At 53.1% G+C, this 572,260-nt stretch overlaps 1 protein-coding gene and 3 long non-coding RNA genes across 5 annotated transcripts; 3 read left to right on the forward strand and 1 right to left on the reverse strand.

Annotated features, from left to right (window-relative positions):
• Window positions 1–16,186: 16,186 nt before the first annotated feature.
• Cdh4 (cadherin 4) lies at window positions 16,187–483,730 on the reverse strand. 2 transcript variants are annotated; one of them, XM_063248080.1, is made up of 16 exons: window positions 483,519–483,730; window positions 481,404–481,515; window positions 155,142–155,368; window positions 135,465–135,638; window positions 76,012–76,167; window positions 70,919–71,063; window positions 52,789–52,961; window positions 42,842–42,979; window positions 36,543–36,728; window positions 28,501–28,754; window positions 28,104–28,246; window positions 26,674–26,907; window positions 25,518–25,751; window positions 21,787–21,926; window positions 21,031–21,195; window positions 16,187–19,478 (listed from the first exon to the last, which is right to left on the reverse strand). In XM_063248080.1, the coding sequence occupies exons 1-16, from the start codon at window positions 483,573–483,575 to the stop codon at window positions 19,272–19,274; spliced, it is 2,745 nt and encodes a 914-aa protein (XP_063104150.1). In that variant the 5' UTR covers window positions 483,576–483,730; the 3' UTR covers window positions 16,187–19,271. The 2 variants fall into 2 exon arrangements, with proteins under 2 accessions (XP_063104150.1, XP_063104149.1); XM_063248079.1 differs by lacking the exon at window positions 483,519–483,730 and adding an exon at window positions 482,183–482,297.
• On the forward strand, window positions 115,611–125,668 carry LOC134475938 (uncharacterized). The gene is made up of 2 exons (XR_010047265.1): window positions 115,611–120,139; window positions 121,124–125,668. It is a non-coding gene; the product is annotated as an uncharacterized LOC134475938 (long non-coding RNA).
• On the forward strand, window positions 281,224–290,250 carry LOC134475937 (uncharacterized). The gene is made up of 2 exons (XR_010047264.1): window positions 281,224–281,734; window positions 289,814–290,250. It is a non-coding gene; the product is annotated as an uncharacterized LOC134475937 (long non-coding RNA).
• LOC134475936 (uncharacterized) lies at window positions 332,761–338,928 on the forward strand. The gene is made up of 3 exons (XR_010047263.1): window positions 332,761–333,247; window positions 333,700–333,882; window positions 335,296–338,928. It is a non-coding gene; the product is annotated as an uncharacterized LOC134475936 (long non-coding RNA).
• Window positions 483,731–572,260: the final 88,530 nt, after the last annotated feature.

Here is a 572,260-nt window from a genome sequence, read left to right on the forward strand (position 1 = left end):
AAGTCTGCCAGCATCTGTCTAAAGCCAAGAGGAGAACGTGAACAGACCTCCCCGCCTCCAGAAGGGGCACAGCACTGCCCACACCCTGCTTTTGACTTCTGACCTCTAGAACTGTGAGACCACAACAGCCTAAAGCGCCAACTTGTGACACAGTAAGACGCTGGGAGAGAAGGCCACTCAAGGGGTGCAGAGCTCACACAAGGCCAGAAGTCCAGAGTGTCCCAGCTCCTGGCACCCTGGATATCGTGTCCTGAGGGTTCCCCTTAGAACAAGGAACTGCTGGCCCTTAGAATAAACTCTCCCTCTGTATCTAGTAAAGCCAGCAGCAAGCTCTCAAAGGATCAGACCGTTTAAGTAACTTAATTGAATCCCTCAGGGATACTTACAAGCATACGAAAATATCAAGCACCCCAAGTGGATAAAAGTGATAGTGTCTGGCATCCACTCAAAAATTCGCAGGCTTGCAAAGAAGCAGAATGCAGCCCACAAACAGGAGGCAAGCCGACTAGGGGGCACCGGCGGGGAAAGGGGATGGACAGCAGATTGAAGAAGCTACTGCCTGCATTTCGTGTCGGAGAAGCCGGACTGAACAAACACAGACAGTGACACATACATAGCTCCAGGGTGAGAGTGGGGGAGACGGCTCGAGACTGCGGAAAGAAGGCTGGAGATCTGCGTGCACATGAAGGAATCCTCTGAGATGCCACGAACACGGGGTGGCCCTGAGCTCTGGTTAGTCCACCTCATGGGATTCGGGAATGCCTGGTAGGTCCGCGGTAGGCCGCACCCCCTGGTGGGCTGTGCGGGCTCCCTGGGGCGCTGTACGTGGCCCCTCGTCAGCTGCTGTCTTGTTCCCCTGCCTTCCTTCATTTTGCCTATTGCTGTGGTCAGGAGAACAATGCAGGACACAGAATTTATAGCATTATTTTATGATGGTCACCCAGTTAAACACAACAGAGTTAAACAGAGTCACAGAGTTAAACACAACCAAGTGCAGGAAACCTGTCCACAACACTAAAGACTGGGAAATGCAGCCGAGGGTCTGGATCCTGCATGAGTCCAGCTGAAGACCCAGAGCCCATATGATGCCTCCCAGGAGTCCACCTGGAGCCCCAGAGCCCATGACATTGACTCACGCAAGTCCATTTCATGGATCTGCGCTGAGAAGGCCCAGAGGTCAGTGGTGGAAGCTGGAAAGTCTGCGCCAGTGGGGTGAAGGAGCTGTGCCAGCAGCCCGAGGGTTCTACACTGGATCCCGGAGGCAACATTCAAAATAGGGAGCAGGACCCCCCTGAAAAGTACCACAGCCACCCTCAGCGACAAGGTCCAGAGCTCCTCCTACAATAGAACAGCAGTTCATATCAGGAAGTTCATATCAGGAAGCCAGCGTGACAAGTTCTCCCAGGAGAACCAGCGGCTCCAAACAGCAACACTTAGGAGAACCCACAGTGCTTCATTCTGCCTCTCCTCAGGTGGGCCGTCTACACTCAGCCCCATGCTGATTTAATTCAGCTGGTGTTAAGTTCGCCCCCAGTTTTTAATCCATAACACTTATTTGCCCTGCTGTTATTTTGCCTTATTTTACCTTTGTTCATGGCCACCGTGAACCAAGCAGACCTGCCCTGCCGTGAGCTCCTGTCATGATATTTCTGCCTTGAAGACAGCCAGCCATGAGGATTCAGCCACAAATGCTGAACCATGGGCCAAATGAAACCTTTTCTCCTTTAAATCGTGGGTGTCAGATATTGTGTGCCGGGAAAGGGAATGTTGTTAGATGAAATCGGTAGTGTTGTGACTCCCTAAGAATGGTTAGAAGGTTTTGGAAATGCCTTGCAGGAGGCATCTGGAGAGGGTTAGAGAAGCAGTCCGGAGAAGCCCCGCAATGCTGGAAGCGGGACCTTAATGATTCTATCAGAGCTCAGAAGAGCAGAAAAGAGCTGATAAGAAAACAGACAGGAAAGGCCAGAAGGCTCAGAAAGGCTCAGAAGATTTCAGTTTGGAACAAGGACTCCCCTGGCAGATGGACTGCAGGCCACGAGCGTTACACCCTGACAGCAGTTTGATTTTCTGCACAAGTCCTGAGACTGCAGGAAATTGAGGTGAAGGGTGGTAAACTCACTGTCCTGGCTGGTGAAATTCCAAAACAGCACGGCACTCAAGCTGTGGCGTATGTACTTTTGCCTTTTTTAGCCAGATTTGTAGTGAGAATTTGGGGGGAAAGGCAGAGCAGGAAAATTTAAAGCCTTAAATTTTAACCCAGAGGGAGTCATGTATAAAGCTGGGGTCAAAGAGGAGGCTGTGAAAAAGTTAGCATCATTAGAAAGAAACTAAGTGCTTTATGCAGAAACAAGAAAAAAGATGCCTTGAGGACCCCTCAGGAATTAGCAGCATCTCGCTCATCACAGGCTTCAAGCGTAAAAGTCATTTTTTCATTTGAGGAGAGAGTCCGTAGCGTGCCTACTCGGGAAGCGCCTTCTAGGAAATTTGTTTCCCAGGGTCCTTTTCACTGTACTCAGCCATCCAGGTGCTCAGAGGCCGCTGCAGCCATGCTGACAGGGGCCCTAATTTCTGTTTCAGCTGACAGAGAATTTCAGCATCAGCAAGTGGTACTGGCGTGCAGAATGTGAGAGCTGTGGGGTCTGGCCTCCATCCGGATCCCAGGGGAGGGCCTGGCAGGCCAGGGGAGGAGCCCGGGAAAGTGGGGTCCATGAAACTGGGAAGCGAAGCCTGCGATGTGGTGGGGATCCCAGGACCCTGGAGATGCAGGAATGTGAAGTATCTGCCACGGAGCACTGTGGGCTCTGAGTGGAGCTGGCCTGAGGGATCGAGGCCACGTGGGCTGCACCTGGTGTGGGCCACCACGGCCTTCGGGATGCACGTTGGACCACCGCGTACCGGAAGCCAGGTTTGGGCCTGCAGGATCCAACGTCTGCCTGCAGGCTCCATTCTTGTTGGTGCTCCTACCCCTCCTGTGGGAATGGAAGTGTCACCCTGTACTGCTGGACTCTGGGGCTATGTCACTTGTTTTTCTTAATTTTTTCCCAGAGGTTCATAGCTAGAAGTTGGCCTTGAATCTCTGGAGAAGTTTCTGCTTGCACTTTTGAAAAAGCCTGGAGCGCTAGACCTTGAGGAAGGAATTGCTGCGTTTCCAGGTTTGTGTGGGTTGGTGGTTTGGTGTTGGGTAGGGTTATAGAGTTGCTGTTGTCGTTATTTGGAGATTAAGTGTGGCCGAAGGAGATGTTGTGAGTGGATGGTGGCCAAGGGGTAGCTCATGCTGTTGGTCCTGACTGCCGTTGGCCTAGGGTTAAGAAAGGCTTGGGGATTAGCAAAGCACGCTCCTGGCGTGTCTGCATTGCTCATGGAGGCATGACGATGGATGCTAAGCTGATCCCTGGCCAGCTTTCTCCAGCACTGTCCCCTGCTCAGCTTCCTGGCCATCACGGACCACTCAGACTCGCTGCACCACGCCCTCACCCTGTGATGCTCCTCCGTAGAGCAGCTGGCCACGGACTAAGCCTTCTGAACCTTGAGCCAGGGTCTCCTCTTTTAAGCTGTGTGTCTGGGGTATTGCATCCCGGTGATGGGAAAGCTGACACAGGGAGAAAGGAGGAGACTCCCCGAGCATGGGCGGGCTGTGTGGGGCTAACTCGGAGCAAGCTGCTGTGTGTACGTAGACGTTCCCGAGAGAGGATGAGCACGAAAGTATTGGAATCATGGCTGAAAAATTTCAAATTTGATGAAATTTAGCAAGCTCAGTAAAACTCAATCACCAGACTCATGAAACACCTACATCAAAGTACATAAAAATCAAACAGCTTTAATAAAGAAAATCTTGCTGGGCATGATGGTACACACTTGTAATCCTAGGTACTTAGGAGGCTGAGGCAGGAAGATCCCAAGTATAATGTCAACTGGAGTGATTTGGCAACATCCTGTCTCAAAAAGTTTATCTATTTACGCGGTTGGCTGATTGATTTTTTGAGATGGGGTTTTGGTATACAGCTTAAATTGGCCTCAAACTCATGGCAGTCCTCCTGCCTCAGCCTCGCATGTTCTCGGATTATATGTGAGCACCCCCATGCTCATCTTCCAAAAAAATTACAAAGGGCTCAGGCCACAGTGCTTGCTTAGCATGTGTAAGGCCATGTGTTCAGTCCTCAGTACTGACAAAAAGAAGGAAAAAGGAAGAGAAGAAAAGGAAAAGAAGGAAGGAAGGAAGGAAGGAAAGAAAGAAAAGAGAAAAAGGATCTTTAAGGAACAAAAGTAAGGGTAATGGAAGATGTTTGTTGGAAACTCTGCAAACCAGAAAATATGGAACATCTTTGAGGCACCTAAAAATCTTAAATTCTTTATCTAATTTTTACCTTTAAGAAAAGTGACAGACTTTCAGAAATGCAAAACTTGAAAGAATCCTTCACCATCAGACCTACACCCCAAGAAATGTTATAAAAGGGGCAGGGATTTGGCTCAGTAGCATAAGCGCCTGCCTGGCAAGTGTGAGGTTGTGAGTTTGATTCCTGACACCCGAAAGAAAGCTATAATGATCTTGAGTGTCAGTCTTAAAGCAAACCCTTCAAGCTGGAGGAGAGTTGTACCAAATAGACACAAAGAAATGAAGAATGAGCCCGGAAGGGGCAGCTGTGCAGCTGGAGGTAAAGCGGGAAGTGTAGGTGACACGGCGGATTTAAACGGCCAAGTTACCAAAGAAGACGCTCAGAGAGCAGTAAGCCCGTGACCGGATGCCGGGACAGTGGGCAGTGGTGAGATGTGGACGAGAGCCACAGTGAAATACGCGGAACCTTACCGCGCTGGTCAGGGTGTGTGTCCTGGCTCAGCTCAGAAGCTCGGGGGGTGAGGAACACTTCGCCTGTGTCTGTGATGCTTCCGGGAGCGTTGGTGAGTGGGACCCGAGCTGAGGAGGGCAGCAGCTTTGAGTGTGGATGGGGCTGTCCTGTAGGCTGGGGGACCGAGTGGAGCAATATCAGGAAGAGGAGGAAGCCACCCACACATCACATCCCGTATCCCACCACTCCCCCTCCTGGCCTGCAGCGACCTGGGGCGCTTCCATTTAGCACCTGCCTGCCCTGGGGTGCTTCGCCTCGTTCAGTCCACAGCGATGGGCCAGCGGGCCACGGACCAGAGCCCCTGAAACCATGAGCCAAAGTAAACCTTTCTTCCACTGAGCCGAACACTCAGAGCAGCTTTGTCTCTGAGGTGTCCAAGCTGGGAATGGCCACCCCGTCGGCAGGTGAGTGGGGGAAACAGACCGTAGTGCACACACACACACACACACACACACACACACACACACACACAGTGGGAAGTTGTTTGGCAGTAAAAGTGGGTGAACTTCTGTGTGCAGCCACAGGGACAAACCTCTGCACTGTGTTTAGAGAAAGGCGGACCCCAGCTCCACCCCTGTGCTTCTGACCACAGGGAAGTCTGGGCAGCACTGAGCACAGCCGTGCTTCCAGGGATGGCGGGGTGGGGGTGACTGCAGAAGGCTGGGGAACTGTGTGGGTGACGGAAAGGTGCTCACGTGGTTGTATGCAGGTGTCGGAACTCACCAGTTTGTCTTACAGTTGATGGATTTTGTTGTGGGTAAAATATGCCTCAGGTCCAGCTGGTCTGCAACAGGCAAAGCAGACAGGCCCAGGAAAGAGCCCATGAGCTGAGCTGTCCCACTAGGGTCTGGCATTCGGCAGGGCAGCTGGGCAGCTGTGCTGGGATCACTGCTGAGAAGTGGCCTGTCTGTTGGAGCCTGAAAGAGTCCTTGAGTGTCTTGGGCCAGCAGACTCAGGAGTGCCTCGCCTGGGAGCCCCAGCCCCGCAACAGCCCAGACTCCACCTGGCTGTCACTCCCTGCAGCGCTGGGAGCGAAGCCGGTGCCCAGCCAGGCAGGGGCCCAGCCAGGGCTGTGCCATCCCCACAGCCAGAGTGGACCTGGGTCCCAGGAAGCGGGTGCACCAGGTCTCATGGGCTGCTGACCTTATGTTCATGTGAGTGTCATCCCTCTGGGCAAGGTTGCAGTTCCATCATGGCTCACTAACAGCCAGGCTGTGCCAGGGCCTCTCCTAGGCACCCCTGCTGCTGCCAGCTCACTGAAAGGTCAGGTAGAGTGCCCGGAGCAGGCCCTGCAGGCCAGCCAGTCAAGGGAGCGTCTGCTGAATGACGGCAGTGGGGCGGCCTGGGACTTGGGGTGGACATATTTCCAGCTGGGGAGCCAGGAGCAGGGCTCTGGAGGGCACTGCCCCTGCCGCCCCACCTCGCCCCACCCTTCCCCTTGTGGGTCTCATTCTTGACCCCCACTTGGCTTTGGGCTGTGGGTGTTGGTGGGCAGGACCCCCAACAGTGAGGCTATGGGGTGGAATTCCAGCTTGTGTCCTGCCTTGGGTGAGACACTGGGGTGTGGGCTCCCTGACGGGGCAGGGACCAGCTTCCCCTCGGCCTGGCTGGCGTCCGCTGCCCCGATGCGTGGGCCAGTGAGTGCCAGCTCTGTGTTCTCACACTGCTTGTTTTGTAATAACTTAAGTGTGCCAATATTTGCTGAAAACAAAACAAAGCCCCAGATGGACTCCTGAAACCTGGGACAGTGGGCCAAGGCCCGTGTGCAGGAGACGGCCTGGTGTCTGGAGGTAGGTCTCACCCACACCAGGCCTTGATTTCTTTCCCACGGAGCTGCAAGGTGACTGCAAGTTGGGTGCACTCCTGCAGCTGCCACAAAAGCCAGAAACCAGGGAGACTGGAAAAAATGGCAGCTTGATGGGAAGCTAGATAGAGGCCTCTGTGGGGGAAAACAGCTCAGATGCTAGAATTTGACAACATGGAGAGGGCCAGAGGATTGGAGAATGATTCTTACGAAGCCAGGAGGAAACCGAAGGTGAAAATAAAATCTGGTGGAGGGCTGAAGCCCGACACTCTCACTGAGGCAGGGCAGCGATGTGCTGGGAGCACCGTGGAGTCAGGCGATTCAAGGTCGAGCTAAGCCACAGCCACTGATAAAGGGAATTGTTGACTCCTGAGCCCTTGGCGGGAGGACACAGTGCAGCGTGGACTGGAGCCAAGATGGAGAACTGCATTGATTCCCAGTGAGTGCTGGGGATTGGGTCCCGCAGCTGCTGTCACTGGCTGGAGGACATCTTGGAGTTGGGCAGAGCCCGGCGCCACAGTGACGTGAGTCGGCTGCCCCTGGCACAGAGAGAGCTGGTGCTGGGGCTGAGCTACGCCCAATAGCCAGGGACAAAAAGGTCACAACTCTGTGATGTCCACAAGGTACAGCCTTAGTCCCTGAAGGAAATTGTGGGTCGACTGGCTCAGAGGTTAGAGGCTAGCCTGTACCATCCCTGCATCCCTGCATGTACCTCAGATAACACCAAATTGGGGAGGGCAGCAAACCCCCAGTCAGCATGCTTTGGAAAGACCCTAAGCAATATGGAGAGGGCCAGAGACCCCCAGGACACACCTGTCTGAAAGAAACCAGAAACATGACAAGAGATAGAAATAAAAATAAAACCTCCAGCCACTGACCCTGGGAAAATAAGCCCAGGAGAGGTAAATACAGAAGAGAACCAGTACAGTAATCATTCAATATTAGACACAGCATCAGCAGACATAAAGAAATACCTTTGTGACCTCATAGATGAATTTAAATCTGTACTTCTGATCCAAGTGAGGCAAGATATAAAAAGATTAATAAAATAAATGCTAAGCCTCTCTCAGGAAGACACAGATGGAAGAATGAAGGAACCCGGAAAAAGAAGAGAAACCTTTGATGAAGAATATAAACAAAATCTACGAAACATGAAACAGATCCAAAGAGATTACCAGGAAACTAAAAACTCCATTGAAAGCTGGCAAAATGCCTTGACAGAAACTAAAGTTAGCCTTTTGAAACTTGAAGAGAGATTTGCAATGTGTGATTGTGAAAGAAAAGACCTCTTAAAAATAACAAGGAACCAGGAAGAAACAATTCAAAGGCTAGAAGATGACAAGAGGATCTATAACTTAAGAATAAAAAATGTGAGCAAAGAAGCAGGAGTAATTACAAATGAACTACAAAGAATATTCACAAATATAATTAGGGAAAACTTGCCAAGCATAGGAAAAAGAAATGATATCCAGATCAAAGAGGCATACAGAACTCCAGCCACCTACAACCAAAACAGATCTACACCCAGACATATAATAATCAAGATTCCAGAAATCAGGGGCTTGGGGTTTAGCTCAGCAGCATAGGCACTTGCCTTGCAAGCAGGTGGTTGTGAGTTCGATTCCCGGTACTGATAAAAATGAAAAAGACAAAAAAAAAAAAAAAAAGATTCCAGAAATCCACCACAAGCACAGAATATTAAAAGCGGCCAGGGAAAAGCAGTAGATTACCTACAAAGGGCAAATCATCAAAATAACGACAGACTTATCAACACAACTCTCAAATCGAGAAGAGCCTGGGGGGAAATAGTCCAAGCCCTGAAAGAAAATAACCTCTAACCAAGACTGATGTACCCGGAAAAACTGTCTCTCAAAATTAATGGAGAAACAAGATGTTTCCAAGACAAGGAGGAACTGTGGGAGTTCATGGCCACCAACCCAACCCTACAAAAAATACTGAAGGACATTCCAGAGAGAGATAGAAAAAAATACCAGGATTCCAGTAACAGTGACAAAGAGGCCTCAATGAACAGGGAAGACAGTGGAGTAAAATGGACAAATAATAGCAGAAAAATAGAATAGCAGAGATGAGGCAGAGAAGGTGGGCTATAATATGTAATATAGATAGCCTTGATACACTAACAAAAAGAATCACAGGCAGAGTAGATTAGGAGACAAGATCCATCGAGATGCTCTGAATAGGAGATACACTCAACCTGAAAGAGGGTTAATAAACTGAGAGTCAAAGATGAGAAAATGATGCTCTATGTGACAGGGGACCAGAGAGAAATAGGGACAGCTCGTCCAACAGCTGCAGATAGGTTGGAAACTCATGACACTTTTGTGCAGTGGAGAACTACTCAACTGTAAGGAAGGAAAACCTTGAGGCTTTAGTAAGTAAAGGAGTACAGCTCAAGATCAAGCTCGGGGTAAGAAGGTTCAGCACCACTCAGATAGATAACAGGTTGGCCCCCTAATCTAAAAACTAAGGATTTAGTGGGGACCAAAATATACAAAGCACCCTGAGAAAGGAAAGGGGAGCAATTGCCTAAAAAGGGAAGGCAGAGGACACTGTTAATAGTGTATCAGGATTTAAAAGCCACAGTAGTCTTATCGCTCTGTTTAGTTTGATTATATTTTGTTCTGGTTGGTCTGCTCATATGAAATTTGAGGGCACAGACAGCTAACCCAAAAATAGAAGGTTATACCATGGTAATTATCCTTAATTCCCTACTAACTTAAATTGAAACCATGTATTACTTACACTGTCTAACTATGACTGATCTTTCTTGAAGCTGGTTTGTTAGACCGCTATTTTGCCTTGACTGATTTTATTTGAATTTGGTATGCTTGATAGTATCAAGTCTAAGAGTAGAGGCAACTACTCTGAAGATGACAAGATGTAAAATATACCCATTCCAGTTTTGATTATTAACTGCTTTCAAGTCCTCCAGTGTCTTCAAAGTTGTGTTTTTATAAAAATAGCTATGTAGGGGCTGGGGATTTAGCTCAGCGGTGTAAGCACCTGCCTTGCAAGTGTGTGGTTGTGAGTTCAATCCCTGGTACTGATAAAAAAGAAAAAGACAAAAAAAAATAGCTATGTAATGCTATGCTTAACTATATAATGCCTGAGGATGTGGACAATTCTATTGAAAATAACAAGAGAAAGCATAGTAACTACTGTAGATCACCTAATATTATGGTCTTTTTCATTTCATGCTTTTCTAGGAATTTGTTTTGTTGTCTTGTTTTGATCTGTTTTTCCCTAAATTACAGAGGGATAGATATACATGTAGAGATTCACACATGGGAAGAATTTCTAAACTATTTATGGAAACAGATTATATAATACATGATGTAATAAACAGATACTCTGAAGAAAAAGAGACACTAATATACCCAGTGCTAATTCTGTAGCATTATGATATAAAATCTAGCAATACTATCATTCACTGTTCAGAGTGATATTAGTCTAGTCTATTATGTTCAATTTCAATATACGTAAAGGTAAGGACAGCTACTTCGAGTAGAATGAGAGACATTATGGTAGTCATTATTGACTCCCCCAAAATCAGGTCTTGAAGACCTAAAAAGCCTTCATCATCCTGTAATGATTTGATTATTTCTATAATGCTCAGTATATATTCAATGTGTGTGAAGATGGGGACAACTATTTGGAAGAAAAGTAGAGACAATAAGACAGACAGTGAAGCTCTCCAGTAGACTTGCTTTGAAATCTGTATTTCTTTAAAGTGTCTCCTTATGAACTGTTTCCTTATGTTCTGTTCCATATTGTCATGTTTAATCTTACCCTCTTTAAGATAAAAAAACAGGTGTGTAGGACTGGTAACCATATTACTAAGTTTTTGTTGGATCATTGAGTAGAACTGTTTACAGTGTCATTATTTGAATGTCACTTTGTATGCTTTAATTTTGTAACTTGAACAACTATTTCTAAGATGACAATATGTAAATATCAACTAGTGATTTATTACTGAAATTCTGTATTATTGTTACCCCTCCTTTTTAAAAATCTCTTTAAATAAATAAAAAAAAAAAAAACAGCCAGAAATCGACGTTCGGCCAGAGGAGAGACAGCGTGACGTGTGTCCGTCTCGGGCAGTGGTCATGGGCAGCAGTCATGGGCAGCTCGGTCTGCAGCCTGCAGAGATGGGCTCTACCCAGTGCAGCCTGGGTTGAGGACATGCACTCTGCCTACTGGACGGCTCAAAGCCCTATCCCGAGCTGCTGTGTGATGCATCCTTTAATTTAATTTTGAGGGACTGGTGCTCACTTTGCACTGCAAGTGGGACAGTCAACGGAGTGTTTCCTGGGGGAGCCCCGGAGAGGGCAGAGGCAGGTGTGGGCAGACCAGGGCAGGACAGGAGGCCAGTCTGGCCTCTCCTGTCTAGTGCTGAGCCCTCCACGTTCCTTGGAGAATCTGGTTGTTCTTTTGAGATAGAAGTGGAGAGGTGTGTGTGGGCACTGGTGTGGCTGTAAAATACCTTTTTAATGTTTTTATGTTTTGTGAGACAGGCTCTCACTATGTAGTTGAGGTTGGCCTTACACTTGTTATGTAGGCCTTGAGCTTGTAGCAGTCCTCCTGCCTCAGCCTCCTGAGACTTGGGTTTGGCAGTTGCGGCTGCTAAACTATGCTGCCCGAAACACATCGGGTCGCAGTCCCTGGGACCTGAGAATGTGACCTCATTTAGTAAAAGGATTTCTGCAGGTAGATGCAAGTTACGGGTCTCAAACTGAGGTGGGTCACCCTGGAGCAGCTATCTGGGCCCTGGGTCCAGCGAGAGGCACCCTTGCAGGGGATGGGGAGGGGCAGAGGGTGATATAAAGGTGGAGGCAGGTGCTGAGTGGGCCTTCCATGAGTGGGGAGCTGGGGAGGGGTGAGGGGTGTGTCCTGGGCTGCCCGCCTTGAAGAGCAGGGATACTGTGGCCCCAGGACCCAGAATCAGGCTCTCGTCCTGAGCCAGGCCATGCAGTCCTTGTTACAGTAGCCCTGGGCACAGCAGCAGGTGACCCCACATTCTAAGGCCAGTGGACTGGGCAGGCTGTGGCCTTTGGTCTTTGCCTCTGGCCCTCCCGGTCAGCCTCCTGGGGCCCCTCTGCCCTGGCCATTGTCCCAGCATCTGGCTCTGTCTTGGGAGACGGTAGCCGTTTCCTCTTGAGTCTCAGAGACACACAAAAAAGAGCTGGCCTTGTCCTCAGGCTGCCCAGGAGAGGCCTTTGTGTCTGTCCCTGTCCTAGGCCAGGGGGCAAAGAAGGGGGCACTGAGGATTTCTAGGAGCCGTTGTTGCCCTGCCCCTGCCCCTGCCCCCTTGCTGGCCCAGGCTGACCAAGGCCTGACACTGCCTCCACCTCAGTGGTTTCCATGGCAACCACTCCATCATTTGAAAAGGAAGGAGAAGGGCAGACAGGTGGCAGGTACCGCACAAGTGCACTTCCGAGCCTGTGAACTCTGTTCCCACCGTGTCACTTAGTTCAGGAGGCCACCAGTGCACAGAACCTCTGGGAGTTCCTCTGTCCCCTGCTCTTGTCACCCTGGCATCCTCCTGAGGGTCTCGAGTGGCCCCTCTGAGGGGACTGAGGCACAAGCATCCTCCTCTGGGACGCCTGCCTTCCAGATCCACACGCATCCCCAGCAGCCGTGTCGCAGCTTGGGATGGATGTGTGGCCAGCAGGGCCGAGCTGTGTGAGGTGCAGCTGTGGAGACAGCCTGGGGTTTGGGGGCGCTTCCTGGTGGTGCTGTGAAGAGGGAGGGACCAGGACTGGTGCGGAGGGGAGCCTCTGGCCTGAACCAGTCAGAAGTCCTCACCGGCCTGGCCCTCACCTGGTCACTGGGTGCTGTTTTCAGTCAAGCCGGCCAGTGTCACTTCTCTGAAAATAATGGGTTAGGGCCCCCCACTTTTCCTACTAACCCTCCTCCTCCCCTCCCCTCCCTCTTCTCTTCTTTTCCTCCTTCATCTCCCCCTTCTCCTTCTCTTCCTCCTCCTTCTTCTCCTCCTTCTCCAAGAATCGACCTTGGGACCTATGCTTCTCAGGCAGGCGCTGTGCCACTAAGCTACACCCCTGGTCCTGGAAGCCCCTTCGGAGCCACGGGTTCTGCATCTGTGGAGGGAGTCTGCTGCCCTCCTGGCAGGGGCAGAAGGCCCAGGTCCAGCCCAGCAATTTCTCTGGGGACGGCACTGACCCAGCAGCTCATAAGGCCTCCAAGACCACACACAGTGCATGCTATGTGCCACGCAGGCCGGGCACTCTATGCTCACCATACACATGCGTGGAACCCTAGGTGCACACTTCCCGCTTTCCCACACTTCCCGTCCATTGGTTCACACTGTGCTCCACACACACACAGGCTCTGCACACTTCTCATGCCCTGTGCTCGGTCAGAGCAGCGCCTGCCCTTGGAGGGCTGTTTACAGAGCTGGGGCCCTGCATGCTGCCGCACCTCTTCATCCTCCAACCCCTCCCTGCAAGCAGGCGTCCACCTGGCGACTGAGGGGACCGGCCCCAGGTCTCCAGCCAGGATCGGGGAGGGGAGGAACAGGACTGGCCGGGCTCAGGCTGAAAACTCCTGCTGCCTGGGCTGTGCCACCTGAGTGGGGGGGCTGGGGTCACCCGGTTCCCTGGGACAGAGTTAATAACATCCAGCTGACGAGTTTAGCGCACATTTTTATTTAGGTTTTTTTGAGGTACTGAGGACTGAGCCCAGGGCCTTCACACCGAGCTACATCCCCAGCCCCTTTTCAGTATTTTACTCTTAGAAAAGCTCTTTCCCTGCACACACTTGAACTTGCCACCCTCCTGCTTCGTACCCCAGCATGTAGGTCGAGGAGTCAGCACCTTGGACAGCACCAGACATGGCTAAAGCGAGCAGCATGTGCATGCACCTGTGCACACGTGCACGCATGGGTGTGCATGTCTGTGTCCGTGGGGCTGCAGAGGCCCAGAAGCTGGCTGGACCACGTCTTTGTCTCCTACCGCATGTGAGTCAGCTGATCCCTGTGGGCAGGTGGCTCTGCACCCGCCTGGAGCAGAGCATAGCTACTTCTGCCTGGCAGGGTGACCCAAGAGAAGACCTGTAGGCCTTCAGGCAAAGCGTAAGCAGCTGGACTTTTCAGGCTATTTCTGCCCGGCCCTGCCTCTAGGCTAACCAGGCCCAACTGACTGCCTCTCACAGGGCCTCACCCAGGAGGCTGATTACAGGAGTGCCCCCCACCAGGACTGTCTGTACTGGCCACAGCAGTTGCCTAATTGTGAATGCAATTAGCTGCTCAGTACCCTCAAAATTAGCAAGTGCCTAATTGTGCCTGAGCTTATCAGCTGCACCTGTGATTAGCTGGGAGCTACTTTTTGTTACACAAGTCATTGTATATGCGAATCTGTGCCCAGAGGAAGCCTGCGGGGGGGGGTGGTGGTGGTGGTGCCATACAGGAACCAGCTCTGCCCAGAGGTGGGCCAGTGAGCCAGGGAGAGAGGTGGTGTGGCAGCGAGGGATCCTGGGCTGATCCCTTTTCCAAGGAAGGGCGCAGCCTGCAGATTGTGGTACCTACTTAGGGTTTTGGTCATATAATGTCACTAGCTGGCAGTATGGCTTCCAGCATGGCACCTGGCTGCTGTGTCCTCTGGGGAGGCCAAGACAGTGTGTCCTGTGCTAGTGGCAGGAGGAAGGGCATCGCGTGTGACACTGGCAGAAGCCTATGTATGAAGGCCTCATCCCATTCGCGAGGGTGGAGTCAAAGCTTTGGTTCTCCTGAGTGCTTAGTCAGTCTGAGCCTGAGCTTGGGGTGTCTGCTGTCTGTGTCCACTGCTCAGGGTCTTCCTGCTGCTCGTGTCCCTTGGCGGCCACCCTTATTCCTGGAAAGTAGTTCTTCTCCCTGGACTTCAGGGGTTCTCATTGGCCAATTGCCCTGTGGGGACCCAGTGAGGCCTGGGACAGGCCGGGCTTGGTTGCGTCCTTCTTCTTCCTGGCAGGGGGCTTCCTGGGCTCCCCGCAAGGGCCCAGGTGTCCATGGATCCACATGCATGGAAGCCCTGGCCACGGGCATCATACTGGGCAAGGCTCTGGAGCTTGCATCTTCTCCCCTAGAGAGGTCTGGACATTAGACCTCTGGGGCCAATGGTGGCAGCTCAGTGGGGCAGGGTGCTCAGGGAATGCTATACCCGGATGCATCAGCTACCTGAACCTCAGTAGGTGGGGACAGCACCACTACCATAGCCTGCGCTGATGCAGAGGCCACTGAGATGTGCTGTGACCTTGTATAGTACCCAGGTTGCCAGCAAAGAGGACCCCAAACCAGTGATGCTATCCCAGGAGGCCCATCCTGGGGATGCAGGCCCTGCCCGGTTCCTTTCCTGGGGAGAGGCAGTGACAGGAAAGTGGAGGACAGGAGGTAGGGAGCACAAGCGCTGACGTGAGCCAGCTAGAAGGAGCCGCAGGGGCCCACGTGCAGGTGCAGGCCCAGGGAGCTGCAGGTGGGGTGACGCCAGGGCTTCCGGCCTCCATGGGGCTGGGCTCTGAGCTGTGGTTGTTTTACCTGCTGTAGCTCATTGGTGTGCGTGCACGTGTGGGGAGCGTGTGCATGTGTGTGTGTGCATGTGTCTGTGCACAGACGTGTCCTGAAGCCCTGCTTGGCCCCTAGAAGTGGGAGGAGTCCACAGTGCCCAGGTGCTGGGCACTCACCCTTCAGACTGTGCTCTGGGCCCTGCTGTTTTCCAGCTGGTGCAGGCCTGTCCTGCAGGTGCGTCCCTGCAAGAGCCCAAGGGATGCTGTTTCCAGGAACTGTAGGTGAATCTGGACCTGTGGGCTGGGACATGTGTCCCTCATGAAGTTGGACAGAGCTTTGGGTGGGCATTGGGTCCAGGCCTGGTTCATTCTTTGCTACCACAAAGATCTGGGAATTGTGAATCTGGCCCAGGTTTTCCATGGCGTCAGCAAAGGTGTAAATGCTAAGGGACAAGCGTGGAAAAGTTTGTTTGTTAGCTGGATTTATAACTTCTGAGAACTCCAGTATTTACACTTATGGCATGGAGGGGCCCTGGTTTTGTTCATGTCTGTTTCCCCAGGGCCCAGGACAGTGCCTGGTACACAGCCGTCAGGTGCCCAGGAAGTGTTTGCTCACTGGGTGTGGTGATGTACAGGCATAAACCCAGTCCTCCGGGAGGCTAAGGCAGGAGAATCACCAACCTCCGCAGCATGGTGAGACCCTGTCCCAAATCAAAGCATTGGAAATTGGCTCAGTGGGACGGTCACCGGCTAGCATGAGGGAGTCCTGAGTTAACCCCCTCCACAAAGAAAAATAAAAACAAAACAAAACAAAGCAGTAGAGTCCTTGGCCAGACCACCCAGTTATTGGGCTGGAGGGAATCTACAATGGGACCCACGAGGTCTGTTGTTTTTTTCCCTTAAGCCTTTGCTGCGAGAATGTGTCCTGGTCATGACACCAAACTCGCTGGTCATAGCAGCCGGCCCTGAACACCGCCAGCTCCTGGACTGCATGCAAGGAACAAGCCACGCCAAGGCCAGCTACTTAAAAGGGGACTTTATTCACTCCTCCGGAGCAGGGTGCCAGCGCCTGACTCCGCTCCGGTACACGATGATTCTGCAAAGATGCTATTCCGATTGGAACCAAGACTGCCTGCCACTAAAAACACATTGAAAACATCGACTCTTCCCTTTTGTTTCCCTTTTTTTTCGGTACAAAATGATACAAACAACAATACAAAATAGTTGTGCTGTTGACGATTACAAAAGAAGTGGAACAGTTGTCTCACGCGATGCTCAGCGCTGCAGTGTGCACACATCAGGCTCCTTCCCAGAACAACCACGGTCATGCGGGCTGCTACACATTGTCCATTTTAAAAAGAAACATGCAAAAAAATCAGAATGAAGAAAGGAGAGAAATGAAGAGTAAAATGCGTTCCGGGCGCCCACGGACGCTCCGGCTGGACCACCGCTCGCAGCAGGGCCTGTTGGGTGTATGGGGGGCTCTGGGCGTGGGATCCGTTTGGCTTTTTGGTGTTGTTTCTTTTAGTTTCGATGGGAATCGAGACACTCCTTCCCCTGACTTTTTACCTTGGAGGAAACAGTCGTCATCACAACGCGGACCATGAACTCACGCTAGGGAAACTGAGGTACCTCCGAGGGCCTGACCCTTGGTGGCGGGAGGTGTAGCATTTTGGAAGTGCTGAAAGACACGAGAAAGAGAAAGCCTGCTGGCCAGGCGTGGGGCCCACCGGGCTGACCGAGGCCAGCGTGTGCTGGACATGTCGCCCTGCAGGGCGAGTTTCTCCTGCGAATCCGATGAAGGAGCCGAGCCGTGCCCTGCACCCTGCCAGGAGCCAACGGCCTGGCCACAGACAGGTTGTATCTACAAGCTACAGAAGACAGACGTTTGACACTGATTGTACGCTTGGCTAACGCTAGCTCGGCCTCCAGTGGAGTTCCGAGATGGATCTAGGAGGGCGTGGGAACCCCATCCTTCTCTGGCCCTGGGGGCTAACCAGATTGCGGGGTGAAGCCGTCCAGCTGTTAAGGAAGCCCCCTGGGGTGTCCCCCCAGCTGGTGTTGAGCCCCAGCCTTTGTGATTTGGGGAAATGGGGGAGGTTGGCAGTGAGGAGCGCAGGGTGGCCCCAGAGGCAGGCCTTCTGTGGATTTGGTCTCCTGTGGCCTAGTCTGGGGGCCCAAGGAGGCCCTGGGATTTCAGAGAAAGCAATTCAAGGCTGCCTCGGCTCCTGATCCTATGCACCCTTCAAACAACCCACACACACCCCTCGGGCTCAGAACTTCTGGAAGGATGAACTGTTAAAAACACAAAAACAGAAACCCCCAGCTCCCATCCCCAGCCCTGGGGCAGCAGCCCCTCCGGTGGCCACACCCCCAGACACTCAGGGTCATCTCATTGGCTGCCAGACTTGAGCGATTTGCATAGCACGGCTGGGATGGGGACCCTCCCCGGCCTTGGGGAGCCCCTCTGCGGGGATGAGCAGGCTGCAGGCAGCAGCACCCCCGACCCTCCCCGGGCTCTCCTGGCAGGGGTCAGCATGGGCAGAGCCTGCCTCCGTTCCGGGAAGACGGAGTGGGGGATGAGTTTGGTTAGGGGAACCCTGACGTCCAACGGGACACACCCACAAGTTTGGTGCTCTGTCCACTCTGGGGTGTCTTTAGGCCAAATCTGTGCAGAAAAGGGGGCAACCTTTGCAACAGTCAGAGTCCAGGTGGTGAGCATGCTGCTCCTGGGACCCCCACCCCCCACCCCAGAAGTAGGTGTGGGCGGGGCTCCAGCATCCTTGCCCCTTGTGAATGTTGGAGCCCCCCACCATCCCCAGGAGGCATCCAGGGAGCGCCTCATGCCCGGGCCCTGGACTGAGCCAGAAAGCTTTCTGAGCACAAAACATCCCGCCCAGATACAGACGCCCAGGCCCCTTTTACATCAGGGGTGGGGTCCACGCATGGTCATCTCTCAGGCCTGCACAGCCACTCGATCCACCAGGCAGCCTGAGAGGAGCTCTCTATGGCAAGAGCAGAGCCGAGACGTGGGTCCAAAGGAGAGCAGGGCACCAGTGTCTGGGGTGTAGAGGCCAGGGGTGTTCATGACCGGGTGGCCACTCGGAGCAGATCCTTGGGGTCCGGAGAGATTCACAGGTGTCAGGCTCCCAGGTCAGATGGGCCAGGGGGATGCAGAGGGACTGCCTGAGTCCACTGAGGTTGGTGCTGGTACTTGACCTGCCTGGTCACTGACAGGTCGTCCCCAGCTGCAGGTCAGGCATGGGGGCCAAGGGCCGTCGGGCTGTGTGTATTCAGGGGCCTCCGATGGGGTCCTGGGCTCGCGCCAGAGTGCTGCTGGACACTGGCTTCTTGGACAGCACACTCTCCTGGACCAAAAGCAAGGGGGAGCTTGGTGGCACTGGGGTGACAGCTGGTCTGGTGGACTGGGAGATGCGTGGCCAAGGGCACAGGGGGGGCTCCCGGGCCTCAGCTATTTACAGCATTTGGGAGTCGGGGGCAGCCACAGGCTGAGGTGAAGGTCAGCTCCACACGGCTCTGGCTGTCAGAGGCCTGGCCAGTCTTTGCCTGCGGCCTCGGGAAGCCCCAGAGGGGCCCAGAAGAGTCCCACTGTACCGCAAAGGCTGTTGGGATTTGAACCCCACACTATTTCCTGTTTTCCCCTTTAGTATGAAAAGAAAAAGCCCCAGAGGGACCCTTCTCCACGCCTTGCTCGGCTCGTCCCCCTTGAAGGGACAGCGGGCTGCTCCTGAGCGGGGATCCGACACATGTACCAAAAGGCACTTTTGTTTTGTGTTTTCTTAGCAGTGCGTTTGTTCTAGGAAATTCAAGTCAGGACAGTGCCTCTGGCGCTCCCTTCGCGTCTGTCTGTCCACGGTGGCTGCGGTGCAGCGGGGCAAGGTCCAGGCTGGACAGCTCCACACAGGGCGGGCGGGGCCTCCTGATGCAGCACCGCGCTGTCCCCCTCCCACCGTCTGTCCATCCGTCCGTCTGTCAGTCGTCTGTCTGCGGGTCCGCAGGGCAGATCGGGGAGCCCACCGCCTCTGCAGAGCCCTGCTCCTCCTGTCCGAGCGCTGCTCTCATCTCCGGGCTCGGGCGGAGGCCGGCTAGTCCTCCTCGCCGCCCCCATACATGTCCGCCAGCTTCTTGAAGCGGGGCCCCCAGTCGTTCAGGTAGTCGTAGTCCTGGTCCCCAGAGCTGGAGGAGTCCAGGGAGCTGACCGAGCCCGCTGTGGACCCACTGCCCTCGTAGTCGAAGACCAGCAGGGAGTCATAGGGGGGTGCTGTGGGGTCATTGTCCGCTGCTCGGAGCCCCTGGGGGTCACAGAAACAGGGCATCAGGGGGATGGGGGTTCGGGGGTCGGGGCAGGGGCTTGGGGAGAGAGTGGTGGGGTCGGGATGATGGGGTTGAGGTGGGGGTTCAGGGTGAGGGGGATGTGGGATAGGGGGACCAGATGAGGGAGACAGGGTGAGGGGAACGGGTGATGGGGTCGGTAGGGGTCAGGGTTTGGGGTTAGGTGGATGGGGTGAATGGGTGGGGGTTAGTGGGCTAGGGCCAGGAGGATGGAGTGAGGGGGATGGGGTGCTGTCTCAGCCAGGGGCTTCTGAGAGAGGAAGGAGGCTGGGCCAGAAGATGGGGTGCCAGGACCTCTCTGCAAGGTGCTTGCTGGGTAGGTGTCCTACGTTGGCCTCTGGGGCTTTTTAGAGCGCCTGTGGAGCCTGTTTCTGAGAATGGGCTGTGGACTGTGGGGGCTCGTGGTGTAAAATCTCGGGGGTGAGGGGTTGGATTGAGCCTCAGGAGGGTGCAGCCCCAGGGTGGCAGGTGTCTCCACCCCAGTCCATTGGGCTCTCACGGGAACAGGTCACACCCGTGGAGGTGTCACAGAAACATGATGGAACTCGCAATGTGGCAGTGGTCACGGATCCCTGAGTACGAGGGCCACTCTGTTCTGCACCAGCTTGTGGGTCGCCAGGGGGAGGTGTCCCTGGTGCCCACAGCCACCTCCGGCTGGTTCTGTCCTCAGCCCAACTTTGCTCCTGCATCAGCCCCATGAACGAGTTGCCCTCAAATTGTACCTTTTGGGGAGATTCAAATTCAGACCAGACATCGATTTACATGAAGTAGGCACAGTGGGTGGTGCATGCCAGTAACTCCACCACTCTGGGAGGCTGAGGCAAGAGGCTACATCAAGCCCAACCTGGGCAAGTTAGTGTCTTAGTGAGAACTTGTCTCAAAATAAAATAAGGGCTGGGACTGCAGCGCAGTGCAAAGGCCCCGGGTTCGGTCAACTCCAGTGGGCTGCCGAAACACCCACGCCTCCCCGTCACCTGCTCAGTGGTGACCCTGGGTCTGTAGGTCGCTGTGGGAGGTAGGGGTCATCCCCAGCACCAACAGCTGTGTGCTGCGCTGAGCGGGTGGACCTGGGAGTCTGCCTGGCTGCCCACCTGCTTCCCCTCCCTGCAGGACCCTCGAGTGGGGTGCAGAGAGCCAGCTGGGATCAGGAACTGCTAACCCCGCTGGCACTGTCCCTCCCTGCTCTTCCCCCTGGAGGAAGCCGGATGCAGAGCACAAGCTCGCTCAGGGTGGACCCGACGTCCAGCTCAGCTGTGGGTGCAGCTGCTTCTGCAGCACAAAGGTCAGAGCTGGGGTCCTGGGGGTCTCTGGCCCCCATATTCTTGGCTCTCACAGCCCACTGTTGCTGTGATGGCCTGAGATTCCTGTTAAGCCCCGAGTGCCCAGAGGGTGGCTCAGTCCCTCCGGGCCACGTGCTGAGGGGTCTGAGTGGGGCTTACCCTGCTGGGATGCGCTAATGGGATTATTTTACAGGAGACCAGGCTTGGGTCCTCGAGCTGCTGGGGAGCTCACCTCGTTGATAAAGTCGCCGATGTCACCCGGGTGGGGCACCACAGGCCTGACAGGGTACTGGGGCTCCGCGCCCACCGGCCGCTCATCCACCCGCCGCACCCCAGGTGCCTTGCTTAGCACGTGCTCCATGGCTTCCGGCTGCTGCAGCTGGCTGAGGTCATAGTCCTGGAGTAGAGACCAACACCTGTCAGGAGGGGATAGACAGGGGCACCAGCGGCCTCCCTGCCCACCTCGTCCTGTTCTGTCCCTGCACTGACGTCCTGAGCCACCACTGGTCTCCGAGCTAATCTGCCATCCTATTCCGTCCCTGTCCTCTGGACTGCCCCTCCCGAGGGCCCTGTCCCTTTCCATTTCCCCAAGTCCTGCTGGTTCCCAGGCAGGAGTGGACTGTGTGTGCCCATGGCCCTGCTGCCCTGCAGACTGCCTCAGCCCTGCACAAATTCCACAGGGAAGAGCTGGGCCTGTGTCCTGCCCTGCGGCTCCCCGGAGGGCCAGGTGGAGTGGTGGGCAGAACTGACCCTGGGCCCCTGCCCTCCAGGGGACAGTGCAGCCTTGGGCTGGGGTGGCACTCAGGGAGGGAGAAGAGAGGGCACTGTGCCCTGAGGAGGACGCAGTCCAGGCTGGGTGGCTGTGGAGGCACTGCTGGGTCTGCACATTCCGGAAGGAGCACATAACACCTCCTTGCTCAGAGAAGGGACAAGGCCTCACTGCCCTGGGAGACCATGGAGCACAGGGAGGGGGCGCGCGGTGTCGCACCTGGTCCTCCTCGCCGCCACCCTCCTCATCGTACTTGAGGATGTTGTCACGCACGTCGTCCTCGGGGTCAATGAGCAGCTGCTTTGTGTGTCGCTCCTTCTCCCGCCTCTTCATCCACAGGACGAACAGCAGGACCATGGCTGCAGGGAGAGGGAGCTGCGTGTGTGCCTGGGTATGAGAGTGTGATGGACACACCTGTGCATACGCATAACTCGAGCATGTGCACTGCTGGGTGCACCTGTCCCACACATGATGTGTAATCAGGCACCTGTGTGCATGTGGGCATGTGTGTCCGTGCAAGCTCCTATGTGCAAGAGCAAATGCACCCATCTGTGCATGGTGCATATGTGTGTGTGTGGTGTGAGTCTGCCCCTGTGCCTGTGTGGTTTCCTAGGCTGGTTGGCAGCTCAGGCCCTCTGCCCCACTCTTTGCTTGGGCACCCGAGCAATGTTCTGAGCCCTTTGGCTATAGCTGACCCTCGGTGTCTTGGGGACTGGCTGACCCTGCCTTTGTGGGTACCAGAACCTATGATGCACAAGTCCCTCGTGTGATTTTGTGTAGAAGCCACACCCCTCAAAATTCCCCTCCGAGTGTAGTTAGGTGACTGGTAAGTGACTTCCAGTAACCAAGACAGTGTACACGTTGTGTGAGCAGCTGTCATTCCCAGTGTTCAGGGAATAATGACAGGAGTCTACACGCTCAGCACAGACACAAATACTTTCCTGAGCATTTTGATTTGTAGCTCAGTGAGTCCACAGCTGGGCCACCTTGCCCTCCCCCACACCGTGCCCACCTTAGGGAGGCAGCTGCTAGGGATGGGGGGCAGAAGGGGGCTTGGGGGGAGGGTCTGTGAGCCTCTCTTTCCATCACTCTGTTGAACAGTAGCAGAGGAGGTTACAGTGTCCTGGCTGGAACTGCAGAGGGAGCAGGGTCCCTTGAGTTGCAGCTGGACCTGTGGGGGTGTTGGGAGGAGGGGGAACCCCAGCAGGACCTCCAGGGCCCAAGGTGTGGAGGCAGAGTGGCCTCGAGCAGGCAGGGACAGAGGAGCCCCCAGGAACCAGAGGGTCTCCCCTGCACAGCTCTGGGCCAATGGGTGGAGGGTAGGAACGAGCCCAGGGGTCCCCCATCATCCAGAGGGACCGGGGCCCAGGCTGGGGTTCAGGTGCAGAGGAACAGAGGCACACAACCCACAGAAGGGAAGAGAATTCGTCAGCTACTCCCTGGGCGGAGGATCCTGTCTAGAATACAGAAGGAAGTGAAAAAAAATGGAGCCCCAGAGAGCCCCGGTAAGCTGTTGAGGAGAAGAGGAGCACAAAGGCCCTGTAAGTACAGGGGAAAACATGCCTGGCCTCTGTGGCCATTAGAGAAACGCCAAGAATGGGAACAGCTCTGAGATTTCCACCCCTCCACAGCTCGGCTGCCATCCCGGACTCCAAGGCGGGCAGTGTTGACAGGTGGGAGCTGCAGCCCCTTCTGCAGGACACAGGGCCGCCACAAGAGTCAGTGTGGGGAGTCCTCAGAAACTAACAGCTGGTTACACCACTTCTGGACGTCTTCCTGACAGAGGCAGAGACGCCGAGCTCGGCAGTGTGTGTGCAGCCCCACAGCTCTATGCCAAGCCGGGCAGGAAGGGGCCACTGTGCCCCTCGGGCCGAGAGGGTGAGGAAATCGAGGCGTCTGTGCTCAGGGAGCTCCACACAGCCTGAAAAGGGGTGCATTGGGGTCACTTGTAGGAAAACGGCTGCACCTCGAAGCCCTGATGCTAAGTAAAATAAACCAGACACCGAAGGCTAAGGACCTCGCGGCTTCTCTTACGTAAGAACCCCAAATATAAATAAAGAAGAGAATAAAAGATGATAGGACATGGGGAGTCGATTTGCAGAGATGGGAAGGGGCTTGGGGTGCAGGGACGCAGGGAGAGGAGGGAGGGGACGTGTGAAGGGTTCAGATGTCCCTGTGTCTGCACCAGTACCCCATGCAGGTAATTTTGTGCTAGTAAACCACAAAAAGGCGACACCCAGCCTTCCCTCCACGCATGGAGTTGTTCCCCCAGGACTGGCCCAGCCCCCAGGGTCAGTGCCCAGGCCCCTGTCCTGGCCACCCACTCATGTCCAGCCCCCTAGGCTTGTTTCCTGGAGAGGCCCTGGGATTTCCCTATCTCCACTGCACCTCCCTAACTGCTCCCTGTACCTGTGTCTGGCTTTTGCAGGGTGACTGTGCCTGCCCTGCGGGCTCCAGGAGGAGCTGTGCACCCTTGGGCTCCAGGAGGAGGTGTATGACCCCGCCTTGTCCTCCTGGCAGCTCCCTGCACAGAGTGGGGGCACGTGGTCTAGAGAACCGTTTTAGGGAATGAGCAGAGCACGGTGGGAAGGGCTCTGAGGCTGAGTGCGGGGGTGGGATGAGGGATGGGGTTTCCCAAGGATGTGGGACAAAGTGCCTAAACCTGGAACCCAGAGCCCATGCTGGCTGAACAGGGAGCTGGGAGGACGAGACCACTGGGGAGGCGGCTGTGTGGGCGGCTGGGGCTCAGCCCAGTCCACCATGGGGACCAGAGGAGAGGGGTCAGCGGAGGCCAGAGAGGCCGCCACTGCTCCGTGCCCAGGCCAGGCTGCTGCTGAATCAGGGTCTTGCACAGCCCTGCCCTGGAGCCCTGGGCAGTGGTATCCCCTCCTGTCAGGCCCAGAGGAGGAGCCCCATTCTGCCACACTGAGGAGTCTGGCAAGGTCACTGTGGAAATGAAAGAGGCTTTCAGAGCGCAGCAGAGCCAGGTGCGGTGATGCACATGGTACTCTCAGCATTCTGGGAGGCTGAGGCAGGAGGATTGCCAAGTTGGAGGCCAGCCTGGGAAATTTAGGGACTTGGCAAGACCCTGTCTCAAAAACAAACACCCCCAAAACAAAACCCCAAACAGGGCTGTGGATGCAACTCAATGCCCTGGGCTCAGTTCCTATTAATACTCATGCACATGTGCACGCATACACACACACACACACACACACACACGCATCTGTGCACAAGGAGGATAGATTTTCAGAAACCGAGAAAGGCTGAGGCCACAGTTAGAGACCTGGGGCTTTGGGAAGGCTCAGTCCTGTCCCGAGGGCAGCAGGCGGGGGGACCCACATGAGGCTGTAGCCCAGCCTGCAGAGCAGAGGGCCCGTGGCCTGGATGCCACATCCCAGCCCACCGCCCACCCTTCACTGTCTCTACCTTGCTACCTGGGCTATCAGCGGGCAGGGATGACGGTCCAGGGGAAAGGAGGGGAGCAGGGATGCTGGGGTCACTCCCCCACAGCCGTCACCCCCCGGGTGGTTCAGGAGCCCCGAGAGACCCCAGGAACATGCGCCTTGGTTGTGGCCCAGGAGCACAGCCCATTCCCTGGCTTGTGATTGGCTTTTAGGTGAGCATGTGACCTGAGCCAGCCCAATCAGACAGAGCCCTGAACCTGGGACAAGATCTTGGCCTGCAGGGCTGTCCTTCCTCCTGAGGTCCACTGAGAGCCACCTGCAGGCATTTTAGGGCCTCGAGGGAACCAGGTTTGGACTCCAGGGGCTTGTGGGAGGCAGAGTGGGGAGAGGAGAGGGGCCAGGCCCCAAGAGACACCTCCAGCTCCTGGATAAGGTGGGGGGTTACGAAGGTTTGCCCAGAGGACGAGGCTGAGCCAAACGGCCATGGGCCCGACGTCGTGCTGCTGCGCCCTGAGCCCCCGGGCCCCGGAGTCGGGCACTCACTCAGCAGGATGACGATGCAGATGAGGATGGCCACCATGGCCCCCGTGCCCAGCCCGGCTGCGGCCACAGCGCCCACGGCCGTGCAGTCTCCATTCTCGTCACAAGGGCACACCTTGACCTTGATGATGGACGTGTTGGACAGGGGAGGGTTCCCTGAGTCCGTGACCATGATGGGGACCTCGTACATCCCGGCTTCTAGGTACAGGATGCGCAGGCTCAGCTGGGCATAGTCACCTGGAGTGAAGCAGCAGTAGAGCTTGAGGACCGGGCAGCGGCGGGCACCTCCTTCTGGTGGGACTCCCAAGGGGTGCCCATGTGATGGCAGGAAAGGGGGTTCACACACGTGTGCGCACACACACGCACACACACGTTACAGGCACTGGCAGTGCAAGTAAAAGACAATTCCAACATGAAGGTTAAAGAAATCATTTCCTAAATATTTGGAGTTTTACCAAGTCCATTAGGGAAAAACTCCAGGGAAAAACTGCTGAGCAGGGAGTTCACAAAAGAAACTAAAACAGAAATTCATTTAAAAATTTAATTAAATATATTAATTTAATAAATACATTCTAAATGTAAAAATTTATGGGCTGGGCATGGTGGTGCACACATGTAATCCCAGCACTTGGGAGGCTGAGGCAGGAGGATTGCTATGAGTTCCAGGCTGGTTCAGTCCCAGCCTGAACTGCATAGTGAGACAGACTCAATAAAAAAATAAAATCATGCGGTCAAGAGCTGTAAGTGGACAGTAGTTTTGGCTGCAAAGCTGGCACAGCGCCTCGGGAGCAGTGACAGCACTGGTGGGAACTGGTGGACAAGGGTGCTCTGCATGCAGAGGCAGGGGTGGTCCGTGTTGCTGGAGGATGCACTCACAGCACTGTCTGCGCTGAAGGGTCCCAGCGCCTCTCAGCTCCAGAGGGGCAGCGTGTAAGGAAATGCACGGCCAGGGCCCAGCGAGAAGACACTGGACAGGGAGTAAGGGGATGCGGTCAGTGTCACAGCGATGAGGACGCCCAGGTGTGCGTGCTGGTAAGGGACCTGGGCCTGTGGGGTGGATGGAGGGGGTTCTCGGCCCAGGCACAGCTGCGTGGTCCTGGCCTTGCTAGGACAGGTCCTCTCTCCCAGCCTTGGTGTCCCCTCCCGGAGCTGTGCTCACCGTTCAGGCGGGTGATGGTCCAGTTTTTCCGCACGGCGGTGGGGACGAAGGGCAGCTCAAAGACATAGGGGCCGACGTTGGGGTCCACATCGGCGTCGGCCGCGGTGATGTTGATGGCGTTGAGGCCGGGCTTCTCACAGACCTGGGCCTCTTTGGGCAGCAGCTCCGGGGCATTGTCGTTGATGTCGATCAGGTAGATCTGCAGGGTCCCTGTGCCGCTGGCCGGGGGGATCCCTGTGGGACAGATGCAGGGTGACCAGGCGGGGACACTCCAGGAACTCCACAGCCACAGCCAGACTATGGTCACAGGCAGGACGCAGACACAGGCAGCCAACAAGACATACCCAGAGACATGTGAGGGCCCAGCCAGGCTCACACGGCTTCTCATCCAGGGTCACCTGGCCACAGCCCCAAACCGGCCTGACACCACACTGCAGCCGCTGGCCCACGACCATGTGGACGCACAGCCGCGTGTGACACACACACACTGTCACACACTGCTTGACACACCCTCGCCTGGCCCGGCCCTTGTGAAGCCCAGAGGTGTCCACAGTGCCCATAGTGTCCGGTCCTGCTCCTCTCTGGGGTCCAGGGAGGGCTCTGGAAGCCCCTGGTGTCCTCCTCAGCCTTTCCTTGTCTCTCTGCTATTCCCGAGTTTCTTGCCCAGCTGTACTCACAGAGGCTGGGCGTCCTGAGCCCAGACTCAATCAGGATGAAGAACTGAGCCATCCCAGCACTTGAGAGGCTGAGGCAAGAGGACTGCAAGTTTGAGGCCAGCCTGAGCAGCTTGATGAGGCCTTGTCTCAAAATAAACTTTCAAAAGGCCTGGGGATGTGGCTGGGCGCTCTTTGGGTTCAGTCCCAGAGCTGCAAAGTGCTCTGGGCACAAACTGTCCCAGGAGCTCTGGAGCTGGGCCTCGGGCTGACGTCTCCACAGATGTCCTGTTTCCCTCTGGCCTTGGTGAACAGAAGGGCTCTGCTGTGGGCCTGTCCTTGTCACCTGAGCCCCCACACCCAGCCCTGCCTCGACCCAGGTCAGTGGTGCTGGTGGACATGTGCCATGCGGCCAGGTCTGTCCCCAGGCTGGGGTGGCTGTGGTGATGGCAGGGCTCTTAGCCCTTGCACGGTGGAGCCTGACCCTGACGTGGACAGTGTTTGTGGCCGAGGCCCTCGGGGTTGGGAAAACTTTCCTGCAGCTCTCTCCTCTGCCCAGAAATGCGACCTGCATTGGGATGGGTGATAGGTGACCGCTGCCGGTGGGTAACTCAGGGTGGGTGTGGAGGGCCTGGCTTGAGGACTGGGGTCGGTGACCCAGTCCTGCTCACGGCATCTGCTACTTTCTGAGCCTTCATGCTCTGGCCTCCCTCCCTGCCGATCCCTGCCCGGCCTGCAGCACCGGGACCAGGACAGCTGCCTCCCCAGGGCACTGACCGTTGTCAGCTGCCATGAAGGTGGCCTCGTAGACGTTGTTTTTGATGTACAGGGACTCTCGGTCTAGGACGGCTGCCGTGGTGATCTGCCCATTGGAGGCATTGATGTGCAGCCAGTTCGCCGGGTCAGAGAGCTTGGAGTACCTGCAGGGGGGAGAGGAGCAGAGGCCTGGGCTGGGTGCCATGGGCTGCCAGACAGCCCCGCATCCATCCCAGGTATGGTCCGCCTTTAGGCTCCTGGCACTTGGGGAGCTATGAAGTCCTTGGAGGTCGGGAGTCCTCCCCACCTCTCTCCTCCACCTTCCTGGGTCTCTGGCATCGCTGGGCACTGCAGGGATAATGGGGCCCACCTCTGTGGGTAACAGGACCGAGGCCGGGGAGCCCCCATTGGGACCCACCTCACAGCCTGCGGCATGAAGCGGTCAGGGTCCACGGCAGAGAAGGTGGTGAGCGCCGTGCCAGTGGGCACGCCCTCCTCTAGGCGGATCAGCTTGCGGTTGGAGGGGAAGTAGGGCGCCTCGTTGATGTCTGTGACAGAGATGGTCACGCCCGCAGTGGACTGGAAGGACATCTGGATCCCGCTGGCCAGTGGCGCCTGGTTGGACACCATCACGGTGAGCATGAAGGCCCTGTTCAGCTCGTAGTCCACCGCCTGAAGGGAGAAGCAGGATCAGTCTGTGCCAGGCAGCCCCCCCTGCTCTGTCCCCAGGGCCCTCATCCTGATTTCTGGCACCCAAGTGTCCTCGGCTCTAGCTTCCTGAGGGTTCAGCCAATGGAAGGAGAGAGGTTGGGGTGAAGGACCCCAAGCCCTGGCGAGGCAGGCTCAGGGCTTCTTGGGGCTCTTGCCCTGCAGAGCGGCCTCTCCTCCCTAGCCCAGTGCTCACCAGCTCCCTCCAGCCCAGAGTGCCCCTCTGGGAGCAATGGGCTGATGGAGGTCCCCAGAAGGGACAGTCATTGTGTCTGCAAATGGGTATAGAAACAGAGTTGCTGCAGATGCCACTCTGCTGATGGAGAAGTCTCGAGATGGGATTGTCCAGCTCAGAGGAGGCATGAGATAGACACAGGTGGGGCCTCGTGCAGACAGAGGGGCTGGAACAGTGGGGCTCCCAGCACCCACCAGAAATGAGGGAGGAGCTGATGCTCCACAGGGGCTTCTGGGTGAATGCAGCCCTGCTGGGGCCTCGACTTCAAACCCTAGCACCCAGAGCACAGGGACGCAGTGCGGTGTTTGTCTGAGCCAGCACTGGAGGCTGAGCCCAGGCTCTTCGCACAGAGCTGCATCAGTGCATTTTTCACCTTGAGATGGGGTCTTGCTAAGCTAGCCAGGCTGGCCTTGCAAAGCCAGCTCCAGCTTGTGATGCTCCTGCCTCAGCCTCCCAGAATGCTGGGATTACAGGTGGCATCTGGCTAACTGCATTTGTGAGCTGTGATTTGTTACTGCAGTCCCTGGACACCAACACTCCAGGCCTGCACCCTCAGGGCCAGGGTTGCAGTTACGCTGTTGGTGGGCTGTGCCCCCAACTGACCACTTCCTGGCTGGCTGGAAGCTCCCAAAGTCTGAGGTTGGAGGTGTGTGGCCAGGGAGGCTCTGCTCACCCTTTTCCCTCATGTTGGGCCAAGGGAAGCTACACAGAGGTGGCATGGGGTCCTGAGACCCGAAGCCTGCAGCAGTCTGGGCCGGGGGCCATGTGATAAGATGCGTGGCAACTGCGTTTTAAAAATCCCAGCCTGGCATGTGCCAAGTATCTTGTGCCGAGCAAGACCCAGGACCCAGGCTCCCGTTGGGAGAAGCTGAGAGCCGGGGAAGGTGAGGCCTGGGCAGCGAGGCGATGCGCACTGCAGCCCAGTTCCCTGGCACTCAGATTCTGTCCTGCAGAGCTGGGGGCAGAGTGCAGCGCCAGGGCAGGTGCCTCGCAGAGGTGAGCCCGCATCTAGTCCCCAGTGCGGATGCATCGCTCCTTATTTAGCGATGCTCAGACCCACGCACTGCTCCATGTGCGTGGTCTTCTATTTATTTATTTCCCCCGCAACGGGCCCTGTGTCCTGTTTATAGAGTCTCTTGTCCACACAGTCCTGTACTGTGCACTGCGGTACTGTGCTTTTGTGTTTTGTTGTACGTTACAGCACTGCTTGCAAGAATTATGCAAATAAGAGTCATTATAAATGGCCAGGGGGTTTAGCTCGGTGGTGCAGCACCTGCCTGGCAAGCATGGGGTCCTGGTCCCCCCCAGTAAAAAAAAGCAATCCTCAAATTGAGTCTCTTTTGGCTCTCGTTGTCCTGGAAGTCATAGATAATTTCTGACTTAGCAGCAGAATCACAGCAGGGGCACTCCCTAACACAGGAGGACGAAGATGGTCCTGCGGAGATGGGCAGGGAGACCAATACCAGCTGCAGGCCCTGGACTCTGGGCCTCCAGGACCATGAGATGAAACGAACCTCTCTTCTTTTTCTTGGTACCAGGAATCAGACTCAGGACCTTGCACTTGCCAGGCAGACTGTGCTGCTGAGCCTCTTTCCTTGGTAACTAATGCGGTCTGTGGGGCTGCGTTATGGGCCACAAGAGAGACACAGACAGTCTGAGCCCTGAGAGGCGAGGTCCCCAGCACGCTGGGAGAGCACAGAGCCACCCCAGAGTGAACAGGACATTGTGCCTTTCCTCCCTCTGCGACCAGGGCCGAGGGAAATAGCCCTGGGGAGGGGACTTGGCTCTGCTGTGCGGCAGGGGCATCGGTGTCAGTGTGTGGCCCGATGGTCCCTTGCTGAGGGTCTGAGGTGAGGCAGAAACTGGCTGGAGGGAGGACGGAGCAGAGCTGCTCCCCTCATGGTCTCCAGGAAGCAGAGGGTGGGAGGAGAGGGGAGCAGGGGAGGGGAAGAGCCTTGGGGGCCTGGGACCACACAGTACTCCTCCTGGCCCTGCCTGCTGGCTCCCTAACTCCCCAGACACCACTGCATGGGGAGTCCATCCCTGGATTTATCTGCCTGAGGAAGTGGAGCCCCAGCAGATCAGCTCCCCAAAGTCCATCAGCCTGTGGCCAAGCACATGAGTTTTGGGGACACTTCAGGTGGAAAGCGCAGCACCTGGCCTGTGTGTTTGCTCGTAGCTTCAGAAAGCAGCTCAGGAGGCAAGGGTTGCGGGGGAAATGCTGCAGAAACGGAGGCCTGGGGACGGAAGGCAGGCTGACATCACCGCGAGTGACCTGACGCTGGGGACTGCTAGCTCACTTCTCACCTGGGGCACAATTGTACATCAAGTGGCCTCCAAACCACGCAGGACCAAGTGTCCATGGACTGGGAACACAACTCCCAAGGAAGGCTCTGCCCTGGGCACAGGTGCACAGGCTGGGATCCCCAACTCCTCCGCGGCAGCAGCAGCAGTAGAAGAAAATCAGCTCTCATCTACCTTCCCGCCCTTGGTAGTGACTTCGGATTAGGTATTCTTAGCGTTTTATGTACATCACAGGGTAAAGTAAATAAGCAATTATGCCGAGAATGTCAAGAACCAAGATGCACAGTGTAGGAAGAATGAAATACAACAATAAAGTGCACACAGTTAAGTAAAAACCCTCTGAAGTTAAATTTGGGTTACATATTCATGTCAGCAGCGTAATAAACTGTGAAGCCCAGTGCGGGCCCACGGAGGCTGGGCTGTGAGTGGCCCGGCTGCCTGTGGCCTGACACGGTCCCCAAGCGCTGGCCCTCGGGCTGCTTCTGGCCCGAGGCAGGAAAGCAAGGAGAGCTTGGGGGTGCACAGGGCTGCTCAGCAGAAGGGTGGGAGCGGGCGGCTGGAGGTGAGAGGACACAGGATCCCACTGTCCTGGCTACCACAAGCCAGAGGGGGTCTGTTTGAGCATCAGAATCCATAGTGAATTCTGAATATATAAAGATCCACGTACCCTTAATTACAGTAAGAGAAAATGAAAATGCAAAGCAACTGACCGATGCCCCCGGTTGAGCCAGGAGCTGAGCCTGGCACCTGCCACCGTCACCTCGGTGGCCAAGGCCTCTGAGTCCTGGATGAGCCGAGGAGGGGCTGGGGAGACGGCAGGCTCGGGAACCAGGCAGGGCCTGGGGTGCTGGGGGCCCCACCCTCGGCCGGCTTCTCTGGGTCCCCCAACCACGCCTTTCCTTGCTCTCATCCCTCTGCCTGCGTTGATTGTTTTCTTTTTGAAACAGGGTCTCACTGTGTAGTCCGGGCTGGCCTCGAATTTGAGGTGATCCTCCTCCCTCCGTCTTTCTTCCATTTGTGGGGTTACAGGCGTGCCCCACTTCAACCGGCTCAGCCTCCTCCTGTAGGGACCCCGGATTGCACCGGGGCTGCCTTGCTAATCTCAAGACCCTCAAGTGCAGTCTCAAGACCCTCACCGAAGGTCTCTCCCTCGCAGTCAGGCTCCCTGGAGTGGGGGCGGGGTTAGAATTCTGACCCCAGGACCGGTACCCCGGAGCAACCAAGGCCTCGCTGATTCGGAAACATCTCCTGTACGGGGCCGGCTGGGGAAGGAACGAAGGGGTACGGGGCGCTGAGCTGTCACAGGGGGACTAGGCTGTCGCCCTTGAGCCCAGGGGCTGCTGTGGGTTTCCAGCTCTGTCTGAGCTCCAGCCTCCAGGCCCTGCCTCAGGGACCAGCCCTTCAGCTGGTCACCCTTCCTCCCAGGGACGTGGTCGGACATCCCGGGGACAGGGAGCCCTCAGGCAGGGCTGTGTGGCTGAGCTGTAATCCCCAGCCATGCCCCAGCAGTATTTTGGAGGATGACACCGTTCAGAAGGGAAGGACTGAGGTCTGGGAGTGAAGAACCTACGCTTCCACAGAACATGTGGACGAAGCTGCCGTTCCACAGGGTCGCTGCCTCCTCTTCCCAGCCCGTGTGGGGACCTCGTGACAAAACAGCAGTGCTGGTCCTGGAGCCAGTCCTTGGGTCCCTATGGTTGCTGGCAGCGGTGTGGGTGTCACCTGGCTCTAAGCCTGGTCTTACCCTGGGGCAGCTGCTAGGAGTCTGTGGCCAGATGACATTTGAATTTTGTGAGCTCCCACAATCCCACACTGGCCCGTTACTAAACACAGTACTGATGGAATAGGAGGCAGAGCCCCGAGGGAGACGGCTGTGCCCAGTGCCTCTGCCTCCTCAGTGCCTATCACTGTGCCCTGCAGGTTGGGAGCAGCTGTCACCTGTGAGCTCCTTGTTCACAGCGGGGCCTGGCACCCACAAGGCCACTCCAGGAGCACCCAGGTCCCACAGGTCTCACACTGTGACCAGGTCCCCAGCACGGCAGAGCTCAGCCCTGGCTGTGGTGTCAACCCCTGCCCAGTACCCCTGGCCGGGCCAGGTGGTTGAGACACACTTGAGTCCCAGAGTCTTGGTGGTGGCGTAGGTGGAGAGCCACCAGTGCAGAGGGACCTCCCTCCCCATTTATTGGTTTTCTCCCCCCCACCCCGGGGTTGTGGAATAATGCCTCGAGTCCGGGTTAAAAATGGTGTCACAGCCTGAGCAAGTAGGCCTTCCAGAAAGACTATAATGGCCAATAAAAGTCCCAGGAAGGTAAAATAAAACGCGTCTGTAATGGAGAAATCAATAAGTAATTTGCTCCTGCAATTTCAATTAGGGCAGCTGGATCCATTGCTGAGGGGAGGCCCAGCCACTGCCATGGCTGGGGGTGGAGCGCTTTGGGGACAATGGGCCCTGCTGGAGGCCGTGGGGCACCCTGGGGTGCAGACTCCACTCCACGGGAGAGAGCCTGGGTGAGGAGCTGGGTCCCACCTTGCTAGAGGCAGGGTGGTGGGGGGACGGCAGGCCAACTGGGGCCTGCAGGACATGTCCCCAGGCCTGCAGCAGCTTCTGGTGTGCGGCCCCTTGCCCCTCAGAAAGTGGCCAGCAGGAGGCCAGGGAGAGGGATGTGCTCCGGGGAAGGGCCAGGCTGGACAAAGCTCTGGGGACAGCAACCCCCTAGAGATGTGAAGTCTGGGTGGCAGTGCAGGCCGAGGGGGCAGGGGTGACAGACGCCCCATGGTTTGGGACCTGGAGCAGACAGGCTGGGTGCCCAACCCCAGTCAGTACACCCAGGCTAAAGTGATGGATTTTGGGGGTTCCAGATCACAGACGGGGTGCAGGGCAGGGCGGACATCAGCAAGACCCGCCTGTGAGGACGCTGGCAGCCTGGAGGCCATCACTGCCATCTGTGCACGCAGGTCCGGTCCCCACCCTGGGTGCTGTGCACAGGCCCTCCTTGGCACACCCGGCCTCCCCCAAGAACTGCATTTCAAGGTGACAAGTGGCCTTCTTCGGGAAGGGGGGCCCATGCTGCCGAAAATACTGGGTAATACACGAAGAAAGGATGAGCAGGATGTCCCAGGAGGAAGTAGCAGGCGCAGCCTACAAGGGCCGCGGGTGGACAAAGCACAAGCCTCCCATCGCCCTTCCTGTCCTGCAGCAGCTTCCGTGACTCTGCCATCCCCACAGGACCCCAGCTCTCAGCCTCAGCCCTGCAGCGTCCTGCAGAGACGCACAGCCTCCAACTCATCCAGGCTCTGGGTGGAACTTCGGTTCTGGAACTGGGGGAGGGGTGGGGCGGGGCTGACTCAGGTGGGCGGGGCCAGAGGGAGGCTGGAGCTGAGCCCTGCAAGTGTGCTGTGTACTGGGGTTTGAACAACAGCAGACTGCTGGGCTCAGAGGGGACACTGAAGGCTGGTCAGCTTGACAGTGTGGGCCCGGTGGGCACCGAGCTTTCCGCACAGCTCGAGGTGGCCCTGTGGGATTCACTGGCTCCCTCTGGAGCAGGGCACAGGGAGCTGGGGCCTGTGGACCTCATCTGACGTCTTCCTGCTTCCTGAGAGTCATGAGAGGTGGGAATCCCTCATGGAGGGATTGAAGAGAGGGATTTACAGGAGTCTTCCTGGCTTGCTTAGAATGTCGGGTTCCTGCCAAGCAGGAAGAAGACTGGGGTGCCGAGGATGGAGGATGCAGGGCGAGTCCGGGGAGAACCTATTTGCTCTCTTACACCTCCCCTTCTGCCTCGGTAGCAGCGGTTCAGAAAACACAGCAGCTGAAGAACTGTGATACCCAGCGTCTCCTCTGGCTAAGAATGGCCATGTGACTTAAATCCTACTAAGAAGATGTAAACAGATGTTCTGGGAAGATCCTAGAATAACAGAGGATTCTTAAAGGACCTTTATGAAGGGTCCAGACAGTTCCTTAAACTTAGGAGAAACAAGATATTTTTCTTTTTTTGCTATCCTGCTGCCTGTAAAATTCTGACAGTGGCTGGAGCTCTTGCAGCTGTTTTGGACCATGAAGTTTTCTGTAGGATGAAAGCACGGCATGACAGAACAGAAGGACGGGAGGACTGGGTCTCTGTTGACCCTGAAGTTGTGTTCTTGGCCTCCTCTGCTGGTCTTGGGATTCCTCTTACTTGAGAGACTAAAACCCTCAAGGAGCAAATGTCTATGGCAAACTCTGTGTGGCTGGCAGCCTAGTGCATTTTCTGAATGATATAGCCCGAATTAGACTGCTTTTCGTTACATCTGGACACATGCAGGATCTTTGAGCCCACTTTTCCATTCCCTTTCTCCTGTTTTCTTCTTAGTCCTGTTAACAACCGCTTTGGAATGACAGCTACTAAAATACTTCGTGCTGAACTGTCTAACGAGACTGTCAGCTTCCCGCACTCCGCTTTCCCGGGTCATACGAGTTGTATTACAGAAAAAGGCTGGGGTCAGAGGCTGCATCTCCGCCACCGAGACGGCGGACTTACGTAAGTCTCTGAAAATCTGGTGGGGGACAGTTTTCTAGAAAAGCAGACGTGACCAAAACCATTATGGAAGATGGGCCAATGCCACAGTCTATCCCACTCTAAAACAACCGCACCGGACCTCTCAGCGGTGTAACAAATGTCAGAGGGACAGAGGGGACACAGGGGGACAGAGAGGGACAGGCTTGCACCCCCCACCCATGAGCAGTCCGCACATGCCCTCCTCCAGTGCCAAAACCCAGGGCGGACTGTGGAGCACAGAGGAACTCCCACTTCATAGTCACAGCTGGGAGTGATGCACGCTTGTAATCTCAGCTACGTTGAAGGATGAGGCAGGAGGATCGAAAGTTTGAATCTCAAAATAAAAAAACAGGGCCAGGGATTTTAGCTCAACAGTGTAAGTGCCTGCCTGGCAAGTGCGAGGTTGTGAGTTCCATGCCCAATACCAAAAAAACAAAACAAAACAAAACAAAAGGTCTTGGGCTCTAGCTCGTGTGGAGGCCCTGATTTTATATATAAAATCATGAAACCTACTACGGAATGACTCGGGATCCTCTCAGGACACGAGGGTGTTTGGGCTGGTGAAGGCCCACTGGTGGAGCTCACCTGTGAGGGGACTAAGGAGGGAAACACAGGTGTCAGGCATGGGGGGGAGGTGCGGGGGGCACAGCCTCACCCTAGGACACCGCAGCCACCCACCTTCACCACGGTGACCATGCCCTCGTTGGTGGCTGGGTCGGTGCGGACGCTGAAGTGGCCAGAGGGGTCCCCACTGATGATGCGGTAGACGGCGTTCCAGTTGGGCGAATGGGGCTGGTCACGGTCCATGACGGTCAGGTTGGCGACCACTGTCTCCACACGGTTCTCGGGGACCTCGCCCGCAAACTGCAGGATGAAGAAAGGACAGTGTTACGGCCGTGTGGGCTGGAGAGGCAGGACTCCCTGTCTCCAGCCAGGGGCGTCCAGGATGCTGCTGGGGCCCGTTCCCTGCTTGTCACTCTGCCTGAGTGTGAAGAGGACCAGGGGAAGATGCAGATTCACCACCAGCGCCGAGGCTGCGGCAGGGTGACCCCAGGGAGGGGGCAGCAGTGTCCAGGAAGGCAGGGGTGGCCACTGTCACCTGGGAATGAACGAATGAATCAGGGAAAGCCTCCAGGAAGGGCACAGATGGGAAGTGGGTGGACCCCAGCCCCAAGGGGCCCCAGAGCCCCTTGGGTTGCAAGACTGGAAATTGGTGGAGGAGCAGAGCCACCGGCCGGCCCTGCACAGCACAGGGCTGAGACTGTCACTGTGCTCGGAGGAGAGGCTGGGAGGCCACAGGGAACCGCCCTCACACGTACAATGGGGTGGCCTGCAAGCAAGCAGGGCCCAGGGCTGTCCTCTGAATCCTGACTTAGGCAGCCTGCGCCGGACCCAGGAGCCCATGGGCCGGGTTTCTGATGGGGTCTGGGAGGCCGATGAGGCCTCAGAGAGGGGCGGCTGCACAGCTCACCCCTCCTCCCCAACTTCCCTGCTGGTCACAGGGACAGGCACTGGTCCGGGCGCAGTATGTGGGAGGCGTGGACTCACTGGGGAGAGAGGAGCAGGGAGCCACTTGGGCAGTTGTCCATCCCCTTGGAAGTGGGCCTGTCTCTCCCAGCGGTCACAGCTGGTAAAGCAGGGTGAGCAGTGGCTGCCGCAAGGGCCCAGGGCGCAGGAGCAGGGGGCACAGGCCCGGGGAGGGTGAGCTGTCCAGGCCCTGCTGCTGGTGGAGAGGCCAGCAGCTGGGAGAGGTTCGAGGCCCTCTGCCACCGGGGAGAGCCAGGGATGAGCCTCAGTTTCCCCACCTGCAAGCCAAGCAAGACACTTGCCTGCTGGCCTCTGCAGATGGCGGGGGGGTTTCCTGTGGTTCCAGATGCTCTTGGGGACTCTGCACAGCCAGAGTGTCCCACCCAGGGCTCCGAACAGGATGGAGGGAGGGAGGCAGGAGCAGCCCCTCCTGGCCCCACCCGTCTCCTCCACCCTAGCAGCTCGGCTCAGTCTCAGGGTTCCCCCAAACCCTCCGAGGGCCACGGTGGGTGATTCCTGGAGCAGTGCTGGGACTAAGGGCAGGTGATTTCTGAATCAGGGTGCAGACTGGTTTGGCGCCGCCCTAATCCCGGGGGCCCAGACAGAGCACAAAAGGGGCAGAAACAGGCTGCCAAGGCCGTGTCCTTCCTCGCTGTGTGGCCTTCTGCCCACCATGCTGCTGCCCTCTGTGGTGCCGTCTGCCAGGCCACCCCGCCTCGGGGCAGCCAGCGATGGACTGAAACCTCTGCAAACTGTGAACTGAACAAACCTTTCCTCTTCATTTTGGCTGTCAAGTATTTTGTCAGCTATGAGAAAAGTAACTAAGACACCAAGTCAGTGACAAGGCTCCATAGTCCCAAAACCTTCCAAAAGGCCCAAATTCGAGCACTTGAGGCTCTCTGGGGGACATCAACCAGGATCGTAGGTCCCTGTCTCTGGTCCTGGGGCCATATCACCCCGAGCTTCCTTAGGGACTGGGGTTGGTTTGGTCCAGGGCAGGGGCTAGCAAACTACAGGGCCAAACTGAGCCCTCATGCTACTTTTGTAAATAAAGTTTTATTGGCACACAGCTCTGCCAGTCACACATGCTCTCTGCCTTCCTGCTGTGACACGGAGCTCAGTAGCTGTGACAGAGGTGACGTGGTTTTCATCTGCCTCTTCGAAGAAAACGGTTCCAGATCTCTGCTCTGGACCTTTGTGCCCTCACTTTAGTAACTGGCTGTGGACACATGACCCAAGTCACATGACCTATGCCAGCCAATCAGGACTTAGTTCAGGTGTCCCTACCTCTGGGCTCCATGTTGCAGCCATAAGTGTCGGAGGGTGGGGAGGGCTGCCATAGACACCTGAGAACAAAGCCAGCGTAGGGAAGCATGGGTGAGGGGAGGGGCCTAATCCCAGGCCTCAGTGGGCTGAGGCAGCAGGATTGCTGTGAGTTCAAGGCCAGCCTGGACTGCAAAGTGAGACCCTGTCTCAACACACACACACACACACACACACACACACACACACACACACAGGAGAGATAGACAGAGAGAGAGGAGGGTCTCAGTGACACTGCTGGAGCCTGGATCCAGCCACTCCTGAAGTCTTTTTCCTGGGACTTTCCAGCTTCTGGAGATGAGGTGTCTGGTTGCTGGGATTAGTGCACAGGGCCCTGGTGGTTCTGCAGCTCCTTCTGAATTCTCTTCCCTGCTGTTCAGACACACATCCCGGCCCCCTCTATCTTGAGCACAGGCACGCCAGCCACAGGGCCGCCTCACACCTGGGTGCCCACAGATGCAAACCTGGGCCTGTGGTCTGGGGAGGCCATGGGGACAGGAGGGCCGCACCTGGGCCCTCACCTGCAGTGGGTCTTCGCTCTGCCTGTGCCCAGGACGCCACTTCCACCCTGCTGCCGGCCCGCTGTGGGCCCTGCCACCGGCTCCTGGGTGCGGAGTGTGTTGTATGGGAGGCTCAGGAGGGGAGGCCTGGCCAATGGACCAGGCAGAGGATTTCTCATTGGCCTTTCCCCAGCCACAAGGCTTTTAATTAGTTCACCGAGTCCAGGCCCAGGGAGAGACCCTGTGCACACGGGCACCAAGGCGGGTGTGTGGAAGGAAGACCTGAATCCAGGACTCACAAGCTATGCTCCTGGCGAGGCCTCCTGCAAGGTCCACGTCTGCTCTGATGGCTCAGGTGGGGCCACGCCCAGGGTAGGAGTTGGGACACGGGCTCAGGATGCCGCCCACCTGCCCCCGAGCTGGGCTGTCCCTCCTCGGGAGGAGAGGAGCATTTGCACCCGGGACAGCCTCACGCACAGTCACACAGCAAGGAGCAGGCAGTTTGGGAGGGCTCCTTGTGCCAGGCGAGCCCGCCATCCCTGGGGCGGGGCTGCCCTGGGTGGGCCGTCGCCCTCTGCTGAGGGGTTTTACAGTTTATTTCCTCGCTAGTAAAATACTGCTGTTGAGTCCCGCATGGTGGCGTCTGTGGCTCTGATCACCAGATGGGCTGCTCTGTGCTGGATGGGACATGTGCCCCATGGCTTCCCCAGGCTGCGTGGGTGTGGGAGCAGGAGACCCCGGCGGGGGATCTGAGTTTTGTCCCGCCCAGCAGGCCTGTGCTGCCCTGAAGGGAGTGCTGAGGGCAAGGGCGGGCCCAGAAGAACCAGGCTGCCCTTTGTGGGCAGTGGAACTGAGGTCCAGGCAGCAGGGAAGAAGGCTTTTAATTAACAGTTAAGAACTGGATTATGCTGTCTCCTGCATCTCTTTGGCCTCCACTGATTGGCCTTGATTGAACTCAATAAAAACAGCCCCGCCTGCTGTGTACATGGCAGTGTGTCCAGCCTGCCCGCCTGCATCTGTTTCGAGAAGGACCTGCTGAGAGCCACCTGGACCCAGACTGGCGATGGCTCCGTGATGACTGCGGGTCTGGTCATGGAAGGCAAGGGTTCCCCAGGTTGGGGGGTCAGGACCACAATTTCCTGGTTTGGCCCCTTCCCCAGTGTCGCACGGAACCGGGCGTCCCCACCTTTGCTGAAGGACTTCATGGAAGTGGCTATTCTCCCTTGATGCTGCCACAGTCGTGGGTCACACACACAGTTCCGTCTTAGGTCAGTGGGATTCTCGGCTGTCCATCCTCAGAGGTGAATGCAGATTGGGGACCTGCTGCGGATTATTCCTGCGTCCCGGCCCGAGAGGAGGCTGACGTGGTCCTTGTCCTACACAGCGTCCTTCCTCTTGCCCATCACCAACCATGGGCCATTCCAGGGCCCTGTGTGTTGTTTTCAGTGTGACTGATCTGCGTGCGCGGAAACCAAGCTCAGTCTGGGAGCAGACGAGGGGGTGCGGTGCCCATCCTAGCTGGACCAGGCTCAGGTGAGGGCACAGCCTGGGGTCCCTTTCAGGGTGGGAGGCCTTGATGCTTCTCTGCTCTGCACCTCCATGTGGGTGACAGTCACAGGTGCACCCAAGGGCAGAGCTTGTGTTGCACCCCTCAGACCCGCACTTGCATCGCAGCCAAGCAGGCCAGCAGCCCTGGGGCCACATCGGGATAGTGGACGAGGCTCACTCTGGGTCCTGACCATTCAGTCTTCAGGCAGCCTTCTTGGATCTAAAAGTTGGGAGTCACCTGTTTTGGGGAGGAGGCAGGGCCAATCTCAGGGGCCCCCTGGCAGGCCAAGTCTTTGGGGTCTCCAGCCCCCGACTGCCTGGGCAGCTTCCTTGTTCCATGGACCTGCTCTCCGATACCTCAGGGGGCCGTAGTGCATCTTCTCTGCTCCTGGGGGTGAGAGGTAAGCTGGAAATGCCATGGCTGCCTTCCTCCCTTTTCCATGGTGACCTCAGGGCCCTGAGGCTGTTTCCTGGGGTGCCTCTGCCGCACCCCAACAACTAGTCTCCAGCAGGCTTGTGCTGGAGCCAGGTAGTGTCCTTGGGGGTGTCTGGGTACCTTCCCCAGAGCTCTGCAGTGGGACACGAGGGGCCGCCTGGGGGCTGGGGGCAGGTTTGGGCCTGATTTGGGACCAGGGTTAGCTTGGCAGGCTCTCTGCTCTGGAGTGTGGACAATGCCTTCCTGAGTGGCTGCAGGGTGAGCCAGCCCTGAGCGCCGACTGGCCGCAGGTCCCCGGTGGTCACAGAAGGTGGCAGCAGGCTGGCTGTGCTCAGCGCCTCCAGGTGCAGAAGGCGAAGGTGGGTGGCTGGTGGCCAGCAGGAGCCAGGCAGAGGACCCTCCCAGAGCTCAGCCAGAGCGTCACTGTTCTCACAAGTCCGCTCCCCAGGGCCCTGGCCCTGGCCTTTCCTGCCTTTGCCCACTGCAGGGGAGAGCAGGACCGCCTGGAGGGTGAGGGGCTCTGGTACCCAGTGCTTTCCAGGCAGGCAGGGGCCGGGCTGCGCCCGGATCCGGTCCCTTCCCAGCCGCACAGTCACTAGTAGAGGGTGGTGGTGGGGCAGCCAGTCCCTCGCAGGGCCATCTGCCTCCTGCCCATTAGGTGGCAGTGTGTTTGTGTGTCTCACAACCTGTCTGCCACATGGGAACACTGGGGGGCGGCTCCAGACACCTCACACAAGCCCACAAGGAAGGAGCAGCCTCTTCCCCGCCCCCTTCACTCTGTGGCTTAACCCCTGCCCAGCCTGCCCCTGCGTCCTGACCCGTGTCGACCTGATGGGACCCCTGGCTGCTGCCAGGCAGACGGGAGGGGGCGGCTCACACTCGGCTGGTGCTGTGTCCCTGTTGCTACTGTCACTGACACACACACTACACGAGGCCCTGCTGAGAGAGGTCACTACAAGGAGGGCACCATGTGTGGTTGTGGGAGCTGGGGCACTGGGCATCCTGGGGGCCCTCACTGACCCTGCCCTCTGCATGCCTTGGCCTGGCACCTGTGGGCCACCTGCCTGATGGGCACTCTGCCTGGGCATGGCCCGCCCTGTAAACGCACAGGGCCCAAAGAGCACTGCTTGCTCATTCGTGGACTGGGGAGTCCATGGAGGGCGTTTGTGAGCAGGGTGGAGGCCAGAGCGCCCTAGAGACCACCCAGTAGCACAAAGCACCATACGTCTGCGGGGTTCTGAGTGACCCCTGTGCATCTCACAGGAAGGGACCTTCCTTGTGGCATGGACACTTCCTGGGAATCCAGAGGGAGCGAGAGCCATGTGACTGGTGGTGCCCTCCCCGGGGGGCAAGCTATGCCTTCTGTGAACTGGGGCACTGGATGCACACTTGTCCTCCACAGCCATCGCTATGCACTGGCCCTTGGGGACCCTCCACATGCAGGGAGGTACTGCCCCTGACCAAGGCCCCATGTAGGCCTCTCTTGGGCCGCATCCCCTGCAGACACCTCGTACAGCACCGCCCCTGCCTCAGCCACCTGTGCCCAGGACACTGTTACCCACCACCTGCCCTCTCCTCCCATCAGACATGGCGGCAGCGAGAGAGGCACAAACATTGGTGACGACAGCAGGTCAAGTACGCACCGTGCTGGCAGTGAATTCTGGCGGGTTGTCATTCACGTCCGTCACCGTGATGATGGCTGTGGCTGTGTTTGAGAGGCCATAATTAAGGTTTCCTTCCATGTCAGTGGCTTGGACGATGACTGTGTACTGCTGGACTTTCTGGAGAGGAGAGATGTACGGGGAAGGACAGCAGGTCAGCTGGGTGTTGTGGACAGAGTGCGCCCCTGACCCCTTGCACAGAACCTTCCCCTTCCCCTGCTGAGGGTGACAGGTGGCAGGAGGAGGCCAGCTGTGTGCCCATCTCTGGGCCCTTTGGTGGGACGGGTCACCTCTGGTGCCGAGGTGGAGACCTTGGGACACAGAGAGCACAGCTCTGCCATGGGTTTAGAGGAGCAGAGAGGGCAGCTTGCAAAGCAAGGTGCAAGGCTGCAGCCGTGTTGCCTGAATGTGTCCAGCGTCCAGCTGAACTGCAGTCGGATCCAGCCAGCAAAGAGATAATGCCCCACCCCTGTGCACAGCTGATACCTCGCTGCTTTCCGGAGAGCACAGCCCTGAAGGAGCCGCTCGCCTGGAGCGCAGGTGTGAGCTTTGAGAGGCAAATGCAGTGCAGTGGGGTGAGTGCGTCTGCCTAGGCATGGGGGAGCATCGCAGCTCCCCTCTGCCTGCCCAGGGCCTACGCATCCAGCCGTTTCCCCTCGCCTTCACACAGCCCTCCTGGTCAGAGGGGAATGTGTCCACCATGGCGGCTGAGCCAAGCCTGGCGGGCAGCTGTTTGCTGTCCGGGCGTCCTGTCCCTGCCCCTTATTGGTACCATTAGGCAGGGGGAACCCAGAGACCCCGGCAAAAGGGACTCTCTGTGAGGCCCTCCACATGCCTGGCAACCCCAACTCTCGCTCTGCTAGGAGGTTACCGGGAAAGGTGTGGCCGGGCCCTGTGAGCCAGTGTAACGCGCCCAGCTCCACACACTGGCTCCCCGAGAAGTTACAAAGAGATTTCCATTCATTTGCTGTCCTTTCATCCTGCACTTCACGACTGTCACATTCTGCTCCCCAGTGCAGCCAGGGTTTCTGACACAGGGGCGCAGGGGCCTCACCTTGGCTGCTTCCTTTGTTCCTACCCAGGTTTCTCTGATTCTTTACAAATCTGATTTTCTTCTCCCTCCCAGACCAATTTGGAAGTCTCCACTTCAGGGATCTCTGGGCATCATTCCAAAGCCAGGCAGGGCGGCCCGGGCTGCCCCAAGCCCTGGCCCCGATTCCCCACTTGCTCAGCATGTATGGGCTCACGGGCTGCTCTGTGTTCACTTGTGTACGTGGCTGTCATCTTCTCTCCACTGCAGTGTGGCCTGGCAACAGGTGGCCAGTTCCATAAACTCAAGAACAACGCAAGCTGAGGCCAAGGGGGGTACTAGGGTGGGGAGGTCCCTGGAGAGAGGCCTCCCTCGGTGAGGACTTCCTGCCAGCCGGTCAGTGTCTGCATGGAAGCCACCTTGGCAGCTGTGCCCAGAAGATGCTAGGACATTTTAGAAACACAAGGACACATAGTGTGCTTACACATGTCCATGAACACACATGTACGTGAAACATGCACCCGTGAATGTTCACGTGTGTACATGTGGATGCACACGAATGTACCCATGCATCACTGGTATGGGCACGTAGTGTAATGTGCACGCTGGTTTGTGTGTGCCTCTGTGTGTGCAGCCAATGGCCACTAGAGGGCGGGCTGGGCTTGCTTTTGGGAGCCAGGATCAGGCCAAACTGGGATGGAAGCTGCCCAGCCAGGAGGAAGGCTTGGGGCTGGGATCCCCGCTAGGCTCGGCCAGGACCAGCAGGCGGGGGCAGCTGAGGCCCAGCTTGCGGTGCTGTCAGGAGCACAGGGCTGGGTGCTGTGCCCTGTTGCCTGTGTCTGCGCTGGGTGCTGTTCACATCCTTCCCCTTCTGGGATGTGGTCAGTGCTGGAGGGCTGATGGATGGACCCAGGTGGGGCCTACGCGCTGTCCACAGAGCCCTGTGGTCTGCACAGAGCGGGCCGGCTGGCTTTGGTGGAGGTTTTGATGCATTTATTTTGGAATGCTGCTGCAGGACTTTGCCCCCGCCCCGCCCTTCTCCCCCTTCCTGTCTCTGGCTCTCACTTTCTCTGCTGGGTGCTGGAGGAAGATGAGTGACCAGGAGTGGCTGCCGGTGACTTCAGGGTTGGTGTCCAGGTGCAGGAGGGCGGGGAGGCCTCAGGCGGGAGACAGCTGACCCCCGGGTCCGTTCCAGGGGCTTGGAGTGGCTGCCTTCCCTCCGCAGCTGACGCCCTAGGTCGGTTTTCCCCAAACCAGGCCAGGCTCCTGGGGCTGGAGCCTTCTCTGCCGTGGGTGTCCTGTGCACCGCTCCCTGGCCTCTGTCCACGAGTGTTAGGCACAGCAACCACAGGCCACCAGCTGCTATCCAGTGGGACATCGGGCCGGGCTGATAAGCAGGGATTTAGGGAGAAGGCAGAGGCTCATCTGGTATCAATTGGAACAGGGTGTGCGCAGGGCTTCCTCGGAGGGGTTTCTGATTAGGGAGCTCCCAGGAGTGAACAGCTGGCGCTGAGGCCCAGGGCAGTGTCAGGTGTGCTCAGGAAGGATCACTCAGGAGAGGCCGAGGCAGTGCTCAGCAATCACACCAGCTGCTGAGGGAGGGCAGACGCAGGCACGGGGCAGAGGCAGGAGCCGGCAGCCCCTCCATGCAGCGAGGGTCCATGCAGGGGTCCAGGCTGGCACAAAGGCTGATGACTAGTGGGATCACAGGTGCAGAGGCTGGTGCAGAGCAGGCTGGGGCCGGGTGAGCACTGTGGGAGGGAGTCCCAGGGGGTTTGCTTGGTGGCGCTGGGACTGGCTCTGGTGGCTCTGATCTGGGGTGGAGCTGGGAGGAACCAAGGAAGGGCATGGCCAGGACTTTGAAGCTTGCACTTTCGTCTTGGGGAGGGAGCACGGAACCCCGCTTTCTCATGGGCCTTCTTTCTCCCGTGTCAATGCCGCTAGAGTCCGAGGGAGGATGGCACCCAGAGAGCCCCAGACATGCTCAGAGCCAGGACGTCTGGCGAATCTCAAAGCAGGTATCCCTGGGTGCCAGGGCTGAGGATGTGTCACACATCTCTGATGTCGAGGGCTGTGGACATCTGGCCATGCCCACAGGTTTCTGGACACATTCCCTGTGGCGTCTAGGTCTTTTCTTCTGGACATGGCTGAGGTTTTTTGAATGTGTCTGGAGGTATGTTGGAGAAGTCTGGACATGCTGTGATATATCCATGTGTTCCTGGACGTGTCTGAACTTTGTCAGATGCTTTTGGAAGTGCTGGACACTTCCTGGTGCACCCAAATGTCTCCCACCCAGGTGGCATCTCTCCCGTGGCCCGAACCTGATGTTTAGAGATCTGCATGTTCCACCTGCTCCCACCTGAGATGTTTCCTTCCAGAGACGAAAGCTCACCTTCCCCTTGGAAGATGGTCAGGGGGCAGCCTGCCTGCTTTTTTCTAAAAACCTCTGCACCTTTTCCAGAAAAGCACACCTTTAACACCTGAGCCCCAACCACGGCTGCCAACACCACCACAGGCATCTCGCCCTGCATCTCCCAGGATGGCACTGCCCACCCAGAGTCTCACTGACTGATGCCTTCTAAGGGCTCCCCTGTGGTCAGGGGCCCAGGGGCCCAGTCCTGGCCCAGCCAGCGTCCTGTCTGCACATCTCTGGCCAGCAGTGCGTGTGCACGAGAGTGAAAAATACAGGCACACGCACATGCATGAACACTTGGGCGCACTGTCTGCCTCTGCCCCTGGAGGACAGCAGGTCACAGGGTGCTCCCTCAGAGGAGGAGGGACAGTGGCTGTGGTAAGGGTGGGAATGGCCAAGTCCCTCGTCCACCTAAGGCACCTGGGACTCGAGTTTACCAGCCAGATTGGCACAGTTTATAGAGGCCCAGCTGCCGGCCTCTTGTGCTGGCCACTGCTGAGGGTGGTGAGGACGTGGCCACTGCCCATGCACACAGCTGTGGTTGGGAGTGGGGCTTGCCTGTCGCTCCCACCTGATGGCTTTGAGTTGGCAAGGCCAGGGCTGAACCCACGGGCATAGATTTCAAGGAGTACCCTACTCTCACAGGCATGTTGCCCAAAGATGCCTGCAGCTGAACGAGCCGGCCAGAGCTCTCCCACTAGGAGTGAAGTGGAAGTCAGGTGTGGTGGTATATATCGACTGCCCTGCAAAGTCAGGAGGCTGAGGCAGGAGGATTTCGAGTTTGAGCCCAGCCTGGGCAACTTTGCAAGACCCTGTCTGTGTCAAAATAAACATAAAAAGGGCTGGAGATACAGCTTAGTGAGAAGGACCTGGATTTAATTCTCAGTGCTGGAAAGAGAGAAAGAGACAGACAGACAGACAGAGGAACCCAAAGTACCTCGGCCTTGCCTTGTCACTGGCGCCTTTCTTAGGCGCCCCGGAAGCCGGGTGTTCCTCACTGTGACGTGTGGTTGTGCGGAGCGCGGTTACAGCAAGGTCTGTGCTGTCTCTTATGGCCAGACCCCCTCTGTCCTCACCACCACCTCATCTTGCGCCTGGCCTCAGACCGCTTCCTGCCCTTCTGTCCCCTGCCCACTCCCGCAAGGACTCTGGTCTGTGGACATGGGCTCCCCCACCTGCCCACCCAGGGGTGGGGTCTCCTGTTTTTCCGGTCCAGCCCTCCCTGCAGCACCTTCCCAGAGGCGCCCTCCCACTGGTGCCTCCGGACTCCCCCAGCAGCCCAGGGTGTGAGAGCAGGTGACGGATGTCCGAGAATGTGGTGGGGCCCTGCTGGCCCGTGTGCCCTGCTGTTGGCCTGGAGGGCAAGGGCGCTGCTGCTTCGGTGTGGAGGCCCTGCCTCAGCCTCCACTGTCCAGGAGTCACCGTGGGCGTCGCCTGCCCTGTCCTCCCTCCCTCCGACCTCCTGACAGCTCTTCTCGTCTTGGGGACAGTGGCTGCTGGCCTCGGGTCTCCGGAAGTCTGCAGAGCAGTGGGCTCTGGCCCGTGTGTGCCTTGGGCTGAGCACAAGTGAGAAAATCAAGCTGTGCCCACACAGCTCGCCTGGCCCTGGCCCATCTAGTGGCACTGCCCAAACCACTGGGCTTCCCCTTACATCGTCACCCTACCCACGGCGGGGCTACCCATTGTCCCCGCACCCTCACCAGCTGGGAGGCGACGCACTCGGTCAGACGACACCACAGGACGTCTGCAGGGTGTTCTGACAGGATGCACGCTCTGCATCTCCAAGAGGATGCGCAGCTGTCCCCCGTGTGCTGCTGGCAGTGTGTGATGCCAAGGGACATGGCCCCTGGGAGGACGGAGGGCACCACTGTGACCCAGGTCCTGGATGGTGACCCCATGGCCCCGAGTTGCCCAGCCCTGAGGCGGTGGCCTGGGGGTCCCTGTCGGCATGGGCTGGACACAGCTGCCATTTGGGTGGCAACCAAGGGAAAGGCAACCACAGGTCCCCAGGAGAGCATCTGTGGGGGTGCAGTGGGGGACAGATCCCAGCGCCGCCCAGCAGACGATATGTAAGGTCCTCCCTGTGCTCTGTGCTGATTACACTGTCCAGGGCCACGGCGTCCACAGGAGCTGAGAGTGGACAGGCAGACGCTGGGGCACGTGGGGGCCCTTCAGATGTGTGCCGGGGCAGGGGGTCGATGTCCTCTCCTTTGTGCTCTTGGCTGTAAATGTGTAGCTTTGTGATAAGAAAAAAAATCAACCGGTGTCGCAAAAATTGTGTCCTCCCTCAGGCCTGTGACACAGAGCTGCCTCGACACCAGCCCTGGGCTCAGGGAGGCCGGAGCCTCCGGCCTGGGGGTGCCCCATAGAGTGAGGTCGAGGGTCACTGAGACCTGAGCACCAGCCTGCCATGGCAAAGCCGGGGTCCAGGCCCCGGTGGATGGCATCTGGGCTTCATCGGTTTTCTTCCCTCCGTCCCCCACCTCTCTCTTTCTGGCTGTCTCTGTCTGTCACTCTCTTTCTCTCTGTCTGTCTGTCTGTCTGACTTTGGAGGGAGTGATCAGCATGTCTTCAGGATGGAACTCAATCTCAGGTGGATCAGTAAATTCGTCTCAGTTGCTGATTTTTCTGGAGACCACAAAGCTATAATTAGTGTCTTTGAAGTAGGGTTTCATCAAATCACCCGTCAGAAGGTGCTGAGCCCCGCCTTCCCCAGATGCTGCCTTTCGATTGGACACGGAGGAGAAACATTTCCAGAATCTTCCATGGGGCAGGCTTTGCTGCTTCTCTCATTGAAGGCACAGTGCTGGTCTGTGACCACAGAGTGTTTCTACCTTTTGAGCCCTAAGAGAGCATTGGTGATAAGGGCCTTCCCAGCAGTGGGGTGCAGCTGTTCCGTCCCTTGCCCCACACCAGCCCCTCTGACGGCACGGTGGGTCCCGAGGAAAGGTAGGAAGGTGCTGGCTTCACTTCCTGAGAGCCTTCGGGGACCACAGGATGCTGAGTCTGGCCCGCTGTGCAGGGAGACCTGAGGCTGGTGGACCAGGCAGCGGGGCCGTGGATGGGTTCCCGGGTGAAAGCAGGCGGGAGGCGGGTCGGAGAGCGAGGTGCCATCGAACAGCAAGCGGTCACCACAGGGCCCCGCAGGAGAGAACCCGCTGTCACCTTGAGCATGTGGGTGTCTCACTCACCTTCTCATTAGGCCATAAATATTCTAATTAGGAGACATTGCAAGATGAATAGGATTAGCGAGTGGGGTAGCCCCCGCTGGCCTCGAGGCTCTTGAACGACTTGCACCTTATCAAAGTCCCTCCTGACATTTAATCATGTAGAAACCCTACATTTACACAGCGCTCCTAATTAGAGGCGCTGGCAGTCATGTCTGTGGGTTTCCCCTTCATCAGGTGGGGAGCTGCGCACGTTTTTGGAAGGAAAGAAGCAGCTGGGAGAGGTTGCTCTCATCTAGCGGGTGGGTGAAGTGGCTCCACCTCGGGGCCCTGCTGGGTGGGGCAAAGCTCTGGCTGAGACACTAGTGGGCTTCTTGGGTCCCCAAAGCCTGGCTGCTGTTCCTGACCTCTCCCTGGCTCCCAACTGTCTCAAAGAGGCTTCCTTAACTGCAGGGTGGGTGTGCCCTTTGCCCCCAAAACCTCCACATCGGGGTTCCCAACTGAGCTGCGCTTCTGTCCGGAGGGGTTAACTGAAGCTGGGTCTCAGGTCTCCCCTGGAGGCCAGCCGGGAGGAGCAAGGCTCCTGAGAGCATTAGCACACCCCAAGCTCTGGTGGGCACATCTTCACCACAGCAAACCCCACGGCTCTTTCCCTTCCCGCGACTCCTCCTGTCATCCTCACCCCAGGCCCCATTGTCCCCCTGTAGCAGCCCTGGGGTGGCCCACATTCCTCGGGCCAGGGCCCCGTGTCTCCTCAGCCAAGGGTTACAGAGTCACCCCCACCCTCGCTCAGCCCCACGATGGTGGCAACTGCTGAAATGTCCCGTTTCACGGCTGGATGGGAATGTGCTGTGGCCTGTGTGCCCAGGCAGCCTCTCCAGGGGAAGCGCCATCAGAAGGGAAATCTGGAAATGACAGTAAGTCTTGGGGCGGCCCACAGGGGCCTGGAGGGCCTGAGCTGCCTCCCAACTATGGCAGGGGAGGGGGGTTCTGCATGGTCATCTACGGGCAAACTTGGCTTTCAAACCTTCTAGGGCTTCAGCTCCTGCTGCTTAGGGTCAGAGCCACAGTGCTCTCGGTGGGCCTCTCTGTGTGTCCATGTGCCTTCCCTCTGCAGCTCCCAGCCTACACTGCTCCCCGCCCCCGCCATGGTGTCCCTGCAGCACCCCACTGCATCATGGACTTGTCAGGGTCACAATAGCCCCTCTGACTTCTGGAAGTCTGCGGAAAGCTGGCTGTGGTCCTCCTGGCCCAAGACACTGTCACACAGGGCATCCCAAGCTCAGTGGGGTCACAGCTCGAAGTCTAGCCCCAACTTTGCACAAGGTCACTCCATGTGGTGACGTGGCCTTGGGGTTCTGGGCTTCACCTCCATCAGCCTCGCTTCCAGCGTGGATGGTGTGCAATCCACGTACTGCCACCAGTCGAACGCCACCACCCATGAGCCACAGTGGTCAGGAGCCTTCGATGGTCAGGTCTCCCAGGTGCTCCTTCTCCACCCCTGTGTTCTCCCACTGAAGACCAGAGGCAGGCAGCTCCCGTAGGCCTCTCCTTCCAGGGCCAGCCCCAAAGGGCCGGGGCACACGGCCTGATGTTTACTCTGTTTCCCGCCTCTCCTCTGAACATAGCAAGGGCCGCAGAGCTGCATTGTCCGAAATTGTACGTGTGTTCCTGTGCACACACCCTGGTCATACCCAGCCTGGAGAAATGCCTGCTGCTCGTGGCTGCTTGGGTGGCCCAGGGGCACAGGTGGAGACCCCGGGCTGGAGTGGGCGTGGGGTGGTATGTGGTTGCCCTGTGGGCACAGTGTCACTGTCACAGGTCTGTGGGCCCAGATCCCAGGCTAAAAGGTGGGCACTGGGCCACAGGGCCACTGGGCCACAGGGCCTTGTCCAGGCTGGAAAGGTGCCTGCTTGTTTGTGATCACTGGGCGGGTGACAGGCCCTCAACAGGTCCCCAGCCGTGAGACCAAGGGCTGGGACAGGCTGTGGCTCACGGAAGCCTAGGTATTTTGCCCACCTCTCCCACCACGTGGTTCTGCTCAGAGAACTCTAGGGAACTGACCAGGCAGCCCAGGTCCCTGCAAGCTGCCTCCTGGCTGGCCCTCACTCCTTCCACATGCCGTCCCCACTTCCAGGATAGAAATCAGTGTGGCTGGGGTTGAGGCACCCCTGACCTGTGACCACTCAGCTGAAGAGGGACGTGGTTCAACTGTCCGTCCTGAGCCCTTGGTGATCCACTGAGCCACTTGCATGCCTCACCTCCGTGCACAGCCCTTTACAGTTAATATTTTCAAGAAACGCTCTTCACGCTGTGGCAGCTCAGCATTGGCTGGAAAGGCAGAAGTGCCAGCAACGTGGTGGTGGTGGGGGTCCTGAGTTTCAGGGCCCTGGTGGAGACTCAGACATGTGGGACCCCATGACTTGAATCTGCCAGGCCCTTGGCTGTGCACCGTCACATGGGGTGTCCCCTCCTTGCAGGCCCAGCCCCCCACAATGACATCACGAGTCCTCTTTATGGCTGGCAGCTCCAGCTCATGGGAAGGGGGAGCACAGACTCACAGACACGGTCTGCAGTGCTTTCCAAAGCAGAGGGGAGACATGGAGACCACCATGACAGAGCCTGTGGCCAGTGCAGGAGCCATGGCTTTGGCCTCCGCAGATGGGTCCCTTCGGGGAGCAGGTTCCTGTTTGCTCTGCCAGGAGCCAAATAAGCCTGGGATGGGAGTGGTCAGGTGACCTTTGTTTGCCCTGCTGTCTGGGTGCTGTAGGCTGGGATGGTCACCAGTCTTCCTGGGCCCTCAGGGTGTGTCCAGCTGGGGGCAGGGGCTCCTCTCCCCTCCCCTCCACTCCCCTCAGGCAGGCAGTGGGACCTGCAGGCTGGTGCAAGGGCCTGGCCATGGGAGGGCAGGGAGGAGGGGTAAGTGACCTGCCCGCTGGCCCGAATGCCAGGGTTGCCCCTTCCTTGCCTGGGACGTGATAGAGGGTGTGTGGCGGCTGGGCAGCGTGGCCCACTGGGCAGCTGGCTCAGGGGTGTCTTTCTAGGCAGGTGCTCAGGTCCCCAGGCACTCAACTGGAACTTTGCAGTGGCTGGACTCCAAGGGCTTCAGGAGTGGGGCTCGTTCCTGCCTTTCTAAGCCCTCGGCCCTCTCTGACACATATCCTAGTGGGGCCTGTGCTGGGGACTTGCATGGCTCCTGCTCGATGACTTTCCCAGGGCGGCTGCTGGCCGCACTGCCCATGTCTCCTCGAGCCAGGAGTAGGGTGCCCAGAGTGTCCCATCACCTCCACCTCACAGTGCTTCCCGCCCCGCGTCTCACCTCTCGGTCCAGGCCTGCGGCCACTGTCACCAGGTCCCCAGTCTCGCTGTTAATGGTGAACATGTTCTGGGACGGGCTTTGCGGGGTCTGGGTCACGATCCGGTACCGCACCATCCCGTTGGCCGTGGTGCTGTCATCAGCGTCGTTGGCCGTGACCGTCATCACGTAGGTTCCTGAGCGGAGAGAGCAGCAGAGGAAGCCCCTGACACACCAGCTCTGTCCCTGCTGCTCAGCGGGGAATCGCAATGTGCCCGAAGCAGCTATGGGCTCCTTTGGTCTTGCTGGAGGCCTGCCTGTCCTTCACGGGGTGTCCAGCACAAGCTTGTAGATGCCCCAACCCCATGGAATCATTGAGGGGGTCTCCAAGCTCGAGGCTCCCTGGCAGTCGCTGTGCTGGGCTTCTCCTGTTTGGTGAGGGGGCTGGAGGAGCATGTGCTTCTCTGTGGCTCCAGCAGGAGACAGCAGAAGAGGCCTGGAGTTCCCACATGCAACCCTTTTCCTCTGAGCCATGTGGCCCAGGCACTGGTGGGCAGGTGTCACCCAGGCACGCATGGCTCCTGTGGGCCCAAGGCTCATTCACCAAACACTCACGGAGCCCCTACCGGGAGGCCCCAGCTTGCAGCTCCTAACTGCTCACCAGCTTCTCCCACTGGGTCCTGGGCCAGGCTCTCAACTCTGGGCATCCTGCCTGGGTGTGGCAGACGCCCCATGTGCTCACGCTGATGGCCTCAAGGCCTCCTGGGGACCCCCGAGGCATGAGTGGGCCAGGGCTACAGCTTTCACTCACTGAGGATACGTCGCTTTGCTGAGCCGAGCCCCAGCCTAGGGATGGTACGGGACCAGGACAGGCGGCCTGCTGTGTGCAGAGCCCCCGCCTGCCTGATGGGTTTTCTGTTCAGGGGAGGACCAGGTGACCCCACAGGGCGCCACTGCTCTTTGCAGGAGCCAAGGGGGACTTGCCACACCTGCCCAGGACCCTGCACAAGCTGCTCTGCACCTGGAATGCTCTGTCTTCTTCACCTGGCCAACTCCAGTCACCCTCAGGGCTCAGCCCCTGTGCTGCTTCCCTGGACAGAGGCGCCCACCTGCCTTCCAACCGCAGGCGCTCATGGTGCCTGCCCAGCCCGCCCTTCTGCAGCGCTGCACAGGGCCCTCACTTCGATAACCCCTGGGCAGGGTACACTCTGGTGTGAGCTGTGGCCCCCGCAGTCGGTGTCTGGGAATCTGCTTAGCTTCCAGCTACCAGTGAACAGAAATCATTCAGGGAGCTCTGGCCCAGGAAAACAGCAAAAGCAAACGCTGAGAGGCAGACGTCTATCTTGGGGGCACAGGGTCTGCGTTTTCATCTACAGGGCAGAGCACACTGAGCTCAGACCTCCTGTGCCTCAAGGAAGGGGAGGGAAGCCACAGCTGGGGCACAAGTGGGTGACCGAGGACGCAGAACTGTGCAGGAGAGGTCCAGCCCCAGGGCCGCAGGGCCGCCGGGGTGCGGTCCTTCCACTCCTTGGTTTACTCCACAGATATTTATATCTGCAGCTGTGTGCACACAGGGGTGGTCACTGAGATCCGAGTCACCTCCCATGAAATTTGCTTGTAAAAGCACAATGCGACAGTTTCTAGCATTCCGCGGAGGTATGCGACTATCGGCACTCTCTCATTCCAGGATATTATTATCTTTATCCCAAAGAGAGCTGTGTACCCACATGCAGCTGCTCCCCATTCCTCTCTCCCCCCGTCCTTGGTGATCCTCATCTACTTTCTGTCTCTGTGGATACTGAAGTGTCCATAAATTATATAATAGGGAACATTTTGCATCTGGTTTTCGGGGTTCTTTATGGCTGAACACTATTCCATTGCATGAGGATATTCACCCCACTCTTACAAACTTGAGCATTTGCTACATATTACGCAGCATACTCTGTGCTCAGATACAGCAGTAGGTACAGCCAGAAAAGAGCATCCTTGTCTCCGCACTGTAGGAAGAGGGAGATGAAAGAGGCACAGAAATACGTACCTGCAAACGACGGTGCATGCTTTGCAGAGAATCAAGAATGCAGGCAGGAATAAATGTACACACAGAAGGCCTGGGCAAGAAGGTGAAGCTGCAGGAGAAGCAGAACCCGCTCCTCTGATAAATGGAGGGAGCAGGGTGGGAGAGGGGAAGGGACAGCAGCCCTGGGCAGGGAAGAGGCGGGCTGGGTGAGGATCAAAGAAGGGGCAGAGGTGTGAGGGGCGTCTGGAGGAGCTGGACATTATGCAGGGGGAACAATGTGAGCAAGGTGACTTTTTTTTTTTTTTTGTCTTTTTCATTTTTCTCGGTACCAGGGATCGAACTCACAACTACCTGCTTGCAAGGCAGGTGCTTACGCCGCTGAGCTAAATCCCCAGCCCCGCAAGGTGACATTTTTAAGACACTCACAGAAAGTGGACTACAGGCAGTCAGGGGAGTCGGGCGTGGTGGGTAGAAAGAGACTCACTGATTCAGTGGGTTTTGGGGAGAACTGGCTGTGACTAGACTGAGATGTTGCAGCCGGGGGCATCCACCAGGGTGCCTATTCACCCAACACGCTCTCATTAAGGGTCTTCCAGGGAAGGTAGAGAACTTGTGTGTTTTGAAGCCCCAGGGAAAAAAAAATTTCATAGATCTACCCTAATTCATGCAAAGAGTTGTTTGTAAATACAAGTTTTATGAATTCAATTATCTATAGCATTTCCCCAGAGGCAGTGGGGATTTAAAATAAACCGAGAAAGTTCTGTCTTCAGCAAAGGAAGATCATGTTACTCTAAATCAATCTTTCTTCAGAGGAAAACTAGAAAATCTGAACCAAAACAAAACAAACAAACAACCAACCAATGGAAGTAAAGTAGGTGTTTCAGGCCCTAGAGAACTCCCATGTGCATCTGTGGGACCAGAAAAAAAGGGGAGTCCAACACCTGAGCCCTCTCTTCTCTCAAGGCATTTGTTGATTGTGAGGCTGACTTAGGACGGGCTGGAGAGCCGCCCAGTTCTTTAGCAGGCTCAGGGACATGGGAGCTAAACACTGAACCTCCGGCTGGCTGGAAAGGAGAGGCCCTGGCAAACCCTCCAGTCTCTGGTGGAACTTTGAAGTGTAGGTAGCACTTTTGGAGAGAAAGTGACCTGAAAATAAATAGTCTTAACTGAAGTACAGCTCTGGTTAAGGGCGTGGGTTCAGGAGACCAAGATTATTAGCAGCTGCTGTGGTTTGGATCTACAGTCTCACCCCAAAGTCTCACGTTTGTAGGTGGGTCCTGGCTGGAGGGGTGGATCACTGGGGGGAGTGACCTGGAAGGATGTGTTCTTGCCCCTGACTCCTCCCTCTTCTCTCTGCTTCCTGGCTTCTATGAGGTGAGGAGCTTTCTCTTCAATGTCTTCTCTCATGGCGATTGTACACAGAAGCCAGCTTATCATGGATCAAATTCTCCAAAATCTATGAACCCAATTAAACCTCTCTTCCTTTAAGTGGTGGGTGTCAGGTACTTTGTCCCAGAAATGGGGAAGCTGACTAATACAGAAAGTTTGTACTAGAGAAGTGGTTCTGTGACTGTGACTGTACTTCACCTTTAGAAGCCTTAGTACTGGTTTTCAGGTAGAGTTTAGAAAGGTTTGGAGATGTGAGGTACAGAAGCCTTACAATGCTGTAAGTAGAACCTTCTGGGTGGTTCTGATTAGAGCTCAGAAGATACGACTGCTGAAAGGAATGTGGATAGTACAGGCCAGGCTCAGAAGGTTTACACTGAAAACAAAGACTCCACTGGCAGTTGAATGAGAGGCCCTGTGTGTTATGTCTCGGCAAAAAATTTTTCTACATTTTGCCCATGTTCTGAGACTTTCCAAGAGGTGAGATTAAGGGCACTGTACTAGTTAACCTGGTGGAAGAAATTTCAAGACAGCCCAACATTCAGGATGTGGCAGGGGTACTGCTAGCTGATTTTAGCCAGGTGTATGAGTGAGGACTGGAGATAAAACAGAGCAGAAAAATTTAAGTTAAATTTTGGCTCAGAATGAATCATGTATAAAATTGGGGCCCAAAGAAGAAGTGTGGCTGCTGAAGAATTTAGTACTATTAAAAAGGAACTTTGTACAGGGGCAGGAAGAAAAATGCCTTGGGGAAATGCCTCAGGAATTTCAGCAAGGCTCTACCAATATCAACCTCAATGGTATAAAAGCATAAGCTTTTTAATTGAGAAGAGAGTCCCTGGACTCCTTGCTTGAAAATATTGGCTCTCTAGGATTCTTTTTTTTTTTTTTTGGTCTCTTTGAGACAGGGTCTCACTATGCAGTTCAGGCTAGCCTTGAACTTACTTTGTAGCCCAAGTTGATCTTAAACATGCAACGATCCTCCTACCTCAGCCTCCCCAGTGTTGGGATTACAGGAGTGCGTCACCATACCGGGCTCCAGGATTTATTTTATCATGCTCAACTATCCAGGCACCCCTGCAGTCATGGTCCAACAGGGCCTGGCTACTGCCCACACTGATGGCAGACTTAGGCATCTTCCATGTGAAGCTGTTTTTCTCTTCTCAGCAAAATGCAAGAGCCGTGGGTCATGGAAGTTTCCACCCACATTTCAAAGGAAGACCTGAGACAGCAGACACTGTGCCCCGAGAGAGTGATGCATGAAGCTGTGAGCACACAGCTGAATGTACCCATGAAGCTGGGGAGGGCAGGAACAGGGAATGCCCCTGAGGCAAGCTGCAGACGGTCGGCCCAAGAGAGAGGTCGTGTGGGCTACAGCCAGCAATGGCAGAGAGGCTGGACTGCCCAAGTCCTCTGGAGTTCAGTCTCACCACAGCTAGCCCTGGGTACTGGACATGGAGGTAAAGACTTAATGTGTACCTGCAGGGCCGTGGTCTGGCTTTTCTCCCTTTCCTTTCTTTCCCCCTATTTTTCTCTTCTGGGTTGGGAATATTTACCCTGTGCCATCATACGTTGAAAATATTTAACTTTGTTTTTAACTTATACAGAGCTCAGAGCTAAGAGTTTGTCTTAGAAGAGACTTTGGACTTAAACTTTCCAGCAAAGCTGGAACTGTCAAGCTTTTGGCAACTCTTAGAGATGGACTAAATGCATATTTATAGTGAGATGGATGTGAGCTTTTAGGGACCATGTTGTGGCTCGGATCTTTGAAAAATTCCCCCAGATTTTCATGCTTAGAGACAGGACCTGGTCAGAGGGAGTGGGTTACTGGAAGCCGGACTGTCCTCAGCTCCTCCCTTGCCTCTCTGCTTCCTGGTTCCCATGATCTAAGCAGCCTTCCACCATGCCACTTCTGCCTCAGAACGAGCTGACCAGCTCAACCGAATCCCCCAAACCATGAACCAAAGGAACTGCTCCCTCTTCAAGTCATGAGTGTCAGGTGTTTTGTCCCAGTGGCAAGAGCAATGACTAATATAGCATCCCTTACCAGGATAAAAACTAAATCCTCCATGGAAAAGCACTGGCAGACATAACTGCAAATCCTCTATAATCTTCATATACAAGGTAAAAACAATAACTAAGCCTCTAGGAAGACAAAACCACAAATAAAGATGAAAAAGAGACACTGAACAGCTTCAGCAGAGATACAGATAATGAAAACATCAGATCCAAACTTCAGAAAACAGAGTTTACTATGTTCAAAGAATTAAAAAGATAAGATAAATTTATGAAGAACTAGAAATAATTGAAAAACAAAATGGGAAACCTATATTTGAAAAATAGCTGAAATAAAAACTTAAATGGGTTTAACCATAGATTAAATATAACTGATGAGAAATTTGATAAATTGGAAGGTTTATCAGAAGAAAGTACCCAGACCAAAGCAACACAGAAAGCAATAAACATTTCAGCCCCTAATAGGCTTATCCGATGTGTAACTGAAACCCAGAAGACGGGCAGGAGCGGGGTTGGGAGAGATAATGCCTGAAATTTTTCTAAACCAATAAAAGAATCAAGCTTCAGACTTAGGACGTCTAAGTAGTATAGATCAAACACGTCACAGGAAATGGGCAAGAGCCTTCGAGAAAGAGAAAAATTCTAAAAGAAACTAGAGATTTTAAGAAAGGCATAAAACATTGACTGGAACGACAGTAAGGCTTAATGCTGACTTCTCGATAGAAGTAACAGAAGCCAGGAAAGAAAATATCGGACACTCTGGAATCCTTTACACAGCTAAAAAACTCTCTAGGTTGAAAGGGAAATAAAGACATTTAGACATTCAAATCAGAGATAATTTATCACCTGGAGGGAACACGAAGGGTTTCTGCAGAAGGAAAATGATTCCAGAGGACAAGCGGACATGGAGGGGGTGCTGTCCACACACACACACACACACACACACACACACACACACACAGAGACATGCGCGCATGCACGCGCGTGCACACACACATGCACACGCATACACACCACGCAGGCAGGCAAATGTCTATACAAAGGGTGGATGTAGGAGTGCATCTAAATAATATAAATTGTGTAAGGTAAAAATTATTTCATCGTGGGGGGTTTATCAAATCAAACAAACAAGCAAATAAGCAAACAAACATGCAAACGAACGCCCTGTAGGATTTTATTTGCACAGTGAACTCAGGCCTGCCAGAGGCTCCGTGACCCCTGTGACCCCTCCGCCTTTTCACGGTGCAGCACAGCAGCCCCTGGTGGACACCACGGCTGGCTCCTCAGCCACTACGTGATACCGTCTGCTGCTCGGAGGGCAGACCTGGGCAGCACTGAGGAGGGAGCTGACAGCACTTGTCATCACCTGGCCCAAAAGCCATGGAGAGCAGGTGCTCCATCCTCACCGAACGCTTGCCGGTCCCGCTCCCCAGGCTCCTGGGAATCTCTAGCGTCCCCTGGCGGGCACCCTCCCCGAGGAAGCCTGCACGACCCATGTGCATGGCCCGGGGGAGGGGTACGGTGGTGCCTCCTTGGGGCAGCTCAAGGTCCCGTTTGCTGGCAACGAAAACTGCTCGCAAGCCCCTGGCCGATTATAAAGCCACCCACCTCCTTTTTTTGGTACTGGGATCGAGCTCGCGACCTCGCTCTTGCCAGGCAGGCACTTACACCGCTGAGCTACATCCCCGGCCCTCCCTCCTTTTTTTTTTGCTGAGCCCAGGAACCAGCCTTTTGAAACCAAATGATACACTTCCATCGTTCTTTCTGGGTTGCCAAAGCCAAGCACATTTCCAGTCACTGGCGCATGTGCGTTGGAAAGTGCGAGGTGGGGAGCAGAGAAAGTGCGAGGCCAAGTCCCACCCCGCACGCCCTTGGACAGGTGGACAGGTGGGGCTCGGCCGGAAGGGCTCATACTTTCTCTTTCCCATAGGTTGGCTCTTTGCTCCTCCTCTTTTTTAAAAAAAAGTCAGCTTTATTACCAATCAAATAAATAGAATAAGCTGTACACACGCCCATGAGCAGAAGCCGTTTCACAAGGGCAACAGTGAACTCCCCGAGCCAGGGCAGCAGAGGGCCTGCGGCTCCAGGAGGCGTTTGACTGGTTGCCTCCACATCGCCTTGAAGTGTGTCCACTCCTCAAGTCCACCTCCAGGAGTGGATTCTGAGGGAGGACCACAGATGTGCAAGCCACGGGCTGTGCTCTGAGCTGGGCTTCCGGGCCTTCGGCTGTGGAGAAGCAAATCCCCAAGGGAGGGCAGCCACTGAGAGTGACAGTGAGGACGAGCTGGGGACAGACGTGCTCGGCTCTGGGTGAACCAGGGTCGGCGTCCTGTTGTCCCGAGATCCACTGCAGGTGACGAAGAGACCAGATGGGAGCATGGGTCACACACACAGAGAAAAGAAAAACCCAAAACCAGCACCAAGGAGCCCAGGAAACAACTAACTCCCTACAGTGACCAGCCCAGCGGCCAGCCTACGCTCTCCACTAACCGGCCAGGACACAGCATACCAGCAGCTATGGTAACCAGCCCTGGAAACAACCCACTATTCCAACTCGAGCTAACCAGACCGGGGAGCTGACCGCACGCCTAGAGCCCTGCACAGCTAGTGAAGGCCCCACAAGAGCGGAAGTTTACTTTGATGATGTGATTTTCCATGACCATTTTCATGATCTGATCACACAGTGCTGGAGCACAGTCTGCAGGTGACAGTGGGGTCAGGGAGGTCCCAATGCAAGTCCATCTCCTGTGCTCACCACACATGATGCCTCTCTACTCAGGGCAGCCAGGCAGCCAAGAGGTTGGATGTCTGGGAGCCAAGCTCCAGAGCTGACCTGCTCTCTGCAGGAACCAGTCCTGGAGTCCAACCCACGATCTGCACACACCTGCCTAGGAGAGCAGCTTGTTACCTATAGCGCCAGCCCAGGAGAGCTGCCCATGGGTTATACCAACCAGCGCAGGGCACAGCCTCATACCCCCATGCAACAGTCAGGAGCCCAGCCCTTGTGTATGGTGACCAGCTTGTGCTGACCAGCCTAGGAAGCCAGCTTGCTCTCTACAGACTCCCACCAGTCCCTTTTCTGAACTAACCAGCCTGGGAAGTCAGGCCAACTGGGAAATCAGCTCACCGCCCGAGTCACGGCGGAAGTCAGACCATGAACTCCTGACTGTCCAGGAAGCAAACTGTGCAAGTGGCTCAGAAGGCCAGGGCCAGGCTCCTTGTTCTTTGTCTCTTCTTCCTTCTCAGGACCAGCCTCACAGGACGGTTCCCTCTCACACCCTGAGCTGACAGTCACCTCCTCTGCTGGCCTGACCCAGAAGGCAGGGCTGGGCCCACTCTTGCCCTCGACCTGCGTGTGTTTTCACGGTGCTGCTGGAGGATGCTGAGTGGGGCACGCACACCTCGTCTTGTGTTCTGTGTGTGAGTCTACAATTAGCTTAAAATAGAAAGTTGAACTGGAAAAAAAAAAACAAAAGAAAAAACCTCCCAGGGCTGTGATGCTCATATTTAGTGAGGCAGACAAAGGATGCGCACAGGCAATAAGTAAATTGTATTAGATGTCAAATAACAGGTGGTTCAGTCAGCTCGGTGCGTTCCTGTGATGGAGTGGTTTAAAGCACTAAGGTGTTGTGCAGAAATATCTTCTGACACTTGAGATTTTCATGGTATATGGTGAAAGGGAAAGTAATCAGGTTTCCGAACTGCGTTCAGGATGAATCCAACCCTTAAAATGAAAATGCATTTATGCAAAGAATAAAGGCCAGAAAGATAAATGACAATGAAATCAACAGCCTCAGAGGGCGGGGACGAGACAGGAAAGTTTGGTTTTCTTTCTGAATTTCTGCTTCTCCCAAGTTTTCTTCCAAAGGCATCACTTGAGCATCAGAAAATGAAATGTGGCAGAGAGAGAGACAGAGAGATACAGAGATAGATAGATAGATCATAACAAGGTTACTTATGAAAAGCAGTTCTTTTTTGGGTCTAAATTACAATTTGGTTTATTTAAAAAAAAAAGAAAAGAAAAGAAAGAAACCAGGAACCTGGCTGGCCCTCGGAGTCAGGTGACAGTGTTCAGGGCTTAAGGATTCTGAGCCTAAGAGGAGCCCGCCTGAGGATGGGTTGCCATGGAAACAACCTGCCTTGAAGGCAGTCTTCTCAGGCCGGAACAGAGCTAGGGCTCAGAACTCCAGTTTCCTTCCTGAAAAATGCAAGGGGGGGGGCAGTGGGAGGAGCCTGGGCATCTGCCCTCACGGTGGGGCAGCCTCTGATGTGTGTCCAGGGCACCATCTGCCCAGTTGGCCCTTGGGGACGTCTGCTGGCCTGAGGGACAGGCTCTCCCCAGGCAACATCCTGCCTTTGCCCACTGCCTCAGTTTCATTTCTACACCAGAGGCAGCTGACTGACCCTTCCCCTCTCAGCCCTCGGCTCTGTCTCTGTCACTGTCTCCCTGTCTTGGTCTCCATCTTTGCCTCTCTCTGTACCTCGGTGATAATTAGCTGACTGTGTCAACTTGAGTAAGAAACGCCCAACTGAATGGAGTCAGGTGATTTCCAGTGTGGCTGAAGGGACGGCTGGAGACAGAAGTCCTGCCGTCGGGGGACTGAGTGTAGGAGGGGAAGGAGAGGGGAACGGCTGGGTCTGCTTCTCAGGAAGAGTTTGGGGCGCTGCCGTCCCCTTGGGCATCGTCTCCTGACTCCCAGGGCAGCTCTGATGCTGCAGCCTCCCGGGTGGGCTTGTGAGGACACCACACTGAGCACCAGCCTTTGACTGGACCCTGTGGTCTCCAGGGCACAGACAGCCCTGCCACACTGCCACACCTGAGTCTGCATGTGGCCACTGTAAGCCAATCCTGTAAGTTCTTATGTTTGTAGATTTGGTATTATGTCTGTTTCTCTGTAAGCAGGGACAGATACAATTCGGGACTGAACCCAAGTTCTTCATACTGAGCTGTCTTCAGCTTTTATTTATTTATTTAATTTTATTTTTAAAATTTTGAGACAGGATCTCACTAAGTTGCTTAAGTTGCCCAGGCTAGCCTTGAACTTGTGATCCCTCCGAGGGCTGGGTGTGCCACCTCGCCCAGCCCTCTGTCTCCCTGGGCTTAGCTGTCCTCTCCACCAAACAGTGGATACTCCTGTCTGCTCTGCATCTGTAGCCCAGGAGCTCGGGTGGATGCACTTCCCAGCCCTCGGGGGTCAGGCTGTGGTTGGGACCATGGCTTCCTCCAGGCACCCGTGGGGTGTGGCGTTTGTCTGGGCACAGCGAGGGGTGCAGGCCTGGCTGGGGGGCACCAGGCGAAGCCATGGAGGTAGAGAGGGGCACAGGGAGGGCCTGTGGGCGGCAGGGCCATGGGGTCACTTGCTCATAGGTGGGAAAAAGTCAGCGGGCTATGCCAGAGCCATGATGTGCTGGCAAGGCAGGAGGGGCTTCCTGGCGCTGGCCCTGAGTGTCCACTGGGCAGAGAGTATGAGAGAACACTGAGGGGCCCTGGCCTCGAGAGCAATGGACTGCAGCCTCCTTGAAGCCCCAGAGCAGAGGAGGGGTCAAGGGTCCAAGGTCAGGGGTTGGTTAAGGACATTCCCGAGGGACTCATCAAGGCTGCTCTGGCACTGGAGGGGAAAGGGAGACTAGAGCCCAAGGGAACCTTGCTGCCCGGAGGGGCAGGACAGAGGCTGTAGGGGGGTGTGGGTCACAAACCTTTTGTCTTCCTGGGAAATGTGGCTGTTGCGTGCTGAGGGATGGAGGGAGGGAAGGGCTGGCCTGCTTTGGGAGACAGCTGGAGGCCCAGGGGAGCAGTGCGGGCAGACTCGGGTCAAGTGGGCAGGTCTCTTCAGCTGCAGCCCTGCCCAGCTGTGTCCCAATCACCAGTGATTTCCTCCGAGGAGGGTGCGGTCTGCGTTAGCCCTCGTGTGACACTGCTGGCCTGCCTTCCGTCCTGTCCATGCCGGCCCAGCTCTGAGACCTGTGACCTGGGTCACACAGGATTGACAGGCAGGACGAGTGTTCCCAGGCCACCGCTGCCTGACAGGGTGCTGCTGGGGGCCTCCCTGGGCACCTCTGATGGGCAGAGGGGTCTGGGTCTGGACCCAGGCAGGAGCACAGGAAGTCATGGCCAGTGGAAACCCTGGGCAGCATGGCCAGGAAGGCCAAGCAGGAAGATGAGGTCACCCCGTGAACACAGAAGGGCCCAGGGTCATTCAGAATGGGTCTCCATCCTGCCAGCCTAGGGGTGGCCGGGAGAGGTGGTCAGAGACTGAGCAGAGAGTACAGGCTGGACAGTGGCGGTAGGAATGAGGGACGGAGAAGGCCTCCTGGAAAGGGGCTGGACACAACACCTCAACCCTAGGTCAGTGAGCTTTCAGCTCGTCTCATGGTTTGAAATCCAGTTCTGACCCTAGTGTTAGGGAAGGAGTTTATGTCATCAATAGAAAAATGGGTTCAAATAAAACCTTCACAGGGCTTTGAAAACAAGCTTGATTTGTAAACACACTGCCCCGGTCACCTAGAAGCACCGAGAGGCACCCAGGGGCATCTGGAGCCCCTGGAAGCGAGCAGTGGCCCCATCTTCACAGCCCACCCTATGGGGCAGCCCTAGGTGACAGTTTTACTGAAGAGGACTTGGTTTTGGGGTCACACCGACACCTGTATCCCTCTGTCAGAGGAGAGGACTATGGTCACGACCCAGGGTTCCAGGGACTCTGAATAACAGGCCACACCCACAGACCCCAGGACGGTAGCGATGAAGTGTGACCGCACTTTGGCAGCCTGGTTCCCCACGACCGTCCCCGGCACCGAGTGCCCTTGGGCTCCAGCAGACTGCGCTGAGTCCTGAGCAACCTCCAAGCCGCACAGTGTTGGACGGATTGGATCGATCGCTTCAGCAGGGAAGCGGGAGGATTTACTGCCGCAGGACCCTCAGATCCCGATGGACAGATGCGCCGTCTGGCACATGCTCTGAGGCTGCATCCTGAATTACAGCTGCTGCCGGGGACCTGGGGATGCGCACGGGCAGACACACTTTCTGCAGACACCGCTCCCTGGGGACCCAAGCCGCAGTCCGCCGCTGTTTCCTTCACTGCGACCCATGGCTAAGGGGGATGCATGGAACCTGAGAGGAGGGTGGGGTGTGTAGACCAGGCACAGCTGGCGTGCCAAGGGGCTGGGGCGGGGAGAGACGTCTCTGTATCCAGCTGGGGCCTGGCCAATCTCGACACCAGGTCCGGCCCCTCTCCTGGGAGGCTCAGCGATCAGGCCTCCTCAGTCCTCTCCCTCTCCTACAGGCTCTGGTTTTCCCTAACAAATGGAGCAGTGTGAACAGGGACTGCCTCCCTCTCACCTGGAAATGCAGGACATCTCTTTATTAATTGTGCTGGCAGGTAGGGGGAGAAAGCAGAGAACTCCCAGCCCGGCTCTTCCTCGGAATTCATGTACAACGCTGCCACACGCCTTAAAGGATTAATTTCACAAGCCTTAAATTGCACTTTAATTTGAAAACTAATTCAGCCCCATAATTGGCTTTCTGCTCAAATCACTGAGGCTAAAGATTTAAATTCTTAATATTCAGATGACTTTCAAGTATCTGGTGCCATCTGTGCGTTAGTCCGTGGCATTAATCTCAGGGGGACTTTCACCGGCGCAGAAATAAAATAAATAAATACACGGGGCCCACTAATAGAATAATCTATTTAAGCAAAAACTCAGCCTTGTATAGATGAAGGTTTCTTTGACTTCATTTGCAGCATGTCGATTTCTCTGCTATTTAATATTTTAAAATGACCTTAATTTCAAAATTTATAATGTGGGTCTCCATGCCACTAAGAGGGTCAGTGAATTTCAATCAGAATCCTCGTTGTTGCAAGAGACAATTTGGAGGCATTTTTTCTCAGTAGTTCAAAAAACACCGAGTCCACCCTGGACAGTCTGGGCTGGGGTTTGCTGGACGGGGAGGGATATGTAACACACGGCTGGTGCAGGGAAGAGTGTCCAGTACTCGTGGCTGCCCAGATGAACTGGAATCTGAGGCACTGAGTGACAGAAATGAGAAGTGGCTGCTGGGCAGGGTCAGGGAGCAGCTGACCCAGGACACCGAGCAGGGCCAGCGTCCAGCAGCTGTCTGAGCCCTGCCCTCCCTCTGCTCCCGTGCAGACCTCACCCAGCCCAGGAGGCCTTCGTAGATGCCCGTGGCCATGCTCTGTGATGGCTGTTGTTTCCATCAGCCTGCTCCTGTCCCAGGGAGAACTGCCCTTGGGATGCTGGGTGCAGGTGGACCCAGGGGCCACGGCTGCCCAGGACCTTCTGGAGCCCAAGCACTGTTGGGGTGGGCGCACTGTGCTGTGTCCTGCATGCTGAGTGGGCCATACCAGATGCTCACAAAGCCCATCTGCTCCATCCCAGATACTTCCTGGAAGCCAGTGGCCCTTACTAAGACCCTCACCCTCAGCCCCTTGCAGACTGAGTCTGGGAACTTGGTCTCAGCGCTGCCGTCAGTGGCCCAGCCCGGGCTAGGACACAGGTGATGTCCAGATCCAGACCCAGTCAGGGGAAGGCGGGGCAGAGACGTGACCGCTCCTGACCGCCGCTCCTACAGCCATGCAGACGGCACGGTGTTGGCAGCAGGACAGATGAAAGGCCCTGGGGCAGCGCAGGGGTCCTGTGACAGACTGGCAAACCCTCCCCGTGACCTTTGTCGGAGCTGTGAAAACAGTAGGTGGAGGAAGGACGGCGCTGTAGCACCTGACGGGCAGAGAAAAACTAGACCCTTGGACACAGCCAGCCCCAAGGGGCACGGACACCGCAGCCAAATCCCAAAGTCTGGGGGAAGCCCGGGACAGTGTTTTCAGGACGGAGGACTTGAGGAGGAATTCCTGACCTAAGCCACAGCTCATCACAAATAAAGATCTGCGTGTAAAAGGCCTGAGAGGCAGTGAGGAGCTCCAGGAGGGGGAAACACCTGAGCCAGGCAGCGGCCAAAGGACATGTGTGGAGCGCGGGCTCAGAATACCCGGGCTCTGTGGTCAAAACAATGTCACTAGCAAGAGGACACAAGTGACAAGAGGTGCGGCAGAGGTGTCCATGCCATTCGCTGTTAGGGAGACAGATGTCACCGTGTGACAACCCCGGGTGGGAGGCGCCGGCTCACTGCAGGGGCAGGGCCGCAGCACGGACGGCTCCCTCGGGAGCTGCTTGGGAAGCTGAACTCGGTAGCACAGGGTGGGGAGCTGGGTGCCCCCAGGGGCTTGGCTCCTACCTGTGCACAACTGGGAGGTGGAGCAGCGAGTGGGGAGTTGGGGGCGTGTCCTGGAGGGCACTTCCTGTCTCTACTGCCCGATGCTTCCTCCACCCAGCGCCCTGGCTGCCTTACCAGGGGCCCAAGCAACAGGTCAGCTGACCGAGAGCGCCAATCTGGAGCCGAAACAAACCTTTCCTGCTTAACAGCTGATAAGCGCTGGTATTTTGTCACAGCGATTCAAAGCTGATAAACATACCAGATGGGCAGGACCTGCATTCACAGACCTTTATTCCTGAAAAATGGGAGGTTCACACAAGGCCCTGGACATGAATGAATGGCCTTAGCGCTTTACTTGTCACATCCCCAGACTGGAAACATCTGTATCACAGTCAACTAAAGAGTGAGGCTCAGGGCTGGGCCTGATCTGGGTCTCCTGCAGGGCCAGGGGAGGGAGTTCTGGGTGGGCACATTTTGCCAGGCGGTGACTGTACCTCAATGGGCTTCTGGCTGGGGGCAGGAGGGATCTCATGGGATAGAGGGCACACACCCTCCCCTGCCCCCATGAGTGGAATGCGGGGTACATGAGAGCCAGGTGGGCTGACAGTGACCCCAGGAAGCTGCCCAAGGTCTGGGGCAAGTGTGTGCCCTCCCTGGGGCTGTCACCTGCTCAGGACTGTGGTGGCCATTGCCAAGGCCAGTGTGGCCGCAGGGATGCCTTCCTGAGAATGACGACCACCCAGGGACTCCAGGCCAGGAAAGCAATGAGCAACAGTCTGGAAAATTCCAGACCCAGAATCTCTGAAGCTGCCGTGTGCTCCCGACAGGAGGGCAAGTGTTGCTTTTTCCCACCAGGCTGGGAGGGGGAGCAGGAGGATGGCACTGAGGAGGACCAAGGTGGGGACTTGGAGCCGGGAGCATCGTCTGAGCCCCACACCCCGGGCCCCACGGGTGCAGGTCAGTGGTGCCAAAGAGGGCGGCATGAATCTGGGGCGAGAGGGGCCTGGGAAGGAGGTGGGGCTCCGAGCCGCGCTGTTTCTTGCTGTCCCCATGTGAACCCCACCCCTGCAAAGTTCCTCTCTGATTTAGTCAATATTTAATCTCCCTTGCGTTTGTTTTCCATCAGGGCACACATCCGGAGCCTTTCACTGCCCGTCATTTCAGAGAATAATAACAACTTTCCGCGGTAGTTTTTCTTTATCCCACAAAGGCCTGCGTAAAACCCTTCCATTACTGTAATTTCCTGGTGGGGAAGTCGACTGCAGGGGGCTTGCAGGTCCCCAGGACAGTGCTGCTGGGAAGGCCGGCCCTGCCTGACACACTGCTTTGTGCAGATGTCCTCACCTGGACCTCGGGAAGGGGGCGGGGCAGCAGGGAGCCCCATTCAGAGGGTGTCTGCTCTGTGCACTCCAGCCTGGGCCAGGCACTGGGGCTGGCTCCCTGGGGTCAGAGGGGGACTCCGGGCCCTGTGGAGTTCTGGCAAAGCTTGGCAGTGAGTGGAGAGAGGCGGGGCTGGCACAGGGCTCCTGACTCACCGTGGCTCCCACCCACCCAGGCCCCTGGCCCCCAGCCGCTGGCTCTCAGGCTTAAAGGCTTATGGGATTTCCGAGCAGAGACACAGCAATTTGCGGCTTTTGTTAACCTAATGAGCAAAGCCAGCTATAGTTTAGAAAGACTTTCATTATCGATTTGTTTTAAAAATAAGACATGGGAAATCTGATTTGGGATAGACAGGCCTGCAGAGTCCCAGGGCCTTTAAGCAGGTCTGGGGCTGGGGTAAGGCTGCCTGCCCCTGCTCACAGGAATGTGTCCAGCCCCTGCCCACTCCCAGCCTCTCCAAGGGGTGCCTGTGGCTGCCCTCCTCTGTTTCCTTAGGCCGCAAGCTGCCCATCCACAGACTGACCGCCCTGCCCCTTCAGGGCTGTGGGGGCAGTTGCACGTGGTTCTGCAGAAATCCCGTCACAGCCCTGCTTTCAGGGTACCCTGGGCTCGCCAGTGCCAAAGACAAGCAACTGACACAGCATCCCAGAGACTGAGCTGCAGTGGTGACAGATGTTTGCCATGGCCCCAGGCCAGATGGGCTGACCCTCCCTGGGACCTGATGTGTGCAGGACAGCCTGCCCTGGGCTCCAGGCCTTCTGGGTTTTGAGGTGGAAACGGGGTCGGTCAGCATGTGGCTGGGCCCTGCCAGAGTGCCATGTGGGGTCACCTGCTTAAAAAATATAAAACACCATGTGTGGTGGTACATGTTTGTAATCCAAGTACTCTGGGAAGCTGAGACAGGAGGATCAAACCTTCAAGCCCAGCCACAGCCATAGTGACTTAGTGAGACCTTGTCTCAAAACTTAAACAAATAGAAAAATAAAAAGACTGGGCATGTAGTTCAGTGTGAAGGCCCTGGATTAAATCTCTGTTACCACAAAACATCCCCCCAACCATCCAACCAACCAAACCAAAAATTTCCAAACCAAGCAGGACCTGCATTTAAACTTGAAGTTCAGATCAACAAAGGATACCTTCTAAATGTAAGCCTGCCCCCGGGTGCCTTGAGACATACTCAGGGTGCGCACGGTTTACTGCCTGTCCAGGCTTCATGTTTCCTGATGTCCTGTTGTTTTCATGGCAGCCCCAGCAGAGGCCCCCTCCAGGACCCCTCCCCAAAGGCAGGAGGCTGTGCAGTGGGGAGCTCTCACATACAGAATCACCAGTCTGGTTGGGGGGCCACCATGGAGGGAACCGGCAGGTCTCGGATTGGCGAGACTACACCTCCAAATTCCTGGGTGCTGCTAATGGTCACGTCCACAGCTGGCCATGTCTGCAGCTGGCCACACTCTCCTGACCTTGAGCCTCTGCATGGCTGGGGTGGGGGAGGTTTGCCTGCTGCCTGCTTGTTACAGAATGCACTCAACACTCAACACCTGCTTCGCAAGGGCCCCCTGTGTAGGATGCTGTGGCTGTCATAATGTGTGCCACAGAGGTCTGTGTTGGGGGCGGGTTCCTGGGTCATCTTCGAGGTTGGGGGGACTGAGGCCTCACTTCTTGGGCTTGGGGGAGTCTGGCCTCATTTCCTGTTGTGTTTGGGACCAGCTCCGAAGTACAGCCCCTGAGATCTCCATGGCCACCTTTGTCTCTGCCTGGTCTCCTGCCCCAGGCCCTTGGCCGCTGCTCCAGGCTCACTTGCAGAGCATGCGGTGACCCAGGGACCCAGCTCTGGTCTGTGCTTCTCCTCCTTATGTGCCAGTCTACAGACTGCATGTCACCTCTGCAGAGGGACCTTCTGTGGCCAACTGTGTCCCCACCACTCTCAGAGACTTTGGTTTCCTCCAGGCTGGGCCACTGCCATTCACTGGGACCCTGAGGTCCAAGAGGTGCAACAGCACCCCAGGGCCCGAGGCCGTGAGAGTGGTGTGCTGAGCCGGAGGCCCTGGCCCGGCCCTGCCTGCCCCGCCCAGCAGGCCGTGTGGTCCCCAGCACGCACGCGCCAATGCAACCCCCGCGGCTGTGCCCACCTGGCTTGGAGCCCTCGTCCACGGAGCCGTTGTAGACCTGGTTAAGGAACTCTGGGCGGTTGTCGTTCATGTCGATGACGTAGATGTACAGGTCAATGGGGTTCTCCACCTTGTTGCCGTTCATGTCCACAGCGTGGGCTCGCAGCTGGGGGCAACAGGACAGGTCAGGGCTGGTGGCCGCATCAAGGTTGTGCAGAGGGCAGTCTCCTGGGCCCTGGAGACAGCAGAGGCAGCCTGGGCACGCGTCAGCGGGGCTCTGGCTCTGGTCAGGAATTTCTCTCAATTCCTGTTTTCTGAGTCCCCACTGGCCGAGGCCACCCAGGGCCCCCAGGGCTGCTGAGACTGCTCTCAAGTGCCTGGGGCAGGACAGGTGTCCACCCTCACATGAGTGTCATCCTACTCTCGGTGGCTGCAGAAAGGACATCTGTGCCCAGTGGTGCCCTGGCCTTAATGGCTGTGCCTGAGGTGGTAAGCCCTGGGCTGGTGGAGACCCGGAGAGGAGACGCTTGGGGATGTGCTCCACACTGTTGACCTTGAGGTAGTGTCCCTCCGGGCAGGTCTGATCTGCCCCACGTGGATGTTGAAAGCAGGGCCTTCTCACCCCGGCAGCCACACACCACTGTGGATGGGAATGTGGGGTTCACATCTGAGGAAGGCAAGTGTGATTTTGGAGGTGTGAGTGGCCCTGGCAGAATGCCAGCAAAGAATGGGGACGTCAGCTCTGAACCCCAAGAACCAGAGTCTGCCACAGCCTGAATGCTCCTGGAAGCAGACTCTTCTTAAGACCTGCAATGATGCCCAGGCTGCTGGGGCTTCTTCTTGGCCTTGTGAGACCGAGTGGAAACACTGGCCAAGTCCAGCCGGTTCTGATCTATATATGGCAAGCCAAAGACGGGTAGTGTCTGTGACTTGTTTCATGGGTGGAGAATGAAGGAGACCCCCTTCCTGCGCCCACAGACCCCACTGGGCATCCTCGAAGGTGGAAGTCCTGAAAAGGATCACTGGGGTCCAACAGGAGCAAGTGACTTCTCCATCTGGGGGGATGGATAGCTGAGTTTGGGGGCCCTGCCTTGGTGGATGGAGAGTTTAGAGACAAAGGGAACATAGGGTCCATCCTCTCGCCAGTTCCCAGGCCCAAGTTATCAGCTTCGTCCAGTGTGGGTGGGGGCTTCAGGGTCTGCAGGCATCTAGGGTGAAGGCCAGGACCTTGAGGGAACCTCAGGCTCCCTTCTGGGGCAGTGTGGGCCCCGAATCCCTGGGAATGCTGGCAGCCTGCAGCCAAAGCTTTCCCAGACACTTGGTTCAGGGCCTGGGCAGCGTGTGAAGACTGGTCAGCCAAAGCCAACAGGAAAGCACAGGCAAACTCACAAAGCAAATCCCTCGCACAAGGCCACCTTGGCACTGAGTGGATTGTAACTTTTGCCTGTGAAGGGGAGGTGGGGTTTGGGGTAGGCAACAGTTGCCCCTCGATTGGCCATCCGGCCTCTGACCCTTCACAGTCTGGACCACAGCTATAGGCAGAGTGGTTCCAGACGGTTCCTCTGACCTTAGAGAGGGCGCTGCCCGAGGGGAGTCCCTGAGCCAGCTGCTGGTGCCATCTGGGTTAGGGTCTGCAGGGAGTCAAGCCAGGGACTGCTCCAGAGATGGGAGGCGCAGTGAACCAACAGGGAGGCTGGCTCTGAGCTCAAGGTTTCCACAAGGAATTAGAATGAACACAGAGAAGAAGAGGTTTCACCCAACTCGGGTTCCCAGGGCCAACTTGGATTCGGGAGGCCCAGCCCTCTGCAAGTGCTGCTCATCCAGGTGGCAGCGCCTGAGCAGGGGCTGCCTGAGAGGCATCTGCGCCCCACATGCAGAGGCTGTACCTTGGACAGGCAGGTGCTTGAGCTCTGACACTGCTTTGGCTAAAAAAAGAAACAGGTGGAGGAATTCACAAGTGAGCAGAGCTCTCCATGTCTGTCTCTGTGTCTCTCCTCCTGTTCACACTGGGGCGCTGGGCTGGGATTATTGCTCCCATGTAATGTAATCGTGCGTTGAACGCAGCTCCAGCCCCTTTTGGGAGCCAACAGCCACATCAAGATGACGTCTCTGCAGCACTGAGGGTGGAGAGCCACATCCTGCTGCTGTCTCCTCGGTTCTGTTGTCTGGCCACGATAGCTGATGGTGGTCAGAGGCCTGCAGGAAGTGTTCGGCCCTGAGCCACTGTGGTCAGACTCCTCCAGTGCCCAGCTGCAGCCCCCATCCCAGCCTGAGGGATACGAGGTGGGGCACGGAGGGCTCTCCAGTGAGACAGAGGCTGCCTGAGACTCAGGGTGCTCAAGGCCTGGAGCACAGGAGCAGAGACAGGGCCCAGCCAGCAAGGCCCCTAGGGACCAGCAGAGGCTCATGGATACCCACCCCCATCAAGTCCCAGTCTGGGAGGAGGGTGGGGTCTTCAGTGTCAGGATTTCATACTTAGTGGGGGCTCATGGGGCAAAAGTAGGGGCCCACGGATGGCTCCAGAGTGCTCTGGCCTGAGACTGGCTCCCCAGGCTCTGCTTGGGAGGGCCCTTGGTGGGGCTTCATTTGAATGTTCTGCTGTCACTCTCTGGACATTCTTTTTGGACGAGGGCCCTGTGTTCTGCTTCGCACCAGGACCTGAGTTCTGTATCTATCCTGGATGTGCATAGGTGAAGCCAGGGCCTGGCCTGAGCGGGTCCCACGCTACATGAGGTTCTGAGCCCAACCTCGTGTTTATGAAGCCAATTTTTTTTCAGCTGGACTCTTTAAGATTAAGAGAAATAAGCCCAAGAAGACCCTGGCTACAGCTGGCCACCTGCTTGCTGGAGGCCCAGTGGAGAGCTGCTGCCTCCCAGAGGACGCAGAAGTCACTTTGGAGATGTCCAGAGGCAGCTGGCTGAGTGGGGCAGCCCTCCAGCAGGCAATCAGAGCCCCGAGATCCTGCCCTGGAGCCGAGGCCTTTGGGAGCAGAGAAGGCAAAGGCAGGGACCCCACAGCTGAGGAGTTCTCTTCCAGAGACCACAATAATTAAAAATTAATCTGTCTAATCTTGGAGAGGTGAATTTAATCAGCAAGTGGCCTCCTCATGTGGCCTGTGCAGAGGCAGAGGCTCCGATGAAGGAGCAGACTCCAGAGCTGATTGCCGGTCAGTGGGGATCAGCAGGACGGGGAGGCCAGCGGTGCAGGGCGGGTGGGGTCGCTGGCAGCGGGGCACGCTCGCCCACTCTGCCCCTCCCTCCCTCTCTCTCACTGTTCTGCCAGAGGTCAGCTGGAAATGGGGTCCAACACCCTGCTGGACTCAGGCTCCGAGGCCCCTGAAGAATGCTTTCTGGAAAGACTGTGTGAGGGGGAGGGTGAAGAAGGTGGACGGGAGAGCAGGGAGGAAGGAGTGGGGCCAGGAGGAGGGCAGTGCAGCCCGGAGTCCCGCAGGTCCTTGAAGTGCGGGGCGTGAGAACGGCTGAAAGAACAGTGCACCCTCTTCCAGGGGTGACCAGGACTTCAGAGTGGGCCTGCGAGCCGCTCCCTGGGGGCAGCACCCTGACTCTGCTCTCGAAGCTGCACCTGCTGGGAAGGGGGAGGGGGTCTCTTTACCACTGCCTTGGCCTAAAACAGTCCAGCCTGTGCACACTGTCCTTGCTGGTGAAGGATGCAGTGACTTTCTTTAGCTATGCAGACTCCTGAGGGAAATGTCTCTCGCCACACAGCTAACAAGACAGTCTGTTTCCCGAAGCTCCTCTTCCTGACCCGGCCTCCACCATCAGACACAGAGCCAAGGAGATGCTCAGACGGTGCCCACTGGGGCTGCCAGGCCATCGGGTCACTGCTGCTGAAGACAGGGAAACAGTCTGCTCGGGAGGATTTGATGCCTTCTTTCCCCAGTAATGTCCAAGCTCCCTGAAGTGGGACCACGTGGGCTCCGTCCATCTCTGTCTGCTGGGCACCTAACGCAGGGCCTGGGGCATCATTAGTGCTCAGGATGGATGACAGGGAGGGTGGGTGGATGACACATAGGTGGGTGGATGGGTAGGTAAATCCATGGGCAAGTAGATGGCCGGTGGGTGCGAAGTCGGACAGGAGAAGGGGCAGCTGTGTGGACATTTGTACATATGTATGTGTGTATAAATGGGTAAGTGAAGTACGTAAGGGGGAGAATCTGGAGGTGTGGGCAGGGTTTCTGTGCCCTGCAGGAGACCAGCTAAGTCCAGGGACCTGGAGGGCCTGACCTCCATCAAACCTGCATCTTTTCTCACTGGAAGAAACCACAGGGTACGTAGCAGCTCCCGGTCTAGTCCTAGAAACTGTTGCCTCCTGCGGCGTGGGCAGCTAGTCTGAGGAGGAAATCTTGGTGGTTCTGGAGGTAGCCTGAGGTGGGCTCCCCGGGGTCCGCGCATCCAAGCATCCTGCTTCTGAGGTTGCAGGGCTCAGCTGGGGAGGCCTCTGACAGAATCGAGCTCCTCCCCTCGACTTCCTCCCTTCCCAAACTGTGCGCATCTCCAGGATCAGGCTCTGTCGTTGGGGCTGGACAAGCCTGACCACTCCCTGTGAACACAGAGCCTTCTGCTGGTGATGGATGGACAGCAAATTCCAAACAAATGATGGATAGACATGAGAAACAGCTGGTCAGGCTATGAGCAGCGCCCGGAGCTGAAGTAGTTGAAGTCAGAGAGGTTAATGTGGCAGCTGGGCCGGAGGCTGCCGATTCCAGCTTTGTTTCCAAATTAGGAGGAGCTGGATGGGCACCATCATGATGTGAGGAGAGACCTAAGTCGGGGAGAGGCTGGGAGGCGTCAGGCTGCGCGGGACCAGTGCGCACCCCAGAGCTGGGGAGGATGGGAACAAGCTCAGGGCTGAGCAGGAAGGCAGGACCAAAGACGCAGGAGACCCTGTGGATGAAGCCCTCCCTGTCCAGCGCCCCTCCTGGGAAGGAATCGCAGCACAGTTGGGCCCACGGAGCTGGACCCCAGGCTAGTGCACTTCAGCCAGCCGGGCAGTTCTGAGCCAGGCTGTGTTGGGTCCTCCCCTGTGGCTCAGGGCCCGTGGCCTCACCCAGGTCCACACTGCCCGCTCCCACGGCCCCCAATGTGGACACTCACATGGTAAGAGGCTCGCTCCTCCCGGTCCATGGGCCGCGTGACGTACATGCGGCCGGACATGGAGTCGATGCTGAAGACCTCCATGGGCGGCTGGTCGGCGCCCACGCCCGTGATGCTGTATCGGATGGGGATGTCGTTGTCTTTGTCCGACCGGATCTGAGAGGAGGAAGGAAGAGGGAGAGAAAAATCAGCCTGGGGGAGGAGTCACGTCCAGCCCTGCCCTCGGGCGTCTCACTGCTGCTGCTTTGGAGGCGCCTGGCGACCACCACTGATCCATCACCCCAGGAACTGGAAAGGCAATCAGAGGTTAGGGCTTCACCATGTGCCACCAACAAGATGTGCAGTGGCCACCAAGTCACCAAAAGGCACCACAGCATCTAAGCAGGGAGCCTGCGGTACCCACAACACAGCTGACAAGGGAGGAGCGAAGCTTCAGAGTGTCAGAGGCCGTGCAACCTAGGGCTCTGCCATCAACTCAGGCAGAGAAAGAGGAGAGAAAATAGCGACCCCTACAGAGTTCTGAGGGTCATGGTCACCGGGCATCTGTTCACTCTATTAGGAAGGCACAGAGATCTCTGGATGCACGAAGATGGGGAATGCGACTGTCTCCTCACCTCTGGGACAGAGGCCTTGGAGGAGAAACACAGCAGGACCTCAGGACACTGACAGAGAGTGCCTGGGCCCAGTCCTTAGAAACAGGAATTTACTACTGGAAATCATGGTCAGCATGACCACAGAGCTACACACACAGTAAAAATCCTCCAAGAGAAGCTGTGTAGTTAAAAAAACAATTTAACAATGGCGCCCGCGCCTCAAATCCGCAGGAAGTTAGCTGAGACTCAGAGCTGGGGAGAAGTGGAAGGAGCCCCCGCAGAGCCTGCGTTTTACCTGCTGGGGTCATTTCAGGGCTGACCACATCTTCAACCAAGTAGAAATCTTTGGGAAACCAAAAGGTGACAGAAGGATGGAAAATACAATGCATGTCTTTCACAGTTCCAGCAAAACATCTTGTGACAAGAAAGGGTCATTGATGGACACACAGTCACCAGCCTGTTCCTCAGCACAGTCCCCTTGAGGGACAGCCTGTTCCTCTCAGGGCGAGGGCTCCCTCAAACGGTGGAGGCGGCCACGGAGAACAGGACGGAATAACCGATAAGGGGGAGCCTACAGATCTGCATGGCTTTCGACAACATTTTTAGAAAATCTGACTTCTTAAAAAAGACGTAGGCTCATGGGGCCATGACAACATTTTACAGTAAGCTGGGTGTGATGGTTTATCTTGACTGCCTGGGGGACACCTAGGAGGTCAGTAAACACACTTTTGTGGTACCTGGGTGGGGAGGGGGTGTCCGGCTCTTTCCACATCTCTCTGCTTCCTGGCTGCCATAACCTGAGTGACTTTCTCCAGCTCTGCCTTCTGTCGTCATGTTCTTCCTTTGAGCCAGTGGACATGGACTGGAACTTCCTAAACCATGAGCCCAGATAAGCCCTTTCCTCCTCGAAACTGCAGGGTCAGGGGCTTTGCCCCAGCAGTGGAAATCTGACTAATCCATTGTGAAAATTTCTAAAAGAATTCCACAAGGCAAAACTGACCAAGACTTTTTATGGGACATTAAAATTGAAGTCTAATGATAAAAATTTTTAAAAGGACCTTTAGTAATAAAAAAGTTCTGAAATAACCACTGGGTCAAATAGGAATCAAAGCTGATTTTAGAGCTATTTAAAAATACTTATTATGTTCAGGGACACAACAATGGGCTATTATTTAGCAAAGCCTGAGACTGCTACACAGCAAATGCCCCGGCTCAGAGGTGTTCACTGCTCAAAGGGAAGCACGCAGGCCGGAAGGGAAGCGCTCAGCACCGGGGAGGGAAGCCCAAGGCCACGGAGGCACCGGGCGATCAGGAGCACGGACAGGGCTGCGACTGAATCAGAACAGAACCACAGGCACTGGGAGACTCAAGAGCTATACTGGGAGGCGCATCCTCAAGAAAACACCTGTACTTTGGGTAAACGTGAGAGAAAAAAATAACCCTTTTCTCACATCCTATTTTTTATGTTAGGCTGCTTCAACTGTGTTGAAAAAAATCTCAGTTAAATCGATTATGTTTTGGGAAAATATGAAATTGCAAACTTTAGCAGACGAAGGGACGAGGGTGTGAGGAGGGGAAGGGGGAGGAGAGGGGAGGCTGAGGACAGGGTCCCCACTCTGCAGGAAGTTCCCTTGAGGGTGCTGGGGCTGCAGCCCGCTAGGATGACCTGGAACTCTCGTGGAGCATGGGTCAGAGACAAAGAGCCTGCTTGGCCTACACTCAGGAGTGAGGAGGTGGCCTGGCCACGCTGAGCGGGCAGTGGGTGGCACAGTGGTCCACCGAGGCCCCCGTCTCTCTTGCCCAGGGCTGATGTCAGAATTCAAGGGCTGCTGGCTGGGGGATTTACTTTTGTAGCGCGGTAATGAGTATAAGAGCCTCAGTGGGAGCACGGAAGAAACTGACGATGAGAATCCTTTCCAGGTTCATTTATATTCCAAGCCATGAGCCATGCCCCAACACCCCCAGTTCCTAGAGATGTGGCCAGGGAGGAAGCATCCCGTGTATAGCAGCATTTGCCTGGATGCACCAGATCTGTTCACACTGAGGTTGTGAGCAAGGTGGTCCTCACCTGGCCATCGTAAGATGGGCACCACATCTGGCATCACTACCAGAAACAGAAGTCCTTGACCTGCTAGTGGGAAGCAGATGAGGCTTGTTGGATGGGTTAGCAGCGGCCTGGGGCTGCTCGTGCTGTCCAGGTTCCAGGAGAGGAAGCAGGCAGGACTGTGGAGCATCTGCACAGGCTGTGCACGCACACACACTCATGGGCACACATTGTGAGCACACACACACAGTCTCTGAGGGCCCTAACAGAGCTCCTTACTCTCCACAGCTGGGCAGGCTCTGTCGCTCACCCTGAGCAGTGCGCAGCAGACAGGGTTCAGGATAAGTGACCGGAGAAGGGCGGGTGGGCTGGGCCCTAGGGTGCTGGGGACATTCGAGCTTTGCTGTGCCCATCTCCAAGGCCACTCTTCTTCCTTGGGGCAGTGGTCACTGGACTTGGCGGGTGGCTGTCCTGGGCATTGCAGGGAAAGGCTCCAGTGGAGTCCAAATATCCCCCTGCACCAAGGGAGGCCGTTGAGCTCAGAGCCACCCTGGCTGAGGCAGGACCTTCTCCCTGGTGCCCTTTTGGTGGGTGAGACTCTGCTCTTCTCTGTCCCCAGGGAGTTTCAGCAAGACTTGATGACAAGGACTGCAGGGCAGTGTCTAGGTTAGCGAACACTGTCCCTCCTGCTGTCCTCCATGCTGGGCTTGTCCCTTGGTGCTGGAAGGAGACTCAGGGAGCACAGGGGGAGGAGAGGGGAAGTTGGCAGCAAACGTGAAGAGGGCTGGTGTGCAGGTCACCTGCTGTGACTTGCGGCAGGACAGGGCGCTGGGAAGCACAGTAGGGCCACGCTGCAGTGGGCCACAGGGCCGACAGGCCCAGGGTGTGGCCAGCAGCCGGCAGCATGGTGTCGCTGGCCGTGTTGGCATCGCTACATCCTTCAGGCCAAGCTGCCCAACTTTCACAGGGAAATTTAATTATAGAGCTCCTGAAAAGCACCCGCCGCATATTTACAGATAACTTTTTTTGCAGAGAAATCTCATTACATTTTGACCACCGGGCCACATTTGCTAAATTCTTCAGGGCCGTTCGATGGCTCCTTCTGAACCACGGTGGCGGTGGGCGGCTGAGTCTGGGCTCCTGGCAGGGCCTTCAAACTGCCCTGGGCTCTCCCACGGCTTACCGCGTTAAGAAGAAATACTGTGCGAAGGAACCCGCCAGATCAGGGGAGAGCAGTTTTCCCCTTGATTTGTGCCTGGAAAATGAGGAAAACATCGCAGAAGCGTCCGACAGGACCGTGAATAAAACACACAGCCTGTCCTTTCCGTCACACTTCTCCCTTTATGATGCCACGGAGAATTATGCTCTTTTGCATTTGTTATTAAAGGACAGAACAGATGGTAAAAGGTTAGTTTAAAGTGATGTCTACATTAAAATAACTTATGGTGGCTGGCGATTGTGGGCGCCCGGGGACTCCTGCTGCAAGGCCGCTCAGTCCTGGGGAAGGAAGGGCTGCGGGCGAGCAGGATCCGGGCGAGGCCCCTCCAAGGAGGGGCGTTCGCCCAATTTCAAATGAACTTGAAGCTGGAGGAGAGTCGCCTCCTGTGTGCCATTCACGAAGCATTCGAGGCCCGAGGCTGTGGGGTGGGGATCACAGCTGGGGTCCAGAAGAGAAGCCTGGCTTCAGGGGAGGGAGAGACCCCACTCAGAAAGGACCCTCTGCCCCATGTCCCATGTCCTCGGCCAAAATGCCTCCCTCGGTCAGTGCCCTGTGTACACACCCAGCATGGGGCTGGAGGGGCAGCAGAGGACTTGGCGGCCTCATCCATCACCTGCTGTCTCATGTAACTATGTCCAGGTGGGGACACGGACACCATGGGGTCTGTGAGAGTCCCTGGGGTGGTGGTGGTGCAGGGCAAGGACCATCTTCCAGGCAGCCAGGTCCAAACCTGGCCCCATCCACTGCTTTTTACAGTTCCTGCACCCACCCACACACATACCAAATACCACATGCAAGTGTTCACAGATATGCATACATATATGCACATGCACAATACAGAGACACACACACTCTATAGGTACACACAAAGATATGCACGAACCCAGGCACATGCCCACTACCTCCCTCCTCACGCACCAGGAGCAGGCAAGGGCCCTGGGCTGCAGGCTTTGCCATTAATAAGCTTCCCTTGGGTGCTGTCCTGGCATTTGAGAAGACGCTTTTCAAATCCTCAGGATCAAGTTCTTCCACCAGGATGTAATTCTTTTGCTTTGCTTGCCTGCCTGCCTGCTTCATCTCCCTCCCTTCCTTCCTTCCTTTCTCCCTTTCTCTCTCTCTCTCTCTCTCTCTCTCTCTCTCTCTCTCTCTCTCTCCAGGTTGTAATTCTCCAGTGCAGTGCTTTCTCCTCGTTCCATATCAAGCCAGGACAGTCACACAGAAACAGGTTGCACACACTCGTTTCCTCTACCTGTTGAGAGGTTTGCTTTGACTCTAGCAGCTCCCATTCCTCCATCCCTGGAAAGCCCTGAGTCGTGACACCTTGCAGAGTCCCACCTGGACCCTGTGCCAGGCTGCAGGCAGCTGATTTACACTCGGCCATGATCACAGCCGGCCTAGAGAAGCAATTTGCTTTAAAATCTGGCGGTCACTGGAGCCGGAGGTAACAGTATGATTTCAGCCAGATACACTGGGAGCTTCCAGGCACTCTCCTTGCTCTGAGGGCCGCTCTTGGTGCTTGAATTGTTTTCTTCTCAGGCGACAGGAAACCAGGGCTCAGTCAGGTTTCTGAGTTTCCTCTCTACCCTAACCCTAACCTCCTTATCACCCTTCCTCCTGCCTTCCCATTACTTCTGAGCAGCAACGATGTTCCACACACCTCTCTGGGCCCTTCGGGTCACAGCAGGACGGTCATCTCCAAGGGTGGCCTGTCCAGGCCTGGTACTGGGTACCACAGTAGGTGCCTAATAATAACTGGGTGAGGACACAGCTTGAGTCACCACCATTGCCATGAGCCCTGAGGAGAGCTTTCTGGAGGCACACTGGCCACTCTGAGCCTGCGGGGAGGAGAAGAGCAGGTGGAGCCTCGGGGAGATGGAGAGAGAAGGGTCTGCTCCCCAAGCCTCGGTGTGCTGAGGAGGGCAGCAGGTGGCTCTGCGTGGTCAGCCCATGAGGGACGAAAGAAATGGACCAAGACCATGGGAAGGGAGAGGAGAGACAAGGCACAGGCACACCTTGTCCCCAGCAGACAGCAGAGCTGGAGGAAGGAGGTGGAGACCACACTGGGTGCCCAGAGCACAGCCCATCCTCACCCTGACCTTCTGTATCCGTCCCATGCCCTCTCGTGGAAACCCTGTGTCTTTACCCGGTCTCAGGAGCTGGGTCATTCACTCTGATACCACAGAGGGGTCCACACTGAAGAAGAGACGGCTGAGGACCCTGCCCATGTCCCTCCCCAGAGTTCCTTCGGGACCATTAAGGCAGGAACCCTCAGTGCCAGCCCACCCAGCTGCTCTGTCCAGCATCTGTGCAGAGAGAGACACAGAGACAAGAGACGGTGGTCGAAGGTGTCCCAAGGAACGAGGAGTCAGGGACACAGCTGTTCCCTCGTTCTGGTTCTGGAGCCCCTTGAGACCTCATAGTCCCCTCCCCGGGAGCCTCGAAGGCAGAAAGGAGGCAGAAGGCCTGGTCTATTGTTTGGACTGAGTTCTGAGTCCAGTTCAGGGTCTCCCCAGGGTCACCCAGCTCTCCACCAGAGACTTGGCCTTTGGGGTCTCACCACAGCCAGCTCTGTAAATACGACTCAGGGGATATGCAGGCGCTTGGGAGCCCCCACCGTAGTCACGATGACTGGGCCTCTGTTTCTGGGTGGAGCATCATGTCCACTGCTACGGGGAGTGATTATGATGTCCCCTGTCTGGGGCATGACACTGGGAGTTTTCTGCAAAACTTAACTTAAAAGCTCTTTGCCATGCGCGGTGCTGGAGAAGCACAAAGGTTCAGTGATGTTAAAACCGCTCTCAAAATTATTGGGACAAACTTGGGGCCATGCAAGTCGTCTTATTCATTTCCCCCAACTCTTCCCTTGATGCTCAAACATTACTTGAAGGGGCTTGAAGATGTTTGTATTTGTCACTTTATGAAATATTTTCCACGCGTGATGAAATTTATCCCTCAATTATTTTCAATTAGGTTCTTGTAACGAGCAGGAAAAACCCAGAATGTGATCTGCAAAGCCATTTGTTGTGTAACACTGACACTATCATACATTACTGTTCACAATTACTTTGAATTTTATAAATCATGAAAACCCTCAAAGTCACATGAATACTAATGAAAGCCATGACTGTGGTCTCACAGAATCTGCCTGCTGGGGAACAGTGAATTAGTTTCTGCTCAGAATGCCCTTCAGGTTGTACCACATTAACAAGTCGAGGCTGCGCTTAATTTTTGGTGTGGGATCACAGCGGACTTTATCACTGGCGGTGGGGACACCTGGGCAGCTGCTTGGCCTCGGGAGTGGTTTTGGGGGGACAGTTGAGGTGCCCAGCGCTCCCCCAGCCCGAGGGCAGGCCTGTGAGCCGAGCTGGGCTCCTGGGTGAAGACGGAGGCAGGGTGGAACGTGGCTGGGCCCTGTCTGCTGGTTCCACATCCCTGATAGGAGCCAGAGCCCGGGGGTGACCTGACGGGAAACTGAGGCATGAAGAAGTTGACTCTCTTGCCTAAGATCACCCAGCACACAAGGATTTGAGCTGGGAACAGAATTCGGGGTGCTGCCCAGGGTTCCTGACCCCCACTCCCCTGCCTCAGTGGGAAGTGACCTCTCCTAGCGGCATCCTCTAGTGTGCCAGGTTCCTCCAGTCCCTGCGCCAGTGGCTATGGGTGGAGACTGGACCAGACAGGTGTGGGGTGCAGCAGAAACCCCTCTCTGGTCTACCTGTAGCACGGCGTGGCTCAGAGGCCCCAGCAGGGAAGGTGGAGGGGGAAGGGTGCAGGCGAGCTCTACGGTTCCTGCCCAGGCCGGAGGCTCCAAGCACCTCCACCCGGCTCAATGCCATCAGGAAACTGTCAGTGTCCCAGTCTCCCTGGGGGTGATGGCAAAGGCCAGTGGGCTAGAAGACTGGGAGCGGGCACTGCGGGCGAGTGGCACCTTCTCCTGTGACAGGTGGGAACCGCAGAGCTATGTGGACTCCTGCCCAAGAGGGTCCAGTTGGGATGGCCGGGTCCTGAGATGGGGCTGCACTGTGCCCTGCCCCGAAGCTGGGTGTGTCAGAGCATCAGAGATTAATGGGAACAGTGGCACACGTGTCACTCTGGTAAAGGATGATGAAAAAGGGGGAGGGGTAAACGGAAAGCTGATACTGAGGTCGGGTAGCCGAGCCTCTCCAGCCTGCTGGCTGCTTCTGGATGTTCTGCCCGTGGCCCAGAGCTGGAGGCTCCTAAGGTGCAGGGAGGTGACCTTCAAGGAAAGGCAGTGCAGCCTGGTCCCTTGCAGGGTGAACAGAGGCGGGAGGACTGAGATTTGGGTGTCTCCCTCAAATTTCACTGCCTCCTGGGTGGGAACAGCCCACATTTTTGAAGACACAGCTGCTTCTTAAGTGGAATTCAACTGAACCCCTAGGCCAGGTCTGTGTAGCCCACCACCACAAGGATCCCATTGCCATAATTTATCTTTTAAATTGAAGTTTCCTTCAGTGTTTGTCCACACTTCGGGGCCTCACAACGGTCCTGGGGCTACTGCAGTGCATGGGGAGAGGCCGGGCGACAGGCTGCTCAGGAAGGCTGCGGGCAGAGCAGCAGGCGACAGGATGGATGTGGGCGATGCATGCAGAGAGCTGGGCACAGCATGGGCTTTAGGCGGTGAGACCCCGGCCCTTCCCCGGGGCTCCTCCCAGCTCTCAGCCTCTGCCTTCAGGAACGTGTTCCCCGGCCCTCCCTGACACCTTGCTGCACCCTGGGTCATGTGTGTCTTGTGTGGCATCTGTCCTACCCACTGCCTGGAGGGAAACCCTGGAGCACTGCCTGGCTGCCTCTTTTGGAACCAAGACTCAAGAGTCATTCAACCAACACCAGGCTCCAAACGGGGCAGGGGCCCTCCAGGCTCCTGCAGACCCTGCCATTCCGGCTTTCCCAGCACCTGTCCCCAGCAGAGCCACTGTTTCCGTCAGGCTCTCCCTCGCTGCCCTGCAGCTGCTTCCTGGGAGCTCCGAGCACAGCAAGCACCATCTCCCAGCTCCCACAGCCACCTCGGAGGAGGACACGGCGGTCCAGAGAGGCCACTGGGCCTGAGGTGGCATCCAGATCCAGAACCCCTGGCTCAGCCTGGCTCCCTGGGGTCGCCTTGATGCTGCAGAGCCTCCCCCTCCCTCCCCGGCCCACCAAAGAGGACACAACTCGCGTGACCAAGTCTTGAAATCCGCCCGGGTGCCATGGGCTCTGCCCTCGGTTCTGTGCTCATTTTGAGTGTTCTCTCTGACCTTCGGCCTACAGCACGGGGGTGGTGGGTGTGGGTTTCACCCACGCAGGGTGTGAGCCTCTGCACAGAGCTGCCTGGCAGGTGAGAGACCTCGTGCCTGCCCTGGAAGCTGCTGCCTAGTGGGGAGACAGGAGGGAGCAGGTGGCATGTGGGGCTCGAAGGCCATGCTCTTGGGCTGGGGTGTGGGCTTGGGCCTGGGGGAGCTGGCTGTGTGCGGCCCACACACACACTGTCTGCTGCATGACTGGGCAGGACAGAGGGCCCAGGAAAAGGCCACAGAAATGAGCTTTGTCCCTTAGCCCCAGAGGACAGGGAGGCAGCCCCTGAGGGGCGGAGCCTCAGCCCAAACCTTCTCAGTGTGTAGCTGTCACAGCAGAGCACCCCATCGTGCCCCCCACCCCAGTTTCCTGGCCAAGGGGCCCCAGTGTTGAGGGAGCTGCCCCGGGCTCCTGGGCCTAAAGTAGCTCAGGCACGCCTAAGTGCTCCACAGGGGGCACCCTCCTGGATTTCCTCAGGGGGGTGAGTGTATGGTCACTGTATGCTTGGCGATTCCCCACTAGCGTGTGCCCCAAAGAGCAGGCAACATATACCCCCCCCCCCACGTTGTGCACAGATGTTCACGACAATGCTTCTTATGTTAGCCTAAAAGTAGAGGCCACCCAGGCGTTCGCCAGCTAGCTGAATAAACAACACCAGGTCCACCCCACCACGGCATATTACTTGGCCATAAAAAGGATGGAGCACTGGTATTACTGCACGGATGGACTCAAAAACATGCTAAGGGGAAGAAGCCAGGCTCAGAAGGCCACAGAGCCTACGCCTGCATTCACGCAAAGCACCCAGAAGAAGTAAACCGACAGAGACGGAAAGCAGATTAAGGGCTTCTGGGGCCAGGGAGGCGGAGAAGGGGTTGATTGCTTAAAGGGTCCAGGGCTTCCTCTGGGGGCTGTGAAAATGTTCGGAACCAGACAGAGCCAATGGCTTCAGCACGCCGTCAATGCATCCAACACCCCTGAAGATGAGTTTCAGATCATGTGTATTTTATCACAATAATAAGGGAAAAAGCTCGGTCCACAGAGACATTCCTCAGCAGACTCCCGATCCTCAGATAAATCCAGAGGCTTCTATGAGAAAGGCTGGGGTGGGGCCTGGGTCCTCACACCCTCCAACCACCGGCGCTGAGTGCTGGTTGCAGCCTAGGCCACTCCTGCCCCTGCCTCTGCTCAGACTTGGAGTGGCGCAGGTCTCTATCCTGGGCATCCCAGGTCCTGCCCATGAGGCTGCAGCTGCACGCAGCTCCACCCAGCACACAGTAGGTGCTCAAGGAACACCTCCCACGTGATGACATGCTCCCAATTCCTTTGAGGAATGCCTGCATCTCAGCTCCATCAACTCCAGCATTTTTGAACTTTTCTTCCCAGGCCTGAGGTGTGAGACTCCAACTCCAGACAAGCAGAAGTCACCATGCCTCCACCCTGCAGTAGTCCCGAGCACCTTGCAAATGCTGCCCAGGTCAGAGCTTCTCAGCCTCAGTGCTGCTGACCTTGTTCACCAGGTCCTTCTCTGAGGTCTCCTGAGCACTGCTGAGGGTTTAGCAGCTTCTGTGGACTCTGTCCACCAGATGTCAGTGGCACCCCATGGCCACTGTCACAGACACACTATGTCTCCAACATGGCCAGCGTCCAGGGTGCAAAATGATCCTTAATGAGAAGCCCAAGCTCAGCACCTTTGCACCACACCCCACCTTTCCCAGGCTCCCCACCCTGTGCTCTCTTGGTTCAGCCTGAAGGGGAGACTGAACCTCTGCAGGGTCACAAGGGGGTCCTTCCCCAGGGAGGCACAGTATTGGTGCAGGCAGGGGCTGTCCAAAGCCCCATCCTCTCCATGACTAGGACTTCCCAGATTGTCTTTCTTGCCTCTACCTAGAATGATGATACAACATTGCAGACTTTGGCCACGTGGCTGCCTAATCACTGTTCTCAGGAAACCAGGGGCTGACAGGGAGCCTGTGGCCTGCCCTGTGCATGGCCTTCCCTGCCTGAGGTGGACGCACAGCTGAGGGCTTCAGCAAAGGGCCTCCTGGCAGCCACTTGTTCCGACTCAACTTGTGCACTTCTATTTCATTCTGCTTCTTGTCCATGGTCCCGGTTTCAGGGGAGGCGATTTTGCAGGCGCCTTTGAGCTATAGCCAGGCTCCAGGCCCAGTGGGAGGTGGCTGGCCACGGCACAGGAGCCCAGCTCTTGGGGGAGCTGGCAGTGCTCTCCTCTGCGCCTCTGAAGTGGTGGCGAGGTGCTGGGGCCGGGTCAGGCTCTGGCACCCTAGGAGAGGCAAACGCGTCACGAATGGCTGCGGGGGCTGCTCTAGTGGGAGCCGGCCTGGTCTGGCGTCTTCCTGAGTCCTTTTGTTTTCAGCTTTAGGGGGTTGGCAGCCATGAGCACCATGGGACTGGGCCGGCCAGGGGTGCTTTGGTCTGTTGTGATTTTCCGCAGGGCACCTTTTAGGTGCCCTGAACGTCCTCCGTACACCTGCTGTCTCTGTGCTCTCTGGCTTTGATGTGGGGAGGCGTTCCAGGCTCGTCTTGCGCAGATCATGCTGCAGAGTGGGGATCCCTGCCTGCTTCAGGTAGGAAATGCTCTTTAGAGACCACAGTCTGGGCACTGCGGGGCTGGTCTGTTAGTTCCTTAGCGTGCACAGAGCTTTAAGATGCATTTGTTTTTAAAGACATGCTGTCTCAGGAGCTCACACTGACACATCAAGCCAAACTGAGGACTGCAGTTTTTGCTCAGCATCACTGATTTTACATTTATTCTTCTCTCCCAAACCAGTAACCCCAGTCCTTGATATTTACTATTTGCTTTATTTTATATCATAAGACATACACATGAAAACCCTCAAAATACACCAGTACTATCACAAATGACGTGATTACTGAAAGCAGATTAAAATTTTTCCTCTTGGTCTTGGAGTGTGCACCACCGGGCATATACACTAACATGACATCTTTACGTTTTTAAGTCACTTAAATTAATTCCCACTTGTGCAGTAACATCACCAGCTCGATAGATTTATTGATTTTATCTTGCTTTTGCTTTTCAGGACTTGCTTTTGTAAAGGTAATTTTGAGAATAACTGTGGAAAATGCTTTTCAAAGTCGAGCCTAACAAGTCACATTTGGCGAAGTTCAGTTCCTGTACCTGGCCCATCTGTCTGGGCCCTTCCTCTTCCACAGGTGGCATTTGTTTGTTTGCTTGAGGAAATAGAGAGAGAGAGAGAGAGAGAGAGAGAGAGAGAGAGAGAGAGAGAGAGACACACACACTACCCTGTGTTTCTCAGATAACTGGTTAGAGCGATGCACATTTTTCTCTTTTGCTTTTATTTTTTTACTTAAAGTCTCAGATTAAGATTTGACCTCTGATCTCTCTGTGAACTGTACAATCCCTGAACCAAGAGCAGTGAAAGGAGATACATGGGAGGCCACTGTGTTACTCGATGGGCAAGAATGGTGGCTTGGTCCCAGAGGATGCCCTGTCAGGTCACCAACATGGGCTTCCAGAGGTAAGGACGCCTGTGGGGTTTGGACACAGTGAAGAATCCAGCATAACCTTATGGGTGCGGTGGGCGTGAATAACAGTTCATGCAACAATTCACCCAAGAACAGGATCAGAGGAAGTCACTCAAAGGTTGGGACGTTGGGCGGGGTATATGAGTTTCCACTCGTGGACGCCTTCTCTAGACCTCTCCCCTCAGTTCTGTCTTGTACCTGTTCCCTTGGCCTGCAGGGGCAGGTGCCACGGAATTTAGAGAAGGACGTCACCAAAGGCTTGTCTGATAAGGCGTCAAGGGAGCCGAGAGCCAGACAGATCGAGGAGACAGAAGTATCCAAGAAAATCGGGGGAGGCCGGAGGTGCGGAGCTAGGAGCTTAGCTGCCATGATCAGGAGCTGGCAAGGTGACCAGAGTGGCAGCCGTGGAAAGAGGAAGGAAAGAGTCCCAGAGGGTGGAGTGCCAGGGTGCTTCTGCCAGGTCATGTGGTGGCAGGGAAGAGCTTCCGGGGACACCACCGCTGGGGAGGCCTGTGTTCCTGACAGACCCCTCCAGCCTTGCTGCTGAGCATGGGCGACAGGAGAAGTCAAGGCACAAGCAGGAGAGCAGGCTGTGGTGGTGACGCAGGCGAGGGGTGATGGTGGTCTGGGTGTAGTGGAGAGCTGGGCCACTCTAGATCTTTGCTGAGTGGTCACCTGATCTGGATGGCAGGATATGAAGAGAGAGAGGGGTGCAGACGGACCTCAGGCCACGGTGGGAGAGAGCTGCTGCTACCTTTGGGGAGCCCATGCTAAGTGTAGGTTTGTGTTCAGGGGCTCAGATGGACAATCAGAATCAAGCAGGCTCATCACGTGGTGGGCAGCGTTTGGTCCTGGGCTCAGAGTTCAAGTCCTGCTTCTGCCGTTTTCTTACCTGGGATGATGGGCAAGTTACTGACCACCTCTCTGCCCCAGTTTGTCCACCGGTGAAACACACATAAAAACCAGGTGAGTGCAGAATGAGACATGGTATGAGCAGCACTCAAGAAAGTCCTTGTTTATGGTCAGTGCTAAGCACAGTTCTTACATGTGACCTCGGAGTGGGATGGCAGAGCCAGAGACTCCAGTCCTCACTCTGGACTTCAGTGCCATGGTGGGTTCTAATGTTAGGGGGCAGAAGGATGGTAAGGAGAGGAAAGGTGAGAAACTCAGCTGTCATCTGTGGTCTGAGTGAGAGGAGTCAACTCTTAGCCATACTTTTGAACATCACAGTCAGGGCTAGGACAAAGGAGCTGGTCACGGGACTGCAGGATGGTTGGGGTCTGGAGAGACTCAGCCTTAAACATTGTGCTTGAAGCAGCCTCCAGGGTCAGCCCCCAATGTGCAGAGCATCCGGCTTGGTCTTGCAATCTTAGGAAGGATTAGGCTGTAGGGAGGGGGCCCAGTGTCACTGCACAATTCCAAACTAAGCAGAAGAGGCTACACGTAAAAGAGGTCCTCAAACGAAAGGACCCCCTTCTACATGTCACTGTAGTTGGGTTATGTGTGACCTGGATCTCTTGTTTGTGGCTGCCTTAGATTTTTTTATTGAGACCTCTTTTCTCCCAAGTTATCCTGCTGGTTAATTCCAAGAACATTAATGAGGCCAGGATTAGAAGCAGGCGCTTGTGCACACAGAGACCCTCCTACCAGGCGGGCAGTGCAGCACAGTTAAGAAAAATGCTGGGACCTCTGCTTCCTCGGTAACGACCTGTGTGTGATTCCCACCGGCCTCTCCGCCACTCAGGCTCTGGTGCAGGGAAGAGGAGCCCCTTCTGTGTCATGGCCATCTTCCTACGATGTGAGAGCCTGAGCACATCTTGGGACAAATCCGTCAGTCTCCATGACGCAGACACCCACCAGCCATCTTTACGGGGTGAGCTAGGCCTCGGGACACCTTTGAAGGACACACAGCAGGGTGCAATACTGCACCCAGAGGAGCACTGGCATGGCCTAGAGCCACCACCCTCCTTCCCAAAGCTGGAGGACAAGGAGATGTTTCCCCAGGGAACCTGTTGCTCCCGACACCTGGTGGGAAATTACAGTACACAAAGCAAACACGCTGACAGGCTTAATGGTGGCAAACAAAATAATGGTCCTTGGTGACTTGGCTTCCTTTTGCAGTTCCTCACCCGTCCTACAGCCTTCGTCTCTTCCAGCTTTCTCTATAAAGCATGCCTTTCCCACACAGAGGAGCCGCCCCCACCACACGGCTTTACAGCCTATATTTATTGATAAGTCATTCTTGGTGTGAAATTTACCTAGCAGAGAACACACGTCTTGTTTTCTAAAGAATGCACATGATTTGGCACATGAAGGCTCTGCACCCTGGACTCTCACACTGCCAGTATTTCAGTGGGCATCAAAGCGTTCAGCGGTTCATTTGTGTCTAGCACGCGCAGATCCACAGTGAAGACACAGCCCGAAGCCCCAAGCATGTTTGGGATGTGAATGATTCTGGACTCAAATCTTCACTTATTAGTGCATCTCTGCACAAGTTTCGGCCTCTTAATTTTCAGTCTCCTCAATTATAAAGTGCAGAGAAAGTAGAGGTAATGACACTTGATAACAACTGTCAAGGATTAAAACAAAGACATTTATAACTTAGAAGGCTCAACGGCAGCGCTCAGGAGATGTAGGCTGCAGCTTCCTTCTCTTCAGCTGCTATCATTATCACCTTCTCACCATCATGTTATTACTCACCTTCACATCATCGCCATCACCCCCACCGCCACGGCCCTCACCACCACCGCCGCCACCATCATCACCACCATCATCACCACCATCATCACCACCGCCACCGCCACCGCTGCCATCACGACCACCACCATTTCACCATTAATAGAGCCGTACTCCGAGAGAAACAGTCTATTTCTCTCTCTGTAAAATGTTCCCGGCTCAGGCAAGCAACTCCTGGGGCGAACCCTCCTCAGGAATGTGGACTTGCTCTCTTTGTGGACAAGGACACACTTCCGAAGTTCTCCTGTGGGAACCTCCTCCCTTAGAGGGGCAATCCTGGGTACCAACACCGACACAACTAACAAATGGGTCATAAACAAGCTTCCCGGCGTCCTAACATGCACAGGGTGTGTTTCTTTCGAGGGTAAGACAGGGTCAGCTGCTGGAAGGACCAACGGCCTTTGTTTCACCTCTGCATCTCTACACGCTTGATGTCACAAACTGTATAAAAGGGGACCTCTCCTTGGTTTGGGGCCCAGCCTGGTTTCGAGCATTTCTAGTGACTGAGTCGATGTACTGTCAAAGTCCTGAAAACTCCCCGCTTGGTCTCCCCAGTTTCTTGGAAATTCGGCAACATCAGCATCACCATCACTGCCATCAGCTCCATCCGTGCCACCACCGCTGCCACCACCCGGACCATCCTCATCACCAGGTCGCCAGCCCCGTCTTCCTCATCACCCCCTTCATCACCAGCAGCACCACCGTCACTGTGTGAGGGGGGCTTACCTGCTCGGAAGAAGGGGGAACAAGAGATCAAGAACCGTTCTTCCTGACTGGGCTGCCAAAATGAATGAGCCCCGAGAAGGGCACGGCCGAAAGTACTTGGAGGCAGTGGCACTGAGTATCTGGTGTTTTTGCAGCTTGAGACTCGGCACTTGCTAAAGACACAGCTGTGCCTGATGTCTAACACACCTGTGACTTTTGAAAACTTCCTGTATTTGATAGTGCCTGCCACCTGAGTGCTTGGGTGGTGACCCACAGTAGGTATTCCTGAGGGGCATGTGTGGCAGATTTGGCCAGCAGTGCCGGGACACCCAGCATCTCTTGCTGATGCCATGAGGTCTTCTATAAGAACAAACATCCAGAACAAGAGTCCCTGGAGGCCAGCAGGAGGCCCTGCTGGTGGCGTCAGAAGCCAGGATGCCCTTTCGCCACCCACTTGCTGGGGAGCCAGGCAAACCCCCTCATCTTGCTGGCCCTCCATTGGTTGCTGAGGATCTGGCCTGAGAATGGTCCTCCTGCTTCCAAATCCTGCTGTTAGATGACACAGCCTGAATCCAGGGGAGAAGGGCAGGAAGTGTCCTGGTGGCTGGCGTGTGTTCCAAACAGGAAGAGGTTTGACTTGCTTTCTTTTCCCTGGTGCCAAAGTCCCAGGTGACTGGGACTTCAAGGCAGCAAATGTTGCTGTAAATCACTGGGGTGTGTATGTGGGAGGCCCTGCTCATCCTCCAGGCGGGAGCAGGTGCCACCTCACAGTGAGGGCAGAGCAGCCGGTACCTGCGGGTGGCAGAGCCTCAGAAGGCCTCCTCTGTGATGCTCTTCACACCACCGTGATTATTTTGCATCTGGTCACCAGCATTTGCAGACTGGATCTCACATAAGAACCTGGATTTCTGGTTCCTCTTGAAAAACTGGGATATCTAGTCCCATGGACTCAAGACAGTGCCCTGGGGGAGCAAAGGCAGCTGATCCTGTGACTGAGGCCCCTGCTCCCCAGTTTGCTCCTCACACCAAGTTGACCTCAGGAACTTGAATCTGCAACATTAAGCTGGGCCGCCTCAGTCCCTGCAGCCACCACCCGAGGCAGTGTCATGTCAGGGAAGTTGGTCTTGCTGGCCCCAGCTGCCTGGGCTGGCAGAGGATAGGCCCGGCTCCCACATGGTCCCCAGATGCCCTATGGTCTCAGCTCTCAGTGGCACTGGACTCTCCAGTCTGATCTCCAGGTCAAATCTGGAGGGACAATCGGCAGGTTCTTAGCCTGTGATGGAGCTGAGCCTTAGACAGGGATCTTGGAGAGGCCGCAGGCACTGGCTGACCTCCCACCCAGCACGCACGCTGCTGGACAGTGACTGCCATGGCGCGGCCTGCCTGCCCAGCTTGTGCTGGCCGGGATGGACAGGCTGCCCCTGCGGACAGCCCTTCCCTTCTGCAGACAGGCGCTCACCCTGTCCACTCACCCTTCCTCCCACAGCCTGTCAGACGGTGCGCTGGCGGCCGGCGACCCTTGGTGCCCCTTCTGCACCTACAAACGTTCTCGCCTGCGGCCTGGCTCCTGCTCCCCAGCATCCTGCCCCAGCCCTTCTAACACCCTCACTTCTCGGGGGTTCTTTCACTCGGTCTGAACACATGTGGAAATGAGCAGGAGGTCATGGGCCTGCAGCCCCGCACGGGGCAGGGCGCTCACCTCCGTCAGTCTATATCCTGTACCTTCATTAGCCAGTCCGGGCGACGTTTCAGTGTTCACCACCAATAAGAGCCCAGTACTGACCACAGTCTTCTGTGTATTTGGACCACAGGGCCCTGTGAAGGTGGTGACAGACTTGGGGTGACACAGCTTTCCAGGGCTTGTGAAGCACGGGGTGGGGGTGTTTCCAGGGCTCTGCACTCTGACATCTGCATATACTGGCCACCTTTATGTGTCCACCTGGCTGGGCCTTGGGGTGCCCAGGCACCTGGTCAGACAGCCTTCCCAGCATCTCTGGGAAGGGTCAGCAAACCGTGATGGTGAGACTGCCCTTCATCACATAGCAGGGCTCATCCAATCAGCGGAGGCTAAACGAACAAAGCGATGGCCCTTCCCCAGGCACGGGGATTCTCCAGGGGGGCCTTGCTCCTGGAGCTCAGCCTGGCCCTCTGGGTCTTCAGCCGGTCCGGACCTGCGCAAGCTGTCCCTGCCCTTGACCTGCTCCTCTGAGCTAAGCCTTCCTGCCTGCCTCCTGGGTCCCCTGTGCTGCCCCTCTCCATGGTGCTGGAGACTGCCCTTGACCTGCTCCTCTGAGCTAAGCCTTCCTGCCTGCCTCCTGGGTCCCCTGTGCTGCTCCTCTCCATGGTGCTGGAGACAACAGCACTGACCCTGGGGTGGGTTGCTCATGCCCTGCAATCTGCTCTGGCAGTTTTGCTTTCAAAGACATGGGAGGAGGATTCTTTCTGTGTGTCCAGAATGTGACCTGGACCCATTGACCCTCATCAGTCAGGGAGGAGACTGGGCAGCTGGCCACTTGGACAAACCTGGTGGCCGGTGTGGGCCATGCCTGATGAAAGTTGACCTCCTTGGCAAACTCAGTGAGGCCCAGGGCTGGGCCACCCATGAGGGGACACAGTCCCCAGTTCTTCTGCTGCCCAACCCCACCCTCTGAGCAGCCAGGGCGTGGTGCCATGCACGAATAAGGTGCCACTGCGTACCTCAGTGACCGATGGCCTGAATGGCTCTCCCATGTGGCCCTGCCTCAGCAACCCCGGGAAACCAGCATATCTGCTGCTTTTCTCTCTTATCAGTTTTCATTTTAGCACCATAATAGAATTCTGATAATCTAAACATGGCAGGAACTCTCTCCTGTGAAAACAACATCTCTCGCATTACTGCTGCCATTGGAGGTGTAATCCTCGCGTTCAGCGTGATACAGGGTGGGCGTGGTATTGCAGTGAGGGAAAGACAGAGCGTTTATTGCATGTGCGAGTGACTTGCCCGTGCTGTAGCCAAGGAATGAACACTTCGGAGCCCCCGGGGTCTGAAAGAGAAGCTGCTTCCAATGGGACCATCGTTAAGGAGATGGCACCCAAAAATGAAAGTGGGAGGCCCCACCGCTTTCCCTAAACAAGGAAAAGCAGACAGCCAGTTGTTAACAAAGCCAGAATAATACTCGAGCCTCTCCTGGCTGGCAGGACTCCCTCCTGGGGAGCCCTGAGACTCTGCCTGTGTGGCCTCGGAGTGGGGGAGGATGGGACCCTGGGTGGCCTCGCAGCTGAGTGAGTGTGGTTGACCGGTCGCCTGCACGGGCACCTTTGTCCCCTGCCTCCCCCCACACAGAGCCTGGGACAACACCAGGCTTTCTCTGTCACCGCCTCCCTAGCAGCTCAGCGTGGTTTGTGACCAGTCTCTGAAGCACGCAGGGAAATAGTGCGGCACCAACCTGAGATATTTTTGCTTTCCCCATGATGGCAGGGAAAGATCATTGTTACCCCTGGGGGAGGGGCGGGCAAGAAGTTGTGAGCACTGGCAGCTCTTTTGCAACCTCAAAGACTTAATGCCAACAGTTACGATGGCTGAGTTGGGAGATGATGGACGGAGCCTCCAATGGAGGCACTGAGGTAATGAGATGTCACCAGCATCGCCTATGCCTTTGTGTCTTATGTACCACCTGGAGCACAAAGTGTCTGGGGTGCGGAGGTGGGGCCGTCCATCCCTGCAGGCCCAGGGTGGCCCAGATGGTTTTTCCCCAAGCCCAGGGTTCCCTAGGGGAGAGCGGCTGGCAGGCTACCCACAGGGAGGGCTTCTGAGCCAGCCAGAGGGTCCCATGGGGCTCCTCCTGGCACAAGAGGAGGCTCTCACTGGGCAGAGCCTGAGGGCAGGGTGTGCCCTTTATTTTGGGTACAGACTCAGGCAACTGGGTGCTTCCAGGGAGTCTTGGGGGCCTCCCTGCAACACCTCAGGGGACGCTTGCTGGGACCTGATGCCAACCGTTCCACCCAGCAAGGGTCACTCTGCTGGGCCATCTCCTGGGGTCCCCCCACCCCATGTTCCCTCCCCCTGGGGGCCAGAAGGTGCATACTGAGCAGGCCCAATCTGCCGAGTGCTGTGCGGAGATTCGCATCAGCTACTTTTGGGGAGGTGGGTGTGGGGTGCAGCACTGAGGGCCAAACCCAGGGCCTTGGCCCCGAGCTTGCTGTCCAACCTTTTTTTCAGATTTTGTTTTGAGCCAGGGTCTCTCTAAGTTGCCCAGGCTGGGCTCACACTTGAGATCTTTCTGCTTCAGCCTCCCCGAGTGCTGAGATGACAGCTAATGATTTTTGTGAAAGAAATCAGACAGGATTACAGGCAAGTGCAGGTGTGTGCTCAAGGGCAGGCTCTGCCCTCACTTCTGCAGCTTCATGGATCTTCTGAATTTCCTACCCACGCTCACCAGTGTGACCTAAGACATCAGCAGCAGTCACCCGAATGGGGACAGAAACAATTTTCTTTCTCTTACTTTATTTCTGGGTATAAAACCTGAGAACTGTTACATATATTTAAAAAGAAAACCCTTGCCAGTGGGTCACCATGCATCAATGACACCCAGGCATCTGTCTTCCCTTCCTCCTCTGCATGGGTCTGGGGGCTGCCAGTGCCTCTCAGGCCAGCTTGGGCCCTCTTCTGATCTGCTTCTCTCGGGCAGGGCTCCCAAGCGGGCACCAGGCTTCCCAGGCCTGTTATTGAGTGTGGCCAATTTCCTAGGTGGGCAATGAGGCCAGGGCATCCCATGCATCCCATGAACACACCAGGGGGATGGCAGAGGGACACTTGCTCCTTGGGGAGGAGCCTGTGCCTCTCCTTGTGAGCATGGCCAGTGACATGATTATCCCCCAGGCCCCTCGCCTGGGCCCTGCGCTTTCCAGTGTGGTGACCACATCTCACATGGTGCTGAGCGCTTTCAATGTGGCAAAGCTGCAAGAGGCATACCGTCATTGAGCACACGCACGGCAGCTGGGGACGGACCCACAGCCCATGGCGGGACAGACGGTAAACAAACCAGCCCGTCCACACGAGGGGCAAGGAGCCAGCTTTGAAAGGAGGGAAATTCCATCACGAGCCACAACACAGTGCGCCTGAGAAAGGACAGTCCTGGAGGGTCTGCCACCCAGGCTGGGGAGGGTGGGCCAGTTTAGAGGGGAAGACCGAGGGTTTGGGAGCTGGTGGTGACAGCAATCAAACATGGAAACACTTCCTGCCACACGAATGTGCTCACGATGGTAAATTTTACATTATGTGTGTTTTACTCCCACAAGTGGTTCATTTTACTTCTACCATTTACGCTCTCCCACCTCTAGCAGAAGAGCAAGGTTGTGTTGCAAGCTTGATTGCTTTCTGTGGGCCACTGTGTGTGGTGTGACGTCGCCGAGGGTGGGCGCTGTGGCCACCCACGTCCTGCCTGCGTTTGTGTGCTTAGACTGACTTTGAGTGCTGTTTGTATCCCAACCTCCCCGGGGCCTTCAGGCCGGGTCCTGCAGGTGGAATGCATTGCTATGGTCAGATCTTTCCTCCCCTAGCTCCTCCCTGAGGAGCAAAGCCAGCCTGAAACCTAAACAGACACACCCAAGGATCCTGCAGGGGCACGGTCCAGCCATGGGTCACTGAGGCGACCTGGGTCACCAGGATCAGCCCATCCACAGCCTCCTGGGTGCACCAGGGAGTGGAGGAGGGGTGTGGGGACAATCTGCACACTGCCTTGTCTTACCTGTTTATTTTACAGCAGTCCCTGCTCAACCTAGAGTTAGAGGGTGTGTTCAGCTCTGAGCCCACAGCCCAGGGAAACAATATTTTTAAGGATCCTCAGTGTGATGGTCCTGTCTCACAGGGCATCTTGCTTCTTCAAGTAGGGGAGGATCCCGGGCATGTGCCCTCCCTGACCTGGCCACACAGGGCCTGGAGCAGTTCTTCTGGTTATTGGCAGAGGCAGGGAGCTGACCCGAGGCCTTTTGAAGACCGGTCTGTATATGGCTCAGGTCACAGATCAGTAGCCTGTTCCCCATCCTCCTGTGTTCCCCCTTGGCTGCTCTGATCCCCAAGACACGCTGTGCAATAGCAGCCACCTAGCCGAGCACCTCCCATGAATATGCATCTCATCAGTACAACAAAAATAGCTCCTTTAAAGATGTCTTTTCTCCATGCAGCACACAAAGCTGGAAGAAGGGTTTGTAATTATGTGTATCACAAGCTATCCCAGCCTGGCGGGGGGTTTGGAGCCTTCATATAAATTATACCAATCAGCAGCAGAGGGAGAAAACCCCACACGGATATCAAAAGGGATACTTTCTCCTAATGGATGTACACAGCACTAAATCATGGCCAAACACTGCTGCTGGTGTGCGTGTGTGTGCATGTGTGTGTGTGTGTGCATGCCACCCTGAAGTGAGTCGCCATCATAAATGCACATGATCATCTTAATGATGTATTTGGGGGAGACGTGATAAATCAGGGAGCTAAGGGAGGCTGCAGCAGGCAAATCCCTGAATATCCCGTGAATATCCCTTCAGAGAGGGGATCGGTGGGCCAGGACGCGTCAGAAAGCCGGGTAGCGACGTAAACACGACATGGTCCTGCTCGCTGGCCCCATGTCTTCTTTTTTGAAGAGGGTGACTTTTGGGCCTTTGATGCTCCTTCCTGTCCCCTCATCTGGGTCCCTACTGGGCCTGGCTCAGACGCTGTCTAAGGGGATCTGGCTGGGACACAGACCTCAGGATTGGGCCAGGACAGCAGGACAGGATCGGCTGAGGGCATCTGGATGTGGCTGCAAAGCACCAGCCCTCACACTGGCCTTGTAGAGCCCTAGCAGCTCCCAGGGCTGGTTGCTTATCCTCTGCAGCCCCCGAAGGCCAGCACTGGAGAGAATGATGAGGCAGGAACCCACTGCCAGTTTGCGTCATTAATTAGGAGGACGTACGACAGCTGCCTGGATTGTCAGGGGTGGAGGTGAGCAGAGATGCAATTGATCGGCAGCTTATCCTCCACTGCCCATGGTCCTCAGCAGTCTGAACCTCTCCCAGGCTAGCGCAGGATAACTGGGAATTGGGACTGGAAAGGTGAGGGAAGAGGGTGGTAGGTGGGGCTGGGCATCACCCTTGGGAGATGGGAGGTGACTGGAAGGCTGCAGCCTGCCTGGTGTTGGGCAAACCAGCCTCACCTGTGTATGCAGCTCGGGTTTGTGGCTGCAGGACAGACCTGAGCAGGCCCGAAGCCTGGTGTTAAAGGAGCCTGGCTGACAGCTCAGGGGGCTTGTTGCCCTCACCGCTCCCTGTGGTCTGCGGGAGATTGTGGGGCATCGCAGCCCTCCAGCATCTGCTCTAGTCCAGCTCCTGACCAAGCCCATCTCTGTGTCTGAGCACGGGCTGTGTGGATCCCCTGTCCGGTCAGGGGCAGGGCTGAGGCTAGACAGTCAGGGAGTGGGTGGGCCTGTAGATTCAGAAGGAAGAGGCAGCCAGGGAGGGGGTGGGCGGGTGAGGCCGCCCTGATCACCTGGACCATAAAAGTACCCTGGGGACCTGGTGCCATGGGAGGGGAGGCTGGGGTAGGGCATACACTGCTGGGTGTGGCTCTGGGGTTTTGGGCTTGCTCCCCCAAGAACACATGCGAATGTGTGTTTGGCGTTGGGCTGCCCGGTCCTCTGCCGTCTGTCATGTGATCTGGACAGCATACTTAGCCTTTCTGAGCTCTCCTGCATTAACGCTGGAGAATAACGCAGAGGTTGTGTTGGTTCAGGGTAGAAGTTATGAAATATGCTCAGCACAGCACCTGCCCCACAGAACAAGGCCCTGGCCACGTGGCCCCTCTGTTCCTATGTTCGTGGCTTTGCTCTTCCTTGACCCAAAGCTTGACACCTCCGAAGGCCTCCCTCTCCAGGAAGCCTGCCCGGCTTGCTCTGCCCACAGAGCTCTTCCTGTGTTAATAACCCTGCTCCTGCTGAAACCTGTCCCAAGGGCCACCTCTTCCAGCCAGCCATCTGGTCTCTCTGGCGCCTTTCCTGCTCACGCTGCTGTTGTGACATGAAGCTGACTTGAGGGATAAGTGACAGCGTTGGGCTAGGGACAAACATGAATGCCGACCCCTACCTGGGTCTTGTGGGCATGGAGGCTACAGACCAGCAGGGGACACAGCGATCTGCCAGGACCTCTGCCCTGGGGGAGGCCACCTCCGGCAGTGTCATGTGTGGCTCCCCACCTCCCTGATCCCTCCCACGATAGCTGTCCCAGAGACGCTGTCACCTTCCAGCTGCAGCAGCTGCAGGGACACAATGGAGGCGCCAAAGGACTTCGATCTGTGACGGGGACCTACTGTCAATAGTGTCAGCTGGCAGACGATGGCTCCTGGTATCATAAAGGAAGGTCGGTGTTTAGGAAGTAAAAAATGGAATTTCCCTTCGTTTTCCCCTCACAATCTCCGCTGGACTCTGTTCCTGGAGGAGCCCGCACTGCTCCTCCACGAAGTGACGCCCTCCTCCCATCATTCCAACTCTTTCTTCCCAAGGCTGCTGGGCACAAACGCCCAGGTCCCAAGCTCAGGGCCTTCCCCGCTGCCCCTTCCTGGGACATTTGCCCCAGGTGCCCCTGGGGGACCCTCAGGTCAATACCTCCCATCCACTCCTGAAGCAGAGGCTCCTGGGCTTCCCCAGGTTTCATGGCACTAAACCGTGCAAAGGCCAGGCGGAACTGCTTCCCTAAGGGGATTTAGCTCAGGAGTGTAAGCACCTGCCTGGCAAGTATGAGGTCATGCATTCAATCCCCAGTACCAAAAAAAAAAAAGGCTGAACTGCTTCCCTAAACCTCTTTGTAGATGAAAGCCAAGGAAGGGTTAGTAAACAAGTACGGACATTGTGGATCACGGGCAGCCAGGAGAGCCAGGACGGTGAACTCAATCCCAGCTCCACACCTCGGCTACTGTGTTTTTGTTTCCAGCGGGGGCACAGTTTGCATTTGATAATCTAGGATTAACAGTTTCAAAGACTGGGAATCAGGAAGCCAGTGTTTCCCTGGCTTATTTTAATTCTAGCTTGGACTCCCCATGCCATGGCCTCGGGCTGAGGGAGCGTAATCTCCTGGCCCTGGTTGAAGATGGATCCCAGCGGGAGAGCTTGCTGCCTTGGGAGTGCTTCCTCGGGCAACCTTCGGCACACAGTTCATCCTCCAGAGGTCCAAGACGGAGGCTCCTGTCATCTTTGGAGCCTCCTGGGGACAGATGTGGTCAAGGGTCAAGCCCAGCTCAGGAGTGGATATTGCTCCAATTTCCAAAGGGGCCATTACTGAGCCTAGACAAACGCTTCTGGCCCCGAGATTTACGGTGAGCAGTCTGTGACCTCCAAGGCAGTGACTCCCTAGGGGCCTTTTACTGCTTTTTCTGGCTGGACGTGTCAGGCCTGGGGTCATGCATGGTGCCTGGGCTGGCAGGGGCTGCAGAGGTCATGCGCCATGAGCCCTCTCCACCCCACCCTTCCTGGGCATGAACTATGCGCACTTAACACATCAGAGCAAACCAGACCGCGTGGGTGCAGAGTGGCTGCATCCAGTTCACCACTTTCAGAGGTCTAAGGCTGCAGCAAAACCAGGCAGGAGGTCCTGGGCATGGGGAATGGAAGAATCCATCTGCAGGCTGCCGCTCCCCTGCGTCCACGCCGGTGCTCACTCAGCCTGACGCTAAGCCCCGAGATGGCAGAGTGGAGGGGATTCCTGCCAAAGAGCTGGGGCCCTGCTCTCTGAAGGAGTGAACAGGGGGAAGGATTTTACCCCAGAGGACTGAGGGAACCCCCCGTAAAACTCACTTGCTAGCACGGCCTGGCAGGGAGGGCCAACCAAGACCTGGCTTTATCCGACGGTTGGCACCTCCCAACCCCCAGGATCAGAAATCGATGAAGGTGGCAATCACAGACGCTCCGCACCTTGGATGTGTATTTAGTGGGTATTTCCTTCTGATGGGCTCGTGTTCATGTCCCTGCAAAGCAGGAAATAATTATGGAGCCACAGCCGTTCTCTCATCCGTGAGCGCGTTCTCTGCAGGCCGTTCTGAGAGCCCCTCACATGCGGTAGGCAGGCGGTGTGCTAACAGCCCAGGCTGCAGAGGGAGGGAAGGAGGACAGGGAGGCTCTGTCCTGGAGAGGGTCTGGGCCTGGGGCTCCTACACAGCTGGCCTGTCTGGGCCCTGTCTGCTCTGCATCCTTGCCTGTGACATTGGACAAGGGATTTGTCTCTGTGTCAATTTGCTCCTCTCCAGAGTTGGGGGGCAGTGTGCGGTAGAGGTAACGGTGGGGGCCTTATGGGGTGTCTGTTCTCTAGTTGTCTACAAAGTGGGCCACTGTTACCACCGTGCACAGATGGGGGCTCTTGGGCTGCCACAGTTATTTATGCAGCTGGGACTCCAAGCTGAGGCCTTTTCCACCCCTGGGGTGTGGGGGTTGATTCTTTGGGACTGAGGGTGAGGGATAGGGGCCTGGAGCTTTGTGGGTTATAGCTGCCTCTTGACCTCGGCCTTCCTGCCTGGTGAAGGGCCTGGTGCTCTGGTTTCCATGCTGAGGATGGCACAGGCTGGGAACCATCCTTGCCAGCACTCTCTGGGACCTAACTATGGGCCAGGCTAGGGGGCTCCAGGGAGACTCAGCCCCACCTCTGTGCTGGGTCTCCAGGGTTGGGGCAGGTGTGTCAGTGTATGGATCAGCTGTTGTAGGGGGAAGGGAGGTCAGAGGGCCCGGGTCTGGGCAGCCAGGTGCAAGCTCTGTCAGGAAGGGTCACAGCAAAGGCCTTGGAAACAAGGGGAAACAGGGCAAAAACAAAACAGTCTGAACCCCGCCTGAGTGCTCGGAGCATAAAACCTGCCGGCAAGCTGTGATACTCCCTGGCACAGCTGGCGGAGACTCGAGTCTCACACAGGGCTTCACAATCACAGGGCTGGGCTCCAGCTGTGGGGCTGTGGGCGCGTGGCGGTGTTTCAGAGCCCAGTTCCCTCACCCAGGGGAGCTCTCGGAGATGCTCACCTCACCCCAGCTTTCCAACCGTCAGTACAGGCCAGGGCACAAGAGCCGGGGCTGATAGGGGGATGGTGGTTAGAGTACCCTGCGTTTTTGTGCCTAACCAAGAGGCCTTGTTATTACCCCAGACTCTTGTAGAGAATAAGAGATGTTGTGGCTCCTGCAGGCGCCAGCCAGCTGGGCTGAGGGATGAGAATTGTGGCTCATTAACAGCTCAGCAAACGAAGCTGGGGGCTCTGCAGAGCTGGAGGGAGCTGCAGAGCACTTTAAACACCCCCTGGAATCTTGTTTACACTGCTAATTCTCAGAACTAACAGGGTTTGCCGAGGATTTTAGGAATTCTGTTTGAAATCCGTGGCAGTAATAATTCAAGGCCTGGCTCCCTTTAAAGAAGCAGCAGGATGTGCATCTCAGTTAGTTCCCACCCAGCGCAGTGGTAGTGTCCAATTCCCAGAGGCCAGGTGGCACTGGTGGGCCCAGGGCCTCTTCACTTGCCATTTCCCTTCTGGGTTGTCGTCTAGGTTATAACCTTTGGTCCTGTGTGTTACCCGGCAGCTGTAATTTTTCCTGACACATTTCTGTAAGTGCAGCTGACCTGATTATCTAAATCCTTCTGGGTTAGCTCAGGATGGGGAGCAGAGCAGGAGTTCAGAGAAAAGTCACTCTTCTGCACACTTGGGGTACAGTGGGTGAGGAGGAAGAGGAAGTTGCAGGTACGTTACACAAACGCAAATTACAGAACATTCACATATCCAAATCCTAATGCACCAGCCCGTCTGCAAGGGGCCCTGGCGGGGAACAAGCCATCTCCTGCAGCGCTACCATCACAGAGAATAGCTGTCAGCTGGTGGCTGAGCTATGCATCAAGGTAAGCTCCACTCCCAGCTGCTAATCCCCATGGTTCCAGCTGAGGCTGGTCTTTCCTGCTTCCTGCCCTGGACTGAGTCTCTTCTGAGGAGCATGCACCGACATTCAGTCTCAACTCAGTAGCACAAAACCCATATGAAGCCAAGGTGAGCTAAGCAGGTGAGTTAAGGCACAATGTGGGACTCCAGGGGGAGAGAGGGAACATATGAGGTGAGGTGCATGGGCATTCCCCACAGGGCTCCACGTGCAGCCCAAGTTGGAAGTCCTAAAGACAGGTGACCTCAGAGAAGCCACTTGGGGACTGAGCCCAGGTGGCGGCGGCTGACCTATCAGGGGGTGGGTTCCAGAGCCCCTGGGGCCTCCTGCGTCACAGAGCAGCCATCTCTCCACGTGGTTTCCATCTCAGTTGGCTGATTTTTCAGCTCTGTGCTGCTCAACAGCCATCCAAAAGGCACCACAGCTGAATATTTATTGGCCTTTTCTTGCTTCAGTTGGCCAAAAGTTTTATCTTTACTGTAGACAGACAGTGGTCACTGTACTCCCTTCTGAGCTGCCCATGTGAACCAAGAATGGGCATTTAATCCACAGCCTCGGTGACGCCGGGTTGAGAGGTCCTGTTGCAGGGAAAGCTCATTCCTAAGCCGGAGTCGTTTGGCTTTCCTCCAGCAGCGCTGCTCTTCCGCCTGGATCACATCCTCCGTAGAGATTGCATTTTTTTCTCCTTGAGTCTGGGGATGTTTGTGTTTTTAAAACTATGATTTCTGTTGGGCACTGCCAGAGCAGCTTGCCTGGCAGGCAGAGTGGGGGCCTCGGGTTGACCAGCTGTCAGTGCAGCACCATTAGTCTTGCGGGGTGTGGAGACCCTGAGTTCATGTGATTGGTCCCTTTCTAGAACCTGCCGCCAGGGCCGCATCCTGTGTCAGGCAAGGTGATGCCAGGATCTGCCTGTGCCCACACACCCCAGAGAGGCCTGGGGGCTGTAGCTCTCTGAGAAGCTGAGATGGGACAGGTAATGTCTGAGGTGTGTGGGGTCCCGGGAAATTCTTGGGGAGCAGAGGCCCGACTCGGTTCCGTCCTGGCAGCCCGATCCTGCAGAGCCTGAGAATGCAGCCGCCCCTCCCCAGCTTTGGAGAATTATTTCCAAAATGAGATGCATCTTCTATACTTTGGGGTCACTGCTGGCTCATTAAAGGGTGGGGTGCAGATGGAGAACTGGGGTGGGGTGGGGAGGAAGAACGGGACATAGAGACCCTGCCTCTGCTTTCTTGGGGTCTCCTGTGTGAGTGTCATCTGCTACAATTTCTGACAAGGACAGCTTAGCAGGGAGTCAAAATTTGGGTTTGGGCCTGACAAACCTGCTCAAGACCAAGCCCAGACAGTTTTGGCTGAAAAGCTTTTGCTGACAGTTGTTGCCGTAACCAGCAGGAGGAAACTGTCAAGGGGACATCGGACAGCCACAGCACGGCCCTTTCTCCTGAGTTCCCTCACAGCTCACTGGGCCTGGGCTAAACCCAATTCCTGCCCCCGTCCACAAGCCCACACCAGCAGCAGGTCCTTCTCTGGGGTCAGCAGTGGGACCTTAGTGTGGGCAGCCTTGACTCCAGTGCATGTCTGCCTGTCCTGAGAGGGAATTTGGGGCTGAATCCCACCCAGCTAAGAGCATGCAGATCCCTCTGCGAGGCACACCCTGGACGGGTCAGTGATGAGCCTGCTGCCAGATGCCACTAAGGTCTGTGTATTACGTAGCAACTCATAACCGAGCCAGTAGTCCCCTAAAGCCAGGACATCTCCCTCCCCTGTCAAGTCCTCTGCCAGCCCCCACCCAGCCAGAAAGAGGTCTGCATGCCTTCCTGGTTCTGCAGTGACCCTACACTGGCCTGCATGTCCTCCCAGGACACCAGCCCATCTCAGGTATCTGTGGCTTGTAACATATGCAAGCATTGAAGGTTTCGCTTTCCTCAAATGGAAACCATTACCCAGGGCAGAAAACGTCTGCTTCTTATCAAACCTCCTTATGATATTAAAACCCCCATTCCCAGATTTGGTCTCCTTGGCCTCCCACACTCACTGTCCCAGGATTAGACTGATCTCAAGCTGGATCCCAGCCACATCCCTGCAAGCCCATGACCTCTTTTCTCCTTCCAAGTAGAGACACTAATGAGTCCTGGTGTCACATGTACACAGCTATAATTATACTTAATCATCTGGCATCCTGGGACTTTGATCTTTAACGAAGTGTCACTTGTTTGCAGGTTCTCCTGAATTGGAAATTGGTTTTGGTTATGTAAACTGTGCAGATAACAGGTAAGCCTGTCTTCCTGGTGTGATCTGCAATTTGCCACAGCATTTAATACCCTGGATTAATTTGATTCCTGAGCTCACCGATGCATCCTCCCCATCTTAGACCATCCAGGGTTAGTTGCCAGCCTGTGGCTTCTAGAAACATGTCTGCAGAGTCACAGAAGGAAGAAGTGCTGCCCCATTAGCGGAACCGGGTCTTAGTCACTAGAACAAAATACACAAAACCTACCACTTAAAAGAAGAGAGGTATATTTTTAGCTCATACTTTTTAGTCCATAGTTGACTGGCTCCAAGTAAAAAAAAAGCATGTTGAAAGGGCCTGGAGAGGAAAGGTGCTCACCTCATGGAGAACAGGAAGCAGAGAGTGAAGGGAGGAGACAGGAAGGGAGATGCAACCTTCTGGGTCATGCCCCCTGTAACCCACCTCCTCCATCCTGCCCCTGCTTCCTAACAGCAAGTCAGCTATAATGTGGCCATAATCCAATCACCTTCTGGAAGCCCCACCTAGATAACATGAGGCTTTTTGGGGGCTTCCATGTACAGACATTCACATTCTTCCTGTAGTCTCCAAAAGAGTCACTTGCAAAATGTATTTAGTCTGTATCCAAGAGCTACCAAAGTGTTAATTCCAAAGTCTCCTTTGAGACGTAAAGCAGACTGTTAGCTATGAGCCCATGTAATATCAAAAAGAAGTTAAATATTGCCAACATACAACATAGGACAGACATTCCCATTCCAAAAAGGAGGAACTGGGTGTAGAAATCAATGGGACTGAAGCACGACCAAAACCCAACAGGGAAAACATTAAATCTTGTAGGTCCATATCCAGCACCCAGGGCAAGCTGTGGGGAGACATAAACTCCAAAAGACTTGGGTGACCTGGATGCTGGTTCTTCCAGGCCCGAGCATGGCTAGCCAGGGTGCTGGCCAGCTGAAACAAAAGATAGGAAAGGGTGGCCGAGCAGCTTCCTGCCTCCCTCAGCTGGTTGGGCCCTACACTGGCACAGGCGGAGAGTTGAAAGGACAAAGTGACTTAACTGTGCCCCCCAGTGGCCTAGGCCTTCACACCTTCTGGGAGTCTCTTTGACCCCAAAACTCTTGTATTCTGTATACCAGTAAAACCTGGACCGTGTGGGCAACACCAAAGTCTTCCACCAGCTTGAGTAGTAGCTGGGCTCCCTTGCATCATGGTTGCAGAGGCCTCAAAATGCCTTGATGGCTGAGCACTATGAACTGAATTCAGAGAACAATACCCAAGGTGGCTTTTCTGGCAGGTTGGGGCATTCTTTGAAGTAAATTTTCACTTTTGTAATTTTGAACCTTTGAAAGATGAGTCTTTGTTGGTTCCCAGGATGTCCTTAAAGGCTCTTTCCTATTGCCTGATGTGAAAACAGATGTTGGTTGGTACCAGAGAAGCAGGATCATTGCTGTGGGCTTACCTGACCACACTGCTCAGAAGTCTCCGTGAAGGCCTTTGGAGAGGTTTGGAGATACCAGCTAGAGAAGCAGCCCTAAAATGGTATAAGCCAAGCTTGAGATATTGCAGTCAGATCTCTGAAGACCAGAATTCTGACGAAATGATGCATGGAAAACATCAGGCTAGGGAGGTTTCAGCTGGGGCAAGGATTCCATTGCCAGTTATACTTGAGACCATGTGTGTTATGCTCTGGCAGAATGTGTCTACATTTTTCTCATGTTCTGAGACTGTGGAAGCTGATATTAAGGGTGCAAACTAATTAATCTGGTGGAGGAAGTTTCAAGGCAGCCCAATATTCAGGCTATGTTGGGGGGTTTTTAGCCAGCTCCAGATTGAGAATCAAGAGCGAATGGCAGGCTGGGGATTTAGCTCAGTGGCATAAGTGCATGCCTGGCAAGCATGAGGTTATGAGTTCGATCCCCAGTACCGCAAAAAAAAAAAAAAAAAAAAAAAAAAAAAAAAAAAAAAAAAAAAGCAAATGGCACATTTGGGTAATTTAGAAAGTTTTGATTTTCACCAGAAAGGAATCTCCTGTAAAGCTGAGCCTTGTAAAGTTGAGGAAAATTTGGGTCTTAAAAAGACTAGGATTAAAAAGAAGTCAAATACTTTACAACTGAATAATAAGAAAAAGGTCTTGAGGGCATCCTGGGAACAAGCAAGGTTTCACTTCTGGTACCAAAATCTGTTTTATTCTGCAGGACAAAATACAATTTGCAATTTAAAAGAGAAGAGATTATTTTTGGCTCATGTTTTTAGTTCATAGCTGACCAGCTATAAGGCAGGAAGGGAACAGTGGACGGTCTTGGGCAGAGGAAGGTGCCCACCTCATGGAAACAGAGTAAACGGAGGAGCTGCGGAGCGAGCCGTAGCCTTCCAAGTCTTGGACCTGGTAACTCACTTGTTCTGGTGAAACCCTAACTCCTAACAGCAGGTCTGCTCTCTTGTACTCATAATCAATCTCTTTTTACTGAGGCATTCTCTTCATACCTAATGATGGGATGCTTTATTAAACAATGGTTGCATAAAATGTCTTTTGATACAAAGCCAGTTGGTTAAAAACTGAGTTGATTTAAACACTAACCACTATAGGGCATCAATAGTATCCATAGTACCCAACTCGAGGAGGGAGGACTGAAGGCGGGTGTGGAGGAATGCACCCCGCTCCAGCTTGACCCTCAAGGTGAGCTGGTTCCAGACAGGGACACAGATAAGTTGTCACACATCTGAAAGGCAGACAGTCAGCCTAAAGGAGGAGAGAGAGGTGATCATGGAGCGGCTGCTCTGAGGAGTAGTGCACACTGAGATTCTATTGCCAATCACATTAAGAATGAACTTTGCATGTGTTTCCTCTAATGCTCCAGATCATAGTAAGATGGAAGAGGGGCAGGGCTGAGGCTGGAAAACCCTACACATCATTAAGATCAATGGTTTCTCCTAATGTGCCCAGAGACTTAAAATGAGATCTAAATGGAAGTTTCTCCCCCCGGCCTGACAACAGGGCTGGTGACTATACTGTGTCTTGGCAGGGAGGCCTGGCTATATTTTCTGCTGCTGCTATTGCTACCTTCGGAAACAAGTCTGAGATAACAGATTTCTCCAACAGGGTTGAAATCAAAGCTGGGATCTCAAAGTGAGGGTTCCTCGGTGATGCACTGAGACATAGCCTGACGGGCCCCTATGATGGGCCTCCGGGGTCAAGCTGGAGCAGCGGCTGGGGTAAGAGCCGTCGCAGTCCTGACCCTGTCTTGACACCTGCTGCCTTGCTGGAGTATGGTTCCTACACATTGCAGCCTACACCCAAAGCCCAGGCCCCATCCCAGCTAACAGAGGATGCTCACGCGTGGTACACAGGGCACATGCTGGCCCTCAGCTCACTCTTGTGGCTGCACATGTGTCCAGGCCAGCCTCAGTGTTTCCTTGGCAGCTTTTGGAGGCAGCTCCCAGCCCAACGGGCCCTGCCCTGGTCCCACTGTGCATCCCCCTGGCTGTGCCCCGGATCTACCACTGGGTGGATGTTCTCTAATGCGGGATGGATGACGTCACCACCATGCTGTGGGTGACGGGTCCTCACACAGAGCAGGGCTGGCTGCCTTCCCCTCCTGTGTTTCCGATCCCCAGCTAGTCAGGCATCCTACTGACAAGGCAGCTTCCAAGCCGGCGTGCTCCATCACACTGCTGGAGTCTGAAGAGCAGCTAATAATTTCTCGGCTTCCTGTCCGCTTGTGTTTATTTTACCAAACACTATTTGGTCTTCACTACTGGTGGTGTCATACAGATCACTGCAGCATGGAAGGCCTGCCGGTAGCCACCCTGCCCTGCCACACACAAGGACCTGCCATACCTTGATGGGGACAAGGGACAGCCATCCACCAGCCGGGAGCAAATTATCAGATTTCTGAGTTTGATTCCGGTTGCTTTAAATTTACACACCTATGTATCCAGCTGCCATGTTACCAGAAGCTGAGATCAGGGTCCCTGGCTTAGAGATCCTGTGTAACACCTACCACTGTCAGACTGAGACACCCAAAGACACCAGCGGGCCGGGCCCAGGGCCTGGGGCTGCAGAGTGCTGGACCCGGACATACCCACTCTCTCCAGCATCTGCGCCTGGCTCCCCAGAGTGCTCTTCCTGCAAGCTGCTCCTCCCCAGCAGTGCTGCCAGGCTTCCCAGCCCCTCCCAAGTCCCTCACCAGCACTGCCTGTGAATTGGGTGGGCGGGGGCTCCCGGGCCTGCAAACTCGCAGATCAGGGAATGAGCGAGACATTTTCAGAATCATCCACCGCAGCAGTTTCTTAGCAACCCATTATTAGAGGGCTTCTTGGTAGTTAAAAAAAGATCTGCTCTCTTGAAAATGGAGTCGTGGTTTTGAGCAGGCTGCGTTCCTCCGTTTCATGCATCGGCGCATCAGGGAAGCACCTGGAGGCGACTGCGTTCGCCCGTCTTCAGCAGCCGTGCAGCCACCAAGCTCTGTTTGGGCACGACAGCAGGTTTGATGCCGCCACCACCTCTCCCCCTCAGAGAGGGGCTGCTCGGGACCCAGCATCGCTGCGGCTGGGCGCCCAGCACTGCGGTCTCTGCTGGGACCAGGATTTTCTCTTTCATTCTCCTACCTCTCCCCAGACTCCTCTCTTAGAGGCTGAGGCGGGCAACTCTGCAGCAGCCCAGGCCTGAGAGGCTGTGCTGGCATGGGCTCCTTCCCATATCCACCCCTCGGTGTGGAAGGGGTTGTGCGTGTGTGCGCCCACACATTTCTCTGGGGAGGGCTAGAAGAGACCCCTAGTTCTCTAATCCCCATTAATCACCTCCTCTCTGTTGACTGTTACTCCTGGCAGCTCGCTTCCTCCCACTGGGGTGCACCCCCAGCCCCGACTTCCTCCTGCATGGCAGGGTGCTCCCCATGCCTGGTGAGCTCCATGGCAGGGAGGCAGGGATACCTTTGTTCTGGCCTGAGCCCTGGGCACCTGCCTTGACCTTGGAAAGTGTCCCCTTCTCTTACTGGGAATCTGACATCCCCTCTCCAAGGATCTCTGAAGCACTTCAGGCTGGGGCCCGGCATGCCACTGAACACCTTCACCTGCCCGTCCCTTCCTGGGACATGGCACCGTGTGGCAGTGGTAGACTCAGGTGTGTGACCTGTGGCCCAGAAAGGCTTTCTTCTTCTCACTGGGCTGCAATGGAAGCTGCTTTCTTGGAGCACCATGTCCAGGATTTTCCGATTTTGTTTTCCGACACGCGCAGCAGTGCAGAATGGAGCCTGGTGGCTGTTTTGGGCCCGCTTGTTCTCCTGATGCTCTTCCGTGTCCAGGAGGTAGACCTGGTGCTCGCTAGGAGGCCTCGGCTGCAGAGACCTGGGCACGCAGGGAGCCAGGCCAGGGCTCTGCGTCTTGCAACGAATGTGCTGTTGCAGCTGGCAGGCAGCTGGGGACTCTGCTGTCTGGCCACCGGCTTGCTACTTTGCTGCATATCTGAATCACAGGAAGGCTTCCCAAACTTCCCTGTGCGTGGAGTGGGGTGGGGAATAGAGACCGGGGTCTCCGGAGAAGTTCCTGCCTGAGGGGTCCACGTGCTCCTAGGAGTAGGCAGAACTCCTTAAAATGGCCTGGGCTCTCAGGGTCCCTCCCACCAGCCTGACCCACCTGCGCCTCGTCCCCCCCCCCCCGGGGTCCCCAGCTGACAGTGTCTCCCTCTTCTGGCCCAGACCCTTGTGGTTGGTTTGCTTTTTGAGCTGCCGCTCTCTCTGCTCAGGGGACGTGGTCCCACCCTCCTGTCCCCTCTGCCCGGGAGGTGCTGTGGTTCCTTCAGTCTCCTGCCAAAGCCATGTCTTCCAACAACTCCCCTGCTCTCCCTTCTCAGCGCTTGGGGGAGACATCTGCACACACAAATCAGTACAGTAACAGTGTAACGAACGCTCCAATCTGCCAGGGAAGTGGGAATCTTTCATGTCTCTTGTGAAGAAAGGCTTCCACCCTTGGCAGTGAAACTGCATGAAAGAGCTGCTTAGGAACACTCCCTGGCCCTTCCCTCCTGCCCCAGGTGGCCACACCCAGGGGTGAGCTGCGTGACCCCCTCACACTCGGGAGGATGCAGCGATCAGCTCTGATGTCTGGGAGGCGCAAGGTCACCATGGCTCCTAAACCCTGACCTTTCCCACCGAGCCACACAGGTGGCCTCCTGTATATAAACAGGGTGAAGGCCCTGCAGGTTTCCTCCCTTCCCTTTCCCCAGCTCCATCTCCGGATGGAGGGTCCTCTTTGCAGGGCTCCATCCTCTAAGGACATCGCAGTGGATGTCCTGGTGCTCACAATGACTGAGCACAGTATTTCTTGGGCATTTGGCTGCATAACCAGCAATTTCTGAGCAAGAAAAATTACGCTTTTTATTTTTTCATATTTACCACCAAATTGCTTTTCAAATGACTGTGGCAATTTCTGTGCCCACCGAGGGTTGGATGATTTCCCTCTCCACCCTTGCTGGGGGGGTGGTGGTGAGTGATAGTCTCTCCCTGAGTCCGCCTCCCCGGGTGACCAATGAGCAGTGCCCACGCTCACTCAGGCTCACTGTACAGGTAGGAGGGCTGTAGAGCTGTGCCACTGTCCTGAGGGTTGGGGGTCCCCCTGTGGTTCTGAGATAGAGCAGGGCCCCACATCCTGGGCAGGCTGCCCTCTCCTTGCCCTGCTTGTGGACAGTGTCCCTTTGCTGGACACCAGTGTCTGGGTTGGGCACAGGACCGCTCTGCACCTGGAAATACTATGCTGCCTTCCACAGTGCTCTCACCCTCCGAGACCTGCCCGGGGCGGGGGGAGCAGATGAGTCCACAGAGGGGACAGAGAGGGCACTCCGTGAAGGACACCGTGAGGTAAGCACAGGCCCAGGGCTTTGGGGAGGAGGGACACTGGCTGGAGACGGCTGCTTGCTGAGCGTGGCTGAGTTCCAGGGACCAGGGCTTTGCTGGAGTCCACTCAGTTGCAGGGCTGGAGGGTGAAGGGAAGGCGGAGAGCATGGGCCATGGCCTGTGGGGGGCAGTTCTTTGCCTCTCCCCACACAGCCCCCTTTCTCAGTCTGTTTCCTGTCCTGCTCTGAGTTGCCTGCCTCCTGGTGTCCCAGGACAGAACAGAACTGTCCTGGGAAGTGGCACTGGTACACTCAGTGTCCACTCCCACCCTCTGCATCATGGCTACGGGCTGGACATCATGCAGGCTGTTGATGTCTTTCACCGGCCTGTCCTGTGCCCACCTGTTTGAAGCACGCCAGCTGATTTGGGCAGGGAACTAGCACAGGGGCTACTCTCTCAGAAGAGATGCACGCTAATAACTGTGCAGAGGGTCCGCTCTTGAAAGCCCAGAGGCCAGAATGCCACAGTCCCCAGGATACAGGGCACCGATGGACAGCTCAGGGCGCCATGCTCCTTCACAAGCCTGTCTTCCCCGAGGTGTGTGTTTGTTTAGCTGTGAGTGTCCTAACCTGCAGATCCCCTGGCAATGGGAGTTTTTCTTATTCTAGACTTTTAATGTTTGACAGTTTAATGACTTAGGGACCTGACAGGCAGCAGGAAGTTTCCCTCAGAAGGCCCTTTCTCTGTGGTACAGCAGAGTGTTCCATGCATCCCTGACCACTGGGCCTCAGGCAGTCCTGCCTGGGGTCAGTGGTGCCACCCTACCCGGCCTGTTCTCTGCTTATGGCCCCAGAATCAAGTTCCTAATGAGGACGGACCCTATCCGTGCACAGGAAGATAAACTCAGAGGAGCAGAGATTTCGGTATAATCCCCAGCCAAAGCTACCTTAACGTGTAATCAAGTTACCGTTTCATATTTCCAAATAAAGTTGAACAGTAGGGCTAAGAGATCTCATTTGGGAACCGAACTTAAATTTAAATACCGCCTGCCTCACGGTATTAGGGATTTTTAGACTTTCAAATAACCAAGCCCGGGGAAATTGGTTTGGACAGGCTCTCTGGCTGCCCCTCTCCATGGCCCCATTAATTGCCAGCTTGGATCGATTGTGCTGAGCATGCCAAGTACCCAGCCGTGAAAGCATCAGAGGGAGGTTGGAGCCATCCGGGCCATCCAGAGGGGACCCCGTGGCACATCACAGACTCATGGCGACGACAGAGCCATTGCACACCTCACTAGAGACAGGGTGAGCGATTACAGGTGAGCAATTAGCCCATAGCCAGTGTGGGCGTGCACAGCAAGAGGGAGGAACAGGAAGCGAGCAGGTTCCTTTCTCCTGTAGAGCAGCCAGGGAAGCCCGATCTCAGCACAAACAGGGCCCCGTCCTCTCCAGCTGCCCTGCACAGAGAGCCAGGCCTGTGACAAACAGCTCTGAGCTAGAATCAGCCTGTGACCGGGTCACACAAAAGGGGACAACAAAGAGGATGGGGAGGGGTGCCGGCTCCTCCCCCAAGGCCTGTGGTGGGCGTGGCAGCCGTGGACACCCCCCCTCCCCCATGGCTGGGTGCTTCAGGCGCCTCCTGTGGACTCTGCCCTTCCACCCGATATCTGAGGCATTCCCCTGGACCTCCCTCTGTCTTTCCTAGGTCAGCGTGTCCTTTGCAGATGTCCTGGAAGCAGTAAGGTTGATTAGCTAGAAGTGGCTGGTGACAAACACAACTACGGATTCCCATCTGTATTCTGTTCTGACAGAGAAGGCTGTTTTCTCTACCAGTAAGCTTTCCTTCGTCGCAAAAATCTGCAGAAAAAGCCATTTCTTGATAGATAACTCAGAGATGGTGAAGACAAGGGTGCTGGGACCCCTATGAATTGGGGGTGCTCTGGGCTCCCATCCCTGTTTTCCTACGCAGGAACCATGTTCTTAAGTGTACACAGCAGGGTGCTGTGGGGTGGCTCTTTGGTCTGAGCCATCACGTGCAGGTTCAAGGCCCAGTTCTGTCTCAGAGCCCAAAGTCCCCTGAGGCCCTCTGAGCCTGACATCCTTCTGGGGCCACACCATCCCCCTGTGCCTTGCCTCTCCCAGGGCTGCTGGGGGCTGATCCTGGCAGGGAGCGCGTTGTGGGTGTGGTCCGCTGCTGACTGTTTAGTAGACAGAAGGGAGGTTAAGTCATCCTGAAAAGAGGCGGAGCCAGATTGACACCTGTACACGACCACAGGATTGTGAGTTCCATGGTGCTTTCCTGAGGGTGTCATGACCAGCAGCCTGTGGCCCCCAGAGGTATCCAGGTCCTCACCCTGGGACCTGTGACCTTCGTCTTCCGTGGTAAGAAAGCAACTGTGGCTGTGACTTAGTTAAGAACCGGATAGGGAGATTATTCCGGGCTCTCAGGAGGTCCTAGAGGCCATTGACTACCCTGGGAGGGAGGGGGGGAAGCTCTGACGACCAGGACAAGGCCACCGAAGATGGGCAGAGAGCTAGAAGATCGTGTGGTGCAGCCTTGGCCACGAGGAAGGCCCGAGGAGCCAGGAACACAGGCTCCCCAAGGGGCTGGGAGGGCAGGAAATGGGTCCTTCCGGAGGGAGCCTGGCTCGGCTGATGCCTGGAGCGGCCTTCTGACCTCCACAACCGGTAGGAGGTAAACAGGGGCTGTCTGAAGCCACCTCTTCATGGTGATGTTAGCGCTGCCCCAGGAAACTCACAGACAAGGAAGCAGCCCATGACGGGGACCCCTATCTGCATTTGAGGCACTCAGGTGGGGCAGTGCCTGGGAGGACACCACAGCCCATCTCTGGATGTGAGAGGTCGGGGGAGAAGACACTAGGGAGCTGGCAGGGACAGGAAATGCCCCTGCCCAAGCCCACCTTTGTGTCTGCAGAAACCCCGCAGCCGCCATGCCCTGGCATCCAGGCCAAGAGGCCCTGTCCTCAGGGCAAGGAGCTGTGTGTGGCCTCCACCTCCCGACCCACAAAGGGCCACGAGTCAAGTACCAATGCTGGGTGGGCAGCTAGGCACAGATGCCAGTGTTCAAGTCAGCAGTGACCAGGGAATCTGAAATGCAAGCCCCAGTAAGCCTTTAGGAACCTTCCTAGCCTGAGCACTTCTCCACTATTCGGGGCATATTTGAAATAATCCTCTGTATCATGAAACGCAGCTCCCCACTTCTGCAGAGTCACAGCTGGGTGTCAGCCACCTCGACTCTCACAGCAGCTGGACGCTCCCACCTATTCCTTTAGAACTCCCGATGCATAGCCACTTAGATGTGATTGCCTGATGGATGTAATAAGACAGTTATTTAGTTTATTTAAGCTATTCAAATATTATCTGATTATTTAGAAACATTTATAGGGGCTAATTATAAGTAACTGTTGATCAGGAACGGAGCAGCGATAAGATTAATCCTCGGTAACCACAGCTCTGACAAGTAGCTGGTATTTATTTAACACACATTAAATGATTTTAAATCCGCATTAAGAGAGCCTTGGGCTTAGCAAAGTCTTGGGGACACCGATTACGATAAAGTAGCCGTCACCCCTGGCCCTCTGGTGTGGAATGAGATGGGTCAGCAGAGGCCAATTCTTACTGACTACTGGCTGTGGAAGGAAGACTCCAGCAGTTGAGGGAGAGAGCAGGGCCCGGGCGTGCGGCAGGAGTGCAGACCCATGCACAACTGGCACCTTGCTGTCCACACGGGACCCCGGCCCACAGGCCTTCTCTACTGCAAGGAGGGAGCAGCTGTCCAGGGCCCCTGGAATCAAGGACATTTGCTCAGGGGCTCTGCTCTGCATGTCGCTGCCTATGAGTCCTGATGCGCCCCAGCAAGGGAACTGAACCCTGTGCCATCTGTCTGTGCAGCCTTGTGGAGTCTGATAGCTTTGTGCCAGCGTCGTTAGTTGAGAACCAGTGGTGGTAGTGGGCTGGGTACCGAGGGGCCAGGAGGGACATGGTCCATGCCAGCCAGTGCCGGCCGAGAGTGAGCAGCCCCGTTTCTGCTTCTCCGAGGTCGGGATAGGACCCTGCCTGCAGTCGAGCAGCAGGTGGTCGTTGCACAGGGCTACCAATGGCCCTGCCAGGGTCTGGTGCCTCCCTGGGAGGCCCAGGGGCCCAGCTGCTGCCTCAGATCAGGGCTGCGTGAGCTCAGATCCCCTGGGCCAGGACGTTTACTAACCTGTGCTGAAGGCCAGGCAGTGACCAAGCAGCCACAGCTCACGGTGGCTGGCCTGGGCCTGTGGCTTCTGACTCACTGGAATGAAGCTGTGGGGGTAGCCTGAGGCCCTCGGCTTGCCCAAGGGTGTAGTGACAACTGCATCCTGTGCCCAGGCCCCTTGCCGGATGCCACCTGGGTCTTCTCTCCAGAACCTGGGGTGGGGCTTGCTTTGCCTTTGCCCAGCCCCCAGCAGTTTCCTTGGCTCTGACACAGTGCCACCTCTGCGTAGGTGAGGCAGAATGGGTTCTAAAGCCTGGGCTGGGCAGGAACACCCTCTACTGCCACACTCAGCGTGCCTTCCTGCTGAATACCAGCTGCAGTCCTGGGCGCCCACAGAGGAAGTGACCCCTTGGCTCCAATGCCTGGCCGTTGGGGGGACTCCTGGCCAGAGGCTGGGCCTCCTCCATCGTCGGACTGCAGAAACCCTAACCTGAAGGCCTGGTTGGGACCCTTCCTTCCCCCTGCTGCCCAGGCTAGGGGCTGGCACCTGCTGTGGCCCGTGGGGGACAGTATGAGTGGCAGTGGAGAGCCATATGGTGCTCTGAGCAAGTCAGCACAGGCTCTGGGCTTGTCAGCATTGGCAAAGCAGCATGCAACTTACATAATTTTTCCTTGAAGTGGGAGATTTTCCACTTTAGCAGAAGCTTGTGGAAACAGTCTCTGCTGGGTGGCTAATTCCTCTCCGGCTCCGCATTCTCTGCACTGCAGTTCACAGGATTTCCCAGCAGGCGAGAATCCAGGCTGTGCGCCCAGCGGGTAGTGGCTGGGCCCCTCTCCCCAGTGAGCAGCCCCAGGTCCGTGTAGGGTACTATTCTCAGGTTTCCCTGATGGCTGCCCTGATACAGCGGCCACCCCACTTTCACAGTGATTTAGAACAAATCAGCAAATCTGAGCTGTGAGAACTCAGTGTGACCCCACTCTGGTCTCCCTGTTCAGACGGGCCACAGTTGTCCCTGCTGGAGAGGGCAGTGGTGGAATATTCCAGGCTTCCCCAGGACACCTCCTACAGGGGGCACTCTTGTCCCAGAAGCATGGCACAGAAGCAACAGACAGAAGCTCTGTGAGGTTTTGTTTTGGGGACCCATGAGCTAGCCACACAGCCACGGGAATTCAACAAGAAGTGGAGACTTGGTCACCAAGTGTGCCGCCCCTGAAATCTCACACGTGTTTGCCAAGGTGGTGTGAGACCCTTCTCCCTGTTTACGGTCCAGGATGGGTGTGAGGCCTCTGTCCTCTTCCAACAGAGGGTTGGGCTGAGGTGTGCGGGGACCTGGCTGGGGACACCCCACCCATGAGAGCTGAGACTCTCGGGCCAGCGGCCTCCTGGGTCTGCCCTGGGCCACTTTCTTCTCTCGATTGGAGCCAACCCCAGCAGCCTATTTGTCCTGTGTACTCAGCAGCCCATGCACTGTACCCAGGCCTCCTCCCCACTCTGTGTTCCACCTGGTACATGGGACAGAGGCCAAAGCCATCAGCACCTGAGGCCTCTGTCAGGACCCTGAATTCCTCTTCCCTAAGTGGCTCCACCCTGGGATCCCAGGGCAGGAGATTGGGGCTGATGGGCCTGGGGAAGGGAGGGAGGAGAATGCATGGGGGTCTCTGCTGTCTTGGAAGATGGCAGCAGGCATCTGTGTGTCCCTTGTCCCTGCCAGCTTTGATCCTCTGTGTGTTTGCCTCATGGTCCCCAGTTAGGAGAGGGCAGGCTGCAGGCGACTCCTGTTCTGGGGTGTCTGCAGCTCTGCAGCTTGGGGTTTAGCTCCTTGAGAATCTTTGTCCCAGACGAGGGTGGAGAGGTGCAGGGGCAGCCACCTGGACCTGTTTCCAAGGAGGGTTTCCGCTGTTTATCGACAGGGGTTTCTAGAACGCTGCAGCCATTGCATGACAGAGGTGGCGTGTTTGGCATCTCCTTGCTGTGTTCCCCTCATCAGTGTCTGCTGGGTGTGGCGGAGGATCTGTGAGCCTGAGCGCCGCTGGCTGTAAGCAGGGAAAGCAGAGGTGTGGAGGGAGCCCAGCTTCCAGAAGTGGCCTGATACCTGATGTTGTGGTCAGGGGTTGTAAGAAGAACAATTACATACAGGACACACCACTTATAGTATTATTTATAGTGGTCACCCAACAAGTCAAATACAAAGAAAGTGAGGAAGTCTGTCCACAATGCTAAACACCTAGAGAATCGAGCTGAGGCCTGGATTCCCACGGCAATGTCCCACATGGGTTCAGCCGAAGACCTACAGCCCATGACAATGACTCGTGCAAGTCTGTTTCACGGATCTGCGCTGGGAAGACCCAAGGTCAGCGGTGGAAGCTAGAAAGTCTGTGCCAGCGGAGTGAAGGAGCTGTGCCAGCAGGCTGAGGTTTCTGTACAGGAGCCAGGAAGCGATGCTCCAAATAAGGACCAGGGCTCCCCTGAAATGTGCCACAGCCATCCTCAGGGATAATGACATCCCGAGCTCCTCCAAAGATGAGAACAGCCAAGTTCATATCAGGAAGCCAGCTCGACAAGCTTCTGGAGACAGAGCAGCACACATCTTCTCTGGGGCCAGGAAGCCATGCTCAAAGTAGGACCAGACGCCCACTCCCAAAGTGAACTGCAGCCACGCTCAGCGATGAAGTTCTGAGCTTCTCTGATGCTAACAGCCGAGTGCATATCAGGGAAGCCAGCATGATGAGCTCCTCGAGGAGAACCAACAGCTCCAAATGGCAACACTTAGGAGAACCCACAACATGGCTCTTCCTATCCAGGTCTCCTTTTTATGCTGGCAGCAGTGCTCAGGTGGGCTATCTACATGCAGTACTATATTGATTCAGTTCAGCTGGGGTGTAAGCTGACCACCAGTTAGCAATCCACTACACCTGGGTCACGGAGTCTGGACAGTGCCCAGGCCTTTCCCTGGGAAGAATGCCAACCCGGCCCTGCCTCTCACTTGTGGTCCGGGCGGGGTAGGGCAGTGGGATGTGTGTGTCTGAGCCCTGAGGAGTGTCCAGCCCCCAAGGCTCCCCTCCCTGTCAGCAGGAGGCACGCGCTTCCGAGCACCATGCTGGCCCTCCCCACCCTGCAGCGTATGTCTAAAACAATCATTTCTGTGCCCAGGTGAGCACAGCTCCCCAGCTGGTTCCTCCCCCCACTGTCTCCTGCCCCGCCATATGGGGCCACTGCATCCCAGCGGGTCAGGCTGAACCCCTGAAGCCGGCCACAGCGTTGTCCTTCCCGTCACCTCCCTCTCCCTTGGCAAGGCCTGTCCACCCTGTCCAGCCCATTTCATGCCCACCTCTTACTTCACCCCTCTGCAGTCCTAGCCAGCCCCACCACCGCTTCCCCTCGCCCAGCCAGCTCCCCACTGAGTGCTCTGGAGAGCTCTAGGCCCTAATTTTCATACCCTGTGCATTCCCTGCAGCCAAAGGCATCTCAGGATGAAAGGGCAGATGTCCCTTCTCACCACACCTGGAGCAACTCTAGATCCCTCCTCTGGCTGTGGGCCCAGGCCTGGTACCCATGCCCTTTCCCTGTCCTCTCCCACTTCCTTCACAAATGAACCTCCCTATTCATTGGGAGCACCATGCTCATTCCTGCCTCAGGGCTTTCGCATGTGCTGTTCATATGCATAGCTGACTGCTTGTCTTGCAGGCCCCCAGTCAGCAGCTGGCTCCCAGGTGAGGACTTCCCTGACCCATCCCACACACGGCCCCAGCTTCCCACCTGGCCTGCCCTTCAAGCAGGCTCCTTCTGACCACTATCTACCCCCTTGTACATTTCCAGGTGCACTGTGCTGGATAGATAGGTTTTGGCACCAACACACAAACCCTTCTGGGCGCGGACCGTGGCCACATGGCCCCCTCTGCAACAGTGATCAGTCCTCGCTCGGTACAGGTCTCTGCGGCGACCCTCGGGCACAGCCTACAACTGGCTGGAGGGGGACTTTCCTATAATAACCTAAGATGCCCTCCAAGGAGAAAGCAGTGAACTAATACGCTACAGCTTCATAAACTCCATCTCTGTTGCTGATCTAGTAAAACAATCTAGAAGTCACTCTGGTCTAAAAATCTTCTTGGTGGCAGACTTCCTCATCCAAACTTTTTTTGGTGTTCCCAGGTGGGCAGATGGGATGGATTTCCCCAGGCCCCCTGCCCAAGGCCGATGACATGTATCCCTGATCGGGAGTTTTAGACCTTGAGATGGCTTTAGCCTGGTAACTAGTGATGCCGGGTTTGGCCTGTTTAATTTGTCCTTTGTTCCAAAAGTCTTAAATGTTTCTGGCAACAGTAGCTGGAGCTGTGCTGCTGTGGCTGTTCCTCTGTTCCAGCAAGGTTCTACTGCTGGTGGAGCAGGGAGATGGTCTGAGGGTGACAGCACCGGAGTGGCCAGGGGGGTGGATGGATGGACAGGTTCCCTGTGGGTAGATGAGGGATAGATGAAGGATGTGTATGTGGGGGAATGGGTAGACTGAGGGATGGATGAAGGATGCACACGTGGGCGGATGGACAGATTGAGACCCAGATAGATGTATGGATGTTGCATAGATGGGTGGGTGAGTGGCTGGCTGGGTAGATGGGTGGAGGATGGATGTGACGGATGGATGGATGGAAGTCGGATAGGTGGGTGGCTGGAGGGTGGACACACAGACGGATGAAGGTAGAATAGGTGGGTGTGTCAGAGGACAGATGTGTGGGCGGGTGGACAGATGGATGAGTGGACACTGACCTAACACATGACAGATGTTCTATTTACATCCTATCATCCTTTATAATCAATTTCAGAATGTGTACTATAAATCTGTATCAACCCTGCTCAAATCTACATGTTAAATTTGCAACTTGGAGTATGTTTAGAATCCATTATTTTTAATAGAAAACCTAAGTCCCAAGCGGGGCACCTGTTTAACGGATAGAGCGCCAGGCTCGGGCTGCCCTAAGTCGCCCACACACGCACGCAGCTACCCTGCCCTGGTCCTGGTGGCCTGGTCTCTCTGGACGCACTCTTTGGTTGTCTGCTTGCTTTTGCTTTTAGCCTGGAGTCTCCCTGACTTTCCCTGTTTTATCTCCTCACATCCTGGGAAAATGAAAAGAGCTTTTCCATCTAAGTAAGTTGTGCAGCCCCAAAACTCAAAGTTCAAGTCAAACACGACTCGATCACAGGAACCTGGACAGGGCCGGAAACCCAGGGCCGATGCAAGGGCCTTTGGGGCCATCCCAGGGCTGAGAAGAGCCGGGAAGACCTTGAGCCTTTCCCAGTCGGTACCTGGTGGTCCTGGGACTGAGCACAGCCTGGGAGACCCACATCCTGCAGACAGCACTTTACAAAGCCTCTTCCTCACTAGCATTTAGCAGAGAAACTTTGACAAGGCCTGACTTTCCAAGGCCCAAACTGAAGAACCTAAGAAGCATTTTCTGTTGTCTTCCATAGCTCAGGAAATTCCAGGAAAAGGGATTTGGCTGGCTGCCGGGTTTCGGTTGGCTTTGCATTCTCTCTGCAGCATCCCCCTGCCCCCGGTTCTGGAGCTGAAGCCAGGTCTCCGAGCCAACACCTTTGCGCGGTGGACTTTCCTCCCTGGTTCTCTGTGATTCTGCAGAAAGGAGTTTTTTCAAAAGTAAAGGTCTGGGCCTGGGGTTTAGCTCTGGGGAGCAAGCGCCTGCTTGGCAAGCATGAGGTTAGGAGTTTGATCCTTGGTACCAAACGAAACAAAACAACAATAAAAACCGAGGGTCTGCTATTTGCCAAGAATGAACAGGAGACACCAACTGCCGTGAGAAACACACGGTGGCCTCCTGCAGGGCAGCAGCAGAGGAATGTGCTGCCCAGCTAGGTGGTCTGGGTCCATCCCTGGGGCGGTGGGTGGCAGGCAGGGGACATCTGGACACCCACCGACACCACGGTGGGTGCCGGCTGGCCCTGCAGACGTGTTTTTTATCAGCATCACTGCTCCTCTGCTGTCCCTTCCCTCTCACGCTGCAGACATTTTGAACCTCCTCTCACCACTGCCCACAGGCCGGCTCCCTGGCTGCTCTTGCCCTTCCTGTGCCTGGGAATCGGGCCCAGCTCCTCACATCTGCACTTGGCGAAGTTGTGCAGAGGCTCTGAGACCCTGTGCCATGGTGCAGCTCCCAGGGAGGGTCTCTTTCCTCGTGGCTACCGTGTCCAGGTCACCCACAACACCATCTTCCAGGACTCCCCTGTGCCCTCTGCCCTGTGTGGAGTGGCCTTTGAGGCCACAGAGAAGCTCAGAGGCAGAGGGCGCTGCATACTCAGAAGTGAGACCCACAGTGACCCTGTAATGCATAGGCCGTCCCTTCTCCTCCTCTCTGCTCAGAATGTAGTGGGCCAGGCCTCAAAGTGACCTTCATGGGCCCATGTGTGGGTGGCAGTGATATCTTTCTGCACAGAGTTTGCACAGCTGTGCCGGATGGGAAAGCTGGAAAGGTCACTGAACTGGGCCCAGGAGGCCCTTGAGATCTGGGGGTGACAGACAGCTCTTTGCTGGTACACTTGCTGAAGTATCTGCTGGCATCTGAGACTGGAGCAAAATCCAAGCACCCTTGCAGGGCTCTCACAGCTAAAGGTGCCCTCTCACCTTGCTTTAGTCCTCCCTTTGAAGTTTGGTGCTCCCAGGGCTGTGGGGAGTCGGCCTGTGTGGCCTGCTCTTGAAGCGGCTTGGTGCAGCCTGATGTGAGCATGGGCCCCTAGGTGGGCAGCGGCCAGCAGCAGCGTGAGAAGCAGCAGCGGGGTGGTGGGGACTGAGCCAGCCAGGGCTGATGCAGTCGAAGGCGAAGCTGTATCTCACATGCAGGGAGAGGGCCACTGACAGCCACCGTCCCTGTTGTGCAAGGAGAGAAGTGTGCATGTGGTCTTTTGCTTCAGGGAATTTTAAATGTGTATTTTATGCAGCATTTTTTGGTTAAAATGCTGGGAATGAGCTCCTATTTCTGAAATCTGTGTTGGGGTCAGACAGAGCACCTCTGTGTGCTGAGCGGGTTTAGGCTGCAGCACACACAGGCGCAGCCTGGGGCTGCCTCACAGGTCAGTGGGCTTGGGCACTGCCCAGGTCTGGCATCGGGCGCTTCCTGCACCCGCATTTCCACAATTCCAGGACACTCTCACTCCATCCTGGCTGGACTGCCTCTGGGACACAGGACACGAGCTGAGTGGCACAAGACCACCTCTTCCCCTTTGAGCCTCAGGCCCAGACAGGGGACCCCTGGTCTTGCAGGCCCCAGGGCAGCAGGTCCCAAACCTTGAGAGTCACTAATTAGTGATCCTAAAGAATGCAGGGATCTGCTGGGGCTCTGACTGTTTCTAACCAAGCAAGAAATCTGTCCCCACCTCATCACTAGCCGCCTCCTGCTGCTCTGTCCCCTAGGCCTGCGCGGCAGCTGGGGCGTCTAGGTGCGGCAGCTGGGGCGTCTAGGTGAGTCTAAGCCACATGAGGTTCCCTGGGCTTAGGATGTGATGCTGCTGGGCCCTTCCCCCAGCCACAGGCCTGCCCCTGCCCGATAGTCGGGCTCTGTGCTCTCACCCTGTCAAGGCCACCATTCTTTAGCCACTCTGAGCTCCTCCTCTCCTGACCTTTGTGCTCGGGGTTCCTCTGCCCCAGGCCCTTGCCCTCCAGATCACAATGGTTCCCCTGCTGCCATGTTTGGTTTTCTCATCAGAATCAGCTGTCTCTGACAGGCTGCAGGCAGCCCTGTCCCCTGGTCCCTTGTGTCACCTGTTGCTTTGCTGGTCTTTCTCCTCCACTGCCAACCCCATGAACACTGGACTTGGATCCTGCTGCGTCCTCTCTCTAAGGGGCCTCTGCAGAGAGCACGCGGGAGCCCAACATGGAGAAAGTGGATGAGCGAAGAATGAATGAACAGGTGAATGGCCACCACTGGCCAGCTGCGGAGCACGGCGCCACATAACAACATGTTCACCACAGCTTCTAGGAAGCCACACAGAAGAATGCAAGTTACCCCTGTATGTACAAGGGCTGTGGGCTGCCCAGCCCCGGCATCCCAGGCAGACCGTGCCACGCTCACACTGTCCTCAGTGCAGCCACCCGGGGCAGCCCTGGGCCCTCCTGTCCAGCATGGCGGCTGTGCATCTCAGAGCTGGCCTGGACACCTGAGGCTCCATGGCTGTGGCTGGGCTCAGGGTCTGCCAGGGCAGGTGTGTGAGCCCACACTCTGCAGCCCACCCCAGCGCTCCAGCAGCTCAGTGAGCATGTTACATATTTTACAGTGTCATATATTACAGTGATGATGGAAATCTAAAATATTAATATATTCTAATTGAATATTCTCCAATAAATTATCTGAGCATTTGCAGCAATTTGATTTTACTTTCATTTCTTAAGGAACTTTCAGCTGCATAAATATAGCCATTAAAGCAATTCAAGAAAGGGAACATTTTCTGCTCAGACTAGGGGACGGTAAACACAAAGGGCCCGTGCGTCCCTTTCACATGATTGATTAAATCACGGAACCCAAGGCAGCTGAGTCGTTAAATGACTGCTTTCTTCTCGTCCCTCTGGCTTCAGCAAGGACAGTGTGAGCTCCCCGTGGCCTCAGCATGATGTAATTACAGCGGGGCTGAGGCTGCTGCTGCACCATCCCACCTGAGCTGGGGCTGCACCTTCCGGCCCCTGGAGAGTGGTGGTGGGGCTCTGTGCACGTGTGTACCTGCCCCTCACCTCCACTGGGCCGGGAGGGGGCGGGTGCCCACCTATGGGTGACGGACACATCTGTGCCACCCTCATTGCGAAAGGGGACACTCTGTTTCTAAGAGAATGTTGGGGAGGAGCTGCTGGCTCAGGAGCAGCTCCTGAAATCATTTTCACAGTGGCTCCCTGCACTCCAGTGATGGTCACTGTGTCTGTGGAAGGCAGGGTGACATTGCTACCACCACAGGCAGACCTGAAGTCGTCCTTCCCAGAGGCTCCTGACTGCCGGGTTGGAAACCCTCTCATCCACTTCCCACCCCCTCCACAAGCTCCCGAGCTTCTCTGCCCTGATAGGTTACCAGGGAAGTCAGGGGTGGAGATGTTCTAGTCTCTGCCTTTCTGGTGACACAGTTACAAGTTTCAATGCATGTGTTTACAGGGAAAGTCTTTCTCACCGATTCTAGGGGTGACCACAGGCTTCCTAAGGACACAGTATCACTGTTTACCCAGGTTGATATTGAACCACTATGTGAAATGCTAGAACCTGGAAACCGTAAGGTTCCGTCTACTCCATTCTGTCCTCTGTGCAGTTGTTACCTTACACTTTTTTGTTTTATTGTTGTCATCCATATTAAAAGGACATTAAATTACTAGCTCCACAATACCACATTACACCTTTCCTTTAAATACTGAGTTATTTTTTAAAGAAATTAAAGATCATGGTCCTGGTCTCGGTCCCCTCCTGTACATCCGAATTTCTGACTGCTATCACTGGTTTCAGCCCGCAGAACATCTTCACTCTAGCGATGTGCTCCCTCAGCTTGAACATCAGGAATGTCTTCATTTTATCTTTTTAATATGGGGTTTCTTCAAAGAGAGGATTCCTGGTTGGTAGACTGCAGTTTTGAAACGCCCTTCCATTGGCCTGTGACCGCCATAGTCTCCACAGAGAAGTCAGCCGCCTCCTGTCCCTGCATGTCCTGCAGCTTCCCCTCCACTGCATAGACGTCTCTCTTTGTTTTTAAATTGCAGCACTTTGACAGTGATCAAGGTATGGTTTTCTTTGTGTTTACCTTGTGTGAGCTCATTAGAATTTTTAGACTGTAAGCTCCTTTTTCTACCAACTTTGGGAAAATTTCAGCCATGGCTTCTTCAAGGATGTTCTCTCACCTCTCCTTCGACTCATAATGACACAAGTGGCCATTTGTCCTTGTCTCACTGAAATTCTGTGTTCTGATTTTCCCCACCACCCATTCTTCAGATAGGATAATAGACTGATCTATCTTCAAATGCACTGATCCTTTCTTTTGTCTCCTACTATCTCCTTTTAAACCCATCCAATGAGTTTTTCATTAGAGATACCGGAATTTTCCGTTTTTCTATTTCCATTTGGTTATTTCTATTTCCATTTGGTTTTTAAAAATATCATTTTCTGCTATTATTCCCCATCTGTTCATTCAATCTGACCATATTTTTCTTTAAATCTTTGAACATATTTATGAAATATTTAAAGGTCGTGTTGCTAATTCCAATATCCATGTAATCTCAGGGTCAGTTTCTTTGGGCAGCTTTTTCTTCTTACTGTGGGTTACAATCTCTCTCTCTCTCTCTCTCTCTCTCTCTCATCTGGTAATTTTTGTTTGTATACTAATCATTGTAGAGAACATGTTGTAGAGATATGACTGTTATTTTTCCCCAAAATACATTTATTTTTTGATATAGCAGGGAATTAACTTAACCGAACACAAATCACAGTGTGTTTCTCTTACTAAAGGCAGCATCTGAATTCTCTGCCCAGTTCTTCCCCCTTTCTAGGTATTTGCTTCCTTGGGGTCTCTGGAGTGACCCCAGTTCAAGGGGCAGTGAGAATCTGAGTCAGGTTAGGGGCAGTTGGGGAGCCCCCATCTGTGGCTACACATTTTCTGGGATTTATCTCCTCACATTCCAGTTGCTTTGGCAGCTCTGAATGCCCTCTTCTGGCTCTGTGGCCAGCAGGACAGTAGTTTTCTATAAGATCCACCCCCTCTTCGCAGAGACCAGAAGGGGCCCTCCGAGGGAGGCCACATGAGCCCAGATCTCACTCAGCTGCTGTCTGCTTCCAGTCGTGGAGTGTCCAGCAGCTTTCTGCTTGTTATTGATCATTCTCAAGTAACTTCAAGTAGTTAAACATTTCCCAGAGTTTATTATCTGTAGGAGTTTCAGGATGGTATAAATGACTCCCCTATTACCAGAAGAACTCCCAATTTAATTATTGTTGAGGACCGTGTCTCTGACCTAACGCTCTCCATAAAGACCATGCAGGGCTGGGCAGCAGTGACCCTTCTGAGGTTACCAGTCACAGTCCTTAGCTGCACCTGCTCTGCCCCCAGGACTGCCTGATAGGTGCTCTGCCCTTCAAGAAGCTTTACACTTGAAGCTCCAGAGATCCGGCCATGGAGGGACTCAGGCAACTTATTCACCTGCCCTCTTGGTAAGCACCTGCAGCTTGGGCCTGGGGAAGAACCATTACCTGTGAGCCTACGGCCAGGTGAGCTGAAAATCAAGCACTCTTCTCCCACCTGCCCCCTCCCCCCTTAGCTACTGGGGATAAATGTTTCAACATCTCTTGGGAGGATGACCATATGTAGTATAGCAAATATGGGGGATTTCCTTCTATCTTCTGTTTGAAGGTAAAGGTTGTTTTCACTGTTTTGTTATGTTTCTTTTGCTCTATTCAGTATTCTCAATGGGTTTTACAATGTTCTATTTTTGGTTTGATTTTAAATATGTAATTGACTGGACAGCTATTGTTAAGTTAAAGAGATATACCATAGTACTTATTACTAGTATCACAGTATCCTCCTGTGAAGTCCTGTACCAATTTCACTGCATTGTCTCGACTGGCTTTGTTCTGTCTTGTGCTGTTGCATTTTTACTACTTTCAAAATTGAAAAAAAATACATGTTAAGACTCATGCATGTGTAGAATCTATAAACAGTTTATGAGAACTGGTCTTATGACAATTGATGAAATGAACAGATACTCTGAAGAAAAGGAGACACTAAAATAGCCAGTGCTGATTCTGGAGTGTCATAATGTGAAACACAGCAATAGTGTTATTCTTTATTCAGAGTGATATTAACCTGCTTGTGTTTATTCAAAGTCAACATAATTGAAGATATGGATAACTACATGTGTGTTTAAGTGTACAGGATTGATAACCATATTTCTAAGTTTTGTTGGATAGTTGAACAGAACTGGTTGCAATCTCACTGTTTGAATCCCCACTTTATATGTTCCACTTTAGTATCTTGAATAACTATTTGTAAGAAGACAATCTGTAATCATCAACTAGTGATTTCTTACCATTTATTTTTTTCTTTGAAAGTATGTATTATTTCTACCCATTTTCTGTTTTTTTAGTCTTTCTTTAAATTCAGTTTTAAAAAGAAGACACTGCAGTACCAAGTGCTGATCCCAGAGTGTCATGATGTGAAATCCAGCAATACTATTATTCTTTGTTCAGAATAATTTTAACCTGCTTTAGTTCGTTTAATCTAAACATAAATGAAGATATGGAAACTGCATGTATGTTTAAATGTATAGGATTGACAACCATGTTACTAAGTTTCTGTTGGACAGTTGGTTAGAACTTTTTACAGTCTCTGTTTGAATTCCCACTTTACATGTTCCATCTTTGTACCTTGAACAATATTTGTAAAACGAAATCAACTAGTGATTTCTTACTGTCTTTTTCTCTGAATGTATGTACTATTTCTACCTATTTTCTGTTTTGTTTAATCTTTCTTTAAATAAAAATTAAAAAAAAAAGCTTTACACTTAATTGGGGCCACATTAGAGAAAAAATGAGAAATGAGAAAAAACTATCAAAAACTTCCCAGAATGGCAGGCTCTGGGAGTGCCATGGTCAGGGGAGGCCAGGTCTTCCTTCGAGAGGTGAAGGGCAGCATGGCTGGGGTTGGCATGCCAAGGGCAGGGTTAGGTCGTGGGGATCTATGGTTGGGGAATAAGACCCAAGCCTAGTGGCAATCACAGAAGACCAGTAGCACAGACACACAGGCCCAGCTTGCTTCCCCTGGATAATGAATGACTGATGACCACGTCTGTCATTTGTGCCTGAGTGGAGCAACATCGGAGGGGCTGAGGTGGGCTCAGTGAGTCACACGTGTGACCCAGCCGGTGTTCTGCAGGCACAGCAGGGGTTAATGTGGAACTCAGCTTGCCCCACCACGTGTGTCTGCACATTCGTAACCACTTCCAGGGAGTCTGTGCCGGGCCAGCCTGGGCCTTGTCCTGTCCCTGTCCACCATCGCCTAACGCAGACTCCCCAGGTCCCCCAGTCATGGAGGGCAGGATGGGTGTCTTTCACCTCCACACTCCCAGAGAGCCCCCTGTCGGCATGGCAGGCCCCCCAGGATGTCTGGTGGTGTGGCCCGGGAGCACCAAGTGGGAACGGAAAGGACCAAGGACACACGCAGAAAATGCTCATTGTGAGCCAGCCGGAGTCGCCTGCGGTCAGGCTGCTGTGAGCTGCCCATCACTGCCCTCCAGGGCTCTCCCTGCTCCCCAGGTGCCCAAGCTCACTTCCCCACGTGGCTGCCGTTGGGCTGAGCGGTCTGTAGCAGCTCTCTCCCCGGCCTTTACTCCAAGCTCCTCCTGTGGGTTTGCTCTCTGCAGGGCCCCGAGGACTAGATTACATGACTCCTTGTGTTCTTAAATATCAACTTTCCAAATTAAAGATTTTCTTTCCCAAGAGCATCACTTTCCTCCTGTCTGTCTTGGGTCAATGCTCATCAGTTCTCACAGGTGCTGTGGACAACCTCCTACATGAAAAAATTCTGAATTTCCCTCAGATCCCGCCATGACACAGATCCATTTTTTCACAAGTTTGCTTTCATCCTCACCCTGAAGTTTGCTGGGAAGAAGCCGAATGTGCATGTGAGAGAAGCAGGCAGCTTTTGAAACCCTGTACTGAGGCCCAGTGTTGGAACTGTCACCGCTTCTCTGATTACAGGCCCCAATTCCAAGTGACAGGGCAGAGAGCTGATGGCTTGATGATCCCAGAGGGCCACAGAAGAGCTTCCCACCCTTCCCCTTGGGATTGCGAAGCCTGCATGGTGTCGGTGCAAAGCCCGACAGATGCCCCCACTATCTAGACCAGGGCAGGAATTCAGGCCCAGGGAAGGTACCGTGCCATGGCTCACAATCCTCTGGGAATGTAAGGGACGGCCCTGTCCACCTTCCTTAGGGTCAGCCCAACGACTGCCCTGCTTCTCTTTCTGTTAGCCAGATTTCTGCTGCTGTGATAAATACCCGACACAGCCACCTTATAAAGAGAAGTTTGTTTCAGTCTTGGACCAACTGGCCCTGTTGCTTTGGGTCCGAGGCAGGGTGCCATGTCAGGAGTGTAGGGCTAAAGAGTCTTGTTCATCTCACGGCCCACTGTGAGAGACGAGAGACAGAGGACGGGCTCCCTCTGTCCATGTGAGGGCATCCCCAGTGGCCAGAAGGCCTCCCATAGGCCCCATCCCTTAAAGGCCACCACCTCCCAAAAGCCTCCACCACACAGGCTTTTGGGGGACATTAGTGTGATGACATCAGCGACTGACCATGAAGGACAGCCTAGGGCTGTAATGTAGACTGTGGCCAAGCTCCGGGGGCAGAGCCACCTGTCAGGAGCTCTGCTGTTTTTTGCCATGGACACAGCATAGTTGCCCACTGACCACGGCCACACTGCCCACCCGGCCATCCTCACTACCAAGAGGCTACCGATGCTTCCCAGCACTGCGGGGCAAGTGCCTGTGGAGAGACGTGCTGTTCCTTGCAGGAAAAGCCTGTAATTAACCGAGGTTTGGGGAGGAACGTTCCGCCTTCTCTCCCACTCACTTCCTCATTTAGCATATTTTACCAGAATGAAACGCCTTAATGAGCACAGAACTGCAGCTGATCCCGAGACTCTAAGTGGGCCGCTCAGCCTCCCGCCCCATCAAGCTGCATTCACTGCGCTGTGATCTGGGCTCTTCAGGGATGGCCTCCCTTGAAACACTGACAGGACTTCCTGAGGGCAGAGACAGGCGCGGCGCAGCTCCCTAGCGCTGTGAACCTTGCAGGCTGAGAATGTGTGAGTGTGCGTGCGCGTGTGCATGAGCGTGCATGAGTGCGCGCGTGCACCGAGATCTTATGTAACAACTTAGGAGACAAGTCTGTTACAGAAGCCACACTGGAGGTCCCATATTCTGCATGTGACAAATGGAGCTCTACCCCAAAACCAGCCTGGCTCAGCCGCCTGGACACAGAGCGGGAGCCGAATGTGGGCATCCTGCATGGTCACTCTGGGGACTCTGGAAGGCCAGACTCTGCTGGACCAGGGCCACTGCATAGGCTGCTCCCTCTCACATGTACCCGTTCTTTCCTTCAGCCGAGCGGTGCTGACCTGGTGGCCCCCACTGTCAAGGCACCAGGGTTGCAGACACGGCTGTTGCCTTTGGGAGGCACCTTCTCGGGGGACAGGCCGTGGGTGAGTAGATAGGGATTGTGAGGTCAGAGAAGGCAGCAGGACAGCATGGCAGAGGAAGGCCAGGCTCAGGTGAGGGCTGGAAGGTCAGTTCTGAATCACCTGCCCATGGCTGTGGGGCCCCAGGACAGTTTGGCCGCTGGGGAGGAAAGGACATGGGCTGATCTCACCTCTTTGGAGACGCTTGCCAGGCAGATGCCAGCCACTCACTGTGGGCATCCCCTGTCCTAGGGCGGTGGTGCTGGGCTGCAGCTCCAGGCCCTTGAGGCCAGGTGTGGTCAAGAGACTGGGCTTTGACTAGCAGGACATGGTGGAGACAGTGCATGCCATGCCCAGTCTGTCCACCAGGGACCTTCGTGGTGGCCTCGGTGCACAGCCCTGAACAATGAGTACCAAGTGACCTCTGGGTTCCATTTGTGAGTCTGGGCCTGCTCCTTATTACACACATCTGTAGTCTGATTTGGAGCAACGATCTCTGTTAGGAGGTGACACTTCTGAGGGGGCGGAGAAGTGGGAGCGTCTGAGGACGGGTGATGCACTCGCTCTGCACTGTGGGGCTGTGAGACTCTGAGACAGAAGAGGCCGCCACTTTGGGGAAGCTGCCCAAGGCAGCTTCCAGCGCCATGAATTTTGTAGCTTTTCTTGTTCCAACACCGAAAGCCAAATTCATATTTCTTGTCCCCACGACTCAGGTTTGGAACTGCCAGCCTCATAGAGTCTCAGGCGCTGAGTCGCCAGGGCTGGGGGCACCTGCCATCTGCTGTTCTCTCCAGCCACGCTCTCCAAGGCTTCTGTGGCTCAGGGAGGGGCAGATGTCCCTGCTTTAGCTGCTCAGTTGAAAAGCCACCTTCCCGCCAGGGCGCATGGCAGGTTGCAAGCTCAGCTCTCACTGCGATGACTAGAGAAAGAAGGTGCCCACCAGTGACAGCCTGGGGCACCCACCCACTCTGCTGGTGCGGTAGGAGGCGCCTTGTTCGCCCACTCAGCCCTGCCTTCCCCATGCTTCATGGTCAGGCAGGCAGGAATCTCATGGGGGTCTCTTCTGCACAGTGCAGCAGAGGATGTCAGGGCAGCCTCAGTGGGGCCACCAGACTCTGCCCACGGGGACTGCCCTGTTTCTGGTAGCTTTTCCGAGCCTGTCTACAGATGGCAGTGGAGGAAGAAAGACCCATGTGTTGATTCTACATCACCTGCCTGAGGAACTCTGCAAGCCAGGGCAACAGAATATCACAGCAGTGCTGAGATGCCAGCCAGATGCGCAGACATACCCAGCTAACTTGTGCCCGCCAGCGCCTGTGAGGCTGATTTCAGAGACACTTCCTGGAGCTGGAGAATGACGGGATTGGTGGCTGTCAAATGATGGCATGTGAAGGTGGATTTATTGGCACCCAGCCACACCCACGGGTCCAAACACTGCCTGGGTAGCTGCAGACTCAGGCAGTGGGGTTCACAGGGGTCGCAGGGCCTGTGGAGCCAAGGGGTTTATGGACTGGCGACCCCAGCAGCAGCAAGGGTTTCCTCCCAGTGGAGATTCTGGGAAGCACAGGCAGGGCAGCACAGTGGGAACCTCTTTCCCTTCCCAGGTGTCTGACCCTCTTGAGGACACCTGGGAAAGGCTTCCTGGGGTCCTGGTGCATCTGTCTGCCACACACCAGCATGGCCTGCAGGCCAGGTAGACATTCTCAGCTCTGTTAGCTTTAATTTTGCTTGTCTTTACCACCAGTTCTTTCTAACAAACAAATCTGTGCCACTCACAGTTGGACACGAAGCCTCCATTAGAACAAACTTGTGTATATTAAAAATGAATCAGCTAAGAAAAACATCTGTAAATGTGAACACAAGAAATAGTCGGATGCAGCAAATACCCTGGGGATGGTGAGGCTGTGGGCCCAGCAGATGCGGGCCCGGGAAGCTCCCACTCAGTGGGTTTTCCACCCGTCAGCCACCCTCGTGTCCTGACCCCACCTCACAATGAAACCTTCAAGCTGGCCAGGCAACTCCAGGGCCATGGTCGGCTCCGGAAAGCCACGTGCCCCACGTGTGAGGCAGGGTGACGTCGTCTCCTTGGGTGTGTGCATGCCTGTTGCGTGCACTATTGCCACAGTTCTGCTCTACATAATCTGTCAATCCTTTCTGGTTAAGGCACTGAACCCCTTGTGCTGACACTGGGGATACAAAGAGCTGGGGGGCTTTGCACCATGCGCTGCTTTCCTGGGCTCCACCTCTGCATTCTAAGTGCACTACTCAGCCCTGCAAGGTGAAAGGGATGAGAAGCAAACTGCCTACTCCGCCCAAAGGACGAAGCTCACCGGTTCCCAACACCTGGGGATCCCTGGCTGCAGAGAGACGGGGAGACTTTTCTACAGGGAGCAGAATGCTTGCCAGCATTTTATCAAATTATTGCTTAGATTTAGTTGCAATTTTCTTAAAAAGGAGGAAGGAAATGCCAGTTGACAGTCTACATTACAAAAAACACAAATTTGTGAAATGAATATTTTCTCGGCAGGAGCAGCAGCCTGTGGTGGCTGCTGGCACTGCAGTGGTACCACTGGAACTAAGGGGACGCTGTGGCCCATAGGGCCTTGCTAACCAGTCTCAAGATGTCAGAGTTCCAGCACTGCGACCCCTAGACCACCATCAAAGACACGCCACCATTCCACATGGAAGGACATGGTGGCCAATGGACCACAGATATGCGCGGGAGGCCTGAGGCCATGGTCCATGTTACTGCTCCATCTGCTCCCATGCACACAGAGTCACCCGAAAGCAACCAGGACACAAGTCACCCTAACTGGAGAAGGCTCATCTGGAGAGCACAGCTCCTCACCACTCAGCACAACCCTTGATCCTTCCAGAAAAGGCGGGATGGGACCCCGATCTTGGATTCTACACACAGAACTGGGGAGAGACGCTGGCCCCTGAGACCATGCTTTCCACGACCATGCACTTACCCTCACCAGCTGCTGTGGGAAGGGCCCCCGGGAGTTCTCAGGCACGTTGATGGGGGGGATGACCCAGTCTCGTTTCTGTCGCCTCAGCCCTCCAGAGCTCTGGTGCTGGGGCCACGGCAGCAGTGTGTCGTTGGGGGGCTGAGCAGGGTCCGGGGCCACGTTCATTTTTCCTTTCTGCAGCATTGTTTGGTGGGGAGAGAAGAGATAGAGAAGGTAAGTTCAGAGAATCCGTGTCGGCCCTGACTGATAGAGAAGAGCTGGGTAAGCTGGGGAACGGAACCAAGGCTCAGGGAGTGCAGTCATGCAAGACCTTCATCCATGTGCAGTCACACGGTTACTGAAGAAATGGGGGACAGTGGGGTTCTCTAAGAGATCACATGGATCAGAGCTTTGTTAGTTTTGCAGTGGTGGGATTGAGTCCACGCCCTCTCCAGCACTGGACTATACTGCTGCCCATTTTTATTTTTCTATTTTGAGGCAAGGCCTCACCAATTTGTCCAGGCTGGCCTTGAAATTATGATCCTCCTGTCTCAGCCTCCCAGAATGCTGGGATTACAGGCCTGCGGCCCCACGTGCAGCTATGCTTTTTATTTATTTTATTTTCTTTTGGTCTTCAGGATTGGCATCATGCATGCTTGAGAACATGTGGGTCCCTGGGCCTCACCCTCAACGTGACAATGCCGTATTCTGGTCACACCTATTTCCCTGTCCCCCTCTGTAACCCTCCCCCTCCTGTCCCAGCAACACTTTCCTTTTCTCAAATAAGACTTAATATATTTTAGTTTAGAAGTCCTATTTATGAAAACATAAAAAGCAAATCGCAACTTTGGAAAATACGATTTACAGCAAATCTGAGAAAGTGTTAGTGGTCTGGTCATAAAGAGCTCTTCCCAGTCAATAAGAAAAAAGAATGACATCTTTTTTCATAACAGGAAATGTTACGAAAATAACATCAGCTAATTCATAACAAGATATAGTAGTCAACAAACTCATGACAACTCTTCAGATATCCCAGGAATCAAGTGTGAGCCGACTGGTCCTCAGCACAGAGGAGGAGGAGGAGCTATGGGACCCTCAGGGGAGGGGAGGGCAGAGCCTGTGGCTGGGGTGGTGAGCAGATGGAACCCCGAGGACCCTGCACATCGGGTGCCTGTGGCACAGGAAAGTCACTGGCCTTCTGGCCTCTTTTCTGAAACAGGCATGAAGGTGGATTCGGAGGCAGGCATGAAACGTGGATTCTGAGCTTTGCCACGGAGGTTACTTTAGGCCTCCACAGGAACACGCCCAGCTCTGAGTCACACTCAGGTCCTTGTGGCTCCTGCCTGCCGGGCCTGGGGTCAGCACAGTTCTGCCCACCAGCTTGCTGCTGACCACCAGGAAGCTCAGCTATGAGCCTCCCTATTGACCCATCTTCTCTATAGCTGGAAATCTGTTCCAGTGGAAGGTGGGACCGACAGAAATCTGTGTATAAAGATGTCACTGTGGGTAATTTTGTAACTCTAAAAATACCAGAAAAAAATCCGATGTTGATAGTAAACAACAGTGTTAAATTACATTGCATGCAAGCCTTGGGGCACTGTCATCACTGAAAGTTACTCTTTTAGGGTGCTGTTTGGGAAGATGCCCTTGGAACATTAGTGCGTGGAGAAATGGAACCAACGTACTGTAACATGGGCCCCGATGGGGTTTTAAAGGATCGAGACGGAATTGGAAGCAAATACATCAAGATGTAAACACTGTTTTCTCGGAGACTTTGATGCTGTTTTGTTTTACTTCATTCCTTTTACCTTTCAGTATTTTTTCAGAGTGTCCTAAGTTACAGAATGTCTCTGGCTAAGGAGGTCAATGCGTGCACACACGACGCCCCTGGCTGCGTCACCCGCTCTGACCCAGAAGCTCCAGGGCCTCGGACAGCCTTGTCCCTGTGTGCTTGTGCATTTCCTCTGAGTCTCAGGGAGTGGCAGAGTGCGTGCCTCCTCCGGGTCTGAGGTGTGCGATGCCCTGTCCTCGGGATGCCTTCTAGCCAGGCGGGGAGAGATTTCAGAGTTCCCAGGCCGGTCCTGGACCAGCAGCAGAGCCCGGGTGCTGCCTAGAAGGCTCATTCTTGGGTCCCACGGATACTAGTTCTGGGCAGGCGATGCTAGTCCTGTCTGTCACGCCCTGGGGACCGGTGCAGTGAGAGAATAGCTGCTCCACAAATGCCCAGGCACCTGGCCACCACGACGTTCAGCCTGCAGGTAATCAGGCTCAGCTGCTCCCAGGCACCTGCCCTAGAGAGGGCAGGTGACCTAGCTTTGCCCTTGAGCGTGTCTCCATGAGCAGCTGGCCAGCCCCAGTGAACAGCGGGACCCTATGAGATGCCAGGAGGAGCTGGCACAAGTGTAACCGTAGAAGGGGGTTCTTGACCCCTTGCACCCCAGCATGTGGTGAGGCAGAGCCCTGCTGGCTGCCCCCTCGGAGATGCACCTGTGCCAGCAGCCGCTCACCTGGGCCTCCGAATCGCAGGCTCAGATTTTTACAGGGTTTCACACAGCCATTTAGAAAAAGAAGACCTGCTTCATCTTCATTTGCTCAGGATAGGCTTGCATGGCATTAATTTCCCTAGTGTTGTTTAAATAAATTGCACATATTTGCTACTATTTTAAAGCTGTGAGACAAATGTAATAACAAAATCTGGTGAAAATCAATGCCAGACCTGCGCAGACTTCTGCCTGGAAGATGCACCCACTTCTCTGGGAAAAACACATTGATGATAGCGGCTCCCCAGTGCAGCAAGCACGTTCTCTGCACACACGAGAACCTGGGGTCCTTTCAGAATATGACACAGAAACACGGATGCATAATTACACTAATTATAAATGTTGCTTCCAGTTACTCCCAGAAATATTTCCTAATGGACAACACCTGCTGATTCTCTTCATTCTGTATTTATTTCTGCGTGAATAGTGACTGAGCATTGGTGAAGATTTGAATTTGACCTCTACAGTTTCTAAATATAAAACAGTGCATCTACATATCTGTGTACATGTCTGTATGCACACAGAGGTGCATGTTGATGTGTGTATGAATACATGTACATACATGTCTAGATGTGCACACGTGAGTATGCATGTATTTGTACATTATTTGTATGCACCTGTATATGTGTGTAAGTGTGTGTTCATAGGTCTGTGTGTGTGTGTGTGTGTGTGTGTGTGTGTGTGTGTGAACACACCAGTTTTCTCAAAACCAGCCAGGCCGGCTAGCCAAAGTCACCCTGGGGAAGGTCCTGTAACTTGGCTCAGGAAGCCCCAGTTGTGGTGCAGGTCTCTGAATCCTGCAGATTTGTGGAATGAAGCCTGAGGGAGTCACTGGCTCCAAGTTCCGTCTGCTTGTTGACAGCTGAGATGTGGTTAAGAGTCCCAATCAACTGTGCTCAACTATGTACGTATTCTGCAGCTCTGACTGCTGTTAGGTGCAGGAAGCTGGAGCCAGGTCCTCGCGCTGGCTGTGTGGCTGGTGGGAGCTCCCCTCACAACCAGGAGGGCAGGCAGTGCTGCTGTTGAAGTGACATACCCAAACAAACACCAGCTTTTAAAGAGAGTGTTATGGAAAAAGATCTGGTGGTCAACTTAATGCCAGCTGGATTACTCAGCATGGCGCTGAGTGAAGATGCTCCACCTGAGGAAAGTTGGCAGCATAAGTAGGTGGAGAAGGAGGTGTTAAGGCGTTAAGGTGTTAATGCGTTATTGCACTGAGGCATTGTAGGTTCTCCTACGAGTTGCTGTTTGAGCCATTGATTTTCCTGGAGAAGCTCTGGTCCTCACATCGAGCATTGCTTCCTGGCTCCAGAGGGGAAGACATGTGCCGCTTGGTCTCCAGGATGAACTCATCACGCTGGCTTCCTGGCATGTACTTGACTGTGCTTGTCGTCAGAGGAGCTGGGGGCCTCCGTGTCACTGAGGATGGTGGTGGTGCCTTTCAGGACAGCCCTGGTCTTTGTTGTGAGTGTGACTTCTTGGATCCAGTGTAGACACCTCATCCCACCAGCACAGCTTCTTCACCCTGCGGGCATAGACTTCCCAGTTTCCACCTCTGACTTGTGGGCCTTCCCAGCACGGATCCATAAAAGAGACTGGTGTGAGTCCTTCTTGTGGGCTCTGGACCTCCAGTTGGACTTGTGGGAGGCATTGTCATGAGCTCTGGGTTTTCATCTGGACTCATGTGGGACATTGCTGTGGGATTTAGACCCTTGACTAGATATTCTATGCCTTTGATGTTTCGGATAGATTTCCTGCACTTTCTTGTGTTAACCCCCGGTGACCATTATAAAAATAATATTATAAACTCCATGTCCTGATTCTAATTGTTCTCGGCACAACCACTGACTATAACAGTGAGGTTTGGTAATCAGGGCTCCTGTCACAGAACATGTGTCCCAGGCTGTTACACTGCCAGATGGGGACACTGGGAGGCAAGGACAGGGGGTCATCACATCACTGGTCCTGGTGGGTATCTCTTGGCCAGTGTTCTGGACACATCTCACATATGAGAATCCTCTCTCCTTCCAGGGACAAAGTGACACATTTCTTATGCTTAAGAACATAGCATTTACATGGCTATTTTGGGGGAAGATGTAAGAGATGAATGAATTTGAGAGGACAAAAGGAAGGAGGGGACATGATGGTCTTCCATTTTGCCCTGGAAGGTCAAGGCTCTGAATCCGACGGCCAGCTCAATGTTGAATAAAAGAGTCAGCATATTCCCCTGCACACCTGCACCCATGGCCACAGTGGGGTGTGCTCTGGGCCCCCACTGGGCCCCTCACCCTATGCCCCACCCACTCTGTTCTGCACCTCTTGTTCCCTGTGCATGGTGACAATGAGCATAATTGACTGTGACTCCCAGGGAAGGTCCCCGAGGGCTGCTTGACATCAGCAAGAAGCTGGGTCATCCCTCCCAGCACCATCCGAAAGGGAGATGAATTATGCAAAAATGACCTGGGGCAGGTTTTAAATTGTCACCTCCTTTTTTTTTTTTTAAAGGAAAAAAGAGAAAGAAGGTGTCAGGGGAAGAATATAATCATATGTACCCACAATCTTCAAGTAAAAAGTTACAGTTTATCATCTTTATCCATCATTAAGGTTCGCCTATCTGCACAGAGCCCAGCCTGGCAGTCTCCCGGCTTTTGAGTCAACAGTGGCTCCTGACTGCTCAAGGTGGACGCAGAGTGAGAGCAGACGACCTGCTCTGCTGTGTGCAGGACCTCTGCGAGCGCCTGTTTGTCGTGGGTGAAGGGCTGAGGGGCTTCCCCTGCCATCTTGGTGTGAGGTGGGCACCAAACAGTTCACAGATGGGCGTTGCTCAATACTTTCTAAATTTCTTTGTGGCAGAAGTGATGGGTCCCACTCTGGACCTGGGCCTCATGCACCAGGTTCTTGTCGGGGTGGGGAAGAGACGGCTCTGAATTGTGGACATGCTCCTAGGGTATCATGACCAAATCCACAAACCACGGTGCTGTGGAGAGCCACGTAACTGCTGCCCACAGGCACAGGGACATTGTAAAGACCTCTCAAATAGTCTCAGGCACGAATAGCCCAGCCACAGAGCCAGGAACAGGGGAGCTGCGGCTGGGCTCCCCAGGTGCAGGGTATAGATGTGGACGCTCTGATGCTTTTTCAGAGTCCCATGGGAGAAAGTAAGTATGTCACTTCTGGTCAGTCACCCCCCGCCCCTGCCCAGTGTCAGGGAATGTGGAGATAATTCAGAGTTCCTCTATGCTAGCTCCAAGTGAACTTGTCTCTGACCTGGAGATGGGGTTCCATATGACCACTCTAATGTCCTCTAGACCCATTCCCCCAGTTGCCTGGACCTTGGTGACTCTGCTTGATGCTTCCTTAGGACCTTAAATTTTCTCCTGATTTTCAGAAAGATATGGAAACAAGTCCACCTGATTCAGTAAAAGTAATTTATGGAGCTCTTTGAGTCACTTCCTCATGGGACACGCCAACCAGGCACTGTGCTGTGGCTGCTGGCAGCCCCTTCTTAGTTAAGGTGCCCTATGTTCCTGCCCTCACCTTGTGAGATGCAATCGTCAGTTTCCATGACCAGGAAAGTGAGTCTGGGAAGTCCTCACGCGCAGCTCTGTGAACCTGGAACGCTGGTAGACACAGACCTGCAGCTCTGATTTGCATAAGTGGGTAACAAGAGCTCCTCGCTCAAGCCGGTGTAAAGAGACAGAGGATTGGGACAAAAGGGAGTTGTGTTTTTTCCCATCCTTGGCTTTCCCCTTTCCTGGGCTCCCCAGCAAGGCAAAGGGCACTGATCACCATTTCACCAAGCAAGAGAAGAAACAGGTAATTGTGGAAGAAGATACAGTCTTTCCCTCAAACACATCCTCGTGCACAGCAGAGCTCTACCAGTGACACCCAAAATGGTTCATTGCCCTACACAGGACAAGGACCGGAACTTTCTTTTCTCTGAAGATGAGTGCAGAGGTGTTGAATGTTGCCAGAGGCTGAAACACAGCGGGGAGGGGTTCCCATGGCTCTCAGGGTGGACTGAGACTGCATGGGTCGGAGACTTCAGCGTGAGGTGTGGGAGTCTGGGTGGCATCAGGGGAAGAGCACCGGACTGCAGATTTTGTTTTCCTTCCATGGCTGCAGAGAGGTGAAGGACATGATGTGGCTCTGGGGATGCTGCAGGAGGAGCTCATGGAGTCCTCTTGTGGACACGGGAGGGCTGTCAGGTGGAAAGTGAGTGACCAAGGAGGAAGGCAGAGCAGGTGGACTCCTGTCCAGCAGGAGGAACCCCTCGCAGACCCTCCCAGACTTCCGGCTCATATGTCTACTGCTCTAGATCAGGAACACAGCTGGGTAGCAATGCGTGGCTGTGCCTGTGGCCTGTGAATGGAGCCCTTCTGTGTAGGCCAATCTGGGGCCGAGTGATGGGACGTCATCAGTGTCTTACATGCGTCTGAGCTTCACGCGAGTGGAGGCAGGTAGAATGGCACTGCAAGGATGGAAGGTTCTGGAGCTCTGAAGTCCCAAAGAAGGACTGCAGCTCCCACGAGGCTGCAGAATCTTCAGTGTATCCAGAAGCACAACCACCCTGGGGTCTCGCTGCTCCCAGCACTCGCCAGCCCCACCGCTGCCTGCTTGCTCTGCCCTCAGCTCGTGAGATGCAATCGTCAGCTTCCATGTCTGTCTGGTCTACCTGGGCACTAGCAGGAAACTGGCTGCAGAGTCCTGGACACATTCTCAGCGATTTCCACCTCCTGCTGGCCCGGATGGCTCTAATGTTTGGGTGCACATGTGACCAATCCCAGCCGTACGAGGACACCGCGTCTGAGGCTCTAGCATGCTAAGATCATTGACTGCACAGAGACCGTGGTGAGAATGAAACGTTTGGAGAAGGACAAGCCATTTCTGCACTGTGGAGGAATAATACGACTTCCGTTGGAGCAGGGGAAGGTGAGATTTATTCCCCAAATATCAATGCTATTCACAGCTCCCTCTATTTTTCCGCCCCGCTGATTTCCAGGTTTCTTTTCTTCCTCAGAGCTCTAGGTTAAACATGCTTCAATAAAAGAAATAATGTGGGTCCTACTCCCCCACCGTCAAACCTGGGACTGATTTTAAGGGAGGATAATTCATTTTTTTTAAAAGAGGGGCACTGAAATCTACATAAATAATCCATTCCTTTACTTCTTACTCTTTTCTGTATACCTTGGAAAAAAGGATACATTTTGCTTGCCCACAAACATGTACATTTAAAATATTTAGCTAGGGCATTGTCTGCAGCCTCCTAGCTGGTTTCCATGGTAGCTAAGGATGGACAGAATAAAATGGCATTTAACAAACAAAATAAAACAACAGAAAGACATCTACTCTGAAATAAACAGAGCACAGGAGACATTTTATATGAACACCTGCATGAGTTTGGTTTTTGAAAGGTGCTGAGCAGACTTCTACTCCTACCCCCCATGCCTTGGGGTGCGAAGCACCTTCTCTGCCCTCTCAGATCGGTGCTTACTTCACCCCTGATCTTTCAGGAGAGGGGGAGATTCTGAAATCTCCACAGAGACAATACAAAGAAAGCCATCCCGCACACGGGGTGATCGTTACTCCTGTGTTTATCTGGAAGGGAAGTCTCGGCAGGAGTGCTCCGTGTGCCTGTCCACTGCGCAGCAGGGGGGTGGAGGAGGCTCCCACCTCACTCTCACCAATGGCCATGCACCAATGGCCTCTCCTGCACATCCGAGGAAGCCGAGGTGCTGAGATGTCGGGGGCTTGCATAGCGTCATGCAGCTATGCCTGGTCGACACAGATGGAGGAAGCTGCTGGCCCACTCGGTCCTGCTGTCCTACCTGCCTACACTCCCTTGAAATAGTGTCGGCTGTGGTGTGCGAAGGTGCACCCGTCCACAGGGAGGCAGGACAGGCAGGTTCTTCAGGCACCTTCCGCTAATCACCAGCAGGGCCCCAGCCCCGGAGGTGGGCACACCCAGCCTGTAGATCAGGCTTGTCCCCTGGGCGGGCACTACTGAGGCCGGGCCGAGCTGGGCACTGTTGGGCGCTGCACCGTAATCCTGGCTCCACCCACTTGATGTCAGCAGAGCTCTACCAGCGACACCCAAAATGGTTCATTGCCAAAGCCCTGATGGAAGGAACAACTCGCTGCACAGGGCTAAGAAAATTATGTGCAGTTAGACACATCATAAACAATTTACAGAAAAAACCACATTCACTATAAAGGTATCAAATTAGGAAGTTGAGGGAAAATGCATCCCTCTTTGCTGGAGGTGCCCGTGGTGGGCCTGGATGGATGGTTGCTGGTGTTAATTAGCAAGACAAATGCACCTCAGCATTTGCGTTCTGCTTCTGGGGCTGCTCTCAGGCCCCAGGACACAGGGAAGAGTGCTGGCAGACACCCAGCTAACTCTGCTGGGCGTGTGGGAAGCCTGGCTTCAGAAACCCGTGCCTTCACTGTGGGGCGGTTCTGGCTGCTTGTAACACCACTCTGGGAGTTCTGGCCTCTCGGAGGCTCTGTCCTCTTTGGGAATCCCTTTGCTAGATGAAAAGAAATGTGTCTATAACCGCTTTACCATCATTTTCAGAGACTACTGCAGAAACCCGGAGGGTTTTATGTTAGACCAAATCTCAGATGGAGCAGTGGAGAGAAACATGTCGGCCTGAGAAATCTAGGCTTGACTGTTTTACTGTAAGCACCCACAGGAGGGGCTCTGGGGTCCCCACACTGTTCTCAAGGGGGGTCTTCATAAGTACCCCAAAGTCACATGCATGCACATGCACACACTTTTTACACACACACATACACACACACACACACACACACACACTCACCAATCAAGAATTAAAAGGCCCCAGTAGAACTCAATGGCACATAAGACAGAAAAGCCAGCAGATGTATGCATGTGGGTGTCACCAGCGAGGTCTGCACCCTTTGATGGCCCAAAGCTGTGCACCTCTTGCAAGAGCAACTGGTCTCAGCTCACTCTGCCCAGCAAGGTGCCAAGGCTTGGGTTTCTTGCTTAGGGGCTGTCAGTTGAGGCTCAGGGGATGTCACTGTGCAAGGGACCCGTTGCCCTGAGGTGTTCTTAGGATGGCTTGAAGGGTGTCCTATCTTCATTTTACAGATGCATCCGAACCTTGTGGACTGGACAAGGGGTGGGCAGACGATGCAGGGCTGGCTCTCAGCACTGCTGACTCTTGACCCTAACACCTAAGGCAGCTCTGGGGTTGCCGTCTCACATGATTGATGACTGACAGAATTCTGGAGGGCTTTCGGCAGTGGAGTCTGGGTGAAGTACAGGGACCTACAGTTGTCTGTCTGTCTGAAGGGCCAACCAGACACCATGCAAGGCCATTTGCAGGTTGAAAACATTACCCAGATTTGAACTTCTCAGCTCTGTGTTGGAAAAACATAGCTAGCCCTGGGCTAGCGGACTGTTTGCAGAAATTGCTGACTGAAGGAGGAGCTGAGGTTTATCCTCAAGTCTATCCCAACGAGCAATCACTGGGGCACTTCAGTTACAGCTGCAATTCATTCAGGGTACTTGGGGATCTCAGAGATCCGGTATTGACAGCACCAAGTCCCTCAGAGCATCATGCCCCAATGGGGTTCCCTAGGGGCTGCTGGGCTGTGGTTCCGCCTTGACCTTGGCTCTGGGAAAAGAACAGCTTTCTTTCTCTCAAGGCTGCCCACCAATGTGTGGCGATGTTTGGTGTAGAGAAATGTCCACAAACATCTGCCACCGCGATGCTGGGGCAGCCAGATTGGGGATTGCAGCAGCTCTCCTTCTGAGCTCACAAGAATGTGGGGTTCCTACACTCACCGTAGCAGCCACTTGTCTTCCAAAGGTGACCAGAGCAGTGGACAGGTTGTCACAGGCTCACCATGGCACTGTTATTGTTTGCTTTTCTAGAATTGCTGTTTTCCGCCCTTTGAGAAGGATAAAACAATCTTGCTATTTTTCTGGGACATGGGCCACATGACATGGGCTGTGCCAGTCGCCTTCCGGCTTGTCTTACACAAACACCTCACTTGTATCCCAGGCAATTTAAATCCCCAAACCTCACGTGTCAGGGCTCAGGCACTGCGATGCCAGGTTTCTGGAACTCACAGAGGGCAGAGGCTGCCTGGACTCGGGTTCTTCATGCCCAAAAAGACCTGCTTTACCTAGGAGGCCACATTTCCGTAAGTGGCAGGAGCTTTCTCTTAACAAGGCCTCTCATTTCCACCGTCTTCACAGACAACCTGAGGGTCGCAGTGGTGGTACCAAAAATAAGCCCACTGAGGATGGGTCTGACGGTCCCAGAAATGGGCGGGTGATGGATCACGGAGTAGAGATGGATGATGGACTGTGGGGTTGGGGGCAATGGACCACCCCCGGAATAATGTTCTGGGGCTGAATAACAAATGACCACAAAGTTGTGTATATGAGGGCCAGTTCTGGAGGCCCGAGTCCAAGACCAAGGTCCTGGCAGAACTGGCTCTTCTAAGGCTGAGGGAGAGCCTGCTCCAACCCCTCTCAGTTCCTGGTGGCTGCTGGCGACCTCTGGTGTTTCTGGGCATGGACTCTCCCTGTGCATATCTGTATCCAGTTCCCTTCTCTCTAAGGACACTGGCCATGTCGGACCCTGAGGACCTCTTCTTACTAGCTAACTACATCTGTGAAACTGTTTACAATCACACTCATCTTCCAGGGTCCTGGAGTGTAGGTCTTCAGCATCTGTATTTTGGGGAACACAATTTAGTCCAGCCAGCTGGTGAGATGAAGAGCCAGAGAAAGAACTTAGGCCAGCGTCCAGGTCCATCTGACTATGGGATGCTGCCTGGCTGAGTTTATCCTTCATAAATGCTGATGTGCCATAAGACCCAATATTAGTTTCATAAACAACAGTGTCTTTTTTGCAAACTATACCCACAGGTCCCATTGCCACATTCCGGCACTATACCAGCCAGGCAGATGACAACTGTGAGGGAAGCTTTATCTTCGGTATTTACTGTGAGGCCGAATGTTGCTTGGATTCCTCAGGGGCAACGCAGCGCTCCGGTGGGAAATATGTGACCTCATTTGCATTTTCTAATTGAATTGCTATCAGCTTTCCTGCAAGGCTGCGCACAAAAAAACTTCTTCCAGATTCTAGTACTGCTTGGATCACCCGTGGAAAGACGGCCTTTAATAGTTGCTGGGAGAGGGTAGGGAAAGAGACAGAAAGTTGCCAAATTTTTATGGTTCATCTAACTATAAAGCTGTCAGTCTTCTCAGCTCCACAGAGAGTCACTAAAATAATGGACGGGGAGGCAGAAGCCTTGACATGAGAGGAGTGAAATGTACAGAACTGGGAAATTAGGGGGTCCCTGGGCGACAGTCCTCAGGGAACTGCTCAAGGCTCCTTTTGATAAGACTTTTACAGTCTCTGATTTGCAGGAGGCCATTTGCTTTTCTAGAACCTTCCATATCACAGCTCTTGTTCTCTGTGTGAACATCTCAACTCCCTGCCTTCTCTAAGCCTGGCCAGGAAGCCTTTTGCTTATATTTTTTCCAAACAAAAAATTTTAAATTGTGACAATAATATATGCTGGAAAATGCACAAAAATGTGAGTGTCTAGTGAGGTAAATTACTGCTGAATAGTAAAGTCTGCCCAGTAGCCCCGGAATCCCCAGCACAGAACTGCTTCCCCCAGCCTGCACTGAGCTTCAGAGCTGCCTGGACGTTTGGGCTTGCTGGGGATGTGGCTGGGCAGCGCTCCCGTTTCTGCCTCAGTGTCCCCCTGGGTCCTTTCCTCAGTCACATGCGTGAGAGAGCCCCTCACCCTCTGCCTGGCACTGGATCACTTCAGCTGCTGTACACCATTCCACAGCGTGATCCACTCCATTTATTTACCAGTTCTAGCGACCATGGGTGTGTGAGTTGCATCTAGGTGTGGCTATCATGAGTGTAGCATTGGGGACAGAGCCCCAGGCATCAATGGGCACACTCCCGTGGGGCACGGTGAACACCAGATGTCCCCATGCTCTAGTTAACAGAACCCCGTGGCTGCCAGCAGTGCGGTACCACATGCAGCCCCACAGGGGTCTGCCATGACACTGTGCCAGGGTTCACCAATACGACGGTACCATGTGTTTCCAGCTTTTGCCATTCTGGTGGCTTCTGACAGTGTTGCGAGTGGCCCATGCGTACGCCCACGGGGAGACTCTCCTGCCCTGCTCCTCTGCGGCTGGAGGCTCCGTATGCCAGACCTGAGTTCTTGGTTCATGACACAGGCAGCCTCCATCCTTCCTCCCAACTTCTTGCTTCCACAGCTTTCTTAACATCTGGATGAGGTGTTCTTCTGAATGAAGCCCACTGATCGATCTCTGTGATCTACTTGAAGCTTCCTGTCTGCGTACAGCCTGCCTTCCTGCCCCGAGGCCACCGTGCTCCCTGCCTACCTCTCTTCTAACGTGCTGCTTTGTGGTCCCTGTCCACCTGAACTGTCCCTGGGGGTAGAGTGCACCTGGGGCTCCTCCTCTATGTTCTTCAGGGCTTGCCTTTGCCCAGCATCATGCGTGAAATCTCAGTCCCCCTCCACCGCTGAACAGGGATGGCATATTTTCCTTTTAGCGCCAGAAGTAAATATTTCAGGCCAAATTGAGGCTATTGCACAAGTGTTTAAAGAATAATTGTAAATGAGCCATTTAAAAATGTAAAGGCCACTCTTACCTTGCAGGCAACAGAAAAGCAGGTGGCTTTGGCCTGCAGGCTGTGTCCACTGAGCCCCGCTCCGGAGCACTGCTCATGAAGGATCAAAGGTCTACACGGAGTGTCCTTGGCTGGACTTGGCAGCTCGTGTGTGTGTGTTGTTCAAAAGCCGTCTGTCCATGAAGCAGGGTTCTAAATCTGGGCTCGCTGTTCTGTTCTGTTTGTCTCTCTGGCCGTCTTTGCCTCAAGAGAACACCCTCTGAATTGCTGGTCCTCAAGGCGGGGGATGTGCCCAGCGAGTCTTGGCTGGCAGTGACGGGGAAGAGGTGGGGACGTGATTTCCACCTGGGGAGGCCGGGATGCTGACCACCTCTTGTGCTCAGGACGCCCTAAGGGAAGCACGGTCCCCCCAAGCTGAGTGTGCAGGCTGGACCCTGCTGGGTTTGCTGTCGCGTTTCCACAGCTGGAAGGGCACAGCCACCCATCTCTCTGTTGTTCTAGGCCAGAGATGGCGAGCCTTTTAGAGCTTTCCAGGATAACAAGCAGCCCGCTGCGGCACGCGGGCCAAGGGTTCACCATCACCGCCCTAGGCTATCCTTGGAGCTTTGAACTTCCATTTTGGATTTTAAAATGAGATCTTTACCCTTCTGTAAACAAGCCAACATAAAGTCTGCTGGGATTTTTACTGGAAATGTGTTGACTCTGTGTAGAAATCTTTGGGTAGAGTTAATATCATCACAACCTTACGCTTTTCAAGCCCCTGCACTTTGGTCTTCAGTCTCCGTGATGTGTAAGAGCCCCATATGTTTTTGTTAACTCTTCCCCAGTTACATGATCATTTCTAGTGGTGTTGTAATTGAGGTGAGGTTCAGATTTTGTTTCCTAATAGTCACTGCTGGTCCACAGAAGTACACACATTTCACAGCCAGCACCTTGCTAGGATCGCTCATCAATTTCAGCAAATAATCTACAAGTTCTTCAGACTTTCTACATTTGATCATGTTAGTTTCATTTATTCTGATTTCTTTTTCTGGCCCTACTGCATTGGTTTGGGCCTCCAGAATGGGATATAATAGCTGCTTTGTCATATTTCTGGCTTTGACTGTTTAAGCAGGAAACTGGCTGACTGTTATAGGTCTTTTGTAGATGCCAGCATGAAATCATGTAAGATCACTTCTTTTCCTAACATGCTGAATTTTGTTGCTCAGAATGGAGGTTAAATTCTAAAAACTGATATCCAGATGATCATAGATACTTTATCCGTTATTCTGTGTTGAATTATATTGATTAAGCCATTCTTAAAGTCTTAGAATAAATCCAGTTTGGTCACGACTTATCCTCTGTGGACATAGCTGAATTGAAGTTTGTTGAAATTTTGCAGTTTTGCATCTTTATGGGCAAGACTGGTCCATAATTACCCTTTCTGTGATTGTATTTGGGTACAGTTTTTGCTAACTGTGGACACGGCCTTGCCCAGCATACATGGATTTTGACATATGTTGTGTTGGTTTGAGACAAAGTTCTTGCTCATTTGGGGCAAACTTTTTGCTGGCTTGGGACACGGTCCCTATTTGGACAGCAGAACTGGTGGAGTGATTCTTCTTGTATAACTTCTGCACGTGTTTGTGTAGGATTCATTTAAATTTCTCCTGGTAGAGTGGGTGGAACTCGCCAGTAGAACAGTCAACTGTATTTCTGTTATGAATCGTAATTTGTTTATAATAATAAAACAGTGCGCATTTTCTTTGCATGTTAGTTTTGGTAAATTGTACAGCTGTAGACTGTTATGGATCTCATGTATATTTTTAAATCCATTAGTTGTACGTATGGTAATAACCTCACATTATTTTTCCAGTGTCCACAGCTTGGTTGTGATGTCCTCTGCTGTCTCTGAGTCCGATTATGTGTAACTGAGTCCTGTTTGTTACTCGGTCCCATCAGCTTTGCTGTCTGAAGCACGGGCTTCCCTCATGGATTCCACGACTGCATCTTCCTTGTGTGCTTCCTCTTTGTCCCACTTTTTGGGGCTTCATTTCCTGTCCCTTTTGTATTTTCTTGAGATGAATGCTTAGACCTCTGCTTTTCCCCTTCTTTATCATACATTAATTTTGGGAAAGTTATTTCCATCTGGGCACGGCACTAGGTACACCCCACTAGTTTTATTATTCAGTTCAAAGTATTTTTCCACGTGATTTGTAACCGAGGGTTGGCTAATATTTATTGGCTAATAAAGGCTTTTATTTGGCTTCTGGGTCTACAGATATTTTCCAGTTACCATTTTTGTTACTGAGTCTTAGCTTAATTACTCTGAGGTAGGAAAACAATGTTTTTATTTTAAATCTGTGGGGTATATTGAGAGTTTGTTGGGTTAATCTCTGAAAATGGCGTTTTGAAACACTGTATTTGGCATCGGTCAGTTCTGTGTTTTATGTCTCTGTAAGGTCAGACACACTGAGGTGTGGTTCTGTTTCCTTGCTGATATTTTGTTGGTTTATTCCTTACTGACAGACGTTGATGAAAATTCACGTTGGCTACCTAGTTGTTTGTTCCGTATAGTATTTGTCCTTTACTTCCATCAACTTTGGCGTGAATAATTTGAAGTCACGTAAGTGCACACAAATTCGAGATTCTTTTTTTAAATTTTTTTGGTACTGGAGATTGAACTCATGACCTTGTGCTTGCCAGGCAGGTGCTTATGCTGCTGAGCTAAATCCCCGGCCCTAGAGATTCCTGTCTTTGGGGTAGTTGGCCATTTTTGCATTATGAAGTATACCACTTCACACCAGCTGTTTTTCTTGGGTTTCTTTACACTGGAGCCAATGCCATTTTCTTCTGACCGTGTTTTGCATAATATTTTTTGTTGTGATTTTACTTTTGACTTTTCCCTATTCTTACATTCTTTAAGTGCAAGAGTAAATTGAATATAGTTGGGGTTTTCCTTTATGTAACCTGTCATATTTTTTCTTGATCATATGTTATTATATTTTCTTTTTTACAATTACTGATATATTTGCAAATCTACCTTCCTACTCAATGAGAAATAGATAGTCTGCTTATTCTAAATTTTCCTTTACCTTTTCTTGCTTTGCTTGGATTGATAATTTTTATTGTTTTATTTTTCCATTTATTATTTTGGAACTCATACAAGTCTATGCATTGTAGTGACATTTCAAAGGACTTAAAACAGATATATGTGTCTTATCAGTATATCCAGGATGGCTGTCCTTCATCCAGAAATCAAAAACAGAAATGCTTCCAGACCTGAAACTCTGAGCATCACCATGCTGCCACACGCAGAGCACAGCGCACCTGACCTCGCACGACGGGGCACAGTGAAAACACTGCTAACACCACCTCCCAGCGGCGCGAGTGAGGGACACACAAAGCATAAAGGAACTGTGTGTTTGGACTTGGGCCCCCTTCCCAAGACACCTCATTATAGGAAGGAATAGCCCACAATCTGGAAAATCTGAGACGGAGGCTGGGCTGGTTCCAGGCATCTCGGACTAGGGATTCTTAGCCTGTGCTATTGTGGTGCTCCAGCATCTCCCTGAAGGGCACACCTCAGATCCCCCGGCTGCAGCAGCCGCTCCCAGGGTTCGCGCAGTTTTCACAGTCCACCTGAACCTTTTAGCTCACGCCCCCGGAAATACCACGTTGCTGGGCTCCTTCACCCTCTCCTGTGTTCTTAGCCTTCATTTTCGTCCAGTTCTGCTATTTCACCTCACTCTCTCTTTTACCTAAAGAACACAACTTGTGGCAGATTCTTACCGCTTTTGTATTTGAAAGATTCAGCTCCACTTCAGCTCCACGTCAGCTTCTTTTTAAAGAAGTGACTCGTAGAATCCTGTTCTCTTGTAGCACTTTAAAGACATCGTCCCATTGGCTCCCAGTCCATACATTCTGGGCAGGAGCCGGCCTCGGTCTGCTGCTCCTTCCTGGGGACCCCGCCTCTTCTCCAGCTGGGGTCAGGATTTTCTCTTTGACTTCTGATTTTGGGTCTTTTACAGTAAAGTACTGTGGTGCAACTTTTGTATATTTATCCAGCTCTCAGGCTTCTTGAATCTGTCTGGAGATCTGCTGCAACTTTTTGAAGACTTTTCTACCTTTATCCTTTCAAACATTACGGCTGCTGCATTTAATTCCCCCTCACACTCCACGTGTACGCGTGTTAGACCTTCTTTGTACTTCTCCAATGGCTCCTGTCCTGTCTTCTGTATTTTTCCTGTGCTTTCCTTCTTCTGTCCCTTTGTTTCCATCTAAATTGTTCAATTTATTCTTTTTTATATTTCCTTGTTTAAATTCTGTTAGAATCTTATATTTAACTTGCTTAAACATAGTAAGCATGGTGACTGTAACATGTGTGTCTGAAAACCCCCTCACCTGCAGCCCTGGAGGTTTGTTTTAGTCATCTGCTGTGTCTCCTGAGTTGGACTGAGGTTGTCCTCTTTCATCTCATGTGTCCAGTCACTTTCAGTTGCGTGCTAGACGCTATATAGAAAGGAAGAGGGAAGCCTGGCAGAGTGCACACACCAACAATCCCAGCACTCTGGGAGGTTGAGACAAGAGGATCACAGGTTCCAGCCCTGCCTGGCAAATTTGGTGACTTAGAGAAACCTTGTTTCAAAATAAGAAATAAATAGGGCTGGTGATATGGCTCAGTGTGAGGGCCTTTGGTTCAATTCTCCATACAGACAGAAAGGAAAAAGGAAGAAAGTCAGAGTGGGGGAGAATCAATAAGAGAGATGTGAATTGGGTGGAGGAGGACTAGGTGTGAGGGGCTGCCATCGCCTGTGCCGGTCACGTCTCACGGATTGGGGGATGATGGGGCCCACTACATGCTCTGAATCTGGGACGGGAGTTCTGACCCCCCCCCCCCCCCAGCTGGGTGCGTCCCAGGCCCACTGTGGGGTTTTCGGGCATCTGACCTGGAAACCACCTAATTGCAATCAGCACCAGTGCCTGCACCTTCCAGGAGGACTGGGGATTAATTGCATCAGAAATTGCTTCATTAACATGCCAAACAAAAGGTGTCATTCTATTTCCAGTTGGTGCCTTTTGTCTGAAAGCCTTCTAGATTGAGAGGGGCTCAGCCTTTCTGCTCACAAGGTACAAAGTTTCTGCATCACAATCTGGTCGGAGGGCAGCTCGGCCACCAAGTCACAGGGGTGAGCAGGGAGGTGAGTGCTGCCTCCCAGCATCTGGGGTCCCAAAAGAGAGGGGAAGGACCCTCAGCAGGGATAGCCAGGGACTCGGCTGCCATCCGGCCTGCCCTGCCATTGCCTTCTGATCGAGTGTGGCTTGGGCTGATGGCGCAGGTAGGAGCGAAGGATACATCTGCCTGCCTCAGTCCTCAGCATCCGAGGGGGCCCGTGCTGGCCGGGCCTGGAGATGGGGTTTGAGTCCTGGTTGGCATGCCCAGGAGGACACAGAGGACCTCCTTCCACAGCGGGACCTCCTCATCATGGGCAGTGAAGACTGTCCTCCCATGTCCCCGCTTTTTCCTCTCTCATGAAACCATTTTTACTTCTGCTCAGTACACAAGATGGTACAGGAGTCCCTGCTTTCCCAAAGCGGGCTCGGTGGCACATTTGTCGTGAAACTGCTCCATGCTCAATCTGATAGTTTTGGAGAAGCTCTGCAGCAAGTGTCCATGTCAGAGGCTCACAAGGTGCCTTCAGCCATGGCAGGATCTGGGCAACTGAGCTGAGGCTCTGCTCAGCTTCCTTCTACTCCTCTTCTGGGGTGCGGGGAGTGGGGTCTGAGCGCCTGCTCAGGGCCGGCTTCTGAGAGACCTGGGGTGTCAAGGGCTCAGCACCTCTCCCCTCGCCTGCTGGCTCTCAGGACCAGGGGAGGCGGAGTCACCAGCCTCACTCCTTTGTGCAGCCACCCGCATGGGCCACGTGGATGGCTGTGAGTGTGTGTACCTGTGTGCACGCACGTGTGCGCTGAGGCGTGGTAGCACCAACTGCTGGTGTCCTGGTGTCCCTCCCTTTGTGCCCCTCCCTGGCTTCCTCCCTCCTCCCCCCTCTCCCTGGTTTCCCTCCCTTTCTCCACTTTCCAGCTCTCCGCCCATCGCCTCCCCCCAGCTCTGCCTCTCCCTCCCCTCCACTCCCCGGCATTGGCACTGGGCTTGCCCCAGCTCCTCTAGCGACTCTGCCAGCCTGCGGCTTCTGTCTTGTCATTTCCCTGGGACTTGAGGACCTGGTGGGTGAGTGCAGCTGTCAGGCCGCAGGCTGCAGTCTGTGGTGAACAATTTGAAGTGGAAATGGGGCAGCTTTGTTCAAAACTACAGAGAGGTCTGTGTGCTGCCCAGGTGGCCAGCATGTGATGGCCACCAGCAGAGGACAGTGCAAAGGCCAAGGCGTGTGGCCTTCTCTGCCACAGAGCTGCCCAGCCTCATGCTCAGGGAGCCTGGAGGAGTTCCTACCCGGGCCTTTGGGGCAGTGGGACCTTCATTCCCAGGAGGAAACTTTCGTGATCCCTACCTTGTGTCCGGAGTGTGAGGACCAGGTCTGGGCCACCAGCAGTCGCACCATGGCATCCCACTGCTTGGCCGTCTGGTGGTCCTTTGCCGTCACCGTGAAGGCCACCTGCTCAGAAGGGATCTGCAGCTCCCGAGTGGCGAAGACGGTCCCGTCTGCCCCGACTTTGAAGTCCATACTGTTGGTCTCATACTGTGTCCCCTTGGTCCCCACACAGCTGCTGAACTTAACTGTAAGAGGAGAGGAGGACACGGTCAGGAGGGCAGTCACAAACGAGCTCTGGGTCTCCAGCGAGCACTGGGCAGGCAATGGTGTCCGAGAAGGTGGCGGGAATTCGCCGGAGGCTGGGAAAAAATGGAGGGGAAAATGGGAAAGAAGCCCTGATGCACATCCGCTCTCCAAACCAACCGCGCTGTCTGCAGATGCATCCCCGCCTACACGGCTGCCTCTGCCCTGCCAGCCGGCGGAGTTCTCTACCCAGCTGTGCTGCCATGCAACCCCCTGCCTGCCTGTTAGACCCCAATGGATGGATTTTTCCACACAAGAAAGCTAAGGGCAGCAAAGTTACCAAAAGTTGGCATTTAAAGACTGTTCCCCAATGGCAAGTCCACTTTGGGAGTGGAACTCAGCGGAATGTCTAGGCTTCTGCGCAGCACTGGGGGTTTGCACTAACCTGCACCCCCAGTTCCTTTTGTATTTTTTATTTTGAGGCAGGGTCCTCTTAAAGTGCCCAGGATGGGTTTCAACGTGTGATCCTCCTTCCTCAGCCTCCCGGAGTGAGAGGGTGACAGACCTGCCCCACCTTGCCCAGCTGGTCCTTGTTACTTAGCAAGGACGGGACAGCTGGCCCAGCCCTGGGCTGTCTGGCTTAGCTGCAAACAGAGCTGAGGCAGACAGTGTGCCGTGTTGACACTGCTGGGGCTGCACATTGCTTTGCTTCCGAAACATTAATTAGACGACCGAACTGCCACCTCCCTCCTCCCCATGGCTCCAGCACCACGGCCACTGTTAACTCCACCGCAGAAAAGCCACCTCCAAAGCCCGTATTCATTTGCAGCGCGTTAGGGAATTTTTATACATGCGCTGCTGCAGCTGCTGCCGAGCGCAGTGGTAAATTATGAAGCCGGTGTCACTTTCTGCTGATAAAAACGGTGGCTAAAGTTACCTGGTATTCATAAAAATGTGGGTACCTAAGCAATTATGGTGGGAGGACTGGTGTTTTTGAGAGCAATTCCACTGTCACAGCTTATATGATTTAATTACTATTTATTCTACAAAACTAAAAGAAGCTACTCACATTATGTCTCATAAAGCACTTTCCCCTTGCTTTATTGTTGCTTGTCTTGAAATAATAAATAACACGCGTGATTCCTTATCTCAAATACTTCACTGTAGATGGCTCGGGCTCCCGGCACCGCCCACTTGTGGCTTTGAGATGTGGGGAAACCAGGAGTTTCTCACTGTCTGGCCAAAAGGGAGGTGTGGCTCTGGCCCAGGCAGAGCCATGGGGACTGTGGTTTCTCAGATGGACAAGGCCAGCCACCATGCAGGGTGGCCTACAGCTCCCTGGAGCTATCCCCCCACCACGGAGGGAAAAAAAGTGCTTTGTCTTCAAGTGAGAGGAAAATTCCAGACTGCTTTTACTGTTCTGTTCGCCCCAACAGTAAACAAATTAAAATCAGCACAAACTGAGCGGATCAATCGCTTCTGACACCCAATTGTCACTGACAAAGATAAAAATGACAGTCCTGTGATTGCCAAGAGATTAGCACAAAATATATAAATAAGCCCCTTTGTTCTCCAACACCAAATTTCTCATAAAATTGATGGATTTGGACAGCAGCGGGGGGGGGGGTCTCTAATAACGACGCTGTGCGCTGTTTTGTACGGAACTGGCACAGAGCTTTAGTGACATCTTGGCAAGCTTCTGGACCGCCTGGAGAAGAAGTTACAGCACCTGAGCTGCCCACACAGGGGCCGGGAGTCCCTGTCCACAGGCGCCAGGACCGGGAGGTGACATATGTCCTCCATGGAAGGCACCTCGTGGAGATTCAAGGTGCAGCCTGAGAAACAGCTCTGCCGTGCAACCTTGTGGGGCCAGTGAGCTTCTTAGACTCCCCTGAGGGTTTGGAGGCTCCTGTGGTCAGGCACAGGCCCGTTCAGTCACGAGAATGCTCAGGCCTGTGTGACAAGATGCCTCCCAACCCCTGGTTCCCACAGATCTGGTGCTGGCCAGGGCAGGGGTGGCCAGTACCCGTGGGCCGGGGACTCCTAGGCGTGGGGAGCAGCTCCTGGGAGCAGGGTCACTTGTGTTTGAGACCGCACTGTCATGGTCAGATGGCAGTGAGACATTAGGAGTGTGGGGTCCCCGAGGGACTGGTCCAGCCAGAGGCCCACCTGCCAGAGACGACCTGAACATGGGGTACCGGGGGTAGGAGAGAGAAGGCCTGCGAAGACAGTCCTCGCTCCTGAACCCCCTTCCTGGGCTATACCTTTCTCTCAGAGTGAAGCTGAAGCAGGGTGTTCCTCTGAGAGAAGAGCAGCCGCACTGAGTGTGTGAACGCGCCCAAGAAACCCTGCAACTGGAGTTTAAACTGCTCGATGCACAAACACTGTTCAGAGCTTTACTGATGCTTGGCTCACTATAGAAAGAGCGCAGGAGTAAGCAGTGGCCAGACCTGCAGAAGAAATGTCTGGGGTCCTATGGTGCAAACCCTCCTCCCTCAGAAGTCCATTTGTTTCCCTATCTGTCTTTATGAATTGCCTGCAGCTGGTTTCCCTCTTTACTCTGGCTGCTGGGAAGCTCAGAGGCAAGGTCTCAGCGGGATGGGAGGCTGTGAGGCATTAGTGCCTCCCAGTGTGCTCTGTTCTATTTCCTGTCTTTGCTTCTTCTTCGGTCTGCTTCCCGTCACATTTTGGAGGCTGCATCTTTCTGCACTTGAGGCTGAGTGCACTTGAGGGCTATTGAGCAGTGTCAGGTGGCTGTGTGTCCTAGTCTGGAGGGTAGGTTCCCAGGACACTGCCCAGCAGTGTGAGGTTGTTACCCCAGTTAGGACAGCCTGGCCCAGTGGAATCCTCTTGGGACAGCCCTTTGCAGCTCTTTTGTTAGGGGAAAAAGCCGTGGATGCAGCCTGCCGCCGCCGGCTTCCTGGCCCTGCACGAACACATTTGGCGGATGCTCTTCTTTGCATATTTGCTTTTGATCTTCTAATTTCTCTCCCAGTCTTCCAGAGAAAACAAAAACCCTCGGGGAGTCCCTAGGAAACGTCCCTCCATGTGTTAGACAAAACCAACAAATGTCACGGAAAACTCTTCTGTTTTAAGTGCGGATCACACATTTTACTGTGGCTCCGTTCAGACCTTCCTGGGCCGGTTTGTCTCTCCTGAGCACTGTCGCTGTGCTGAGCACCTGCCAGGCCCGGGAAGGCAGCGCTGCTCCCAATTTGCAGGGGAGGAAACCGAGGCTTGGAGGCAGCTCGCCATTTCTGCAAGGCAGCAGGGAGGCGTGGGATTGGGGACCCACCCCCAGGGGACTCCACCTGCTACTGGGCTGCACCCGGGGTCACCATGCCGGGCAGCCTGCAGGACCCTTCCCGCTGCACTAGTGTCTGCACTGAGGCACCGAGGCTGCAGCCTGCCGGCCCGCAGGACACCCGTCCCTTCTCGCCTTGGCTCTCCATGCCGAGCTCTGCTGCATAGGTGGGGAGACAGCCCACAGGGATATGAGGAATCTGCCTGGAAGAGGAGGAGGAGGAGGTGGCATCCGTTCTGGCCTCAGCTCCTGGATACCTACTTGCCTGGCGCTGGGGCAGTCGAGACCTGCTGTACCTCCCTTCTATGTGGTCTCACTTGATGAGAGACTGAAGAACCCCGAGAGAAAGCGGATCTAAGGAACACACGCAGCCCAAGCCTCCCTTGCACCATCCTCAGTGGCTGTGGCCAAGGTCCCTGCAGTCAACACTGAAGACAGCACCAGGAGTGGACCCGGGGCAGGATCCCGAGTATCTGCTGGGCTGCACCGGAGACCCCGGTATCCTCACAAAGCAGTGATCACAGTGGCCAGCATCGTTGTGAACCCCAGCTGGTCCGCAGTGCCCTGGGCCCTGTCGGTGTGTACTGTGCATGTGTGCATGCCCCTGTGTGTGTGTGTGTGTGTGTGCACGCACACGCGTGTGCCTGCTTCACCTGTACCTGTGAGGACCCTTGGGATGGCAGCAGGCACCCTCCCGTCTCGGGCTGGTCCTTGGCTGGTCCGTAGGCCCCTGCTGACCAGCCAAGACCTGCTTCTTTCCTTCTAGGGGATGGCGCAGACAACTTCTTTAAAAGTCCTGCCTCTTTGTCACTTGGCCTCTCTCACCTGATGCGTGCATGGCTGGGAGGGTACAGTGACCCGGATCAGGAACTTTGGCACAGACAGCACTCACGCTCTGGAGAGGAGGCACAGTGCCGTCAGGAGGAGCGGCTGGGCCTCACCCCTCATCCTCATCATTTTTAATTGCTGGCAGCTTGGACGGAGCCAGGGAGGCTCACAAGAGGGAGCAGGGATCAGTGTCACACAGTCTAGTCAGCCTGCTTCCCCAGTCGCAGTGGCAGCCCGACATTTATGGGGGTGGCAGGCTGTGTCTCCCCAAGAAGGGCATGCTGAAAAATAGGGCTGTGGCTGCAGAACCCCTCTTTCTGTTATTTTTCTTGTTAGGTGAGTCAAGAGAGAGCAAATGAGCCAAAGGTGAGCTTGTAGCTGGAACGGCGCCGACAGTGCACGAGTCTCACACCTTCTAGCTCAGTCAGCGGTGCCACGGCCTTTCCCCCACTTCTTCCACCATCTACCCGCAGCCTCTCCAAAGTCCATGCACTGTTCTAGCTGCCGGGGAGTCAGATGTCACCCATAGGGAACTCACAGACCAAACCACAGAGCCAGCGTGTGAGCAACATCACCATGGTGAGGACAGCAAAGGTGACAAAGAGGAGAGGGTGGCAGGCAGGCAGCATCTGTCCTAGGTGACGGGTGGAGGGACAGCTGGAGGAAGAGTGCTCTGGACAGCAGCAGTGCAAAGGCTCCGAAACATTTGGGCCCGGAGCCTGCCCTGCAGGGACGGGGGCTGCAGGACCCTACAGTGTGTGGCTGGGGCAGCACTTCCCAAGGGGTCTTCCTCTGCCTTTGAAGACAGCGTGGGGCTTGGAGGAGACAGTAGGCTGGAGAAGAAGCCGAAGCAAGGGAGTCCTGGTTCTCTCCTCTGCTCCTGATGGGGCAAACTGGCAGGGAGGGAACTAGAAAGTGACAGTGGCTTCCCAGTGCCAGGCCCTGAAAGCTGTGCCCCCTCCAGCCAAGCTGCTGTCCAAGGGCAACAGTCCTCCCAGTCTCCCTGCCTGCAGTGGGCCGAGTGCCCCATGCCCAGCCCTGGCACGTGCTGCTCCCCTGGCCCACACTGTCCCTTGCCTGGCCCTAGGCAGCCACCCGCTGGATGGAGGGGGAGGGGAGGTCTCAGGGCCTGGTGCTTTTTCTCTAGCTCCGCACTGCTTAGCAGAGTGCTGAGGTGGACCCGTATGTTTTTAAGATTGGAAAAGTGCACTCAGCAACATGCAGGTCAGCCTGCTGCCCCTCCAGCAGGAAGCTTCTGGACAAGCCCTGGAGCACGCAGGTGAGGGGTGGGGAAGGCAGCCCTGTGCAGACAGATGGTGGCTCCTGGATGTCAGTGACTGGGTGACCTGCTCAGTGGTCAGATGGTTCCTGTGATGCGCAGACTTCTGGAGTTGTGAGGACCTGTTCACCCCGCGGGCACTGTGAGGGGCCGGTCAGCCCTTCAGACCCCCCTGTGGGGGGTTAACAGTGTCAGAATCTTGAGGAGCTTCATGCCTGCCTTACCCGTCACTTACCCCATCACTTCTCACCCATCAGGACTCAGCCAGGCAGCACTGCCTGCGCCTACCCTTCCCTCCTCTCCAGGTCCATGTCGCCCGAACAGCACTGAGCTAACGCATTCTGAGTGGGCTCAAAGGCACCGCTCCTGCCTTTGCAGTGATGCCCGATTTTCTCCTGGGCGTAAGAAAGTCCTCCAAATGGGTGTCCCAGCAGCGGCAGCTAGCTTCTGCGGGAGAAGCAGTTTCCTAGAGAATATTCACGAAGTGGCACAGATGTATTCTGAGATACTCAGTTCTTGCAGGGAGCATCAGGGAAAGAAACGGTTCTCATGTTCAAGTCCAGGCTGGTCTGCCTGGGAACCTGTGGCTTGAGTGGGTTCCTCCGCCCTCTCCTACCCGTGCACATCCCTTTAACAAGTGGCCGGGGAGCACCTGCTGTGTGCAGGCACCATGACAGGCACGGGGGTGGGGCCGAATGCAGCAAAGTCCCCTCGCCAGCTGGTAGGGAGGCTGGACGCAGAAGAGTGGCAGTCAGGCGATGTCCTGCCTGGGTATTAGCGTCGGGGACAGAAGTAAATCCAGGCGTTTGAGCCAAGCCCTGGTGGGAAACAGCCGAGACGGAAAGGAAGAGCACTGCAGCGGCCTTCTCCTGCCTCTGTGGGATGGCCTGACCTCTGCCCAGGTCTCTAGCACCTGTCGCTAGACTGGGAGGAGCCTGAGAAAGGCTGGCGGGAGGAGTGCCCGGAAGCGGAGATCCAGAGGTCTGCAGGCCCCAAGCAGACTCGGAGGAGGCGCAAATGCTCAGCGGCAAGCGCAGCTGGGTGGCTGCGAGCCGTGTGATCCCGGCAGGCGATCACCTGGGAAACTCGGAGACAGCGAAGGGGTCCCGGGGCTGGTGGGGGCTGGGGAGAGGGAAGGTGAATGGGTGGAGCCCAGGATGCTGATGGTGGTGACCGTATTCTGTGAGTATAAGTGACAGCGGACACGTGTCATCAAACAGCGGAACCAATCTACAGGCTGTCCCACCTACAGGATGAGTCCCATCTACAGGATGCCCACCCTGGGCTCTAGTCGCTAACAATGTGCCAGCGCTGGTTTCTTAGCTGTTCCCAGTCCTAACACAGGCAATCATGGAAGCGGTCAGTAACAGGGACACAGCGCAGGGCAGGAGTCCATGGGAACACTACTTCCTCAGGTCTTCCACAAACCTAAAACTGCTGTAAAAATAGTCTATTAAAAACGAACATTGTAACCCCTTAGACACATCTTCTGCCCAACACTGAGGGCCTCAGCGAAGTGAGGAACACTGCCGTACAGCAGAGCACAGGGCCCTCTTGTGCTATCCCTGTTGGCGACAGCGGGGAGCTCAGGCGAGGCATACCCCTGGGCTCACTTCCCCTGAGCTGTGATCTAAGGCTCTCACTGGCTCTGCATCTCCCACTGATAAGAAAGTATCAGGCTGCTCTTTTGTTCAAGAAAAATCAGCCATGTGACAACAAACATGCCATTTACGCTCTCCAGTGCATTCCTCCTCAAGAAAATATTGCACTAATAAACTCCTCCAGTCCCCATTTAATATTTATAACACCAGCCGAAGTCCAGCATCTCCCAGGAGCAGGGAGGCAGCTCTTCAAAGGGCTGGAGCGGGGCCTGTTTGCGGCTCCCTGCAGTGCCTGCACCTCATCTCAACTGCTCAGAGCCCACGTAGGAGGAGGCTGTCCTAGGTTCCGGGATCCAAAGCAGTCGGTCCCATGTTTAAGGAACCGCAGTGCAGGCCTCCTGGCCGTGCAGCCACAGGGCGGGAGGGGCAGCGCACTAAGGAGGCCGCTGCTCACGAAAGCGTGAGCCTCTTGCCCCTTGGCCCCACAGGTGCCCCGCTGGAGTGGAGCCCGGCATCTCCGGACTGCAGCAGCACTGAATGGAGTCTTCCACCCTTCCTGGCCCAGCCTCAGACAGGCCAGGGCCTCTTCCCACATCGCTGCTCGCTCAGCAGCCGAGGACACACGCACTAGCATGCAGGACCGGACACCAAGCCCTTCTCTGCAGAGGCCCGGATGCCGCCTGAGCCCTGCAGGGAGGGGGCCCTTCCTCTGCCCCACTGCAGGGGTGGGACATCCTCCTAAGGGCCCTGGCTTCACCAGGGGCAGATGGGAAACAGGGAGCGCCAGTGCCCTGACAAGGTGGCCCTGCTGGGACCTTTGCTCTCTCATTTAAGATCGTGGGCGTCTGATGTTTTGGAGGAATGAGGGAGATTCTCAGGGCTCCGGAAAGGAAGCCCGCTTTTTAACTGAAACCAGCACGTCATGAGTAAGCACAAACATTTGTTCCACTCACTGTGAACTGAGGTCCTGCTGGGCACCTACACCCACTGCTTCCTCGAGCCCTACTGCCTCCCTGAGCCCCAGTGCTGTTACTCCAGCTTTCCAGAAGAAACTGAGGTCACGTGCCAGTGGATGGCAGGGCCATGTTCCCCTGGGGAGCCAGGCTCCCTGCTGCCCCCGATGCAGGCCCAGCCTTGGCCCTTGACCCCTGCTCACTTGCCCGGCCAGGGCTTCAGAGGATGAGACCACAGGTTGGCACAGCTCTGGTCCAGGCTGAGGTGCATCAGAGGTGACACCATTTCCTGCCTCCCGTTCCTGTCCACAGCTCTCACCACGAGGCGTTCTGAGTAGGAACAATGTGTCCTTCTCACCAGTCTGTGGTCACACTTGCATGATGAGCCCCTGTGCCCCTGGGGCAGCCGCCCGCTCCCTCTCAGCTCACACTGTCACAGCGACTGGCTTCCATGGGACTTCACTGAGCTCGGTGAGGCTGATGTTTAGGACGAGAAGAGGCTCCTGGGGCGCTGTTAGCCCGCACCCCATAACGTTCTCTCTCCGACCCAGCACTGGGGCTCTAAGTCCTGCTGCTGGTGCTGCCTCAGAGGAGGCACGGGGTTAATTTGGGCAAGCACGAGCTGGCATATCCGCTCCAGGCCCTTGTGACAGACAGAGCAGTGATGGTCTGAGCACTCAGTTGTTGCTATGTCCTGGGGTAGGACTGAGCACCATGCTCTGGGCACACATCGGCCCAGCGAGGGACTGTTTCCTGTGCTGCAGGTGTGCGCTGAGAAATATATACCACAGCACTCGGCTTCCACTCTAGGGATGCACCAGTTGAGTAGGGGGCTCCAGAGCAGCAGCTGCACAGATGCTGGGATCTGGCACTGCCTGGAGCTCCTCCTCCTGTTCTCCGAGCAGCACCAGGCAGCTGGCCCCAGCCTGCGGCTGCAGGATCAGAAAGCACTGACCATGTTGTCCACGCCCAGCTCCACCTCGCTATGACTCCCACTGCAGGGCTCGTGTCTCAGTGGCTTGGCTGAGTACTCTGAACATGCATTCATGTGCTGCTCGTGAGGTGGGAAGAGGACGCTGGAGATGACAGCAGGCCTCGGTGAGCCCGGCCAGGGGTGCATCTTTCAACACAGGAACAGGACCAAGTGGGCTATTTTTAGAGCCACCAGCCGCCATCTATTTAGCGTCTTGCACATCAGGACTCAGCTAATGAAATCATTTGCAATTAAGGCCCAGGTAGAGAGATGGTTCTCTCCTGTCCTGAGAGACCACTCCCTCGCCTCTCCCAGCTCCCTTGCTGCAGAAGGGGAGCCAGGCTGGGTCCGCGGGTGCACGGCAGTGGCCCCTGAGGTTGGTGGGAGTGGAAGGTCCACACAAATGGACAGAATCACTTGCTAACCCAAGCTCTGCAGGACCTTCCCTCACCACGTGAGAAACAACAAGTGTTTTAGCCTTTGCCCTGGCTGCAGAGCATAAGCCTGGAGGAGAACTCAGGGCGTGGGGTCAGAAACAGACCCCCCCCCCCCCCCGATCTCAACACTCAGGCTGTCAGTGCCACAGCCTGGGTGCTGTTCCCACGCCGGCGCAAGCCAGGGGCACGTTGGCCCTCACTTCCTCTCCTGTCAGGGAATCCTGGATCCAGAAGCCCGATTCTGAGTCTGGGGCTGGGCACCCCTCGGGCTGGGAGCTGGAGGCACCACCAGATTCTTCCTTTGCTCTGTAACTCCAGCCACTGCCCCGCTCCTGTCTGTCACCAGAGGTGAAGACGCTGCTTGTCCCTCCAGGGTGGGTTGCACATCTTGTGCAGGTGTGTAAATAGGAGAAAGAACAGCTTAGACTCCATGGAGGGGGTGGCGGGTCCAGGCCCTCACCCTGGAAACAGGTACAGCTGTGTCCTGGCCGCTCCTTGTTCGTGTGCACTGGGTCCCCCCGCAGCAGACCACCCCCATGTCTGGCTCAGTTTCAGCTTCTGTTTGCTGGGGCAGAATCCAAACACGAACCTGAACTTTACCAGCCTGGATCCCTCTGTCAACACATCAGCGTGGCCGCCAGCCACTTTTTCTGAAGTAAATAAAGAACAACTCAGGAAATGCAAACACATACTCTGCCCTCTCACACTTGGCCCAGCTCTGCGTCTGCCTCTCCCTGGGTCTTTCCAGACCAGAACTCTGGCACGGTGCACTTGGATTTGAGATAGCAGGGACCCTGTGGGTATGAGCAGAACTTGGATGTCTGTAAATCGTGGAAAGACACCTCATGCACTGATGCATAGCTCTGAGCAGAGGCCTGGCGGACCCCACTTTGAGCAGACAGATGTGATCTCAAGAGGTACCAAGGGAGCCTGGGGTGCCGGACAGACACCTGCACCCAACTAAAATGGTGGCTTTATTGGTGATTGTACAGCACCCATTGCTCAGAGAGCCCAGGAGGCCCAGGAGGACCTGGGGCTCAGGGAGGGTTGTTGATGGAAGAAAATTCTGGATTGGGGTCCAGGAAAGTCCAGGACGTGATTCCAGGAGGAGATCAGCTGAGCTGGGCTCTATGAAGCCCGCAGGGACATCATCGAGGAGACCTTCACAAGAAATGTGCTGTGTGTGTGATACCCTCTGAACTTCTGAGTACCTTTGAACTCTGTGGTCATCTGGGGTGCAGGGACACCTGTGCCAGGTCCAAGACTAGGACTGACGAGCACAAATTCTGACTCAAAGCAGAAAGGAGGTCACGATTCCACTTTCCTCATCTTCCTCAGCGTCCCCTGCCTTGGCCATCCCAAGGGAAGCAATACCTGGAGGTGTGCTTCATGGTCCCTCACCCGAAACCTGCTTCTAAAGAAGCTGCAGATTCTTTGTGGGTCACAGTGTCACCGTCCCAGGAGGCCCCAAGGCCTGAGGTCTGGAGCTGGTGCTGGGGCGGGGGCGGTGAGAACGTCAGCCCTCTGCAGGTGACAGCGATGCCTGCTGTGTCGCTCTGCCTGCCATTCTCTGCTCACAGGAAGGTGTCCATCACGTCCTGTAGAAGTTAATGCTGCTGCCGCCCCAATGTGGGAGAAACACCACACATGAACTCCGAGTGTGTCCCTCAGTGCGAGGTGGGTTAAGAGCAACCAGCTGCCCTCAAACCTTAGTTGCTTGGGACAGCAGGGCTGGACTTCTGGTCACCGTGGGGCAGTGGGCAGCTCTGCGCCTGTCCTCAGGAGCACAGTTGGTTGGAGTGAGCCTTCTGCTCCTGTCACAGCCATGGCAAGAAGCAGGCAGCCACACCGTGGGCAGCACACTGGCTCCCCGAAGCCCTCGCGCGGCTTTTCTCCCACTTCATTGGCCAGAGCAAGTCTAGCGTTGCCCCCAGCTTTCAGGGAGACGGAGGGAAACCTCACCACAGTGGGCTCGGTATTGGGGACACCACATGTGCAGTGGTGGATGATCATGACAGCAGCTACCTTGATGCCACCAGGCAGGATACTCGGCTTGCTGCCCACGAGCAGACTGTGCTGGCACCAGGGAGCTTCCGGTGCTTTCCACCCAGGTTTCTTCTGTACCATCAATAAGATGGCAGCCACAGAGCTGAACCTGAGTGTGAGTCCAGCAGTGTTTGCGGCTGTCTCTAAGCTGGTGCAGCTGGAGGGCACACGCGTGGTGCAGGTGGGGGGCTGCGAATCTCTCTGTGTCTCAGTGCCAGCCCCTCTTCCCTCTCTCTTTTTCAAGATGCTCAGAGGTGGAGGCTGTCAGCAGAAATAGCCCCAATGGACACTCACTTGCCCATTTATCTGAAGGAGGCCAGTGGCGAGCACTGGATAAATGTCCATTGCCAGGGGAGGTTACCTGCACCCCAGCCAGGTTTTGCAGGAGCTTGCCTTAGGAGATCCTGGTGCTTCTGACACCCACAGTGCTAAGTTCAGAGCTGGACAGAGGCCAGCTAATGAAGTCAGCTCCGCAGCAATCCATACGCACCTCCTCATGCTCCCCTCGACCCAGTCCCAAGTGCCCTCAACTCTCCCCTCCAGAGAAACGCAGCACAGGCAGACAACAACCCCCCAAGGAGCTTCGTTGAGCAGAGCATTATGCAAAAGAGGCACTTCTCCCCGGGTAATTATCCCCGCACAATTTTGACATGAGATCTTGATAAAGAATTGTTTTTAGGGTAGTGGTGAAGAAGCCCAACCAAATGCATAATAATTATCTGACATTTTACTCCTGGGTGCAAATTAAAACTTGCAGAAAGGTCAATGGATCAGAGTCTGAACACCGAGCACCAGAAGGGTGGAAGGCAGGAGGTCCCAGTGCCCATCCTCCATCCTGTGCACCATTGTCCTATGGCAAGGCCACCTGTCCAGTGCACATGTGCAGCCCACCTGCCCCCCCCGCCCCAGTCTGGTCCATATGCCCATCCTACCTGTCTAGTACCTCGGTTCAGCCCACTTGTCCAGTCCATATGTGCAGCCGCCTGGGCCTAACCTCCTGTGATCTGAATGACTCTGAACATCACGCCTGACTGTGGTAGCTGAAATTGACGGTTAGCTTGTCTGGGCTGAGCAGTGCCCAGGAACTCAGTAAAGCTCACATCTGGCGTGTCTGCTGGCACGACTCCAGAGGTGATCGGCATGTGTGATAGCAAACTCGGGAAAAGCTGGCCTGAATTTGGACAGCACCGTCCAATGGTCTGGGGCCACAGAACAAAAGCAGGAGGAGGCGGCATCCAGGAGGGAAGGCCTGCGGGCTCCCTTTCTCTTTGCACCCTGGCTGCCACCCCGTGAGGACCCTTTCTTCACACATTCCGCCATGTTTCTATCTCACCATAGGCCGGAAGCAAAGGGGCCAGCTGACCCTGGGCTGAAATCTCCAAGGCCATGAGCAAAGTAAACTTTCTCTCCCTAAGTTGTTCTTCTCTGTATTTGGCTGCAGTGACAGAAAGCTGACTGTCACACTGACTTAGCACAGTGCCCTGAAATCTCGGGCAGGAGCCCATAGCCTGCAGGTCTGACTCTGAGCCACTGTGGAGAGGGAGGCTGCGGAGCTCATGATCCCTTTGCATACAGCCTGTATGCAAAAGGTGCACGTGTGATGGCTGAGTCCAGGGGAACACCCCGGCACGAGGCCTGGTATTTAGAGCTTATGTGGAGGTTAGCAGGATGGAGGGCGACATGAATTTGCCCGCAGATCACACAGGTACGTAGCAGAGAAATGCAATCAATCAGTGTGCAGGAAACCACGCAGAAGAAAAGTATCGTGTGCAGCTTTCCTGGCAGAAAAAACCGAATACTTGCTGCGCTGTTTCCTAGCGGGCAGCCTCTGGGGCGGGACCTGGGCATCCGAGGCACGGAGCTGCCGGGGGGTAAGTGACTGCACCATGGAGAGCCCCTCTCACGACCAGATGCCCACGTGACATGCGAGTCAGCTACTGTGAGGATGATTCTACCTGGAGGAAAGTCACAGCGACTTGAAGAGGATGCCAAGGACAGCCAGGGCCTCTGTCGCCCTCTGGTGCCTGCGCCCTCAGACTCCTCTCTGCCAAGAAAGGCACAGGATTTAGAGGCACTCAGATGAGAGGCTGGCTCCTCCGTAAAAAGGGCGTAAATGAGGAGCAGCAAGTACAAAATAATGTCTCATCACCTTTCTGCTTTTCGGAAAAGCAAAGTGCTTTCCTACCCGCCTGGTCTCCGCAGTCCCAGCTGCAAAGAGTGTCTTAATTCCAGAAACAATTACAAGCAACAGCAACTCCCAGGAACTTTCACTCCTCAGAAGGAGAGAGCAAACGAACGGAAAGGAAACGGCCAAGCGCACAAGGGCACACACCACCAACCTAGGCTCACACCCATTCGGGGAGGGACTGCGACTTCCCCACACTCCCTCTGCCACGTTTTTGGGGGGCTGCGCAGATGAGCGCAGTTGAAATACCACTGTGTGCCACAGCGCGCTCTGTGATTTTAACTCTAAAGGCTTTTGTGATGTAAAGCAGTAATTATATAAAAGAATGAGATAAAGACTCGGAGAAATTATCTTCTTTCAGGTTGGGAGGAAACAGAGGCAAATGCAGGGCCATACAGTTAGTGAAATATTTCCACAGTTCTCTCACGCTGCCTTCTGCAGGATCGCTAATATCTCCACGAATCTCACGCTTTTTCAGGGGAAACCTAGCTTGTATTTTTGAAAGCAAGGACTGAAAACCTCACAGGGCTCTGCGGCTGCCTTGTACCTCGAAAGACCCGGCAAGGAGGTTGCGTGTCACAGAAGCACCCTTTCACATTCACGCACCGAGCCGGGGCCATATCTTTTCCTGCATCAGAGTTCGAATGAAAGCTGAGAAGACAAACAAAACAAAACAAAACAAAACAAAAAACCCCACAAACCTTGGATGAGAACTCGTTTAAGCTCTCTGTGAAGTGTTGCCGTCAGGTGCAAAGGCTCTGGCTGCAGATCATGCTAAGAGGCTTGGAGACAGTTTTAGGTAGGTGTGAGGTGCACACCTGTAACTCGAGCTACTCCAGAGGCTGAGGCAGGAGGACTAAAAGTCTGAGGCACCACGGGCAATTTAGCAGGACCCTGTCTTAAAATGTCAGAACTGAAAAGGGCCTGGGAATGAGTTTAATGGTACACTTACTGGTCTGGAATGCAGGATGCCCTGGGTTCAATCCTGGCACCACAAGACAGGGATAAAAGGAAGCTTGGGTACAGTTTGAGCCTCTGCTTTGGCCTGGTCTTTTGCTTAGCACCAGGACAGCAGGGAGGGTCCTCCTCCATGTTAGTGGTCATCACACTGGAGCTGCTCCTGATTGCTGAGCATGTGTGGAAAGGAGCAGACAAGGAGAGGTGACCTTTGCTTAACCCACTAACTAGCCCACCAGACATGGCACAGAACTACTAACCGACCCACTGGGCATGGCAGAGCACCACTAAACTGGAGACAGCATTGTGTCTTTAGCCAGCAGGACAAATAGCAAAATCCAAGAGAGTGAGAGCTGCTGCCAGAAGACTGGACGTGTGTGCAGAAGCCTCTCTGGAGAGCGTGCACGCTGTGTCCAGCAGACACAGTCCCTGCAGAAGCAGCCTGTTGACCTCATGGCTCCAGCTAATGAGCAGTGAATGTAACCGCAAGAGGACCCAGTCTGTCCACACTCACTCAGCTTGGGGACAGCTAGAGACATGTGGGCTTACGGCTCTGTCCACTCTGCCTTGCCCCAGATGACCCGGTACCCATGACAGAGAAGCCCACCTAAGGCCTGGCATCTCCCTGTCAGCACGTCAGCAGCAGCCGGGGAGTGGGGACTCCAAGACACGCACAATGTGCCAGGGACCTTGGGTATGCCTTGCTGCAGAAGAAGAGGGGCCTGTCATCCCACTCACGGCTGGGCAGTCACAGGGGCAGCAGTGGCTCTGGGTGGGGTCCCCTGTCTGCTCAAGGCCTGCCTGTGAGCTGTGCTCCAGCAGCAGCTCTGAGAGATGCCGTCAGCCATCCATAGCCAGCACCCAGGACACCGCACCGCCCATGGAGGACTATGTGCCGGGCTCCCTCCCACAGCAGGACAATAGCACTTTCCTCAGGGACACCGTCTAGAACCACCCTGTCCTCATCCTTTGACCTGCTTTCACCCAGCATGTGAGGGCAGGATGTGGCACTGTAGCCCGTGGGGGACTGCTCCCAGCCCCCCGGGGAAAAGCACAGTGATTCCCAGAAGGCGTTCCTATGATAATGCCAGGACTTCTGACTGTGTCACCTTATGTGGTGAGGGCAGCAGCTCTGATGACGGGATTGAATTAAGGATCTTGAGATGGGGACGGGTCAGTGACGCTCCAGCGTCATTATGGGGGCCTCAGAGAAAGGCTAGGGGTCCGCTTCCGAGAGCGGGGGCTGCCACACTGCTGGCCCTGGGGGTGGGCCAGGGGCTGGGCCCTGGCAGCCTGCAGAGCTGAAAAAGGTAGCGAAGGACTTGGTCCTGGGGCTTGGAAGGACGCAGCCTGGCCCGCTCCGGACCAGCCCACACCTCCCGCCTTGGGCACCGCAGGGTCGCACATTTATGATGTTGATGCCACTAGGTTTTTGGCAATTTGTGACAGCAGCAGTTGGCATCAGATATGCTGCCAGGCAGGCTCTGCGAGGGCGGCCCCTTCTGGTCTCCACCCTCCTGGCACCCAGAAGAGCACTGAGCGTGTGGGGCCCTTGCAGTGTGCACTGAGTAACTGAACGAGCCCAGATAAGTGAGTCAACTCGTCCAAAGACCCAGCCAGCTGGCAGCAGAGGGACTTCTGGCTGCTGCATTTTCTGGGAAGTTTCCTGACTGGGTTGTCGTTAATCTGGGCTTGGAGAAGACCTCCCAAGTGCTGGGGGAGGCAGCACCGACGGCCAGGAGGACCGACCCACAACAGCCTTGGCACAGTGGCATGGGTTTGGAGTTTGTCCTGTGGGCCCTATCTGATGTCCGGGAGTTGGAATCTGGGGACTCAGGCCAAGGAGACACCCCCCACTCAGCTATTGTCTTCAAGTTTGCAACTCACTGCTGGTGCAAACTTTTCATTAAAATACACAGATGGTCCCGACTGATCCCATTAATGACAAAATTTTCACACAGCTACAAAAACAGACATGATCATCTGCTTCCCGGCATTCTGCAAAAAGTGCACAGAGGTGCAAGGTGCCACACTAGTGAGAATAATTGGCTCATGCCATCTGCGGGAGGAAAAGGAACGAACCAGGCCCCACTCCTGCTGCTGCACCGTTCTGGGCTCTGTGAGGGTGAGGATGGGCGTCCTTAGAGCAGCGCTCCCAGGGACAGGTGCCTCTGTCTGGGGGTTCGCCCTGCCCTGGTGACTGAAGGATGGCCCTCAGCTCCACCACACTCCTCTGCACCCTTTGTGACTAGTGCTGATTAAAAAATCACACCCAGTCTGACTTCCTGACAGCCCTCCTGGGTGCAGTGTGGCCAGCAAAGGCCCCTGCCCCAGAAGTGCCCAGCTATCCCAGCTGGGGCCAGGTGCAGCGGGGTCTTTAAGGTTCACTCTTATTCTGTGTCCATCTTGTCCTGACCACAAACAGGAAGCTTGTGGATGGGGCCCCACACAAACTGCACTCAGTTTCCCCACCAGCCAGGAGAGGCGAGGCTGGGCAGAGCCAGCTTCGTGGAGGAAGTGGCCTTCCTGAGACAGGGACTCGGGAGCTGTGTGCCAGCACTGCAGAGGGGCATGCAAGCCCTGGCTGTGCCGGGTGGGGCGGCTAGATTGGGCCGAGCTCATCCAGGTGCTGCCAGCGAGAGAGCAGAAGCTGGTTTGGGCTCTCAAAGGCCCTGACTGTGCCAGGAGAGGGACGCTGCTGTCACCCTGCCTGGGATGACCAGTGATGTTCAACCCAGGCAGAGGGAGCTGAGATGGAGACGGGGTGGTGCTCCAACCAGTGGAGGCAGAGGGCCCGAGCCGAGGTCAGCAGGGACCAGCCGTCTGCACAGGGCAAAAACCCACATCCCATAGACTCAGAGTGGGGACAGCTCAGAAGGAGAGGCCAGCTAGAGGGGCTGCTGCCCTGCCCTGTGCACACACGCACACACGGAAGTGTGTGTGCAGGCCCAGCTCACTGGGGCTGGGACCTGTGGAGTGGTTTCCGTGCCTGTGTCAGAGACCAGAGTGGAAGGGGACACACTAACCTGTTTCCGAGCCCAGGGTTGGGCACAGGAAGAACAGAGGAGCAGAGACAGGGGACTCTTGGGCTGGGGACAGGGCGGGGGGGTGGGGAGTCCCGGTGTGCCCAGGACCACACCAGCTGACATCGGGTTCCAAGGCCCTGGGGCACGAGCCCAGGCCCCACCCCTGCCCAGCATCGTCTCCTCTGCACTGCTGGGCCCTGGAAAGACCTCAGAGAGGATGCTGCAGGACTGCCCAGACTGGGCCCTAAAGTGCGGTGGTGTCCACCCGTGCTATTTCGGTAGCTCACTGCAGAATGGGCTGCTGCTCTGTGAGAACACGCCAGTGGCCCAGGGATACGTGATCCATGTGGGGAAACTGAGAACACACTGAATGGGGGTCCCAGAGCCCCTCCAGGTGCCAGCTGCAGGTGCCAGTTTGACATGAGTTAGGGTCACCACACAGCCACTCCCAGCCCCTGAGCCGTGGAGGACACTAAGTCTGGGATGATTTGTTATTTTGATGCTGGGCAAAGGAAGCTGAGTCTTGAGCTCCGCGTAGCACTGAGCAGAGGCCACCCCTGCACGGGCCCAGGAGGAGTTGCCCTCCTCGTGCTTCTCTGGCTACCCTGTGCACCCTGGCACTGGCTCTCGGGAGGGCCGGGTCCCTCACTGGAGGAGCCATGAGGCCTACAGTTGCAGCGTCTCTGTGAACGCTGCCTCCCACATGCTTTGGTTCAGCTGCCATCTGTGATTTGGGGGAACAGACAGCAGACAGCGCCATAGCTTAGGGGGAGAACAAAGACTGGGGATCACGAGTGGGGCTCTGAGGATACCCAGCCCTGCCCATCTCCAGGAACAGCTGAGGGCCCGCCTGGCACAGACGCCCCTGATATGGGATGGTCCAGCCTTTTCCATGCCCCCAGCAAAATCACGGTCAACATCTTGGTCAGTCGTTAGGTCTCCTACGATGCACAAGCCCAGCAGTGCGGGTTAAGCTTTCTATTCTACACATTTCATTCCACTGCATTTGCTTTTCCCCTGAGGCTCAGGACGTAGAATCACATGTTTAAATCCTGAGTCCCATAGAGCAGAGCTAGGGGAGGGACAGCGCTGGCCACCAGGGGTCGTGGCCACTGTTAGTGCACTGGGCACTGCTGATTTGTCTCAGCAATTTTTTCAAGGCCATTGCCAGAAATAGATAGTGAGGAGGTTTTGGGAGAGAGAAGAGTTTTGGGGGCAGAGCTCTGGCAGAAGAGGGGAGCGAAGAGCCCGATGGGGGCCGAGGTGATGTTCCCTGGGGTGGGGCAGAACGGGGACACATTCTCTGAACCGTGAGGATGAGGGGTGGGCATAGGTGGCTTGGGAGGCACAGGGCACTTCGGGACTCCTGAAGGTCCAGACCAACTGGCTCTGCCCTGGGGTGTGGGCAGTGTCCCCAAGGCTGCTGGCTGCTCCTTGTCTGGCCAGGGTGTGGGTGTTCCCAGTACTTTCCTGGGAATTCTAGACTCATCCCTGGGGGCCTTGGAGCTGCGGGTGCCTCAGAGAGAAAAAGTGCCTTGGGGTGCTGGTTCTGCCACCAACAGTGGCCTCTTGTCCACGGAAACTGGTGCTTTGCCAACTGCACGCTGGCTGGTGCCCCCATAGCCCTGCAGGCAGGTGCGTTGATGGTTCCTTGGGTGACTGAGGAAAAGGGGGCACCTTCTCTGCAGCCCCGCAGCACAGCAGGAGGCGCAGCCAGAGACAGACCTTGCCCAGAATTCCAAACCCAGAGCTTTGTGCTTCCCACTGCAGAGCAAGGGCCAGCCTGGCTCAGAGCGGCACCCGTACCTGCTCCTATGTGCTGCGACTTACTTTCATTTGTCCTTGAAATCTTCTCTGTCTGCATGGGGTAACTTTTCATGACCCACTGGGGGGTGCTGAGCATGCAGAGCAGGTGGTGTTCTCCGAGGCGTGCAGGACGTTTCTGCTGTACCCTGAAGGGTCCAGGAAGAACACAGCCCCCCAGCTGCTGGGTAGGCCACTCCCTGCAGTTAGGATGCTCATTTACTTTAGGAAAGGCCCTGCTTCCCCAGCTGTCCCCAGCGTGGACTGTACATTGCTAGGTGCTGCTGGACACTGCAGTGCTGGCCCTCTGCTTATCCTGCAGTCATTCGGCAGCATGCCCCTGGGTGTAGCCCTTTGCCAGGCCTGGGGATCAGATAAGTCAGACCAAGTCTCCCCAAGAAGCTCTGGCTCAGTGCTCAATAGCAGAGTTGGGGCTTCTGAGACCCTTTGCGGGGCCCACGCTGACGGCCAGAGATGTCCCTGTGCTCTGACCCTCACATTCACTCCAGCATGTCCTGTCCTCCTGAGGTCTGGGCCACTGTTCTCATGATTCACAAGCAAGCACGGCGTCTGCAGGGCCCAGGCCCAGTGTTTCCTAGGTTCGGGAGCCAGTGCAGCCTGTGTGGAGTGCATGCAAACCATGCTGCAGGCTTGGCTCTCATCTGGCTGGAATCCGGGTCCTGAGCTCTGGAAACGCCAGCCTCCCAGCCTAGCCCTTCCCTCTGTCCTCCTGTGCTGCCATCTGCCTTGCAGCTAAACTGCTGCTCCTGGAAAGTCTCCCTCTGGTCGGGGGCTGCTTGTCATCCTGCTCGGGTCTCCCACAAGTGAGGCCGCTGCGGTGTCTTTCCAACTGTCAGGGCCTCGGGTGTCAGCCAGGATAGCTGGGGGTCTTTGGGTTCCTGTAGTCTCCCCTGCCTGGGCTCCCACTCTGATCACCACCCCACCCACAGGCCACTGCCTGCCCCCTGATTGCTGCTCAAGGGCAAGCTGGGCAGGCCTCTGAGTGGGGTGGGCTCCCTGGAGAGCCGCAGAGGACCCCACAGCCAAAGCTGGTGGCCGGTGGCCGGTAAGCAGCGGACGCACACTCCCCTGTGGGCCTCAGGGCTGTGTGTCTGTGTCAGCGTCCGGGCAGGAGCACTGCAGCTGGGACGGCTGCTCTCTGCCTGGAGGGAGGAGCAGCGGTGCCAAGCTCCACTGCAAACCTGGGTGGTTGAGCCTGCACCCATCAGAGAAATCACCGGCACCTTTAAGGGAAGGCAGTGATGGAATTTACAGGAGGCCTGGGCTCTGCACATCACATATGGGAATCTTGACACAACTGGGCTATTTGCTTTGGCCCTTGGTTATATGATTTGTCACTGCTGACACAGATGTGTGCAGAAGAGCCCAGCCAGCCCCTTGCTGCAGGAGCCTCTTGGCCATTCTGCAGGCTCTGACCAACCGCTGAGCTTCCTGCCTCATGTGGATGCGCAGCTGGGGCCGGGCTACTGTGGGGCAAAGCTGTGACACCTCTCATGGTGGTCAGCAGAGACAGCGAGAGGGGGCCCAGCTGCCGCGCCCTGCAGAGCCATGGCCCTGGAGGGAACACGTTGGACTCGCCTTCCCCCTGGGGGCGTCTTTCCCTCCTGAGGACGGTCCTGCCCCCTACAGGTGCAGCCCCCTACCTGGCACATGCAGCCTGAAGACTCCACCATGCCCTGCCTGCTCCTGCTTGTTCAGCTTTTCCCTTTTATTGGAAAAGTTTAATTGAGAGTCCTGAAAGGTCACAATTAATATTTCCAAATGAAAAAAACAAGGTAAAACAAATCTGAGTAAATAGCATTAAAATCTAATGCATGTAAAATTAAAATGGAAAGAACGAGAGTGGGAGGGACAGGACACCGGTCAGGTGTGACACGACAGTCCCACATTCCTGGCACCAGAGCCACCTCCGGGGCTCAGATGAGCCCCACACAGCTCTCCGGGGCCAGCCCGATGGCTGCGCACATCCGGTCCTCCGTGTGGACCCTTCCAGCTTAGGGGATATGACCTTTCTCACCTGTTTATAGGATGGATGGCATACACATACCAGGTCACCTTCCTATGCTCGAGGTCTTGTCCTTCACGGAAACCCAGTGCTGCAGGCACCTGGCACCCACTGACATCACGGCCACCCTCCCAGGCCCTTTCTCATGACCCTTCCTGCCACTTTCCCTTTGGTTATGTGCAGTGATTACTGCCTGCTTCCTCAGATGAGGTCAGGAAGAATGGATATCGGCCCCTGCACAAGAGGGCACAGAGTGGCCCTTAGCACGAGTCTGGAACTCACGTGCACACAGGCAGGAGGAGAACGGCCAAGTTTCACACGCTCAGCTGGACCCAGAGGTCTCCTCTGGTCATCAGCATCTTCACAGCTCCAAGGGCCCTAGTAGTTCCATATGCCCAGTTCCTCCTGGGTCACTTCAGCCCTGGAAGGTGACACCTTCATGTCCACTGCTCTACTCCAAAATATGGCACTGCCGTGGCCAATGGGATGGATGAGGAAAGACTGCCCGAGAAAGACGCCTGCACGTGCACGAGCTCTTTCCTAGCAGGACACCCCTATGGTGAAAGCAGGGTCCCAGGCACACTGCACCCTATTTTCTCTTTAGGAAGGTGACAAGTATTGATCAAGAACTCTATGTTTCAATCAACTAGGACACAGATTAATTGCAAAATGCTTTGAAGTACTTTGGAAAAAAAATAACATGATAGACTAGATGTAAATACCCGTGCCTTTTCTGTGGATGACATTGCCCGTAATTGGATCCTGAGAACATTTCTGAATCTGCAGCTTAAGTACAGACTTCTGCAATTTTGAGACGGGTGCACGATAAATAGGAAAGTGTGTAATTACAAGCAGCACCACAGCTGCTGTACCTGCCTTCACTCTGAAGGCCCTGCTGCATCAAGGCCGTGGGCTCAACTTCAGGCACTGCAGGATAATTAACTGCATGAGGAAAAGGCCCCCCAGGACCAGCAACAATGCACAAAATGCAAAAGAGGGACAGGCTCTAAAACAAGCATCTGTGGGCTTTGTTTGGGGGACCCTGGAGGACAAAGGGACCCCCTGCATTGGTTTTGCTTCGCTGAATTCTGAACACGCCGCTGCCTGTTTTCCTGGTTATCAGCACCGTCTTTGCTGCATCTGGAGCTTGCTGATGCCTAGGACTTGGCCGGCCTACTCTACAAGGGTCACACAGTGGGTGACCACAGGCCTCTCCCAAGCATCCTGCAGAAGGCCACCCATCTGACGGAGGAGGTAGCAGTGCACTATGTCCACTCGGCCGGCACAGGGCTTTCCCACAAGGCTGAAGGGACCGAGGAAATCAGAAAAAAGAAGCTGCTTCCTTCCTGTGTCTGACTGCTCTCTAGCAGAACTCACTTCATTTTGTCGAGGAGCGGATTCACCCAGCTCTCCCCGCTGGGCCCTGCCTCTGGCTGCTAGGGTCCCGCTGACTTGATGGAGAAAGACAAGGCTTTACAGTGTTGACACAGTTCTGCTACCTGAGTGCCACCTGCCCCTTGGGGGTTAAAGCAGACTTGCAGCACGGGAAAGCAGGGCTGAAGAGCCCTCCCTCGCAGCTTCCCCTGGTTGCTCACATCTGGACACAGCTCCCAATGGGGGCTCTTCTGCATTGCAGTGGGCAGCCGGGAGCCCGGGTCCTGCTCTGAGAGCTCTGCTGGAGGTACGGCTTGCATTTGCTCTTGCTTTATTCACAGTCTTGCTGTGCACGGCCAGTGCCCCGCATGGCTCAGCCGGAGCGCCTGATGCCGGTGAAATGGTCCCTCTGCTGCCTTTCTGACCACTGAGAGCTCAGGATGACACCAAACTGCACTTGTGTTTTGAAACTCAGTGGTGGCTGCCTACTTCACCACTGCCACAGAGACGCCCAAAGTGCACTGACTATTTCCAACTCACCTCTGTCCCTTCCACTGGGGCCATTAGGCCTGGATTCCTCGCCTCTGTCCTGGTCGTCTTTCATCATAGCCCTGGCGGTTTCTGCAGATGCTGTCCCTGTGCTGGGAACACAGCCATACCCTAGCCTTCCTGCCAGGGTGTCTGTGGTTCCTTTACCACCTGTCTCAGGCAGATGGGGACCTGGTAGCCTTGCTCCTGCAGGCAGCGGACAGCCCTCTGCACAGCTGAATGATGGCAGTGACAGGCCAGTGCAGAACTCCTGGGTCCAGATGAGTCCTGCCTCGTTGGTCAGCCACAGCCACCTGCTGCTCTGCCTTGTCCTGAGTAAAGGTGCTGTGCAATCCAGGGATGTGTCTTACACATGCCGAAAGGACCCAGGTGCACGGTCTACCTGGAGAACGTCGGATTCAGATTCTAGCTGAGAGGCGGCAGGCAGCCTTTGGGCCCATGACTCAGCGCTTTGTTTCTGGTATCCTGGATCTGGAAATGTGGACCACAGAGTTCAGGAGTGCTGCACCCTCACTAAGCTTGAGCCTGTGCCCTCTGAGACACCCCTGCCGTGTCTCAGTCCCCCTGAGCCCTCACCTATGTGCCACCTGGCAAGTTAGGTCAGAGTGGAGGGGCCAGAGCCACCCCATGGTGACCTTCCCCATGGAGAGATAACCAATTACACTCAGTGTGCCTGCCTGCCACCCTAAGTTCCTTATAAATCCTGCCGTGGCCGGGCTGTTTAAGCAAAGAAGAGTGGTCTCTCTTGACTACGTAAACAGGTTTCACATGTTGCCCATCCTTCCTTTTTAAATCCACATGTGTGCTGAGACCAAGTCCTAGTGCTGGGGAGGCTGTGCCCACCAGGTCCAGCAGGAGCCAGGTGGTGGTGCTGGCCAGATGCCGAGTCTGCCCAAATAGGCAGAGGAGAACCAGCGGAGCCACCCTACCTGGGGATATGCTGTCCTTTCTCCTTCTGGAGCTATATTGACCAGGGCAGAGCTCAGTCAGGCAGAGAAACTGCGGTGAGGAGAAAGCCTGGACTCCATGCGGTCAGAACAAATTCAGAGGAAGTGGCTTTCCTGGCCTTTAGTTTTGGGGGCAGCCACTGTGCAGACCCATGTGCCTCTCCTGCAGCTTCACGGATTCCCTGCATTTCTTCCTTCCCACGTGGGCCAGGCCGAATGCCCCTGAGTGGCCACTGTTTTTGAGTGTGAGCACTGTAGCAAACCTCCTCCAGCTGATTTGTGTGTCTTGGGCTGCTCCGTGGCCTCCTCCAGAGTGGGGCCACCCTTGTTTCAAGGCCGACCTTAGGCTAGTGGAGCAGCACCATTGCTGGGCACCCCTGATGGCGATCGCCCTCATGTGACACAAGCCCAGGACCTGCCCACGCTTGGTGGTGCATGTGAGGAAGTCTGAAGCAGACCCCAGGCTGCAGCCCTGACCCAAGCTGCCTCTCCAGATGCCAGCTGGGACCTGAGGGTGGTGTGCGTTGAGCTCTGCCTCTCCTGCCTTGGCCACCCAAGATGCCTGCAAAATCTGCTAATTACTCTGAACAGGTATTAGTTCTGAATCACATTGCCAATCTGGGAGGCATGGTTTCAAAGCATTAAAATTCTGCTCTCAGTAAATCCGGGTGTTTTGATCTTTCCATGCAGCCACACAGTAAAAACGCTGCACATATTTTCTGCACCTTTCCAAAGAAATTTATCTTTTACACCCTACTTCTTGCCATATGTCGGGAGCTGAAGGAGTGAAGGATTTGGCTGTCAGTGTCTGAAGGCGCGGCAGGTCTTACTCTAGCTCCTCCGAGGCGCTTCGGATCCGAAACTGTGACATTTCACGTTTGCTTCTCAGCACTAAGTGCTGTGCACCAGAGCGAGGTGGAGAAGGCTTCTGATGGCAGCGTCCACGGCAAGGGGAGACTCAAACTCTGGCTTCCTCTGTGTCGTCTCTGGAGAGGGGAGGCTCTTGGCCTCCCTGGAGGCAGAAGACTGAGACTCTCCCGTTGCCACACGTGCCAGGTGCCACCCGCAGCCTCAGCTCTACCTCTTTAAACTCTAATGAAGGGGCTGAAGATCCCAAGCAAGGACATAAAGAAACAGAATTCCAGAAGGCACCTCATGCTGTCAAAGGGTGCAGGGTGGGTGGATGGATGGAATGCCCAGTGGGGCAGGTGGTCCCCCGGTCAGAGGATAAAAGGGAGAGATGCTTTCATACTCAGGGGAATGCATCTAACCCACCTGCCCAGGGCTGTCTGCTCCTGATCCTGCCCATGCAACTCCCCTGGCTTAGAGGACCCAGAGTGCATCATCAGAGGTCAACCAAGCTGTAGCCCTCCGACTGCCCCTCCTCCCTCCTGACTTTCCGACACAGTGTCAGGGTTGTGGTAGGCAATCCTGTGCTTAAAGAAATGGCCAAGAGCTGGTGCAGACCAGGGAGAGACAGCCCTAGTGGCCCTCTCAGTGCTCCTCACAGGAAAGCATCCTGCTTGTCATGCTTTGGTAGACCCAGCCAGCGACCAGGCACTGTGACAGTTACCAGGTTTAGCAGCTACCTGTCAGCCTAGTGATGGAATAACAGAGCTCCTGTAATCCCAACCAGTCATTCTAAACCCCAGATGACATTTTTCCTGGTCTCTCTCCTGGGGCTGGCAAGTCCTCATGGATCATTTTAATTGGGTAAGTGGAAAAAAATGTCTCCTTTCATAAACCTACCCACACTATTAGCTCAAAGATGTTCGGAAAAATGTGCTAACTTTTGACCAGTATCCACATGGGCATTTTTGAGGTTCTATCTAGCATTTTTAAAAAAAACAGTGTTGGTAGAAAATAGAGCATTAAAATAGAACCTGAATCAATTTTTCTGATCAATTGCTGCAGAAATGTGTATAAGTGGCTGCAAATTGGGTCCCATAGAGCCAGATGGGCTGTGCGGTGCCCTGAGTTGTTGTAAATGTGTGCCGCCCCCCCACTCTTGCCGCTGTGCTTGGGGGATTGCAGGCACGGGCACGGATCCGAGGAAGTTCCCAGCTCAGTCAATAAATGCTTATTAGAAAGTGTGGCTTAAAACACACCCTCAGTAGCATATTCACATGATTCTAGATAGATGCCAAGCTGTTTTCTCTGTTTTCTGTTCTCTTTTAGCTTCAAGGAAGATTAGCCTCGGGTCAGTCTGTCTTTTTAAAACAGATCCTTTTAGGAAGATGTTGGCCAGACTGGAAATAAAGTGTCCCGATGCCTCTGGAAACAAGTAAATATTCCTCTGCTACATTCCCCGGTTAAATGTGAGGATGCAAGTGATGAAAACACATAGAAAAACAAGCCACGCATCCACACACACTGACAGCCACACGAGCACGCACACAATCTCACACGCATTAGCACCATCACCTCACGCTGGAAGTCACTTTCTAAGGTCTAGAAATTTCCTCTCATGAAGACAAAGTGGAGGGCTTTACAGACCTAGTTTTAATATCTGTTCATATACATGTTCACACACATTTACACACACACGCACACACAGACACCTAATGTGCATGTCTGTGTGCGTACACAGGCACTCACACCCACACATATAGCCACGTCTCCAGCTGTAAAAGGTGCACACATACCGAATATCTACACCTATGTGCACATGTGTGAACACATACATCTATAGCTAAAATTTACATACACATATGCACACATATCTAATGCTTATATCTCAGCATATATATGCACACACACATATAGACACGTAATAACTAAATATATGTATACACACACACACACACAAACACACTGTTCTTCCTTTTCCCCTTTTCCCCTGGGCGGGGAGACACCGAGGGATTTGGGGGCCTCAGGGCAGAAAGCATACGGAGAGGGCTTTGGGAGTCACTTAGGGGTGAATCAGGGTAAGCAGGGCTGGGCTCCCGCCCACTTCCTGGAGCTGTCAGAGGTGGAATCTTCCCGGAGGAACAGGTCCTGTGCTCACACCCATTCTGTGTGATGGTTCTTCCCTGTCCAAAGAAGGACAGGAGGCCTGGAAGTCCACAGGGCTGTGCTACAGCCTGGCCTATGTCCCCTCCTGGTTACTCCACAGATGCCTCTGCTAGACCTAGCTGTTTGCTTAAACCTCACAGACTCTGGACACTCTGGGGCTACTTTTATTTTTTTTGGTACTGAGGATTGAACTCATGATCTTGCACTTGCCAGGAAAGCACTCTGTGGCCACCTTCTCAGGGCTCTTTTGGGCCGGATGCACCACTGTCTGAACCCAGAGTGGTGTGGACACCTCAGGGAACCGGGCACCCTGCAGTGGTCCGGTTCTTCTTGCATTGTACCAGGGATGCCTGGGACAGCCCCCCTGTGGTATCTGGAACTCAGCTGCTTGGGGCTGTGCCTGGGAACTGCTAGTTCTAGGTGCTGGAGCTTCTGAGGTGGATGAGATGGGCCCTTTACCCTCTAACACGCCAGCTGGAGAGGCTAAAAAAACTCAAAGTAGATTCCACCAGGTCCTTGACTGTGTAGCTCCTTAAAAGAAATGCAGGGCATGCTTTGCAAGGTTGTGTGCACCTACAATCCCAGTTATTCAAGAGGCTGAGGCAGGAGGACTGTAAGTTTGAGTCTAGTTTAGGCAATTAAGTGACTTAGAGAGACCCTATCTAAAAATACAGAATAAATAAAGGGCTGGGATGTAGCTCAGAGATACAGAGCTTGCCCACCATGTGCAAGGACCTGGGCTCAATCTCTAGGACTGTAAACAAAACAAAACGAAACAACCCACTCTCAAACCACAACCAAAACAGAACACAGGGCACTGCTTGGACGGGACATGCAGCGGGAAGGTGTGAGTGGCCCAGTGGACCCACAGGCCTCACTGGGCCTGGATGCCCCCCATGTGACACATAGGCCCCACCTCCAGCCACCCTGCCCTCATGCTTGTGCTGGAGAACTGGGCTTTGCTGTATCACAGTTACTTACACGCAGGTCATGGCCTACACCTCCCATAGCCAGAGGCCCCCTGGAGATGGCCCCTGCAGACGTCTTGCTGTCCACTCATCTCAGCTTCTCACCCCCACACATTCTTATCCAACCAAACTGACTACACTTGGCCCTGTGTTCAGTGTCCTGGCCACACTGTGGGTCAGTCACGGTTCCCAGGCAGGACAAACACATCCAGTGTGGACCCTGAGCAGCAAAGGTAATGAGTTCTTTTTTTGGTACTAGGAATCGAACTCCTAATCTCGAACTTGCCAGGCAGGTGCTTACGCCGCTGAGCTAAACCTCTGGCCGGGTAACTGAGTTCCTGTCTTCACTTTGGAAGTGTAAGCTGTATCACACGGACACGTTTTCACTCTCCGCCCCACTTCCCTCTGGTCCCCAGGGCCCAGTGTGGCAGAGTCCCCCTACCCTGGCTGGTAGAGGCAGCTTTGGGGTAAGGCACAGGGTGGTGGCAATGCTTTGAGGTCCCTCCTAATGCACCTTGGCCAGCTGTGTCCAGGCACAACACAGAACAAGGCATTGACCTCAAATATCAGCACAGGAGGCACAGTCAGTCCTCTGTGTCCACAGCTCCTCGTGTGGGGACTTTTGAAAATATTTTGAAACATTGCGTCTGTTAGAAAAGTGTACAGATGTTTTCCTCATCATTATTCCCCAACAGTACCACGTAACAACTACTCATGTTTTATTTGAGCTGATCTAAAGGACACAAGAGGCTCCATGCAAATACGACAGTGTTCACACAGGCTGCAGCGTCCATGGAGTTTGGCACCCACAGGGGATTCCGGAGCCGATCTCACCTGGACACCGATCTATAGTAAACACCAGGCAAACTCAGAGTCCTTCACTAAGATGACTTAACTTTCTGCTGTGAAAGGACTAAAACTCAAAAATAAGTCAAAACCCATACTCTTCTTGCATTTTCAAGGTGGACTCTGGTCACACTGTGACTAAAGATCGCATTTCTATTTTTTAAAAAAGTAAATGTGTGTCTCATCAAGGCTTCTGGACCAGCAGGTGCCCCTGAAATAAATACTCCCTGTCAAGGTTTCCCTTTGATTAGACTTCAAATTTCCAAATCATTGACTTGAGAATTTAAAAACTCTTGAGTGCACTTGTTTGTTGGTGAAGAAGCCCTGGCCTATTTTACATTGTCAAATCTATTTTTAAATAAAGTTCTTCTTTATGCTGAACACAACTCCTAAAAATAACGCCTTGCCTCGTTTGGTAGAATTAAAACAAAATCACTGATTAACCTGCAGCCCGAGTCAGCAGGACCCCACTGTGTGGGACCAGGCTGAGGTGCCACCTGTCTCCTGCCCACCCCAAGTCCTCCTGGCATTTCGGGCGATCACCCACGGCCAGGGAGATGCCTGTCCTTGTGAGAAAGTTTTCTTAAAGAGTCATCACCAGGGGAAAAGGGAGGAAAAAAAAAAACATGGTCCAGTTCTGTCCAGTGGATTTTGTCTGGTATCAGAAATAAAGATGAGGACCCCAGGGGTGCCGAGGTCATCTCAGGGGCTTTCCAGCTCCAGCGGCTGCTGGTTCTGCAGTTAAATAGGACGGGACTGGCTAGGACAGCGGGAGTGATACCTGTTTATCTGTGGCTTCCCAGTGGGCACCTGCAGCCAGGCTGCTGCCTGAGCTTCTGGTGGGCTCGAAATGAAGCTTCATCTCATTCAAGGGGGTTCAGCAGGAAGTGAGCCCTTGATGGTGCGTGCACCCACATGTACGCATGCGCGCACACACACTCAGGGACTTCTGCTTCTAACCAGACCTCTGTCACTTGCACTCCTGCTCCTGCAGATGTGGGGATGGGCTGATCCTGAATGAGGAGAAGGCTCCGCCAGGACACCCACTGCCATCAGATTCAAGACAGTTTGTAGAATTCCAGGAGTTTCATGGAAATTATGATCCTTTCAGGAAAAGTTGGCAAGACCCTCCTTCCTTGGCAGAAAAGTATATACAAAAATTATCCGTGCAGATGCCCCGGCCTCTTCTCACTCACGAAAAAGAAATTCCTGCCACCTGTTTCTGCCTTCAGTATTTATCAGAATCTTCAAGAATTGCAAACTTTCCTCTGGTGAGGGCAGGGAGAGGGTTTGGAAGGCCAAGGTCGTCTGCCAAATGCCACATGGGCACCAACCTGCAGGGATCCTGACTGGTGTTGAAGTTCAGATCTGTATCAGGAGTGACTATTTATTACACAGGGGGCATCACCGTGAGTCCCCCACTTGGCATACACTTATCCATTGCTCTTGCCACTCCCGGAAGCAGCTCTCTGTGCCCTCTTTCCTGAGTCCCTCAGTTACACTGCCATGGCACCTGGGTGTCTTGAATTGACCCAAAAACCTTGCTTGCTAAGATCATCTGGACTTCAGGGGCAAGTGAGGCCTGGTGAGTGAGGTGGTCACTAGGTGGGATCAAGACCAAGAAATGAAGGCCAGAGCCAGCACAGGGCCTCGGAGTGGTCAGAGGTAACCCACGGGGAAACACCTGGGACCAGGAGGAGGCATAGTCCACGGGGAAGGCTGGGGGCACAGTCCACAGTTCATGGTGACACAGAAGAGGTGATGACAGCTTGGTGCCCTGACTTCTCTCTCGATCCCCATAATAACCCACTGTGGGTTGCTGTCACCCCACTTTTTACACCGGGTACTCGAGGGTCTTAGAAGCCCTGAGAGATTGGTGTACATGAAGAAAGATTAAAAACCAGCAGTGAGCTGCAGGAAGATGTACACCACACAGGTGAACATCAGAACCACTGTGCTAAGTGGTAACAAAAGTCCACGTGCTGCGTGGTCCCGTCTGCATAAGAGATCCAGCGTGGGAAACCCCAGAGATAGAAAGACAGACAGGCAGTGCGGTCCAGGCTAGCTGGGGAGCAGGGGGATGCCTTGTCACCCGGGCGTCCTTGCTGTAGAGGAAATATTCTGAAATTAGATGATGGGATGGCTGTGCTCTGCCACGCACATTAGACTCCAAGCTGCAGATGTGACCCTCGTGGACGGAGGGCGAAGCCACACACCCTGCTTCCTAGATGCCCACTGTGTCTTGGGGAAGCAATCAAGAGGGCACTCAGCCAGTAACTGCTGGCTTGCCTGAAGGCTCAGGAGAGGTTGAGAAGCACCCCTTTAGAGGAGGTCAGCAGCAGGCTGTGACCAGCTGCATAACCAAGAGGCCACTGGATAACTCAGGTTGGCAAGTGGGGTCCACCCTGGCCACAGGATGAGCCACCCTGGCAAGCCCTGGACACTGTTGGCACAGAGATGCTGAGATGGTTGTGGGGCTGTGTCAGACAATGAGACCCAAGATGTCCTGAAAGTGTAAAGGGTAGGCTGGGGTCTGACCCATCAGGGCACTTCTGTCCTCAGGACAAAGTCCAGGAAGCCAAGCTACAGAGTGACCAGTGGACACGTGACCTCATCGTGGTCACCAGTGGTGAAAAAGGCACCAGGTCTCCACATGCAGGCCTGGGCTGCTTTGGTATAAAAGGGTCTGAGATGCCCTGCCCCATGAATCCCAGACCTACTTAACCAATTTTGGAAGACAGGGAGGGCCCAGGGCCATATGCTCAGTGCCCCCCGTCTCCTCTCCTGGGGCAGTCCATGGCCACCCTGGGTGATGCTCTGAGCACCCTCGAAGGCCCCCTCATGGCACGCAGCTCATCCCAGGCAGCATCCTTTGTCCAGATGGCTTCACACTTTCCTTTGCTTGGCAGCCTCCAGAACGTTCAGTGTCTAGAGGGAGGGGCGTTGTCTAGATGCAGGGACCAACCAAACCAGTTAAATGAATCCACCAGAGGTTCTCAGAAACAGTGACGTGGGAAGCATATGGCCTCATGCCACCCTGCCTGTCTCCCAAGCCAGGCTGGCGCTACCCCTGGGCAGGGGCCCAGTTCAAAGACACAGACAGAGAAGGAAACTTACACGTGTCTTCTAGACATGTTTATATCACGCACAGGCAAACACACTTACGTATTTACTGTGAACAGTACGTTTCACCATACTGGCAGCCAACAAACTTCAAATGCAGTCTTGAAACACTGGTCAGTCTGCAGGGCTCTGAGCGAGCGCATGAAGTGAGGCTTGCTGTGTCCTCCCAGCACCTGCTCGCCTGGCCCTCACCCCTGCGGTCACCTGCCCACTGCTTCCAGGATTCAGGGTGGGGTGACAGGTGCAGGGTGACAGCTCCGGGAAAACCAACCTAGGCGCGGCAGAGCAGCAGAACCACGCTGGACCTTCCCGTACGCACTGAAACTGTTTTTGAAAAGGATTTCTGCCTCCGAGGATTACCTCCTCCTCTGCCATCCTAACGTCTGTTCCTTATTCTTGCAAAGATCAGAATTTTATAAGACAAACATATGGATCTCGAGATTTATCATATGCCCTCTGCCACATAGAGGCAGAAATACAGCTGTGTGTATTTATTCATACTCTGCACATTTATACTCAGGGTATAAATTCAGATAAACACATTCCAGGGAGAAAATGTTGTGTCAGAGTCCTGTGAATCGAGTTTCTGTTGCCAGCCCTGGATGACATGGTGACTTTATATTTATTTTAATAGACTCTAGTCTGTCATTTTCAGCTTTATAAAAAGGTGCTAGATTAAAAAAAACTACCAGCCAAGAGAGAGCCGTTCTTACACAGTCTGTTTTTATACACCCTTTAACTATGTGGTTTCCTGAAGAAACACAGTGCTAGGAAGGTGAGAGATTTATATCCATTTTTGGGAGACTCATTTGTGGGTGTACTGTCCCCCCAAAAGTGTTCCAATAACAAACTACACAAGTCTACAAATCCAAGAGAAATACAGAGGTCCACAAGTCAGAATCACCTGGAATTTTCAAGATTTTCTTCCCTAAACCAGAATATCAGGGGTTTTCCAGGGGTGGGAGGCAAAATCCATGCTTTGCCTAGTTTTTTAAAAATCATTAATGAACCTTCAGCCCCTCAGCTCTCCATATCTTTCTTCTATCCGCCCATCCATTCATCTGTCCATCCATCTACCAATCCATCTGTCCATCTTTCCATCCAGTTGTCCACCTGTCCATCCATCTATCCACCCATCTTCCTAACCCCCTGGCAGTGGCTTTGTCTGACACACAGGGACCTTTCCAGACGCAGCATCCAGCATAGAGGGGGAGCTCACAGTAGGTGTTGACGAGAATTACTGACACCTCAAGTTTGCCTCCAGCAGCTGAAACCCGGCAGGCCCCTCCTTGCGCTGACTGCCTCAATCTCTTTGGGGTCTTTGGCAGCTGATGCAAGGGCACAGCCAGGCTGTACCATCTCATTATTCTCTGCTCAGCCCACCTGGTGCAGGCCACACCCCACGGATCCTGGGAAACAAACACCAGGATGGACCCGCTCGCCTCTCCCTGGCTAGGAAGCCAGAAGTGTATCAGCTGACCAGCCAGAGACTGCCTGTCCCTGCCTGCAGTGCTGCTGCACAGCTCCAGTGCATCCTATTTGGTCACAGAGCCCCTGCCTGTCCTGCTGGCCTCTGTGAGGCAGCCTCAGCCTGGCACCTGAGAGGGAGCAAGGGGCTTTCTCCAAGGAGCACTCGACTCTTTCCAAGTACTGACGAGGCCCCACCTTCTCCTGGCTTGAGAATGAGCACTTGGGACCTTCCAGTGCACACATGGGAAGCCCAGGGGTTGGCTAAAGCATTTCTGTTACCCTTTGGGTCATTTTTATGCATGGCAGAAAATCTTAACCAATTCAGGGAGAGCATTCTGCAGGATTTGGACAAAGCAGAAGGTTCCTACCAAGCCCTGCAGAAAGCTTCTTGCCTGTGCAATGCTGCATACAATCTGCAGGTGAGTCACGCAGAATTGTGTCTGCGTCCACGTTTGACCATTAGGTGGGCTGTGAGGGGGCTGGTGCACCGCTCACGAGAAGGGTCTGGAGATGTGAGAGGGCCACACTCTCTTTGGTCACACTGTCTGGAGGATCGTGAAGGAACGTGCCGCATGACTGACACGCAGCAGAAAGGCCACTTCCCCACTGCTCAGCTTCCTTTCTGGGAAGCGCTCATTCGCTTTCCGGAAGAAGGGGGTGGAGGTGAAGAAGGGGGAGAATTCCACCTCCCCTCACACTGCGTGGGGAACGGGCTGGGGTCCTGGAAGAGGAAAGCTCTCAGCGAGCAGGGCACAGGCTTCTGCTGTCTCTCCCAGAGCAAGGCACAGGATCCCTGACCCTCAACACCCTGGTTACGTCAATCCCAAGAATAGCCATCGGGGTGTCAAGACTCGCTGGGTCTTCATCATCAAAATTCAAAACTCTGCCACGAATCACTTGTGAGATGTGAGCCAGGGACACCCTTCCCAGGCTGCTCCCTCTGCTGCCTCCCTCTCCCCTTGGCCCTGCAGAAGCCGTGAGAAGAGGAGGTGGCACTCCTGCAAGCAAGGGACTCCAGGGGTCTCGGGGGCCCAAGAGCCACAGAGAGGCCCAGAACGGACTCGCTGTCCTGAGAATCTGACTCTGATGATGCCCAATTCAGACTCTGGGTCCCCAGAACTTAGGCCTGCTGTTTTAAGCTGTCCAGTTGGAGGTTGGGCGACTACGTGGCTGCCGTGGTTTCTCTGTGACAGTGGGCTGGGTGTCCACCAGGTCACTACTTGTTTACAGCTTTCCTGGGAGGACTCTGAACTGATTAATCAGTTACCTTCTTCTGAAAATTATCTCTGTCTATATAGCATCTATCATCCCCATGGCTGTCCATCACGCTGTCCATCGTCCTGGCATCTATGCCTCGAGGATGGGTACTGATCATGTGCACAGGTAAGTCAGTGTCTATCCCTCTGTCATCTGCGTATGCACTGTCCTGGGTGTGGCTGGGCCTCTCTCCCCCTCTCTGCTCTGAGGTCATTTGCAGCTATTATGCCAACCCCACAAACCTGGACCTAGGCCTGCCTGCAGGAGGGAGGAGGCAGTCTGAGGTCTGAAGTGCTGTTGATTTTTTAAAAACAGTTGTATTGTTTCCAAGTCATACATTAACACCAGCAATAACACATTAACAAAAGCTCAGTGAGCTGGGTGCTGTCAGGTAGACGTGTGGCTGGAAGGTTCCAAGGGAGGGGATCTGGTGCTGCTACTTAGCACATTTGCTGTGTGCAAATGGCGCTGCTAATGTATCACATGCGGGCTGTCAGCTCTTATGGGTTTCATGCCCCTTCCTGTAACTGAACACACACAGGACTCTGCCCTCCTCCCCGGATTGCATGGAAGCTAGGGCTCTGCTTTTGCTCTGTCCCAGCCAGTCCTACAGACCTGGGGCCACAGGATGCCCAGGGACAGCAGCTCCAGGCTCTGCCCGCACACACAGGGGGACCAGGCCCTCTGCAGACACGCTCCACTCACCCTCACTGTGCCCTAGGCCTGTCTCAGCCCCTGGGACCCTTGTCTGGGCTGTGCACTCTGCAGTCTGGTCCCCTCCCTTACCCTCCCAGGCTTTTCTCAACTGTCCCCCTGCCAGCCCACCCTCACTTCCCCTCTAAAAACCGCAACCTACCCTCTTCACCCTCAAGCTTTGCCCTGGATTTCACGGTCACCTTTTCCATTGAAAATGTCACCTCTAACATTCAGCATTGTGTGCACTTGTGTTTGGTGGAGGTTCATCATGACCCTTCCGTAAGCTCCCCAGGGGGTGGGGCTGGGGCTGTCCCTTCAGGGTAGGGACAGGGAGCTGTGACAATGCCAGACACACCCAGTGGGCCCCAACCGAGCAAGAGCCTCACCCTCGCCTCCAAGTACAACAGACAGTTTCCGTGTGTCCCATACCTATCCCCATATTGCCCTTCTCTGAAAGGGGCTGACCGTAAGGGGAGGGATCCCCAGGATCCCACTGCCTACACTCTCCCCACCCCATGCAGTTCTTCTACAGGTACGGGTGGACCCTCCAAAGACCGAATCAGATAGGAAGGGGAGAGGCTGAGGCAAGGCCACCTCCCCGGGGTCACTGCAGTCAATAGCACTATTCATTTCCTGACCTGAGCTTTACAAAGATCCTCTTTGTGGCGGGCAAATGGACTGAGTCAATTACAGCCGATCTTCTGACATCCCGTGAATGTTAATGGCATGCTGGGGAAGCCGCACGTGCGTGGGGGGCAGCCCTGTGCCGACAACCTGGAATTAAGTCTCAGACTGCATCCCACACTCGGTCATCGCCCAGCCTCGCTTCTGACTGCACAATTACACGCTCTGTTACCCTGGAGAAGTCCTCAGGGCCCAATCAGGCAGCGCAGATGGGAGCGGGTGTGCAGGCTTCCTACTGAGCAGGGAGGCAGGGCCGGGCCCCAGTGTGCAGTGTCCAGGCAGGGCACAGTCCACAGTCAGCCCCTGTTGGATGGTCGTTCCCTCCCCCTACAGTGGGGGCACAATGCCCAGGCCAACTGCCAAAGTTGGTCTCCCTCCACCCCAGACTGTCTACCCAGCAGCAGGGAGGGGGTGTGTCCTGTCCCTGCCCCCCAGAGCCCTCCAGGGCTTTGCCTGGCCCTGACCATGGAGACCCTTGATTTCCATCTGGAGGAGAGGCCAGCGAGTGTCTTCCAGAGTGGGCCAGTGATTTCTTCAGGCTTAGTAGCTGAGATCTCTCCTGAAACTGCTCAGCCGGTCCATGGCTGTGCCAATGCAGCCACAGGCAATAGCTGATGGACAATGCGGCCAGGCACCAATAAAACTTTATTTAGAAAAACAGGCAGGGACCAGGTTGGGCCTGAGGACTTTAATGTGCCAATGGCCTTGGTCTGGGGTGCAGGGCAGCCCTGTCCTTCTTGCCACACAGAGCCACGGAGCCCTTGAAATGTGGCCCAAGGTAACTGAGCTAAGTGATCAGGGAGCCCCCTGCTGGGACACACGCACTGGCCTTGGGAGGCTTTCCTGAAACTAGAGTGCAAAACTGCCCACGAGCACTGTTTTGCACTGGCCGCTGTGGAGACAGCGTCTGGACACGCTGTGGTAAGCAGACGGTGTCCCAACCTGACTGCACCCATTTATCTTTGCTCTTTAAACGTGGTTCCCAGAGGATTTACAATGCCAGGGGTGGCACTTGTGCCATGGCTACAGGGCAGTGCTGAGAAGATGGCCTGAGTGCTGACCTCTGGGAGTTCCAGGTCTGGGCGCGTGTGTGGGGGTCACTTCTCCTGCCCCGAGAGCTGGCCCACGCTTTCTCACGTGGTTTTAGCTTTGGCCTCCGACGTCCCCATGCTCCCAGCCCAACTGGGCCCCCAAGCAGGACGGTGGTGTTACTCTCTCTCCTCCCCCTCTTCTCCCCTCTTCTGCATCCTGAGCTGCCCGTTCTGTCCCTGCTGGACCTTGAGCGGGAGGTGTGTGTGCACATGTGTGTCCTGGCCTCCCCGTGCCTCTCATGGGCTCCGGGAATATTTTCTGGGACAGCTATGGCTGAAGCGGGAACCCAGGCGGTGAGGTGACACACAGCCCAGGGTTGTGAGCAGCACGTCCCAGCTCAGGCTCTTTGTGCATCTGAGGGTTCCCATTAAAATATAAGTTCAGCTTGAGAAATGTAACCTTCTAACCGGTGCCCATTGAAGAGGTGGCCATGTGACACCAAAGGCAGGGACCTTAATTTGCTGAAGGACGTTGCCGCCAACCTCTGTCTCATTTTGTCATATTGTCTAGGAGAGAGATGTGATTTTTATTTTCCCCTTAGCAGCAGGGTAATTTGAGTGTGTTATTTGCTCTGTGGGCATCTCCATAACCCGCTTTGAATTTATCTCACAATGTCTCCTGAAAGCACCATGGACCTGAGACATGCAGAATCAAACTAATGACCCCGGCGCTCGCCTGGCAGGCCCTCCCCAGCCCGTGTGTGGCGAGCAGCTGGGGAGCCCCGGTGAGCAGGGTCCCGTGGGCCCAAGCCATGTGTTCTGCGCTAATGAGACCTTAACAAAGATGTAGATGCTCACTCCGAGTATCAGCTCTGACGTTTCACCTGAGGTGAAAATTGCTGGGCTCCTTAATGGCCTCTTTTCTTGCCAGGTACACGAGGTAAAGGCCCGAGTGAACATGGAATCTCACAGCTTGCACGACAGCGATTAGGGTCTCTGCATGTCGCCCTTCACCTTGGGGTTTTCAAAAGGAGACAGTGAGAGATGGCTCAAGGCAAGGGCACATGTGCAGGGCTGTCTCCCGTGTCCATGCCAGGTGAGTGTTCAGCTGGAACTGCAGCCGCGCTAAGGGGCCCAGAAGCCCCCCACGGCCACCCTCACAGCCAGCCAGCGACTGGGGGCTCCAAGCACTGGCTGAGCATCTTCCTTTCTGGAGGTCGGATGTCAGCACAGGCCTCCCTGGCTGCAATAAAGGGGTGTTGGGACTGCCTGCATTCTGGGGCTCTGGGGAGAATGCATTTCTGGGTTTGGCTTCCAGAGGCTCCTGACTTGGTCCTGGCCAGCTCTCCATGTCAAGGCCGGTAACTGCCAACACCCCTTTCTGTCTGCCTTCATCCCTCTGTCTCTCTGCATCGTGCCTCACATCTGTTTTGGTTTGTGAGCTCCTGCCACTGCCTTTCTCAAAGGGCATTTGTGATGGATGCAGTACCCACTCGAGAGATCCAGGACAGTGTCCTCATCTTGAGATCTCTGATCACATTTCAGAGTCGCTGCTGCCATGTGGCGCTGCACATTTGGAGATTTCTGGGAACAGGAAGAGGGCATCCTAGGGCCCTTCACTTGTCCACATCCTGCTTTCCCAGACTGGAAGTGTCTGGGTACAGTGCTGATCCCATCTTGGTTCTTTCTTGCTCCTGGCAGATGCCCCAACCAGGAGGCTCCTTGCCTGGGATGAAGCATGTGACCTTCACCTCAGGTCCAAGCCCTCAGACCTGCACTCAGGGCCCTAGCCCCCCTTTCCAGCTGTCATGCTGTCCCTCATCTCATCACCGCCTGAGTGCTCAGACTTTTCCAGAGTTGCCTCTCCTCCGCCAGAAGCCAGTGACCACACACCCATTCCGTGGCCTCTTTACCGGCCCCCATCTCTGCGCAGCCCAGCCAGCTTCTCGGGGTTGCCTCACAGTCTTCTCAATCCCTTTCAACCAATATTCTATTCCCTGCTAGTCATTCAAAGTAGCTGCCAGAGCCGCCCACACCACAGCTGGCCTTACTGTCCCCCCAGGGCCCAGTGGCCCAGACCTTCCACTCTGCATGGTCTCAGGGCTGCACGCTCCAGGTGTCTCTCCACCGGCTCCCTCCGCCTTGACTCGGTTTTCCCAGAGGCTCTGTACTCCATGCCCTCAAGCAGCACAGAATCTGGGTCTGTGTGTCTGACTTTTTGAAGGTTTCCTTCATGGAGTGGGCTTTACTTACTTCATCTAGGAACTTCCAGGACAGGGATAGCGCCCAGTTCACACTGATACACATTTCTACCACGTGTGGAGCACGGGTAAACCACAGGAAGGATATTCCACCCAGCTGTAGACTCACTGCCCATTCATCTACCCATGCAGGTAGCCAGCTATAATCCATCATCCTTCCACACATCCACCCATCACCTGTTTATCCAGTTTCCTATCATCCTTCCCTCTTTACAGACAACATCCATCAACCCATTATCCATTTACCTACCCACCCATCTCCCCAGCCGTCACCTCTTACTCGGCCTTTCTTCTACACCCACCATCCATCCATCCATCCATCCGTCCATCATCCATCCATCCATCATCCATCCATCCATCATCCATCCATCCATCCGACTCGGGTGCTGATGATGCGCAGGATTGGATACGCATACACTATTCACCAAGGGCAGGGGCCAGAGCTTAACTCAGGACACACAGGGTGTCTAAGTCCGTTCTTCTCAGTGTTTCCTCCCAGCAGCGCTTCCTCTGGTGGAGAGGACTGTAGAACCGAGATGCACCCAGACTGTTTGTGACCTTTCTCCTGAAGACCTAGACCCCTATCCACTCCTCCCCACACCAACTTCCTCCTGGTTCCTTCCTCTTCCCTTGATCCCTGATGACTAGCAGTGGGGCTGGGTTGGACAGAATCCATATTTCCCTGGAGCTGTGGGGGAGGAAAAGGCCTTTCTCTGTATGCTAGGGAGGCTGAATTCCAAGAAGCCAGGAGCTTCTGGGGAGCCAGCATGGTGGGGGTGGAGACCTGCTTAAGCAAAATCAGCTCAGGGAGAAGCGGTGAGGGCTTCTTGGCCATCCCTGAGACTTACATTTCTCTGATGTTGTTGTTGTGAAAGCCGCCAAGTCAGGCTACTTTGTATTTTCTTACCTATGCCAGCCGGGCCCTGCCCGCACCCGCCTCCCTGCCAGCAGTGCCCTTGGGACCCACATTCTTCATTCTTCCTCAGTCAGCTCCTGGTGAATGGGGCATGGGTGAGGCCATGTGGCCAGTCCAGAGCTTCCGGGCACTCATGGCCTGGCTCACCCCTGCCCTCGTAGCTCAGGCCGGCCGGTGACCCCAGAGGTGGAACCTGCGGGCCCGTCCTGCTCCTGGAGCTGTCCTGCACAGATTCTCTCATTTTACTTATACTGAAATGTCACACCCCACCCCGCACCAGGCTCTCATAAACACAGCTGCCAGAAGTTATTTTCATTAAAGCCTTTGAGCTGGAGAGGAGGGAAGAGAGAGAGGGAGGACACTTAAAGGAAGAAACGATCTCTCTGGCTCAGCAGTAGATTCAAATTTCAGGTAAGAGCTTCTCTCCAGGAGCATTATGCACGGAATAGCTTTCTGATCGGGTGTGGAGACAGCTTCCTCGGTTTTCCTCCCTCTCTTCAATCCCTCTGGGCTTGAAACTGGAGCTGCTGTGCAGGCCACCCAGGTTCCAATCAAATCCACATTCCGCTCTGTTACTAAGAGCCTCAGGGTTAGATTCCCAATCTAGCCTCTGACCCGAAACCGCCCTGACTCTGTAGGACTCTCTCTCAAACCCACAGTCAAAACCTAGGCTGATTTTTTTCTCCTGGGCATCACTTAGCAATCAAAGAGCAAACAGTTGTGTGTCCCATCTCAGGAGCGAGCTGGCCGGCTGGAAGGCAGCAGGAACAGTGGTCTAGACTCAAGAGACATGCTGCTGGCAGCCCCTCGGGTTTGGAAGCCAAGGCTGCCTCGAGCCCTAGGACGGTTCTCGCCTTGTTTACAGCTTGGAAATCTCACCAGCTCAATGGCCATGGGCCCTTGGCCTGGCCTTGGGACTGTCTCTCCGTCTACCGCCTTCTGCTTGGTGAAGGACACCTTCTAGACGGCTTCCTGCCAGGGACAGCACTGTCTCCATCTCTCAGCTGAGAGAGACAATTATTTACTATCAGGCTGCTCAAAATCATTTCACTTGCCCTGCTCATTCCTGGCAGCCTTTGTGAGCTGATATGATGATGCTTGTTAATGTCAAGAAACTTCATCAGGCTCAAGCGGCTTTCCTCTTCCAAGCACTAAAATGACGGTTCTTAATTGTGGAAGCCAATGTGCAGTGCGACAAGACCCTGAGTGTCATGGGTGCGCCTTTCCCCAGCAGGAAACCTTGGGAATCAAGGAACCAGGCTGAGACTGGGCTCCAGGCAGCTGGCCGAGGCCTCCCTTGGAGAACCCTGAGTGGGGAGCGAGGCCAGGGTACACTCCTGCACGCATGCACTGGAGGACTAGGTGAGATGGAAGGGTCTTTGTGCAAACTGCTCGGGGGTCCCTGGACAAGTCTAAGCTTCAGGCTGGGCTCTCGGTCCCCGGCAAGCTGCTTCAGAACCACTGCTAGCCGGCTCTGTTTCGAGAAGCCCTCGGAGGGTTGCACTACAAGGGCCAGCGAGATTCAGCCAGCACTGGCGAGACCCCAGCTCTCCCTGGGCCTGGCTGTGGCTTCTATTCCTCTCTGTCCTCACCCTGGGGGCACTTGGACCTGTTACTCTACTTTTGCGTCCACAAAAAGAAATAAACAACCAAAGGCAATTTCAGTGACTCAAGCACCTGCTGGCTATCAAGAGGCAAGAGTGACCCCAGCTCAAAGGGCAGCAGAGAGCTGAGGGTGTGGCCGCCTCTATGCCGGGCAGTAAAGCTTCATGTGCAGAACGGCCCCCAGGGGCCCCGCTCACCCGCGCACACCCCTACACACTTTCTCCAGAAATCTCTGTGACCGGGTTTCACAATATGGGTCTGTGGAGGGACCACATGCACACAGGGGCCTCTGAGTGGACAGGCCCGGAAGGCAGAGGACTGCACTGAGGGCAGACAGGACAGCATTCCCCTGCATGACACTGGGTACAGAACGCTGGGGCCAGGGCTGGCAGCATCTGGAACGCCAGGGTGGCCTCCAGGGAGGGAGGTGGGAATGATCTGTTTATTCAGGGATCAAGGCGCACTCAGGGCCAGGCTTGACACATCTATCAGCGTATCTTGCTTGTCCAGCTTGGCACATCCTTTCTCGTCTGGCACCTCCAGGGATGCCAGCTCGTCTGAACCATCAGCTCCTGCCTGGAAGATGGCTTGGCTTTCTTGCTGGTTTCTCTGGGTCCACTCCCACTTGCACAGTCTGGATGTTTCTCATGAACACCCTGGTCACATGCCTGGAGTGAAGTCTGAAGCCCCAGATGGGCGGTGACTGTGCATCTGGGCCAGGCTGTCCCTTTCCCTTGCTCGACAAGCTCCGGCACCAGCGGGCACCACTGTTCTGGCCTAGGTGAGCTTGCGTTTGGCCCTTTGCTTACCTTTCACCCCTGTTTCTTTCTCTAGGATCTAAGCACTGCTCTCACCCGCCTATGTCCAGCATGGTCAAGCCACACTCTGTCCTCGGAATGTTGATGATAATCACCAACTAGTGAGACACTTTCAATCACCTGCGAGTAAAAGCCATTTTGTTACTCTAAGAGGCCAACAAGAGCCCCAGAAGGTTCCACGTACTTCCACAAATATGGTCACTTGCTCCCCTGCTGAACATGCAGTTTGCATCAGGGCTGACGGAACAGTCCCACAGTATCCCCAGGAGGCCATGTAGGGTCTGCAGGTGGGCTGGTCAGTTCTTGACGAGGTATGTGGATGCTGGCCCTGCCTCATTCCTCTGCAAGGGACAGGAACCCTAGGTGTCCTTTGGCCACCTGGTAGATGGTCCCTGGATGACTCTGGGACAAGCTGACTTCTCATTCTCTGGCCAGTCAGTCACCAGGGAGACTCACATGAGATTAGTCCCCTGAGCCCAGCCAAAGGGCAGCCTTTGTGCTTTTGCCATGGTGCCAAGGGCTGCCAGGACAGAGGCAGTGGGGAGAGCGAGCCCAGCCACAAACGCATTCACCATGTGCCCCATTTCACTATAGTGAAATATCCCATGCAATCTGCATTTAGAAAAACTTGATTTTCCTGGGGACAGAACTTGCACGTTCCCAGCAGAACTGCAGACAGAGGCGATGCCCCACTCAGCTTAGTGCCACAGATAGGAGTTGCCCAGCCTGCCACTGAGTTCAGGGTGCTGTACCCCACTGCTTGCCTGTGGCTTGCTTTTCAGACCTGACTGTGACAGACCCCCAAGGATACAGCTGGGCAGATTTGACTCAAAAGGTCAATCCACCCAGTGGCTGGAGGGTCAGGAACTCTAACCCTCCAACTCACACCACAGAAGTCCAGTGCCCAGCAGGGCCCACGCAGGTTGGAGTCTCCCTCCCCTGCTGGAGCCTGATTTTGAATAGGCCAGTGTCCATGTAGCTGAGGGGGTGACATAGACAGCCACAGCCCTGGGGGCAAAGGCTGCCCCCTGCTGGAAAGCAGCTTCTCAAAGGACAGTGCAAAACTCAGTGGGTCTGTCCTAAATCCTCCAGCAAGCTGCTTCACAGGAACTGCACCAAGCATATGTTAAGAAGCCAGTTAATAAGCACCCTGGATGGGACAGGCCCTGAGCTGGGTGGCAGGATGCCAGGCGGGTGGTGGCATGCTGTGGATTAGAGGTGCAAGGCCATTCAAGGTGTTGAGGCCCTTGGCTGTGGCTTAGTGGACCCGGGCAGCCTGCGGAGTGTGGTCTGCACAGCCTGGATGCCCTACATGGGCTCTGCAGTGGGGAGCACAGGAGCTCCCTGGGCAGTGCACTGCCCCGTCTCACCCAAGCCTCGAAGCCTGAGCCCCGCCCCAAGGCCTTCCCAGCTCCACAGAGGCCAAGACTCACAATGGTCCCAACCAGGTCACCTCAGTGTCACTGGGGCAGGTCCTAGTCTACAAGGTCCTGCAAGGTGACCTCTGCCCTTCGGGCATCCACGCCCAGCCCCAGCCTTGGCAAACAAGCCCTTTATAAGAGAGCTTCTACTTTGAAATACTTTTCAGGAGAGAGGAAGTTACGGTGACCTGCCCCAGGTTCCCACAAGGGCAACACCTCATGTTGCCACAGCATGGTGGCAAACCAGCGAAATCACCTTTGGGGGGAACGATGTAAGGCAGGTACCCCCTCGGTGCCTCCTGTGTTGGTCTATTTTTTGTTATATAATGGAACACTTTATACAGAAAAAAGGTTCACTGAGCTCACAGAGTTAGGGACTGGAAGTCTGAAGGCATGGGGGCCTCTGGGCTGCTGCACATCCTGGTGGATGGGTTCTGGCAGGCGTGTGGGATGGGGGCCAGGGCATGTGCTGGGACCCTAACAATGACTCTGCTGGGGATGCACTGGGGTCCCAAGGGAACCACTGAACCCTTCCAAGGTCAGGAGCCTCAATGGCTCCCATAGGTATCAGAACCTCAGCATTGCCATGTTGGGGACCAAGCTTCCAATACACAGACTCTTGGGGACAAGCCACATCCACACAGTAGCACCCCCAAAGACACACCCTACTGAAGAGCTACATCAGTGCTCTGTGAGCATTGGGCTGAGGGTCTAAGCCATTCCAGAGCCTGGACTGTGGGAGGTGCAGAGAGAGGGTGGGGCACGTGCGCAGGTCCTGTGTTCCCGCTCCCTCGGCTTCCGGGTGGAGCCCTGGGGTCCTGCCCGGCCCCTCCACGCAGCTGCCCCTCCCTTGCTTCAAACACAAGTCCACATTCCAACAGCCAAACACGCCAGGCCCTCAGGGGTGACACTGAAACTTCCACATACGGAGAACAAAGGGGCAAACAACCCCCCCCATTACAAATCTCCAGTTCCTGAAATTCCCAGGGATTTTATGGCTTCCATAGCTGCTGTCTGTCTGTCTAACATGTCTGACTTATGTGAGTGGCACAGTGCATTAATTATAGTTATTAAACTTGCTTGTTTAGTAAGGACAGACCTGCTGCCTTTCGGGTTGCGGTAGCCCGAGAGAGCAGTGCTGAGACCCAGGTGACTGGCAGGACGAAGCCTGGACGCCTTGGCCTGTGTCCTTGGCAGGGCTACTGAGCCGCAGTGGGTGCAGGGGGGAAGGTGTCGGCCACCTCCCAGGGGAGCGTGGTGCAGGAGATGTGCTCTCCTGGGAGCAAAGCCCAAACCTGCTCAGCAAGTGTTCCACCTTGGGATGACCTTGGACTGTCACTTGCCCCTTTTGAAGCCCAATTTCCTATTTGGAAAAATAAGGTTTCTGATAAGATTATTTCCTGAGATTGGAAGACTTAGTTACTTGGTATTTGCAGTGCATTCCTACACAGGGTTCACACTGGTCATCGTGATTTTTTTTTAAGTTTTGAGACAGGATCTTGCTAGTTTGCTCAATTTCCTGGACTGGGCTCAGATTTGTGATCCTCTTGCCTCAGCCTCCCAGAATGCTGGGATTATAGGCATGTGCTGCCATTCCTAGCTTGCTTGCTCTTTAATTGTTCATCAGCTGTGACAGGCTACAGCCCATGGCCCATTCCTGTGGACAGAGACAGGGCGAGGGGCTGACAGAAGGAGAGATGTGGGTGTAGGGGGGGGGAAGGGTAGGTGGCCCATGGGGGGAGGGGGAGGGTGCTGCCGCAGGAGAAGGGGGCTCTGGTGTTAGACTGGTGCTATTGTGAGCCATGGGCAAGGAGGGGTGGGGGCTCCCCAGAGCCAGTGCTTTGCAGCTTGGACTTTCAGCCTCCGCAGTTCTAAGGAAAATAAATCTTTTTTCTTTGTAAGTGCTCAGCCTCAGGTATTTCATGATAGTAACAAAAAAATGAACTCATACAGTAGTTCTGCAGGCCCCTCTCCCCCTAAGTTAGCAAGGATGGACAGATGGACAGGTGGAAGGAAGGAAGGGTCTCTGATGTACCTGGGCCAGTATGAGCTCAGAAGCAACAATCTGGGGGCAGTGAGCTCACCGGGGTGTCCCTGAAAGAGGGGCAGGGAGGGAGAGCAGACTCGGGGAGGAAACTCAGCTGCAGGTCAGGGAGTGTCGGGAGCTCTGAGAGTCCCTGGGACGCTCATGGCCCTGTGCGGCCCTCCAGTGCTCCTCCAGCGGCTGAGCCAGTGGCCGCAGAGAAGTGGGGCTCTACCGACTCCTCCCCTACGGGGGTTCCTCCAGGTCACCCCCAGCACCTGCACAGCCAGAAGCCTCAGTGGGGACGCCGGGATGTCTTTTAAAAGATTAGATCTTTTCACTGACATGGATCTAATGCTATTGATTTTGGCCTACCATAAATCCTGTGTATGGCCCCGTTCCCTTACGAGGTGAGCCCTGCATTTACATTAAGGGTTCTGCAGATACCTTCATGCCAATCTTAATGTCCACACCCAGGCTGGGGGCACAGCCTTGGGTCCTGCCTCTTTCCACATAGTATTTTTGTTTTGCTTAACATCAACCTTGAATAAGTCACAAATCCTCTCTGCCCTGCACCCCTTTAACCCAGGAAATTGGAAAATTACTTTTATGTCTCGTCAGAGACCCTTGGGGATGGCTTTTGATAAATGAGCAAAAAAGGCACGAAGCCCATAGGTGCAGGATAGCATGGGTCAGCGGCTCTGGGACGTCTGTGGGTTTGTTTATCTCTATGGCCCCTAAAGTGCGGAAGCCACTCCACGAAGTGTGCTCCAGGAATCGGTGGCAGCCTGTGGGGACCCGTGCTGACCGCCTGCTCCTCACACAGGGCGCCCAGAGGCACTGCCTTGTTTTGTGTTGTATCTGTAGGGTCGCACATTGACAGTAAACCCAGCCTCCCGGGAGGAGAGCGCGGATGGTCCTGTTTGCTCAGCCCTGGATGGCAGGAGGGACAGCTGCTGGGACCTGGTGAGATGATGGACCCAATACTTGGATGCTTGCTGTGAAGGCTGAGGGCGCCCCAGCTTTCCCAGTTGTACCTGAAACCTGAGGCCCGAGAGCTGGCCTGCTGCTATCTCTTCCTGCATGGGTGCGGTGAGGGGCTGTATGTCTCTGAAGTGCTTTGCAAGCAGGGCTGGAGCAAGTGGATGGCGTGCACTGACCCAGCCCTGGTCAGGAGGGAAGCTGCTCCCAGCACCGGACCGCTTGCTGCTCCCCTCGCCAGCCCCTGTGCCTAGGTAGCACGGACTCAGCCTGCAAGCCTTCTGCAGAGCTCACCCAGGAGCTCCTTCCTGCCCACTCGTACCCCCTTTCCACCTCGAGCTGGGCTCTGAGGGCCTCACTTGCTCTTCATGGGGCCGTGTCCTCTCGATCTGAGGTACCCATGAATCTGAAGTGTCCACCCCACCTCTCTCTGTACATTCACAAGAGGATGATTTGGAAAACTGCCATTTGAGGGCCACACATCCTTAGAGCTTGGTCCCCTACATGTTTGCTCAGCTGTGCTGTGCTCTGTGGGGACCTTGCTGGGGAGAGAGGGGACAGCTTGTCCCCGAGGGCAGAGATCTGTGCCGGCCATCACCGCAGCATCCCAGCGCTACCTGGAACACACTCTGAGAACAAGCCAGAGAGTGGCCCAGCAGAGCCTGCTTTCAAAGGAGAAATCCTGGGGACAGAGCCACTGTCCAGTGACAAGGAGCAGTGCCTCCACCTGGCCAGGAGCATTTCTGTCTGCCCCTTGTGCAGGGGGTCCAGCCAGCAGGTGGCCTATGCTCCCAAGTGGGGCGGACATACCCTGTCAAGACGGGAGGGCCAGGTGTAATCACAGTCATTTCCCTAACTGGATCCCCTCTGCTGATTCACTCTCCAAAAGGTCAATATCAAAGAGGACTGCATCCACTTCAAAAGATGGCCATATACGTTTTCCATCACAGAAGTAACACAGCCCATTAAAACTGGCGGGCATAGACAATTCTAAAACAGAGAAATTACATCCACAATCTCACTACCGAGAAGGAGCCTTGGGTAATAGTTTCATGTTTGCATCCAGCTTTTTCTTATGCAAAAAGATACATACACATAGACACACACACACAGGACAGTACCTGCATGCCTTTCTACACGAGCACATACATTCTGCTGAAATGTGATTACAAATATGATATTCTTGTTAAGAAAACCAATAAAATGTCATACACGGGATAAAAATGAAAGTCCCTCCCTGGGGCTCGTGCCACCTGCCCCCTTCTCCACTGCGGCTGGCAGAGCATGGTGCCCGGCTTGCTCCACCATTGACGGCCCTGGGTGTCTACCCAGCTAGCCCCAGCATGGATGGCTGGCTCGGCCTCTTCCCTGGGCAGTGGCCTCGGCTCACTCTGGAGGATGTGGAGAGTTCCATCCACTGGTTTGTTGGCCAATCCACGCAAGATTTCCACTGGGAAGACAGGGCTCCCAGTAGAGCCTTATGTCCTACTTTTACTGTTTAACCTAATTTCACAGCCAGCTGGTATTATTTAACTCTTGTGCAAGCATTTTTAGAAAGTGCAATGGGTGTCAAAGGAACCCTGTGTAATAAACTACAGAAGAGCAAGGAAGAGAGGTCAATTCGTCTTACACATGACTGCATTGTTAAAATCATACTGCTTCTGATACAGTGCAAGTACACGACTGATCAGAACTTAAACTGCAAATGACTGAAATTGAACATCCATGGAAAATGAAGTCACACCCTGACTTAGTGCCCCCAGTATTAATCTTGAGACTATAACTGAGTTCAATTAAATTTCAAAATCCTATGGATTTGAGTGGATGTTCTCAAACACTAATGGCCTGGAGGTATGCACACAATCAATTTTTTCTGAAGGATGATGTGCGCTGTTTATTAAGAGCATCATAAATGTCCCCACATTGTGACCTGACAAGTCTATTTTTAATAATTTATCCTAAGGAAATAATAGACAAATATAAAAAGATTAAGGGTGCTTATCATCACATTACTTATAATAAATATTGAAAAATCAGAAATAACCCAAACATGAGTCACAAAGGCTAGTGAGATAAATTGTTTTTCCCACAGTCCTGTGTTCAGACGCATAGCATGGATGAGAATGTGTAAGGAGGACCAGTGTGCGTGGGACATGGCCGATTATTACACAGCCATGAGCTGGGCAGCTGGCACAGGCAGCCCTGTCCCACCTCAGTGAGTGACCCCAAAGGCGAAGCACGCAGTCACCGACACGGATGCCGGAGAAGGGTGAGTTTTGTGTTTCACATTTTCTGCATTTGCTACCATGTGTGTATATCGTGTATTAAAAAGATGAACGAAAGGGTGACATAAAAATGTGCCTGCACACTTAGTGGCACCTTGTGCAGCTGGCTGTCCCTGTTTTCGGATTCCAGGCTCCGGCCCTTGGCAGGAGCAGCCTCTGAGAAAAGACTGCAGGTAAAGAGAGATGGTTGGCTTTTGTCATTAGCATCCATTGCCTCCTGTAGGGTGAGACTCTGTCCTTCGCTCTGAGGGTCGCTGTGGGGGCTAGATGATGACAAAGGTCACTGTCCTGGCCCCCAAATCTCATGACTTCTGCTATGGCCAGTCTGGAAGGCAGACTGGATGGAATGGCATTTTACAACTACGCTTGAAATTAGGCGGAGTGGGGCTGGGGCTCCTGAGAAAGCAACAGGATCACCACATTACTGGGGGAGAAATGGCTTAAGTATAAGATTTCGAGAACTGAAGTCTAATTTGGAGGACAGGAAGCTGGAGTCTGCTTTAACAGGTCAACCAGTTGGTTCTTCATATACCTGTGAGTCAGGCCACCTGGCAAGGTCCTAGGGTCCACATGGGGAGGCCAGGGTGCCACAGGGGTGGGACTGCAGGCGAGGGGCTCCAGGGTCAGAGTAAGGGCTGGTTATCGGGGAGGGTAGAGGAAGCAGGAGGACAGGAAAGGAGCCTCTGTGTGCCGGCACCCTCAGAGGGACTTGCCTTTGGGTCGCCCAGCAGGACTCAGCATCTGTGGAGCCCCAGAAACTTCCCGAGGGTTGACACCTACAGGCAGGATGCATGGCCGCAGCAGAGCAGAATTCCAGGTCACAATGCGTGTGAACCAGAATATTCCCTGTGCACCACTGTCTAAAGCCACCTGGATCCAGATGAGGTTGGTGTTAGCCAGAGTAGAAATAAACACAAGGGCTGCTTAAGAACGTAATTACATAGACCATCTATGTATGGATGCGTTGATTAAAACCCTGGCTTATGTCTAAGTGAAATAACTCTCACACCAGGGCAAGAATGAGCTCATTGTTAGCATGTGAAAAAAAAAAACCTAACAAAATGCTATTTATTTTGAAGTAGGAGCATCAAATACTATAACTGTTACTACTATCCTTAAGTATGGGAATGAGCCTTTGGAAGCACAGTTAAGTGAAGCTGATGATATGGAGACGGTCCGTTCAGTGCTAACTTTCCCTGAAGGTGGAGAACGCATCAGATGATCTCCTAATTCCCCCGGGAGGGCTGTGCTCACAGCACAGGCTCGCTAAGTGCTTGAGAAAGAGATGGGGTAACAGCACTCCCTGGCTAACATCAGCCCACACCTCGGCAGGTGTCACAGTCCTGGTCCTGGATCACCCTGGAAGTGTGAATCTAGCAGCTGAGACCTCACTCTCCCAGAACTCGGCACAAACACAGGCACTTCAGAAGTTGGCCCTAACTTCCAGATAGCAACTGTTCCAAAGCTAGTCCAAGCCCTGTTATGGATTGAGAACTGGTGGTCAACTTAACGCCAGCTAGGTTACATCAGCATGCATTGAGTGAAGATGCTCCACCTGAGGAGGGTTGCCAGGATAAATAGGTGGAGAAGAAGGGAGATGTTGAGGGGTTAAGGCATTGTGGGTTATTCTGCACGTTGCTGTCTGAGCTGTTGGTTTTCCTGGAGAAGCTTTGGTTCTCACAGTGAGCATTGCTTCCTGGCTCTGGAGGGGAAGACATGTGCTGCTTGGTCTCCAGGATGAACTCGTCACGCTGCTTTCTGGCACGTACCCAACTGTGCTTGTCATCCAAGGAGCTCGGGGCCTCCGTGTCGCTGAGGACAGCTGTGGTGCCTTTCAGGACAGCCCTGGTCTTTGTTGTGAGTGTGACTTCTTGGCTCCAGCGTAGAACCCTCATCCCACTAGCACAGCTCCTTCACCCTGCTGGCATGGACTTTCTGGCTTCCACTGCTGACACTTGGGTCTTCCCAGCACGGATCCGTAAAAGAGACTGGTGTGAGTCCTTCTTGTGGGCTCTGGACCTCCAGGTGGACTTGTGGGAGTCACTGTCATGAGCTCTGGGTCTTCATCTGGACTCATGTGGGACATTGCCATGGGGTTTAGGCTCTTGACTAAATAATCTATATCTTTGGTGTTGCGGATAGATTTCCTGCATTTTCCTGTGTTAACTCCCAGTGACCATTATAAAAATATTATAAACTCCATGTCCTAATCCTAGTTGTTCTCTGTGTACAGCCTCTGACTACAACAGGCCCGGAGCCCCGCTCCAGGCACCAGCAGAGCCCAATCCTGAGCCCTTGGAGGGGGTAGGAGAGGATGGGGGGGGGTCCATCTTTGGAAAACCAACTTCTGTCTCCCAGCTCAGCACAGCTGGGGTGGATGATCTCCTCTGCAGGCTACTTGGGGCCCGTGACATCCCTGTGGGTGTGCACATGCACATGCATGCCTGTGTGTATATGAAATCATGAACGTTGCACATGCATGTAAGTGTGCATGTGTGCACATATAAGTGTGCTACGTGTGTATGTTGCATGTGTATGTATGCATGCATATGCAAATGCATGTGTGTGCATATATGTACACTTGTGCCTTTTTCCTATTGGATCCCTTCAATCCATCACTTTGAGGTGAAGAGACACAAAACACAGGCTTCTGGCATTTGACAGTTTTCATTTTACTTTTTACCTCTCCTCCTCCTTGAGACTTTTCACAGTTCTATATGAATCATGTTTTTTGGACCCCTCTTCTGCTGCCTCTGCCAACTTGGGATAAATGGCTCCTGCTGGAGAGGGGCAGGCTCTGTTAGGGCTGAGCACGGGGAGACACCTGCAGGTGGACAAACAGGGGCCGCCTGACACGGGGGCTTCTGTGGAGGGGCTTAGTGGCTTGGGACTTAATCCCCTGGTCCCACCTCCCACACACAGGAAACCTGCCTGCAGGGGGGGGTAGGTACTGTCCCAGCTGGATGAAGCCCTTCCTGTCCTAGACATCTGGTTGGACACAGCTGAGGACAGGCCAGTGGTGGGTTTAGATCTGCATACTTGTCAGGAATGACCGGAGGCTGCTAGAGGGATTCCTAGGCAGACAACGGGTGATAATATGCTTGGAGGCTTCATTTTCCCAGTGTTCACCAGTAATGGACTTTGTGTTTTTGGTACTGGGGATTGAACTCACAACCTCACATTTGCCAGGCAGGCACTTGTGCTGCTGAGTTAAATCCCCAGCCCTCCTGTAACGTACTTAAGAAAAAAACTAAACCACCCCTGAAGCTGGGAGCCAAGATGCACATTAACTATTTCAGCATATTGGGATTTGAAATGCTGTTTTAAAAACTGATTAAGGTCAGAGCAGTGCTGAGTCCCTGAGGCAGCTTTCTTTTCATTACCTGATTCACACTCCTAAGGGTTCAGCAGATTCTAGCACTGTTGGGAACAGAACCAGGACACCGAGGCCAAGGCCACCTCTGCAGCCTTTCCTGCCAGACCGGCTGGGCAGAGCTTCTCCCCTTCCCCCTTCCCCAGGAGCTCCACAGCGGCCCCTCTGTGCCTACTTTAGCCTGGGCTGAGGGTCAGAGCCACTGGCCCGGGTCAGCTGGGTACCAGGCGGTGGAGCCAGCTGAACAGGTGTGACCTATGCCAAAGGCCACGCTCCATCGCCACTGGCCCTGGTGGCCTCAGGTCACACAGCAGGTGCTGCAGGGCAGAGCTGGCGCTCGCAGGGGCCCAGCTGTCTTCACTGAATCACTGTCCCCAGGGCAGGTGGAACTGGGTGCTGGGAGCAACTGATAGTGGGGACCGTTGTCAGCAACACAGAGAAGGAGGTGCGTCGGGAACCGGTGACGGTGAGGCCGAGCGAGAGGGGAGGCTGGCCCTGATCCCGCAGGCTGAGTCTCCACGCAGGACTCAGAGGGAAACTCTCTTCCTCTTTTTCCCCAATGAAGCTCAGAGAGGGTGGCTTCCCACACGCCAAAGTGAGAGGTCTCAGAATGAAGCCAGCATCTGGATCTTGGGTGCCAGCACTTAGCAAGTTCCGCTGGCTTGATTCACCGGTGGCATGTGCATGACCGTCCCATGTCTCCTGAGGGACAGCTGTGGTGTACCACCAGTGGTTCAGAGCCTCCCGGCAGTGAGACACGAATTATAGCTGTGGTGTCAGGCCCTGCGGGGAGCGGCAGTCCTAAGATAGCACGGGGAGGGCTCCGTTTGTACACCTGGGAAAATGAGACCCAAACCCTGCAGTGAGCCCGTTTTACAAATCCACTTATTTATTACTGAGTTCACCCAGAAACAAATACTGGATTCAGAGGTGCAGCTCAGTGGTAGAGGGCTTCCCTAGCATGCAAAAGGCGCTGGGTTTGTCCTGTAGCATCCCTATAAAAACCATGTGCATCAGTGTATTGTATTTATTCCTTTAGGTTCATTTATATCTTTAAAACAATATGCTAGTGGGTACCAGGACTCCCCAAAGCTGGCAGGTGACCAGAGTGCCCATCGGGACTCTTCAAGGCCAGAGACACACAGCAAGGGGCCACAGCATTAGGTTCCTGGAATTGTCACCGCCTCTGGGAACCGTGGTGATGGCTGCAGGCAGGCAGAGCAATACAGCCTGGGTGTCCATGGATCTCCGTGGACAAGGCCTCTGTCCTCCCCTTCTGTACCCTTAAGCGGAACATCACTAGGGCACCACTGATGGAGAGCAATCACTTTTCCACAGAAGGACAACAGGTTAATTTATGATTCATGCCTACAGTGACAGCCCCACTCCCGGGCCCACCCCGTCCTGGCTTTTTGGAGGCATGCAGAGGGCGTGGCTAGCTGGCTTTCCACCCCTCAGGAGCAGTGGCACTTGTGGTGTGTGCTGCCACACACGGGAGTTCTTGCACACCCAGCTACACACACCAGAGTCAGGCGGGGGACAGAAGGTCTTGTGCAAGCCCTGGGGATCAGGGGTTCCTCTCTGGCTTGAAGCACTGTCCTTTGGTGGCCGAGGAGGCACTATACATCTTGGGGTCCTGGAGACCATGGCACCTGGTGGGTCTTGTGGCTGCATCTGACCCTGGGATCCAGAGGTGCAGCGGCAGGTTGGTTCCCGGTTTTGCTTGTTAACTTGGCTCGTCTTGGCTTCCCTTCTGTGCACAAAGTATTTCAGAAGCCCACAGAGGAACCAGAGCAGCAGAACAATACCCTGTGTGTCACAGCACAGGGACCTCCCCAGGTTTGTGGGGGGAACTGCACACAGGTAGGGAGCAGACCCACAGGCCTTGCTGCCTCCAGTAGGCCCTGGTGACCTTCCGTTCTGCTCTTCTGTACTCATCTTGGATGTGGAGGCTCCACGTGGTTCAAAGCCCTCTCCGGCAGCTCAGAGCCTGGTCCAGCAGGGCAGGGCAGCAGAGTGGCCAAAGACCTGGCGTCTGGACCTCCCTAGACTTGGCTTCGAACTTCTGTTTTGGTCCCTACCACCAAGGGTTTGGAGTGTCTGCATGTCTGTCTGGGTAATCAGCGCCTACTGTCTGTGGCTGCTCCAGGGATTAATTATGTGTCTGTGACCGGGCTTGCGTCAGGCCCACTGAGTTCTCTTGGCTAGCCTTGACCTTGGCCTCTCCAGCCCAGCTTCAGCCAAGAATCTTGTGGAACTCCTTTGTTGAAAATGCCCCCCTCCCATCCATCCAGTCAAGCTCCTCTTCCCACCCTGGCTCTCTGCCTCTCCTGATAATCCTGTTAGGTCAGCTGAGTGATATGTCCACCCCTGATACCCAGTCATTTTCTCCCCTGAACATTCCCAGGGCTGCAAACGCCCAGGTTCTGGCCTGTCTGCGGCATGGGGTTTGTAAGTCTCCAAGGATGTCCCCCTGCCCACTTCACTCGGCATCAGAATCACCTCCTTTCCTATGATACCTGTAGCACAGTGAGGGCTTGAGGTACTGAGGACGCCGCTCTGCGTTCATGGGAACACAGAGATGATGGGAGAAAAAGACAAACTCGGGAGGACCAGGGAGCAGGCCAGTGTCACGCACTGGCATGCAGCAGCTGGCCACCAAGCAATGTGTGCAGTGCTGCTTGGCAAAAGTGGCAGGGCCACCCCGTCAGCCACAAACCCAAAATAGCAGCAAGTGATGTCCTGGTGCTTGCGTGATGTCCGCTGAGGTTCCCTCCCAAATCCCAAGTTGCTCCAGGCAGGTCCTTTCTTCCCTCTGCCCCTTTGTTAAGCTACCTCCTGCTGCTCAGGGTCCCCTCCCCACAGCCTCCAACAGATAGAAGGGTGACTTCTCCTGTGGCCACTGCTGCCTGGGCATCTTACTACCTCCCATCCCCGCAGAGCATAGGCCGAGTGTCCTGGACACTGCCCAGGGTGGGGGACGACACAAAGCGAGTGCCCCCAAGCTGCCTTGGGCTCCTGCCTGCATGACCACTATACCAGCCCGGCCATAGCTGCCCCCCTGGAAGCACACAATGTTCCCTGGGCTGCCCAGGGTCCTGGTGGAGGCCGCCCTAACTCAGAGAGGAAGCTTGCAGTATTCAGGAGTTATTAGCAGAAATGGAACCACAATCACCCAAAGACAGACCAGCAGCATAACCTGAACCCCATTACTCTTCAATCATTAATCAGCATCTCATGTTTAATGAATCTCTCTGAGCTCGCTGAGTGATGAAAACAGAATGTTTGATGAGCTGGGAAACCACGTATGTATTCAAGGCTGTTCTGCAAACTCGGCACCAGCGAAGTCCTGGCAACTCTTAAACATCCGTCTTCCCCAGGCCTCCCTCATCCCCGCCGCCTGGTGCGCGTGGACCTGAGTCTTAAGGTTCACTTTCACCGCTCCGATGCTGGTGTGGTCCTCCCCACCCGTGGCACTGCCTCTCGTGCTTGCCTGGACACTCTCAAAATCCCTGTGGACAATGACAGCGCCCTGTGTGGGCCTGGCAGCCGACTGAGGGCCGGTGTGGTGGACACTGGCCGAGCATCCACTTCCTGCCATGCTCTCTTCCACGCTGCCTTCGCATTTGTCCACTGCATGTCCACATCTGCTCTGCAGTCTGAGCAGGTGACTGGCCTGAGATCTGCATGTCAGCAGTGAACTGGACCCAGAACCAGTGCCGTGACCCCTCGGGAAGCTGGTCTTCAAGCTCTGGGAGGCTGACCTGGGCTGCACCATTCAGGACTTCACCGAGGGTGAGGGTTTGGAGCACGACTTCCTCCAGCTAGAGAGAGACCTGGGACTTTATGTCAAAATCTATCACTAAACATCAGAAGTTCCTGCGCTTCCTGGAGTAGCCAGATCGATGGCTTTCTCCTCACTAACAGAGTTCCCAAGTGAGCCATCCACTAAGATAAAACATCAAGACCTCCCGCAAGGAAGTAACCACTTCCAAACTGAGCGGAAGGGCCCCAAGACAAAACAGCGCTGAGCCGAGCTCAGCATCTGACAACACAGCTCTGAGGTGGAAGGATGGGCGTGTTTCTTGACAGTTAGCTGGCTAGATTTCTGTTCACGATGTATTCCTAATGGAAGAAAGGCCGCAAGCTGACCCACAGCCCACCAAAAATAAAATAAAATAAAATAAAAAAATAAAAAGATCCTGGCTGGAGTCCCCTCCTGCCTTCAGCTCTGTGGTCACAACATTCACAGTCGGAGCAGGCCCAGACTAGAAAACGGTGCCTCTTAGCGCTTGGCAGTGCTGGCCCTGGGTGACACACACACACAGCCCCTGTGTACCCTCCACGCCAGCCACGGTGTCCAGTTTCAGCTTGAGTCAAGACCTCTTCATGCTCAAAGCCCTCATCATGTCTTTGAAGAGGTCATTGCACGAATTAGTACCGAGAACAGCTTCATTTCAGGCTGGAAGCTGTGAGCACCTGACCGTCAGCAAACACACAAAGGAAATGATAGAGCGGCCATCAAACACAGTTGGAGCAAGAAATCAATTAATTCAATGGCACTTGCCAGCCCAACGGCTGTGCTAGCAAAGGGAGCCAGCGTCCCCTTTCAGCCGCCAGTCTGATGCCCGCTTTTCCCTGTGGAGGACCCCAGCACTGCAGGGACCCAGGTGGCCATGGTTCAGTGAAGGCTGCATCAGAATGGGCAGACCTGAGTCTGGTGCCCTAGGTGAGGCACCATAACTGGGGCTGACGGCGAGGGGGCCACAGGCCAGGTGGGAAGACGGTGGTTTGTGGTTCCCCACATTTGGGGGGGGGGACTCACTTCCTGGAGGGGCACCTTTAATGTTGTTCCCACTGCTTACCAGTCAGAACGACACAGATACCCTGGGCATTCTGGGTGGAAAACCAGAAGGGTGGAGACACCCTCCAGCCACAAAGCTTGCTGAGCTGCCGGTGCAATATATGTGGGGCTCTGTAGGCTCTGCACTGTGCTACTCACAGGAGGCTGAGGCCTTCCACTGGATTTTTATTCTGAGCAAATAGCTGGGCCGCAGTGCCCTTCTGCATGCCTGCTCTGAGCATGCGTCTTGTTTGTTCTCTTGAACAGGAGTGCTCCTTCTGAAAGCTGTGCTAATCGAGACCAGCACAGGATGAAACTCTGAGCCCGCCCTTGGTATGCTGTACGCATCCCAGGAGCCGGCTGTGCACGCATGCCGACGCATCCTGGCAGATCTGAGGTGTCAGCAAGGCTTGTTATTCCTCCTGACAGCCACCCGAGCAGCCTTCAAAATGCCAACTGGAGCATCCTCAGCTGTCAGACGGAAATAACCTATTTTGGTCCAAAGCCACACGCTGGCTCCTTCTGATATTTGCTGCGGAGGAGGTGTGCCACCTTGCAGTAACCCGCTACGCCAAGGGACACCTTGCAAGATCCTCACTCACACTTCCACTCCCAAAGAAGGGCGCGTGTCACTGCCACGTGGCCACCATGCCTTTGGCCACTGTACCTCACAGCACTGGCTGCTAACAGCAGGTGATTGTGGGAGCCAATTCCAACCTGCAGATCCCGAGTATGGGCTCCCAAGGAACCTTAAAACAATACACACTAATTTCCAGCTGCACAGGACTCCTTTTAGATGAGGACCAGAACAGTAGTAAAGATCCACTTCCGGGTAACACAAGACAGAGACTGGGAACCTACCGCCTGTGGCCAGAGGCCTGCGGCTGGGATGACGCTGGGTACTATGGTTGTATCTCGCCCCTGTCCATGCCCACCTGTCTGGTGCCAAGCTGAAGCACATGCTTAAAGCCACGAGGACCATCTGCAGTGTTTTGGGACCTCGGCACATTCCGGAAGAAGTTGGAGGGCGATCTGGGCTGGGATGGTAGCAAGGTCAGCTTCTCTCCTGTGCCTCTGCTCTGCACGGCACTTCCAAGGCACTGAGCCTTAGTCAGTGCGGGGTGGGCACACAGGAGCCACGCTCCTGACCCCAGAGTGCCATGTGGATGTGGTGGCTCTTGCTCTTTTATGGCTGCTCTCTTTTCTTCCCTGTGGCTCCCGGCCACCTTAGTTAATGCCAAAGAAACTACAGCCGCCTTAAGTGATCATTATTAACAGGTTTCCCTGTAATTGGAAGATAAACCTTCCAAGTTCATCCCTGTCTCAAATTCATCTTTAACTTAAAAAGAAATATCAATAATTAAAGCCAACTGCATGCGGCACGGCAACATGTGTGGAGGACAGATAACAGCCACTATCCCTTTGATTACGGCTCATTTTTGCCTGGGGGAATGTTAATCCCTGGTCCAAGCTCTTAATTATTTTTTTATTTTTTAAATTTCATTTCTGGCATCACTGAGTGCCCAGAATGTCCCAAGTCCAGCCCTCCCTGGTGGCAACTCTCAGGGATGTGACTGACTTCCAGGGTGGCCGGGCCTGCGCAGAAAGCCACAGCGAGCTCCTTGTTCTGCACAGTCTGTCCTTCCCTGGCTGCTTCTGTCCAGCTTCACAAGACATGCCCGTGCCTCCTCCCAGCTCCAGGCTCCTGCAAATGAGGCAGGCAGCCGCCTCGGGTTTGCAGCTGAGGCTGTGAAGGCCCGAGCTTCTGCCTGCCTGCTGCAGATCAGAGGCGGCTCCTGCAGAGACAGCCCGACAGCCTGGGAGAAGCCTCCCTGGTGCACACTCATGAAGCATTTATCAGGCCCCATGGTGTGCAGCACACTGCCTGAGACGGCGATGGAGAGCGGAAAAGAGTGTGAGGCACCGTCCTCCCGTGAGGGGTCGCGCAGGCTGTGGAGGGGCGGCACTGTGCCGCCCATGCCATCCTTCATTGCCAGCTTCCCAATGCCTGTTTCGGGGTAGGCAGAGAGAGAAGTCTCGGGAGGCAAGGGTGAAGTGCTCTGCTTCTCAGCTGCTGTGGTCCTCAGACACAGCATCTTTTAGTGTTGGATGCAGGCCTGCAGCTGCATTGCAATGAATGCACATGCAGGCCACCTCCTGGGGACAGGAGAAAGGCCTTGGTCTGTTGTGCTCTGAGGCATAGAGCTTTCCTGCCCTGGGCTCCTGACAGGGAAGGCACCCTCCCTCACACTCCCGGGCTTTAATGAGCATGACAAATCACGGCTCCGCAGGGTGCCCATTATGTGTTCCAACACAGGAAGGAGTGAGGCACTTCCCACTGGTGATCCATCCCTGAGGCCTCACTTTAGGCCTGGGCTGGAGCACGGAAACTGCAGGCTCTTTAGGCTGCCATGGTACCCCATGATCACAGCAAGGGGACCCAGCAATGCAGAGGAGACACACAGAGCTCAGCGGAGCATGGGGTCCAGGTCTGGGAGAGAGCTGTCAGGGGTTCCAGGAGAAACCTCCAGGGCTAGGGATCCCCAAGTCCCTGTACCAGAGAACGAAGTGCAGTGAACACTTCCAGTAAGACTGCCTGCCATCCGTGTGCTGCACAGCGAAGCGGCCAGCCTGTGCGGAGCAGGGAGGGAGGCAGAGTCCCGAAGGGAGGTCAGGTGAGAGGGCTGTGGGTGTTCCCTTCTCACAACCACCCACGGCCTGGCTGAGGGAGACCTGTCCTCACATCGGCCTTCAGGAGGGGTGCGTGGACAAGGCCACCGGGTGCCCGTGTGACCGCACATGCCCCGGCCTTTGGGTCAGAGCAGGATCTCCGCAGTGGGCAGTCTCTGCTCCCCTTGTGTGGGCCGGAGCCCTGGCTCTGCTCATCACCTGCAAGATGTAGCACAGCGTTGCTCTTCCCACAGAACCAAGGAGAGCATACAGAAGCCGGGGTGTTAGTGGTTATCAGAGAAGTAGGAAGCAAGCTTTGGAAAAAGAGTATATTTTTCTGTAGCACTCACTCTTTGGCTTGACTTAGTTTTTCTGATTCTCTAAGTGCAGTTTGGACAACTCCAAATTGCACATTTCTGGTTTCCTATAACTCTATCCATGGGACAGGGCTTATAGGTTTTGCATTACTTCCTATCCAAGAAGCCACCGAGCTGCCTTTGGCCATGGTGCTGCCTCCTGTCCTGACCTCAGAGGGGCCGTTACGATCAGCCGAGGCTGGGAGTGGATGGAGCATACCCTGACTGATGAACAGGGGCTGGGAGGCCAGGCCCAGCGGAGGTTCAGCCCTGCTTTCTCACCAAGCCCCAGGGGCTTCTGCTGCGTGTCTCTGTGAAGAGGTATGCACAGTGCTGCCTTCCCTGCCCACGCCCACCAGCACGCTGGAACACTGCGTGTCTCTACCTATGAACACACACACACACTGGGCTTATGAGCCCAAGTGGATGGTCAAGGTCAAAAAGAGGACACAGTTCAGGGTGAAAAGAGACATGGGGAGCTGCCTTCACTCTGGAGGTTCTTGGGAGGGAGCAGAAGTGGTCCCCAGTCCTTGAGAGTTGAACCATCCTTGCCCAAGTGCCTGCTTTCTCAGGGCTGATTTCCTCACTGGCAACACACTTCTGGTGGTGTCCTCTCCCTCTGCACCTTCTCGAGGGCAGGGTCTGTTATGCCGCTGTTCATCTCTGGTACCCGGGATCCTGTGAGCATCACAACCTGCAGGAGCAGAGCCCCTTGCCAGGGTGGGGATGCCACCCGTGCCCGCTTGCCATGTGGCTGCAGTGCTGCTGCATCTGGTGGCTCCTCACTGAAACCCTGAGGGGCAGGGAGGCCATGTGATTTGTGGTTGGAAAACTTGGGGCCACGGTCTCTTTGAGCCCTGGCTTCCTGTTTCATAAAGGGGGGGGGTGATGACTCTGCCTCCCCTGCTTTAAGGGTGAGCCAGGGTGGGGGTGACAGCACATCCTAGCGACCTCTGGGTCTATTTTGACACCAGTCCTCTGAAATCTGGAGTCTGTGAGCATCCAAACAGTGTCTGCTCAAAGAGCCAAGGTCTAGAACACCCTGAGCACCACAAAATCCCTGGAAAACAAAACCAACCTAACCCTGTTTCCCCACTGTAAACTGACACTGTTTCATGGCCTTCAGGTTTGTTTTCCCTGATCTGCTGCTGCTTGGTTCCCTTGATAAGTAGATGATCGTTATTTCTGACCCTAATAAGCCCTGTGTTTCTCGAGCTGCCTGCTCCCACGTGAGCTTTCTGGAACAAACGATCACACAGACTGCTCAAAGCTGCAGACGCTGCACAGCCAAATCCTTAATAAAGATGCCAAGTTGGTTCAGCAAATGTCAGAGATGCCTGATGTCGTGGAGAAGGAAAACAATCTCATTAAACATTTGAGTGTTGAGTGAATGTACTAATTAAACACACAGAGTGACACAAATTTGTCCAAAACATCTTTCTCTCCATGCTGTGGTGTTGACAGAATAAGCTCAGGCCTGGGCTTGGCGCCCCCAGAAACCTTGGCGCCATCAGAGGAGCCTTCACAGGGGCCCGGGTGCCATCGGGAGAGACTCTGCCTTGGTGAGTCTTTTGGGGATTCCTCATTAAGATGCCTCACTACTGTCAATGTCAATAGGCAGTGGGGTGCACAGGGTAACCCCCACCCTGCTGGGACTGAGATACAGACCCTCTTCCCCATGGCTCCTGACCCTTAGAATTTGTCCGCATCACAGCCAACTGGGCTTGGTGTGTCTACATGTAGTCATGTGGCCCTGCTCATCTGGTCCACTTGCTGCCCACTCACATAAGGGCCAGCCCCCAGGGCCATGAGGGTACTGCAGATCTGCTCCTCCACGCCCTCTGGGGTCCACACCAGCCAGGCGGTTCCCCCAACTTCATCTGCTCTTCTGCCCTCTGCAGCCCATCCCAGGACTCGTCATAAACCACTTCCTGTTCTCTGCACCAGAGGTCCCCGCTCCCCATGGGCTAGTTCCTCTGGACTATGGCTTGCTCTTGAACTTGGCATTGTCTTTTCCTGTCTGTGTCCCTATTGTTATGTCAGGAGTCTTGACTCTCTGTCTACCCTGCATTGGCCTCAAAGGCTCCATCTCACGGTCTACCCACTGGACCTAGTGTCCATTGGATGGACATAGCCACTCTTAGACACCTTGGCTTCTGTCAGAATCACCTTCTTGGGGAGCTGGAGAGGGAAGGAGGCCAGGTTCCTGGGTGAGGACCAAGCCCACTTCCTGGATGTATCTGTGAGTCCAGAAGAGAGTTCAAGAACCTAAAGCCCTATGTCAACACCTGCCCTGTGCCAGGACTCACTGGGAGGATGCTTTAAGTTCATAGCCATTAATGTGGCATTTCGGATGAGCTGCCGAAGAGAACAGTAAACACTGCTTCGCACGCAGAAAGTCACTCGGCAAAGGTTAGACTCTTCCCAGTTCCTGCAGGGTGTTGTCCCTGTGGCCACTGGGCCATCTTAGCAAAGTGGCTTTGTGGAACATTCACTGTATGCTTTGGACATCTGGCTTTCTTCTCCTGCTAACCTGACCTGGGAGCAGTGGTCACTTCATTTATAGAGGAGGAAATGGAGAAATGCAGCTCCAGAAGGAAAAGATGCTTGCCCCAAGTCAGAGCAAAGAACAGTGCACCAGCCACTGGGTACTGGCTCTGCACCCTGCAGACCACACCGCCCCTGCTGCTCCTGAGAGGAGGTATCCCGGGCGCTCTCTCTGTTTCCTGCTTACATTCTAGGTAAGTCTTATTTTGAAATACTTTGCACTCAATAACACACTAAAGGTAATCTGCATGGTGACGTGTGGGGACTTCCCCCCAAATCAGCAGTGCCTCCAACTCAACAAAGGATGCTAACTTGCAGAGAAACTACTGGACAGAGCTCTCAGTTGGTCTAGTGGGCCTTGATATGGTTTAACTAACTGTGCAGCTGTGCTTTTCTCGGGTGTTCAATTCATTCTTGAAATTGTCTCCATGGCAGTGGTATTTCTAAAAGTTTTGATGAAGGCTGTGATCTATAAAAAGGAGACCATGTGAAACCTGTATCTTCCATGCCTGCTCTGAAGTGGAGCTGGAAAGGGCTGGATGGTGGGTGTGGAGGAAGGTAACAGGTGGGAACAGCAGGCATGACCCAGGAAGTGATCACAGACAATGGAGCTGTCGTTGGATGACATGCTATCCCAGACTCCCAAGGACAAACGAGCCATGGAGGTGACGGGTCTGACCCTCTTAAGTGTGCATGGCAGATCAGATTTCGCAGTATGTGGGGAATCCTGTGTTTCTCCTTGGCTCAAGTTGTGGCTGCGCAGGTGAGCTCAGCATCCACCTGGATTCCATGTTACCAGGAAGGTGGTAGCACAGACAGGCAGCACCATTAATGCCGCTCAGGAGTCCCTGCCACTTCCCCATCAGATCTGCCCGTCAGGCCCTGTGTGTGGGTGCTCCTGACAGGCATGGTCTCATCTTGTCCCCCTGTGGACTTGGTGGGTAGAGGATTTTGGCCCATCGTATAGACAGGGAAAAGAGGGTCTCAGAAGGACACACAATCAACTTTCCTGCAGGCCCAGCTGGTTCAGCCAGTGAGAATTTGAAATCAGGTCACCTTCACTGGAGCACTCACCTGGAACTCCACTTCTGCAAATTCCCCATTTTCAACCCAAAGTTTTCTCATCATTTCTTTGCATGAAAAGGCACACTTGCCCCATGCATTTAGCTGGTGAGCTCAGTTTTCCCCGCCGTGGTCCGCATTGCTAAGGCAGCCTCCTCCCGTGTTCCAGCAGCTGTGAGGGGGTAACTGCTGGTCTCCTGGGCTGAGGAAGGCACCTGGGCTCTCAGGGAGTACCTCAGGACTCTCCAGTCTGCTTTGGCAGCCAGAGGCTCTCCTGACTCAGGATTCCTCTGATTCTTCTGCTCCTTGAGGGGCACATAGCAAGGCCATTACCACTTGGTGTGGGGGTGCAACTGGGTAAAGATCAGGGGTGATGCCCAACAACCCATAATGTACAGGACAGATCCTATGCCAAGAGTGACCCAATGCCAAGTGCCAACATCAGGAAGCTGCACCTCAGTGGTTGTGTCCCCTGGTGGAATTTGAGATTAGCCTTCCATCGCAGATACCCACTCAGGGCAGAAGAGCTCAGGTCCCTTTCATCTCCTTGCTGTCCCTTGGGCTTAGGTCACCAATGCCTGGCCTTTGCTGGGTGCTGGTGCTTCCTCATGTCTCTGTGTCAGATTTTCAAACACCCGCTACCCAAGAAAGGTCTCGTTTCCTGCACCTAGATTACACCTGAGGAAGGGACGTCTCTTCCTGTTTCCAGCAAATGGCCCATGTGCTGGATGGCCAGTGCTCTGTGCTTTGTGAGGGATGCGGGCAGTTACAGTGCATACATCTCTGTGACCAGCTGAGGCTGCTCAGGCAGGCAGATCCTCTCAGTGAACCAAGAGAAACACTCTCCCCCACTTCCATACTTCGTAATTATGGGCGTGGACGTCACAAAGTGCTTTCCCATTGCCCCTACGTTCTGTGTGATGACAGCACCTTTCTCAACAAGCAGAGCCAGCAGAGAGGGAGTCTGCCCCCGCCAGGGTGGCCCCAATGAATTACAAGGAAACACTGGCAGCTGAAGACCTGGAGAGATACTTTCCACCTGTGGCTGGGGACACAGCCTTGACAGGGAGCTGAGTTTAGTAACTACATTTTACACACTTAACCTATTTCTACTTTTAAATCAAACACTGAGGTGTGTCAGGGATCTTCAGAGAGAAACGCACACACTTCATTCCAAAGAGAGTTTTCATCTGTTATAAATTAAGAAACCACGGAATTAACAAACACGAATGGTATCAGTCCTCTGGATTAAATACCACAGCCATGGTACAGCCCAGTGACGTTTTACTTCCAAAAAGGCCCAAGCTAGAAACTGCCCTGACCAGATATCACGCAGCAGCCATGTGGCACTGTTTGGAGGGTAACTCTTGTTCTGCTGCTGGGCTCTGCTCAGCTTGTCACCGCCAGCTCCTGTGAGCCAGAGACACACTCCCAGGGAAGGGCAGCATGATGGAGGCCTGCTTGACGGATGTGAACATCAACTACTTTATGCCTCTGATTGACTGCATGGTATTTTAGGCAAATTAACCTGTCCAAAAAATTCTTTATTACTGAGCTCAGGCACAGATGGAAGTATGAACTTGACAATGCTGGCACTGGCTTTGCAATTAACCGAGATGTTCCAGTAGACTAATGAACTTTCACTGGCGGCATGTTTGCTGTGGGCAGAGGGGCCGGCGGTGCTGGAGATAGAGTCATAGGATGCAGACAGATCTGGACAGCAGTGCTTTAGGAAGCTGGGGGCAGGGCAGCCAAGAAAGAAATGAGGTCGCACTGGGGGCAGAAGGTCCCGGGGAAGCCCAGGACCCCAACCTGGAGCTGCGGCCCTCTAGGGTTTTTCCTTTGCATTTCTATACTCCACCATCAGGTGGAGTGTCTACAGCCATCTCTGTGCTGACTTCTGAGGGAAGAGGTACTCGTGTTCACCAGCAGGATTATTAACAGTGGGACCGCAGCCAGCCTGCCTCAGGATGGCCCTGAGTGCCCGGAAGCAGGACCTTCCTGCCAGGAAGGAAGGCTTTCCCAGCTTGTGAGTGGATCAGGAGAGGCTGGGGAATGGGCATGGAATTTCCGTCTGACAAGCCAAGATGGTGTACCTGGTTGGTGATGGTGGTTCCATCTCGTGTCTGATTCTTATTAAAATAGCACCTAAGGCCAGACCGTGGAGCAAACCCATATTGTTTTTAAAGAGATAAAAGACAATGGCTTAAACTGAATGGACAAAATAAAAATAATTCAAACATCTTCGTTAATCGATTATGAGACACTTTGGCAAGTGGCAACCTTCACCTCCATTCTTGGTTTATGAGGAGCAAGGAGATTTGCACAGACGTCTCCCTACCAGTCATGCACCTCTCCACTCACGCACCCATCTCTCCAGCCCTCCATCTAGTTTCTCCTATGGCATCTCGGTGCAAGGCCTTCATCCCCATGCCCACAGGGACTCATGGCCTTCACTTCTTGACCTTTTGTCTTGGGGTCACGTGGCCATGTGGACACTGGGGGAGGACAGGCACTGAAAGCAGCTGTGATCCTGCCTGGATTCTCCCAAACTCTTGGCCCATTACCAATTGCAGCTCTCCCTTCCACCCATGCCACAAAAGTGGACCCAGAGTCCTCAGGTGCACTGGACGTGCTACTCTGGCATCATTTAGCCTGCACAGCAGCACGTGCATGTGCTGAGCTGGGCCCTTCTCCCTGTGCTGTGTGGCAGGTGCCTTCCCAGAACACCTGAGCCCTTCCAATGCAGCATGTCCCTGCAGCCTCACATGGGCGGCCCCACTCCTCTACCCATGCCCATGTTCATGACACACACGGCAAACAGCTCGGGCCAGTCACTGTGCAGCCCTGCCATCCAATGTCAGGCTTTGTGCTCTCTGAGGATGGAGGCCAGAAGAGACTCAAGCAGCCTGACCTGGGTTCATGCAGATGCCAACATGTTCTGGAACCCAAGCAAAGTGCAAACTCGGACAGTCGGAACAAGTACCCAGCGCCGATCTGAGTTGGGATGTTTTATAAAGCTTTGTAAAGCAGAGAGTTCCAAGCATCACTGTGCTCTGAGGTATAGTTTTGAGAATGTAAAGTCACTGCTGTGCTTGGGTTTTTTAAGTTAGATCCAAGGGGCTGGACAGATTGAAGAAATCCTTTAGCTGATACACCCTCCTCCTAATCCTGGAGAGACCACAAGACGGAGCAAGAAGCATAAGAGCAAAGGGGTGTGGCAGACAGTAGAGGACAGAGGCAGACCAGAGGGGAGGGGAGGGGAGGGGCTGGAGGCCAGTGCCTGTCCTGTGAGGGTGCTATCAGGGCGGACAAAACCAGCAAACACACCTGGATGTGTGCTGCCACGATAGAAGGCCCTGCTTCAGGGTGGGCCCCAAAGCTCTGGTCATGGCTCCCCCCCCAGCAGAGACAGTGGAGTGGGCCAGGTGGCCAGTGGGGACGGCGCTGGGCTTTCTCCCAGCCTTCTTGGTACCTGGGTGCTGTTTATCACTCATCCTACAGGGGCTGCTCTGAGACCCACTGTCTCACAGGCTCACAGCCTGGGGACAGTGCAGACTTGCAGCCCTGACCCAGCACGGGCGACATAGCAGCCCTGTGCTCCTGGGCACTGGAATAGCAGGTGGGCACAGAGTCCTGATTTCATCAGCCGCCACCACCAAGGCCACTGTGCAGGGTCAGTGGCTTGACTTTCCCTAGGTGCCCTGTGGGCACAAACCCTAAACTAGAAGCTCAGAAAGATCCAGCTGCCCCTATTTTTATGTACACTAATTTTGCAGACACCATCAATCGTGGTAACCCTCGAATCCATCCTGCATTAATAATTCCACTATCTGCTGGGAAATGTAGGACTTGCTGGGCTAGCCCTACGCTTTTTTCTTAGGATGCTACGGAAAGATGAGAGAAAACGCCAGATCGTGAATCATCAGCGCCAATAGGCAGTATAGTTAGCATAAAAGTTTCCAGCTACCCACCAGCCATTAATTTATTTTTCTTTATGAAATATGAAGGCGAGAGACTTAAAAGTCCGTAAATAAGCTTCACTCGAGCACTTTGCGGCTTCACTGATTATAAATGTTTTTCATCATGGAAAGTTGCTCACTTATAAAAAACGCAAACTGTGTGAATAAATTTCAAGGGCAGAGAGTTCCGCCCAAAGCCCCTCCCCCATAGCTGGAGTTTGCGGTGTGGGGGGAGAGTCCATCTTTTCCATGCTGAGCTCCATCACACGGTGGTGCTAATGCTTATGTAAAGGATCCAGCCCAGGCACAGAGAGTGGGAGTGATGCATGGAGTAGGATTAGGGGAAGGGAGGGGTACTCTGGGAGACTGAGGCAGGAGGATTGCAAACTGCAGCCAGATTTGGGCAACAGTAAGACCCTGTCTTAAAAAAATAGAAGCTGGAACTGGGCTGGGGTGGAGTCTTGCACCTTCCTTTCCAGGAAGTCAGTGGATAAGGCTGGTCTTTGTGGTGAAGGGTTCCATCCTGTGGCTGTCGGGGTCCACCAGAACAACCACATTAGTAGCAACCCCAGCAGGGCGGAAGAGGGCTGCTTATGCATAAGCAAAGACATCTGCACCCAGGAGAGCCCACGGGTTTCAGGAGCCCTGGGCCAGGAAGTGGAGACCAAGACCAAGTCTGTTTCCTAAAGTGTGGCATTGTGCAGGGCGGGGTGGGGGACACCCCACTTCTTTGCACATCTGTCCAGGCTCTGCAGGATGACAGCTGTGTGGGAGGCGTGGCCATTCAGCAGTCACAGGAACCTAATGGTGTAAACCTCTACGCTGCACTTGCAGGAGAATCAAGGGCCAGCAACCACTGTGGCAGAACTAGCCTGGCCTCCAAAGCCCCTATTCTGAGCTCCAAGGAGAGAGGAGACAGCTCAAAGAGCAGAGAGGCTGCAGAGCCCAGCACCCCCCAGAGAGCTGGGGACAGCACGTGGGCGGGGGTGGGGGTTCCAGAGGCAGCAGTGGGAGGCCAGATGCAGCTACAGACAGACCTTCCCCCATGCAAGCTGCTCTCCTCTAATGCCTTGGGACTAATTATTTCCTTGGTGGTCCTGGAATCCAACTCATTAGGTTTCTTTTCTTTTGAAGCCTTATCTCCAGATTTTTATTTTAGTGCCACATCCTGGATTTTGCGCAGAGATGGACAGTTTACAGATGCCTATTGCTGACCCCGCGTGGAGGTGATGAAAAGAACCGTATGCGTGAGCACATTTTTCGGGGAACATGAAGAGGGGAGAATCTGCGCACCCACACTTTAGGTTTCTCCCACCGATTGACACGTGCAGATGGCCAGCTGCATGATGAGAGGAAGCGTCTGCACCGCCTTCGGATGAGCGGCCCTGGACGCCAGAGGAAGCCCCACCTGCTCTGTCTGGGGCAGCCCCTCCTCCACAGTGCTCTTCCACTTTTCCCAAGACAAGTCTGCTGGGGATGTGCTGGGGTAGGTACTGGCCTGCTAAGCAGGCTGGGGCGTGGAGCACCCACAAAGCAGAGCAGAGCAGATAATGCAGAAACCCAGCTTCCTCAGGGAAACACAGGGAGGTGAGAAGAGATGAAGGGTAGAAGTGAAAACCAGCTTGGAGCAGCTGCCCAAGAAGCATCTCTACCCAGAGCTTCCGCTCATGGGGTGAGCAAAAACTGACCCACCACCCACACCTGTATCTGCCTGCCTGGTGTGGCGGCTCACAGTCACCTGTACGGTACACAGCGCAGAGGTCACACTAGTGACTACTTACTGGCCGAGTTCTCTGAGGTGGACATTAGGCAGAAGAAATGGCCAAGGACTCAGCAGGCCAAGGAGGAGAATGAAGAGTCCAGAAACAGACGTGTAATCCCTACCTCACACCAAGCCTAAGGCACAGGTTAGGTTAGAGACCTAAATGCAACGTGTGAAGTCAAAACATTCCCAGACTCCGTAGCAGGCTGTTTGAACTCATGGGGTGGGGTATGTTTTGATTTTTAATTTTTTTGTGATTTTGAGACAGGGTTTCATTATACAGTGCAGGCGGGTCGTGAACTCACTCTGTAGCCCAGGCCGGCCTTGAACTCACAGCAATCCTCCTGCCTCAGCCCCACCGAGTGCTGGGATTATAGGCATAAGCTACCATGCCTGGCAGGAGAGAGGAACTTTAGATAAGACCCAAGGGCCTAAAAAACCAGTGCACGTGAACCTGAGGCATGCGTGCCACATTGTGCTGTTTCTTATTGAAAGCTCTAAAAGGTTTGCCATCAGTGATCTGAATGACACTGGGATGCAGCACTTTGCACTTGGTAGCACCCATAACTGACAAAGTTAATGAGTGAGTACCAGACTGGAGTCTTTCTTTTTCCCTTCCCTTCCTCTTTCCCTCCCTCCCTCCCTCCCTCCCTCCCTCCCTCTCTCTGTTGTTTTTCCTTTTTTGTGCAGCACTATAGATTGAGCCTCCACACTGAGCTGCATCTCCAGCCCTTTTGATTTTGAGAGTCTGGCTAGGTTGTCTAGGCTGGGCTCAAGCTTGTGATCGTCCTGCTTCCGATTCCCAGAGGACTAGGATGAGAGATGTGAGCTGACAAACCACAAAATCTGCCACAATCAACCTTACATTTAACATCTAAAACACCTTCTAAAACTGCAAGAATAAGAGGAAAAACAATATTATCAGTGCAAAGAGCAGAGGAGGATTCACAGACTAAACAATGGTAACTAAGGATGTACAAAGATGCACACTCAGAGAGATACTGCAGAGACCTAATGCGCCCTGGGTTCGTGAGGACAGGAGGTAGCCAGGTTGGCCATCAGCTGCCCAGGGTGAGGAGCGACTGGGCCTCCCGGAATTGGCAGGGAGTCTGGTGCATGTCTTGGGTGCTCACTGTTCACCTTCTTTTGAGGTCACCTCTCTCTACCTCTTCAGCTAGGGTTAAACAGGTGACTTTCAGGGTAGGGCTACCATGGTCTGTTCTTTCGGCATGTGTTTTGGCTTTAGAGTAAAACAAACAAACAAAAAACCAACACATGCACATGCATACACACACGGACCACGCACAGATGCAACCCCTGCAGTCTGCTGCTCCACTGGACTGGGCTGCCTGGCATTGCACAGGGAGAGCCTGCTGTGAAATCAGAGGCGAAGCGCCCCAGGCAGGAGCCGCCCTGGTAGCAGGGCCCAGAGAGGCCTGGAGCAGGAGAAACCAGATCTTTTCAGGGGATAATTTTCAGCCTCACATCCACAGGAATGAACATGCAACAGTAGGAGGCTTTAACACGCTCCCCTGCCTGTGGATTTGTAACAGAATCCGACACCCCCTCTGACGGTCTGCCAGGAATGGCTGTAAGCCCCACTTGTGTGTCCTGAACACACAATGCTTTGAAGGTCTCCTGCAGGCCCGAAACCTGAGAGAGAACTGGTCTGCAGTCAGTGGAAGATGGATTCGCTGGCCCTGAGCTCTGTGTCTGGTGCTGCCCTCTTGGTCCCAGAAATGTGAGGCCTCACAGCTTGGCTCCCATGGGTACATCTTGCTGCAGATGCCGCAGAGCAAACACAGTGGCCTCTGCCAGGGGCCTGGATGCCAGGTCTGGCCTTGCACCCGGAATGTGGACATCTGCTGTTCTCACACAGGAGGTCATGCGCAGCCCCACTCTGGCTGATGGTGTGACAGCTTCATTGGCAAATCCTCCAGAGACTCAACTGTGACACCTGCAGCCTGCTGACTGCATACCCTCAGCCACAGAGTGATGATTCAGTGCAGGTGGTCAGACCAGTGCAGAGCTGGTGCCCGACCTCTGAAAAAAACGAGCCAATGTGAGCCACGTCCTTGGCTGTCCTGGACGCTCCTGCAGCATGGGCAACACCGAGAGGATGAAGGATACAGGACAAGCTCCAGACTCAGGCTGCAGCGCCAAATGCACCAAGGGACAGGGTCCTTCCACCTGCAGGGGATCGCTGGGCTCTGGGCTGGGCTCTGTTCAGGGTCTGCAAGATGGGTTAGGCCTGTTGGATGCTGGCTGGCATGGCCACAGTTCCACATGGATGAGACCAGACCGATGTGTTGGCCAGGAAAAGAGGCTCTGTGGGCTGTACCCACAGAAAGACTTTTCTCTGTTTATTTTTTTGGTACTGGGAATCGAACTCAGACCTTGTGCTTCCCAGGCAGGCACTGGGCCACTGAGCCATGTCCCCGGCACTTCTCCTCTGCTCTGAAAATGACAACTTCCATTTGACGGAAGCCTTTTGGTAATTTGTGAACACTTTTTGGCAAGATCAAGATACCTCCCTGCGACCCTGGGTGGCTTGAAAGTAAGTCTGCCCTCAGCCAGCTGGCCTGGCTTCACCTTGCCGTTCAGCCCTGGGCTGCTCAGCAGCATGGCAACACTGATGATGGGGGTGCGGGAGAGGAGGAGGAAGGGAAGGAATGAGGCAGATCTGGGTGCTGGGGTTGGCAGAGGCAGCACAGAGGGAGGCCCTGTCAGGCACCGTGCACGGCCAGGCCGGCTCTGGCCTTGAGACTGGTCACATGCCCACAGCATCCGGCCGCTTGCCCTTCTTTCTTCAACAAAGATGAGCCTTTCCCGTCTCCCCTGAGAATCTCCCCAAGCCGCCTGGGAATTACTAGAATGCCAGCTCCCCAGAGGGACCTGACCAGGTAGAGGGGTGCCAGGCAGCTCTCGGGTCCAGGTTTGATGACCTCAGCTTATCTTCCCCTCCCCGACAGGTGCTACCATGAACCACAAGTCAGAAAAGCGCCTTAAAAACAGCCATGCATTTTTAAAAGCCCTAATCCTATGACATCGGCTGCCAGGCATTTCGGCTTGTTATCCTCACCCTTTTTACAATAACATGTTAGGTTTTACGTCTGTTTTTAAAAAGCCTATAAGAAAAATAATTTATGAGAAAATCATAAATAATGGGTTTGGGGCATCAGCTGTGTTTTCAAAACAGTACTTTCTTCTTAAGTGGAATAAAAGCTTTTTGAATTTTTTTTAAAAACCTCTTCCAGAAAGTCATGGTGTTATTTAGTACTTTTATGAAAGGAAACATAAACAAACCAGCCCTAAAAAGGAGGACATCTCAGTGCGTGCATGGGTGGAGGAGGCGTCCACCCGCCATGCGGGGCGATGGAAATCTACTTGGTCTGTACAGAGGGGTTTGTTTTCCGTCTGATTTGTATATTTACTTTGTCATCTGGGCTTTGGGTCCATGTGGTGAAGGCAGATTAAAAGTGACGGTGTTAAAATAAGATTGTAAAGGTTAACAGACCAGGAAATGGACCAATTACTGTCACCCACCGCGGACAGGCCAGTGGCTCTGTCCCTCCTTGGTCATGCCTCCCGCTGCTCAGCAGGCCTTTGCTTTAGTTGCCCGAAGGCCAGTCAGAAAAATAATTTCTGGACACCAGGGTCTCCCCAGGGCATTGCAGCAGGTGCCTCTGAGTCAATTTGGAGGTGACAGTGTCCAAATGTTGTCCCCTTCCTGCTCACCCGCCCAGGTCTTCACGTCCTGGGGGCAAACCGTGCCAGAGTCCGAAGTGTTTCCATGGGCACTTGACCTGGTTTCCTGCTCCTTCTCCCCTGCCCTGATCACTGCCGGAACAATTTTTCCACTCTTGCTACAAGGATCCAGACTCTAGCTGCTGCACAGACCCTTGATTCCCATGTAGAATCTGCATTCCCTGTGCAGAATCTGCCAGGTAACAGCCTCTAATGGCATCCTGCTGGCTGTCCCAGGGGAGTGGAGGAGTACTAAGGGGGGAGGGAGGGAGGAGCGTGTGTGCCCGCAAGACGGAGTCAGAGAGAAAGAGGGAGACAGGCAGGGAGACAGGAGAGAGAGGGGCATGACAGAGGGAGGAGACAGAGAGGGAGAGCGGCAGAAGACAGCGGGGGGGAAGGAGAGCGGGGACACAGGTGGAGACCCAGGGCGGGAACAGCACTGCTCCCCACCCCAGGGGCGCAGGCTCCATGTCCTCTGCAGGGACCCTCATGGTCTGAGCTCTCCACGAACATCCATCGAAGGCCACATTTCCTCTGTGGCGGAGCCCCCCCACACCCACGCTTGCCCGGGGTAGCAGAAGCCGTTGCCTCCCATCGCAGTAACTCAGGCCTGCCCTTAACGGTGACCCCTTCAGAGCCTGTGGAGCTGCACTGGGGGGAGGAGAACATAGGCCCCTAGAGACTTCCAGCTGTCACACGGCTCACACAGAGACCGCCTGCATCGAGCACTGTACGAGCTCGCTCCAACGTCACATCGACTAAGGCACACATTTTGCTAAGGCAGTGGCCTTGGCAGGGCCTCCTCCTCCCCTTGGCCATTTCCCTAAATTACACCAGGTCCCTGGCTGCTTCCATTGCTTTCAAAGTGATGTGTCCGGCAATGTCACCGGGAGCTTTGTACCAAGACCTCTGGTGCAAACTACTGTGTTCAAGAGCGGCCCACAGGCAACTTGGGGCTGACGGAGGGTGCTCAAGCGTAAGGCGTGTGTCCGGGGATGGGTGTGTGCGTGTGTGTGCGCACGCTCAGGCATGCATAGCCCATGCGGGGCAGACTCCCCCCACACTGCCTTCTGTCCTGAGGGGCAGAGGGTGTTTGCCTTCTGAAGATGAGGCTGGGAACCCCCGGGGAGCAAAGCTCTGCACTCTGGCTGGCCCCAGGGAGAGGCTGGACACAGAGGCAACACACAGTCGTCCTGCTTGGGGCCTGGGCTGTTCTGCAATTATTTAAGCTGAACCCCAGTGTCAGCCACCCTGTGAAGGATCAGTGTCAGAGTCCAGGGGGGCTCATTAGGCAGGTGCTGTGGCCACCACCGCATGCTGTGTCCTGCCCCTCACAGAAGACCTCAGCAGAAGCCGCTGTCTCTGTCCTTCCTCTAGGGCTGGGAAGGGCTGTCCTCGCTTTGGACACAAAAGTTAATTGGGGACAAAGCAAGGATGGGAGCATGTTGGGCTGGGCATTTGTTCCCCTACATCTGGGATGGTGAACCTTTTGGACCCTTCAACAATGACACAGGGTAGGAGGGGGCGTGACAGCTCAGGATAGGAGAGCTCAGGAGTCTGCAGTCCTGGGGTGAGAATGCAGTCCTGGCCAAGTGTGAAACACTCTGGCCCTGATTTGGGAAGATGACCAAGCCCTTGGCCTTGAAGACAACAGGCAGAAGGGCCAGGGTGATGATGGGGTGGAGGAGAAGTTGGTCCTTCAGGGGCCACCTCAGGGGAGGCCCATGGGCAAGAGCTTCAGCCTGGGGGCTGGGAGGGGACAGACAGGAGCTTTGCAGGTGAAGGTGTGTCTCAGGGGTCAATGTACTGCATGGATTCAAACAGACACAGAAGTGCTGAGGATCCCCAGGTGTGCCTCCTCCAGCCCCCACCCCAGTGTTTGCTCTGTAGGCCTTGAGATGCTTCCAGGCAACAGGTGCCTGGCAGAAGCTTCCAGAATTATAGGCACGGGCCACAGACCAGGCCAACACCACCTAGGGCAGCAGAGGAGCCCACAGATACTCGGTGTTCTGCAGTGGAGAACCAAGCACTGCTACTCACAGCAGGGTGCTCACCACAAGCCAACCCTCAGACCCACACCAGGCACAGCCGGGACTTTGGGACAAAGGAGGAGACACAGGAATACAGTGAGATGTGCTGCTGAGCCTCAAGGTGCAGGTGGAGCTGCTGGCAGGGCTGGGAGTGCCCTCCCTCCCTGCTCCCCATAACCCAGGGGAACCCGGGCTCCTTCTGTAACTACGACATCCTTCTGTAACTACGACTCTCATGATCTCAGCTGCTTGTGTGGTCCCTGCAGCCGTCGCAGGGGACACAGTCTCGGGGTCCAGGGATTAGTCCTCTGCCTCCCTGTGTGGGGAGGAACGAAGACCCCGTGATGGATGCTGCAGTGGGGCAAGGGCAGGAAACAGTGTGGTGCCGTCAGGTTTCTGGATTCCCAGTAACCGAGGGGTTCTCAGAGGAGACTGGCAGTGACGCCGAGCACTGGGACGGCTGAGAGGATGTGAGCATGTGAGGGAAGCACTGCACAATGCAGAAGCCTGCGGCTTCCAGTGGTGAACCCAAGGCGTGCAAAGGGCTTGCATGGGTTACAGACCTGTCCAAGTCAACAGCGGCCCGGGGTCCAACTGAGCACAGCGGGAAAAGCTCAGGATAGGGGTTCCAGCTGCCGCTCCGCAAGTAACCTGGTCTGCATTTGATGCAGTGCCGAAGGAGACATCCCATTACTTGTGAGGGCATTCAAACGCGCTTCCCTCTCCTCCACACCTGTGCAGGGCTGGGTCTTCCTGCCTTTCACATTAAACCTTGCAGCCCTGAGCACAGCGCAGCCAGGTCCTCCACGGTCTGGGGAGCTGGGTCCATAGTCATGCCGTCCCACGTGGTGGGTTTTGCTGGGGAAAATGGTGAGTTTGGATAAAATATATTTTTGTTTGGATATTGTTATTTTAAAACGAATCCATTGCTGTTTTCAAACACCTTCATTTCAATGTCCATAAGCCAGCACCCATGGAGCTAGGTCTTTCATAGTTTGTAAGAGCATGAAGGGGCCCAAGGGACCACTGCCGAGAGGAGCTGGTCCATCTTTGTAGGGCATTATGGGGTGCTGCCTCATGGGAGGAGGCAGGACAAGGGGCTGGGGTGCTGAGAGGGTGAGGGGCAGCACATCCTCTCAACATGGGGTCACGGCAGGCCTGTGTGTCCCCTTCAGAGTCCCATGCTAAGGTCCCAACCCACAGGATCTTGGAATGCAGCTGTGCTTAGAGACAGGCCCCTTATGGATCAATTAGAGCTCGGTCACTGCGTGGCCTTGCTCTACCTTGGGAGCCCTGAGTCCTGTACAAAGAGTTAGGGCACAGGTGCAGAGGGTCAGTGACATGAAGGCACAGGGGTGGCATCAACAAGCCCAGGACAGAGGCCCTAACACGGGAGGAAACTTCCCCGTAACACCAAGCTCTCGCCCTTTACCCTCCAGGCCTGGTGCCCAGCCTGAGATGGTAGCCAAGTGGCCACCAGAGAGTTAGGCAAAGCTGGGGGGGGGCAGAGCACAGCAGGGCCCCAGAAGCAGGGCTGTTCCAGGCATGGAGCAGCCAAAGCCAGGGCTCCAAGGTGGGAACACTACGCGGTTCGGCCATGAGCCAGAAGGTAGAGCCAGGACACTGTGGCTGGTGAGGTGGCCAGCCAGACTCTGGTGTTCCTTCAGGCAGGAGGCCTTGTCCAGCCAGGCCAGGGACAGCAGACACATCCTGCCTCCCACCTTCTCACTTCTTCTTCAATGATTTTTTTATTACTGCAAAATACTTGGCATAAAACTTGCTGTCTAGGGACTGAGGACTTAGCTCAGTGGCATAAGCGCTTGCCTGGCAAGCGAGGTCCTGAGTTTGATCTGCAGTACCAAAAAACAAAACAAACAAAAAAATCCCTTGCTGTCTGAACCACTTTCATATGCACCTTGGCGGCATTAAGTACCTCCTTGCGTACGGCCCTCACTACTGCCGTCTCTGGAGAGACTCGACCTCCCAAACAGAGAACTGTCTCCATGAACTAGCCTTGCCTCACTCCCCAGGCCCTGGACACCCCAGCTACCTCCAACTCCGGGTTCTCCTGTGTGTGCACGCGTCCAGCACATGCCTTGTGGTCCCTGGCTTCCCGCACCAAGCACAGTGTATCCAGGTCCACTGACACGGAAGCAGGTGTCACTTTCCACACTGTCTGGTATGTCAGTGAGGTCCTCCTCTGCCCCAGTCGCGTCCCCTTTGTTGGCTGCTTCCATACTGAGATGGCAGAGCTGAGTGACCACTAGGGCTGAATGGGCTGCGAAACTGAAACTGTTTACCAGCTGGCCCCTCACCCGGAAGGCTCCCCCAGCACCTGGCCTTGACCTCAGGAAGTCTGGCAAGAGACCGTGCTGGACACTGCCCTAAGTCTACCCAGCTCCCTCTGCGGTGACCATAGTTGTGCCTCTCAACTCAGACCCATTCTTCGTCCCACATCTGTTTGGTTCTGCAAAGGCACCTGTCTGACCATCTTGCAGGGGTGGGGCAGGTCACCATGGGGCTAAAGGCCCAGCTGGTGTGGCCCCACCTCCTTCACCCTGTAACCAAGAGCTACCCCACGTCAGCACTGGCTCCGAGCCGGGTCCCTGCATAGGATGGGCAACACCCAGTTACAGAGCAGACAATCACTGCAAGAAAGCAGGGAATGCACATACTGTGTCCCTGGAGAGAGACAAGGGCACAGGGAAGCTAGTCTCTTGTGGTTTCCTGGAGAGATGTATACATGGGCAGGGCAGGCATCTCTACAGTACCCACAGCCTACAAACAGGCACTGAGCTCCACAGTGGTCCATACACAGGCGTAGGACCGATGGTCCCTGGGGACACCCCATGGGCTCCTGTGAAGAGGGAGCCAGGTGCTGTCTCCTGCAGCACTCATGGAAGCACCCCAAGGTCCCTTCAGAGGTGCTATGTGTCGTAGGCAGGGGCTGAAAGGCAGCAGGTGAAGTCTGGAAGCTTCAGCAGCCACTCGGGAGCCTGAGCATCCTGTTGCCATGGCCTGAGGGTCTGGGTCACGGGTACCCAGGGAAATGTTTGTGAAGCCACAGGCACTAAGGAGGGCTCTGGCTGCCATCTCGGGCTCTGTTCACGGGCAGTGACTGAAGCCCCAGGACAGGAAGCCAGGCTTCCTGCTCAGTGCAGGGCCAGAGGGGAAGCCGTGAGCCAGGGGCCCCAGTTTGGGCTCCTGTGTGGACCTGACTCTTGACGATGGTTCATGCTGCATCTCCAGCCAGCAGCGCAGGGACAGTCCCTGCCTAGGTCAGGGTGTCACCCGATGCTCACGCTGAAGGGGTGGCTCTTGACACCCAAGGGCAAGAAGGGAAGGTGCAGTCCAATTCTTCCCCATTCATTGTACCTGCTGCGCCTTACTAGACAGCGACGGGCCCCCAGTTCCTGGGGTCCCACTGTCCTGCTTTGTAGAGGCAGAGTCATGCTTCATTTCTATGAACAGCAGTGCTCACGGCCAGAGTTGGCCCTGACCACTGAACTGGCGGTCACATGGGTGTGTGTGTGACAGTCCTTTCCCCAGCAGCTCTGTCCTGCCCAGGGTGGGGGCCATCCTCACTCTCCAGCACACAGAGCACCTCGACTCTGCACTGTCTCTGTGCAGAGCAAACTTCAGTCACCTCTCCGAGGACGGGCTCAGCCCATGGGCTCCATCTGGGCTGGAATTCCAGCCTGTCCCTGCCCCATTCCTCCTCGTGTCTCTGTGGATTTCCCTAAACAAATGACCGACTCCCCTCCTCTGCCTCCCATCACCCTGTGCGTCTCCCCACAGCAGCCGGAGTAACTCAAGTTATCAGACCCTCAAAACCACTCACCCTTTTAGTGAAAAATCCTCTAGCACATCCTGACTCTTAAAGTTAACAGGCTCCGCCCTTTTCTTGAAACCTCACCCTTGTTTCTGCCCTCCATGGAGCCACTGAATCCTTTCCCACCTTGGGGCCTTTGCACCTGCCTTCTCCCTGGGGCAGCCTGTCCCATCTGGGGCACCACACTCTCCTACTTATGACAGTAGCCACCCCACTGCCACCTTCTGTGCTGTCCTGGCTTAGCCCTCCCACCCTTGACAGCGGTTTCTGCCTGTGGTGTTTGCCGCGGTTCCGCGTTCTCAGTGGTTTGGGGTGCACACAGTGGCCTGGGAGCTCCCTAGGGTGACACCCTGTCTTTTAGGAATGCACAGCACTTACTTAGCACAGAGTACCTGTTTCAAAGAATTTGAAGGAAAGAATGACCTAACTTTTCCCTCCTCCTCTTCTTTTGTGGCAGTATGGGGAATCAAATCCAGGACCTCAGAAGTGCAAGGTGGGCCAGGGCTCCACCTCCGAGCCATGCTCTGAGGCATCTGTTCTTTTATTTTGACACAGAGTCTCACTACATGGCCCAGACTGGCCATGAACTTACAATCCTGCTGCCTCAGTCTCTTGATTAGCTGGGACACAGGCGTGTGTCACAATGCCCTGCTGCTTTGGACTGTTCTTGTGGAGCTTACCTCTCTTCCTGTGTGTCACCTGTTGACTTGTGTGAACCACGACATGTTGTATTTACAATGAGAGATTTTCCACCTGGGATACACTGGAGAATTTACACATGGAAACAAAGTTAAGTTAATTGGATGAGACAAGGCCACCAGTTGTTACCTTTTTGCAAGCAATTGAAAACTCAGACAAAGGAGAAAACACCCCTCACCCCTGATGAATTTGATTCTGTCGCATGTCCAAGATGAACCACTCTGTTTTAACATCACTTAACTTGTGGGCAGAAGGAAATGTGTTTTCAGGAGAAATGCTCAGTCTTATTTATAGGTCACTAAGCAGCAGAGCGGACTCTAGCTAGGATGCTCGTTTGCAAAAGTTAATCAGAAATCAGAGATTAAGTTTTCCTTTCTATTATGCATACTTTATAGTTATGAAGAAAAAATCTAAGCAAATAAATCATGTTTTACAAATGACTAATACCCAAGGAGCAGATTAAGACATGCAAAGAAATCCCATTGAAGTCTCTGATGTGTAGGTGCAAACACATCTCTGATCTATCATCAGCCGGCTCTAAATAAAACAATTATAGATGTTTGCATGTATTTATCTTCTCGTGGGTTTTTACGATCCCAGTGCCAAGAGTGTGCCCGGAGCTGCACAAGAGATGAAACGGGATGAGGTCTCAGCCCGCAGGCTTGCAATCAAAGTGAGACAGATAACACAATTCAGACATGGAACACATCAGTTGAAAAGGTTGTTAAAATTTATGAAGTGTGAGGTTTTCTTAGCTTTTCCAAGGAAAGGCGGGACCCAAAAGGAGGCCAAATGACAGAAATCTACCATGGACGGCAGGTTCTCGGGGGAGAGTTGAATAGAAGCCGCGAGTGCCAGGAGCCGGGTGTCGGGGGCGAAGAGAAGGAGGCCACAGCTCAGGACAGCCCCAAGGCTGCAGCTGCAGGCACCTCAGAGCCAAAGGGCACCTCAGCCCCCACCACCCCTGGCAGCCGGCAGCGCTCAGGGTTATGTTGTGGCTGCCTGAGTCTGGAACTGGTCACTGCACTTGGAACTCTGGATTTGGTTCTCCATCGCCCCCACAGCTGCTGCACACGTCGAGGAAGGATACCGCCCCTCCACGCCCGCCTCCCCTGCTCTCTGCAGAAGCAGGACCAGTGGCTGCATGTGGCCCAGCACCAGCTCTCCTTGGGAACACCGAGTCTCACTTCTCACCTCCAGGGGTGAGCTTGCTCTTGGAGACCCATTTAAAGATCTGCAGCTTTCCTGGCTGGCAAATCCCGGATCTGTCTCTCTCCCCATTTGGGCTTGCTACAATTAACAATAATAACAGGTGACGTCTCCAGAAGGCTGCGGCTCGCTCAGCTCTTGGCTCATCTTCGCCCCAGCGCCTCTCCAAGCAGCTCTAAGGCTCGCTGTCAAATGGGAAGCGAGCTTGTTATGTGGCTCCAATGCACCGTTGTATGTCTTAAGTGCAATGGAAAACAAATCTGTGCCCATTTATGTGTATTTTTAACTGCATGGGAAAGAAAACACATGGAGTGGAAAACACTGGCTGACTGGGGGAGAACGGATTTAACGCGGGATCTGGGAGAGGGGTGGAAGTCGCTCCTGTGAAAGCATGAACCTGAGACAATAAATATGGCGGGAGTGACCGCTTCCTTCTGAGGCTCCAAGAATGGGACTGGCCACTGTGAGGCCATGGGGCTTGGGTCACCACGGCAGGGCCTTCCACACCCGCCTCCCTGTCTAGACGTCTCTGATGTGGAGGACACCAGTGGCTCTGTTGGCTATGAGGTCAGCTGGGAATGGAGGCGAGGTCAGGTGGAAACACTTCTCCTCTGTCCCTCCCTTGGGCAGAGATGCCCAAGCCCTGCTTTGGAGGTCAGACTGCCATTTCTGGCGAGTGACCTCATACACCAATGTCCATGCGAAGACCCCAGCCTGCATCCTGGGTCAAAGTGATTGGGAAGTGGAGCTCAAAGTCCAGCAGAGGAGCTGCTGTACTCCTTGTCTGCCCATTTGGGACGGCCAGCCAGGCCTCTGGGAAGGAGGATGGCAAAGCTTCCCTTCGGAGCCCTTACCTGCCTGGCTTGCTGAGCCCTTCAGTGCCTGCTAAGCTTAACTGTCAAGTTGATTGGCTTGGAATCCACTTCCAGGATTTGTGAAGCTCACTTCTGAATGTGTCTGAGCCATGATCTCAGGGTCTGTACTGGCTCCTGGCCGCTTCCTCTCAGGCACTCACTCGAACCTGCTCTGCTTCCCAGCCCGTCCTCCAAAAAGCCTTCCCATCACTGTGCTTCTGCTTTGGCGCACAGCTACCATGGACTGAGCCCTTTGAAACCATGAGTCAAACAACCTCTCTTTTAAGTTTGAGTATCAAGTATTATGCACCAGTGACAAGAGAGTAGACCAAGGCAGTGAATCCCTTTTCAAACTGCCAGTCCTCCCGACCTTCTCCTACGAGGGCCCAGCGGGGAGGCCAGGCAGGGTTGGCCTCCTTGTTACTCTGCTGCCCACCTCAAGACTTTTCTGATGCTCACTCAGCCCTGCTCAGCAATCAGATGGAGGGTCCTGAGCCCAGAAGTGGCACCACCATTCCTAGCGCTGCTGACACACTCCTCCTAATTCCTCCCCTTCTTCACCACACCTCCTCCCGAGCCTGAGTCTTCCAGCAGGGCTGAAAGCCCTTTCCCTCTCCACCCCACTCCACAAAGGCACAGCTGCTCGGTCCACTCCTTTATCCCCAGGCTTTGTGCACAATAGCTGCTCAGATGTTAGATGAATGAACACATTAATTAATGAGCCCCGGCAGATCGTTCTTTGAACTGTTATTTAATTGCTGTGCATGTGTGCACACATGTGTGTTGTCTCCCTATAAGCCAGTGTGGTCTCCCAGGGCAGGGAGGATGATGGTTGAGAGTGTCCCCCGGATCCAGGTGACTGGGACCTACACCTCCAGCTCCACCACTCCCTGGCTGGGAATCCTGGGAACTTATCTGGACCCTCTGTTCTCAGGCTCCCTCTCTGCAGATGGAAGACACTTCACAAGGTTATTGGAAGCACCAGGTGTGTTAATGTGCAGGAAGGGCTTAGGATTGTGCCTGGGAGCCTGTCAGTGCTGGAGAGTGTTAGGTGAGGCCATCATCACCACCGTCACTGTCGTCATCCTCATCACCACCACCCCACCACTGCCCTAACCCTGGAATGCTCACCAGGTCCCTGGAGAATTCCACCATGGCCCCTCTACGAACTCATACTGAGTTGAATTTAACTGAATAATTAGATAAAACTTCCTCTAACTGCGAAGATTGAAAATTAAGCGGAAAAAAAGCCTCATAGGTGACACATACTTTGTAGAACACAAAAGCTCTATACATCAAGTACAGGCCTGCCCCCAACAAGATGGGCAATTTCACTGGTGGGCTTTCGGTAGGAGGACAGCCAGGCAGAGAACAGGGACACATGGCAAGATCAAGAGCACAGGCTGGGTGTGACTAGGAGTCCAAGAACTGCCTTTTGCTGCCTATGCAGCGCTCGCCTGAGCTGGAGCTTCTGATGGAGATGTTTTATTGGAGCATCTCAGAGCAGATCTCTAGCTCTGCCATTTATTGCGCTGGTCACCCTGAGCCCAGATGCCTGTGCTCTCGAGTCCCATTTCCTTATCTGCAGTGTGCAGGTGGAGATGCAGAGGGAGGCCTGAGGCCTGGTGATCTCTGGGGGACAGCGGTGGCTGCCCACAGGTGGGCAGGGAGGGAGCACAGGGTGAGGCCACTGCTGCTCACAAGGGGGCTCTGCCTGCCTGATGCATTCCTTTCAGCATCCCCAGGATCTACAGGGAAGTGCCCCCAAGACAGAGAGAGAGAGAGAGAGAGAGAGAGAGAGAGAGAGGGAGGGAGGGAGGGAGAGAGAGAGAGAGAGAGAGAGAGAGAGAGAGAGAGAGAGAAACGCGCATGCTTCAGCCCAACATAGCACCCTACAAAGTTCACCTTGATGGGGTGGCACCCTGGGGCTTGGGCCCCCGCTTCCTCTGCCTTGGGGTTACTTTTCCTCCTAACTCGCCCCTGCAGCTCCCTCCAATCCACGTGCCCACCCTCACCTGCATTCACTCTCACAGGGCATCTATTTGGTTTGTTACATATTTGACTACGGTTTTAGCAAACATTAGACCATGGATTTATGCCACTGAACTCCCCCCACACTCATGCCAGCTGGGCAACGGCCAGGCAACGTGACCTCCACTGGAGGTAGCGCAGTAGTGGGAGAGGGCTGTCCCTGCCTTGGGGAGGTACTCCAGCTGGAGGCAGACTCTGAGATGAGGGTCCGACAGACAAGACTGAGAGAGCTGGGAAGGAGAGAAACAGAGAAGGCCTTCTGGCCTGTGAGCTGGTGCAGGAGAGCTGGCTGAGAAGGGGCTTCTCACACAGATGTGCAGGGGCAGATGCCAGTGTGGCACCCAGAGGCTGAACAGAGTGTTCCAGACCCAGGAAAGCAATCGGAAGAGCTGGAGGAGGTGGAATCATCTGGGGCCATGGTGGGAGGGTTTTTACTCGGGGAGCAAGGGGGAAGTCACTGGAAAGAGTTCAGCCAGGAGCCTCCTTCCTGATGCATACTGAAAAGGTCACACCATTATTCTCAGGGCCCACAGGTGGGCAGGGCGGGGCTTTCAGCAGCTCTGAGTAACAGAACATCACACTTGGGGAGGACTGTGAAGGGTGTCCTAGAGGGAGACCAGGCCCCGCACCTGGACCACAGTGCCCGGGAGGCCTCTGTGCCACTGCAGATGCCAACGTGGCCCCGTCTGCAAGGGTGTCATCCACATAGCATCCAGTGATGTATACGGAGGCTCCTCCGAGCCTGTGGGCCTCCGGGTTCTTATCTGCACTAGGCGAGCCCAGTACCCCCAGGGACGCCGTTAAGGATGGGAGAGGAAGAGGTGCTCCTCACTGGGGTTGCTCATTTTGTAGTGTGGCTTCCTTTCTTGGGCTGTGCTGGGAACAGTGACCCCAGAGTGCTGGTTACTGACACTTCAGATTCAGCCAGAAGCACAGAGCTCTTGCCTGAGTGCTAACCTCAGAAATCCATGAGTTTCCTTCAGTGTGGGAAAGTCAGGGCAGTGGCAGGTGACTTCTAACCAAGGTGTGAAAGGCTTGAGCCACACCCACGTCACAAGATTCTTAGGGAATGATAACAAAAATACATGCAGTTTCTAAAAAGATAGACTGCCTTGATTTTATAAAAGTTTCCCCCTTTTTTCTTGCATGCCCTTCTGAGTCTGTAAATCAAGGCCTTTACCCTGGCTTGCATTATAATCTTACTGCAGCAAATTAGCTGAGTTCTATCAGATAAAGATGCAGCTTGCACGGGAGGCTGGATGAACCTCAAGTGCGCAGATGTTTATTTTTCAGGTTTTTTTTTAAACTCAGAAAGTGTATGCAATTTAATTAGCCATTTTATTTTGAAAAAAAAGTGGTGCACTTTGGCTCTGAGAGCTTCTGAATAACCCGAACACAGAGGGACATTTGCATTTGTAATGAGCCACTCAGCCCAGCACTCAGCTTTGCCCAGGCTGCAGCAGGAAGGCCGGTATCACTGCATGAAAGCAGTTCACCTTGGTATTTCCAAGGTGCCACCCTGCCCTGGGGACAGGCAGGGAGGTAGGATTGCGAAGGGGGCAGGTGTAAATCTCAACCCCGCCTGATAACGTTGGAAGGGCATCTGCAGTCCACTGGAGATTCAGAGGCACCTGCCTGGACTGGATCACTGGGCTGGGCTGGATCCTGTGGGCTGGAGTGGGCAGGAGGGGTCCTGAAGACACAGACAGGAGGAGTTCAGGGAGGAGACAGTGCACGAGCCCACCTGTCATTCTGCACTCTGGATTTTCTCTGAGAAGCCCCTACCACAGTTTTGGGTGCAGGGTTTCAGTAGGACCCACTCAGATCCCCTCTGTCCCACAGGAGGCCTTAGCAAGGGTGATGCTGCCCTGTCACCCTGGAGTGGGTCTGGACTCCACCCTGCTGGTGTGGACTGGAATTGCTTGACTGGAGGCTTTGGATCTGTCCAGTGCCAGACAAGCAGAACCTAAAACTAAAGGTTAAAGACATGATAGGAGGCAGAATGCAGAGAAACCAGAGCTTTTATGGACATTAGCACTTATCAGCTTGATTTGGACATGGTTTTGTGTCACTAAGGACCCAGCTCTTGGCTGAGTAGGAAGTAGGAGTATGCTGGGTGACACAGGACGAGAGAGGCTGTCCAGCCCTCAGGACAGCTCCTGGCAGCTATCAGGACAAACACCATCTGCAGGACAGGCCCTACACCAGGGCAGCCAGCCCTCTCAGAAGGTCACTGGTACAGAAGCAGCAGGCACAGCACTGGGAGTGTTTCCTCTGTGAGGAGCCCTCAATGGTCTTTTGGTAACTTTACCCTTTGCTCAAAGCTCAGCTTGGGGACAGGAGCATATTCCAGGGATTCCGCATTAATGTGAAGAGAAAGTCAACAGCTACCTCCAGCTAGAGCACCAAATGCTTCTGTGCAGGAAGCTTCTCAGAAAAGCACAGAGTTAAATCGTTTGGGAATCTTAGGTCTGTCTAGTTCTGTCCAGTGGAACACAGCTCATTCCACAGGGCCCACGCCCACTTCCCTCAGCCTCCTCTGAGGCTGGCCCCCTGAGAAGGTCAGCAGGCCCTTCCCAGGGGTCACCAACAGGGAGGGGACTCGGGAGCTGCAGCTGGGTGTGAGGCAGGCTAGGGCTGGGTGCAGATGGAGGAGCCCTGGGACGGCTGGTGGAGGCTGACAAGCTGTGGGAGGCTGTGCAGGAGCAGGTCCCGGGACACATCGTGGGAGGGAGGAAGGGACACTACAGGGTGAGATGGGGAAGAAATGAGGACGAGCTGTACCACTTTCCCAGCTTTGCTGCAGGCTGGCATGTTTCCATGTCACAGAAGAAGGGAGACAGTCATCAGAAACGTTAACCACGAAAAGCAGTTCTGGCCTTGTACATAGTGGGTCGTCGTGTGGGTGCTTGGGCCACCACCCAGAGACTCCTAATGATGGAGGCATCGCCTCCTACCACCTGTGCCTCTGCCAGGCATCAGAACGCAGGCCTGGGTGTTGTCTCCAACACCCCTGCCGGACCCAGGGACCTCAGGCCCATGGCTGGACCATGATCAAGCCTTTCCCATGCAGAGCCACCGCATGCATGCAGATCCCCCAAGTGACTCGGGCAAACCTCTTCGTGTGCTCTTTGTGTCCATCAGCTGCATTTTCCACATGGCTTTCCAATTTTCTCTTGTAGTTCAGGGCTCTTACAATGACATTCTTGTCTGGCATTAAAAATAAACAAACCTTCCAAGGCCCTAGAGTCCCAAGGCTTAATGGAGCTAATTGTGGATTTGCATTTTTGATCTCCCACATGAAGGTCTGAAGGGCACAGTTATTGCTGTGGAGAAATTCCCACACCTCACAAAAGCCTCTTCCCTCCGACCCCCCCGCATTTCTGAGTACCAGGTCTACAGTGGCAATGGTCTTTTCCCAGTGCCTGGGAAGGGGGTGGCTGCCAGGAGCTCAGAGTTCCATCTGGACCCAAGGAGAGATAAGCGAGATTGATTAGTGATGTCTGCCCAGGTGAGAGAGGAGGTGCACAGGTATGGATGACACAATTTTCCTACCCCACATCCATGCTAGTGTTGCACTGGGTGCTAGTGAGATAGTTAACCAGCTTTATGATTCACAGGAGCTACTGAAGCTGAGCACATAGGTTACTTCAACTGGTTAACCGATGGTTGACCCATATCAGGCTTGGTTTGTCATCACCATGCACTTTTTCTTTTCTTCTGACCCTGACTCGCTTGCTTGCTATGAACACCATTAGCCAAAGGAAGGGCTGAACAGAGAATTAATGATTCTGGGGCTATAGGATCCACTGTCCTTGCAGGAGGAAACTCCCTTTCATGTTCACACACACAAACAAAAATAAAAGTCAACATAAAACCTGCCCGAGAAGCCACACTCCCTGGAGCTGTGCTCCAGTTCTGGTTGGTAGCTTTGATTCTCAGCCCACAGCTCCCAGTGCAGGCCAGTACCCCCGGATTCCTCCTTTCATCTTTCACCCCACTGTCGATTCTCTTCCCCTCCCCTCTCCTCCCACACATGCACCAGTCAGCCCTAAGAGCAGCACCCCACCTTAGAGCCAAAGCCCCTTCTTGAGAGGGTAGAGGGCCGAGCAGGCAGCATCCCACTCCCCCTTTTCTCGAGCTTAATCTTGTTTATTCCTGAGACCCCACTTCCCTGCAGAGAAGCACGCAGCTGTCTCCCCTCTGTGCCTTCCTTCCCCATGTGCTCTGCAGCTGGAGGGGGCAACCATGGTCCGGAGGGGGCCAGGCAGCAGGTGGCTCATTCCTCGTTACCCACTTGCTGTTGCAGTGAGATGCAGCTGCAGACAATACGCACACAGTGGCCTTTGCTGTATCCCAATAAAGCTTTATTTACAAGCACAGACACCGGGCCGCCTAAGGCATGCGGGCCACAGTTTGCTGACCTTTCCTCTATAGGGTCACATTCCTTTCCTTTCATTACTTTTTTTTTTTTTCATTCCAGGGTTTTATTAGGACCTGTGTGTCCCCAGAAGATTTAAATTCCATGGATACTGGTCTGTGACTTTTTCTTACCATAATAGCTCCTCCAACAGGCCTGCCTGAGAAGCCACGCTGAGCCTGGTACCAGGGCTATGCATGACCCGTAAGTGTGTCCCCCGGGGTTCCTATACGTACTGGGAGAAACCTCCTCCTTAAACACGGACACAGGCAGGCCGGGATCCACCCTTGCTAGCTCGCCTCCCTGCAAGCAGAGTCTGACTGGGGAATGCACCAGAGCCAGCCAGGCCCGGTGGAGAGAGGCCGGGTCCTGTCCGTGCCTTCGGCCTACAGATCAAGTGGCACTGAAGCTGTCCCCTGGATTTCTGTGTTACTTTTTAGTGTTCACTCTGAGCTTAATGTTGCCCCTTGCCACTTCGAAGCCTGGTGCACAGACCCTGCTTAATAAGACACAGGGTTTGACCCTGTCTGGCACCTTCCTGGTGCCTCATTTTTAATGTGACGAAACTCTCCGTGTGTTCATTATCAATGGTGCGAGCTGCCCTGAGAGCCTCTCCCCAGCAGAGGGGCCTCTCTGGGATGCTGCCTGTGGTGCACAGCTCACCGCTGCTCCAGTGCCTGGCAGTGGCTGCTTCCCTGGGTCCTGGCTTTGGCCCTAAACCTTTTTGAGGGGGTGGTGCATGCAAAGCCCACAGAGAGGAGCTCAGGATAAGATGGGGAGCTCTGATCCCCAGCTGGTCAGGACTCCTAGCTGGAGGGTCTGCATGCTCTCCTGGCCTGGATACCACTTCCCATGTTTGAGTCATTTGCTGAAGCTCCGGAATTTTTTTTTTTTTTACTCAAACCAAGAAATATTTTTTCTCTATTATTAAATAAGATGCACAAGATTTCAGCGGCATTCACAGACAGGGAAGAAAGGCAGAGCAGGTTAAGTCTGAGAATGTGAAGTGGATAAAATTTATCTTCCAGAAGCAATTTAAAGGCTGTAGCTGTGTCCCTGATGTGCTCTGCGGGATCCCTACTTCATTAAGTTCCCCGAATCCGTTTTCTCCTCACTCTGCGGCTCAGGCTGGCACGGGCTGCCCAGTGCGGCCTCCCTGGCACTGTGCGCTCGCCTCCTCTGCGGGTGTGATGATGGTGTTGGATCCTGGGAAAGCGGGAGCCTTGGCTTGGTGACACAGGTACGGAGAGGAGTCCTGTTGGATCTGACACACGTACTGGCCCACGGGAAGGAGGACGGGACAGCACTTTGGTGGTGCGGACCCAGCAGATGGCAGGACTGGCACGGCAGCTGGTGGAAGTGGCCCCCCAAGCCAGCCCTGCTGTGGCGGTGGTATCTGGTGGGAAGCCTGCCTGCAGTTAAAGAGTCCAGAGAGGGAGCAGAGTGTGGGAGGGGGCGAGCGCAGTCCCTGGCAGGCTCGAGATGCTCTCTGTGCATGCAGCTTTCCCGCCATCTGGCCGGTAGCTGAGTTTACCAAACCCGCACGCGTGTGCAGCCTGCGCATGGCCGCAGCCGCCTTGGCATGGGATCTCCACCACAGGAGACCTACAGAGCTGCGGCCACGCATCTCACCGCTCAGGGCAGGAAGCAAGGGGGCCAGGGCAGTCCTGGTCAGGCTCAAGCTGCTCCGTGGCACATGGGGCCCCAAGTCTCTTTCACTGGCACTGGCTGGTGGTTCTGTGAGGCAGGAAGGCCCCGGCGCTTCCAGGGCAGTTCTGGGGCCACCAACACTGGGCATTTGGCCAGGAGGCCTCAGCCCTGTCAAGACCCTGGGTGATCCCTGGGGCCCTACCTGCACGATGCCTGGTCCTCCTAACCGGAGTCCAGCCACCATGTGTCCTGGCTGGTGTGATGCACTGCATTGACCTGGAAATGCTTGCTCACTGACCTTGCCTCAAACCCCAGTCGTGTTTCTAACTGAGCAGACCTTGAGGTGACACCCACGGGCCATGGCCCTGACCAGGTCAGGAACTGTGCAGACGCAGGAACCCTGGCCTCCCCTCCTGGAAACCAGGTGCTGTGCAGCCTCCCTTCTTTCTCTGGGGAGCCTAGGCTTTGCCCTTGCAGAAGATTGACCCCACCTTCCCAGCAGGAAGGCCAGCGCCAGGGTGACTGAGTGCAAAGGGCCACCCCGGCCACCTGACAGCCCTCTTCCTAAGACGCAGTCAGATTTGGGGTGATCCTGTCGCCACCTCCTCGGGGAGAGAAGGGGCAGGCTCACACCATCAGCCGTTATCTCCCAGCCCTTCCTGAATCTAGGCCAACACTCCTCCTTTCCTTCCTCGTATCCTGCCTGCCCTTCCAGCTCTGCTTGGCCACCAAGGGACACTCTCGGCTTCATTTTTGTGAGCTAAAAATGTTATGTTTGTCTGGGCATGTAGCACACTCATTTAATACCAGCGCTCTGGGAGGCTGGGGGAAGAGGACAAGTTAAGGGCCCAAGCTGGGCAAAATGCAAAGGACTGGGGCTATAGGTCTGTTGCAAAGGCCCTGGGTTCAACGCCTTGCACAAAAAGTTATGCATACATTTGCATATAAAGGAAACCATATATACCATGTATTACTGACCTGATTAATATAAGGGATATGCATGTATCAAAGAGATAGGAAATTCCCACAGAGCTGATACACTAACCTTGGGCCTTACGGGGCTCCCTCCCAAATCTCCATGCCTGCCATTTCCTTCCCGTGTCCAGCTTGCTTTCTGGAGGCTGCGGCCTCCACATGACAGTGCCTGTGACTCTAAGCTCTCCATGTCTGACTCACGTTAAGGGTTTGCGTTTGAAGGCAGAAATGCTCTGAGACCCTGGAGAAATGAGTCCACCGGTTTCCTTCTCTGAAATGTGGGACTCACATGTGAATGCCCATTGTTTTAGCCAGCTTTCCATCACTGGGACAAAACGCCCGAGAAGACCAACTGAAGGCAAGAAAGGTTATTCTGGCTCAAGGATGCCGGCGGTGCAGTCCAGGGCCCCTGGGCTCCATCTCGTGGGGCTAAGCGAGGAAACTTGGCAAGGTGGAAGCCACGTGGTGGAGCACAGTGGTTCACCTCAGGGGAGCCATGAAGGAGAGATGGGAGAAGGCAGGGGACAAAATACATCTTCAAGTACATGACCTGCCTCCTCCACCCGGGCCTCGCCTCCCAAACTTTGCACCACCTCCCTGGAGCCCTGTAAGCTACGAATCAATCATTAGTGGGTTAACTCCCTGCTGAAGTCAGAGCCCTCACAACCGTGACACCTCTCAAAGGCCCCAGCTCAGAGCGCTGCTACTTTTGGGGTCAAGTCTTCAACACAGAAGCTTTTGGGGGCACTTCAGATCCCCACTCCACAGAGCTGTGGCAGTGCTCCCTATGCATCACTCCACGAGTCACCGAGCACCTCTAGTCATGGAGAGCGGGCAATCAGGGCCAGGTGGAGAGGGGCAGGGGAGGAGATGAAAGCGCTTCCTATTTGGACAGGAAGACCAGACTTTATTTTCAGGCCCTAATGAATTCTCCTCAGTGGCCCCTCTGGGGCTCAGCAGGGTTCTGTGAAAATCCAGAGCACGAAGCAAAGACCTAGTTCCTGCAGGAGACCTGCATGGGTTCCTGCAACCCACAGGGGACTTTAGGCACAAGCTCTGCCTGTGGATCTGGAAGATCTAGTGAGTATTTCTGGGCTCTACCTGTGGGCCCCGGCCACTTACGGCTCTGCAAGGGCCCAGTGCCTCTGCTCAACACTGAGGACACTCCCAGCAGTCAAATGCCCATATCCTCTGTCCTTTGGCACGCGATGAGTCTTCTGAGACAATGGTGGCTGATACCTGTGGTGTCCATGGATGTCACAGTCCTTGTCATAGACATCACAGGGCCAGGGGGTACAGATTCTAGAGTCCTATTCAGATTACCACAGTGTGAATGCAGCAGAAAACCGGAGTCAGAGGCTTCTGAGCACACAGTTGGTGGTAGGCGCAGGGAAAGACCCCCATGGAGGACGTCTGACCATGTAGTCCCGCCTGCCCAAAGGGAAGGGTGGCAGCCTGCTGTTTGCCAAGTCCTTGTGGACAAATGCAGGGAAGCTTCCCATCCAAAAGCTCACCATCTCCCTGCAGCTCTGCCCTGGCCTGCAGAGGCACGTATGCACCTCCACACTGATGCTGGCTGAACAGAAGCTGTCAAACTTCTTCACAGCCACTACACATCCATACGCAGCGCTCTTGGAAGAGGAAGACAACACCAGCAACCCCACGGTGCAGCAGAGAAGGCAATTAGCATTCATTAGCCGAGCATCACAACAAACCCCAGCTGAAGAGCCTGACCCCTGTGTGTTTTCCACTGCCATTAAGCAACCCCAATTTATTCTGGCATTGCACCCCTTCACTGAGAGCCAGATCTGCACCCTTGTGCCACTAATGAAAACAAAGTCCTTTGCACATCCCATACACACCAGAAACCTTTAAGAGAGAACCACTGGGAGAAGAGAGCCGTATCACCTTCCACCAGACCCAAAGCAGGCTGCACCTTGTCACCTACCTTCTCCTTCCCATCCCCAACAGGGGCAGCTGCTTCAGAAGGCCTAGTTTCTGGAAAGAAGCCACACAAACCCAGGCTGAAATGCATCACAGCTGCTGAAGCCCGCGTGAAAGTGATTAAAGCAGTATTTCCTGTGTGGCCAGGGAAGTGGGCAGCGTTCGCAACGCATCCTCTGGAACCGTGTACCACAGCCCCACATCCAGGCCCTACACGGGCATGGCTCAGTGCCCTGCTGCACGTGGTGTTCTAGACAGCAGCTTCTCTGTGCGAGTGTCATAGCGAGGCAGCAGTAAATGCTCTGTTCTTGTCACTCCACCAGCCACTCACTCCTTGGAGGCAGGACTGCTGTGTGACCTGGTGGTGAAGATGCTCCCCTCTCCCTGGAAGGCTGGCCTTGCTCTTCCAGGAGGAGACCGGCAGGTGGACACTGCAGCTTTACACAGAGACCCTGGACAGCCCGGAGCAAAGGTGTCTACTCAACAGCAGGCCCGCGCTCTGCAAATGGCCAGTGTCAGAAAGACAGGGTAGCTCAGGAAAGAAACCGAAGGACACTAGCTTTAATTCCAATCACAAGTCTTCGAGGTGGGGAATCACAAGAAGGATCCCCGGGCCCCTGGGGACCCCGGGAGTATGTGGGCTGCACAGGAATCTCACATCACCATAAATCCCCTGAATCTGGTAACTGCATTATACAGTAACTGGTAAAAGAACATTCTTCTCGGGAAAGCACACAGAAGAATTTCAGAGTAAAGGGCGTAGCCCCCACAACCGTGCTCAGTGCCTCAGGAAACAGTGTGTTTTTAGGTGGGGCGGAGAGGGAGGACAGAGGCCACACGCTCACATGCAGATGTTTAGGGAAACAGCACTTTGGGGAAGAAAGCACGCGCCTGTGATTCCTGCAGTTTCTCTAAGCTCGAAGAGATTTCCAAATGAGAGTTAAACTGTGACCAGAGGAGATGAGAACAGAGGTCCCAAGGCTGGCGTGGGCAGGCAGGTCCAGGGTGCAGCAGTCTGCGAAGCATCTTCCAGGAAGGTGTAGAAACGGGATGACTCCCACATCTGGCCACACCTGTGACATGGCATCTCATAGGAGAGGGTCATTCTGTCCCAATGGGGCCACAAGATGGCTACTTCTGGACCTTCTTTTTCTGTTTTCTGGTTTCCATCAAGGAGTATTCAGTTAAAATAAATGTCAGTTCTCTCCCCACAGGCACACAGAAATGCAGATTTTCCTTGCCTCAAGGCCCCTTTCCCGGAGTGCTCTCAGGACTTGGCCGGGCTACTGAGGTCCATTGTGCTGCAGACTGAGTATCCCCCAGACTCCTATGTTGAAGCCTAACCCGTGAGCGACAGCTCTAGGACAGGGGTCTGGAGGTGATCAGCACACATTCACCCCTTTTTAAATAGAGCCAATGAACGGTGGGTTTGGACAGTGGCTTGGGAGGACTTGGGGTGATGGTTAATTCCCACACTGAAGGACACAGGGGTTTAGAGCAGGGCTCCTCTCTCGAGCTCCGGGGTGTTCACACAACCCACCTCCTTCCTGCGCTTCCCCGAGGCAGGGAATCCCATCACCCCATTAGCAGTATCTGGGGGCCGATGGGCAACAGGATATAGCTTGTGTTGGGGGACACACAGTCCATTCTAACCCCTGCTAATAGGCTGAGTGTCATTAACACACCCAGTGGCAAACCTAGCCCTGCCCCAAGTGAGACCAGCCCCAATAGTGACCAACACAGCTGCTCAGAGTCCCAGAATCAACCTCACTCAGTTCTTTGGGCTTTCACAGCTCAGGCCTCTTGTGCAATGTCTGGTAAGTTAGCAAGTGGCTTGGCAAAACCCAGGTAAATGTGGGCAACTGCTCAAGTTTATGGGCACCTGATGGACACCAGCACGTCCTCAGGGCTGCAGAGGTCCTCTCCTGCAGAGTGCTGGTGCTGCAGATGCACGGACTCTGCTCCCCACCCATTCCTAACCAGGGCAGTCAAGCTCGCAGCAGGGCGACACAAAAAAATACTGGGTTGAAAAACTAAGAATGTTTTCTACCATGGAGGTTGCCAATGCTCTCTTGCTTTTGGAAAATAGGCGGATATTTACTCTGCTAGCGTACAGTCAGTTTTTAGTCCAGTTCATCATCATTGGCACCAAAATTGACAAATAATGTGGAAGAAAATCACACCGTTTCCCTGTGTCTTTCAAGATCTTTGGAAGAAACAAAAATAGCCGAAAGATAAAAGCGCCAAATTCTTTGCTTTCCCTAAAGAACGGGCTCAGGGTCAGCAGGGTGGCAGGCAGCACGTCCCTCATGGCCAGGCAGGTTGGAGCAGGCCTTGCCAGTACCTCTGTCATGGGACAGTGCCATGAACTGAGTGTCATCCTGCATCGGCTGAATGGTGAGCACACGATGTGCCTTGGAGGTTTCTGTGGGGCACGGAGCCCGTCCCCCAGAGCCCTGCTGGCCCAGCTGCCCAGCCTTCCCAGAGAGGGCTTTTCCAGCAGGAAGGAAGGACCCGGTGCCCTAGGGAAGCTCTCTTCTGGCTGCAAGACCTGGCCCCTGGGTCCACAGGGCAGTGATAGAGACTAAGCCATGGGGCATGGTGAAGACCAAGCAGCATGTCCACCCCATGAGCCTGGGTGCGTGAGAGCACAGGGGCATCTTGCTCACGCTGTGTGTCGCGCAGTGTGGGCTTCTGTGGTGGGCGGTGTCATTGGGAAGTCAGTGGCCTGACATCACATCCCAGTATCTATGCTGTCCACCCCTTCCTCTCCATGTGTGCACTGGCTCACCACCCAACATCCCCAGGAGATCACTGATATAGCATAGTACAGTATTTTAACACAGAGTCAGAGAGACCACTCCACATAGTTTTTACTACAATGATTTGTCCCATTGTAGTCATTTTGCTAGCCTCTTACTGAGCCTAATTTAGAGATCAGATTCTATCACAGATGTCTACACATGAGAAGAAAGGGTTCTGTGGCGTTTCAGTACTGCCCATGATTTCAGGCACCCATGGGGTCTTGGACAGTGTCCTCTGCAGATGAGAAGGGCCATGGTGCATTGCTCTAGGGGAAGCAAACAATTAGGGGCAAAGATTTCCAAAGGCTAAGGTCAGGGGAGAGGGTCAATTGGATGCTGGGAGTCTGTGGACTCCTTTGCCTTCTGCATAGAGATCAAAGTCCCTTCTCCCACTGCTTTCCAGGAGCAGGACTGGAAAATAATCCCTGCTTCTTGAAAATGCCTACTGTCACATCACCGTTCTCAAGCTGGCAAGAGGACACTGGAGAGAAAAACAGAGCTGCCACCATGCAGGGCTGAGTATGTGCAGCCTGTGAATTCACAGGTCCAGCAGCTGGACCTGGGCAGGGGAGATGATTTTGCTCTGGGTGAGGCAGAGAACCACTTTCCCCCATGGGCCCAGCTTACGGTCCCAGGATGGCCTCACTATCCTCAAGCTGAGAGTCCTGTGGTCCTGCTGCTGCATCAGGATGGGGCCCTGGACAGGGGAGCGCTCTCTGCTCAGATAACAGTCTGCACCTGTTTGCCCATGTGATAATTCACTTGCCAGTGATTTACATACAAAGACAGCTTATTTAACTTCAAAATTAATGCTAAAAAATTCTTAATTAAAATAATAAATCAGAGAACCCTTCCCTCGGTGGGTGGGAGGAGTCAGCAGAGATTCATTCCTGGCTGTAGGGATGCTGGGAGCTGCAGACACTGAGTCGGGGCAGCTGTGGTCACAAAGGCCAGTTCACACCAGTCCCCTGATTTCCCAGAGGGACTGAGTCCTGAGAGGCTTTGGCCTCTACCGCAGGCAAACACATCTACTGTGCACTTCTAGGGGTCAGTGGGTTGAGATTTCAGCGGGTGCAGCCACTTCCCTGGTCACTGCCCAGAGAAAGGGCACATCCAGTCACTAGTGCTCAGAGGAGAACAGCTCCCCAAACCAGGCAATAACGCTCTCATGTGTGGGCTTGGTGGCTATTTTGCGTCTCTCTTCCTGTCTGCGTAGAAACGCAAGGATCAGCAGAGATTTTCTGTAAAGGGCCAGATAGTGTTTTTGACTTTGTTGCAATTACTCAAATATACTATGATTTTAGCACGAAAGTAGCCATGGGCAACACAGAACCAAATGGGCACAGCTATGTCCCAGTGAAACTTCATTGGTAAATGGGGACAGCAGGCCAGAGTTGGCGCAGGGCTGCAGCCAGGCCCTATCAGAACCATGGGCACACAGTGGCCCGCCACCTGCCCTTACGTTCTTCCTGCCATCTCTTGAAGAGCAATCCTTCTGTAATCCTATTGGACACCCAGGGTATGATGCCTGATTTCCATCCTTGACCTGCGTGACCTGGAGCAGTTACCTGCCTGCTATGTGTTTCTCTTCTTTACCTGAAAAAACCCCAAGGAAAACAGCCATAGTTCTTCCTAGGTGAGGACTCAGAGGAGCTGGGCAGGGGATGCCTGGCCTGGGTGTGGTTTATGCATGGTCACCAGATGCACAGGATGTGAACAGAACTGGCATTTGGTTCTGTGTATTCACCGGAATGCCACGGAGAAAAGTCTGTGATATTCCAAGTCTGTCTGCTCCCCTGCCCAGGATCTCAGGGGTGGGCTGGAGGCAACTGTGTCCATCAAAGACAGAGCACCAGACTAGAGATGTTCAGACACTTGCAGTGTTTTGTTCTTCAGTAGAGATGGGGCAAAGGGTAAAATCAACGGCCTTTACTCCGAAATTACAGAACCATGACCCTTACTTGCTGATCTGTCCATCTGGGTCAAACATCAGCCATGAAAGTGATACCTCACCTGTCCCTACTGCATGAGCATCTTGAAGAGGCCAGCGCGGTGTCTAGAGGCCTGAGCCCCCACAGGCCAGCACGTGTGGAGGGGGTGCTCCTGACGAGAAGGCTGAGCCTGTCCCCAGAGGGCCATCAGAGCCCCAGAGGCTCCCATGGCTCAGATCAGGCTCCCCCAGGGACGTGGCCAGAGGGTAAGGTGGTGGCTGGCACCCTGGGATGGTGCTGGGGTGTGCTGGATGCAATTCCAGAACTCGTGAACCAACCTGCTCGGCCCTCGTCATAGGCCCATGGTGGGCAATGTTGTCTTCCTCTTCCAAATGGCAGTGAGACACAGAGCGTAACTTACAGTAACCATGAGGTTGGGGCTTCGACTCAGGAATCTGACCTGTCACTTTTAAACACTTGAACGTACTGACATTCCCAAACATCTACTGAGTTACCACCAGGGCAGCATGTAATTACACACCTTTAAAGGCCTGAGTAAGTTAGGATTATTCTGAAACAACGGTTGATCATGTTCTGTGTTGCTTTCCAAATAGGCACAAGCTGTCATGCTGTTGGAAGGAGCTCCCATTGGTGGAGGTGTTGCTGTCCGTGGTGCTGATGTCCAATCTCTTTCTTGGCTTTTAGCCTGCTGAGGGCTTTGTCTCCACTGACAGTGCAAGCTGACCAGGTGACTGAATGTGGGCTTTGCTTGGGGAATGGTTCATCTCATTTCTGCAAACATTGCTGGCGACACAGGTTGCCTAAGACCTGAAAGCAGAACCTGAGGGCCTTTGGTGGGTGGCACAGTCCACGGAGCCAGTGTGGTCTGCTTTGAGGTTTGGAGTGGGAGTACCTGAGAGTCCTCAGCTCCCCCAGGCTGGGAGTCGGCATCTGCCCACGAGTGCTACCTTGGCCAGCACGGAGACCCTGACAAGCCCATGACCTCCATGCCCAGGAAGGAAGGAGAAATCTAAGCTGAGCACCCAAGGTGATCCTTCGCTGCTGGATCAGATGCTGTGAAACTGCCTCTCCTCTTTTACCAGCAAACTGGCTCCTGTTGATGACTAACAAAAATCCTTCCTTCCCTCAGACTGGACCTCAGTGTGGCCATCAGTGTTACAATGAGCCCCAGGCTTCTGTTTCCCTGCCGACTCTCTCCTAGGCCTGCCTGACAGGAAGAGAAGGCTTTAGTCTTTAAAGCCACTTAGCACAGCTGGTGACTCATCAAGCCTGGGGCCAGCTGGCATCCCTCGAAGCCATCAGGTCGGTCTGCTGTGGTGCCTGTCACACCAACACTCTTCCTGGCCACTCTGGAGGTGAGAGCTTCTCAGGAGGTGGTTGGGTGTGCTGCACAGACCTTCTGTGAAGGCTGGTGACATTTCCTGCTGCTACAATGCGTGAAGAGAGTCAGCAAAAGCAGAGGATGCTCCACACATCTGGTGGGACTCTTCTAGCCCATCTGAGTGGTGCTTTCATTGCAACACCCTCAGGGGTTCCCCAAACACGCTGATCATAACAACCTTTATTCACCACATAGCACGGGTTTGCTGGCCTTCCACTGTACCATGCAGCACTGGGGAGAGATGGGGAGCAGACAGGCATAGGCCAGTGTGGGCTAAGCATGAACAAATGACCAATGAGAGCTGCAAAATTCTCTGCTACCCCTCTGGCATTAGAAATGAGACAGGAGATCTATGCTGACACATCTTTTGCTCTGAAATGTCTTCCCCATGAGTACCAAGGAAAGTGGAAATGGAGCTTTGGAAGCCAGGTTAGCTAGCATGGGCATTTCCACAGGACAGCGTGGGAGCCAGGCCAGCTGCTCGTGGGGGAGGGTGCCGCCGTGATTAGTGAGGCTCCTCTCTACCTTGGCCATAAAGAGTGGTATAATCTTAGACCAAGAACCATCATCAATTAGGTTGAGTGAAAGACACCACTGTATTATAAACCAATAATCACAGGTGGCCCAAGTCTGCTATTATCACATTGGTAAAAAATTTGTTCAGAATTTAATGAAAATGAGTAAGTAAAATTAGTTCACCAAAAATCCAAGTTGAGGCATAGCTGCGCTCCTTCCAACGGGCGATCTCAGCACAAACCCCAGCCACCACCAGAGCCATTTTATTGTCACAGCTTGAAATTTGTTTTGAATTACCTTGATAATAATACAACCATTCATTTAGCAATGGCGCACCACACAGCTAATGGATCTCAGAGGCCCAATTTCCAAAATCCAGTGCTATACAGTTATCGTATAACTAGAATTAGTGATGCTCCACCAGAACAGAATGGCTCAAGTTTGTCTTTGCATGATTAAAATGCAGGTAGTTGCACATTACTGTTGCTAACAAGACTTTCTGGATTCCAACAGAGCCATCGGTAGAATGGGGTGGGGGTGGGAGCTCAACAATTCCCTTTACCCTGGAAATCCAAGTGCATCCAAGAGAGTGTGCTTCTGTTAAAACAAAAACACAATTTGGAGCAAGACTTTAAAAGAGCAGCCATTCTGCTCATGGATTTTATCACTGTTCGTTCCTCTGAGCTATCTGAATAACAGCTATCACATTAAGAAACCCAGTTCATATATGGTGTTGTAGACTTGCAGCCTATAGTAAGCAGATCAAGGTTCCGGATTGCATAAAATTTACTCCCCAAATGAAGACAACCTGGAAACTGAATTTGCCTGTGCAAAACTGTCAAAGTCACACAGAGCTACAAGTCCCTCAGGCTGGTTTTGGAATCAGTTCCACCCCCATCTGCTCATGGCTGCTCATGGCCCAGCTGTGCCAGCGGCTGAATGGCCACAGTACCTTAGGTTTCAACTCTGTGGTTCCTTCTGGGAAACATAGCTCCCCAGTTGGGAGTCAGTAGCCCCGAGAAGCAGAAGGTGGGGAGCTGGAGAACCTGGGAGTCCTGTTGTCCTAGACGTTTTGCCTTTTTCGGTCAATTTTAACCGTTTTAGTTATCAGCTTCCGGTGCTCAGGATGCCAACTTACCAAGAACACAACACCAGAAATGCCCCACACCAAGGTTAAAACTTAATAACATTTTCACTAATCATCAAGGGATGACCTTACATTTGGAAAGACTCAGAAATAAAATTCTTTTGATTAAACTGAAAATCAATTTCCAGTGACATTTCTATCCATCAGGTCCCAAATAGAAGCTGGGACCAGAGCTGCTACCAGAAGGATGGGCCTGCTTTGGGCAGACGAAGCTCACTGGCCACCTGTCTCAGATGCGGACCCTCTGGCCACCTGTCTCTAGGACAAAGCACCAAGTAGGGGGCACCCCCTCCTTAACTGGGGGGATCAGAGAGCCCTGTGGCTTCACGTGAAAGGAAAGCAGTGTTTCCATGTGAAAGCCGCACCCCTCCTGTCCCAGAGTGGGTGCTATTAAAGATGACTATCTCACAGTACCGTGGGGTGATGGGAAGAGGGTCCTCAACTGTGCTCAGGCCAGAGTGAGTGTATTCCAGCTGATGCTGGGCCTGGCAATTCACTCAGAAGCTCCTCCTCTGTTAGTGACTGTGCAGAACACCCGCGCTGCTATGGAGGGCTAATTGTCACCTGACGGTCTGCCTCCTGGCGCCTGTCTCCCCACGATTCCTTTCTTTAATCCTGGAAAGGTCTGAGGGACTCTGCTGTGCACCCTGGCACCATGCTGGAAACCCAAGAGATCAAGCCCTGCATCTGCTCAGAGCACCCTGACTCAGGGGATGGGAGTTTTAGAGGAGGTCAAGTTCTGAAAACAGCAACGCTCCAGTGCACATTCTAGGTACCAACCCCCAGGCTGTCCTGGGAGAATCACCTGGGCCAGGGGCCTCTGCAGAGAAGGCAGGAGGAACTGTGCTTCCTGTGTGGATGCCGAGGAGAGCCAAGGGGAGGCACAGAGAGCGCAGCTCGGTGCTCTGAGCCACGGCGACGAGTGTGTCTGATGTGGCGTCTCCCTTTAATACTACTTTTAATGTATAATCAATCTTTATGGGCTGTCCCCACAGGGAAGACAGAATGGAATCAAGTTGTCACACAACTGCAAACCGTGTGAATCCTGTTAAAAGCAGGATTGTATTGTATTTCCTGGAGCAATACTGATGATTCCTTAAGGTGAGTGCAAACTGTTTCTAAAAACGAACACCCCATGTGATTTAAATAAACTTAATATGATGAAGGAATGTTCTAGGCTATGCTAATAAGCACATAACTCATCGAACGGGTCCAATTCACCCCAAACAGAACTGCTGCTTATGTGGATTTGTGAATAAAGGGTGCGATTCTGGGATTCATCACATCAAATCCATTTTAGTCTCTGCACAAATGACTCCAGAGGTGAATATAATCAGGAAGACAAAGAGGTTGCTTTCCTGCAGGTGTGGAGCAGGACAATCACAGCAAGAAAGCAGCAGGGGGTGGGATGCACAGGGAGGCGAGCCATGGTCAGAGCCTCCTGCCAGGACAGCAGCCCGTCCAGTCCAGCTCAGCCTGCAGAAGTCACCTGGTGATACCAGGAGCTCCTGTACCAGATCTAATTGTGAGGAGAGACCCAGCGGGGAAGCCCGGCCTGGAAGAGCATTGTTTACGTGCATATGTCATGTGCAGATAAGCACATGCATGGTCATGCACACACAGGGCTATAGCACACAGACACACGCACCTCAGCCACCTTCACATGTCTGTCATGTACATAACGTGACACTGTTACCTCCATACACATATGCACACAAATACATGTGCATTATTCTTGCATATATACTTGTGCACAACATGCACAAAGCCACATGGATTGTATGCATGTATGTGTATGTATGTGCTACACATGACACACACACCACAGGTCCACAGTGTTTCCCCTGCTCTGCTGTCTGCCTGCCCAGCATCGGCTGCTTTTACTGCTGCCGCTTCCCAGCCTGCAGCTTTCCCTGCAGCCGCCGTAGGAGTCTGGCTGATCATGTGCTCAGCTTGGCTTTGGCAACAAACCCAGTTCTTTGGCCAGGGCCCTCCCCAGAGTGCTGAGCCCCACAGGAAGTTCCTCCTGCATTCTCCTGACAGGCAGCACACTCTGATATGTATTTGCCTCCTGAAAAACTAAGAGGAAATGGGGGGGAGGGGCAGGGACTGACTTCTTGGATCCCCACTTATGGCTGCAGATTAATGTTGAGAACTCAGCTGTGTGGTTCCGAGTCCCTCATCTGCAGCTGTGGCACCAAGAACACCACACTGCAGCCAGTGTCACAGGAGCTTCACCTCACTGGCGGGCGCTGGTTGGAGTTCAAGGCAGATACAAATGGGAAGAAAGTGGAAATCAGGCTTGACCCTGAGTGGTTTAACTCAGGCCAGCTGACAGGACTGGCCCCGGGGTTTGGCAAGTGCCTTGTCGCTGTCTCCAAATGAAACCCCACCCTGATGGTTACTGATGGGGAGGGTAGAACCCGTCTGCCTGGGGAAGTCTGTCCTGCCCTCTGGGGAGCGGGAACCCACTGGTGTGAGGCACCCAGGGGAGTTTCTTCAGCTTCAGGCCTGAAGGCAGAGTCAGCACAATGCTGCAGAAGGTTAAGGGCACCTGGTCCCAGCCCAAGCTTATGGCTTTGGGGCCACAACTCAAATTGGAGGAAAGGTGGCCCAGGACTCCTGCCTGCCGGTTTGACACACGCGTATCTGTAGTGTAACTTGATAACCACAGAGCAGCCTCTGGAGCTACACAGGATTAGGGTAGAGAGTCTGGGAGCTCCCAGTTCCCAGCAAGATGATAAAGCAGGCAAGGCAGGGCCTGTTAAGAGTGCGGTGGCTGAGGGTACAACCTGCTGGTGTGGCCTTGGTGGGGGGATCGGTCCCACCTCTGGGAGACACGTTCGGCCACACTCATAACGCCGGATGCAGGCATCCGCAGGGCCCAGTGCCTGTGCACAAAACAAAGATGGCCATGCGCTTATCAAGTCCCATGCAAGGGTGTCCTGTGTTTTCATGCATGACAGCTCCAAACACAAACAACTCAGGCCATTTTACTTCTTTTTGAAGTTATAGTACAATTTCTACACTACCAATCGGCCTTTGTGGTGCAACTCTGTTTTTCAGTGTATTCATGAGCCCATGCAACCACCATCACTATCTAATCCACAAGCTATTATTCATCCCAGAAAGAAACTTCTGTTACAGATTGGAAACTGGTGATCAACTTAACATGAGCTGAGTTAAAACATCATGGTGCTGAGCATAGATTTCACCTGAAGAAAGTTGCCAGCATAGAGATGTGGAGAAGGAGAAGAGAGGCATTACGGCATTGTGGCACTATGGCACTGTGGCATTGTGGCACTGTGGGTTCTCCTATGCATTGCTGTTTGAGCCACTGGTTCTCCTGGAGAAGCTCTGGTCCTCCCATTGAGCATTGCTTCCTGGCTCTGGAGGGGAAGATGTGTGCTGCTTGGTCTCCAGGATGAACTCCTAACGCTGGCTTCCTGGCATGTACTCGACCATGCCTGTACTCGGAGAAGCAGCTTGGGGCCTCCGTGTCACTGAAGATGGCTGTGGTGCTTGTCAGGGAAGTCCTGGTATTTGTTGTGAGCGTGACTTCTCTGCCCCAGCATAGAACTCTCAACCTACCAGCACAGCACCTTCACCCTGCTGGCACAGACTTTCTAGCTTCCACCACTGACCTTTGGGCCTTCCAAACATGGAACATGGATCCCGTTAAACAGACAGGCACGAGTCCTTCTTGTGGGCTCTAGACCTCCTGTTGGACTTGTGGGAGGCATTGTCATGGGCGCTGGGTTTTCATCTGGACTCACGTGAGACACTGCTGTGGGATTCAGGCCTCGGGTGAATATTCTGTGTCTTTGATGTTGTGGATAGATTTCCTGCACTTTCTTGTGTTAACACTGGGTGATCATCATAAAATAATATTATAAATTTGGTGTCCTGATTCTAATTGTTCTCCTTACAACCCCTGACTACAATACCTTCTACCCACCAGAAATCTCTCCCTACTTTCCCGTTCTCCCATCCTCTAGCACCTCACAGGATGCTTTCTGTTCCTATGGCTTTTCCTCTGGGCATTTGGATGAATGGAATCATACACTATGAGATTGTGTCTGACCTTACGAACGTTGCCAGTGTTTTCAAGGGTCATCTGTGTTGTGACATGCAATCGTCCTTTTCCTTGTGGCGAAGTAGTGTTATCTCTGTAACATTTTTAGTTATCTACTCATCAAGTGTTGGATATTTAGGTTGCTTCTACTTTTGGGCTGTTGTGAACAGAGCCACCATGAATATTCATGTCATGCTTTTGTGTGGAGCGGTGTCTGCATTCTCTCGGGTAGATCCCTGGGAATGAAACTCCTGAGTTATAAGATAACTGTATTTTTAATCTTCTGGGAAACTACGCAGCTTTTCCTACAGTCTCTGCCCCGCCTCACATTCCCTCCAGGAGTATATGAGGGTTGCAGTGTCAGGAATATCTTCACTAACACTCGTTATGGCTGATCTGCTTTATTACAGTTACTCTAGTGTGGACGGACACCTCGCTGTTCTTCTGATTTCCATGTCTCTCACAATTAATCATGTCCAACAGTCTCACGAGCTTATGGGACACTTGTGTCTTCTTATGGAGGACTTTATTCAAAAATTTTCTCATTTTAGAAGAAGATATTTGTATTTCTACATATTCCCTTATAATGTAGGGAATATTTACATTATATTTGTAAATATTTTGTAAAGCCCATTCTTTGGGCTTTTTCTTTTCTTTTTTTTACTGGTTTTTCTTTTCACTGACATTTTTAATGTTGAGGAAGTCCGACTGGTTTTTCTTTCTTGCATGTATATTAGGTGTTATATGTAAGAAGTCATTACTTAATCCGAGGTCCTAAGGATTTATACTTAAGTTTTCTTTTAAAAGTTTTATGTGCATAATAGATACTGTGAAATAGAGAGTCATGGTTCAAAGGGAAAGGGGAGTTGGGAGGATGGGAAGGAAAAGAAAGAAATGAGAAAAAAAGGATAAAATGGAAACAAAGCCTTGTAAATAAGGAGGGGAGGAGGGGTTAAAGAGGGGAGGGGTGTGGGGAAAAGAAGAGGAACTGAGATATATCGTGGACAGGCCCAAAATGCCTGTGATGAATATGACTGCATATCTAAATTGCACCAATAAACTTAATTATAAAAAATAAATAACAGTTTATAGTTTTACTTTTTACATTTTGGTCTTTGCTGCACTCAGAGTTAACTTTTGCATCTGGTGTGGGTGGGAACCCGGCTTCCCTCTTTTGCATGAGGTTCTAACTGTCCCAGCACCGTCTGTGGAAGGGACTCTCCTTTTGCCACTATGAGGTCTCAGCACCCTTGTCGACCAGTAACCCTGGATGTACGGATTTTCTCGTGTACTCTGAATTTATTTCTATTGCTCTGTATGTCGATCCTCATGCAAGAACAACACTGTTTCAAGTACTGTAGCTCTGTAGTAAAGTCTGAAATCAGGAGCTGGAGGTTTTTTACAGTGGTATGTTTTCTTCTACAACAGGACACCATCCCCTAAGTCAGAGGGGGGACCAGCGCTACCCACAGAAGGGATGGACCTCGCCAGCGCATGAGGATGGAGGAAGACTTTCGTGGTGAGGGCCCCGCATGGGCTGTGCCCCCATCAAGTTCACAAACACAAGGGCTACCTGTGCTGTGGCAGTTCAGGGGAGCAGCAGCCCCAGTGTGGGGACAGTGACTCAGGAGGTGGTGACAGGCCTTGGGGGGGGGTGTCCTGGCAGTGTTTGTCCTTGATCAGTTGCTGGTTACACGTAGGATCTCATTTTGTGGAAATACCACAGTACCTTGTGAACTATTTTATACAATGGTGAAAGTTGTCAGAAATAGTCAAACACTGGGCTGACGAGACAGACAGGGAGGACAGGCCGTCACAGCACATTCACACACATTCATCATGCATAGTACACGCTGTGCAGGAAAACACATGAAATAATAATCGCATATTTATCAGCTAACAATTATTGAGTGCCTACAATGTGCCATTCATGAGTCTAAGTGTTTCATATTGATCCTTTCATTAAATCTTTATAAATCCTCAGGAAGCAAGAACTACAATGACTTGCATTTTGTAGTTGAAGAAACTCAGTCTACAGATTAAGTGATTTGCCCTGAATCCCATGGGAGTGGGTGACACAGCCTGGATTTCAATCTATCACTGACTGAAGGATCCACTGTCTGCCACACTCCCCTGCCAGCCTCTCCCGGTCCCTGGCTGTAGCGGGTGACTCCATCAGAGGAGTTGGCCTTGGGCTCTGGCCACATGATTGCTTCCTATGCAGTGATGACATCAGAAGGCCATAGTGCGGAGGCAGAGGTAGGACCTGGCCCAGGCGCTCTGTTGGATGCAAAGACTCCGTGGAGGAAGTGATGGCCATGGGGCACTGCAGCCTCAGGAAGCCCAGAGAACAGAAGCACAGCCAGAAATGGCCACCACGAGTCCTGGTGGGGTGGGTATGGGTGAGAGCCCTGAGGTTCTGTAGGATGTGGATCATCATGGGAGGAAGGCAGGACATGTCATACGGTGAGGGAGGACTGCAGGTGGGGGTCAGGCAGGTGGATGGGGTAGGGAACCTGCAGCCGACAGAGGGCAGGTTTCCCATGGTATGGGGTAGAGGGCCAGGGACGACCGTCTCAGAGAGGCAGTGGGGAAGCAGCCCCTGGGGTCACAGGCAGGCACTGGACAGACTGCAGGGAGGCCAGGAGCTCTGCCAGGGAAGGCCTGCAGGAAGGAAAGGCTGGAGCTCCATGACCAGCTGGCCCCTGCACTGAGGGGGGTGAGAGCTAACCAGCAGGTCCAGCAAGAGTCCATCCCGGGTAGCAGGCCTGCAGGCCTCAGTCCCAGAGTCCTTCCTCATGATTTGGGGAATTTTTGCTGTGTGCTGGTTGCCCACGTGATGACAGTGACCCTGCCACGTGCTTTGAGCCAGAATCTCTTGCAAAGCCGGAGACTTTGCTGTTCTGTTTCTTAGCATCTCCGAGATCCTAGCGATGTGGGTGATGCCGTATCTAAGATCGAACCGCTGACCCACACACATGCAGAGACGCAGGAGGACGCACTGAATTTAAAAGTTTATCCACAAAGAACACAAACTGCAGCCAGGCACACCCCTCAGCAGCCTGCTCCCCACATGTCCTGCGAAGCACTGTGGTATGCTTTAAGGACAAGGGCCCAGTCCAGGGCAGTGGCTGTCAAGCTGGACCTGGTTCTTGATGGACAACGGTGGGGCAGGGCGGTATTTAGCTGCTGCCTTCTGCTCCTCATCAGGCAGAGACTGAAGCTCCTCGGAAGTCTCCAGCCTTTTGATGGAACAGGCGGAGGGGGCCTGGCTGGGCTTCCCATTTGTCACCCGTCCCTAGCCCATGAAACTGCCCATGCTTTACCCTGCCGCTGACCTAGTGATTTCCCATCAGTGGCCACTCGCTCATCGTTGGGTCAGAAGCAGTTTTTCACAGCTGTAGGGAGATGACTTCTCACTCACCCTAAAGAGCAGGGGATGGAGACGCTGGGACGCATTTGCAGAGTGGAGATCTGGCGAGACTGAGAGACGCTGCTTCAGGAGCCTCTGTGTGCCTTTGTCCTGCCGTCACCGTCTCCTTCCCTGACCCCACTTTTGCATCCCAGCGCTGCTGCTGCCCATCTCCCCCAAAGCCACAGCGCCACGTGCTTTTCTGAGACAGACTCCCTGTGCGGCGCCCCAAAGCCTCAGCCCCAGGCTTCCTTAATCCGTCTCCCGAATGAGCCGCTGCCCGCCAGTCTGATGATGATATTCCAGCCGGTTGTTTATTCTGTAATATTCGGGTTCCTTCCTTCTCCATTTCCTAATCTGTGGCATTTCTGTTTAGGGAATCTGTGATTGGCATACCCGCTAACTCTTCTTTAAAATCTTCCAAGGTTAGGCTGTGCAATCAGAAGCTACTAATTTCTGACTTTTCTCTTTGAATTTCTAAAAAAGTGTGTGTTTTTAGAAGCAATTTATTTATGACACCCTGAGAATTTACATTTCTGCAAACATGCTTTAACTTTTTAATAGATATTTTTAATCACTAGAAAGCAGCCAATTGGAATAATATGTTGCCCCAAGAATTTCACTTGTTTAAAATGAAATTTTAAACTGTCCTAGAGCTGGGAAGGAAGGATTAACTCTGATCACAACACACACGCGCACTGCTCACTTCTATATCCTCACACTTCCACCCCTCCCCAGCCTGTCCCGAGCCCTCAGGTCCAAGCAGGATGGTGACCAGGCTGATGGTACCAGCGCCCGTGATCCCCAGCCTCAGCCTGGAGTTCCCCTGACACTCCAGACTCAGTGATGAGCTCTGCAAAGTTCCGAGGTGAAATCGTGCCCCTGGCTATTAATTTTGCCTGTGTTCAAGTATTTCCCCAGCACACATTCCCATGCCAGGCACTTCTCTCCTGTTGCCTCTGTGTTTTGAAGTACCTAGGGGATGGGTCCTCACGTACCCCTCTGAAGACTGGCCACTTTGGGAAGTTTCACTTTTGCCACAAAAGAGATCATCCATGAATATGATCAGGACTCCAGATCCTGCCACCATTTCCCAGGACCACCCAAGAGAGAGGAGCCGGCTAACGACACGAAGCCCAAGTGGCACAGTGCAGCCTGTGAAAAGCGCTGTAGGTCAGGCAGCACTTCCTCACCCACAAGCTGCAGGCCTGGGGAAAGAGGGGAGCCAGTTCTCCAGGGCCTTCATAGGCACATCAGCCTTTCAGGAGATGCCCGCCTCACACCGGTCCTAAGTCAGACAGCTGTTGAGACCCTAACACGTGAAGCTGGGTCCTCTGGACACTGCTGGTGGCTATGAAGAGACTGATGAGCATCTTTCTGGACTGTCTACTTGGCACCAGATGTCCATTTTCCATGAGAAAAGGTTTTTACCATCATCCCTGCACCAAGCCAAGGGCGGTGCGTGATGTCCTGTCACCCCACAGTCCCACCTGAAGAGTGAGGAAGTCCCTCTAAGGATGATATAACTCTAGGGACATGTGGTCCACTCCCAAGGCCACAGGAGCAGACGGAGCTCAGTGCTTGGCCCATGCTGGACTCAGACCACTCATGGGTGTTGTGCTTGAGAGGTGCAAGGAGGAAACCCCAGAACTGAGTTTGATGAGCACAGAGAGGGCCCGTCCAGGGCCCCAGGAAGGAGTGAGGAACAAAGCTGCACGGGCATTTGCTCAGGAGTTGTAATGGCTCATACACTGCATGAAGTGGAGAAGTCTGGAAGCCTAACTGGTAGCTCAGCGGGTCTACCTCCTAGGGTGGAGAGGACACGCCCTAGGGCAGCTGCTTCTGCTCCAGGATGTTGTAATGGTTGATTCAACTGTCAACTTGACAAGTTTAGAGTTTAACTAAGTGATTCGGCAGGGGGCTGGGGCCTCACTTTGTAAACATCCTGAGCCTGTGCAGGAGGAGGGCATGGAGATGGTGTGACAGCTACACCACCCAGGGGAGTGGTAGCTTGCATACAATATGAGGGAGAAAAAGTTGCTTTTGCTGCCTTGAACAGCTACCCCTCAGCCATGCTACCCTGCCTTGCAATCAGCTGATCATGGGACGAAATCTCTGCAAACTGTCAATTAAACTTGTCCTTCCTTAATTGTGAGCCTAGGACATTTTGTCTCAGCAACAAAAGTAACAAGGGCAGGGGTAGAGAAGCTTCACAAAGAAGAGGCACCTAGAAAGGGGGGTCCCCCTGACTCTGATGATGGAAAAGAATGGAACTCAGGGAAGAGGAAAGGCAGCATGGTGAACAAACTTTGGCAAAGTCACAAAATAATGTGGCCCACTTAGGAGGGAAGGGAGGCGGGGGGCTCCTTCTTATCCAGAAAGGTCCAGAGCCCATAAGTTCCACAAAAGCAGCATGGGCCATTGGACAGCTGAGGCTGCTGATGCCCAGGAGCGAGGCTAGGCCACACGAGGAGAGGAAAGGCTTTCATTGTTCGCTGATTTTTGAGTACCACTAACTTCTTAAAATCATCACTAATCAAAACCAGAGCCAGACTCCAGACAAGCAAGGTCTCAACTCTTCGCTTGAACGTACTCTACAGACATCACCTGCACACTCTGGATGGCCACTGCTATTGGGTGACACAGGGGTCCCAGGCTGGAGGAAGGCAGGTGTTCGATCATGATCAGACACAGCTGTGTATGAAGGGGCCATGCATATTATAATGGTCTTTGGAAAATAAAGTAGAAAGAAAACATTATTTCATTCTTAAAAGCATGCAGAAAATAAAGAAACTCCAAAGATGTTTGGGCCTCTCCTGCCCACCCAGCGGACGAGTCCAGCAGGCTCTATACGGAAACCAGTGGCCACGTGTCCTGTCCCTTTCCTTCTGCTGCCCGTGGGGCTTTCATCCCTTCTCCACAGCAGCACAGTTGGGATGGCCTCCCAGGATGACAACCCTTTGGAAAGGGACTGGGCAATTCCAGGAGGGACAGAGGTCACTCCCTGACAGCCTGGGGAGCACTGGTGACAACCCAAGCCACATGAGCTGACGCAGTGAATGGACAGGAAGCCGGTGATCAGTGGCTCATGTAGTGTTGGTACTTTAGCACTTCAGTTCCCAGGGATGCCACCCTGTGTGGACTGTGGGTGGTGGTGGGGGGGTAGGGACGGTGCCATTCCTTGGGCTGCCACTTGCAGTCACATACCAGTGACAGATGCCTGTTTTCTGACCTCAAGCAACTGCAGGACCCCAGCAGGAGAACGGCCTCTGCCTTGTCCCTCCTCAGCCTCTGAGTCCCCTCTCCACGTCTTGTTCAGTGACACTGCTCACAGGGCACCCTAAGTGCTTGTGCCCAGGCCACACCTGAGGCTGGGCTGTGGCGTGTGTCTGCTGCCCTCCTGCCTTCTCAGCTGCCGTGGACACAAGCCTGCTGCTTCCTGCCAACCTGCCCTGCTCCTCCTTAACGAGGCCACTGCCCACAGCCCACCCAGGCCCCTCCTTCTCACTGTTCTTCCAGCTTACAAATGGGCTGGCTGTGGACTTACCGCTCTTGGCCTCGGCACTTTGCCTACTGGGACTGCAAGGTGACCACAGCATCCAGGAGCTGTCCTAGCACTGACCAGAGCAAAGCTTAGTGGGAGGAGCTGCGGCCTCCTTAGACATGAGGGATGTGCAGGAGCCTGAATCTTGGAATTCTCCAGAGGATGCGGGCTGTGCTGGGGCATCCAGAGTCACCGGGACTCAGATGGGCCTGGGAGTGGCTGCAGCTCAGAGGTCAGCTTGCTCTTCCTGCAGGTCCTGCTCACCAGCACTGGTCCTAAGACCAGACTTCCCCGCACACCTGCATTGTAGCTGGCTTCTGTGAGAAACGCGTGCTTCGATGCTCAGCTGGCCACAGGCCACGGTGAATGGGACAGAGCAAGAGCTGGGTGACTGTGCCAGCTGCTGGGCTCCGGGATGCCCTCGTGGACATTTGCTGAGTTCTAAGGTGACCACATCCCGAGGTGCCGTGATGTGTATTAAGGAAAACTCCAAGTACCCCGGTGTGCAGTTCTGAAGGGTAATGTTAAGTGCATGCTTTTGGAGATGGACAGGGCAGAAGCCTCACCAGAATGAGTTTCCCATGGGAAACTCCTCTTCCAAAGCTGGATAAACATCTCCGCAGTCCTCCCCAGGGCTGGAAACTCTGACCCAGGGACCCAGATGCCACAGGAAAAGAATCTGGAAGTGAAGCATCATGCGCTGTAGCCTTCCTGTGCTGGCCCCTACTGGACACCCAGCTCTGCAGGGCAGGGCCTGGCCACTGGTCTGCTGGGGCTTGTTCACCTGCTGAGCTAGTCTGTACACCTGTTCACAGAAACCACTAGAAGCCATTGGTCTTAGCAGAAGAGAAGTCAAGCAGGCATGTGGGGAGATCACCACGGGTCTGATATTCTGGCTAGGGCTCCACAGTGGGCATCATAGCTCCAGGCTGGGAGGCTGCCTTTGCCACCCCATCCTCACCCTGTCACTGCCTGTCCTGAGCCTTGGTCCCCAGCATGGGCCCGAGCCAGGGAGCTGTGCCCCAAACACAGAGGAGGAACCACAGTGGGGTTCAGCATTGCCTAACAAGGAGACAGAGTGAAGTGCATGAGGCCAGTGTTCCTTTCTCCAAATGCAAAGAGCACGCTTAATGTTGTATTATTTATTTACAGATGCATATACAATGCTTACTCTGTGCTAGGAGACTCTGACAGAGATGTGACACCACCTGACTTAGCCCCTTTAACACCCGTGCAGTGTCATCACGTCTACATGCACACATGCTGGTATAAACATTTGCAAACATATGGGTATGCACACACATCTGTGCACATCTTACAGGGCAGGTTGCCTCGGAATGCCTGGGGATCATTGACTGACTTGGGAATGAACACATGGACCAGGGGAGAAAGTGACGATGCTCCCTACACAGAAAGGATGGGCAGGGAGGCAGCCTGCAGAGGTCGGAGAGGAGGGCCTGGCCCTGACGTCCCTCTGCGCCAGCAGTGGCCTGAGGAGGGCCACCTCCTCTCTGCATAGCTCCAGGCTTCCACCCTCCCCACCAGAGGGGGTACCGCCAGCCGCCTGGCCATGTCTGCTTTATTTCTAAATCTCAGACTGAACAGTTTATCACCTCCAGGCTGGGTCTCCAGGCAGCAGGGAAGTCACTTTCCAGCCCTGTTTGCACAGTGATTTCATGTCTCCATCTCTGTGGCAGCAGAGGGGGGACAGGAACACGCATGCACACACACTTCCCTCCCTGCCTCATTTTCCATGTAAGAAAACTGAGAAGCGTACAGGACTTTATAACACTTCAGTCAACCAAGTCCTCAGGGACGTGAGCTTGGGAAAAGTGTGCCGGTTGGCTGGGGTTCACAGTGAGCCCTTACGAGAGCAAAAGTCTGCACAGACGTCTAACACACACACACACACACACACACACACACACACACACGCGCACACAAGGGTGCACACCTCATACCATGAACATACTCCTGCACACACTCATTCACACATGCGGTGTCCCCATGCCATAGGTACGCACGTACGTGTGCACACACACCACGTCCCAACACCTACATGCAGACACACTTCCCGAGTCTTGGTGTGTAGCACAAAGCCCATCCCCTCTCAGCGCCAACCATGAACAGTGCTGCACCTGGAGGCATCCTGCTCTCTTGATGGCCTGCCAAGGCTCTGGTGGCTGGACAATGAGGACTGACAGGACGAGTGAATTTGTACATTGATCATCAAAAGGGAACCCACATCTCCAGCTGGCCTTTACAAGAGGGGGGAAGAGTGGTACCCAGAAGACAGAGACCCATGCTGGGGAAAGGTGTGTGGGCAGCCCCGGTGTGTGCGGTCCAAGGCAGGGGGCATCCGCCCAAGAGAAACCAACTGTTCTCACCCTAAGGAAAGCACTCTTGCCGCCGCCAGGCTGTCAGGCTTTTACTGCACGGCTGGCCAGTGGCGCTTGAAATGTTAATTGGTCTTTCATAGAATTTACGGCCACTTCCCTCATGCACATGTGTTGGTCACAGCCATCATTTCAGCATTTTAAAGGTAATTTTTAACATGGAAAACTGGCTGGTCTTTGCGAAAAGCTGCGGTTGTTCCCACCTGGGAGTGATAATGACCACATTTCCCAGCGCTCCTTGGCAAGGCTTGCGGCTCACACACGTGTGCTGGTCGAGGAGGCAGTCCAGGCCCCTCCAAAGGGGCAGGTGCACTCTTGTCTCAGACCAGCCAAGGCGGGTGGGGTGTCGATCAGAGGAGCTGCGACCTGGCAGGGTCCGGAAACTTGGTCATGGGTCCCGCGTGCCATCTGCACGTTTACACCCTTGTCACACAACTTGGCTTTATCTAGCACTTGTGTTTGCCAAGGCCCAGCCCCAGGCAGCAGCCCTTTCTCCACGTTTAAGAAGCATGAGTTACAACGCACACACGAGTCTGCCTCCTCAGCGGTAGATAGCCGGGTGACCTGCACACACGCCACAGGCTGTGAGTGGCTTCCTGGTCAGGGTCCAAGTCTACTTTGCTCTCCAGCCTTCTGCTCCCCAACGTTCCCAAGCCGGGCCCCCTGACCCTTGTGGGAGGAGGTGGAAATGGGGTCAGGAATTGGCAGTGGGGCTGGGGCACAGCAGTTCAGTCCTATGTATCCCCTGACACATGCCATCGTAAATGCAGGTCACTCCCCATTTCATGGGGACTCTGTAGCCACCATCATGAGGAGCGTTTCCTGCAAAGACCCTGGGATGTCCTTGGACACTCCGGGCTCCCAGTATAGATCACTTGTGGAGCTGTGTCAGGACTCACAGGCCCACTTCGCGCAAGTGAATGTACAGGAAGGGGTTCTTAGTGGCCCAGTGACATCTGGAGTGGGACAGTTCTCTGTTGCTGGACTTCCTGGGCACTGGAGGGTGTTTGCAGAATGGCAGTTCCACTCACCCTGGGGTGACAGCCACATACATCTCCAGGCATTGCTGGTGTCCCACGGTAAGGACCATGGATCTAAAGACCAGCATGGCCTGCTGAACCGCCTACCCATGATGCATTTCTGCCTGCCAGGGGCCACCGGCAGAGACTGCAGGCATGGGCTGGCCTTCCTCAGGACCCAGAAGAGGCTGCAGAGCCATGCTCCTTCAACACTGTGGAAAGGGCATCCTGACTGATGAGAGGTGCAGCCCAGCCTGGCATCAGGGGCTGCTCCAGAATCCGTGGGAGTGCAGCTCACAGACGTGGCTTGGGAGCAGCTTGGCCAGCCAGTCCCTTTCCATCTGCAGAAATCAACATTCTGCTGCCCAAGGCCAATCTGTACCTGCAGCTCACCTGTGGCCACACCTGTGTCACAGTTCGGGCGGAGGCCTCCAGGTGCCGCTGCCTGGCTCCGCCACACCCTGCTTGAATCCCTTGGTCTCAGCTCACAGGGAGCAGAGGTGTCATCAGCTTTGTTGCTTTTGATTTTATAACTGGGTTAAAAAGCAAAATAGTGTTTGCTTGGCAACACTGAGAGTGACAAATGAATCCTCTTAAGGTTGTGAAATTAGCAGATCTAAGTGACATCAGTGAATTTAGTCTCATTTTTATCAGTCAACAGAATGCTGCCGACTAAACTTCTACAGACAAAAGAGGCTGTCACTTTTCTAAGTCATGGAAAGGTAAGTGTCTTCGCAGTACTGTCCAGTACTCACAGAGCGTCAGTGTGTACTCCAGCCTGCGTTTTGTGGACAGGCAGACACCTCACTGATAAACCTTAAGATGCTAGGGTCATTTATTGAAAGAAGATGACAAACCATTTTTAGATTTTGGCTTATATATATTCCCCATATTTTTGTGCTTGTTTCTGAGCTAGTTAGTTTTTCTTATGACAACAAAAAATTCCCCTCTATTGTGCAAAACATGATTCTTGTTCATGAAAAGAGTTGTTACTTTCATTATCAAAGGGAGCCCTAATATTTGAGAGCCTCGTAACCCAACCCGTATCTACAAGAGTGGCTCCACTGCAAATTAAGGCCGTGAAATAATTAACCTCACATTCCTCCAACTGGCAAATGTGTGCAGTCTGAACTCCTAGCTGCTAGGGCCCTCACAGAGGGCAGGGCCCCTTAGGCACTGCAGTGGGCAAGCCCTGGGGAGAACTACAGGGGGGCAAACCTGGGACCATGGCAAGGCCAGAAAGGCAACTGCCTTTCGGCTCAGCAAGTGCAAGGGACCTCTTTAGAGAATTGTGACAATGTGGGCCAGGCGACACACGCAGTGTCGGTGCTGCTGCACTATCTGTAACAGCTAGGAAGACCACAGTCACCTCCCCAAGTCAGGACAGGGTGGGGTCCAAGCCCTAACAACTGCACCTGGCCTCTTCCTAGCTCAGGCAGACTTGAGGCCCAGCACCTCTCCAGACCAGCTGTGTCTGGGCAGTGGGTTCAACAGTCTCAGGGGCACTGATCTCCGGGGTTTCTACACAATGCAGGGGGGCCCGGGATGACATCATACTGGCTGTAAAATGTTTTGGCACTTTGGACACAGGTGCCATTTCCCTTGTGTTTCACTGCTAAACCAAGCTCAATGGTCTCGCCTAACTGTAGCAGGCAACACAGAGGGTCCTCCCAGGGCCCTGAAGGAGGGCAGAGAAGACACTCATGAGACCCAGCAGGGCCCCCCACAACCTAGAGTCCTTCTGTGGGCGAGAGCACGTGACCCACCCTGATGGGCAGCTGCCGAGCTAAGTAGGCAACATGGACTCAAGAGACTCAGAGACAGCACTGTTAACCCCGGCTGAGGAACAAAATGGGAGACACCATTCACGAGCTATAACAGAATCTCCTAAGAGTCCAGCGTGTTTCTGTGCACTCGCAGGTAACAAAGGTGCTAGGGACGGCTGAAGGGGGCCTCACGCGGAAGGAACAGGAGCAGAGGACCATCAGGGGGCGGTGACAGTCTTACTTCTTTTACAGATCTGAGCTCATGTGACCAAACGGTGCCATCTGCTAATTCTGGGCAGCGGACACCCCAGTGTTTGATCTTTTACTGGGCTCTTCAGAGCTCTGTGGAGTTCTTTTTTAAGAAATGAAATTAACCAGCATGCATGCTAAACACAGTGCACCCCGCATAGTGACACAAAGATAAGGTACAGTGTGCTGGCCGCTCTTGGTCACCCCGAGAGGTGGCCGCCCATCTGGAGATGAGGTCCCTGCAGTGAATGTTTCAAACTCTTGAAACATTTGCTACGGAGGAAGCCGCAGGCAGAGCGGACCCTCCCCAGTAGTAGCACGGCAGATGACGGCAAATTCTAACTCTGATTAATACTCAGTAAATAAACCTGGAATTCACGAGCACTGGGATATTTAACTATTTTTTGGAGAGGGAGGAAAGACATTAACGGTTCCCTTCTGTAACTTTCCAGGCACAAGGGTAAGCTGGCAGAGCTATTTTAGTTAGCGACGGGGAATCTTCAAATTTTCCTCCCACCCGTTACTTCTGTCTTTGACAGGTTGTGAAGAAAAGGGCTGAGTTCCAGGGGGTTCTCTCGGCATGCTTGCAGGGATGTAGGCTTCTGGAGCTGGGGAAGCGGGGTGAGTTTCTGATCGGTCACAGCCCCAACGGAGCCATTCAGGGGCCCCGTGGCCACTGAGAGGCTGCAGAGGTCCCAGGCCAGGCTTGTCAGGTGTGCTAAAGCTGTGAGATGCTGCCTGCAACCTTAATGATCCAAAATAACCCGTCTTCACTTTTGCCACTTGGATTTTATCAAAATTCTAGAAAATGAGAGTTTATCAAAAGTGAGAGTTGTTTTGAATGTCACTGCTCACCGATGGTGGTTTTGGAACATCTTCACTGCACCCCGTCATTCCTGTCTGCACCCACAGCGTTTGCAGGGTGTGGAGAACATTACTGCTCAAGAGTTATGAACTGAGCCAAAGCCCAAAGCACGGAGGCGGAAATAATGTGACCGGAAGCCCTGGGCATGTCTCTGAGGTCCCGGTTTTCCAGGAACTGGACTGTGAAATCCAGAGATGTGTGCTCCTGTAATCGGCAGACTCCCTCTTCAAGCACGGCTGCAGGTGACCTCGCAAGTACTTGTCAGCTGTGGTCCCAGTCCCACTCGGGGCCCAGGCTCCAGGTTAACCACGATGGCTGTGGCTGCACGGCGTGCGTCTTTTTATGTAGCTTTTGCTTTCAGTAAAGACAATTCATTCACTGTGCTGCTGCACACGAGATCTTCCTAACTGCAGATCTCAAAGGAATAATAAATAATAGGTTACCAAGTGATTATCTGGCCATCAGGTTTCTCAAGTGTCTCCTTGTGTGGCCCTGTTTTAGATGCCACGGTCTGGCTGAGCCAGAAGCCTGGCCATGGGGTGACTCTCCTTCAGCACTGTACGCCTGCCCTCCCTCCAAACACACATCCTACCTGACCTCCGACAAGTGTCCAGCACCTTGCTGGACTGAGGCTACTCTAGATGTGAGATAGCAGCAGACGGAAAGGGCAACAGGACGCTGAGAACAGGAAGCTGAGAACGGAGAGGGCTTGGGCACATCCTGGGTATTCCCAAGCAAAGCTCCCGGCATGCTCTGCTCTCCTGGGTGCCACGGCTTCACGCTCCAAGACCTCCAGAATGAGGCATGGCTATGTGACCGGTTTCAGCCACCAAGGTGTTGCAGATGGGATGCCACTAACAGGACCCCTCAGCTCTGCTCCGTTTCCTCACAGTGATAGTGACACTTGTGACACGAGAGCCCAGAGCCAAATGGTGGCCAGCAAACGCCCAGAGCAGTCTCTGCTGTGATGGCTGAGCTATGGGACAACTCAGGAGCTCAACTTCGACTCAGATTCATTATGTTGAAGGCTTAACTCCAGGACTTCTGGATGCGACTGTATTTGGAGATAGGATCTTTGAAGAAGTGAGGTAAATTGAAGTCACTGGGGTGGTCCCTAATCTACTCAGACTGCTGTCCTTAGAAGACGAGATCAGGACACAAACACACACACACACACACACACACACACACACACGGAAGTATTTCCACGTGAGGACACAGGGAAAAGGTGGCCATCACCACCAGGGGGAGAGGCTTCAAGGGAAGCCAAACTGCTGAGACACAATCTCAGACACAGAGCCTTGAGAATTGTAGGACATCGCATTTCCGTTCCCCATTCTGTGGTGTGGCAGCCTGAGTCAACCAAGTCACCTGCACTGTGGCCAACGTGGCCTTGAGACGCAAACTCAGCTGGGTTAAGCTCTAGAGATTTGTTAGGGGGTGCAGCAGGGGAGTGCTTGAGGGCAGGAGGAGCTGGGCTTGCCCCAGGAGCCTTATCCACTGCGGGTCCTTCAGGGTCTTCTGGCCCTGCTTGTATCTAGCAGCCTTTGGACATTCCCTGGACTAGAGCCCAGCCAGCCCTGCACCTGGCCCTGGAGTCCCGGTACACAGCAGAGTCTGCTCTCCAGAAGGGCCCACAGGATAGATGTGTACCCTCCATACCCACTGGGCAGACACACCAGGGCCTCCTGCGTGGGAAGAGTCCATTGAATTTCTGCCCTGCCCTAGGCTGGCCAGCCCCACAGACTCAGCAAGCATCTGCTGGTAGATGGCACATCTGAATGGTGGCTGCCATCCAAACACAACTGGGCCCAGGTCTGGGAGCAGTTACAGCTTTAGGAAAAGTGTCCCCTCCACCATCCTAGAATGCTGGGGCAGGAGAATACAAGCCAAGGAAGGAGCCTCACGAGGAGCTTGGCAGAGGTGGGCTTCAGTGTTAGGCCCTGCTCCAAGAGGCCCAGGAGGAAGGTGTGGTCAGGGCGGGTCTCCCAGACCCCAGACCTGGGCTAGAACATGGCATCATCAGCATAGTCTCTCCTACATTACAGAAACGGCTGCCTGTGCCCTGGACCAGATGGGCACTGCGAGTGACACTGCATGGATCCCTGCTGGGTGCCTGGTCCTGTCCTAGTGCAGAGTTGGAAGCAGGCAGGAAGCTCACTGCTCTAGTGACATGGCCGAGGCCCGGCCGGCACCTGCCTCTAAAATAGCCCTGTGTTTCCAAAGGCCATGGCCCTTCTGTGCTTCTTGGGCCTGGACAGGGATCTGCACACACAGGATTGTGCCCTGAGGTTCCCTTGTTCAGGGTCCCCCCATCTGACCCTGCTCACCCCACTGTGGGGCTGTACGAACCCAAGGAAACGACTGACCTGCTGCCGAAATCAGGAAACTGTGAGATCATGCTCCTAAGTTTCAGTGCCCTCGGCTGAAAAGCAGGCACTGTGAGACCTGCCCACCCTGGTCCCAGGGCTTTTGGGGACCAACAAGGAGAAAGAAGGCTCAGTTGGCTTCCGCCCCTGGGCCCTGGGAAGGGAAGATTGTCTCCGGGGTGGAAGCTCCATGTGCTAACTGTGCCATGGCTCATGTGAAATGGGGCCTCTTCTGACTCCTTGTCCCCGGAACTGAGATGGTCAGCACTTGAAGGGACCCAAGAAGAACACCCCTCTTTGGTGCTGCCACGCAGTGGCTGCCACCAGGGGGCATCCTGGCAAGCAAGGCTCTTGGGTTGACTTGGATGCGAGTTTAGGGAAAGACCTCAAGAGAAACAGGACCTGACCAGGGAGGAAGTCCAGGATGGCAAACAGCAGAACCACAGCTCCGGCCTTGCAGAAAGGGCTCCCGGACACCCCTAGGCCTGTGCACAGTTAGCCCGGGAGCTCCTTCTGGCTGCCGGCCTTCGGTCAAGGGCAGGAGCCTGGCACGTGCTGTTCTACCAGCTTTGAAAAATACGTTAAATATGGAATGCATATTGCAAGCAAGCACAGTCATGGAAACCAAGTCAACACTGCACTATTTTTTTAAAATTTAGTTTTGCTTTGCCTCTTCCCCGTAGCTTTCTTCCGCCCCGTGTTTTCATTCTAACCCTGGTTACGATCCTGGATCCACTGCAACATTCACAATGAGGCACGGGAAAAAATGGAACAATCTTGATCATATTTTAAGCCACAAAGTAATATTTCCAAAGCAGAGTGCAAATAGAATTTTACATAATGCACAGAATAAATGCCTCTGAAAATCAATATTTCCAGCTGGATGTACAAATTAAATGATGATATTCAAGTGCGAGATTAAAACAATGATTTAAGATAGGAATTGAGTTATGCTACCTCATGCCTGCCTACCGCTGAATATGTTAACAGAACAGATCTGTTAGTACCCAGTCCATTTATCTCCCCAAACAGGAGGTGGAGGTTGCTGCCTGAAGGTGAGCGGGACGGTCAGCAACACCTCTCGAGGTAGATTTGAGCAGCAAGGCTGCACAGCCAGGCACCTGTGTAGGAGCCCAGGCCCTGGGTGTCATTTATTCTCCCCTTTCAAGGCGCAGTGGGTTCTGCTCACACCTGTTAGAGTCTCCTCCTAGGGCTGCTAGCAGCAACCCCGGGACAGCAGCAGGTGTCACTCTCGTGAAGCTCTGGACACTTTGCACAGCTGAAAATCCCCGATCAGGGCTGAAACCTGCGCCCGTTTCCACACTCGAGCGGCAGGAAGATAAGAACAAACTTTAAAATCCCAGCTAATCCTTACTTGGCTCATAAGCAGTGTTATTTAAATCCCGCTTTTAAATTGTGCTTCTCTAGCTGATGTTGGTGGCAGAGTTGCCACAGCCAATGTCAACCTGCACTTGACAGTGTTAGTTCCCGGGCTCTGCACCTGGCCAGTGCACGATTCAAAGCCAGTCACAGTCCTCACCAGCTGGGACTCTACCAGCACCATCCTGCTGGCTGCACACGGCACAAGGCAGGTGGCCAGGCTGCCCTGTCTCCCCGTGCTGGGCATGATCCCTGCCCTGTGCCCCACCTCCAGGATGCCTGATGAGCCTCATTCAGAAAAATAAACTTATTTAAATGAATTCAGCAGCTATTTGCAATACATGTCATCATGGCCAGATGTTCCAGCACTTTAACATTAATTTGTTTGACCCTTGTAACAGCTCTCATGTAGGTCCCTTGCTCTCTCCACCTTACATGTGGGGAAACTTGACTGGTGAGTTCTGGAACTCAGATCTCCAGCCACTCTTGGTCTCACAAAGCAGCTGTAGTAACCGCCAAGAATTTAAGGAAGTTTGGCTCTTATTTTTCCTTTCCCATGTATGGGACCAGGAATGAATGCCTCGCAAAGGACTGACCATCCTAACAGGAACAGTGCTGAGCACTTCACCCATTCAAAAAGTGTGTGTTCAGCACACGTGTGGTGAGCAGGCAGCGGCGGACAAGAACAGGTGAAAACCCTGCATATCACTCATAACTTCGTGCACCTGCCGGGCTGGCTGCAGCCGGGCTTCCTTCCCTGGTCCTCAGACTGATCTCACCTGAAGTTCTGAACGGAAGCTCCTATTTCCTCAAGCAGTCATGCTAGGGCTCTCCCACAATAGATTCCACGGCACGTTACAACACCTTTGTATGAAATTAGAAAAACCAATATTCACCTCGGGATTGTGCAATAAATAGAATTTATTAAAGTACTTGTGAATTACCTCCAGTGAGAGATTCATCTTTGATCCAGATTTTAATAAGGATTATATAATCATAATGAGCCATAATAAAAGAGCCGAAGCTGAATAATCCACTTTATGACCAGTATTATTACGAGCCCCCATTTATTACAATTCATCAGATATTTAAAGCATATGTAAATGTTGCAATATGAAATAGAGGCAGAACAAGAATTATGGTATATGTCTGTGTAAATTTATCTTCCTGACACCTAAGGTCTCCAGACTCCTGAAGCCTGTGCTATCAAAGGGATCTCAGCAGAAGAAGGTTACAAAAACGTGGCTTTGGGTCTCGGGAAACAAAAGCGAACATCTCACTGCAGAAACGGCCATCTCTCCCCGTACAGAGGAAATCTGAAGGCTCTGGGATTCAATTTTATGAGGACTAGAACACATCTAGGTTAACTGAATACTGAACCTTTCACCAAAAGGGCTCAGATCCTATCTAAACTGTCTAATTCCCTGCATTAGCAGGTCCATTATGTGGAGCACGTGAAGCCTTAGTGATCAGAGCCCAGGCCCGAGCAGTATGCGGACACAGCAAGCCAGCAGCACGAAGACGGAATGCCCTGCTCAGACGGCAGCCAGCGCCTGCGTCGCCGGCCAGGTCCCGAGCGTGGCCTTAGCTGGGTGCTCAGGTGGTGTCCGGATCATCTCGGTCACCTGCTCTCCGCCTGAATTCCCAGCTGTGGTCTCTTATCTTCCACACTGGGCACCCTGCGCCCCCCCCCCCAACTGCCATGTTTCATTTTGATGTGCCCTCTTCCCAAGTCGTGCAGTAAAATCTTAAGGAGGAAAAGGAGAAGAGAAGGAGAAGGAGAAGGAGAAGGAGAAGGAGAAGGAGAAGGAGAAGGAGAAGGAGGAGAAGGAGGAGAAGGAGAAGGAGAAGGAGAAGGAGGAGAAGGAGAAGGAGAAGGAGAAGGAGAAGGAGAAGGAGAAGGAGAAGGAGAAGGAGAAGGAGAAGGAGAAGGAGAAGGAGAAGGAGAAGAAGGAGAAGGAGAAGGAGAAGGAGACAGGGGAGGGGAGGGGGAGGAGTAGGAGGCCAGTTAGTGGCTCCTCTGCCGACTTCCGCTGCCCAGATGAAACACTGGGTCACAATGATGTGGCACCCAGCAGCCAGCAAGGAACGAAACCAGCCATCACAGGCCGTCCACCGCTCCTGTTCCTTCGCAGGAACAAAACTCGGGGCTGGATTTCCAACCTCACTGGGGCTGGACGGAGGGGCCTCTGCACAGTGGGTGCTCTGCTCCCCCTTGCCTGCAGCCCCTGAGACCAGGGCCTGTGCTTTTTTTTAAAGCTCTTATATAGAACGAAGATAGTGGCTATCTCTTTGGGGAGACAGAGTGCTGGAAAGGTTGCAGGGTGTCTGGGCGGCTGCGTGTGTGGTTGTCATTCCCTCGTGAACACTCGGGGGGCTGTGCTCACATTGGGTTCACTCTCTGTGAGCGTGTGCTCAGTCTGCAAAGTCAGCATGTGACCCCAAGGAAGGACCAGAAGGCCAAGGGGGCTGGCCTGCCACCCGGGGGGCTCTGGGGCAAGTCTCCCACATACTGTCACCGCTGCCTTGGTGGCAGAGCACCCGGCAAATCAAACTCCAGTTGATTTCCAAAGAGCTTTCTAAAAGAACATAATTAGATTAGAACGTTACACTTGTTAATTTTTCAGTTGCTCATTAAAATTGACACGTCATTTGATTTTGACAGAAACCTTTTTATCTTGATGTAAGGTGGTAGGATAAAAAAAATAAAGCTATATTTAGGAAATTCTGAACTATGACAACTGCAATAATGAAACTGAAACCTGTCTCCGTCATTCACACTGAAGAATCCGAAGTAAACTGTTCCTCCATCACCTGGAGAAGAAAGCCAACTGGGGTGCGGTCCTTACTAAAACTTTTTAAATGTGAGTCCGTCATCAGAGGAAAAACCCAGCATGCAGATGGTGAGTCCCCTCCACTGAGAACTCCCAAAAGAGGCGACTGTGCTGTGACACCTGTTTTAGAACTTGTTCTGCTTGAGCTGGGCAGGGCGGCTGACTCCCATCATCCCAGCTACTCAGGATGCAGAAGCAGGAGGAACACAAGTTCAAAGCCAGCCTTGGCAACTTAGGAAGAGCTGTCTACACTAAAATGAAGGAAATTAAGATAAAATGAAATAAAATGGTCTAGGGATGCAGCTGAGTGCTCCCTGAGTTTAATTTCCAGGGCAAGAAAGAAAGAAAACCAAACCAAAAAACCCCAAAACCAAATCACTCTGCTTCCCTGTGCACAAACGAAACCTCTCTGTCCTTGTCTAATGCAAATGTTCTGGGGTCGTGTTTCTATATTGAGAGGACCTGAAACGCTGACAGAACCACTGGGTGGTGACCATCGGGCCAGAGACAGAGGGGACACACAGAGAAAGCAGAGCTGGGGTCCGAGTCTCTCTAGTGTAATGGCTATGTGCCCAGGGGCAGGACAGCTCATTCTCACACCTCTGGATTCCCGTCTGTGAAGAGAGTGAAGGCACAGCTTTGTGCAAAGCCATCTCCCTGAGCATCCAGCACCTGTGCTGTCCCATGTGGCCAGCAGGGACAGGCTTCCTTCGGGGAGGTGGTGGGGTGACAGGGTCCCGCCTGCAGTGACCAGGAGATTGATACTGCCCCTCGGTCTCCTCTGGCTCCACCAGCCAGGTGAGAGACCTGGGAAAGGTGGAGCCCTGCGAGGGGAGAGTGCAGGAGGGGTCACTGCCATGCCTGGGCCATGACAAGGGCTTGTGGAGCCCCTGGGTGTTCTGGGTTTGCTGTCGTAGCAGCCAATCAGCAAGACCACGCTGGCAGAGGTGGGACAGAGAAGACCAGAGATGGCCAAGCATGTGCTGTCCACACGGCAGGCGCCTGGTGAGTCTGTGTCCCTGTCTTCTCTCTTGGTGTTAAAGAGTCCCTGGCTCTGCAAGTGGAAGCCTTTGACTCAAGAGGGGCTTGCCCCGGACTGAGGTGCTTCCTGGGGTCCAGGCCCTGCTGAGCCCCTGGTGACCCGCTTCTACTGTGTCCTCCATCTCTCGGAGGAGCCTGCAATAAGTCACCAGAATCTTGCTTCCCAGCAGGGCTGTCTTGCCTAAGCCTCTCTCCCACACTTCTCTAGCGGGTCCTCCAGAATCCCATGAGAGCTCTTGCAAAGCCGCAGATGCTGCCGCCCAAGCCCATCCCCGGCTTGTCCTGTTGCCCGGTTTCCAGTGCCAGAAACTTCCCATTGAGTTAAATTACACGGGGCGGGGATTTAGCAGACGGGTGGGAGGCTGAACCAGGAAATCATGCCCTGTGAGTCTGCAAAGGTACCACTTAAGCTTCTCAGCAACGGAGGCATTCAGAAAGTGACGCTGAAGCCTGGCTGGGGGAGCCGGCCTGTGGGTGTTCACCGCGAAAGACTGAATTTTAGCGGAAGCGCGAGGGCTGGGGAGGGTGAAGACGGGCAAAGAGGAGCCACGTCTGTGTGGATGGTTTGGGTTTGCTGTGAAAAGGTGGAATGGAGAGTCTGCTTATTGTTTAACTGGAGTGTTATCTAGCAAGGGAAAATAAAATCTCAGGAATGTCTGTTTACAAGACTTTAATTTCGAAGTGGTCTGAGACTTGCGGATGTTCCGAATGTGGTCGGGAAGTGGCCTTCCTGCGTTTCTCTCCCCTGACACCTAACGAGGGCTGCTCCATGTCGCTGACCCCGAAGTACCACAGATCAACCCCTGCAGGCCTCGTCTGGATCTTGCCAGGCTTTACACCTTCCTTTAAGTGGATGCATTTGAGTCACTTTATTGTGAATATTCCTCTGGCACAGAGGCATTTCCAAGTGGAAATTCGGTTTCTCCTCCACAGTCTTCTCCCATCAGCTGCATAAACAAAGGCAGAAGGGCTGACAAGAAGCCGCTGAAGTTCAGCTCGGCTGGTTTTTGTCATAGCCGTGAGGATGGTGTCACTAAGCAGACCCGGGCAACGCGCAGATCCACGCCCATATAAGGCTGCTCTGCTCTGGGCTCATAACCGGAGAGCACATGACCCCATGCCTGTCACTGAGGCCATCACCCCTGGACCTGCTCTTTCTCCTGGCCGGCTCTGAGGGGAAGGGAGGGACAGACAGCAGCAGCCCCTCGGCGTGCACAGATGTCAGTCCAAGCCCTGCTCCTCCTTCTACAGAGCTCTGCCATTTTAAGGCAAAGGCTGACCTCTGGTGGTGTCGCCCTATCCCAGGAGGAGCGGAGCTCTCTGACAGTTTGGCTGCTGGGTTCTAGGACAGGAGCAGAAATACACGGTCTCCACAATGTAAAGGCTGGACCCTTGGCACCTTCTTCCCGGGCGCCCCATGGTCACCTGGCCCCTTCTTCAGGTGGCCGTCACCAAGGCTTAGCCTGGTGGCTTCCAGGGCTCTCGGTGTCCTTTACCTGGTTGTGCTCACCACTGTCTGGAAGTGTGTGAGTGCATACGCTGCAGCCTTTACCAAAGACATAGCATGGAGCAAGACCTCTGTGCTTCTGAGTACGTGCGCCTGTGTGTGCACGTGTGTGTGTGCACGTGTACGTGTGCATGTGGGAATGTGCACTGCCCATTTATGTGTGTGCTCATGTGAGCACTTGTATGTGGGCAGGTGTGTCCTGACACTTCTGAACTGAGTTTGGGTCTCTGACCTGCTTTTTAAGGCGGACCACTCGGATACCTGCAGAGCCATCTCCTTTCGGGCCTGGTACCGAGGTCAGGATTTCTAGCACCACTACTGCGAGTGTTCACCATGCAGAACCAAGCACAAGGTGTCTCCTGGCCATGGATACCCTGTTTCTTCTGTATCAACTTCACTGCGGTGAGGACCAGGCAGATGCTGCTTTGCTCCAGGCCATGGCCCCAGGAGGGCTCTGCTGTCCTCTCCAGCTCCCCATGAAAGGATAAAGGAAAACCCTGAACCCTTGGCCTTGGCCATGCCTGCGGCTGACCTCTGGCTGCTCCAAGTGTCTCCCTTGAGCAGCATATTTAAAGCCAGCCTTCCCCTCAGGCACACCGGAAAGGGCACTGGGCAGGGCTCACAGGGTCCTGCCTGTCTCTCAAGGGCGGACCCACGGCACCTCTCTAGAGAAGGTGAGAGGGCGGCAAAGCTCAGTCTGGAGCAGGCAGCAGTTCCTAGGCATCGTCTCTATGGCTGCTCCCCTGACGTCCTGGTTTGCTTCCCCTGAGCTGTGAGTTTCCACTTCGGGTTCCCTGGGAGCAGAGGCAGTTGTCAGCTGTGCCAAGAGGCAGGGGCAGAGGCTGCTGAGTGGATGTTACCTGCCCCTGAGGATGAGCCCACTTTGGCCCCTGCTGTGCCAGGAATAAAGCTCAGGTAGATCTGTGCTCTGCTGTTTTCTCAGAACCCTGGCAGGCCCAGCCACTGCCCCCTCTGCAGTGATGCTGCCAGGCTGTCCCTCTTCTCACCGCGCAGAAGTCACCCCTGCCTGCTCAGGGACCTTGGGCCCATGTCTGAGCCATTTTTGGAAGTTGGAGCCTGGCTGACGAAAGGTCCTGGTGTCTGGAGGGTAGAGGTCAGGCTGCTGCCGAGCAGGCGGCAGTATGCAGGATGCCCGGTCAGGCCAGCATGTCTACAATAGGAGGGGCACATACCGATGCTCACAAAGACTGATCATCATAGGTTCTCATAAAATCTTCCTATTAAAAAAATTTCAAATTTGGGGGTAATGGCGGAGGGAGGGTCAGAGAAAGAAAAAGCAATAAACAAAGGTTTCACCTTAAGAATGTCCCATGGACATATAAATCCCACTTCCTTTCTGTTCCTCCATTTAAATATTCAGCAGCAGGCAGGAGCGCAGGCTCATGTGTGCCACCAGCATCACGAACTGACTGTCGCACAGCTGTGTCCCCTGTCCCTCTGCCTCCTGTAAGAGGCGTAGATTTAATTAATTTATCAGTTGTTTTCCTTTGTTCCAGTTCAAGTTCAATTAGTTGGATTAAATGGCATAATGGATATGAAAAAGCTTTGAAAAGAGTTAAAGCGCGACACACATATAAAGTGTCATCATGGAAACCGTGCAAAGCATTTGTCCCAATTACAATCACACCAGATGTGCTGGGGAGGCAGCAGTGGACCCGGTGTGGCGGGAGGCTTCGGGATTCACAGCCCCCACGCATCCCTTGGACCACACACGGCTTTCTCCAAGTTCAGGCCCAACGGCTTCCTTTTCATTCTGCCCCCAGGTAAAGTTGACATCTGTCTTCGGACACCAAGCCCACTATGTGTGGACAGTGTGGTCCCCGTGGCTGGTTTTGCTTTGTTATTAGAAACCGTCTTTTGCAGGCACACTGTGGGTTACTTGTTCAGTAAAGCAAAGCTCGGCATTGCAACGCCATGTGCGAAGGATCAGGGGTCTTCCTGGTCAGTAAAGGAGTCCCCCACTAACAGGTGATGCAAGCAAAGTTACCCACAGCGATGGCCTGGGAGGCAGGGGGACCGTGTGTCCTCCCCAAGCACTGAGCAGCACTGAACAGTGCCTGCCCCTCACACCTGCTATTTGTCCCAAAGGCGACCATGACAATGCCCAGAAGCCCATTTTCTGTGGTCCCTACCAGCTACAACCTGTCCAGGTGCTTATGGCAAAGGTGACTGGTGGCAGAAGTGTTCACAAGGTGCAAGCTCAGCGGGCACGGGCCAGGGCTTTCCTGATCCACTGGGAGGGGCAGAAGGGCTGTCTGTGTGAGCGGCCTATGTGCTCAGGTGGCCCTTGCCACACAGCATGTGTGAGAGGGCCTCGCTCAGTGCGGGTGAAATGTGCTTGCTTTCATGGAGCAGCCCTGGGGCTCTGCCACCCAGAATGCATTTGCTCAGGAAGTACACCCAGGCCGGAGCTCAAGCAGGGCTCCTGACGGTGAGCAGAGACAGAGCACCGAGCCATGGCCCCGAGATGGGGAGGAGGTGCACGGGTGAATGGCCAGTGCTAGCCAGCTGTGGGCAGCTGGGTTCACCCATCCATGAGCTGGCGGGGCTGAGGAAATGGGGACCATGGCGGTGGAAGGTGACCAGGCCAGCTGTGAGCAGCACTTCCTTGGGTCCCTGGGCCCTGTGGAGCCCCCAGCTAGACAGTGGGGCTGTGTCTTCAGAGGCTGGTGTAGCAGGGCTCTGCTGTGCCCACAAGACAACAGCTTTGCAAGCTTTCCCCACCCCTCTTAAAGCAGAAAATGCAGAGGCCCAGGCCCTCTCCCGTGGTAAGATGGGGGAGAATCCACTGGCAGGAGAACCTGACACTAACCAGCAAGAGGCGAGAGGCATTGGGATGGGGCGGCCTCGGTCCTGGGCCGCCTAGAGAGCTTCTGGGCAGCCGCTGCCCATAGCAGGGGTGGGCAGTGCCACCCACTTCTGTAGCTTGCCTGACTGAGGGGAAAAATGAATCAATTAATAAAAACAAATTACCTTTTACTAAGTTAAATAAAAGCTAATATAAATGAAGTCGCTGTGTGCATGGCAGATTTATGCTAACTATAACCATTCCATTCCAAGATGGGATCGTTTGAATGTGATATTAAAAAAGATCAAATTAAACTTTAATGAATGCAACACTCAGTGTCAGGAACAGCACGCCGGGCCCTCTGCAGTGGCACAGACCCCATGATGGGTGAGGCCACTGCCTGGACTCTGGGCTGCCGGGAGGGCAGGGTTGCGGAGAGGCTCTGGCGCCCCAGTGGCCGGCTCCTTGCAGCCTCCCTTCAGCCCCTGCTGCGGGTCCTGTCCTGCATACCATGGTGGGCAGGGGCCCAAGTCAATACGGGGACACGAGTGCCAGACACCCCAGGCCCCTCGACTTCCTTGGGCTTGAGACAGCAGAACACCTGCTACTAAGAAAGGATTTAAAGGTCAGTTCAGAAATGGGCAGAATTAACACCCTGAGCTTCTGTCAGCTCTGCCAAGACCGGTGCTCACCTCTGGCAGGAGGAACCCAGGGCACGAGGGATACTGCGGCTCTGGCTGTGGATCAGCATCCTCGTTCCAGAGGCGCTGGGCACATGTTTGTCCTGAGGCAGCTCCGAGGCCACACGGGGCTGGGACCTGGGCTGCTGTCGCACATGCGTGGAGCACAGTGGGAGGATGCAGGCGCCAGGCCTTCCCGGCGGGGGTGAGTTTTCCCCAGATCAGAACAGAACACGTTTTAGGGTTCTCAGTGAATCCTGATAAGGGGTTCAGGTCCCTGTGCTGCGAGGAGGCCCTGCTGCAGTCCTGCTACCTCCATCTCGCCTGCCCTTCCAGGCCACCTCTGGAGGGTCCCTCCCAATCTGGCACCGACCGCCCCATTCCCCTCCAGGTATGGTGGTGATATTCCTATTATCTCAGCCAGGCTGGCAGCTCCTTGGGCTAAAGATGTCTCTGAGGGGTGGTGGTGGGGCTTGGGCCTTTGGGATCTGGGGCACCCTGGTGGCGCTTCATGTGGCAGCTCCATCCCTGACCTGGGGGAGGTAAGGTCAGCACGGCCTCATGGGACTGCCCAGAGGGCCCCAACCAAATGCTAAGTGGGCACCTGAGCCCCGGAAGGACCTGGCGGCGCTCCTGACACGGCCCTTTCTGTGCTGAGCCCATCCTGATGCGGAGCAGAGATAGCTCACTTCACACTCCTCCCACTGCCTGAGGAAGGCCCCAGGATGATTGCTTTACCAAGGAGGCACAGAGAGGCTCAAGAACCAGTTCAAGGTCACACAGTATCCAGGGTGGCCCTGGGGCCTGAGCCCGGTCATGGATTTTGGATTCTGGGTTTCCGACTGGAGGCTGCATCTCCTCTCTGTGCATAGCACCTGCGTGGAGGGGTCCCACGGTGGCTGGGGCCTTTGCCAGCAGCTGCCTCCAGCCTGGCACTCCACTGCCCTCTGGGTGCTGTCATTCCCACTTGGTACACTGGAGGCATAGACCAGCCGGGCGAAACAGGGCCTCTCTGCTGCGGGCACCGGGCAGCACAGCTCCCACCAGAGGTGCCCGGCAGACATGGGCAGGGGACTGCTGCAGCACGCTGTCTTGATACTCAGTCGGAGGAAACTGCCGACCACTGCAAGAACAATCATGATTTCTTGAAAGGTTCTGAGGACTCTGGGTGGTTTCTGCTTGGGGAAAATTCAAGGGCACCCCAGAAAGGGCCAGGTAAGCCGGGCCATCGAGTCTCCTCCCATGCACAGCACACGTACCCTGCAGGAAGGCAGCACTAGACTTGCCTGGCCAGCTGTGTGCCTCCGGGGAAGGGCAGACAGGGTCTGCAGGCTGCCTGGGGCAGACCCAGGAACGAAGGTAACAAGGCCCCTGGCAGGCTCAAAAGATGAATGCAGTGTTCTCAACGTATTTCAGGGTGAAAACCACAAAAGGAGCTCATGGCAGCCGCAAGGGCCAGATCAGAGCGTGACCACGGAGTCCTGTCCTAGCACGCCAGGTGCTGCCACCTTGTTTACTCTCCAGGAGCCTAGGGGTGGCACCTCCAGAGTCCTCCCTCACACCCTGAGGTCAGGAGGGACAGTTGTACTCCTGGCCACCCGTGCAGCAGTTTCTCTGAAGGCCCACACAGCCCCACTTCGAGACCCAGCAGCTGTGCCCCAGAAGCACGAGCCCCAAAGGTGCAAGATCACGGTCACCACAGGAGACACCTAAGCCTCAGCTCTGCAGCTGGATGCTGAACATGTCCCAAGGGGACAGTGTCCCAGGGACGACTAAATCCACAGAGCTCCCAGCTCTCACCGTCATGTTGGCCTAAAGAAGCCAGACACAAATGACACTATTTACCTGTAGCTGGGTCAGGCAGAACGGAGGTTAGACCCAGAAGTCTGGGTGGTCTCCCTTGGGAGGGGGAGGTGACTACAAGGGGCCTGGGGATTCCTGGGGCAGACTTTGTATGTGCTGATCCCAACGGCCACTTTGGGTCTCAGGCTGAGAACAGGGCCGAGCACCATTTACACATGTGTGTGTGCCATTATCTGAGGAACAAGTCCCATGTTATAAAAACAGGACTCCTGGCAGGAGACCCTCACTCTTGGCAGGGGAGGTGGCCGGATGAGGGCGGACACCCCCAGAGCAGGAGGCGCTGCGCCACAGATCAGGTTTCCTAAAACGGTGTGGAGCTGAGCAGCATCGGGCTCTGAGCTGGGAACGGTGCCCATCCTGCTATTTTTAGAGAGTCCCCCAGAGCAAGGCCCGGGTCTGACATTTCATCCTGAGCTGGCGCTGCGCCCTGTGTCATTACAATCAGTCCAGCCTCTCCCACGGTCTGATATTTTGCTTTAAAATAGCTCAGCCACTAAGCTTTCTGCCAAAGAACTTGTAAGTCGTTTTCTGTGGCGCTGGGACCCAGGGATGCAGGTCTGACGATGCGGTTTCAAAAGGGGCAGGGACGAGTGCAGGTCCTGCTGTCAGACTGCCCCAGACACATGAGCCCTACTGGCTCTCTCAGCCTCAGTTTCCAGGTCTGTGAAGCGGAAGGTCTCACAGTTCTTGGTTATGACTCTAAGAGATGAACACAGAGCTCCTTGAGTGGTGTTGGACAGAGGCCACAAATGGACACGCTGGCCCAGGGCTCTGCACACAGATCAAGGATGCTGGCGGTGGAGAGGAAGGGGACACCCATGGCCACTCCTGCTAGGGTGGGGCATGCTGCCCCTGCTTCACCACAGCCCCGGGGCACACCACCTGTAGCAGCTGCTTGAGATTGAGACACAGCCTGTGTCCCACCCCTGAGACCACAGCATGGCAGTGCGGTGGGCAAACGCCTGTGGCAGGGTGGTGTCGGGGACAGAGCAGAGCTAGGGGCCAAGGGAGTCTGTGTGCAGCCCGGGAGCAGCTGGTGAGCAGCACCGAAGCAGAGGAGACCGTGGAGGACGAGCCTGGGTGGGGAGAGCAAGGGCTCCAGGGTAGATTCCAGCAAGAACAAAAAAGCCCGATGCAGTTATGTGGCCGTCCTGGTAACTGTGTATAATCGTTTGCTTTCCCAGGTCTGCTCAGAGAGAGGCAGCACCCAGCCTGAAGCCCTGAGTGCTGAGCGCAGACCCTGGTCCCAGGAATTCCACACATCTGTTCCTGGAGTTCTCCTGCAGAGCGACCTGGCTTGCTTCCATCTTTACAAAGGACAGAGGGAGGGAGCCTGGCTGCTGACCATGGTCACAGCCCTTAGCGGAGAGAGGCAGCCTCCTCCGCCATGCTGCTGTTACCCCCAGCCTAAGCAAGTCAGCTGTGGACAGCAGTGTCCCCTGTGCGTGGCATCATCACACAGAATGAATACAAGGTGACCCGCCACAACCAGGTGCCCAGTGGCAGTGGGCAGCGGGTAGGACCTGCACAGCTCCCGACAACTCCGGGATTCTAAAGCTTTTCTATTGTTTGGCAAAGGTGAAAGTGAAACTGGTCCAGATTAAATAATTTTAAAAATCCAGCTCCCTTTTCTTTCAGCTCAGCATAGCACGGATATGTGCTCTGGGCCAGACACTTTGGCAGAAGCACGGGGGTAGTAACGGGGGTCACATTTGCAGGCAAAGGACCCACCCAGGCCTGCTGGCCCCAGGGCTGCGCGATGGCACAGGTGGACTTGTCCTCGCCTCCTCGTGCTGCTGAACTTCGCCACCCCTAGAGACACCGCATTTCTACCACCTACCCGCTCCTGACCACAGTTCAGGAGCTGCTTGCAAGACAGTGAATGTTTGAGCCAAAATCCCATCTGTATTTCCCGAGGCAAAATAAATCTATGGCTCTCAACTCAGCTGCGGCATGGAGGGTCACGTGCACGTATCACCTGCCACCTTTGGGCCCAGGTAACGTTTAGCTTCAGTGAAGATGTGGCCGCTCAATCAATGTTGCAGCCCTTTCACAGGCCAGAGATGGGAGTAAGGACAGGGAGCAGTGACTTGAAGGCCAGGCCCTGAAGCTGGGGCCAGGAGGGGTGGACAGGCAGGGAGGGGCGGCTCCACTGCACAGCCCACTAAAGACACAGAAGGCCAGGCAGCAGCCATCGGATGTTTGTGAGCTGTTTTCAAAGAAAAGAAAGTGGGTTGGGTTTCAGCAATCAGACTCCCTAGAGGACAGGCGGTGTCATATAAGGTGCACACAGAGAGCTGCATCTGGCGCCATCCAGGGCCACAAGATTCCCGGCCAGGCTCCCCCAGGACGGCAGCGGACACCAGGATTGGTGTCTCCTTCCTGGTGCTGTGGGTGACACAGGACGCTCCAGAACAGCACCGGAACCTCCACAGGCGCCATGTCGTTGAGGTGCTGACGGCCTTGGAAGGGAATTGGCGCCGCCACCCTAACCCTCGTGGCATCACGGCCTCTGGCTTCATCAGGCCATCAGAACTGAGAGGTCCTGGGGGCAGGAAGAGCCACAGCTGGGGCTCCAGCTCCACGGGCCAGGGCCCAGGGGACTCGAGAGGAGATGCAGCATGCCGACTGGGGTTTTCAGGTTCCCGAGGTCACTGACTTAGTGGATGGTGTAGCTTCCACTGTGGGCTCTGGAATGGGAGGAACCATGTCCTTTAAAAATAGAAATGAAGAAAAACCTGCCATTCTGCTCTTACTAGTAAAAATAATTCAGATTGATAGACAGGGTTTATAGTCTGCCAAAAGAAACCACCTAACAAAGAAAATAACCTCAATTACCAGGTCCCCATCTCCAGGAACGGCGAGGAGTCCTCTGTCAGGAATCGAAATTCCACAGCAGAGGTTCTGGGAGGAGGAAGAGGCAGGTTTGCTCCTGCAGCCTAGGAGCTCAGGTGCCCAGCAGCCCGCCTGCCCAGGTCACTGTTAGCCCTGAATTACACAACCAGCATCCCTGGGATCGCCACTCCTGTCTATCCGGTTAATCTTCAGAGGCCTGAAACGTCTGTAAGTGATCGCTTGCGGAGGGACTTCCGCCCTTCTCCCGACACGGTTCTCTCTGATGACCCACTTTTGGTCTTCTCTGCGCCAGCCCTTGGAGAACTGGGTCATGAAGAGTTTCGGTGATGGATGTTTTAATAGACGCAGCCGTTCGGGTTCCCAGTCCTCCAGGCCTCGCACAGGAGAAGTGTAATGAGAACCCGAAATGGGCAACTCGGAGCAGGCTACGCTTAGTGGAGACAACCAGGTCTCGTTGTCCCCAACCCTGGGAGATGCTTGCGAGCCTGGCTATAAGAACTCTTGGGGTTGCTTCTCTGGAGCACAGGTTGGAACACAGACGCACACCCTGAGTCCAGCTTCCTAGCGCAGGACAGGAGCCTCCTCCTGATTTATGACTTTGATGGTCATTAAGAGCCAGCAGCCTCGCCTACTTCCAGGGATCACAATGGGTTTGGTTTGCAACAGAAAGAAAGGAGAAGAAACCAACGAGATGAAGGGGTTCTGGCTCCCCGTGAAATTTCAGAACCCGGCAGGCGAGTGGCACAGTGCTCAGGGGCAGGTGGAGAGAATGTTTCCTCGGTAGGCATCTTATCAGGGAGGGAGGGATTTTCCAGACATTTATTCCACAGGGTATCTATGAAAAAGTGAGTTTCATAATTTATCGTATCAGCTTCCCCAGGGCAGGGAATCAGTGTTGAAGGTCAGATAGCAGGAGCGCAACTCTGCTTCTGATGAAGACACCGGGGCTCTCTTGAGTGTCTGCCGGGTACTCGCCAGCCACTAAAAATCTCTCAGGCCTGTCTTTCTCCACCTATGAAACAGCCACAAAGTCGCCTCGTGCATAAACATATCTTATGACTTGTGAGCATATTTCTAAGAAACTACAAATTGTCTTAAATGAAAGCTGCAAAGTGTGGGGTGCTGGTCAAAGTGGAGGTGAGCTGCTCTGGGGATCTTCCTGGTGGCAGGAAGGGTGCGTTTCTTAGCCCAGGGCCTCCTGTAACACATCTGCTGTGGCGGAGGGTTTTCTAAATGAGTTTTCTGTTTTGGAGAAATATATGGGAGACACAGAACCACAGATTTAGAGAAACTTGGGAGGGGTTGAAGAAGACTTAAGACATCTTCTGGGACCCAAGCGTCAGCTTCTAGGTGCTGGTGCTGTGTGAATCTGCACTGTCCCCCAGTGCAGGTGGTGACGGTCCAGAGACCAGGTCTTCCTGCCCCATCTGTGCCTTCAGCTTTACACCCTGAGGCCCATTTCCCCTGAAATAGTTTAGGACACACCCCGTCACCACTGTCACCACTCATGCCATCCCCCAAGCAAGCCCACCCCCACTGTGGCCATCTGGTCCTGAGTCGGTCACTAGCTCCTGGTCCTCTGGGGGCCACTCAGTGGGCAGAGACAGTGGCAGAAGTGTCACATGGAGAATGCATTTCCTTCACAGGATGCTGCCAGGATGCAATGATAAGTATGCCCCCCATCTATGTCTCCAAACCTCCACAAACCCCCATCCCTGGACAGTGACCCCCATCCTGTGACGGGAGGCACTCACAGGTGTTCAGTCACAATCCTAGGGACAATTTGCAACTCCGCTGTCCCAGCCCTCTAAATACCACAGCACACACCAAGCGCGTGGTCCCTCCGGTGTTTTTCCCCGGTGTCACTCAAAAGGCACTCCTGGAGGATAAGAGGCTAGTTGTTTCAAATCACTAAAGTTTTGGCTGAAGATCTTTCTGATAAGATTTTCAAACAACGTTAAATGAATAACACTCCACCAAAAAACACAGGCAAAGCTACACAGGCTTCAATAGGAAAATTTCCAGTGCTGAGGATAGATGCAGCTGATATTTACAACGCTTTCCAAACGATGCTAACCCAGCCATTAGCCACGTTTACAACAGAGTCTAACGAGAACCTTTACCATATGGAAAATCCCGCCCCTTCCCTCTTCCTTTTCCCCACTAAATGTGGCAGCCAGTGAGCGGCACCAGCTGGTGCTGCGGGGCTGCACCTCTGCGTCTGGAGAGGGGTGTCGTCTTTCCTGCAGGCTTCAGCAGTCCAGGTGACGCTCGGCTGCTGGCCCGGCCCAGCGGGCTCTGTGCTCCAGTCTATCCTCCCCAAGCTACCACCTCGCTGGCCCCAGCCTTCCCATGTCTGTCCCCTTTAGCCTTCAGGCCCCCAGCACAGAGGTCTCCCAGGCCTCCTCCGCCCCTTCCGTCCCTTCCCTGTGCTACTCTTCTGTGCAGCCAGGAGTTTCTTAGCCCCGCTCCCCATTTCAGGCTCATCTGCCCTCTGCCCCACCTGGATTCCTTCTCCCCCAGAGCCTTGCTGAACCCTCAAAGCCCGAGTCTCTTTCTAGCTTGATGTGGTTGGCAGTGTGGCAATGTCTTAGCCACTGCTCACGGGATGGAGGGCAGTCCCTCGGGGGGCGCAGGTGGGAAATGAATGGTGGATTTCTGAGAGCTGGGATTGGCTCTCGGGACCTACTTAGACACTGACTATGGGGGTCCATTAGCACCCTGTGTCCCTGGTCTTTCCCTACAGTGCAGCAGATCACCACCTGCAGGGGGACGATTGAGCAGTCCACCCACCCGTCTTCCAGGGATGATCCCTAGAACCCAGGCTGGAGACCCCAGGTGCCGGAGCCTGCCAGGGAGTACCTGCCAGGGAGCCCCCATAGTACCTGGTGCTGGTGCTGGTGGCCAGCACATGGTGGTAGTGCCGTGCCTGGGGTCACACAGAAGTCAGGGCTGCAGAGGAGGGGGACAGCCCAACTCTCCCTGCTTTTCTGAGCCATGTGCCAACTAAGATGGGAGTCCTCCTTGCCTTCTGGGTGTTAGGTGGTAAGTCAGTATCACCTTGGGGCAGCCCCATATGTGCTGGGGTTCAGTGGCAGCCAAGGGCAGATGACAGTCTCGCCTCAGAGGAAGCAGTGCTCCCAGCACAGGCCACAGCTCCATTCTCTCTGCACTGCAAAACTCATCCCACTGGCCTGCGGCTGGTGTTGAAGTGCCTCTACTCCTTGCTATGAGCTCCGCTGCCACTTCCTCTGCAGGGATCCCAGAGCCTGGGCCCAAGCTGTGACCTCTTTGTCCTTGATCTACTGAGGCCACTCTGCACTCAGGGAAGTGACCTTCCTGCATAGTCACTCACCATGGTACTGGCCGGCAGAGGGCCCAGCAGCACTGTCTCCTGGGGTTCAACCTCTAACATGACGAGGTGCCTTCTCCAGGAGTCTGCCCCCAACACTAGGGTCCCCAGAGTAGGGACATGGGCAGTCTGGCGTCTCCAGGATCCATGACTCTTCCATCCAGGATGCAGCACTGAGACGGTGCTTGCTAGGCTATCAGCTGGCTGACTGACCATATAAATAAATCTTTATTGACACACTGAGGCTGGTCACGTCCCTACAAGGGGAGAGAGCACGTTGCTCACGTGCACCAATGGTGTGTACACAGAATAGAGTGTCCGTGCGCTCAGCAAGCTTCTCCCCACGGTGGAATAGTGCGTGACTTAAGTGATCTTGTTTTTATTTTTTACATGAGCCTATCAGTGTAGAATAGTGTTAGATTTACAGGGAAGCTGTAACTGTGGTCCCAAGAAATGGAATGCATTCTCCAGGGCGTTAATCTACCGTCCACATCTGACCTGACTGTGGGACAGCTGTCACAGTGAGAAAGTGAGCAGTGGACATGTTTCTCATTAGGGTAGCCTGGGTTTTCACCCGTGCTGCCTCTGTCCACGACCCTCGGCACTGATGTTCCTGTCTCCTTGGGCTCCTCTTTGGCTGGAACGGCCTCTAGGGTCTGAGGAGTCAGTCTGGGATCCACCCGTGCTATCGTCCGTCCTTCTTAGTGTGAGTGTGGGGCTCAGATTCTGAGCAGCAGCCCTTGTGCTGCTGCTTGGACACTTATGCTGGACCCTCGGCTGCTGGGCGTGGCCACGGCTGGGAAGGATGTGGGTGCCAGGCCCGACCCGGCCTCTCCGCCCACCCCCTTGCCCAATACCCTTCCTCTCCATTTAGATTCCTGGCTTCAAATGAGGCCTAAAAATAAACCAAATCTACTTACAGAATAGATGTTGAGTGAGCCAATTTAATACCACATTATCTGGAGATGGTTATTATCATCAAGATGGTTCGACGTTGTTCTACAATCTCCTAATTAGATGTGGTACCAAAAGCTATTCCGGCTTTCAGAAAAATTACCTTTAGAGAAAATGTGTATATTTGTAAGCGTCGCTGTGTGCGTGTGTCTGTATTTATTTTTAGTTGTTGCATCTGACTCAAGGAATATGTTTGGCCGAAAAATGCACAGAACACTTTGCCAACTCAGTTAGCAAAGCAAAATACTCTAACCTCTCAAATGGGCTGATTTTTCAAAGCTGTGTTGTAGGGAAACCAGCAGGGGTGGGGGCCTTGAGTGGGATAATTTTAGTCCTTCAGTGATCGTCACACCCACAGTCCAAAAAGCTGCACTTCTCTGATTTTTCACCCAAAGTTTTCTGGGTATTGAGAAGCCTCCTGGCCCATATGGAGCAGAGCTCTTGTGCGATACCTTTCAATCCTCACTGTGCCTTCTTCTCCCTTTTCTCCGGTCCCAGCCAGACTAGACGCAGGACAGCCCTCAGCTCAGACCGCTAGGACCGCAGCATCTAGATCCATCTTACGGCCAAACACTTTTCTCTCCCCAACTCTTGCAAGCCGACTCGTGTTTATATCTCTTATGGCAGAACTATACAAACCTAGTGATGCCGCATAAATATTCATTGAATTAATTTCCTTCCCCAATTCAGCCAAACTCGAGAGAGTTAGTAAAATGGAGGCTCTATCTTTCTTTAGGGGAGAAAGAAAAAACGTGTAGATTCTGCATAATATATTCAGCAGCTTGTTGTTTCAAATTTTTTGCCATATAAACCCCAGAAAGCCAGCTGCAGCCGACTGCCAATAGTGTGATGCGGGAACTCAAGAAAGGCATGCGGCCGAGCTGTTTAACATTTATGTTGCATTCATAATGCCCCAAGTTGAAGGCTGGGCTATTACTGTAATTGGATTTTAATAAGGACAGAGAATTGTCTAGAGCTTTGTTTCCTGGTTGCTCCACAAGTGAAACCAGAGGCCGAGCTTGCTGTCTCCAAATGTGCAAGTTTCCCAACTTGTAATTTTGGGACAGACTCGTTTCCATCCCAGTGTGTCTATTCCCTCCATAATCTAAGTAAATATTTAGCACTAACAATAAAGACACGTGATTTGCACTGTTAATTCCCATTCAGAATTCTGGTGGGAGTAAATGATTATCAAATCGTATGGAGTATGAGGTTATTTACGACATTGTAATTGCATTTGTCTAACTCTAACGCCACATTTTGATGTCATCTCCAGATTTCCAATGCCCCGTGCAGACTTCTACGCATCTTAATCGCATGCTCAGCCCCGCTGTAGAATTTTCCATGGTTCCCATTAGAGAAGAGTCAACAAAGGACGGGAGCTGCAGGCAGTGTTGGTGTCTGTGGAATGATCAATAAGTCTACATGCTGCCTAAAACACACCAGATCTTGAACTCCTTGGGTGCGAATGACTGCTCCTGCTCATTAGTCCCCCCTCTGTGTTTTCCATTTGTAGGCGTTGAGCACCTGTGGTCTGCCAGGCATGATACTAACTATGTGACCCACAATGCAACAAAAACAGCCCGCTGTGGCCCCATGGCCCCGCTCCCCCTGGAGCAGGTCCCCCTAAGTAGGTGCTGACAAGCACGTGGGCTCTGTAGCCCCTGCACAGCGTCCGGGCCACACACACAGCCCGAAGCCAAACGTCAGACTCCTTCCCTGCCACGCCGGGCACAGGAAGCAAGGACAGAAGGACGGTCTCCCTCAGAGCTACGGCCTCCCCCGCCCCGTCCCGCATCTCTCCTGACTGGACTCTCAAGGGCTGCAGGAAGGTAGGGCTGCGTCCTGGAGGAGCAGGACAGAGCAGATGCTGTGAAGTTTAGGAGTCACAGGGAAGCGGCCGGTGACTGGGGTCAGTGACTCTGCCCCACCTTCTGCCCTTGTCCGTGCTGCATTCTCTGCAGCTGCTGCCTGGCCGAGGACACAAGCATCCTGCCCTGGACTGGATCCAAGGGAACGAAGCAGGTGGTGAATTTAAAGTAATTTACACTTGAAAACTGTTTTGAGTGCTAGATTGTAAACAGTGAAACTGGGCAGGTGCCACACACTCACAACAGGCACCTGCCCCACTCCCGGGGTGCACGGGCCCCTCTGTTGTCTTAGCCTTGTTTCCCTTAACTTCTCTGTCATGCCCTGGGGAGGAGGAAGCCGAGAAGGGAAGGGATGAGAAGGTGGTGCCATGCGGGCTGGAGAGGGAGCACGTGTCTCTGGCTGACTCTGCTGAGATCAAGACGGTTGTCACCAGCTGGAGACGCTGGGGAAGAGCTGGCCTAATTGTGTTTCTGATACCAATTAAGCCGTTAGTCAGATTTACACCTGACAGGGACACTGTGGCTGCTGCATCCAGGGTGAGCCTGGCTCATGGCTGCAGCTGGGGCTGAGGGCCCTCTGTGCCCGCCAAGGCAGCCCGGCCTGCTGGCCCTTGGAGGGAGCAGTGGCCTCCCTATGAGGCTGAAAGCCATGCAGTGCTGGCACTACCATCTTGGGCAGTTTCCTAACCACTTTGGGCCTCAGTTTCCCCATTTTCAAAGTGCAGGTAAGAACCACAAGGACCTGGTGGGGCTGACACTTTTATGAGCTGGCGAATAGAAGACTCCACACCCAGTAGGCAGTGTCCGTCTGTCACGTTTTTGTGAGTGACACCCATGCTCCTGAAGGCTTCCGTCACCTGTAGCATGGGCCTCTCCATCTCCACCCTATTAACATCTAGGGCAGGAAGAGGCCGCAAGGTGGAAGGGTGTCCCGGGTGCTATAGGGCACCGAATTGCACCAGGAGGGTCCCTCACCCCCAACTGCACCAATGTAAATGCCCTGCAGTGTCCCTGGGGTTAAAATCACCCAAGTTGGGGACTCCAGAGGTAGGGGAAAAAGTCTGTCACCACAAGTAGCCCAGCGGTTGAAATCTATTTTGGGTCATTTACAAGCCCGATCCCTAGCATCATTCCCAGAGCACAGGGTCTCTGGGGATAGATGGCAGTAAAGAATAAAAGGTGTAAAATTTGAGTGTCTAACACAAGTCTTTGGGAGAGGACCGGCCACACCAAGCCAGCCTCAGGCAGTACAGACACAAACAGAACGCCAGGGCCAGCCCCAGTGTGTGTCCAGCCCTGGGACTGCCCCCTTGTCCACCAGGGACACTGCAGGGAGCCCTGAGCCCCAGTGCCCTGGGACTCCAACGCCCTCTCAGATATCTACAAAGAGTGGAGTCCCTATGTGCAGGACAGGGGTCCCAGGACAGACACCGGTCCATGAGCTTGGCCACTGCAGCCACTGCAGACTTGTGTGACACATTACTGATGTGGAATAAATGGTAGGAATGTGCCAGTTCACGTAGAGTGTGCCTTGTACACCTTGGATACTCTGAGGCTAGAATTCAAAGTCAGGCATGATCTATGTCCAGATGACAAATGACCTTTGACATATGGCCTATGACCTTTCTCCTTTTAAGATTTAGGGGGAGCCGTGGCAAATGGCCCCCTCAATATCTGGGACAACAAATGCTGAGCTCTGAGTTGCTTCTTTACAGGAAATTTACCGAGATTGATTTTCTTTACCTTTATGATCTCTTTTTCTACTTTTCTTTGCTGCTTTTTGAGAGAAGGACCCTCACATTTGCCTTTAATCCTGCACATCAGAGTGTCCAATGTCCAATGTCACCACCAACCTGCTTCTCCCTTCTGAAGGACCTCGCCCTGACCGTGTGTCCTCTTTCCAGAGGACAGGGGTTCACCAGAGGCGTGGGTAGTCTGCCTCATGTGAGATAATATGACACCGGGCGCTTCCTGTCCCATATCAGTGTCCCCTGGGAAAGCCGGTCACAACACTTAAAGCTCGTCTGCTTCTCAAAGTTTCCTGGGCTCTCCTGGGGGACCTAACCAAACCCCCGGAAGAGTAGTCACTTCGGCCGAACCAGCTTCCAAGGAGTGCAGTGCACTCAGTGAGTTTATGTTAATATCATTCCCTCTGTGTTATGAAATCAAATGGCCCAAACAATCTCGTGGGACTGGCCCTCTGTGTTTTCCAGAAACAAAGGAAAAACAGTGCAATCAAGTATTCGGTTACGCAGCCTGCAGCAGTCTTAGGGAGCAAGCTCGCTGCGGAGAGCGTAATTCCTGCCGGAACACAAGACACACACAGAAGGTGCGCTCCTCCCTCCACACGTCTGCAGGGATTTGAACTGTTCCTGCTCCCCTATCCCTCCGTACAGCAGGAAGCCTGTGGGCGAGGCGCGCCCACCGTGCTGGGAGAGGCCACCAGGGCCGGCCGGCCGTGGGGTTCCTCCCTACTGCATTTATGTTCTTCATTTCACCGAGCCCAACACATTTTGTGACACCAGGTGGCTGCTTCTGCGTAAGCAACATCCAGGAAAACCCCGCAGGGCCTGACTGGGTTTCTTCTTTAGACAGTAACGTAACGCGGTTACATTTACACACAACCTCAGAGAGTGATAAGCCAGCTTGCAAAGGGGACACTTCCCAACCACACAAACTGAGGCAGCCCATGCAAAGTCCTCTGTCACGGAGCTGACGAGAAGCTTTAGCCGTGTGTCTGTAACATGTTTTAAACCCAAAACACCTCCAAATCCTTTGCCGTAAGCCAAAAGAACCACCTGATACGAAGCAAACCTCAGACAACTTTGGGAAAGCAGACGAAAGAACCCCAGAAAGCACAAGGATTTAGACATAGCAAGGAGCTACGGTATCGTCAAGGAAAAAGACACACCAGCCCACCGGGTTGTTAAGATCTGAGCAGTTCCGTGCAGGGAGAGCAGGTTTTGAAGTTAAAATTGAAACTCCGTGCTCTCCTCATTCAGGCCTTGTGCATTCTGGCTGGAGTGGAGTTTAATCATCTTCTCTGCTGGTTTCTCCAGTTCATCCACATCAATTACTTTTTTCTTTTGGTTACTGCTTAGGCATCCCATCCCCACCCCCCTTCTTCATTTGTACAAGTTTGATCAAAAAAGATCAGGTAATGCCATCATGAGCTTGGGAAATGTGACCCATGTCCCTTGCACATCGACCAAGGCACAACGCCCCCAGAGGTACTTTCTGGGGTTTTCTTACTTTATACATGGTCTTCACTCGGGCTTCTTCAGGGCAGTGGGGGACAGAGCATATGTTCTCAAAGCTGTAACAGGTACACACAAGGGCACACAAGTCGGTTTTAGCAGTAGAATGACTTACCTAGAAAAAAGAGAAGGAAAAAGTGTTATTAGTTGAGTCAAGTGACCTGTGCCCTTTGGTGCCCTGGTGTATGACAGTGACCGTGGCAGGTGTAGTACCAGGTCTACGGTTGGTGTTCAGATTCCCTCTTTTCATCTGCACAGCATGCCATGCCTTCCAGAATGTGCCCCTGTGCATGGCCTGTGAGTCTCCGGATGGCTCTGATGGCCGCAGAGCCCAGTGTGTTGGCCATGGAGATATGCACGCTCGAAGGTATTGTGATTCCTCGAGGCCAACACCACTGTCTCCCGATCCCTGGGCCAGGGCTCCTGCAGCCGTCACAGCTCAGATGATTGTTGCTAGTGGATGCTCACTGGCCTGACAGGTGGCCAGGTAAATACCCAGAGTTTTTAGCATTTCTAACTGGGCCCCAGCTCCCTTCGTCTCCAGGTCCCCAGGGCTCTCCTTTTCCATCAGTTCTGACACTCTCTCCTAGGCAGACACAGACACACCAGCGCATGATCTGTACTCTGCTGCGAGCCTCAAGGAACCATCAATGCTGAGTCTATGAAGCGTATGGAGCAGCAGTGGGTGGACCGCAGCAGTGGGTGGACCGCAGGTTACCTCCCCCGGCCCACTTCTACTGTGGCTCACGGCAGAAGCAGGCATGGCCCATGCACGGCTCTGAAAGACACAATTCTGGTCCTAACCACACAGGACCTTGCAAATGTGCTAGCTACCTATAGGAAGGGAAGTCCCACCCCCTACCCTGCATGGTGTCATTAGTGCCATTTGTGGTGGGGGCAGGGTGACACTGTCCCAACAGGGATGCTTAGTTCACCGTTGCCAAGGGATCCTTAACAATTAGGAGTCTGTGTTTCCTGCCCCTGGCCAGGAGAGGCCTTGTGGGTGCTGGAGTGTGTACCCTCTGGGCTCACGTCCCTGGGGCACCCTCCTCCCAGGAGGTTTGCAAGTCCACGCCCAGAGGCTGCAGAACTGCTCGACAGGTCGAGGTTTTAAGGAACAGGATTTATGAAGATTAAATATTAGCATTTAATCTCATCTCTTCCTAATGCCACAGAGACACAGTCAGACAGCCACACTCTTCACCACGACAGCGCGGCGTGGTAGATGGTGACTGAGCTGTAGGTCTTGGGAGGAAGGAATGCAAACCTCAAAACGCAGTTTCTTTCCTACTGTGCTTCCCTTCTCAGCATGCATGAGGTTACTCTGTCCAGCTGAGGTGGCCTCGTCGTGGCCTGAGCAGACCCGGGGTGGGAGACCTCCTGTTTGCCTTCCTCTCCACCTTCAGTCACAATGCAGAATTTTAATGAGCAAGTACTGTGAGCTCTGCTCCCCCACATGCATTTTAATTCACTCTGCAATTCCAAATGCAAGTGTGAGTAATGAATTTATAATTTGTAATTATCGGGCCGGAGCCCTCCTTGTGCACATCCCTTTTTTATTACCTCTGTATATCCTATTAAAAATTTAATTTCCATTTCCGAGCATAGCTTATAATATTTTCATTATGTGACAAACACAACAGTAATGTAAACGAATTACTGACACTCACGCCTAGGCCCAGGCCTTGAGAGGCCCCAGCCAGCAGGGTCACTTCCTCCTCTGCCTCCCAGAGGATGCCCTGCAGCTCCTGAAGGGGAAGTGACCATTCTCACACTGATGCTGCTGTCAACGCAACCAGAGCCATCAGATGTTAATAACGATGGTTCAAATGGCTCCGCTGAGGACCCTTCTGTGTGCTCTGTGCAGATGGCTTCACGACCTTCTCCACCGCCCACAGGGTGGATGGCACCCTGTGCAATCTGGACCCGATCAGGCGAAGTCTGGAGGAGCTGAGAAGTCAGGATCAGTAAGGGCATCTGGGTCAGCACCCGGATAAATTCAGGGGAGACCCTGACTGGAGCTCCACCACTGGCCTCAAAACCCCACGTAAAACCACTGACCACAGGGACAGTAGGGACAGTGAGACCAGCTCAGGAGATGGGCTCTGGGGTTCCACCCACACGGGCCCTGTGCCAGCCTGTGGGATGAGCCGCCCTGAGTCTGCAGGATGCAGCACCAGTCCTCACGGGGCCACCTTCCTGCTGCTACCCTGGCGACATGGCCTTGGCATCAGTTCCTTAAGAGGTGGTGTAGAAAGGATGGCTGCCAATGTACAAGATTTTTAAAGCACAGAGCAGGCCATTTTTGAGGAAGAAGCGCCAGCCACCCTCTCCTGGATGCCCGAGGAGCGCTGGGCAGATGTCCAGCCACTGCTCACTTCATTTCCTACTTGACCAGAGCAGCAAAGATGCTATCAGCTCACCTGAGGCTTGGAGGTGAGCGCACTTGGCAGAATCAGGAGTGGACGTGGCCAAGGCCTGGGTCCTCTCAGGCCCTGTAATTCTTGCTCTGAGGAGGCGGAGGGGCAGAGCTACCCTACCCTGGCCACGCAGCCAAATGTGCTATGTCCACGAGCCTCCGGCCACACTGCCTGGGATACTGTTCCTCAAATTTCTGGCCTCGGTCACTCTGCCCTGTTCCAGCTTAAGGTCGTGGTAAAAGGGTTCTTCCTACTTTCAGAGGAGGCTGGTTGGAGTCAGGAACCTGGGGCCTGACTCAGAGCCTCCTCTTCTTGCAGGTGCCAGCCCAGAATAGATCCCAAGGAACAGATCCTCAGTGAGCTCTGCCTGATTTGGGGGGCCTCCTGTACTGTCAGAGACCTGCCTGCAGTGGGGTGACAGCTGGGGAGGCTGGCGGGGGGCACTCCTGCGAGTTCATCTTCAAGTTCAGTGTATTCATGCCAAGAGTGAATTTTTAAAATTTCAGCAGTTATTGGGCAGAATTCTTGTCCAACATGCAACTAGAAGCTGGGGCCACGTTCAGTCTGAGTCTGTGAGCCAGTTTATTAAACTACCGATGCACTGGCAGGGTAGGAAGGGATTGCGTGTGGATTTGTTTTGACCTAAGCAGGAAAGTTCGAATATCCTCTTTCAATTACGTATAAAATCCACCGTCCCCAGTCACCTGCTATTCGCGGGCCTCTGCTTTCCGTGTCACTCAGCCAATCTGTCCTCCACGACCTGCGGCTCGGTCTTGGTACTTTTTCATTTCCAAATCCATTCTTATCATTTTAATTACACATGTTTTGGACTACAGTGGGAAATTCGATGCATGTACACAGTGTGTAATGACTATGTCAGCGGAGGTAGCATTTCTATCTTGGCAATATTGGAAACATTTTTGATTAACATCTAATAGTTGTGCATATTTACGGGTCCACAATCTTCCAGCAGCCTGTGGTGTATCCTGCAGATCCTGGACCAACTCCCAAAGTATAATGCAGAGCAGTGGAGCCAAATAGTCAATGGATAAATAAGATTCTAAGAGCACCAACGCAGGAGAGCACGGAGGAAAGAGGCATCATAAATGCACAGAGGAGGAGGAGAAAAGTACAGATTCCGTCGCTGGCCCAAGTCCAGCCACACCAGGATGAGATGGAGCAGGAGCAAGGCCAGGTTATGAGAAAAGAGAGGAGGAACCCGAACCCCGAGACCCGGTCTGCAGAGACCCTCCCTGAGCACAGAATGACAGGAGGTGGGGGAGGGGATGGGTGTGGTGCTGGGGCCATGGCAGGAGGCCTGGTGCCACATCAGTGACACGGGCCGGACAGTGCTCTAAGGGAGAAAGGACAGCCGCCGCACACTGCAGGGTCTGGGATCCGTACGGGACAGCTTTGCTTTCTACCTCAACCGTCCCTAGGCTGGCAAAAGGCAAAACTGAATTCAGAGCACATCGGCAAGAAAGGGCTATTGTGGGGCCAGTCGGGGACCAGTGAGGGCCAAGGAGACGTCAGCAGTGAGGAGCGTGACGTGCATCCTGAGGTGAGCTGCGGTCACAGGCACATGTGCAGGTCGGAGCTCAGGATCGGACCTTTGGCGGGGATCCTGAGCAAGGATCTGCTAGGGGACGACCGGGTGGTGAGCTGGGGGCAGCGCTGGGGTGCGGTGCACGGGCCTCTACACTTTCCATCGGAAATTCAGGAGAAGCAAAAGGGACAGATGCTGACAGAGGCAGCCATGGGGTACGGCAGCACAGGACGTGAGCTGTACAAATTACAGGGTGGGTCCCTCGGTGCTGGCTGTTTAGTCACTGTGCTTTTCTGTTGGTTCTAGAACTGTTCTAGTCCAACACCAGGGGAACCTTGTGAGGCTTCTCACAGCGTGGTGTCTGGGCCACCTCTGCCTCTCTCCTCTCCACTGCCTGCCCGGCTCTCTGCTTCTCATGCTAGTGTTTTCTCTCCCCTCTCCTCCCCTCCCCTCCCCTCTCCTCTCCTCCCTTTTTCTGTTCTGTTCTGTTCTTTTTCCTCTCTTTTTTTCTTTCTCCCTTCCTGCCTCCTTCCCTTCCTCCCACTCTTTCTTTCTTTGTGGAACTGGGGCAGGAATCCTGGAATCCAGGGCCTTCACATTGAGCTACATTCTCAGCCCACACCTCCCTCTCTAGAATTTCGAGACCAGCTCTTGCTAAGTTGCCCAGGTCGGTCTCGAGCTTGTGATCCTCTTCCCTCAGCCCCCCTGAGTACAGAGGTTGCCAGGGTGCGCCAGTCACCTCGCCCAGCCTTAGCCTTCTCCCAGCCACGCCTCCTCCTGAGCTCTCCCCTCCCTCTGCCTGCTCACACAGGGCGTCTCTACCACCTGCAGCCCAAGGCGACTCATCAGGGAGGCCTGGATCCACAGTCAGGATCCTGGGTTCCCTCCCAGGCCTGCACCAGCGCTTCTCATTGGGGTTTGTAATTAACTAGTTCTGTTCCTGTCCTCCCCAGTGTGTGGGCTGGGCCCAGGGCTCTATTTCCTGCTCACAGCTCTATTTCCGCAGCCCACCAGACACAGGACACTCAGCAGCTGCTCTGAAATGGAATAGGCAGGAACCTTTGTCCTGTGTCCCAGCCCCTGCTCCTGAATGAAAGCTGTGTGTCCCCACAGGGTCACATGGTCATGGTTAGAACTGCCCGAGTCCCTGCCCTGGGCCTCCTTCCCACTGAGCATCCTGCTCCTTCAACTTGGTCTTTGGCAGCCTCAGTTTCCCCAGTGCTGGTACCTGGCATGCCACCAAGTGTCCAGAAACCTGGGACGGGCACAGGGATGCCGTCCACCTGCTCATGGCCACTTATATTGCACACACAGAAGGGGTACAGCACCCAGCCATCCACAGCCTAGCAGGCTCCACCTTCCAGGGGAAATGACGGCCAGCAACACGGATGAAGAATCCGCACCAGGGACGAAAGCCAGTTTTCGTTAAGTTCCTTTTTCTCCTGTGCTTTGTTAGTCCAAATTGATGCCTTTGACTAGATGTCTCTTAGAAAAACTCTTAACTGCTATGTAATAAAATCTATTAGAGAATAATTCAAGTTCTCCCACATATAGATTTTTGTAGATATAGAATGCTTTAGAAGAATTATTCTCTCGCACATATTTTATTAAAAAGCCTGGTGCTAAACATCGCTCTTCTTAAAACAAAATTACTACCTGCAAGGAAATAGCTGTTTTTGAAAGAAAGAAAGGGAACAAGGCCCTTCCCAGTGAGCCCCTGTATTTCATTATGAGTTGTTTGTTAAGTGTTGAAAGGATAATGGATAACAATGCGTTTGTTAAATGACAAAACTTCAAATACAAAGATTCATTTATGGGTCCCTTTCACAGCAGCGTATGATTTTCTAAATCTATTCAAGGTTTATAGATTTTAGTGATTTGCACACAGCGTGTGAGCGCAGAGGTGGAGATTTTGTTTTATCAAATTCAGAAAAAACAAGGAAGACGAAGCAGCATTTTACACAAAACTTCTCGAAACTTTGTGGATGAACAGAAGAGGCGGTTTCTGAAGGAGCCTGAACCTGCGATGTGACCTCCTCTGGGATCAGGGTCTGTGCTTGGGCGCAAATGGGGATCCCATCCCGGCTCTGCTCCTGGAGAGCGACTTCTTGCCCACCAGCCTGGGAATCACTGATGAGCACAGAACTGAAATCAAATGGCCATCTTCTCCCGGCCTCTGGTTCTCTGGGCAATTTAGCCGGTGAGTTGTCCCTGAACCTGGAGTCTCTTGTCCCTGATTTTTTTAGAACTTCTCCACAGGGAGGTATGGGGGACACTGGGGCACACAGGCAGGTTCCCAGAGGCGACCTTCTGCTCCTGAGTCACGGGCACAGCCATCGTCCTCCCAGGTCTGTGCAGGAGACACGGAGGGAAGTCTGCAGACTATGCCTGCCCTCTCTGGAGTGGGGTCCTGCTCAGGGGTGGACAGGAAGGCCACCTCAGTCCGGGGGCCTGCGTCATCATCCTCGAGAAGCTGGCAAGGAGCTGGCCCGCCTGGGCATTAGGGAGGGGCAGGGAACATGGCGCTGGAGAGGCGGGAAAGAAGAGCAGACCCAGCCCTGCTGCCGGGTTTCTCACCCGGCTCCACGGAAGGCGTAGGGACCTGCACTCGGCACGGTGCAGGCGTCCTGCATGTGCAGTCTGTCTGCTTGGGCATAAGGGAGGCGGGACAGAGGGGTATTCGGGGTCTCAGCCATGAGGCATTCCCTGCGCCAGCCCATCTGGGTTTCCAGTTTGTTTCCTGAAAACTGCATTTTGTGGAGAGGCGAGGACACACAGAGGGGGAGGCTGCCCTACAAGATAAAGAAATAGAGAACCAAAAGGTTCCTCGTGGGCACTGTGGGGAAGGGAAAAGGCACATCCATAAACTGAATGGGGAGTTGCTGGCTGCATGGCTCGTGGGCTCTAGACAGCTCACACTGAGCGAGGGCTGCTGGCTGCGTGCGGGCTTCCATCCAGGTTCTCCTGGAGAAAGGTCAAGGGATAAAAACCCACTTTCAGTTCATTTCCAGGAATGTCTCAGACCTAAAATTGAAGGAGTTTGATCGGTTTGATTGCGCCATGTTGCACAGTAAGTGTGCAGACTCCACCCACCATTGTGGCTCCTCCCTCCTCTCCCTTGTGCCCAGATCCCGAGCTCCAGTTGAGCACCTGAGGCTGACCAGCACCTGTCAGAGCCCTGCGGGTGCTTCCTGCTCCCCTGCCCCCCCATGCCGGCTCAGGCTCTGCCCTGGCATCACGTGTCAGGGCTGCTCCTCCGTGAACCTCTTCGCCTCTTCTCTTCCTCTGCCTCTTCCGGGAAAGCAAACGCCACCTCCCTTGGGAATCCAGCTTTCACTTCTTTTATGTAGTTTGTGGCAGAAATGTCCCAAATGTCAGCCTTCCTGTGTGCCGCTTGCTGTGTGGTCACAGTTATCTCTGGGTTCACACAATGATTCAAGGCCCAGGAAGGCACAGGAATGTTCAGCCAGTGTTTGCTGAATGACTTATAGGAACAAGGGAAGGAGAATGACCTTGAAGATCCCCCCCTCTGCTCCCCAGTGGCCTTAGGACAAGTTTCGGCCTGTGGTCCCAGGGAGGACCCGGTCCAGCCCCGGGATACCCTGGACACAGCTCCCCACCTTGCTCTTATTTCCCTACACACTGTGGGCTGTGCGCTCCAGCACGGCAGCTGGGCCCGGTGCCGCCCAGCCCCTGACTGACTGTGAATCTGTTTGGGGCCTCTGACTTCACTCACTCAGCAGAAAAAGGTCTCGCTAGTATTTTTATGTCTATTGCTGGGGAAGCCATCTTGCTTTCTATATTGGATTAAACACATGATTATAATTAACTTCACCTGTTTCTTCTTTTTAAATGTGACTCCTGGAACATTTGCAAATCCATAGCGGATCACATCTGTCTAGTGGACTCGGTGTCTTGGTCCAAGACGTGCTGTGCTGTGCCTTCCCTTCGGGACCCTCACCCAAGCAGCTCACCACCCCAGGAAGCTCACCACCCCAGGCAGCTCACCCCTGATCTTACACAACTGCCTCAGCTCAACACCCAGGCTCACTGCGGCCTCCCCAGAGAGCTCTTCTTCGGCCTTGTCTGTGCAATTTAAAGTTGTCCTCCAAAGTTTCCACCATGTTTGCTAACCCTCTCTGATATCATCAATGCAGTATATGGAAGTCCACCCCAACCCCTCCCTGCCCAGACTCTGAACCCCACATACACCAGCATCTCATCTATGCTCTGTGCCAGGATATTGCCAGTGCCAGTGGTGTCCAGCACACAGCAGGTCGCCATACACCTGAAAGACATCACCAGGAAGAAAAGCTCACAAAAAGTCACACCAACATCCTCAACCCAGCTGCATTAACAACACGATCACTGCCACCAGTATTGACATCAGTGTATTGGTCAGCTTCTTGCTGAGACAGAATACTGACACACAGAACTACAAGGGAGAGAGGTTCTACTTGGCTCAAAGTTTCAGAGGGTCCAGTCCATGGTTAGCTGGTCCCAAGGCAGAGCATCATGGTTGAAGGGCCTGGTGAAAAAGGCTGCTCGCTTTATGGCAACCAGGAAGCAGCAAGAGCAAGGCGAGAGCCCCAGAGAAAGGGGCCAGGAACCAGATAGTGTCCCCAAGCTCACCTCCCCATGGCTCACATCTAGACGGGTGTTTTCCTAATCGCCTAGGCTCTAAAGTCCATGAAGATTAACTGTCACTACAAGTATCATCAAGAACATCGCTACCACCAAACAAGCAAACGAGACCCATGAGATATCAAAGCAGCAGAGGGACCTGTCTTAGCGGTCTGCCTTCTCCTTCTTCAAGACCGCATCACAGCGTCTGAACAGGTTTAGGCCTCCATACATCATAGAAATTCCGTGTGACACCTAGTCGCACGTGTCATTCTCCTGCTGTTTGTCAGCCCTCATTTGAACTCATCAGCATCCCAGTCCCGCACACCTGCTTGGACACCTGGTACAGGGGGCCTAGAGTAAATGCGTGGTGTGCCCACTATGGCATGTGGGTGACGAACATCAGAACCAGTCCACAGTCATGAGGAGCCCAGGAGGGGCTTAACATGCTGAGCCGAGCTGCGTTGGCCCTGTTTAGCACACAGGAAGCTGCTGAAAACCCATTTGCTCCTCTGAGCTGCTCCACTAGACGCACGTGGGTGACCAGAAACCCAGTGTAAGGAAACCAAGTCTCTGTTATAACCTAGTGTGGACAGCTGTCCGGTGAGTCCCCAGCTCACGAATGAGTTTCCTTCCAGGAGACTTCATAAGTTGATTTGTTCCCAGTCTGATAAAGTGATTCTTGTACAGTACACCTGTGACTTTTACACAATGCTCCTAAGTCAGGGACTTGCCGCACTGTGCGCCATATGTTACCTGCAACGAAGTTCCTAATAAAATGATGTTATTCTTCTACAGGGCTTCATTCTCCAGGACTAGAGGAAAACGTTGGCAAACCATTGCCCAGCAGGTAAGGAACTCAGGTGAGTCAAATACACTGAGCATGACCCCTCCAATCTTACACAAATGTCGAAGTGAGATCAGCCATCCTTGTTACCATCTGGATTATCCCCGAATGTCATTTCACATTGCTTTAGTGATTCAGGAGCTACCTGGGGTCCACGCACTTGCTACCTGACAGTTGAGTGGCCTTGTGCTGGAGGCAGAGCTTTTCATCAGGGGTACCCCAGAGTGTGACTCAGGCTGGTGAATGTGGGTGTATGGAAAGCCACATACACAGGCCTGGTAACAACCCCCCACACACGGCACACTGAATGTTCACGTATTAGAGCCTCTGCAGTGCTGATCACTGCGTGCTGGGGGCACCCAGGCAAACTGCCCCTCTAGATCAGATGCAATCAGTCGCTGAGCCTCTGAGGAGCACAGAACTTCCTTGTAAAGGCCAGTGTCCTGCACATGACGTCCTGAGCTTCTGCCCACCATGGCACTGCTGACACGTCACGAGTAAGTGACCCAAATGAGAGTGGATTGAGAGGACATGGGGAGCCAAGGGTAACACAAGCCTGGGAGCCTGGCAAGGATCAGGCCCAGAAACATCACCCAAGCCCAGGCTAAGTGGGCACAGTGCATAAGCATGCCGGTGTGGGCACCAAGTCCCGTGTGCAGTACAGCAGTCAAGAGAAACATTTGCAGACCAGGCAGGGCCCACAAACTTGTCACCTCCACTTCCTGGCAGCTTACTAAAAAGCAACAGTTATGCTTGCTGCTTGTTGAAATCACCTATTATCGAACCTCTTGTGCTGTTTCAAAATGGTGCTGCTCTCAGCAGAGCACAGCACCCAGGTGCTGATGACCCACAGCGCTGGCTGCAGTGGCCCCTGGGAGACTGCAACCTCAAGCCTGCACTGAGCACTTGCCCCTGCTTCTGCCTTCTCCTTTCTAGCAGACAGATGCAACTGTGCTTCAGAAATACACCCCAGCAAAGGCCGAGCTACCACTGAGCTTCGATGACTATCCGGGAGCCTCCCTCTTTGGCAAGAGCCATGTTCGAGATGTCCCCCTTTGGCTCCGGGGAGTGATGCTCACTGGGTCTCCCCAGGGCTGGCCAGCCACTGGACGGCTTTACCTGGGGTTCTCTGCATGGAAGCAACCAGACGTGAGTGAAAAATACCACGTGGTTCCCACTGCCACCTCTTGCCTGCACCAAAGTTGAGACTTCAAAGGGAGGTCACTCAACTCTCCACTTGGCTCCTTGTATGTGAGTGACAGCTGGAAACTACCTGGGACCAGTCCCAGGCCTCCAAGAAGCAGGTAATCATGAGCACCTCTGCTGCATCTCAGGGCAGCTGCACAGGAGGGAGGAGCTTCTCAGCCCTGCTCTGGCTGTAATGCAATGCGCTTGGAGTGAGCGATTTTATTTACTTACTTACTTTAAGGTTCACTTGAAGTGCACCTGCTGAAGGGCAATGACAGAGCAGCCCTGTGTACAGCGTGCACTAGACATGGCCCCGCCTGAAATCTCCTTACCCCTCTCCCACCGCTGTCGGAGGAAACCACCACGACGCTTTTCAAAGTGCCAGCTCTTGTGCTTCCTTCTTGAACGTCCCATGAAGACCACACAGTGCTCTATCACCCCAGCCTTTCCCCCTCCATGCGTTCCAGGTTCATCTCCATGGCTGCAGGCTGCGTACCTCCACACCGGCTCCTCCGAGGTGCTTGATGAAATCCTGCATCTTGGAGACGTGCTGTGTGTTGGGCACCTGGGTTGCTTCCAGTTAGACCTCCTGCAAACAACGCTGCTGCCACGCTTTCTTACCCATCAAGGGATTGGTGAGCCACAGGGCAGACGAAGGTTTGATTTTCCCTTTGATAACAAACTATTTGATTGTTGTGACCAGGAATCTGGAACCTAGAACAGCAGCTCCCAAACATGATCCTCATCACCATTGTTAGCTGAAGAGATTTGAAAAAGGCAGACCCTGGGGTGTTTTTTTAAGTGCTTCCCCAGGTTATGCGAGCGCGGGCCTCTCTTGGAGACCCTGGCATCGCAGCAGAGCAGGTGAAGACTGGGCTCTGGGGGAGGCGGCACTGGTTACAGGGAGCACGTCGCCTCCCCATGCTGCCGCAGTGCTGTACCTGTGAACCGAGGGTCATGTCCCCCACTTCTGAGGTGGCGAAGGAGATGAAATGTGTCAATACACTGCACTCCCAGCAGTGCAGTCAGGAACCTGGGGTTCCCTATCTTTTATTGTTTCCAGGACCCACGGGTCTGCGCAGCAACCCTGACCCAGGGCCAGCTTGACCTCGATGGACGGTCGCGCTCAGCTGCCTGGCGGATGGGCAGGCACAAGCCAAATCTACATTCCAGTTTCATGCTGCTTTGCTACACCAAGTCACTTGGTTGACCTGGGTCACCTGGGTCTACAGCGGGAGGAAAGGAGGGAATCACAGCTGTCACAGCTGGAGACCCATCGGGAAAGGCAGGTGCACAGGCGCAAGGCACTTTCCTCAACACCCACGAGAGGAAATGTCACCAACACCATTCCACTTACAACTCAGTACACCGAGGGGCGGGGTGAGTTAGAACAGCACCAGAACCTGACACTCTCTCTCTCTCTCTCTCTCTCTCTCTCTCTCTCTCTCTCATTCAGAACGCCTACCACTCAGGCCCCATGACACATTTTTATAGAGTACATACTCCTTGTGCTTTTAAAACTTATCCTACAATTTAAAATAAATCAGCCCAGTATAAATCCTACCACAGGTATAATTCACTCCAACAGAAACAATCCTAAAGCAATTGCCGCAGTGGGACACCTTTCAGCCACTGCTACTTAGAAGGATCATTGCACAAGGGACCCATGTGGACCCCAAGCCTTTGTATACAGAGGCCTGGAGCAAATGAGTTAATTTGGAATGTTCTTTAAAATATTAAAAAGTGCTCTGTTCCATTACAAGGCTGTGAAACTCCGCTAGAGCTGCTTGTTGCCTCTCAGCGCCCTGCTCTGTGCCTCGATTTTGGAGACAGGCAGGAGAAGGGTGGGGGGGGGGGCGGGTGCAGGCAGCAGATTCCCTGCTCAGTGCTGCCCAAGCGCTCTTGTTCACAGGAAGTGAGGGCAGCCACGATGTCATCTGCATAATTTGAAAGAAAACCCACGTTATGGCAGCTTCCCCTGCAGGGCAGGGTCTGTACCACTTCCCCTGGACCCTGGCTGTGAAGCTCAAACAGCAGAACAGAGACAGCGCGGAGATGCAGGCGTAGCTCAGGCCCTTGCAGGGGAGCAGCTCACCGCAGCTCGCGGTTCTTAAAGGTCCATTTGTAGCTGTAACCACAGAGCGGGGCCCTATCCGTGACCGTGGACAGCGCTCCACAGCTCCAACAGCACTTTGGTGACAGAGCAGATTGGCATCCTGACAAGTCCTCCCGGGGTGAAAGTGGCAGCTGGGAGGTCCAGATGCTGGGCCTCCAGAGATGCTGTGTAGAGTGGCATTTCGCTGATTTCTGCCTGGAAAATTGAGGGGATGGTACGAATTAACCCGCAGAAGTCTGCTTTGTCAGCTTGGATTTCATTTCCTCCTGCCATGTCTTTGCTTCGGGGAGTGAGGAAACAGCACAGCATCGGCAAATCGCTGTGGCTCGGCTGTTTGAGGGCCAAGTTCACCGATGACGGACCAGTGGATTCAGGTTCAAGTGCGTAATCTACGCCCAGGGCTGGGCTGCTGTCTGCTCGGAGGATTAAACTCAAAATGCCAGTGGGAGGAAACAGAAGCACCCTGTTTGAGACTGAACACGTAGCTGCGTAAATAAAGCCATGCTCAGGATACACTAACGGCCATGCGGGGAACAGTAGATGGCCCTAAGCCCGGCTTTGCTCCCCGCCCTCCCCACCCAAAGGACTGGCTCCCTACATGCAGAATCCAGTTCCTCCAGCCCATGAGTAACCTAAGGAAGGCCCTGGCTCTGCTCAGAAGCACACAACACCACAGTTGACTTTTCTTTCCCAGTTGGGAAAGGGTCGTCTTTTCAACAAACCCTGCTGCAGTAACGGTGTCCATGTAGAAATGAGACTCCAAAGCACAGACTCACACCCCAGACCGAAACCAACTCACAGCAGATTGCAGACTCAACGTGGAAACCGCAAAGCTGTAAAACTCTCGTAGATAACACAGGAGAGGATCTGGGTAACCTTGAGATTGGTGATAACTTTTATGATAAAATACCAAAGCGTGACCTACCAAAGACGGAATTGATAAGCTGACTTTCATTAAAATGAAAGATCTCTTCACTGTGACAGACACCACCCGGAGAATGAGAAGACAGGACACAAGGTAGAGAAAAGTATTTGTAAAAGTCACAGTCATAAAGAGCTGTTGCCCATACAGTATTCCTGAAGCTCTGTGATAAGCAAGCAAACAGCCTGGATTGAAAAGGAACCAAAGGCCTCAGCAGACACTCTGTCAGAGAAGCTATGCAGATGGCAAGAGAGCACATGTCACCAGGGGCTTGCAGATTGAAGGAACAATGGGATTCCGTTGCACAGATTTGACGTGGAGCAACAGGACCTCGTGTCCCCTGGACGTCCAGGCAAGGGAGTATTATCACTGCTTCAGAGAAACACGCGGTCAAGCCAGAAGAGGCAAGAGAGAACCTCAGGTGCACCTTTCTAGGTGAGAAGAGCCCGTCTGAAAGAGCTGTGTGTGTGAGCAGCAAATGACCCCAACTCAGCACACTCAGGAAGAGGCAAAATAATGCAGACAGCAAAAAAGATCAGTGGTCGCCAAGCGCCAGGGCAGAGAGAGGTGAATCGGTGGCGCACAGAGGAATTTTAGAGCAAAGAAACTGACATGTATGGTGCCGTGAGGTTGGACATATGCTGCTAAACAACCAGACCCACAGAGCGTGCAATACCAAGCCCGAGCCTAGTGTGAAGTGCGGGCTTTGGCGACAGCCTGTCCATGCAAGGCCAGCAGAAGTAATAAATGGGGCCGCTCAAAGGGGGTTGTTAATAATGGGCAGAGCATTTGTGAATGGGGTGTACAGTGAATAGGAAATTCCTGTACAGGGCCACTCAATTTTGTTATGAGCCTAAAACTGCTCTAAAAATAAACCTTACTCGTTAGAGAAGCCCCTTCTTAGAGATGCAGGTGTTCTTCTAACATGGTTTCTCTGTGTATACCGCCGGGTGGGGTTGATACCCTCCCTTTAGCCCAGCCCCTCTGTGCTCCAGGATTAAATCTTAGACAGCTGGTTCTTAGGTAACACAATGCAGTCACCTATTTCTAATAGCAGTCAGAGTCACAAAGATGGTGCGTGACAGATATCCTCCTTCTTAGTCACCTTCATTCAGAGTTGTGCACAGAGAGGTGGCTTCACCTCACACAGCTTCGACCTGCTACCCCATGGCAGAGACGGGACAGAAGCCCAGCAGGCCGACCGCCCTTGTCCTGGGACTGTGACATCCACATGCAAATGTCACCAGGCACAGGGAGGTGGCTGCCACCCATGCTGTGGGCACTGGTCCATCACCTCCAGAGCCCCAGGCTGGCCCCGGGGACACAGGGTCAGTATGCGGGGGTCTGGGGTGAGTTGGCTCAGAGGACATGGGGCGGAGAGAGGAGCAACACAGTCCGCAGGACTGGAGCTGGGCCCGCACTGAGCTGCCTCCTTTGCTTTTCTGTTCACGGCATCTTAGGCACCCACGGACATCACCGTCCTGTGTAGCACACTCCTCACTCCTCCCGCACTGTGACAGGCCGCTGCATTGTGCGCCCGCCAGTCAGTGACCCCAATGACAGCACTGCTAGTCTTGCCTCACAGCGGACAGCGGTGTCACCAGAGGAGCTGTGCGGAGGACTCACTCTGCCTTGAGTTTTTTTGGTCAAAGGAACATCAGGAGGAGCTCGAAGGTAGAGAGCAAAGCAATTCAGCCACTGTTCCACATGCCCGGTAGGGGGTCCCTGCTCTTGGCAGTGCTGAGAAATGAGGCGCAGGCCTGGCTGTGCAGCTCCAGGCCTGGCAGACGGGCTGGGGTGCACTGTGGCGCCGACTCCTCCCGCAGTTGCCTGCACTGCATGTTGCTTTGGGGAAACAGCCTCTCCGGAGCCCCCAAGAGGCCGGTGAGCCTCAGGCCCTGAGCTCTGCCATCCTGGACTCATTGGGCTGTGGTCCATTGGTGCTGTGTGTCAGGAGACCCCTCCCCTGCTGTGGGTGTTCCTGCAAGCCTGCATCTCTAGGCCCCAACGCTGTCCCTGGGGTGTGGGCCAGCTCTGAGCACTGCTGGATCTGTGCATGGACAGGAACATTGTGCATTCATGCGCAACTTTGGCAAGACAATTCCTGATGGAATATTCTGGAAGCAAATGGGCTGCTGGGTCTACAGCACACTCAAAATGCAGCCAAAGGGGGATGCGCGGGACCGTGGAGTGACACAAAGTTGGGCAGTTTCCTCGCCACCCTGTAATTACACCTAAAAATTGAGCCGACTACAGTTCTCTATGGGGATCTTCGGAGGCCCGCGGCTGCCAGCGCCTCCTGGGATGAAGCAGGGTGCTGACTTCAGTTCTGAAGGACTCACTCTTGAGCCAAATCATCAAAATAGGGTGTGTCGTGCCAGTTCGTGTCGTGGGGCAGGCTGCCGCTCCACGAAAGGCACGGAATTCTTATTTCTTGGTGGGGAAAGATGTTTCTGCTGTTGTCAAATCTGCTTTGAAGCCCGGTGAGACAGAAACACGCTTTGTCCCCAGATGCTGTGTTACAGTTATGCACAAGGTGGGCGCGTGGGGTGGTGATTACTCTACACGGGGTCAGTGTGAGCTCAAATCCTGGCTGTGCTGCAGGCAAGCCACACTGCAGCACTCAGCTAACCCTAGTGTGGACTGAATCCCTGACTTTCCCTCCTCGTGCTCAGCAGGTCCCTCCTCGTGGGTCTGAGGAGCAGATGCAACTACAGGTGTTGTCTCCCCAGGGTGGCTGTCAGGGTCCTCAATGCCATGCTCCCGCCACTGGGTAGGAGCTGTGGGCAAAGCAGGCTCGGGCTCTCAGGCTGCTGTCACCTAGTGGTGGCAGAAGAGGGGACGGAAGCCAGGCCCAGGCTGCTAAGCATCCATGGTGGCAAACTAGCAGGAGACGAATGGTCCTAATGAAATGGTGAGCAGGTTGGGTAAATGATTGTGCAACTCCTGACCAGTGTGGGCAGCTGAGTGTGTAAATCCACAGGAGCAAAGGCGCCTGGTAACAATTTTCAAAGGTTGTGGGAGGAGGCAGGAATTGCAGTGCGTCTTTAGGAGTTGGCAGGACCTTAGGTGCACTATTGGGGAAGGGACAGTTTGGACAAAAGGCTAAGATGTGGGTGAGTCCACCTTGAATGGTGGACCTTTTGTTCTGAGGGAGAATGCAAGTGGGGGGATCTGGGATGGGGTCTCTGGAGAGATGGCCACTCAAGTGCTCTCAAATCCAGTGTGGGTCACACAGCCCAGAGGCCAGGGGTGTCTGCTGAGGGCTGGCCAGCTGGGCAAGCTGTGAGGTAGATTGTTTTCCATGGAGATGTGCCTGCAGCAGGGACAAAGGAGACACACAGAGAACAGGGACTACAGAGGACAGAAGAGGGTCAGTAGGAAGAGCTGTCTGAATGTGGTCAGCCACGAGGCGCTCGGACACAGAGACTGGACAGGAGCCCAAACCAAAGACAGAATTTGGATCTGAGCTGTTTGATTCCCTGTGGCAGGTTAACTGCTAGCCCAAACACACTAATTTGTGTATGTGTGTTTGCGGGGGAAGTAATAATCTAGACTGGGCTCAGCCACACAGTTTTCTGGCAGCCTTAGATGGGGTCACCCAGGGAGGTGTAAAGCATCTGGTTCGTGGAGGGATGGGGGAGACATGGGCTGGTTGGGTGGGGAGGCCTGGTTGTCTCTTCCACAAGTTTAGCTTCTTTCACGCCCTTGGTGAAGGTTCAGCTGGGCATTAGAGGGCGGCCCCATGTGATCCAGGCTCAGCTCCCAGCATGTTCCCAACATCCCATTAGCCAAAGCATGCCGCACGATCCAGCACAAGCCTTGGAGGAACAGGGTCGCCCTCATGCTCACTAGGTACTCACAGAGCTGCGATAGCTATGGTGACCATCTCTGTAAGCAGTCCACAGGGAGTGAGGTCAAAGAGGCAGCAACTCCCGTGCTTCTGAGCTGTGGTTTGCTAGGTGAGAAAAGGACAGTTCTAGGGGAAAGTCACAGACACACTCCCCACTAGAGTTAGCCAAAGTACTACAGAGGAAGAGCTTTGTTAGTGTTTCTCCTTTAGGTGGAGCTGGATGCAGGGGCTCAAATTAATTTCCCCACTTAAGAGGAGCTCAAGTGCGCGCTCGCTCTCTCTCTCTCTCTTTCTCTCTCTCTCTCTCTCTCTCTCTCTCTCTCTCTTTCCCTCTGCCACTAGTGATGCTACCCCCCCCTGCCTCCATCAGCCCCAGAGGAAAGGAAGCCTGTTTCTGGCAATCCCACAGTGTTCATCCATCCTGAGGTAGCACAATGTGCTTGGCTGATTGGTTTCAAATCCTAGCTCTACTCTCTGACCACCTGAACATGACCAAATCCCGAGCCTTGGGGTCCTCATCTGTAAAATGGGGATGTTGAGAACATGAAGGACCTCACAGAATGGTTCGCTAAGAAGTATACACAGCACAGGATGGGCTCTGGTACATGGTATGAGTCAAGCCAGTGGGTGCTATGGCTGTTCGTGTCATCTTACCCACAGCTGTGGTCACAGCCCATCTCTAAACATCCAGCTCTGGTCCAGGGAAATGAAGCATGCTGATTGGCTATTAGGGTCACATGCCTACACCAGGAATATCCAACTATGGAGGTGGGGGATCAGCTCAAGGAAACTAGGCCTCATCAGCGGAAGACTGGAGGAAGGGAGGACAGAAGGCAACACCAGCCCTGACCACTGGACCCTGGGCGGAGTCAGAGAGAAGATGGCCGCATTCCCATCCTGGCACCAGAATGCATGAACCAGTCGTCCTGAGGCTGAGTGTGTTTGCCAGGAGTTCTGTGCCGCTAAAATGGACCAACTGTTTTCATACAGATTTCCTTATGAAGAAAAAGGGTGCAGGCTGGGGATGGATGCAGAAGAATATTTTGAAAATGTTGCTAGGCACACCTCTCCAGCCATCTGATGACAGCTGGCATTTCCGGGCCCCATGGAACTGCTCCTGTGTTAACTGGATTTGGGGAACAATGTGGCAGGCATGGGGAGTCTGGGCAACATGAATAAATGGGGCCCCAAGAAAGCAGAATCCCAAAGCCCTGGCTCTCATCAGAAACCAGGCACAGCCTCCTGAAAAGTGGGCGCCAGCCCTTTGCATAGGGTCAGCTTGCTAAATCTCGAAGAGGCAGAGGGGAAACAGAAACAAAGTCTTTATGGACAAGAAACAGCCACAGGCAGGTATGGAACTAAAAAAATGTGTCACATGGGAACATTTTATAAGTAAAAATTTATGAGCATTTTACTGTATTTGAAAACCATTTGCCAAAGCAATTTGGTTCCTGGGAAGAAAAAAAACCCCATCATATAGTTTGATGTTCTCTTATATACATAGAAATGCACAAACAGCTTGAGGGGGAAACAAACTACGACTTCTTTTACACCGGTACTGCATTTTAACCCGTCTCAGTACGCACCACTGAGTTGGCGCTTGTAGCTGCCCATTTGTGCTCTGGCCTGGGCTTCAGAAAGAAGCAGGTACTCGGTGAGATGATAGAATTTTTTCTTGTTTAAAACTCATACACCTTCTAATGATATTTTCACCGTAGGTATCTGGAAAAAATAGCTGAGAACAGCACCATGGTGAGTCTACCTATGTGACGGCAGGTTATACCAGGCTTGACGGAGGGGGGGGTCCCCTTTGGACACATGCAGAAAAGCGGCCTGGGATAGGTTGGTGACAGTGCACCATGCCATAAAGGTGAGAACTGACTTGCAATGGCCCTTCTTTACTTTAAAGAATTTTTCAGAAGCGTGTAGACCATAAGCTCGCAGCTTTGACCCTGTACTCCAGCACTTTGAACTAGAGAATTCGCGCTTGCTGGGGGCCTGTCTGTGCATTGCAGTACGTGGCTTCCGCCCCTCAGGTTCCAGGGGCATATCATCCCCTGTGCCCCAGATGTGGCAATCAACATGTCTCTAGGCCTTGCCAAGTGTCCCTTAGAGAGAGGAATCAGTGGAGAAGGACACAGGGGGGAAACATGGTTTGTCCCCAAGAGACTTGAGTTCCAGACTTAGGATAATCACAGTCCAGCTGCAGGTCCCTGGTGAAGCTGCCAGCCTGAGTCGGAGTGTTGTGGAAACCAGCTGCCTCGTCCCGCCTCCCACAGTATGGCTGAGTATCACAGGGAAGAACCAGCAGGTCCTGCCCGAAACAGGCAGCACTATCTTTGGCGGGTGAATCCCCAAGGACAAAGCCCTCGGGATCAGCCTAAGAGGGGGCCCAGCGAACTGCAGCCCAGAGAGGGGAGATAGATGGCCACCTTCACACCCAGCAACACCAGGTGTGGATCCTCAGCCCCAGCTGACCTCACTGGTACAGTCGCCAACCAGGTGCCATCTGCAGCCTGCTTTCCTTTCCAGGGCACAGCCTGGATGCCCCCGCAGAATGTTCCCAGGAGACCATGGACCCACGTGCCTGCCTCTCAGCCTCCTCCTCCTCCTTTCTCAGCCTAGCAGCTGGTGAGCCACCAAGACTGCCACTGCCATTAATGTACCTTTATTAACCTCACATTTGCTCACTTTGCTAAATCAAGGGTGCTATGAGAAGCCCCACATGAAGAGGGGGAGAGCAGCCTTCTCACGGTGCTGTCACAGGAACTGGGTTTACCCAGCACCCACCTGGGGAGTTGAAGTGGCCGTACACACGCTGGTGCTCAGACACGGGTACTAGGCAGTGCAGGTCAGTGCCTATGAAGGAGGGAAATAAGGCGGATCCCAGCGGGGCCCTAACTCACTGTCTAGAGAGCATTTCGGGTACCATACAGAGAGGAGGCCCAGGGCTCTCCCGTGGCTAATCAGGTAAGAGTTAAGAGCTGGAGGAGGAGGCTGTGCAGAGATCATACAGCAAGGTGGGGGTGGAGAGGGTGAATGAACACTCTCTCAGGGGTCTCTCTCCACCTGTTAGCTGGATTCACACTGATAAATTACTCCTGTCGGACAGAACCACCTAAAAGAAGCAGAGGGAGCCATTCCCAGAGCTCACACGGGGGTGGGAATGGCTTGTGTTCCCACCATTCATAAGACACGGAGCAGATAACGTGGCAAATCTCTGCCCCTGAAGTGCTCAGACAGACCTAGCCCTGGGTGGAGCCTGAAGGCCGAATATTTCCCACAGCCTACACAGAAAAGCTTGCACCACCCCCAGGCGGTGTAGCTGGGAGGAGAGGGAATCCTTAAGAAGCAGAGCTCAGTGGGAGGTCAGGACACGAGGTTGGGGGCCCCAGCACCTTCTTTTTTTCTTTTTCTTCCTGGCCAGGAAGATTCCCTCTCCATCATTCTCATCTGCACCCACACTAGAGCCCCAAATAATTTTTTGTGCACCTGATCTTGGAGGAGAACCTTCAGAATTGTGAACGCAACCAACCCTTTCTCTTTTAAGTCAGTCGCATTAGGTATTTTGTTCTGGGGATGAAAAGCTGACTAATAAAATCTTGGACTAAAAGCTGTTCCAGTGCTGCCTGATAAAACCCAAGGACAAGATCCCCATCAGCCTGTTCCCGAGTCCCCTAAGTCTGCTTAGAGCAAAGGTCGAGAGAATCCACGGGATACCACGATGCCTGCACTCACCAGAGCGACACCCACAGCACCGCTACCAATAAAACACGTGTGTGACCCCACAAAGAAGCTGAAACCCACCCTAAAAGGGAAAAGTCAAAAGCGTGCGATGAGAGAAGCAGGAAACAAGAACTCTGCAAAGTTTTTATAACTGTTTCACAAATTCGAGAAAACAGAGGAAAGAAGGAAAGCTCAAGATGCAAAAATGCTTCAGAGCAAAGTTCCATGAGCGCAAAGCGCAGTGCCTGAAACGGAAAACACACTGCACGCAATGAAATTACAAGAGGAAACAGGGATGGTTAAAAAACAGCCAAGATGGTGATCTAAGGGGGCAATTCCGAGCAGTCCGATGAAGGTAGTAAATAGAATCCCCAGTGGAGGTGGCGGGGACACAAATTAGTAAAAAAATAACGAGTAGGGAATTTTACAGACTTGATGAAAACTATAAATTTGAAGATCCAAAAAATTCAAAGAACAAGGAAAGGAGACCGAGGCGGCTCACAATCGGGCGCCCAGCAGCGTGAGAAAGGGGAAAGCCTCAAAGCAGCCAGCAGGGGGCGACACTTCACCTACCCAGGGCAAAGCTAAGAAGCACAGCGGACTTCCAGCTGGAAAGGTGCCAGTGGCAGCCTGGATAGGTGGAGTTTGTGAATGTTGCAAGAAGACAAAACCCCCTTCAACTTGGCATTCCGGGCCCAGGAAAAATATCTCTCAAAAGTGGCAAAATAAAGACTTCCTCAGACACCCCCAGATATGGGTCCCAGCAGACAGGCTTTGGCAGAAGCCTTCAGGAGTTCCGGGCAGGAAGAGCGGGCACTGGGAGGGGAAGCCATGCTCCAGAGAGGGATGTGAGGTGGGAAAGCCTGCTTTTGACATTTTTATCTCCATAGAAATGGTGGTGGAACAGTTTATCTCTAGTCATGGTCTTCCCCCTCGTGGTGGTTCCTACTGCCTGCTCTGGGCTGCAGGTTCCGGGTCCTGACTCCTCGGCGCACGGGTGCAGTGCGGGTTCTCCTCCCACCCCAGCACAAAACACAGCACCAGGCTCGGGCCAGGCAGGCAGGAGAGACCAACAGACGGCCTGTGCTGCTGCAGCCCGTCTGCACCCTGGTGGTGGAGGATGCACTGGAATCGGCCACACACGCATCCTCTGAGGGGCAGCAGCCAGGCTGGGCCCTCGAGTCCCGGTCACCTGATCTCGTTTACATCCAAACCCAGGTCACCCCTACCTGCAGCAGCAAGCCATGTCCACACCTGTCCACCGTGTTCCCAAATCAGGTGCCGCTTGGTGGCCAGCTAGGAGGATAACGCCCCTCCCTGCCAGGGACCGTGCTCAGGGACTGCCCAGGCCACCTGAGTCACTCTGTCCCGGCACAGAGTGCCGCAGAGTGCCTGCCTTCCTTTGCCACCGACCTCTTGGCATACCCGCGGCACCGGCCAGGAGCATCAGAGGCGTCCCTTCTTTACTGTCTGGGGTTCTCCTTCTAGGTTCCTGATTTGGAGGTGTATTTTTGTTCTTTGAATGACTGATCCCCGCCAATCTTAGAGGAAATGTCACTGCCCACATAATTAGACAGCGTCGGGCTGTCTTACAGCAGCTCCGTTTCCATCTCTGGCTGTGTGGGTGTTTCCCCCTGAATGACAGAAGGGAGGTGGGCTCCGTCTAGGGGGAGGGGCTGTGCGATCCCCAAACTTCTCCTGGCCCCGTGTAGACCTTCCCCATGTCCCCGGGCCTCTTGGTACCTCTCTCATCCGCTTGGTCCTCAAGGCCCACACCCCCTGTGCTGTCCCTGTCTGTCTTCATTTCCTTTGCCACACACAGCACAGTGCCACCTGTCCTTGGGCCAGCTGCCCCTGACCAGTGCCCCACTCCTCCTGCTAATCAGCAAGTGTGAACACACACTCCAACTTTCCACTCTTACCCTATAGCACTCAGCTCGGGTCCCCAGTGTCAATCATAAAACCGTGTGGCACATCTCGCTGCAGCTTCTTAATACTTATCACATGGCACTTGTGGGTACATCTGGGGTCACCTTCTGCTCCTCCCTGCTCTGGGCCTCATGCAAAGAGCTGGCCCCTCTGTGCACTCCCCCTGGACTCACGGTGCAGCCAGTTGCCCGGTGTGGAGGCACAGTAGGCCTCTCCCTCTGCCTCTGCCTCTACTGCACTTCCTGAAGCACCTGTATGCACTCTCCGGCCCCTGCACACAGCCTCAGCTCCTAAGCCCTGTCCTGCTAGCAGAGAGGAGATGTACCTGCCTGCTCCTGTCACCTCTAGCTGAACTCTACCTCCCTGGCCATCTCAGATTTCTGACACCTGACTTTAAACTCCTGCTTTAAGCTCCTCCTACAGGAGGACACCAGTTCCCTTTCTGGACTTGGAGCAGTACTTGTGTCACTGGTCCTGACTGTGTAGCACCAATATTCTGTCTCCAGCTGCATCCTGGAGCATTGCTTCATTTGAAGAAAGCTTCTGAACACAGTAAGTCTGAAAGGCACTGGCCCGTCTCACCTGCCTAGGGCCGGGTGTGCAGCTCTCGCTACTCTGTGGACCTGAAGTGTGGCACTGAGAGGGTCTGAAGCCAGGCAGGTGACAGCGACACTTCCAGCACTACCACGTCCCTGGCTGAGCTGCTGTTGTTGCCCAGGCTTCAGTTTCCCGAGCCAGAAAATGAAGTGGCCACGGGACCCCCTCGCAACACGCTGTAAAGATTCAGTTTCCCCATGCGGATATACACAAGCATGCACACACTGTGTAAATGGGAAGCAATATGTAGTAATGTGTTCAGGACACACACACATGCACACAGCCCAGCAGGGCAGGGTGACTGCGGACTGGATTCTGTCTCCCCGTGTCCGGCACTCAGGCCTCCCACTTCCCTGCTGCTTACTTCAGACCCTTGTCAGGATTAAAATTAATGAACTATTTGTAGAATAAGAATTCAAGGAAATTCCAATGCAGTGTTGAGATCTGAATCCGTGTGAAATCAGAGGTAGAAATTATCACTGATCTTTACCTCTGATTAATATTCCAACAAAGGTGAGCCGTTGGGTGTCCTCCTTACCCAGAACCAGCCACACACTCCAAGTGTCCCTGGAGGTCCCTGTCCACCCAACTGCGCTGTTTGAAGGTGGCTGCACACCGCACATCTGTCTCACCAATGGTGTCCGTTGGTAGACTATGACAAAACAGCAATCCAGAGGCCAACACAGACCACCATGAGAGCTGCGGGAAGATCTACCAGGCGTGTGAAGCTCACTGTGTGTGCGTGAGTGTTTGTGTGTCTGTGTGCATATGTGCACATGTGCACGTGGAGAGAGGGAGGAGAGAAGAGAAACAGTGATGAAGCTGTGTAGTTTTTCTAGGGCAGGAAGTGAAGCCTGGCTTAGGGCTATTTAGGGCTCTGCTTAAACACCTGCACTTCTGAAACGTGTTTGTGGAATCAGAACTTCCAGCCTGTGCACCTGAGTGAGGCCAGAAGGTGCAGAGAGGACTTTGAAATCCCACCCCTGGGGTGACAGTGAGTTTTCCCTACAGATACGAAGTCAACAGATGCACCACATTTCCTCTGATGCTTCTGAATACCACACTCAAAGTAGCCAGGGAAGAAAATGCAGCACCCGTACAAGGCTTGGTTCAGCAGATTCCACAGTCCGTGTTTTCATAAACTTAGCTCCTTACGTATGCACATTATTAATTACATGATGATTGCTATGACTAAAAGACATTGCAAGTGAAACTGAAGGGAAAGATGTTCTTACTCTACGATGCTGAGTCTTTTAAGATTTTCAGAGACACTGGAAATGAATTTTATTGGGAAGCAGGTTTCTGGAACCTTTAGTTTACCACCAGACTTTGCAGCTTGCACTTTGATATAATGTTCCAAACTGTTCAGCAATGCTGTAAAATCTCATCCAAAGCAGAAACACCAGAAGATTGTAGAGTGTTTGCTGCCAGCGTCTGCCACAGCAGGAATTTCTTTAATAGAACATATAAAAATGCCCTTGGCAGTATCAAGAAAGGAAAAAGAGAAAAAAGAAGAAAGAGGATATTTCAAGAAAAGAAAATGCTGGAAATCATAATTACATTTTAAACAGAGAGTCTGACTGCTAGCTGTAAGTCACCCAGGGCCCGCTGACGATAAAACACCTTTCCTTCTCCTTGCAGGGTGAGAGGAACCTTCTGAAGAATCTAAAAACTATCTCAGCATCTCTCCTGCCCTGTGCCAATCAGTGGTGTTTGCCCACCTGAGGCACTGTTTGCTTTTGTGTCCAGGAACACCGGTAACCATGCTCTGTCCCATCGCCCCAGAGCATCCCCTGAGCTGAGGTTTCCCAGCGCTCCCGGAAGCGCAGGGAGTCGGAAACACAGCCCTGGCCCTCAACAAAACCGCCTGGCTCCTGGGGTGAACCCGAGGCTCCTGCATCCTGAGTGCCTTTCTCGACCAATCAGAGACAAGTGCAAGAAAACACCACGCCACACACGGGTCAGCACCCCATCTGATCTCTGAGGTCTCCCCTTGCTCCCCTGACCATCCTGATCCTGTGCTGTCTGCTCCAAGCTGATTGCACAATCGTGTGGACACGGTGGCCACTTCCTCTCTATGATATACTTAATTACAAGATCACAGAGCTGAGGACTATAATCCATTTGCTAAATGAGCTGGAAGTTAAACTCCGCTTATGAGTTAAGTTGCGGGGCTTATTAGTGAAAACCTGAGCTCCTCTGATGGGTTATTTTTGGAAATAATCACAATGTGCAGGCTGACATAAAACAGTGCTCTGCAGCTCTTCAAAGGAGGGCTTGCGACCTTTCTGGCCACAACCCTTCCCGGGGGACAAGGCCAGTTGTGCAGAGCAGGGGTTCTTCGCTCACCCTGCAGCCCATTAAGCGGGTGAGATGGGAGGCTGACTTGTCTGGTTTCTGTGGGGAAGGACACCGGAAGCAATGTGGCCACAGTTAGAGACTGAAGTATGTAAGCTTGGAATCAATGGATACTCAAAATGCTTCCTCACTGCCTAAGAATTTCCCACACTTTGTTATCTATGCTCTCGAAGTTATTTGGATCAATTCCAGCTGTAGGGAAGAAACAGGAGGATGTGTTATTTTGATCTGCTCACAGATCAAACAATGTCACATTGAACAAGGTCACACTGCTGGTAGCTTGAAGCTGACTTCAGAATTATACCTCTGTAATTGCCAGATGCCCAGAATCAGGGCTCCCACCTCTTCCTTCTCATCTCAGGAGTCTGGGCTCTCTCCTCCCCTCTCCAATCCCAAGAATCAGGACAGCCTACTCCTGGCCCCCACCCCAGGAACAGAGGGCGGTCACATTTGCCATCCCAGAACCGGACCCTCCGGCCCTGCTCCCACGAAGGCCAAGCCTACTGCCAGCCTCTCCTACCACAGTGCTGGCTGTGAGCTCACCAACTTCGTGTCATATTTTTTTAATCAAAAGAGCTGTGAATAAAAACAAGATTTGCCACATAGTCTAATTTGGGGGTGGGCTAGTGAAGCCTAATTTTTAGCAAAAAGGGAATAGATGATTCATATTTGACTACAAAGAAGAGATGTGTGAAATTCCACGTACTGGAAAAATACAAGCTAACAGTATTGTTTGCTGAAAAAACTCGCCAGCAAATGTTGCCGAGCTAATAGAACCACCGGAACAAAACAAATTACTAAGGACGCTTTCCAGGCAGGGGCAAAAGTCCAAACACAAGTGAATTCAGAAAATCCTGACAGTGAAGCCGTGAAGTAAGAACTTAACTTTACCCAAAGAGCCTTCGCCTTCGCCTGCGGTGCTGGGCAGGCCCCAGAATCCCTGCAGGTCAGAGTGGGGTTCTTTCCCCGGGACCGTGGACCGGTGTAATGTGGGGTGGGGAGTTTGGATCCTCTGATGCCCGCTGAGGCCAGCTGTATGGGCCTTAAATCACACCTGCTTGAAGCACGCCCCCTGCCATGGCTCCGGGGAGTGTCCCTTTTGGCCCCAGAGCACTGTCACACTTCTGTGTGATGGGAGGGGAGCACATCTGGTTTCTACAGGAAAGCAACCTTCATGCTGTCCTGACTCTGTCACGTACACTTATGTCTCCCCGGTCCATTCCTGTGCTGCCCCGTAATAAGCTGTAAGCGGGAGTGGACCAGCTTCTTAAGGAAGTGTTTCAGGACCCCTTGAACTTGCAGCCAGTGTAGAGGAAGGATGACTTTAGGGACAGCACAGCAGAGGGAGGCAGGAGGTGCTGGAGGAGACCCCAGACTGTGTGCCAAGCCCCCTAAAACTAAGAGAACTGCAAATCAAGACAGCACACACTTTGAAACCATCCAGCCAACGCAAAGCCTGGTGCTCAGTAGCTGCCTTATAAACGCTGGCTAAGGGGTGCAGACGTGGGGGGCACCCTTTATCGGTCTTCACCCACTCAGCTCTGGCTTCACTTGGGTACACGGGTAGTGATGCTGTGCATCTGTAAGAAACCTCTGTGACCTGAGGCAGGAGCGTCCCCTCTCTGGGGCCAGTTTATTCACCTGAGAAACAGACAGTTCACATCCTCAGAAGCTGTTGAGGATGGCAACCGTTTCCTGAAGAACCTGAAACACAGCAAGCGTGCACCAATAGCAAATACTAAAGTCACTGCTTTAATGCAGTGGGGGGGGGGTGCGTGGGAATGGGAATTTCTAATTTGAATACAAGCTTCCAGCAGCTATTAAGAAACTGTACTGTACTAATTAACCAAGAGGACCAGACCTGCTAGGAAAGGCTTGGCCCTCAGTGCATCAAAAATCATCATGAGAGCCAGGCATCGTGGCGCACACCTGTAATCCCAGCACTCGGGAGACTGGGGCAGGAGGAGGATCATTGCCAGTGCAAGACCAGCCTGGGCTACAAAGGAAGCCCAAGGTCGGCCTGAACTGCATAGCAGTGTTGGACACAGAGGCTCTCCCAGGTCCTGAACTCCAGCAGCCAGGTGGACCTGGAGGCCCAGGGATCGGCCTTGTTAACAGCCCCGTAACACAACAGGTAACTGCAGCCTCAGAATCACTGCACAGTGGAAGGGGACACCTGTCGTTTGCTGTCTTATTACCAGGGCATCTTGCTCCTGTACCTTCTTAGCCATACTCAGGAAACATTTCCTAATAGGACTCTAGAATTACCAGCTATCTTGGTAAAGATAACCCAGCTGTGTTCACATATTGTCCAACATCTGGAGAGAAGCTTAAAATCATTTGCATCACCAAGTCCAATGTTTGGGTGGACAAGAACGGGGCTCTGCCTGGCTCTTTGTAAATATTCACTAAGCCTTGTGGTTCTGGCGTGGCCAAGGCACAGAGGCAGCTGCAGGCAGGGACAAGTGGACAGGTTGTGTGCTTCTGTAGACAGGACACATTCTACACAGCCAGTATGTGAGCTGGATTCTAATGCATTCTTGAGATTAAAACCTGTCCGTAAGGAAAATTCAGTCCTATCACTTCCCATTCCAGACAAGATGCTTTCTCAGCTCACTACAAAGTCATCTGGAAACTGGTCTGGGAAAACTCTGGAAAGACAAAATACATCCAAGAAAAAAAGTCCTATTTTATACCCTGCAAAGTAATATGCCAGACTCGAGAATCTGTTATTTGGCTTGTGATCTCTAACAATCCTCTGATGTCCAATTGAAAGTAACAAAGCTGGAGACTTGCTCACAATAAATGTCAGGGCCAAAATTTGCCAGTAACGGACAGAAACAAAAAACTAGGACATAAATATGCAGAATTCAAGCACAGCCTTTTACTTTCATTGCTGGCCAGCACTGGTGAATAAGCAACTCCCACCAGCCTTGCAAAGCTGTGCGTGAGAAATTAATACACACACACATTTTAGAGGAGGGCGCCCCCACCACCCGTTAGGCAGAGCCCCACCATGCCAAGGATGCTCATTTTTAAGATAATTAAAAAGGACAGCTTCAGTATCATAAGTATACTTTGTTTGAAGAGAAAGAAAAACATAGGGAAGGTTTAAAAATCCTTTCTTCCACGTACACCTCTCTCCATCATTCTCACATCTCCCTGGTAGATTGTTATGTTTTTAAACACACAATTCCAACAGAAATCCTGTTCTTCCTGGATGCTACATAAAACCCCCCAGAAAACAGATAATCAAACGTGGACTCTCCAGCAAATTCTCGAGTGGACTGCTTCTTTACTCGCAGAGGGCCAGAGAGCCACACAGTGCTGTTCCTTCCAACGCCCCCACGGCTGGCTCCTGGGACGTTCAGACTTTCCTTTCGGTAGGAAGGCACACACAGCTCACACTCACTGGCTGCGGCAGAACCGTGTGCACTGCGAGCCTGCTCAGAAGGGAGCCAGGTCCAGCGTTTTTAAATGTAAAATGCATGCTGGAATGAAAGAGCCGTTCTCATGGGCTCTCAGCTTGGAAGCCGACTTCTTTGTTCTGGGTGAAAATGGACTTGGTAACAGCACTGAGGCCACAGTGCTTGTTGGCACCGGCGTATGCACCTGCTCAGGAGCGGACTCGGGCTCCACATGCGTGAAGACCAAATAGCTTCTCACCCCAGAGGCAGCAGGCGCAGCCAGGTTAGTTATAGGGCTGTTAACAAGGCCGATCCCTGGACCTCCAGGTCCAGGCTGCTGGAGTCTCCAGGACCTGGGAGAGCCTCTGTGTCCAACACTGCCCAGATCAATTAACCTTCCCTCGTATCAGGGACAAGATGCCCTGTGCACAAGGGACACAGTGTGCTGGCGCATCACCGGACCCGGTGCGTGGAGGTCACCACAGATGAGGCCTTTCTGCTCTGGGCAGTGACACTGGAGGGCGGCTCTCAATGCGGGGGTGACGGGAACTTCCCATCTCCCACCCCGAAATCACTTAGAGCGCCCCACGTGCACTCTTCCGTTCAGCCTGGATTCTGTTACAGGCTAGGAGGGTTCTACCCACAATGGTTACATCAGAAAGGAACCCACTGGGGTTTTCCATACAAAGATCACCCTCCGGCACTCATTCAGATTGCTCCTCCATGTTTGTCTGCAGCAGGGCACGGTCTGTCCTCTACTTAACACACATCAGGGCCCTGGCAGGCCAAGTTCCCCCAAAAGTGATACGTTCTGAACCAACAGTGTTTGACCTAGTCAGAGACCACCACAAGGGACAGAGGACAAGCAAAGTCCTGCGCCTGACCCTATTAAAGCATGGTTGGTAGCCATGGGGGTGGGTTGGGGGAGGGGGTGGCGCACACCTGTCATCCCAGAACTTGGAAGGCTGGGACAAAAGGAGCATTGCAGAGGCCAGCCCGGGCCATAAAGAGTCCAAGATCAGCCTCAAATATGCAGCGAGACCCAATCTCAAAAAAAAAAACAAAAAAAACAAAAAACAAAAAACAAAAAACACCATGGTTTTGTAGGGACTTCCGAACTGTTTTTGATAAAACAACAAAAACAAACAAAACCCCCATGCCCTGTGACTCCTACTTGGGCTCACAGACGCCGATGGTAACTAGAAGAACGGAGCCTGGCCAGCGTTGTGTATCTGTTTTCTTTATCTTAAAACCTCGTGTCAGATCCTCACTCAGCTCTGCAAACAGGCAGGTTAGTCACCTACAGACCGTCTGCCTAAAGTTGGCCCAAATTTACCTGACTTAACTCACTCTTCTTCGAGAATGAAGACACCACATAGAAGAAATAAGGGAAATTCAGCTACCAGTGAGGACCTCGGTCCCCAGTCACTCCCGACATCAGCGGTGGGGAACCTATGGCACGGTGCCACAGTGGGCTGCTGGTGTCATCGAAAGTTCTAAAACGTTCGCCATCACTGACTTAAACTGATAGTCACCTGGATCCCAGCCCAGCCTCTAAAGACGATTGTCCCAAACAGAAATGGTCACCTCAAACCCAGGCCCTCGTTCACCCCCATAAATCCGTATGGTCTCACTTTTGTTAAAGGCCAGTCCGACGGTCATCAGAGCTCCTCAAGCCGTGGGCCCCTCCTACTTTGCTTCCTAACTGCCTAAATTAATGAGCCCAACCTTCTCACCGAGGCACCCTGAAATGCTTTTCCTGGCATCAAGAACTTACTTGGGCAGGTCGAAGCCCCAGCCCCTTCTGGACCTTGCTTGGCAATAGTTACATGAGAAGAAGACCCCCAATCTCCCTAGTCCTAAACTGCCTTGACCAGAAGCTCTGGGCCTGGCTGGCACTGGAACAGAAGTGCTCGCCGAGGGCCCTGAGCCGTGGTGTGGTCACCGGGTGCATCATCAAACCCTCCCCACCTCACTGCCCTGTGGGGGCCTCCATGCTCAGAGGACCAAGCTCAACCGGGCTTGCTCTGGATTCTTGTCCCAGCCCTCCCTAGTCCTCTGGCTTCCCAGAGCATCCTCTCAATGCTCGTGGCTCCTCCAAGCTGGCCTCACTGGGCCCACGCGGCTCTTCTTTGGTGTTTCTGTGGTGTGACCCGTGTCCCGAGTCCTCAGGCACCTTTATGCCCTCGTCCTTGCTCCTGATGATTGATGGGAGCACACAGGGAGGCAGACCAGGGATCCCCAGTGTGTGGGGAGGCTGGCTGCAAGCCCGGGGCACACAAGGCACACGTGCACAGCTGCCCCTGGGCTGAACTTGGCCTTTGGTGTTCGGAGTTGACCTCCCTGGAAAAGGTCCTGTGGCTTCTGTGTGGGTGGGCGCTGTCTGCCCAGCCCCGGGGATTCTGTCTCTCCTGATTTTCTCCTTCGAGCCTCCTGCAGAGACTGGATACTGAATGTCCTCCTCCCACCCCCTCCACGTACTCTACCAGACAATCTGGAGCCTCATCAAGCGCTGGGAGTATTTCTGGCAGAAGGCATCTGCGCCGCCTGGGTTTGTGAACAAGTCAGCCAGAGGCAGCCAAAGGGGGACAGAGGATGGAACCACTGTCCCAACGGGGAGGCCTGGAAGCTAGGGCAGGGGGCAGGAGAATCAGAAAGAGCACGTGGTGTGCAGGGAGCAGGTGCAGGCTCCCCAGCGGACATTGGCATGAGGATGTACTTCAGAGTGGCTTTGTGAGCTTCAGAACATGTAAGCAGAGAATTCAGAGACGGGAGGCCCTGTGATTTACCAGAAGGGTAAGAATGCATTTTAATCAGATTATGGATTGCTTGCGTGTGAACAGCAGCGTCTGTGGAGACCCACAGCCGCTTCCCCAGGGAAGAGGATCGGTAGCTCTCGAGCCTTCAGGAGGGCTGTGGGGGAATGAAAGAAACACAGGCGGGAAATTCTAATCTACAGCCAGATTTTAGAAAGACTGCAAGAGGCAGGTACAAACCCCTTCCTTGCGAGCCTTTCCTGGGCAGCGCTGCCACACTGCAGGCTCCCAGGCCTGGGTTAATTTCGGATTTACTCTTGAACCCAGCTAAGTCCCATCCTTGACAGCTCTCCTGTCAGAAAGACTCACTGTCGCGTGCTGATTTTGAGTGCAGGCTCTAGCCACGCTGGAACCTAAGTGGGGAGTATTCAAAATGGCAATCCCTTGGTCAACTCAATTTTTAATGGGTGTCTTAATTTTTCATGGACGTAGGCACAGGTTTGCCGCTCACCCTGTGGCCTGGGGAGCTCACACCACGTTCCAGCGCTTTGGATAGCAAAGTGCTGAATAATCCCTCTCGTCACCAGCTCTCGGATGGAAGCGAGCCTGAGCTTGCTCAGTAAGATTCCCCGGCGAACATCAGGCGTCTCCAGTCTCTGGCGGGGATGATTCCAGGTCAGTGCACAGGTTAAGTGAACAACCACACAGATGCGGAAATAACACAGGAGGAGGTGACGCTGATGCCTGAGAGTATCGGTTTGGAAAGAAATAACCAAGCCTCTCCCACCACCTTCCCTCCCTGGCCCAGGCCCCGCAATACTTCGAAGGCTTATGCACCCAGCCGGACAGGGTCCGCAGCCCTCTGCCCGGTCCACAGCTTTTGAAAGGCTCCTGCTCCCAGATGCAGCCTGGTCCTTCCGTGAAAGCCTGTCACTTTTTGTTTCCCACAAGGATTTCTGCAGGGCTCCTTCCCATTGCTGGTGTTGGCTCTGATCCTCAGTATGTTACTGCTCAGGGAATGTGGGTTCACTAACCCTGCCCCGCTGACAATGGGGAGGCGGGCCTCCATGGCTGTGCTTTCCCGGGACCTCTTTTAATTGTGGGGAAAGCTGAGGTGGCTGCACACCTGGCTGTCTTCCTCGCTGCTGTCCATCAAACTCCAGACTGAAGAGTTTTGCTTCCTTCTGCTTTGCTTCCTAGACTGCCAAAATAATCTCTCTGAAGTAATTTAGAGTAACTGCAATGCTGGGAGACAGGGCAGAGGGGCACAGTCACCTTTCAGAGTTCTCATTTAGGTGAGTGAGTCTAGCAGCGCGGCCAGGCTCTGGTCCTCTGCAAAGTCTCACGGCAAGAGTGCCCAGACACAGCAGTGGTGGAATCAGAGCAGGATATCGTGGCCAGGCAATTCTAGGTGGTGGGGTCCACCCTGGCAGGCACTGGGGGTGCTGCTGCAGGCATGAGCTAGAAAGGGGCCAGGAAGCACAGAGGTGTCATTTGCAGCACTGGTGAAACAGTTGCTGCTTTTTATTGAACCAGAGGGTCTCACCAACGACCCCAGTGACCCCCGGCCACCTGGGCATGCTGCCACACAGTTTCTGTTCTGTGACCTGCACATCACTGAGCTTCTATCTCCTTTCTCCCATCCTGGGGTGGAGATGGTTTCTATTGAGTCCATATCTCCATCTCTGAAGCTACACACAGCAAGGGCAAAACCAGTTTTGTCCCAAAGACCTTGGTTCTTTGTGGTTTCTGAGGTGTCAACCTCAGGGAGACAGGAGGACTTGGAGTACTGGCTTGTTCTCCAGCGGGTGAAAATGGGCATCCCTTTGTCCCCGGGAGGCTGCTCCTCACCCAATGTCCATGGCATCCTCCCATGTCTGTCCCACCATCTGACCCCACTGCCCTGGCCATTTTCCCAGTTCTTACCGGGGATGCTCTCCTGTGCACTGGTTCTTGGGCTTGGCTGATGCTGGCATCCTCCAGGGAACGTGACAGAAGGTTGGTACTAGGGTTGCCAGCCCCCAGATGATTCCAGTGTGTAGCTTGTGAAGACCACAGCTGATGCTTCATGTGGGTTCTGGGTTCTAGGACTCTCTATCTTGTCTGTTCCTGGCTGGGACATAACAGTCACCCAAACACTGGCCCGATCCCACAAGTATGCAAGAATCTTGGGTCACGGATTCTCCCTGCTGACTTCATGTCTGACTACTGCAAACTGGAGCCTGGGATTCAGTGATGTCCAGTGCAGCTGCTGATCTCACAGGATGCCTTCCAGAGAAGGTGACGGCCAAACAAGCTGGAGAGAAGTTAAGCCCTCCAGGCAGCATCAGCGCATGAAGACAGAGACTGGGATGAAACCACAGGGGACTCTCCAGGGAGCAGTGTGAGCTGCAGACCCACTGACCAAAAGGAGATTGCCAGAGGGAGGTCTGAGTGGGGAGTTGCCACAGACACAGACTGTGCAAGAACACAGAGGCTGGTCAGATTCGCTGGGCTCCAGGAGGAAAAGAGATAGACACAGCGGGGACTCTGACGTAGGGTGCACTGTCCGGTGTGGGTCAGAGAGTGACTGAAGGCTTTGGTGGGACCAGTAGCTCCACTAACCCTTGTAAAGTTACCCGCAGGGCTGCCACCTCTACCCTCTCATGACAACCACCCTCATCATCACTGCCACCATTATCACCCTCACTGCTCCAGCATGGCCAAACTATTACCACCATCACCACCATCACCATAGCTATCCCATCACTAACTTTGTCACCATCACCATGATCACCATCCCCACCACCACTATCACAACCATCACCATCACAATCACCACCATCATCACCACTATGATCACTACCATCACCATCACCATTACCCCCACCATCATCACCTCCCATCACCACCTTGATCACCACCATCACCATCACCACCATCACTATCATCATCACCATCACCATACTACCCCTACCACCATCATTAGCATCACCACTATGATCACCATCATCACTGTTACTGCTGTGGCCGTGGTACCATCATTCCACCACCACCATCCGGTTACACAAATCTGCTGTTGCCAACACTGCCCCATCACCGTTACTGCCATTCCACCCTCATGGTCCCCACCCTCACTGCCACTGTCACTCTGACATCACAGCCATCACTAAATTCTGGCTGCTCCGTGCGCTGAGGTTCCCAAGGTGGCTCTACGTCCTGCTCAGTCTCGGCTTTCTCTGCCCGAGTTCGCCCTGCACAGTTACTTGAAGGAGCATGAAATGAGCCACACTTGCTCCACATTTGCTCCGCTGTGCAGAGGAGCTGGCTGGTGATGCTGTGCCCGCACAGGTGAGCAGAGGAGCAGGCTATAATAACCACGCAGCAGATGGCAGTGACAATCCTCCCTCCAGAAGGGCCTGTGTGGTCATGGCAACCCGAGGCTGGTCCACAAACTCCACGTAGGTCCTCATTGTCTGCTCTGCTTTGGGTGGATGCTATAAACACAGGTTTGCTCTCTTTGAAGGAAAATTCGCACGCCAAATGAACTCTGGTACAAAGCACCTCTAACCAGTCAGTAATTTTCTGACAAATTAAAGCACCTGTGTTTCATTGTGTAGCAAGCTTCCATTCACAGCCCCTCTGTGCACCCGGACTTCTCATCCTCTGTGTGTTAACTTGCTCACCCCCAGCAAGTCTTCCTATTGTTCCCAGGAGCAGTCACTGCATTTCTACAACAATGGTGTCTTCACCTAAGTGTATAGAATCACAGTAATGACACCTCCAGCCACACTTGCTGCTCCAAAGACAAGGGAGGAAACATCCTCACAGCGTGGATCTTCTGGAGTTTCCTTTAGGGTCCATTTTGCCCATGGCCATCTTCAGCAGTCCAAGGATCACTTATTTACATCACAGAGGCTTTTAAAAAATAATATAGCTCATCATCTTTCTCAGCCCCAGCAGTTCTGGCCATGGGAGGAGGCCATTCTGTGATGTAGGGCCCGCCCAGGCTGTGCATCAGATGATACTGAGCAGTAGCCCCGGGTTCCAGCCACCAGAGGCCAATAGCATTGTCCCTCAAACTGTGACAGTTAGAAGTGTTCCTAGGACATGCCAAATGCCCCCAGGGGGCAAAAATCAACCCTGGCTGGGAAATGCCAACCTAGAGTAAAATCATCAATTCTTAAGTAAGTTAATGTTCTTATAACAGGTAAGCTATGACGTCACCTACCATGTTACTAACACAGTCTACTTAGGAGTAGAGAGACTCAGCCATGCCTAAAGGGTAGAGATGGCGAACTCAGCACATAACCTGGGCAGCGGGCTCCTGAGGGTTTTGTTGGAACAGTGATATTTAAGAGTCATCCTTGCTCCCTCTCTCCCTCCTGCCCATCCACCCAATCATCTACTCTCCTCCCATCCACCCTTCCATCATCTATGCACGGATGTTCGGCCAGGGCCTACCACAGGGCCCGCAGTGCAGGTGGGATGCACAGACTACACATGGGCTCCTCGAGGATTTCACAGTCACACATTCCTCTCATGGGAGTGGCATGACCACAGGGGACAGTTTTGGAAGTGCTGGGGAACACTATGATTACCGCAGTGTCTGGGGTGCCATCGGCATCCTTTGGACACAACCTAGGAAAGCCGGGGCATCTGGAACGGCACGAAGAGCCCTCTCCTCTCCTGCCAGGGTGTTTCACGGGGCCCGCTGGCTGGTCTGAAAGTTCAGAAATTATTCCAGAGTGCGATCTGGTTTTAGACATCATGGTCGAGGGCGGCCACCAAGAGCCTCGCCCAGCTTCCCAAGCCCGCCCCAGGCCTCTGACCCTGGACTGCCCCTCCACTCCGCTGCTGCCTGTCCACCATACTCCCGAGCTGACCCTGTGGAGTCTTCCTGGGCACCTGTCCCCACCGGGCTGGGGTGCCCATTCTTAGGATGGCGGGTCCCTGTCATACTGCACCCCTGGGGTTGTAGCCGTTATTGACTGTGCTGAGGCCTCCTTCATATCCACTCCTGAGGAAGGGCGTCTGTGCCCGCTGCTCTTAACACCAAGGTCACCTTGGGCCCAGGGGAAAGTACAGAGCTCAGAAGTGGGGTGCTCTGTTCACATGGTTTCTTGACACCACACTGGGAGCTCAGATGATGTCAGCTGGAAGAACCCCATCAGGCAGCCCAGTCACCCCCACGGCAGCCCTCCGTCTCCCTGCTCACATTGTAGCGTTCCATGAGAGGACACATGCCAAGTATCAAGCTGTTCGGCGGAGAAAAGCGAATCTGTCCTCAGTGACACGTCCTCCACACACTAGACCCGGGCTCCCGCGGCTGGGATGGGGCACCCTCAGCACCCTCCTCAGATGAGCAGCTGGACACGGGTGTGGCTCACAGAGGTGGTCACCTGCCCGGGAGACCTTGCGCAGAGCCTGCATGAAGCGACCTGTGCCCTGACGCTCTGCTCGGCCCCCACAGGACCGCACCTGCAAACTGTAGTGTGACTTCCCCCTTCCCGTACCCCAAGATGCAGAGCCCTGCCAGTGCCACCGTTCCCATGACAGAAAGATGACTGCTTCAACTTGACAGTTTCGAGAACTACAAATTGTTCGTGTTCCTGGATATCAAATGGTGACATTAAAATTACTTAATTTAATATCCTCAATATACTCTTTGGCTGCCTCCCCCCCCCTTCCTTTCAAGTTTCTCATGGCTTATTATAAACTGATATAATTACTTCCCAGGAAGTCTGACTTTCATTTCTTCATCTGCTTCTTAATAAAACCTTTTTCTCTACTGCTAACTCGGGAGGTGACACGTCACTAGTCTAACTTTTAAGAAGTTGCAAGATTAAATGCCAGCTCTGCTTTTTCTCATGTGTGTCATTATCAGTTAGACCTTCGGGCTGTGGGGAGGAGGGAGGACGGGGAAAGGTAAGACGCAGAATAAATGTCACTCATTTCCCTTCCTGCTGCTGCCCTGGGCAGTACCGACCTGGGCTGTCCTCCCGTTTCACCTGCAAAGACTGTGGGAACCACGAAGCCTCTGCAAGTCTAAAGAACATCGCCCAAGCATGGTGGGGAAAATAAGCAGATGACATTTGTCTTGCTTTCCCTGTGTTACTTCTGTACAAAACGTTAGAAATCTCTACGATTGTGAACATTTGAAAACAGAATAAATAACAGAACTTAAATGGCAAGCCTACCAAATAAGATGCTTCAACGACCATCTCTACCTCTGAAATTCATTAACTGAGGCCATTTACAGAGCCCGGCCTGGAATGCATTATTCACACAAGAAGACTGCATTTGATAAATATGGAAACCTTGACTATTCTGCAGGGGCTGAATGCTTTTACATAAATTCCCCCTAGGATTAGCAGTCTTTTCAGAAAGCAAACTACACACACAAAGCTACTTAAGGTTGGCTTTTCTTTTCCATCAAGTAGTGTAAGGAAATCCTTAAACGAGAGACTGAGCTCCATTACAGGCCAGCGGAATCAGGCATCATCACCTATAATTTCCTAACACATGAGATAAATTCCAAAGATGCCTAGAACTCAACATGTAAATCTGCCTGCCTCTTTGTGGGCTCAGACAGGAAAGACGACATGAGGCCACTTTGGTATGACACAAGAACGGCGTTTCGACAGCCACGTGATTCCTCCACACAGCCTGAGAGTGTGCTGGCCAATTCCTGTGATTAACAATCAGCCACCCCACAAGTGCAAAGAAAAGAGGTGCTCGGCTCCCCAGGAGGTCAAGGCTGCTTCCAGAAGGACGCAGACCGAGTGTGTGTCAGACTGACAATTGACAGTCAGAATGCTTACATTCTACGAAATGAGTTAAGTGTTAGGCAATTATCTGGATAATTAATTTTCGAATAGCTTCTCCCTAAGTTATCTGAACACCCTTAAATGAGAGGACGTCTGGGTGGGAATGGTCGCCCTTCCCCTCTGGGCTCAAGGCCTGCGGGCTGGGGCTTTGGGAACCATCTTAACACGTGGTCTGTGACTGAGGGTCTCCTGGTCTCAGCACATGGGCAGCGTGGAAACACCGTGCATTTGAAATCCTTGGCCTCCCAGACCTGCACTGTGCCTCACCCTCACTGCAGAACCTTGGGAAGCAGACCGGTGTCTTCACCCTCTGCTTCCTGTCCTGAGAGGGGTGAGCACAACACTGCCATGTGTATTCCACATGCCAACCGAGAACGTGGCACCGGGGCGGCAACATTCCCGGGTCAGTTGTTGGTATTTTCACTGATGGAGCGAAGCAGCTGCCTTGGGGTCCTGCTCTGCCTCTTTGGGCCTCAGCCCTGTACAGGCCAAGGTCACATCTTCTCTCACGGGTGCCATGTCCCAGGCCCAGGGTCTCCTGCTCGGAGGCACTGATGCAGCTACTGCACTGAGTACAGACAGACTAGAAAACAGGGCCAGAGCTGCGCTCGGCTTGTCCCAGCAGCCTCTCAAGGATGTTGTACGAAGCATCACCGCCCCCGTTCCCCAGTTGCAGAACAGGAAAGGGATCTTTCCCCCTAAAGCAGGGCCTGGCAGACCGGAAGAGGCATAAGCAGCTGTGGATAGAGACTGAAACCCTGCAGGCACAGCATGCATAAGGGACCAGCGCAGCCGATGCCTAGGTAAAGGGGGAGCCTGTGGACAGTGGACCCCAAGCTCTTGCTCACCTTCTAAGTGCAGTAGATACTACTACGGAAGTCCCTGACCACTCAAACTGCCGAAAGGGAGGAGGGAGATGTGAAATCCTTCAACTGTTACAGGGAGAAGACCCAGAATGGCCTGATGAAGACGCTGCAGGAGCCCACAGATACATCCCAGGGCACCTCAGGCTGTGCTGGGTTAGACCTGCTTTCTAGAAAGCTCATAACACTCTCCTCTGTCCGTTCTCATGGCCTTGCCTCCTGCCGGACAGGTCACCTGTCTAGGTGCAGGAGCCTAGCTGGAGCACTCACCCCTGTTCTGAGCACCTTTGTCTCTGCTGGCTACTCCAGGCCTTCTCTCTGTGAAGCCAAAGACCAACTATTCAGTGGGATTTCTCCCCAGGGGGCTGCACAGGATTGAAGTAAACAGATGGCGCTGGGCTGTCACAAGGTCTTCGCAGAGTGGGTCCACAGCACCAGGACTAATGTAGCACACTGCTGGGTGGTAGCCACATTGTCAAAACAGTGGGTGAGTGTAGAGAGGAGTCCACTCCAAGGTTCAGGGAGCACAGGAGGAGACAGGAAGATCTGCAATCAGTCAGAGGCACACAGGGGCTTGGTCAGTCCTGAGACCACTGCTCCAGAGATCAATGTCTACTGCCCCTCAAGCATGGTCCCTCTTGGCTTGGGTCAATGATAAGGGACCTGAATAGTAATGCGCAGACATAATCTCAGATACAGCCACACAACTGATCATACAAGTACAGACAGGGTCTTTTGCAGCCAGCGCCTTCCTTGAGAAATCTCTGTGTGGTGAAGGCACTAGGGTTTGTATTTTGGAGGTTAGGGCTCAGTGGAAAGCCCCTGTGTGATGAGAACAGACTTAAACATCGAGAGGAGGACAGCTGGGAGAACACTGAACTCTGGCTTTGACATTGCAGTGGTCACCGCACATCTCGACTGAAGTCCGTGTGTGAAGCTTTCATTTAGCCTCCCTAGAAGTTGTCACTTGCCCAATCCTCAAATGGCTGAGCATGGCCAAGCCTGGAACTCACAAGGTGAGTTCTGGAGCACGGTCCTAAGAAGATGGGTCATAAGCGACAGTGTCAAAAGACTTGCATAGACACATATATACAGAAACAGAAAGGCATTAAAAATGTCCTGAGCAAGCCACTGGGACGCTTGTGGCCATCACAGTTAGCCACGGACAAGTGACCGAACCCTGGACTCCCTCCCTGAATGAGGATTTGGCTCAGGCTCAGGCACTGGTGCAGGGCCCAGCCCCCCCCCCCCCCGAACAGAACCAGAGGAATTGAGCTGGTGTCGCTGAGCAGCATGTGCAGAAATGCCTTTTCCCCTTGAGTGGAGGCAGAGACGGAGCAAAGCTCTCGTCCTGAAATTGGTTGTGAAAATCAGTCTTATGAGCTGCCATGGAACATGGGGAATTTATGCGGCTCTTAAACAGGGTGCAGAAAATTCCACATAGCAGGGGAAACAGCCACGGCAGATAGGTAAGCTGAGGGGGAAAATTAACTGGCATAATTTCGCTTTGTGGATTTAACAAGAAATGCCAGAAAAGCTATCTGTAAATCATTAATGGTGGTGACTTTGCATTGATCCTTACCTATACTTATTAACGTTTCCTACTATCAATATATACTCCCATTAAAATATTTTTTCCAAAGCAATAGAAGTTGTGGAGGTCTTTTCTTTTACTCTATTCTCTCCCTACCCTATTAGGAGACTGAAATTACTATGTGAGCAAAAACAGTGCATGCATTCATTCAGCAAGGACCGCACGTCACCTGCTGTGGCATGAGGCTTAAAGGCTGGGACAGACAGACCTTATTAGCAGAGGGACTTGGGGAGCAGAGAGCGGCTGTGACCCTGGAGAGGCAGATTTGCGCAGAACCGGAGAATAGGAGAAGATGCAAATGAATGCTTTAATTTCCCCTTTTCTTGGGTCTGGTGGCAGCGGGCCTGGCCGTACACACTGACCTTTGTTCCAAGGTCCCTGTCCCCAGCAGAGGTGAATGCAAAGCCTCGGAGGACGGCCTTGGCTTGGGTCAAAAACACCAGGCTTCCTGGCAGCAGTGCCCTTAAAGCAGCAGAAATTAAGTTTGGAATCCCCTGGTACAGCCCGCTGCGGTGGGCAGGTGCCACCCCAACTGCCAGCTGCCTCCCGGGAGGCCGTGGGGAGAAACTGAAGTTAATGAGAATCCTGGTTTGAAAAAGTGGCAGCCCAAAGCCGTGCACTCAGGACCTGGCAGCCCCGAGATGTGACCTGCTGCACAATCAAGTCGCTGCAGCTGTTTTCCTAATGAAAATTTAAATATTTCAGGGCTTTTTGATTTTGTTTTATTTTCCTGGGCTGCTGTTGTTATTGTTATTGCTGTTTCTCCATCACTAAACTTGAAGAATTGGCCTAAAAACAGAGAAAGAATAGCCTTTTCAGAGATCAAAAAGAAAGCCGCTGGTGCGCCGGTGCCTGTTTGTGTATTCATTATACAGAACCGCACATCCACGCGAGGAAAAGTTCATCAGAACAAGGCTGCACGCAATTATGCCTTCTGAGGCGAGGTCTATTTAAGTCGCTCCTTACCACCAGAACGGCGATAAAGCAGTACGTGAAATTCCTCTCCTGCCCATCACGGCACAGAGCGGCTACATCCGAGTCGCCTTTGTCCTTTCCGAGATACCCATTATCTTCCAGGAAGACACCGTGCGTGTTTATTTTACAAACTCAACGCAAATGGAAATAAAAGGCACACTGTGGTGTGGAGGAGATTAGAGGCGCTGGCCGCGAGATGTGTGATTAACCACAGCGCTGGGCGGGAGGAGCAACCATTCCAAGCACCCCACATTCCGAGGCTGTTTTCCCCATGAATTTCTATATTCTGCTTATAAAACAGTCACTTGGTGCCATTTTGGTTGGGCGAGTGTAGGTTCATTTAATATAAATCTCTTAGGGAAACTATGAAAGAGCCCGCTGCCAGGTGGCGGGTGGGAAGTGCCTGGTGTGGGTCCTGGGTCATGGGCCGAGGGCAGAGGTCTCGGGCACAGCCTGCGTGTAAGCGAGTGTGCAGACCTGCTGGGCTGGGCGGTTCACTTCTAGTGGATCAGATATGGAAATTCGGGCCCCAGAGAAAGAGAGAAGACAGACACGCGCTGACAGGGGGAGCGAGAGAGAAGCTTGCGGGATCCAAAAAAGGAAGCTCCCTCTTAGCGTGTCAAGAGCACGAAGGAAGGAGGAGGCAGAGCGGGAGAAAACAGAGGGGTAGCGAGTGGGAAGCTCGGCAAACAGGAGCCGCCTCAGAGAGAAATGCAGGGAAGGGCCAGCCAGAGGACAGGCGGGCTGAGATCAAGACTCCAAAACCCAGGGAGCCCCAAGTGCCCGTCACCCCAGAAATGCCTGGTGGAGGGTTGCCAGAGTAGGCAGGCAAGGGGTCAGCACAGAGCAGGGCGGACTTCCTGCAGAGATTCACAGAGCGGAAGGCGGGACTCCAGGGAAAGGAAGTGGGACAAATGAAACAGGGCAAACCAAAGCGACTGCAGAGGAGGACAAAGCAAAGGGCCAAAGGAGGAGAAGAAGGTGAAGTTTAGTTTTAATAATACGACACATGGAACTTTAGGACTGCTCCCCACAGCAAATTGGCCAAAAGGAATACATTTACTAATGTCTATGTATAAATGCACACACACACACACACACACACACACACACACAGAGTTGGGGTGAGCTGACTTTCAATTTATACAAGCTCATGAATGGAGGGCAGCTGGACAATCCCTTGAAAAACATCTTGATCCTTCAGGCCTGTAATGGGCTATGTTCGGGTGGCCCCCCAAGCCTCATGCAGTCACGGAAGTAGTGGAATCTAACATTTGTGATTGGTTCATTGTCTAGCGTTGGGCTTGGCAGTGGGAGTGCTGCACCTGCCTAGGGGTGTGCAGCCAGTAAACAATATAGGGGAGGGAAAGAGGTGCACTTTGTTCTTTTTACCGTTTGCTCTTGTCACTTGCGGCCACCATTTTAATAGCTGCCCCTCAGCCAGGTCACCCTGCCCTGGAGCCAGCTGATTACGGACAGAAACCTCTACAAACTGTGCGCTAAACAAACCTTTCCTTCCTTCATTTTGGGCATCAGGTATTTTGTCTCAGCAATGAGAGAAAAATAACCAAGACAAGCCCTGAGAATCAATCTCAAGGAAAGTGATCGGCAGTGTGTGAAACACACATGCACGCTCTCCTTAGGGCCATCTTTCATACTGCAGATGGGTTCCCGTTAACTTTTCAAGACAAGGAGGAGCAAAGGGCAAGGAAGCCCCTGAGGGGAGACTGGTGTTGCTAGAAGTGCTCAATGAGTCACAACAGCAGGAGCAAGACCAGTGGAATAAAAAATATCTGTTTAAAAGTGTGGCTCCTGATTCGGTTTAAAATGGCTTCAATTTAAAATATGAGTCTGATCAAAATGTAAAGGCTTTCTTTCTGGAAAAGCAATTTTTGTAGGCAATGCAATTAATCAAATATTTATTTACATAACATTAAAGCTTGCCTTCCTACTTATTTTTAAGTCTATAATTGAAACCAAGGTAAATTTATGGAAATCAGTTTTACAGGAAAACAGCAGCTGGCTGTTTGGCCTAATGAATGCATTTCAAATTACTGTCTGGCCAAGGGTGCCCCGCGGGTGCCAGGTTTTCCTTCTTCCCTGTGAGTGGACAGGGAGCTGTAAAACACCCGTCACATGGACACTCACCATTCGGACCTTTCTGGGTGGACACAACATCGTATGAATAGCTGATTAATTGTGTTGGCTATGAAAATAACTCTTCTAGTTTAAAAAACCCCAACACTGTTTATACTAGAATCATCCTTAAGTGGAGGAATATAAACCACATCATTTCCTTTAAAAAAAGCTCCAGCTTTTGTCATCTTTCCCTTTTAGCTGTCTTTCTTAAAGTGGCCCTAGGCACCGTCACATTGGACAAGTGGCCTGCAGTTCCTCAGTTCCATGCTGCCCTGTCGGCCGCGAGGATCATGACCCATCCTGGATCATCCGTGGGAGGGACGTGCTCTGGGGCTGGAGGTCTAGAGGAAAAGGAAGCTGCGTGTGTGGCTGCAGACTCCTTCCTCAGCAGTGAGGACGAACACGGGAAGCAAGGCACTAACGGGCCACAGCCCTGCTCCCGCCGTGTTCTCACAGGACAGGCTGGTGTGGCGGGGCCGGCCAGCAGCACTGTGGCTGCAGGACCAGATCCGGGGACAACGGAGCCTGGTTCACGGCAACATCCTGCATTTTGTGATTTTAGTGTTGCATCGTGACTCACTTGCTTTCCTTCCTTTTTAAAAAACTTGCTTAACTGAGAGCCCTGATAAATAGAACATGAACATGACCTAGTGGGGCCTCAGGGTGCTGAGAAAGCAGCATCTCTGGAGCCAACAGTAAGAGCGGTGTCCCTTAGTCCAGAATGACTCGGAGGAAGAGGGGGTGGCAGCCTTGTGTGGACTGGGTCTGAGCCGTGTCTTGTTCTCCCCAACACCAGCCCTTCTTGTGACCAGCACTCCCGTGCCCTTTGCACCCTTGCTGGGTTTGCTCTCAGCATGCGTGTACTGCCACTGACTCTGAAGGGAGTGTCAGCTCGTAACTCTGTCTTGTCAACTGGACACCTCTGTTGCAGACAGGCCCTGGCCATATAATGCTGTTCCCTGCATGGAGCTGACCCAAGGTCCAAACTGAGGGTTCCGAGGCACATCGAGGCTGGACCAGGTCAGGTCTTGTCTGAACTTCCACAGTTGCTGGTCTCCTGCTCGCTGTCTCACTGGGTCCCCCAGCCCCTGTGACTCCAGAGCTCATGACAGTTTTGGATGCATCCCTATTGCCAGAGACGGCCAGAATCAGGCTGTGTTTCTCACATCAGGAAGGGGAAGGAATGGAGAGGAAAGGGAGTGGTATCCCCCACACCAGGAAGGGAAGAAAAGAATGCTCTGACACACGTGTGCACACACACAGATACACACCAACACACACAGATACACAGGAACACAGACTTACAAATGCACAGATACACACAGATGCATACTAGCACAGAGATACACAGAAGTACACAACTACACAAAGAGAGATACACACAGACACAGACAGCCACACAGCCAGGCCAGACCCCGTCCTGCAGGTGCTGTCTGTGATGTAAATCAAGAGAGTTGTTGTCCTCAGATACAATAATATACAATAATATACAATAATATACAATAATATACAATAATAACCAAGGCAGCAGGCTTCTTTCGAAATTAATATCTGTTCCAGTGGCACCCAGCTCTCCTCAAGAAAACAAGGGCAGTTAATAGGAAAAGGCTGCCATGTGTGTGACTCCAGGTATGCCTGGCATGACAGCTGTGCCATCAGGGGAAGAAAGGTATGCTAAGACAAAAGGAATAATTAGAGGGAGCCCCAGAACCAGCCCTGGATTTAAATGTTTAAATGTTTTAATTTGAAAGAACAATGGCTCCTTGAAGCGTCTTCACAGCCCCGCTGACAACCTGCCATTTATTAATCAGTGTTAAGTAACCGCGGCTGGGTTTGACACCAAACAGCACATGATGTGTGATGATCCCTAAAATAGCAGCCACGTCTCAAAGCTGATTTCCAAATGACTCTGGCATAACAAGGCGGGCTCGGGAATATTTACCGCACCGCTTAGACAGCATCGATGGTGCTGGGGCAAGGGAGGGGGCAGAAGTGACACTCAATGTCCAGGCCCCCCAGGGAAAGCAAGTGCTTTTCACACAGGTGGGGGCCTGGGGTTTTGCCATGAAGCAGCGCATTTAAAAAACAAGCAATCAGGAAAAGCATCTGAGGCCAAGTTCCTCCACGTGTGCTGTTTCGGCCCCCTGCAGAGGTTTAGTAACATCTGCGGTGGGGAGAGGACAAAGGAAGGGGTATCCTTCCAGTCCTTTCGTGGTGGGAGCCCAGGGACACTGCTGAACGCACGGCAGTGCACAGAGGACAACTCTGACCCCAACAGTGCCGAGGTGGAGGCCATCAGGGTACAGCGGTCTGTGGTCCAACTAGAGAAATGCATTCCCGCGAAGTATCTCGGTTGGCAAAAGGAGGGTTAAACTTTTGACTCTTCATTTCCTCTGGGAGCTGCACCGGTGAATCTACCCTTCCACACACTTTCTTCTCTCTGGAAGTCACTGAAAGCAATGAGGCTCCCGAGCACAGGTTAATGTCCACCGTGGCGCATTTATTTTCCGTAACACACACTCTTGCCACAATTACAGACAGCTTAGGGGTGCTTAACGCACAACCCTAAAGTGAAGGCTGGAGACTGCCAGCTGCCAGGACACTCGGAAATGCCACTTCTGCTCCCGCGGGTGGCTGGTTCTGTGTTCCTTCTGTTGGAATCTTGAAATCTGTTCTATTTTTTTAAACATAAGCATTTTCACAGCAGGATGAGGAGCACAGGAAGGTGCAGAAGTGGATGACCTGACAATAGCAGTGTTTGCTTAGCTGCAGAGGCTGAAGGTGAAGCACCCGGAGGCGTCCACGGCAGAGCACAGCTCTCTCTAGCCACAGGAACAGCACTCCGGGAGCACACACGGCGGCTCTCATGCCGGCAGGAACGAGCCTTCCCTGCACTGCGGTTTATGAAGAGCACACTAACTCTCCTTAAACACATCTTGAATAAATCCTCCTTTATGTGCTCAATTTAGCAAAGACTGATACAATCCATCACGCTAAATAGAAGCATTTAAAATAGTAATAACTGTTCTGGAGGCTCACGCTGCCTTTCTGTCTAGGTGGTCTGCGAGCACGGATCAGCTTCACGCTTGTTATTGTCTTTTGCAAGGAGCCCACGCACACAGACGTGCAGGATTAGAAGTCTTGTGATAACTTCTCCCTCACCAGGGCACGAGTTTTTCTAAAGCTGAATGCAAGGGACCTGATTAATATGTGGCAAACTGAACAACCCAACCCTGCCCTCTTCTTCTTATGCAACTTTCCTAGTCCATCCTTGCTGCTACAGAAAACAAAACAAAACAAAACTCTTAGACTGCATAACATGCAAGCTGCCATGGTTCCAGAGGCTGAAAATCCAAGAAGGTACAGGTACACTGCAGAGCCTGGGCTTGCTTGCACGTCCTCACGTGGTGGAGAGGCTAAGTCACGGGATTAGTCTCTTTCCTAATCCCATGCACCAGGGTGGAGCCCTCATGACCTAAACACCCCAAAAAGGCCCAACTCCTAATATCACCCTTTGGTGGCTGGGTGTCAACACGTGGACTTTGGAGAGACAAACAGTCCACAGCAGGACTAGATGGTGCAAAGGCAGCAGGTGAAGGCGGTTTCTCTCCACTGGGAAAGGTGTGATCAGTGATATCAACAAACTGCCAGCGATCTCTGGCCTCACCCACATCTTCCTGGACTGGCTATTTGGTCCGTGCCCAGTCACTCTGCCTAAATAGTGTAAACTCAGGGGACCGGTCTGATGCTTCCTTTGCTGCTGAAATCCTAACTCTAAAATCCAGCCCTGTCTCTTTTTACTCTTCACAGAATGAGCACTGTGGGTCCCTTCTGGGCAAGACAGCAACCAGGCTGGGGCTCCAAGGTTACATCTCAAGTCTGCCGTTCCAGGAGCCCTGGGGAAGCCTGTCACATGGCAAGGGCCTGGATATGCAGAGATGCCACTCTCTGCTCTGAAATGTGTGAAGGACTGAGTCTTTTGCACCCCAAGATTGAAGCCCCAGATAGGAAATGTCTTTGAAGTTACACTGGAACTCAACAGAAACTTCTATTCAGACCCAAAGTCTCTGTGCCGCATGTTCCTATACCTTTCATGAAAGCAATTTGCGTGCAGACTTGCTGACCTCTGCTCTTTCCAATAAATACCTCCTTCCAGAACCTACTGTCCTGTACACAGTGGCATTGAATCCCCTGACATGGAGACTGGACCTTTTCCTCATTCCTCATGGAGGAGGTGTGACAGCAAGGAGCACTAGGGGTCCTGCCTGGGACAACCACACCCTTGTCCCTTGAGGTTGCCATCTGATGGTGGAGGTGAGGGCTAGAATCCCTGCCCTTGTCACTCGGGTCGGTGTTTGCAAAACCCTTCTACTGAGCCACCCAAACTTTCAGAAAGACCCTGGTAGTCACTTGTCCATTGCTGGGACAAAATACCTTGGGTTAGAACATTATAGCAAATACTGCAGACAATACTCACTCAGTGTTTCGTATCTAAAAAAAACCCTGACATTTATTTAAAACAGGTGCATGCTGTTTTATTCTTAATGCATTTTTGGATAATTTGAACCAAACGCTCTTTTTATACAGTGAAAGATGACTTTGCTGTTTCTTTTGGGGTAGCCTGCCAGGAAAAGCACATGATAGCCAGGAGCACGACTCTTCTCCTAGGCTTTACAGAGTCCTACCGCAGAGTGATTATTTGCAAAAAGTAGGTAAAAATTTCATGAGCTTCCTACAGGTGTCTCCTTTCTGGGTTTCCATTTCGGTAATCCTCTTTTGAGGAATATGCATCTCTACTGGCTGAGCTGTTTTGGCCTCTGCAGTGAGTATCCAGTGGAGGCGACTCCTGGTCCATCGCTGTGGCTGTGACCCTCGTGTCTTCCCAGCAGTGGTCTCATCATCTTCACGGAGCCTTGTGCGTGTGGTCACTTTGCAATGAACATGCCTCAGCTCTGGGATGTGACATAGGGGGTATGGAACAGCACAAGCTGCGAAGACTGACCTAGGGGACAGTGTATTCAGCAGAATGGACCTCAACAGAGAGGCATGCTTGAGTGGAATTCAGTTTAGGACTAGTGTGCACACACTGCCCTTCATTTCCCCGACAACTGCCCCTGAGCCCGGTTCCGAGGATGCCCTGGCGTTCTGCCTTCTGTCGGTGCAGGCTGCTTCTCTCTTAGGAGTGATACCAATGGACACCCTGTGCACTAGACTGGCCGGTGCTGCTCTGGTCAACAGTGAGTTCTCGTTCTCCAAGACGGGTCTCCGGAGTGTCCAGCTTCCACACAAGACACTTGGAATGTCCCCTTTAGGGAGAACCCCCCACTCAGAAGCCAGGCTTCACGGTATGAGAAGCTTGAGCCAGGGCCAACTTACAGTGTCAGCGTACCTCCAAGCTGATGGCCAGAGTCCACTGCTGGTCACAGATAGGCGCCATCTTAGACACAAAAGGGACCCTCTTGGCAGGCTAGGACAGGCTTGGGGTTGCTCCAGCCTCCAGCACTCCCTGAGTGGAAGTGTGTGAGAGACCTCGAGAGTGGGCGACCCCGGGACCACAGAGGCAGGAGCCTCCGCTGCTGTCCCCTCTGAGGGTCCGTGACTCTGGGTCAGGCACCGCCGTGCACCCTTCACCACTCTTATCAGGTGCTTATTTTTAAAAGCCAGGCCAGCATCTTTCAATCTCACAGCATCAGGCACACTGGAACTGTTTTGACCACTCTGACAAGAAGTCAAACTATTTTTCAGTTGAGACAATCCTTTAAAAGTTAAAAATGTGTTCAGTCAGAACACTGAACATGCGAGACAGATGCCCAGTTGAAGGAAAATAAAAGGGGCTCCGAGATGCTCTCCCCAAGGGGTCGTCATACATAAATAACAGTAGGGGCTTTCCCTTCACTTTGATGCTCTTAAATGAGTTAAGCCTTTTGATTAATTTTCACCACCTGTTAGGGGCCCAGAAAAGTGAACCGGGCCTCTCCCCTTGGTTTTCTGGCAGATTCTGGACTTAATAAGAAGGCAGGGCCTATTTCTTGCCAATAATGAGTTTGTGGATATTTTAATCCCATCATCTCATCAATACAGGGTAGCAGTGTTGCTACAGTGTAAAGTGCGGAGTGTCCTTTCTCATCTGTTCGGCTTTCAGGGCTGCTTGCCCCACCCGACCCACACAATGAATTTCTGATGCTCCAGTAAGTTTTGTATAAGCAGATACCCGACACCGCACAGTTAAGGATTTGGCCAACCAATTATACCCACGTGTCACTCTGTCCTTTTACAAAGCCCTGATAAAAGAGAAACATCTTGAAGAAGGCACTTCACATACAAAATATTTCTTTTATAGCAAAACGTGTCCAATTGATTTATGAGGTACTCTCGGAGAGAACAAAACATACACTGTAAAACTCAAAACTTACAGAAGACTTCCTGGCTTCTTTAGAAGCAATGGACTCAAATTGCACGGGGTATGCGTTTTCATAGTTTCTAATGTGAATTCTTCATGGAATCTGCATTTTTGTATTGGTGGATTTATCTATTTTTATGGTAGCATATTTTTTTTTTTAAAAAAGTCTTCTCAAGACACTTGGCCTTCAATTCAATGCATAACTGGAAATTTTTGATTCATCAATTAGGGAACCCATAGGCAATTTTCCTGGTTTGGGATCAGAATTTTGGAACATAGCTAGCTTAGAGCCAGCAAACCACAGCTCCTGGGCTAAATGTAAATGAGGCTTATGCAGAGTGACAGAAAAGTGCTCCCAAATCCAGACCACTCACAAGGGCTGCCTCAGGAGGTGCTGGGGAAGTCACTGCTTGGCCCTTCTTCCCAGGGGACACCTGTGGGCTCCTGCACACCTAGACGCAGCCAGTGTCTCTGGGATCATTGCAAGTCACCTTTTTGCCAAGGGGGTGTCCACAGCCCCAGTGAGATCTTTCTATTTGTCATGTGGGGTGTCCAGCAAAATGGTCTAAGCCGCCATAGAGTCATCCTTAAAGGGGCCCATCCACCTAGTTTCTTTCGAATGAAGTACAGTAGACTTAAATTTCACAGTGGAAATCAAGAGGCCCCTTGGACCTGGAGAAGAAAAGAAAACCTGGTATTTCCTTATTTTCTGAGTATCCTGAAGATCTATTTTTAAAAGCCAGCCGGCCAGCATTCTCTCTCCTGGCGAGGAAGCCCACATGGCTGGAACTCTGATTACAGCCACTCTCGTGATGAAAGGACTGCAGCCTGGATACCTTATTTAGTAATCAGTGCCCTGCTTGAGGTCATGCTGAGCCCATGAGAGGGAGGTGAGGTGCTCCAGTGAGTCCCAGCGTTTCGCTGTGTTATGGCAGACAGAGGATGGGCTGCTATTTCCTTAGCTAAATGCTATCATTTTAAGCACCGCTCCAAAGAAAACAAGCATCTTGCCATGCGAAAATAACATACACTAAAAAAGGGAAAAAAGTATATCAAGGTAAACAAACAGGTTTCTCCCACAGGCCTGTGGTTCTGAAAAAGCCATTTCCCTGGTGGAAAAGCAGTCACACAGGGCAAGAAGGGAAGGGCTGGCAGGGCAGAGAGGCATGGCTCTGCACCAGGACTTGCCAGAGGCACTGTGCGTATGCAAGCACGCGTGTAAACCTGTGACACTGTGCAGGTGAGCTCCGCATGTGTTAAATGTGCATGCGTGGAAGTATTAAGGGGCTGCATGTATACAAAGCATAATCACACTGAAGGTCTATTTTTAAATGCATATGAATACACACATGCCTGCAGCCATGAAGTATGCATGCATGCACATAATGACACAAGTGTACCAAGGCACTTCCTGTGTGCTACATGTGCATGTGTGTATCAGGACACATGCACACACGTAGATTCTGTATGGATGCTAAAACACAAGAGGAGCAACCTCAGGCAGGACCTTGCCCTGCTGAGCTCAGGACAGGGCCAAACAGACAAGAAAGAAATAGGCCCTCTGTTGTAAGATAAAGAATTTGGTCTCTGTCTCTCTTCCTGGCATGGGTTCCTAAACACCCTTGGAATTTCCTGAGAAAGGGGAGTGTCTTTGTTATGTTAATGAGATGATTCACTGTTGGCCTCTAGATGGTTTTGATGGGGGCTGGTCCCCAAAAAGACCAACCACTTGCTGGAAGCTGGGAACTCTAAGCCAGCCTGGCCTGGGGGCTGGGGGTGCAGATTAGTTTTAATCAAAGGGCCAAGGAGCTACACAGTCCTGCTTGGGGAAGGAGACCAGAAAGAGCTCTGGACCCCGAAGCTCAGGGACTACCTGGTGGTGAGCAGAGAGATGCACCTGGGAGGGACAGGGCTGACCCTGAGGAGGGGCAGAGCCTCCGTCCTCCCTCCAGGCCAGCCTGCCTTGTGGTAAAGCTGCCATTCTATGTTCAGACCTTTGGGGAGTTCTCGATGCATCTGGCAGATTATCCAGCCATGGAGAGAATGCAGGGCCTGGAGTCAGAATGAGGGTGACCTTCCTGGACATGGAAGCAGAGCATCAGGACTGAACTGCAGGACAGTGGCTGTGTAAGATGCAGTCCACAGTCAAGGGGGACATGGTGTGACCAAGGCACTTACTGGAGGGGTAGGGAGGGCCACAGAGGTTCGTCAAAGCAGGGACCAGGAGGTCCTGACCTCAAACAGGTCAGGTGAGGTGAGTTCTGAGGAACCAGCAGGACTGACTGGGCCATGAAGTCCACTCCAGGCAGAAGGAGCAGCATGTGCAAAGGCCCAGTGGAGGGACAGGGAGAAGGCAGCAATAGGGAGTGTGAGGGAAGGTGGGCAGCAGCCACAGTGTGCTGGCCTCGGAGGGCAGGAAATCATGGCTTCTGCTACTCCCACCACCAGGGCAGCTGGCATTCTCATGGCCACTGTTGAAACTCATGAATTCTGTGCCAATCCTTGGGAAAGCACATGGACTGCCTCCCACCCCTGTAGTCCAGCTCCCTGGCTCCCCTGCTGAGACCCACAAAGGGGGAGCAGGCCCAGGAAGCTGCCACTGACTGGACTGTGGGATGGACTCATCCCAGATCAGACAGCAGAGAGGTGGAGGCGGCCCCTGGAAGCGGACTGTCTTGTGAGCTGAATTGTGGACGCCACCTGTCCAGGCCTTGTTTGCCCTTTAGAAGTGAGAGCAGCCCAGGCTATGCAAGTGGGCACCCAGGGGCCACTGCCCAGTGATGGCTCTGCCTGCTGTCCATGCCAGGATTCCTGAAGTCCCTCCTGTCCCCTGCCCACCGGCATCTTTGAATCTGGTTCCAGCCCCTGCCTCCTCTCTGGTGCACACACTCAGCCCAGGCCCCAGTTAGGGCTGTGGGGACCACTTGGGGGAGCCCTTCCGCAGATCTCAGCCCCAAGCAGCCATGAGTCCAAGCCTCCTTCCTCTGCCTCTGGCTGCCCGTCTTGGCCACACCTGTGGTCTCAATTTCTTGTCAAATGGGTGCGATAGTGTGGTCTGCATGGATTTACACAGCTCACTAGATACAGTGGTCACGGTTACTACGACACCTAAATCAAGAGTCCCGCAGCTCTAAGGGCTCACAAGAAGATCCCTGCATGCTGCATCCACAGTCCACAGCGCAGCTTCCTCTGCGAGGGCCAGGGCAGGAGTGTGCACTGGCCAAGAAGAGCAAAGAGTGGACGAGGGATTGGCTTTGTCCACCGTACACCATAGCCGGAGGGGGAAGGACAATGGCTCAGCAACACACACAGGGAAGGGAAAGAGAAGAGGCGGGAGAAACGGGTGCCAGTGAAGGGGCCACTGAGGACCCCAGACACTACACTGGACCCTGCCTGCCCCGTTCACCAGCCCGGCCCGGAGCGGTCTGCCTGCTGCCACACTCAAAAGGGAGTGATTTCTGGTGGCCCTATTCGACAGCAAGGAGGTGGGACGGGACCTGCAATGAAAGGCCCTGTGAGCCACTTAAGTGTTCATGAGGTTTGCTCATGTGCTTAGACGAACGTGAAGCGGGCACTCGCTCCCACGACCAGAGCCACGGAAGCAATTTCTACGCAGCTTTCCATGCTTAGCACTCCCGTAAGTGTTTGCTCTCCCCCAAGAAGGGCTGGATTACACAGAGGCCTCTAATACAGCTCAATCTGGGCCTTGCGGTGCGCACAGACGTGCAATCTATCTCATAAATGCATCGCAATATTCCACAAATCACCCACGTTCATCCCCGGAGACATCTTTAACTCGGGGCTTAGAGTTGCAAATGAATTCTCCTATGGATCTATTATTCTATCAAATAGCAGGAAGAGGGGACTAGCTTGTACAATGCCTTTATAAAGCTGGGCTAAATTAGATCATGCAAAATCTAATGAGGATCATTTAGCAAAACTCTAGCAGGTGCGAGCAGGGGGCCAATCCTCACCTAGGCAGTTATCCAAGGGGAAGCTCCCTGGTGGGTCAGCGCTCTGTGCTGCTGTCTGCTCTGACCTTTGATAGCTGGCCCTGGAAGGAGCCGCAGGATTGTTACGGGGCAGAAACCCCTGAAAATGCTCTGTCCTGGAGGTAGAACCGGCCTTCCAAAGGAGACTGCACCTCCTACAGGCCATGGGAGTTGTGACAGGGTACTGACAATGCTACTGCAAGAAATGCAGCTCGGATGGCAAGGTGTCAGGGCCAGGCACATTGAAGTTGGCTGTAAACCCGCAGTGTCCACAGGGATTACACCTTAGATCTAAAATGTCACCCCCAGTGTTGTATGTTTGGAAGGTGACTTGGTACTCTTCCCTGGGTTCATCCAGTGATAAGCTCAGTAGTTGCCTGTGCTCTTAGGAGGTGGGTCCTGATTGGAAGGCTCACTGAGGGCGTGGCCCAGAAGGGGACTCTTGTCCCAAGCTCCTCCCCTCTCTCTCTCCAACTGTCATGGCTTAGCACATTTTCCTCCACCATGCCCTTCTGCAATTCTGTGTCTGCCTTGGGCTAACCAACTACGGAATGAAGCCATGAACCAAACAAAGTAGGCTCTATTCCTTTAAGTCACGTGTGTCATCTACTTTACACTGTATTTTAATCTGTCAACTTGGAGTGATTCTTTGCACACAGATTCAGGCCACGAGTCCACACAGCAAAGCCAGGCTGCATCCTGAGAGGGCACCCATGGCGGACTGTGCCACAGCAGCCAGCCACTTCTGGTGAGGGCACAGCCCTGCGGCTCAGCAAGCCAGCTCTCCAGCTTTTCTTTCCTCTTTACCGGCTCCTTTAGCCTGGCTCCCTGGCCTCATCTTTACCTGGGCATAGAATTAATATACGGAGTCAAACACCCAAAGCCCTGCATGCTGCAGTTGAGAATCAACTGAAGTGATTTTCAAGACAGATTTTGACAATTCCAATCAAAATTCCAGCAGGTTTTATTTTCTAAAATTGACAAGCTGATTTTAAAATTTATTTGAGAATGCAAATAGCCTAGAAGAGCCAAAGCAATTACAGAAAGAATAAAGTCAGGTGATTCATACTGCCAGATTTCAGGACCTGCGCCAAAGGCACAGGAATCTGGACAGGTGGCGTTGTAGGAAGAACAGCACCTGGGAACACACACGGGACAGAGAGCCACAGGCCAGGTCACACCTGCACCGGCTCGTCCTCGACAACTGCCAGAGTGATTCAACTTGAAAACGTCCTCAACTGCCAGGGTGATTCAACATGAAAATGAAAGTCCTTTCAACAAACAACTGGGTATCCACATGGAAACAGTACAAGGTAAAAGAATATTGGCCTTGAACTCACACGACACAAAAAGTTTACTGAAGACAGATCACAGATCTGAATGTAGAAGCTAAAACTGTAAGATTTATAGAAGAAAATTTAAGAGAAAAAGCAGTGTGACTTTGGAGTAGGGAGAAAGATTTCTTAGAACATAAAAAGCATGAACTTTGAAAGGAAAAAGATTGATTAAATTGGATTCTATCAAAGTTAGAACTTTTGCTCCTTGAAAGATTCTCAGACGAAAATAACAAGATAAGCCACAGATGAAAACACGCACGCACGCACAAGACAAAAACCAAAAATAACTTTCTTTCTCTATAAACTTATAAAAATTGTTTCTGGTACACATAAAAACATTTACAACTCAATAATAAGACAAACAAGACAATTTAAGAAAGGATGAAAGACTGAAACAGTTCAGAAAAGATACAAAAATGACCAGTGAGGACATGAAAAGATGCCCCATGTCACCAGTTTTCAGGGAAACGATGATTAAACCAGTGACCCCCCCCCCACCCGGGTATGCTCGCAGAGTGGCTGGGGATGACAACGGTCCAAACAGAGGTGCGAGCCTGTAATCCAGCACTGTGAGAGGACAAAGCAGGACAGCTGCAAGTTCAAGTCCAGCCTGGGCAACTTAGTGACCGTGAGAGCCCATCTCAAAATAAAAATAAGAACAGGGCTGGGGATAAAGCTCAGGGAGATGGCTCTGGGTAAAATCCTCAGTCACATACACAGATTCAACCACTTTGGAAAGCTGTAATCATGGTTACTTTCTTCCAGAGAACACAGCTATTCCATTCCTAAGCGTTTGCCCTCAGGAGGTCAAAGCATAAATGACTTGATTTGCATGTGGATGTTTACAACAGCCTGATTTCATGATGGCAAAAACACAGACACGCGAGATGCCATGCGCACAGGAAGGGGTATACAAAACATGCATATTCGTTCAGTGGACTCAATTAACACACTGATCTCAGAATCTCGACACCTGGTGATAAGCAGACCCCGGAGAGCCAATGCCAGTCAGTCTCTGTGACAGCGGCTGGTGGTGCCAAGGGACACAGGCAGGGGAGGAAGCCCACAGAGAGCACAGGGTCTCTGCAGGGGACAGAATGCTCCCCAGCTTGACCAAGCTGGTGGCTTCATGAGTATCATCTCTGTCCAAACTTACACACTTGATTTTTTAAAAAGTCATTTTGACCAAGCAAGATTTCCTCTTTCACTGTCGCTTTGGGGGCCGAGAAGTCTCAAGTAGGACCTGCTCAGACAGTTTTAAGGTTTGCAATGGTGGAAGGTGGAGTGATGCTCGCTCGTGTTTTGGGGAAGGATTATGGCAGTGAGATTTTATCTTCTTCTCCCTTACGGCCCTGCTTGCCTTAGGATGGGTTCCCTGCGCAGATGTGTCTGCATGAGGCAATGTGGAGCCAGCGTGTTGGCCAAGCAGGCAGCCGCTGCCCGCCACCCCCACCCCGCAGGCCTGATGTCATCCTGGAGAACAGGGACACTGGTCTGGGAGAGACAAGGACTGCTGGACACCCCGTTCCTTGCACAGGGAGCTGGGGCGTGGGGCTGCAGGTACCTGTGACAACTCTCCTCTGGCTTCTTTGCTTTCTTGGTTTCCTCCAGCAGCAAATAAAGAATACACCTTTACCTAAATGAGAGCTGAAGTGTGTGGGAGGAGCGTTAGAAATGATACGCAGGCCACCAAATAAAATTCAATTTTCAGGTAACGAGACGGTGTGAGGCGGCAGGAGCAGCTGCTTTGCATATCACATGAGACAGCAGGTGGTAAGGAGGGAGGCAGGACTGGAGACTGACCTGTCACCAGCCAGGCTGGGATTGTTCCCTCCTCTCCTCCTCTAATCGCACCATTGCAGTGTTGATTCAGAACACGGCGGCCCATGAAAAATGTCACCGCTTGTTGATGGTGCGGATCTGCTGGCAATTCCAGCAAGCAGTGGCTGCACATAAAGGGTGATAAGGCACTTGCTCCTGCCATGCTCAGCAGGTACCCATTTCCTCCCGCAATTACACATCAAACTGTTTTAGCTTCACAAGCTCTGGCACTATAAATGGCCTGGAGGCAGAGGCCGCCTGGCACACTGATGGGCCCGGCTTCAAAGCTGAGTGTGGACTCAGGTTTGGGGGAGGCTGCTGAGGAAAGGCACCGCCCTCCTGGACACGCACAGCCACTGTGCAGAGCCCGTAGGCCTGCCCGAGGAGCCATTCTCTCATCAGCTCTGCTGAGACCAGTGGCAGAGGGCTCAGGGAAACACTGACTGGCCACGAGAGAGACGGCACCGAAGGACCTGCAGAGCCCTGCGCCCTTGCTCCCTAGTTCAGAGCAGCCAAGAGGCAGCTCAGCCATGGCAGGAAATGTGGATTCCTGAAACTCACCGGAAACCCAGTGACTCGGTCTGTGGTGTGGTGCCAAGGATCAGTTTTAACAGCATCTCTAGGACAGAGGCACAGGCCGAAGGAACAACAGGACTGAAGGCCACCTGAGCTTCCAGGGCTGTTCTCAGGGCATCAGTGAACTTCAGGCTCAGAGAGCAGACAAGCTCAGCATGGAGGTAGCAACTTTTGAAACCTCATCAACTCATCCATCCATCCATCATCCACTCATCTGCCCTCCCATCTATCCATCCACCCATCCATCATCCACTCATCTGCCCTCCCATCTATCCATCCATCCATCCACTCATCTGCCCACCTGTCCATCCATCTATCCATCCATCCATCATCCACTCATCTGCCCACGTGTGCATCCATCCATCTACTTATCTGCCCATCTACTTATGGCACCATCTACTTATCTGCCCTCCCATCTATCTATCCATCCGCCCATCCATCATCCACTCATCTCCCCTCCCATCTATCTATCCATCCATTCACTCATCTGCCCTCCCATCAATCATCCATTCATCCACCCTCCCATCTATCCATCCATCCATCCATCCATCCATCCATCCATCCATCCATCTATCCATCCACTCATCTGCCCACCTGTCCATCCATCCATTCATCTATCCATCCATCCATCCATCCATCCATCCATCCATCCATCCTTCCAACAAACAAGTACCAGCCATCAGTTTGCTGCCTGATACTGGACATACAGGGATGAGAAACCTTATGAATGTTGTGTTTGTCATAGCAGCTGATGCACCATTTGCTGTAAAGAAACTGGTGCTCTTATCACCAGAGAGGTGAAACAGTCTGATTACCGGGGACTGTGTGGGCTCCAGAGGCTCACGCTGGACTTAGAAGGCTGCTCTTGCCATCTACTGGCTGTGTGACTAGGGCACGGTGGGTCAGATCTCTGAGTATCGATTTGATGGATCCCTGAGATGAAACAATGGTTCCCACCTTGAGGTTCTGCAAGGTGAAATAAGTTCATTCCTAGTCAGCACCTGAAACAGCATCCAAAGAGTGAGGACCCTGTCAGGTGCCAGCAGCCAGCATTACCATCATCACTTCTGCAAACAGGGAACCCACAGGCTAAGTGCAGATGTGTGTTAAGATAATTTAGACAAGAGGCAGAGACCTGAGAACACAGAATAAATGGGCCTCAGTCGATGCACTGGAGTCCCTGGAACACAGCAGGGTGTCTGTCTCTACATTTGAAATTGAAATTTCCATTAAAATGCTCAAATCATCCAGGCATGACTTGAAGGAGTTTCGTGTGGACAAATCCACAGTGTAAGTGGCACCTGGGTCAAGACAAGAGCACATGAGGGCCACAGAAACCTCCATGCCCGCTTCTCCCACAGGGCAGCTCGACCTGGCTTCTGTCCCCACGGTGTGAGTGTCATCGCAGTCAGAAGGGCAGAGGTCTGCCGCATGAATGCTCCACGGTCTATGTACCCATTCCGCCATGGATGGATGTTTGGGTGGCTCCATGATGTCACCATGAATACCTTGCATCCATTTTCAGCGCACCTCACGTGTGCCTCTGTGGGGGGGGGCATCTCAGAGTGGGGGTCCGATGTGCCCATAATTGGCTGTATAGACAACTGTGAGGAGCTTCCCTGTCTCTGACGCCCCTCTGGATGGGCTCCGAACTCACATTCCCATGCTGAGAACCTTACATCTGGAAGGCAGCCCCATGTACCCCTCTTCATAGCTGCCAAGTCCCGCGTGGACGCGGGGTCTCGAGGGGTCTCTCATGCAGAGAATGCGTAGCCGAGGAGCCAGCGATGACACAGTGGAAGTGGCCACACGGAGTTACGGCTTCACTTCCTCTTCTCTCTGGAATTTTGGTCCCGTAAAACCTCGCTGCCTTGGGAGTTTTCTGATGCCTTTGTTCCCCTCTGCCCTGTATTTCTTCTTGTCTCCTCTGGACTATGACTTTCTGTGACTTACATGTCACTCTATATACTGAAACTGGAGGTGCGGTCACTACGAATGGGCTGACTCCCTGCAGTGGGAGAGGACTGCAGGTGGACAGAAGTGACTGTGAATGGCCTCTGGGGTCTGGAGTTGGCATTCCAGGACGAGGACAGCAGAGGCCACAAGCTTCAGACACAGGAGGGAGTGGTGTGCCAGGAGGAGGCGCCTTTAGGAGGGCGGGCTCGGAGGCAGGGAGATGTGGCTGAGGGGACAGGCAGCTGGGTAGTCCCTAAAACCCCAAACCAACCTCAGTTCAGAAGCACGTTGGCCTAGACATCTGCGAGCAGAGGAGCTGATGTCCTGATTTCAGGCACCGGGCCCTGGAGCCCTACAGGGAAACTGGCCTTTGGGTCTCTCTGTGCTGGAGAGACAGAGAACTCACACCCAGGTTCACAGAGAGACGGGCCACCAGGCCCAAGCAGGCTCTGCCAGGCAGACAGACTCGGAGGGTGGGGCCAGGCAGGCAGCACAGCTCGGTGTGATGGTTCCCTGCAGCCCTGGGATGGGAGCTAAGGAGGGTGTTAATCAGACGCAGTGCCCTGTCTCCATCTCTGCAAATGCGGCAGGAAGCGACGCTATGCTTTTAATTGCTTGTTTCAGGGGTGCCAGCTCGCGAAGTACTTACTCTTCTGATTTTTCTTCTCCCTAATTAGACTTAGGGCAGCCGTCACACACAGAGTGCTCATTTCAGTCATAAATGAGTGACACGAACATTATTACAGCAAATCAACACCTACCTGGAATCCGGGCCTCAATAACAAAAATTACTAACAATTAGCCCGGGCCTCTATAGCTGATTTTACATCAAATGCCTCAAGCAAGCGCTGTTTTTAGAAGAATGTTTTTATTTTGAAATCTTCAACACCTGCACATAGCCTGCACTTCTGAGACCATCTAGAATGAAGACGTGGAGAGGCGTGTTATGCTCCAGCCTCTGATTTTTCCGGCAGGAAACTCTATCCACAGAGTGCTGAGTCTCAGCCGGCAGCGCTGTACACTACTTTGTCTTCCTTTGTGTTTATTTTTCTTTCTGAGACAAGGTCTCGCTGTGCAGTTCAGGCTGGCCCTGAGCTCTCTTTGTCTTGAACTTGCACTGATCCTCCTGCCTCAGCCTCCCAGGGCTGGGACTACAGATGTGCATCACCATTCCCGGCTCACTGCTCACACCTTTAGCTTCCTCTTTTTGCCCATCTTTAATCTACTAAGCCAGAGGATTCCTCTATTTTTAACCAGCAAAACTTCTTTCAGGTAGATAAAAACACTTAAAACATTTGAGCTCTATGGTTAAAAAAAAGATTGTTCCCTCGTGAGGTTTATGAAAACACACACGAAACTGGAAACTTCCATTAAATACATTATCCACTCCTCTGTCCTTTTCTGTCTTAGATTGCATTTTTCATAAAATTAATTTCTCCACCCAAGTTTGCTCTTGTTTCCCATGAAGGGTCAGTAGAGTGTAACTCTCCAGTGCTCTATCCTAGAAGGGTCAGTAGGGTGTAACTCTCCAGTGCTCTATTTTAGAAGGGTCACTAGGGGTGTAACTCTCCAGTGCTCTATCCTAGAAGGGTCAGTAGGGTGTAACTCTCCAGTGCTCTATCCCAGGAGGGTCAGTAGGGTGTAACTCTCCAGTGCTCTATCCTAGAAGGGTCAGTAAGAGTGTAACTCTCCAGTGCTCTATCCTAGAAGGGTCAGTAGGGTGTAACTCTCCAGTGCTCTATCCCAGGAGGGTCAGTAGGGCGTAACTCTCCAGTGCTCTATCTTAGAAGGCTGAGTAGGGGTGTAACTCTCCAGTGCTCTATCTTAGAAGGGTCAGTAGGGGTGTAACTCTCCAGTGCTCTATCCTAGAAGGGTTAATAGGGGTGTAAGTCTCTGTGTTCCATCCTGGATGTAAGCTGCTCACCCTCTGTGGTTTTCGATATGCTTGGACTTACCAAAAGAGGGCAGCGAGCATGCTTTAGCTTGCTGGGTGGTCCTAGAATTCTGGTGCCCCTGTGACCAGCCATCCTGTCACAGAAGCAGCTGGGGAATGGTCTGTGTGGCTGCCACTCCCGCATATGTCACAGGGAGCACCCTCTCCCTCCTCTGCCTGTTCCTGTCCCTATACTGGCCCTGGAGATCACCGCCAGGCAGGCATCCAGGCATTGAACCAGGTGATCTGCTCCCAGCCTGAAGTCCTCCCTGACCCCTGCTTCCTTCCTGCTGTCCTACCCATGCCCCCCTGGGCTCTCCCTCTACCAGCTGTTCCCTGGGGCTCACACCAAGCCTGTGGCCACCCGTCTCCTCCAGCCCCTGGTCCCATCGGGGCGTGTGAGCTGCAGAGGGCCAGGGCTGGCACCCACAGGTAAGGGATGACACTGGCTCTGCACACTGCACTGGTCCAGCTCTTACCACCTTCCGCACAGGAACGTCCGGTCTGACCCTGGTCTCTGCAGCTCTGCCTCGGGTGAGTGCAGTGAATGTGAGGCTGCAGGCTCCTCTCCAACAGAGACCCCTGCCCCAAGGCAACAGTCACTTTTAAACTCTGTTCAGGGGGATCGGAATGCAGGTGCTACTGCCCCACCCCAGAATGACACTGGACATGGAGAGGGGCAGCATCAGCTTGCTTACTGTGGGGGATACTGGGAGGGGACAGAGGCCTGAGGTCAGTACAGGCTTGGTCCCCACCTTAAAGCAGCAGCATCAGAAGGACTTGAGAGGGGTGGCTTGGAGCTGAAACTCAGGGGACGTGAGATGGGACTGGCAGACCAAAGTGTAGAAGGGACAGTGGGCGATGAGGGCATCTGTGCCTAGGTGTGAACCACAAGGAATGGGAGTGGGAAGCCCTGGAGAGGACCCCAAGATGTGGCTGCAGGGGAGGGTCTGCAGGGAGCATGTGTGGTTCCGTATGGGTCCCTGGGCTACGCATGTGTGCACAAAGCACACACGCACTCATTGAGGGGCATGTATGAGCTACGTATGTGAGTGAGTCTGTGTGTCTGTGTGCATGCCTGCACTGGGATGGATGGGCTGCAAACAAGGCGAAGGAGGGGAAAGGTTTTCAGAGCCAGTGAGGGAGGCTAGCCTGCACTGGGACAGGCCACCTACACATGTAACTTGGCTCCAATGGACACAGATGTAGGGACAAACGTCACTGGTGGCAGAGAGAGTGCCACTAACCAAGCAGAAATCAAAAGATTTAAATGTGCAGATCCTAAAATGAAGTCACAAATATTCCTGCCCAGGAAAAGAGGGGCTGTGGCACAGTGCTGACCAAAGAGCACCCATGGCTTCAGTCCAGCAGCGAATTCTCAGACAGGTGTTTGTGCCAGTGTAGCCCCTGCACCCCAGGGCACCTGTACATGAGCCACACTCGAGGCAGAGGAGGAGGTGTTAGTCCCACAGGTGTCTGCCCCAGACTCTGGCAGCTCCATAGCTCTGCTGAGACAAAAGCTTCCCCAGCCCAGGCAGCTCGAGGTCAGGGCACTTGACAGGGGACAGGGGCACTGGCTCACGTGTGCCAATGTGGCACAGGTGTTTGCTGGTCAGCTCACTCATGCCCTCCCAGTTCCAAGGTCTCCTACCAGCCTGCCCTACAGGTCACTGGCAGCTGGGTCCCAGCCAGGTGCCAGCCCCCTGCTGCTCCCCCCTGGCACCCAGCTGTGTTTCCCAATGTGCCACTCCTGCAGCACAATGGCCCGCCCCTCTCTCCATGTCCCATGTGCTGTTTGGTCTTTTACTTGGTTCCAACCTCCCAACCCTGGTCCCTGCATCTGGTCCCCCCAGCTCCTTCCACACCGAGGAGGGTGAGTCCCCACTCACCCCCCACCCAGTGCTGGGTCCTGCTGCAATCTTGAGTGACAGCTTAATCTCAGGGTGAGGGTGGAAGGATTTCCCCAGCCACAGGAGAAGCCGCGCGGCTGCTCAGCACCCGTGAAGCGTGCCATGATCTGCTGTGTCCTCGAGCTCGCCTGGTCCTGACACGGCCCTGTGGGAGGCGGGGCCTTTAAGGCCGGATCAGGATTGCGGGTCTGTGAGTGGACCGGTGCTGTTACTCAGAAGGGAGCAGGTCAGTGAGCTCAGGCTGGGACCCACTGAGAGGAGGAGTGTGGCCTTTCGTCTGTCTCACTGTCTCTGTCTTCTGTCTTCTTGTTCTGCCATCTTCCATCATAGGATGACAAAGCAGGAAGGGCCTTGACGAATGCAGGGTTCAGGCATCTTGGATTTCTCACTCTCCCAACTCTAAGAATGAATGTCTGTGCTTTATAAGCCACCTAGTCTCAGGTATTCAGTTACAGCAGCACAGAACAGACTACAGCAAGGAAGAATCAGATGCTTAGAATAGGCAAAGCAAACACTGCAACCTGGAGCAGAGTGGAACGGGGAGCTAGCAAGGGCAGAAGCCTTTGGAGCCTGGCGGGCTCTACAGCTGCAGTGCTCAGCTTTCTCTGTCAGCATCTGCTGCCAAGTCACGGTTTCTGAACCTGCTGCTCAGGTGCCCTATAAGAGAAAGGGACCTGTGGTCACTGGTTGTCACTTGGAGGCACCCCAGGCACGGGGAAGGTGTCATGGTGATACAGGTCCTGTGTGCGGCTGGCTTCCCACAGTGCACAGAGCATCATTTTCACTGGCTTCTGGAGCCTGTGGCTGTGGGTTTCAGCTCAGCCAGGGCTATGCGCATGCTTGGTGAGGAGGAGCTCCCCAGCCTGGGTGTCCCTGGGAAGCTGTGAGTCCTTCCTGTGCACGTGAGGTCAGTTAACACTGGGCACTCATTCATAAACCCACTAACCTGGTGCGTTCTGAATAAACTCCCAAAGCCATCGCTCAGCAGATGACAGGGCTCCTGTTCTCTGTCCGCCAACACCTCTGCCCCAGCCCAGGTAGTGGCGGGGGAGCTGTGCGGGCCCACGCCGTGAACATCAAGGATGCTCCCTTTCCTCTTCGTGGTTGTGCTTGGCATAGGTCTCCCGCAGACACCTGCATGTCACAGGTATGTGGCTTGATAAAGATTCACAGATAGAGCTGGGCCCTAAGTGGCATCCCCAAAGCTCCCCCGGGGTCCTTCGGTCATGAGACACCTCCGTCCTGGAAGGAGCCAGGGCGAGAGCTCCTGCCTGGTCCTCCACATTGGCAGAAGCATCTAGAATGCTCCTTTTTGCTCCTGGCTTCCTTTGGTCCCAAGTATGTCCATGTGCTTTGTCCCAGTCCCTCTTGCTAGCCTTTGTTCCACTGAGGGGAATGAAGCCTCCCACCACTGGAGAGAACAATGACTTCCTATTGTCTGGCAATCTTCTGAAATTGAGGACAATGTGCATGGAGGAAAGGGCGCCCAGGGAGGGGTTTCCACAAGCCACACCCCACGCCACCAACTGATGGAGGCAGAGACGACATCTACGGCCAGGAGCCTCCACAAAGACAGCAAGGATGGCCACCTCGGGGAGGCAGGGCACTGCCTGCATCTGAGCTCCACAGAACGGAGCGGTGGGATGCACCCCGAGGTGGCCACAGCCCCATCTCGGCCATAGCAGCACCTCTTCGTACCCCCACAGCCTGTGTCACCCCACTGCATGATCTGCGGGGCCTCACTCATCCTACTGGGGGTGGGCATGGGATTTTCTCTGCCTGGACTGCTGGGAGCTGCTGCTGTGAACTCTGTGGAACATGGCTGCATGAGAGCCTCAGTTCCACGGGCGAACTGTTCTGCACCGTGCATGTTCAGCCTCCCGTGGGCATGAGCAATGGGCTGGGGGTCGGTGGCCTGGGCTTTGGGGAAGGGCACTGCAGAAGAGAGGACCCTGGTGATGACCCGGGTGGTGAGGAGGACAGAGATGTTAACGGAGGTGTGAACTGAGGCTCTGGCCAGGTGCAGAGCACTTCGCCCCTCATCAGGTGCTGCCAACGGTGGGGCCGCCAAGCCCACAGGTTTGCTTTCCTCCTGAGGCACTGCCGATTTGCCAAGGGAAGGTACTGAGGGCCACTTTTCCACTTGGTACAACTGCAAGTGGTGAACTAAGACAAGGACCCGCTTACAATGGGCTGCCGGGCACAAAGGTTCAGCTGCTGCCAGCAGCACCTGTCACCACGGGGCGTGGCCTCCAGCTGCGGCACTGAGGCACAGCCCTCCTCCTTGCACAGCGCGTGTGCCCTGTCCTGGACCAAATGGGACTCCGTGAAGAGATGAACTTAAGCCCATCTGGATCCGCAGGTTGTGAGCCCAAAGGCAAGAGAAGGATGGGGAATACACGGGGCTGCACATGGCAGGAGGGCAGGGGCAGTGGTGGTCCGGCACTGAGTCTGCCAGCCAAGCGTGCAGGATGGCTTTGCCTGAGGGGAGGGTGCCCATCTGCTCGCACCTTAAGTTCGGACTCCTGGCCTCCAGCACGGAGGCAGAGTGCATTTCTGTTGTTTTAAGCTGCTCTGCACCCTGGAAACCCATACTTCAGCTGCGATTTCCAAGGTTTTCAAAAGACCAGAGACTCCGCTAGCCTAGGAGGCAGAATCATGTCAGCACGCATGTTCCCTGCCCGCCCGGCAGCATCTGTCTCCAACAAGCATTTCTGCAGAAAAACAAACACTACTCGTAGGGAGGAATTGGCATTCTTCAAGGGAAGCAGCTAGATTTCCTCCCGGATCCATGGTGCTAATTTACAGCCCTGCTAGATATTGCTATCTAAACTCACTCCAGCCGGAAACAGGGTCAGGGGGTGTTGACAGTGCTGATGATCATCAGCTCCGAAGGGGAAATGTTCTGATGGCCCGGTTCCCGCACCTGGCGATGCTCGGCGCGCCGGCAGTATTTTTAGAGGGAACAGCTGGCGCTCAGGCCAGCCGCCCACCGCTGGCTCAAGGTAGAAAAGGAGACCTCAGCAGGTTTGCTGGCAGAGGAGACAGGGAGAGGAGCGAGGGAGAAGGAAGAGGAGAAAGAGGGGAAAGGCAGGCAGCACGGGGAGGGAGGCAGGAGGAGGAGGGGAGAACCAAGGAGAGACAGTGAGAAAGACTGCGGTGGGAGAGGAAGAGAAGGCAGGAGGGGAAGAGGAGTGAAGGGGAGGGAAAGAAGTGGAGAGGGGAGACCGAGCCGGGGGAAGTGTGGGGTCCCGGGTGCCCACATGCCATGGTCCACTTGGCGGCCACACTTTATTCTCTTCAGCAGTAGGGCAGGGCAGGGCAGGGCAGGGCCAGCCCGGTCACTGCTTCCACACGCAGCCCGCTCTGCCTGGCTCTCCTTGCCCAGGGTCCTGACTGATGCCCAAGCTAGAGTCATACACATGTGCCTGAAGGTGGACTTGGGGTTGCGGTGTGGCAAGGGCTTGCTGGGAAGCTATACTGCGCCCATGTCCACGATAGCGTGGGATGGTGAGGAAGGAGCAGCACGAACAGCGTGTCTGGGACAACACAGAGCCTGGCCTCCTGTGGGCATGGGATTCTTGCTGTCCAGCCTGGACGGATGGGTGGGTGGACCGAGGAGCAGATGGGCGGGTAGATGGATCCGTACCCACACAGGTGAACATGGGTGTTCCTTTCCCTAGTAGCTTACAGGACTGGCGGGCAGTGTCGCCGGGCTTCTCTACAACTCCAGGCCACCCAGTCTGAGCTAATTGTGAGGTCGGCAGCCTGCTCTCAGCCCTGTGACGATGAGCTCAGACCCTTGACCCTCGGGGGCTGTGTGTAAGGCGCTTGGTTCGCCCTGAGAGGAGCGGAAGAACTGCTCTAACCGCGCGGCTTGGCCGCCCACGGCCCCAGCGGTGTGCACCAGCATTTTCCACGATTATCTGTTTTCTGAAACTGATGGTTCCTAGTTACCTGATGTTGTATTTTTTGGTTTATCTCCTTTCATTATTTCCAAATAGTCAAGGACGAGCCAGGGCTGCAGTGGAGCTGCGGATACAGATGATCTGCTCAAGCTTTTTAGAACGATTTTTGGGAAGTACCGACCTCACTGCAGCAGCGTCTGCCTGTGCAGCCCAGACATGGTGCCTCTTCCCGTTCCTCTTCCACAGGATTCTGCAATGCACAGGTGAGCTCAGTCCCAGCACTGTGTGGACAGCAGGCCCCCATACTACAGCAGCCCTGGGGCTCAGAGAGGCTTCAGGTTTTGGTGCTTTGCTGTCCATTTCCACCTTCAGAAAGGAGCTGTCTTGTTCCTGAAATTTTCATCTGGACAAGGACCCAGGCTGGCTCCTCACGGGGAGGCTGGAACCCTTTTCCAGGAGCCTTGCAGTGATGTGATGGCTTCTGAGTCCCAACTGTTTAGATGCCAAATCTGACCTCAGCGTGGAGGAGAGAGGTCAAGGTCAGGCATGTCTTTCCCATGCGAGTGCCATGCAACAGCGGCCATGGAGGTAGTTTCAGGTCACGCTGGGGTGGGGGGTGGTTGTGGTGGTGGATGGCCTTTGCTGTGTGCCAGCTTGTAGCCAGGAGATGGATGGGTTGACACGGGGCAGGGTGTGGGCCTAGAGCCAAACACATCTTAAAAATGTCCACAGAGCTTTCCTTTCCACAAACCTTCCCAGCAGTTTTCTAAACTGCTTGGTTTTAGAGCCTCAAGTGCAGCCTTAGAGAGTGGAGAAGCTGGCAGAGTCTGTGCTCGAAGTCCCAGGTCCCAGGGGGCCCATTACCCTGGCAGCATCTGGCTGGGCTCCTGGAAGACAGACAAGGGTACTCGCCTTCCACAAACACCATGAGAGGCTCATCTGCAGATTGTCAGGGGCCCAAATGAAAAGGACAAGTTCTTCTTCTCTCTGTAGTTACACTGTCCTCGGGCATTGCCAGAAAAATGAAACGGAACCAAAGCGGGGCTACGGAGCAGCATGTTCCCTTGGCCCTGGCTGGTGCAGACCCATCCTCCAGCTGCCCGAAATTGTTACTGCATGGTGTGTGGCAGAGAGAGCTGGGTCCCTGCTTTGCCACCCCCTGAGCACAGGGCACAGGTGGCCCAGGGTCTGCAGGAAGGCAGGCTTCTCTTTGTTCTTTTCAGTAGCTTTGGATGGGGATGTAAGGCACACAGTGAGGGCACTGGGTTAAGGCCAGAGCCAGACTGATGTTCACGGCCGTCAGCATCCACTGAGACTAAGAACCACGTGCAGAGCATTGCCATCCCCCAAGATGTGCCCCATGCCCATTCCCAGGCAGCACCCCGCGGCTCTGCTGTTCTTGGTCAGTGCCATAGAGAATGATGCTAACACAATGCCCCGCCTCACATCCCAGGCTGCACATAGCAAGCCGAGACTGTAGGCGGGGCGAGATAGGAGATGATCCTGGGTTATCAGGTGTGTCCTAAATGTCACCACACAAGTCTCCTAGGAGAGAGGCAGGTGGGTCAGGGTCTCAGGACACGTAGAAGTGGGTCAGAGGCTGGAGGGATACAGAGTGTGGGCCCGGGGATTCGGGCAGCTGGAGGACAGAAAGAGGTAGGACCTGGATCCCCCAGAGGAACAAGGCCCTGCTGGCCCATTCGGATGTGTCTTCCAGAACCAGAAGAGACCCAGTTTGTGCCATCTGGGCCCCCAGATCGTGGTGGCCATGGAACCACAGTGGGAAGTTGGTGCCCCTGTTCTTAAGCTTCCTGCAAATGCACCACACAGTGGGCTCCTCTGTACCATTTCTTGTGCTTGGCCACCACCTGTGCCACCACACAGAACTCAGCCCATGTCCATTGTGGGAACACACAGCGATCTGAGTCCATTCCCTACGTGGGCACCACACAGCTCCTGGGTTCAGTCTGCTATGAATAAAAGTTCTGTGAACATCCCTGAACACTTTTTACTGTACACATGCATTTATGTCTCCTGGGCAAATACACAGGAATAGAGCTTCTGGAGGAGCTCTACCGCGAGGTGTATGGGTAGCTTTACACGATGCCTACAAACCATTTTCTAAAGTAGTTAGACCAGCTGACAGCTCCCAAAGCCACTTGTTCACCCAAATAATCTGTCTCAGCCCTGCCAGAGGCCTGGGGGCAGGTGCAGAGCAGGGCTGACTCCATATTCTGGGGTCACTGGTTGTACTGCTGAGGGGTCCAAGGGGGAAGGTAAAGGACTCAGAAAGTACTGAGCAGGGAAGTCCAGCAAAAGGACAAGCATTCTGGGCCACAGAGCAAGTGGGGAGTGACATGGGCAGCAGGGGCAGAGTCTCAGGAGCTGACGTTCTGGTCAAGTTCTAAATCATAACAAAGAGCCGGTACAGAACTGGGGAAGAACTTTAGAAGGAAGGAGAAGCAGTCAGTGGGGTGGCCACTCTTATCCTCCACAGCTTTGCATCTGTCCTCTGGGGGTCTGAAGGAGGCTCTGAGTAACCTGAGGGCCCCTTCACCTGGGCGGGCAGTGGCTGCTGTCTGTCTGATGTGCTGCGTCCAGCTGGTGGGTGGGAGTGGCCAGGGCTGAAGACCAGATGGGCATTCTCATCTCTTTCCACAACCTTGAAAAGTCCTGGCAGAGCTTGCAACATTGGAAACAAAGTTTGGAACAAAAATCTGGATGATGTTGATTCAAACCATGGGGTGGAGTGTGGGTGACCAGTGACACTGGCCCCAAGGGGACATCTATTTGAGTTGTTTAGCTACAGAAATTTTATTTGGCTAGACCTGGTCTAAGGAATATGATGAGGAAGACAGGGCAAAGGGTCCAGCCCCCAGGTTATGCCCGTGTTTCAGCCTTGGGGTTTGACTGTGCTGTCGCAGATGGTAGTAATTAACTTGTTCAATTGTAAGAGCACAGGGTGGGGCTGTGGTTACCATGTGTACTTGTATCACGCTGATTTTGTGAGTGCTTCTCTCAATTTTTATCTTTCCAAGATGCAAGAGCCTCACGACCCCTAAAATCACAACTGGGCTCGTGGTTCTGCCTCTGAGGGGTGATCTCTCGTCACCCTGTGAGGCATTTGTGTCCTGTGATAGGTGATTCCTAGACAGCTCCCAGAACCCCACTTCCTAGAAGAGAGATGTGAGCCACTGCCCAGGACATTGGGCGAAGGGCAGAACGGTGCCCAAGAGGAGCAGCAGGGTTCTGCCTCCCGGGACAGACGGCAGCGGAAGGCACCTTCCAGCTCAATCATCAGGACCCAAACACGTCAGCCTGGAAAAGCTCCTGATTAATGCCCTGACATGCCAGGAGAATGACGCAGCCTTTCTGAGCGATGTTCTCTCCAGAAAGAACAAATCGTCCTCACACACAAATCCTGAAAGCCCTGGGTGCTTGGCATTGCTCATAAGGAAGGATTCTGAGTAGCGGGGAGGTTTGGCCACAGTGCACAGAGTGTCCCCTCCCTGGCCCACGCTGTCTCCCTGCCTCAGTCCACGCGCTGTCTGGAAGGACCAGGCTCTGCTCCAGGCTCGGACCCTAGCCAGGCTTTGCAGGCGGAGCCAGGTGCCCTGAGTACTCTCAGGGCCACCAGGCATTCCAAGAAAGCCAGGAACCATGAAATTTATCTGATGCCTTAATGTGAAACCACTGTCCCGCCATGGAGGAGAGTGAGAGGCGTAAAAATTAGACAAATTAACCCCCTTCCAGAGCAGCACCGCTGTCTAAGACTTCGACAGTCATCCGTTTGTCACAGGAAACCGAAACGATCAGGAAAAAGCAGAGAAATGCAGCCTGGGACAAGACCGGGGAGGCTGTGGCCCAGGGCCTAGCCCCATGTCACCTGCTCACCGCCCACTGTCCCATCAGGGCCCAGCCTCGGCAGTCTGGGCTACACTCTGATCAATAGCACGTGAAAAGACATGGCCCTTCCATTAGTGCTTAACTGAGATTGTCAGTCACCTAATTGCTTCAATAAAGTATAATTAATTAAGAATAACATGTGGAGGTATTTACATGAGCAGGTGACTGTGGCTGCAGCTTCTAGAGTCCTTCCAATGGGCCCAGCCGGCAGACATTTTGCTATTGTATTTAGAGATGGGAGGGGCAGACCACAGTCCACAGCTGCAGGCTCCATCTGCCCTTAGAGTTTTGGTGCAAAGAAGATTTAAGGTCTATTATCTGTATAGGAACAGAGCCCCAGGAGAATCGGGGACCTGCAGTCAGAGGAAATATCAGACCAGGATGTTGGGAGGTGATCCAGCCCCAGCTCAGGGTGTGGTCATCTGGAGAATCAGGAGAATGGAGAGTCTGTCTCTGATCTTGGCCTACACATTTCCATGGGACCTGACATGGGCCGAGGCTTGAGTGCTTACTCTTGAGTGTCCTGATCACCAGAGAGGTGACTGCACACCTAGGAGCACGGCCCAAGAGGACAGAAACACCTGGGACTCAGGTCACCCTGCTCCCCACTCTCCAGGGCCAGAGCAAACTGCTCAGCAGGAAGGGCTGCCCGGAAGGCTGAGATCCGGGTTATTTGCTCATGCAAATGGAGCTCAGAGGCTGGCAGCAGGATCAAGAGCCCAGGGAGGGGCAGGACCAGACCGGACTCTGAGTTTCTCTGCCAAATGTGTGGTTTCTGTCTTCCGGTTCACCCTGCATCTCCAAGCATCTTGTTCCTCACAGGAATAAGGAGAGAGGGAGAGAGCAGGAGTGGGCAGAAGGGAAAGGGAGACAAACTCAATGCTCCCAAAGTCCCACTTCATCATGCTGGTCAGAACTAGCCACCGGGCGATACCTCACTGCAGAACCAGCCGCATTGCTGGGCAGAACATTACTGCAGTTGAGGGTCTGTAATGGGGACAGGAGGAAAAAGAGCTTCCTCTCACAACTCCCCCGGAGTGATGGGGGAGTGACTCCATGCTGTTTCTTCATCTATCGAGGGGCCAACGCCAACGGCAGTGACGTTGTAGGACAGGCGTTCTGTGTGACCAGTTAGTGTGGTAAAGATCTGCCTTTCCCATGGAGCTCTGCAGGACACAGGGAGATTCCAGCTCCACAAGTGGCCTCTGAACAGCCCTTCCATGGCCTCCCTGGGAACCCTGTGAACAACGTTGGGGAGAGCCCCCCAGTAAGAGCCCTGCAGGGTCAGTCAGCATCTTCACCCTTCTCCCTTGTCTACGAGTCTGTGTTCCAGGAGACGAATGCAGGGCTGGCTGCTCATGCGCCCCAGCCTCAGCGGGGAGTCCCACCAGACCTAGTCGCAGTATCTACACAGCTAGAGCATCTGTCCCAAGTAGGACAGTGATATTTCTGTGACAGTTATGGAAAGAGGCTGGGAGTCTAAAAGGTCTGATCATGTCACAGCGCCCCCAAGTGGCAAAATGAGGCCTTTGACCACCCAGATCCAGCTGCTTCTGAAACCAGCCTTGCCAGCACGGTGAAACACAAGATGGACTTGTTTTTCTTTTCTTTTACACCAACCAGAGCTGGGCTCTGTCTCTCTCATTTGCAAACAAGAACACCAAGCAGAAGGCCCCGCGGTGGATGCAGTGGTGAGACCAGTAGCCCAAAACATCTTGGGTCTCATTTCCACTCAGATCAAGGCACAGTGATGGAGGCCCGAAATGCTCCAGGCACAGAGCTGTGAGAAATGGATCCTCCCTCTCCCAGGTTCATGGGCTACTTATTGGTAGAGCAGGTTCAGGAACGCATATTAGATTATGAATGACAAGAGCAGAAGTCCTGCATTGGGGTCACCTGAGGAAGGGATGCCGCTGCCTGGGTGAGGCCACGTGGGAGGAGCCGCTGTGCAGGAGCTGTGGAGGAGGGTGTGATCTGGGGAGGACCCAGATGGTGAATACAGAAGTGAGTGAGGGTCCTGGGGCCAGGGACACTGTGATTTTTATTATGGGGTGAGAGCTTGTGCTACCGCGGTGAGCACCGTGGGAAATATTTGAAAATTTCCATTGGATTTTTTAAAGCATGGTTTCATTTTCCCCTCGAACAACTGTTAGTTCCTGATTGGAGGGTTCGGTTCTAGAAATGAGCATGAGAAAGACATGGGCTCCCCTCAGTGCACACTTAGCGCACACCAGCGGTGCGATGGTGCCACTCCAATGGGGGCTGAGAGGAGGAAGGGCACCGGCGGACCACGGCCAAGGGCAGCCGTGGTGCTGCGGCTCCACGCTGAACTCGGAGAAGCCGAGACCGAAGCACATACGGCAAGGATAGGGACAGACAAGCACACAAGGAAAGGGCCACTGCTGTCCCACGGGGTGGCACATCCGACAAAAGTTGTCTTCAGAGAGGCAGCTGGGAAGCTGTCCACCCCTCGTGCTGGTCTGGGACTGGCGTCTGAGTAGTTCGTCAGCACGCAGGATGCTCAGAAAGGACGCTGGGCACGGCCTCCCTCCGCTGCAGCCTGCTGGCCCAAGGTGTGTCCAGCCTGGTGGGCACTGGTTCTCCTGTGATGAAGGGGCCTCGGGTTCCAGGGTGGGTGCAGGGCCATCCAGGGGTGACCAGAAGGAAGGACCTGAAGGCACAGGGCCAGAGCGACAGCTGCTCGCTGCTCCCACCGGATGCTCACACTTACTCTGGGCTGAGACAAGGTCAGAGGGTGATGGACAGCAAACACCACGTCCCCTCAGGGTAGGGGCTGAATCACTAAGCCAAGTTCCAGGGCTTTGGGAGGAAACAGCACTGCCTGATTCTTCTCTCTGCAGAAGTCTTCTCTCTCCATCGAAGTCAGGTAGGAGGCCAGGCCTGGGACAGTGAGTGTCAGCTGGGCCGTGCAGGCCCCGGCTTTGGCCTGAATGCTGCTGCGAGTGTTTTCAGAGGGGAACAGAGCAGCACAGCTATAGCAGAGCATCGGGCCCTTGGGCCGGGTGCTGCAGTCTGGATCTGCACGCACCTTGCACCTCAATGCTCGCGGTTAAGACTCGGTCGCAGGGGAGGCAGCGGTGGCTCCAGGAGGCAGAGACCTGCGGGAGCTCTTAGGTCATTGGGACACCTCCTAGGGGACTGTGGAGTGCTTTCTCTTCCTCTGTCCAAGCCACAAGGTGAACAGGCTGCCTACCATGCGCCCCACCACAGTGCGCCCCTGCAGGCCCAGAGCAACTGCACCAAGCTCTCACGAGGCAATGCCCCAACCTGAGCCCAAGTGAACCGTCCTCCTTCAGGAGTTAATGTCTCCAGCACTTTCCTAACATTATCAGAAAGGAAGGTGGACAGACATGGCGAGCTGGCCTGGTCCAGTCAGCAGATACCTTTGAAGAAATAGACCTGAAAAGAGAAAATCCTGCCAGTGATAGCCTGGACTCGGCCCTCTGTGCCCCTTGGGGACTTTCTTGCAGATGCCACCCCAGCAGCCAGGCCCTTGGTCAGCCCCCCTGCCTACCTCGCTTCCGCCAGTGCTGCTTCCCAGAGGCTCAGAGTCACTCAGAGGCCGCCCTATTCCCTGCTCGGTAACAGTTAAGGTCCTGCTGCTTCTTTTTCGGTTGTTTTCTTTGGAACATTTTGCACTTCCACGTAGAAGTTGCAAAGATTTAGAATGCAAACCTCTCCAAGACAGTCAGGCCTCTGTAAGTGTTTAAGCTGAGACATCTTTGGAGGCGCATTTCCCATCCATTCCAAGATAATAACCATGACGGACGCAGGCGGGCTGGGCTGCTGAGGGGCATGATGAGGGCACCCTCTATAGGCAAACCCGAAGCTCGTAATGCCACTTCTGTCCCCACAAGGGCCAGCAGGCTGAGCTCACGTCCGCTGTGCTCCATGCTCACAGCGGGCAGTGCCTTCCTCCATTCCACTAGCGACACCAGAAGCCGGAAATGTCCCTCCTGTGGACGGGGCATGCTTTAAAATAAAGAGCAACCACACAGGGAACAGTGGCCAGCGTGTGGGGCTCTCTGTGTCCATTCCTTCCATGCAGCTGCGGGTGCCACTTCCTAAGGCAGTGTTCAGCCGGGGACAGGACAGCCACATGGGGAGGGGTTCGTTGTTTAAAGAAAACTGCAGTGTACACTTTTATATCTTGTGAGTTGATTTCAAATGAAAAATACGCAATGCGATGTGTCTATGCCTTTCTGAAGAAAATGATAGGATTTATTAAAATGCATTAATCCATAGGGCCACCCAGGGGCCTCAGTCAGGAGGGGACACGGGATCACATTCAGGCCCAGCGGCACGTCGCCTGCCCTGAAGAGCCTGCACCTTCAGAGGTTCGAGTTCAGGAAGGCATCAGACATACGCAGAGCAGTGTGGGTTTGAGAGGGTGCCACTGGGTGGAGTCCACAAAATGATCCACCCGGCCTGTGAACCACTGCCCAGGCGTGGCCAGGGATCAAGCCCCCACAGCTCCTCTGCCCAGGGAGCAGCCCCCAGAGAGGCCTCTCTTCCAAGGACTCCTATTTTTTTCCCTCAGTTAGATATTTTGTATCAAGATAATTTTTGTGTGGTTTAAAGACTGAAGTGGGACATGGGGGTGTGGCTCAGTGACAGGGCACTGGCTCCGTCCCCAGCACAACAAAACAGTAAATGGGTACAAGAAGGAGGGAAGGAGGGAAGGAGGCGAAGAGAAGAGAAAAGAGAAAGGAGACAGAGGTAAAGCTGTGCGTGGCGGCTCACAGCCATAACCACAGCTCTTTGGGAGACTGAGGCTGCAGGACCAGAAGGCTGACCGGCCAGGGCAACTCAGTGAGAGTCTGTCTTACAATAAAGCATAAAGGAAAGGATGGGGGATGTAGCTCGGTGCAAAGGTCCCGGGTTCCATCCTCAGTATTGGAAAGGGGAAGGGAGAGAAGGAACGTGGGTGGGCACTAGAGGGTGTGTTGTGACCCACAGGAGACCCCTGGGATGGCCCTACTGACCCGGAAGACCTGGGATGCAGATGGCGGGGGGGGGGGGCGTGTCCTCTGGGTTCCTCCCCAGGTAGCTCTGCAGGCTGAGAACTAGGGAGTGGGGAAGCCAGTGAGGGCAAGAGCGCACAGCAGGCTGAGCTGAGCGTGCTCCCAGCTGGCCAGGGACATGGCTCCCATTGCATCTGGTCCTGGCTCAGACATCTTTAACGTAACAGGACAGAAGGACGGAGGTGGGGCTGGGGGAGGAATCCCTACCTTGAGGGAGCCTCCCAGGTGGTCTGAGAGCAGGTGGAGATTGGGGAAACCCTTGGCAGGAAGGGCTTGAAAAGCTGCCCCACCCCTGGATGCTCTGTGTCCTAGATCTTCCTGGACCTGCTGCTGCCAGGCACAATGCCCAGGAGTGCCCTGCTGACCATCATCGCCTCTCCTTCCATCTGGATGAATCCGGTACCCGCGCAGGCCCCTCTCCTACCTGCACCCCCTAAGTGGGCACCACTGCCCTTCCTGGAAGGGGCCAGTGAGAAGGGTTTTAGTCTTTGAGGGTCACACAGTGTCTGTGACAAGCACTGGACTCTGCGGTTGTGGTCACTGCAGGAAGCACATGAGAAGAGGGTGCAGCTGTGTGCCAATAAAACTTTATTTCCTACTCACAGAAACAAATATGGTGGCCACACTTCTGATCTTGGTCAGATTATCTTATCAGTTGCACCCTGAGGTTAAAGAGAATGGAGTGTTCCTCCAAAACACCTGAAAAGAGTACTGACTCGGACTGGCTGCAATACGGATTTATTCCCACTGTCATCCTGGTGGAGCTCAGCCTCAGTGGCTTTTGTGCCCTGGGAGCACAGCACTGTGACAGCAGAGTTGGTAAGACCTTTACAAGCTAAGTGTTTTGAAGATTAGGAATATCAATAATGTCATACATATACATGAGGGCATATAACATCGTTGGAACATTGAACAGAAGGATTTGCACTGTCAGTGTTTGAGTGTCTAGCCACCATTTATGCTTTGATTTTGTGACTTTGGCAACTATTTTTTAAGACGACAGTGAGTCAACTACTGATTCGATGATGGTAATTTTTTAAAATTCAGTATCGTTCTACCCTTCTCTTACGTTTTTCTATTTTCTTTCTTAGAAAAAAAGAGAACAATATGCAATATAACAACCTTTGTTAAATTTCCTTCCTTCTGTTCTGAAAATCTATATTATTATTGTTTTCAGTTTGCTGTTGTTATGTCTTTTGCTTTTTGTTTTTCTTTTCTGACTTTTCCCTTTTTAAAATAAAATTTAAAAAATGAAAAAAAAAACATTTTAGATGTATTATGCCAGGCATACAGTAGACATTACTAATGGCCATATCTGTATTAATAATGCCATATGTTTTTCTATATACCACATATGAATACAGTTTCTTGTATTAGTACATTAACTACAAACTAGTTTTTCCTCACCCTTTGACGTGACAATGTGTGTCCTACATTTTCACCAGTTCCTGTACTTAGCATATAAATCAACCAGCACCCACATTTGAAGGTTAAGTGGGTCAGCGCGTTCCTCTGGGGTTTGGAAGCCATGGATCCAGAGGTGACTTCTCCGGGATTTTGTCTTTTTACAAAGCTGTGGGATTTCAGGGTTAGGAAGGGGCGAGGGCATGAGGAGCTGCAGGTGCACCCCAACTCCAGGGGCTCCCCAGGGCCTGGCTCTGCATCCTGCTCTCCTGGGTGGGTGCCCAACTCTCTGGGCAGGCTGAGCTCTGGGCATGGCACGGCACTCCGGGCCAGGAAGCCACTCACGGCCCAGTGCAGGGCAGGTTCTCAGGGCAGCCCCAGGCTGTGGGCCCGGGCAGCCAGCCGGCGGGGTCACCGGCAGCCTCCCAGGTGCTCAGGACGGAGGCTGCTGCCCTGCCAGCCGGCTCTCTTCCATGTATTCTGTTTGGTTCCACCAATGCTTCAAGTTTCTATTTTTAAAACAGAAAGTTTCCAACATTAAAAATCAACTCCAGGTAAATGTTTTGAGAAGTCAGAGGACTCGGTGGTTCTGGCTGAACACCCAGGGTGGACAGGGCTGGGCTGAGTGCTCATGGCTCTGGCATTGCCACCCGCCTTGGGCCCAGGCTGACACCCCACTTCTCCTCTCCTCCTCTCCCTGCTCGGCATCTGTCGCTACTAGAGTGCAAGGATCAGGGAGCCCATATAGTCCTGTCTTCAGGGAAGAAGGGGGGCCTGCCTTCCTCAGAGGTGCCCTGTCCCCCGCCTGGCCGGGACACTTTAATGAGCCAGAAAGGTGAAAGGGAAGGTGTTAAGAGAAGTGCCATGTCTCAGGGAGGGGGTAGCTAGAGGGGAGCCCCTCCCAGACCTGCAGGCTCCCGCAGACCAAGTTCCATGCCCAGCGTGCCCCAAAAAGAAACATAAGTAAATCCCTCAGGAACAAGGGTTGCTTCATCTCTTCCTCCCTTATCTCCACAGGCACAGCCCGCATCAGTCCTACGAGTGCACCATTGTGTGCGTGTTTATTGTCATGTGTGACACAATCCACAGGCTGATGCCATGACACTGCTCCTATCACACAGCTTGCAGCCGTGACCACCATGGTGGCGATGACGACCCGGATGGTGAGGAGGGTGACACCTTTTAAGTGTGTGCTCTGCCAGGTACGCTACAGACCCGCTTCTCAGAAGCCCAGCACCTGGGACACACCTCTCTCATAGCAAAAGAGGACGCAGCTAACACCGACCGAGGGTTTCACTGTACGGTGCTTATCTAAGCGGCCTCCAGCTGGGCAGCCTAGGTCTGAATCCAAAGCCACTGTTGCCAGCAGTGCCATCTTGGACAAGTTACTTAACTTCTCCGTGCCTGATGTTCCCTGGCGCTGGATACTGGAAAAGTGCAATGCTGTGGGCACCGTATGTGCCGTGGTAGTGACATGCCGCGTGGGACACTGCCTGGCCTCATGACATTGGTGTCTGTCGCTCCTGGCGGCACTGACCGTTATCATGGAGTACTTGGACAAGGCTCAGCTTGGTAAATGCATTACCTCAGCTAACCCTCAGCAGAACCCTGTCTCTGGAGGTGACACCCCAGATTCAGACACTGGGTCCCTGTCACTTGACAGCTCCTCTGCCCGCACCTCCAACGGTTCCACAGACATCCAGTGATGACTGTGTTGGCTGAAGAGCTCGGTGGTGCTGTGGTCAGAAAGTCTTGTTTCAGGGTCTTTTCTGTCACAATCAAAGCCCTACATGGTCCCAACGTCCGTTCGCTAAGTAAGGAAGACCCCACCCTGCTCTCCCTGGGGTGATGGAGGCTGATACCCTGGGCTCCCCCTGACCAGCTGCTTATTAAGGGGAGAGTGATGGGGTACACTGGGGCAAATAGAAGACTAATGTACCTGACATTTCAGAGAGCTGTGCGGGGTCAAGGGTCCCCCACGACATGAAGGCGAGGTATTGGGTTTCTGGCGAAGGCTGTGAGAAGCTGTCCCAGGTTCTTGGGAAATGTCAGATTTAACAGCATGGAGAAACGTCTTTTGAATCAGAAGATGAGAACTCGGGGGAGTTAGATTAACAACGTAGCACAACATTTCACCAAGTAATAGGACCATATTTCCCCTTTATGGGACACTGCCCAGGGCAGTATTTAATCTCTTGAGTTTAATGAACTTTTAAAACTACTCGATAAATACTCAAGGCTGTGACAAGCCCTGTCATAAGATAAATCCTGTCCCACTTCAATGGACTATATCATTTTTGTTATTAAAAAAGGTTAATTTTAATATTCAAGGAACTCAGTTCTCTGGAAAATAATGCCACGGTCTCGCGAGTTCCGTCCCAGCAGCTCCCTGTGACAGTGCATACAGAGCAGGGGCCTGTCTGCTTCCAGAGCAACCTGGAAACTGACAGCAAGACATTCACCGCTGGCCAAGCCCAGCTGGTCCCTCCCCAGGCCCCCGGAGCCTGTCCAGGTCCTGGCTGTGAGGTCAGGGAATCTGAGTTCAGGGCAGGGGTGGAGCCAATGGAAATGCAGTCCCTCTGCTGCCTCCGGCCACGGGTCAGAAGCGCAGCTCAGCTCTGTGGAGTTCTCCGCCTGTGCTCAGAAGCCCACGGTGCTGGGCTGGTGCTGTGTCTGGGCTCTGGAGCACTGCCAGGGCTGCCGAGCAGGGTCACTGCGAGCCTGAGCAGGCTGGGATGTGGCAGCTCTGGGCCACCAACCAGCACTGCTGAGGGCGGGGAGGAGGGAAGCTGGCAGAAATCAATTTTCAGAGCCCTGCAGGCCATGGAGCCTGTCCCACTGGCCACTCGGTATACCCAGGGGCATGCCTCGGGAAAGCTGCCCATTGCTGGGAAATTGGATGCAGGGCAGGTAATTAGGGACAGGCGATCTCCCTTCTCTGTGATTTATCGTCCAGCAGGCCAGAGGACAGTCCACCAATGCACATATTTGTTTCCCATTCCTTTACCTGAGGACTGTTCTGCTTACATCCCCTAAGGGAGACAGGGAGGAAGCTAGACCTGGCACTCAGAGGCTGGACCCAGAGCACTGTCCGCAGGGAATGCAGCTTGCGCCTGTGCCATCTAAGAAAGCGCCTGCATTAGGTGACTCACAGGGGACCTTCTGGGAAGGCTGCAGGGATGGCACAGAGGAGAGGTGATGTGTGCCCGGCTCTGACAGCCCCCCTTCGATTCAGTGAATCAGTCCAGTGGACTCAGGAGGTCACTCTCACCCACGCAGGAAGTCGTTAGCCAGTCAGTCACCAAAGAAAACCAGGTAGGATGATTAAATTTGATTGCCAACTCGATCAGTTTGAGCCTAGAAAGTTAGAAAACACACTTCTGTGTGTCTGTGAGTATTCCCAGAGGCGACTTGCATATTGGATGGTGAACTGAGGGAAGAGGCCCATGCTCAGTGTGGACAGCACTGTGCAATCGGCTGGGGACCAGATGGCACACAGAGGAAGGAGGAGGAAGCCCACCAGCTCACGTGCTCTCCTTCTTGCTGTCTCCCCGCTGCCATGAGGTAAGCAGCTTTCCTCACTGTAGTGTCTGCCAGCGTCTCGCCTCAAGCCCTGGCGAACCCCCTGAAACGGTCAGCCCGTATCCATCTTTCTGCCATCAATTGTACAGCGTAGGTACTCAGTCACGAGGTGAAAAGCACACTAATACACGGCCCTGCCCAGACCTTCCCCCGCCACAGGTACAGGATGGACTCTGTCTCGCCAGTTGCTGGTGCAGCCTGGTGCAGTGTTGCCCTGACTGCACACATCTGAGCCCTCAACTGAATATTTGGTCCCTCACTAAAGGATGCTGATTCTCTCTGCTTTATAAATTACTGCAAGCCTTACTTGGCAGCAACACAGTGGGCACACCATACCCCATATCCTCTAGAAAATTCTCTCTGCTGTCAAGGTTTTTGAGGCCTAAAGACATGGACAGACATTCAAGCTGGTTTTCAAACCTTTCCCCATGCAAGACAGAAGTACAAGCTGGAGCAGCAAGTTAATCTGGTTACCCCTGAAAGCCAGTGCTACTGGTCCTCTGTCTTATATTAATTAATAATGCTTGCTTACCACGTAATTTTTAATTATGAGATTACTTTAGATGACCTGTGATCTCATGACTGAGACTGGCGTTTCTCACGCCTGTAACTGCTGATAACTACCTCTCAGCTGGGGAAATGCGCTCCGCAGACTGCAGGATGGTAAGCAGGATCCTGCCTCCAACCACTGGACACCATGGGTAGTGCCCCCAGTCTTGCCAGCCAAAGATGTGTCCACGCAGTGCCAAGTGTCCCGGGGCCCGCTGTGAAGCCACAGTGCCACCACTAACAGGTGATAAATATCTTCCCAACTTTTCTCATCAAATCAAATCACATATTCATTCCGCAGATATGGAAGCACCTACCATGTGCCTGCCAGGCATGGAATTAGGGGTAAGGGAGCTGCAGTTAACAAGGAGGCCACACTCTGGCAGACAGAAATCTATTACCTAGGGAATTCACTGATACTGCCAGGTTCTGCACAGGTTGGAAGTGCGGGACCAGACATCCAGAGGCCACGCGATGTGAGTGTCTACTGTGGGTCACTCGAGCGATCAGGTGGGAAGAACAGAAGCTGAGTTATGGAGAGAGAATGATGAGAGGGAGGTCCCCATCTCCCTACCCCTCCTGCCAAATGCCACCCCATGTGGACAGCCACCACTGCTCCTGGGGACCAAGGTTTGCCCAATGTCTGAGAGCCTACAGCTATTATCTATCTCAGAAAACAGAAACAAACACCACCACCCCTAATCCTTGATCTGTTTAACTCTGCGTAAAAGAAAGGTTTTAAAGTGTGTCCTTTGACTCTACATTCGCAGTACTTAAAATATCTCCAGAGGGGATAAAAATTCAAATATGAAAAGATTTAATGTCAAAGCTGTTTGTCCCAAAGCAATTCATAATTATGAATAAATGAAAGAAAATACAAGGGATTAGTTAAATATAGCCTTTGACACTCACACAATAGCATACAGCAATGTTTTGGGTATATTCTGTTTTCTTGAAAAAGCTCTTGGGGATATTGTTAAATTAGAAAATGTGAACTATAAAAATGTAAAACATGTGTGTATGTGTATGCATATGTATATATGCAAATGTGTACATACATAAACACACACCCCAAAATAACCAACATCTTCCAGTTGTCCAGGACATACTATTTAAAGAGCAAGTTGCAGCACGATATGCAATACAAATAATTCCTACTACTGCTAACAGAAGATGCAGATCGGAGCGTCCTACGGAACACATATGGCAAGGCAGTATGGGAAGAGGTGTGAAAGCTGTTCTGCTATTAGGAGACACAATTCATAGTCACGGTGTCATCCTGCACCCATTCCAGGACACAGACTAAGACATGTGGCTTTATCACACCCAGGATAGAAGTGACTCTCCAAAGAACTCCACTGAGGTGACAGGGCACAAGTCATTAATCCCTTTTGGAGCTGGATCAGGCATGGCCATGAGGTGCTGAGCATTCTGGACCCCTGGCATCTACTCAGCAGGAGGAAACCTCACCTGTGTGTCCACAGAAACAATGTCCAGCGTAGTTTGTACCTGGGAAAGTGTGCAGAAACTACTGGCATCCATGGACGGGTGAGCAGATTGTAGAATTCATGCAATGGACTACTGTAAGTAGTTGAAATGCATGCTTTATGAATCTTATTAGCATATTTGAGTTAAAATATTGTAATGGCTGATACATTGTGTCAAATTGAGAAGTTTAGAAGATTAAGGAAGTAACTCAGTAGGACCCCAGGGTGCTTATTTGTAAATATCCTCTGCCTGTGCAAGAGGAGGGCACAGAGGTGGTGTGTGTTACACCCGCCCTGGAGTGTGGTAGCCTGCTTATAATACAAGGGAGGAGAAAAGGCTTGTTCTCCCCCATGTTGCTCTTGCTGTCTTCTGCTTCCTTGAAGTGTTGTTCTTGTCATGATAGTCTGCCTTGGCGCCAGCTGATTATTGACTGAAACCTCCACAAGCAGTGAGCAAAATAAAACTTTCCTTCTTTAATTTTCTGTGTTGGATATTTTGTCTCAGCAATGAGAGAAAAATAACCAAGAGAGAATTTGGTACCAGAGAGGTAGGGGGTCATTGCTATGACTATACCTGACTGGGTGGTCCAAGAGCTTTTGGGAATGGGTTGGCAAAGAGTTCAGAAAGGTTCAAAGATGTTGCCTGAAAGAGAAGAGCCGGAACATGTTAGGCTGTTCTGTAGGGGAGCTTCTGGTTAGAGCTCAGAAGACCAGAAGGCTGATAGAAATCCTGCCAGTGAAGACCAGGCTCAGGATGGTTCTGCTGGGAAGGACTGCATTAGATGCTGAAATCCAGATGATGTGTGTTATAGGTTGGCAAAAAGTTTGTCTGTATTTTTCTCGTGTCCAGAGACTTTGCCTGAGACTAAGATTAAAGATGGCAGATTAATTAATCCAGCAGAAGAAATTTCAAGGCAGTCTAATGTTAAAGCAGTGGCATGGCTATTGTTGGGGGCTTTTAGCCAGATCTATGTTGAGAATCAAGAGCAAAGAGCCCAGTAGGGTGATTCAAAATGTTGTGAGTTTGGCCAGAAAGGAATCTCCAGCAAAGCTGTGGACTGCAAAGATACAGCTGAGGAGATCTTATTGCTGAGTAGGAACAGGAGAATATAAAAGACAGCCTGAGGGCATGGCAGCAAGCCTCCATCCTTTGCAGCCTTAGAAACCGCACAAGTGAAAGACTTTGCTTTGAGGTGAAATCTGCAGAGCACCATGTTCCTGTGACAGCAGCATACAAAATTTGTTCCTCAGAATCGGATCCAGAGAGCCCATCGATCCAGGCACTTGACCCTACAGCCAAGAGAGAGGAAGCCTGGCTGCTGCTCCAGCTGGCAGCAGACCTTGGCATTATCCACATGGTGCTGGTTTCAGGTACATGCAGAATGCAAGAGTCATGGGGTTTAGGTGGCTTTCACCCGGATTTCAGAAGGCCTGAAGGTTAGAGGTGCGCCCCTGAGCAGGCAATGTGTGAGCTGTGAGTGTGAAGCCAAAGGTGCAGTGGAGACCCTGGGAGTTTGGAAAAGCCAGAGACGTGTATCATCTGAGGAAACCTGCAAGGAGGGAGCAAAGCCAGCCTAAGAGAGAGGCCGTGGGAGCTACAACCAGCAGAAGTGCCACAGGGGTAGGATCCCACAAGTGCTTTGAAGCTTACAATTTGCCACAGATTGCTTCAGATGCTGGAATGGGACTACAGGACTTCATGTTTCTCCTGCTGATTATGAACTTTCTTTGGTCCCAATCCTTTGTATTCCCTGTTTGTAACTTTTGCAATGAAAATATTTATCTTGTGCCACTGAATGTTGGAAGCATTCCAACATTTTCATTTGTACAGGGGCTCATAGCTAAGATTTTGCCTTACATCCTGGAGACTTGGAACTTGGACTTTTAAACAAAACTGAAACTGTTAGGACTTTGGCAACTCTTGCCAATGGACTAAATGCTTTTTGCACAAAATTGGAGGCAAAATGTTATAGTTTTAATGTAATGTAATGTTGGTAGACAACACTGGTTCATAAGGATTGTTAAAGCTGGGTTTTAATGTTCAAGTTGTGAAATGATATGAATAAGCATTACTCCAGGAAAACTTACCTTCTACTCTAGTGTGAGAATTAGGTTTTCATTTGTATACAGAATATTTATAAAACGTGGGGCATCATTATAAGCATGTCTTTGTATCTGGGAACTGCTTTAAAGAAATGCATGCAGTTGCCAAGTTGACAAGAGGCGAACTGTAGGGGTTGATACAGTGCATCAATTTGAGAAGGTCAGCAGTTTAACTGACTCAGATGGGGGCCAGGGTCTTTACTTTGTAACATTCTCAGCCTGTGCAAGAGGAGGGCACAGGGATGATGTGGGTGTTCCACCCACCCTGGGGGTGGTAGCCTGCTTACCATATAAGGGAGGAGAAGAGGCTTTTCTCCCTCTCTTTTTGCTCTTGCTGCTTTTGCTATCTTCTGCCACCTGAAAGTGTGGCCCCTGTGCCACGCCACCCTGCTTTGGAGCCAGCTGATTATGGACTAAAGCCTCCACAAACAGCAGGCTACATAAAACTTTCCTTCCTTAATGTTCTGAGTTGGGTATTTTGACTCAGCAATGAGAAAAAAGTAACCAAGACCAACTGTAAACACCAAAGGATTAAGTATACTTATTACAACCAAAACAATAATAACAAAAGAACTATATACGTGTATGATAAAGATATAGATGTGGAAAGCAGAGTGAGGGAGGAAGGGGACACGGGCAGTGTAGTGGTGACTGGGGTGAGGCAGGGGCAAGGGGAGGGTGGGGATGGCCACACGGTGGACGCCAGGGCTGACCCAGAATCTGGTTTTCACTGTGTGTGGTTTTATGGTGGGATTACTAAAAACACGTTCATAAAAGGTTTTCCAGGACTGCTAGCAAGAATGTGCCATGAGCCAAGTGTTCTGACCCACAGCATAACGGGGCATCAACTAAAACAAGACCTGTGTTGTGTGGGTGTCTGAGTGTATGCCTGTGTGCCTGTGCATACCTGTGTGTGTGTGCATGTGTATCTGCCTCCCCTTTGTGTGTGTGTGCTTGTGTCTATGGTGTATCTGTGTGTCTGCACTGTGGGTGTATGTATTGTGTTTATATTTCAGTGTTTATGTGGTTATTTGCACGTATGTATGGCTTTGTGTGCATGTTTTATGTTAGAGGTCTACCACTGGTGTGGTCTGAAGATGAGGGGAAGCATGGCTACCTTACTTCAGTCACCCTGGACTGTGAGTTGTTTTTCTTCTGTGTATATATTTTATTTTATGCTTTTTCTTCTTAAAGTAGTGAAGTTTAAAAAACCCATCCAGTAATATATCTCTCCTTCTTATGGCCCTAGTGAAGATGACCCTGATCATCCACTCATACCTTTCTGCAGTCAGAGTCACTGAGTTTGAGAAGCCCATTGGGCATTTAGAACAGTGCTGCCCAACCTGCTTTGCACTAGGGACTATTTTTCCACAGATGGGCTGGGAGTGCTTTTGGGTTTGGGGACGATTCAGGTGCGCTACACTTATTGTGCACTTTGTTTCTATTAGCATCACATTGGATTCTCATGAGGAGCTCGAAACCTAGATGCTGGCTGGCATGCACAGTTCACAATAGGGTTTGAGTTCCCAGGAGAGTACACTGCTGAGCTGATTGGACAGGAGGCGGGGCTTGGATGTTGATGGGAGATGAGTGGCAGCAGGTGGTGAGAGGGAGATGAGTGGCAGGAGGCGGGGCTCAGTGGTGATGGGCAGATGTGACAGGAGGCGGGGCTCAGTGGTGATGAGCATATGAGTGACAGGAGGCAGGGCTGAGCTGGCAGTAGTGATGAGAGGCAGGTGACCATGGCTCCCTCACCACCACTTGCCTTCTGCTGTGAGACCCATTAATAAGCTTCAAGTCCTGTATTTGTGACTGGGGTAGTTCTCATCTCTTATTTTACATTTAAACCTCTAACTAAATGCAACATTTTGCCAGATATTAGGTGTCCTTCCTATCAGATGTTTCTGCTCGTGATAATGATCTTTTTAAATAGTTCTTGGGGACAGATTATTTGATTAAACTTTTCTGTCGCTCAGTGATGGAAAGGCCAAGTTAATATTTCCTAGTGGCTTGTGCTGCCTGCCTTCCAAGTCTCAAGCCCTCTCAAGAAACTCGGTGGCTGGGGCGGGTAGCACACTCCTTGCTCGGTTCATTTCTCCTCTTCTAAAACTCCCAGATCTTGCTAAATGGATGTTTTTGTTTGTTGTAAACCGCTGGGTTGTGTGCGATGGACTAATTATTTCCGCACAGTCTAAAACAAGCTCAAAATAATTGTCTACAATTTTCTGCCTTTGCTTGCTCCTCCAGAACTTATTTTCCCCCCTTAAATATCAAGCTCCGGGTCCTGATTGGGCTCGGGTGATATCATCTATAAAAATAAGCAGCAACCGAATCAGGAGTCAATTGCAAGGGTCCTAGCGGCCTCCCAGGGCCAAACACTCATCAGCTGCTCCTTTGGGAGACAAATCAGGGGGAGTTCAGGACTCCTGAGCCCCCGCCAAGGTCACTGTGTGGTGATGGTGGGTGAGCCAGGTTCCCTTCTCCCCTTCTTCCCCAAATTTAAAATGTTCCACTCTAAGATTCACCTAACCTTCCCTGAACAAAATATCACTCTGAATTCCCATCTGCTGCATTCAGATGGTGACAGTGTCACACTGCACAGCTTGTAGTTTTCAAATATTTGCTAGATTATAAAGAATGATACTCCAGTGTTTTTATTACATATAAACGTTCCCACATCCTTTCCTGCTCAGCCTGAGTATTTCTGATGACTTCTTAAGCAGGTGCGGGAGAAAATATTCTGACACAACAGAGCACAGATGTCACATTATGTTGTAGAACCCCAGACCTTTCATTTTCCAAAGCCATGATAAGCCCCATACTCTCTTTTTGTGTTGTTTAAAAGTCTCCAAGTTGTAATAACCATGCGGATTGCCATACTGTGCACTTAACAGTTCATATGGTCTTTAAAATGTGTATCATGCGATGGGGTCTGGATTTGTGAATGACAACTTTTTATTAGAACTGCTTGCCATCCTCCCAAGAGATATTATCTTGCTGTCATTGCAACCTGCCAACAACATCTTGAAGCATCCGGGGAGGGGTGAACACGGGTGGGTGGAGACGTGTGAGCACAATGTCAGCTGTCAGTGGGAGGTGCCAGGGAGGGGCTGGGGATCAGGGGCCCCTCAGTGATAGGTGTTTACACAAACTGGATAATACGAAGGTCCACAGATAGGGATGTGGCGAGACTATCATAACTCTATCAAGTAGTGGTCCCGAACTGGGATGAAGTGGAGACAAGTGTGATTAATCTGCAAATGGTATCCACTCAACCATTGAGGCAGTGATAGAGGTGTTAATTTAGCTGCAAATGTGGAAGTGTGTACAGTAAGATGGATTTTTTTTAACAGTTCAGTGTGGCACAGCCTTAATGCAGTACATTAAAATCATTCATTACAATGAATAAATCGCTTAATGAGATTTGAAGCATGGAGCTCGCTCTCTGTAAACCTGTGATGAAGTGAAGCAGGCAACGGCTGTCATTGAGCATAAATTATGCAAAAATAATACTCCACACCATCTCTCCCCATGCATTGTTGTTTCTGTTGAATATTCAAAGGGACAGCTTCCCAGGACAATATCGAATTAGTCTGTGTAATAAAATAGTCTGCAGAAAAAAAAAATTATCTACCCAATCCTTATCTGCATCACTCACTACTTTATTTTTTATTTTTTATTTTTTTTGTCTTTTTCCTTTTTATTGGTACCGGGGATCGAACTCGCGACTGCCTGCTTTCACTCACTACTTTAAACAAAGGCCAGTTATAGTCTGATTTTCTTTGAATGATTTGTCCCCTTCCAAGCAATGACACCTATTGTAGGTGATTTTTCTTTTTGTTAGATATTCCTGAAGCTGACACTTTGCCCCTAAGTGAGAATTTAAATAAAAACTGTTCGAGCACAGGGGGCTTGGAGCAAGCTGGTTAAACAACAGGAACAGCGGAGAGTGTCTTAGGAGTTTTCCTGTTGCTCCTTAGAAAAATCCTTACTCAAATCAGTGTGTTTTAATTCCAGTAATCCCCAATCCCTCCACCTGAGATGCTGTAGAGCGTGAGGCGGGAGCAGAAGACTCAAAGACCAGCTGAAATGCGGCCCCTCTCCTACCATCCCTTCAGGTGCAGCATGCTTCCCAGTGACCCCCAGCACTGCCCTACACAGACTCCAGCGCCCAGTGAACTAACAAGCTATGAAAATCATGGCTCTCCCTATTCGGTTCCTCTTGGTCCTCACAGTGAGGAGTAGAGATTAGTCTGTGAGGGCAACCACTCATCTGGGTGACACCACCCACGGTCCTCCCCTAACTGAGAGTCAGGCCTTCCTAGGACCACAGTGAGACCCAGCCCACCAAGGCCCAGGTGCTCACGACAAAACTGCCAGGCCCTCAGCTCCACCTGCACCTGCAGCGCGAACCTTGAAGCACATTACACCTTCTGGCCTTAGCTTTGATCTACCGGAAGGAATCAGACTGCCACGTGTCAGGCAGACGACACACATCCCCGCTTTGCACAGAAGAAAACAGAACCTCTGGGCTCACAAGTGGTTAAAAACTTGCTTACGTCACCCAGCTGGGAAGGAGGGCCAGGATTTAAATATACATCTTTTGGATTCAAATTAAGCCCTGGGGGAGGGACTGTACCTGAAACCTGTGGATGGTACCCAGATCCATCTCCGGAGATAACAAGAGGTCATCCTGAGGGTAAACTAGGCAAGGCTCTTGTACTGTCTTGCAACTTCTTTGTGAATCTGTGATTATTTTGAAAATGGGTTTTTAAAGAAATGACGTTAAACCATCTTCTAGCCCTTTCCCCAAATCTACACGTGCCAAGTAAATGATGACCCGAAAAGATAGGTCCAGCCAAATCCCTGGTGTCACCTGATTCGGACAACTTCTTGTTTTCAGATGGGATCATGAATTTGCAGAAGAAGGGGTCAACCTGGATTGTCCAGATGTGTGCTGGGTCTAAGACCACACACTTACATGAGACACACAGAGGAGAGGCAGCAAAGACAGGACGGCGACTGGGTGAAGGCAGCCACAACCAGAGGATGTCACGACACTTGGATGCTTTAGAACCATTTTTCCTAAATGGTTTACTTAGAGCAAATGAAATCAGCATGGTACTAGCAGACACTAAATGGACAAAGTAGTCCTAGGCTTTTCCACGAGCAGGGAAGCATGAAGACTATCTGACCGTCACTCACAGCCAGCTGCTTCCCAGATGCAGGCAGGGACAGAGACCCCATGAGGGGCAGGGGTGAGCTTATAGCCACCCTACAAAATCACAAGGGCAAACAGATAGAAAGTGCCTTTCCCCACTACTGAAGGTTCCCTAAGACCAGCGACTATGACATGTAAGCAGCCCAGGACTTTTCCTGTCTCAGAGAGACCCCGAAGGAGCTTAATGCAGATGTTCTTCTTGGGAAAGCAGCTTGCGATCTTCAGGTCAAATTAAAAACACTAAGATTGCTTCAAAGCTACAGCCACGAGTTGACTACAGAAAGACATTGCAATACAATGGTTTGCTGTACCCTCATAGTGACATCTGAAGGTCACCTTAGTGCTTTTCCTACCCTCCTCCAAGTCACACATGGTGAAATGCGGCACTGGAGGGTTCTGCACTCGGGCAGGGCACCCATGAAAGTGGAGAGAAGATGCCAGAACAGCGGGTACCCGGACGTGAAGCCCAATCAGAATGCCTTGGCCATACAACCCAGCCATCTCCCAGCCCTCTGACTCCCGCGTGTGTCCCAAGCCTGTCCCTCCCAAGGGGCCTGAGACCCACTCCTCCCCAGCGTGCATGTTCCCTGCTCTGCTTCCCCAAGCTCCAAATCTCCTTGGGCGCAGACGGAGCCACAAGGGCTTCCATAATTACAGAACCCTGCTTGTGAAGTATGTCACTCAGCTGGTCCCTTCCAAATCCCATTGCCTTGGCAACACAGAGATGAAGGACAGCAGCCGGGGTGGGGGTTACTGGTGGTGGGTGCTCATTCGTATTTTGATTGTCCCACAGCCTGGAGCTCCCCTAACTAGTGCTTGCTGGCTGGGATGAAAGAGACAGCCGGAGGGTATGCAAAGCAGGTCCTCCCTTCAAAACAGTAAGTCCGGCCACAGCAGAATTGCCAAGGAGGCTGTGGGATTGGGCATTTGCTGTGGCTGGGAAGACAGGCACTGGAGGCGGGCTCCTGGTCCCAGGTTCTCATGGGCACAGTGCCAGGTGGGCCCTGAAAGCGTCTTTTACCTGTATGGTGTGAGTGTGAGCACCCACCTCCCAGCCTCTGCCGGAGCAGCTCGCTGAGGCCCATGGCAAGGACAGAGGCTGGTGCTGGGGATGCAGATGTGTCCCCAGGAGGTAACCGTCCAGACCCCATCACAGGAGAGCAGCCAAGGCATCACGTTCTGTGATGATCCCCACTCCACCCGGCCGCTCCGTCTTCTCCATCCTCTGCCAAGTCTCTCTCCATCTGCTTCAAGCTGGTGCTGACCCTGCTCTGTGCTTCTCCCGCTTCTCCAGCCATGCAAAGCCAGCTCCTCTACAGCCTGGCTTTCTCTCAGGTGATGGCCTAGCTCTCTGGCCTCCTTCTCTTAGGACATTTCCCAGGTGCACTCTTTCTGCACCATGGAGTCCAGGCAGAGGCATCCTTTGGCCACTGTTTCATCTCACCAACACCAACGAGGCATAGAGAGTATCAACAAGGCAGACACCCAGAGCCATCACCTCCAATGGCTGCAGATATCACCCCTGCATCGCCAACACCAACGCCAACTGCACAAGCACCACCACCATTGTGCCACTGCCAGCACTATCTTTTCCATCACCACTGCCTCCACCATGGAGCATCCTTCCACCATTGCTCCACCATCTACACCGCCAAGCAAGCCGTCCCTGCTCCCATCAGCAAGCTTCGACCACTAACAACACTAAAAGCATATGACCAGCAATACCACTTCCATCGCTGTCACTGTGGTCACCAACACTGTAACTACCACCACAGTATCACCATGATCTCTATTGCCACCATCGCCACTGCCACTACCACCTGGCATTTCGGGGCACTCTTTTAAGCACCCACCCTGTAACAGCCCCGTGAGGTCGGTACTGTTAGTATCCCATTTGACACCTGAGCAATCAGAGGCTCAAACACCTTCACTAATTTGCCCAATGTCACAGAGGAACAGATGGAGGAACCAGGACCTGAGTCAGGCAGCTGGACACCAGAGTTGACCCACAGGAGCTTCCCTGGGTTTCCTGAGCTCCCTGGGCACAGCATGACTTGTGGCAATGGGATGCCCTAGTCCACATCAAATCGCATGCCCTCACTGTGGTCATCACCTCTGCTCAGAGGGCCCCTCTGAGTCCTGTGCAGGGGACACCCAGGCCCTGCCCCAGGTATCCCCTCCACATTTCACTGCACGGACTCTCGTTTTCCTGTCATGCTCTCCTCTGAGACAATGAGTCCCAGGGGAGGGGCCATGCTAGAGTGGTCATTCCCAGTGCCCAGCTCAGGGACGGACCCAGGCAAGTGCCAGGCACTGGGCTGGCTTGACTCCATTGAGGAGCCATGGCCCTGCAGCTCTAAGCTCTCACACCCTCATAGGCTTTGCCAGCTCGTGACCCACAATGGAGGACTCTCCTGCCTCCACCCACCCCAATGCCCGTTTCCTTTCTGGTTCTTCTCAGAGCGAGGAGGAGTCCCACGCACCTGCTGGGGCCAAGGCCAAGCAGTCTGCACAGAGGGTGCAGCTGCCTCTGCCTCCAGCTCTTGATGCTAAAATCCATCATGCTCAGGGCCCACGCTGCCCTCCATGTCTTCACATCACGGTGCGATGCACTCAACAACCAAGCCAAATAACACCCGGAGGGAGGGAAGAGCTGCTGCTGGGATCCGCAGCTGACCAAAATGGCCCCGCCCTGCAACTGGGCCAACGTCGATAGGCAATTCAGGTGTCGGGACAGGGACACGAATTTCCGGGTTTCTAATCCCGTTTGGCTGGGATGCTGGACACAGCGAGAAATTTCTATGGTCTGATCTGCAGCTTTTTCTCCATTAAGTCCAAATGGCCCTGCGAGGCCCAGGATGACACTCATTATGAGAAATGCAGTGGGAGAACCTCTGCCACAGTATCTTCAAAGAACAAAGAGTATCACTGCAGTTTTTAGAGCAATAACAGAGACTCTGAATGAGTCTCCAACAATTGCAAACAGGAGGGGAAAGGGCACAGCCCAATCGCTCCCCGGCACCAAGCCACGCAGCCAACTTTGCTGTTCCTCGCAGGAATCTGGAGCTGGTCATGGGCCCCACCATACTCAGGGTGGAGCCAGGCATGCCGGAGGCCATGAGCTCAGAAGCACAAGACTATTCCAGGCCTGGGGCCTGGGCAGTACCACTGGCAACGGAGGACACAGCCGGCTGTCAGTACCCACAGGAATGTGGACCCTGGCAGCCAAGTCCTCCAGTTGTTCAGAAAATGAGCCAGGAATCAAGATTTTTGAGGAAAATGAGATTAAGTGCTCATATCTAAAAGAAAATAAAATCCAAAGGATTAGATATGACTAAGTAAAGGGGCAGAGGGGCCTGGCTAGGGCTGAGTTGGGGCCTGCTGTGCTGTGCTAGAGGCGTGTGTGCCTTTTATCTCCATCCGAGAACGGGCCACACACTCTGGCCTTCGCTCTGGATGTGGAAAGCTGTTCTAACTCGGTCACTGTGCTCCACTGCGAGCAGCTCCAGGTACCTTCCCCTGAGCACAGAGTCGGGGGACCAGCTTTGCTATTCCTCACGGAGTCAGACTCGGATTCCCAGGATGCTTGTGAGTGGCCCTCGTCTGGGAGTCCCTCTGAAGTGAGGCATGGTGGCCAAGATCTCTGTGGCCTCCCGAGCCCACCAGAGCTCTGGAGTAACCCAAAGTTGCCCTGGAGATACTTGAGGTGCAGCAAGGCTCAGGGCCTGCTGCTTTCTTGAGAGACAGACAGATCTACAGGCCTTGATCTGGGTGAAGCTGCTCCAGGCACTGATGAGAGCTGTGGGAGTGTGGGCAGCCCCAGGAGCTAGCCACAGGGTGGACGTGCTGAGCTGACAGCGCGGGCAGGCGGGTGTGTAAACATGGACTTGGGCTGTTCTTGTTTGATTAAAAAAAGAAAGAAAGAAAAAACCCCAAAAAACTGGGCAGGGAGGGGGCACCTGGCTCTGGAGCAGCTGTCTCGTGTCTCTGTGTGACAGGCAGGCCATGTCATCACTGTGTGACTTTGAAGCAGGCAGCCAAGTCACAAACAAGGGACCAGCCAGGGAGAAGATGTGGCATTTGGACCTTTGGGGACTATAAAGCAGCCAGATGTCACATACTTCACACTGGGGCCAACACGCTAGCCCAAGATAAAAAAAAAATCACTTATCGGAGGAGAGGCCACGTGGATCACAGATGTGGGCTGAGGGCATAATTTGGAATCACATGGTTCACTTAAAAAACTGACTCTAACCCTGAAGGTGGTGCTGCTTACAAACCTTACCTGCCAACCTGTCACCCAATCAAAACCACTGTGCGTCATCACCAGAGCCTTGGCCTGATGGCACTTAGCCCAAAACACAGCAGCCCTAGGCTCAGGTTGGGGGAGAGGGATTTCCCACTACTCAGAGGCCTAGCCTGCCCTCCCTCCTGATACACACAGCTCAGCTCAGGGCTGCTTTGTGTGACCAGGGTCCTACCAGGGACTTCAAGGCCCTACTCTCCAGTGACTGGGGCCCAGGAACACAGCTGGTGACCCAGCAGATAGTTTGGAGCTGGAGCCTGTGACACAGGCCTGCCCAGCAGTGCGCCTGGGCCAGCACTTCAAATGCAGAACAGGTCAAAAGGCTGAGAAGCCCCAGGAAGGAACCGGAGTAGTCTGGAGAAGGATCAGATGGTTTCCCGCACGACCACCAGGTTGATGGCTTTTCCGCATTTGCGCAGCACACCCACAGCGTGTCCGGTTGCTAAGGGAGGACCAAGGCTGAGCTTACCGAACGCCTGCTGGACGCCAGCAGCTGTGCCCCACACGAAGCCCATCGTCTCCTATTCTCTCCATGCCCCCACCTCAGCACCCCATTCGGCCTCCCAGAGCTGCAGCAAGATGACCAATGGCTCTGGTGGCCTCTGAACTGAGGTGGCGGCCTGAGCTGCCAAGGGTGCCCACCTCTTCGTGCCCTGCGGCTGCCAACCCTGTGCAGCCCAGGCCAAACCAATCACGGCTGCTCTGTGGCCTGCAGCGGGGCTCAGAGCACCCGGCTGCAATCAGATTACACGCTCCAGCGCCCAGCCCTGCTCGCTCCAAACAGAACGAATCCATTCATTACCACCAAGGCCAATTAAAAAGTAGGCAGGCTCCCAAATAAAAAAATCCCCCAGGCTGTGCATTCCCACCCTTTCCCAGGAAGCCTCGCTAAGCGACCACTGCCCAGCACTGCTTGGTTCCCGGGCAGACAAGCAGACAAGGAGAGGGAGAGAAAAAGGACAAATGGTCGTTACTATTCCATTCCCCTAGCAATGACAAAAGGGTCGTTCTTCGGCTCTCTGGAACCCTTACAACTTTAATACAGCGTGAAGGCCCAACACAGCTTGCTCCGGACCAAGTTTTATGTAGCTATGCCGTGCATTCTCATTAAAGTGCTTAATATCCAAGTGACAGGGGAAAAACTGCCTTCTCATTATGGTTGCTGTAAAAGCAATATTGTAAAAATTTACCATTGAGTTATTTACAAAGCAAAAGATGTAATCAGTAGTTAGACACTCATGAGCAAGAGCTGCCTTCCTATAACCGTAGTCACATGAAAGACCTCGGCGGGTAGCATCTGTCTGGGGCCTTTGAACCTCGAAACCCAAGGGCAGGGCTCATCTTTCTGGGAGGACCTCATGGACTTGTGGGAACAATGACCAGTAGAGGCATCAATCAGAAGGAGGAGGCAGTGATGGGGCCTCCCCAGTTCCTGTCCTGTGGCCGCCACATGAGGCCTTCTGTATTTTTCCCAGAGCAGTGAGCCCCTGAAGCAAGCAGGCATCTGACTGTGCCGTCCAATATCATGGGTGATGCTGGTATACAGCATGGTCATTCATGAGGAAGGGATAGCATTTGCCCTGAGGTCTGCGGTCACTGTGTTTCTAAAGCAGACCCTGACCATCCATCCATTTCTCCCTGAGGCCTCAAGGTGAGGGCCTCGCTGCCCATCTGTGCTTTCCTGGGTGGAAGGAAGAACTCCCCACCTACTCAGTCCTGGCACAGACAAGCTTTGCTGCTTTGTGGACACAGGAGCAGACTGCAGCCCTCCTTCACTGAGACCTCCCCACGGGTCCCCGAACACCGAATGGCATGGAACCCAGACTCCGACCTGAAGGCCCTGTGGGCTCTAGCTCCCGTCTCTCTCTCAACACCCCTTCCTCTCAACCTGCTGACCCAGGACTCCAGAAAGCTCCCTCCGAGGCACCTGCATCTCCGTTCCGAGCTCTGCCCGGCAGGCTCCTTCTCATTCCTGTCCTAGTGGTTGTTCCCAGTCCTGTCCCTTGCACTTTGACACTGCTCGCTTGTTCGTTTCATTTTAATTTCTACTTTCCTGTAATTTTAGATTTACAGAAAGCTGATGAAGATGACAAGCAATTCCTGTGCTGCCCTCATAGATCCTGCTGGCCTCTTTGGCTTTTTTCCTACGAATCATCCATGTGGACTTCCTCTGCACACTCATGGCACGCACACCCATGGCACGCAGTCCAGATGAGGGTGTGGACTTCAGCAGGGCTCTGCCTTTCATCTGCAACCTGCACCGGCCTGACCCCAGTCTCCCAGTCTGTCCCAAGGTCCTGCAGCAAAAGACTGAGCATCACCTTGCACGGTGTCCACGTGAGTTTTCTTTGATCTGAAAACTTTGACGAGTTTTGTGCTTCATGGAAATAGTACCTGAAGAGTGCAGACCAGTTACTACAGAGTATACTGTCGTCTGGGTTTTCTGATGCTTTCCTGCGATTAAATTCCAAATGTGCAGGCTCATCACAAAAATGACAGTCCCTTCCTCAGTGGGCACAGGGGCCACATGACCAGTGATGTTAAGGTTGGTTACTTTATGAAGGAGCATTTTCGTTGCTTTGGGTTCCTATGACAAAATACTGTAGGATGAGTGGCATTAGAATAACAGGCGTCCTTGTCCTGCAAACTGGGAGTCACAGAGGACACACGAGCAGAGTCAACGTCTGGTGAGGTTTTGTTTCCTGATTTATGACGGTGCTTCTTTGCCAAGGATGGGAGAGATGAACTGTCTCCCTTGGGTTTCTTCTGTAAGGGCACTAATCCCATACAGGAGGGCTCCACCCTCCTGACCTATTCACCTTCTAAAGACCCACCTCCTAACAGCATCTCTTTGGGGCTAAGGATTTCAAGCATTTGGGGGCCACATAAACATTAAAAGTACCTCCTACTCATTTCCAGTGGAAAGTTACCATTTATTTTCCCCTTTGCAATTGTTAAGAAGCTGGGGGAGGAGTTTCCATTGCGCATGTATGTCTCTGACCCCTCAAAGTCTCACTCACGAGTTTTAGCATCTCTTGACATTCCTGCCTGACTTGACTGTTATTCCGATGCTTCTCAAATGGTGACTTCTAATTCTCTGTCTTTCTGAGTGGACGCTCTGCTGCTGGGATGCACTGTGTGCCCCAGCTCCCTGTCATTTGTTTATGCCAGTGTGGACTTGGTCATGATCCACCGCTGTCTTTATTTCTGACACTCAGTTTTTACCAGATTGGGTGAATGGGACCCTTTGAGCTGGCACCTGGGTATTTTTTGTGTGTGTTCCCATCACTATTTGAGCACTTTCTTACTTTCTGCATTGTTCTTTTGGTGTTTTAATTGGCTCCACTTTAATTAGCTGAGTTCTGCTGTTTACGCCCTCTCCCACTGCCTGCATCTTACTGTCAGCCTGGCTTACAGCACGTCTCCTACCATGAGAGCATTCAGCACACAGCAGACGTTGCCCAGAGCCAAGTATCAGACGTGCCAGCAACTGCTGAGTTGGAAAGCAGGTGTTTACAGGAGCCTGAGTGGACACACTCTGCCCTGTCCCACCCTGTGGCCCTCAGGGATCCTGCCCTTGGACGGGCAGTTCTGCTGTGTGCACCGATCCCCAGGGACTGCCTATGGGTCTGTCCCAGGAGCCCCCTGCACAGCACTCAGCCGGCCAGGCCAGGGCTGCCTTGTTTCCATCCTTCACGGCATGCTCTGTGGTCCTCAGTTGTGCAGGGCTGTGGCTCTAGGTGTGTGTCCTATTTGGTTTTCTCCCTTTTCTGTCTCCCTTCCTCAGTTGCCCTCCAGTATTTCCTGCTATCATCACTTCTCAAACCAGCTGCTTTCTGCCTGCCCTCACCACAGGACTGACCTTGAGGGGACTCTGACCCAAGATAGGACCACATTTTAGGAAAACACCAACACTGTGGAGATCAGCTAGAGGTGACGCAGTGCTGCTGGAATGCAAGGACACCTCTTCGGGGGCTTGGCTTTTGATCCTGGAGAACTGCAAAGACCTTATCCTTTCTCTGCAAAACTGTGCTTTGGTTAAGTCAGGCTCCTCCCACAGGGGAGGAGTTAGGAAAGGCTCCTCCCACAGGGGAAGGAGTTAGGACAGGCTCCTCCCATGGGGGAGGAGTTAGAAGGGCTCCTTCCATGGGGGGAGGGGTTAGAACATGCTCCTCCCACAGAGGAATTAGGCTAGCTTTCCTGCAGAGTCCACTGGCTCACTTGCGCTGAGGGGGCTGTGCGCTGTGTGAAACCCTCTCGTCACCTCCACTGCATGTGGGTAATTTACCGTTTTATTCAGGTGCATGTACACATCCTCATTAGCAGACAGCATTCCCATCCCTCCTGGCCTCAGCACAATTCCTGTCATGCCTACTTGGAGTCTGCTAGGAACAGGGTGGAGGCACTGCCTGTGAGTCCCAGTGGCTGAATTCTGACACCCCAGGAACTCAGCACTGGCTTCCCAAAGCTAAGGCAGACGCCTTCACACAGCACCAGCCTGGGCCTCCTCCCACTGTGTGGGTGCTCTGCGCCCCAGGTCATGTTTCCATCACCAAAGTCAAGCCCCACAGGACCTCAGCATGGCCTCCCTCGCCAGCCATGTCCCTAGCTCAGTGCCATTCTCTCCCTAACCCACCACAGGGACTTGGCTCTGTGTCACCCACAATGCCACTCCAGAAGCCTGCTGGCCTCCCCAGGCAGAGGAAAGCTGTCTCTGGGGCCTCCCACAGTGGTGCTGCTTCCTGTATGTCTTTCTTTACTGAGTGATTATAGCGCAGAGGCTGGCCATGCTCCTGAACACTTCTTCACAGATTCTGCAACTTACAGAGATGCTGAGCCCCGCCCAGAAGAGAAGGATGCTCCCACAGAGGACCTGAAGCCAAACAGGTCTCTACACGGGAAAAGGAGGTGTACTTACATCCTAGAGGCCACACCTAGCCTAGTGTTGAAGTCAGATGTGAGCTCTACTCACTGACTTGCTCACTCACAGATGCTCCTTGCCCTGTCTGTGGGGCCAGGCCCAGGCTAGAAGCAGGGCAGAGGCCAAGTGAGAGAGGCTGCCTGCACTCACTGCATTGATGAACGAACCACTGTGCATCTCTGGTTCCGGTGTGTGCTGGGTGTGCTGAGCTCTCCGGCAAGCACGTCCCCCTCCAGAGTTCCTTTTATAAGCCAAGTACGTTGCATCTTCTCCATGCTGTGCACGAATCCTTTCTCAGAAGGACCCCAGAGCAACTCTGAAATGTCATGGTCCACAGTGTCCCTGTGATGTGAACTCTACCCTGTGGCACAAGAACAGCACTGACAGCCATCAAAGGACAGGCTGTGACTCAAGCACGCTGCCAGGGGCCAGACCTGAGTCAAACCCCCTCCCCCACATGATTTACTTTACACTTGCAGACTCACTGATGCCAAGCTTTACGTGAAAGAAAGGGGAGGCCTGAGGCATAGCATCTCTGTTGCAGGGTCTGATGTTGCTGTCTGCACGGCTTCTGCAGAAGGGGAGGGCAGGGGCAGTGCTCGGGCCAGCACTGCTCCAGAAGCTCACAAAGCCCACTGGACAGGTGTTCACTGGCTCCATGGTGCAGCCAGAACAAACTTGGCAGCCCAGCCCGACTGCAGAGCTGCCAAAAGGCTGTTTCCTCTTCTGATGCCGAGTGGGCTGCAGTCTCACATAGCCCAGATCCTGAAGCCCATGGATCGCCCACCCTTCCCCAGCAGCACCCTGCTGTGTGGAGCCACCACCCTCCGGCACAAGGGCTTTTCCCTTGCTGGTGGAGTGGGATGAACCAGGGTGGTAGCTCCTCCTGGCGGTCTTGTTTCTGTTGCTCCCCAGCTATGGCCTTCCTCCCCAGCTAGAGCTGGGTGGCCACAGGAGCTGGGCACTGTCCTTCTGAAAGCTTTCTGGGCCACTGGGCAGAGCACCTGGGGGGCGGTGCAGAGGAAGGGCACAGAGCAGGATCTGGGCGCTGGGGCCACACCCTGACTCCTCCTGGGGTCTCCAGCAGAGCCTAGGATCAGCTCTGCAGTGATCAGAGGTACCCCCTGGCTGCCTGAATCTGGATGCCAGCTCTGCTGCCTCTGAGCTTTGGGGCCCTGGGCAACTCTCATCTGTCTAAGCCTCGGTTTCTTCATCCTGAAACAAGACTAAAAATAGTCCTGCTCACGGAGCTCCCAGAAGGCTTATTTGAGATCATCCCTGCAAAGATTGTGAAGGACACAGAGAAGAAGAAATACAGCCCCAGGCTGAAGGGTCCCTGCAAAGAGAGGTGGCATGGACATGTCCCTCGTTTTATATTGAAAACACCTGGAGATGAGGCCTTATGCACAGAACTCTGCAGACAAGAAAGGCCCAGGCGGTGTGCCCAAGCTTGTGGCCAGAGGTGGCAGCACCAGGGTTTGAGCTGGAACCATCTGTGCCCAGAACCTGTACTTTGCAGGAGTAGTCAGTGGCCTTGGAGGAAGCGTGGGAACCAGACTGACAAAGGCTTGATGAGATGGATCTTGGAGGAGAAGGGGGACTCGCCAGGTGGAGGGACTGGAAAGGGCGAGCAGGGACCAAGGGCGGAAAGAGCCAGTGTGCTTCTCTGTGAGCGGACTTCAGGGCCTAAGGCAGATGCCGGTTCTACAGAACAAGTGCCTCTGAGGACCATCTTCCTCCCCTGAAATCACTTCTGGGGGCCTATTCTGTGCCAGGGTCTGGGGTTTTCTGCCAGGAACACAGGACCAGTGAGTCCCTAGCATCACGCAGCTGCACCAGCGGGGAGACATTGAAAGGAAGAAAGAAAGTAAGAAAGTCAGTCACGAGCTGAGACAAGTACCAAGAGACAGTAAAACCCAGAAGTAGAAACCTTGGAGGGTGGAGTTTGGGGTGCCAAGGGCAGGAGTTCGGTGTAGAGCTGTGTGAAGAAATGACATTTTTATCAGGACACAGGGAGGAGCAGGGACTGGCATGCAAAGGGAGAGGTCAAACCAGCACACATGAAGGTCCTGAGGCAGCAAAAGGGATGGTGGATCTGAAGATTGGAAAGACTGTGAAGCAGAGCTCGGCAGGCACAGTGATCAGGGCAGGCCAGCACCACCAACAGCTAAGCCTGCAAGAAAAGGCCCGTTTCAAGCGCTCCTGGCTTGGTTTGCACTTTTTAACACTGGTGTGATTGGGTGTGAACCGCTGTGGCACAGAGTGGGTGCAGTGGGGGCTCCAGCACCGTTAAGAGTGACTGAGGCTGGAAGACCTGATTGCATTGGGCTTGGGGCTCCGAGGAGTGAGTTTAAGTTACAGCAGTAAAAGTACGAATCTGGGGGAACTCGATCACAGCTCTAGTGAGGAAGATCAGAGTACAGGCCTGGATTCCTACAGACAGTAACACAGCACACAGTACCGCACAGTCCTGGAAACTGCAAAGAGAAAATAGGAAAGTAAAAAGAAAGGGAAAGACAGATGAAGTGAGCAAACAAGGCTGAAATCCACACCTGCACACAGACCACCTGTGACCCACAGGTCCTCAGGACGGACAGCTGAGCTTCCAAAAATTCTACTCTCCGGTGGTTCCTTAGCAACCGTATCCTCCCCGGCCCTGCCCATCTCCCCTCTACTGTCCAAGATAAGTGAATGCCTCCACAAGGGGAGTTTCTCAATTAACCTCTGGACATGTGGCAGGTGGAAATTATCAAGGTGCTGAAATCACCAAAATGATCCAAGAAACAGGAGGCCCAAGGACAGATGTCCCAAAGAATTCTATGATATGCACCCTCAGGGATACTTGTAAAAGGTAAAGAGTCTCCTCCTAACAAAACAAAACAAAAACTGTAAAAATCAGCTTGATAGTAAGATGCCTAGTAGTTCTGAGGCCATTAAAAGAAATGAGTCTGTCACCAAATCTACACGCAGCCCAGGAGGTTTGTAGGTGAGTTCTACCACACAGCTAAGAGAACATTTTACCCTTACATAATTACCCTCAAAGAACGAGAAAGGGAAAGAGCATGCCCTACTGTGTTTTAGGAAGCTTGTATAACCTCAACACCAAAATCAGGCACAGAGAGGCACGGAAAAATTACAAGTCATCTCACTTCTGAACTCACTCCACAAAATCCAGAAACACATAATAAGAATCTGCCATGGCCAACCAGGATTTATCTGAGTCATATAAACTGGAATCCACAGGAGATTCTTCATTAATATGATATTCTGTGTTAACAGATTAAAGAGAAAAAAATGTATGATTATCTTTACAGAAGAAAAAAATCAATCGTGGTTAAAAAGTCATAACAAAGTGAGAATGACAGCAAACTTCCTAAATGTCATAAAGGTTATTTTTGAAAAACTTACAGCAAACACCACACTTAATGATGAATCATGAGAGCCATTGCCTTTTAAATTAGGAACAAGACAGCTATCCACTATTAATTAACACCTCTATTTAACATCCACTAATTAACAAGAAAGAAGAATCAGTGATTGGAAAGAGATAATTAAAATTAGCATCACTCGTAGATGATAAGATTCTTTACACTGAAAGACTCTAAGGAATCTATAACTTATTAGAAATTAGAATTTGAGCAGATGGCTCGATATAAGATAAATGTACAAATATCCAATGTGTTTCAATATTCCAGCACAGGAAGAACATGTAATTTACTAAGCCATAAAACCTGTGATTGTTGAACAAGTATGAAGCACATGGAAGTAACCCTAACAAGAGTTTTACAAGGACTTTATAGAGAAAGATACAGGAGTTCAAGGCCAGCCTGGACTACATGGCGAGTTCAAGGCCAGCTTGAACTACACAGCAAGACTCAGTCTCAAAAAAAAAAAAAAAAAAAAAAAAGCAAACAAACAAACAAAAAAAGAAAACCTACAAAAGGGCAAAATACTCTTACTTAAAAGAAGTGGGGAAGCTTGTCTGACCTGGAGTGATACGAATTCAAAGTGTTACCAGTGCACATTTAGACAAACACAGAAGTCCACAAGCACATCTACACACTTATGAGAAGTCTTTGTATAAAGAATGAGACATATGGCACTGATGATCAGCAGGGAATGGAACAGTTATCCAACCACTGCCCAAAACAACCTGCTTCCCTCACAGAGTACCTCCATCACACGCGCCTCCCAAGTCCAACTCCAGAAGGAGGGACCTAAGGGAAAATGGAAAAACATGAACTTCCAAAACCTTTCTTAGGTACAAATGCAGCAGAAAAATTTATATCAACTTGGGTTAGGGAAAGAGTTCTTAAATGAGACACAAAGTCTTGTCTATACAGACTAGGACTTCCCCCACACTCCCGTAGGGACCCACGCTGAGCGGAAGTGCCCTAACGAAGCCGGTAACTGTAGGGCAAGATGCTTATTGGAAACACTATTTGCCATGCACAGATCTAATAAAGGATTAGTACCCATCATATATAAATAACCTCGACAGATCAGTAAGAAAATGACAAAGCTCAACAGAAAAATGAGTCAAAGAATAAAGCTGAACTTCAACAAGAGCAATAAAAGAACTCCAGCAAACATGAAAAGATGCTAACTTCATTAAGAATCTTGGAAAAGGAAATGTAATTACGCAACTGCAAAGCAAAGCATCTTTTAAACCTCTGACAAAAACTTGGAGAAGCACTTGGAGCGGGAGGGAGTTTTAGACCTGGAGGGTGGAGGGTCACTCTGCTTAATCACGCCACAAAACATGCTGATGGCTCCCATTCCGTTTGGAAAGGGGCAGATCTGACCATCCAAGCCAGTGATTTCATGCCTGGGAGTGGGAGCCAGGAAACCCTTGCCATCCACACCAGAAACACATGGACTCTGAAAGGCGCAGAAGCACCCCTCTCTAAGGGAGACCTGGAAACAAGTCAAGCGTCTGGTGACAGCAGGGGGAAGAATGACAGCATTCATGTACCCAGGCCCTCTGCATGGGGACAATGAACACACTGCAGCCACAAGCAGCAGCGTGAGTGAACTGCAGGGTGTTTTTTAATTTTAAAGGATCCACCTGGCGGCTCAGTGTTGTGCCGGGCACCTTGGCAACACTGGCACCTTGAGTCTGAGGGCAAGGGCATGAAGACTGAGGGGGAGGGTGCTCTGGGGTTCACTCGCCACCGTGGCTGGGGCTGGGGTGAGAGCTCAGCTGCAGGCTCTGCAGTCAGCCCAGGACCTTTCCCAAGCTGTCTCTCCCAGGGTCAAGTGAAGAAACAGTTCACAAGGCATCGGGGTGATCTCCTTTGTGCAAACTCAGGACACAATCCAAGGTTGTCACGCGCATGGGAAGGAAAGGGGAGGCACTGCCATGGACAGAGCAATGCTGGGGCGCGGGGCTGATGGGGCGGGGCGCAGAGGGGCTTCTGTTGGACTGAGGTTCTGTTTCCAAGTTGGGAGCTTCATTTGCTTTTCTTTAAAACAACTTACTTCTGTTTGCATGAAACACAGAATTATGGATATAAGGAGAGTAGCTGAAAACAACAAAATCCCATCAAGTCAAGGAAGACGAGATTCCCAGCCTGGGTCGAGTCTGACTGCTGTGTCCCAGCTGAAGACCAGGATAGGGCGAGCTTGACCCAGTGGTCTGAGCTGCAGTCTGAAACCTGAACATACACGAGAGCCCCTGGAGGACTGCTGGTCTCCCAAGAGCTCCTGATTCCGTGGGTCTGTACCTCTGACCGGGGTCGCTGCTGGGTTGGGACCCTTGAGGCGATCGCTCCTCCTCTGGAAGCAGCCTTGCCTTAGGTTTGGCTCAGACCCACCTTCCTCCTTTCAAGGTCATTCATTAGAAGCAAGACATGGGCTACCATCTCCATCAGGGATCTCAGAGGAGGTCTTTGTGAGTATTTGCACACAGCCTGTGTGACAGGACATGGACAGAGGTCTGGCAGCCAGTGAGAGGGCAGGGAATGCCACGGCCAGCGGGGGGCCACACTTCCCCCAGAGCCTCCCTCCTGACTGCAGAGCAGAGGCAGCCTGGGGAGGAGAGGGCCGACCCTCATCTGCAGCAGAAGCTTGCAGGAGCCCTCCGGGAGCAAGGCCTGGAGGCTCAAGCGGTGCCTTGAATATTCACAGCCCGAGCAGGAGGTGTGTGGAGCCCTGGGAGCACTCTCAGGGATCACCAGACCAGGCACACACACTTGCACTCTGCCCCTGGTGACACTAAGGGGGCCCTTCCTGGGGGCCCCTGCTGGACACAAGCCCCCTATGAAGCCTGCAGAAAGAGGACTGCGATCTGCTGTCCCAGGTGCCAGGTCCTTTCACGCCCTTGCTTCAGATAGAATGCTGGTCTATATTCACGGTGACAGTCTCAGAGCCACATGGAAAACACTGGCCAGGGATAATTTGGAAGCCAAGGTTTCTGTGTCTGGTTCTCCAGTTCACTCACCTGAAGTGAGTCACCTGGCTGCTTGTGCTCACTAACCCTAACCTAACCTTTCCTGCCCAGGTGAGCTCTGGCCTCTTGGCTCTCTCCTCGGGGAGTGACACCCAGCTGCCCTGGCCCCTGCACACATACAGCTGCTCTGGGTGAAGAAGGTTCCCGGGCACACTCACACTCACCCACATCATCCGCTGGCATCGGCGGAACTCTGGGCACCTCAGGAAGCTCCCTCTGCTCACACTTGGCCATTTTTGCCTTGTTTGATGCTTTGGCTGAGACTACAGTACTGTCACAATTTTACTTGTGGGTGAGTGTGTTTGAGTGTGCAAGAGAGACAGACATTTCCTATGCTCCCAGAAGACTGAACTCCTCCATGACAGGCGTTTTCCAGCTCGCTGCTCAGTGTCCCCAACACAGAGCTCAAGTAACAGATGCTCAGAAACACTGAATCAGTGAGTGACATTATGAGGGAACAAACGAACAGACAAGAAGATGGTGAGCTCTCACAGGGGTCGGGCCGTCGGTCTGGCACTCACCCGGAGACCTGTGACTGGCTGTCCCGGAACTGGAACAATCCTAAGGCATACATGCAGCAGGCTGAGCCACACAAGTGATAAAACACTGGCCTGGAGGCCACTTCGTCCACATTTGACAGACATCAAAGCCCACAGCCACTCTTCCGGCCGTGTAGCCGCGTGGGCACACGTGCATGGCAGGGCACGCGGGTGAGGAGTGTGGTGAGCAGGCAAACGCCTCGCTGGACTCTGGCTCCGTTGGACTTGCAGTGACCTGGTTTCGCTTCCACTGTCCCCACACACACCTTGCACTCCTCCCCCAGAAGCCCTCCTTGCAGGGAGCATGACTGCCCCTCTCCAGGAGCCTCCAGCTCACCCTGAGCACCCTGGGTCTTCGCCCTGGGTGTCCTTTGCCTCACCTCTCAGCCCCAAGCAGAACTGAGCTCTCCCCACTCCCCGACCCCTTGCCAGGCCGTGTCGTGTCCATGTCCTCCTCTCTGCTGCCCATACCCTGTGGCCAGCTACAGACACATGGGGAGGTTCTCCTGCAGGTCTGGGCACTTGCTGTGCCTTCCGCCCCTAACTCTCTTCTCTAACCTTATCACTTGCCTGGCTCTTTCTTGCTTTTTTGGACTTAGCACAAACATCTCACCCCCAAAGGCCTTCGCTGACCTTGCTGAAAGACATGCACAGTCTGTCTCTCTCCACATGCACCAGCTTCTACCTCTGAGCTACTCTCAGGGGTTGAGTCTTACTGGTCCCCTCTTTGGCCTCAGTGGATGGTGTTCTTGAAGGCAGCCCACTGGTCCCTTCCTGCCCTGTCCTTGGTCAGGGACTGCATGTAAGAGGCAGCCAGGGATAAGTGCCCTTTTCCAGGGCAGATGCCACCAGTTCCATTCCTGGACTGCCTCTCCGATGCCCTGAGCACAGGTCCTGGACCACTGGGCGCTCCCTGCTCTGCGAACAGAAGGCAGGCAGCCGAGAGCTCCTCCCTGGCTTCCACCTGCGGGCTCTTCCTGATTTGGACAGCAGCGCTCTCCTCATACCTCGTGCTGTGAGCTGATGTCCACTCTGGAGGGACTCGGGGCTGGCCTTTGAGCTGCACAGTCAGAGCCAGAGCTGAACCAATGGACTTGCCCTTCTCAGAGAAAGTGGATCAGTGATGCTGCAGAGCAAGAAGCAGGCCCGAGGCGGGCGTCTGCCACATGTGCTCCCATCCCTACTGTGGCACCCAGGGCCCCGGAAGAATCTCGCCCCGGAGTGACCGATGCCTCGCTTCTCTGTCCAGTCCCCAGTGCCCCTTCCTCCTCTAGATGCGCGGTAACAGAGCTCCCTCCTGGCTCTCCCCAGGCTCCTCCTGCTGTGCTCCTCTCTTTCCTGCCATTTGGTCCTTCAGGTCCTTCAGAAGAGAGCACTGGGTGCACACCCTCTTCTGTCCTATGTGGGCAGGTTGGGGCAGTGGCTCCTTCCTGCCCTGCTGGTATCCTGCTCTGATCTTTATTCTGTTATTTTCGCTGTTCTCAGACCGTGGGGCGCTCTTCCCTGACTGTAGGCGGCAGGTCCTGCATGCTCTCCTTGGCTCTCCTGCCCACCCATGGGCTCCTATGGGCTCCCCTGTCTTCCTCTGCCCACCCATGCTCTCCCATGTCTCCCACCCTGCCTTTCTGAGTGGACAGGGTATGAGGGATAGTCACAGGCGGCCCCGCTCAGATATTAATGACTCCGTTATAAATTGGGGTCAATGAGAAGAGAAAACCGCAGAGATTCACTTCTCCTTGGGTCAGGCTCTCGCCGCGAGCTCCGGGTTTCGGCTTCCGGTCACTGCTGGTTGTTCTTTGCAGACAGCCATTGTCTCTGTTTGCTTTGCTTCCAGAGGCTTCCTCTGATCTGCTGTCTCCTCCGAGCTTATTACGGCTAATTACTCCATAAAGAACTTTCTTTCCCAGGCCTTCCTTTAAAGTGCCAGCTCACTGGCGATGTCGCTGTCTCCCCTTTTGATTTCCTTCCATCACTGCCCGGCTTCTGCCGAACACGCTGCAGACGCTGATGGAGCAGTCACAGCAAAGTGAACCTTTAGATTTTCCCTGCTCTCCTCCTTCTCGAAAAAGATGAAGGGTGTGGGAACAGGGAGATGGTGACTCTACATCCCTCATCCCAAAGAAAGGCACAGAGGGCCCGCCAAGCCGGGATGTCGACCTGAGTGCTTCATTTACCACTTTGTGGGGCATCACAAAGACCTGAGCCAGGACCCGGGCCCTTGGCCCTCCCGCAGTGGGGGTGGTGGGAATGAGCCTGCGGGGTGACATGCCATCGTGTCGGGGGGAATTGGGCATTTTCAAGGCAAACGTCCCAAGGGTAAACCTGGGCTGGCACCCATGTGCTCCTTCTCGAGGCTTCCCCAGGACAGGACAGGTTGGGAGCCCACGTGAAAGCATGCAGAACTCAGCTTTCGGGGAGGTGGAGGATGGCAGGCCTGGCAGGCTCCCCACTGGTGCCCCAAACCCGGATGAAAGCAGGTGAAAGGAGAAAATAAGTCACAGCTTTGAGAGAGTCCACGGTGGAGACGTGCGAGTTCATTGTTTCTTTGTGAAAAGAGAACCAGGATGAGAAGCCAGTGACCCAGAAACTCCCCTGGAGCTAAGAAGGGACTCAGGCTGCCAGTGAGTGAGACACGGGTCTGACTCCTCCCTGGCTGAATTCTAGGTGAGCCCCCACCTCCCTCCAATGTCCCAGCTCTCGACCCACCTCTTGCAGGAGTGAGGCATCAGTGCTGCGCGAAGCTCTCAAGAGCACCCTCCCCCAGGCCCTAACCAGGATGCCCCGCAGCCCAGAGCATGGGGCACCACTGAAAAACGTCCTCTCCCTCCCACCCGACTCCTGGCTAGGGCTGAAATTTATGGGGCGCATTTGGCAGGACGACTCCTTGTGGAGCGAACGTTTTTATTAGGTTTGATGCAGGCTTCCTCTCCACCCTGCCTGCATTAATGGGACTGTTCCCCTCGGTAAGAATTACTGTCTCCGGCCCTGGGCCAGGCTCCCCATTGCCTGATGCCTCCAAGCCAGCCTGCAAAAACAGAAGCGGACTTGTCCTCCAGAAGAGCTTTGCAAAATAGAATGGGGATGGCTTGAGCTTGGGTGCTCATGCAGTGAATTTCAGGTGCCTCTGTTTACATGGGGCTGGATTTCAGGGCTTACTGATTAGCAGTACCAGGCTGACAGTTACAAATGCTCTCACTTAGACTCCAAAGAAAGGAGGTGATGAGAGATACAGTCATTCTGCTTTTATACGACCAATACCCATGGAGTGCTCACTCTGCTGGCAGCAGGGTGCTGGGTGTGGAGGGAATTTGTAAGGCCTCAATGGGACCCACCCAACTGCTCCCTCTCAGAGCTCAGGGGCAAGCCCTGAGCCTCTGCATTCTGGGTGCTGGGCTGGGTGCCTCTAGGAAAGGGGGACCACAGGACAGAGGCCCCAGGAATGTACAGTCCTTGGCTGCGGGGAGGAAAGCAGATGCCCCATCCTTCATCCCAAAAAACAGCCCAAAGGAGAGGTTTTGAGGCTGCTGCACAGGAAGCGCTCCCTGTGGATTCGCTCCCCGCAGTCTCTCCAGCACCCGTATCTAGGCAGAGGAAAATGAGAACCATTCATATGTATGGATATTAGCACGGCTTTCTTTTGCAACTAGCGGTTGAGGTAAAACAACTGTAAAACCAAGCATGAAGCAAGACTTCCCTGAACACGAACATAGCAAAAAAATACACCTTTCCTCTCCAAAACATTCATTAGTGACTGAGTGGCCGCTCCTGTGCTCAGGCATCCTGGCATCGAGGCCACGGATCACCGACTGATTTCTGTCCTCACGGGGCCCGGTTGTCATGTGTGACCTGCACAGTGGCGTAAGAACATCTAAATCAGCCACCATTGTCTGAGGATGGAGATTTCATAGACAATCTGTTTTCCTGGAAGACAAAGGTCCAGCAATGCTGGGCCCACATCTGTGGAGCTGTAATGATCTGTCCATCCTCTGAGTGGCCATGAGCTGACCACTCTGTCAGGCGTGGCTCTGCTGGGTCCCTGGAGAAGTGGGAATCTGGAATAGGAAGAGATGCAGGAAGAGCTCACCCTACGAGCGTGAAGAGTGACAAATGGGCCTTGACTGAGCAGAGGCAGGGCCTGGGGCAGGGGCAGGAAAGCCAGAGCTCCCCCGAGCCAGCCAGGAGCCCTGGGTGTCGGTCAGCCATCCTCTTCTTTCCCAACGACTCAGTGTGGCAGAAAAGGCAGGAGAGACAGTGTCCAGAAGAGACCCGTGCCAAGCCCAGAGTAGCTAAGAAGAGGCAAGAATGGGAACTGGCAACGTGAGGGGACGAGACAAAGGCAGACTGAGCTGGGCACTGGCCGCTACTTTCCAACACAGCAGCCCCCACAGGTAGCGCTGGCCATGCTCAGCCCCTGTGGACACCCACTGCTGTCCAGAGCTGACCAACCATGGAAGTGGGTATCACATGCCAACCAGGGCCCTGGGCCTCTGGTTTGGTGCAGGCAAAGATCGCCCCTGCAGCTGATTCTCCGTCTTGGGGGTCTGAACCTTTCACCAACATGGGCTCCGTGTAGGAGCCCCTCAGCCTTCTGCACAGCTGCCAAGGGGAGGAAGGAAGTATGGACAACCTCTGTGAACTTCCTTTAACACTTGAAATCTGCCTGGCTAATCCTAGCCTAGCTCCAATCTGCTGACTGTTAAATAAGTATCCCAAACCGGCTGGTTTTCAGTTGCTTTGGTTTAATTTTTTTTAAGGGACTATTTTCTAATAGATGAAAAAAATTTCCTTTTCATGCTTCACTAATGCAAAAACAGCTGAACCAATTTAGCTCAAACTTTCTCAATAGCTTGTTACAATCCTAATTAAAATATTCACATAGGGTGCAAGCTTTTGGGAACGTAATATTGCACTGTCAGTCAAATTCCGGCTGAATATTTACAACCAGCTAAACAGAAAAGCAACGGCAAGGGTTTCACTCTTTGTTGCCTCTTGAAGAAAATGTAGTCAGACAATTAATGGTGAGCGGATGAAAGCAAGTATGAGGCCTGGCGTCTTTCCGCTTGGCTTCACTCATAAACAATTGGGCGTCACATGCTTGGGTGCTTGGCTGAGCCGGGCAGGGGTGAAGCCACAGACCTCATTTACCGTGGGTCCCAGGGCGGCAGCTCTCCGCTCGGAATGTGTGAGAGACCGGGCCGGCGCAGTCCAGCGGGGGCCCTCCTGTTGCAGCCCTCGGCAAGGAGCAGAACCCTCTGCCCATTTAGTGAGAGTGGTGATGGCTCCCCAGCTTTGTGCCATCTGACGTGCAGTCCACACCCTAGAAATGTGCTTGTCCCAATCCATCGTCCCACTGCCACGGGAGGTTCATGTGAACACAGATAATTCCCTGACACGGAAAATATGAAGAGGAGAAAGGTCAACCTTTCCCAAGTATATGATAAACTCTGTGTGTCTGAAACACCAGAGGGTTCTCTCCTAAAAACCTGATCATTTCTAGAACATTCCATGAACCTCCTACACCTTCATGGGCTCTGAGGGAGGTAGGCAATCTACCTCCGTGTGTGCACACATGTGCATGCAGGTGCTAACAGACAGGTGGGCAGAGGCATGAGTGCATGGAGAGGACACACACAGTGCACACCGGGTACCTATGTCCACAGAGTCCTGCTGCAGTCTCAGCTCTGTTACTGGTTCTCAGTGCTCATCTCTATCTCTGCACCTTACACCAGTCCCGATTTCTTCCCCGAAACCAGAAAGCCACGTGGCTGAAGGTTCATGTGCAAGAGGAGAACAGTGCTCGGGGAAGACCACAAGGGCTGACCGTGTGTCCAAACGGTGCTTGGTAAGGACTGACCCTGCATGGGGAATGGGCAGAAACTGTCTTCACGCCTGAGGCAGGAACCTCCTGAATCACTTTCCACGCATTAGACCCACGCATTCCCGCAGGAGGAAGCCCTGCCCGCCCCACCCACGGCACCTGGCCCCTCCGCCCTGGCATGGTCATTACTGTGCCAGCAGAGGCACGGTGAGTGCAAACTCCTGCTCTGCCTCCCTGGCTACCCGATGTCTTGGTCTCCTCCTCGTCTCAGAGCTCATTTCAGGGGCTGCCGTTCTCTAGGGTGGATCTAGTCAGTGTTTACTGCCTGGAAATGAAAGGATTTGGGGGTCTTTGCTAAAGGAACAGAAATGGAGCATTTTCCTCCCCGCGCCTTGAACACGGCCACATTTGAGGAGTTTTATTCCCACAGTGACTTTGTCTGATGTGCTGAGTGTGGAGCCAAAACCCCAAAGCCAGCAAGAATTACGTTGGCTTTGCTTTTCTTTATGAGAAAATGGCCTATAAAACGCTAACTCACAGTCCCAAATCTGGCTAGCGACACCTAATTGGAAGCGTTCTTAGGTGCAGGAGCAAGCTGTCCACAGCAGGGGCCTCCCAGGGGCTGCATCCTCTTGCAGATTCCTGGGCACCTCTGGAGGCTCCAGCGGTGACTGGAAGGTGAGAGGAGTGGGGTCAAATCTGGAATGGTCACTACCAGGACAACGAGCTGCTGAAGACCCCTTCACCCTGAAGTTGGCACTGGGACTCAGCAGCTATTGTGCACGGGCCAGGTCTCCCACACAGCCAGGCCAGGGCAGGAAGTCCCCACAGACACAGGTGAATGGGGCCTCAGGGACAGGGTGGGGTGCCCAGGGCCTGGGTAGGGAAGGCTTGGGTGTCTGTCTTTCCCCTTGACAGTTCCTTCTGCTACTCAGCAAGCCCCCTCGAGGCCACTTTCTCACTAAACACCATGTAAGAATCAACCAACTGATTTTCAGAACAACTCAGCACAGTGGGTATACTTGTTTGTGGCTCACTGGCCAGGAAACTGGGGTTCAGAGAGGTTAAATGCCTAGCAGGAGGTGGAGCTGGGACTTCTGGAGGTCTCTGACTCTGGTCTAGAGGAGATCCTAGAGCACCTCCTGGGACAGCCTGTGCTCTCCTGTCCTGCTCTGCCAGAAGAAAATCCCTGTTCCATAGGCCAGCAGCACTCAGCCTTGGACCTGCTGACCTCAGGGCCTCTGCTGTGGTGCTGAGGGGCGGGGGGGGGCTGTCCTATGCCCTGGGGGATGAGAAGCAGCGTCCCTGACTCTACTTGCACGATGCCAGCCACTACCACCTCTCCTAGTGAGAACCAGACCTGTCCCCGACACTGCCCAGTGCCTTTGAAGGGCAAATTCACCCCAAGCTGAGAGCAGGGCCGCAGGGTCTGCAGAACCCTCAGCATCGCTGTAAACGGTCTTTTCCCCCATCCAAAGGCAGACGAACAAAACCTTACAACACGGAAGCAGAAGGCAAGTCCTTTAAACACAAGGCAGGGCTGCTGGGGTAAGAAATCATTGCTCTCTATTATGCTCAAAGATACATTTCATTAAAGCAGCCAGGCTAAAAAGCAATTTTCATTTTCAGATGTTTCCAGAGCGGCACATTCCAGGCTCAAACGGGGAGTGCCATTCCCATCTATCAGAAGGTGAACTGGGACGAATCATAAATATTGCATTTTCATCAACTTTCCCAGGCAAATCAAAAAAGGAGAGGCAGGAGGAGGAGGAGGAAGTGGGAGGAGGACAACGAGGGGAGAAGGCAGCAGAATTAACCCGAATTAAAAGACGGGCTGCAGGAGGAGTGATTAATTTGCACGGCGTCCACTCTCAACACTCTGGAATACAATCTGGCCCTATAGGAAGACGATATTCTGCAGAGCCGCCTCAGTATATTAAGGCAGTTTACAAGGTAATGAGTTAGATAACAGTGGTGAAATGAATTTACAGGCCGAATTGCAGCCATTATGAAATCCGCGATGGCTCTGCACGTCGCCGGAGATTGTGAAATTAATTTTAATGGCAGAGGAAATGTTAGGAGGGAGACGGCTGCTTTGGGAGACGAGCTGCTTCGGGGTCTCGGCCTTGGTGACTTAGCACCCTCAGGTGCCTGACCTTGAGGTCCCCCTTTCTAACCAAGCTTTGCCTTCAGAAGACGGAGAGGCCGAGCTGTCATTCCCAAGCAGCAGAAATCCAGGACTGACTCCTCAGAGTAGCTCCAGGCAAGAAACGTGGGGCGAGGTGGAGACCGGCGAGAGCCACGCTGGGAAGGAAAGGAAGGAGCTAAGGAGACCGCTTCCCACCGATTTGGTTTGTGCAGAAGGGAGAGAGGGAGCCCCCAGGGGTCTCCAGAGCTGGGTCCCGGCCCAGCGCCTGTGAGTCGCACACGCAGCACCAGCAGAGTGAAGTGTCCTCCGCACCTCTGAGGTCCCCAGCTGCCTCGGACCTTCCGTGCAGAGGGAGCACAGGAAACTGACCCTGCGTCTTGCCCTCGCAGTTCACGCCCGCGCAGGGTGCCGGGTACTTCCGAACTGCTCTGTTAAAGAACTTGAGAGAGCGGGGCAAATGGGAGCGGCAGACAGCCAGAAAGGAAACACAGCACGTGCAGTAAGGCGCTGCAAACACCGACTGACCGGTGAGAAGAGGTTCGTCCACACATAGAGGTAGCCGTAGTGCAAAACATGAAACGGCTCCATTGGCTACCAGGGGGATAAAAATTAAAGCACAGCACGAGGCTTTCTTGTTTGGGAGCCAGATGTCAACACCAGCATCGCCAACAAGCCTGAGTGCCAGAGAGGCGAGTCTGGATGGGTGTGGCTGGGCTGCCGGGGCACCTGCACGGCCGATGTGGCTTTGAAAGGCAAAGGCAGGGATTTCTCAGTTTTGGCAGTGCTCACCACAGTGTGGGAGGACCCTAGGTGAAATAAAGAACAATACCAGCAACGAAGCAAATGTCAGAAAAATGGTTAAGCAGGTTATGCAGTGTCCAGTGTACCGGACATCTGAGGTTTTAAATAAAACTGCAGCCTGACATAGCATGGACTCAAATATATACGAAGTGTTAAAACCAGGCTGTGGAAATAAACTCACGGGCAGAAGTGTCACCCCTTCCTCCATGTCAGGGCCACCACCGAGGCCAAGGTCACCTTGCTGAGAGGCGGAGAAAGGAGCAGGGACCGAGGATGCCCTTCCTTCACTCCGTGCCCACCGCACAGCTGCCTTTGATGACGATGCCCAGGAATGCGGTGGGGTGGGGCGTCGAGGAAAATGATGACCAGAGAAGCCCTTTAGGTGTGACTTTGCAATGCAAATTTTGAACAGAAAGGGAATCTGCAGAATGTCCACTTTCTGCTAGGCCTCTGCCCCCACCCGACCCTGACGCTCATTTCGGGGCCCTCGATCGTCTTTAGCCATTATCAGAACTCCTTGTATTTTCATGCTGAAGGGGCAGTGGGCTGCCTGGGGATCAGCTCTCCCAAGAGGGGCTCATCCTCCTGGGACTGGAGCCATGGGCGAAACCTAACACCCTGGGGGATTCTGACCATGGGGGACTAGCCTGGGGAAGCCACAGAATAGAGGAGAAATGGCCCATGTGCCCACTTCCCAGGACTCCTATTTTAATTTGAGGTGATTTACTCTTTATGGAAATCTGAATCAGACTTTAAATGAAACAAAGGACACATTGTTTCTAGAATGTCCCAAAGTCTCTGGCAATACTACTTTGCATTCTGCTTCTCTGGCACATATATGATCTCCCCCAGGTCTGTCATCATCCTGGCATGAACATGGCTACATGGTTACCAGCAAATGACAGGAACCCGAGGCCCCAAGAGGATAATTCCCTATGCCCCATGGCTGCAATGGGAACAGCTGGCCCAGCAGGTTAGACCAGAGGGTCTGAGTTTAAATCCACCCCCATGTGTGACCATGGGCATATTATTTGACCTTTCCAGTATCCAAAAATTGGGGTGGCAGTGGTCCCTATAACAGGGAATCAGAGAAAGGGCCCACCACACATGCACCCCATGTATTGGTCTGCTTTCCCATTGCTGGGACATAATACCGAGCTTTCCAGCCCATGATTTGCCGGCTCCAAAGCAGGAATACCACAATGGTATGGCGTGGAGAGCAAAGCTGCTCCTCTCGGTGGTCAGTAAACAGAGCACAGTGAACAGGGTCAGGAAGGAGGGGCCAGGGACCGACACAGACCCCAAGGTACCGCCTCATGGTCCATGCAGACACATTGGAAGCGGGCTTCACTCATCCACCAGGCAACCCCCAAGCCAACCAAGCTGGCCATGAGGCTTGAGCATCATGCAGGAACCCTGAGTATGGCTCACAGTGCTCCCCCCACACTCCATGGGGCCACTAATGAACAGCCAGGGTCCCAAGGCTCCCCATCCTTGGGCTTCACATCACATGTGCGAGTCTGCCCATGTTAAGATGGATCATCCCATCTGGTATCACCTTGGGTCTATTCTTCTAGAGAATTTTTCTTGACTCCTTCCCTTGATTTGTACGATTCTGAGGAACAAAATGACAGCAACAGGTTTCTCCTGGAATAATCATCCCTAGAGAAGCTGGGCCCCCGTTCCGCATCTGTCCTATGAGAACTGCAAGTTCCCTCGTCAAACAGAACACTCTCTCCAGGCCTGTGAAGGCGGGAGGTCCCTCAGGGAGGGAGGAGATTAACCCGCACCTGAGAAGATCCGCACCGGCCTGTGGGAGCTGCACCAACCCGGGGAGACAGTGCAGGTCAGAGGTCCTGTTCTAGAGGGTTCCTGACTGCCCTGCAGTGCTGGCATCTCTCCCCGCATGTATGCCCGTTTTTTCTCTTTCCTGACTGCCTCTGAAGGACAGGGGTGCTTAGGGTGGAGAGGGGTCCCTAGGTGCTGGATGCTGGGTGTGTCTGGCCACTCTGATTGAATGAAGGTGAGCTGCTGCTGGCCCCATTGCCCAGATGCCCGGCAACTCACACCCACGCCTGCTTCTACCCCCTTGCAGCTAAAGCGCCCTGTTGAGTGGCTGTGCTTCCTTCACCCACGCTCTTCGCTAAGGCTTTGTCTGCAGGCTGCCAGCAGGACATCGCTCATGAGTTGTTCGAACACGCGATGCACGCTACTCCTCAGGACAGTGGACTCAGCGCCACAGGCGGCCCACTGGCGCCTGCTGTGGGGACCCAGCAAACTCCCCACATGGCAATGTCTGCACCCTAAACCCACACATGTCCCTGCCACAATGGGCAGCAGCTGAGCTCTCGGGATTGGGGGCAGAACCTAACCACAAAATCATTGATGCCAAACTGCATGGTACAGAATAAAAGAGAGCTGGAAACACTCAAGATCAGTGGTGTCCAGATGTCTCTCACCCTAACGCTGCTCCCCACCAAAGCCCTAAGGAGCCACCAGAGGACAGGGCTGTATCTTCCTGGGGAACTGGAAGCCAGTGGCATCGCTGTGCCTTTTCTGCAAAATGTAATTTGGAAAAAAAAGGCAAGCAAGCATTGTCAGAGGCCCTGTGTTCATTATATTTAAAGACACTATGGTTCTCTCTTCCACACAGCAGGGAGCTGCAGCGGCTCACAGCCATCTGAGCGCTGATTGGAAGCCAGGTTGACGCTGGAACCTCTGACACAGACTCCTTTCGGTTCTCCTGAGGTCTAAACTCCATCTCCTGGCCCAGGGGTCTTACCTCCCCGCCCCTCCAAGAGACTCTGCCAAGTCACCATGAAGCGTAGACAGATTCTGGATTATTTAAACACAAGGGGAAGTGAGAGACTGTCACAGTGAACCGAAACGATATTCTCAATCTTAAGGTCAGAGCAAGTTTGGGCAGAATTCAGTCTTTCAAGCTCTAGCTAAAGAGAAATGCTGGCAACATTTCCTAGGTCATGAACATGGCCAGTCTTGGACTCTCGCTGGACTCCTTCAGTCCAGACATGGAGATTGGACCCCTACGGTGGGAAAACAGACGGAAGAGAAGCCACCATTCTGAAGTCTTCCTAATGAAATTACAGTGCATCGCCAAGCTTCCCTTCATTTAGGCAAAGAGCTCCCCTGATTATATGGAATTGGGGTCCCTCTGACCATCAGAGCTACTCACCCAGCACCTCCATGGCTTTGCCAATGGCTCCTACCATGCTTCTCACATTCAGGCTGTGGCTTAAATTCCTGACCATCAAAATCAGCCGACAGTGATGAGACTGAGGTCATATGCTGAGTCAGGAAAACGTGTGCATCAGCTGCTGTCAAAGGGAGGTGAGCAGACACCTCCAAAACACCCCAGCGGCGCTGAGCTGCCTCGTGAGCACCTGCGGTCCCGATACCACTGAGCCGCGCACCTTCAGGTATGTGATGAATGACATCAGACTTAAATGTCTCTTTCAGTGTTCATTATTAGAGGGGAGCTGGAAAGGTCTAATTCATTTTAAATAACACTGACAGCTGCCACTAATGATTCTTTCTGCGATTTGTCATAGATATTTATATTTAGTCACCACAGGAAGAATCGTGGGAGTCAATATCCTGTTACACTTTTCTTTCTCTTTTGTAAAGTATGAAATGAAGAGGGAGAAATGTGTTGATAGCTTGGTTTTTTTGTTTTTAACTTTAAGCTCATTCCAAGAAAGGGCACTTGAGCCTCCAGGATAATATAAAGCAGAAGGCTTTCCTCGTGGCTTAGCAGGAGAGTTTCTGAATATGCTGGTCATCACGTAAATTCAGAGGCCACTCGTGGATGGACAGTGGGAGTCTCCACAGGTCTAACCACAAAATCATTGACACCAATGTGTCTGCTGCTCCCTCACCAAAGAAGCACAGCCCTGAGGCTTGACGGCATCAACTGGTAGCCCACTCCCCCAAGGAGCTCCTGAGTGCCTGCTCCAGAAGCTGCCCTCGGGGTCACCCGTGCTGCCTCTTCCTGGTCTTCAGGGACTCTGTGAGCTCCTGCCACTCTCGGCTGCAGCATGTGGCCCCTATAGGAGAAGGCAGAGTCAAGGCAGAAGCACTCAGGAGGACCTGGTCTCAGCAGATGCTGGGGAACCATCACCAAGCATGAGCAAGGGACCTCATATCAAGCTGTGAAGTGAGGAGCCCCAGTGGGGATCTCACACCTCTCCCTTCTGTTTTTCACTCCAACAGCAGTAACCACCTTCCCAGGCGGTCCTCTCCCTGGGGGCAGGACCCCAGTGCCATGGCCCCTAGCCCTAGCCCTGCCCTGCAAGAAGCCACCTTGTTGCTCCCCATTCAGGCTGCCCACCGATGGGCAGTCACTGGAATCTGCTCTTCTTCCTGTCATTGAAGGCAAATCCCACAGGCAGGGAACCAACGTGCTACTCGATCTCAATAGATTGTTAGACTTTGATTATTGCAGATTAGACACCTTAGGGTCCCACAAAACCGTGGCTGTTCCGTGGACATGAGCTTCCTTCAGCCTATACTTCAGGAAGCCAAATGAAATTAAAATATCTGCTGTTCCATGAAACATTACATTCCCAACGAGACACGGCAGATTATAAGAACTAAAACTGCTTTTAAACATGAGGAATTCTCAATTTCACCATGCTAATAATCACAGTGGTGTCGCTTCAAGTTTTAAAGTGAGAAATTAGAGGAGAAAACAATCCGAGTCCATCTTATTTCATCGAGATAGAAATACCACTCTAGGGATAAATATTAGATAAATGTGTCCACAAACATGTCAACAGCAAGGGAAACACATTAGAACCAGCGTAGAAGATACACACAGAGTCTGTTCTCACAAAGAGGAGAGAGTTCACTCTGCAAGAATGTGGTCGTTCACCAAAAAGATAGCTAGGAATCAAACCATGCAAAGAGCACTTCAGCCCCCCGAGACTGCCTGTGTGCACACAGTTCCCCTGAGCTGGTTACCCCTGCACCACAGAACTAAGTGATCTGAGGGGATGGTACATCCTGGACTCTGGTTTACAGAGAGGTGGTGTGAGTGTGAATCTACTTTGTTTCAGGGAGCGATATCTCATATCTTGGAACCCAATGATTAGGCGTCATGTAATTCTGCTAGATGATGTCACAGTGTTGATATTAAATTTAGGAATGCCTCTCTGGAGCAACAGTCTCTGGGTTTGTATTAGCACTATACATTTCACCAAAATGTTAAGATATTGAAGTTGGATGCAGGCTGGGGATTTTAGCTCAGCAGCTCAAGTGCTTGACTGGTAAGCAACAGGTCATGCATTTAATCTCCTGTACAAAAAAAAAAAGTTGGATGCAAGAGGTGGGGAAGAAATCAGCCAAACATTACACAGAAAAATTAATTTAAAAATTGATACAATGTACGAAACTTTGTGAACCAATGAGGAAAAAAAACTAGCTCTTACTTTTTCATGGATGGGTAGTTTGGCCCTTGACTGCCTCGTCTCCAGAAAAAATGGCACATAAAGAACATAAACGTACTTGGAGACATTCATAAGAAAAAGGTCAGGCATAACATTTCAATGCTTCCTCTTACTTGCATTTCAACACTTTTAATGTGTATCTGTATTTTATTGCCAATTGCCCGAAATCTTTTTTGACTATGAACTGAAGAATTACAAATGAAGCCTCAGAGCAGCCACGTGCTCCTAGCGAACCAGATCCTGAAGGAGTCAGTGTAGACGGGCACCTGGCCAAGGAGCTCTGTACTACCCTGGAGGAGCCACGGCCTGACCTCTGCCCCCACGTGAAGGGTAGGAACACAGATGCACCAGAGCTGTCAGGGCCCCCCAGAGAGCCCTGTGAGCAGCCTGCTGGGTCTGGAGCCGGGCGTGGTCCTCTTTCCCATTCCTTTAGCCTTGTGCTGCACATTCACGTGCATCTGAGTGTCCCCCGAGGGTGTAGGCGCTGGCACCGCTCAGTCCTCGCTTGGAGCTGTCCTTCCTTGGCACCTTGGCTCTTCCTCAAGCTGCCTGCTCTCCATCTCAGACAAGTTTGCCCCCAGGACCCCCTCCCTGCTCCCGAGGCCTGTGGGGCCCTGCATTTTCCTCTGATGTGGTTCACCAGGTTGGCACAATCATCCTAACCCTCTTCGAGCCCAGAGCCTACAATCATCAAATCATCTTTGATTCGAACTATGATGCAGCTCTGAAGGGAAGGTAAGAGGCAATCAGCGCCTGCGGCCAGGACTGTGGAATGCTCAGGCCACCAAGCTCCCCACAGCAGCGTGGCGATCAGCAAGACGTGCCTGCTCTAAGCACCAAGCCTCTGGGGCCTGGTTCCACTAGCTGGGAAGGGCTGGCGTGGAGTCGCACTGCTGGAGTTGCCCTGGGATGGTCCACACCCGAGGCCTTCCTGAATTCGTTACCCCTGCTAGCTGAGACTGCGTGGGTTCTAACACTGAAACACAACAGGCACATGCACACATACACCCACATGCACACACTCACATGCACACACACAGGTTTCACGTGCACACTTGAGAATCCTAGTTACATATTGTACTTTCTATGGGCTTGGATCCCAGCCAATCTCTTGATATAATCTGAATGAAAAGTATTTTTTGGCAAAGACTACCAACCTGGAGTTTCTTTTACCTTAATTCATAATCATTTTTCGTCTCATTTTTTGGCCTGGAACAGATACGCATTGACTTACCCACATTATCCTGGTTCGCTGAGGAACAGAAAGCATCCAAAGCCTGTCTGAGCACGCACACTTTCTAGCCACGGTGTGAGCACCACCCACTTTCAGGGAAGATTTGAAGCCTCCCCTGGGTCACTAGGGACCCTGCCACCTAACAGATCAGGGAGCCTGGGGAAGGGGCAGCAGCCCCTGCAGGAACCCCATCCCAGAGTCTCCAAGGCCATCTGTGAGGTTCCACTGCACTGGGCCACAGCTGGATGATGCCAAAGCTGTCCGTCACTAGCAGGAGTCTTCAACTCCCTGTGTTCTTTTGGTTAAGAAGACAAAGCCCAGGTTTCACTAAGACGCCACCTCCCAGCTGGGGTGTAAGAAGGAGGCCAGGTGTAAGAAGTGGTCTGCATGCTGTTCCCCTTCCAGTCACAGGAGCTGAACCCCCTTGGCCACAGCACAGTGAACACTATGGTGCAGCCTGAACTCCACGTCCAAGGCCCTCCCAACAGCTAAGTTCAACATTCTTCGCGCTAAGGAAGCTCTTGCAGTCCCACATCAGCACCCCAGACTGGCTGGTCTGTGCTTGTCAAGAGCTTCTGACCCCTGCATTAAACTAAAGGCTCCATGTGGTGTCATGGGCGGGAACCCTGGGGAAGGATCGATCCAGGTTCCTCCCTGTGGGGAGAGCGTCTCAAAGGCCCATGGTCCACCCAGGCCTCTCCAGCTCACCTTAAACAAGCTCTGCACTGACAATGGCCATGGAAACACAACAAGCAGATGGGCCTGCCGCATTGCCTGCCAATCACTTCAATTACTCAGCTTCCTATTAATAGCACATGGCAGTTAATCAACAAAGGTGTTTATCACCGGAGAAGACAGCGCTCCTGCTCTGCCTACTGTCATTCACCAATCCTCTCATTTGCCAGCTTTCCACCTTCGAAAAACTGCAGTGTCAAATTCCTTCTCCCACCCTAGTTTACCTTGAAGGGGTACATAGCCTGTGGGCCAGCTGGCTCTTCCTGACAACTTGGTCAAACAAAGGTATTGCCATCTTTTGCCTACTTCACAACTCTTAGATTTGGTCAATATTAAGCCATAAAGTTGTTTTCTTTGTCACTGGAGTCATTTATTTCTCCCCTGAGTTTACATAGCTGAACTAGAAGGTCAATAAAAGTAATAACGAACACTAACATTTACTGAGACCAAGCCATGGGCTGCATTTTGTACTGAGCACTTATTTCACTTCCCCCTGAGGTGGGCAGAAGTGTGACACCTTCAACCACAGCGACTTCCTCTTGCAGAACTCTGAGAAATTCACAGGGCAAGCTCAACACTGTCATTCATCACCCTGGGTGCTTGTCCTCATCCAGGTCAGGGAGGAAGCAAGCAGCTGTGGAGGCCAGAGGGGCTCTGTGGTCCAGGAAAAGGATGGAGTACAGGTTGGGGTTTCCCCCTGTCCACAAAGACCTCACGCCCTGTTCTCTGGGAGGTGTTGGGAAGCAGGGTCCACATTCTAACTGCAGTCACACAGCTGGCAAGTGTAGCCCTCTCAGGGCGAAACACTGCATTGAATTTCTTTGTACTCCAACAGTCAAGGGTTTGTAAGAGTCAGGGATCAGCTCAAAGGGCTCAGAAACTGCCATGTATTTCATGGTAACCTCTAGATCTTTGGCCCAGCAATTAGGTTATGATGAATAACTTCAGCAGAAATCACTGCTGAGTCACGTCGGGAAGGTCCAGGCAGCACGTCCTGGAGAAACCCGTCGCCACATTGATGGAAATGGATCTTTGTCCATTTGCTCAAGGCAGGGACATTGTTATGCGCTGGGTGCCAACGAGCAGTGCGGAGGGCCTGCTTTGCAAGTGGTCAGGACCTGTCCAGATGTTCCCCTTAAACCATCTCCCAAAGCCCCTGCATGTGCTCTGGCCTCAGGACCAGGAGTCCTCTTCCATGTCCTCTCCTTGTTCCCCAAGAGTCTGAAGGCCTCTCTTTTGCTAGCTGTCCTGCCCTCTGCCCAGGCTCTCCTGCTGGGATTACTTGTACTGTCAGGATAGTATTTTTTAGTCTCTCGTTTAATTTAAGGCTTTAAATGGGATTATACCTACCTGGGTTTTTAAATTATGTCAAAGAGGCTTTCTGGGAATTATAATTCGTTAATTAACTCATTTTAAACGAGGTAATACCCTTTCTATTCATAAAAGGAACTCAGAAGCAGCAAGGCAGCATTTCAAATCAGCAAGCAGATAACTCAGAGTGGGACTCGATCAGGACTTTGCCCCTTTGGATGCCTCCTGAGCTCACTGCTGTACTCCAAAGGGAGGCCCTTTCTCGCACTCTGCAGGAGATAACAATCCCTCTAAGACACAGAACTCCTAGGTGTGCACGTCCAGTGTGTGTGTGAATGCATGAGTGTGCATGCGTGTGTGTTGTGTGGGCTGCTGGAGGAAGCAGCTGCTGTGGTGCCTACATCCTTGGTCTTCTGCTCTGTCCCGTCATCCTCCACACGGCCCTGGGCCTGGCCCGGTTTATCTGAATGCAAGAATTGCATCTCTCATGAGAGACTGTGGTGCTTTACAACAATTGCATACCATCTGTTCATCAAGGCTGCAGCCAGACTGATGCTAGCACACATTTGGAACCTGCAGAAGCACCACCTACACCCAGCAGGTGAGGGCCCTCCACGCCTGCCTTGGGCCTTGGGAGGCGCTGCAGCTGGGTGGGAAGCCTGTTCTCCCAGCACCGGCACCCAGCCCTCCGCCCTGGGCAGCACCACTACCTGGAGGGTAGCCTGTGTGTTTCCTCGGTTCCTGTTCATGCTTCTGCTCCTTACAGACAGGGTCAGGACACAGTGTGTGAAGAGGGTTTTAACTATCACGTGGATTTGCATGTCACACAAATGGTCCTATTTTGCCATCCTCTCTCTGCAGTTTCCATTTGCCCTGCCATTAAGTCATCCTTGGGGTTACAAGTGTGTACAGTGTCACAGAACCACACTGGGGGATCCGCCACCATGGATGGCTCCTCCTCCCAGCGGGGGCTTGGGCTGGCTTCCTCGTCCACAGGACGCTGCGGTGAGCTCCGGGCGTCCTCCACAGGATGCACTCCGGAGCATTGCTAGGCGCTGGGCCACACACGGCAAATTCAGTTCCAGCCACACGAGGGGAGCAGGGGGGGTCTTCTCCGTGATTCTATCCTGCAGTGTCCTCTCAGCCCTGAGGACAGCTCAACATTTACAGAATAAACACTTTCTGGGGAACTATTAATATAATTACAAGGAGTCTCCAATTCCAAGTCAAACCTTGACACTGGGCGAGTGCTTGATATTGTTATTAAAGTCAAACTAAACAGTGATACTCAATCAGGAAACAAATCAGTCTGAAGGGTGGGGAAGATGCCACCAAAAAAAAAAAAAATGACAGTAAAGTGCTGTCAGGGGACTAAAGTGTGGAAGGACAATTGTTTGAGCAGGTGAAAGGGTAAAAGGCAAGCACGGGGTCCGCCCGGGTCTGGCCCGTTCTCTGGTTTCCATATCATGGCAAACAAACCCCTGCCTGCTCTCCCCCTTCCTTTCTTGCTCAAGTCTGATTTACAGCTACTCAATCACACCAAGAAAAAACGCTCTCCCTTGAGGTGTGCAGTGCAGGAAAACACTTTACTGCTACTTTTAAACCCATGATTTTCTTCTCTTCAATCTTTTCCCAATCTGCTCTCCTAAAGCATCATGATGACCGGTGCTTTTGAAAGCGCTGTAAAGCCAGGTCTGTAAAAATGAAAGTTGAACGACTGGGTTGTGTCTGCTATTTCTCTCTCTGGCCAAATCCAAGTGACACACTGAGCCCAGGGACTTGCCGGAGGACAGCCAGTGCTGGGGCCAGCAATCCAGTTGTCCTTTGTCCCTGGTCCTCCCAGCTTCCTCACTTGCCCTTCCAAAAGGTCCAGATCAAGGGGAGGAGTCCTTGGGTAACTTCCAGTTAATAAGAAAACTGTAAGTGCTATTGTGAAGTAACCAAACTAATTAACCTCCTGCAGTTTGAGAAAACTAAAAACTCCAGGGCAGAATCTCACACAGCTCAGAATTACCAGGGGAAAGAAGGCAGCCACTGCGGTCCTCCCTGTGGTCCTCCCGTGAGCTCAGCGTCGTTGCAGGCACAGGTGAGGAGGTAACAGCACGCACAGTTAGGGGAGAAGCGCAGCTCGAGAAATGGAAATCTGAGGGTCACAGGATGGGAGAGCATCCCAAGGAGGGGCTCAGTGAGGCGTGACACGCTGGATCATGATGTAAACACTGAGGATACGGTAGGGTTAGACCCCGAGATATGCATGCAGCATCGACACCACCATCAGAACCTTTATCACCAGCATCTCTTCATTAGGACACCAGCCCCGCCTCCTCCACGTCTTCCTCCCTTCCTACTCCCCATCATCATCTTCATCATCAAAAGCAGCAGCGTCACCACCACCACCATCATCTTCACCACCACCACTGCTGGACAACGCATTCTGCAAGCCACAGTCAAGGAATCAGTTCAGTCAGCATCTATCTTGAATGTCGCTACCTGGACTATCCCCAATTTATAGCAAAGCACTGGTCACTCAGGGGGATGCACTCAGAGGTCAGTGGACCTTGCCCAGGGCCATCTCAGCTAAGGACAGTTGAGTCACGATCCCAGCATGGGCCTATCTCTTTTAGCACTGTCGACTGTTTGTGGAGGTCAGAGCAAGGGAGAACTGAGCCCAGAGGAGTACGGAGTCCAAGGCCACACATCTGAGCTCATCAGGCAGACTGGGGGCCAAACCTAACCGCTCGGCAAGCAGACCTCCACTTCTCCATGCTGCTGCTCCTCCAGGGTGAGCCCTGGATGGGCCTCCACGGGGAAGGGGCTGCTGCCACCAGAGGGAGGCTAAAGACCACATCATAGATTTGGCAGCAAAAACAGGACAGACACACTGGCGCCACGACCTCGGCTCTTGGGTAACCTGACCGCTCTAATGAGATCTGACACCGACAAACTCCCTCATAGTTCTGCTCATGAGAAAACCTAGTCGCTAGGTGTACAGATGGCTGGCCAGGGAGGCACTGGACCCTTCCTGTGCACACAGGCTTGACTCTGACCAGAGACCAACAGAGGGCCACAAAAGACCTTCCAGGACAGGACAGAAAGGGACTGGAAGAGCACTCACCTGTTATGTTGGGGGACAGGTCCAGGAGGTAAGAGGACACTGGAGGGACAGGTTGGCAGCAGTGGCAATGGCATGATCAGGGAAATTTAACAAAACACTCATATTTCATGATAATAATACTGACAGCAGGGGAAGAAGGGGAGAAAGGGCTTCCGGTGCTCCCAGCATGAGCTGTGTTTACCTGCGTCATCACATTCCACCCTCTGCACAAGCTGGGAGGCCACGCCAGAGGACAGAGGGCCAGGTGGGGAGGTGAGAAGGCCAGCTGGGGTCACATCTGCAGCTTCCTCCCTGCCCACAGCCAGCGGCACTGGGTGATGAGAAGCGGCCAGAGCTTCTCTCAGGCCTGCTGGGGATCTCAGAAGTGACCAGGGCTGAGGGCATGTCTGTTTTCATCATGAGACAAACAGACCAAAGGGCCATTTACCAGCTGGTCCTTGCAGCAAGGGTCAGAGGCTGAGGGGACCCAGCTCCAGGCAGAGCCACTGTCATCGCTGCAGGTCAGCCACAGCCACAGACACAGGCAGGTGTGGGCCTGCGCCCTTGCCGCTGACACCTGGGAGCTGCCACAAACACTCCTGGACCTCAGACAGCTAGAAGAGGGGACGTGCGGGTGACCCCACACACTCCCTTCCAAAGGTCGGCCTGATGCTCATGAAAAGGAGGTTTCAAAATTTCCAGTTCCTTTAAAAGCTTTACTTGCAGCTTTCCTGAGACATTTTGGGCAGAAGGAATACGATTTCCCTCAACCTCCCCGATGTGACCCCGTGAGATGGGGTGGTGACACAGTTCCTGACAGACTCCTGCACACGTTCCAACTTGCTGAACCACTAAGGTAGGAGGGAGTCAACATCAACACGCTGACATTTGTCAGGGGCCACACATCCTCTGCTGGCCAGCTTTGTGGCAGCGTCTCTGCTGAGTGACACAGAGCCATAACATTAGCAAGAATTGTCAGATGCGTTTTATTTCATTAGTTTCCTGCAGCAGCATTATCTGGGGCATCCTGCTTATTAATAGGACACAGACGCCTCCTGCAGCTGGGGAGCATGGCTCTCTGAGGTTCACGGAAAGCGGAGGCTCAGCACCCCCTCCCCCGCCACCTATTTGCTCCCACAGGGCTGGGGCCCTCTGGGGCTCCTGTGGGGTCTCAGGGCAAGTGGAGGACAGGGCTCCTCTCCATTCTGTGACAACCTCCATGTCACCAGGTCATCCCTCATCTGCAAGTGGATGCTTGTCTCCTGGCCCCCTCCTGTGTGCATAGCCTGCACATCATCATTCCAAGCTTGGGGCACTGGGACAGGACTGGATGAGGCAGGGCAGAGCATCCTGACTCAGTCAGCACCTTGGACTCAGCACAGAGCTGACAGCTACTGTGTACCAAGCCTGGGCCACAGAGATAGCAGACTGATGCCGTCTTCTTTCTCAAGCAAGGGACTGGACGATGGGCTTGCGGGGCCCCTCTCCCAAAGCACAACAGGTCCTGCGGGAGGAAGGATCTGCCCCAAGGAGCTGGGGGCTCAGGGTACTGGGCCAGGGCCCAGGGCTCACATCTCATAGCTGAACCCAAAGAGAGGGCGGCCACCTGTCTAACCAGAGAGTACACCCACTTGGGGAGGCCGGGAAGGCAGCCCAGGATAAGGCACAGTGCTGGACACAGGAGTCAGGAGGATGCAGAGAGGCTTGGAGCTCCAAGACTCAAGGCCATGTTTCCGGCAAAAACTCACAGAACGAGGGAGGGGAAGCAGTGTTTTCCACCAATCCAGGGACCCCTTGGGAGGAAGAAGTTTCTGGAAGCTGAGGCCATCTGCTTACAAGCAGCATCGAGAAGACTGCATACCATGCAGGCCAAAGGCCACACACGTCACACTCAGCTTGTGTCCCCAAAGTCATCAGGCTGCAGCCTGAGCTCCTGTCGTGGCTTTGAAGGTGGAATGGGGGATGTGGACTTGGCCTCGGGATGGACCAGTGTCCCTGTAAGGGGCTCCTGAGGGGAGCTCACCATGGCCATCACAGGGCAGGGACTGGTCCTCCTCAGACAGTGGACCCGCTCGATCCTCAACCTGGGCCTTGCCAGCCTCCAGAACAGTGGGCAAGAAGCTCCTGTTGCTACAAGCCACCCACCTGGAAGGATTCTGTGACAGGGGCCACAAGAGACTAAGACAGCTCGGACCTCACTTGGCGACCAAAGTGGCTACCTCTCCAAGCCTGACCCACACTAGAAACAGGAAACACCTGTTATTCCTGTCACAGGCCATCAAGGTCAGCCTGGGGCTGTGTGTCTGACATGGGAGGTGCCCAGCAAGCCTTACTGCTGGGCCAAACGGGGCTGACCTCCACAGGGACACTGTTTTAGGAAGAGATGCCAAAGGAGGCACAGAGGAGTGACAGGATGGCACTGGCTGGGATCCCACTGGCTTGGTGTCAAGAAAGGCCTGGATTATGGTTCCGCAGCAGCCTCACACATGCCCAGAGTTGAACTCGGAGCCACTCTGGGACCAGGGTGATAAATTTTACACTGGGTGCCCCTGCATGCAGCAGCAGCTGCGCCTCTGTGGGGTCTGTGGTGGTGGGTAGGGGCAGCTCTGCCGGCCACATACCCGGGCTTTGCTGGCCTCCATTCTGCTCCGGCTGACCTGCTGTCTTGTTAGCACATGGACCAAACAGGGCAGCCGCAGGGCGCCGGGGGCACAGAGTCCTGCTGCACACAGTGCTTAGACCAGAGCCGCAGCCGCTGCACCTCCAGGACCCTTTCGATGGGACAGCCCATCGAGGGGCTCAACAGGGGAGAGCCTCACCGGCCAAGCTCACGGGCACACATCACACGGAGGGCTTCGAAACCTGAATTCTGCCTGTGTTCAGGAGAATCAGCTTTGGCCTCCGCGCAGGTGTGAGCACGTGAGCAAATGTGTACATGAGTGTGAGATTACAAGTGGCGGCACGCATACTTCATTTCCTTTATCAGGGTTGCTAAATGCCTCTAAAAATAATTCTCTGCTTCCAAAGACCAGAGCCGACTATCACCAGCCCAGTGTCTTCTTTCACGCCAAGCAGCACCAGTGCTTACAAACAAGGGAAAGCTGGTAGCAGGCCAAAAACAAAGGCTCGTGGGGGCCAGGGCAGGGTGCTCAGAGTTGTGCAGGGTGCAGCATAAGTGTGCAAAGTGGGGGAGCAGGGGTCTTCCAGGCTGAGCAGAAGGGGTAGAGGTGGCTCTGTGATCACAGCCTTCACCTGCCTAAAATGGCACGGGAGGGGCAGGGACCATGATGCCCCAAGAAGGTGCATTAGCTACTGCCAGATGCAGAGCAGTGGAGAGCTCGAGTGAAATTAGGGAGCTCTCGCCCCACACAAGGGCGGTGGTAACACTCAGAAGCGTGAAGCAGCCTGGGCTGGGTCCCATGGATATGAAGAGCACTATGAATTCCCTCTTCTGGTGGGGAGGGGAGCGGGGCTGTTTATGTGGCCGGAACAGGCTGGACAGATCCTCGGCCCGGGAAGGGCAGGGGGAACATGGGGGAAGCTGATGGGATGGACCACGAGTGCCCTGGAGGCCACCTACCCTGGGCAGATGGGAACCCAAGCCACGTCAGATCTCCTGTGGGCAATCTGAAGTCACACCAAACTCTTCCGAGTGTCCAAGGAAGCACATTGTAGCCCTGCAGCTGGGGACACAGCACCTCGATGGTTTCCTGGATTCCAGGGAACCACCAGGCCCAGCCAGCTCTGAGTGTGTAACCATGGAGACCACGACACCAACGGCTAGGCCACCTCTGTGCCCTGTGACTGTCCTGCAGAATAGACCCCCAGCAATGGGAAAAACAGAGGCACAGAGGGTAGACAGCAGGGAGGGACAGCAAAGGGGGTGCTGGAGTGGAACCCTACAGAACTATAGAGAGTTGCCTGACGGCGAGCACCAAACTGGGAAGTGGACCCAGTTTGACCTCCAGCAGCCATGCTGAGAGATGCTCCTGGGATGCCTAACCGAGCAAAGGTCTGTGTATTACAGGAAACCGAAACACTCAGATCTCTGTCCCTCCGGAACGGTGTCAGCGGAGTGGGGAGCATCTACAGGGCAGAAATTAGGCAGCCACTGAGTGGAGTGAGCAAGCTGTGTTCATGAAGCCACAGGCCTTTGATAATGATCTCATGCCAAAGTCGCCCTCCACAGCCAACCTCCTGGGTAAAAGGGAGTCTGCAGGGTGATCCGTGCGGTGGGAACAGTGCAGTGCCTTGCCAGGGTGTATCTGTACCTCACATGTGGCATCAAGGCAGTGACAGCCACACCAAGGGTCTGCACCCCAGGGCAGCCACTCAGCAGCAGCTTCCAGGTGCTGGCTGCCCAGAGGGCCAGTGGCTGAGGCTGGATGTGCGGGCACTGCATTCCTGAAAGGCACTGCCGTCACTCCGTCAGAAGTGACAATGCAAGCCTGTGGAACCTGGGTGGCCAGGTGCCAAAAAAGAGCAATTCTGTCTTCCAATGCCTTTGCAAGTACTGTCATTAAAACACAGACTGGAAGCCAGGCATGGTGGCATGTGTCTGTAATTCCAGCACTCTGGGAAGCTGAGGCAGGAAGATTGCGAGTCTGAGCCCAGCCCTGACAATTTAATGACTTAGAGAGGCTCTATAAAACAATCTAAAAAGGGCCGCACAGTGCAAAGGCCCTGGGTCCAATCCCCAGTCCAGTGCTGGAAAAAAAATATGGACAAACCACACAAAACCTCTTCTCTGGAGAGAGGGAAAGAAACAGACAGGTCTCTGCCCACTCCACTCCACACAGGGCACAGCATCCATGCACCAGCACCTGCACACCTGCCTGGGGTTCGCGAGGAGCTGCCAGAGGTCAGGGCACTGGGAAACTGAGTGTATCTCCATAGAATAAAGTTCCACTGAGCAATGTGGAGCCATCGACAGAATAAATCCCCTCACCAGAATGGCCAGGTCCATGGTGTGTCCATTGCACTGAGCCAAATAGCCACATAAAATGTCACCCTCAGCCTCCAAACCATGAGTATTATCTTTTTCATCTTTTCCAATCTGTTTAATAAAATAGACCAGAGATTTACGTTGCACTAAGCAAATCTGAGGATATTTTCCACGGGTTTCTCAACCATCAAAAGTCCCGTTCCCTTTAACTGCGGCTCATACATGTAACCACTGTTACTTCAACACCCCGTCCCCCCAAGCTGAAATGCTGCTCTTGTTTTTATTGATTTTAAAGAGCTCTTTACTTATTAAAGAGAACTGCAATAGATTGTATAATTTTTCCTAGGCTTCTATTTTTTTCTATAAATTAAATGGTATGTTTTTGATAGTCAGGAACTTTAATTTTTGTAGAGTCAAACATATCTGTCTCTTCCTCTATGGCTTCAGGGCACATGAATTTTTCAGGTAAAATATGAGGCTTCAAAGCAATCATTTGCTTCCAGCAGACCTCTTCAGGCGATGTCTGCAGAATCGCAGGGTTACCTCCCCACCACTGCTCCGGGAGGAAAGGATGAAGTGGGCTGTAATCTCGCCCAGCGGAGGTAAATCTTTAACTTTCAGCCAGCAAACAGGTTCCTGACAAACAAGTGATTTGGAAATGACACATGGGGAGGCCACGCAGGAATGTGATCTCATGTCTCTCGCTGCATTTCCCAGCAGCCCTCTCTGGGTCCTTCAGATGCTAACATTACCAAGATGAGGAGCCACAAGCCTTGGTTTCACCTGTGCCTTCTCTCTGCCTAAACCAAACGCATTCTTCTTCAGGAAATGAAAAGAACTCACTTTTCTACCAACAGCTGTGACCTAACATAGCAAGTGCTTTGTCTTGTGGGTCACCACCAGTGCTCCTGGTGGCCCATCTGCACAGACACAAGCGGTCTGCGGGCTCCCGGGCCCTGTGGCACCTCCAAGAACACCTGCGTGCTTTCTGGACACAGTTGGAATCTAATTCCATACAAGATAATCTCACTGCAAGGTCTATTTTTCGATACTGATAATTTAAAGAGTGGTCATCCACTGTCTATCTGGTGATGTATGCAGGGTCAGGTCTTTACTACATTTGATGACCTAAACTTTCATACGCTGTGATCTGGCCTGACACGGTTTCCAGGAGCTCTTGAAGCCACTCAACTTATCTGAGACTGTCACGGATTTCACAAGAAGATTTTTCTAAGCCAGTCTCCCATTCAGCATGCTATTTTGTAGCTGTGAGTCAAAAGACTTTGAGAAATGTCACTCAATCATTTACCTATTCAATCCACATCCAGGGAATTGACTGGCTAAAGGGCTAAGCCCTCCTCAAACAGACCCGGGAAGAGAGACGGCTGTGGACAGTAGCGTATTAATTACCTGCCGAAGTAAAGTTTCCCGGAGAGAGACGCCTTCCTCCCTTTACACTGCTTGTGCCTACGACTAGAGTCTAGAACCAGGAAGGGAAAGTTCAATTCCATCAGAGTCACCGTCTATTTGAGGGGCAGCGCTTCTTCCCCGGGCTGATGGGTCTCCCATGGCAGGACCCATGCTCCCCATGCCTCGCCTACAACACACAGAGGCCAAGTTCCGCAGGACAAGCGCAAATGGTAAGCTGCATAAGCCCTGGCTTCCCCATAACTCAAAGCCCACTGACCTCATCTGAGGCACCTTCCAAAATTTACGGCCATGGAATGCTTTGTGCTCTTTAACACATTTGCAACACATCTGTAGGAGACAGCAGTGTCACTGACTCTTGTTGGGGCTTCTTAGGGGGTGCTCATCAGTCCTCCAACCTGGCTGGTGCTGCAGGGTGCATCCGGAGAACCATGAATCTATCTTCCATGGGCTATAAAGGGCCCTTGTGGTGCCCCGAGGGCTGTCTTCCAGAACCTTCCCCTGCTCCCAAACTCGCCTCCCACTCTGGCATCGCAAGAAACAGGCGCAGTCTTGGTTGCCTTTACTGGGGACAGGAAAATGAGAATCGACAGATTCTGCTGCCGCAGGTCAGGAGATGCTAACTAAAACCGAGGCTCTGACTTCACGCCAGGCAGGGAAGAACACCTTCAAGCTGCCTCATGGTTACATAAGTGGAATTTGGAGATGTCGGGCTCCCTGAGCCCTCCCTTTGAGAAATTCTCCACTTGACATAATGTAAAAGCCAGGATGGTTTCTCCCCCCAGTAATCATTTATGACTCAACAAGACTACAACAGGCAATGCTACTGAACCCACTGCAAACACCATCTTTCCTGGGGTCAGCTGTGGGCCGGGCACTGCCAAAGCACCCGATGTGCGTGATTTGAACACCATTTGAGCCCCTCAAGGAATGTGGATCCATGGCCTTGAGCAAGATCCAGCCTCTTGTCCAACACCATAGAAGTCATTCAGGCACGATCAACTCCACGTTCAGGAGCAAGGCTGACGATGGTCAGGTTCACCCCTGCCTTTCCCAATTACGTCGTCTCCCAGCATGGTCCAAGACCTTGTCATGGGCCATTGCAGGGTCTATAAACAAGGGCCCTGCAACCCAACAGGTGTGCCAAGGCTCCTCCTCCTCAGGATGCTCTCACTTGCTCCTCTCTTACTTAGTGCTGACTATGGACTGGGTGGGACAGTGTCCTCCAGCTGCACATCTACCTGGAAACACAGTGTGCCCCATGCTGGGAAGCAGGGTCTCTGTGAACAGAATCAAGTTAAAATGAGTTCCTACAAAAACTAAGGTGGATCCAGGAACCACAGCTGCCCTTAGGAAGGAGGGAGTTTGGACTCAGACAGAAGGGGATGAGCCATGTGACCAGGGTAGCGGACGCCAGAATATCTGAGCCCTCCAGTGAGGTCACCAAAGACTGCCAGCACCACCAAGAGCTGCAAGAGGCAGGAAGGATGCTCCCTGGGACTCCAGGGGGAGTGTGGCCCTGCTCACCCCTGAATGCAACTTCCAGGCTCCAAAGCAAGAGAGAAACACTGAGCTGTTGCTTTAAGGCACTAAATTTCGGCAGGATTGGCGATGGTGGCCCTAGAACATTCCCTGGTCAGTTTCAACTCAGTATCCACCCTACGCCCCGCTCCTGGAGCCAACCTGCGCTCAGTGTGCAGGAAACCCCTTCCAGGGCCAGGGACTCACAGCACACTGACAGCTGTGACTGCACCTACGCGTTTTCACAGACCGTCGGCAGCCAAGGAGGACAGAGCTGCACTGCGGCGGGAAGGAGGTGGGGGCACTGCCAGGCGAAGTTCCAGCTTGCTGGAAACCATCTTTGTGGACACCCTGGCAGCAGAGCTAATCCTTCCACTGTTTCAGGACAGAGGCTCCATCTCTGGGTGGAGTCAACCCACACAGCCCTCTCTTCTGCTCTCCTTCGGTCCGTTTACCCAACAGGAAGGCAGGGAATGCAGCAGGCTCCTCAGAGAAGGTCCAAGCATCTCCGGCAAATGCTTCTGCATGTACTCAAGATCCCTGCATGGTGACCGGGCTCCCTGTCCTGGAGCCTCTGTCGGTCACTTTGACCCTACCCAGCCAAGGTCATCCCAGGAGTCCTAGAGGAGTTCAGAGTGCCTTGCTGAAGTCATCAGCCAAGGCTGTTTACATCAATGGCTATTTCCAGCACAGCACTGCCATCCAGGAACACAGGGTTAGTACCACCCACCCTTGGTAACACGACAAAATGGTGACAGAGGCCAGGCCTCCAGCTCTGACTGCAGGCAGCCTCTCAGCTGCTGCTCATTCTGTCTCAGACCTGTCCTCTTTTCTAGGGTGTGGACTCAGCCAGCTGGACAGAACTTTGCAATCAAATTCGAGGGCCACACAATGTGGGGAGGTGAAGGTTTTGCTTCATGCAGAGTTCTGAGACCTATACCGGCAGATGGGACAACAGACACACAAAGAGGCTGCACGGAGGCCAAGGAGGGACCGGGGTGATGGTGCCAATCACTTGGATCTCCAGGAAGGGACCAGTCCTAATAAAAGTGCTCTGAGTGAACGAGCCATGTGGAGAACTGATTCGCAGACAAGCCACTGCTGCAAGGGAAACCTCACTCATTTTGGGGGTGCAGGGATGATTCTTAGTGTAGGTGGGCAGATGATCTCAGCTCTGAAACCCTGGCATGGACCCTCAACCCTGTACCCATGCAGTGACAGCAAACTCATCTTCTCTATCCGTGAGACGCAGGCCTGCTGGATCACATACAGGGTGCTGCAGGTGGAGCTTGCATCACAAGGCTTGGGATAGGAACCCTCAAAACAGGCAGGAAGTCTCACCGTCATCTCTGCGCATGTCCATTGAGGACTCGGCTGGGAGACCGCCCCACCCCCCACCCCGCTGTTATATTTTCTCCAGTGGGGAACTCGCTACTCCCTGCCACGACATGTCCAGGAACTCACCCTGGTGGCCGGAAAGGGGGTGCTGGGAACATACTGTGCAGCTGCACGAGGTCACGCCCGGGAAGGGCTCTGGGACAGGGCTGCCACCTGCATGGCTTCGTGCTGCTTCAGCACACGTGGTGACAGGCTCCAGGGAAACAGGACACAGGAGGGGACTCAGGCATGGAAGTCGGAGACCAGCTCCTCACTGTCAGCCAGAAGGGAGAATCCCAGGCTCTGTTTTCCTCTTCGTGAATCCGACGGGACGGGTTGGGGGGGCAGCTGCCTGCAGGCCTCCGCGTGTCAGGCTTAGGCTGGGGAACGTGGCCCTGCACCTTCTAGAGTTTCAGGAGAGGCTGGGCTCTGTGTGCGCACAGCAACACTACAGCTGTGTGGTAAGCAGCGTGGTCCTCCTCTTTCCTGAGTGTGTGTGTGTGTGTGTGTGTGTGTGTGTGTGTGTGTGTGTGTAGGACGGGAAACAGGTCCAAACCACATGTGCAGAAGAGTCATGGCACACAGATTATGCCAATTCCATGTGAGCTGAACGAGTATGTGAGCATCCCACAGGTGGGATCATGATCGAACCTGTCTCTTCCTTGGTTTCACTATCTGTAAAATGGGGTAATACAGCTGTTGGTGACTCAGGGATGCAGCTTCGCAGCAGAGCACTTTCCCAGCACGCACCAGGCCCTGGGATTCCCTCGCTAGCACTACAAAATAATAGCAATAATCAATGACAGGATATAGCTGCTGTGTACAATGTATACATAATGCACACATGGGTGATAGTCTGCATATACCACTAAGTGACCTATGCACCTCAGCTTGAGGAGAACATAGGCCAAGTAGCCCACAGTGAGCCTTCAGCAGTCCTCAAGAGCTGTCACAGGTGCAGGTCACCAGCAGGGACTCACCCGTGCCTCAGGACAGCTGCAGCACAGCACCTCCCCTACCTCCCGTGGCACCCTCCAGGCTGGGCTCTCCCCCAAAGCTGGGGCTAGGACAGGCAGGCAAGTCCCCAGCTTGCTGCAACTGCTCCAGGGTGGGGTGTGCTGCACCCACTGGGAGGGGGTGAGGCTATGGTGGGGGTGGGGGTGGAGCTAGGCGGGTCCACAGCTGTGGGACTGGTCTTTCTATGACACATAACATATTTATTTTTTAAAGAGAAATTTAACAGCCTTAGCATTCTAAGGCACACGTTTTTGATGATATCACAAAATGAAAAATAATTGAAAAAGACAACAACAAAAAGCAAAGGTGATCTAAGCTGTGCTGTGGTGATGAGGCGGGAGGTGCGGGGCTGCGGGCTCCCCTGCGCCCCTGAGGTGAGTGAGCAGGGTCCTGCGGGTCCATTCCGAGGCTGTGCTCATTTCCCAGGAGAGTCACTGGGCTAATTTGCAGAGTTAAACAAACGCCAGGGCTCCCTGACCTCTGTCAACCGCTAATGAGACCAAGGCCCCGGCTCTCTCTGTGAATCTGTCCCGTGGCTGACCAAATGAAGGAAGACAAGGTGGCCACAGCTGCCCCTCAGCCCAAGGCAGGCAGGGCACAAGACTGCGCCTGTTTCTTGAGACACCAGAGTGGGAGGCGAGTTTGGGAGCAGGGGAAGGTTCCAGGAGATGGCCCTTGGCACCTCAGGGGCCCTTCATAGCCTGGGATGGATGCATGGTTCTCTGGGATGTACCCTGCAGCCAGAAGCACTGGCCAGGGTAGAGGACTGATTGGAGCACCCCTAGAGGAGCCCCAACAAAAGAGTCGATGACGCTGCTCTTTCCTGCGGTTGCCAGTGTGTTAAAGAGCATGAAGCGTTCTATGGCCATAAATTTTGGAGGGTGCCTCAAACGAGGGCAGAGGGTTTTGCTCGGAGTTATGGGGAAGCCAGGGCCTGGCTTATGCAGCTTACCATGTGCGCTTGCCCTCCTGGACTTATCCTCCCTGTCCTGTGGGGGGCATGGGGTACACGGGTCCCGCCAGGTGAGACCTCACAGCAGTAGTACTTTTCTAGGCAGCTGCCGTGCCCTGAGAGGGGCCCTCACCTAACACAGCCCCCTAGATTCCTGGAGAGCAAGCATCCACATCACCGTTCCTGGTACACAGGGTGCCAAGTCACAGCCAGCGTGCTGCTTCAGATTTGTGACCTCAGAATAGAAAAAACAAGCGATCGGATTTCCTTTGGAGACAGCCAGTTTATCCTAAGAGAGAAACTGATAGGCGAAGGAGGAAGGGGAAGGGGATGGGGAAGGGATGTTGGCCCCAATCAAGTTCACAGGCTTAGGCTTTTTAGAAATCAAAGCAGTAGGTCTCGTACAAGAATCCAGCACCCCCACGGCTGCATTCTGTAGCAACAGCTGGTCGGTTCCGCCTGTGATCCTTGGCAGGTGTCTCCACTGTGTACCATGTGTACCATGCAAACTGGTTTTCTGACTCGCTAGAGGGGACAGGTTGTCCTGTCCTGGGTCCTCTGATCCTGACAGTGCTGGGCACAGCCACCCTGTCTACGGTGAGCTTTGGTTCAAACTCCGCAGCCAGGGTAGGAGGCAGGACTCCGCCCTCAGTCAGCCCCAGCCTTCTGCATGCCCCTTGGGTTTGACAGTAAGAAACAAACACCAGAGATGTATTTTTAGTCCCGAAAGTGCTCTCAATACTGCCCTTGTGGGAGCAGCTAGATGGTCTTGTTTCTTGCAAACTCTGTGCCCTGCTTTATGGCACATTTCCCAAAGACCCAACCAAATTCACCCTCGTCTGGTGGGAAAAACCCTTGAGTGGACCCCAAACGGAAGCCCCCTGCCTTGCCTTTGTCTACAGCCTTGGGGGGGTCTCACTCGGGGGCTTCTGCTCCCAGGGCCCCCAGGCTACAGCTAGAGCCCTGTGTGGGTAATGCCCAGGGCCTGCTGGCCCACAGAGAGGCACCGGCCCACATGCCACCCGCGCCCATCGAATCAGGGCACGTAGCTGTATCTTCCTCATCAACACAGATTCACACACAGATTGACAGGGCGCCAGGAGTGGTGCTGCTTCGCATCTGTAGCACGTGAGATGCTCCATTCGCGGAGGCTGCGGCCCCTAAGCCCTGGTGCTCCTCAAAGGCTTCCTCGGCCATGGGTGGGAAGCTGGACACCCATCTGGGGGCACCAAGGATTCACTCCAGGGCCAGCATCTCAGCTCTGTCACGGTGTGCAGAGCCTAAAAGATCCTGCTCTGGGCAAGGACTCAGAGACAGCTGCTCCCCGCGGCCCCTGAGAAATGGAACGGGGCCACTCTGGCAACAGCGGAGCCCAACTTCCCTTTCATCCCGTTTCGCGTGGTCAGCGCTTCCTCGCTGCCAATTAACCAATCTGTTTGATCAGACCTTCCTGCTGTCAGTCAGCAGCGCTGGTGGCCCACTAAATTAACTGCTGAGAAGCAACCACTTTCCTTTAACCGGGGCCTGGCAGATGGCGGACGGGAAAAGACAGGGGAAGAAGCACGGTGAGAGGGGCTGATGGCTTTATTCTCCCTCCCAGCCAAGGGTTCATTCCATCTCCGTGGGAACAACGCGTTTGTTCTGCCGGCTGAACCTGATTTAGGGGGACGCGTGGACATTCTCAAACTTGTTAGAGCCTTCGAATTGCAAACCGGGTTAGGTGCGGTCTCCATCTGTGTGAAGCAACACCTCTCCCGCCTCCGATGTTCCTGAAAATTACATTTTCCTTTCCTAACTTCTTCCGATGGAATGGAGTTTGAGAAAATACAGATTCATCACAAAGCCTGCCTGACGCCACTCTAGTCCTTGGGGAGTGAGCCCCCCTGAATGCTGCCCTGCTGCCCCTACTGACCTGAGTGTACCCTGGGAGGGAGGAGGAGGAGGACAGGGGGAGGAGAGTCCTGTGGCACAGTGCAGCGTCCTTGTGGTGCACCAGAGTCTGCCCCAGCTCCACACCAGAACCACTTCCTTCCAAGGTCCCTCTGGAAAGCCCATCCGAGGACCTCTCCTGCCTACCGGGGTCGGGAGGAGCAGCCCCAGGACACATGGCCCCCGTATGCACAGCTATCTGCTGCCAGCCTGGGATGCCTTGAATCCAGAAAACTGAGGGGGTCTCAGTGATTCTGTCTAGATCACCATGCTCCTATCACGTGACCCCAGGAATGAGAGGTGCAGGTGGAGGGGGAGGGTCCCCTTGGTCCCCTGTGCACCCTGGTCTGGGAGGAGCCCTCAGTGCACAGCGCTTAGCTGTGAGTGGACATTTCCAGGTTTCATGTTGGTTTATGGACATCTGGCCAGCTAATACCCAAAATATACAATCATACAACTGATCAACAGCAAGAGAACGGATACGCCAGTTTAAAAACGGGCAAAGAATGGGGTGGACATTTCTCCAAAGCAGATGTACAAATAGCCAATACGATTATGAGGAAAAATGCTCAGCATCCGTAATTAGCAGGGAAATACAAAGTAAAACGGCTATTATATAGCATCTCACACCTGTTAGGATGGCTATCATCAGCACAATGAGAGATCAATGTTGGTGAGGATACGAGAAAGAAGAGCCCTTGCACACTATTGGTGGGGATGTAAGCTAGCACGGCTGCAACAGAAAACAGTGTGGAGGTTCCTAAAGAAAAACTACTGTGAAAGCCAGCAATCCTACTGCCGAGCATATACTCAATGAAACTATGCCAGGATCTTAAAGACATTAACTGCACTTCTGTGTTCACCGCCACCTGCCCAAGAGACAAGAAATGGTATCAACTGGAGAGCCATTGAAAGATACACAAATGAAGAAACTGTAATATGTATTACAGTGGGATAGTATTCAGCCCTTGAAAAGGAAATCCTGCCACTTGCAATGACATGAATGAAGCTGGAGGTCATCGTATTGAGTGGTTCCCCACAGGATCTCACACACATGTGGAATCTAAGTACATCAAATTCGCAGAGGCAAGAGGAGAAGGGTGGTCACCAGAGGTCGGGTGGGGACGGGGAGGTGATGGTCAGAGGATTCTGAGCTCGGGTACTGGATGAAGACACCGTGGGATCTAACGCACAGCTTGTGACTACAGCTAGGTTTGCTCGCAGGCAAGAGTGTACACACTCTCCCCTCTTACATGCACACATAAGGGGAATCAGTAGGGTGAGAACGAGGTTATCTAACCTGATGGTGGCGGTCGCCGCATAATGTTCACGCCCACCAAGTTGCCAGGTTGTACACTGTTCATGCCCAGAATGTCACTCATCAGCTGAACCTCAATGACACCGAACCCCTGAAGCCCCAATGGAAAGAAGACTCCTCCAGCAGGGTCCCCAGGGCCAGCGGTGCTCTCTCTGCTCAGGAAGGCTGCAGCAGTGCTGCCATCACCGAGCAGGAGTGCATAGTGCTCTCCTCTGGTTCTCAAGACCCAGAGGTTCGCACCGACAGAGGTGACTGGCGGCCCCCAGCGGGGCTCCTCTGCCTGAGAACAGAGTATGCAGCCTGCATCAGCAGGGCTCAGACCGGAAACAGCCACTCAGTGTGGGCAAGGGGCGCCCCAGGCTCACCTCCCTGTGGCATCTGATGGCGAAGGCCCAGCCTCCCTTCCAGCTGCGGACCGAGGAGCGGGCTTCCGGGCCACACGTTTCTGGAAAGCCCGTGTCAATTTCTTTTCTTTCCCCATAATGCTCCATGCTAAGCGAGAACACGGGACAGACGGCCCAGTGGTTCTCTAACGGGTAAGCTCCCTATGACTGCATGACAACCTGGAAGCATGGATTTTGCAGATCTTTGGAACTGTCTTCTCATCGTATGATTTTTGTGTCTTTGCCCGCTCATCATACCCAGGGGCAGCTCGTGAGACCCAGAGTAGAGACGGGCACCTGCAGTGTTTCAGATCACAGATGCTGCGTGACCTCTTAGATTTGGTGTGTGCAAGGGCCACGCTGGAAGGCTATAAAATGCTGATTTGCAGGAAAAGGGCCAGAGTGGGGCCTGAAAGTCTGCTTTTCTGCACGACCCTGGCAATGCTACTGGACCGAGGAGTCCACCTTAAGGAGTGAGGCTGGGAGGCCTGAGGTCTTGATGGTGAGCCACACCCCTGCGCCATCCTGGAGACATAAACAAAAAGCCACTGTCTGCTTTCAGCTCTCCAGCCCACCGCCCACCGGTCTTCCTCCTCCCTAGCCTGAGCTTTCCAGAGATTCGACAGCCACGGCTTCCCCCATGCTAGGAATGACATCCCACAGGTGGCTCGTGTGCCCCTAGGAGGTTGGGTCAACCTCAGGATGGTGACAGCTAGCATGACCCAGTGTTTGTCATTTCACTTGAAAAACAGAAGACAGAGACAGTAAAGGAGGGTTGCGCCCGCATCACCAATGGACGCAGTGGACGCTTCGGCAGGAGGACGTGTGGAAGTTCCGGGCTGATGGCAACGGAAGACACAGTATGTATCTGCGCACTTAGTCTCTGATACGAAACTTGGGCTACGGATTGATCCAATACGGGCAATAATTCCTCTTGCACTTTGTGAGCCTTTCTTCCTCATGGGACCCTTTCTGTTCTGGATTTCTTTAGGCTCTGACTATTTTAGGACGAGGCCAGGCGCTCTCCTCCAGCTCAGGTCCGAGACAGCAGTGGGCTGTGTGTTGCCGCTCTCTCTCTCTCACATCCCTCCTCCTCTCTTTCATTGCTTGGGCCAGAACCAGGGAGCCCATCAGAGCTTTCGAGGGTACAAACAGCGTGCGGCACACGTGCCGTAGGTTCACCGCCACCAGCACAGGCTTTGGTTTCTGTGTGTTGATTTTAGGAGTCTTTCAGAGACAGTCGTGAATCTTGACTTAACAGACTATTTTAGAATATTACAGGAAGTATTCTAGGTTTCTTTAAAAATACAGTGTGCAGGAAGCAGCCAATGGCTATATTAATAATACTGCCCTTAAAAGTGCAAGAGATTTGCACTGGTCTTTTCTACACCAAGGGAGCATATGCATCATGAGCAGAATCCAGGTGGCAAGGTGTCTTGAACTCAGCCTTGGCATCAACTCCACTCAGATCGCCAAGTGGGCACAGGAGGTGGGGGAGAACATGTGCTCAGCAGATGTGAGGCCCCGGGTTTGATTTTTCACACCAAAAAGCCACAAAACAAGTTAGGGCTGGAGCCCGGAGCTCAGGGGTAGAACCCTCGCTTACCATGCACCAGGCCCTGGGTTAGATCCTCGGCACTACCGAGGATGAAGAGGCGGCACAGCTTCCTCCCAGCCTGTCCAGGCTTTCCCCTTCCGATGGCACCTGTCACAGGTTAGTTCGTCTATTTTCAAATTTTACGCATCTGGCGTCCCTCGCCTGGCACCGTCTGTGGCAGGTGGCTGTGTCACTGTCTTCCAGCTGCTGCCCAGCATTCCTTGCTGGGAATGCGCTATGCTGAGTTCATCCATTCTTCTTACCACTGACACTCGTGATGCTGCTCTGGATGCCAGTATGTGTGGGCACTGTCCACTCAGTGACCACCTGCCCAGCTTCGGTAGTGGTCTTTGGATGCACAGCTCTCCTTGGGGGAAGTGCACTGAGCGGAATTCTAGGAGAACAAGGGAAGATGGAAACCACAGTGTGTGTCGGGCATGAGCTTTGTTGCCCACGGGAAGATGCAAAGATCTGCGCCTCTCACGGGACTGCAGAGATTCCTGGTTTTACGCATCCATAGCACATTTCCACACATTTATATTATGCCAGGGGTGGTGAAATATTCAAGGGTTCTGCAAATGAGTTCCTCACTGTGAAATACTGCAGAGTGCACAGACTTAACCCAATCTGCTACATAACTGCCACGAACAGCACCCCTGGGTGGGCTGACTTGGTTTTGTGTCCTTTGCAGGGCAGAAGGGCAAGGAACCGTGGAGTCACAGTACCCTCATCCTCAGGACACTGCACAGGAAAGCATAATATCCCTCCACCTGCAAACCCTGGCAGGAATCAGATCTGCTAGCAGTGTCTAAGATTTCTCCGCAGAAGTGGCTGGTGCTTTTGTTCACTGGCATAATTTCCTGGGCCCAGGGTGGTAGGCGACAATGGTAAGAGCAGGGGGCTTCCCTTCTCACTTGGCATGATACAGACAGGACATCTAGTGTGCCCATTAGCCAGTGTGCAGCGTTCGTTTGCTGATATGAACCTGCCCAGGCACCTGCCCCAGGCAGTGCATAAAACATGAGCTTTATGGCTGCAAATGCAGGTGAGGCTGGGCATGGAGATTTCTGGAGGTTGGGCTTTGCTTCCAGCAGCCTGTTTGTTCCTTAAATAGCCCCCCTTCCTTCACATGCAGAGTTACTCAGGACCTACGCAGAGGGTTGGACCACGGAAACAGGGCTAGTAGCCTGCAGTTTGCAGGAGAATTGATTCCCCCTGGGAGGGAGGGAAACCCTGCAGGAGGTGGGTTCCCAAGCCTTGCCCTTCCTGGCAGGCCTTGATCAGAGCAGCACTGGCTGCCAGCATCCAGGCTCAGAGCACAGTGAATACATAGAACTCATTACAAAAAATTATTGAGTTTCACAGTGGCAACAGGATGTCACAGAGCCATGCACAGGGTCCTGTTAAACACAAGGCCTGCATGGCCGTGCATCACACCCTGGGGCTGGTCCTGCCCAGGAGTCAGCTGGTCCTGGGACCTCTTTGGAGCTGCATCCTGTGGTCACCAGGCTGGGCACAAAGGCTGCAGTCAGGGCAGCTGCAAGGTGAAGCTGATTCAGGAGCTGAGCCATGCACTCCAGGACCAGGCGGGAGATTGCAAAACCTTGCTGTGGGGATGCACGTGGGACAGCTGTGGGACAGCTGTGAAGCCACGCAGCATGGAGCTGCTCCTCCCCTTCCCAGCTGCACTGGGGCTGCTTGCTCACCCCACCTCTGGACCTGAGGGGCTTTCCAGGGGACTGTGGGGAATGAGACAGCCATGCAGAAGCAAAGTAAAAGGAGGAAGAAAAATCCCCTTGAGCAGGAAGGAGAGAAATGGTTTATAGATGTGGAATGTCAGAATCATTTCCCAAGGTGGTCAGTTCCCTTTGTGCTGCTGGGCGGAGGAAGAAGGTGACATAATTACAGTACCTAGGGGCTGGTGCCTTTGAGGAGTGATGGATAGATGCCCTGCTCATCTGTTCCACAACTATTTCTTGAGCACCAACCAAGAGCCAAGCCCCAACCCTAGCAGAGTACAAGGCAGAGTCCAGGAGAGTTGGAGAAACTGGGTCATGTGGAGCACGTTGATTGGAGACCTGTGGGTTGAGACTAGATGACTCCAAGTGTTTAAAATCCACAGGAAAGGAGAAAGCAGGATGGATGCATGTGACTGAGGCTCAGGGAGGAGCAGGCCAGCTGGGTTGGGAGGCAGGGCTTCCTCTCGGACCTGCCTGCCCCTCTCAACATGGCTGTGTTTGCAGGGCAGCCCCACACAGATCCCAAAGCTTTCGTGTGTTGGAGGGGTTGGGTCGGCTGCCTCCAGGATGGGCCAATCTAGAAATTTGGGAATCAGGGAAACAGGGTACCATTTCCTTTCTGCCAGTGCAGTTGCTTGGTGGAACAAGGGTGAGGAGGGAAGGAGAGGCTGCACCATGCAGCTCAGGTCTCCTTTGCAAAGAGCCAGAGACAGGGAAGCTCACAGTGCACACTTTCCCCCCAGTTCCGGAGCTGGAAGTTTGGGATAGTGTCAGAGGGCTGGGCTCTACAAGGCTTTTCTCCTCAGCATGCAGATGGCTGGTGTTATGGTTTGTGTCTAGATGGCCCCCCAGAGCCTCATGCAGTCACAAGGGGCAGGCTTGAGGTAGCTGAATCTAGAGTTTGCGACTGAGTCATAGGGCAATGCCGAGATTAAGCATGCTGGGACTAAGGCTGGGTGACTGTTGGGTCATCCACTGATTGGGTCGGCACTGCCCTAATCCCAGCAGTCTGGATGAGGTAAAAGGGGCAGAACGAGGCTTGTTTCCTCTTTTGCTCTTGGTGTTTTTCTTGTCTTTTGCTGCCATGAATGGCTGCCCCTCTGCCATGCCACCCTGCCTTGGAGCCAGCTGATAAGGACAGAAGCATCTACAAACTATGCATTAAAAGAAATCTTTCCCCTTTTATCTGGGAGTGTTGGGCATATTGTCTCAGTAACGAGAAATGTAACTAAGACAGCTGGATTCTCCGTGTCTTCTGCAGATCATCTTCCTTCTGCACAGGTCACAGTCACGTTAGATGAGTCCACCCGTGACCTTGTCTTAGATTATGTGCCTCCTTCCACACTCTCCCTCCAAGTGCTGCCATGTTCTGTGGATCAGGGTTTATGGGAGACACAGGCCAGCCACACTACTTCACAGGGTATCCCTACCCCAGTACGGAGAGAATCCCACTTCCTAGCTGGGACAGGGGGTCCTGGGTCATCTCCTTGTGCCCACCAGGCATACACAGCTAAGAGCCCACAGGGTCCTGTGTTCTGGATGAAAGGCTTGGTCAGTGGAACTCTAAGTAGGTCAAACTGCAAAGTCATCCACTGAACACACCTGTGCACAAGCAGCTCCCCTAGACTGAGGGTCTGAACCCTGACAGGGAGCAGGCATGGCAGCCTTGCTAGACAGAAGGACAGAAGGTGACACGAGAAAGGAAAGATGGCTGGGCCTCACTAACGATTCTTCCCTTAAGCATTTTATAAAAGACAAAAGATTTTCATGGTAAAAGGCAGTCTGGGAAAAATAATTGCTACAAAGGAGGAAGACTAGGTAACGGAGACGGATGGATGAGAACAGTGCCCATGAACTGAACGGCCCAAGTGTAACAGAAAAGTTACAGAATGGCAAGTGCGGGTGCTCACTGAGCGCAGAGACATCTGTAGCCTCCCTGGAAACCAAGGAAGCCAGCAGGAAACAGCGCTCAACTGCAAGGCTGTGTGTGTGAGTGTGTGTGTGTGTATGTGTGTGTGTGTGTGTGTGTGTGTGTGTATGTGTGTGTGTGTGTGTGTGTGTGTGTATGTGTGTGCACCCTTATATTCCTTTCAGACGATCTACTCAGAGCTGGCCAAGATCAATGTGGCTGGCACTGATGCATGGCACCAAGAAATGTTCAGTGGAAACAGAAAAGAACTTGAAAAAATATGCCATGAGCCAAAGAAATGGTGATGGACTTTGACTCTGTGATTCTAGTTTAGTGGATCCTAAAAATCAGAGCAATGGGTGTGCAGGATGCTCCCCGAGGGCAGCATGGGCCTCCCCTGCGCCCAAGCTGGGGATCAGGCTCAGGTCCCCACTCTGCAGTGTCCTGGAGCCTCACCTTTCTACCCTAACACAGGCCACTTGCTGGCCCACTCCCAGGATCAGGACTTTTTGGCTGGAGAGAAACATGTCTGTGCAAACACTGACACACACACACATGCAGGCATGTGTGCCTATATGCAGATATAATGTGAGTGGGTTCTACATATAAATGTGTGGATTGTGTGTGTGTGGCATATGCCTGGGTGTGTTGTACAAGCATGTGTTGTGTAATGAACACATGTATGGGGTGTGGTATGTGTATATGCAGGGTGCAGGCATACACTGTGTGTGGTGTGTATGTGTGTACAGTACATGAATGTTCATACTTGCCATCTCTATGGCCCTGGGTGTCTCCAGGTGCCACCCAGCGATGCTCTTGGGACCTCCACTCAGCCCCCTGTCCCTGCAGCCTCTGAGAGATTTGTAACCATGTAAGCAAGAGAGGTGGAGGGGAAGCAGGCAGAGGAAAAGAAAGGCATTCAAAGAGCTCACATCTTCCAGGGTTGGCTCTGCCTTCTGTGGCTTCCCAGAGAGATGGGGAGAGGGAAGCACCCCAAATCATGAGCAGTGCCTGGTGGCCCATCTAACCTCTGACTGTACCTGCTTGCAGCCTCCTTGGCCACCTGGAGGGGCAGCAGCAGAGGACACCAGAGGGGGAGTTCAGGGCGCAGGCAGCTCAGGCACCACCCAGCTTCTCCTGACCCATGTGAGCTGCCTCCTAGCTCTGCATAGGCTTCACCTCATCAATATCCTCTCCCTGATCCTTGCAGGAGCCCCCCCCCACCACCACCAATGCACACCAACCAGCCTCCCTGCATAGAGGGGAAGACCGAGGGTGGGATGGCAAAGCAACCTGCTTCCAGTCACAGTCAAGTCCTGCACTCCGGTCCCACCGTGGCTGGAACAAATTATCATGAGCTCTGTAGCTTAAAACTGCACATCCTGGTGTGTGCAGTTCTGGGAGTCAGAGGCTGATGCAGCTCACTGAGGAGGCCAAGGTGAGCGAGGCTGGTCCCCCAAGGGCTCCAGGGCAGAGTCCACACTCTGGGGCACCTGCACTGTTCAGTCTCATCCTCACATCACCCCAAACTCTGCTTCTTCTGCTGTGTTTCACGTGACACCCAAGCACCTAATCCTCCTGCCTGGCTTTGAGGAGGGACCTTGGGTGATACAGCACCGACCAGCATCTTAGCATGGTTACATTTACCTGCAAAATCTCTCGTGTGCAGGGTGACACACACACAGGTGAACTGACTGGCAGGCAGAAACCTTTGGAGGTCAGAGTGCAGACTGCCCATAGAGGACCAACTCGAGTCCAAGAATGAAGTGAGCTCACACGGGCTCAGCATGACAGCCTGGGACTCCCAGCCTCTAGATGACCAGAAAGGCTCCTTGATCCCACCATGACCTCAACCAGAACCTCTGGGGAAGGTGGAGCAACTCTTCCGTTCTTGGGCGAGGAAGAAAATGCAAGGCAAGGGACACAGAAGCCCAGGCCAAGGGAAAACACACGGAACATCCCTCCTGCTGTGGCTGCCAACCTGAAGTCACCCAGTAAGCTGCTTCATCACTTTGGCCATTTTAATTTCAGAATGGTTCGCTTGCAAAGGCCTGAAAATGTGTGATAACTCCACAGCCAGCAAATGCATCTGCCCTGATGGACACACGAGGCCCGAGCTGCTTGTGCACAGGTCTAGCAAGGCGTCCTCCAGGGGAGACCCCAGGCAGCTCCCTGTCCTCACACTGAATCACTTCTGGCCCCAGCTGGGGGCTCTCATCCCTGCAGGTCCCCGAAGCCGAGGCCCCTTATAGCCACTCTCCCTGTAGAAGGCCGCTGTGTCAGGTGAGGTCTGCTTATTTTATCTTTTGGATCTAACTAAAAAACTACAATAATCTACATTCGCCTTTTGTATTAGCCCTTAAGTACTTATGTTTTAACAATATCTAAGTCTACCTGAAGACGTTTCGTGAACTGTAGATACTGAAGCCAGCAGTGGAGGACGGTGTAAAAGCACATGTAATTTTCAAGCCCCCAGTTGTTAATGAAATCCCAAACATTCTGATTTTAATTGAACCAGATAAAGATTAAGAAGCTTAGCAGCAGCTGGCATTACGAATTAGTTCTCAGCAGAGTTTTATGTTGTACTCTAAATCATTGGTTTTGTAATCGTCCTAAATTGTCCTTTATCTTGCTAATGCAGATATGATTCCCAGGGACCATCAGGCTCTGTTTCCCCACTGCCGGAAATATTTTGATGAGTAATAGTAATTTTAATAATATTATGATCTATACATATGATGCATATTCAATAAATTCTCACACTAATTAGAAGAAAAGTCGAGGCCCTTATGTGACCTATTTTTAAAGATGAGTTTTATTGCCAGAGAACAACTTAAAAAGCATCAAACTCTCGGGAGGTTCCGTGCGTCATGAACATGCAGGATGTCAGCAGACAGGGTTTGTCCCAAGGGCACCCCACCTCAGGGCGAGCACCGGTGGGCGGCTATGCCAGAACTGAAGGGACATTTATTCCCTAGAAATGCTCTGAAGTGGCCAGCCTGTGTGTTGATGCTGGAACCCTTGAAAAGGTGTAAAGGCCAGGATTACAGTGCCCCTGGACTTCTGCATGTCAGAGGGACCCTGAAAGGTTTTCAGGACCCACTGGGTGCAGGTCTGTCCCTTCACTGTCGGGCAATGATGTGGATCCGACACCATCCCCTTGCCAACAAGGAGGGAACTGGGGTTAAATGTTAGGAGAGTTTGTGGCTTCCCGGTGGCTCCTCGGAGTTGGAGAAGCACCCTGCCTTCAGCTGCATCGTGTGGCCACCGATTGCTACTGTTCCTTAGCTTTGCGGAGGCTTGGAATGTTCTAGAAGGAAGGACCAAGAGGAAGGGCCAAGGTGGGTTGTTTCCTGAGAACCTGCCTCCTGAGGCGGCCCTGCTGGAAACCTGAGCTGTTCCACCCAAATGGAACCTGTTTAACACCAGGTATTAAAGAGTCTGCCTTGCCCCCACGGGTGACCACAGAGCCCCAGGAGCCTGAGGCACTGGAGGTGGTGCTGTGACCAACCACCCGGGAGGGTCAGTGCTGCTCCCATGAAAGAGGCTGCTACAGAGCTCAGAAACCAAGCCCGGCCTCTCTGGGCGTTTCCCCTTCCTAGGTTTCTACAAACCCTCCGCTTCTCGTACAGATGCACAAGGCACTTGCATTTCCTCGCCGTGTCGGAGACTGGACCTCACCAGCTATGAACTGCAGATCGCTTGGCAGCGTGACTTGGAAAAGATTCTCCTCACTGGGTGCGCTTTTCAGGGCAGTGATTACAGTAAAATCAGAGGCGACCTGTGGAAGCACGCTGCTTCTAGCAGGAAGTGGGAGAGCAGCCCTGGCTCTGAATTCTGCAGAGAACAGCAAAGGAGGCCCGGAGGAGGCTGCAGACAGCCGGGCCACCCTGCAGGGGTCACGAGGATGCAATGGATCACCGTGGATGAACTTTCTGAAAATGCAGGAGATAGGCAAGCAGGGATGGCAGGAAGTGAGTCCTAAGCCCCGATTCTCTGAGGGGAGGCCAGCTATCCAGGGTGATTCGTGCACAGAACACGTGTGCCAGGCTCATCGTCTGCGCATGCACACTCCGCCACACTGCCCTCCTGCCAGAGCAGAGCAAGCCGGCCGTGCCCCTGCCCTGAGCCCCAGTGTTGGGGTCCCCTGTGCAGGCGGCCTCTGTAACTGCACCCCGGCAGCTGGCCCGGGGCGAATCCCGCTCTTCCGCTACTCCAAGCACCAACAAAAACCAGTTGCCAGAATCACTACCTAAAAGCCACTGTGTGATTGGTTTCCCTTCGGCGCCTGTGTGGGCATCCCTGATGTGGGTGGACGAGCCCCCAAATCCAGCTGAAACCCTGAGCCCGGAGGAGGGCGAAGAAGCCCTGTGCAGGGGAAAAGCCACCCCAACAGCCACCGACCGCACCACAACAGCTACTGCGAGCACTGCGGCCCCACGCACACAGGAGTTCAGCCCGGCACAAGCCTGGACATGCCGAAGAAACAGGAGCCCCAAAAGGGTCTGCCACACACGCACATCTCCGTCTCCCTCCGGGGGTGCAGGGCCCCAGAGGCCTCTGGAACCTAGGCTCCGCAGGAGGGCAGGTCTGTTTCCTCGCTCCACCAGCAGTCACTCAACAAGCACTGCCTGGACGCCAGGCCCGGGGCCCCAAAGCACTCACTCCCCACCTTGCCATGGTGCTGTTTCCGGGGAGCAGAACCTTTAACTGCTCATCCTGTCTGTGTGTCCATGAAACGGTGAGTGTCCTGCATCTACAAGGTCCAGGTTCCTCCCGTTTCCTAAAATAATCCTTTGTTTGTCTTTGAAACAGCCTAAGTGACCCAGGCTGGCCTCCAATTGTGATCCTCCTGACTCGGCTCCCCGAGAAAGAGCTGGGATCACGGATGTGCGCCACTGCACCCAGCTGCCCAGTGTTTTTCTCCTTTTTTAAGAGTCCAACCTGGTGTGGTGGCAGCACCTGGTGCTCCCAGTTACGAGAGCCTGAAGCAGGACAATTGTTTGAGTCCAGGAATTCAAGGGCAGACTGGACAACAAGGAAAGACTCCATTTCAAAAAAAAAAAAAAAGAATTCTCATTAAGAACGTCACAATACATCACAGACACAGAGATGGCCTCTCTACCTGCAGATCAGGGGTCCCAGGGCTTGGTCACTTACTTAATCCCCCAAGTTGTGCTAACCACAGCGTGTAAATCCAGGAAGCCTGCTGATAACATTCTGATGGAACTCAGACTAATTTATCCTTCCCTCCACCTCCCATTCTCCCTGGCCCATCCATCCAGCCTCCCGGCCTCCCTTCCGCCCACCTTGCCATCGAGCCCCCACTTACTCTGTTCACCTTTCATCCACCCACCCACCTCTAATCCACCCGTCCACCCATCCACCCTCATCCACCCTCTGTCTTCCCATTTACCCATCCATCAGGCCTCCATCTGTCTCCATCCATCCGCCTTCATTCACCCTGGGTCCCTCCATCCATCAATCCATCCATCCACCTCCATCATCCACCCACTCCCCAAATCCCTCCATCCACACACCTGTCCACCTGGCCTGGTCCGAGACCTGCAGCTCAGAGGGCTTCTGAGAACTGTCTCACCTGCCCTTTCCGGATCACTGCCCAAATGTCCGCTCGGCACCTGGCCTCCCGGAACACACTTGTCACACTGTGCACACCTGCTCAGTGGGTGGTAATGCACAGTTTAAAGTGAAAAGAAGAGCACAAGACAGAAATATCTGTTTCAATTACGTTGCATGTACTGGGAAGGTAAATACAATCCATGAAACACTTATTTCCATTTGTGTGTGGGTAGGGGTTTTTACTGGCTTACAACTAAAAGGATTCTTTTCTGAGTCATGATCAAAAGATTTTGGGAACCAGCCCCAGGTAGGATCTGCCCTGTTTGAATTGTTGGTGTCCTGTGAGCAGGAACCTTGGCACCCTGTCAATGTTGGTGCAGAAAATAATGTCCCTGGTGGTAGGTCACAAGTGCACAGGCACACACCCACACACACCACACACGTCACTGCAGGTAAGGCTTGCTCCAGCTCATCTGGAGTGCGGTGGTGAAGAGAACCCACTTGGGCTGGCTCTTCCTGCTGCCTGGAGGCCCTGTCCCTCCCCGGGCCACTGCGCCTTGTGCTCCGTCCTGCCCCTCCGCCTGTGCCCCTGCCCACTACCCCTGTCCTACATGCTGTGGCGAAGGCCTCTGCTTCATCAGTTCCTCCAAGGAGATTTTGGGACAACCTCCCCAAACCCAGGTGACTGTGACCCAAGGCTGAGGGGACGGGAGTCTGTCTCCCCGTCAGTCAGCACCCAGGACCCCCACACTGGGCTCTAGATGCAGATGCATGGACTGGGAAGCTGGCCAGCGGTGGGTACTAGGGTGAGGAGGAGCTGCCAGCCCAGGCCTCTGCCCCCTCCCTAGAGCCTGGGGCTCCCAGGGTCCCACAGCCACCCTGCTGGCTGCACCCTGTGCTGTTCCTTGCACTTGGCCATGCTCTGTGACTTCTGTTTTCTCACTGAGAAATTAGAGACCTGCAGGGCAGGCTCCATGCCCATCTACAAGTCCACAACTTCCTGGAACGATGGCAGCCTGCAGAGGTCCAGATACCAAAGCCAAGGGGCTGCCGCAACGAACTCACCTCTACAGAACTCATGGGAGATGTGGGGTTTGCACAGCACCTCTGCATCTCCAGTAGCATCTGGTTGCCCTAACAGACCCATGAGGTGACAGGGACAAAGCTCACAACTCCTGCAGAGTACAGTGGTACATGCCACTTAGCATGTCTCTGGGGCAGGGGACTCCAGCCCTCCACACCCATGGTGGGCACTGCACCAAGTTAGAACCTTCTCCTGGCGCAGGGAAAGAGCTTTAATTGCATTTTGAAAACAAAGTATCCTTTCCCATTCTTATGTAATAGCCCGATTCATCAAATAATCAATACCTGCAAATGTGTCTGCCCCTCCCTATGCGGGGGTGACCCGAGGGGCAGTCTCACAGCACAAGGTGAGTGGTGCATGGCCAAGTGGCCAGTCTCCTTAACTCTGAGTGGACAATGTCTGGCTCGCTTTCTTTCGCTGCAAACCTACAAAGCCACCTCAGTGCGAGAATAGGCAGGTCTGGTAGAGTCAGTGATCTTGCGCCCACCAGGTCTTCTTCCCAATCCTGGCTCCTGCCTCTGTTTCACAAGGGTTCCAACTCCTGGCCCTGGCCTCAGAAGCTCAACTTCCCCAGTGCTGTACCAGCTTCTTGGCCACACACTCTGACCATGGGGACAGGGGGCAAGGGCCATTTCGGACAGCCCAGGGAGAATGCAGTATGCAGTGCTCCCCCACCAGTGCTGAGCTCCACAGTTCTCCTCAGGCTGTGCCTCAGCTTCCCCATCTGCAGAGGGATGCACAGGAACAACACTGCGCCTCCCTGGGGCTGTCAGAAAGAGGGATGGAGTCAGGGGAGCTTGGGCTGTGTGCTATGGACAGCTGGGGCTGTAAGACCTGCACTGGGGGCTGTCCTGCATCTTGGTGACTTTCGGAAGCCTCCCTGATCCCTGCCCACTGTCTGCTAGCAGCTGTTTATCCCATTATGACAGTGAAGCTCACGTCCCTGGAGCCAGACTTACCCACTGGTCCAGTGCAGAGGCCGGAGTGAGGCAGGGACAACCTACAGAAAGTGACTCGTGCCTTTGAGAGCCTGTGGCACCCGAAGCCCTGAGGGCAGCAATCAGTGTCCTACTCATGGAGCAGACTAAGCCTCCCAGTAGGTGCTAGGACTGTCCCCACTTCCGGAGGAGATGGAAGAGCAGAAAGGCCGAGTAACCCGTCTCTTAGCTCACTGTGCTTTGTAAGAAGAGGGATCAAACCCCCACAAGGACAGGTGACCCACTGTGCTGTCTGCAGTCTCCTGTCAACAAGTCTGCCCGTGACCTTCCCTCGTCACTCATGGAGATGGGGCTTGCCAAGGTGACCCTATTTCACAAGCATCCAGGTAGTCACAACTGCGAGCACCTCTTTTCCAGATAAGGTTACAGTGGCAGAGTCTGGATGAACGTCTTTTTGGGGACCACCACTCAGCACCAAGTACTCAACTCCAGGACTGGGGTGATGGGGAAAGAGATGGTTCTCATTCTGTGGGGGCTGCAACACTGCAGGCGTGAAAGTAGCAAAAACAGAACCCAGTGTGTGGTGGGATTAGGGGCACACAGATGCCTCGCGGGAAGCCAAGGCTGGAAAGTGACATCAAGACAAACAAGCAATTACAACAGCAGCAGCAGCAGCAGCAGCGTCCAGGAATGGCCACAGCAGGAGACAAGAAGCCACCGCCTCTTGGTAACAAAGCCTGGGCACTTAGAGCGGACCCTTCCTGCAGGTGACATCAGACCCACACTTTTCGGGTGCAAGTCCCTTTTCTTGGTTGAGGTTCTGAATGCTCCTTTCTCTGACAACCCCTAAATCTCAGGGGCTGAGTGAGCAGCCGCTTCTCTCTCCCTCCTGTCACAGTCAGCGATGGGTTGCTGGGTCTCCTCCCTTCAGGGGCTTGAGGAGTCTGCACGGCCCCTACCTCGTGACACTGCCATCTTTCAGAAGGACAGAGGAGCATGAGCGTAAGGAAGCTTCCCATCCCTACCCGCCAAATCACTGGGTGCCCCTGTCCCCTGCCGTGAGATCAAGGAATCATGTCACAGATTTCTTTGTGCTGGATTTCCATCTTGCTAAGGGTCCTGCTGGGTTACTAGATATGCGGGCATCTCTGTGTCACACTCTGTTCCACAAGGTCAGCACACAAGCCTCGAATGCCTGTTCAATGCACAGCAGCAATGACCGTTGGTCACTCCACAGCTGCCCTGCCCCTCGACCCAAGAAGCCCGGCCAGTCCACATAGAGGGTTCCCCTCCCGGCCTCTCACACCCCTTACTGCTGGGACCCCTGGGTGACAAAAAGTGGCAGAGGACCTCAGGAACAGCCTCTCCAAGAGGAGAAAGGACTTCAGAGACAGAAGGCTTGGCCCGTGATGGTACAGCCTGGTCACTCCCAGCTCTGCCCAGTGTGTGACCGCGGCTGGTCATTCTGTCATGAGCTCTGGTGTCCTCACGGATGCCTGGGGATCCACGCCTGTCACTGCCAGAGTGGACACCAAGCAGGGCCACCCGCTCCCTGCTGCTCCCACCACCCCTCAAGCTCACTCCAAGTGCTCGCAAGCTCTCCATTCAGCCTTAGAGCAGACACAACTTCCACCTTCCTAGAGCTGTGTTCACAGACCACTTCCCACTGCGATCCCTGAGAAGAAAAATGAATTCTAGCTCTAAAAAATATGTCTTGCCCTTTCTAATAGGATCTCTATAAACCACTTTTCTTCCTGGCCCCAGTTTGCTTCCCGGAGCCAGCGCCTGTGACTTCTCTACCGGGAACATGACGGTTTGATTACTGTCCGAGGACAATGAACACCTCCAAACCTCCCGACAGGTCACAGTGGAAAGTGCTTGTATGCTTACTGTTCGAAGCAGCCCACAATGCCAGCTCGGGGCGGGTGTGCTTTGGACGCTGGCACCCTCATTTGCTGCATGGTCTGGAGCAGCCACCATGGCCTGGAGAAGGTGGCCTTCTCACAATGCTGTCCGCTCTCCCTGCAGTGCACTGGCTGCCCGGGGCCCATGGAAACCACGGCTGCAGCCAGCCTCGGCCCCATAGGCAGCAGGTGCCTGATGGACAAGTGGCCTCGTTAATTAGGAGCTGCCCAGCGCCCACGCCCCTTGCTCCTGTGCTCTTGGCAGCACTGAATGGACGAGGCAGTTAATCAACTCCCTCCTGCCCGCCCGCCTGCCCGCCTGTCCACCAGCCCCAGCCCCAGGCATCAGCCAAACTCTGCAGGCTGTGGCCACAGCCCCAGCCCCTGGCGGTCTAGGGCATTTAGTTGTCAGCCAAGAGCGAACAACACGATTTTTCAGCTAAAGCAGGTTACACAGTTCAACTTCGGGGGTTGACTAGAAGACTGAGAAATGCCTATTTTTACAGATTAACCAGAAAATAGGACCAACTCCATGAAAAGGGATTTTTTCCTGGGAAAATGTAATGGGATCCCGTGACCAAAAAACTCTACAGAGGAATGCATTGTGCTTGGTAAAAGTGAAATCATGGGAAACAAACACGCTAGAGCCTTCCTTCACCAAATGGAGTTAGAAAATGTAATGCTTTTTAAAAGGCTGGTAATTCTCCTTCTAAGTCCTATTGGCTGTCATTTTCTTTCGTTCTGAAAAAAAATCGCATTGCATTGAAAAAATACAGTCCCCAAATAGGTTTTCATTGTCCTCAGAGGGGCAACCAAGCAAATGTTTCCTGGCAGATGCAGCACTGAGCCAGGGCTTCTGCCTGGACACCTGCCCTGGCCACTCAGCTTCCACAGCGTTCTCATGAGGCCAGCAGCTGCCACAGGGGCCTTTGTCCCAGGAGGAAGGCTCTGTGTCGCCCACTCCCCTGACAGACCACACCTGCCCAGGGAGCAGCCAGTGGGCAAGGATCGAGCGCTGGGACCCACTGTCACTCCTGCCCCTCAGTGCCCATCCTAGCAGCTGACCGCTGGAGGTCAAGGCTGCACAGGTAAGTCTAGCTCTTCAGGGGCTTAGAAACAAGCTGATGAGCTGCACCTGACTGCTGGCTCTGACCACCCCCCCTATGCCCCCACCTGTAGGCCCAGGGAGAGTGGGAGGTCACAAGCACAGCTCCAGGAATGCTGTCCCTCTGTGGGAAGCGGAGAGGGCTAGAAGGCTCACATCACCCCAGGAGCCCTTAACTGCTAGCAGGGAGCCAGCACTGTTCAAAAAGTGAGGAGGGTCCACCAGCACCCCACAGCCCCCAGGGTATAAGCTCCCTTGCCGCTGAGGGTGCTAAGAGGCCACTGGGACTCCAACCCCCACCATGCAGCTGAAGACCCTGAGGCTCTCAGCTTGGGAGCCCTGGATGGGGGCCCTGACTTCTGCACATCTGGGGACCTGTCCCTCGTCTGACAGCTCTCCTGCAAACCAAATGTTTCAAGAAGCACTGTGACACGAGCTCACATCAGATGTGTTTAAATGGCACCGATCGGGTTTCTGGAGTTAACATTTTCTTTCTTCCAACTGGTGCACTTGACATTAAACCTCGGGTAAACCTAAGTCTCACAGAGTCCAAAAACAAACAAAGAAAAAACCAAAATGTAACAAACAAACAAACAACCCCCCCAGATACCCCCAGAGGATATCTGAGTGCTCACAAGGAAGTAACAGATGCAGCTCCAAAATCTGCCCATAAACAAACAAAACCGAACCCAGCAGCCACACAGGGCCTGGTGCTGCAAGCTGGCGCACACACCCCTTCTCATGGTTTTATTCTGTTTTCAGTGTCTTGTGAACCAGACCAATATGCAAGGCTGCCAAAAGCTCTTGCACTGTCCTGTGTTTGTTCTAAAGCAGCAGTGTTTGCTTGTGGTCTTGCTCTGCGGTAGAAGGCCGCTAGCCACTGCTCCAGCTCCTGAGCCATCCCCAGCACACAAACCACCCCCGCTGCACGGCACTGACCGGCGTGCACTGTGCTCTCACTCAACCAGTCAGCCCAGAAGGTTCCGTGGAGTCCCACGTGTGGATGGGCGCACACGTCGGCTTCACAGAGTCACCTGGGCCTCGCGGCAAGTGGTACCGAGACCCACCCTCCAGCCCTGCCCCCGTCTCTGCACACACACCCTCTGGAGTTGGGCCTGGCTCTGAACAGAAGGCACCCAGAACACCACACGTCCCATTGATGGGATCACGCTGGAAACCTGCATGGTTCTCGCCACCGGAGGGCACTGGAAATGGAGCCCCACATCTAACTGGTCAACTTGGCGTCAGTTTGAACACTTAATGGCCTCGTCAGTGACCTCTTCCTGCTCATTGAGATGAACTGGCACTTTTGGAGGGCACCAGTTCCTGCCTGGAATCTCCTCCCTAACCTGCCTACACATGCCTGTGCACAGGGCCTGGTCTGCCTTTGGGGGAAGCATACCACCCACTCGAGGAAGGAAGGAGCTGAGAGCCCACCACAGGGCACCTGCTGTGAGCCCCACGATTGCCCTAAGCTGCCTGCCCCGCCTGCTCAGACCCACAAGTGTGCTGAGCTCACACCAGGTCCCCGGCCGGCGTGGGTCACCGGTGACCCCAGAAGAACCACACAGGCTTTCAGGGGAGTGTGCACCTGTCCCTCTAATGAGGCGGAACACTGACATTTGGATTCTATGTCTGCAGAGTAATCCTTTCATTTCCTTATCTGGGATGAGCAGAGCAAAAAGGAAGTGAGAAATTGGTTCATTCTTAACTATAGATTTGCAGTTGCGGATCATTAAATTGAAAACTGAAGACGCTCTCCATCAACGGTGAGTGATGCTTCATTCCCTTTATTTCTCATTATTGTGGCCATCACCACGGTGTCCCCATTATTATCTGCCCTGCCCTGCAGAAAGCGCTTGGTGGCTGCTCCAACCGGCAGCCCAGCTAAGCCTTCCGGCTGTTCGCTGTGCCCTTGCTTCCTTGCCGTCCTTTGGAGGCTGACCAGCACCTCCAGGCCTGTGATCTACAGACGTGCACCACGGCCTCAGGCCCCACCCTTTACCCCACTCTAAATGGTTCACAGCGGCAGATCTCACGGCCAGGCAGCCACGGGTCCAACACCCAGCTCCATCCTTAACAGGTGCACGGCCCTGACAGCGCCTATGCTTGCTGTTTCCGGTTTCCTCACCACACACCATGTATCACATGACCCAAGCCTGTGATGAGGGCAAGGGGCAGTTAACGCTGATCAAGGTTCTCACCATGAGCCTTCCTCCTCCAAACGCACAGAAAACACCAAAGGCTGAGCTGAGAGGGAGCATAACCAGGAGAAAAAGCAAAGAAGCAGAAACCAGGAGCTCTATGTCCAGACAGAACGAAAAGACAACTGAGAGCCCCAGGGTCAAATCTAATGCCACCTGCTTTTATAAATAAAGTTTTATTAGCACACAGCCCCAGCCACTCATTGCAGTTATAGATTCTTTCCAGCACCTCTGGAGCTAAAGACAGAACTAAGTCTGACTGGCTCTCCTGCCTGCCAAGCCTAAAGCAATTGCTATCAGGCGGTCGTATCAACCTGACAGCCATTTCAATCCTTGGTTCCAGGCTCCAGAAACTGTATTTCCTTGATACAAAAATCTCTGTCAGGGGCTTCTGCCAGTTGGAGTATGTTTTGCCTACTTATAAACAAAGGACCCAGGGATAAAAAAGATTCATCTTCCATAAACATCACCAGCACCTCCATCCTGAGGACCTGATAAACACATGGGAGCCACATGCTGACCATTTAACAACGGACTCTTAAAAAAATGCCAGAATACATGGAGATGTGAAGGGTCCCTAAGGAGAGAATTAACGACAGGTTACACAGATGCTGAGGTGGTACACGTGGGTGGGCGACAGATGTCAGACTTCTCCTGAATGAGCCCACATTTGTATGAGGTTGTTCCAATCACCCCAATAGAAAACTTTGCAAACAAGAACATACAATTCTCAAAGGAAAAGAAGAGGCAAGCAAAACACATTTTAAAAAATGTCCCACCTTAGCACTAATAATGCCAGAGGAGGTGATGCCGTTTCATACCTGTCAGCCAGCAGTGGGGACATGCATACCACTGACATTCTCGCTGGGAAGTAAACTGGTTCCACATTTCTGAAAAATCCCTTGGACGCCTGCATCCAGGGCCACACTCCAGAGCTTTGAACCAGAGGCTCTGAACGCCACTCAGCATGAAGGAACAGCGAGAGATGTGCTGTGCGATGCGTTTACAGAGGTTTTCACCACTGTCCTGCTTCCGGCAGCAAAGGGCTTGCATCCCACCCCAGGACAGCCTGGAGCAGAGCAAAGCACTCTGAGCCAAGGGCGACTCCAGCGAAGTCCAGGGTAAGTGGAAGTAAGGGAAGAAAACATAGGGTGCATTGTGAGGCCAGGGGCTTGTGACAGGCACAGGCGGGAGCACAGATGGCGCACCGGGAATGCTGGGGTTGGCTTACAAAGCTCACTCCAGCCTTTCTGTCCAGGGTAGATTTGAAAGAAGAGTGGCCTGGGTAGGAATCTTGGTCTCAGGAAGGGAGGACAACGCCCCTCACGATGTCCCTCCTACACCCAGGCCTCTCCCAGCACGCCAGTGTTCCGAGACTGTCACTTAATAACATGCTTTGGTAAGAGGGTGTATGCAGCCTGATGGGGCGGCTGTCAGGAACAGCAGTCAGGGACCACAGGGCTTCTCGTCCCCAGAAACCAAAGAACACGAAAAGCCCTGAGAGTCATAGAGGTCGGGGGAGACCACACCCAGCTCAGGCTGAACCCTCGGCTCTTACTGGGCAGCCACGTTCTATGCTGGACCCCAGGACACCAGAGCTACCTGGGGCTGCTGACACTGAACCCTGCTATGGCAACAATCCCCAAAGTTAATCTCAGATCCACCCGAATGAGAGTCCTCACCACAGGACCCCACTTACGAAATGAAGCCTGTCAGCCCAATTCCCTTTGACACAGGCGCACCGCGGCCTGTGCAGGTGGCATGCTGCATGCACTCTGTTCTCTATCTTGCGTTCTGAACATTCTCATCCTGTAACACTTACTGCAGATGCTCCAAGAAGGCTCTGAAGAGAAGCTCAGCTCCTTATGAGGGCAGCTACCAGGTCAAGGAAAAGATCTGATTCTCAAAGCAGAAGATTTCCAGAGCCAGCCAGCTGGATGGGCTGCCACCTGATGTCACTCCAGACACGACAGCAATCCACATCCTCGGCCCACAAATCATCACTTCGGTGACAAGGATGAGGACTTCGGAGCCACGGTCAACACTAAAACATCGCCGCTTTGCAGGGGAGGCCTCTGGCTCGGCGCAGCAGTGCAAAAGGATGAATCAATAAAATGTTATCAACCTAGCAGTTTGATTCCTCCACATTTACGCACACAGGCACTGGTAGATCTCAGCTCCCACAGGTCAATGTTATTTTACAGAGGTGCCCAATTCTCAGCAGTAAAACACGACTGGCCGACAGCACAACCTGGGCAAGGCTGAGGTGGAAGAAAGGGTTACTCAGTCACACATTTTAACAATGCATCAGAAATCAGGAGTGGATCTGCTGGGCCCTGACACCCGGATGAGCAGCTGCCTATGCCAAGAAGAGCCAAACGGCCACAGTGAAAGAATTTCACCAAACGGCAGCAGATGACTTTGATCCGAGTATAACACAGGGCTGGACATGTGAGGGCCCTGTCAGGCTTGGCCAGCAGCTTGCAGTTCCAAGCTGTGACTGAAGCCAGAAAAGTCCTCTTTCTACCCCACCAGAAGCTCCTGAGCTGTGCCATGAGGAAAGCTCAGAGGGAGAGGCCGTCCACCTGACAGCCCATGCAGTAACTGTCTTCTTACCCAATTCCGTTCTGGATACCTGAAGCTAACCCAAACCACAGAGGGGCGACTCCATTAGGCCAAACCCCGTTCTCTTATTTTACTGTTATAATGCTTAACATAAACTGAGAAAGCCGTAAGACACAAACACAAAATGCCAAAAACACTTTTGGCTTTTCTATTTGTACACATCCTTCTTCAATCATGTGTGCACATTTTCTTGCTCCTCAGTTCAGCTTCTCTCCACTCCTAGCAAGGAAGAAAAGCCTGGCTTCTCTCTCTCACCAAGCCTGTTTCCTGGGAAGGAGGCTTCCGTGCGGGTGCAGCCAGGTATCTGTCACTCTTCAGCTCCACGGCATGGATCTTCTCCAGTATCTGGAGTTGTCATTTGGCATGCACCCACACGTGCATGCACACGCATGCGTGCACAGACACTGCACACAGGCGGGTGACCGAAACGAGGAAAGGTTTATTTTCATTCATGATTTCAGCCAGTGGTCAGCTCAGCCTACTGCCCCAGGCTTTGGGGGAGGCAGAAGTAGCATGAGAAGGGTGTGGAGTAAGAACGGGGGGCTCACTTCACAGGGCCAAGAAGGAGTGGAAGGGGGAGGGGGAGACAGAGGGATTAAGGTTCAGCTGCAGGAATGCAATGCGGTACAGACCTCGAGGCCAGGCACCCACGCATCAGTCCCCACTTCCTGTTTCCATCACCTCCCAGTGGGTCATTTTCAGAAGCCCAACCTCTTATCACGTGAGGATTTGGGGGCAGTTTTGGAGGTAAAAACCACAGTGGCAGGGCAAAGTTAGCGAGTTCTAGCTGCCGCCACAGGTGGTTTGGTGCTGGTGCGGGAAGGCAGTGGGCGAGGCTGGGGAGAAAGGGAAGGGGCTCAGGGACCACTGTGTGGAGGGCCTGAAATGGAACGATTTGCCTCTCATCCTGGGATGCAGGAACCTTTGATGGTGATAGTCTGACTCTCCGTGGTTCCCAGATTCATGGGTCAGTGATGGCTATGGCTACTTGGATATCTAAGTATCCCAAGACCCACAGTATCTACAAAGCAAATATAAATAACAGTAAAATGAACAATGTGATTTACTGATCAAAAAGTGGACATTTGCTGGCTTCACACCTCCCTCTGTACAACACTATCTGACCTTCTGGCTGTCTTTGAGCTCCTTGATAAAACCATGGGCCCGGTTTCTATACTCCAGAACCACTTGGGGGTCCATTGATATCCGTTACATCAAAACAGCTAACGTGGTCATGAAGCAAACAGCAATACTGGTGCCGAGTCACAGAACACCAGTTCCAGAAGTGTATGCGGTTGCTAAGCACAGCCCTGTAATTTCCCTGGAGGGAGCACAGGGCAGCAGCAACATGGGGTAGCCTTTATTCAGTGCTCCAGTGAGGCTCCTCGCTCCCCCAAACCCAGGTGACCACCAGGATTAACATTTCGATAAAAAAGTACCTGCCACAGATCAAGCTCCCTACACCAAGTCAAGACAAATACATCTAAGTTCAAAGCCAGAGCCTGCTGGGAAGGTAACACACAAAACCTCTGCAGACGTGTTAGCCCTGAAGGGCAGGCATGGCTGCAGGTTCCAGTGTTTAAGTGTTCAAACAGAAATGAGACTTTAATTTATGCTGGGAAAATAAAAACAGATTAATAAGATCCAAGTCAAGCTGCTAGAAGAGGTTTTCCTTTGCCAAAAGACAGACGCTGTGAGTTTCCCTAAACAGGTTATCATTTTAACACTGTAAAGCACTGCACTTATTTTTTAAATAGCAAAACTACAATTATCTCTGCACGTCCCGTATCGCCGCTCTGCAGTGTTCCAGCGTAACGAACCAACTGTCAGTGATACGGGAGGGATGGGGATGTCTGTGCACGCCAGACAGCAGGCCTTATCAAAACCCAGCCCCACTAATCCTTTTTCTTACATCAGAAATCAAATAACTTCCCAGAGTGGGGCCATAGTCTCACCAAGAGCAGTTCCACTGGGAGACAGCAAGTTGAGATTAACGGCGCACTGTGTTAGGGAATAAATAGATAAGCGTTTGCTTCCAGTCCCAGTGGTGCACAGAGCAGGGCTCCCTCCACAGTGCACAGACAAGGCCCTACATCGCGCATGGTCTTAGCACTGGTATTTACCCTCCCTGAGGGTGACTGGGACGTCCGCAATGAACAACGCGCTCGCTGAAGATGCCATTTCTAACAACCACAGTTTGACCTGCATGGCATTTACGCCGAAGAGAATAATATTATGTAAGCCCTGATAAGGGAGAAATGCAATAAGAGGATCCCAGATAACCGCGTATGGAGGGGACGCTTTTCTGATAGGGTGAGCGCCTTTCAAAGTGAGAAAACAATGTGATTTTCTGCTTGGCAGACAGGAGCAATAGACACAGGACGGGGTCTGGGGCCTCCTATCTCAGGAACAGCCCCTCAGCAACCCAGGGACTGCAGGAAGTGATTAATTAGTCCTTCCTTGAAGTCAAACCTTAGAAAGCCGCTGGGGGACTCTTGATGTGCATGTCAGAAAACGCTATCCTTCCGGAAATCTTTTCTGGGAACCCAACAATGGCGCATGCCTCTGAAGGTCCCAGCACCAGCAGGCTGCAGCCTTGGGCTGCCAAGAGGGGCGACTGTAAAAAGGACACTAACTGGGGGCTTCTTTTGTGCAACGAGGAAAATCCATCAATGACACAGTTTTAAGGGAAAGAAGGAAGCCACCAAGTACAAGAGCAGCACCGTGCTGCCAGACCGCTGCTCCTGCTGGCCACTGCCCACAGGCCTGCACCCCGGCCACCAGCTCCTGGCTGCCCGCCCAGGTGAGCTGTCTTGTTTGAACACAGCGCATGCAAACCTGAGTGAGCCAGACCCAGTCCCCACCCTACCTAAGAAAGAAACCTTTGCATGATGAGGGGAGGACTGATCCACACTCCGTCTTTTTGTTTCTGGCAAAATCCAGATTGGCTCTTGCTGTGACAGCATCTCCTCATTAGTGGCGCCTTTTCTCGTGTTCCAGGGAGAAGCACAAGCACAGGCTGATAGCGCTGGAAAACCGAACTCTCCCCTTCCTCTCACATGTCCTCGTGCTCGGGTGAGGACGGTGGGGGGGGGGGGGTGAAGGCCACAGAGGTGGCACCTGGCAAGCACCGGAGCCTGCCAGAGTTTAAACACAGAGATGCGGCCTTCCCGGCTGGACACCAAGGCAGAGAACCACAGCCCGCGGCTCCGTGCCGCAGGGCAGTCTAATCCTGCTCACAAGGAAATCTCAAAGACAGCCCACTGGCCCCCAGCAGTGCCAAGTCAGCAGCAGGTGGGACGCAGAAGGCCATTCTGTGTCACGGGGAGAAGGAGCCTCCTGGTCAGTCGGCTCAGTTTAATACAGCAGAAGATGCTGGGCCCAGAGAGTGCAGGGATATTAGCGCTCAGACAGCAACCTCTTCTTTAAGCCCAGCTTTCAGAAGTGTCCGTGCGTCCTGACACAGGCAGGCCTGTCTCTTCCCACTCCAGCCTGCATCCCAGGCAAAGCAAACAGGAAGGTGGGATGTGAAAGCAGAGATTCTGAGATGAGTGGACCTTATACTCTCGCCTGTCCACTCTCCCTGTAAAACCCCAGAAAGTTCCGGAGACTCTGTGCGTAGGAATTCCTACGTAAAGAAGTGAAGAAAACCCCACTGTAACGCACAGGCTGCAACCAAAGTTGGTCACCCCCATCCTCTAGCAGCTGGCACCTTCGGAACTTCACACCTGCTCTCCTGTGAGGCCGCACCGTAGGTTCACGGGGACCAGATCCACCCCAGTAAAACGCTCCTGCAGCCTCCAGGCACACAGCTCCCGAGACCCTGTTAACTGCTTACATCAAAACCACTCCAGAGAAACACTCACCACTCGGCCAGCACCTCACCACATCACCCCTCCCGCAGAAGGACGCTCCTCAGGCAAAGCCCCACACCACTTTCCAAGGCTACCAGGCTGCAAAATGGATTTCAAAGGACCCTATAATTTTGGCAGTGTGACATTTTATGTCTTATAAGCTATTTTTATTAGCTAGGATTGCAGAAAATTGACGTTTCCAGCCATTAACCTTTCAAGCATGTAACTCTATTTTTTTCCCCTCCATGAAAGTGTATCTTATACTTCTAGAAGAATCAGTCCTTAAGCTGCCCAGCTCCTTTAAGGAAGACAATTCATTGTGAAGCCACCTCTCTCTCATCAAGAAAATATAAGTTCTACAATTTTACAGACTTTTGATCACAATTTTATAGCCTTCAGCCCGGCACTGGAATTCTGTCTTTATCTTAAAATATAAGAACTGGATAAGACAAGTTGTATAATCTCTTTTTTGTATCTAAGGGATGATGGGAAAGAGTAAGATAACTTAAGAAAAAAACAGGGCTCTCTTGGGAATAACTCGCTTCCCCATTGGTTCCTTGGCACGCAGGCATTAAATACGATGTGACACTGCCCAATCAGACCAATACCCTGTTAATAAATAACACAGTGCGTAACTTACATTCCTGCGCTCTGCCCTCTCCCGTGAGTCTACGGAGCTTTAAATAAGTCACTCTATAATTTACTTACTCAATTTTAAAAACACGCCTTTTGCCAAAAGGTCTCTGGCCACACATCAGAATATGAAGGCCAATAAGGAGAAAGTCCCCAAACAAAACCATAAAAACTTATCGAATGAGGCCACCATCTAATGGGCAAAATCACTGCCTCAAAGGTCAGCTCACACCAACCACACCTTCCAGGGAGCTCCAAAGCTTGAAGGGGTGGGGGAGGCCTGTCCCCAGGTTTCAGGTAAGGAGAGGGACTGGCTGAGCCCAGGGCTCAGAAGGGAGGAGGGCAGAGAGTGACCTGGCTGGGCGCGGGTGGGGCTGACTTGTGTCTGTGTCCGCTCATAAACCCAGTGAGGCGGGACACCAGCCAGGCGGCCCCACCATGAGCCCAGCTCCTCCCTCACACTGCACAGGGTCAGCTCGCCAGCCCCAGAACCCCAGTGGGAAGCCAGGACAAGACCCCATTCTACCAAAGGACACAGCCCACAGCAAGATGCACCTAGTACTGCACGTCTGGTGACCGAGACCAGATCTCCAGGCTGGTGGGATGCACACAGATGGAGCCCCACTCTGGGGTGATGCACACAGAGGCCTAGCCTCTTGGTAGGCTTGTCCAGGGCACAGCGGGAACTGTAGCCAGCAGTTCACTGTCACAGGCCCGCGCCCCATGCCTTGTCAGGTGGACCCCCCGCCACTGATGGGTGTGCAGGTCACCCTGCATGGTCCAGGGGAGAACCTGCCCGGTGCCCAGCACAGGGACCCCAGGATCCACAGACTGGAACCACAGAACAACTGTGCCGCCCACTCTTCCTGAGGGGCTATGCACGGGACAAAGATGGCGCTCCCATGGCGGGCCTGATGCTCGCCCAAGGTGTCCCCAGGATGCAGCAGACCGTATTTAGTCCTCGTTAACCAAACAGCAGTGGAAGCCCCTGACAGCGAACTACCAGCACTGCCATGACAGCCCACTAAAGGAAAAGGAGGAGGAAAGGGGACGTCCCCCTTCCTGCCTTGCTGATGTGTGCCAAGCTGGGCACCAGGAAAAGACCTGAGACAACTACTGGCCTGTCCAGCTCTCTGGCTCCCCAAGAGGCCTTTCCTGCTCCACCCCACTGCCCGGCTTTGGCTCTAGGTTCTGGTTGAGCTGCCCTGAGTCATAGCAGGAAAGTGTCACCTGCCGCCAGGCTGTTTCTTCTTTCAGAACCTCAGAACCTCCTCTTGGGCTCCAAGACAGAGAAGCAACAGCCCCATTAACAGCCTGGCTTCCAGCGCCAGTCACCGTCTCTGCGCAGACCAGGTCCTTTCCAACCAGCACCAACCTCTGGGATGCTCACGGCAACCCAGAGAAGCGGGACAGCCAGGCTGGGTGAGCTCAGCAGCCCATACCGGGCAGGCCTGGGGCTGTGTCTCAGCCACCGACATCTCCAGTGACGGGGGGAAGCCCTCAGACCCCAGCCAGGAGCTGCTTCTGAGTCGCAGGGCCACCCCCACGGGAGCAAAGCAGCTGGGCAGCAAAAGCACGGCTGCCTGAAACACAAAAAGTAAGACACTCGCAGCCAGAAATAATGCCTTTTTGCATTTCCAGAGGAAAGCAGTCTCGGGGAGAGAAGAGGCCTGTTCTGTAATCGCTTCCTCCTGCGTGCCTGTTACCTCACGTTCAGCAGCAGAGGGGGGTGTGCCGTCCTTCTGTACCCCGAGCAATCCACTCCCAAAGGCGGCCCACAGATTAGTCAAACATTTACAGTGTGGCCACAGGATACCATCCGAGCCATAATCCTCGTTAAGATTCCATCTGAGAGCCAGGAATAATGGGAGGAGAACAAATGCTCCGTATACATTTTAATTCCAATAAAATGGTCCTGTGTCACATGTCGTAATGTAAACTGCTGTATTACAACACTAAAGAGCCCCATTTATGTCCCAGCAAGATGGAGCACAGGACATCGCCTCTGCCGCCCACCTGCACCGCACATCCAGATGCCGGATACCACTGAGGCCTCCTTCATGGACAACACAGCGGCCAGTCGCCCACCCTTGGAAATCTGAAGTGAAAATCTCCTGAGGCCAGAAGCCCCGGGCTCTCATGAATCCCAGTTCCCTGGGAGACAGATTAACAGGAAGATTCTAGGCCACATCCTCAAATTTCCGACTCAGTGGGTGGGTTAGTTTCCCGTGGCTGCTGTAACAGGTGAGCAGGAACGCGGGGGAGTAAGATAACAGAAATTTATTCTGCTGCAGTTCTGCAGACAGAAATCTGCGGTGGCGGAGTCCTGGGGCTATGCTCCCTTCAGCCTTCAGCAGAGAATCCTTCCTGCCTCTTCTGGCATCCTGGGACTCCAAGTGTTCCTTGGCTTGTGGCCCCGTCAGCACTGTTTCTGCCTCCTCTTGGCATGACCTCCTCTGCGTCCACATCTTCTGACTTGGAAGCAAAGTCTTCTCTGGATTTGGGACACACCCCTTAGCCAACATGATTCATCTGGTGATTCTTGAATACATCTACAAACACTCTTTCTCTAAATGACGTCACACACACAGGGTTGTGGTAGAGGAGTTCTTTGGGGTCCCACCTGTAGTAAATGCAGGACAGGACCCAGGAGCCTGGCAATTTAGCAAGGGTCCCCAGGGCAGGGAGGGCCCTCTCCCTGTCCTCCTTGCAGTGGGCTCGGCCTTGGCTCTTCTGAAGGCCGAAGCCACCACTTCACTCCTAGCAAGCCTGTGCACCAGGGCTCCCTCTGGGCTTTCCAAGCAGATCAGCATAGATGGCATCCAAGCTTGTATTTGGGCAGCAGAAACAATGGTCAGCAGAAAATCTGACACTCTTCCAACTCAGATGCACAGACATCCATGCAAACCCTGAAATAATCTGGAGGCCAAGTCTTCCTCTTCCGAATGCAAAGAGAGAAAAACAGCCAGGTCCTCCTTCCGGGCGGACATGACACTCGCACACCCTCACCAAGAACTGGAAGTCCTGTCCCAAATGCAAAGTGAAGCCCTCCATGCAACATTCTTTGCCTGTGCAGGGCTAGCGTCCTGCTTGGCAGGGAGTGCGCACACTCGCTGAGCAAGCCCCAGGCAGCACCCCTAGGCCTGTGGGTGCCCATCTGACTCCGAGGGTTTACCTCAACCCCTCCTCAATCCTCAGGCCCATCAGCAGAAAACACAGTGAATCCACACAGGGCAAAGTTGAAAACGGTCAGATGGAGAGCTGCCCTGCACCTGCAGCACAGGCTCGTCTCTGGGAACCTCTGAGGACCCAGGAAGCCCCTGCCCACTGAAGTCTTACAGTGGACTCTGGAGAGAGCAGAGACCGCATGGTCGGGGAGAGAGCTCTGCCTGGTCCTCCGTGCTCAGGGCTGCTCCTGGAACCATGGGTCACGATGCACAGTGCAGGATGCACAAGTATTCGGTCAGCAGCAGCCAAGAGGAAGAATTCTGCCACTGTCTAAACACAAAGTAGCCTCCAAGACTCTTAGGGCATGGCCCCCAGTGTGGGGACATTCACACCTGGGGGAGTGACTGGACCCACCGCCAGCTGATTAGCTCATGGGTGGTGGGGACTCGGGGCCCAGCTTCAGGAAGCGAGTCACCCTGGGGAGGTGCAGCTCTGGAGGGTGTGTCTGTCTCCCTTCCTTACTCTGTGTTTACAGGCTGCCAACAGTGGGCCGGCCCTCTTCTGCCCGTCCCCTCTGCCATGAAGATTTTGCCTTGGGGCCAGCAGATCATAGACGGAAACCTGTGAAACCACTGTGCACACTGGCACTGAGTTCCAGCAACGGCAAGGTAGGGTAGAATTAGAAAATGCCTGTACCGGAGACACATGCACACTACCATCAGACATGCGAGTGGTCAGCAGGGAGGACTCTGCTGGGCTACTAAATGAAGGACCTGGAGACTGGCAGGCCCAACATCATCACAAGTACTCTTAACAGTGCACGAGGAGACGGGCAGGGGAGGGGAGAGGGCACCATGGAGAAGGGAGAGACACATGGTATCGCCAGCTTTGAAGATGGAGGAAGGGACCCTGAGCCAAGGGTTGCAGGCGGCCTCTGGGAGTCAGAATGGGGAGGAAACAGGAGTCTCTGCTGCAGCCTCTAGAGGGAACCAGCCCTGCCACACAGCTTCCTGATCTCTGCCCCCTGAGGCCGAACTCCTGCTCTTATGATTCTGAACTGTGCAGTAACAGATTTGCACCCAATTTGTGGTGACAGATACAATCTGTAAACTGAGCAAGACCCTCGCTGGCCAAGGCTGGGGAGACGGAGCACTGACTATGGGTTAAGTCTGCACACCTACCCTGACCCTGGACTTTCCAACTGCTCTGAACCTGCAGGTACAGCCCGAGCATGATGCAAAGTGACACAGGAGCATGCGGTGAGTTCTCCACCCCTGCTGCTTCCCAGGTCCCTGATGGGGAGCTGGAAGGAAACGGACATTGAAGGACAAGGACATCAAAGGCGACCAAGTGGTTTTCATTCTCTTCTGATTAAGAACCAGAGAGAAAGGCCCCCGCTGATGGAGAGGAACCAACCTGAGGCAGTACCAGAGGCTGCCAGTAGAGGGCAGCGCAGAGCTTGGGCAAAAAAACAAAAAACCAAACAAAAAAACCCCACCAAAATTGATCCTTTTGACAAAAAGCGGAGTTTTACAAGCTTACAAGCAAGCTCCGTTTGCAGCACATCGCTGCGCCGCTCTGGGGTTTAAAGGAGCAGCCTCGGCCGTGAGGTTTTACAAGAACACACTTGGGAGAACTTTATCGCCCTTGGTGGAAACAAACTTCGCTCAGCTTATGGTATTATTTTTTATAGTGGAATTCACTCGGAGGAAAATTTGCTCTTTCAAACAGCCAAAATAATAGGCACATACTCTGGAAAGATGAATGCTTGCGTGCTCTCTCTCTCAGTTCATGATTAGTTCTGGCATTTTCTTAACCATACTTTCAGAGAGAAAAGGGAAGGACGGAAGAGAGAGGAGGGAAGGATGGACAGAAGGAACGATGCAGGACCTTTTCTTAATTTTAACCACACCCATCTGCCCCTAAGGGAATTCACAAATTCCTACATTTTGAAATTAGTGTCATGAAGCAAATACCAGAACTAATGGTGCACCCACCACCCCTTATTTAAACTGTAGTATGAATTTCATGTGAATTAAAAAAAGAAAAACCCTGCAGGGTAGAATTAGAAAATCACTATTCCTGAAACAAAGAATTTGTAGGTCCTGGCAGCTGACACAGAAATCTAAGCGCCCTCAGCAGCAGCGGAGGGGCTCCTGTGCCTCAGAGGGCCACCCATGGAGGCACGGTGTCCCCGGTGGCACAGTGTGGTGGATGCCTGCGGGTTCTGCTCCAGGGCTCATGCGGCCCCTCCCTCCTGAGCTTAGGAGGAAGCCCTGAGTGCACCCCAGAACTGGCCTAGGCGGGAAGGCCATGTGTGGACACACAGGGACCATCTGCTCCAAGGTCCTCTCAAGACAGCATGGAGGACCCAGGTTGCAGGGCCTCTCTGTTCGCTCAGATCCACCATGTCAGTGTCCCAGCGCCCTGGGTGTAATGGGATCCGGGCTGATGAGCTCAGGTTTCTGGTCCTTTCTCACGCTGCTCTGCCGCACTGGTAGTCTGCGGAAGGACTGGGAAACCTGAGCTTTTCCAACGCCCTACAAGGCTTTGGAACCCATGTGCCCAGAGATGGGACCCACTTCAGCGGAGCCCTGGGACGTGAGCAGTGGTGATCGAGCTCCTGACCGTGGCACCTGCTGCAGCCTCCCACCAAGACACAGCAGCAGTCTGCATGCTGGGCTGTCGCCTGTGCATGGCATCTGGGGGATCCCCCAACTGCAGGCAGCTTCTGGGCCCTGAATTCCACCGATGCTGACATCACAGGGAGACAGGAAATAGTCTGGGACTCAGGCTAAACGAGCTGGCAGAGAAGCATTTTCAGGCTGACCTGGTGGCCCTGCTGATGGTCGATTTCTAGACCCTTCCATGGGAACATTTTCACCTCCCTGAAGGGCATTTTGAAGATTAAATGTACACTGTATGTGAAGAATGACTGGGACGTCTAACGTCCTCACATCAAAGTCACACAGGGTCCCACACTCCGTCATCACACAGGACCCGGACACAGCCTGAATCACCCGTAGTGCGAGTGGACGCGTCCTCAGGTCTGCATGGGGCAGGGCCTGCCTGGTGCCAGGGATCACGGGCAGGAGGGTGAGGGGCACATCCTGACCCTGTGGAGAAGCAGGTGATTCCAGGTGACAGCTGCCACTCCCAGGAGCCTCAGTCTCCTCCTGTGCGGCATGACCAGGACACCTGGTCCCTTGGGCTGCAAGGCACAGTGAGGACAGGTGGCTGCAGGCAGGAGGCATGTGGCAACAGTATGCAAAAGACAGTGTTGTGGCAGAACGCAGGGGCCTCCCACAAAGGAGCAGCACCCCAGCCCTTTAACTTTGAGGCCTGGTCTTGCTAGGTAGCCCAAACTTGCAACCCTCCTGCCTCAGCCTCTCTCAGCGCTAGAACTACAGGTTGTGCCACCGCCATCAGCTGTTTTGTTCTCAATCATGACATCTGGGGCCCTCTCGGTGTGTGGGCTGTGGCCTGGGAGCCAGCCTCACACAGCACTCTGTGTCACCATGGAGCCCCCCTGCCCTTGCTCTGATAGCAGCCAGACCTGCAGGCCCTTTAACCCGGGGCCCGGGCAGAACCACAGCAGGGAAAAGCTGCAGGAAAACCCAGCTGACCACAGCCCATGATGGGCTGGGACCGCCCCAAAGACAGCTGGAGGGCACGCCGGGCCCCTTGTGCTCTGGACCAGTGATCTCGAGCCCCTGAGGCGATGGGCAATGGGTAGAGGAGTCTTCCTGCTCCGTGGGAGGCGCTGCTTCCGGTGTCCGGCCCGGCCTCATCCCCCTCTGCTTCCTGCAGCCACAGGCAGGGGACAGAGGAACCCGACAGGGCACGCCACCGCTTCCCTCAGGGGCTCGCCAGGAGCCCGGCTGGGAGTCCCCATATGCTGGTGGCCTGGGCAGGTGGCCCTGGTCTCACATCCTAGCTGCCCACTTGTGTTCTGGCCATGGGAAAACCCTGAAGTGGTGGTCACTGGTTCCCTTATTCAACGAAGCTTTGCAAAGCACCCACAGCATGGCGTCAGCCGGTATGGAGTGCAGCCTCTGATTCACAGAGGAGCAGAGGGCTGTGGGGCTGGAGGGGCACGGAGGGCAGAGGTGGCTGCAGCCCGGGGCTCAGAGCAGGGCTGCACCTGCTGGAGTGCAGAGCCAGCGGCCTGGCCAAGAGCCCCATTGCCTGGACAGGGGGTATGGAGACAGGTGAAATAAGAGACAGAGACAGGTTAGTGAGGTGTGCAGGGGCTGGAGGTCTGTGCCTTGGGGTGGGCGAAGGCAAGGACCTTTGCTGGCCACTAGCAATCGCACGTCCAGGGCAGACGATGTGCTTTTCCTGAAACAGGGTGGCAACTGCTGTGGGCTGGTGAAAAGTTCCAGCCCGGCTCACGGGGCAGGATGAGGCCAGTCTTGTCACCCTCCAGACTCTATTTGCAACTTGAGGTCCCGGACAGGACGGGCTCTCCCTTTCTCCGTTGTGGACACACACAGCAAGTCACCTCGTCAGTCTCACCCCCCAGGAGACAGCAGTTTAGGGCTCTGCAGCTGTGCAAGGACTGGTTCTGTCCACCCTCTTCAAAGCTACAAAACACCCGTGCAACTCTGGATATCATGCCTGTGTTCCAGCCAGGACAAGGAGAAGAAGGCAGGCTGGCCATCAAGCTGAACTCGATAGACTAAATCAGAGGCCACTGATGGAAGGAGGCCCCTCACCACCCTGGTGCTGGGAGCCTGGAGGCCAAGCTCAGGCAGTGCTCCCTGCAGTTCCCAGCTGGGCTGCTGGCCTCAGTTGAGGGCTGGGCCACACCCACCTGCAGTAAAGCCACGCCCACCCAAGCAAACCACGCCCACAGGTACAAGGCCATGCTGGCTTCTGGGCCAGGCCTCTGGTGACACTGTCCAGGTAAGCATAGCTGCCCACACCAAGGCGAGCCTGGGCTACCTGATAACAGGCTCCTGGCCTTACTCAGGCCCTACCCCGGACACGTTCCTGATTACTGACTCTGGCCTTCGTCTGGCTCCTCAGCCATCTTCTCCCTGTATGTCATTCAGTCATTCAGCAATCCACTGCCTGTCTGCTCTGCTCTGGTTGTGGAGCTAGGGAAACCGTGCCAGGGGGTCAACCACTAGGCACCCCTTCCTCCTTCCTGAAACAGAACACGCCCTCCCTCAGCAAGGAGCTCAGTTATGGTCAGTGTGAGCCAAAAAGACAAACAGCGCTCTGTTGCACAGCCTCCTCAGCACATTCAGAAGCAGTGACATGTGACCTAGCCCCACTGCTAACGTGAACCTCTGCGGGGTCCTGGGAAAGCGCTCTCCTAATACAGAAAGGAAATGTGGACAGCGCTAGTCTGCCCTCCTTTCCAGCTCAGAACTCAGAGGAAACACAGGGAACCACAGCAGCTGGTTTGCAACAATGAGTCAGTAAATCGACAAACCAAACCCGGCAGAACGATAAGGATGAAGCTGATGATGGTGTCAGCCCTCTGCTGCTCCTGCCCTTGACGGTACCTCGCCCTCATCGCAGTGTGAGAAAAGTGAGCCCCATATTCAAGGCCCTGTTAAGTGGGTTTTATCAAGAACCAAGAACACCTTGACTACTACGCAGGGAGGAAAGCACGGCAAGGCTCGGCCTCTGTGACCCTCACAGTCTAAGTGGCCGAGGAGCAGCGGCGACAGTGCCCAGGAGGGTCCCAAGCTAATTCGGGGATGTGGCGGGCGGGGTGGGGGCGGAAGCTTTCCTGAGGAAATCACATCCTGGTTCAAACCGAAACCCCCCATTCCGTGCTGTCGAGCCCCAGGGACCCCCACTCCTCCACAGTGCACAGATCCCTCCCTCGCGCCCCTCCGAGAACATGGTGGATGCCCACCCAGGGCCCTGACAAGAGGTCAGCGCCACCCACACCCAGAGGCACCCTGCTGGGTGACCCTGTATGGACGGCTCTGCTGGGGACAGTGCAGGCAGCACACAGGCCCAGGTTCTCTGCCGCCTGACTGTGAATTATTAACGGCACACAGAAAGGGACACCGGCCTGTAGAAGGCCCGTGTGGCCTGAGGGAAGCAGCGGGACGGGCCTGTTTCAGTGCCACAGCGACAGCACCAAGGTGCAGGGTCCCAGCTGGGCTGAGAGCCTGGTGGTTACATCACAACGCTCTGCAGTCACAGCAGACGGGGACCGCGGGCGGCAGGGACCCCGTGAGGCCACAGAGCAGCAGACCAGCACCCTGGATTTCCACACGCAGAGGCTCCACTGCGCTGAGGGTTTGCAATAGATAGTATTTCTTAACCTATTGGGGAAAACTATTTTAAGCCTAATTAGCATGAAATTTTTAGAATGCAAATGCTTTTCATTTAGACATAAAACAAAATGCCACGACATTTCTTCCATCCATTTATCATAAACAAGTTAATTACTGTGTAACGAATTGCTCCTGCTGGAATCCGAGTGCCGTGGGGCCGTGGGCTCGGACTCGGGCACAGGGAGCCGCAGTCTGGTCCTAACTGGCGCGTGGCCCTCGGCTGGGCTCTGCTCCTCAAAGCAGGGCTAAGTTCTCTCTGCTGGACTAACTCAGTCATAAGCACTCATTATCTAGTTAACGTGATTCCCACCAGAGTGACGGAAACACGGGCTTCTCATCTGTGTTTGACACAGGTACCCTTACTATGTCCTCAGTGCTGCAAAGTTTTCTATACACACAGAGAAATGTTTGCATGCCCTGGCTTGAGTGTGCGGCAGCTTGAGCGTCTGTCTCTGTGTGTGTAAAATTACTTGTAAGACAGAAAAGACAGCGCCCACCTTAGAAGGGGTGAGGGGAAGGAGGTGAGGAGGGGCGCTGCGGGCTGGTGGCAGAGACACAGTGTGACTTAAACCCACCCAGCAGACAGGCAAAGGGTCCCAGACCTCAGCTGCTGGCTGGAGAGGCCTTCGGGTCCTGCCCTGGCCAGGCCTGGCCAGGTGAGGCCTCATCTCAGGGTGAGCACGGGCTCAGAAGCCCACGTGTCCGCAGTGCCCGTGAGTGGGCGGGTCCAGGTTCGCCCAGGGTGATGTGGCTTCGTGTCCTCACTGCATGATCACCATGTAGGCCCAGGGGCCAGGTAAGCATCCAGCAGGGGTCTAGGCCCCCCCACCCTGTGCCCACAAGGAGCAAAGCACACTGTGAGTAGGACCACACACTGCGGTGCTGTCTGACTCTCACACCAGCTCAGAAGGTACGAGAATCTGCTGTCCATTCTCTTCCATCACAGGGCATCTTTGCATGACAGAAGAGACCCATTTCCTCCAGTCTAAAGGTGACTAAGGTCTGGGCACATTTAGTCTCATGCTCCCAGAGAGAGGCCTTAGGGGCGATTTCAGCACCACAGTTCAGAACACACAACCAGCAGGACTGAATGCTGCCCAGGGCTCAAGGGCAGCCTAGTTATGGGATCACAAGGTGTCATTGCAGCCCAAAGCCCAGGATGACGGCCGCCTGAGCCACTCCAGAGTGACACACGCATGAAAGGAGCTCAGCATCACTTGAAGCAGCTTCCTCCAGCACACCTGCTGAGGCGGTGCATCAGGAGCTGCCTGGAAATTTTCGCTTTTTCATAGTTAACCAGAGTCACTGGCATCACAATTCAGAAAACAAAACCAAAAAAGTAAGAAAAGTTGGATTCTGTGCAAAATACAAATGCTAATTCGCGTAACAAGGAACCAACAAGAAAATCAACAAGCTCCATCTGGAAGGGTGAGAATCTAGAAATTCACCCCACTGTGTGTGTGAGCAGCTTACACACATGTACACACACACACACACACACACACACACACACACACACACACCAGAAAGTGCTATCAGCCCTGGGGAGAAAAGTCTCCACTTCCCAGAACACAAATCTAGGGACGAAGTCGACGGCCCGAGGATGATTTAGGTGAACCATGAAACTGGGCTTTATTGAAAGTCGGCTTCCCCAGCTCAGAGATGGCCGCTTGTGGGAAACTGAGGCCAAGAGGGAAGGTCGGACTCCCAAATCCTGGGAAAGCAAGAACTTACTTACTTCCCTATGCAAATATAAAGTTTAATTCATTCCTCTCCAAAGAGAAACAGATCGATATGTGGAATGATCTATAGTCCTAGAGTTCTGGAGCTGCCAGACTTCCCCACCAAACCCTGGAAGCCAGGCTGCAAGCAGCAGGAAGTGAACTCGTAGTTCCCGCTGCGTGTGTGTTTTCATGTTGTCAGTGGGGCAGTAATGGAAATGAACGCCACATTTGCGAACAGAACGTCTGTGGGCTTATTTACTGCATTTCCAACAACATCGTCTGCTTTATCATGCATTTCAAAGCAGGGATAATTTAAGAATCCAGAATTTCATACATAAAAATACTCGGTAAGAAAGTCTCTCTCTGCACATTATTTGGGTGACGTTACTTCCGAATTCCAATTTGTTGCCCAGGAAATGATTCACCTCATTCAAAAATGACAAGGATTCTGAATCATTTACCTGGATGCCAAATGTCTCGTAGGTCCACATTGTACCTCACTGACCATCATCTTACAGAGAGCATCACACACAAACCAGCGCAGCCTGGCCTTGTCCCTGTAAAGGCCTCCCGCAGTGGGCAGTGCCCAGTGACCCCTCCCTCCTCCTCAGGCCTTGCCCTACCTTTGAGGAGCTTCTCTCCCTGCAGAATATTGGGGGAGATTAAAGCTGTGTAATCATCTTCAGAGAACCCAGCCTTGCAGGTCTCTCTGGCTGTAAGATCCTCATTATGGGCCTGAGAAAGAAAAGCGAGAGGTAAAAAAAATAAATAAATTCACAGACATGTAATCCACGCAGCGCGCACAGAGCCTGCTGTGTGCAGGTCTCTGGCTGAGACACCGCTGTAGATCACGGTCTCCACCCAGAGGTGACAGCCCCACACTCTGACTCTCTCTCTCTCTCTCTCTCTCTCTCTCTCTCTCTCTCTGTGTGTGTGTGTGTGTCTCTCTCGGGGTTCAGGTGGCTGGGGAGACTTTTCCCAGCACTGGACAGAGCACCGTGGTGCTGCAGGGCGTGAAGCCCACTGTCTGCCTGGCTGGGGACTATCAGGTCTCACTGGTACACAGCTGGGGAAGCAGGAGAGCGGGCCAAAGGCAAAGGCAGGAGACTGAGGTCAGTCATCCAAGCCTCGGGGGAGGCCAAGCCCAGCCGAGGCCAGCTCTGCCCAGATCCTTCTCTCTGGGGTGCCAGGGCTCTGGGTGCAGGGTGCGGGAGCTGGAGGCAGGCTGCTCCTGCCCTGCTGCAGGCTGCACCGGTGACAGAGAAGGAAAAGAAGGGAAGAAAGGGGATTTCTAGGACTCCCTCAGAGCTGGAGAGGAAGCCAGCTCCGCTGGGCTGCAAGGAAGCAGGTGGCAGGGCTGGCTTCCACCCTCCAGTCCTCCCCTGCTGCTTCCCCCAGACACCTGTGCCTCCTCGCACCCCATCTCCATCCCATCCGGACAGGGTGTGAGTTTTTCTGTCCTGGGCAGCTCGCTCCTCTGGAAGTCTAGCGCCCATGTGAGCCAGGCTGGGCAGCAGGACTCCTCCCAGGCTGCAGGGGGTAGGAAGACAGTCAGCGAACGCCAGTCAGCCCGGCTACAGCAGAGGGAGCACAGCGTGCCCCCGCTCCCCGGCGAGCGCAGGGGCCCCCGCGGCGCAGCCGCACCCGCAGTCGCGCCTCCTCGGGCGGAACGCGCCTCCCCGCCCGCCCGCGGCTCCCACCAGCCCGCAGCTCCGCTAGCTCGGACGGCTCCGGAGCGGGAGCTCCTCCAGCCAAAAGCACCGGGGCGGGAGCGAGGAAGGGAGGCAGGGCGCGGGGGCTTCCCTGGAAAACGCTCGCAGCCGCGGCTAGGTTCCCGGGAACAAAGCTTCGGAGAGCACCCGCAGGCCGGGGAGGCGGGACTCGTCCCGGAAAGTTTCGATCCGCCCGGCGGCCGTGTGCCCGGAGCACCGCGCGCCCCGGGCTCGGAGCCTGCCTCGGGCCACCCGCACTTGTGTATTCCCGAGGTCACCGCGGCGAGGCCGGGGAGGAGGCAGCGAGGCCGATCGGCCGCGAGAGGGGGTGCCTGCAACTCCCGCGCCCCTCCGCCTCCGCCCAGGGCGCCCCCGGAGCGGCCGCGCACGCCCCCCTGCGGGCCCGGCGCCCCCCACGCACGGAGCGGGGCCGCGGCCGCGGGCTCGGCGGGAAGCAGCCGGCGCCCGCTCACTCCGCGGGGCGGAGGCCACCCTGCGCCCGCCGGTGCCACCTTGCCGGTTCCCCCCAAGTCGCCCGGACCCCGGAGACGCGGGCTCCAGCCCGCTCCCAGGACTCGGCGCCCCGCGGTCCCCATCCGCCACCGCCGCGGCCGAAGTCCTGCCGGCACGCACAGCACCGGGGCGCCCCCGCGCTGCGGACCCCAGCCCCGCGCCCTGGCCCCGGGCCGCCGTCCGCAGGCTCCCCACGCCCGCAGCCCGGGCCGGGCTCGGCTCGCCAACTCCGGAGCGCGCGGCGCCCGGGCGGTGGAGGGCGCGCCGGCTCCGCCAGTGGGCAGCTCCGGGCAGCGGGCAGCGAATGCTCGGCGGGTCCCCGCGCGGGCGGAGGTCCCCGGGCTGCCCTGCCGCACCGCCTCTCCACCGCCCTCGACCCCAGCGCCTGCCCACTGCGGGCGGTTCACGGGGCGCCGGGCTGGACACAGCCGGGCGGCGGCGAAGGCGGCGGCGAAGGCGCCCGGAGAAGCCGGCCGGGCGAGTGCGCGAGCGAGCGGGCGGGCGACAACTTACCCGGAGCGCGCCGCAGAGCGAGAGCAGCACGAGGAGCTCCCCGGCGCCCGCGGTCATCTTCCCCGCCGCGCCGCCCGGCGCCCGCTGCCCGCCGCCCGCCGCCTGGACCCGCGGAGCCCGCCGCGCTCGCTGCCCGGCTCCGGGAGCCAGGCCAAGTCCGGCCGGCGGCGCGCTCCCTCGGCCGCTGCGTCCGCCGGCCTCGCAGCCGCCCGCGCCTCTGTTCCGCGCGCAGGAACTGCAGGTGAAGCCGCGCGGCCGCCCGCCCGCCCGCCGAGGCCCCGCCCCGCGGCCCGCGCTGCTCCGCTCGACGCGAGCCTTAAAGGCGCCGCGCCGCGCCGAGCCCGCGCCTGCCGCCTGGCTGCCTGGCTTCCCGCCGGCCCGGGCCTCGCTAGACGCCTGGAGCCGCTTCGGGCGAAGAGCCAAGGCCACTCCATCTGCAGAGGCCAAAGAAGAGGCGGGTGTGAAAAGCGAAGAGGATCCTGGGGTCGCTGTCCCAAGCCCTACATCCCTTCTGGATGGCGCGCGCCTGGCCTCAGGCCGACTTCCTTCCAGAGCCCAGAACAGGGGCGGCGCTGCGTCTGCCCGCGGAGCTCCAGGTGCCCTGAACTGCACGTTCCTCCTAAGGCCTAACCAGGGGCCCCCGAGGGAGCTCAGGAGCCACCTTGAGCGACCAGCAGGTGACAGGGAAAGAGGAACTGAGTCCCTTCCTTCCTTCGCCAGCCCTCCTATGCAGGGCCCAGCTCCCCATGGACCCTCGGCATCTGGACAGACGGGACCCAGGCTTGTTTGTGCATCCGAACGCGGTTAGGCCCCAGAAGCCAGGGAAGCAGTCCTCAGGGCCCCCACGGAAAGAAGAGATTCCGCACAGGTCAGACTGGTCTCTTTGCTCTGCCTGGGCGACTTCCAAGCCGTGGGACACTTCCTCGGGGATCACCTAGCGGAAAGCACGCCGGGCTGGAAAGTGAGTAAAGGCTGTGAGTGTCCTCTAGCTGGGAGATGTGAAGAAAAGTGATTTGTTTGCTCTGGTATTTCGGAGTTTCTTTGTCGTGGTCTGGAGGAGCTCGGTTTCCAGAATACATTAGTTCTGGTGTAAGAAACTCAAGGCGGGAGAAGAGGGGTGGAACTCTGGGACTCAAGGTCAGAGTCATCGTGGGCAGAAGCGCGGGGCTGGCGGGGGACAGAAGGCCCATGCTTCTCACCTCCTGGCCCTGGCTCTCACTGAGTTCCCCTTAAGGAAATCAGATTTCCAATGACCCCAGATGTGCAGTTTTGTCCAAGACACAAGGCTAGGTTTGATTTATCCACCTATGCCTACAGGACAAACCCAGCAGGGCCCCAAATTGGCCCAACTTGCCGCCCCTCCCCTGTCATGCCCCCCTCCCTGCCTGCAGGGGGAAGATGTTACCAGGTCTTGTGGCTGAATCTATCAGGCTGTCACTGTGTCCACCCCTGCTCAGAGGCCCCCAATACCCAGGGTGGCTTTGTGAACAAACCCATCCAACAACTGCACCGGAGGATTCCAGTCCTCAGCCCTGAGCTGTGCCTTGGAAAGACCCACATCCTCCTGTGGCCCTCGCCAGCTGCTGTGCCAGCAGAGAGATGGGAGACTGCCCCAGCCTCCGCACTGTCTTGAAACGTCCACCACTGGTGCCATTCCTGCATCCCTAAGAGGCTGAGGTGGCGCAGAGCCTGTCCCACGCTCCCCAGCGCTTGCTATGAGCTCCAGGAGACTGCTGGGCCAGCAAGCTTGCCAGTTTGGGGAGAAAGATGTGCTTGCAGAGCAGTGGGTCTGAGTTCCGAACGCTGGATTCAGTGCATTTCCTAGGTGCCTACGACCAACTGTCTGAGAGCCTGACCCTGCTGAAAAGCACGGTGATTTCCAGGGAGAGTATATCCTGATGGCACTCACTCATATGTGCCTGGCCTGGCTGCAGGCGCTTTGCGTAAATTAACTCGGACTCCTCCGACTTCTGTGGGGTGGGTTTATTGATGTCCCCATTATAGGTAGACTCAGGGAAGCTGGGGAGGTCTGGGGACTGTGTTAGACTGCTGGTGTGCAGTCCCAAGAACTCTGGGGTGGGTGATGTCCCCGGACTGTTCAAGGCAAGCTGCTTAGCCGCTGCTGACATGGAACGAGCTCAGCTTCTCAGGAACAGAGTCGGAAGCCTTGCAGTAACCCATACGAGTCCAGCAGAGAGCATTGGTTTGTCAGACTTTCTCTGTATGAAGCGGTGAAGGCGCAGGAGAGGGGGAAATGCGATCTGATCGCAGATACAAAGCAGTGCTTCTCCCAGGATGGGCCACAGGCTGCCGCTTACCGTGGGTCCCGAGGCCTGGGAAGCCCGCAGCCACAGGATCATGTTGAGAATGTAGGGGCCTCTCTATGGCCACCACCCTGTCTCGGCACGTGTGTGCCGGTCAGCTAGTTTCCTCTGCCACACCCGCTGCTGACCATCTGCACAAAAGGAATAGACCAGCTGGTGAGAGATGCAGACCCCAAGCTCCACCAGAGACACTGGAACTTGGAACCTGGGAGAGAGGGACCTGGGACCCAGACATCCAACACCCTCCCCGGCGATGCCCATCACAGTGGCATTTGGGAAACAGACATTTCTTCCTAAGCCATATGCAGTGCCTGGAAGCCTCAAAAATGCTGCTTCCCAGGCTCAGCCCTGGATCTGTTGAACTGGAATCTCCTTAGGGCAGCGGCTGAGCTCAGCAGGGAAGGCTGGAGAGACACTGGCGGTACAGCTGTGCGTGCCCTGTCACTACTCTGCCAGTGTGGGAGAACACAGCAGCCAGGAGGAGGAGCTGGGATGGTGGCACCTGGATAAAGGGCCCTAGAGAGAAGTGTGCTTTTGTTTCTAAGAGAGATTAAGAAAATGCATTTGGGAGGGTGGTGATGAGCCCGTTTCCTCTCAACACCTGTACACTGTTGACTGTAATTGGACTACAGATGTCTGCTAAGCTTGATAGACTTCTCCCTGTCTCCCGAGTGTCAGGGTGTCTGGGAAGGGGCGCCTCTTTAGAAGCAAATCAAATGCTTGTGTGGAGCCCGTTGTTATTTTTTAGACACTTCACTGGTAGACAAAAAGCTGTTTTGTAAAGAAAGCAGAGGGGTGTTAGCAAAAGATGTGCTTGTAGAGTAAAGGGAGGTCTTTGGGGAGAGTTGAAGGTATTTGAGGCACTCTAGAAATGAATGAAAACAGCTCAAGAAGACCTCCCTGCATGAACAGAAGAAAACAGGGTTAAAGGAAAAATGAGAGATTGAGATAGGACGGTGGAGGGAGAGGGAGAAGGAGAGGGGGAGAAAGAGGAGCATGCCTGAGCCTTCTCCTTCAGTTCCGCACGCTCACCTGCCCAGGCCAGGGCACTCTGCGGGCAGAGAAGGGCTGCTCCCACCAAAGCCTGCAATCTCACCAACGCCGTCTTTCTCCTTTAGAACGGACTGAAATTTACGGTGAGCCAGGCCCGTCAGAAGGCTTCTGGGTCATTCTCCCCTGCGAGCTTCATCGTATAGGAAGGAGGCGGTTCTGTCTAGTTCCAGAGACAGGGAACAACCTCAGACGTGCAGGTAGCTGGTCCTGTGCCATGGCCGGAGCCTGGGCACACCGAGGCAGTGCACCTTCACCTCGAGCCTGACTGCGGGCGTCCTTCCGGCCAGCGAGCACAGTCAGGGGCACAGGCTCTCCGCCTCTGCCTTGAGTCTCCTCTCTGTCTGAGACAAGGCCTCCTTTGTCTTGCTTCTCCTGGGGCAGAGACTCTCCATGGGCTGCCCTGGGATTTCACACTCACCTCTCGCGTGCATCAGAGGTCCTGTCCGTGCGGCTGTCCCTTGTCCATTCTGGCAGTCTGCAGAGTGAGGTCTCAGTGTGCTCAGTCCTCTGTGCAGCCCAGATCCGACACTCTGGGACCCCCTTGGGTGGATGGCGAAAATGATGGTGACAACCAGGACCTTGCAGCTGGAAAAGCAAGCCTGACTCCGGAGAGGCCGTCCGAGGAGCCAGTCTGCTAGGAGAGCAGGAGCACCCTGGGGTGCAGACAGGGAGGCCCTGGGTTTCATCTGCTGTGTGTGCGGCCCTGTTAGCCTAGTTCCCACATGCTGTTAGGAAGCACCCGGGGTGGGTCAGAGAGATCCGTGTCCCAGGGATGCCAGTCACGGAACACTCCTGTGACCTGGCATGGTGCTCGCCTCGTCATTGGTAGTTTATGGAAGCAGCGTGGCACAGCAGAGAAGGAGGTCAGGATGGGAGTCGCTGGCCCAGGGTCTTGGGGTGTCGTACAGCGTGCCTGGTTATCACCTCATGTCGGGAGAGGGCTGAGGATCCTGTGTGCTCCAGACCAGGGCCAGGGAGATGCCACTACCCTTCGGGCGGGGGGGGGGGGGGACACGACTGGGAACTGAGGTTTTTATTTCATTTTTTGTCTTTTTCCCCTTTATGTTGACTGGTCCCCCGAGCACCCCAATTCCATCACGTCTTCCCAGAGTGTGGTCCCCATCATCTCTTGGCTACATCTCTGGGCTGCCCCTCATCACAGTGCTCCATAAGTCCAACCCCGGAGAATTCGCCGTAGACCTGAATCTGAGAGGGATGAGCAGAGCTTCCAGCGTAAAGCCCTCAAGTTTTCCCTTAGACTCTCAAGGGCTACTCCATGGCCCAGAAGACCCCTGGACCTCTGCCCACACCCTCACCCATCTCCAGCTGCCTCTGCTGTCCCTGTTCCCACTCGCTGCCCCTGCTGCCCCTGGATCTGTGAGCTGACTGGTTAGAAATTCCGCCCCAGGACCTCTTCCTGGCCAGCTGCAGGTCCCCAGCAAGCCTGCCCTCCCACCTCCCACAGGGCCAGATGCTCCTGCCACTCTGGTTTTTAGCTTCTCAAATGTCACCAAGAAAGGCATCTCTGCCCAGCGCGCTATGGTGTCCCAGGGCCCAGGATGATCCCACACTGCGCAGTTGCCGGCCACTGAAACATGAACTCCTGGCTGAACGATGGGGGAGGCCAGGACTTAACCCGGAGCAAGGACACTGTGTCTGCCCCAGAGGTGGGGCCAGGGTGGGTAGCTCAGGGTGAACGCCAGTGCAGGGGCTTCCAGAGGCATGGCCTCGAGTACGCGTAAGATAATAAAACAAACATCCAGGGGCAGGAAATGAGATTAAACAGTAAAGCAGATAATACCAGATTTAGAGGAGGAAGGCGATGGGGCATGGACAGAGAGTGGCGATAAAAGATGAGAGAGACTGAGCAAATGGAAAGGAGCCTTCAAATGAGAGCCTCTGCTCGGAGTTGTGATGCCGGCCCTGTTGTGATGCTGTCCTGTTGGCCACCCTGGGCAGGCCCCGGGGGCATGCGGCTCTCCCAGCCAGCGGGGTCCTTTCTGGTTGCATTCACCTGGTAGGGTCCTGAATCTGAGTGTAAACATCAGCCCAGGACACAGGAAGGGGCAGGACCTGTAGGGGGCTCAGCGAAAGCCCTTCTGTCCCGGTGAACATATGTGTGGGACCTGCTCAGGGGAGCACGTGGCTGGACAGCCCCTCCCAGGAGCTGCTGGGGTGGCCACTGGCTCCTGCGCTTTCTGGGGTTGCTGCTTAAAGCTCCTGTGGAGAGGAAGCTGCACAGCGGGAAAGTTGTGGCTTTTACAGTCTTGGGATCAGGCAGGCTTGTGGAGCAGCTATGAATGCAGGGACCCTGTCCAGCACAACAGCGTTGTATCTTCTGGCTGAGACATGTTAGCATTCAGGAAGGTTTCCGTGTGCAACACCTCACCAGGACCGAGCACAGCAGTCTTTCTAGAACAGAGCTCCCTGGAAGGGTGAAAGGACTCCAGGTGATGCGGGACTCATGGGAGTGGCCCAGAAGAGGCTGGGACAGTCCTGCCTGGGAGGGGAAGGCAGTGGGGTTCTCAGGCAGGCAGCAGGGGTTCAAGAGTCACACACTGCTGGGGAGACAAGGGGATCATCAGACTGCTCTGCAGATCCCCCACCCTTGAGCCACCACTTGCAGGCTTGCTCACCTCTTGTGGAACGTGGTTGGGAACAGAAGCACATGCACATCAGGCCTCGAGGTCAGCCCTGTGAGGAGGGGGTGGTGGCGCAGATAAACCAGCGGGAGTGATGCAGCTCTTCCTTGCCTTCACAGCGCAGAGCAGGGCCCAGCAGAAAGCCTAGATTTGCTTCCCAGACATAAGGTAGAAGTTGTTCCTTCTGGGATTCCTGGGACTAAGGAGGAAGAGTGAACCCCATCATCTGCCCCGGACCCCCGCACTCACTTCCCAGGTTGAAGACGAGGGAGGGTTCAGTGGTTCACCAGACAGCGCATTGGTTCTACAGCTTCGGGCTCCTCTGAGGGTGAACGGGAGGAGCTCAGAGACGTGGAGCCAGGTCTGCTGCACACGAAGGATTCGAAGCCACTGAAGCCACCTTGGGCTGTGCGGCAAGGGTGCGGTAGGGGACTGCTGGGACCTGGCTGTGCCCCCTAGACCTCACTGTGGTGGGAATCTGGAGGTGGGACAGCCTTCAATCTGGGCATGCGTGGCAGTAGTGCCACCCACTCAGCCCTGAGTGCTCAGCCTGGGCTCCCTGCCTCTCAAGCAGAATGGGGTTTATAGTGACACCCACAGAGGAGCGGCACAGTCTTGGGGTCAGGCCTTGGGGCCCCATCTCAGGTGCCAGGCTCAGCGTCCAGAGCCACTGCCAGTTTGCTGCTGCAGTTCCACATGTTGTCACTAGTTGAGGACCATACTTTACATGAGGGCTTCCTCTTTGTGTGGAACGTTCTATGAATTTAGACCAAACTATCCACCACCATGGTACCGCACCGAGCCGCCCTGGAAACCCTCCGGGCCCGTCCCTCCCGCCCTCCCCTGACAACCTCTGTCCTCTTTGCTGTCACCAAGAGTCTTTTTGTCTTTTTCAGAATGCTGTTTGATTGAACTTGTCCAGTGCACTGCCTGCACAGAGGAGCTTTTGTCACTTAGGGATAAACCTTTGCGTTTCGTCTGTGTGGTTTCCTGACTCCATAGCTCACTTTCCACTGCTCACTAATACCCCGTTGTGCAAGATGTGCCCCAGTGGGTTCACCTCTTCACCGGCTCAGGGGTCTATTGCTTGCTTCCAAGACCCCTGGGGGTTTAAATACTCAAGACTGGAAGATTTCTTGGTTCACCTTCCTTCCAAGTGAATTTCACATTACCCATTGGCCTCTTCTCTTACTTCCTTTGAGACGAGGGGCAGCACCTGACTCCGTTTTCCCGAGTGGCCGGAAGGGCGCATGGCTTGGTCCCTCCTAACCTCTGCATGGACTGTAACTTCGGTGTCCCCTTGACTACCAAATGGCCATTCCCTAAATGACATCAGCCGGATAGGCAGGCACTTCAGAGAACTCTTCTTCAAAGAGTGGACACAGCCTGGAGTGGCTTGGACAGAAAGGGATGGATTGGCCCCAACTCCCATCCTGACACTCACAGCAAGCTGCCAGCCCTGCCCTCCCTAACATAGGCCTTTGGCTGCTGGGTGATCAGCTGTCCCCACACGCTCCTCGGTCAGTCCAGGGGCTGCCTCCTACCCGGCCCCGTTACAATGACACTCACTTAGATGTTTCTAGAAACCTGTTCAGGATGCATTTCTCAGTGCGGTGGGTTGATGGTGGTCAACTTGTAACACGAGTTGAACTGAATCAGCGTGGAGCTGAGCATGGATGGCCCACTGGGGATGGTGGCCAAGATAAAAAGAGCTGGAGAGGAAGAAGTGGTGTTGTTGGTTCTCCGTGGTGCTGTGGTTCTCCTGTTGCCGTTGGTTCTCTGGGGGAGCTTGTCGAGCTTCTTTCCTGGCATGCACTCAGCTGTTCTCCTTGTCAGAAACGCCCGGGGAGACGTACTCCACTCCACACACACACACACACACACACACACACACACACACACACACACACGGCTGTCCAGCAGTCATGATGTTTAGTGGAGAGCTGTGGCTTCCCTGACGCAGTGTGCTTCAAATTTCATGTTCTGAGGCACGTCCTGGAATGTGGGGCAGAGAGCAGCCAGACACACGTGGTCTGAGGGGCCTGGGACATTCAGTGTCCAGGCAGTTTCCAGTCCACTCTGAATCGGAGAGAAGCTGAGTCAACTCTGGCCTCACACAAGGCCCGAGGCTGAGCTCTGAGGTGGACCGTCTCCGCTCATCCTCACCCGCCTCCTGCAGGGCGGGTCCCTTACTTTCCCCATCTTCACCAGAGGGTCTTGGTCTCAGAAGGAGGGTGCGGCTTTCCTGTGGTGGGCTGAAGCTGGGGGCATTTCTGCGCTCTTCCCATTGAGAAGAGAATCCTTCATCCTGGCTTTCCTCTGTGATCTGGTGTTGAAATGACTGCTAAGTCTTCTGAGACTAGGTCGTGAGAAGTTTCATAGCTCCTCCAGGGCCACTCAGGACATACTGCATGGGCCATGGAAGAAGTCTGCCTCTCTGAGGCCACCAGCTCCAAGGCCCCATGTAGCTCACCTGCCAGTGGTCCTTACAAAAGATCCCAGGTATGAAAGCAGACTATTCCCAGGTCCTGTGGTCCAGTCCATTGCCTCTCAGAAAACCACCCAGTTACCCCTTGGGCCTCTCTTAGAGCAGAAAAATCATCCAGCTGAGCCCTCTCCGAGTTCCTGACCTGTGGCTCTGTGAGATGCAATTGTAAGTGCTGCTTAACTTACTAAGAGATGGGGCGATTTGTTACTAGGCAGTACATAACTAACTGTAACACTATTCTTAAGAGGTGGAGTTGGCTCAGGCTTCTAGTAACCATCCTAAGAGCCACCTGCCTCATCTCTCATGAGCAAGATGAGGGACAAAAACCCTCTCTCCCTCCTGGAGCCTCAGGTGTTGGGGAGTTGAAGGCTCCTCAGGCATCTGTCTAATGCTTTGTGGGTGGGGTGGAAGAGGTCCTGCTCTTTTCTGTGCTCAGCTTAGTTGTTATGGTTTAGATCTAGAAGTCCCCCATGAGCCTCACACACTCAGAGACAGGGCTTTCAGAGAGGACTGGGGGCGCTGTAGCTGCCTTGCTGTGGAGGGAAGGACCTGTTAGGCAGAGGCAGGCTGCTGGGATTGGGACCGGGAAGGGAAATCTCCTCTCCTGGCTCCTTTTTTCATTTTCTCTTTCCCTGGCCACCATGAGGTGGGCAGCTCTCCTCTGGCCAGGCCCGCCTGGCTCACTGCTTCTGTGTTTGAGTTTACAAAACACAGAATGAGACTGCTGGAACGGGAGCCAAAATAAACCTCTCTCTCCTTAACTTGTGAGTGTCTGCTGTTGTTTCCCAGTGACAAGAAAGTGAAAAGGCTATTAGTCTAGCCTCAAACACAGGCCTCCGGCCCAGGGAAACTCAGCCATGCCCTGATGAGGTCTCTTACTTAGGCAGTGGGCAGGAAGTAGCTCGTCCCCAGGAAGCCCTGCTTCAGTGGACAGCCCTGGCTGTGCAGCCCGCGTGTGTGGAGTGTGTCACTCTGCTCACAGCCCTCTTTGCAGGGGAGAGGAAGTCATGTATCTGCACTTCCTTTCTCCAGCCACAGAAGGATGGAGATTGGGGACCTGGCCAAGATCCCCAGCTGCCTGTGACAGGGACAGCAAAGGAAGAGATAAGACACGGAGACAACTCCATGGTGTGGAAAGGGGGCTGGAAGGTCAGCGCCTCAGGACGGCCGGAGACAGACCTCTCCGGCTGGCCGCTTCTGTTAGCCTGTGCAGGGGGAGGCGCAGTGAGTGACTCCAGGAGCAGTGGTGAGCGGGTAAAAGAACAAAGCGTTCTTGCAAGGGTGAGAGGAGATGAATAAAGGAGCTGCTTCTCCCTGTGAAATTTACTTCTGTTGCTGCTTCATTCCTAAGATCCTGGTCGATCCCAGCAGGTCTTATCTTACCCTGTGAGCACTGCAGCAGCAGCAGCCCTTGGGGCTTCAGCCCAGGCTGGAGAAAGTGGGGAGCTCGCCCCACAGGGCCGCTGAGGATGGCTTCAGACAGCCCCGAGCCTCAGTTTATAATAAGTGGTCAGCAACTGATGGGGTGGGAAGGGCAGGGGGGGGGAAGCAAGAAAGGTGTGTGTGCAGGGCTGGGGGGAGCAGCGCATTTCAGGAGACGGGAGCGGGGGTCAGTGTCCTGCTGGGTGTTTGCTGTCTCAGAGAAGGAGCTGCGGGGGTGACACTAGGGGAATGGACAGCTCTCAGCACAGCACAGGGCTCTGAGAGGAGGTGGCAGCGTTGGGGAAATGGATCAGTGCAGGGGCCAAGCCAGAGAGGCTCTTCTGACACCCTACACCCCCAGGCGGAGCTGGACACAGCAACGTGTGTCCCTGAGCTACTGTGGGATGATAGCTCCATGACACTGGCTGTCCAGATCTCCTGTTGCGACAGAGAACACACACAGCAAGTGGGAGCAGCTGAGAAGACACAGACGTGGCTGTAGCCGGTTGTGCCCACTCTGCAGGGCACCTGTGGGTGATGTTTGGGATGGGCAGTGGCTGGCTGCAATCCTAGGCCTGAAACAGCTGATGCCCAGCCAGAGCCCAGGCCAGGCGGAGGTGGCATCCCCAGTACTAGGTCACCTCCCTGCTGAGCACTGAGCAGAAGGGCGTCAGAAGGAGGGTGCAGCTGGATGGGGACATTTGCTTGTGCCTTAAGGGGAGGGACGGGGTGGGGTAGGTTCAGATGGGCAGCTTAAGAGGCTCTCTCTGCTTTTCTGCACAGGAGTGGACATACCAGTGTCCCAGGATGCTTTATCTAGGATCCCTGATTCAGGCTTATGTGTGTATGCGTGTGTACGTGTGTGCGCGCGCGCGTGTGTGTGTGTGTGTGTGTGTGCATGTGTGTGTGTGTGGGGGGCACTGATAAATCTCCGGGAGCAGCTGCATCTTCCTAGCAGAAGGCTGGAGCTGGTGGATACGCACCTCCTCTCCTCTCCTTTGCAAGATCCACCTCTCAAGTTGTCAGAGTGCAAAGGGATAAGGTGGTGTGAGGAAATGTGCCACTGAAAGTGTGTGTTCACACCATCCTGAGAGTCCTTGTGACTGTGGAGCTGTAGGTACCCAGTGACTAGTGCAAAACACATCCACTGTTGGTTCTCCACCTTTCTGTGTCCTGCTCCTGGAAGCATCTTTAGTTTTTTAGCAAATGAAAGTTTATTTATTTTGTGATGAGAGCCCTCAACACCAGACCTGCCCTCTCAGAAACTTACCCACACGCCACGTTATTACCCGTAAGTGCGTCGGTGTGCAGCAGACCCTCGGAATGCATTTAGCCTGCTTGACTGAGACTGTATTTTTAAAAAATAACTCCTGCTTGCTCTCCCGCTCCCCACCCTGGAAGCCACCAATCTATTTTCTGTCTCCTTCTCTTGAGTCCTGTCGGCCCTCATATGAAAGGATCGTACAGTGTTTGTCTCTTGTGACTGGCCTGTTTCACCTAGCCCGATGTACTCTGGTTGCTTGTGTTGTTCCATACTGAGGATTTCTTTCTTTGTGGAGGCCAAGAAATATTCCTTTGTGTTTGTATATCACATTTTCTTTGTCCATTCAACCGCTGATGGATCCTTGGGTTGTTTCTATACCTTGGTGGCTGGGGATAATGGTGTGGTGGACGTGGGGAGCAGACCCACTCTTCTTGGGGTGGAGTGACCACATCTCTAGTCACAAAGCCAAAGCTTCACTTTAAGAACACCAAGATTATACCAAGAACTTTGTTCAACTATAATGGAACAAATCGAGAAATTGATAGTGGGAGTAATACTAGAAAATTTTCAGAAAGAATCTCTTGGGACAGCCAAGGATCAAAGGAGAAATCAAAAAGGAAACTAGAAAATACCTTGAGCCAAATGAAGACAAGAACACAATGCACTCACACAAATAGAAGGCAGCAAAAGCTGTACCCAGAGGCAGGTTGATAGCAATAAAGCACACACCAGAAAGATCTCAGACCAACAATTTGAATTCGGACTTCAAGACTGCATTAAAGAAGATCAAACTAAGTCCAAAGTTAGCAGCAGGAAGTCACTAGAAGTACCAGAGGTGGGCAGAGGGTGACAGAAAGCTTTAATCATATTTTTGTAAAATCAATGTCTAGTCCTTGCTTACAGATTGGTCATCTGAAATCAGACTTCCACCCAGAGAGGTGTTTTCCACAGAACCCCACACATTTGCTGGGCCTCCTTGCTTTGCTGAGGCCCAGTGGTCAGAACGCAGGCCACCCATGTTAGGACACTTGGTGACAGCACGGCCACATCCCGGGCATGCATTTGCATGGCCTTTTATGTAATTTTGCATTTTCATTTACATAGATTTTTCCACTGTGTTCAAAATACCAATATACACTCTGGTGTATAAACTAAGGTGCGAGGCACAGAGCAGTCCAAGTCAAGTGTGTTCATGCATAGTATCAGGGTCCCTGGGAGGCGGGAGCCCGAGGCAGCCGGGTGGGTAAAGGTTTCTTGTGCCTCTGTTCTCTGAATCCCGGGTCAGGTGTTGGGGAGTTGAGACAAAGACACTTTTGCCAGCTGCCAGACTGCATGTGCCTCCAGGGCAGGACAAGGGGAGGCCAAAGGCTGAGGATGCCAGGGAGAAAGAGGGCAGCACATACGGGTAAAGGAAAGACCATGCAGAAAAGCAGAAAACGCCTCCCGCTGCTCACTGGAAATGGTACACTTCCTCTATACAATCAGGTCTCTTTGCACTTAGACAACCGGAGAGATTGGTTTTACAAAGGATAGCACCTGGAGGAAGAAAAAAAAAAAACAAAAAAAAAAACTTCTACTAATTTAGACTCAGACACTCGCAGCTGTAAGAAACATGCAATAATTGTCAGAAAGCTTGGAAGAACTCAGTTCCAAATCGTGGAATTTGAGTTCGAACTTGCATCACCAACATTTTTTTAAAATCAGAAAACAGCGAATCCCAACTCTCCTGGGTTTTTCATTTTAAAGGATATCTGTTGACTCAAGAAATGGAAAAGCCAAGTTATACATTAGCTTCAGGAGGAACTAGATGTGGGTGCTCCATGGATTTCTCTTGACGCATGTTCGCTCCATTCTGAACGCGGCTTTCTAGCAGCGCGTAGGTTACTAAATCTCTACAGGACTCTGTCAACCACTCCTACCGTCCCCCACATACACCCTGTATCGGGAGAGCTGAGCTTATTGGATCATTTAAGGAAAAGTCCTAAAAAGCAGCCTCTTTGGATTAGCACGGCGTTCCAGTACGTGGTCACTGCCCCCGGTTGGCCCAACTTCTGATTGTCCAGAGCTGAGTCACATGACCTCAGCCGGAGGCTGGGGTGGGACCAGCCCGCACTGTGGGAATTGAGAATCTGTCGACAGAAGGAGGAGGCAGAGCTGGAAAGGTGGAGCCCGCACTCTTGCCCTTGAAGAGCTGGGCCCTCCTGGGGTCAGGGTCCTCAATCTGAGCCCTGTGTGCCCATCTGCAGGTGTCTATGGGATACTTTAGGAATGGCACCAGTGTCAAAGGACAAAGCGTCGTCTGCTCCTGGGAGCTCATGTCAACTTCCTCTAGGTGAAACCTTAAAAGAAAACTGTAAGTTTTGCTCTAAATGTGCACCCCGAGTGTATGGCCTGGATGCCCCTTCCTGGGGCTTCTGCCACCCTGCTGTGGGGGGTGCTCACCGCACCCCCAGCCCTGCACCCCTCAGCCAGGCCTGCTGCCTGGGCAGGGCGCCCAGCCCTGTGCCCTCACCTTGTGCAGAGCGATGTACTTTGTGCTTGGGTCACTGAACAGGAGTCGCAGGAGCCAGCACACACAGAGGCGACTCTTCTAAATCAATACGGGGACGTGGCGGTGGCATTTCACCTTCACAGGGTACGACTCCGACAGAGCTGGACTTGAGCAGTAAAATTGAAACTAAATGGAATTTCAGGGGTGACAGCGGCGGGGGCTGGGGTGGCGAGGTTGCCTTTGTAGCATAAATTCATATGCATTATAAAAAATATCGCCCCAATCTAAGGAACTTGGCGGGGTTCCAGGAGACGCGCCGACACTGGAGTCGTGTTTACCCAGCATGCTTCAGTAAACTTTCAATCTATTTACAGGTATGCATGACAAACTGCCTTGAATGTATGAGTTATTGGTTCTGCTATAAATGAAATTAATAATGTGAGGTGGAGGAGCTGTAGTGATCACACGCCAGCCAAGCCTGGGGGCCGGAGAGCAGCTCTGAAGTGTAGGCGGCTTCTTGCCAACAGCCGGGCACAGCTAGTTGACCTGGCGCCCTCCCGGGTTATCCAAACGGGAACACAAGGCGAGTGTCCCGTGACGTGATTAGTGAGTAGATAAATCCAGGAGGCAGGGAGAGGCTGTGAAAGAGCTCCACGCAGCATTTCAGAAGATCTGAGATACCCAATCGGCTCTCCAAGGCCGCCCATCCCAAAGGGAGGACCTTCTGCTGTGGTTACAGACAGGCCCTGTGGAGATGCAAATCCCCCTGGGGGTCAGAGAGGACAGCGGAGCACGATGGTTATGCTCAGCTCTCACCAGAACATGACCACAGTCACCTCTGTATTTTCAGGGTGGCCAGAAAGGTGCATCAAGGCTGCTCCAGGGCAAGTGAGAAGCTTCAAGAGCTCGAGGTGGGGTGGGGCGGGTGTGGGGACCTTAGGTCTTGCTCATCTTTGTTTTTTGTTTTTTTTTTTTTTTTTTGGTCTTTTTCGTTTTTATCGGTACCAGGGATCGAACTCAGGACTGCCTGCTGGCAAGGCAGGCGCTTATGCCGCTGAGCTAAATCCCCAGCCCCTTATTTTTGATTTTTTTTTTTTTTTTTTTTTTTTTGTCTTGCTCATCTTTGGAACCTATGCCCTGGAAAGTGCGGTGCTGGGTACGTTTCTAGGACTATGTGTGTGTCCTATGGTTGCTTGTGCAAGATTTGAGAGCACTTGGAAAACATCATTCCACAGCCAGGGCAGTCGATCTTCTGTCAGTTGTTGCCGTGTTTGGGGAATGGACCCCCCAGCACTTACGCAGATGGGCAAGCGCCTCACATTGGCATCCCCTTTACTGACCAGGTGCAAAGATTTGCACAAAAAGCTGCTTGAGGGATGGCAGTGCAATTGCTCACGGTGATGTTCGTTTTCTTGAAATATGCACACAAACACACACACACACACACACACACACACACACAATGCCGTGTTCTCTACAGACATTTTCCCCCTCATTCATCAAAATTTGAAACCTGCATAATTCACCCCAAACTCATATCCAATAATGTAAAATCTCACTGTGATTGACGGGGGTGGAACGTGAGAAACAAGCCCTCGAGCCTCTGGATTTCCTATCGCTCTGGGCAAACACAAATTAGGAAGAACAGAAACCGCACAGGAGGGTGAGGCCCACCTCTGATCCAATTCCCGGCTCTGGCTCCGCTGGCATGCGAGAAAGCTTCACATTTATTTGTCAGGGGCCAGGAAGCCTTATAATTATTGAAATCAAGCCGTGGTTTGAAAGCCATGTCAGGTTGCTGGCAGCGTAATGATCTGGTGGCAGGATGCGCTTTCAAACAATTGAGCTGTCGGTGCCCACCTGGCTGGGCCTGTGTTTGGCAGCGCCTGGAAGCAGATTTCTTGCTTGCCCCTTGGAAGGGGCAGCACTCAGTCCGGGGAGTCACCTCCTGGGAGCACGCAGTGGCCGAGGACAGGACTGGATGGAACCCCAATCACACTGCCGGAGCCCCGTCTGGTAAGTTGATTGGGTCGGCCTGGATCGGCCCAGGCTGGCCCAGGTTTGATCTGGCTTTCCTCTGCTTTGGCTCGTGTTGGCCTAGGCTGAGCTGCAGGGGCTGGTCAAGCCTGGTTTGATCTGAGTTGCTCTGCTTTGTGTTCAGTTGACCTGCATCAACCTTTCTTGTACCTGGGCTAGCTTGGGCCTGCCTTAGATTTAGCCCAGGGTGGACCTGCTTGGTCTGGGCTGGGCCAGTTGGTCTGTGTCCAGCTGGTATAGCAGGATTCTGGCCACACTGCCCTTGTTGCCTGTGCTGACCTGCTGTGGTCTGAGTTATCTCTGTCTACTTGTTATAGCTCAGGCCCATCCAGGCCCAGCAACCCAGCAGGCCCTGCAGAGGATGCACTGGTCCAAGGAGAGGCTCTGGGGGCCATACACCCACCCTGGAAAGCTTCTCTGGGGTGGACATGGACATGGGTGACATCAAGGGATCCAGCAAGGCAGCAAGGATGAGTAGACAGAAACTTGCCAGTGACACTGCCAGGAGATGAGACCAGCAGCAAGACCAGACCTGGCAGGGGCAGGTGGGTGCTGGGTACAATGGATGGTGTCCCCTCACCCAGCTGTGTGGGTGTCCTTGGGGTCCTGCCAAGACCTGCAGGAAATCCAGAATGTGAGCCTCCGGCTGCTGGGTCAGGGGACAGGCACCCCCTCCCACGAGGGCTGGGGTCTGCACAGCAGTGCTGCCTGCTGATGGGAGGACAGAGAGTGGGGGAGGGAGGCTGGCCTCAGCCCCATTCAGCAGCTCAGTGCCAAGCGGGGCATCTGCTGTTGCCATAGCGAGGACCTCAGAGACAGAGTGTCCACCCAGGAGAGGGAAATAGATGCCACCTAGGGACTCAGGAAGGCTGAGGAGTGGAGACTTGAATACTTCTCTTACTTGCTATGTGACCCCGAGTAAAGGACCTCTCTGAGCACAGCTCAACATGTAGTAAGAAGCAGTGAGGGCCCCTTTGCCAGCAGACGTTGAGGCATGGAGTGTTTGGCGCGTGGAAGGTTGCAGTCAATGGCTCCCAGAAAATGGCAGTCAATGTCTAGAGGTGGCTCTGTTGACACACCTTGCAGTGTGTCATCCAGGCCAGAGACAAAAGAAGCTGGGTGGCTCCTATAGTACACAGGACAGCCCCGGACAGGGACTTGTTCAGCCCCACAGATCAATAGTGCCAAGGTTGGGGAACTCATGGCTTGCATGTCTGTGAGGTGTGACCCATCACGAACAGGAGCGGTTAGAGTTAGCAGGGCCTCCCGGGTGGTCAGCCCAGAGAGAAGCAGCTGTCACTTCATGGACCCACAGGAGGCTGGCAGCCTGGTGACCTTCTGGGGCTGGTGGTTCATCGAGGAGCAGCTGAGGTTCTGGAGACTGGAGTCCACGATCAAGGTTCCAGCTGCCTAGCTCCTGGTGACGCCCTCATCCTGGCGTGGTAGTAGTCACCCATGTCCTCTGTGTCCTTCCCTTGGGCACTCATGGAGAGGAATGTGTCCCTCTCTTCCTCCTCTGTTTTTTTTTTTTTTTTTTGGTACTAGATTAGACTCCCAACCTTGAGCTTGCCAGTCAGGTGCTTATGCCGCTGAGCTAAGTCCCTGGCCCCAGCTTCCTCCTTGTAAAAGGCCACCAATTTCATTGAGCAGTCCCCACCCTCACGACCTCATGGGACCCTGATCATCTCTCCACACCTCTCCATGGTGTCTGGCTAGGCCTGTAGAGTCAGGGGTCAGTCCACACGACAGGCTGGAGTACCTGGTGGTGACCACCTAAATCTATGGCCAGTGCTGGGCTTCAGGATCAGTATTTTTCCTGATGAAGTAGCTGAGACTCTTGGTATCCAACTCCAGTGGGACAGATCCATGGGAGCTGTTACTTGGCGACTAATGCTGGGCCAAAGTTCTTCACTGCCCCAGAGAATGAGCAGCTGGGCAGAGAGGAGGCGTTAGAGAGACCTGCTTTAGTTTGACCTTTTGAACAGACAGCACCATGAAATTTGCCAAGGCAGGAAAAGCCCTCAGAGGCATCTTTTAATGGGAAGCACCATTTTTATTTAGTAAAACTCTCCATATTTAGTGAGTGACACCAGGAGTTGTTCTTGAATATCTGAGGTGAGTAGCTTTTCTTTAATGGCCGAGGAACATTTAGGTTGTTTTCACATTTTGTTGATTACAAACAAGGCTGTTGTAAACCACCTATGCACAGGTTCAGAGCCACACCTTTATTTCCATAGGGTAATTAGGAGTGGGATGGCTGGGTCACAGGGTAGCTGGGTGTTTGGTGTCACAGGAAACCAGAGAATGGTTTCCCACAGAGGTGATGCTGTTTTGCATTCCCACCAGCAGTGGAAGAGACGTCCAGCTGCTCCAAATCTTTTTCATTCCTGTATCATCAGCTTTTTATTTTAATTTTTCAAATTTTTGTATTACTATTGATAAATATTTTCCAACTTTTATTATTAGTGCGTTTGCTTTCTCCAATGACTGCATCCCTAACGGGGAGCCGATGTGTGTACACAGCACATCTCCAGTCCTCGTTCCACCCTTCCCTCCCTCTGCCTTCCTCTCCTTCCCTCTTCTGGTCCTCTTCCCATCTGAAAAAGACGTATCTTCCTACTTATCTATCTTTTGTCTTGCTGTTTGCTTATATTCTGGGTTCTCATGTAAAAGAAACCCTGGACACTTATGCTTGTGTATCTGATTTATTTCACTGAACATTTTGGTCTCAAGGTGCATCCGTTTCCCTGAAAATGACTCAAGTGTTTTAATCCATTCCCAGAGCTGTGAAATGATGTCTCTTCGTGGCCTTAATTTGCATTTTCCCAGCAACTAGTGACGCTGGACATCTTTCTTTCCTGTAGTAATTGCTATCTGCATATCTTTTGGGGGGAGGTCTGTTCAGATGCTTTCCTGGCCTCCAGGCATTTGACAAATGACAGATACACAATTTGCAATAGTTACCTTTCATTGATATGACACCGTGGTTGTGCTTTTGACATGCTTGGCAGGTAGAGATGAGCAGAGAAGATGAGGGCTCTGCTGGTGGGGCCTCCATTCCAGTGCAGAAGTCACACGCAGTCGTGGGACAGGTGACAGGATTACCGAGAGCAGCCCTTGATGTGAAGACAGGACAGAATCCTGGTGTTGTGTCTGGGCAGAGGGGCAGCTGCAGTCTAGAGGGGCTTCTTTGAAAAGGTGCTACCCAGAGGCTCTGTAGATCCCGAGCAGAGCTGGAGCTGGGGAACCCACCTAAGTGAGGGTCTCAAAGACAGGAAGCCTAGGAGAGCACACCGGGGCCAGCCCTTCCTGACTTCTGCTGATTGGCCCTTGCATGGACATGTGATCTGGAGGAAAGCCCTCATTGGCTAAGAGCCGCCAATCATAGTCTTCATTTGCATAATTTGAAGCTGAGGAGGGCCAAAATCCTGGGGCCAGTGCTTCTAAACCAGGAATCTTTGGGATGGGGTAGGCATGGGGTGGGCATCCACATCCTGCATGGATAAGGGTGGGCTAAAAAGGAGGCAGATGAGAGCATCAAGGGCCATCAGGAGCCCAAGAACAGCCAGCAACCTTGCTTAGGAGCACAGAAAACCGTAAGCGCAGATGGATGGCTCACTGCTGTTATTTTTCTTATGCACGATATCGGAATTTCCCAGAATGAGAAAATACATATTTGACCTTTGTTTCATGAGTTTCCATGTACATATTAGGTCGCTTTCCGTGTGTGAAACGGCAATTTTACAGGGCTGTGTTGAGCCCAGCACATACGGGTAAGCATTCCTTGAGTTTTCTTTGATTCATACTGACTTGACTGAATTCCAGAATAGCAGTGGGATGCACAGAGGGCTCCAGGAACAGAAGGAAACAGCGATTAAAAAGGAGATGTATTCACCCCCCCACTCCCCGCCCCCCCACTCACCCTGACCTGACTTGCCTGGGAGCTGCGCACAGGGATCACCTGTGCTCACCCGACACTAGGTGGCGCTGTCTGCAGGTCAGCGTCCCTGGCCGCGGGTTTGGGCGTGCAGTTGTGTGTGGGTGGGGCGAGGTGGGGTGGGCTAATGGGGCTCAGGGTACCTTAACCCGACCAGTCGTGAGGGATTCCCTTCAAACCCAGCTCAGGGGGACAAGCAGAAACGAGATGCTGTGAGAATCACCAGGATCTGGCTGCTAGAAATTGTGAGAGAAAAGAATGTTCTCGCAAAAACATCATGAAGTGTTGAGATTGTGCAGCAGAGACACAAGGCCTTTGGTTTTTCTCTCTGTGAAATTAAAGGAAATAGAACAGTTCACATTTCAAAAGGCTCAGGCGCAAGGAGATGAAATGTCTTTCTTACTACAGAGCAACTCCAGCACCTCCAGCGGCCGGAAGCCCGTGGACGCTGGCTGGCCGGGGTAGCCTGAGGCCCTGTTCCCTGGACCCTCTGTACGCCTGGTCTGTCCTCCCTCCATGGAGCTCCTCCAGGTGGACAGCTGCCCAAGACCTGGCACAAAGCCTGGCTCCAGGGAACGCAGACCTGCTGCCCCACAAGTAGAAAGAAGCGTGAAGGGGCAGCGAGGCAAGTGGCCATGCCAGTGCCCATGGTGCCTCGTGCTGGTGAAACAGCGCTGACCTTCCCACAGCCCCTGCCTGTGGAAGAAGCCGCAGCTCTGCTGCAAGCCCGCCACGCACACGGTCACGACCTTGACCCTGCCACCACAATACGGTCTCAGCCCTTCTCTTTCCACTCTGACTCACACCACTGGGGACGCACAGTGGCCAGCTGCCTCTCCACGCAGCATGTCGCTCAGCCTGTGACCACTCCATGGGGCTCCCTGATGGCTCCCTCGGCTTTGTGTGGGGAGCTGGGCGGTGCTGCAAGGCAGTGTGCCCGCAGGCCGGGTGGCTGCAGGGTGACTCCTGTTACTGCCTCCACCAGCGTGGATGTGTTGGCTCCCAGTTCCAGAGGGCAGAGGTCTGCAGAGGGTTCCCCTGGGCTCGCTGAAGGCTCTGGGGCCAAGTGTTTCCTGCCTCCTCCAGCTCCCCGAGGTCCTGCTTTCCTAGGCTCACAGCCCGCCTTCCTCCTTCAGGGTGACCTCCCATCTCCTTTCCTCTGGAAGTAACACATTCACAGGGTGATACCTGGGGGTCATCATCCCGCTGCCCACCGGAGCCCCCTGCTGCTGTTCTGTGGCTTCTGTGCACCTGGAGCCTGTCATTTCCAGTGGCAACGCCACATCCACCCTGTCCCCCTCCTCTGCCGCCTCAGCCCTGTCCATTGGCTTTTCAGTGTTTTCCAATTTCCAGCTATAAAAATAGTTGCCTGCATTTTAAAGGCACCACAAACGCAGTCTACATGTTTCAAGTTGAATAGACAGTACCCCAAGTCCAGCCATCCGGTCAGAATTGCTTGCTATTCTTCCATTGTTTTGGCAGGCAAAATAGAAATCCAGAGCTCTAAGGTGAAAAGGATTTCCCAGGGCCAGTTCCCAAAAATACACTCCAGGGATGCCCGCCTCGTTCGTTTGTCTGACCCAGATAATAGGTTAAGAGGGGCAGAGCTGGCTAGCATGGCTGCTTTGAGCAGGCGTTTAGTTAGAATATTAACTCCCTTTAAGGCAATTTCTGCTTGATCTGATTTAATTTTCTCAGCATATGTGTGCGACAGATTTTGAGAATGAAATTGATGTGTGGATCCTAAGCGTGTTCTAAGTGGTGAATAGCGTGAGCCATGAGCATGATGGGAAAATCAGCCCCATCATCCAGGACAGGAAGAGAGGATCATGTGCCTGTGGAGACAGGAGGGCAGGAGGAAGTCCTGGCAAGTTTGGGAACGCAGGCAGGATGACCAGTTCTTACCAGTAGACGTGCGGTTCCTACAGAGGGAAGCCTTGGCTGCGGGCTCAGATTGCTGGACCAGGAACTCGGCAGCGGGCATGAGGTTGCATCTGCACCATGGCCGTGTGATGCCCGACAGCCACAGTGTCCTCACACACCAACCACAGATCTGTGACACTGAGTCCACACGGTGCCTGGGACCAGCCACACCCAGAGCACGGGAAGTTTGGGAGTCACAAGGAAGAAGCAGGCCCCTGGGGAACAGGACCCTGCAGAGAGGCCACAAGGAAAATATGGTCTTTGGCAAGTCTCCTATCTCTCCTTCCTGCCCAGATAATGGGCACTCTGTCCTTGCATGCATGCACACCCCTGACACATATGTACCCATGCATGGTACAAGACACTAAGAGACAGGGAAACAGACACAGAAGACACACACAGTAAAAACACACACTGGTATAGATGCACGACATACAGATACACATGTGGATGTACATAAATACACAAGTGTGTACACAGATTCACACAATAGATGCACGTGTACCTGCATGCACACACAGATACTGGGATACATGTTTGCATATGTGACATATGTAACACACAGACAAGACATACAAAATGTGATAAAAATATTTTGAATGTTGAAAAATTATTACAGTACTGAACACATCGCTATTAATCCCTTCAAAATATCCCCTTCACGTTGGACACCCTTGTCCCATGATGTTTGCTGCTTTCTGAAGCAGCTCTGGAAGTCCTCTTTCCTGAGTGTCTTTAGCCGCACTGTCGTGGATGCCTGGATATCCCGAACTGATTTACGGTGTTTACCTTTCCTGGTAAACCTTGATTTTGAGAAGAGCCAGAATTTGCACAGTGCCAGATCTGGTGGCCAAGGTGGCTGAGGACACCCCCGAGGAGCCTGGCTTTCCGTTGGATGGCACTTTGTGGCCACACAACTCACAAAGACATGAAAGAGGACGTCCAGGGCTGCTTCAGAAGGTGGCAGAAAGGCTGCGTGTGCGTGGAGGGAGGGGACTATTTTGAAGGGGACAGTGACAGTGACGACGCAGTTTTAAAAATTTAAACATTGACCGCCTATTGTGATCGCTCCCTGCAAACACACACCTCACAGCCTGGCAGCCTTGCAGCCCGTGTGGATGCACAGCTGCGTGAGCATCCCAGCTTTCACAGTTCATCGTCCTAAACAAACAAGCGGAAGGAATGGTGACCTCGGTGTGACGGATGCGGTTTGGTCTTCTAAAAGTGTCCACATATCTGACACTGGCTCTCTTGCTAACTTTTGTGGAAATAGACTCGTGGGCACAGAAAGAATACCCTGTCCCTAGATGTGGTCACTTAAAAGGTACTTGCTGTTGTCCTTCTTCTCCTGCTTCATAAAGGCGAGGTGCAGACCTCCTGCAAGACGCCTCCTGTGACACGGGAGAGGAACAGGCGACTGACGGTGAAACGCGGTGAGCCCGTGACCAGGACCAGAGCGGGACTCTGGCACCTGCTGCAGCCTCAGACGTGGCCTGCAACGTGCTCTGAGGGAGCCCCGAGGCCGCACCATGGAGGATCCCAGTCGGAGCTGTCCGGACAGGCAAAGCCTCAGAGTCGGGGAGCAGCCGCTGCTTGCCGCGGCCGGAGCCTGGGCTGAGTGATGAACCCGGATTGTCGAGTTAGGATTTGTTGGGATCCTCGTGGGTTTAAGGCGTCCTCTTGGCCTAGACGGAGGAGATGTTACACACATGCTATGTCTTTAATGCCACTGGATTACGCTATTTAAATAAGGAGCAAAGTAAAAGACAGAGAGGAAACAAGGGAGGGGGGTCCCTCTCAGAGCCGAAGGAGATGGGAGACGGAGGGCAGGGAAGGGGTGAGAAGGGGACGAGAAGGGGATGCCTCGGTGCGGGCTCCAGCTGCGCACCGGGAGTGTAAACCTGGTGCACTGCCAGCACGGACTAATAAAAAGCACTCAAAAATAAAATAAAAATAAAATGATGTAAACAGTAAGCAGAAAGCCGTGACGAGGGGGAAGGGTTTGAAGTTAGAAAATAGTACTTTGAGAAAACCTGGGCCGTAACCTCCTTGGGGTCACTTTTTTAAACTTGCAGGCCTGACTAATATTTTGTGTCCCATAACACGCTTGCCTGTGGATGTCTAGAGAAACCACCCGTAGGGGACATTTTGGGGTCCTGGGACCCACTTGCCATCCCAACCTTCCTCAGCGTCCTTGGGAGAAGCCCTCCTGCCCGTGGGGCAGTGCCTGCCTCATCATATGTGGGAGCCACCATTCTGCACCCCCGCAGTCAGAGGCCTGGCACCCTCTACCCCTCCCACCTCTACCCCCACCAGAGGAACTTTCCAGACCTTCCAGTGAGTGGCACCCAAGCTCGCTGCATGCTGCAGCTCCCTGGAAAGCTTAAGGGAAAACCACGCTGTCTCCAAACCTTCGCACAGAGACATGCCGTACGGGTTCCCAGCGCGCTCCGGGCACGGCTGGTCTGTTTTCCAGAGAATTCTAAGGTGTGGCCAGGGGTCAGGTCACTCCTCCCAATTCCTCTCCCCCTCACCACTGGAATCACAGTCTGCAGACTCACAGACACAGTTCTAGTGGACGTCCAGGAGCGCTCCCCGGAGACCCTGCTTCATGACTGCGCCTGTTGGTTGGGCCGCTTTGTCTTCCTCGAGAGAAACAAATATCGGCTGTTTCCTGCCAGTGATTCATAGAGAGCGGCTCCCTCCTCAGTGGCCAGGCTGCCTGCTGACCTGGCTGGGAGTGAGCAACAGGCCACCTGCATTCATCTTGTGCCTTTCAACTGGCTTAAGGCACGCCCCTGCCTTAGCTGAGCAAGTACTTAAGCTGCCTGAGCTGTGCGTCCAGCTTGCTCTGAGAGACGGTGTCCCAACAGGCCCTCCCGCACATGCGGTCAGTACTGCCACCTCACAGCTGGAGTGCGGGGCGGGCCGCCGGCTCTCTGGAATGGTTAACGTCCTCCTGGATGCCTGGCCCGATGAGCACAGCTAAGGTCGGCACAGAGAATTGCAGGCTGTCATTTCCCTGGGAAGCCCAATCGGACAGCGTCCTAAATAACACTTGTCAAATGTACAGTTCTTAGTATGAGGATCAAAACACTGAGCCTGGCAAGGAAATCTATAAATCTCGTTTTCCTCGTTTAAAAATGTCATTCAACCTGGATTATGGCTCGGGCACTGTGATGCTTCTGGAGATATTTGTGACTGCTAAAGTGAAGTTGAAAAATGTGGATCTTGAATTGTCTTTATCATACCAAAGTGACAGTGGCCAGGAGGCCCTCTCTTCACCGAATCCCAAGAGTGGCACAGGAGGATGCGATCCTGCAGCCAGGGAGATTTGGATGGCGCCACCCGGAGCCTGTCAGTGAAGCTTCTGTCTGCGTGTGGTGTTATTAACTCCAAAAAGTTCAAGTGTGCTTTTCAGCATGAGTTCATTTCAATGGACAGCCATAATTAATAATTGTAATAATGCTGCACATGCAATAAAAAAGCACCAGTAGCGACCCCTCAGGTTACGGGCTCAGGGAGGCCTGAGGTATAATGCGGTAGCTGATGACATAGATCTAAGATATCCAGACTAAAAGGTCTTTCTAAAAAGTGACACGATGATGGATGAGTGAGCACGCCTTGCATAGAAGGCCTATTTTTTTAGATGGTGGAGGTTTGCATGAGCCTCTCTGCAAATCTGTCCATTCCACATGCAGGGGCCACCAGGAATTGTGAACACTCTGGGATCAGGCTTCTATGTTCTTCCAGACTCAGGTGTCCGTAGGTGGGCATTTAAATTTGAATTAGAGATAATAAACTGACCTTCTGCATTTAAATTAGAGATAATAAACTGATCTTATTCACATTAACCAAGATGGCTTGGTTGGCTATCATGTGGCTACCAAGTGGCTACCATGGCGGGCAGAGTGAATATGACACATTTTGGACATTCGAAAAAATTCTATTGGACAGTCAGAACCACCTTCCGCATCATGACCTCTCTCTCATGTCACAGAATAAAAGGAGCAATTATCAGAAGCGGGCAGAACCTCTTCTGGTTCTGTTATTGCATCTTCTGGTGGACACTAGGTCACATGCACCTGCAGGACTTCCCGACAACCTCTCCAGGGACCGACATGGAGGCATCAGTCTGGGGCACCACGCAATCAGAGGATGATGTTCTGTTTGCATAGCCAGGAATATGTCTTCGTGGTGCAGGGTCTGCCCAGCAAGTACAAAGTCCTGCGTTCAGTTCCCAGTATCCCCCCCAAAAACATTGTATTTGAATCAACTGTGTTATCTGGGAGACCCCTCAAAATTGCACTGACTAACTCTCAGAACTGGAAATCTTGCAGAAGAATGAAACAATCTTATGATTATTCTTCTCCTCTAGAGACTGATTTTTTAAAATTTAAACTTAAGTCTCTTTTAGTAAGATCCCCCTCCCCTGAACAGGGATCCGGCAAGAAGCAACCCAAAGGTTGAAAACAGATATTTCACACCCAGAAACCTGGTCTTTCAGTTAACCCTAACTAATGAAGGCTCCCTGAAAATCAGCAGAAACCCACAACTTAGTAGGTTCAAATCCCACCTTGGAAGATACTTACCAGGCAGCACTGAACTTCATGTAGCTTTCTAAGTATCCATTTTCTCAGCTCCAAACAAAAATTGCTCAAAAGAAAGGCTGAGTGAGAAAAGGCAGCTATGCTGACAGAAGGGTTTGCAGAGCTCAGAAGCCCCGGGTGTTGGTCCCTGCCCTGGTGTGCTGGGCTCTGATGATGCTAGCACTTATCTATTGACCTCTCTTTTTGCAAAATCTCTCCTTACCTATTGCTCTCTCTCTGTGTGTCTGTCTCTCTGTCTCTGTCTCTGTCTCTCTCTGCCTCTGTCTCTCTCTCTCTCTCTCTCTCTCTCTCTCTCTCTCTGTTTTCCTGACTCTCTCCTCTGATAGTGGGACACGTGTGCTGGACTGCTATTCACCACCAGGCTAGCAGAAAGAGCTGGCTCAGGGTGGAGGCTCTGCTTGGGTGTGACTGTGAAGACGTGATCATATTACAAGCCAAGATGAGCAAGTTTTCTGTGGCTGCTTTAAAGCATTGCCACAACTTAGTGACTAAAAACATACATTTGCTTTCTGGAGGTCAGAAGTCTCACTGGGCTAAAACCAGGGAGTCCGTGGGGGCTGTGTTCCTTTGTGAGACTGCAGCTGAGGATATTTTCCAGGGTCTGGAAGCCCCCTGCCTTCTTTGGCTCGTTGCTTCTTTCCCCATCTTCAAGGCCCCCAATATCGGGTGGAACCCCTCGGTCATATCCCCAGCTCCTCCACCCATTGTCTCATCTTGCTCTGTGGCCTTCCTGGCTCCTTTGTCTATGGACCTGTGACTCCGCTGGACCCATGAGGGTGGTCTATTGTCTTCTTTGCTCTATTGTAAGGTCAGCTGTTCTCAGCTTGGTTCTTCCTTATAGTGTAACCTAATTGTTATGGCTTGTGTCTAGATATCCCTGCAAAACCTCATGCAGTCATAGGTGGGGCTGTCTCAGAGGTGACTGGGTCTAGAGTATGTGACTGATTCATGATGCAATGCTAGGGTTAAGGGTGCTGGGATTAAGGGCAGGTGATTGCTAAATCAGTCCACTGACAGACTGGGCACCGCCCTCATCCTGGTAGCCTGGATAGCATATAAAAGGTGCAGAAAAAAGTGCTAAGGCACCTTGCTGCTCTGCTGTGCCACCTTCTCCCTGCATGAACTGTTCCCTTCTACAATGCCCATCTGCTGTGTCACCCTGCCTTGGAGTCAGCTGATTATGGACAGAAACGTCCACAAACTGTGAACTAAATAAACCTTTCCTCATTTAACTTTGGGCATTAGGTATTTTGTCTCAGCAACGAGGAAAGACACTGATGTATTTATGGGTTTGGGGCATTAGGGTGTGGACATCTTTGAGGATCCATCTTTGAGGATCTTACCTGAAGATAGGATGAAAGCCAAGCAAGAAGCTCTACCTTTCACTCCACCGTATCAACACGTGGGAGGTGAAGTTGTCCATTTTACTTCTTTATAGCTTCCTGCCATCAGGAAGGGAGGCTGAGCGGGACTCATGAGTGGAGTCACCACCATTTGCTGTCTCTGTCCTGTTTCCCAGCAGCACCTCAAGACAATGCCTGCCTGGGAATTCAGATCTCTCAGAAGAGAGATCTCGCACCCAAGAAGACCAAGGCCAAAGGTGGTGGTTATGGTCTTTCCGCCGTGGTGCTTGGCGGAGTGTTTCTGAACTTACTGAGCAGCTAGCACTTTGAGTTCACCCCCTCCTAAAGTATTTTTCAGACCTGCTCACTTTCCTTGTTAGGCTCCTTTGGCATCAGTACATATGTGCTACCTTGTTTATTAATTAATTCCTTAGCACAAAATCTTCTGTACAATTACATCATGGTCCATGACAAATAGCCTTTGTCTAATGATACTAGTTTTCCAGTATGATAGTTAAGGAGATTATTTAATAAGGCTGAAGTCAATGTTATTTAACATTGCATTACTTACCATAACATTACAGCATTATTTAATAAAACAAATTTTAAAATGATGCTGGGGAATTAGGTGCATAACTCTCATTATTGTTAATGGTTGCTGCATACCTAATTCTCTGCGTGGTGCACTAAAATCTTGGCTCCAGCACCTCCTCCTATGAAAATGAGCTCACAAGCATCTGCATGGAACATACCAGCTACAGGTATAAATAACCGCAGTGATGTTTCTTTGTGTATGAAGAAATTAGCCCTGACCCCAATAGAGGTAATGTCTGCATATAGATTCAGTTTGACAATTAGTGGCATGTAAGGTTCATCACCAAGGAAATGAGGTAAACATCTAATTAGTTTTATTGACTTTCACACTCAGAATATACTCAGTCCCCATGGGGATCTTAGCAGCAGCATTTCTGGTTTTTCGAAGATGGCTTACGTGTTTGATGGGGAGCTAGAGAAGGGGAAGGGGGAGGGGTGCTACAAGGTGAGCTCTGTCCAGCACACAGGGACAGCTTGAGGGTTCCCTCTAGCAAACCACAGGGACGTTTTGTGCTGCTCTCTGGTAAGAAGTACTCATGTCACCCAAGCTTGGCGCTTTGGGACTTAGAGGTTGGAGAGAGGACAATCTTCACAAGCCACATGGCTGTGGTATATTCAGAATTGACCTAATTAAGGTTGGCATTTTGTGTGTGGCAGGACCCTTTTGTTAGGCAGTGGCAGAGATCTAACTAAACCTGAGCTGAGCACAAAAGAAGTGCATTAGGTCATATATAAACGAGAAGTCCAAAGCCACTGGACTTCAGGCATGGCTGGACCAGGTGCCCGAAGTACTTTCTCAGGATGGTCTCCTTTTGTCTTGCTGCTCTGCTTTTCTTTCTGGGGACCTTAATTCTTAGACATTTTGCCTGCATAGTAGCTGGGTTGCCATCAGTGGTCTAGGCTTCCCGAAATAGAGACACAGTGGAAGAGGTGGCCTCTTCTCCAGGAATTTGTGCACTGGGCCATTTTAAAACTGTGCAGTGAGCCAAGGGAGATGGGTTCTGCCTCACCAAGACACATGATCTGCTTTCAAAGAGGAAAGCTGGTGCCTGGATAATGAATAGCATGGAGCAGTCAGTGGTAATTTTGCAGGAAGAGCTCTTGCCTCTCCACGGTAGAGACAGTAGGTTAAAGTCATCAGGGCCATGTTTGATATAGGATCATCCTATGGTCTCGTGATGGTTAAGTGTCTCCATTTCAGTGGAGCTAAGGACATCTGCTTTGTCACCTCACTGGTTGTTTGAGGAGTGTGATGTTGTTCAAGATCGTACTTTGTCACTGCAAAGTGTGACTTAGGCAAAATGTGCCAGGACCTCAGGTGGTGATTGTGTATGTTGAAGACAAAGCACTGAATTACATTTGAACTCCAGATTAGCAATGGATGGTTTTTAGTGTGTGCTCTGTGCAATCGTTGGGACATACTTGTGTTACAAAATTGTTATTGCATGAGACGTACATATTTACCAGGAATTGTTTATCTGACATTCAAATATCTCCCAGTACCCTTTTCTCTTTGCTAAGTCTGGCAGCATCCTTGTGATCATCACAGGAGACCAATAGCCATCTTGCTCTTCTGTTTTCTACTATGCACAAGTATGTAGGAGGGTGGGGTCCCCTCCACTTGGTCAGCATGGTTCAGGGGACCCACAAAGCCACTACCGTGATACCTGAGAGGGAGCAGGGAGATGGTTGGGAGGGGAGACAGCTCTGAAGCATGAGTCCTTGCCAAGCAGAAGGTCAAGAGGATGTGAATTAAGTGCATTCAATCACAAAAGGAATGAAGAGAGGAGAAGAGCTTGTTTTCCAAATCCCAGCTCCCAAGTTTGGGAAGCATTGTTGTATAATATAAAGAGACTCATCTTAGACCAAAAGGAAGTGTGATTTCATGCAACTGGAATTAGGCACATTGAAGTAATTAGTTAAAAGTTTAAAATACACGTGTGCCCAGAGTTTCAATGCACTCCTATGGCCTTGTATTTGTTTTGTGTATATCCTGGTGTGGCTGGTCCCGGGGACGTAGGAGATTACAGGTCAGTCAGGGAGGCTCCTGAGCTCCAGGTGAGGAAGGTGTTAATCACGGGATGTGGAAATGACTGGGGATGGCTTCCTTAAGTGGGATGTGACTGCATCTGCATCTCTAGCTCCACCTGCACCTGTGTCTACATCTGCACCCGCACCTCTTCCTGCAGTTGCATGTGCCTACCTCCTACACAAGCACTGGCAGGCACACCTGCCCCTACACCAGCTATGTGCACACAGTGTCGATGTGCCTGTGTCTTAAAGATATTACACTCCCCAGTGGGAGCATCTGACGATGTGCTCATAACCATGTCCAGACTCAGGTGCAGAACATGGCCAGCGCCCAGGGCTCCTTTTCTGTTGAGATGTTTAAGTTACTACTGAAGCTTGGGTGGAAATCAGCTGCTGAGAAGAAGGGTGGAGAACAGTGAGTCCCGCAGCAGCTGTGAACCCATTGAAGACGCAGCTAATTGAGGGAAGCCAGCAGCAAATTCCTCAGGTGATGCCCTCTACAACCGTGCTGCGCCGCCTCAGCTGGGAGCCGCATGGCTGAAACAAACTAATGCTCCTGTCTCCAGGCAGAAGAGTCCTGGGATGCAGCATGCAGGATGTGGCCAGAGTGTCGCTGGCTCCTCTTGTGCTCACCAGCCCAGCACACAGCATCCACCTTCAAGGTCCGCTCAAGGCCCAGGAAGGCTGCAGGAGCCACAGTCTGAACTGGAAGAAGGGAGGGAGGCGCCACAGGAGCCCTGGTGAGGTTTGAAGCCTCATGCAGAGTCCAGCAGGATGCTTTTCTGTTTCTCATTGAAGAGAAGATGGCCAGGTGGCAACTTGGGCTGTTCACCGTCGGGCGCCCTCAGGGCAGAAAGGGGGAGCAGTCAAAGACCCAGGTGCACATTTAGCCTCATCTGGTTCTGACCTGGTTTTCAGAGAGAGAGAGAGAGAGAGAGAGAGAGAGAGAGAGAGAGAGAAAGAAAGAGAGATTGATTAGAGGAAGACCCAACATTTTGGGGTGGTTCAGCAGAATCTGGTGACTCACTAGGCATATTGGGTGAAAGAGAGGGAAGGTGGCGTGTTCAAGGCTGCAAGGTGATGACTTCCACTGGAAGTCGAGGGAGGGTGTCTCAAACTCCTGCAGGGCAGGAGGGGACCTGTGTGGAGGGGCTGCAGACAGGGGCTGGGGCTCAGGACAGCTGCCTGTGACAGGTGATTTGGGAATGGCACTGTAGACATTAATCCTCAAACCTTGGAGTGGGTGGAGTTACCAAGAAGAGAGGGGCCAGAAGACGGTCATGGTGGTGCCAGGAGAGGCCACGGGGCCCCAAACACAGCCCAAGGAGGGAGCAGGGCTGGGAGAAATCAGTCACCCAAGTCAAAAGAGATTTGAAAACACTGGGTGAAACTCTGGCTGCCACCAGCATTCCCTGCTGGGAGGATCAGGGCTCCGTGGGACCCGCAGCTGCAAGGTGGGGCCAGGAAGGACCCAGAGAAGGGAAAATACCCACTGCCAAAACTAAAGGGTGCATCTCAAGTGGCAAGAGACCAAGCAATAGAACACCCGAGCCAGCTTGATGGATCCCACTGTCCAGGGCTTTGGGCAATTTTAGCACCAAGGGAAAAGCAGCAGGCAGGATTTATACCACATCAGAATGGGCACTGCTTTTGGGCAAAACACTCCGGCTGCATGTACGGCTGCAGATCCACGCCAGGCTCATTGAGGATGCTGGAGTCACTGGTGGAAAGAGCTCTGACAGAGAGGACGTCTCCAAGCCTAGCGCCACGGGCTGCTCATTAACCACTGAGGGCAAAGGATGACTTAATAAGCGAGAAACCTGTCAGACACCACCTGAACCACAGGACCAAAGCCAGCACCATGAACAAAGTGACGGAGTGACTTTGTAGGCTCTCTGGTACGACACATTGCAGAGGAGACATTTCTTCTGCCATCCTCTGAGCAAAAGCAATTATCCTGGGTCAAATCATGAGGGGATCATCGGATGAATATGTCTGAGGGTTAGTCTGTAAAACAATTACCCTGGACTCATCAAAAGATCATGCCATGAAAGAAAGAGAGAAAAGAAGCCCAGCGACCCGCTTCAAATTAAAGGGGATTAAAGGAATCTACAAAGGCAACTTTTGATCCTTAATTACTCCTGGAAATTTTTCTGGATTAAAAATTGAAACAGTTGTAAAAGGAATTACTGGGATACCTGGAAAAATCTAAATATAGACAGTATCTTAGCTAACAAAATTGTATCGTTGTTGTACTAATATAGCAATGGTAAATGTATCATATTTGATATAATGTTGCTTCGGTGTGGACCAATATCTGTATCTAGGACATGTAAAGTGATGTGCCTAGTCATAGTGTCCCGAGAGCTGTCTAACTCAGTATAAGAGTACATGGCATACACCTGTGGGTGTGGGTGTGTGCTCACTCTCCTAGACTTGAAACTAGTACACAGGTCCAAATTTAAACACTGCTAGTGTGTGTGTGTGTGTGTGTGTGTGTGTGTGTGTGTGTGTGTAGTGTGTGTTTCTCTCCTGGTGTTTGCACGCATGGCACACACATGGGTGTGGACATGGAGGAGAAAAACCTCCTGATGTTTTGAACTAATCCTTCAGAATTGAGAGCATGGATTTATAAATATACATGCTGAAGACTTTTTGCATAAAAATAAACAAAAAAAGTCCAGAAATGAACTGACTATCCATCCATCAATGATTAAAAAAGTGGGACATACATAATGTGGAGTTTTATGCCGCTGTTGGAAAGAATGCCTTCTGGCAGAATGATAAACTCCTGCACTGCAAACAAAAACACACAACATTTTAGAATGCATACAAGAAAGTAAGTTGTACTGGAGACCAGCAACTGATTATTCCTGGGAGCCTGGAGGAGTGACAAAGCAAGGGAGCAGAATCTCCCATGGGGATGATTGACTACCAAGGACACTTGGGCTTCAGTGCTGGGGTCTTCAAGGCTGCAGGTGCAGGCGAGGAGGGCTCAGCTCCAGACCTGGTCCCAGTAATTCCTTTTACAGGAGTGCTCCTCCCGTAAGTGGAGGCCCCAAAGCGCTACAGCTTCAGTACGAGGTGAAGTGGAAATAAATCCATCCCGCCAAGAGGACACGACTGTCTGGTCATAACTCAGCAAGGACTTGAGAGGCAGAACCTGCCCTGGAAATTGGCAGCCTGAGAATTCAGCTTTGTGGATGAGCTTATATCACCACGTGGTCCCTGCAACCTCATGGTGAGAGTTTGGTTTGAAGCAGTTTTTGTTGGTAATGTTCTGAGAAACTTGCAGAAGCAAAAGGAAATAATCACACCTTCAATACAAATGGCAAGGAATTCCCAGGTGAAGTTCCAGACAAATACACCCTTATCCACAAATTATGAATTGACAGGGAAGCTAAGTACTAAGCCCAAGAGCTAGCAAACAACAGATGGCATATTAACTGTAAAATGTTAGATATTAATATTATCAGGGACAAAGTCGGTAATAAATACACTTAATTTGTTTGCAGAAGTAAAAGAAAGGATTGAAAATATGAAGACAAGACAAGAGAGTGCAAAATAACCAAGCAACCAAGAAAAAGGAACTAATTTCCAAATTTCCACAAACATCCACACAACTAACAACAAAAAGCCAAAGAGAAAAATCAGAATTATAACTCAAAAGATGTGTTAATAGCAGATGAAACAGATGAAAAAGAATTAGTTTACGGAAATATGTATCTCAAAACATCCAAAATGCACTCCAAAGAAACAAAAGGAATAGAGAAATACACACCAGGATGGGAGGCGGGGACTGAGAAAAGCCAGTGTCCCTGTACTTAGCATCAAAAAAAGAGGAAAGGAGGAAAGGAAAAGATCGGGGTGATGCCTGGAGATACAAGCTCTAGAATTTCCCACAATGGATGAAAGACATGAATTCACAGATCCAAAGAGTGTAATTCATCTCAAGCAGGAGGAAAAGCAAACATGCCTTCAGACACATAGCAGGGACGCTGCAGGAAACTAGGGACACCCTTCAGTGGCCCAGAGAAAGAAAGACAAGTTGCTTATGCTTTTATGACAATTAGAAAGTAATCAATTTGCTCGTCAATAGCAAGTGTGTGTTGTTTTCCTCTGTGATTTCTCAGTCTTTAGAGAGCCGCCTTTCATGTTGCTTACTTCATCCCCACTGGATTGGTTGTCACATACAGTCGGAGGCAGAGCTTTTTTTTTTTTTTTTTTAAGTTTTTAACCATTTTGTAGGGCATGTTTGCAGCCATAACGTCCACGTCCCGTGTGGGGAGTTGGTACATCCGCACACCGCGTCCTGTTCTTTTTCCCATCCCTCCCCCCTCCCCTTACCTCCGTCTCTTGATCTCTTTCCTATTTCCTGCCTGGTCCAATTATCTATCTCTTATCTTGATCTTTATTTACATTTGGGGATATTTAAATATGTGCATCTGATGTATTTCACTTAGCATTGTGACCTAAAGGTGCATCCATTTTCTGACAAATGACTAAGTTTGTTTCTCTTTATGGCAGAGTAATACTCTGCGGTGTGCAAAGACCACATTTCATTTTTATCCGTTCATCTGTTGATGGGTGCACCGGCTGCTTCCGAGATTCAGCTCTGAGGAGTCCTGCAGATACCAGCGTGGATGTGTCACTGTAAGACGATGTCTTTAACTCTTCCAGAAAGGTACCTAGAGGCAGGAAAGCTGGGTCAAGTGGAGTTTCTGATTGTAGAGTTTTGAGGCTCTCCGCACTGATTTCACTGTAGTTGTACTATTCTACTTCCCCACCCACAGTGTGGAAGGCTCCCTTTTTTCCTTGTAACTTCACCAGCACTTGTTATTAGTTAACTTTTTGATGATGGACTTTTTTTCTGGGGTAAAATGGAACCTCAGTGTCTTAATTTACATCCCCCCAGTGGCCAGCAGTTCTTCCTGTCGACCATCTGTGCTTGCTCTGTGGCGTCTGTTCATCTTGGTTGCCCGTTTTGTTATTGTTTTCTTTTGGGCCGTCTGATTTGTAGAGTTCTTTATGGATTGTAGACATTCTGCCTCTCTCTGAGGAATAGCTGGCAGAAAGTTTTCCACCCCACAAGTCACCTCTGCTCTCTGCTAGCTGTTTCTGTTGCTGTGATGGAGATTTTAAATTTGATACGATCCTATTTGCTGATCACTGGTGCTATTTGCTGTTCAACAAAGGTTAGTATCAACTAAAATAAAAATGGGCCAAAGAGCTAAATGTTGAAACAGAAACAGTTAACCAAGATAGGTAAAAATCTTAAAGTTGTGGGTGTAGGCAGGGACTTTCTGAATAGGACATTTTTCCTCCCGGGAAAACCCAGTCGTTCAGAACCACTTGCTGAAGACAGCTGCGCTCTCTAGAGCTCTGTTCTGCTGTTGCTGTGGTCCCTGTGCGCTCCTGCTGTGTCTGGGCCCGGCTCCTGGCTCACGCCTCTGCCCCCTTGGCCTGCTGGCTCACTCTCGGAGCTCTGGTGACCACTTCAGTGTGACGGGTGGAAGAAGCCCCCTTCCCTTACCTCTCCCTGCACAGGCTCTTGGCTGTCCCTGCCACTTTGCGCGTGAGTTTCAGTGATCTAAACCAAGCCACACACAGGCACACACAGACACAGGGGAACGGGTGTTGCTGAAGTTGCTGGGATTGCGATAAATGTGTACATCATTTGAGAGAATTGACCTGCTTTGAAAATATCAACTCTTATGTGTTAATATGGTACATCCTTTTCTTTACTTGGACATGCTTTAACAAGAAGCATGTCAATAAAAGTTTATGATTTGATCCCACAATAGTGTTACAGAGCTCTTATTAGATTGTAGGTATTTAGCATTTCAGGTCTTTGTAACTGTCATTTAAATGTTCACTTCTGTTTCCTGGAGATATATTGAAAGGAGATGAATTCTGCAGAGCTGTATTTTCCTGGGCACCTTAATCAACTGTCTTTTTAGTTCTGTTCCTGACATGACAACTCACTAAAGATCATTGTTATTTGTGTTTGTTTTCAAACACTTCTTACATATTTTCATTTCTTCTCATAATCTTTTCTGTTAGTTTCTTATTTATTTTTGTCAATGTCTTCTCTTACATGTGTTTCTTTCTTCCTCCTTTCTACTGAATTTGGTTGGATTTTAATCTTTTAATGAAGTGGATATATAGCTCACTTTTAAAAAATACCATTATAAGAGCTTAAAGTTAGCTTCTATTTTATTTTTTTAATAATTTTATTTTTTCTCAATAAAATTGAGTAAAAGAAATCTGCTGTCTGAGAGAGAGACAGAAGGGGTCCCGAGTGGGCTGCCAGCTCACTAATTTTTTGACCTTCATTTTCTTCTAAATAAACATCTAATCTGGTGATGGCAAATGTTTTGGAGCTGTCAGTGATAACAAACAGCCTGCCTGTCATAGCTTTGTTACTGCGGGCCTCAGGCTATAAAGTCTCTGCTAAATGGTACTTAGTTGTACCCCCAAAAGTTCTGACATGTAGGGTCCTTGTTACTATCAAATTTTTATCAAAATTTATTTTTGGCCCATAGTGAGTTATAAATCATGTTTTCAAAATAATACAAATATGTGGAGTTGTCTTTAAAACACTTTTTGTTGTTGTTTGAAATTAGTCTTCTCTGTAATTCAGGGTAGCTTTGAACTTACTATGTAGTGCAGGTTGGCCTCAAACTCACAGTAATCCTCCTGCTTCAGCCTCCTGAGTGCTAAGATTACAGCCATCTGCTACTATGCCTGGCTGTCTTGTAAGACTGTTTATCTCATTTGATTTTATTTGCCTTGAAGTCAGATGATCTGATCTGTATAGTACCTAACCTTTGGGATATGTTTAGCTCTGTTTATCGCTCAGTATGCATCATTTTTATGAATGTTCCATGTGGCCTCAAAAAGGATATGGTTTATGATTATTGAATGCAATGGTCTCTGGTTAAGTGCCCCCAAATCTGGGTGGCATAATCTTTTCTGAGGATTGTGTTTTGAAAAGTGTTAGGAAACACTATCAAAAGAAACTGAAGATCAGCCTCGAGGAAGATATTTGCAATACATACAGATGAAAGGTTGAGTTTACAAAACACATAAACCACACCTTTAACACATTTTCCAATAAAATGAGAAGAATAAAAAAAGCCAGCACCACAGTGTAAAAAGAAACCACAGATTCCGTATGGTCTGCAAATGCATGAAAAGCGCTGGGAAATTCAAGTCAACAGGAAAGGAAGCTCCTGTCCAAGCAGTCAGACTTGCAAACTCCCTCAGCGCTGTGGGCTGCTGTTGGTCTGAAGTGTGGGTGAGGCTGGGGCCCTGCGGAGGTGGCAAAGATTGTAACTGGGTCTAGAGAACCCCCAAAGCCTCGTGTGGCCATGGGTGGGGTCTTTTCAGAGGTGGCTGGATCTAGAGACTGTGATGCTGGAGCGGATCCATAGTGCAGGGCTAGGATTAAGGGCACCAGCATTGAGGGTGTGAGTGTTGCCACTCTAAGTAGCCTGGATGAGGCATAAGGGGCAGAAGGAGCTGGGGCCACTCGCTCTGCTACCTTATTCCTGCCATGAACTGCTTCCCTCTGTGATGCCCCTCTGCCAAGCAACTCTGCCTTGGAGTCAGCTGCTGATGGATGGAAACCTCCACAGACTGTAGGCTGAATAAACCTTTCCTCCCTTAACCTTGGGTGTCAGGTATTTTGTCTCAGCAATGAGAAAAGTAACTGAGACATAAGCACTGCCTGGGGCCTGAAGGAGCATGGGCATCCTGGGGCTTTACTAACGCCCTCATGCCCAGCCCCTGAAACTCCTCTCCTGGTTATCTATTCAGAGCAAGTCTGAGCAGCTCTGGATAAGCTCCTCATAGCAGGAGAGTGTGTAATGGAAAAACAGAGTGAAAACAACCCGAGTCCACTGGGATAAGAAGGGAGGAAGCAATACACATGTGCTCACTGGGTGGACTATTACACAGCACTGATGTAAAAGATTTACAGCCTCAGGCAGTCAGATAGAACCCAGGAACATAACTGAGTAGCTGAAGTGTGTTATAGGAAGGTGAATACGCTGCCTTATTCAGGAGATGCTTTTCTATAAAGTCTGCCATGTCTCACGTTTCATATCCCCCAGCCCCCTTTCCCCTTTTCTCCTCCTCCTCTGTGTTAAGATTGCCTCCATAAACCCTTGCTATTGGGAGATGATTACCCACAATGCTTCAGAGATAGAGGTAGAGGTAGAGAGCAAAACAGAGATGATATATATATATATATATATATATATATATATATATATAGAGAGAGAGAGAGAGAGAGAGAGAGAGAGAGAACCATCGGAGCAGTTATGACCATGTGACATTTGGTGTTGGGTATTACTTATATTGCAAGGTATCTCTTGTTTATCAGGTTAAAATCTATTAGAAATGTTTGCTTGTCATTTAGACACTCACAGAACAAGTTAATCACACTCCAAGGTTTACGTGCATGTTGGTCACTGCTTGTGAAGATACTCAAAAGAGAGGACTCCGGAATTGCTTCAGAGAGCAGCACACACAGTGGGGTAAGAGCGGTCAGAGACCAGGGCAGCCTTTTGAAGGTGACAGCCGCAGTCGGTCTCGCACTACAGTACACTGTAAGGCTTCAGACACTGATTGTTTGTTTGCACCACGCTCAGGTGTGGAGTCGGTTACTGGAGGTCCTGATGTGCTGTGGAGAAGGGGACTTTTAGAAACTTACCAGGTTTATTTTACACGTTCTGTCTTTCTACGTGATGCTTTGAACGTTACAGTAACTGTCTTAGTGTCTTTGTCTTCTAACATCAGTCCAGGCTGCCCTCAGCGGGCCCTTCTCCTCACGAGTGTGTCTGCATTCCTCTTTGGGGATCGGGCGATGTCTGATTGATTGGCACACATGGCTTTACCTTTTCAGTGCTGACATTTAAAAATTTCTTATAAAAATTTTCAAGTTGCTTAAAAATATTTTTCCCACCAAGTACACTAGAGTTACTCGGAGATAATCTGACCCTTGGGGCTTTGTATTCCTGCGTTTTAGGGGGTTACAGATGCAGGCCCTTCCTGACCGCTTTGTCCAGGCCCCATCAGCTCGTTCTCACCGGGGCTGGGGTCCAAGGCCCCGCTCTGGGGCTGTGTGAATGCACACGGACCCCCGTTCCCCGGGGCCCTGGCTGGCTCAGGCCAGCTTCGGCTCGTTCTTCTCGGACAGCCGTGGGTCCTCGGCTAGCACCTGCTGGTGGGGTGCGGCCTCCTAGAGCTGCAGACGTCCTCCTGGTTCATCTGCCTTCTCTGGTGACACCCTGAAGGGGAACCAAAGCTTCACACACACTACGGATTAGAGACCCAAAACCACTGCGTGCTGGTTCTTCCTGGGTGCAGCCTCACCAGGTTTTGGAATTTCTTGTCTTCCAGTGAGCTGCAGACTTGGTGGTCGGGAGGGCTGTCATCCTCACTGTGGAGTGACTTCTAGATGGAAGAGTGAAACAAACCAACAAATCAAGCGCTGATCCTGCTGAAATGTTCATTAAAGAGACCTCTCCTAAAACCACGGCACAAAGCACACTTAATTAGTTAATTAAAGTCTCCATCCGAGATTGAGAGATTAGTTGTAGTGAAATCTGGCCAATTAAACTAATTAATTGCTTCTTTTGTTCGGTAGTGGTTGTTGTTGTTGCTAAACTGAACCCCAAGCTCTGTCGGAGGAGTGTGGAGCGGCTCTTTCTTCTCTCCCGCTGCCTTGGACTCCGGGGATCTTTGGGGCGTGGAGATTTTGCGTGGCCGAGTATTTGTGCGCATTTCCTGCTTCTTGTTGGATCCGCGCAGCTCATCTCCATCTGACGGCAGAGGAAACTGAAGCTAAGGAGCTTTGATTAAAGTGCGCTCAGCTGCCAACAGGCAAACGTCAGCTCCCGCGCTCACGGGTCCTTTTTATCCGTTTTCCTGATGCATAATATAACATTTCTAGCACATAGCTGCCCCATCCGGGCTGCCGGATTCCACGCTTTCAGGGTGCTCACAGAGCACATTCCATCGCTGCAATCAATTTTAGAACATTTTAATTATCTCCCGAAGACAGCTTGCATCCTGTAGGAGTCATCCCTCACCCCTTAGCAACCACTGACCTCCATCTATTTCTGTGCGTTGACCGATTCTGGAAACTTCATGAAAGTGGACTCCTAAAGTATGTAGTCTCCTGTGACCGCTGCCTGTCACTTAGCGTACTGTTTGCAAGGTCTGCCCATGAGGAGCGTGTGACTGTACTGCATTCCTTTTTATTGTTGAATAATATTCCTTGCATGCATTGTTTACCACTCATCAGCTGGTGGGCATTCAGGCTTTTTTTAGCCAACGTGAATAATGTGAACATTTGCGTGAACGAATGTTCTCACTTCCTGTGTGAGGATGTCTGGGGTGAGATTCATTGCTCGTTCATGCACCAGCTCTCTGTCTAAACACTTAGGAACCGGAGGGTCGTTTTCTAAAAGCTGCACCGTCTAAAATTCCCACCAGCTGCCGACGAGGGGCAGAGCTTCTCCGCAGCACCCTAGCACTTGGTATTGCTGCTCATTTCCATTGTAAGCTTCACGGGGGTGTTCTGTTTTTAAATTATAACCTCCTTGCCGTGTCTGTGGGTCGAGGTTCCCATTTGCATATCCCTGATGGCCAGTAGCGTGTGTTGTTGCCCACTGATGCATCCTCTCTGGAGAACCGTCCTGTTCATGTGCTGATTCTTTTCTTTTTAGACTTATTAGTACATGTTTACACTGCATGACGATCACATCCCTGTGGGGAATTGGCGCATGGACCCAGGACCTCTCAGTTCCCTCTGCCCCATTTTTCCAGCATCAGATTCATTTATTTATCTTGCAAAGACTTATAAAATTAATTATCATACAAACAGATTAAAGACTAGACCAATAGGCCAAAGAACATATAAAACATGTAAGACAATTGTACTAAGTCAAAGTACAATGTTAGATACACTGTCCGCGCCAGACTACAATACCAGGTGTTTTGCTTTGTCCTTATCCGTCTCTTATTTCATATATTTATAGATAGATGGGGGAACATTTTTCATATAAAGGAAACAATATGATATTTAAACTTGTGTGCCTGAGTTACTTCACTTATTATGGTCTCTATGTGTACCCATTTCCTACACAGAACTCGTTTATCCTTCTTTATGGCAGAGTGATATTCCATTATACAGATACCACAAGTGTTTATCCATTCGTCTGTTGATGTAAGCTGTTTCCAAGATTTCGCTCTTTTGAATTGTGCTCCTATAAACATGGGTGTGCATACATCACGGTGGTGTGATGTCTTTAACTCTTTCAGAAGATACCTAGAAGAGGACTAGCAGGGTCAAATGGAATTTCAAGTTTTAGTTTTCTGAGGAATCCCCATATGGACTTCCTTACTGGTGATATCAGTTTACACTCCCACCAACGGTGAGAAGGCTTTCCGTCTCCCCACAGCATCGCCTGCATTTGTTGTGGGTTGATTTCTTGGTGATCGCCATTCTTTCTGAAGGGAGAATCTCGGTGTTATTTTAATTTGCATTTCTCAGGTGACCAGTGATTGTGAACATCTTTTCATGCATTTATTGGCCATCTGCACTTCTTCCTTTGAGAACTGTCTACTCATTTTAGTGCCCATTTTTAAAACTGGGTCTTTAAATTTGGGAGAGTCTAATTTTTTGAATTCTTTATATATTCTGGATATTAGTCCTGTGTCTGAGGAGAAGCTCAGGTACTTTTTCCCATTCCGAAGGTAGTCTCTTCACTCTCAGTGGTTTCCTATTTATATTCTTTGCCAGTTTTTAAATTGAGTGATTTGTCTTTCTGTCAGGGAATTGTGACAGTTCCTCAGATAGTCTGGACACGAGTCTCGTCTGAGTTACGTGCCTTACGGAATATTTGTCCTGTGCCTTGGGTTTTCTTATCAGGTTCTTCACGACTCTTTCAAGTGTATTTTAAAAAATCCTGTTGATGTCTAATTTGCTCTATTTTCTTGTCTTCTTTGTGTCTTCCCTAAGAAATCACTGCTTAATCCAAGATAATGCTTTTCACCTATTTTTTTCTTCGAGTTTTACAGTGCTAGCTCCTATATTTAGGTCTTTGATCCACTTTGAGTTCCTTTTTATATTGTGGTGAAGAAGGTTCCAAATTTATTCTTTTGCCAGTGGGTACCAGTTGCCCTGGCACTACGTGTGGGGAGGCCTGTTCTTTCCCTGTTGAAAAGTTTATCATCCTGTTGAAAATCATTGGCTCAGCTTGGGAGAGCTCACCCCACTCTGGCCGTATCGCCCTACTTGGTTACTGCAGCTCTGTAGTAAGTTTTGGGATCAGAACTGCGGGCTTCCTCTCTTCACCTTCTCTTCCAACATCATCTTGGCGTTGTTAATTATAGCCACCCTGCGCTGTCACGGGACAGCATGATCACCCTTCCTATCAAACTGCAACCAGCCCCTCGCTGTCTTCGTCCCCCAAGTCACCCTGGGCTCCAGGAAACACCACTCTACCTTCAAACGACAGCTCCCAAAAAGTTAGAACAGAGCTTTTATTTTAATGTATTCACCAAGTGAATGATAAAAATGTGACATAAGTGATGGCTATGCCGAGTGCTCTGATTTGGTCACCACCCAGTGCATCCTCCTCCCCTGGGTGGAGCAGGGTCTCACTGACTCTGTCTCTGCAGCTCAGCAGGCAGAAGGGGGACGGTTGCTTAAGCCTGTGAGTTTGAGGACAACACCGAAGGGGCCATCTCCGGGAGAAAAATCACAGTGCTCCTCAAGAATGACCAACACTACGTGCCCATAAATGAAATTAAAAATTGTAGATGAGTACCTTGAAATTCCATGTGAATTTTAGTGATTTTTCCCCCAAGCCAAACTGTTTCCAGCTCTATTAAAGATATTTTTTGTAAACCATTGTTTCTCAGGCAGTGCACGGGCGCACAGCCGTGAACAGTGTACAACAAGTTTCAAACTCCCTTCTTGGCTGGGCCACCGAGTATCAGAAAGCTTCTGTCAAATCCAGTGAAGCCTTCTTGGAGGCCATGAGCAGGGAGAGGCCAGAGGCAGGGCTGGCGCTCCACGCTTGGCATGCTGTTTAGCAACTTTTTCCAAGCTGATGCTCACTCTCAGGAAATGAAACGAAAGTGGTGGAATTATCAATCTGCAGACCCACAGTCCGGAAAGGGAAATCACTGCTCTCGTGGGACAGCATCTCAATGTCACCGGCAAGCCTGACACATTGGTAACATCAGTTTTTGGGAGCTGGGTCCCAACGGGTCCCTGGGTTTAAGGGAGCTAAGTCTATGCTGATGGCAGAGGAAAGGAGGGCATAAAATGGGCTAAGAGTTGTCCACAGGGCATGAATGCCAAGGTGGCCCCACGCGTCAGCATCAGCGACTTGAGGGGACGCCTCTCAGGGCTGTTGGGAGATGCTGTACTGGTGACAGGCGCTCCTTCCCCCAGAACAGTGATGAAGATTCTGTGTGCTACCCTCATAGCGTAAGAAAAGGTAAAATAAAATTCTGCATTAAAAAAGCTTGATAAAGAACAGTATTGCACACCATCCCGTCACCAGAAGCACACAGTTACTGGAAAGGCGCACACTTCACCCGGCGACTCGGGCGCCCCCAGCTCTCTTTGCGCCGGGTCGCTTTGGCATCTTGCTCTCCGCAGGTTATTCCCGCCCTTGTCAGCACCAGCTTTTCCCCTTCCAGCACCTTCTCTCCCTGCTGTGCAGGGGCCTTTCCAGGCTTGGGCTCTGGCTCCCGAGGACCCGGTTCAGCACTCAGCCTCATGGAGCTTCTCTCTAGTTCATCCTGCACCTTGGCTTTGTCACCTTTAGGGTCCTCTTCACCCCTTCATTTGGGCATGGTGGTCACGGCGGTGGACACAGGTGCTGGATGCTGGATACAGGTCATTCTCACCTCTTCTTTGGAATTTTAGTTTTAATTTCTTCCACAAGTGCAGTTGGGTTTTGGTAGGGATTGTGTTGCTGCTGGGGATAAATTTGCAGAAGCATCTTGACAAGATGAAGTCTTAAATCTAAGGACACAGGGTATCACTTTATTTCTTTAGGTCTTCTTTGATTTCTTTCAATGACACTTTATGGTATTCAGAGTATAAATTTTGTACTGTTTTAAAAAGTGCATTTCTATGTCTTGTTTTTTTGATGCTATTATAAACTTAAGTGTTTTTCAGTTTCCTCTTGAGGTGTTCATTGCTATGGTACAAAACACAATTGATTTCAGTACTGAGCTCGGATTTTATAAACTGATAAGCTCATTCACTAGTTTTAATATTTGTTAGTTGACTTTTCCAGGAGTTTCTACACACAGTGATATGTTATAGTTTTACTTCTTTAGAACCAGATGATGTTTATTTAATTTTCTTGCCTAATTTCCATAGTGAAAGCCTTCAGTGCAGTGTTGGGTAGAAGTGATGAGTGGATATTCTTGTCTTGTTCCTGATCTACAGAGGAAAGTGTCTCTCCTTCACTCTCAAGTATAATGCTGGCTGTGAGATTTTCATAAATGCACTTCATCAAGCTGAATAAGTTTCTTTCAGTTTCCACCTTTTAGCATGTTAATATCGTGACGGCTGTTCAATTCTGTCAAATGCTTCTCTGTTCCCGTTAAGATGATCTCAGGGGTTTGTGCTTTATTCTATGGACTTGGTGTATAATGTTAGTTGAGCTTCAGACATTAAAGCAACCTTGAATTCCAGGCATAAATCTTGCTTGGCCATGGTATATAATTACTTTTATGTATTGCTGGATTCAATTTACCAGTATTTTTGCTGCATTAAAAATTCAAAAATTCTTAAGAGATTTTTGTCAACAGCCTCTCCCACCATCACTGTGATGGCTCTTCCAGGTTCTGATGTCAGCTATCCTGGTCCCAGAGTGATAACAGTCCTCAGGGTTCTCTGACGACCTCCACCCCGACCTGAAAGGTTGGGCCCATGGGAGAACTTACTGAAACACAGAAAATCTTCAGAGATTTTAAACTCCAAAAGCCTCCATTCCTAGGCAAACAAAGACACTGAGGTCAATACAGCTGGGGGAAAACAAAGAGCAGACTTCTCTGTGCTCAGATTTGGGGGGCATCCTTGGGAGGATGAGGGGGTCGGAGGCTGAAGGAGAGCGACAGGTGGGCACTCTGCAAATGGGCCGCCGCCTGCTTCCTGGGTGGTTCTGTGGGAAAGACAGCCAAAGCCCAGGGAGGCACTCGGGGTCCCGGAACAGAGGGAGACACAGCTGCCCCCTGAGGGATCACAGAAGAAAGGCTTGGCTGCTCAGATTAGGCAGAAATGGTGTAAGGGGAAGATGCTGAGTCCTCAGGTCCAGCCCTTGGTTGGAGGACCCGAAATGGGGGGCATCACCAGGCAGCCCAGCTGCTGGCCCTCTGAGTGACTCCTCAAGGGCCACGGGAGACTCTGCTTCTTGCTGTGTTCTTACTTTGTAAATTTCTAGAATTCAGGCACAGAATTAGACAGAATGGAACACCTTAGTAGAGTCGAGCCTAAGTACTGTTCATTTTTTTTTTTTTTTTGTCTTTTTTTCATTTTTATCGGTACCGGGGATCGAACTCACGACCACCTGCTTGCAAGGCAGGTGCTTATGCCACTGAGCTAAATTCCCAGCCCCTAAGTACTGTTAAATTATGGAGATAAGGAAAGCTTCGTGTATTTAATAGTATGTCTGTGGCCAAACGTTCTTCTTGCCATGCTCATCTTAACGTTCCAGTGCCTCCTAAGGTGTTATGGAAAGAAAACGCCTCAAGAGGTTCTCTTTGTCAGTACTGCTGTGTAACAAATGGCACAAAGAGCTACACACAAAACTATGCACTGGCGTCTCTGGCATCTGTGCCTTGGCTGGGCTGGGTTGCTTGGCAGTTTCCATTTGCTGTCCTCGTCCAGAACTGTGTACTCTACCCCCACCTGCATTGTCAGCCACAGCAAGTGACGTGGTCAAATCTGACGCTGAGGTGCCTGGGGTAAACCCTGTGTTTAGTCAGAGAGGCTGAGAAGCCACACGGTAAGGGTGTGCACTTGGGAGAGGAGGAGGAGGAGTCTGATTACTCCTCCACTGTGGAAATGGCTCCTGTGGAGCACAGAGGGCCTGGGACGCAACCTCGGCCCTGGGCCAGTGGAAGGCAGGTGTGCCCGCCCTGCGCCTGCCTGAACCTGGGCTCCGCGGACCCTGTTTCAGTTTATGCTTTGCTGTTACGGACAGACGGAAATGACTGTTTGATCCCTGAGTGAATATAGTTTCCAGGAACCCATCAGGAACTATTGGCTAAACAGAATGAGGCATAGGAAATTTCCCAGCAGGAAAAAGTGAAGTTATTCTTTCTCGTGGAGGATAAATACTAAGTTCTAAGCAGTATTTTTGGATGCATCCATTGAGCGGCTCGACCCGCCAGCCCTCTCCGCTGTGTCTTGCGCTGGTGACAGGCAGCTGCCGAGTGAGCATGTGTAGCGGGTAATTCTGTCATCCCAGCCCCTGCTCGCTTGGTACTGGGGAGCCTCAGTGCTTGGGTAAAGAGCGTTCAACACTTGATGTGTGGTGGTTCAGTCGCTCAAAGATGGTGGAGCTCGTGGAAGAAATCTCTGTTAAAACTCAGCTTTTGGGGAACACTGGGCAGGAAGCTGTATCCTGAGAGGATGAGGTGCATGCAGTCACCCTGACCGGCCGTTCCCTGTCCCTTGACAACATACCTGGGTGTGTTCTTGGAGGTTAATAAAGTGACTGGCAGACTGCCGCCTTCTAACTCTGCTTTACAGATAAAACCAGAACTAAGGAGGTTAGAACTGGAGGCACTTGGAGCTCAGGTGCTGAGGATCTGGGTGTGTCACCGATGACTGCAAGCTCTGCCCAGACAAAGCCCATGGTGATCCCCGATCCAGGACGTGGCCCCAGCCGGGCTCATGGGTACCCTGGACAAGCAAGCCCAGGACTCATCAAGGGCAGCGTCCAGGTGGCAGCCCTCCATCACGTCTCTTCATTCGTGTGGTGCGAGTGAAAGGACGGTGTTTACGTCAGAAATGCTTCACTGCGGTAGAAGACGCACCGCCACGGACCCCACGATGCTGGCCCTCGCTGCTCTCGCCAGTTTCTGGAACAGCTCCGAGAGTTCTCTCTTGTGGGGTCTTCAGCTGCACTGTCGTGGCTGCGTCTATATTCTGAGTCCGTTCTGAACGGCTACCTCTCGTGGTCATTTTGACTTTGAGGGAGGTCCAGAAGTACCGGATGCACTGAACGAAGTGGACAGGACACAGCCAGTGTTTTGGGAGCCTGCCTTGCAGCTGGACGGCACCAGACAGCAGCCTTGGTCACACTCACAAAGCCACTCATCAAAGAGGACTTACCTAGAACTGCCTCAGAAAGTGAGAGGAGATGGGATAAGCCCCCTGAAGGGGAGTCCTCGGAGGGGTTCAATGGGCACGGGCTTTTACCGTAATACTCTTGTAAATTTAAGTACACACCACAGCTTTTCATCAGACCTTGTGTCCTTTGGGATCTGTGGCTTTTCACTGACGTGGCTTATTCCGATCAGCTGTAATCATCACTGTCCTGACCATGGTCACCATGTCACAGTGTGGCCAAAGAAGGCCTTTGGTTTACTGCATTTGTCCTTTTGATGAAATTCTCAAACCAGTGACAAAGACTTCTTGCTCTCTGGCATCAAGATGCTCCACAACCATCTCAATTTTCCTCTCGTTAGGAAAACAGAGCCAGCTCTGAGGCACTCTGGTCCTCTGCTTGTAGACTAGTATTTGAGCTAAAATTCTGGGAGTGAGGAGGAGGCGTCTGTGGCCCCTGCGTGAATCCTCAGCTGCTTACTTATAGGGACGGGAGAGGATTTGGTGGTCAGACACAAGCTCACAGTTTACCTTCACGTTAGTAGACTGAACACATTTTACTCTGATGTAAAAGAAGGAAGCTTTGTCTTTAGGTTTACATGAATATTTGACTGAAGACACACCCTTTTCTGATACTGAGGACTGAGCCCAGGTCCTGGGCACTGAGCTACAACCTCTGTCCTCTTTTGACTTTTTAGTGTTGAGACGGATCTCGTTGGCAGGTTCCCAGGCTTGGCTTGAACGTACACTGCTGCCTCAGCCTCCCAGAGTCCTAGGTGTGCACTGCCACCCCTGGCTGTAACAGAATCTTAAACGTGCCTTGCGCTCCACTCTGGGGACCCTCCCTGAGCTGGTCTGCTCCTCTTTAGTCCATAGCCTGCTCTTCCTTCCTTCTAGAAGCCGCTTTAAGACTGGCCTGGAGGAGTCCTGGACCTCAGCAGAGCAGGACAGACACAGGTGTTGAGCTTTAAGGGGCTCATAATGTAGCGGAGAGTGCACCACAGCACTGGGGTGTCATGTGGTCAGAACCCTGCAGGCCATGCAGGGCTGGGCCCTGGCAGCCTGGATAGGAATGGGAGGTTGTTTCCTGGAGCTCCCCGGCTCACAACCTTTCTGCTCCCTCTGTCTCCTCTCTCTCCGCCTAACCTCTGACCTTCCACTCCCAGCAGCCGCCAGCTGCTCAGCAGCCTCCTACCAGTGCAATGGCTCCTCTCAGCACTACGCATCCACTGGCTGTGGTGGATGAGGGCCTGGTACCTCATGGCTGGCTCTCATCCCCTGAGTAGGACAGGTTCCCAAAGCCCCAGCACCACCCTGCATCAGTGGGGGGTTGGCAGGCACTGGGTGCTCGGAAGGTTGGTAACAGATTTCCATCTGGGCCTGCCGGGCAGTCTCGTCCCTCTAACTCCTCCCTACTGAAATCAGCTGTCCTGGCCCCACTGGCCCCACGGCTCTGGGTGGCCCTGGCCTCCAGAGGGTGCCAAGGGCCTGCTGGGATGCTTCACATCAGCGCCCAGAGCGACTCCTGTGATGGCCTGGAATTTCTGCCACTAGACATTTTCAGGAGGAAACAGATGCACCCCTTCCCAATTTTGGATTATAAATTAGACAAGTGCATAAGTGTGAAATCTATTTCCTAAAGTGGGTTCATGAATTCAGAATTTGTATCGGTGATCTATGGATGCCTGAGACTGGTCTGCTTCTCCTTGAAACACAGATCTGGTTAGTAGATGCATGTCAAGTACTTTGGAGGTTTATAGTCAGATATTTAATTTTGAAATTATTTAGTTTTAAAACAGAAATTTCTCATACTTAACACGAGGAGTACAATAAAGAACAAAACCAGAATGACTTTCTCTCAAACTTGAAGATGTGATTCCCCAGAACTGAGAGTCACACCACGCCTAACCTCAATAAAGGGAGGCGAAAAGTCAAGTGATAAATATGCCAGTCGGCGGATGGTGTTCCAGGGACTGAATAACCACAGCTGCATAGACGAGAAAACAAGATGTTTGTCAGGAACAATTACTCTTCAAGCAACTTGATTCTGGAGGATTGCTCAGAAAAGAGTCAATCAGAAATCACACAGCTGCTTTTCATGGCGGGGGAGGGGAGGAAGTTGTCCTTTGGAATAATGCCTATCGCACAGAGAGGAAGGGGGTGCAGCGTGGCCCCAGGCGGAGGGCATGCTGTAGGCAGGGGACCTGGCTTCCCCCTGGGCCACTAAGTGCCAGGAGCGGGCTTCAGAGTTGCCAGCCAGGCAGAGTCCCACCCTGTCCTCCTGTGACTCGGGAAGATCTAGTTTCTGACAGATTTGTGCATCCAACTCCGCCACATTGGAAGCTTTTCTTCTTGGGTCTCCACACCCTGTGTGGACGCCCCTTTCAGGCACAGAATCCCAGGTGGTTTGAACCAAAGACCCCTGTGTCTCGATGTGGTAACAGTGAGCTCACCCACACGGAATGCAACCTGGTGGCACTGAAGGCCAAGCATTAATTCTATTTCCACTTCATTCGGTAAGGGCCTGTGTGCTTCCTGAGGCGCTGAGGACCAAACGCAGCTGCAGAGGGCCAGAGCTGACTTGTACAGAGTGTAGGCTGCACGCCTGGCCCTTCGCCGGTCTCCTGTCATCCCTGGCTCCTCATAGTGCATCTCACAGGACAGACGTGCGCCCAGCTAGATCTGCAGGATTCCGTTCAGCATTGTCTGGACCTGGAGCGGGAGGAGGAGAACCAGCAGCTGCCTCTTCTCAGTCAGCGCCGCACCGTCCCTGCGCCCGAGCTTTGCTCAGTGATGGGATTTGGTTTTCTCTTCAGAGGATGTCAGAGCACTGCTGCTTCACAGCAAGTCTCTAAAATTTTCTAACTTGATAAATTGCATGTTTCTTCTGATTGTGCGGTTGCTAAATCTCAGTATTAATTGAGTGCAGGTCCCTCTTCAGACCACGGGGTAATTATATCTATTTAGAATTTATCACCATTGTTCCGAGGATGTGCTATCACTGTCTCTTGTTCAGTGTTTTGCCTCCAGCATAAAGCAGCTAAACAATGAATTTCAAAACGTTGGCAAGAGCCACCCCGCCGAGAGCGCAGGGCAGCCGGTGATGCTGCCCACGATGCTACAACGTATCCGCTTTCCCCTTCTCCTCAGGCCCCACAGGATCTGATTAATCTTAGGCCACATCAGTTGCAGATGTGGTTAGGAGGTGGCCCATCCCCCTGCTTTCTCTGGGTCTTGCTCCAGGTTCTTACAGCTGACCCAGGTCCAGGAGACCAGATGCATCAGGAGACTCTTGTGCATGAGAAGGGAAGGAGTAGTGTGGACACCAAGGGTCTGCGGGAGAGTGAGTCCCACAGGTACAATGGGCAGCAGAGGAAACCCCTTCCCGTGACCTGCACACACAAGTTGGTGTCCACAGAAGTTGCCCTGGGCAGCAGGACCCCGTAGTGCAGAGTTCTGGAGGAGGCTGGCCTGCCTTGGACCCCTTCCAAGGAGGTAATTACCAGGTCACCATGGAAACACATCCTTCCCTCCAAGCAGAAGCCGCGTGGGCTAGAAACTTGCGGGGAGGCAGATGCATAAGTTGTCTGCTAAACAGAGCCGCGCAGCCTCACTGCCACACGGCAGCCCCACGGGAGCTGTGGCCCAGACCTTGACAGGAGGAAGCCACAGACTGAATGGGAGGGTCACGGTGCCCGGGCCCAGCTCCCCGCGGTGGCCTCAGTGTTCAGCCAAGGTCCTTCTTCCGCAGACCCGTCCTGGCTTGTCACGGTGCCCACGTCCACCACAGCGGGAGCTCCCCGGCCTGCTGGGGGAGCCCAGAGTGGTAACAGGAAGTCGCCACCTCAAATGGGGCTCCGAGCCTACTTTTTGTTTAAAACATTTATTTTTTTTTATCATCATTTTAGATTCATAGAAAGGTTGCAGAGATGGCATGGAGCCTCTCCTCCCCCGCTCACGAAGCCGTCGCACCTGAATGTGGTGCTTCTGGGAAAAGAGAGGTCAGCCTGGGCGCTGCAAGGCCAGCCGCACACACGCCGGAAGGGACCTGGTCTCCCACGTCCCCCTGATGCGCTCTTTCCTCCTCGGGATTAGGTCTAGGACAGCTTCTTGCGTTTGGCTGCTTTTGTCTCCTGCAGTCTGTGATGGTTTCTCAGTCCTTTCTTGTTTCTCTTTTTGTCTTTGTCTTTCTAGCCCTGTGGATCGAGCCCCGGGCCTTCACACTGAGCTCCATCCTCAGCCCCTTTTAATTTTGAGGCAGGGTCTCTAATTTGCTAAACTGCTCAAGCTGGACTGGAAATCCCCCCCCTGAACTCGGGGCAGTTACAGCTGCCTGTCACCACCCCAGCTCCTTCCTGGTCTCCACCTGGGAACCTGTGGCGTGGCTGGCTATTTCCTAACCTCCTCGTCCTTCTGGTTGTGAGTCCTGTGCTCTCGTGGTTTGGGAAGGCTGCAGATTTGGAGGAGACGCAGGTTGGCCATTTGCTTTCCGCCCTGTGGGGCCCAGACCCTTGAGGGAACCACAGATCTCCGTGGCCCGGGCAGGCGGGGCTGCCAGGTTCCTCTTCCAAGCTGCCGCTTTCCTCCGCATGCTCTGTTCTTCAGAAGTGGGCTGCTAAAGCCAGCTCATCCCGGGAGAGACTGGGCTCCCGCTCCGGGTGAGGAGAAGCAGAAAATGTGTGGACACCGGGTATGACCGCCCCGTGAGGAACACTCGTGTTCTGAGAGGTAGCTTTGAGGCACGCGGATGGATCCCTCCCACCCTGCAGCTCTGCCTGCTCCGCGAGCAGTTACTGGCCGTCCTTCTGTCCTTCCAGCGGGGCTGTGGGCTCCCAGGGGGGCTCTTTCTGCTTTGTTTGCTTCCACATTTGCTGCTGGAATTCTGCAGATGACACCCCTCTTCTCTCCCTGTGACTGTGTGTTCCAGCTTTGTCTGTATTTGTGTGGCCTTCGAAAATCGTAGCTTCTGCTGAGAGCAGCCCAGCTGCGCTGACCCTACCGCTTCAGAGGTTCTGAGCGCTCTTCCAGGTTGGCCTTTGTGTTCTTTATTTCCTGTTAGGATTCCTTTGCTTGTGCTCTTAATGCCACGAAATCACTTTGCATTTTTCTTCTCTTAGCTCTAGAAGCAGCCACTTCTCCAGGGGACCCTGGAGACTTTGGGACGTTTCCTGGAGGACGCTGTTTAGAAACCTCTGCCTGTTCTTCAGGGGTGCTGCTTGTTCTGGGCTGTCTGTCCTTCCATGTCCTCCTGGTGGACAGAGCTGGACACACCTGTGTGTGTACTAACGCATGCACACGTATCGATGTGATTTTACTTTTGCTTTTTTGCTTTTGTTTTGTTTTTCTTTGTGACAAGGTCTTATTATGCTATGTGTTAGGCTGGCTTCAAACTCACAATCATTGTGACTCAGTATCCCAGAGTGTTAGGGCTCTCTGTCTCTCCGTCTCTCCCTCTCCCTCTCTTTCTCACGCCCTCTCTCTGCATTTAGGCATAGATTAAAGTCTATTACTTATTTTGTGACAAGCCTGTGACATTGCTGATGTCCCCAGCTCTAATTCAGCACCGTAGCTTTGTCCCAGCCTTCGAGCTGCCTCCTCCTTTCTCAGTGTGAGACATCCGGTTCCACCCGGGCAGTTTAGAGACGGCCTTCAAAATTAAGACAATAAAAACATAAAATGGGCTGGAGCTGTGCTCCAATGTGAACGTGTTGGGCTCAATCCCCAGGACCAGAAAACAAATTCTGGTTTTTTAGTTTCTACAGTGGATTTACTTAGTTTTTTCAACCTTTGTTTGCATGAGTGTGTGTGTGTGTGTGTGTGCACGTAGGTGGCCACAGTTCTAGAGCTCACTAAATTTACTCCATAAGAAACAAATTTACCAAGTGGAGTAGAAGTTTGGGTACATTTCACTGCAGCCTTTATAAAGAGACTTTTTCCAAAGTCATTTCTCAGGTCCCCAAGGGGAATTTACAGCACAGAATTGTTTTCTGGTTCTCAGTGTGTTACTCACTTTGGATCTGCTAAGAGCCACCATTTGGGGTTCTATAGGTTTGGACAAATACGGAATCCCATGCCCACCAATGCCGTGTCCTGAACACAGCTCCATCACCTCAGACTCTCTGGTACGGCCTCCTAGGGTGAATTCCTCCACCCGAAGCCCACAGTCACCTGCAGTTTCACCTTTATGAGAATTTCCAAGGAACGGAAGCATACTGTGCACCACCTCTGGAACCGGTGACTTTAACTCGGCCAAGTGCATTGAAGATTCTTTCACGCTGTTGTGCAACTCAGTTAGTGCTGGTGCTGGTGGGTGCTGTCCCATGTCCACAGACACAGAGGCATTTGGTTACTCATTCAGTGGTTTCAAAGGACCTGTATCATTTCTAGTTTCAGGAAATTAAAGTGAAAGCTTATTTAAATATTGTGGACAAGTTTTATTTGTCCATACCTTTGTGTAAAAATGTGACACTTGGACTGCTAGAATCTGTAGTATACGCTATGTGTGTGTGTGTGTGTGTGTGTGTGTGTGTGTGTGTAAAAATTGATACATTGTGCCAACTTGAGAAGCTTAGAAGTTTAACTGAATGACTTAGCAAGGGGCCAGGGTCCTTACTTTGTAAACACCCTCATTCTATGAAAGAGGAGGGCAGGAAGATTGTGTGCTACTGTGTGCTACACCCATGCTAGGGGGTGGTGGCGTGCTTACATTATAACAGAGGAAAAGGAGCTTGCTCTCCTCCACTTTTGCTCTGACTGATTTTGCAGGCTGCTGCCTTAAAGTGTTGCCCCAATGCCATGCACCACTCTGCTTTGGAGCCAGTTGATTATGGACTGAAACCTCCACAAACAGTGAGCAAAATAAACTTTTTCTTCCGTCATTTGGGGTATTGGGTATTTTGTCTCTCCAGTGAGAGAAAAGTAACCAAGACAGAATTGGTCCTGGAGAAGTGGGGTCATTGCTGTGACTGTACTCGACCATGCGGTTCAAGGGCCTTCGGGGATGGCTTTGTGGGAAGAGTTTGGAGAGGTTCTGATCCTGGCCCTGAAAGGGTAGCACTGGAACAGCTTAGGCTGTTCTGTATGGGAGATTCTGGTTATAGCTCAGGAGACCAGGAAGCTGACAGAGGTCCTATCCTTAAAGACTAGGCTCAGGGGTGTCTGCTATTAGGGACTGCACTGGGTGCTGGACTCCAGATGATGTGTGTTATGGCTTGGCAAAAAGCTTGTATTTTGCTCATGTCCAGAGACTTTGCCTGAGGCTAAGATTAACAGCAACAGACTAATTAATCTGACAGAAGAAATTTCAAGGCAGTCGAATGTTGAAGTGGTGGCATAGCTATTGTTGGGGGCTTTTAGTCAGATTTATGTTGAAAACCAAGGGCAAAGAACCCAGTAGGATGATTTAGAATGTTGTGAATTTGGCCAGAAAGGAAGCTCCAATAAAGCTGTGGACTGCAGACAGAGCTGAGGAGATCTTATTGCTGAGTAGGAACAGGAGAATATAAAAGACGGCCTGAGGGCATGACAGCGAGCCTCCATCCTTTGCAGCCTTAGAAACCGCACAAGTGAAAGACTTTGCTTTGAGGTGAAATCTGCGGAGCACCATGTTCCAGAGTGACAGCAGCATACAAAATTTGTTCCTCAGAATCGAATCCAGAGAGCCCAGCGATCCAGGCACTTGACCCTACAGCCAAGAGAGAGGAAGCCTGGCTGCTGCTCCAGCTGGCAGCAGACCTTGGCATCACCCACATGGTGCTGGTTTTAGGTGCGTACAGAATGCAAGGGTTTTGAGATTTAAAAGACTCCACTCTGATCTCAGAAGGCCTGGGGAGGCCAGGCAGTGCGCTCCTGAGAGGGCAGTGTGTGAGCTGTGAGTGTGAAGCCAAAGGTGCCACAGAGAACTAGAAGTTTGGAAAAATCAGGAACATGGGTCATCTAAGCAAAGCTGCAAGTGGGGAGCAAAGCTAGTCCAGGAGAGAAACTGTGGGAGCTGTACCCACTAGAAGTGCCATAGAGGCGGAGTCACCCAAGCCCTTTGGAGCCCACAGTTTGAGTCAGATATTGCACATGGAACTATAGGACTTGCTTTGTTTCCAATCCTTTATGTCCCCCGTTTGTAACTTTTGGAACGTAAATGTCAATCTTGTGCCATTGAACGGTGGAAGTGTATAACTTTTCACTTACACAGAGACTTGCCGCCAGGAGTCTACCTTGTGACTTGGACTTCTCAGCAGTGCCAAAACTGTTAGGACTCTGACGCCTCTTGGAGATGGACTAAACGCCTTTTGCATAAAGGGATGTGCCTGAGGCTTGGGAGGGGGGCAGGCATGAAATGTTATGGTTCTAATCTAATACAATGTTGAATATAATATTCAAGTTGTGAAAAGATAAGAATAAGCATGAATTATATCTGGAAACCTGCTTAGAGAAATGTATCTGGTTTCCAAATTGACAAAGGTGGAATGTAGCGGTTGATACATTGTGTCAATTTGACAAGTTCAGAAGTTTAGCTGACTCAGCATCAGGGTCCTTACTTTGTAAACATTCTTGTCCTGTGCCAGAGGAAGGTGGGGAGAAGGTGTGAGCCCCAATGCCCTCAGGGATGGTAGCCTGCTTACATTAGAAGACAGGAAAAGAGACTTGCTGTCTCCCTCTTTTGTTCTGGCTGCTTTTGCTGGCTGCTGCCTTGAAGACTTGCCCTGGTGCCGTGCCACTCTGCCTTGGAGCCTGCTGATTATGGACTGAAACCTCCACAAACAGTGAGCTAAACAAACCTGTCCTTCCTTCATTTTGGGTGTCAGGTATTTTGTCCCAGCAATGAGAGAAAAGTAACCCACACATGGATATATGTGAAGACATATATGGATATACATCATGGATACGGGCATAGACATACTATCTATCTATCTATCTATCTATCTATCTATCTATCTATCTATCTATCTATGTTTCTTATCCAAGAAGTTTTACGTTCCCACCATCAGTGGGAGTTCCTGCTGGGCGAACGCTGGTTTTCATACCTTATTATTCCAAAAGACCTGCAGGGGAATCTAATTACGGTTTCCTCAGACTTTCCCCTCGTGATGCGTAACTCTGCCCGTCTTTCACTGTACTTTTTGCCATCTGGGCATCCTCCGATGAAGAGTCTGTTTGGATCTTTGCTCAGGCTACTGTTGAGTGTCAGAGATTTTTACATTACCTGCAAGTCTTTGATTGGATATGTGAGTTGCAAAATTATTCTCAAAATTTTCAGTTTGCTTGTTCATTTCCTTAACAGTTTGTCACAAAAAAACCTTTCTGTCAGCAAAGTCAGATATACCAATTTCTTTTAAGAACCAAAATTTTTCTGTGATACCCAAAAACTCAATGCCAACCCAGTTCATGTGTATTTTCTCCCACCTTTCCTTCGAGAATTTTTTGTTTTACTTCTGGGTTTTAGAATGTACATAATCTGTAAGAGTTGTTTCTTATTTTCTAGCATAAATATCCAATTAATCCAACACTATTTATTGAGAAGACTATGCGTCTTCTTTGAATTACCTTTTTACCTTAGTGTAAAAGCAGGTAACATTTTTGCTACTTTAAAACCATTTTTAAATTTTAGACTCCAAGTGTTCCTTGATTGTGTACAGGAATGGAAGTAATCTTGATACATTAATCTTATATCGTAGCCCTGATAAATGCATGTATTATTTGAGGACCTTTTTGTGGATTTGTTTGTGACTTTTCAAGTCATGGATGTGGCCGGCCACACGTAGAGCCTGTTCTATGTCTTCCTTTTAAAACTGCAGGCCACTTGTTTCGTCCGCTCTCCTCCTTTGGCTGGCTGAGACCTCCAGCACAGTGCTGAGCAGCTTGGTTCGTGGAAGGGGCACCCTGGCCTCACTCCCAGGTCTAGGGGAAATGCAGCCAGTCCCTCACCAGGAAGTGTGGTATCATCTGGAAGTTCTGCACCGTTTGCTTCTGTATTTAGAGATAACTTCTGTTAACTGAAAGACATTCTCTTGCATTTCTATTTGGCGAAGTATTTTACCGTGATCTATGACTGTTTTGTTTAATATTTTCCTCCATCTACCAATATGATCTTACGTTCTTCTTAAGCAGAAGATGCTCACCCCCTCCTGCCGGTGTACTTCAGTTTGTTCTTTGCCCAGGTGATAGTTCCGGGTACAGATCTTGTTACTTTTGTTTGTTGGAAACAGCGGGTCGCCGTGATGCATACTGTAGGAACCAGTCCCCAGTTGTAAGCCATTCTGCCTCTGTGTCTCCTGCCTGTTTGTCCCATACAAGCCCTGGACCACCAGAGATCAGGGCCTGGTATTTCGGGAATGATCTCCTTCAGTGTCTTTCCATGTAAGTAAGTCTGCCTGCAAATCCTGGGTGTTGTTTCGGGATTTATCTTTGCACTGCATTCTCACTCAGATGGTTCATACGCTGAATTATATTGTTTTAATTTTTACTGTTGAGCCAGAGTTGCTTTATTTCAGTCACTTCATTTTATTGAGGAGTTTTATATTTATATTCCTGAGCAATGTTGGTCAAAAGTTTCCTTTCTTCTTCTTTTAAATAATTTCTTTTTCTAATGTTGGTAATAGGATAAGCTTAGATTTATAATGTATGATTCAAAATAGTTTTCATTTTTGCGAGATCTAAAAAAATTTTTTTTTACCAGATGTAGGATTCTTCACTTTAATCTTGAGTAAGTTTGGGGAGTTCATTTTTTTTCAAGAAATTGGTCCATCTCATCTAAGTAGTTGAATTTATTGGCATAACAATGTGATATTTTCTTACTTATCTTCAGTATCTGAGGATAGCAGTAGTAATGATCCTTCATTATTCCTGATATTAGTATTTGTAATACTATTCTTTTCTCTTGTCTGCCTAGAGGTTTAAAAATTTATTGATGTTCTTCTAAGAATTATTTTAATTTCCTCAAAATTTAAAAATTATTTTTCTGTTCCTAATTTTATAAACTTCAGCCTTAAATTTCATTGTTTCTTTTTTCTGCCTGCTTTAGGAATAACTAGAGTTCTTTCCCTGATGTGTCAAGACGAAAGGTCAGATTTGGGGCTTTAATATTTTTCTAATGTAAGCATCTCAGGGTTAGGGTTAGGATTAGGGCTGCTTCAGCGGCACCCACGCATTTTGGTATGTGTGCTTATTTTGGTCAATTACAAAATCACTTTAATTTCCCCACAGAATTGCTGTCTACTCTTTCAGAAGTATGATACTTAACTTCCAGATATTTAGAGATTTCCCAGCTATCTTTGCTCTTGATTTTCTAGTGAAGTCGAGCACACACTGTGTGATTTCTATTCTTTGTGCATTTATTAAGGCTTTGCCTTACGGCCTAGAATATCATCTCTCCTAGTGCATGTTCCGTGTATATTTGAGAACAAAATGTACGTTTTGTTGTTCAGAGGAGTGTTTTGTAAATGCCGGCTAGGCCCAAATGACTCAGGGTGCTGTTCAGGATATTTATACTGACTGCCAGTTACTTGTTTGATCAGTTACTGGAAGTATTGAAGTCTACGCCTTCGACTGTAGAATTTTCTGTCTCTCTTAGATCAGTTTTTACCTCATACATTTTAAAGTTTATTTTTAATGATCATTGTCTCTCCTTGAAGAATTTGCTCTTTTATCGTTATGTAAATGATGATAATCCTTTGTGTCTGATAATACTCTTTGTTCTAAGTTACACTTTGTGTGTACTCCAGCTGTGTGTGTGTGTGCACGCATGCCTGTGTATTTGCATGGCATGTGATTCTCTGTTTGCTCTTGACACATCTATGCTTTTATACTTAAAATGATTTTTTAGACGGCATATAGTTGATTCTTTTTTAAATCCACCTTGACAATCTCTGTCTTTTAACTGTTGTCTTTAGACCATTTATGTTTAAGATGGTTAGGATATAACTGGATAAAACACCACCATTTTGCTATTTTTTATTTCATTTGTAACTTATTTCCCTCTTTTCTGCCCTCTGGAGGTGTAAATGACCACATTTATATTCCAGTTCATTTCTGTTGAATGTTTATACTTCCTAATGACTTAAAGCTTGTCCTATTATTTATAATAACATTTTTAAAGAGTCGAAGTTTAATTAACGTAATACTACACCAATTCACAGCTCGTGCAGGGGACCTACCGGATGTGTCCCCCGTTCCTCACTCGCGTCCTGTGCTGCTGCCGCTGCAGACCCCACTCTCACTGATGCTGCAGACACAGCACTTGGTGTGCTGGTACAAACCCCAGCTGTGCCTGCGCTCCCCTCGCATGCTTCCCCACACTCGGGCTCTGTCCCACAGTTAACAATTCATAGCTGAATTTCATTGCCAGTGTATACGGCAACAGGCGACATCTGCTCCAAGTTAAACACTGCTAGGTTCTTTGTGGCTCCCGCATCTGTCTCTCCGCAGGCTTTGGGTGCTTTATTTGCTCTGCAATTTCAGTTCTCTGATGTGCGCAGGAAGAGTCAGCGGTTTGCAGTTTGTTCAGTCCTTTCCTGTAAGGCTGGAGGGGGCGCACTTCCCAGGTCTCCCCATCACTGAAGCACAATCTGAACCCTCTGACCTCACTGTGAACTGCGTTTCATTCTCTCTCAGGGTGAAAAGTTCCATTATAGGAACTTGATCTTATCTGGCTGACTGGGTGGTGCATCGCTTAAGAGCCCAGTGCAGAGCCTGCCCAGGCTGGGAACACCTGCCAGTCGTATCTCCCCTAGAGGTCTGCAGATGCTACTGTCCCTTCTCATGCCTTCCAAGTTCTTTCACCTCCATAGAATTCTCACAAATGCACCAAAGTGTCCTTAGAAGGGCAGTCACACCTGCAGTCAGGAAGATGGGTCCACGTTCCCCTCCCTTCACTACTAGTGGAATTCCCCTGTCAGCTTTGTACTCAGTCTCTCTACAGTGGATACACTTATGGTGTGAAACTGTGTGTCCTCCCTCCACAATCCTGCAGCCCAGGCAGTCGATGCTCCATTGTATCTCCTGGTAAACAACGCTGTTTGAGTAACACGATGGATACTGCCAGGACATTGCTTTCTCTATAGGAGAGACTTCTTGACAGATAACCTTGAAGTACCAAAGACTCTCCATCACCCTCAGGTTTCCACCCTTCCCCATGTGGCTTGGCTACTTCTTGTCCACCGTTCACCCTGATGTTGAAACGCAGAATCCAAGCACCATCCCCGATGTGTCTGTCTCGCCATCCTCTCGTCCAGCCTGTCTGCAAGCCACACATCCGCTCCCTGCCCTCCTTCCAAGTGTGGCAGCCTTGCCCAGCGCTGTGCCTGCCTGTGAGCTGGTTTCCTGCCATGGCACTGATGTGTGCCCTCTGCTCACAGCAGTGAGCTCTCCACTAACAGATGCATATTATGAGTGTGCAGGCGTTCACACACACACTTTCATATGTTTATGGACACATTTAAATAGTATTTATATATATGTGTGCATTTTAAAGGTCTTAAAAATTATTTATCTTTTAATTAGCATGGCTGAGTCATTCCACAATGTACATATATTTCAAAACACCATGTTGCACATGATAAATACATGTATCACTTTTATCACTTAAAAATTAGTGAATTAAAAGCAATCTAACAAATCTTGGGTGTTCATGTTTCAGATGGGAATGTAAAATGTAACTACCACTGCTGAAAGCATTGGACAGTTTCTTAAAAAGTGAAATCTGTACTCACCATGCAGCCTGGCCATTCTATGCCCATGTATTTGTCAGAGAAGAGAGCAGGTGTCTACACAGAAACATGTAACCAGGTCATTCATAACTGTTTATTCACATTAGTCCTCAGCCGGAAGTAGCCTAAATGACCACCAGCAGGAGAATTGCTACATGCGTGGGGTGTATTAGCAAAAACGGGTGAGCTGCTGGTTCACACAACAGGAATGAAACAATCGTGCCAAGTGCAGGGAGCCAGACACAACTGAGGACACAGCGTGCAGCTGCATCTATCTGCAGCTCTAGGAAGTGGGTCAGGGGTTGCCTTGGGAGAGAGAGGAAGGTTAGGGTGATGGGGAAAAGTCTCCTGGGGCAGGAAGGAAGGGTTTGAGGGTGAGCAAATTCTCGTCTAGACGGGGCTGGTGGTCTCTGGCTGGCCCCTGGCAAAACGTGTCATGTTATCTGCTTTAAATAGATGCAATTTAAATAGATGCAATTGTACATCCACAAAGCCAATTTCAAAGCAGCCCTGGGTCCCTTCCAGTCACTGTGTAGACGTTCATCATTGTATTTACTTCATAGAATGGGCTATTACATAGGGCTCCCAAATTAAGCAGACCCTTGACAAAAGTTTAGATCGTTTCAGGATTTCCATTGTTTAGGAATTTTGCCACATGCATGTATGCATGTGTTTGCTCATATTTGTCAGTATTTCTGTAGTTAAGGTTCCTAGAAATGGAATCGTTGGGTCGGTGCACATTGTCCAACACCTCTGCAAAATACTAAATCAACTCATACAAGAAAGAAAGGACTTAGGAGCTTGGAATGCTCGTCCTCAATCCATTGCTGTGCCTGTGGGGGCTCCCCCAGCAGAGGGGGGTGCAGCTCCCCCCTGCAGGTGAAGTAGCTGATCTTTGTGGAGGCCCGGGTCCCAGGACTCTCACTCCCAGCATCCTCTGCAGGACACACACGGAGCTTTGTTCTGAGAGCTGTGTCCCACTTTTGCAGGGCTCTGGGGAGCTGGGATTTGAAATATAGAGTCAGGCTGGAAGGACCCATTTCCCTGGCTCTGCATTCCTTCCATTCCTGGTGGACAATGTCCACGGAGCAGGAGTGCTTCTTGTGTGTTTAGAGCTCTCCTCTGCAGCTGCACACTGAGCCATTACTCTTATTTTGAGGAAATTATTTTCCTTCAGGTGCTCCAATTTTGCTTACGTGTGAAATGAAGACTTTTGAGCTCCAGGGACATCTTCCATGAAATACCTGAATTAGGCGTGCAGGCTTTGAAACCCATTTCATTAGGTAGTTACATAAGCACTTCCAGACACTCACAAAGACCTCTAGGAAAAAACACATCTGTGGGGACCTGAAATGCGATTTAATCCAGTCCCTGTGCAGTTTCAGGCTGCGGGACTGGGACCATCTCCTTCCTACCCAAGGAGAACTTCACGATGAAGGCAGGGCACAAACGGTGTGCGGGGTGCCCAGGCTTCCTCCCAGCAGCACGGGCAGGCTCTGCGGCTCACACTGTCACAGGGCCTGGCAGCCACGCACAGGTCTAAGGGCGGAGCCCTGCTCAGGAGACGTGGTACCCAGAGATGCGTATAGTGAGTAAGAAATGAACTGGCTCTTGTGGTACCTTCTTTTGCAAGCTAGCGGGACCAAGGTCCACCTGGAGGGCAAGGTCCATCTGCAGTATTGGGGACCCGGCCAAGAGCCCCAACTGCCTGTATGAGGATAAGATGACAGGTAAAATAAGCAACAGAGACAAATTTAGAAATGCATGAGGAGGGCGGCTGGGAAGTCCACGCCCCAGGGTGGGCAAAGACAAACACTGGCCAGTTCGTCACTATTTTATTAGCCAGGCATCACAAAGTGTTCCCGCAAGGACAAGAAAACAGCCAATAGGGAACTGTAGCTTCTGAGGCGAAACTTTTACTCCTGCTGCTACAGTTGTAAAGGCTCTTGTCCTCCACAGCAGGCCTCGTGTTGTGTGGTCACTGCCATAGCACCGTGAGCCACTGTGCTTCAGTGTGACCAGAAGAAAGCGGGTGTTTCCTGGTTCCAGTCTGGCTCACCGGGCAGGTCAGGGACGGTCTCGGACGGCCTCTGAACTCCACGGTCCCTGACACTGCAGCACCAGTGTCCCACGCAGGGCTGGGGTCCACCAACCGAAGCAGGGTCGGCTGCAGGGCCAGGGCCCACCTGGACTGCAGCTGGGGTTGAAGCGGAACTATGGCCTGCAGGAGACCTGCGCCTTCTCGTCCCACCTCTGCCTCACTCGCTTCACGTTGGGAGTGTGTAGTTGTGTCCTTAGGCTGCAGAAATGGGCCAGGGCTGTAGACCCGGGCCTCCCTGCCATCTCTTCCTGACGGCTGGTTCTCAACGCCGGCCAGCACGCCAGCGGCTTCCTTGTCCCCAAGGTCGCTCCTGGGATGCTGCTGAGCTAGTGACCTTCACTCTGGAGTCAACAGGATGTCTCAGCTCTGCACTGGAGCCCAGACCAGGGGTCACAGTCATGGGCACAGCCTGGAAAAATGCGTGACAGGGACCCACGTCTGGCAGGAGCAGGCATGGAGCCATCAGCTAAGGATACAAAAGCACACACACGGGGACTGTGTCCCTCTGCCTAACGCAAAGCCTTGTCTGGGCTTCTTCAAGGCTGGAGAGGTGGCCTGTCTGAGAGGACTCCAAGCAGCCCAGTAAGGGACCAGACAAACTTGTGCAAGGCACCAGTCTGAGTGCTGGTGGAAGAGTCCTAGGTCCATTAGGTAGACTGTGACTGGTTCGCTCACTTGAAAGTTGTTCACAGAATAAAGCAGGATAATGGGAAAGAAAATTGTGGCACTAATGAACAGAATTCCAAACATGAAGACATGGACTGTGAGGATGATCAATAAATGACTTAGCAAAGTGTCTTAGTTTCAGTCTCAGCTGAATTTGCTACTAAATTATAGATTGATTGATTTGTTCATTGATCATCCATGTATTCAGCTAGAAACTTATTGAGAGTAAATTGTGTTTTAGATAAAATGTACTCAGGCTGCAACATTGGTCAAAGTAGGTAAGATCCTTAGTTATTGCCTAACAGGAGAGATAAATATCAGACAAATAACAACAAAAACAAATAGTGATTGCAAGTTGTGGTGCACATGTATGTGAGATTGAAAAAATATAGTATGTGCAAAGGCCCTGAAGTGCAGGGTAGTAACGATACCATGAACTGAAAACCACAGTGGCAGCATGAGACCCAGAGCTGGCCAGACCCAGCACCCAAGTTGATCTTGCTTTTACTGTTAAAAACCAAGGGAAGCCTTGGAAGCTGGGACGCCAGGCAAGGGCGTGGTCAGAGTCAGTGGAGTGTTTTAAGGATCCTTCTCAGCTGTTGGGGGACAGATGGTCCAGCTGCAGACCTGCTGGGCATGCACCGCAGTGTGGCCAAGGCTACCAAGTTCCCATTCTGACTCTGGAATCTGATTTTGACTGACAGAGATGGGGACAGACAGGCGTCCATTCTCCAGGCTGACTTTCTGATTTTCACAGAAGCAAACAGAAATCCTTACCTGCTCTCTGCAGCCCGTCAGTGTCTTCAAGGGACGTTGGTGTCCTTATTCTCACAGATAGAAAAGGCGTTAAATCCACGGAGAGGCTTAGAAGGTGGCTGTTGTCTCTGTCTGACCAGAATGGCAGTCATAATGTATTGATTCAGAATTTAGAAATGGGATTCAACTAGAGCTGAAACGGTGTTAAATTAAGTAATTCCATTGTGTTTGCCTGGACAGGGTGGCCTGACCTGAGAGGAAGAGGACCCTCCGGGCAGCCTGCCCCGTCCTGAGGCTGGGGTCAGAGCCTGCCTCACCCCTCAGCTGCCCCCTGAGGCTGGCGGAGACATCTGAGAACCACGTGGCTTCACTGACCAACTCGAGGCCTTAATAGATTCATCTTCTTTGTTCCCCCGCCTGACGGGCTCGGCTTTGCAGGACTGCTGTCAGGTGTGGCTCCGGCTCGCGCCCGCTCGCCTTGAGTAGCGGGGTATCAGGGAAGGATGAACAGATGGCGGTGGGCGTGCCGGCTCCGCTCCCACCTTCCTCCTTCTGCCCTGATAGAGTCTGAGATTCCCGTGACAGCAGGGCCTCGAGCTACCTGCAAAGAAGCTGGTGTTCCGAGCAGCGCACCCTCACTGAAGCTGTCAGCTGCTGCTGCTGATGGGAGCGCGGGCCACAGATGGAGCTCAGTGGCCAACTGAGGAGCAAAATAAAAACTCGTCATGGTTTTTAAGAACACGGAAACAAACAAAACTCCGGAGCACACTTCCAGTTTGGCTGCCTGCACTGGATGAGCACTTCGAAGAGCTGTTTCTCCTCCGTGCAGCCAGGCCCTGGTGCAGAACATCAGACCCCACACGGGGAGGAGGGGGTCATCCTGGTAGGTTAGGGCCTTGCACACTGCAGGATGCCGACACCAGCTGTGCACAGCAGGAGAGATGGGAGCAGCATCCTGAGAGAGGCCTGCCGCAAGCTACCCTGTATCTACCTGGGGTCTCGGCCAGCACCCGAGATATGGCTTCCTCCAGACACAAACCATGCAGCAGCCCTCCCGCCGTGACACGGTTTCCCGGGACAGATGGACAGAACCAAAGGCGCCGGCCGCCTTCCTATTCTTAGAGCGTACATGGTGGCTAATTTTGATGTGTGAGGAAGTGGAGAGAGGGTGAAGGGCTTCAGGCGGCAGAGACTTCAGACTGGATTTCGGAAATCAAGCAAGGCTGAAGACAAATGAGAGGAAACGTTTGCAGTCTCTTGACAAACAGCAACCTCGATGAATTTTTCATGCACGCCGGATAAGGAAGGTGGGCTTGGCAGCTTTCAAAATATTTCTTCACTCCAAGAAGTGGCTCACATAGGATCATATGATCGGTGTCCTGCAAGGTGCTAATGTCCCTGTGGAGTGTCTGGGGATCCAGAGGAGGCCTGGGGTCTGGGGGCTGTGTGCATTTGACTGGAGCACAGGTTCCCCGGAAGGCCGGCCCAAGCCGTGGCTGGCCAGGTGAACTTTCTGGGTTCAAACAGAGAGTTTTTCCCTCCTTCATACCAAGGGAGCAGCAATTCATTGCAAGAGTTCTAGTGGGTGCAGCGTGGATTTTCAGTTTCTAAGCCCAGCAACTTGCAGAACGACTTGCAGTGGTGAAAGCTCATTTTTGAAGAATGAGGTCACCCGCTGGAGAGTCTGCCCGGAGCCTCATGATGCTGAGCACCAAAAGAGATAGAGAGAGAGAGAAAGAGACAGAGAGAGAGAGAGAGAGAGAGAGAGAGAGAGAGAGAGAGAGACAGACAGACAGACAGACAGAGACAGAGATGTGTTGGTGCAGAACTGTGAGGCCAAGTGTGCCCTGTCTCGTGTGTCAGTGCAGTGGTGGGCTCCAGGGTGCACGTCCTGGGTCCCAAACAGGACTGCAGCTCTCTGTGCTCACTAAAACCTCTCTGACTGCCCAGCAAGGGAAGCTCGGGGAGTATGGTGAGACTCATCCCTCTGGCATGGCCTGCGTGTCCCAGGGCCCCTTATGTTCCAGCCCTGACTACATTTGCCGTTTTTATCATGGCCCACAGCCTTTCCCCAAGGACCCGCTCAGCTTCTCCGGCAGAAGCTCCATGGGTACCACCAGCTGTGGGAAAAGGCGTGTGAGCCATGACAACTGTGAAACGTGGGGTGGACTGGACACTACGGCACCTTCAGGCGTGGTGGTGGACACGTCCTCCCTGTACCTTGGATGCAGGCTGAGTTCTGGAAGCACCTTCAAGCAGCTTTATTAACTTTAGGACACCATCTCACCTTCGCTGAGAGTGGGAATTGTAGTAATAGCCAAGCCTATCTCAAGAAAATGAAAGTTTACAATACAGCATGCATCATGAAACGCTTCGCTCACCAGGAGCAAATAGCAAACCTGCTAAAAGCGGTCCACAAGCTGTTTCATCTTGCAGCGAGTCCGAGGTGCGCAGCGGGACGTATATGGGCCGTCTGTCCTGCTGCAGGCAGACCAAGGCGGCACGCAGGATCTGTGAGACACAGGAAATAGACGCCTCTTAAGATACTGACTGACTGATTTATTTTGTGGCACTGGGGATTGAATCCAGGACCTTCACACTGAGCTCCATCCACAGGACTTGTAAAATTTTTTATTTTGAGCCAGGTTCTTGTTTAGTTGCTGAGCTGCCCAGGCTGGGCTCGAACTCGCCATCGTCTTGGCCCAGAGCGCTGGACCAAGGTGTGTGCAGCATGCCTGACTAAGGAACAGACACTCTTCACACCGCCCTAAGTCATTGAGAAATGTCGCTCTGTTCCCGGATCTGTGCCCTCCCCTGTCTCATTTCTTATCAGTTTCTGAGCAAGGGACGCTGGCAGAATAGGTCATTTGTCAGAATTACAATAATGACATCTATCTGCTTGTTTTGACCTACATCTTTCATGTTATCACGTGGGATTCTTACAAAGCAGGGGCTATGATTTTATCCACAAAGCTCAGGGATCAAGCGATGTTCCCAGCCAGCACACAGGCGCACCGGGGCTGGGAAGCTCCTCGGTCTGTAATTGTTAAGCTGCACAGCGGCGCCTTGGCATTGACGGCCACAGGGCCTCCCACTGACTGTGTCTGGGCTGGTGGGAGGCTCGTGGCACACTGCTGCGGGCTCCAATGCTCAAGACAACTTCCTGTGCCAGGAAGACATGGCGTGCCCAGCACACGCTGAAAACCCTACAAAGTCATTTCTGACATTTCTGAAGTTCACTGGGATGAGCCCTCTGGATGGGGTGGTCCTCATCCCAGAGATGAAGCTCTGGAACACTGTGGACACTCTCCTGTCCTCACAGGTGGGCGCTGGAGACTCCCCTCAAACAGGATTCTCTACCCTTGGGGGAGCACCCTGGGAGTGGTACCTTCAGTTCTGCACCCAGGGAGAAAGGCAGCTTGTTATCAAGACCTTGGCAGGGCCAGGCCATGCACTCACCTCTCAGCTGACACAGTCACAGGGTGTCAGGCTAAGGAGAGGTGTCACCTGAGGCTTTCACAGAAAGTGAATTACCAAGAAAAAAAAAGAGGGTTCACATCCTCTCCACCACATGGCTTCAGTCTTCACTAGAGTTTAAGATGTTTCTGTCATAGATTCTGAGGCACAGTTTCATCTGAAACTTGTCCCTTAATGACCTCATTCCTGGAAAAAAAAAAAAAAGCAAGCAGACTTATGTAATAATCAGCATTGCAAGTAACACGATAAAGACTGTTTTTATCACGTTCCCCTGTTCAAGTTAGGGACAAATTTGTTTACTTGATTCAGGTAAAATTTCAGGTCCATCATGAGCTTTTGAGAAGAATGGGAAATGACTTCTCTCCCTGTGCACACAGATTCTCATGATCTTTCAGTCTGTACAGTGATGTAAAGAAGGTCACCACCGCACGTAAGCCTAGCAGAGCCCGGGCAGCCCGTTTGTCAGCCCTTCCGCCAATTTAAGTTGAACCTAACTGGCTTACTGGGAGGACCAACTGACACCCGGGTGTCGTCCTGCATGAGGGGTCTCAGTGCCAAGCAGCCCCAGGAAACCGGCACCGAGTACGCAGAATAGGGAGGGCCCTACCGGCTCGTTCCTCGCCCGGCTTATTCTGCTCAGTGGTGGAAAGGGGTCACGGAATGTCAGGTCTTAATTTTCCATGGAAATACAGGGATCCTTTTGGTATGTTCATGTAGAATTTCCCAGGTTTTAATCAGCGGTTTGTTAAAGAAAGAAAATAATAAAAACAAAGCAAGAAAAATGGAGAAGCACAGTAGGAGTGAAGGCGGCACCCAGGGGTGCTCTTCCTGCCAAACTGTCGCTTGTGACTTGGGTCGGCTGCTACCACCCTGTCAGAGCAAACAGTGCCATCAACCTCATCCTCATCAAGTTCAGCACTCCAAGTGTCTGTGGTGGACATTGCGGCTTTTCTATGTGTGGAGGACACCAGGATGACGCTCCTTGAATCAAGGGCAGTTACGTCCACTTTGGCTAAGCCCGGCCCAGCCTCCAGGTACTGATGTGCACAGTGCTGGCTGGACCATTTCGTAGTCCATTCCATTGGCTCTCAGCAAATTACACAGGGCTGGCTGAGGTGCTGATGCATAACCTGTGAAGCTGGCTGACAGTGGCTGTCTCCTCTCCACCACATGACCGACAAAACGTAGTGGAACCAGGTAGAATGCACAGGGAGGCCATGCGTTCCCAGGGCAGAAAACATTGCACATCAGAGCTAATGTACAAACCCCCATACACTAAGTGCTACCTCAGTTGTGTAATGTGGATCTGTGCTGCATGTCCTCCTCTCTGCCCTCTTGCATGTCCTCCCCTCTGCCCTCCTGCATATCCTCCCCTCTGCCCTCCTGCATGTCCTCCCCTCTGTCCTCCTGCATGTCCTCCCCTCTGCCCTCCTGCATATCCTCCCCTCTGCCCTCCTGCATGTCCTCCCCTCTGCTGTCCTGTCTATCCTCCCCTCCTGCCTGTCCTCCCCACTGTCCTCCTGCCTGTCTTCCTCCCTGCCCCCTGTGTATCCTCCTCCCTGCCCCCTGCATATCCTCCTCTCTGCCTCCTGCATATCATCCTGTGTGTATTGTATAGGTGCTTTCCGGCCTCCCAGCCAGCCTGGCTCACAGCACTCACATAATCCCCACCCTCCTACAGTCAGGCATCCTCCAGCCACTCCTTCCCCATGAATTAATAAAATTCTTGCTGGGCCCTGGGCCAGGCCTTCGTTCCCATGAACAGAACCTTCTTCTGCACCCCTTGGCCCCCATAATTATAAACCTAGATTAGTGTTGATTCTTGCTATGGGCTGCATTTGAAGTGCTAGATTGGAATTAGCTCGCAAGAATCCCAGTAACTTTCCCAGGGATTATAAGTGTAAACTTCCCAGACCACGAGGCAAATGGAAGGGCTCTCTGTATCTATGTGTGTCCTTCCCCCCGTTTGTACTAATACTTCTAGTTATCCAGGCTATGGCTTTGCTGGTGCTCTGTCATCCTGTGATGTCACCAGCAGGCCGAGTGTCTCTGTGCCGCCTGTGACCCCTCCTCTCCTCCCCTGACTCTCCCTGCCTGCTGTACTTCATACACTCACTGGTGTCCACCGGTCACGCACATCCCACCCCGAGCCCTGCTCCCAGCCCCCCAGTGCTTGGTGCCCTTTGAAACCGCTGCATTTAAAATGAGTCTTGTTTGTTGACTTGTTTGGGCTGCACTCCCTGCTTGACACTAATATTACTTGGCTTATCATTTAATCAATAATTCCAGAGAACAATTGGCTTCCCCCACGAATGTCCTGAATTTCCTTGCTTTAACTCCCAGCGCCATTCCTATTAGCTTCCTGCTGTAGGAGATTGCGGCTTCATGGCTGCGGCTGCTGGTTGAGGGGGGTCTCTGCAAACCCCCAGCAATTCAAGCTCGGAAATTTTCAGCTTGTGGCTTCTTTCTTCTTATTTTTCTATTGTCATTAGTTACTGGAAGCTGCTTAATTTATGTACCTAAAGTATCCCTGTTGTTAAATTCATATCGGTGGCCATTTAAAAAATTAATCAAGCCCTGTATGTCTCTAAATACACAGCAAACATGCATGAGACCTACGTGGGGTATGGAGATATTTAGAAAAATTTTTCCTTGAAGTGTTCCATGAAGATACTACTTGAACTGGAAACACAAAATGCTGGTAGCAATTGCTTCTTCTAGCAATTTGTTTTTACAAATAAAAGATGTACTCTCAAAATTAGATATTAACAGTGGTACGCTGGAAGCTGACACCACAGTGTTTTCCCACAGCGTCCCTGGTTCTGTCCGTGCTGGTGAAGAGGCAGCTCTGTGAAAATCGATGGTTTTATTAATTATACAGGGCCCGGTCCTCATCCTGCTCAGAGGGTTTTTAATGAGGTTGATGCTGCAAACATGGGTTTTAAAAAAAAAAAAAAAAACTTAAATAAATGGTGGTTGGTTTTGCTAAATCACAGTTGGTTATACATTTTTTCCTTTTTCTCATTGTATCTGTCAAGTGAAGAATCAGACCACACGTGGCCCTGCACAAATGGGCTGCTTGCCCCGAAGGAAATTGCTAAGACAAGGCTGAACCAGTGCTGTCTCCCAAAGCCGTGCCTGTCCAGATCTGGCAGTGCTGACGGGGAGGCCCGTCTGTGTGGTACCCGAGATCACGCTGCTCATCAGTGCTGTCGTTGCATCAGCACGATATTAACTTTCAGAGCTGTGGAGAGGTCTAATTAGATGAAATGAGTGATTTTTAAACACTTCAGGATGTGGATGACACTTACTTTGCAAAATAAATCAAGCTTGCCATGCGTGTATCCGGGGCCAGTGGGTTGGAAGAAATGATGCAGTCCTGCCTTTCTCTGACACTGAGGCTCCTGCGGCTCTCACCAGAAAGGTCACAGCACAACGGTGGCTGGGGTGGGCGATGAGGGATGTGTAAACTTCGCATACAGTTCCCGAGGTCCTACTACTTAGCGACCAAGCCTTAATTAGAGTATTTTTTTTCTTCTAAAAGAGGAAAGAGAAACACCTTGCTTACAGGAAACCTAGCTTTCATCCTCCCCCTTCTTTCTTTCTAATTGGCTGTTTCAAAGGCAGCACGTGTCGCACCCTGCTCACACATGCAGCAAGGTGGGAGGCACTGTGTTATGATTTAGTGTCTCCCTTAGAACTGCTGCCCGACCTACCTACAAGCAATCTATCTCCAGGGAAGATGCTCTGGGTGTGGAGCCGCGGTGTGGCGGTGAGGTGTGACCTTTGGCGTGTGTTGGTTATGAAGAGTTCCTGAGTGTTACAGTACATGGTCACAATATTATGTCACCTCCTCCCAAAGAGTCAAGTAAATTATGACAATGTATGGCTTTTCAAGTAATTACCTGCTGAGATCGATTACCGCAGCAGCCTGGGGGTATTTCCGGGGAGTGCGACCTTCAGAGGGCTGGCATTTGGACGAGATGCACGCAGGGAACTGCTGTGGTGTCCCAGCCTCCTTTCCCTGGAAGACAGCACTCATCTCTCCGTGGAAGCCCAGGCTGTCCTGGTGGCCCTTTCCTTCAGTGCCGGAATCTGCAGCATGGAACACGTCCAGCAACCCACTAAAGAGGGGTCACGGTGGCATTTTTCCAGGAGTCATTGAAGGTCACTCTCTGAAGATCCAGGGACAGAAGAAGCATTACGTAAACCCAGAACCTTCCTGAATGGAATGTGAAGTAGCCCTAAGGGAGAATGGTCGATCCTGTGCTGTGCTGTGCAAAGGTCACAATATGCGTTTCAGGCTAAGAGTAAATCACAGACTGGCTTGTGCAGTCCAGCCCCAGCACTGAAGGAGACAGTATTGCTGTGGCATGTGGGACATGTCCTGCAAAGGGTCAACTGCTAGAAGTCAGATCCCTGGTCCTGAGGTGCTGCGGTGCTGAGGTGGTGGGGCCCAGTGCAAGGCGGGTGGGTCACAGAACTCCACCCTGAAGCGACAACACTGTCTCACTCCATGGGAAACCATGTGCTTGGCCTCTTTGCATGCAACTGGTCTTTCTGCTTCTCTCTCATGTGAGGCAGCCAACAGGAGCCTCACCTGGAGCCTGGACTTCCCTGTCATCATCATGTAAGCCAAACAGACCTCTTTACTTATGAAGAACCCAGCCACAAGAATTTGTTAGGGCAGCACAAAACTTAGGCCTGAACCCTAAGTTTTCTCTGTGTGTGTCTCTATTTTTGTGTGCTTACACATGTGCATGGGTACGTGCACATATTTTTTGTGTTTGTTATCGTTTATATTTGGATGGCCTCCCAAGCCTTGCACAGTCATGGAGGTGGATGAATCTTGCGCTTGTGATTGGTTTGTTGTCTAGTGCTGGGACTGGTGGCATCAGTGCTGCACCCACCCAGGGGCATGTAGCCCACACACAATATAAGGGAAGGAAGGAAGCCTGCTTTGCCATTTTTGCCCTTTCTGCTCTTGCAGCTGCCATGAATGGCTGCCCCTTAGCCCCGCCAGCCTGTCTTGGAGCCAGCTAAGTATGGACTGAAACCTCCAAAAACCGTAAGCTAAATAAACCGTTGCTTCCTTCATTTTGGGCACCAGGTATTTTGTCTCAGCAATGAAAGAAAAGTAACCATGACAGTGTGTGTGTTTCTCTGTGATAAAAAGACTAAGCTAGTTTTTTCCTTGCTGGAAAACACTCAACATCCACAAGCTAACAGAGGAAATGTTTATTTTAGCTCATGCTTTGTAGAAGTTTCAGTCCATAATCAGCTGCTCCAAGATGGGGTGGCATGGCGGGGGACATGGAAGAGGAGACACGGTCCATGGGTAGATCAGGCTGAAGGTGGCAAGCAGCAGCCTTTATTTCTCTTTTATTCCATTCAGGCTGAAAGCCCATTGGCTGGTACTGGCCATACCCGTGGTGGGCCTTCCCATTAGCCAAACACAGAGCTATGCTAACCCAATCAGTGGACTAATTTAGTTATCACACAAAATCCATCTAAGAGTCACAAGGCTTTGGGAGGCACATACCATCACAGCAGACATGTGCAAAAGTGTTTCTATGCATGCAAATGTATGTACATGTTTGTGTGTGCGTGCCTGTGTTTCTGAGTGCATACATGTATACACACATGTGTACACATCACAGTATATGTTCAAAAGGCCACATATGTGTGAATCATCTGCATTTATCCACGTGGATGGTGTTATGACTTGTAGGTGGGGTTTTTATTCTGTAGTAGCTGTTTTTATTATTGCTGATGTGGATTATTTTGTAATAAAAACAAACAATCCATCCCTACAATAACAGTGAAACCCAAAATGTGTAGTGCCTCCAGGGAAGAGGAAGTGTGTGCAGCACATCTCCTGAGGGAAGGCACACACCCAGACAGTAAACGTACTCCAATGTGTGGAGCCAGACACCACTGGCGAGGCTCTCATAGCCTCTTTTGAGAAGGAAGCTGCAGGCACGAGGCACAGGAGCCTGGAGTGACCATGACTTTCAGTGTTTTTTTCTCCTTTCATTGGCAGGAAGAGGACAGGAGTTCAAAGTCATAACAATACCAGTACTCTCCAAACGTTTGCTTGTTAAATCTCAAAACAAGAGTGCAGGCAGAGTATTACTAACTTACAAATGAAGACCAAATTTAGCTCTTGAGACATAACTGTTAAGGACAAGTAGTTTAATCAGGGTGATTTCAGAAGGGTCAATGTCCACGCTGGCGTCTGCGGCCCCTCGTGCTCATGCTCCTGTAAGGAGAAGCCCTGAGGAAGGAAAAACTGCCACCGGGATCCTGTGGTTTTGTCCTGTTGCAGAGCAGCCCAGCCGTGGCTCCTTGTTAAGGGACAGACACACGTAGATCTTCCACATGGCCGGAGGTGTGGATGGACCTACGGAGCCCCTTCCACTGAGCACAAGCCGGGGCCCCAAGCTACAAAGGGCAGAGTCTGTGCAGTGCAGGGCTGCAGACCAAGCCAGGCTCAGCTTTCCTTCTTTGATGAGGCCTGCAGGGGGGGCCTCGGCTTCCTGATTATTCAGGTTTCCCATGAACCTCTACCTTCTTGTGGATCACAGCTTCCTGCCGAGAACTGCACAGGCACAAGTGAGGGCAGAGAACAGGCTGGGTTAGGTGAGAGGCTCAGGCCACAGCAGGACAGTGACTAGATTTGCAGCCTGTGACTTCAGCCTGCCTGGCCTGCGAGGGACACCAAAGAGCTTCAGGCTTCTGCCACCAGCAGGGAGGGAGGCCGGAAGTGATCGCAGGTTAGGTGTTCTGGGAACAGCGAGTAATTCCTAAATATTTCATTTTTTTTGGTTGCTAGTGTGAAGGGTGTGGCTTCTCTTATTTCTCTGTCAGTGATTTTGTTGTTAGTGTATAGGAATGCTATTGATTTTTGAGTATTGATTTTGTATCCAGCTACATTGCTGAATTTATTTATTATGTCTAGGAGTCTTTCAATGGAGTTTTGGGGGTCTTCTATGTAGAGTATCATGTCATCTGCAAGCAATGATAATTTAACTTCTTCTTTTCCTGTCTTTACCCCTTTAATTTCTCTCTCTTTTCTAATTGCTCTGGCTAGTATTTCCAGTACTATATTAAATAGGAGTGGTGATAAGGGACATCCTTGTGTTGTGCCTGATTTTAAGGTAAAGGCCTTCAATTTTTGGCCATTTAGTATGATACTGGCTGTTGTTTTATCATACATGGCCTTTGTCATATTGAGGTAAACACAATGAGATTCCATCTCACTCCTGAAAGAATGGCCAGGATCAAGAAAACTACCAAGAACAAATGCTGGAGAGGCTGTGGGGGAAAAGGAACTCTCCTGCACTGTTGGTGGGAGTGTAAACTGGTGCAACCATTGTGGAGGTCAGTCTGGAGATTTCTTGAAAAGCTGGGATTGGAAGTGCCATTTGTTCCATCTATTCCACTTCTGGGCATATTCCCAGAAGAGCTGAAAATGTCATACCACAGTGATATATGTGTACCCATGTTTATAGCAGCACAATTTGTAATACCCAGATCTTGGAAACAACCTAAGTGTCCATCAACTGAGGAATGCATAAAAAAGTTGTGGTATTTTTATACAATGGAGTACTACCCAGCTATAAAGAATGATCACATTGAGATATTTATAAATAAATGGATGCAGCTTGAGACCATATTCATAACCGAAATAAATCAAACTCACATGTATAAATACTGAATAGTTTCCCTACTGTAAGAAATGGTAAGAATACATAAAAGTGTATGGTAATCATGATTCCCCATTATATTGCTTTGAAGCCTTATAATGTTTTCATTCACTAGTTGGAATGGTTTTATTCTGGATTGTTTGATTTTATTTTCTGTGATGGCATGAACAGCTATTTTGAACAAAACAAGACATCATAATAGCTAGTACTGATTTAATATTATCTTGTTTTGAAGTCCTACCAAGCTTTTGTTCTTCTGTCTCCATTGGTTTTATCATGTTGTATCTTATTCAGTTTTATTATATGTGATAATATAAACAAAATTTTTATGGACAAGGAGATAATATAGTAACCATTGTTCATTTTCTGTTAGTTGGTTTTGAATAACCCATAATACTTTCATTCTCTTGAATGGTTTTACACTATCTTGTCATGTTTCATACTATAGTGTATGAAGGTATACTCAATATTTCAAGGAAAGAGACACTATGGTAACTACTGTTATGTCGGGTTGTGTTGTGGTGAAACACTATGTTGCTTAAATTGTTCTGTTCTGACCTGTTTTGTTATGTCCTCTTTTATCTTAATCTTTTTTTAAAATAATAAAAAAAAGAAAAGCAAGGCAGGCTCTTTCACTGTCCCTATCAATGTGGGTGTGAAACTATTTGCCTGACACTGGATCATGAAAGGAAAACAAACCATTACCCTCCCCCTGCCTGCGGGCTGAAATGAAAGCAAACCATTAACTGTGCCCTTCCTGGGAAAGGGCATAGGTGGACAAGCTCAGGCCTGAGCACTTTGCCTTACAGGGCATCCCTGCCAGCCTTGCAGGCCGACACCTTCACCTAATGTGCTGGGAGCCAGGCTGAACTGCGTGTTGTGGGAACTGTCAAATCTAGAAGCCACCAGCTGTCCCTTTTGTTTCCCTGGGGACGCTCTCCCCTCCTGGGTTAGAGGAGAATGTTGGGGTCATGTGGCAAACTCAGAGATGTACAGAGTTCCCAAGCAGGGGAGAACCACTATTATGATGCAAATTTAGGGTATGGGGAACGCGTCAATCATGGTTTCATACTATTTGTGAAAATTATTTTGATTACAGTTAATGTTTTTAATGCTTTGAAACAATTCATGGGAAAAGTCCCTTCAACCTTCACCCAAGCCCACTTCAGAGGTGACAGCCCTCTGTGTGTGTGTGTGTGTGTGTGTGTGTGTGTGTGTGTGTCCAGATGTCTGCTCACTTACACACCAGTGTGCACATACAGGAGTGGATGGCTTTTTTCCCCATGAATATGGTCATTCCACATTATATCAGTTGACCAACTGTCTTTCATTGCAATTCATCTTGGAACTTAAAGTCACTTAATTCTTGTAATTTACCTGAGTTTTTCAGAGCATGGCGGGGGATCTGTATACTACGATCTGCAGACCAGATTGGACCTGACTTGTTCTGCACAGCCCCTGAACTAAGGATGGCTTCACATTTTCATGGCTTGTAGAAAATAGGACCAAACAAAACAATATGCTAGACAAACTAGAAGACCCCCAAGCCTGACGTGATCTCTGTGCGGAAAACACATGTGTCACTGTGAACCAAAAAGCCTCTGGCGGGGCCGAGTCATGATGGAGCTCTCAGGCATGGCGTTGATGACCCTGTTAGAACAGCTCAGACTTCTTCCTGTGTGTAAGGACTCGGCTAGAAGACAGCTGCGCGCAGTCTAGGAAGTGGCCTCACAGGCTCCTCCTCTACCTCCCCTTAGCCTGGGCTTTCCAGGGTAATGAATGTTGTCTGAGCTCCCATTCAATCTCTCCTCATTTGTTATAGCAGCCCAAACTGACCAACACAAGGCTGACCGTAGTTTCTTTCTTTTTTTTTTATTGTGGCAAAACAGACATTGCACAAACATTTTAAAGCCCTTTTTAAAAAAAACTACTGGGAATTGAACCCAAGGCTTTCTCCATGCTAAGTGAGTACTGTGCCAGAGAGCTACACCCCCAACTCTTATAAATTTTTTAAAAATTTGACTCAGAATCTCACTAGATTTCTCAGGGTGGCCTCAAGTTTGTGACCCTGCTGCTGCAGACTCTCGAGTAGCTGGGATTGCAGGTGTGAACCACCACACCCACCCGTTTTAATCATCTCTAGGTGTGTGATTCAGCAGCGTCAGTGAATCTGCAGTGTTACCAACACCACCACCGCTGCTTTCAGAAAGTTTTCATTCTCACCAACAGAAACTCCGCGTTCATTAAGCAGGAGCGCCCCATTCTCCCTGACCCCAGCGCCTGCTAACCAACATGCTAGTTTCTATCTTTCCGTTTTCCTGTTATTCTAGGTACTGGATGTAAGTGGACTCAGACGTCGCCCATCGTTTTGCTGCTGCGTGTTCCACGCAGCATTATGTTTCCAAGGTTTATTAGCACTGTAGCGTGGTCAGAACTCCCTCCTCTCTCAGGCTAACTATTGTCCTTTCACATACAGACCACGTCTTGTTCATTCATCTGTCCACGAGTGCTCTGCTTGTTTTTACTGTTCACGTATTGTGAATAATTCTCCTATAAACCTTCGTGTACAAGCATCTGTGCCCATCTTCAGTTCCTTTGCTTGCTTACCCAGGAGAGGCTCTCTGACTTAATTTTAGCTTTATGCTAATATCACGAACACTGTAGTGCACACTCTTCTAATGTTGCTCCTTACACCTGTGTCACTGTATCTCTCTAAACGGCAGTGGAGAAGGGCTGCTTTGGGCAAGGTGAAGTGCATTTTAGTCTCTATTTAGGAAAGTTCCCTCCATGACACTGAGAAGGTCACATCTTCCCATTCTTGCAAATCAAGTGGCTGTGGCTGAGTGTCTCAGTCAGTTCCCAGAGCTGAGATGCAATGCTGAACACCTATCCGTTAGAGGAAGAGAGACTCACTCTGGCTCACAGCTTCAGAAGTTGCTGGCCATGGTTGGTAGGCTCCCATGTAGAACTGGCGTGGTAGGCAAGTCTAAGTGACAGAAAACTGCTCATGTCATGGTGGGCAGGAAGCAGAGATGGTGAAATACCCCTCTAGGTCACACACCCTCCAAAGCCCCACCTCTGAGCGCATCAATTGTGAGGGGCATTCAGATCTGAACTGTAACACTGGGCCTGCTGGAGAGAAAGTCCTGGGACAACAAGGGGTTTGCATGGCATTTGGTTGTATGTAGCTCTCTAGGGATGAGCTTGAGAACAGGTATTCCAAGAACATACACCTTACATAATGATGTTCTGCACAGCTATGAAGTACCTTAAAGATAACTGCTTCTAATATCTTTGTTAACAGATACCATTAAACAAACATTGAAGTACTCTATCGCCTTAATTTTCCTGATGCTCTAACTGCCGTAATGAATCTCTGGCTGGAGAAAGTGGCCCGGATTTATCCTGCTTACTGCTTGCCATTCACAGACCCTTACAGTGTACCCACGAGATCCAGGCTTGGCCCTAGGCTCCTTGGGGAGCAGGTTCTGTGATGGGGCAGTTTTCTCTGAAAAAGCCTCTCCAAAGCCTTTTGAGTTCTATAAAAACTGTGTTTATCCATAGAACTAGCAGAACAGTGACTTGTATGGATGTGTATCATTTCTGGTTGTGCATAAAGATGTTAGGTTTATGGTGGCACAAAACTCTCTGGATGAAGGAATGGAGGAAACTGGGGGTCAAGATCAACAGACAGTTTGGGACTGTGAAATTCTTTCTACCCTTCCAAAAGTGACATAACCTGGGTGGCAATCCCTGGCCTGAATTGACATCAGAGGGAGAGTCAATGGCTGGAGCCAACCCATGATGGGAGGGAGTCCAGGGAGAATGTTAGGGACCCTCTGTGGACACAGCCCTGGGGGTGCCAGAGAGACCCAATGTGTTAACATTTCTATTAAAGGGAGTGCCTCATGTTTCCTGGGGTCCCTCTATGCAAACTCTTAGCATGTAAAGTTACTTTTGCTAATGGAGATGCTGGGTCTATTATGGCATTAATGGAGGCACTCATCACCATCTCCATCTTGCTCTGATTTTCTCTTGTTTCTTGGCCAGCTGGAAGAAGGAGGCACAAGGGCTCACGTTCTGCAGCCCATGTGGCAGAGGGCCAGATTCCTCTTTGCACACTGCTTGGCTCTGCAATCCAGCAGATTTTTAACGAAAGCAGTTTTGTCCTCTTGGGCTTACAGCTATGACACCTGGTCTTCTGGCTCTTGGGACCTGCCTAGTGGGCTGGACTCGACTGCAGGAGCCTTTGTCTTCCTCCTGGCCTCGCAGGACCCAGATGTGCAGCTGCTGCAACACCTGCCTGGCCTGACTTAGGCAGAAGGTGGACCAGCCTGCGACCTCTGTCCTGTAGAAAAGGATCCACGTCCCCCATCCCACATACATGAGATCCACAGCAGATGTCAGTCAGAAAATGGGGCTGCCAGTGAGCAACATCCTTGTTGTCACTTAAAGGGCACTGTGATGCCTATCCTGACCATGTTTGCCATGGGTAGCAAGTGTGTGGGCAGCCTATGTTTCTCACTCTGTCAAGCTGACCGGTCCAGGGAGCTCCTGTCCCTGGCTGAGCCAGTGATGTGCAACATGTAGAGTCTGGCTCGAATGTAAGGAAGCGAACCTGGCCGGAGTGGATGCATTTGAACTTGATGCTTGGGGAGGATCTGCTGGTGCTGCCTGTGGCAGGGAAGGATAAGCATGGTGGGGAAGGTGGGGAAGGTGGCAGACAGAAGTACACACAGCTGTGGACAAGAGGCCTGGGGAGGCTGAGTGTAGGGATGGACAGTGTCATGCTTTGCATCTGGGTGTCCCCCTAAAGACTCATGTGGTCATGACAGGAGGGCTTTGTAGAGACTAGTGAATCTACAGTTTATGATTGATTCGTGGTCCAATGCTGAGATTAGGGATGTGAACGCTACACCCACCTGTGAGTAGCCTGCATAAAATATCAGACACAGAAAGAAGTTTCCGTCTTTCTCTCTCAGGTCGCTTCTGCTGTCGTCCACCACCGTGGGCTGCTGTCCTCTTCTCATGCCACCTTACTTGGAGCCAGAGTGCTGTGAACTAAAACTTTGTGAGTGGAGTAAACCTTTCCCCCCTTTTAACTGTGGGTATTGGATAAAGCAGAATTTGATACCAGAGAAGTAAGGTTGTTGTTATCATTATACTTGACTATGTGCTTCTGGGACCTTCGAGAATGGCTTGTGGGAAAAGTTTGGAAGGATGAGGAGACGCTAGCTGAAAGAGTAGAGCTGGAAGCTCCTTAGCTGTACCGTAAGGGAGATTCTGATAAAAGCTCAGAAGTCCAAAAGGTTTTTAGAAATTCTGCCAGTAAAGACCAGGCTTATCTTCTTGTAAGGGAAGCTCCTTCTTCCCAGCTGCTTGGCTAAGAAACAAGTATCCTTTCTGATGGGAAGAAGGACTGCATTGGCTGTTTGGACTCCAGATGATGTGTGTTATGGCTTGGCAGAAAGTTTGTCTGCATTATGCTCATGTCCAGAGACTTTCCTGAGGCTAAGACTAAAGGTGACTAACTAATTCGGTAGGAGAAATTTCAAGGCTGTCTAATGTTGAGGTAGTGGCATGGTTGTTGTTGGGAGCTTTTAGCCAGATTTATGTTGAGAATCAAGAGCAAAGAGCCCAGAAGGATGATTTAAAATGTGAGTTTGGCCAGAAAGGAAGCTTTGGTAAAACTATGGAATGCAAAGATAGAGCAGAGGAGATCTTGATTGCTGAGAAGGGACAGGAGAATAGAAAATGTGACTTGAGAGCATCACAAGAAGTAACAGGACTCCACCCTTTGCAGCCTCAAAATTGCAGAAGTGCAAGACTTTGCCTTTAGAGGAAAATCCCAACAGACCATGTTCTAAAATGGTGGTGGCCTAGGGAATTTGTTCTTCAGAATTGGTTCAGAGTGCTCTGAGATCCAGGCACTCGACCTCCACAGCCGAGAGAGAGGGAATTCTGGCCATTGCTCCAGCGGGTAGCAGGCCTTAGCATCATCCACCTAGTGATGATTTTAGGTGCGTGCATAATTCAGGAGTTGTGGGGGTCAGGAAGGCTTCCATCCAGATTTTAGAAGAAGTCTGGAGGCCAGGCAGTATGCCTGATTTGTGTCTGGATAGTTCTCCAAAGCCTCAGGGAGTCATCGGGGGACGGAGGTGCTTTTCAGAGCTGGTTGAATCTAGAGTCTGTAATTGATTTGTGGTCCAATGCTAGGATTAAGGGTGTGGTGCAACATACTCCCTAGGGTAGGTAGCCTACACAATAAAAGGGACAGAAGGGTGTTTGTCTGTCTCTGGTTGCTTTTGCTGTTTTCTGCCACCATGAACTGTCCCCTCTGTAATGTGCCACCTTCCTTGGAGCCAGCAGATTATGGACTGAAGTGTCTAAAAACTTGAAACTAAATAAACCTTTCTCCCTTTAACTGGGTGTCAGGTATCCTCAGCAGAGAAAAGAGTAACTAAGAGAGAAGGTCCAGGAAGGTGCTAGCTTTAGAAAGTGCCCTGTCCATGGGGCTGGGGATTTAGTTCAGTGGTATAAGCACCCGCCTTGCAAGTGCATGGTGTGAGTTCGATCCCTGGTACCTGTTAAAAAAAAGTGCCCTGTCCTGGTACTAAAGTGCCCAAGAGGGATTGATAAATTGGACATGTGGGATCTAAGAAGTGGATGGTGATGGTGATGGTGATGGTTGTGTATAATGATGTGCTTAACGGTTTTGGACTGTACACATGAAATAGCCAAATGTGCTGCCCACTATGTGTGTCTAATACACACACACATGGAAGTCTTTTTGCAACCAGAGGTAGAAACCTCTGTGCTGTTTGTTGTCTTTGGGTCTCCTGAAGTGGACCCAGAATCAGAACTTGAGAGAGAGTTCTGACACAGCTGCTTTGGGGGCCACATGAGGCCCTGAGAGAAGTGTCGAGTCTGTGCTCTGGAACTGGTGAACTTCGCTCATTCGGAAGCAGGGTCTTTGCAGACAGACTTGCTCGAAGGCTCTTGCAGTTGGAGATCATCGTGCACGTCTGCACTGGGCCTCAGTCTGGTGATGTGTCCTGTAAGGGGGAAAGCAGGGAGCTCTGGCAGAGTGGAGAGGCTGCAGGAGGGGAGGAGGGCTGGTGTGTGCTGGAGCTCCCAGGACACAGCCTGCCAAAGCCTAGACTTACAATGTGGCACTGTTATACTGTCCCTGATTTAATTTCTGGTGTTTGAAGAAAACTGGAATGGCTGAGAGAGAGAGTGGGGTGGAGGGAACAAGGTGAGCTAAACCTTGGCAGGGAGATTGGTGTGGGGAGCAGGGTGGTCCTGGTGAGGAGGGCAACGTTGGGGTAGCAAGCCCTGCAGGGCCAGTGTGGCTGGCCCACCCTACTTGGGCCGAGAAGCTGTGCAAAGGAGTCAGGTGTGGAGCCAGACATGACTCTCGCTGTGGAAGGGCTCTGAGACAGGCACTCTCATCCCAGCATGCCCTGGGTCCCTCGAAACCCTCAGAGTCTGTTGAATGCAATGGATCAAACTAGCTGTGGTAACGTAAGTGGGTGCTATAGGAGAAGCAAATCCAAGCCCTTTAGCTGTCAAATGTTCAGAGTTCGTGGTCCCTCAACATTGAGAAGTGAAGTTATGAACCAAAGGGAGAAGTCAGCAGGCTTTGATTGGGAATGAGAGAAGAGTACCCTTGGATTTCCAGAAGGGGTCCTGAGTCTGTGGTCACCGAGGTCCTTTGTCATGGGTGATTTATACAGCAAAGTCACAAGGAGGCACAACATGGGCCAATCTATAGGATTATGAGTCCAGCTGCTCAACTAATATTGATCCAATAGGAAGTGGGTCACATGACAAGGATACAAGGCAATGGAAAGAACAAAGGCATTGTGGGGAAGGGACGGGTCCAGATGCTCTGGTCACAGATCTGGGTGATGGGTGCCTATCTAGACTTCCTGGTCCAGGTGGTGCTAATTACAACACAATCTCAACTTCCTGCTCATCCCTTAGCGGGGTGCGCAGGCCTGGCCACGGCATCTCCATCCTGGGCCTGGCCCTCTTCAGATGTGTCCAGCCACAGTTCTGATGTCTTTATTGTTCACTGACTTCCTTGAAAGTCCTGGCCCTTTCTGACTGTATTAATTTCTATCTAATTCAGCTCCCTAATAAGGGAAGAGGCTCAGAGCTTTGTCTGCATAGCATGGGTCACTGTGGATACTGTCAGGTGCCACCTCCTGGGCTTCTAGATACTAAAAGCGGGTCAGGCCTAGGCCCCTGAGAGCACAGGGGAGCTGCTAGGAGAAGTGATGAGACGGTAGAAAGAGGCTGTCCCTTGGCTACCTGGTGGTGACATTGGAGAAGACAGTGGGCTGGAGTGGCTGACGGTCAGGATTCGTTAAGAGGAAGCCAAGCTGGCAGCTGGCAGAGACCCGGGGAGTCTGTGCCATTGGTGGTCACCTCTCTTTGGCCAAGCACAGCACAGAAGGTCTGAAGACCCTGTGTAGCATCTGGAACAGACATTTGCCCTAAAAACTCACCTCTGGATCCATGAGAGGTAAGGGGTGCATGCTGAAGTCTACCCCAGTCCAAGCAAGGTTAAACCTTGCTGTTTCTTCCACTTGAGTTTCTAGAACCTTTAGGGTTCATGGTTCCCCCAGATCCACTTTGGGTCCTGTGGACACCAAACATGGGAGCTTCTTGGGTATGCTAAGGAAGAACCCCAAGGTCTCTCTGTCTGTCTGGACATGGGGCAGCTCCAGGCTGTGACTGGTGACACAGGAGATGTCGATCGGATCCCTGTGAGACAGCACCTCCATAGGAGAGGAGAGGAGGCAGGTGTCCACTGCTATGTGTGTGACTAGAGGCAGGGAGCTGGACACAGAATGAGCCCCATGAGGTCAATAGCCTCTTCTGCTTTTCCAGCTGTCCAGGGCCAGAAGAGCCTAGGAGCTGAGGACAGCCATTTACCCAGGGGCTGGAGGACCAAGGAAGCACATGCTGCTCCTCCACCTTCTTCCCGTAGACCTATCCTGGGCCAGCAGACAGCAAGCTGGAGATGGAAGCAGGTCTCCAGCCATTCACCTGGCCAGCCTGGCACTGCTGTTAGTCATGGTCATCAATGGGTAGTGACCTCGGCTGAGGAAAAGCTCTTCCAAATTGTTTCACAGTACCATTTTGTAATGCTCATAACCTTAGAATGAGCAAGGATTTGTTGTCAGGGTTCTATCCAGCTGGGGCTAAACAGGTCCTTAGCATCTTTGGCCTGGTGATTCATGCAGCAGCAGGATACTTTTGCTATCCTCTGCTTAGTACGCAGTGGAGACTGGTCCACAGAGGTGATTTCACCAAGCCCTGGAGGAAAGGGAAGTGTGAAGACCTCAGGCTTCGTGCCTATGACACTAATTTGCTGCTGTTAAAGGCGGATCCTCTTCTATTACCAGGAAAGGCATAGCGCAGCCCATGTAATGAGGGCCCTGGCATAGATCAGTTTCCATGTCACCTCGACTGGGCTACTGTACCTAGACTTTGGTCCAGTGTTCTCCTGGGTATCTTTGAGGGTGTTTCCAGAGGAGATGAGCATTTAAATAGGTAGACTGGATCAGCCCAGAAAAAACAGACTGGCCCTCTGGGGAGTGAGAACATTCCTCCTGCCAGTGGCCTTCGTCCTGCCTTGAATTCGAACTGAAATGCTGACTTCTGTGGGGGTCTCAAGTCTTCTGGGCTGGCACTGCTTGTGGATTCTTGATGGGGCTGTCAGCCACGGATTCAGGCCTCAGATGCGGGGCTGTGCCAGCCTCCACAGCTGCTTGAGGTGGCCACTCGTGTACAGCAAGTCTTTCTCTGCACCTCCCTGGCTAATGGATGTGGGCTCCTCATGGGGACGAGGAGAGGACTCTGTGGCCACCTCAGGTGGGGCCTCAGCGGCCCAGAGCTTGTAGGGCTGAGCTTGCTCCTAACTTTGGTCCTCCTGGCCTATGCAGACATGTTCTTACCCAGGAGGCCAGAGTCCTGACCTACTCAGGGGCACAGTGTGGGCATCTCTCAGGCACAGTGATGAGGACTGGAATTCAGAGGTCTCCCTGAGAAGGTTAAAAGCCATTTCCTGGTTCTTATCCCCACAAGGACTCCTACACCCTGAGCATGCTGATAGCCCAGTGCAGGTGCTTCTGGCTGGCCACCAAAGCCTTTTGGGTAAGGGAAAGCCATATTCTCAATGGTTAGAAACAGAATCATTTGTCCCCAGCCTTGTCTTTTCCCAAGATCTGGGGTCTCCTGTGACATCCCCAGGGTGCGAGGGCTCCTCGGATGAGCATGTGGAGAAGCACAGAGAGTTTCACCTTCTGGGAAAACTCTGGCTAGTGATCACTTCCTCTGAGATGGCTCTGCTTCCTCCGGGCTGGCCCCTACTCACTCACAAGTGGCCTAGGACAAGGCCCATGGTGCTTGTGGGCTCACACGGTGAGGCTGGGCAGAGCCACGCTCACCCCAGTGAGCACAGCCAGAGGAGCTGCATCTTTTAGTTATGTACTTTGGTGCCAGTGTTTTAATTATAAGAAGCTGTATTATTTCATAATAAAAAGTAAACACAGGTTAATGCAGTTGGTAATTAGCATATAAGAAGAACTCGTAGGAAAACAAATGTTCTCAGTTCCTTTAGGAACAGCAAGATGTAATATGTATATGTAGCAATTCTCTAAAACGAATGTAATTATTATGTATCGCAAACATATACTAATGATAATGAAAAATTGAGAAATAATAGTGCTCTTAAGCATGCTGTGCATCCCTGATAATTATGTTTTTATTTGTCTATCACATCAAGTTTTCCTCATGAAGATCCTAAAGACATCTGAACCGAAGGCTGATTATGTGATACAAATGAATGAAGCAGCTAAGTCCGAATGAATGACACTTCCCAACAATTAAATGAGTTTGAGTCGAGCGTTTGGCAGCGTTTGCTGGCTGTGTTCTGCGCTGCCTCCTTGGGGCAGGAGCAATCCAGGTTCGGGAGGAAGCTTTCTCCTAAACAAACAGCGCAGTGGAGGCGAGTGCTCCTAGAGTGTCCTTCTTCCCTTAGGCTTATAATATCTTGCTTCATGTCCACGCGAGAGAAACAGCGCATGGCTGTGCCTTTGATTCATAATTCATGTGCCTGGCGCACCAGGTCCACTCACGATCACAATGGTTAGCGTTTTCTCTTTGTAAGACGGGCTCCAGCAAAGCCAATATTTTCTTTGTTGACAGTTAGTGCTTGCTCGACATGATTTGAATATTACTTCCTTTGGAAACTGAAAGGAGAAGAAAGCATATCCTCTGAAATAAAGTTTTAGGGTATGATGTTCACTGCCACATCCAGCATTCAGGACCCATTTATCTTCTGGGTTTTAAAGAATATTAAAAATATTTCCAGTGGCAAGATATCACTGAGCAGCCTACAAGATAAATTAGAAACAATGGTATCTTGCCTTTGATTTATTGCATAGAAAATGTAAATGCATTCCCATGACTATGACTCCCTGAGTGAAAAATGCCAGTGGTAGTTTATTGTGATTATTCTAGGCTAAGAATCCTGTCCAGCTGTTCTGAGCATAGACGAGTTGCTAGGAACTTTAATCTGCAAGGCATCTTTCTCCTGAAGAATGCTGGGAATTTCGTTCTCTGGGTGGTGGGGAGCTGAGAGGAAAGGATTGTACTTTTGCATTTGCGAACAGACAGGAGGGCTGAGATTTTCTGGCTGAATGGTTTTGTTAAGCAAATGATTGCTAAAGTGCTGAGGATTTTAATAAGATGTCAGATACCTCCCCGAAGTCCAGTCATGATTGCTCTGCTTAATCCCGAGTCAGGAGTGCGGCTACAGCATTATTACAGGCTGCTCTGAGGCTTTCCGGGGTTGATGGGTGCTCTGTCTGGGATGTCCCTGAAGTGAAGCGAGGACTCGGAACTCCCCATCTGAATCCCGCAGCAGCATCTTTGCCATCAGCCGGCTGTCATGAGTGTGGCCAGTGAAAACAGCAGAACCGAGTAAAGTCTAAAAAACAAACAGGGCTCTGAGTCAGCCCTGGCTCTTGAAATCTGCAAACCCCACACAGCCTGGACACCAAGGCTCTAGGTCACTGGGGTCTCCTTGTGACAGGTGTCATACACTAGATACAACATCAGCTTGCTCCTGGGCTTTCTCAGAAACAGCCAACAGGAAAAATCACAAAAAATGTTAAAAACAAACAAACTTGAAAGCATCAGTGTGACTTCAGAGCTCTGAAGTAAGAAACAGGACAGCTGGGGAGACCAGTGCATGTTACTGAAATGCTGACCGTGTGCCTGTGGGGTGGGGGTCCTCTCTGGAAGGGGTTCTCGTGTCTGTGAGCTCCGTGTTTCAGAGCTAGATTCTGAGAAATCAAAATTCACAATGACTGGCCACCACAACACCAGGCACAGGCACGATTTGGACTCAAGATTCAGCTTTCCCCTCTAGAGATCCAGGCACAACGTGAACACCGCCTGTGCTTGGGGAGGTGGCGATTTGAGGAGAGGACCTGATGTGTCTGTAAATGCCCAGAAATGGTTTCCAGCTGGTCTGTGACCCTCTGCTCCCCACAGTCCTCACAGAGCCGTACTGGGCTTTGAGTGGTCTCTGGGCTTCAGACATTGCCTGGCCCACAACCTTCTCTTTTGCAAGGTGTGTGATCTGTTCCCATCCTTCTGCCAGGACCCGGGAGAGGAGCTGTTGCTGTGAGCCACAGGTTGGACACAGAAACGGGGAAGGAGAGAGGTGCCTGTGCTCTAGCTCAGGTTTCTTGGCATTCTGAGACTGCCAAGGC

Source organism: Cavia porcellus, unplaced genomic scaffold, assembly GCF_034190915.1.
Source record: "Cavia porcellus strain 051 isolate PalLab524CR breed Dunkin Hartley unplaced genomic scaffold, mCavPor4.1 scaffold_5, whole genome shotgun sequence".
Lineage (NCBI taxonomy): Eukaryota > Metazoa > Chordata > Mammalia > Rodentia > Caviidae > Cavia > Cavia porcellus.

Bases quoted from the DNA above. Each gene is read 5' to 3' on its own strand.
- Cdh4 (XM_063248080.1), bottom strand. From the start codon at position 483,575: ATGACCGCGGGCGCCGGGGAGCTCCTCGTGCTGCTCTCGCTCTGCGGC. The intron at 71,064-76,011 runs GTGAGTGTCCAC...TGTTGCCCCCAG, and splicing joins AGGAGCGAGCCTCTTACCAT to CTGCGAGCCCACGCTGTGGA. The intron at 26,908-28,103 runs GTCAGTGCCCTG...TCTGTCCCACAG, and splicing joins CTTCATGGCAGCTGACAACG to GGATCCCCCCGGCCAGCGGC.